This window comes from Filicampus tigris, chromosome 3, assembly GCF_054856515.1.
Source record: "Filicampus tigris isolate MCC_2025a chromosome 3, RoL_Ftig_1.0, whole genome shotgun sequence".
In the NCBI taxonomy this organism is placed as follows: Eukaryota; Metazoa; Chordata; class Actinopteri; order Syngnathiformes; family Syngnathidae; genus Filicampus; species Filicampus tigris.
This window is the reverse complement of record NC_141219.1, coordinates 20,072,227-20,578,888: the sequence shown is the minus strand read 5'-3', so window position 1 is coordinate 20,578,888 and position 506,662 is coordinate 20,072,227. Positions and strand designations below refer to the sequence as shown.

Genomic DNA, 506,662 nt, shown 5'->3' with positions numbered 1-506,662 from the left:
GATACCTAGAATCAAATTTTTATTTGTATTGTGAGTCAAAATTTGAATGCCGCCCTTGTGAAGTGAAAAATAAATGAGCGCACCAGTCGCAGATGCACTTTCAGCCATTTGTTGACTGGGACAAACAACAAATACACACAGGCAAAATGGAAATACTCACAAGGAACATGCAGAAGACACTTACATTGAACTAACTAAGGGAAATGTTAGAAATGCATCTGGATGCTGGTCGTTGAGGTTCTTGGCCAGATTGGACGTGTTGCCACGTCAAGCCACGGGAGTTTTAAAACACCTTACCTTACAGACAGGCTGTCTCAAATTGGTCGGCTTGCCATGGCTGTTGGCCACGTTCGCAAAAGAGTTCCTTATGGCGCTTCGCGTGTCAAGATTTTGAACAAGGAGCGGAGGGCGGGCAGCCAGCAGAGGTGCAGCCGGCGCTTCACTGCTTGAGCCCATCTTCCTCACACACAGAAGGAGGCGTACCACTTAAAGGCGATTCTCACATTATTATACAGGTGGATCGTATACTTGCCTTTAAGACAGAGTTGGTGAGCTGCGCATGTTTTTTTTTTTAAATATCGGTATCAAAAATAATTGTATTGAGCAATTTTGGGCGCCCCAAAATCACGGTACAGTACTCGTACCGGTATCCCCTGCAACACTACGCACTAGGCCACACCCTTTAAACGCACACGTCAACGTACGAATACTACATTATGTGTGTGTGGGAGACTTTCATCTTAATTACACTGCATAAAATCATTCAATTTCTTTACACTCACTCTTTACAATACAGTGCTATTTCCCTTTATTAAAAACAAACAAAAAATATGAATTTTTGGAGGCTGGAACAGATTACTGATATGTCAATTCATTTTAATGGGGACAAACTGATTTAATGTCAAATTAAGAACACTTAAGACAAACAGTATCGAAAATGGCTGGCTGAATGGATCTGTTTTAAATGTGAAAAATATGCATATCATCTTCTTTAAAATATCCTGTACTTACTTACATATTTGTCATCAAAAAGCATGCAAACATACCTTTACGTTATGCCAAGTTTATAGCAAGAAGACAGTTTTCCTTAGTTAGAGTTTCAAATGTTGATGACCATGGTGACTGACTGGAGAATAAGAGTGATCTATTGCTCTCAAGGCTCTGCCCTCTTTCAAAATGAGAAAAACAGATACATTTCATATTCCCCGGTGGTGCATGCCACCACGCTCATTTCCATTGTGCTCACACATGTGTGAAATTAAAGCTATCAAGACCATTTGACTGAAAATGCTATTACTCCAATAAAACATTTCAAGGGAGGAAGTATCGCTGAGAACACATTTTCTTGCTTTGCTGGCCTGCAAGTCACAAGGGTAATAGCAGCAACATGATGCATCCACGTGGACGACAGGTGGTGTCAACAGATAGAAAAGGAGGGGGAGTCAACACTAGTGTGTGTGTTTTGTGTGCTCACTTACACAAGCTGGAATATATGTGTGTATCCATATTCATTAGATGAGCAAAGGAAAAGCCGATAATGATTGTGTCACTTGAGATTAAGGAGATTGACCTTCAACTGACTTGAAATGGAGGCCGGAAAGGCCGGAAAGGTGAAAGAAATACAGAAATGTCTCAAGCAGAGGGAAACATGTTTCCATCCAATGTGGCTCTATCTCCAGGTAACCCTGCTTTGCGTTTGGACAGGTGCACTACAAGCTGTTCTTTTGGCACCTGAAGAACATGCTGAGCAATAGCTGGCGGTCCTGAATAATACTGTGGTGCACACTTTCAGTATCAAAGGAAAATTAAACAAAAACATACTGAATACAAAGCGACGGATAACGGACCGATCCGTCGGTCAGATGGGATGCCCACCTCTGACTGTAAATGCAAACATAACCTAAACTAAGTTGTTTTACTCTCCTAAAATTAACCAAGATGTGTAATTTATCAACATTAACCAAGAAGTATCTTCATGTTTAACCAGTTTTCATTTCCTACCCTTAAAGGGACACTTGATTTCTGTTGAACATTGGTTCTTATATACGAATAGGTCTCTGTAAAACTGATGTCAGCACTAAAATTCACCCCCCTGAAAAACTGGCTACTGATTGAATGCATTTTTTATTATTACATTCAGCACATCTTAACGCTGCCCCCTTTTTTATGGGCGTGACCTGCTTTTATTTCCCACTACTTTTTAATGTTTCAAAACTTAAACCATGAGTAGGTAGATAGATAAATAAATAAAGGAATGCCTAAATAAATTGCTGGGGGAGCTGAACGGGGGCTGGGCAGATTTCTGACAGGGCTATAGCGCCCCTTAGCCCCAGTGTAGCACTGTGCATGTACGATGCTAGTTTCCTCATTCTCTCATAAGTCAGCCATGAAGAGGTTATTTGTTGTGATATTTTCAGAGGTAGATACATAGACCTACAAAAGGCACGAAATACGAGAGTTTTTGAATGAAAAATGTACCGTCACAGTCGGATGATACCAGCAGTGTTCGCTACTCTTTGCTAGCTACTTGCTAGCATTAAAAAAAGTGGTTTGAAGTTTAAATACATATATTAAAGTCCATTTAAATGACTGAAATTATATTTTGTGTATGGACAATTCAAGAAACATTAACTCTCACCGGATTGAAAACAAATCAAAGAGAAGAGCTAATGCTTCAGTTGTGGACAGCTCTGCTCTCTTTCTCATGCTTTCTGCCATGGCTTGCTCGGGACATAAGAAGAAATACTGAAGATAGAATACTGCAGCAGTGGAAGGAGCGTAAAATTATGCACATATCATAATTTGGCCAAAGATATGATTGAGGCAATTAAGCTATGTGGCAGACGATATGTGAACTTAAAACAGCTGCTATCCAAGGGTCATCCTAGAACTAAATGGACAAAGTACTGTACTCCTCATGGTCCATGTTATTCATAACATAATATGTAATATTATAAAAATGCTGGGCAGGTTGGGTTGCAGATTTAATTTGTGTGGGCTGAAGAGCTGGATCAGGTTGCAATTTTAGTGTACTGAAGTTTAAGTCAATTCATTCTACAAGTAATATTCTTAGAAAATGTTGGTGGCCGCTCAGTCCCAGTCAGGGCAGACGACACACTCATGGAAAATGGGTGTGTTGCATCAGCAAGGGCATCTGGTGTAAAAACTGTGCCAAACTAATCATGCGAGTGCCTTGCTGTGGTAACCCCTGACAGGGGAAAGTTGCTTCTTCTTCTTCTAAGAACATATTACTAATAAATGAAAAAGCTATTTCACACAATTTGGGTGACCTAGCAGTTCTAAATTTGTAGATTATCTCTATACAGTGCTGCTTTAAATTAAGTTCATCTGATTTTTTTATCTGAATCAAAAATTCAAGACGGTGGTGGCAGTGAGTTCAACTTCATAAGCAGCAGTTTGGCAGATAGTGAACGATTCTTCAGAAGAGAGGTTTAAAGATGTTTTTTTTTTTACTTGCCGCTTACATTAAAAGTCTACAGTCAAATAAAACGAAGAGAACATTCTGTATTTAAAACAACCACATAGCTCTTCCTTCCAACAATCTGTTTAGCGAACAAATAATGAGAAACGTCATAGGCGGGCAAATGAATGACAGTGTTGCGGTGTATCACCCTTTAAGCAACAAATATTTGAACAAACTGAACAAAGAACCACCTGACCAAAATAAAAGCAATACTGAAATGATCAATGATGGGTGAATTAAAAAAAAAAATAGCAATAGCCCTTTGATTGAGATTCAATAAAATGTAACTTTCAAACACATGGAAGTGATTACTTAATATAGCGAATGTTTTTTGCATGTTATCTGATGAAAGTTTCCTTTTATGCTGAAATGAGTTTAAGCATGAATTACACTAAATGGTTCAAAGTAACACCATTCGGATTTATTTATTTTTTTGCTCCAATATTAATTCTATTATTTCTTTAAGTGTCCAGTATTGTAAATGTAAATATTTGATCAATTAAAGGTAGATGGAAAATAGAAATGTGTCATAGTTTGCGTGGAGGAAGACCCAAACACAGGAGGCAAACAGCTGCAATATTATGCATTTAATTAAAGGCAAACAAAAAGGCAAACAAGGCACTTGGATAACCAAAATGCAGAAGTCAAAAAACAAGGATGGAAGAAACTAAAAAAACACTCAAGAAAAGGAATCAGACTTGACACTGACCTGACAGACAATTGACAAATCACAACGAACCACCAAGGGCTGAAAAAAGCGAGGAACTAAATACAGACGTTGACGATACACCTGGACAAGACACAGAGAGTAGGAGGGAGCTGGTTGGCTAACACAAAGGACCGGGATGACAAGCACAGGTGGACTCAATAACTTAACGAGAGACAGACAAAGAAACGCAAGGAAAAACAAGAAACTAAAGTCAAAAACCAAACTCAAAAGACAGACAATGACAGAAATGGGCCTTGGACAGAAATGGGCCTTGGACATGCAGTATAAATCCATCCTAATAAGAATCATAATGGTTTATTTACAACAAAAGGATCAAGATAATAATAATAACAATAGCAATAATAATAATAATAATAATGGTCAGCAAAAAGTTGGTCGAACACTGCCCACTTGTTCCTGAACAATGTCTTCCTTTTTTTTTTTTTTTTTTATAGTGGAAGTCAACCCAAACATATTTTTTTTCCAGAATATGTTCTATGCAGGCGGCACGGTGGTCGACTGGTTAGCACGTCGGCCTCACAGTTCAGAGGTCGTGGGTTCGATCCCGGCTCCGGCCTCCCTGTGTGGAGTTTGCATGTTCTCCCCGTGCCTGCGTGGGTTTTCTCCGGGCACTCCGGTTTCCTCCCACATTCCAAAAACATGCATGGTAAGTTGATTGGATACTCTAAATTGCCCCTAGGTGTGATTGTGAGTGCGGATGTTTGTCTCTGTGTGCCCTGCGATTGGCTGGCAACCAGTTCAGGGTGTCCCCCGCCTATTGCCCAAAGATAGCTGGGATAGGCTCCAGCACGCCCCGCGACCCTTGTGAGGAGAAGCGGTACAGATAATGGATGGATGGATGTTCTATGCAGGCCCACTCGTCTAAGCATGGCATTCTGATTAATATTGCATGTGTCAGGTCATGTCATCTTCCAAGCCGCTTATCCTATACAGGGTCGCAAGGACGTGCTGGAGCCTATCCCAGCCGTCAACGGGCGAAGGCAGACTACACCCCGAACTGGTCGCCAGCCAGTCACAGGGCACACACAGACACCGTCACTGAGCGTGAATCGATCCCACGCTGCCCGCACACAACTCAACCGTGTGTACTACTACACTATCAGTGACCCATTAATATTGCATTTGTGGAATATGAGAAATCCACCCGTTTTAAGCTAGCTCTGAGGGGGGGGTTCATTTTGTCACTTCTGCCGACTGAAGATGACATCGAAGTTGCTCAGGACTAAGATAACGACCAATCACGGATCAGCTTCAGAATACAGGTGAGCCATGATTGGTCGCTATTTGATGTCATCTTCAGTCGACAGAAGTGACAAAATGACCGCCCCCTGAAATGGCTGAAAGTGGGTGCATTTTGCCTCTTAGCTTGTATTCCACAAACGCAATATTAATCAGAATGCTGTATTTCAACTAGTGGGCCTGCATAGAAAATATGTTTGGGTTGACATCCGCTTTCAAGTAAATATACATGCATGCCTTTTTGCTCTAAACAGAAGTCAATGAGCAAAACTCCTGATCCACTGACATATAATCATATAGGAGGATTATGACTGTGACCTTTAGTATACCTGGATAATTGAGAGCTTAGTGATTTCCATCGCCCAATGATATGTGGCAGAGAGTGATAGGGGAAAGTAGGACGGAGAGGGCTTACCAAAAGACAGGTGTAGATCAAAGAAACAAGGTGCAGAGGAGATGAGTAGAGAAATGAAGATGGCAAAGGTGTGCAGGTAAGGAGATCCAACTGTGTTGCTCATCCCGCAGGCACTGACATTATCAGCGAGGCAGACATCCAAGAGGGCGACTCAGTGACAGCAGAGCGTGGAGGAAAAAGGTGGAATAAAGATGAATAAAATGTACCATCTGACACTCTTCACACCTGACATTTACCTGCTTTTCATGTGCGCGGACCTCACAAATGGAATTCAGAACGGGCCACTCAGCCTCGATTTGCTGCACGAATCTCGTGGTAATGCTTAAGCTTGAAAAACACATGCAAACGAATCCGTGGTTCTTCAGGTGGAAAAAAAGAAACCAAATCATGATTAAAAAAATATATATATCTTAAGTTGATGTTAAGGATATAAAATAATATGCTGAAATATTTTCAATCAGTCTTAAGATGAATACAGTCAAATGTGTATGTTTTACAATATATGTTTGCATTTGTATCATTAAAATTATATTTTTTATACCACTCGTCACAGAGGGGACTGACACACTTTCACATCGTTAGAGTCATGCATATATAACATACAGAAGAAACATAAAAATGTTATGCATTTTATGTTTATTACAAAAAAGCAGTATTATACCCCCCCAAAAAACAATGTAATCAAAAAACAATGTAATCTTACTGGAAGATATTTAGGAATGGAAGTAAACATTATCTGTCAGGATACTTCCGGGCTGCCAGAACACAAGTGACTACCGCTGACCCTAATCAAAATGATGGCAAAAAATTTGGGGTGAACCAAAAGGTTTAGGTATTTTTCGATTTCCTTAAAAAAATATGACTCAATCTATCATAATAATTAGTTGTACAGAGAAGATCGACTGTCTGGTGGCGTAATAGCCACTTCTGACTGGGAACCAAATCCCCATTAATGGCTTTGCGGAAGGCAATTCTCAGAGGTACTGCACATTTATGAAATGTCTGAGTGGATTGTCTTTGTTTAATTTACCGAAACATAATGGCTAGCCTGCTAAATGCGTCAGCTGTAGAGGTTTGCGGTCAAAGAGCACACCTATGCCATCAATCCGAGCATTAATTAGTCAGTTCCGCAATCATGTTAACTGCGTGTGAATTTTTGAATCAATTAACCTGCTGAAATGCACATTACGGCCGATGTTCCACGTAACATCTTTTTACCTGACACTTCACACAGCGGTGGAAAAGAAAGTTAAAATTATCATTCATGCCTTTTAGCCTGTTTTCTCGGTCGCTCTGCTTTGATCAAATAACTGTAATTGTTCGTTTATTAGTGGTGCCGTCAGAGAATGCGTCGCCGTTTGACGCCCGGAAGAACGTGTGACATCATGGTGAAATGGCCTGTAGAATATCCTATAAACAACTCATGGATAAACCATGGTCAAAATATGGTTTTAATGTCAACAGTTGGATTTCGAATACTCCATTCATTTAAACCTAGCCATTCATTTTATAAAATAAGATTATGCAAATGAACTGTTAGTACCTTTGCGAGCTTGATGAACCTCCTCTCAGCTAACCGAAGATTGTCTCCCTTCACTATCTAAATTGCTCATGTGGAAAACCAGTCTGCTTTCCCACAAGTGTTAGTGTCCATTATAGCAAATTGCATCATTACAAAACGAGCACTGACTGAAAGTTATTACAATTAATGAGAAAGTACCTCATTAAACTTGGCCAAGACACCGCCAACATGCTGACCCCAAATCAAACCAATCACACAACCCCCTATTGTAAACAGTGGTGGTCCATCTCTCAAGTCAGCTAGTCCATGTCTGCAAATTCAGCATTATGGAGGGGGTCTGTGGAGAAAAGCTTACTGGAGCAAAGATTATTCCATCATCATTAAAACTCAGCCTTCCAAGACTTTATCACACACCAGGCAATTAGCCTACATGACAAACTGGCCATGGATATGCATTTCCCATAAGGGGTCTACACTACAGGCACAATATCAATCTCAACTGTCTCAAGGTCAAATGACTCCTTGCACTGTATCTGCCACATTCAATCCACACAAACAAACAAATGCTAGCGTAAAAGACAGTCCAAAAAGAAATAAATCTGACACCTACCCTATGTCTATGGGGTACGCAAAGCTTGTCTCCTTACATGAGTAAGCATACTGCTCATTGCTGCATTCCTGTAATCATTGAGTATACAATGGACCACAATAAACACGCATGTTGAGGCATGTAGAGCAAAGGAGATTTGAGCTGATCAGTGGAAAAGAAGCATTTTGTGAGTTTTTTCCGTTGCAGTGAACCCCGTTCATCGCATTCCAGATCGTGATAAGGGAAAATCTGCGATGTAAAGGGATCCCATAAACATGCTATAATCACGTTTAAACTTATTAAAACAACACAAAGTATTTCTTCTTCTCTTTTTCCTCTCTTTGTTTTGCTTTTTTCTTCTCTTTTTGTGCTGTCAAGAAATGTGAGACTATCGTGCACCATTGGATAAGGAAACGAAAAGAATAAGACAATTGCAGGCATTGTTTTCTTCAAGCTGTTTATTTGTCACTCGCAGTTGAAGTTAACTGTAAAACGGACATAATTAAATTGAACATTGTTTATTTAAAACCCTTCATTGTTTATTTAAAAACCTATTTATTTGTTTGTTCATTTATTTCAGGAATGAGGTTTTGGTATATCAATAAAGAAAGTGATTTCGACCTTCCAATGATATCAACCATTGTGCTACGTTACTCATTACATCATGAATGCTCATTACATAATTATTGCTTTTTAGATTATTATCACAGATATGAATAAGTAGATATGACATGCCCACTGCAAGTTGCTCGAATGAACGGCAGTAGACTAATCTGGGGCCAGTATTTTGAGGTCATGATCTGGGATTTTTTTATCGATTATTAATCCTGAGGATTCCCGGCCTAATATTAGCTCATAATGACATTGAATTATAAAACAAGTACAAAATTAGCAAAAGGGAATCATCAGCTTTGTACTGATAGCTTTATTTAGGAGATGCAAGGTGATGAGCAATTGTTTTGAGATCATTACTGACTTCTTTGTTGAGTAGGCTACCTTTTACAAAATGTGATTTAATACAAAAACATTTCAAGATGTTTATTTCATGAAAATGGAGCTTTTAATTAATAAATGGAGGTAGAAGTTTGACCTTCTGAACCGTTATTACCTCGACCCGTGAATCTAACTGTGCAACTTCCGACTCGTTTTGCTATGGTGCATCACATTTCATCTAATGTAAGTCTGCAGGCTTAATATTAACATGATTCAAAATCATAGAACAGCTGTGCTAAACTAATTTTAGTTCAGGGGCCACATGGAGGACCAATAAAATTATGGTATATAACGTAATTACAATTACACAGATTTTCGCTATTCACGGGCCAACCCGGTCCCTATTCCCCATGAATAGTGGGGGTCAACTATATTGTTAAAAAAATATAATTACTTCCTTTTTAGTCCCCTGTATATCTCAATACAGCATTTTCCCTTAAATTGCAGGAAATTAAAGTGACACTTGGATGGGCTGAACAAAATGGCACTTATATAATAGGTATGAATGTAAAAATTACTTCAGCACTAAAATTCACTCCCAAAAAGAATCTTCAGTGATTTAAGGGCTTTTTTGGATGAAACCTACGACAAATTGTCACCACCCCTTTTGGAGCTCGGCTCATTATTTTTCCAACTCAAATGTTTATGTCACAGAGGGGAGTCAAGCATTGTAATATTGCTTGTTTAGTCAGTTTTGTTGTCTGAAATGGCGACCAATCGCCACCAAAATTCAAATGCACATTACTACTCTTGTCCACTTCAAACCTGTGAAAATATAAAAGCGTTCTGCACAATATTTTGGATCAATATTGTGAGCTCATATGATCAAAAACCATGATCACCTCCACAAAATTAAAATTGATCGCCGGTCGCTTCTTCACTTAACACAGGGTAAAGCGGACAAAAGCGTGAATGCGCACACGAACGCCGGTTGCGACTGGTTGTAGTTTTCAGACATTTAGCTAGATAATGTTTTGTTAAGTCTCAGGAGGCAGCCAGGCATGGACTTCCCCCATCATATTCCACATGTACTCTAAACACGCATGTAGCCTCTGGCTGTGGCTTCTGCTTCTGTATGTTTGACTCTGTACCAGGTGTAGCTGCTGCACACAGTGAACTTGTGATTGCATGAATATAACCCTTTCAATAATGCATGGCGTATTGAGTCAAAACCAATCACGGGCAAACTTGGTGCCAGGTGCAGCAAAGTGAAGCCATGCTGTGCTGAGTGAAATAATGACTACAACAGAACATGTAATATTGAAGAGAAGCATGCATGCCATTGATTTGATAATATTTCATCCAAATACTAAATGTTTTAACAGAATTTTAGTTGAGAGTGTGTGCGTGTGTTAGTAAGATTTCCTCTTGAATATAATGATTTGCTTCATTGACCCCGGGCACATGATTGGTTAAAGATGGTGGGCTGATGGTTGTTACATGTAATTCCCCTCCAATCACCAGCTTTTTGGTCTCCATGACCACACTTAGGTATCTTTCGTGGTAAAACTTCCCTGCTCTTGCTCTGATCCACAAACCTTCCCCATTACTTATAATTTGGACTATTAGTCAAGGAGTAGCATCTGGGTCCTCTAATTATCCTCTTATGTTCTCTCGCTTCTCCTTGCCTTTCATTTCCTAGTTTTTTTTCTTTCCCAGCCCCCTTTCCACCTCATTTTCCAGCAAACCTAGTGTTAACCAGCTTTTCTCAGGAGATATAAACGCTGCATGGGAGTGTTGAAGAGAGACATACTAAAAGATATAAAATGGTTTTGATAGAAATCCAATTTGAGAAATTTGTAAAAAGCATATTAAACTTTTTTTAATGCTTTCACTCATTTCCCCTGACTGCCTGCTTTGTTTGAATACAGCTTTTAGATACAATGCATGGCCACGACAAGAGATGGGCATTCCGTCCCAGGGACGGAGCGGGCGGAACGACACCCATTTTGGGGACAGAGCACAGAGGAAGAGAAGTTTTTTTTAACACTAGGACTACCAGGATTTTTATACTATTAAAACTACGAAAGCAGTCATTTTGACTGTTTGTTGCACTCTGGCAATGAAGTCATCGATTAAAATGATTGTTACTTGCTGCTCGAGTGCCTAACAAAGGTATTTTGCTTCTTAAAATGCTGTTGTGAGTATATTGTAATGTAGATTATGTCATATAAATGAATTATTTCATTTCAACTGACAACAGTTGGTGGAGTGCCTACATTGTCCCAAGCGGCTCTTGCACTCCGTGCGTGTCATCTGTCATAAAATCCGGCTGGTTTGGAGATGAAGAAAAGGAGACGTGTGTCGCAAACGTGTCTCACAAAAATGCGGATAGACGGACGGCGGAAGGGTACCCAGGCTGCGATAAACGGACCGGCAAATTTTAACAAAATGCCCACCTCTGGAAAATACCTCACGTAGTATAGTGTCTGTTCTCATTCATAAGCCAGTAAGAGGCAGTCCTCATGCCCAGACACTCATCGCAGGTCCTACATGAGTGTGTTTGTGTTTTACTGTCCTTCTGGCTTTTGACTGAAAAGTGCATCGATGAATGTGGCTCTCCGGTGCAGCATTACAGTGAGGAAGCATACTGTAAAATCCCATATAAAACGATTGCTTAAAAACATACATTGATATAATTAGTAAATCTGTCTCAATCTTGCATGGAATGCTTGATGAATTGTTGTGAGCGCGCCACGAACATACAATAAAGTTTGATTTGGCATGTGGCCAAAATACCAGAACTCTTTTAAAAACATATTTGTCAGAAGTTGTGAGAAATGCCTACTGCCTTGAAGGCAGCTTGCATTCCCCGTGAATGCCAAATTGTTTGCTTTGCATCTGAATGGATCAGTATAACGTGCTGTTGTCAAGATGGGATTGAAACTGATACCAATATTGCCCTACCTTTTTTTTTTTTTTTTTTTTTTCAAACACGTCACCAATTCATCAGAAAAGTCTCAGCAAGTTGCTGGAACTGCTGTTCTGCTAAATCATAGGTATACACACTGACAGCTTGTCATACTTGACACACAAAGCACACAGCGGAGAGCTTGCTGGCCTGAGTTGAAATGTTCTGTCAATCGCAAAAGCAGAAATCTGTGTCCTCCTTTTATGCAACCAAGGAGACTGTTAATAAAGTTTTGCACAATCCTCTTAAACACAGGCATGCATAAACATACACGATTAATTCCTTAGATTGAATTAATTGCTATATTTACAATATTTTAGTGCTTCTCAAAGTTTTTACACCAAGTACCACCAAAAAACCCGTTTTTTTTATCGTAACAAAAGCTTTTATTCCTAAAAAATTTAGTAGCATTGGAAGCCACTATAACATGATGCCATTTGAACAAATACTACACTTAAATAATAAAAGCAAATAAAAATAAATAGAAACCCTGTACTGAAACAATGATTGAATTAAAATGTATTGCACATAAAAGTTAAATAAATATTGTAGCAACATAAATGTTTAAAAAAACAAACAGTTCATAAAGATTAAATGGCAATGAATTAAACATTTGGTACACGTGAACTGTACTTGGGCAGTTATTCTTTTGCACACCATCAGAGTTCCACACTTTCAGAATAACTGATCTATAGTGTTCTTTTGCATCTGATTAATTTTGTCAGTCAATTGTTCAAACATTTATGAGCCTCTCAAAATGTAAATTACATAATTGTGTGGTATCAATTATTGCAAATCAGAAAGTAATGACCTGATTGTTTAATTTCTAATCTACAGATGTTTTTTTTAGGCAAAAAAGGAAATTGTTTCATTGTCTAAGTAAGGAACAATTTTTTGACTATATTTTTCTGAAAGGTCTCTTCAAGTGTTTATCTCTGCCCACTTTGAGCAGCTCAAGTTCATGAGGGAAATCTATTGTGTGTGATGTCCCCTCTCACAGTACACACCAACATTACTGCCAATCGCACTGTACTTTTGTTGTTCTGTGTATTGCTGCTTGTGACAGGTCCATACCATCCTCCGTGTCAGAGCTGCCGCCATTGCTCAGAATGCTACACAAGTGAGTCTTTTCTTGTTTCACTGGAGCAGACGAAACAGTTTCAACTTATCTTTGGACCATGACAGCATGACAGCCAGTTGCAACCTCATACTTTTTTTTCCGGGAAAAAAAAAGAGATTAAGTCATTTCTGGTTGAAAAAATGTGGCTCAGGTGGTTGCCATATTTCTGTTGTTTGACTTCAGACCATTTAACCTGCTTACCAACAGATTTATATTTTATACTAGTATAATTCTCTAACTTTGTGGGAACAGTTTGGGAAGGTGCTTTTGCCCTCCTTGGGGTTAAGATCAGGTGATGCTGTTAATATTTGTCAACTGTGGGCATATGAAGCCATTTGAGTCTTTCTTGTGATTAAGGGGTATATACTGTAAATACATTTGACTTGACTTTTCAGTCCCTGCATATTGTGCCTTGGTGCACAAAAATGCATTGTTTAATGAGTTTGGAATAGAATTAAACCATTGTGAGCCAGGCCCTCTTATCCAACATTAGTGAGCTATGACCTTTAAACTGTGCATGACGTTACAGTGGCTTACACTAAAGTGGAACGATTGAATTCAGCACCCCACCTTGGTCCTATCTATTGCATCGAAGAGGAGTTATGCATGATAACATTTAAATTTAAAAAAGGAGTGGGTAAAGATTTGCACATCCGTGAGCAGAAGACTGAAACAGAGATTAATACATCAGTTGTACTTATTAACGATACACATCAATATTTTATTGATTTTTCTGAACTTCAAGGAAAGTAATGTGATGAAGAATTATCACATAAATGTGGTGTAATCATGACTGAAGGAAGGGAAACTGGTGGAAGAAGCAAAGACAATACCACTCTGAATGTGACAAATTAAGTAAACATGCAGTCTGGCAAAAGCTAAGAGAGGATGTGAGTTGGCTGGGGGTGCAGCTCAACGAGCTGTGGTTCTGGGATGCCGTGCAGCTGATTAAAATGAAGAGTGCAGTTGTGCGGGCCAGCTGAGAGCCAAGGTTGCCACATCACAAGTCTCTGGTCTTAGAGGCGATGTGTCTATCACTGCCACTGGCTTGAGCACACTTCCAAATCCCACAGTTGTTGGCATGGTGATCTGTGGGAGATTCTGGGACTCTAACACCTGTGTTTACATTTTATGTTTTATAAAAATGTCATTTTTATGTCTGTATTTTGTAGCTGCTCCAACTGTCATTGAGATTTAGAGCACTTTTCGGGCAGTCTGGACAACAAAGCTTTGATTGATTTGTTATGTTCCCTGCAGGTTTTTACTAACAAATGTGCTCCTAAATATAATATAACGAATATATTTATAATCCAATTGTATGAATGTTTATCAAGAAAACAAAAGTTTTGTTTCATTTTTTATATAATTGTTCTCACCTGTGGTAATAAATAATAAAACTACTTGGGAGGAAAGTCAAGGCTCTTTGCATGGCAGAAAAGTCTGATTTTGAGACAGCACTTGATCAAATTCTATGTGCAAGGAGCAACATGCTCTAGATGCCTGCTATTTTTCACAGGCTCGGTCTTCTCACACTTCTTTCCACTTTTATTTATTTTTATAGTTATTCAGTATTATTCAGGCAAGGTGGCAAAAACACAAGAAACCATAAAATGTAGAAGAAATAGAAGAAATAAATGACATTATCAGCCAAACTGGACAAATTAAGAGTTCGGACGAAGGTGGTGTCATGCAAACAATGTAAACACAAATTTATCTCAAAGGTTAGTGTCACGTGAGGAGCAGAAATTGGACCCAGAAGCAGACAGGAGACGGAAGTGGAAAAGTAAAAGTATTTTTAAACAAAAATACAAAGTAACAAGAGGGAGCAGGGCTGGATGCACAAGGCATGGAAAAAAGCTAGACATTCTGCCAAGGTCTCACTGAGCAATTCGAGCTTCAATACATCAGGCCATGCCCAATCCTATAAAACTAAAGGTGACAAAATAAACGACCATAGCAACTGACAACATCAACAAGGACCCAACCCAAAACGCAATCACAACAGTAACCCTCATGTGCCACCACCCGGTGCACTCCCCGTCTTGGGAGGGAACTCCTAGTAGAAGTCCTTTTGGAGGGGAAGGTCGAGGATGAGGGACCTTGAGGCCCAGGAACATTCCACGGCACCGTTCGGAAGCAGCGACTGTTGCAGGGTCTGCGTTGCCAGAGCAGGGTCGCAGGGCGGCTGCAGGTCTTGCCCCGCCAAAGCGGAGTTGGGTGGCAGCCGTGGGACGTGCAGCGCTTTAACAGGGACTGATGGCGGCCAAGGCTTCTGCACTGCCGGAACAGGTGGTGGCCGAAGGACATGTCACTGAGTAACATGAGCTTAAATATTGAGAAACATCAGGCCATGCACAATCTTATATGACAAAATAAAGGTGACAACATAAAGGGCCCAACCCAAAACACAGTCACAACCATTTACAACAGTTAGATTTCAGCAGACAAGGGCACTTTACCCTTTTTTGCCGGTCAGTCCTTTGTCCGCGACCGGGGTACCCTTCCATCCTCGTCCCTCCGTCCTTATTCATAAAATAATCATCCTCCGACCCAGTCCGTCCTCATCCTGTTAAAGGGCTTCAGTGCTTACATTCCGTCGGACATACTTCGCATGCAAAGGGATATGGTATATGTACTAAATGTTTACAGTTACTTAGCAAAACAAAATTGCTATCCCGAATTACGCACACAAGACAGGCTGGGCGTGTTTCTGTCAGTTAGTGAAATAGCGTCCTGACTCCTGTGGCATTATCCATGGTATTACATGTATTGAACCACTAGTGGGCAGAGTATGCCTGTGCAATATGACTGCTGGGAAGCGCTGAAAAGTGCTGTTCAGGCAATTAAGGAAGGTGGCTCTGTGGTATCTCAGAAGAGAACATTGGTCTTGCTTTTTAAAAGAACCCAACACAACACGTTCAATCTGTAGTTGACTCGGTTCGGGTCGAATAGAGGGACGGACGAAAACCCACTTCCACGCCCTTGCTTTGTCAGTCCTTTTTAAAAGACTTCTCGTCCTCCATCTGTCCATCCACAAAATGGGCGTGCATCTGCCAGGGATGGGATGGAATGCCCATCTTTGGATTTCAGAGGATATAAAGTGTTGCTTTGAAATACAGTATGTGACTGACAACGTTAAAATATTTATGACAAATTATGATATCGTAATACAATGCCTGGTTTGGGTTTGTACAGCTGTCCTCTTTTGTAAAAGCGTTCACACAAAGACTTTCCTGAAAAACTGCATTTACAGTTCACAATGACAAAAACATAGAGATAAATACACATTCATACAGTCAAAATACAGAAGATATGGATCAAACAAAAAAATTCTAAAAAGGATCATGAGAAAGCAGGCAGCAGTGATCCAAACAGATCTCTCTCTCTCAAAAAAAGTCTGTTGCACAGTCTCTCTGTAGTCATCAACACTACAAACAGATTCCATAATTGGCTGAAGAATGAATAATAATTAGAGCATTTCAAATGACAGAAATGCTCACTCTGATCGCTATACTTTTGCAGCAGATGTTCACGAGGATGTGGACTAAAGGACTGATATGCTGATATACTATCAGGAGACTTTGTTGGTGCTCCCCACATCATGATCATTGTTGTCACACTGAAATAGCAGTATACATCGTCCCTCTTCTTGTGCTCAATCAGGATGTGTTCGCCAGAGCATAAAAGAAAGAGCAGCCCTAGATCATATTCGCTGAATACACTGAAGCTGATTAGAGAAACCAAGTTGATGTGCCAAAGCTTCTTTTCCTAATCCCACGATTAGTCAAATAATAAGAGGCCTGTTTTCCTGCTCTCTTGTTCAAACACCCAAAGACAAAACAAGAGCTTTGGCTGGGTTCTGAAACCGGAACTGGTATCTACACTCTCTCAGAACAGTCCCTTGGCCACCGTAGTGACAGTGCTAGTGTGAAAGCCAAAGTCTTGATGCCAGACAAGCTTTTCTTGAGTGTGCTGGGTTTAGGTATCCAACAAGGGAGCTGGTTAGTGGGTGCCGGAGCTGGACTGAAGATTAACCTACTGGCACAGTTGAACAACTTCCAGGCTGTTTCTTTTGAGTACTTTTTCTCTAGGAAGATTCACTTTTTCAGATTTGCCCAAAAGTAAGCACACAGATAGAAGAGTCCACACTTTACAGACACATTTCCGCACTGTGAATGCACATGTGTCTTTATTTTTGTCTCAAGAGGCAGCAACATTATATACAAACAAGATTTAAAGACCCTGTAAAGTGCACATTATACATATTTGAAGATAAGGGCTGAAAACGTGCAGACTGTTATGCTGAATAGTGGATCTCAAAAAAGAAAGACACATCTGAGCAATTCGACAGTTCATTTAAACCAGGGGTGTCGAACTCCGGTCCTCAAGGGCCGCTGTCCTGCCTGTTTTCCATCTCTTCCTGCTGCAACACACCTGTTTCAAACGATCAGCTCATCAGCAAGTTCTGCAGGAGCCTGATCTTGATCACGATCGTTTGAATCAGGTGTGTTGGACGAAACCTCTAAGACATGCAGGAGGGCCCCCGAGGACTGGAGTTTGACACCCCTGATTTAAACCAAGGGAGCACGCAAGCGAAAAGAACTATAACTATAACACAAGAAATAACAAAGAAACAACAACGACAAAAGGTCAATGTGGATTAAACTGCACAAGGTATCAGGAAGAAACAAAAACAGTCATGATGGAAGGAAGAAAAGCAAAAACAGAACCTGACCTATAAAACACATAAGGCAAGAAACCCCTGGCAGAAGAAATGCTAAAAGAACAGTAACAAGTAAATGCTAAACTAATGCTGAGGCAATCGGGATGAGCGAAACAATAGTTCGCATTTTCCTTCTGTCTCTCTTGTGTCTAAATAAGCTGCTAATTGAAACTGCCAGCAGGTGTGACGCAGGAGGCTCAGTTCACAAACATTCTCTAGGAGACTACAATGAGAAAAGAAAAAAAGCAGGTAGGCAACAAACGAGCATCATGAATCAGAATGGAAACTTAGAACTATATGTACTACTTAGTTGTGACGATATTGAGTTAAAACTGTTTTTCAAACATTTAAGTTTTGCACTTTTTGGGATCAGGCTAAAATGGGGACCAGTGGCGCACTTGGGCCCCGGCATGATCACTCCTTTCCCCACGATATAAGAACTTCAGTGATTTTGTAAAGTTAGCTAGCTAGCTCGTTATGCATACACCCCAAAGATACATCTTCCCTACAGATAGTCCGCTGGCGTGGCCGTTTTAGAGCACCTCTTTTTCGGCCTTGAGAGTGTGAACGTCACACAGAGAAAGACGGAGGGGTGAGCAGGGGGTAATTTTTCTTTGATTTTTAAGTCTGACTTGACAGCCAGCATATGAATAGTGGCTTCGCACTGTCATGGTCGCTTTAGAGTGCCTCATTGTTGTGCCATGAAAAAGCCCTTTTTCAAGATTTTAAAGCCTTATTTTATATAGTCTGTGACTTTTTTACACATTCAATTTTGGCCAGCACTCTTCTCTGTGGAGTGTCAAATTTATAAGTCACATTTATTTTCACTGGACATGGACTTTAAGTATAAAAGTGTATCCATCAGAAAAAAGAAAAAAAAAGAAAGTGTATCCAGCTAGTAATTCAGTTATGGTTGGAGACAACAAAGACATATCTGATCAACATAAATATGTAAATGACACACAAAACCACACTCATAATAGAAAAAAGAACCAAAGAAGAGAAAATGGAAACTACAATTATGCATGTGTCCTGGACCCCTGGAATCTCACACTTAGGCTACTGAAAATAATTCATTTGCAAACGAGTTGAGGAGGATGTAAAGCCCAATTCATCGTGGATAGAGACCACGAAAAGACCTCTTTTACTCCAATCTTTCACGCAGACAAAAAGGCTTCCGCATCTTCACCCCATGTGAGAATTGCAGCTTTGAATCCCTCATCTGAGGCAGAGGCACCCTGGCTAAAAACAAATACTCCCATGAATGAATGTATATGTTTGCTTTCACTGAATGCTCTTTTAAAGAAACTCTGTCAAAGAGGGCAGGGCAACGTACGGCCAACTAAGTTATTGTCAGTTACTCTCTTGACATCAGAAGATTTTGGAGTGCATTTTAATTTATTCTTTTTAAAAAAATGCAGCTGAGTGGAGCGTGAATGGGTCCTTTTCATAAGCCTCACACTGGTGTGAAATGAGGTGAAAATCATCCGACTAAGAAGAGCTGGCATTTCAGCAAGTCTTGCTCAAATGTCTGTTGAGGTTTGCTGAGGTGACCCAAACAAATCAGCTTTTGAAAGGAGTCAAGTGTGAGTTGAACACACCAGAAAGCAAGCGTACATGAAGTGTTCTCTCTCTGACATGTTATTTTTGCAAAACTTTGATCACAAGGTCCCTTCCTTGTGGACCCTGCCAACTGAAACATGCATGAAACAGCATGCTACACACAGAGACACTCAACTACATTGACTATGTTTCCGTGCAGTCAATAATACTTTCAAAACCCGAATATTGGCAATATTAAACGCAAAAACCACAACATGCTCTTATTCGGGTTTTTAAAAACCCAAATAAGATCCCTGGGTTACCCCTTTTTATATTTGGTCATATATACGCTATTGGGTTACCTCCTGGGGCATTGGTTTGTGTTCTGTGCATGCTCTATCCTAGGGGCCGGCAACCCGCGGCTCTTTCATCCTTATGCTGTGGCTCAGGAAAATAAATTATAGGTGTCCAACTGAAGTGTATGTTATTTATCTCAAAAACGTGTATCATGTCTTTTTATTAAGTCAAAGTTTATCTTCTGTTAGTCATAGTCGTTCGTTAACCAAGCAACAATATATATTTAATATACATATATATTTTTCTGAACACTTGATTATTCACATTTTTAGTAGAATATCGGACTAAATATTATGTAGCTGCAGCCTTAAATGTCATGGGTTTTTACAATAAATAACAATTATGTGACAATTAATAACTTATTAAGAAAATGCTAAACAAAAGAACTCAATGACACCAACAGTAAGTGTTCAGCAGAAAGCCGTCACATTTGATAGCATCTCAGTGCTGTATATTTATCAAAGTGACAGCAGGATGCAGGGGATCCAACAGAACCACTTACTCACTAATGGCTTACACAGCCATGGATCATTATCCTTCACAGCATAGCCCAGCACAACTGTGCACTGTAAAGCACAATGCCGCATGGCCAAACCCCTCAGCAGCTGCAGCACAACTGCAGTAAGAATTGTGTAGGAGGATGATTACCTCTCTTCCAGGAGAGTTTCACATCAAAATATTCATGAGGGCTATGTGTGCTAGTTTGAAGTTACTGGCCTTTTTTGATTTTGCAGAGCCCAAATCTTTTACTTACAGTATCTTATGGTCAGTGTGTGAATTTAGCTTTCAGTGCCTGGTTATTGTAAAAGATATTAATATTGTACTCTATCATACTGTACTGCATAGTGTAAAAGAGTTAAGTTTACTGAAAACATCTTCATGGTGTTCTAGGTCTCGAACAGTCATTGCCAACCAGGGTGCAACAGGAAATGATCCAGTTTCACTACCATCCATTCAACCATTTTCTTGCGTTGATCTGACATCATGTTGCGGGGGCAGTAGCTTTTGCAGGGAAGCCAGGAAGACATCTCTGTCTTCAGCCACATTGTCCAGCTCTTCAGGGAGAATAAACGCCGTATGTAGCCACAGCTGCCCAGGTACAGACTGATGGAAGCATGGCTGCCAGTGTGAGCCTATGGCCAGTCCGACCACCACCAAATATTCATACCCAGCCGTAAACCAGTGGGAGCGGTATTAGAGGCAAGGTGGGTGACGTGTCTTGCTCAAGGACACAATGACACATGACTTGCCGTCATTGTGGTTTCATAGTCGCACTTTGAAACAAGAATTGATGCCTTCATAACATATCGGCTTGATTACTGCAATGGACTTTACTTTGAAGTTCGCCAGCCCTCCCTCAAATATCATTAGTTGGTTCAAAATGCTGTCACTCGCCTCTGAACTGGAATACGTCATAGACACAACATAACTCTGACTCTGGCCTCCCTCAGCTAGCTGCCACCGCACTTTACAATTCTATTTAAGATGACGCTATTTGTTGGGAAATCTCTAAGTGATCTCTTTGCTGCTCCATCTCTACGCTTCTACCCACAGCTTTGAGACTCTGCCTTTGTTTGAGTCTTTTCATTGTTTTATCTTTGTTATTGTTTCTAAATTATGTTACATTCAATTTTCTTATGTTTGATTTGTATTTATGCACAGCACTTAGTTTCAGCTGCGGTTGTCCCTATAGTGCTCTAGTAAAATTGAGCTGAGTTTTGAGTAAATGGAATTCATACATTTTTGGACATTGAGCCATCGGATTTGTTTATTGTATTTACTTTATGTAAAATGGATGCCTTGGCTCAATAAAGGTTGGAAATGTTTTAAAATGACAAAGGAGGAGCTTAATTAGTGCAAGTGGGATTGCCCAGCCTCGCCCGTGTCACCAGCTGTCATTTTAATGTACAAAATATTTTGCTGTAGACCAGTGTGAAGTCATCTTCATCCATGGTTTTCAGTCATAAAAGGGTGGATCACACACTCTGGGGAATTAGAAAACATCTGCCTAAGATGTTTGAGTATCTCAGGGTCATATTCAGGAATGGGACAAGAGTAGAGTGAGATTGACAAGCAGTGTGGCATTCACAATTATGCAAAATTGGCTTTAAAGGACTCCTGTGGAGAAAAGAAATCTCAGCCAAAAGGTGATGCAACAAATTTCACCTTGGTGTCTTTGCTGTTGTAGTGTCGGAGTAGCCGCTGAGTGAGGCTGGATTGGTGATAGAAATTAACTTCTCTGACAAAACCATTTTGGTTGCATTAAGATTTTATTCTGGTCACATTTTGATGTCAAAGAAGTCTCCAAAAGTGCTCCCTTCCAAAGCGCCCGTGCTTCCCCTCTCTTGTGTTTGTCTTCTTATAGGAAGCGGTATGAATAGTCTAATTTATTACATATGCATTGTCTACACCTAAAACACCTTAGTCTTTAGGGGGGCAGAGTCACCCCTCCGTGTCTTTTTCAGAGCCAAATGGTCAACTCAGAATACATAAAACTCCCTTTCCTTTCCTGAGATTAATCTGATTACATCCCAAAGAGAGAACCCAAGTGATTTACAGGACTCATTGGAATGTCTGCAATCTAACTAGCCTTTGTGAGTCTTCACTTTGAAGATTCAACACCTCCCAGGCCCAAACAGAGCCTTCTGATACTATATTTTGATCAGTCCTGACTCTCTTCATAGTTAGGTGAAGAGAACTAATACAATATCAATTGGTCTAAATGATCATATACCTCATATATCTCAAGTGTTTTAAGACTTTTCTTTGCTATGCTTTTAAACATACATATGGATGTACATTGGTTGATGTACTGTAGGCTAATTTTCATTCCGAATGTCATCCACCAATACAACCAGGATAACAAATTCAAAACTTGCACTGGCTTGAACTTAAACATCTTGAAATCTTTAGACACAGCACAAACTTTCTTATCAGTGAAGAACCGGCGACTTGTTAATGAGCTCTTCCGAAAAACAGTTATCTTGTTGTTCCTAAAGGGGACGACAGGTTTTACATGCCCCTCATGAATAAAATGCATAGGAGCGATCCATAAGCAAATAGTAGAAGCTTTTAGCATCATTACAGTCACAAATGAGGAAACATAGCAATGACTTTCAGCCAGTTCCCTTTCAAACTAGGTGTAGAGTAAATTTTTCATTTTCGACAAGTGTTATAGGTATAGTAAGTCAAACAATTTTATCTAAAGTATGGGTTATAACAAAGCAAGTCGTAAGAAACAGGACATTTGACCGTTATGAATTGTGTTCAGTATTGCTGCCACAGTTGGGCAATGGACAGTGGCTGGTTTACATGGACACGATTCTTTAATCCAATCACAATTCAGATTGAAATTATGATCGGATGCACTGTTTTCATGAACACTGAAAATGTAGATCCGATTAGGACTTGTGTGTTCATGCATCAAACGTTTGAGCGGAACACATTAGTTTAACATGCGCAGATTGACCAAATATACCGAAAGTAGTAGTAGAAGAAGAAGCTGTAATGACTTCCGTGTCAACAAAATATCGCTCCGTCCATTTATTTTAAACGTTATTTTGTGTATTTTCCCCGTTAGTGCTGTTACGTCAAATTAACATTTCCTAATGGAGCTGCAAATGTACCAGTTCAGTCTTGCGCCCGCCTTGTCTTTCGCTCACTCTGCTCCTACTAGCTTCTGGGAATAACAAACGCATATACTGACGTAACAGACATGCACAGTAAAGATGGTTTGTTCCAAAAAAGTGATTCCGTGTGCGCCGATTGGATTAACAATCGACGTAAAATACCTCTTTCGTTCGGAATTAAATCTTGATCGGAATCGGCTTGATTGGGTCAGAATATTCCGAATGGGGTGTGTACATGAAGCATTTCTATTCTGGTCAGGCATTCAATGCAAATAAATGTGTTCATGAAAACGTAGCCAGTGAGTTTGGCAGTTAAACTGAGTGGTGAGATGTGACATATTGGGTTAATGAAAATAGAAGAGTAGCAGTGATCCATCTGTTACTTCAGGCTAAAAAAGTAGGGATGGTTAAATTGTTTGGCCAATTAAAATTCAGAGGGACAGAGGGAGATATCAGAAAAGAGAGCGACAGCACAGCACGATGAGAGCCCCTGCGAAGAGAGTGTGATTTCACAGGCCAAGTGTGAATGGTTAACACGGCTGAGTGAGCGAGGTGAGAGCAGTGCCCGAGGTGAGAGAGGGCTGTTCTGATGGTGGAAAGGGTTGTGGCGGGTCCAGTGGGTGGAGAGTGGATGATCTGGGAAAAGAGGGGGAGCAGAACAATTTTGTAAGATGCTATTTCAGTGCTGTGTGTACAATGAATGCAGTATGAAGTGCTATTTAACTCATATACACGCACACAATAACCTCTCATGTTCAACGGAAAAAAAAATCTCACACAAAAAAACTCTCATGTACACCCCCAAAACACACGTGTGAGTGGTGTTTTGGCATTTGCGTCATAGATTCTATGTGATCGTGAGAAGCTTTTGGTGTGAGTGACAGTTTTATTATCGTGTGCGAGAGTTTTATCAGATGAGATTTTTTTTTTTGGTCTGTGTGTGAGGTCAATTTTATTTTGGTCCTATTCAGCACCTCATTATGCATGGAAATGCACTATTTAAAAAAAAAAAACATTTAGGTGCTTTGCTACTCCAGACTCCCTTTGGGAGAAAACGTCATCAGTCGGAGACCAAAATGGGTGAATTGTCGTCACAATTACCGCTGCTCGTGAGGAAGCATTCATCAAAGTTTGTACAAAATAAAATATATATACACACACACATTTGAATAAGTATGGTTTGTTAAAGATGGATCAGTAGCAACTGCAACTGCGCCCGGCTGTCAAAGATAAGTGCGTGTAATTTTTTACTATTAAACTACCTTTGAAAAGTAGCTAATGCTATCGGGAGCCGACCGGACACTTGTGACTTGCCGGTGCCGGCGGCTTGGTCGTGATTCCCGGCTGAGCGTCCGGCTGGGCAAATGGCCAATTCAGCTATCTGTTAGCCACAAGCCACTAATGAATGTGACTGATGAGGACGGCTGTTGCGAGTCAGCGCATCCCCCATTAGCTGTCTTGATAAGTGGATTTGACTGATGTGTAGCTTGTCTTTGTTGAATATTTATCAACCCTATCTGTTTTTTAAGTAAATAAATTGGGCAGGAAAGGCTGATACATGTCGACTTCGAGTGACTTCAAAGATATAAGGATGTAAGTATGCTGTGTCATAAAACGTTCAATACATTTAGATTAAATACTTCATAGATTTAAGTAAGCTGCATCAGATAAAGATATACACATTTACGAAATAACAGGAAGTTTTCACATCTTGGGTTGAGTTCCCCTTAAGGCTCAAACAGTGAAATAGTTCAAATCTAAGTGAGCAGGCTCCAAACAAATCCTCAATCCACATTGACCTATGTGAACTTTTGAGAATTTTTTTATTTTTTATACCGAATGTTGTGCTGCTTCTCTCAACTATGAGCAGATACCATTGGGTTTACAAGTACCAAAATAAAACATGAATGATTAATGTTTAACGAAACGAGAAAGCCTCAGTCCTAGGGCAAAAAAAATATTTGTCGTAAGTAACCCATGTGTGGACATTTTAAGTAATGGAAAACAGGGAAATATGTAATAAATTTGCAGCAAGTACATGTGCATAAATGATGCTTCTGCAATGCGAATGGCGATCAGTTGAGTGCAGAAGTTGCTCTGTTGTTTTTTGGAGTTTGCTGTCTAAAATAACTGATATGGTGTAGAAGCACCCATAAGAATTGCACCAAGATGGGTAAAATAGTGTTAAAAGAAAATGAGTGTTTTTGCAGTCAAGGTACAAGGGAAAAAAAGTGACGATGGCTGTGCGACATTGGGGAGAAGCCAAGCTCTGATCGTTTCTTCCCAAATGACCTCAGAGGAAACATGATGACATAAGACCCACTCATTGTCACTGTGTTCACTCGTCCTGCAGGGCACTGCAACACTGGAACCTTTTTGCTGCAACAGCACTTTTCCACTGAGACTGTCAGGTCTAATTCAATTACGCAGGCACTTTGTTGGAGCTCTGCATTACGTATTTGTATGCAAATCAACTTGCGCACGTAGCCTATGAATAGTAAACCATTATATTTGCATGTTGGAACACACAGATGGGTTCCCATAATATAAGATAATTAATTTGATTATGGCGTGTATATTTAACTTACAATTAATATTTAATGGCCTGAGCCACACAAAGGGAGAAATTCTGTTTATATTTTACATGACAAATTCTTGCCCAGTTTTTGTCAATAAGTCAGGTGTGATTTTTACCGTGTATTTGACTGTGAGGAGTATATTTGTTTTAAGCAATTATTTAAGACACTGTTCAGATGGCGGCCAATTTGAGCAATTACTTTATTTTCCTCACTTCCTTGTACTTTAATAAAGTGACAGGCTGCCCTTAAACCCTTGAAAATGAATACCTCATGGGTTTTTGGAGACAATGTTTCAGATTTGGAGAGAAATTAGGAAACAATGAAATGAAAAATTGCAGTTGACAGAAAGGCTGCAAAAGATAAGGCACTACTACCATATGCAAACAAAGGAAATTGTCAATTTGATTATGTGTTAGAAGTTCAGTGGTGAGATACGAGTTCAGTAAATTCTGTGACCACGCTCGTAACTCAAAATACTCTTGTTTCCCCTATTGAAATGAATGGAAATACAATTGATTAATCTTTCCAAGCTCCTGCCCCCAAAATTGTCATGTGTTTTTAATAGCACTTGATCGTATTATACTTTATAAAAACATATGATTATGACATACAGTACATAATTGAAAAAAATTTAAAGAATTAAACTTTTTTCCCCACAATTCAGTAGACATTGTGCTGCGCTTACTGTTGTACGTGCCTTGGCCACTTGGAAGCAGTACAATACAGACATGGGGATATCCATGCAGCTGGTCAAAACTCCTCAGCAAGCCACAGTAATCATTCTCTGCAGACGATAAAGAATAAATGCCACGAGTATTGTTATACCTGTCTCCATGTGTTGCTCCACCATTTGTGTTCAAATTTCCATCGCTTCAAGGGTTGTCAGCAAACAGTAATGCAGTGATCCATTTAGATCCATATTAGCCTTTCTATGAACAATTTGCATTGTTTGTTAGCATTACGTTCAACGGAATTATCTAAAGCAAAGCTATGTGTTTGTTTCAAAAACACAGCAAGTAATTCTCTTGGTTTTGTGTTTTGCTTGACAGTAAACTTAAACTGGGAGTGGCAATTAACAGCTTCAAAGCCTCTTTTCTGAAGGATTGTTCTCTCTTTTCCAAAATGCTGCTTGTTGTGAACTACAAGGAGAGTTTAAGATTAGCGGTGGACCGGCCTATGAGGTCCACCAGAAAAAAAGGCGAATGACGGACAACGGAAGGGTACCCACGCTATAGTCAGATGACGAATGACGGACTCTCAATTTTTAGTAAAATGCCCAGCTCTGCTGGCTCCTAAACGTGTACAAAACGGTACACAAAGCGGCAGTGGTAATTCTGAACCAGAGGGGAAAAAAAGAAATAATTCACACAAACAGGCATTACATTGTCAGAATTTAACCAGATGGTGAATTTAACCAGAGCTGGGCATCGGCCGTCCATCCACGGTTTACGTCCTGCATATTCAATTGAGCCACGTGGTCCAGGCCCATCCTTCGCCGTCGACAGCCAATCGGTGTCGATTACGTAACGAGCAGACACAACGCCTACACAAAGAATAAATATCAAACAAAAACAACTGACATGCACACACGCACAGCGTTGTCATCGGTGAAATAAAAAGAATATGGGGCACATGTCTGTGGGACCACAAGGTACACCACACCCTTTTATTTTTTATTGTTTCCTTTACTCCACTGTGTGTCAGGAGTGACGCGGTACCGGTAAAATCCGCTCTCGGCGCTGGTTGGCTGACTCCGACCGACTGGGACCACGTGGGTCGATTGAAAATGCAAGACGGAAACCGGGGATGGAGGGCCAATGCCCAGCTCTGAATTTAACAATAGGTTTCATGGGCAAAATATATTTTTAACAGGTACCTTTTTTCACCTGGATACATGCAGAACAATTTTGAACTGTAAGTGTACATGTTTGTACCTGAACAAATTATTTCCTAAACAGTTCCTTTTTAACGTGGCAGCAACTTTGCTGATTAAAATGGAACAAAACCAAGAGAAAATAACTAGTACTTACCTTCATTTCAATTCCCGCTGCTGCCTCCGACGTCTCACCATACATTCAATGACACTAAGCTTTCGTGCAGCAGCGCTGTTTCCTTCCTGGATGGAGAGATCGCTAGCCTTAAATCTTGCATCATACCAACTTCTCTGTGTGTTCCATGATGAAGGGGGGAGGATTTTAAAATAATTAACTTGTTTGTATTTTGTCGTCCGTGTTCTATCTGCTTAAGACAAGCAGTGTATTCTTCTTAGCATTTTTTCTAAGTTTTTATTCCAATTCCGGTTAGAGCGCCCCTAGCAGTGGATGAAAAACCTACAGAATAGCCGCATCTTTATATAGGCCGCATGGTTCAAAACCTAGAAAAAAAAAAGCAGCGTCTTATAGTCCGGAAAATACGGTAGATTCTTATTTGTTGTAATTTGTTAGTTCCCATTTTTTGGATTTATCTAATCCTTCCACATCATGTCCCTCTGTCACTCTAAACATTCTCCCCACCACTTCCGAGTTTCTATTTTGGCTGTGTTGAGCCGACCTTTTCTCTCTTTCTATCCAGTGGAGATTTCGAGCTCTCATCAAACATGACCTCCGCAGCATGGCCTCTTGCTTTTCTCTCCTTCTCTAGTCTCACTTTCTTCTTTCTCCTCTGTATGTCCTTCTCTTGCTCGCCTTTGTTCTCCTTGACATGGAGTGAGAGGGACAGAGGGTTGGGACCTGCAACAGCGGGTGCTGCTGAGTATAGACTTTGATCATGGAATAATCCAAGAAAGGTTGCTGACACACTGATATGGCTCATCCTTGGTTGCCTTAAGATGTGAACTGTAGTTTACTTGTTAAATACACACTATGGACAGAGTTTACAGACAAGGTGGTGAAGTCAAATAAATGATTAATTAATTCATGGAGGGGCACAGCAAACATACTTGAGTCCATGCAAGTTGATGGCATGATACAATTCTTCAATGTTTTTTCAGGCACTTACCTATACAGCACAATATGCAGTAGTGTAAGAATAGGTTATCACACAACACAAGCGGACACGATGGCCTACCGTTATACTGACTATTAGTGTTAGGGTTAACAAGTTTCCAATTATTTCACCTGTTTTTGTTATGTACATAACTCCACATGTGTTCATTAATAGTTTTGATGCCTATATATATATATACATATATATATATATATATATATATATATATATATATATATATATATATATATATATATATATATATATATATATATATAAATATACACACACACACACACACACACACACACACAACTGGTGTCATGTTGATGTTGCTGTGCAATGGTATATGATAGCAATTATAATACCAACTTCAAAGTTGTGGTATTTGGTTAATCAAGTTAGAAGAGGAGTTCTTTGAAAATTGTACAAGGTACCTTAGTCAACTTGTGTTGCATATCATTTAAACAATTTTTTATTCCAGCAAAGTTACTTTTCAAAGGAGGGATGAATAATTTGCTGTTCTCACTGCACAATCAACAAAAGAAAAATCAACATTTTTGTCTGCATATATTATTTTACATGACTGTACAAGTAGTTGCTGTACTTTGAAACCCTCCAAGGTTGCAAAAGTTCTCAAATTTTGCAGAAATAATTGGTGGTGGCAGCAGCACAGTTCATAAAGGACTAAGCTTTCGACCGGCGGGTCAACTGTTCGAATCCCACTGTGGATGAAAAATATATATATGGAAATTGAGGTCGCCTTCACCGTGAGCACTCTTAAGATGCTCTTGAACCCTGAACCCCTCCAAATTCAAGCTCAGGGGTGCAGTTTGCACACCTCATCATTCTGAAATCTCTTGTGTGTGGTCTTATCCTCTGTTTGGTGTAATTTCATGCAAGGAGACAATAGACCCTTCCGCGGTGATGTCACACATACGTGCGGCTGGCTGAAACTTTAGTGACCTCCAATGGCACAGCTAGTACAGAAACATTTACGTGCCATTTGACCGTGGCAGAATGTTTGAGAAAACACGCAAAATGGGTTGAATAATGTTTTTTGCCTTCGTCTCTACCGCTGTAGTATGAATGTGTGAAGGGTCCGAATTGCTTCCAAATTAGCTGTAGTTTAAATTTGAACAGCTAAATTGGTATCAGAACAACACTATTAACAACATCCACTTGATTTATCTTCCTCACCCACCACTCAGATTTTTTTTTTTTAAAGAATAGGGGAAAAAATGAAACCTTTTGGTCACATGGTGAAAAGCAAATTCGTCTTATGGGATAAAAACATTCAAAACAGTTTTTTTGTTTTGTTTATTTCAATTGCCTTTGTTATCTATTATCTTGTGTTGTCACATAAAGTTTTATTTTGTTCATGACCTCGAACAATGTAATTTATCTTTTTTGTTTTGAATTCATATCTAGCTTGACTGCAAAAACTGGCATGCTTGCTCCCTCCTGCAGTGAGGGAAAAACTCCACCCACCTCCCAGGTTATTGCAACTTGAAAAACCATAAACCCAAACACTAGGAGGCATGTACTTCAGAGTTTGTTGATGCAAAACACAAAAAAATAAATGCTGACTCAAAGAAAACATGTCTGATGAGACCTGCAGAGATTGGTTAGAAGGCAGTAAAGATGCAAAGAAAATCAAGGATGAGAGGAGAAAAGAGGGTGAGGAAAGGATGTCTCTCCCCTGCTGTGCTGCAGGCTCCGAGTCAGGATGGAGCACAGGTGAGTGCTGGCCCAGGTGAGGTGTAATTTCCTGTTCATAGTGCGTGTGGGCTTTGCACCTGCAGCGAGACATCCTGAAACACAGCTGCTCAACCTCACGCAGGAAGAGACCAGCTCGAAAACATATTATTAACTCACACTTTTGCTACAGCTTGTCCTTTCATCAGAGCAACCATTCCATGTTACTCCTCAGGTCAAGTGAGACGAGCCGAGACCAAACGTGCCAGACCAAATGTTACATTTGTATGAAATATCACAGCCATATTGGCCTTTTTGTGAACATAAACAAAATGCTGATAACAGTAGGTGTGAAAGAATCCAATCGCTGATGGTGGTGTGAAGAGAAAAGTTTCTATTTCACCATTACAACATTCAAGCTAGTAGAATTTAAAAAAGTGTTCCCGGCCTTTATGGGTTAACCCGTACATATCATTCGGCATTTGAAAATAAAATTACGCTAAATGCCATTCATTCACCCTGCAAGTAACCCAAAATACACATTAGACCCCAAATACACATTAGAAAAAATAAAACATTTAAAATGGCATTCTTTTGTACAGGTGCCATAAAATGCGTGTACACCGAGAACCCTAATATTGAAACTGACGTAAATCTAATCCAGCCTGGCACGTGAATTATCACTGCACGGAGGCAGGTTAGACCCGATGTTGGTTATTTCGCTCGCTGACAAACTCTTCCTCATACACTCGGTTTTCGACAAGTTTATGTCCCCACGTTCCGGATGGCCATTCCACATGCACATTCATTCGCTCTAGGGTCTTTCTCTACATGTATCCCCTCTCTCTCTGTGCTGGATTACACTTCAACAATCGCATTCATCATATCGATGACTAAAATGCCCCAAAGTAGTTTTTGGCCTGGGGCAGTGGATGCCTCTGCACAACCATGCCAAGAACGGATTAGGATTAATAATCCATTCACAAGTGTTAGAGTCTTTTAACACGGTAGGAAAAGATCTGTAGTTTATCATTTGATCGACAGTTAGACAGTTATTACGAGGTTATTACTGGCTCGGGTCAAAATTGACCTGCGACATATTCTGTCCATTGAAAATGAAGTGAGTGTAAGGGTTAAATGCAGAGTAGCAGTGCTCGTGCACAATTGATTTTTGCAGGAGCATATGTTTAGCGAGTAGTTTTATCCTTTAATGTGCTGTAATAGCGACAGAATTAGGATCATAAAATGATTATTATGTTTAGTTCCATCCTGAATTGGTTGATCCCCTGCCGCCATGTTTTACAAGAGGCAAGAGGATACCAAATGATGGCATTGCATAGCCCACTTTGCAATGCTTTGACTATGCTATGAATACTAAAGCAGATACATGCACATGATAAAATTGTGACTATTGATGGAGGCTAGCGATGATAGCACATCGGGGAAGTCTGTAGGAACATCAATAGGCAATGGCCCGAGGTGGGACTGAATAATTCACTGAGCGAGGAAGTGCTATGTGCTGCTCAGGGAGACGCACAATCTGCCACGAGCTTGCCTGCGTTAACTTTGATCATTTCCTCTATCAAAGGGGAAAACAAGTTCAACAATTAATTAAAATGAATTTGGGGGGATTTATTGAATATATTTGAATTGATTTTTACTATGTAATGGTCTTTTGGAGATTAATGATGGGTGTTAAGGACAGACCTCTGCCACAACCGAATGTTTATGAAACAGAGTACAGAAGTATGGAGTGGTCCGCCTGCTTGACTACATGGACTAGTTACACTTATAAAACCAATGTATTTATTTATTTACATTTTCTTTTACTATGTTTTGATACGGTATAGTGGTATGTTACCTAATTAAAAACATGTAACAAAAGGTGGTATGGTGGTATTTGTTAGGAGGCCGGAACGGATTAAATGGATTCCCATTCATTTCAATGAGTAATATTGATTTGAAATACAAGTAACTGAGCTTGTTCACTGTATTTATTTACCACAAGACCTGAATGCCATTTTTGTTGTGTTTTTCTTCATCAGTTGAATGACCTAACTTGCTTTGGCCTTTTTCGGGTTACAGGTCATTTCAAATGACACAGAACAATAATCCCTTGATATTTAAATTTGATCTGTTGATAATTGAAGACCTCAACATTTTCTTGCCGACATTGTTTTACTTTTGTATCCATCGTATCAGGATTGCAACTACAGATTTTTTTACTGTTTACACCGCACATCTTCCTAACCTGCCCAACCTCCTGTCACTTGTGGTAGTTCCATTTTTGATATTTGGATTTGCATAGGGTCAGCACTTTGTACTGCTGCTGTTTACATGTTGTCATGTTAGCTAAAGTTTCAGGCTATTTGCTCTCTCTGCATCAGCATCTTTAAACACAAGCAAAAATAGCTCTTTATATCGTTGTTCAAGTACATTTATACCTTAACAAATAGTGAAATTCAAATTCACATGCAGTCGAACAAAGATTCTCAACCACTGTGCAATGGCACGTTAGGGTGAAGCGAGGGATCATCATGTGTACCGTGATAAATTAACCAGTTTCATTATTGTCCAAAAAATATTTACAATACTTACAACACATTATGTATCTGTTAACAGTCCGGATGTATCCGGAGTCAGGCATGACACAGAAACAGGAAACTCAGATAGATTGTAACAATCAAGAATTTATTGGCACTTTGTACAAAACTCGCAAAACCGACAATGTTCAAATAAGAGCGCCGGTAACGAGAGAACCCAGGGAAACAAAGTTAACAAAAAACGCTTGCAAAAGGCAAGGATCAAAATATACAACTTGTCGTGCCAAGACAAAAACAAAAATCCATTTTATACTAGGCTATTAAAATACATTGCAGGTGTGCCGCTAGAGGGAAACGCCCACCACTCCAGCTAGAAAAAACACCAAATAGAATAGGATCATGACAGTATCTTTGCCAGCAACGTATAGTGACAGGAAGAACATTTCAATATCCTTAGTATAAGATGGAAGAAGGTAGATAACTTGTGTATTTACTTGTTGTGACATTTTTAATTTAAAAATGAACAAATATAGCTACGTCTTAGCTCAATAAAGTTCGGGAAGCACTGCACTAGAACATGTATCAGGACATTAACATATACCGCTGACACACTGGGAAAATGAATTGAGACAAACTGCAAGTGGGAGGAGCTCATTTTGAAACTCAATTTGAAGATGACAGAATTGGGTTAAGAGAAATGCGGAGGAGGCTTCGCACTTGCGATTGAGAGGCGTGAAGCTGGGCTAAGAAACACATTTGACCTTGAATGTAAGTGCAGGTGGAGCCCAAACACACACACACGCACACATTATAGTCTTACAAAAGCAAAGGCCTGCCTACCCCAATTAGCTGCTGGTCAAGGTCACTGTCAATGTCAGCGTGTGTTGCACAGAGATAAGTTTCCCATTAATGGATGAGCACCTGTACTTGACTGGATAGGGTCTAAGTCACTTTTAGACACAAACATTTGCAGCAAACTCATTGTTGTTTTTAATGCCCACCGCTGCCTTAAGCAGTGGTATATTGTTGTATATTAAATATCAAAGAAAATGTATTTGCCTGTTAATATTACCAGCACTTCGCCCCACCCCCAAACACACACGCATGCATGAAAGTTGAAAATCGGCGATCGAGAGAGACCATTAAAAATATATATTTTTACCAATAGATTTATCCCCCCTCTCACCTACTTTAAACACATCGAACGTATTAAAGCATACTTTTAAGGCCCTTATATAGTAGGTCTGTATTTAAAAATGATGTCCGCACTAAAATTCACCCCCCAAAAGAATCTGTAGTGATTTAAGGGCTCTTTTGTGACGACTAAAGCTGCAGATTGCCACGTCCCCTTTTGGTGTATAGATTTTTTTTCCATCTCAGGTTGTCTATGTCAAAGCGGGGAGGCAAGCGTTCTATTACGTGTTGTTTCCTGGCTTGGTTTGTCACGTTCTGTTGTCACCTAATGTCTGAAACAGTGATTAACTTACACCAAAATTCATATGCCCATTCCTAGTCTTGTCCATTTTAATCTGTGAAAATATAAAAGCCAGCTGCACAATATTTTGGATTTATTAATATCAAATGTCAGCTCATATGAGGAAAAGCCACTATCACCTTCAAAATCAAAATCAAGATTATCATGCTGGTCATTTTTTTAAAAGTATTTTTATAGGTTGGAGTGGACAATAGTAGGAATGTGCATATGGATTTTGGTGGGGATGGGTCGTAGTTTTCGGACATTTAGCTACGCTAGCGTTTTGTTATATATCCGTAGGCAAACAGGCAGGCAGACATGGCTGCTAGCTCCTGCTAGCTACCGTGGATTGTCGAGGCAGAATTATCTTTCGATGGCTAAACAGTCAGCTTCTTAGCTGGGGCTTCGGGTCTCGGACGCTCATGCAGTCGACTAGGACTAGCTTCATGCCGCCACCGGCTAGGCCGGCTGGCCGAAAAGCACTCAACATGAGCACAGGCAGCGTGGAGCCCCAGCAGTAGTGTCTGCTAGTGTTCTTGAGGATGTCGCATCCCGGTCAACCTCTCCGGACCTCCTTGTCACGGTCACACGCCATTCAATGTAGCAGGGCCAACACTTTAATTCTGTCCATCCAGAGATACAGTACAGTACAGTACGAGCGGGCCGGCCCGTGTGCGTCAATTTCAGATAAATGCAAGCGCCGGAGTTCAGCTTGTCGAAATGTCAAAGTTGCACCGGACTTTCGGCGAGGCAGATCCTTCAGCCGAGTGTGGCTGTTTAACGCACCTCATTTTCGGATAGGCAGTGAAGGGAGTACCCCGGTCATAGAGGTGGATTTTGAAAAAAAGTAAGTCAAGGTAACACTTGAAATGTAATCTATCATGACCTATGAGCAATTCATCTTATGAAAGAGCCTCTCAGAACGCAATGTGTTTGAGTAAATTGGTGACTAATGAAATGAAACGACAGACAGAAACTGCACCTAAACTGCACGTAGGCTGCTCATTTCTTGCTCTTTTAAGTCAGGTATGGAAAGATTAATTGTTTTGTGATGTTTTCAGAGGTTGTAGTGGACCTAAGTAGAGATGTCCACATACAAATTGGGGCCGATCGATCCCTGTTATTTTGTCAATATTAACGTATTTACAATAATTTTGAATGGACAAATTGTGATCGGTCCCTCACGTGATTCCCACCAAGACATGGAGGGAGGGGAGGGGGGCGGGGCCATATTCCTCATTTCTTGGGGGCGGTTTTAAACTCGTTAGTTTTGTACTGATTTCTCCAACACAAATTGATAAAATTGAAAATACACACCAATACAATTTTCTTGATAAAAAAATACATACATTGAGCTTGTAATTGAAAAGATAGACCATCCCGGCTAAATTAACCCTTTAATGTATTAAAACACTTTTTTTTAAACTATATTCCTTAGTGTTCAGCTCACTCTCTAGCTCTGAAGAAATGGGAGACTGTCATATCACAGCACTTCGAGGAAATGAAAAGCCTCTTGCTCACACAGTTCTTCAAATTTATATATATATATATATATATATATATATATATATATATTTTACCGAGATATATAATTGCGATTAATAAGTTAAAACATTTTAATCGCTTCACAGCACTAAGTCACTTCTATGTCCTGATTTGCTTCTAGTCCAAATTCTGCTCCTTACATCGCAGAAATATTAACGTCTTTGAAGTTAATGTAATTTATGTTAAAAATCAGCAGTATAACGGGACCCGAACGATGAACTGCGATAGTGAGAGTTCTCTGTGACACTATATTTTAGATAATCATAGTAAATTTTAACCGCATGTTTATTTCTATTTTATGTTATTGTTCTTTTTCCATGGCCATGGCACATCTATGTCTAACTAAAGTAGAGAAAAATTCTGATTGAACATCATGTTGGCCCACGGTCCTCTGTTTTCATCTGAAAATACACTTCCTTTCTTTTCATGACCTTATCTTCCATCTAATCATACCAATTCCACCTTGCCCATCACTTTTAATATCCCACCATCACTTTCTATTCTATCATTCTACATGATCTGATCAGAGAGGAGGAAGAATGGAAGAGGAAGTGTGAATCAATAGACTCTGTGCCTTGCCTTGTGGCTGGGTAAGAAATCAATGTCAACAGGTAATTATGTCATAATCTCTGAATGCTGCAATTGGCACACTGGAGCACACTACAAACACAACTTTAGCAGCTAAATGGGAGTGTAGATGTTTCTCAGGATTCAGTTGTGGTCCAGGAACAATACACATAGAATCTTTATGTCTCGGAATCAGATGATTACCAATGCATTCAGTCTGCTTCGAGAGCCGTACTGAAAGCCTAATGGGCTTTCCAGCAACATCCGCTCATTTGACAGTAGACTTTAAAGAACGAAAATCTTTATAGGAAGCCTTTTATTGGGGACAACAATAACTCTTGACACTGCATGTAAGGGACATGCATGTTGTTGTCTGTTTGCTTCTGTAGAAAATGAATTAAAGGGGAAATAAACAAATGAAATAAAGACAAAACATATGCTGTTACTTTTTGTGTTATTTGACACTGAGACAATTTTACCCAACATCGCCACTTCTTCTGGCAAGTAATTGTGTTGATTTAGTAAATTCCATGGGTATAAAAAGTGTACACACACCTGTTCAAATGCCAGGTTTTTGTGCTATAAAAAAAATTAGGTTAAGATAAATCATTTCAAAACTTTTTCCATCCTAATGTGACCCATATCTTACAAATATGTACAGTTGATCTTTTTTTCAATCGTTTGAAAGGGAAAGTAAAAATGAACAAATGAAATAATGTAGGCGTAAAAGTGTGCCCATCCCTTATGGTTGTGATCAGAATTAACCAATCACATTCAAACTCAGAGTAACATGGAGTCAGCACACACCTGCCACCATTTAAATTCACTGCCAGCCATTTTAGAGCATTTTGACATGTTCAAGGCCCACAGGATATTGTGGTCAATGATTATCTATACACTAAACTACCAAATGAAAGAATAGATTCTCTCCTTTCACCAAGAAAAAAAAGTTTGATTTTTTTTAATGTTCTTCTATAATGAGTAGTACAAAAAAGGTAGGTTCACAAAATGCAGTGTTTCTCCCAGTGGACTCACAAACTGTGCTGATCTCATCTCTAAAATGGGGCAATGCTGTCATCTACTGGTGGTTGTGCATCAGTAAAGTGGTTTCCAAGTTCGAAATGTACAGTGGCAAAGCATCAGATGCTCCCCCACCCGTCGCCATTGAAAAAAATGTAATAGACACTGATAATTGTCAATGGCAGTATTTCAGATGTTCTAGAAAGCATCTTCTGACATTTTTTAATGTCTAGAAGTCTGAAAGTTTTGTGGTAGCATTAACTTCTATTTCAAACTGTTCATAATTCCTTCCAACTTGTCTTAAATCCCAGTTTAAAAAAAACAACAAAAAGAAAGCGAAAGAAAACCAGTCTCTTAAAACTCAAGCTACAATTTTCTTGTTCTCAAAATTAACAGCATTCTAGTCCCACAAAAAGTCTGTTATATGATCGATAATTCATTATAACCCTGATGTTTTGAACAACAAAAACAGAAAGCAAGGGAACAAAACAGGCAAACAGAGTTGGAAAGGGAGACTGAAGAAGGAAATGATTTGAAGTGGAAAGAGAGAAAGAAAGTGAAAGTCTAACATGATGTTGAGTGTACTGAAAGAGTTATGGAGAGGTGAGCTCTGTTATTTCTCGACGGGCCTGTGCGAAGTAGCTCATACTGAGGCCTCTGGCACCACATCACTCCAAACAACCTAATTGCACTCCGACGGGAGTGGAAAAGCCTTGTACAGGCCCAAAGGATTTCTGCATAAAAACAGCACCAGAAACGAGTAACCTTGTGTTGCAAAACCACATCAAAGTTCTCTTGTCTTCACGAGTCCGAAATGTCTAAAAACACATTTTCCAAAGGTTAATGTATTATAAAATGCATTTAGATGAATATCAAGATACTAACCCATTAAGCCCGGGAGCGCATAACCGCCTTTCTACCACTAGAGCCGAGAGCACTGTTGCGTCTTTCTACCTTTCAAACTGGGAGAGCGGATACGTCACTGTCCTTTTTTAATCCAATTCTCCGTCTCTTAGCCAACTTAATGCATCAGAATATACACGTGACGTGTCGCGAGATGTCGTGGAATTTTTTAGAGCCGTAGGTAGGCTAATGGCGGACGCCGTCGATCGCCGGGAGCTCTGATTAAAGTAAGTAACGGCAGTTATGGCACAGACGACGTGCACGACCAGTGGAACCAGTCGAACGTGATATGATATGGTTTGTAGACAATTACCATATTGACGTCTTTGTAATAGAATAGAGGATGGTAATTACCACTCGATTTAAAAAAAAATTAAAATAGTGCTTCTCTTGCACTGACACGTTATTTTTACATTTTCTGCTACTGAGGCTGATATATTAATCATTTTGTAAGTGTTGAATTTGGGTCCCAGTCCGTCCCTCGTCAGCGACAGCCAATTGGCGCCTGCGTGTGACGTGGTACCGGTTAAGCCCATTCTCGACACCGTTTGGCTGACTCGGAATGACTGGGCGGACCTGAAATACAGATGAGAACTCACAAGACAGACTAAAGCACTGACAAATGCCCACCTCTGTAAATTACATTGTTGTGCTTATCCAGTAAGCTAGTTGTTTTGCCCACTGCGGAAAATACTTTTTGTCACTCTTCCTTGCGTTTTACATTTAAATTTTCCCTCCAATTACTGTTCATTTTCTATGCACACATCGTATGTTCCGGAACAATTTTTACGGGGACAGGGGCTCATATCCACCCAACACATTGCAGAGACGTTACACTCCATGCTACCAGCCGCTGCAAGAGCCAACCATGGCAATATTCCATTTAAAATAAACAAAAGGTTTGACCACAAGAGGGCCCATGGGTTTACAAAACCCACCAACCCTAAAAAATCTACGCCACTGTACAGGGGCCAAGAATATCACTGTATTAATTGTCAATATCAAATTATGAACTACAGATATTTTCAAAATGTATTAGGCTAGGTTCACACCGCAGGGAAATGTGACCCAGATTGTGATGACCATCTGAACGGCTCAGTTACGATTTTTTCAAATCCGCCCTGGGTCACTTTCACATGTGGTCCGAGATCGGATACGTATCCGATTTTTTGCAATGGGACCACAGTCTGTACTGCCAAGTCGCATATATCCGGCCAAGAGGTCAACATGCACGGACACAGACTGCTTGATAGGGATATTGACTGTTTTGATTGTCCGTAAATCTCCAAAGTTGTTTTGGGTAACAGTATTGGCGTTATATTTAACATTAATTTAAACTTTATGAATTATAAAGTGGACGTTTGTGATGATAGAAGTAGCCACGTAATGGCAATGACATGACGTCATCTTTACTGACGCCTCCATGGAATGAGATGGAAAAGCCTCACCGCTTTTCCCCAAAATACTGTATTTCTACCTCCTCCCAAATCACTTCTCTATAGATAATAAAAAGATAAGCCCATGGCCCCTAGGCCCCCTACACGCTGGCCCACATTTACTTTTGTAAACACTACTTGCGAGTGATGACGACTCGCATGCAGGTCACTTTGGGGACGCTTCTGTTCTCACACTAACCTGAAAAAAGGCATCTTGCTCATTTGTGATGGTTATGTAGTGTTAGGTTGAAATCTCAACAATAAAAACCTTATTTTGGAGTCTTACACAAATATTAGAATTCAGAAATATTTTTCCTTTGTTAAAAACACAAGAAATTGTGAATTGTCTTCTTAACAAGCTATTTACGTAATCTGAAGGAGTCATGTTATATACAGCCATACTACATAGAAAACATTTGTTGTATTTACTCAACTTGTGAAATGGGGGGGGCACAGATCATCGCAGCCGTTGCATGATGGGGTTTGTGTATTTCTTGCTTCCTTCTGTCTTCATGTGCACCGTGTTATACCTTTGTTTTTTCTTCTCTTTCTTTTCACAGTGTTTGCATCTAGCATGTTGATGGCTTTGCCCTTCAGTTACTGTTTGAGAAGAACAAGTAGACAAAGTTAAAGGCTCATTATATGTATGTACGAGTACATGCACCAATTGAATGCTTAATAACCTAGAAAAGAAGTGATGTTGTTTATTTGTCTTTCTTTTATTTGTATCTAGTTTTTTTGTATATGAAATACCATTTAGTCAGTCAAATCTAAATAGAAAGTAGATACAACTTAAAAAGAGTTCTAAGGACATTTGGACGGTAAGTAGCATCTACTCATAAGAGTATTTTGAAAGTCAAATAACTAAACTCAAACTCAATAAAAGAAAAACTCAAGTAGGATTCACTTGCAAATTTATATTTTGCACATTTAAAAATGTAAGTTGTCTTAAACAAGGTTTTTTGTAACTACTTGATAAATTGATGCACTTAGTTGCCTTACATTTTCTAAGTAGCTTGAGCTCCAAATTTTGTTTGGTGCTCCAAAAGTGTAGACGGACGAAGGTTGCATTTAATATATAATGTGAACGGTTACACACAAAAAAATCGTATTTCATCCAAAATATCCAAAATGAGCATTAAGACCTAAAGTGTGAACCAAGCCTTAGTAGCTTGTCTGACAGAAATAAACACATGGTTATTCCTCAATCAATGTTTTAGAGATGCATTGCAGGTATTTGTTTTGAGGTGCAGATCTCACACCTTTATCACTGATGTTATGTATGATCAAACTAATGCTGTTTTACTCATTTATGGTTTCGAGATTCCCCCATGATGAGTCAAAGAGCAACAGGTGCATGTTTCTGCAAGAGCCAGTGGAAATGTGGTGGAAAAAGACAGTTCTCTGTAGTATTTCAAGCTCCCTCTTGAAATTGACATTTATGGAACGTACATTTTCACACTTTCAAGATTCCCATCATTTCCCTTGATTTAACACACATTGATAAATAAAAAATCCCTTATATATATATATATATATATATATATATATATATATATATATATATATATATATATATATATATATATATTCATTTTGTGTTTTGGGGTCAGGTTAGGAAAAGTAATCACATTTCAGGGTGAAATGTAAAACACCGCTTGGGGTGTTTTTACAGCTGTCAATTTCCAAAACGGGCTAAATTTGACCCAGACAGTGTGAAAGAGTTAAGCAAAATAACTGGTGTGAAACACTTAAGCAGTTTCCAGGGTCCTCAGCCACACTTGACTCATGTGACCCTAATGGGTTACAAATGGGTAGGTGGGTTAACAGATCACATGACCTCAATGACTCTCAAGGTGTTAACGACCCCACATGAAATTAAATCCTGGGAATTTCAAATATAAAAAGGTTGTCATGTGAGAGGTCAAACCATCGAGGTCATCAAATAAATCTTGTTATATGCATAAAGTACTATTATATGTAAAGCCCCTTTTATGCGATCGGAAGAATTGGAACAAAAGTGGTTGGGACCGAATCCTTTGTATACACGCTAGTTTAGTTTTAAAGGAAGTAAATAAGGGAAGGTGTCCTACAGTGGATACAAAAAGTCTACACCCCCCCGTTTAAATACCAGGTTTTTGTGATTTAAATTAATGAGACCAAGATAAATCATTTCAAAACTTTTTTGTTCAACAGTGGGACCAGTTACCTTTACCACACAATTGGGAAAAAATTGAAACCTTTTTAAAATAAACAACTAAGATAATGTGGCTGCACAAATGTGTGCACTTCATTTAACTGGGCATCTGGCTGTGTTCAGAATGAACCAATCACATTCAAGCTCATGTTAAATGGAAGTCAGCAAAAACCGGCAAGCATTTGAATGAAGTGCCTCTGATTAACCCCCAATAAAGTTTAGATGTTCTACTAGGGCTTTTCCGACATTTTTGTTTATTTGTTTTTAAGCAGAAGCTTGAGGGTTTTGTGCTGACACTGGCTGCTATTTGAAACCATTTATAATTCTTCTCCACTTTGTCTAAAGCCTATTTTGAGCTGAAGAAACACAGCCCAAAAGCACTACAATGCTTCACTGGAAGTGAGCAGTGTGTGTGTGTGTGTGTGTGTGTGTGTGTGTGTTAAAAATACTTTTTGGAATTATTGCCAAAAAGTGCTACCTTGGTTTCATCAGACCATAATACATTTTCCTGCCTTATTTTGTAACATTTACAGACCGATACCCTTGAACAATCAGAACCCTCTAATTCTAATGGAAGCTCACTGTGGACCATGGTGCCTGCTGCAAGATGTGACAACAAAAATATCAAGAAATATGTATAATATATATATATATATATATATATAGTATGTGGACAATTCGGATTTATCAATTAGACAAATCCACATGCATTAGGACTGTGAGGGGATTTAGAGTACCTTCCGTAAGCTGGTTGACACATAATGAATTTCAAACCAGAGTCGTCTTGCTGTATGGCAGCATAACTTTATATCATAGCATCTATGCTTCCTAAGAGTCCAATTTAACTGGAAAACATAAAAAGCAAACTTCAACAGAGAGGCTAATAACCAAACCAACTGTATGTTTGTATCCACAGTGGATCACAAGGGGAACCAAAGGTTGCCAGATGGACCGTATGCAGAAAAAGTGTGTTTGGCCTAGAGACGAGGTTAAAGTGCTGGAGGCTGTTGCGGGTGCTGAAGAGTGGAAGGAAATATGAGGCAGACTGGCAAAGACAGCACTCCAGTTACTCATTAATTCTTCCTGCCATGCCCGCGACACACAGACATCTGTGACCTGCGGCGACTGGCAGAAACCAATGTCTGTGTGTGTACGTACGTACGTAGGAATACGTAGTAGGCCTCATGTGGTCTAGGGGATAGGTTTCTGAATGACTTTGATATGATTGCATTTTTAAATTATCTACTGGCTTTAATGTACTTATATTTAACTTCAAAAGAATGTTTCATGAGCAGCGAGTGAAAATTTGCCAAAAGCACTTTGTATGGCCCTTTGGCAGGCCTCTCAAAGGGCCTGGGAATGCCAGGGACCAGACAACTTATATCTAACAGATAAACTAAGGGTTTGCAAGTATATGGTATGCAATAAATATTGATATTTACTATAGGAGAGCCCCAGAGTTAAAGTGTAGAGATGGAAAAGAGGGGAATTCAATATTTATTTTGAACTTTGTAATACAGTATACTAGGGGTGTAACGGTACACGTGTGTGTATTAATATGTTTCGGTGCGGCATGTTCGATTCGGTCCACTTGCATTCGGTTCGGTCCACTTATTAGCGCGAGCTTACGCATGGGCGCAATTGACTGTTGCATGCGGGAGAGGAGGGTAGCGGCACAAAAGAGAGAGCCAGAAAAGAGCCAGAGATCGAAGGTCCCCCCCATACACTGCGGTCTCCTGTTTGGGAACATTCTGGCTGTCCTGTTAAAATCGCCGATGGGGAAAGGTACGTGGTTAAGTCCGAAAGTTGTGTGCCGACTTTGCTACATGAGATGGGCGGCAGGTAGCACGTCTAACATGCACGGCATCATCCGATTGTGAAAGGGAGGGAGCAAAAACGTCAAATTTAAATAGCAAGATTTTCATATTGTAGCATCTTCCAGGAACACATTCTGAGACGTAGTTTAATTATCACGTTTTTATTAATCCAAATACAACTGCTCGCACTCTTCTTTCGCCGCTTCTCCACTCGCTTGCCATACGATGAATTCATGAACCTGGGAGACATCACACCTCCGCAACACACAAATCCGACCACAACACAGATAACCCAATTTGTTACAATATTCTGTTGAACATTCAAAGATTTCAATGCCTAAAAAGTGTATAGAATTTCATAAAGGCTTTTAGTAAAGATTGAAGTAAAGGTAATAAAGATTGTTAGTGTATTTTTTATTCTGGTGTAATTTCTTAGAATATCACCCAAATGGTTCACTTTTATTTATTTTTTCGAAAAAAGTACAGTTTACTTGTCATCTTTTTAAATTAAACATATTAAAAAAAAACAAAAAACATTTTATTTTGTACCGAAAATATACGGAATCGAAGTTTCCAAAAAAACGAACCGAAACGTGATTTAGCGTACCGTTACAGCCGTTACAGTATACACTACCCACATAGCAAAGGCATTTGTGCCAGATCTGGCATGAAGCTGGCACAGGTGGCATTCAGTCGGCAGTGATAAGGCATGTGAATCGAACATGGCCCAGGACTGGCAAAGGAGGCGCTGTCTTGACTCTGCCAAACAAGATGTGGGCCAGTTCTTGAGTGAAGTATCTGGCCCAGAAACTCTGGACCATAAACAGTATGTATAGCCAGTCTTCTCCCACCCTTAAATGTAGTTCTTTTTTTTCCCACACAGTCTTATTTGACATCACAGATGTGAGAATTGTATTACATCATCACACACACGCGCACACACCATTACAACGTGCCACGTTTGGTTATGTTAAAGGTCGACAGACGTCAGTGGAAGAAGCCCACATAGCAAAATAAATACCCACATAGCAAAGGCATTGGGGCCAGATCTGGCATGAAACTGGCACAGGTGATATTCAGTTGGCACTGGCCAACCGAACATGGCCCAGGACTGGCAAAGGAGGCACAATTTTGACTTGAGTGAAGTATCTGGGCAAGAAATCAATTTCGAACTCTGGGCCATATATGTATAGCCAGTCTCACATCCTTAAATGCAGTTTAATTGTATTTTTTCTACACACAGTATTATTTTATATCATAGACATAAGAATTGTATTACATCAGCACACACACACATGCGCGTGTGTTTGTGCCTAAAAAAATATAACGAACAGGAGGAAGTAGAGAAAATTTTATAAACGAATTAAAGGAGATTGTGGTGGTAATGTTTAGTCTTAATAATGTGTTGAGGACAGAAGAAATTAAGTTTAAGGCCCTCTTTCAGTTTTTAAGAGAAACGGGGTTGAGAAAGAGAATTTAGCAGAGCTGGGCACTTGACCCTTTTTTGATGGTCCGTCCTCCGTCCGCGTACTGGGTACCCTTCCGGCTTTGTCCCTCCGTTGTTATTCATATAAATTATCGTCCTCCCCGTCCTTTTAAAGGGGTTCTGTTTTTCAGTTTTTTTTAAAAAAAACAAAAAAACATCTGTGCATGACATCGCGGGAGAGATGCTAATGTCAGAGGTTTATTTAAAGCTCATTAGCTGGCAAAGAAGTGAGCGAGTCGAAAGTTGTAATGTAACTGCTTTATTTAACAGCGGTCATTGTTTATATGTCAATACAGTGGACGTGAAAGAGCGACCTCTTTCTCGTTGTCTCTGAATCGATGGGCGGAGGCACCCGCTCCAGGGAGCACTTCCATTGGTCAGCCTTTCGGGTTGCTGATTGGCTCGCAGGGTCCCCTTCGCTTCCGGAGCGCCGACCGGAAGACCCTCAGTCCTTGTGTGGAGAAACAAATCACGCAGAAGCAGTTTCGGTGCTACTATGTTCAATTGAATCTGGTGGTGCGATTCTATTGAAGTCGATGTAGTTAGCGCGAGCGGCCACAGTTCCATGGAGCGGTGGGATACGGAGCAAAGCACCGAAAATTCGCCCATTCGTTCATTCGGCGTGGCTAAACAAATGAACTTTTTCCCCTCTTCGCCTCACGGCACTCAATCTGTATCCGGGAGTACTTTGTCACACACAGGTTCCTGTACACTCGGCGGGTCTTGTGTGGAATTATTGTTGTGGTTTGTGGACATCTACCAGTACCGGGACAAGTACAAAAGAGACCAGGCTTGGAGGACCGTGAGCGAGGAGCTTGTTATACCTGGTGTGTTTTGACTTTCTTTCCAGCTGTTGTAGTTTACTAAGACGGCAATATTTGTTTGCATTAGCTTTAGCACAACTAATGCTACCGACTCCTCCAGCAGAGGACGGTCAAGCTACATGCTGGCGTCACTCGTATTCACACTGGCTCTGACGCTGACGCGCTACTGGTTTCATCACTTGTCGTATTAGTAGAACTCGTGTTGTATCTCCTGTTGAAAAATCTCCTGCTCAGTTGGGTAACTAGTGGCGTACTTGAACTGTTTGAAGGCAATTTTTGATGTTTGCCCATTTCGCCGAGTAGGGTGAGATGAACTTTTGGCCGCCTCGCGACCACACGCATGAGTGACAATTAGTGGGCCGGACTCAAATCCACTTCCACCCTTGCTTAGTCCATCCTTTTTTTTAAAATTGTCGCCCCCCATCATACGTCCGGGACGGACCGTTCCGCCCCTGAGGTGGACTGCCCAGCTCTGGAATTTAGGTTTGTTCATCTCCTAGTACTGTGCAATAGTCATAATACTACTCTGACCCACACTCCAGCACAGTAGATGGCGGTAATGCACCTGAAACGTCAGCTTCCACCTACCAACAAAGAAAAAGAAGAAGACGCTGGAAGATTAAAGAATCCCGCCCATAGATAACGTCGAAACTGTTTCAGCCACAGGTGCTTCTACTCAACTGGCACATAAACGAGCTCAGTTGATCAGAAGCACCTGTGGCTCAAGAAAAACTGTGGCAGGATTTTTACTTTCTGGACCTGAATTTCCCATCTCTGCCATGCACACTCCGGTGAGAGATCCAGTAAAGACTAGTGAGTGACAAATATATTTATTTCATGTATAGGATAACGTTTGCCTTTTGTGTGTTATTCAGATTCAGTTTCTGGTGGCACATATTTCAGCTTATAGTGTCACACCTGGTTTAAAGATCTTCCAAGGTTATTTTTACTGACTATACATTTGTAATGACATGCACACATGTCTGTTTTCTTAACACAATGTCCATCTATGTCTTTACTTACATTGGTTAAAAAACAAAACAGAATGTTTCTTCGTACAAAGCTGTAAACATTTGGGAAACACTTGATCTCTGTAAGAATACCTATGAACAATTCTATCAATCTCACACCACAATATCAGTTTTAGTTTACTCTTTTTAGTAGTCAAATTACCTGACGAAACAAAAAGTTTATTTAAAACCATGTTTGCAACACAGTATCACAAGCATTATGGATATTGTTACTGTCCAATATCAAACTTTACTTGATTTTGCTTTCATTTAAACTGATTAAATTACAATAAAAAGTGCAATTCTTTTGTATGCTTAATGTCTTAATTTTCTACCATACATTGTTTATCGTTCAGTATAATGCAATCACTGCAGTTGTCATGCCTACCGGTAATCTAGTCCAATAGGAACAGGGCAGATGCTCTATTTTCACAAAAACAAAATGAAACAAGAACAAAAATAACACTTTATTTATATAACTAAATGCCATTCATTGAAATTGCGGTTAGATAAAATGATAAAAAAAAATAAAAAATAAAAATAAATCATTGCAAGCATTTGGACTGTGAGAATCTTGGTTTTAAACACGTGACCCCAATGGTGTCATTTATAGTCTCTGGTGAGTGTGCGTGTTGTCCAGCATCCTGTTGGTGTGTGTTTGTGGTATCCCCCCCCCCCCTTTTCTTCCCTGTAATTCTGGTTTCAGGAGTGACATTTCAATCTTAAGAATTTTTTATTAGCATTCGCATTGTCTTGTACAAATGCACGTACAGTATCATGTTTAAATCATTTTCAGATTCAAGAATTATGGTCATTGTTACAGCCATTGTTTTAGTATAATATATACTCCGTAGAGAGGGTTAGAAATGTCTTTCTCTGCAAGTGAACAGGGAGGTAGTTAATTTAGTTTGAAGCTAATTAGTATGAATAAAGATAGCTTCGAGTCCCCCATGGTGCCATGCGCTGTCAGGCTTTCGTTTGCCTCAGACTCTCTACGCCCCCCTGCACCACTCATTCTTTCCTTTCTATTGAAACACAGAAGGCAGTTGCTGCCAAGGGAAACTATGAGTACTGGATCTTAAACTATAGTCCACCTGAGTTTGTCACAACTGAGCCTGTCTAAATGTCCAATTTTTCATTCAACTGTAATTGAAATTATTTAAGATATGTTTGATTTGAATCAAGGGTCTATTCATAAAAAGAAGGATTTACTGGTCTCTTTATGAGAAAGCAGAGACTGATTAAGATATTTGTACCAGTTGCTCTGGTAAGATTTGCATAAAAATGACTCAAAATGCATTTACATCCGATACAGTATAACTTAGCAGATGTGAAGGACCAATAGAACCAGCTGCAAAAAGCATCTACTCACATGCCATTATACAGTGGCGGTCCTATCTTGAAAGATGGCCCTTACCGGCCCCCAACCACCACCAACCAGGGGGAGGGCTCTGAGTTTCTGGACACATGTCCCTCTTCCCACTAATAACCACAATTATTATTATTATTATTGTTCTAGGCGGCTTGGTGGTGTTCTTCTTGAGCTTGTTCATCCGCTCCGCGTCGAGGTTAGTTGCTTTATTTAGTCTCTCAATCAGTATTTTGTCTGTCACATCAGAATTGTCGAGAAGCGGCTTGTCCTGGAATTTAATGTTGTCATGGAGTAGTCCTGTGCCCACTGACCTCAAAGACTTCCTCTTGACCAGATTTGCATTATAGTGTTCAGCTGGATCCGCTTTGGATGCATACAGAAGCCGGTCCTTAAGCTAGGTCCGTGATACTTTGTCATGTGTACTGTCAGGATTTCTTTTCAAAAAGTAAAACTGCTGTCGGGGGAGTTGTTTTTATTAATATGTGGGCTTTTACTGTATAAATTGTTGGGGAGGACATGTTGGGAAAATATAATTTCACCCGCCAAAAATACATTACAATACAATACCATTTTATTGATATAGCGCATTTCACAACAGCTAAAGCTGTAACAAAGCATTTTACCTACAGCAACAAAATAGCCATAATACAACAAGTGAAAGGAATATATCGACACAAAACGCTATATACAATAGACAACGGAAAACAGCCGAAAACTGTCAGTCTCAGCTCGGATCAAAAGGCAAAGAATAGAAAAGCGTCTTCAAACGGGTTTTAAAAATGGACAGAGATGGGGCTTGCCTAACATATAATGGAAGGCCATTCCAAAGGGAAGGATCATCAACAGCAAAGGCTCGATCCCCTCTCAGGCTCCGTTTAGTCCTCGGCACCTCAAGCAGCGCCTGGTCTGCAGATCTGAGGCTCCGGGAAGGTGCGTAGCAGTGAAGGAGCTCGGAGAGGTACACTGGGGCGAGGCCATTTAAAGACTTGTAAACAAATAGAAACATCTGAAAATGAACCCTAAAATGCACTGTGAGCCAGTGAAAGTGCACTACAGTAATCTAGCCGAGATGTAACAAAGGCATGGATTACTGTTTCTAAATACCGATTAGAAAGGAAGGCTTTACTTTAGCCAGCTGTTTAAGATGAAAGAAGCTGGACCTTACAACAGCACCGATTTGCTGGTCCAATTTAAAATCACTGTCCAATTTAAAACCCAAGTTTGAGACTGTTGGCATGAGATATGAAGCCAGGGGGCCGAGGTCAACAGGGTGGGATGGCGAAGAGCCACTGGGACCGAACACCACAACTTCTGTTTTCTTTTCGTTTAAATTTAAGAAATTTAGTTTAGTCACCTACAGGCTTTGATGTCCTCTAGACAGGACAAAAGTGGTCATAAGGAGAAAGCATCTTTTTCCTCAGCGGGACATAGATTTGACAGTCATCCGCATAGCAGTGGAAGGAAATATAGTGTTTTTGAAGGATGGAACCCAGGGGCAGCAAATACAAGGAGAACAGCAAGGGCCCTAAAATAGTACCCTGTGTGTGAAAAAACCTTACGACTGTCGAGCAAAGTGGGACTCAGAGAAACCTAGGCTAACAGAAAAATTCCTGCAAGCCAAATAGGATATAAACCACTCTAGAGTGCTTCCACTAATGCCCACTTGGTGTTGCAAACAAGCCAAAACAATACCTTGGTCCACCATATCGAATGCTGTAGTCAAATCAAACAAAACAAGACATACATAGTCTCTGGTAAATGGATGTGAATAGGAAATTAGCCAACTAATGATCTTTAAATAATCTTTATGAATTATGAAACCTCTGCCGTTAGCATCTCTCCCACGGCGTCATGCACTGACACTTTTTGGGAGTTTTGTTTTTGCGGGACGGACTGATGAAATGGAAGGACGGGAGCGCCATAAAAGGACGAGGAAGGACAGGGTCGGAGGAGGCATATTTTTATGAATAAGGGCGGAAAGACGATGACGGAAGGGTTGTCCAGGTTGCGAACTGAGGTGAGACCAGCAAAATAGGGTAATGTGCCCACCTCTGGTTATTTGTGGATATCTTCTTTGATCTTTGCATTTTCTACAAGCTAGTAATGGGCTTCAAAACAGACAAGAAACCAGCACCAGGTCTATTCTGTGGGGTTAGCAGGAAAAGCAGGGGAGTGTTAGGATGGGCAGATGGATTAGCAGCAGGTGTCAGGATGAGGTGGGATCGTGTTGCCCTTCATCACCGCTCCATAGTGATGCTCCTTGACAACACAAGGAAAGGATGTGCGGGGACAGTGTGTTTTGTCCCCATTAGCACATCTTCAACTCAAAGCCTCCTCCGCCTCACACAGACATGTTTCTACCAAATGAGATCGACATTGAACATCCCCTAAGACCAGGAAATGTTTTGGATCAATACATAATTGGTGCTAGTTTTAAATTATTTATCTAATAAATTTGATGATGACTAGCAAAGAAAGCAGTGCTACTTAAAGCAATATGTATACAGGTGTTTCAGTTTTACATGAATGAATGAGGGCTTGTATTCTTGGGTCAACATGAAATGAGTACAATCAACATTAGCAAGTAGATTTAAAGCATCATTTCTTGTTTATTGACTGGAGTGAAAATGATTTGTTCAAAAAATAATTTAGTTGTCTTTTTCTCTACCAGGCGTTTTCTTTTCCTGCCACTTACATTTCCACTCACACACAATAGATGTCCCTGTGTTTGTATTTTTAGCTCATATGCTATTCATTAGCAATCACTGAACCGGAGCATCAGTTTCAAATTAATGGACAACTTATTCAATATTCAGTGACACCTAGCATCAGTAATGGGAAATTACCATTCTAATTGAAGAATGACGCCCTGTAATAACATTATGAGTTGAAATAGTTTTTTTTCCAGAAGATTAGCTGGTTTTGTGGTAATGACCTTTATCGTAAAAGAGCAAATGGAATCTAATTGGAGTGATGGTGACTACGCTACATTAGGTGGTTCTGAAAGTCTCTACCGTTGACCTCATCTCATGATCACTGTTTGAAAGAGCTTTTAACTGAAATTGTGTGTCTGCATGTAGAGTATGCGTGAGTTTGTGTGTGCAGGGGGTACTTATAATAAATTACCATTAAGCACTGAGTAATAACAGTGATAGATACACTGACTGAGGCATTTATTTATGGTCTTGACTCCTCAGAATAATGGACAATGCTATACTAAGTCTAGTATAAAATGATTTATACTTCTGATTTGACTGCAGCATTCAATACGGTGGACCGTGGTATTCTTTTGGCTCGTTTGCAGCACCAAGTGGGCATTAGTGGAAGCGCTCTAGAGTGGTTTAGATCCTATTTGGCTGGCAGGACTTTTTCTGTCAGCCTAGGTTCCTCTGAGTCCCATTCTGCTACCCTATCGTATGGTGTTCCACAGGGTTCTATTTTGGGGCCCCTGCTGTTCTCGTATTTGCTGCCCCTGGGTTCCATCCTTTGAAAACACAGTATTTCCTTCACTGATATGCGGATGACTGTCAAATCTATGTCCCACTGAGCAAAAAAGAGGCTTTCTCCTTCAGACCACTTTTGTCCTGTCTAGAGGGCATCAAAGCCTGGATCTCATTAAACTAAATTTCTTAAATTTAAACGAAAAGAAAACAGAAGTTATGGTGTTCGGTCCCAGTGGCTCTTCTACATCCCACCCTGTTGACCTGGGCCACCTGGCTTCATATCTCAAGCCAACATTCTCAAACTTGGGTTTTAAATTGGATGGTGATCTTAAATTTGACCAGCAAATCGGTGCTGTTGTAAGGTCCAGCTTCTTTCATCTTAGACAGCTGGCTAAGGAAAAGCCCCTACTTTCTCATCAGCACTTAGAAACAGTTATCCATGCCTTTGTTACATCTTGGCTAGATTACTGTAATGCATTTGATTTTGGAATCAGCCAGTCCTCTCTCAAACATCTCCAGTTGGTCCAAAATGCTGCTACTCGCGCTCGCCTTGCAACTGGACCTCTCAAGACTGAGCACAACACCCCAATTCTGGCCTCCCATCACTGACTCCCAGTGCATTTTAGGGATAAATTTGAGATGCTTCTATTTGTTTACATCTTAAGTCTTTAAATGGCCTCGCCCCGGCGTACCTCTCTGATCTCCTAACATTCCAATGCACCTCAGGTCTGCTGACCAGGCGCTGCTTGAGTGCATGAGGTGCCGAGGACTAAGCGGAGCTTCGGAAGGGATCGAGCCTTCTCTCTTTCTGGTCCTTCCCTTTGGAATGACCTTCCATTAAATGTTAGGCAAGTCCCGTGTCGGTCTATTTTTAAAACCTGTTTGAAGACACATTTCTATTCTTTGGCTTTTGATCCGACCTGAGACTGACAGTTTTCGGCTGCTTTCCGGTGTCTATTGTATATCGTGTTTTGTGTCGATTTCTTTCTTTCATTTGACAAGATAGCACTGCAGCTCTCCGAGCCTTGGAGTTGCAACATAAACTGAAAGTTTTAACATTTGTCAAGGCAATGTGAGAAACTGCTGAGCTTTCTAGACACCAACAAGGTCTGATCATGATTAATGACTGTGAACTACCTGTATGCCTAGATGTATAATTTCATCAAAGTTTTCCTCTAGCAGTGGGGACACACACATCATGAGGATATTATTGGATAGCGGTTGCCTTGACGAAATCCACCTGGGCTTTCACAGCGATAGTTTTGTGAGCAGTTTGGAGACTTGCGTGCACAGGCAGTGCATCACCTGGTGACAGGTGAAGAAGGAAAGTAAGGATGCCAGTTGTGTTCTTAATAAGCATCAAGATGAACCATAGTTTGGACTTAGTCAGTGTTCATTATTTTAAAGTTACTCTTTAACAAGCACCTTTAATGATTCACAGAAGAGGAAATTTTACTTATACCTGTTTCGATTATTATTGTTACTGTATTAAGTCAGATATATAGTTTAAGGAAACTAAGAATTTGGCGATTTCCATGGGTTCCTGACTTAAGCCTGTGTTTGACAGCAAATGATTTGTATCTAAGTATGTGAAATTATGATTATATTTGTAATTATGTCACCGTACAAATACTCTTAAGGGATTGTGCATAAAATAGCTGCAATTCCTTAATTTTAAATGGCATATGAAGAGTGCTTTTACCATTGCTTTGAATCAAATTCTCTTTAGTTGTAGTTCTAGTTTTGCAGCACGATAGCTGGTCGAAGTTGGCAGATGGGACGCAAACGGAAGCCCGTTTAAAATGATAGGCAGACCGGTCTATAGGCGATTACTATTTGGTCCGGCCGGATAAAAAGGCGTATCGACGGACGGAGGAAGTGCACCTCGGCTGCAGACGAGACTTTACATTTTTGTAAAATGTCCAGCTCTGTTAAACAGGGCTAGTTTGCTGCTTGACACATAGCATTGACACCACAGTTATTAGATTTTGTACACAGTAGAATGGCATGACATAATTTATTTATTTTGAATTTAGCCTTGATCGCATTTTGGAAAAGTGCTCATCTTATTTTTCATAAAAACAATTATTAAAATTCAAATTATGTTTATTACAAATAAATTATAACGATGTGGAAAGGAAGGAAATTATCAAATCTCGTCCAAATGCACTTATTTTTGTTGGTGTTTTTTTTTTTTTATGCCATCACTGGGCAGCTTTTTATTCTCAGTTGTTTTTTTCAGACAGCTTTTGCCAGAATCACGTATCTTATAGTACCATGACTTCTACTCACTAATAGCACCATGCCCATTCTCATGCCATTTTAATTCTTGCTCCCCTAGTGCTTATTAGAAGAACAATAATAGCTATTTTTAGGCTGATGATGAGAATATTCATGCCACTCTCTAATTTGAGAGGAACGTTAATATAGAAAAGGAGGTGAAGGCTATTCATGCCTCACTCAGCTGAGCTTCTATTGCCTCTGATGGCTTACACTTGTGTGGGATGAATGGAACAGACAGGGGAAGACACAAAGTACCGTATGTATACTTTTTTATATCTCCCAAAAGATGAAACATAATCCAGTAATGCCTCGTTTTTTCGCGGTTAATCAGGACAGAACCCCCTGCGATAGGTGAAAAAACGCAAAAGCAGAGGGGGGATTTACGCCTCTGTCACGCCGTTGTCAACCCGTGACATGGTTCTCACCCTTCTAAATAATTGTTATACAACAAATTTAACTTAAAAAATTCAAAATGAAAAATAAATACCAAGCTTCAGGCTGTGAGAGGAACGTGTGCTTCAACTGCGGCAGCGGACGATTACGACATAACACTCACTAGTAACCACTATAAAGTTTTAATTTTTCTCATAAAATTGATTTACCTTAACTAGAATGCCATGGTGCATTTCATCCAAAGGTACAATCCTGTTATAATGCACTTTTAAACGCCTGTTGTCGTTGCTGTGCAAAGCAAAAGTGTCATTACTTCTGCTGCTGGTGTTGCTGCCGCTTCTTCTACGTTGACTCCTTTTTCTTCATTGTCATCTTCTTCTTCTCTCTTTCCTCTTCTTTTAAAACGAAGAAGCATGGTCGCTGGAAGTAATCATGCTTATGTCTAGTTCACACCATTTGGGACATTAGTAAACAATAGGGATGGGATGTTCTAATCTCGTAGCACGAGATCTCGCGGGATTAGAACACCACGAGATTTCTCGTCCCTGCACAGCACGAGATCCATTTTCTTTTGACGGTGTTTTGGAGTCCGGGTGAATATAGCAGATGTCCTAAAAGGAGCTGTCACTGAATGGGAACTTTCGAGGTTAAATCACGGAGTCGCTGTTGTGACCGACAACGCCCGCTACATGGATGTGGCGATACGTGAGGCTGGCTTTGAGCCACACATTAAGTGCTTATCGTGCAGGCCATGAACGCAACGCTAGTGCGGCTGGTCCAAAGTTGGCCGCGTATCACGTTTCTTTAGACGTGTCAAGCGTATAGTTTCTTTTTTTTCACCGATGCTCAACAGCAGCAGCACTTTTGACGTCTAAACAAAGACAGCTCGAACTGCCCGCGCACAAACTAATTGTGGACGCAATCACGCGCTACAACAACTCGTTGGACATGATGGCTCGCGTTCTAGAGCAGCGGGGTGCCGTATCTGCAGCTCTGAGGAGCCCAGAACTACGACGAGTTGCAGAAATCTTGACACTGAGGCAGTGACATTCCTCTGGTTGAAGATCGACTGAGAAACAAGTTGAACTCTACAGACGAAACCACTTTTCCCATCAGTTGCTGTCCGGTGACATGGTGGAGACAAAACCGATCCAAATATCCTTCACTTGCTATTGCAAAAGTGTACCTTTCCATCCCTGCGACATCAGAGGCCAGCGAGCATGCTGTTTCTACAGCAGGTAGTATAGTTACTGCCCCACGAGCACAGTAAGAGTTCAGTATGAGGAAAGATCTCATCTTTAGCTGTTATTGCAGCAATATTTGAGAGCATGTAACAAAAGTGACCCCTGTTTGCATTTGCACTTTAGAGCTAGATGATTAATTTTCTTGCAGTCCGTTCGATAAATAAACATTTTGAAAACTGAAAAAATTACATTAGGGATTATTTCATATTCAAAATTTTGCAAAAATCTTGTCTCGTCTCGTTGTCGCGGACTCAATCTCGCCAGACATCTCGTCTCGTGGGATTTTTGTCTCGTCCCATCCCTAGTAAACAACGCACACAATGAGGAGAGAAGACACTCAACACAATATTGTCATTTTACTCGCGAGGAGAGCGAAGGGGACTGTACAATTACAATTCCTCACAACGCTCTGACCAGCCCCTTCGCCTCCTCTCTTTTTATTTTCTTGGGTGGTCCCTAATTGTATACATAGAAATTGCTACTATAAAGTGTGGGGGAAACATGCAGCATTGCGTTCGAAGACGGGGTGTGTGTGTGTGTGTGTGTGTGTGTGTGTGTGAAAGTTCATTGTTATTGTTTTATTCTGTCCCAAGGACTCAGCGTCTAACCACGGGTGCTCTTCGATAAGAGCATCATTCCTATTTTGCAGCTGCGTCCTTCTCACATTCCACTTTCTTCATGAAGAACTTCGACTTACATGATTCAAGAAGTTTATAATGCTGAATAAATGCACTCTTACAATACTTATAAGAGTAAATACGGGATAACTTATGTACAATTATTCTAACATCTTAACTTTCTCTCTGCACAATAACATCAACAAGGTCCTTTGGATGAAATGCAACGTGGGATTCTAGGTAATATTTTTAAGACAATTTAAGATAAAACTAACAATCACTTTAACCCTTTATTTGCCGATGTTTCATCGTCTTTGTGTTGAGCACGTCGCGCTTGCCACGTCGTGCTTGCCCGGTGGCTGAGCACGCTCTGCTCACAACTTGTGAACACAGCTGTTTACTATCCGCTTATCCGGCTTGACTCTGATTAACGTCACATTTGAATAATGTTATGAGTTTCCGAACAGAGCGTTGTTAAAAAATGCTGTTAGTTTGTTAGCGTGGACGAGACTAGCGAGAGGCTGCGCTGATGCGCAGCCAATCAGCTCACGGGATAAATCCACTTATGCTCTCCTTGGTTGATCTCACGCCGGGAACCAATCACTTGCCTTTTGAGTGCGGGTATCTACAAAGCCTCTGAGTCAACTCATCTCAACTCGTCTTTTAAACAATGCGTCTTCCTGCCATATGGCTGTTATTTTCATTTTTATTGATACTATTGATATTGATGACTACTTTTTGAAAACCCGTGATGCACTGAGGCCGCGAAACTCGAACCGCGAAGTGGTAAGGGATTACTGTACAAAAGGCATCAAAAGGGCATATATTAATCTGAGAGATACTCCTAATATGTCAAATCGCTTTGTGTGCAATGAATCCAAAATGTGATGTCATTTTGTTTCGCTTAGAAAGCATTCAAGTAGATGTAGGGCAGTAAAATGCCAAATGCACACTTTCATTTTCTCTCCATTTCCACATGAAACACTCCGGGGAGTTGCAAAGTAGTGTTCTCTTAATCAACACCCCCCCGAAAACACCATTCAACTTGTAGTCACCATCTTCTCTGATCAGAAATGTTGGTATGCTTGTGTTCCACTGACAACATATGTGTGGTTGTAGTTTTTAAAGAGCAGGTGATGCCCCTGGGTGCTTCCCTGTCTCAACATCTGGAGATGAAACAGTGGTAGTGGCCTTCTAGCTGATGCAGTACAAGTCATACAATCACACTGTAATGGGCAATTGTATGCTTGCTGACAAAACACAAACACAATTTCACAACATACATGAACTCATGATAATATCAAACACGGCGGGTGTGACAGTTTCTAACATAGCAAATGTGACGTGCACAAGAGGATCGCTTTGTCATGCAGATATGTTTCAGTAGTGGAGCTCAGAATTGTAATAACTGAATGACACTGACAATAAGTAATATTTATCGCTGAAAAATAACCTCTGAACTGAACGTCTGAAACTAGAGGACTAAACTGTTTACAGCAACAAACCCATAAATAATATTTGGGAGTCTGTCAGCTGAAAGATAAACACAAGTGACCTCTGCATGGTTTCCACTACCTAAAGGCAAATTACTTTTCTTTTCTTAATCTTTTCTCTCACCTTGGGCGATAACCCATGGTAACTCATATGATCTTTTACATAATAAAAACAACAACAACAAAAAACAAAACAAAAGGAATTGTTATAGTTCCCTGCAAAATATGTTTTCTTTTTCAACTTTACTTTGTGTCCAACCACAGAATGCATCAACGCATTATTCTGGGACTTGTGATGAGAAACAGAGTGAGTGATAGAGACACATGCTTGATCTTGAAGGATCACCTCAAACAATAGTTCTCAATGTCATGGGCAGTACATTCAGTAAGATGCAAATGCAATATTTAAAGGTACAAAACAATTCCAAAAAACACACAGTTTAATAAGCTCGCTGGGTTTGGTACATGGGCAGCCAGTAAGCGAAAGCAACAGTATCCAAAAACATGATGCAAAAAGACAAGGTCAAAAATCAAACAGGGTTGAAGCCTACTTTGAGTCAGTGGCAATTAATAAGGAATGCTGGAACATGACAACAGATACAATGAATTGGTGATGACATTCTTGAACTGCATTTATTATATATGTAAACGTGCAGTCAGAAATGCTGCGCATGCATTTGTCTGACCGTAGCATTCTATGTGCTTCTTCCGCACATAAACTAGCATCATAATTGCTGCGTATCTGACCGGCACGATGCCTCTCAGGCATCACAGGCCAAACTGGCTTGTACATTTTATCAGCACCCACTAAAATGAATTTTAGCCCACATTTGGCGTGTATAAATTTAGAACCCTGGCAACGAGACAGAATGAGATACAAGATTAAATGCGTGAGGTAATTGGGGCTAACAAGGCGCAGGTGAAGATAGCACAATCAGGAGCAGGTGAGCACAAGAATGGGGGGAGGTCATGGACACAAACACTAAACAGACATGACAATTAATCCAATAATAGTTGATGTACTTTACTCAGAAAGTGATAGTCAGTATTCAAGAGATCTGCCGATGAAGATACTGTAGATTTGTTTCACCTCAGAATACGATCTGATGTGTAAAGTTGATTTGATTTATTGTGAGCCAGTCAACAAAACATGACAAACAACCAGCAACAACAAACACAATCACAGACGTGCATTTACAGTAAATACAAACAACTCGAAACATTTATAAACAGACAAAGTACAACTAGTAAAGTGACCAGCAGGAATGAGTTGGGCGATTGTCCGGTCTCTTAACCCCAATCCCATAATTAATCAAATGATAGTTGAGCCCGCGCGTCATATCGCGATATAAACAACTGACACCATCATAAAATAATCGCATCATCCGCAGAGTTTCATCCAAAGAAATTGCAATACTGAATCTAAATGATTAATGAAAGTATAGGAAACAACTTTGGGCCAAGTATGGACCTTCTAGGTACCACAGATGTGATCTCAGTTCCATACCTGTCAAGTTGTACGCTTTTGGCATAATTTGTACAGGTGGAAACACCTTTTCAAACATGTACACCGTACATCGCAAATCTGTACGGCCATTGTCAATTTTATCAGTGTTATCTGTTCCTGTTCTTGTCACCTAACTGCAGTCGGGAAAGGCAGGGGAGAGTTTTCTCCAAGGCCGGAGTTGCCTCCCGGACCACGGCCGTCGCACGTCGTCGAAAAGGGGGAGCCCAGTAGCCCCAAAACACACGTCAGAGGGAACCAAAGGTTCTCCGCGCTCTTCCTCACCCATGCACACAACACGTCACGCACAAGCTGTCACAATACCCACAATATTACTTTCTTTTTTTTTATAAAGCAACACCGCATAATTATTCAACCTTTATCAAATATTTTCATAACTCTTCTGATGAAACATCAACTTACAACTAACTGAATGGTACCTTTGTCATGGCCTGAGGGGGTCTGCATCGCTTTTACTGGCAACTTTGAGCAGGAAACCACAAAGCCTGCCACACAAAAAAACTACAAATGTGCTGACTGCTTTTTGGCATATGTCCCTTTCCCACTTTCCCCATTCGTTACGAAGACAAAACATTGTTGTATTATATTGTTTGGACAAGATTAGATTCACTACATCATCACCATTCACCAGCCACTGGAAACAGAAATGCAGTTCAGTCCAACTGCAGGCGAGTGAGAGCACAGGATTTCACGACAGTGCTGCACCGCTGGCGCTCATGGGAAATGTGGTTGACTTTACTCAAAACACTACTGTTTTTGTCCACATAGCGCTACCATCATCAATGAACATTTAAGGTTACACAGTGTTGCTCTAGTGCATCGTGGTTACTACAGTGGACAGGAGTTTAAGAGCCATTTTCTTCTCAATGCAATGGTTTCTATGGTGGAATTGCCCATCAGGGTTTAGAATGCTCTCTGCTTGCCTGTAATTAGATGGATTTTTAGTAGTTCTATGTTACTTATGTATAATTTTCATAATTTTTTTTTTATGCAGGTTATTTGTAGTTTAAGTTAGTACCACTATTATGTTGGCATATTTTGCACGTACAAGTGCAGCAAAGAATCGGGATGACTATAGAATGCTGACGATCAAGATGTGGGACAGGATGCAGATGGAGGGTTAGTGTGATGAGGAAGCAGTGGAAGATGCTAAGATGGAAGATGCCTGGCATCTCTACACTCAACCCTGCAAATATTTATGGAAAGTCTATGACATGACTTTGATGGAGCTTTGCCTCCATTTCTAGTAAAGTGGGAATTGAACAGCAGTTGATCCTTTATGCGTTTGTTTCCCAGCGAGCTCATTGATGAGGTAGTGTATAGCACCAACTTGTGTGCTCTGCAGAAAGTATAAGAAAATCTGCCAGTGACAAATGAAGAAATAGCTTTTTCTTCGTCTCAACATGGCCATGTGCCTTCAGAAATCAGGTTCAGTACGTGAAATCACTGACCACATTTCACCCAAATCAAAAATGCAAATACCTGTAACAGATGCCACGATGCTGCATGCATACAGAAGACCAAATACAGCTGCACATGTGCTCTGAATGCTTTGCCTACTTTCATACAGCTTATGATTGATGAATTGATACAGACAGAGGTTTAGTTGAAATAAATATTCAGAGGCTTTCCCATGATTCATATTCAGAGATGTAGTGACTGTTGGTTCTTGTTGCTGAAATACTAGTCCTGCACACTTAAAGCAGCACCGGGCAAGAAATCGACCTTAATACCATTTTTTCACAACTCTTTTGATGAAACATTGACTTACAAGTACAGCAGTTGAATGGGACTTCATGCCCTGAGGGGTCTGTATCGTTTTTACTGGCATAAAGCAACTTTGAATTGCCTGAATTGTCCTCAATTGCTTTACGGCATACTCACTTCCTACTTTCGCTATAACGACGGCTCAGGATTTCGCGACACTACGCGCTGGCACGCATGGGAAATGTGGTTGATTTTTGTCAAAATGTATTCCTTAGTTAAACAAACGTCCCTACACTAAGAATCCCAATCAATCCTACCAAGTTCATTGCTGATTGAAGCATAGCCTGACTTAGAGAAATTGCGTTGTCTATGTATTGTCTCCCATTTCAAATTCAATAAAAAACGTCCAAAACTTCCTTGAATAGTGAAGTGGTCAGAACTTGTAAAACTGTTGGTAACTTCTGCATGATATTTCTCTCAGGCAAAGAGGTGAAAACTAAATCTACAATTTTAACATTTTGGTGAGGAGGCTGAAAAACTCGTTGAGAAATGCCCAATTTCTTTATAGCATTAAAAAAGTGTGACTCTTCAGAGCCAGAAACTAAGGCAGAACAAGACCAGTCCACAGAGGGTAAGTTGAAGTCATCCAATAAAACACCCATGTCCAAATTGGACTTTACAAAACTCAAAATACCCTCAAGTGACATGTTTTACTGCTGCAGGTGAACGATAAATAAGAAAGGCCCTCACGAGGCGGCACCTTTTCAAATACAAGTCAATAACTAAACATTCATCTGTCATTCGTGAAATCGGAGTAATAGTAAATAGTTTAGGTATGGGAAAAAGCGCACCGCCATCTGAAGCTATTTCCTGATCAGACCTAATGAGCCGATGAGCAGCGCAATACATTATCGCCCCCTTACGAATAACCAAGCCAGTCTCACCTTGGTCACATTGGTTTTTCAGCACCTAACTCTATCTCTATCTTGCAAGCGTTCCTTCTCCGTAAGGTCCAGGCTAACAAATGGCTTAAATGGTAAGTTTAAGCAGTCCATATCCCTCTTCAAAAGCTGGGTACCCCTGGACAGGAACAGACACCGTTCCGTTACAAACATTTGCTTGAAACAAACCTTCAGCGGAATGTCCAACTTCTGGCAGTCACCTCCAACTTTCTCTGTGTCCTTTTTTGCATTGAGCCATTTCCATGGGTTCACTATTCAGTAAAACAAATTGTCCTTCCGCTTATCTTTCTTGAGGTGTTTGTGGAGAAAATTCATTACAGCATTCGTAGCTGCCTTTGTAGCAGCAATCACCATCCATTCTAGGTAGCGTCAGAAGTATTCAGCTGAGAATATTGTGGTGGGCCAGAGTAAACAACAACTATATTTTGTCCTGGTTATGCTTTATAACAAAAAACTTTGTAGATAGAACGGCGGATAAAGTCTCAACTCATTTGGTCATCCAGTGTTGGCGTGCAAATTTTGCAAAGCATTTTGAAGGTTTATCTATGATAAGGTGGACGAGATCCTGCAGCGTTATGCCAAAACATCCATCCATTATCTATACCGCTTGTCCTCACAAGGGAGTGCTGGAGCCTATCCCAGCAGTCTTCAGGCAGTAGGCGGGGTACACCCTGAATTGGTTGCAGGCCAATCGCAGGGCACACAGAGACAAACAAACATCCGCACTCACAATCACACCTAGTGGCAATTTAGAGTGTCCAATTAACCTACCATGCATGTTTTTGGTATGTGGGAAGAAACCGGAGTACCCGGAGGAAACCCACGCAAGCACGGGGAGAACGTGCAAACTCCACACAGGGAGGCCGGAGCCGGGATCGAACCCACGACTTCTGAACTGTGAGGCGGACGTGCTAACTAGTCGTCCACAGTGCCGCTGCCTAAACATCAATAGTGTATATACTTGGAACACATTCCACCATAGCCGAAGTGTCGGCTGTACACAAGCATCGCTTATTCTTTTGTTTCTTGGGAGAAGTTAAAAAAGGCACCAAAAATCAACACACTTTGTAAAAAATCCACCGATTCAGAGACAAGCAAAACTTGTCGGCACGAGCCAACAAGTCACGAGTTGAGTTGAGTATTATTTTTTATTACTATGACTATTTTACATCATGTGATGAATTTACTGATACAATATGTTTTTCTCTACACCTGTAAGCATCTAGAGAAACTGTGTCTACCTCTGACAGTTTTTCTCTACACATGTGTAGGTATGGGTAGTTTTTGACTTTTTCAAGGTGCATACTGAATGGAAGATTATGTTGACGATGCCTACAATCAGATTGTTCAAAAAAGTAATGCGGGAATCAACTGGAAAAATAATCTCATTTTTGCATCCGAAACTTTTTACATTACAAATCGCTGTGCATGCTTTGACTCCCATGCTCTTCATGCCGAAAGCCATTACGTGGCTATATTGATCATGCTAATGGGGCAAAACAGCAATGTGAGCAAACAGAAGCGGAGGTCAAGCAATGACAACAATGATGCCCATGTGACAAGGGCAGTGTGTGTGACTGTTGCCTTTGATGTATTTGTGATACTTCATAGAGCATATCTTAAAACTAAAGTTATCTTCATATTATGTTGTGTGATGCCTAAATAGAGTAATGCATTCATCTAATATGACCACTTTTTTTCAGTAATGAGTAATCTCAGAGCTGGGCATTTTACTAAAAAATGGCTGTCCATTTATCACCTACTGACTACAGCCAGGGTACCCTTCCGCACTCCGTCTATCCTTTTTCTCTGGCTGGAAAAAAATTGTAATCGGCTATAGGCCAGTCCGCCAGTCCCAAATACAAGTGGAATCAATAAATTAACATAAAACACTATATACAATAGACACCGGAAAAGAGCTGAAAATTTCAGGTCTGATCAAAAGCCAGAGAATAGAAATGTGTCTTCAACCGGGTTTTGGTGGTGGACAGAGTGGACTTGCCTAACATCCAATGGGAGGTCATTCCAAAGGGAAGGACCAGCGGCCGAAAAAGCTCGATCCCCTCTGAGGCTCCGCTTGGTCCTCTGTACCTGAGGCTGCGGGAAGGTGCGTAGGAGTGGAGGGGCTCAGAGAGGTATGCCGGGGCACCGCCATTTAATGATTTATAGACAAATAGGAGAATCTTAAATTGAACCCTAAAATGCACTGGGAGCCAGTGCAGGAAGGTCAGAATCTGTGTTATGTGCTCCATCTTCTGAGCTCCAGTTAGTAGGCGGGCAGCAGCATTTTGGACCAACTGGAGATGTTTGAGAGAGGACTGGCTTCCAAAATAAAGTGCATTCCGGTAATCTAGCCGAGATGTAACAAAGGCTTTACCTTAGCCAGCTGTCTAAGGTGAAAGAAGCTTGACTTTACAACAGCGCTGATTTGCTGGTCCAATTTAAGATGACTGTCCACTGTCCAAAATCCAAGTTTGAGACTGTTGGCTTTAGATATGAAGCCAGGGGGCCCAGGTCAACAAGGTGGGATGCAGACAAGCCACTGGGACCGAACACCATAACTTCTGTTTTCTTTTCATTGAAATTTAGGAAATTCAGTGAAATCAGGTCTTTGATGTCCTCTAGGCAGGACGAAAGTGGTCTTATGGAGAATGCGTCTTTTTTGCTCAGCGGGATATAGATTTGACAGTCATTTGGCGTCCGTTATTCGTCATCCATCTGCAGCGTGGGTACCCTTCCGTCGTACATCATTCGCCTTTTTTTTCCGGGTCTGCTTCTATTTCGAAATGGCCGTCTGTCGACGAGTCCCGACTAAACTTTCACAAGCCCCAGGGACCGGTCCGTCATATAGACGGAATGAACGAGTTCTGTCTGTGACCTTCGGGTTCCAGAATCAAGACATCAGGGTAAGAAATCAAATTGAATGGATTCATCCTTTATTGCCTTTTAGGTCACATGTGTCAAGCTCAAGGCCCAAGGGCCAGATCTGGCCCGTCACGTCATTTTGGGTAGCCCCCGAAAGCAAATCAACTATGTCAACTTCCATAATGCTTGCTGAAATCTGTACCCAAATTTCAAATTATCATATGTAATGAATAATAAGAGATATTGCAAACATTTTCTTGTTACGTAACTTGAACAAACTATTATTCTTGACTCCTGTTTTCAAAACTAGTGATCCATCAATTTGTTTTGCACTGGATATGTAATAAAATGAGGAGTTGATTAAACAATTTTATGGTCACATAGTCATAATGGCCCTCCGGGGGAATCTATAACTACAATGTGGCCCGCGACAAAAATGAGTTTGACACCCCTGCTTTAGGGGATATTTAATTATTTCTGCTCACTTTTTAAATGTATACAAATAAGTGTCCAATCACATACATATGCACTAAGGGAGATGTGAAGGGTCTGTGCAAATGGTGTTGCCTTTATAAAATGAGAGAAATTGAGTGCAACCTCCCGACAAGCAAAAGTTAAGAGCCTCTATCCCTTAAATGAATGTGACTTTTAATTCAGCGGTCTTTGTTCTCAGAAGGCAGACAGCAGATAATATGTGATGTTTGAAAGGGGATATGGTACCTGTCACCTTGTAGCATAGAGTGGGGGAGAGAGTGAGAATTATCTCCTCCGAGTTCAGGAAATGTGAAACAGCAGAAACAAAATGTCAGGACTGCCTTGGAATTGTGAACAGACGCCATCGCTTGTATGTGGTGGTGTTGGTGTGCATATTTAATATGAGTGTGGTGGATGTGAATGTCGGGGGGGGGGGGGGGGCACGTGTCACAAATCTATCAGACAGATCACTGTATAAGACATGAGATAAGGTGGGGAAACAGCCCACATCTGCTGTTGCTTCCATACACGAGGGAGCATTATCCTCCTAGAGCTACGTAACTGTAATTAGGGTCATAAACTAACTTCATCCGGAACAATCACCTCCTTCTGTGATACAGATCTGTCAGCCGTCAATCCATTTAAGTGGGTTTTAGAATGTATTCATGTCCGCAATTTAAAACGTGATTTCAAGAACTCAGTGTATGACAAGAGTTTTGGGTTACCCACCACCAAATTTAAGGTTCATACACCTGTGTTCCTGAATGGACAGCATTGGTAATTACTGACCAAATTCCATTTTATGTTCCTGTCTCAGTTATTTCACCAGTATGTAGACTCTCAAAAACAAGGAAATTACTTAGCATTTCAGCGGTGTGTGTAGTGGTTCACTTGACTGACTTGCACATGTGGTTTTCAGTTCCCAACCAGTGTCAGTGTAAATGTGGAAAGGTGTCTATCGCTACATGTGAACTGTGATTGGCAGGCGATCAGTCCTGAGTGTAGTCTGCCTTATAGTAGTCTTATAGTTAGCTTCTTAGCATAATTGGCCAATTCATTTTTTAATTACTGTCACAATATTAATAACAAATGTCAATGTGCTGGCTAATATCTTGGTAGACAGCCATTCAGGTCATAATGCTCCGCAATGGATTAATTTGAGGTAACTGGATACTTTATAATTGTAGCTTTTATTTCTTTTCTTTTTGTTTTCAAATACGCTCAAATACGACATACGCAACTATCCTATTAAGCTAATTAAACACTGTTTTGCAAAAAAAAAAAAAAAAAAAAAAACCTTTAGTACATGAACATTTCTTGATTAAGATTTCAAATTAAACTTCGTTTACTGTAACTTTATTCTTGATTGGTAACATTTGTTTTTGTGGTTGATCGTTATCATCCTTCTCAAAGAAGCCCATTAAGCAAGCTCAAATTTAGTGATTAAAATATGAATTCTATGTGAAATTCTTCATTCATGTTCAAAATAGTAAAATGTTGGGAGCCAACCAAAAATGAAAGTCTGAATAAAAGTACATCCTGATACTGGATGGTTTCTTTTGCCATTTCCAGCCAAAAGACACCCAGTAAACTGGTAAAAAAAATTACTAACTCATCATTTTGTAAGATTGTAGTTAGTTTTTTTTACTATTCTACAATCACAAATGTTTGCATAATTACAAAATTTTTTGCTCCCATACATTAACAATAAGGCTGTTCGATTTTGCCTGATAAGAAAATTCTCATTATTTTCTCTAAAACACGATTTTACGATTATGATTTCTTTGTAAAATAAAAAATAATGAAAATTGAAGTATTTTGAATGTCTTTTATTTAAACTTAATTTTTCTTTCTTTGAACTCAAAATGCCAGTCAATTTAATTTAATACACACAAAACAATCCTTTGGGATGAACAAGCATTTTACTTACACAATAGATTTCAGATCTGTACTTAATTAAACCAATAATGAAAGTGCATATACCATCTCAAACAAAATCATCAACATAAGAGAAGGTAGGCAGTCAATTCTGTAAACCAAACAGTCTGTCAGCAAGTCATTTTGCCAACCATCTAGTGACTAGCCTTTCACCTTTCTCCCTGGTCTTACTTAAACATAAATCAATGATTAGTGCAAAACTGTCACTGAATAATACAATGCAAACTCAAGTACGGATGCATAGTCCGACTGGACCAGAGGTCCGTTGTAGAGGAGAAAAAAAGGGACGCCTTTCAGACGTTGAGTTACTTGCTCACGGGTTGTATTGTACATGCGGGGCACACACTACACTACAGATCTATTTTTGCCCGATTTATTAACTAAACGCTCACTTGCCTGAGCAAATAGCAGAATCGCCGGTAGCCATGGATGTTGTCGTTCTTTCGGACTGCGCGCTCGTGGGAGGAAACGGAAATGTAGAGGAAACTACGGTGGCTTACATACACCAAAGATAACAAAATTGAACGTGCCGATTTGAACCTTTTTAACATCGTTTTATCAAGAAAATTCGGTTACGGTTCAAAATCGCTTAATCGAGCAGCCCTAATTAACAGGTTTCATTATTTATTCATAACATTTTCCCAATCTGTTCCTCTGACTTTATTTAAGATCAAAGTCTTAAATCACTTGATTCATTAACATTAATGATGCACTGGGTTGGTTCCAGTCAGGTGATCCCATGGCACTGTGTGTGCTCGATGAAAAAAACAATAAAAGTTGTCAGGTCTGAGTCAAGGTAATGGGCCAGATGGGTTGGACAGATGGAGTTGGCAGAGTTCGGAGACTAAACTGTGAGACCTCTGCAGTATTAAAGAAAATAAAGGAGCCTGTGAGACGTAATTGCCTCCTTTGGAGAAAAAAAGACCACTGAGATTGAGGAAGCTTGACTACAATAAACTGCTAAACTGCAAATGTAATGGCTATTTAACAGATTGGTCATGATATTACTATAAAGAGCTGTGGTACCATACTGTAGACTGGAGGGAGTTTGTCCACAAAAAGCCAGCAGATGCAGTGCAACCACTAACACAGACCACATATGTTGAATCAAGTTAAGGATACAAACTAAGATGAATGGGTAAAATAATGCGTTTACAAAGGTAAAATAACAGCTGAAAATTAAAGTTGGAGGAAGATTCTCCTTAACAATGTTGCGTTGATTGCATTTCGTGTAGTCAGTAGAGACCATTGCCGTCCTTCTGCGGGGCTTTTTCTAGTTCATTTGACCTTGTAGACATTCTGTCAAGTTTGCGGCATCTGCATTAGCAGCGTCAAGGCAACTCCCACACAAAATTCAAGTAGAGAGTAAACAATCCTTTCAAGCATAATCACTTCACACCGCGAGAGCCTCGAGAGACGACAATTGTTCGATCTTACACCAGTTCATCGGCAAAGACTGAACAAGGCCAAGATAAATGCGGTAAAAGACACAAAAGGTGCAGCTGCTGCCAAGTTGTGGGGAAGCGTTTCTTAGGGGCTGCATCATAATGTGTTCGGGGAAGGCTGGGGTTGCGTGTGGATTTTTAAATCACTGTGTTGTTTTGTATGTAGAACTTGACTGCGCATTAGGTAGACTGAGGCTTAGTCAGTGTATTGCAAAGTAAACTGAAATGTATTGCGTCTATGACAGCACACATGGATGCAATACAAATCACTCATTTGTTATTGTGTAATTCCATTTTGCAGATTGTGACGATCCAACCGAGAAGTTTACCAGTGCGGCGCAAAAGAACAATTTGTTCTAAAGAGCTGCAAGCCATTTCTGGATGTCTCCTTTCACAAAAGTGTACTTAACCGCTAAAATCAGATGAATGTTTATTAGATTAGCAGTGGTAGTTTCCGGTATGTGCGATATGTGCATGGCATTTAAAAAAAATATAAAATGGTCCGGAATAGTTTTTTTCTATTGGCAACATGAAATGTAAAATACTGGTGTTCATATGATGCATGTGCACCACTATGGGGAGACTTAGTTTTTAAATAATTTTGTGAATAAAAGTGAGAGGTTGTTGATGTCAAGGAGGTATCATGGTTTTTCAAAGATCCCTGTTGTTTTTTTTAATTATTATTATTGTGGAACTAATACAAACATGATCAAATACAAAAATATAATCTTTCAAAGTTATAGCTCCTACTGACCAATTGCATAAGCAAATCAAACGATTCTTTTATGGAAATGGTAAGGTAGAGGTAGAGGCCTGCGCTAAAAACAATGGACACAGATAGTCAGACTGAATTTTCTGCTAGGCTAGGAATAAGCTTCAAAGACATTCTCAAAAACCTTACACTACATTATAGACAATTGATGAGAACGGAATACTAAATGATTAACTGACGGACTGATTGACTGACGATTACAATTCAGTTCGTCACGAGTTTGTGACAGACGGACCGATGAATGACGGGCAGGTTCCCTGGCTGCTTGCAGATGACGAATGACGTTCCAGCAAAGCGTAGTAAAATACCCACCTCTGCTCTTTATCATGCTGTTCACATTTTGACACCATCCTAACAATTCATCAACATTGTCTCATCATTGCGAGGCTTTAAACAAGAAGTGGCCACTTGTCTCGAAAGTGTCACAAAGTGTCATCAGTGGGTTGCAACCCAGATTCAGAAAGACTGTAAGAGTCACAGAAAGGCATAGAAGTGGACATCCTGGATAATGAAATCCACACACTGATCTCCACATTAGGCAAAACAAATGCATTATCTGTGAAATATTGCAAATATTAGTTTTAATATTGATTGCGATTTATCATCATGGGGCTATTGAACCAAATTTGAGTCACATCTGACACAGATTCACTTATTTATTTAGAATGTCTACATGTGACATGCTTCTCGCATAATGCCCGAGTTTTCTTTTTCTTTCTTTTTCAAATTTTTCGACAAATCATATCAGATATGCTTTTGCTACTTTGTAGGGTCTTATATTTTTAAATGAATTATACTAAATCCTCTAAAGTGCACGATTATCATTTTTAGTTAACCTTCAAGACTCAGGTGCCATTCTGCTGTACTTCACATCAGAGGAAAATCTGAATCAACAGACATCACACTGTAATCTCGCGGGAAAAACTTTTCTGGTGTCAGTATTTGGCGAGTGGCGAATGTCGAAGCCTTAGTGCAAACTTCCACTCTGTAAGTGCTGCCTTTTTCAGCGACACAAACAATTGTATGGTGGAAATAGCTCTGATTCATTATTGAAAAAACATCCTCAGAAGCATGATTAATATTGATATCAAGCTATAAAAGAAAAATGTTGTTGTTAATGTTGCCTGTCGTGCTCAATGTCTTGGGCATAATACTACATCATGTCATGTGTGTTTGCCACGGTGATTCAGCTTAAGCAATTTACTTAAAGCGATATGTTGCATGTTCTCTCAGGCTACGGAGAAGTGCTGATTCTGCAGCCGAGTGTTCTGTTTTGTCATTGTGCAGGTTTGCCCGCTGGATGAAAATAAACCTGCTTGTTCACATAAAGGTCTGGCTTGGGTTGACTCTTTTGACTGCGTCTGCCGTATTTCCTGATTGGTGGTTTTTGGATGGGAAACAGTTCAGCTCGGTTGGTTTCAGTGGTTGAAGCTACACACACACAAACATTGTATGTGCACAAACACAAGGCTGCATAACAGCAATGCAATGACAAGCCGGGATGACCTACAGCTGACCTGGGAACTTTGCCACTAAGCAGAAGGATGCCTTGACAGCCTCACTGAGCTCCCTCGCGTAACAAATGGATCACCAAGGGACACATGTATACTGCATACACTCATACACAGCATACAGGGACCTCCCTGCATTGGTTATCACTTTTTGGACAGCAAGAAGAGGCTATCGTATTTCATTTAATTGCTAATTAAATATTACAGTAGTTGCAGTGTCACCACTATCAATATTTTTCAGTTTGTTTCATTTGGATTGTTTTAGTTGTTTTCTTCCAAATGAAATGTGGTGAACTGTCAGTTATTTTCAGTCTGACTGAGTGCCAGTGCCACAATTTATAATACTGGCAACATGAATAGCAAAAAAAAACTGTTTTTACATTTGACCATTGAATAGTTATTGCTATTTTCAGTCATATGTTATCACACTCATTGAACTGGGGTCTGTTTCACAAAGCAGGTTTAGTGAAAACTCGGAGTCTGCTGACCCTTAAATGAGGGAAACTCTTGAAACTATTTTCCATTTCAAAAAGGGAGGTAACTCAAGCCAGAGAAAGAGAGGTAACTTGTCAGGTTCACACCAAGTGAGACATTAGTAAACAACGCATAAAGGAGGATAGAAGACACTCAACACAATATTGTCCTTTTACTTGCACCTAAATGAAATAAAATGTCTTCCATTCAAGCATTTTCTCCCCTGTTATATTATTGTGATTGCAAAGGACTACATTGTAATTTACGCCTTGACCTGAGCAGCAATGTTCTCTAATGCCATTTCCCCCTTTTAGCAGCTGCGGTCTTGCACTTTTTCCTCAAAATGTGTTCAAACTCGCCGTATGAACGCATTCATATTTCAAGTTCTAGTGGCGTGAAAAACACAGCCCTTCCCTTCCTCGTTGCCATGGTGAGTCGTCAAATTGGGGCTCCCTTGATTATGTCTTTTCATAGTTGGGGTGCCCGCGCTTAACTCCAGGTGAAGAAACTCAGAGTTGAATAAACTGATTCAAATCAGCTCTTCTGGAACCGGAAAAGTGTTTCCTATCTCAGAGTAGATCAACTCAGACTTCAGGATTAGACTCAGAGTTTGTTGAACCTGCTTTTTGAAATGGACCCCTGCCCACTACATTGGAGAGGCAATATTGCTCGATTTCATTGAAACTCCTTATACAAAACAAGACGCAGGAAACAGATTTATGCAAAAAGTATTCACACAAGTTGAATTCATAGTACGTTAATTAATTACTATTGTGCTAACAGTAACCATTATGCTCTTCCAAGGAAAGGTATGTGTCAAGCAGGTCAAGCTGGTTTGGTCATAAAATGTGATCTGATCTTCAACAAAGTCAAAGCGATAGACAGACAGCTTAAATTAATAACCACAAAACAACACGCACACAACCATATTTCCATGTTTTTATTGGACACACCATGTAAAAATTCTGTGTAGGATGGAAAAAAACATGAACTTCCAGACCAGTGACTTCTCCAAGAGCCAATCCGAGTCAAGTTTCATCCAACCAAGAGTCCAATCGATGTGATAAGATTGGACGTGTTGGTTCAAGCACTGCCCTACAAAATAACACATTATTTGAGTATTCTTTTGTCAAGAAGCATTAATTACTGCCTCACACCAAAGAGCTCTCTGAAAATTAAGAATTGAGAACCTGCAGGAAGTTAGGTAGCACAAGTATCTCTGAAGCCTTGATGTTCATCAGTCTGCAATAAGACAGCTTGTCTATATTGTAAATGGGAAAAGTTCAGCTCTGTTGCTGCTATCCCTAGGGGTGGCCATCCTGTAAAGATTTTTTTCAAGAGCACAGTGCCAAATGCTAAATGAGGTGAAGAAAAATAGTTGGTTTAAACCTTACAGACATTTTTAGTTTGGGGAGGAGAACCAGGAGGAGGAGCAGTAATAGGGTAAAAAATCATATTTATGTTTAGGAGGTGGGGGGGGGTAAAGTTGTTCAAATTGTTTCTAGATGAATAATTCTAATTCTAATTCTAATTTAGCAATGAAGAAAGCGTATTAAAAATAACAATGACGGAGTGACAGACTGACGAACCGGGCCGGTTTGAAATAATGACGGACTGATAATGACGGACTGGCGGGCCGACCGCTGGCAAATGACGGGCCGGCGAAATTTACTGACGTGCCCATCACTGGTAAAAACATGGAAACATTTGTGTGCTATTAGTTTAAGCCAGGGGTGGGCAACTTAAATGCTTTTTTAAATTATTTTTTTTATCAGTGCTACTCGAGGGCTGCATAGGACCACACACTTACTTACCAGATATATGACATAAAAAAGCCATTTTAAATATAGACAAAATACATGCATATGCACAAAATACGTGCTCTTAATATACTGTATTTCATTTGTCATAATGAATTATCCTAACCCAACAAAAAAGATTTTGAAGCAAATAACCACATACTGTGGTTTCATTTTTTTCCAGTGCAAAGGGCTATCTTGCATGAAAATTACCATCAAGGACAGCATAAACAAGAACAAGAAACCAACATTAAGAGAAGACCAAGAATTCATTTTGTGCATTTTCATTTTTCATAAAAATCAACTCACACAAAATGTTAATAGTATTGATGTTTGTCCTGTATATCATACCAAAACCGCAAAAAAAATTGTAAGCTTACTCATGTTGTAGTATAGGGCCATATAAGAGCAATCAAGACACGTTTGCCATCTCATGGTTAATGACAATATTACAAATTAAAACTACAATCAATGCATATTTGCAGTTTAGCACCCGGGAATTCGGATATTCGCAGATTCCTCGCCCCGTCCCTCTCTATTTTCTTTTTCCAATATGTTTAAATATTTGGGGTTTCATTTGTTTCCCAGATTTTTTACTCCGTCCCACCCAATTTAACAAAATGAAGCATTTTAATTATATGTAGTTCCACAACACCCGTTTTGTGTGGTATGGATCTAGCATTGGAGGTAGATTGGCTCATCAGCGGAGGTTTGAGTGGATAATCATTATCTTAGCCATAGCTCGGCTGGGCTGCCCTGCTTTTGTTTACGTTGCTGCCTTTGGCGCCTGCCAGACGCAACAACAATCCATGAAGTTCCCTTATCTCGTCCGATATGTTCATAGTGCGGTCAAAGTCACCAGAACTCTCCAATTTATATTGTAATATAATGTTGATTACGTCCACACAATTGTAGTATGGAAGAGAATAGAGAGAGCTCAGATTAAGTAAGGAGAGAAGGAACACAGATGAGAAATGAACAGGAGTGTTTTCTGACAGGGATTAGCATGGCAGCAAAGAGGATTGTTGACAATGTCTTTCATCACAGATGAAATTGGTAGTGTCGTGACAGTTCACTTGCACTCAGGTCCTGACCTGTATCCAGCAGTGAAGTTAAAAGTACAGTTAAAAAGGAAAAGGCACGGCTCGGTCGTCATCCCTCGCTGGCGTCCGAGCCCTTCGGCGGCAGCCCGTGAGCAGGCTGCCCCCGAGGCGCTGCCACAACTACCGAGGGAGCCTTGGCTGCGACACTCATTCAAGTGAATGGGACCCAGCAAATGTGCGCTCGCTAACATTTTTACACCTAGTTTCAATTTTTATAATAAATATTGTTTTTTTTTGCGTCAAGGAGACTTCAGCTGGTTATACGCATACAACCAAAGTTTTTTCCAGTCTCCACATCATGAAATGTGGGCGCCTGGTGTATCATTTTAGTCCTGTACGTACTGTACTGCAATTGTCTGGAAACACCAAATATTATTATACTCAGATGAAATGAAAGATTACTTGAGAGTCTAGTGAGGATATGTGGTACACAAATTGGATGGATGGATGGACGTGCGAATGTCTTCGTATATTGGAGGTAGCGGGGGTTTATCAGTTTGTCTTCATTAGGGCAACATCAGGCAGTGCATAACACAAGAGCTTTATTTAGCTGTGTGATCTGCGAAAGCCGCTCAGTAATAAGACAGGTCAGGACCTGAGTGGAAGTGAACTGTCACGACACTACCAATTTCATCTGTGATGAAAGACATTGTCAACAATCCTCTTTGCTGCCATGCTAATCCTTGTCAGAAAACACGCCTGTTCATTTCTCATCTCTGTTCCTTCTCTCCCTACTTAATCTGAGCTCTCATTATTCTCTTCTATACGTTTGCTGCATTCTACTATCCTCTTTTCCTTGCTATTGTGAATAATTGTCTCCTTATCCTTCATTCCCAGCATATGCACTGATCCTCCATTCTTTCTTGACTTCCCCTTGGATTTCATGTATCGTGTTTACTTTGCATTCTCTCAATTAAACTGTTCATCAATCCTTGTGACTTTTCCCGTTAACTCATTTTAGAGTCAAAGAAACCCTGATACAAAGATAGAAAACTCAGCAACAAAATAAGTCTTGAAGGAGGATGTAATAATACAGTACATAGATCATGTACTGCCACAACATTGCCGCGTACTAAACTCAGCTTTTTTTGTTTGTTTGATGTTAGTCCCTTTTCGGAATTCTCTGGTTTCATGTCATATTAACTCGCTCTAGGATTTGGTGGTTTGCAGAGCTGGGCACCGCCTGCTTCCCGTCTGCATATTTAATCGACCCACGTGGTCCCAGTCGGTCCCAGTCAGCCAAACGATGTCGAGAACGGACTTAACCTGTACCACGTCACACATGCAGGTGCCGCACTCCTCACACGCGGCCGGGTAAGGAATAAATGAAAAATAAAACAGTGTTGTGTACCTTACGGTCCCACGGACGCAATGACATGTGGTCCATATTATTTTTATTTCATTTTACAAGAATATGTTCTGTGCAAGCCCACCAGTTGAAACAAGGTATTCTGATAAATATTGCATTTGTGGAATAAGAGTTAATCTACCAGTTTTTAGCTATCTCTGGGGGCGCCCATTTTGTCACTTCTGTCAATTGAAAATGACATCACAACTTCACAATAAATTAAGATCAGCAAAACATCGCTTTTTATTTCATTGTGTTCCTGTTTGATATTGAGTGTAATGGGGATTTAGAATTTTGGGTGTGAATTTTATTTTATGAAACCCTGACTGTGGATGGTATGCTAAAGAATGATGGACAGCCACCCCTGACCATCCTTCACCTCATTGAAGTCTTGTGGCACCCTGGCCACCTCACTGGCTACATCCCTGATCAACGGCTGCGATAGAAGCGGAATTTTAAGTTGCTGGATGTACAGTACTTGTGTATATCAGCCAGGAGGTGTGGCCTAACAAGTCAAAAGTATATAAGTAATATTTTGAATGTTTATAATGTCAGTAATGGTAATTGTTTGTTTCCACAATACAGCCCTGAGTTATTTTGGTTTCTGAGACACAATTAATGTTCTCAGAATCAATCTACAGTGGATGTTAGAAATACATTCAGAAATACAAAGTTTAAACTGAAATTCATGTTTGTGTTTGAAATTGTCCTACTGAAAATGTTTCAAGACAAGAAAATACACTTTGCTGACATTTTATGATTTTTAAAAAGCAAAAACTTGATTATATAAAAAGGAAGCAATTGATCATTCGCAAAAAATGCTCCTCAATATTAGAACATTTCTCCTCCCCAAATAATGATTGATGAGCAAAACTGCTCCAAAAAGTGAAAAAAAAGTTATTTTGAGCCTTGACTCTGTGCAGTACTTGGTAACTGTTACTGTGAACATCAGACCAGATTGATACAGGAAATAATCCCCTCGCTTTAGCCCAACACAGCACAATCCTGGCCAGCATGATGGAATTAAAACTGTGTCACTTGGGTGTAAGATGTTACAGTTGGCAGCATACATAAGAGTATGCAGCCACATTACTTTTGTCTACACAGCGTGCATTAACGGGCCCTGGGCAGATAAATTACAAGAAAGGGCAGTGCATATCTTGGCTTGAAAAGTCCCTTCTTCAGGCTAATTACCCCAAAGTATATCAGGTATTTGGATGTTGGTCATTTAAATGGCATGGCATTTGAACAATTTTGTGTTTGAGCTATGCCTGAAGAAATTTAGACATAGCTGGAACATTTAGTCATAACAAAAGCACCAGGGTTGTACAAGACTTTCCTGCTACAGTTGCAAGAGTCTTACATACAACGTTGTATTATTTTGGTGCTTTTAATAATTAATATTCACTGTTTCAGGGGTGGCATGATCACACAATAAACATATATTCAATCAGTTTTGGTTACTACTTACATTTTTTAAATTATTTTAGATTTTCTAATCCACACAGGGTCAACATGATACACATAGGAACTCAGATACATAACTAATATAGTGGTAACTGTTTGAGGTTAGACCCTGACTCCTCCAGCTATACTACACTTCTAGTCATTGTGGCTGAATAGCTCAAGCCTTGTCTCATCCGACCATAAAACTTTTGTCCAGAAGCTATTTTGCTTGTACATGTTAGCAGCTGTAAATTTCAGTCAAGCTTGAAGGTGTTCCAGAAATGTACAGTTAATGGCAGGCTTGAGCTGTGGTGGTTCCTGAATTCGACTTAAATCAACAGCAAAAACACAGAACAATGATCCTTTGGAATGAAGAAGATAACAGTGGTTGATATTAAGTCTCTTTGAATGGCCTCAGGTAGAATAGTGCCAGGAAACAAACCATCCATCCATCCATCCATCCATCATCGATACCGCTTATCCTCACAAGGGTCGCGGGGCGTGCTGGAGCCTATCCCAGCTGTCTTCGGGCAGTAGGCGGGGGACACCCTGAATTGGTTGTCAGCCAATCGCAGGGCACACAGAGACAAACAAACATCCACACTCACAATCACACCTAGGGGCAATTTACAGTGTCCAATTGACCTACCAAGCATGTTTTTGGAATGTGGGAGGAAACCGGAGAACCCGGAGAAAACCCACGCAGGCACGGGGAGAACATGCAAGCCCCACACAGGGAGGCCGGGGCCGGGATCGAACCCACAACCTCTGAACTGTGAGGCGGACGTGCTAACCAGTCGACCACCATGCCTCCCGGAAACATTCATTCATTCATTCATTATCCATACCGCTTCTCCTCACAAGGGTCGCGGGCGTGCTGGAGCCTATCCCAGCTGTCTTTGGGCAGTAGGCGGGGGACATCCTGAATTGGTTGCCAGCCAATCGCAGGGCACACAGAGACAAACATCCGCACTCACAATCACACCTAGGGGCAATTTAGACAGTCCAATCAACTTACCATGCATGTTTTTGGAAGGTGGGAGGAAACCGGAGAACCCGGAGAAAACCCACGCAGGCACGGGGAGAACATGCAAACTCCACACAGGGAAGCCGGAGCCGGGATCGAACCCACGACCTCTGAACTGTGAGGCGGACGTGCTAACCAGTCAACCACCGTGCCGCCCTCCCGGAAACAAACCAATTTAAATTAATTATCAATTCAGCCAAGAAGAGTGGTCAAATATCCAGCTAGAATTATTTCAGAAGCTTGATTGATAGAAAACACGGTAGAGGAGAAACTTACTAAAGGAGATTTAACCAAATATCAAAGTGGATATATATGTATATATTAGAACATTTGGATACTGTAATTTTGACCCTGTGTGGATTAGACAAAAAAAAATACATTCAAACTTGAAGGTGTGCTTTATATACCTATTCCACCGTGGAAAATGAACATTTCAAAATCATTTATTACAATCACCAAATTAATATGCTCATAATGAATGTACAGGGTGTCCCAAACGTTACAGTAAATTTCCTTTTTCTCTTTAGTTACAGGTATCATTCCGACAGACATGAGGCCATCAGCATTAAATTGATGCCTAGCAAAAAGTTGTTGTTTTTTTTGTCCCCAACTGTATCAGTGCCAGTTTGAGAAATGTCAGCCAGAGTTGTCAAGTCAAGTCAAATTAATTTTTTTAGCCCTTAATCACAAAACAGTCTCAAAGGGCTTCACATGCCCATAGCTGACAACATAGTAACGACATCCGCTGATCTTAACCCCCATGAGGGCAAGGAAACCACCCCCCCAAAGAAAAAAACATCTGGCGAAAAATGAGAAACCTTGAGAAAGGACCACAGATGGGGGAATCAGGCTGCAATGGATGCCGAGTGGGCAACATTTAACACAAATGATACTATACAATGTTGGTTAAAATAATGTGAAAGTCAATCAAATGAAGTGCTGCAAGATGACTTCGGTCAAAGTTGATCAATAGTGTCAGTGGTCATATTCCCAGATGCGTTGCGAAATAAAATACAATACAAAACAATACAATTTTATTTGTATAGCGCATTTCATCACAGCTATAGCTGTAACAAAGCATTTTACACTAACAAAATAACAATAAGACAATACCACAGACAGTGAAAGCAATAAATTGATACACAAATGATCATGTATAGTAGACACCAGATCAGTCTCACGTCGGGTCAAAAGCCGAAGAATAGAAATGACACGCCAAACGACCAGCTTCGAAGAGTCTTGCTCAGGGTCAAGAATTTCTGCTCGGTTTGGTTTTTCCCATATTTGACAGTTGTCTCCTTCGCTGAACAATAGGTTTCCAAAGAAGTAATGGTTGTTTTGGAAATGGTGGAGGAGTGAGTTACACAATTCCACACAATCTAGGACAGAGGTGGCCAACAACTCAAAGGCAAAGAGCCCCAATGTGTTACTGCAAAGAGCTACAGCATACACATACACTTGGTATATTGATTGTCAAATGTACTCCGTTACATCACCACGTTCAAACGAGCCCTCCACACACACAGTATTGCTCACTTTGTGTAAAACAGAGACTGTCTCAGTCACTTAACATAGGGAAATAGTCACTTCCTCTCACCAGTTCCCTCATTCAAATCTGTCCCTCAAAAAAACAACTCTGTCGAACAATATTATTGTTACAGAAATCTCACCGCGGTCATTGAAGCCACGAAAATAGATGATTACATAGAGGGATAAAAATGGGCTTGCGACTAGGCTAAGTCCGGCTATTTTTTTAAGTTTCCCGTTTATCGTTTATCGCCTACAAAATGGCCGACCGTCATAGACGGTCCCTCACACAGGCGGAATGCCCAGCTCTGCAGATCCTGTTTCGGAAACTTGCCACGGATAGCGTAAATTGGACGGAGCAGTGTGGTAGACATGAAGCTTCTTAAACTAGTGCTGAACTGTAGTCGAGAACAGAAAAAACGTCTTTCCAGGTGGCAATTTTGAAATGCTGCTCCAATGTCAAATTGCAAGCCATGGGCAAACTTCCATAAATTAAAAAAGTCTAAGCTGTCAAATGCTGATGACCTCACTTCTGTTTGAATGATACCTGAAACAAACTAGAAAAAAGGAGGTGTGGAGTGACTTTTGGCACACCCTGTATGTAAACTTCTCACCCCAACTGTATTTTATTATTCATATCTTTATTCTCCCAGGATTTTACCAGCTCGGTCGGCTGTGGAAATGCACACCAGTGCCAGCATACAAAGTAGTCTCATGTACTGTAGAAACACCTGGGTAAACTAAAATTTCAACAGTTCTTTCACTCCCTATTATAAAACGATGGAAAAAAATGCACTTTTCTTGAATGCAGAATGGAATATTTAAAAATAACGTGGTGTCAGGTGTGATCACTATCAGTCGAGGCAATATTTGTGTTTTGCTTTAAAAGACATGCTAGTTTCTTCCTGGGATGTGTGCCAAAGTACAATATCAGACTGACACAATGAGTGGAGCATCCAAACATGATATACGTGTTTCCTTCCATGCTGCTCTAACATGATATCCAGTCTGAGAATATCAATCCTTTTTGTCTACATTAATTACCAAGACTGTCTGTCATATTAGCGTGGTGTGCGTATAAGAGTGTGTCTTCCTACGTGTACGCGTATATGCACATCCATTGTTGCGCACACGTATATCAGGTGGGATCGTTTCTACTCCCTGATGGATAAAACAGTTTTGCTTCAGAGAGGGGAGATTTATGAGCATGTCGCCCCCGCACACGGAGACACCCACTGACAGTTAGAGAGATGGCCGTGCTTGAGAGGAAGCAAGGGAAGAGGAGGAGGACGGAAGGCAAAGGAGATTGGAGGAGAAGGCAAGCTGTGAGCTGCAAAGATATAAACAGGTGAATAATTTCCTCTTCGCATTCAGATTGTTTCCTCATCCCTCAGCCTGGCCCTCTCCTCAGAGAGAGAGATGTGGGCTGGAACTGCGGCGTCTTGCTAAGCAGCCCTGGAAGACTTTCTGGCACAGACGTATAGCTTGGCTCCTCTCGCTCCATCGTGCACTGCTGGTCGCCTCGCGCCACTGGCCAAGCTGTTAAAATGCACAGCTTTATCCTCCCGCCTGAATTGCATTAGCTCTGGGGCTGTCATAAACTGGTACAAGCAGCAGCCGTTAAAGACGCATACTCACATTCGCCAAGAACAACCTTTGTGTGGACAGACTCTCATTCACTCACAACAATGTACTGTACTGTACACATGCTTTGGCCGCAAATAAATGCATTTGTAAAAGGTTGTATCCTGAAGGAACGAATGCTACGACCTTTGTAAATACTCCCTTTTCCCCCACTGGACATTTTCCATTCCATTTGGCAAATTGAAAAGGGTGAAGTTACGGTGCAATATATATATATATATATATATATATATATATATATATATATATATATATATATATGTATATATATATATATATATATATATATATATATATATATATATATATATATATATATATATATATACACACACATGTGTGTATATATGTACAGGTATATATATGTAACAGGGCCAGGAAAAAAAAACTTGGAAGCACTTATTTTACATAATGACACAAAATGACACAAAAAACTTGGAAGCACTTATTCTACATAATGACACAAATTCTGTGAATTCATACCTGACATGTGCTTTTATTATTATTTATTATTTTATTATCTTTTATTATCCTCTATAACCAAAGGGTGAAATAAACATTTTTACGTGTTCCACTCTGAAACACACACACCGTATATATATATATATATATATATATATATATATATATATATATATATATATATATATATATATATATATATATATATATATATACATATATATATATATATGTTAGGGATGGGACAAAAATCCCACGAGACGAGATGTCTCACGAGATTGAGTACGAGACGAGATGTCTCACGAGATTGAGAACGCGAGAACGAGACGAGACGAGATTTTTGCTAAATTTCGAATAAAAAAAAATACCTAATGTAATTTTTTTCAGTTTTCAAAATGTTTTTTAATCGAGCAGACTGCAAGAAAATTAATCATCTAGCTCTAAAGTGCAAATGCAAACAGGAGTCACTTTCGTTACATGCTCTCAAATATTGCTGCAATAACCGCTAAAGATGAGATCTTGCCTCTTACTGAATACTTTGACAAAATACACTGTGCTCGTGGGGCAGTAACTCAATTGTATAGAGTGTTTTATGTTTATTTATTGGCTTTATTTATTTATATTTTTATTTATATTTTATATATTTGTTAATATTTATTGATATATTTATTAATAGATGTGTCACTACCTCTTATAGTTTTATTATTGTATTTTTTTCAAAGTGCTTTGTTACAGCTCTAGCTGTTATGAAATGCGCTATATAAATAAAATTGTATTGTATTGTAGAGTTCAATTTGTTTCTCAGTCGATCTTCAACAAGAGGAATGTCACTGCGTCTGTGTCAAGATTTCTGCAACTCGTCGTAGTTCTGGGCTCCTCAGAGCTGGAGATACGGCACCCCACTGCTCTAGATCGCGAGCCATCATGTCCAAAGAGTTGTTGTAGCGCGTGACTACGTCCATAATTAGTTTGTGCGCGGGCAGTTAGAGCTGTCTTTGTTTAAACGTCAAAAGTGCTGCTGCTGTTGAGCATCGGTGAAAAAAAAGAAACCATATGCTTGACACGTCTAAACAAACATGATACGCGGCCAACTTTGGACCAGCCGCACTAGCGTTGCGTTCATGGCCTGCACGATAAGCACTTAATGTGTGGCTCAAAGCCAGCCTCACGTATCGCCACATCCATGTTGCGGGCGTTGTCGGTCACAACAGCGACCCAGTGATTTGGCCTCAGAAGTTCCCATTCGGTGACAACTCCTTTTAGGACATCTGCTATATTCACCCGGACTCCAAAACACCGTCAAAAGAAAATAGATCTCGTGCTGTGCAGGGACCAGAAATCTCGTGGCGTTCTAATCTCGTGTTACGAGATCTCGTCCCATCGTGTTGTGTTTCAGAGTGGTGACGACACATAGCAGGATTTCCTGTGTTGGTGCTATTAATTGTCTCAATCACAAACCTGACAACAACAGCACAAATCAAAATCCTCCCGTCAAATCTGGCGATACAACGTGCCCGTACACAAATCATATGGCAAAGCAATGCATCAAAACACTTAAATGTGTAAATAAAAACAACAAAAGTCTCTCCAGTTGTAAAGGTACTTACCTCCCCATGGACATCAACAGAAAAAGGGGAGAGTCAAAGGCGTGAGCACAACATAAAAGAGGCAGTGCCACATTCATTATTAAAGTAGGGGAACACGTAAAAATGTTTGTTTCACCCTTTGGTTATAGAGGATAATAAAAGATAATAAAATAATAAATAATAATAAAAGCACATGCCAGGTATGAATTCACAGATTTTGTGTCATTATAAGGTAGTACAATAAGTATTTTTCCTGGCCCTGTTACATATATATATATATATATATATATATATATATATATATATATATATATATATATATATATATATATATATATATATATATATATACACACACAAACTACTGAACCCTAAACCTACACGGAAAAAGTAAACATGTCAGGGTAAAAGAGGACAATCGGTCAACCAGTAATTATAGAATTATAGTAACTGGAAAGCTGGCCTCCTAATTACGTCACAAATGGTTTGGTGTGTGTGTGTGTGTGTTGCTGTAATGGATGAAAAGCAGGGGTGGGATCATGCCTGTAAGAATAAGAATATAATAATTACCGACCTATAAATAAAGTAGTGCAATGCATAATTAATAATAAAGTAGTGGCAATAAAACACTGTCCAATATTTTAGCTTTAATCCCAGTAAAGTGAGTGTTGTGTTACACAAGGCGCCGAGTGTTGTGTCTACACACTTGTTCACGGCATGCGTAAGCACATGGCGGTTAATGTGTGTGTGTGTGTGTGTAAGGGCTGCCATGCATTTTGCAATTAGGAGTCCATTAAAAGGGATTACCTTTGCTAAAATCAGACGTAATATCCGACCGTTTGTTTTAATGGGATTTGTGTTGGGAACAAGGCTTTCCTCTGTCCTGTCGACGGGAAGCCACGGTGAAAAAAGCAAGCGAGCAAACAAGGCGAGACAACAGCCAGCTTTTCAGACAGAGCGGCGGTGACACCTCTCCCAGCAAGTCTCCAGGCTGTCAGCCCCAAGAAGGCTGTCGCCTCCCCTCTCTCAGTGTCATTGACTTGCTGCTGACTTAAAAGCACTAAAGCCTGGCCCGTCTGAAATAATGCATTGTTCTGGAGGAGTTATCATACTGGCTAATATTCTCCCGAAACACACTCTTCAAGTGGACCTGAGAGAATGGAGCTGGCTGCTTCACTTTCTCTTTTTGGTTGCTAGGTTTGAGTTCCCCACACAAGATCACTGGAGCCTTTATAGGCTACTGGCATCGGTTCAGCTCCCTTCTTCTGTCTGCGTCTGAGAGAGTTGGGAGTGGGCAGCCCAGGGAAAAATCCTTCCACTCTCTCAGGGTGGCGTGCTGGGACTTCCAATGTGCCCGGGTCTTTTACTAGCAAATCTAATCCTTCTGATGGCCAGTTCCTTCAGCTCTGCTCTCTGCCTCTGACCTCAATCTGTCTCATTAAACCATAATTGGGAATAAGCGAGGGAACCTGCACCTGTGTGCCCCTTTGCTAAATCACAGACTGGGATTTCTCACCCACAGCTAAAATAACAGGCAGATCTGAGCTACGGCTGAAGCGAAGGTTGTTCTGTGGCAGTCAGGTATTTCAAAGCGATAGCCCGAGGGTATGTTACAGCTCCTGAAACTGAAAAGCAAAAATGACATGTGCTACAAGAATGTACTCTTTCATACCTTAAGAAAAATTGAGGTGAAATGGTATGCCATCATAAATCATTGGTAGGGTATAAACGGTAGTCACTCATAATTATATACGACATCCTGCAACAGGAGTCTCGAAGTCCCTGTAAAGTAAATTCCGAGATTTGTACATGTGCAAAGACTATGAACTATAGTCTATACAATTGTAGGGATACAGCGTTAAACTCTTTTTCACCATTTCTGTCTTCTTGATTATTTGGGTGCGGCTCAAACGAGGCCCAATGATGCACCTCGGCACAATCGCCGTTCCCCAATTTCCCAGAACTTGAGCACCTTCGTTCACATCAGCGGAGATCTGGCACAATTGCGAAATGCAGTTAGCTAGCCAGCGTTGCCCACACCCTGAAAATGCATCTTTCCTTTCTGTAGGCCGCTGGTGTGCCTGCTTTAGAGCACCTGCGATGACCCCATAGGACTTATTCCAGCCACCGGAGACCTTAAGTGGATATATTTTCACACCTCAAACCTTTAGTTATGTGTAGGCATAAGAAAGATGCAAGACAAGGTCGCTTCCATTTTTCGAGGTGGTTGTAGGGGGTATTTGATTGACAGTTGAAAGTTGAGCGGGTGTGGTCTTATTGTGTGCATTCAGAGGACATGGCCACAGAGTTTAAGAGTGGAGAGAACGTTTAGATTTTTCAACATTTTGAAGCCTTGTTTTATATACTTTTTTACTTAAATTTGGCAGGCTTGAGTTCCTACCGTGGTGTGTGTTTGCACGACAGTTCTAGGTGTGTCAGCTACATCATTGTGATGTCTCAGCATGACATCAGTCCCCAATGAAATCACAAGGAGAAAGGTGACGCACCCTGAATTTGACTGGTCACGGGCAGGGTTTGGCATTTACTTTCCCAGGGTGCTACGAAAGAAACTGGAATGGATGGAGTAAGCCGCAGCAACAAGCCAACCTTAACATTCTTCAGTATTCATTTTGTGTCAAATAAGCCGTCCGGATAATGGATGGATGAAATATAATTTATGTCATTTTGGTAAGATACTCATGGCGTAGATGTACAGAGTATGTGTACTGGGAGTCACGACCTTGAAGCACAGGTGACATCATGGCAAATCCCCCTCTTCTACTGCAGTTATATTTAATAGAAGAGTGCTCAAAAAGCATCAAGAACTTAATGTACATCCAACAGACGCGCCACCAAATAAAGAAAAATATCAAATAAAAACAACAGACACACACGCAAAGCATGGTGATCTCTGAAATAAAAACTGTATGGGACACATCATTGCGTCTGTGGTATGGTAATGCAAGGTATACAGAACTCTTTTATTTATTATTTTTTCCTTATTTGGCTGTGTGTCAGGTGTGCAGTACCTGCGTGTGATGTGGTACCGGTTAAGTCCGTTCTCCACGCCATTTGACTGACTCGGACCTACTGTGGACCACATGGGTCGGCTAAATATGCAGACGGGAACTTTGTGACGGTTAGGCAATGCCCAGCTCTGAATATTAAAGTAGGAAAGAGGCCAGGAGAAGTGCATGAACTCCACCTTGATGTGCCAGCGTCATACTTCAGTGCTGCACGCAGCATAATATACTCCCGGACACAAGTTGTTTTGAAACAGTTAAGTTCCAAGTCGGGGGGGGTCGCTTCAAAAAGACAGCGACAACAATGGATATCGTACCTGCTACAATCATAAAGAGACCGAGATGACGAGACAATGCATTTCATTTTATTGCCAAACCAGTTTGCTTTTGCAGCAGCAACGAGCTGCGTGCTGCATCCTCTCTCTCCTCTTCGTGTGGAAAATTGTACGTCATCGCAACGTGACATAATGGACCGATCAGAGCAGCAACAATTCCTGATGGGTGGCATGTGTTGCCGACCTGTGGCCAACAACACAATGCGTCGGTCACGTGAATCAATGCGGCAGTTGTCGCTCTCGCCGACGCGGGAGTAGAAAGAAGCCTAAAAAGAAGCCTTTCACCGAGTAGGCTGAGATGAAATTTGGCCGCCTCATGACCACGTCAAACGCATGAGGGCCGATTAGTGGGTCGGACCAAAATCCACTTTCAGCCATGCTTAGTCCGGCCATTTTGTTTTTTAATTTGTCACTCCCCGCACGCCCGCCCCAAAAATGGGCATCCGGCCGGGCTGGAGGGTCCGACCGGTCCGGCCCAGGGAAGGACTGCCCAGCTCTGCACATACAGTATGTATAAATATATATATATATATATATATATATATATATATATATATATATATATATATATATAAATACGATACAAATCTTACTCAGCCATGCACGTATATTGGCCTGCACATGGCAGAGTTTCTTTTCAAACCAATGATGTAACTGGCAAAAACTCCACATACTCCACTACAGATATGTTCTACAATAACCTCTTCTCTTCTTTGCCTATTTGTATGAAATGGTTCATAAAGGACAAGTGAGTCTCTTTCAGTCATCAACACAGTACTTCAGTAACATTACTGCATTACATCTCACATGGTCATGTCAATCTGACTTCAGTTTTCAGTGATACAACCTCACAGAAGAATAGGAAGTGCATAGCCAGACCGCCATCTATTTTCTTTACGACTTATCCTCATTACGGTCACAGGTGTGCTGGAGCGGTTCACTTCGGTCCAATCGCCATGGAGGAAATATACGATGACATTGAAATAAGTGCAACTGTCTGTAAGTAATGTGTTGGAATGAAAGGCTTCAGAATATTACCATAGTGCTTTGCTGGGGCTGTGTGTGGGCATATGAGGTTCTGAAAGTACTTGCTTTAACTTTTTAATTTGACCATGTATGACTCATGCATCTTATAAATAGCAGATTAACACTTTAGCTGCTCACAATGGGTATTCTTGCAAGCCTCTGGAAAATCATTTTCATACTGAAAACGGGTTCAAATTTCCCGCACTCTTTCTGAGGATGTGATGTCACGCTCATTCTCGTCATTGTCTCACAGAGTGGTGACCAGAAGCTATTATTTCGCCATAGTGGAATCTACATCTGCTCAGAAGAGACCACCGTCTAGCATGCCCCAGACACCCATAGTTTCTCAGTGAAAGGTAGAAAAGGAAAACCATGACAAGCGAAAAAGTCTGCTCCTACGAGAATGTGCATCGTGCATGCGAAGAAAGGTGTGTGCAATTTCATTTTTCAGCCTCACCTGGCAGTAGCGATTTGAAACTCAAAATCCTGCTGAGTGCACCTTTTAGGTAAAATTACTACATATTGAAAAATGCATAATTGACACTCCCAAATCCCTTTTATGATGGCATGATTTGTGAAATATTCTCTAAGCAAAACAACCTGAGATTACTCTTATACTTGAATGTTGTTGTTGTTGTATAAGCATACGGTCCTGCTTACCTACTTTACCCGGTAGGAAAATACATATTTATATGCACATCTCTGAACACTTATTCACATGGTATGATGTATTCATATCAAATCCATATTTTGTCTCGATTATTGCGGTGGCCATAAAAAATCTCATTCGGCAGACAAAATCACAATATATACCACAGTGTGAGCATTATCAAACAGGTGGAGCCAAATAAAACTGTGATTGTTGCATGGTTTGAATTTTAGATCTGCTCCCTCAGCACCTTTACTGTCTCAGGGTGTACAGCCCAGGCTGTGTTTTGCTGGAGGGGGATACCGTGCGTGGTTATGCGATGGTGGTTGCATATAAATTGATTTTTATCGTATCTTTTGTTTTTTACAGTTCTTTGTCATTTCAACATGGGTATACAAACACCAGGAAAAAACTAATATACTGCGTCAATCATACAGTGTTAATAATGGTGAATATAAATGTAAATCTGACTGAAAACTAATCACTGACTTCCTGACAAAAACCCAGCAATACAATCAGAAAACAGACATGATTGATGTGCACATCTACCAATATCATTTGTTTGGACTGGATCCAGATAAGATAGAAGCTTGGTCTGGTTCAGGTGTGCATTTAAAAGGGACACACATGCTACATTTGCCTGATCTAATCCAATATTTGCAGACTATATCAGAATTATTGGCTGCACTGCGGCGGAGACTTCATACTTGAATTATTTTCTTGCCTGGGCTGAAGGACAGTGCTCCTACGAGTTCTGAGTTTTAAAGGGGAAGTCAACCCAAACATATTCTTTTCAAGAATATGTTCTTTTCAAGAATATGTTCTATGCTGGCCCACTAGTAGAAGCACAGCATTCTGATTAATATTGTGTTTCTGGAATATGAGTTAAGCAGCAAAATACACACATTTTTTCCATCTCCGGGGCAGCCATTTTGTCACTTCTGTTGACTGAAAATGAAATCACAACTGCTCAGGGCTCAGATAACGACCAACCATGGCTCAGCTCCAGAAAACAGGTGATCTGTGATTGGTCGCTACCTGAGCCTTGAGCATTTGTGATTTTCAGTCGACAGAAGTGACAAAAATCGGAATGCTTTGTTTCAACTAGCGGGCTTGCATAGAACATATTCTTGAAAAAAATATATGTTTAGGTTGACTTCCACTTTAAGGCCCTGTCAGATTCAATTTCATGTTTAAAGAGGGCACATGACACACTTAGCTGGGGTATTGCTTGCTTTAAAAGAAATTAAAGTTTGCAAAGTCTGAATTTGCATGCATTTGCAGGGTCTGAATATACAGTAGAACCTCCTGATAAATCCGTTGTGGAAAGTTTGATGGAAACCAATAACTATAGTTTTACAATCTAAAACATTTAAATAACTAATGAAGTGGAGAAATGAACATTTAACATTTCTTTTTTACCTTTATTGAAAACTATAGGCTGGATAAACTGCATACAGTGAGGAATTGGGAGAGGGAAAGCATTTATCAAGTCTTCAATGAATTCTATTGCATTCTTAGCTTGTTTATCAAATGGCTGGCTCTCAGAACTTTTGTCGTATTGTATGAAAAAGGTTCAAGAGATGGCAAGGCGTACTCAACAATGCTTTTTTTAGTAACAACTCAAGGTGATAACCCGCCTGGTTTCCTTAACATTTAAACAAATTGGGCAATGTCAGCATAAAATAATGGCTAACTCATTTTTTTTATACGGTAAATGAGTGGATGTAACCAGGGCAAAAATTAAGATGAATAAAAAAAACAATTAAAAAATCAATGAAAAAAGCATCATACAAAATTAGCAGGGCAAACAAACAAACAAACAAACAAACAGAGGTTCCACTGTATAATAATGGCAGTACAATTATTGTTATCTCTTTGCTTGAGAACTTTGCCCTTCTTAAAGAAAATATTCTTCATCTTTTTGCCTGCATGCTTGTTATTTTGGCTGCATGTGGGTCTTCCTCCTTTAAGCAGATGTACAACATTACCCCGCATAATAATGTTATCTACACAGTCATTCTCTAATAAATGTCTCTTGTACCTTCTGATGACCATGACTAGTACATTCAAATCTCATAACAATGACAAATCCGGCTAACTACTAAGCATTAGGAAGCACTTCCCCTCATTGTGCCACAAGTGCGTTCACGTACACAAGACAATGTCGGTCGCCTGACACACACCGACTCCTCCACCGACGCAGACTTGCAAGTCTGACTATGAGAGACACTCGTAATGACTCACTCAGGATAATTTTGAATGTGACGAAAGCAGATTCGCCATCCTCATTTTTCACACTATTTCCTGGTTAGCCACAGACATCTTGTCTGGATATGCAAACATAATATCCATTTAATCCAATAAAGACTGGGCAAACATTCACGTGAGACTGGAAAATAATGTCAAGCAAAGAAGGCAGTCTTTTCTCAAGCATGCATTATTAAACTGCATGCCCAATCATATGAGATTTGTCGCTTTTATCACTGGATTGCATCTCATCCGTCCATCATTTTAAGCGTCACTCTGTTCTGGTCTTGCAATATTGACAGCTGCTCTGAAGCTTTTTTTCCGAGCCCTTCACCAGAGCAGAGCACCACAGACAGTGGACAGTCAGTCAGCCGAGTTGCGAGTGAAGCTTCTGAGTGTGCCGGCACTGGTGGAGTAGACAGCTGGAACCAGATGAGTCATTTCTGATCTGTCTAGCTGCTACTCAAGGGAATACAGTGAGACCACATGGGTAGAGGACAATTGCTCACATCTCAAAATGTTTGACAGAAACTGTCATGTACAGTACATGTGTGAATGACACCATGAAGTGACTTGAGATGGCCACACACTGATGAAACATGTTATTTGCAAAAAAAAACAAAAACTGTCTAGTGTGCAAGGTACACATATTTTTGTGGCACTTAAGCTGTCTAATACAAAGTTGTCATTGGACAGCAATGATACACTGACCCCAATTTATTTGCACTTTACTTACTTTACTTTCACAAAGCAAAAGAGATGCAACACAGGTTAATTTATTTTTGTTTGTTGCATATATGTTTCCCAGTAGAATTTCCACATCAAAATTGTGGTACAGGAAGGAGGTTAAAAAGACACTCGGACGGGCTCAACATTGGCACTTACATAATAGATATGTATGTAATAAATCAGCACTAAAATTCACCACCCTAAAAGACTCTGTAGTGAGACGAATTGGCGCACCCCCTTTTGGAGCTTTGTTATTTTTCCCGTCTCAATTGTCAACATCACAGCAGGGAGGCCATGCGTCCACCCGTTTTTGTACATCTCAGGGGGTGGCCATTTTGCCACTTTCTGTCAAAATGACATCACAGTTGCTCAGGGCTCATGAAACAACCAGCCGTGGCCATGGGTGTAGACAGTGATTTTATAAGTTAATTGATTTTCATTTCATATTTAGAGATGTAAATGTCCGTTAAATTTTTATAGATAATATACTTTTTGTAGTAGGATCAGTGAGTAAAACATTTTGTTATGACTCCAACATATGTTTTACTGAAAAGACAACTTGATTTTTTTCCACAGTGACTTGGGAGTTACTTGAGACTTACACATATATATGACTTACTCCCACCTCTGTTTTATTGTTTAATACAACGTATTAACATTTGCAAAAATCATCAATCAATCATACATTGAAGGTACATCTTAAATGTGGAAAATGTCTTTTCTTTTGTTTTTAAACAGGATGGCCCTGGATTATCGGATGACAAACTTCCCTCATTTCACTTGATTAATTTCTTCCTTCATGTGAAGCCTTCCTTCTTCCCTTCAACTGCTAATGTTCGCAGAGTCTCACTGTGATGTTATTGCATGCAGATTTTCCTGACGGGAGCCATCTGCCTGTTCCTCCCCCCTGTCATTAGCTCATCTTTGAGAGGATTCCCAACACATATAATTGGCTACAATCTGTCTGTCTGCGTTTACTGCCAACCAAACATCTGAACAGCCCAAATCTCTGATGGGTGGACACCTAGAAACTTCTGCTGTCCGTCTACCTCTTGTGATACGCCCGCCCCTTTTCCCCGCATCCTATCTCTCCATTTCCCCCCCATCTTTAGCCAGATAATATTTTCTTCACTTTGTCACATCTTCCAAATCATCATATCTGAAACTTGTGCTCCTTCATATTTGCCTTCCCATCCCACCTTCCCATTTTTGTTCCCTCTCCCAGGACCATATATCGCCCGGCCCTTTGAGAGAGTGAGCGATGTGCGTGTCGCTCATGGTGGCAGAGGGAGCAGCAGAGCCTGACGTGAACATACGCTATGAGAGATCCCATTTATAACACTGTCTCCTAATGAACAACACACTGAATGCAACATGGAGGCAATTATCATCAGGAACCCATTGGAGGAATAAAAGTGTTCTTACTGCAAAGTGGGGAAAGTTAGAAAGGACACTGATTGAAAACTTGAAAACTATTTTCAAGATGACTGCAAATTGACACTGGTACATTTTTGACTCTTCAGCTCCGAGCTTGGCCTAAACCATGTGAGTCGTTGCCAGATAAGCCATCTGCATCTCTAACATCGCTGATTGTTTCAGTTGGTTTGTTTCCATCTTCCTTCCATCTTCCCCCAACAGTGTCATGCTACTACTATATTGCTAGGCTTTGTGTGACCTTCATCAGGAACATGTGCGTGTCAAACTGGCATAACATAAGGAAGGATGACAGTCCATTATGAGGAAAAGAGCTTACGATCCTGTCAGTGGGTGGATGTAGCATGAGAATCATTTACTAGGAAACAGGGACAGGTGGCAACAGGTGGAGGAAAGGCACAGAAAACAAGATAAATTCTACTGAAGCTGAAAGGTGAACATGATGGGCTAGGTTCGGGTGTACAAACAATTTTTAAGTGAAAATTGAAAATCAACCACAAGGGTCACCTTCAAGAGGCATAAAAACAACCACAACAAAACGTTCCCCACATCGGTGCCTTGATTTAAGAGTTTTTGGAGATACGAACTGTGACATTTTTTATCTTGAGATACGAGCAAAAAAGGCAAGAGAACGTACTGCATCACACGCACGTGAATGAAATCCAACAATAACAGAAGCACACACACAGCATGGTGATAGGTAAAATAAAAGCAATATGGGACAATGTCATTGCGGTCTGTGAGACTGAAAGGTACAAATCACTGTTTTTTTTGTTTATTTTAGTCTGCTTGTGCCGTGCCTGCATGTGATATAGTAAGTACGCTCTTGATGCCACCGACCTACGTGCTGGACCGGCCTGAAATAACGACGGAAGGATGACTGATGGACTGATGGCCAACTCTGGTTATTACTGTGTGTTTTTACACATTACAAACCTGAAGAGTACAATTTTCCTATGAAAATGCACTTTAAAAAGAACTACGTTTGTGTCATCTTCCACACCGCTTATCCCGTACAGGGTCGCTGGTAGGTGCTGTAGCCTATCCCAGCAGACTACGGGCGAAAGGCGGATGACACCCTGAACTGGTCGCCAGCCAGCTGTAGGGCACACACACAGACACAGACACAGTCACTGAGTGGGAACTGATCCGCACACAACTCAGGAGAGTGTCCCTCTACACCATCAGTGACAGAACTGCGTGTTTTAAATCAAAATGTTTTTAATTAAGAGGACTGGAACAGATTAACTGCGTTTCAATTCAATCCAAAGGGGAAAGATGATTTGAGAAACAACCGATTTGATATAAAAGCGTGATCACTAAACAAATTAAAGTCATATGTCAAGGCACTACTGCAATCCTTTTTTCTTTACATGTCATTCTGAATTTTTGTAAAAGTTGTCTTTCATTGTACAAAATGATTCACATTTCCCATTTTCCACAGACAAACGGCAATGTTGTCAAAACATAGTGAACATTTAAAACACATGCATCTATGGTCTGTTTGCTCATTGCCCGTTTTTAAATATGTATTTGCAGATGTAAACAGCAAAAATAAGACCACTTCTGTCATGGGCTGAAAGCAACTTCTGAATTTTGGAAAGTCCTCACCCTGGCCATAATCAGTCAGACAAAAACTTTCATGAGGACGAAAAACACATTCTGCCTAGTGAAACATGAATAAATGATGCAAACAATGGTTTGTAAAACAGTTGGGCCTCTGTTGTTGGCTTGTGGCTGTGAATGAATTACAGTATTTGGAGAGAATAAACAATTTCATACTCCTTGGTAAGACTTTTTCCTTATGAATTGCAGCCCAAGACAGAGATCTATCCATGCAATTTCCATACTGCTTATTGGTGGTTCTTAGAAAGCAGAGAGCCCAAAAATGAACTTGTTCAAAACCAGGAAAAAAAAATGCTTTAAATCAAACCTTCCTACAGTGTGCTATGAAGAAATGAAGCTAGGTCACTCAGCCCTTTGTTCGCAAGAGAATGTTGAATGTCGTGGTCTACTCCATTGTTTCATATTGGAACGCTTGGTATGTGAGCAACAAGCACTGAGCACTCAAGTTAAAATATTTTTAAACTTGAACAGCTTCACTACCTTCATACAAAGATATTCAGTTGAAAACCTAGTACAAATAACTAATTATACGTACAAAATGACCTTTGAATGGTGAACGATGGCCATCATGTTACATGTTACAATCAAGGATCAAGTGGACACCACAACTTATTAGCTGTTTGCTTTGCAAAATACAAAAGGCCTGCAGCTGAAATGTGTGCTTTTCAAATTCTGATGACTCACGCACAAGAATACACTGGATAGTGTATGTATCTAGTGTGAAAAAAATGAGTGATCTATTTTTTTATCAAGCGTTTTCAATAAAACTGGACACCATGATCCACACGTAGTTTACTCGTTTGTCGTAGCAAAAATGATTTTTTTTTTTTTCAAATATTAACATCATATATTATAGTTAACCCATCGAACATCTGTCATTCCGATGGAGGTTTAAAGTACATTATAGTAGTGAATCATCAGGTGGTACCTCATGGACACAAAAGGAAATGCGTGTAATGTAGTTTTCAGGAGTGAGCATTCTACTAAATTTTGCCGGTCCATCATTCATCATCTGTCAGCCACCTAGGTACTGTCAGACTGTCATTTATTCAAGCCAAATTGAATTGTAGTCAGCAGTTGGTCAGTCCGTCACAAACCGCCGGTCCATCTGTCTGTTCTCCCGCCACACCCCCCCAAAAAACATCAGCAAAACAGGCGTTTGTCAGTGACGGACTGAGTGGTCCGTCGGCACTTGACCCTGTTGCTAACGATTACTCTGACGAACGAAAATCCACTTCTGTCAGTACTGAGTCCATCATTTTTTAAAAGTGTTCCATTATTTATCAATCATCAGCAAAACGGGCATCCATCAGTGACGGACTGACGGACCAGTACTTCAGTCCGGCGGAACGCCCACCTGTGGTAATTATTTTCTGCCAACATGTCGGACTCGATTCAACGGTACTGTGTTTTAGTGACATGCCAGTTTATTGGTAGCAACTGTTTTTGAAAATGCATGTACGGTTCAAGGTTGTCAAGGGCTCTTAATTACATGGGTCTGTAGGCATATCACGAAGGGGAAGTGTTCGCAATGACTATTTGTCACCACTCAAAGCCTCTATCCTAGTCAACTTTGGGCAAGAGGAGAGGTCCATTATGAACTGGTCACCTCATACTGCAGACAAACAACCGTCCACATTTACACTTATAGACATTTCAAGTCTTGAATGAAACTAAGATGCATGTTTTTGGAATACTGATGTGGACATCACCACGGTATTTAGATTAATTACGGTACCGTGTTGTCAAAGAGAAGATCAGCATGTAAAATGTTATCTAACGCCTGTGGAGCAGCACAGATGGGCAAAATCTAAAAATTGCTGACTAATGAAATATGCACACATGTACATGAGCATGGGGGCGCAATCAGAAAATGAGAGAAAACCTGTTAAAGATTCAGAGCTCAGATTGTCCTTCCTCTCCCACCTGCTGCACACCCTCTTACCACCGTTCCGCAAAATATGCACAGTAAGAAGACAACTGCAGGTTAATTAGCAGGAAGAATATGTTCGGGGGCTGAGAGACAAACAAGAGATGCTTTTTCATTGGCCCTCTGCTCACTGGCAGATGCTCGCTCTGCCAGTGTCATAACCCGACTCAGCACACTTCTGGAGAAGAAAAAAAAAGAGCTTCCGAGCAAGTGGGAGACAGTTGGAGCAAAAACAGTTATATTAAATGGATGACTAGAGAGATCTTATAAGTCCCAGAAAAGGACTTTGTCGTTCTGTCGTTTATGCCCGTAAAGCTCCTCAGTGGTGGAGGATTGGTCCGTCGAGTTTGGTCCATATGGCTGCTGTGCTTGGTGAGGCACAGCAATGAAGGAGAGCACATTCCCAGAGGTTTTATTTTTAGTGTGAGTGAACAGTGAGACTGAAGGGTTCTCAAGGTTATCCTGTGCTGAGCGATACAACAGTACTGTGGAAACAGAATGGGGCATGATATAGTACCATTATCAGTCTACAGGGACAGGAAATGAGAGTACAGTGGAAGCTCAAGTTACAAACTTAATTGGTTACATAAGCCCGTTTGTAACTTGAAATATACATAAATCGCGGTAATATTTCACAATGAAACGAATGGAAATGCAATTAATCCGTTCAAGCTCCAAAATTGATTTATGCCTATCTTACCTACCTAAATATATTGCAATGTAGAAATAAGTGAAAACACGCAATTATAAAGAAATAAAACAGTTAAAAAACATAACTATTCATTTCTCATTAACTTTACCAGAGGAGGGGGGGGGGGGGGGGGTAGGGGAAGAGGACTACAGCTCCTCCATTGAAAAAATCTGTTTCAAGTATTTCTTTTTATGTCTGCTTTTTTGTAATTCAAGTTTCCTTGAAGTGGTATGCCAAAATCAGGCATATCTGTCATGGTTTGATTTTTGACTTTTACTTTGTGTTTCTTTGTCTGTCTGGTTAGGTTATTGGCAGATCTGGGCATTTTACTAAAAATTGAGCGTCCTTATTCGTCATCCGTCTGCAGTATGGGTACCCTCCATTGTCCATCATTCGCCTTTTTTGTTTTTTTTTGTGAGTAAAGAACTGATTTAATAACGTGGTGACTGTCGATACATTACTGTCATATTCTTTGGCGAGATCAACCAAACACATCCCTTTTTCATACATCTCTTATCTCTTGCTTTGTTTGTATGGACAAAAAAAACAATTTTCTCTTTTTTTTTCTTTTTGTCGTTTCTAATTCACGTAAAACTATCGGAACATCTCATGGCCCGAGGGGTGAATGACGAGGACGCTGCATAGACATATCTTCTACACACAAAGACACATACGATAGAGGTCCCTCTCAGCCAATGGGATGCCAGGAAGATGCTAGGTAATAGCCAATGGCACAGCATCTGTGAATATGTTGCGTTCAGGAAACTCTGGAGCTGCTAGTAGCAGCCCATACTGTATTTTTACCTTTAGCATCCTGAAATTTCTTTCGTAACAAGAGGAATTATTTTCTGTTGATGTAACTTAAAAATTTCGTATGAAGAGACGTTCGTATGCCCTGGCTGGCGTATGCCCTGGCTGGCGACCAGTTCAGGGTTTGGTCTGCCTTTCGCCCGTAGTCAGCTGGAATAGGCTGCAGCACCTCCCCGCGACCCTGTACAGGATAAGTGGTTTGGAAGATGATGATGATGATGATGATGATGATGATGATGAGACGTTCGTAAGTAGAGGTACCACTGTAGAGGTAATTTTCGACGTAAATTTTGTACGGAACCAAATTGTTTGTTAAAAGAGATGTTTGTAACTCGAGGTTCCACTGTATTTTTTGCACTTGTCTTTGAGCCAGTTGTTGGGTAAACATAGGACCAAGGACATGATTAAAACAAAGCGCACTATGTTTAATTGTGTGGGGCAGCTCCACTAAAGCGAAGTGCTGTTGTCCTAGTGTGGGGGTGGTGATACATGTCTTTGATAGAGTATCTTGATAACGTCAAGTGAAGGGCAATCTGGCTCCATGTAGAGAGTGAGAGGAGATCTGTATAAGTTGAAAGGAAGAAAGAAAGGGAACAAACACATTCTGAGACTTTGAGACTGTGCATGACTGGGCAAAAAGGCTAGAAAAATCAAGTCAATTAACGAGCTGACACATGGATCTGCTCGACTGGAACCCAAGCACATGCAGGGAAAATAAATCAGTGGAATAAAACTTCCGTCTTAGAAAGGAGAAAATAATCAATACATTTATTGAGAGCTTGCAAATAAATGTTCAGCCTGCTGACATTTTCCCACCCAAGCCGCAAAGTTCGACAAAAGTTCGACAAAAATAAAGTTTACCAAGGAAAAATTATCATATATGTCAATTTGGAGTACAATATCTCTTTTTTTAAATGATCTGTGACTGACATCTCTTGAAAACACTGTTGTATACAGCTACGTCAGAGGTTAGTGTGGATTACTGACAACGCGAACCTGCTGTGTTTTCACCAGCATTTATTTGTCGGAGGGATTACACAAAAGTAGAAAGCCAGTTTTATTGAAGGGCAAAAATAAAATATTCATCTTAATTTACCAAGTTGGGCATTCTGCCTATGTGACGAACTGGTCCGTCTATCCGTCACTGACGGACGCCTGTTTTGCTGACGGTTGACGAAGGACGTTTAAAATTTTAAAATAGACGGACTGAGCATAGTTGCAAGCCCCTTTATGTAATCAGTCATTCGTCTGTAGTCCGCCATAAGTCTATTTTTTGCGGTGGGACTTCGATGGCCGCGGCAAGCGCAGGGTGGGGGGCGAGTGGTGGGATGCTAGTGACAGGGTAGTCGGACTCGCCGACGGACATCCATTTGAAAATAGGAGCGGAGCGGCCTATAGATAGGTACTAGTTTTTTTTCCCAAAGGCGATTGACGGATGACGGAAGGGTACCCACGCTGCTTACGGATGATGAATGACAGACGCTCAATTTGTCGTAAAATGCCCAGGTCTGCTAATTTACTTCTGCTAAGTGCAGAACTGAGAGGAATTATTTTCACCGTTGAGTGTCATTTACCAAAATTAGGCTCAAAAACACATATGATTTCCATGAAACTTTTGGGAGGGGTGACACAGGTAGACCAAAAAGCAAAACACTTTGGGACAAATCGAGCTAAAATGAAGACAGATGCTTTCTTCTTGTTCTTTTGAACATTTGAGTCGCAATAAAAGGGTTTCGGAGCAAAAACGCTATGGTATGGCCCCATCATCTTAGTATATCATGCATATACCACATTAATTGTGTTACTGAGTTGCTTGTTGTTTTGTTGAATTGCATTTGTTTGTGGTTAAAAAAAAAAAAAAAAAGTTTATCACCCCGTAATGCCTTATTCGCACACACCGATTGCTGAAATTGCTGCTTAGCACAAGTCAGGTATTTTTTTTCACTTTTTTTTAAAGAGGTGAATTCAGCAACTGCCAACTAAATTATACAAAACCAGATGGCAGAAGCTGGCATATGCAACCACAAGTAAAAACAACAATGTGTCACCTTTGCTAAAGTGATCTTGGAATCAGAATGGTGAACCTATTATATTAGCCTCGCTACAAAACAAATGCTTTTACATCATCAAAATAACACACAAATAAAAATTACTATGATAGTCACCAACTATGATCTGACATCGATAATCAACATTGTGCTACCGATCTATTCAAAAATCAGTAAAGCAATACTTTTAAATATTCTGGTCACATTTCAGAAGAGCTCCCAGTCACAATAGTTAAGCGGATTTATAAGTAAAGCTATACCTCCACTCTGGTGATGGAGTCATATATGTACAGATGGGCAGGGGACTATAATAACCTCTAATGAGGTTAGAGGTGCAGAGTGAAAAAGGAGAATGTAGTTAAGCGTGGGGGGGGGGGAGTAAATTAATCTTTATAATTTCCATCTTTCATATGAAAATGCCAGATGAGATACTTTTCAGTCTGCTTTCAGGTTAGAGTTCATTATTAACTCATTTTCTTCCTCTTGTGCTTCTGTCCTTGTGCAAAGATAAAGCTCAGTTAGCAATACCCATTCAGATTAACGACCAATGTTGCCACTGTTACCTCGAAAAAGCAATCAGTAATCTGATTATAATTACTCCTCTAAAGTAACCTACTTTAGTGTTTACTTGATTTTAAAAGGAACTAAGATATTTAATTTACTTAGTTACTTTCAGCCGCTGCATGAGGCGCATGCACCAGGATACATACTGGACATGTTATCAGACACAACTTAAAGGTGGACACAATAGCACAACATGAGCCCTACCTATGGTGATAAATCATAGATAACATAGGACCAAACAGCATAGCATTCTAACGTAGCACATATCAGGTAGATATCATACAGACTTAAGTTGGCCAACTGAACAAATGTACACACACGAAATGGCGTCATAAACTTACTTCTCTTGGACACACTCTGGGAGAAGGTAACTATATTCAGTAACACATGAAATACTGCAAGCTCCCCAATTTAAATAACAGCGTCACTTTCAATATCGTAACTTATCACTCTCCAACTGCTTTTTCCCTCTTGCACTACCGTGACGTCATTCAAGCTCTTGAGGACCCACAAAAATAGCACTTGCAACTTTCGACAGCCGAAAAAACACAAACAAACGAGAGTCTCTTGTACACAGTAAATGACATCGATTGTTATTGCTCACTTTTTGTTTGTGTAGCCTCATAGTATTACAATGTATGTGTAAATTACCTGTCCTGTCGAGCTGTTTTTGTGTCACGCAATTTACTTTACTTTCATCGAAGTCTGACTACACTGTGTGTTTGGTGGACGGACAGCCCTGTCATTTTCATATTGTTATTAAACGACTTACCAACTAAATCAGATGCAAGTGTGTCTTTGTGCTGAAAACTTAATAAGGCATTCTACCGGTAATTCAGCAAACAGAAATGTCTCAAATTCTCATCCACAGTATTAATGCACAGTCACTAGGATAAGTAAATCTTACATTAGTCATTTCTGAAAAATGATATTGGTTTAGATTAACATGTTACTTACTGGCATCTCTGTTAACCACCTGTTTATCATTAATCAGACAGTGACCACAACTCTCCTTATTCGGACACTCAGCACAAAGGAGCTAGAGCAAAGCAAGCATAGTTGAAATGCGATGGAAATAATCAATGCTACTATATCAGGTGACTTTATGTCCTGGGCCTGTTTGTTTTGATTTAACTGTGCATAATTCCTTCAGGGAATAGAGTAAATACAAGAGGGAATCAATGAGACTGGAAGCCAAGTAGAGCTGTGATCCAGATGAATGATACAACGGACGGCAGCCAAGAGAAAGTAATGTATGAAGGTTCTCATCTTGGCTGACTGCATGCTCTGCTGAACATCATCAGTGCAGAATTGCACCCAAAATGATTCAACACACGCACCCGCAACACACACACACACACACAAACCCTTTTGAGGACCTTCTTTCACCTGGCTGCAATGTACCTGCAAAATGCGTCATTACTGCAGAACACAGAAAAACTCAACTGGTAAATCAGCTGCCAAACAAGATTCTTTGGCTGGAAATGAAGTTCCGAAACAGAAGAAACATCTTTTCATATACTTCTTCCTCAGACCTGATCAATACCAAATTGGTCATCTCAGTCAATATACAACACAGCGCAAAAGCTGCTAAACTGATTTTTCCGATGAAGCCAAGGGGAGAGCTCATGTCTTTAACAAGGCATGACATTGAAAAAGAGTAATAGCAACCTTGTGTTTGCTCCATGTGAATCTCAAGACTGATTCAGTACAATTCCATTAGCCCTCCTCCTCTTTCTCCTCCAGCTGAGAGCTCTCTGTCTGTCATTCATCACCAGCTGCAGAGCCACAATGAAAATTAATTTTCCCCACCACACATCCAGTCCCCTCCCTCACCCACTATTCACTGTTCCACCCCTTACTTTCTTGATATGATTAAACTCTAATTCCAGAGGTTTCGTCTCTACCTGGATGACAAATGTGAAAGTGTCTCTTACTTCTGGCCCCTCTTACTTCTGCAACAATAGAAGAAAGGACTGATTAAAAAAGGCTCTGGCTCATTTCAGTAGCACAACAACAACCTACTGCAGTAGGTTTTAATTCAATTGGCTACTCCACAGTATTGCCTGGCAGTAGGCGCTATATTAAACATTGTGTGTTGGATTATTTGTGTAAAACAACGTAGCATTGTTAGGCTGCGTTCAGACTGCCAAAACAAAATCCGATTTTTAGCCCATCCAGATTGAAACCGGATGTCTCTTTTGTAGTCGTAAACAGTCAAAAGCACATGAAATACGATTTTTGCAAGATGGGTTGAAACCACATTTGTACACTTAGGAGGTTCTTTCATATCGGATTTGGACAGGATGCGTCTCAGCCTGAACAGTTCCAAACACACCAATCGGTTTTGACTGTCTGTGACGTCACTCAACGCCAGACCAGAGCGCACCAATCCAAGAACGGCGCGGTAACAAATGAACAGTTCTTTTTGATGAACTGATTCACTTAAAAGAACCGTCACGCCCATCACTACAACGCTTGCAGTTCAGACACCGTTGCTACAGCAACATGTCAGATGGGTCAATAATGTATCCCAGTTTGAACATTTGAACACTTGCTAAAATCAGTATGGACAGTCAGCCCTAAAAAATAGGATTTGATGAGGAATCTGATTGGAATTGTATATGCCTCCAGGCTGGACGCAGCCTTAATGATTATGCTACTTCTTGGAGAGGATGTGTAGTCAATAATAATTTAAATGTATTTACTTTTCTCATTGCTATCCTTCTGATACATTGAGTGGACTATTGGCTAGTTTTTTGTAGCTCTCTGAATGCCGCACATGTCGGTACTCAGCTGTTTTTCCGGACAATTGACCCTGTTGACTCAGTGGCGGTGGCCTTGGTGACAAATTTCTCAGACTAGTTGGTCAACCTCAGCAGATTAGAGCACAGGAGAGAAGTGAAAGTGAGTGTAACAACAAAATAGGATTTAGTAAAATGGCCTAAACCAGAGGTCAGCAACCTGGGGCTCCGGAGCCGCATTCGGCTCTTTCATCCTTATGTTGCGGCCCTGTGGCTTGGGAAAATAAATTATACCAAGTGTCCGATTGAAGTGTATGTTATTCGTCTCAAAAACGTGCATCATGTCTTCTTAGTAAGTCCAAGTTTTTAACTTCTTACTTCAGACCTTGTGCGAATTACAGGAAGTCCTCGAATTACGACGTACGCGACCTACGACGTTTCGACTTTACGACGCCCGTGCCTCCTCCTCCGTTTTGTCCCCAGCACCATAGTGACTACGTTTGCATTCAGTCAATATTCGAGTTAAGGTCAAAATTCAGATTTCTGAAACATTCGGAATATCCCGTATACATCAATGAGCGGACAGAGTTGCTCCGGCATTTGAATAAGCCACTGTGACGGCGACGCACGGCGTCAAGACTCAAATGGACGTCATTTCCATGTGTTACCTTCAACTGTCATAAAAACACTTGATATTCACGTCAATCACCACAGGAATTAAGCAGCCGGTTTCCTCCTCGCTCCAAAACTGTGCTCTTGTGCTGCGTCTCTGAGCTTGTTTACATCTGCTTGTGTATTTCCGGTGGTTGTGCGCCAAACAACACACTTGCGCATACAAGCACTTCCTGCACTACAAAGACCAGTATTCGTTGTGGTGAGCATGCGCAGAGTGTCTCAGTCTGTGCGCGCCAGCAGTATGTCTGCCTTTTTCGCCCTCGTCTCCTTTTTCTCCATCCACCTCTCAGCAGTAATGCTAAGTACAGCATCTTAAGTTTTTATTTTAATGTATTTTCGTTTTTTATACCAAGCATTTTGATGTAAATGTCGACGTTAACGGTGAAATCCGACATACGTGGAAATATAGGTTAAATCGCCAGTGTAGGAACGAAACCCGTTCATAAAGTGAGGACTTCCTGTATATAGTCACTGTCGGCCGAAAATCTCGGAAGTCCAAATATTGTCAAATTCATCCATCCATCCAATATCCATACCGCTTGTCCTCACAAGGGTTGCGGGGCGTGCTGGAGCCTATCCTAGCTGTCTTCAGGCAGTAGGCGGGTGACACCCTGAATTGGTTGCCAGCCAATCGCAGGGCACACAGAGACAAACAAACAAACGCACTCACAATCACACCTAGGCGCAATTTAGAGTGTCCAATCAACTTACCATGCATGTTTTTGGAATGTGGGAGGAAACCGGAGTGCCCGGAGGAAACCCACGCAGGCATGAGGAGAACATGCAAACTGCACACAGGGAGCCCGGGGGCCGGGACCGAACCCACAACCTCTGAACCGTGAGGCGGACGTGCTAACCAGTCGCCCTTGTCAAATTCATATTTTCTAAAATATTTTTGTCACAAATCGAATTCTAATGTTCCGTCTCAAACAAGCTGGTGTTTTTGGAGGCTAATGCCAAAAAGTGTTTACGGCTCCCAGTGCTTTCTTTTCCGTGGAAATGGCTTTTTGACTGTTAAAGGTTGCCGACCCCTGGCCTAAACGAAGCATTCCTAAAAATGTCCGTGTGACATGTTGGACTGAGAATCAGCTAAATCTTATGGTTGGTAGCTGCCCCACTGGGCTACAATAAAGTGGACTCTTAACAGTGAAAACTGAAGCTACATCTGCAACTTAACCATACACATGCTCTTAGACGTGTATCAGCACTTTGCAAAATTACATCGAAATCTATTTCATATAATTCTTTAATCCCGTGCACACAAATATAAGCAAACCACAATCAAAACAATACATTCAAGTTAACTACATTTTAATATTAGAAAATGCTGTCCATAGCTTACAGTGCAGTTCAACACCACTGTACCACTACAACCATTGTAATACACATTGCAAAATTAACATCTAGCAGTCAGTCGAAACCGAACATTTTTATCTTTGTAAAGGCAGCACTTCTGATAACATTTATTGGATCTGATCGTGCAAGTGGTTATCACTTTGTGGTTGGTTGATATATCTGCTCCAAGCAATGCTCGCCATGCTTTCTTCATTGTGTTTAAAAATAGATCTGTACACACATCTGTGTGTTTATTAAGTTGTGTATGACAACAACTACCTGAATGCTTGGACATGGACACAACCGTAGACCAAGCTAACTCCCCGGTGGGTCACTGATTAGCTATAAAGCATGGCCACAGTAATTAACAGAATGTATGTGAGGGAGGAAATCATCCCACAGTGGCCATGCATCCAAAGCTCTCAAATGGGGAGAGCTTTAGTCTGTCAAGGACAAGAAACAGTGCTGTCACCTGGTAGCTTGGGAGTGGATTTGGTCCAAACAGCCCCTAGGCCCACTGTCATGCTAGATAATCCAAAGTTTGGCAACCTAAAGGCACCAGGTGGACTTGTCAGCAGATGGAAGAAGACGACAGACTGGAAGGTAGAGTAATGAACGCTGGGCCAGGCTTTAGGGACTGATGGCTGACATAGACGACAAAGGAGGAGAAAAAAAAATGCAAGCTCAATTTTTGTGTATAGAGTGTGACTGTACACTATTTAACCTGTAAACAAACACTAAAGTGTAAATCTCTCTGTCGTGTGTTGACTTGCTAAGTGGGTGTGAAGGACAGAGCAATCTGCAGTGAGGGAGGGTCTAACTGAGACTGACATGACCCCGCATCTTCAGGGAATGTCCATTCCTGAAACTGGGGAACACTACAGAAAACAACAGATGACCTACATGCAGAACAACTCAATTCACTTCCTAGAGCACTTTAACAATGACCACAGCTGTAACACAGTGCTTTAAAGAAAACAAACACAATAATTATCATAATAATGCAATACATAAATTGTTATTTCACGATCACATACTTGTACATGGCGTTACTCAATTTTACTATAAGCCGAGTTTGAATGTCAACAAACAACTGTATTTTTCGAACAGCCAGTAGTTTGTCCTTTGGCAAGTAACACACATAACAAAAGGAATGGTTCAATTCTCCTGTGCCATGTATTTCTCACTTCACTTTACTTTATCGCAATTTCCCGTCCCTCTCACCTCCAGGATGCATTCTTCGCTCAACAGACTTCAACCGGCCGACTCCATGCTGGGACAAACGCCCTGCGATAGTAGCATTCTAGACTAATGGAGGAAGTTCAATAGCCATACCACATTCAAAACGTCACAATAGTGCAAATGGCCCAGCAGGATGCAAAAGCTTAAGAGCATAAAATAAGGGAGAAAACAATCCAAAGCAAGCAACGTCTAAAGTGACAGTTTGAAAAGTAGTTAAACGTGACCTTAAACGTAACCTTGTAGCTGGCCATGTCATCATCCTCCTAACCCGGCACTACAGAAATCGAGATTGAAATGGTTTCTCTAAAAAGTTGCAACAACTAGCATTCCCACATCGTTAAAGTCTGTAACTCTCACAAGGAAGGGGACTCACGCAAACTGTTTCCATGAAAACAAAATGCCAGTTTTGGTTAATACAGGAAGTTGGCTGCGCACATAATTCACGCAAAGGTACATGGGGTGTACTAATAAGGTGGATACAGGAAGTGAAAATGTAAGAAAACATCTAATGGGGGATTGTAGATGAAACAGACTCAACTCTTCTCAAAAAACTGACAAAATGTTGGAGTGGGAATTCTCTGTCCAGTTTTCCAAAATAACATTTGTGAGGTCAGCGATTTGACTCTAGAAAAGCTGCATGCCAAGAGCTGCAACAATAATCTCTCTCAATTTATGAAAGTAGCAAAAGTTGAAACAATAGAGTGCGGCAGTGGGTGTCAGTAGTGTTTGAGCGGGTATAAATGAATGTGTGGGTTGGCGTTGAAACAGCACCACAAGGCTTGGTATGCTGAGAGAGAGTGGGCACCGAACTGGCAGGTCTGTGCCACTGGTCTGGTGTTCCCAGTTAATTCTCAAGACAAGCTCATCCAAGGCGCAACATCATGCACTTAATAGGATATTCCCTCTTCTTTTAGAAGAGCAAAAGGAGAGCTCAGATAAACATGCAAACCCGCATGAGCAGGAGAGATTATAAAGGGCAGAGGATACAAATTGTTTACTGATGAAATTGTGTTTTCCCACTATTATCCTGCTGTGGGAATAACTAATTGATCTGTCCACTGTGTGATTGCCTCTCACCTTGCTGACTGACTGTCACTCAATCTTTGCAAGGACTCAAATGCAGAGTGAATCCATCTCTTTCAGGAGAATGCATAGTGTGATGTTTTTGGGTGGACACACATTGTTCTTGACAGTCACCCATCACACCTCAACATCACAGACTCCCTGTTTTTGGACATAGGCAGGCAAAAGAGACAGATAGAGCGCTTTGACAAATGGCGGTAGGATTTTTTGTGAAGGGAGACGTCAAGGCCCCTATAGTGAGACTTCCAAAATGTACACGATTTGTACTTGAAGGTCATTAGTTTCCTGCTTGGCTCCAGAACCGCAACATACAGTAATTTAGTGCTTTCCTTCCTGGCCCATGACACTGTCTTCATCAAAGTTTCACGGAAATTGGTTGAATAGTTTCCTACAAATCATTCAAATGATGAAAAATTCTGTTAACTTCCATGCATGCAGATTTATTGAAAAGACAAGCAGTATTTTACTGCCTTGTAGGCACATGTTGTTGAAGGCAAAATAGTGTCTGTATCATATTGAATGCCACAAAGCACCCAGTTCAAATCTTTCTTATGAAAACAAAATGCAAATACATAAAAACAAAAACATACATTAGCTTCCGGTCAAAAGTTTTACAACTAAATTGTCAATCTTTTGTAATTGAAATGAAGTCAGTTCAATGTCTCAAGTATTCTGAAATGAAAGCACAGACCAAATAATTCAATTACAAAAATAATCATAGAATCAGTCTGTTCAGAAAAAAAAGGACTGTAAACTTGTGTCTCAATAAAGTAGCCACCTTAGGCAAATATAAGTGGCATTCCTTCTAAAATGGAAATCCAATATACTTCAGAAAGTTCTTCCCAACTCAGTTGCAGAGGTTCATGAAAATGTGTTGAGTTGCTTCGACTCTTTGGTCCAGTTCATCCCAAACCAGCTCGATGGGGGTCAAGTCTGGAGACTGCTTTTTTTAATAATTCTGAAATGTACTGTATATTATTTTTCACTTTCGAACTACTGCTCCTGTTTTGTTGTTGTTGTTTTAACATCTGATCGTGTACCAATAATCTTAAGTTATTTTGTGCCAATTCAAACTGTTGAGTTGGACTTGAAATGCTTGAAAATCTGGGTGTTCTAAAACGTTTGACCGTAGAGTGAGTTGTATAGTGTATGTGTGAATGAAAGCCAATTTGAACCCAAAGAGCTTTAGTTCACAATCCACTGTATTAAGTAAAACAGTGTGCTTTTCATTGCTATTTTTCCATCATTCTTGAACAGAGGTGACAATTCTTTTGTTGTCCAACAAACCAACAGCTTTGAACCAGGCTCCGCACATAAGATACCGTTACTCTGTGGTTGCTTATGTATTGGGAGGTTGTCAAAAAGTGGTATGATATGGATTCATTATGAGTGGTTATACAAATGCTTAATTCCACATATTTTTCAAATAACTTTTGATTTGGTTGAAAAGCAATAGGCAGACTGAGGTCAAATGAACTAAACGTGTATGTTATTGAGTCTAGCCTGCGGGGAGAGCGGAACAAAAGAGAAAGGAGAAGGCAAAAACAACTGAGAGTGAGTCACGGAGCAGAGACAAGAGGCTGCATATTTTCAAGCTGCGGCTGTGTGTACATTTCAGACAATCAGTGTCAGCCTGTCCGCTGCACTGAAAACTTGGTTGGATTTGAAGTCTGAAGATGTCGGGTTTTTCAGCATCTCGGTTATTGTAATCTTCATGCTTGAGTGTCCGTGGGAGCAGAATGACTCCAGGTGACGAGCTGTCAGATGCTCCGCCCGTCAGGATGACTTCAAGGTCAGAGGTGAAAGAGAGCCGATCGTGGCAACTGTGCGGCACCGTGGCTCGAAGCTGTGTTGGAGGCCGGATGACTGACTGGCTTTGTTTTTTCTATTGCTCCCCACAGCCCGCAACACTGCTATCATGCTGTCTTGTTTAGTCTGAAGAAGCCTCAGAGGATAGATTTGATTAAATCCTCCAGCCAAATGTGAAGCCCTTAAGCTGAGGTAGGCGATGAAAACTGTTTGATTCTTTCTCTTTGTCATATTCTCTTGCGTCACAAGTGACTGCGTTGCTGTTTATAATCAAACCAGTGACACTGTTCTAATTAGGGGCATTTAAGTCTGAACACGAAACGGTATAGACGGAAGTAATCAAAACTAAATGACAAACCTCTCACATGAGTGCTTGCTCAATTTTGCCTCACTTCTCAAGGAAAATGATCCGTGAAACTCGATTGAAATAATTCTCTGAGCAGATTCACAAGCCTTCTAATGATTTTCTTATAGAAATAACAAAACAAGGACCAAGGTTATTTTAGACTAGTAAAGTCCAGCAGGAACAGAGTCGGTCAGAAATCCCTTCTCGTCTTTGAGCTGACACTAGCGAGTTAAAGCCGAGTGGCTTCCCTTTTTCATTTTTTTTTGTCTCTTCAGACAAAACTTTTTGGTTCTTTGGTTGTTTTGCATCTTCTGCTGTGACACTAGTACAGGAAGTCCTCAAATTCCGATGTACACGACCTACGACGTTTCGACTTTACGACGCCCGTGCCTCCTTGCCATTTTCTCCCCAGCACCATAGTGACTACGTTTGCATGTAGCCAATATTGGAGTTAAAATTCAGATTCCTGAAGCATTTTGAATAACCCGTTTACATGATTTAGCGGACAGATTTGCTCCGGAATTTGAATAACACACTGTGTACGGTGATACACGACTACTTTCAACTGTCTATAAAACACTTGATTCATGTCACTCACCACAGGAATGAAGCAGACAGTTTCCTCCTCGCTCCAAAAGTTTGCTTTTGTGCTGCGTCTTCTCAGCTTCTTTACCTCTGCTTGTGTATTTGCGGTGGGTTGCGCACCAAACAACACACTTCCGCATACAATCACTTCCTGTACTACAAAGACTAGCATTACTTGCGGTTGAGCATGCGCAGAGTGTCTCGATCGTGTCTGCGCGCCAGCAGTAGCTTTGCATTTTTCACCCTTCTCTCCTCCTTCTCCATCCACCTCTAAGAAGTAATGCTAAGTACAGCATCTTATGCTTTTTATTTTAATGTATTTTCATTTTTTTATACAAAGTATTTTGACGTAAATTTCGACTTTAACGGTGAAATCCGACATACGTGTTACACCGCCAATGTAGGAACGGAACTCGTTCGTACATTGAGGACCTCCTGTAATTGCATGTAGACATTAGAATGCACTAGGTCTTTCTAACAAAGGGGGGAAGTCACGCACGCTATAAAGCAGTCAGCACATTTGTAGTAATTTTGTGTGGCAGGGTTTGTGGTTTCCTCCTCAAAGTTGCCTGGTGTCAGTAAAAGTGATGCAGACCCCCTCAGGCCATGACAAAGGTCCCATTCAATTAGTTGTAAGTTGATGTTTCATCAGAAGGGTTATGAAAATATTTTATTAAGGTCGAAAACTTACCTAGTGCTGCTTTAAAACTACCTGAATTTAAAAAACAAAGCTCAATATGAAACTGAAAACTAACTATAATCAATATTGCAAAACTGCTGTATAATAAACCCTGACAAGGACTGAATTTAAACCAGCATTTGCTCCTCGCATCTGCTGCTCTGTCTTGCAACAATACAGGAAGAAAAAATAAAAAACGATTGCAATATGGGCGCGGAGAGATGGCCTTGAATTCCCATGGTCTGAAACAGGAAGGAAGGAAGAAAGAAAAAAAATAATGAATGTAAAACACAAAGCCTCTCAATGGCAATTACCACGCAATGCCTGGTGCAGCTGACAGTTTGAGAGAAGCGCTCTTTGCACGTTTTATTCCAACCAACAAAGGAGAGAGTGAGGCAGAAGCCCCGGAGTAGTGTACAAAGACAAACTGCCAAACCAGCTCACTATTGCCTATTGATGTGAAAAATAAGTTCTTGAACATGCCCATAACCTTATTGACCTCCATATTGTATTTTGTAGTCTCCGATAGCATTTTGTTGTCTCACGCAATTTACGTAAGAAATGTGTGTGCAAGTGGTACATCGAGAGGTCAGACAGACATTCATCAATGCCTCCATCTTTCTATAGCAATTGTCCTCATTAAGGTCACAGGCGAGCTGGAGCCTATCCCAGCTTCATTACATTCATCTCTATACTGTAATAGTGAGTCTGTCACTATATATCAAATACAAAACAATGCCTACTGCTGGATCTGGTGATCTAGTCCAAAATGCGCTCTCGCTGCTGGTCACATGCAACCTTTAGATACTTCTAAACAATATTGTCTTTGTGTCCATGATGTTTCTCAGCAAGCTGACAAGCACTCCGCTGCTGTCCTTCACCCACACTTCACAGCAACCAGCTCCACCATGTCTGATGGTGTGTCACGTCGTGCTGCAGGAATCATAGGAAACTATGTGGGAATCAGAGGGGAGGCATGGTGTGGGCTTTGGTTCTGCCGCTACTACTAATGAGCTGTAATCTGGAGCAGCAGGAGGGAGCTCAAGGAGTGGGTTACGTTTGTTGCTAAAAGAGGGGGAGGAATCACAGCTCAGGTGCTCATTTCCTGAGACCGAAGGACAGAAAAGGAGGTGGCGTGAGAGACAATCTAGGTGGGATCATGAGCTTCCAAGGATGTTTGTACCTCGGTAGCAGCGCTGGGCAGGGGGGTGGAGAATAAAGTCAATTCTTCACAGCTGTTTCATTGGTGTGTCATCAAAGCCTTTTACGCCTTTCTGTGCATGCTGCCAAATCACAACCATACCTGGTCACCCAACAGGCTTGTTGCCTAACTCTTTTTAAATAGGAAACTTTGGAAGCTGATAAGGTCGGAAAAAAAGAGGCCTGTCAAGAAATGTTCCTCATTTTTCATCCCCAGCCTTGAAATATGACACCACCTGTGTGAGGGGTAAGAAGAAACAGGGGTAATATATTTCAATGACAGCCTTGACTGTTCTGGAAAGGAAAAGGCTTATGTCATCTGCAGTAGCATGAAAAGGCAGAAGGAATGAATTTATTTCAATTCAGACCTGCCTGGGAGCGAATAAAAGGTGTGTCACAGCAGAACCAAAGCAAAGCAAAGTGCTTGGAAGAAGAGAGATACAGAGATGCAACCTGCAAGGAAGATGAAAAAAGGGGAAGATGGAGAGAGAGCAATCTTTTTCACTTCAGGCTAGAGTGCTAAAAGCGTTGTGTTCCCCTGGTGACAAAGCACAGTATGTTTCTCAGGAGAACACCCAACCCTTGCCTGTTCTTCTCACCCTGTATTTTACCTTTTTTTCTGTCCACATCTCATTTCCAGGCATCTGTTCCTCAGTAACTTCATTTGTGTAGAGTGCAAATACTCGGCATCTCTCCCTCTCCATTGTGCTACAGAAAAGCTCGTAAGAAGCCAGACTCAGGCAGCCACAGCCAGCATTAGCCCCAAACAGTATCAGCCGGGCTTTATTACATGTCAGCATCTCTTCCTTTCATTTTTTGTCAGGCGAGGAGATTATGCCCCAGGCCAGAAAGATATGCAACAGCAGGGGTGGGAGGGAGTGGCGGCGGTGGTGAAACGGAGGATGAGGAAGCCAATGATAAGAGACGGAGAGGAAAAGGAGAGTAGGGGCAGCTTGGGATATCTTATATAGCTCAAACCACAGGTGTTTCTTTAATACCTTGCTTTGTTGGAAATGATGAGGAAATGAGGAGTACTTCCCTCTTTCTTTTCCTTCCGACCAAGAGCTCCAAAATATGTTCTGTTTCTTTCCATTCTGTCCTCTTTTCTCCACTTTGCAATATCTGGGTGCTGCCCTCTCTCTATCACATCTCAGAGAGTTCAGAGCTTTCAGTGACTAATTTTGTATGCTTTTTCTGCCCCCCCTCCCTCCAAATAAAGGACTAACCTCAACATAGAGTGTTAAGAATAGCTTCAGTAAATTCGAAGCAGCACGATAATCGTCACCTGTTATCACAGTAAAGTATAGCGTTTCCTTAACACAACTTGATGTGTTAAAGGGGAAGTAAACCCAAACATATTTTTTCCAGAATGTTTTCTATGCACGCCCACTAGTCCAAACACAGCATTCTGATTAATATTGGGTTTGTGGAATTTGAGAAATCCACCCGTTCTTAGCTCGCTCGGGGGTTGGCCATTTTGTCAAATTTGTCGACCTCAGATGACATCGAAATTGCTCAGGGCTCAGATAATGACCAATCACGGCTCACCTGTTTTCTGAAGCTGAGCCATGATTGGTCGTTATCTGAGCCCTGAGCAACTTCGATGTCATCTTCAGTTGACAGAAGTGACAAAATGGCCGCCCTCTGAGATGGCTAAAAGTGGGTGCATTTTGCTGCTTAAAACAACACTGTGTCGGTTTTTTGTTGATTATGGCGGGGCCATGTGGAAAAAAGCAGTAGTGTTTTGACATAAGTCAACCACATTTCCCATGCACGCCAGCACATAGTGTCGTGAAATCCTGAGCTCTCGCTGGCCTGCAAATTGGACTGGATTACATTTCTATTTCCAGTGGCTGTGTGAAAGATGAATCGCGACAATACTTACTTGAACAAGAAATTATTTCATTCAATCAACGCATCAACAATGTGCATTCTACATGGGCTGGTAGAATTCATGTACATTCTTTCAGCTTGCGATATACCGTATGTTCCGGACTATAAATCAGGATCGTTATCAGACTTCTCAAGAGCTTGCTGATGAGCTGATCATTTTAACAGGTGTGTTGCAGCAGGCAGAGATGGAAAACTTGCAGGACAGGTGCCCTCGAGGACCGTAGTTGGTGACCCCTGATTTAAAGTAACTACCAGCTAACTAATTCAGTAATAAAATGTCTACAGACACTCAACTGTTGTTGGGCTCGGGAAGGCCATTTTTTACACAGTAGGACTGTGCGCCATTGCACCACGCAAGGTTCATAAAGGCTTCCTTGGATGACTTTGATATAGACGAACTTGCACGGAATCCTGACCACAACTCTCCATCAAACAGCTTTGGATGAACTAGAACACAGCAAGCCAGCAGGGCCTTTCTAATCCAAAATCAGTGACATATGACCTTACAAATGTTGCCTGGATGAGCCTGTAATCGCTTTCTTCTGTTAAACCTTTTTTGGGCAAATGTTCTAAGAGCTGTGTTTTGTTTACCATAATCATTCTGGACCACAATATGGTGGGAGAAAGCTAGGTTGCCCTGTTTGCAATTGACAGCCGGCTATGTGTGACTCACTTACTATGTGCATACTCGTCTGTTGCCAGCCCATCTCCTATTCTTTCTCATCTCTCTTGGTGATAAATATGGGTAATACCTAAGTCGCATTAGCACAAGATTGAGCTTTTTTTTTTTTTTTTCATTTAACTGGGAGACATACAGCTATTGATCATATGGTGGGATATATCTGCGCCATCTGCCATGCACTGCACTGATAACCATGGTAAAGTGATTTGCTTCAATGTGGAGATTTCTGCTCCTCACATCATTATACAGGCCATTTTCTCGAAACTTGAGATGCAACTACACTTGTGCCTTGAGATATGAGTCATCATTTGGACTTTTTTGTGGGCGGCTTTGATGTGCAAACAAAAATTTTATGTACCAGCGCTTTATGGTGGCAGTGGCAGTGTACTTAACTCACTTCACAACTCGCAGGACTTTGGCAGATAGTGAACAATTCCTCAAAAAACAGGTTATTGTCTGAAGTCTACTCTCAAACACAACAGAAACAGAAATGACATTTTGTGTATTTAAAATAACTACATAAATTTGATTTAGATAAGATACATTTTGCTTCATGCTAACAAACCGCAAAACGCCATCAGCGGACTGACAAATAGCATCCGTGTTGTGGTGTTATAGCCCAGATATTTGCAACAGATATTTGAACACAAATGGTGGAGTCAATAATGTATACAGATGATTTTACTCATTGCATATATTCTTTATCCTCAGCAAAAAATGACTAATATTCCTGGATCATACGGAGTAATTGTGACTGTCTCCTGTAAATTCATATGTCTGTCTTATTCAGCCCAAAACCAAAAGGAACAATGCAATGTCCGTTGAACTTAATGCAAAAAAAATGTTTAATTCTTTATTCTATTTAATTCTAATTACTTTGGTTTTATAAAGTATATTATTTTAGGGTGTTATGTTTAGTATTAAAAAAAACTTTACATTTGGTTTCACTTAGGCTGTAATGGAATAATGGAATGATTTGACATGAGTGTTCATGGTCTCCAAATCAAACTCTATGTGTATCTATGTGCACCACTGTATGAAGATAGGAAAGCATTTCATTTTCATAGAAAAACCCATAAACCATGCACCATATGCATACCTGTCAAGTTGTACGATTTCAGTGTAATTTGTACAAGTGGAAACACGTTTTAAAACATGTATGCCGTATATTGCGAATCTGTGCGGCTAATGTCAATTTTATCAGTGTTATCCCTTGCTGTTTTTATCGCCTAATTGCAGTCGGGAAAAACAGGGGAGAGCTTTCTCCAAGGCCTGAGTTGCCTCCCGGATCGCGGCCGTCGCACGTCATCGAAAAGGGGGAGCCCAGTAGCCCCACAACAGACGTCAGAGGGACACAAGGGTTCTCCCCGCTCTTACTCACCCAGGCTCACAACACACCCACATGTCACGCAAAAGCTGTCACAGTACCCACAACATCATGTTTACTTTTTTAAATGTTTTTTATTGATTTCACGTGACAGCAGCCATTTGAAAATAATGTGTAACGTGTAAGATTATATACAGCTATGTATAGGCAAATTACAAGTTTTGTAAGATTGAGTACACCCCGGGGTTGACAGGTATCTCAAAAGGTATCTCTAAGATGTAAATGGACGCAAAGTCCTGGTAGCAGTTTTAGCAGTCCAGTTTTGAAGTTTTTCATGATTGAAAAGACGATTGACCCATAATTGGTATTGCAGACTAAACGGCTGTCCAATCACACTTCCAAGCATGTCTGAAGTGTTCGAAAAAGTTCTGTCAGCTCTTTCCCAGATGGATCCTTAAAATTAAGTGTAAACATTACATCGTTTGTTGACCAATACTCTGAAGCCTGAATGCATACTGTCAGAGAGTTAGAACATGTTATGGGAACAGGCTGGCTTTTTACAGTATGAGCATCCAGAAACACCTGCGCCATTGGTGACCCACCATATGCGTCTGTCAAATCTGCTTCCCAGGTGGCGGCAGAATGCATTCATACAGTATGTAGACGTGTGCAGGTGAGCGTGAAAGTGCTGTGTTCAAATCTTGTTGACTAAGTCTGCACACCTGTCTGCATTTATGTGTGTGTGTTTATTTTCCAGAAGTGTTTGCAGACTTATGGAGGTAGACAGAGCTCCTACACAGTTCAGACCCGAAGGCAACCGGGTGGCAATGTACGCATTGAGCTGTGACCACCAACAGTTGTGCAGGTCTTTATTGGCTCCATCCCTTCATCACTCCTTCCTCAGCATCATGTCCCCTTTCAGTAGCAAGGACACAGATGGTCTCACTCTGTCAGCCATGACTGCCCTACAGCACAACCATTTCCCTTTTTATAGTTGTCAATTCTTCCAATACACCCAGAGATGATGTGTCTGAAAAAGTATGCAATATACTTTTACGTCCAAGTTGTAGATAAATACAGAGATCAACATGAAATTGAATTGAAAGCAAATTGATCTTTATTTTAATGCTAAATTCAGTCAGGGTGTCATGTAAGTTCAGCTTTGTCAAAATACAGTGGTGATTTGAAATACGAGCGACACGGCTTAACGAGTTTTTCAATATTTTATTGCTTTGACCTGTGAGCACAAACTTGAGATATGAGTATTGTATGGAGGCAGTGAACTCAAAGTGAACTCACTTTCCAAAAAGCATAATTTGGGCAAATAGGGAACAATTCCTCAAAAAAGAGACATCAAGCTGTTTAATGCCAAACTAAAGATAAAACAAAGAAAAATGAATGCTGTTCATGTCAATACTATATTTAACTAAAAACAATGTTGCCTTAGAAATGGTCTGCTAGCTTAATGATAACATATCATGGAAAAACACCATTGACATGCTAAAGGTTAGCATCGATCGTTCGGTTTTAGAACATGTTAAGCAATCGATATTTGAGTACAAACGGTGGCGGAACACACATACAGAGATAATAAAACAACACTCATGGGCATATATAGTGGAACCTCGAGTTACAAATGTCCATTTTGACAAACAATTCGGGTTACGGATAACATTTTCATAGAAAAATCTCGATATATAAATTGTCATAGCATGATGTAGAATGAAGTTCCACCTCCGATTCCTTGACAATCCAATCACAAATCTAATAGAGGTTGCGTTTTACGAATGGTGTGGTGAAAAATGTTTAAAAATAATTAAGATAATAATTTGTCCCCCCCGCCAAAAAAAAATCATAGTATTTACAGTGTGCATAATTTAAAGTGTATGCGACATGAAAAAAAGTTACCCTAAAACCTTTTTTAAGAATGAGTACAAATAAAAATAAGATTCCAAAGATTACTTTGGTAAAAACATAATGAAAAGGCCTAAAAAAATGCAGAAAACTCAATAATTTTGTGAGCTTGGTCCACCCACTGGCCGTTTGACCCAGTGCGCGTGCGACATCACTGGCCCAGCCATGTCGTCTTCAGACTCTGACAACGGCAAAGACAAGCTGTAAGCCTTCAATTAATTTTTCTATCTGATACAGGGACTGAGATTATTTTCAAGGTGTTGAATTTCCGGGAAAACCTCAGGTTTTCGAGGGTGATTCCAAAGATGATCTTAGGTTTCAGGGAGATGTTTAGCCAGGCGCTTTAGGCCTTAATGGGTTAAATCAGCATTTTGCAACCTTTATTGAACCAAGACACACATTTCATACCGGAAAGAAAATCACAGAACACCACTTAGCAAAGAGTTAATCCACCTGTTTTTAGCCATCTCAGGGGGTGGCCATTTTGTCACTTCTGTCAACTGAAAATGACAGATGACCATGACATCAGGGCTCAGATAACCACCGATCATGGCTCAGCTTCAGAAAACAGTTATGCTGTGATTGGTCGTCACCTGAGCCCTGAGCAACTGTGATGTCATTTTCAGTCGACAGAATAACAAAATGGCCGCTCCCAGAGATGGCTAAAAAAGGGTGGATTAACTCTTATTCCACAAATGCAATATATATCAGAAGGCCTTGTTTCAACTCGTGGGCCCGGGTAGAATATGTTCTTGAAAAAAATATGTTTAGGTTGACTTCCCTTTTAATTACATAAATGCGTACATTCAAAAGCATTACACATTTCCAAATATCAAACTACGGTATGCTTGTATCAATAGCCCTGTTTGGTTCACTTTGGTATGGTACACAACTTTGGACTTTGAAAACTTAGCTCAAGGTTATGTTTTTGGATGGGGTTAGAATTTTGTGCAATCACCTCTGTGGGACATTTGCAACGGATGCAGTAATTTTGATTGAACAGAAGTACAATATACCCTCAGTGAACACTTAAATGCTCATACAATGATCTATAATCCAGTAGAGCTCCATCAAAAATTCTTCCTTTACAAAGATAGTATTGTCATTTATGTATGCATCACTGTGTTTTAAGTGGTGTAGAACTACACTGCATCATAAGAAAAGGAGATCTTTTGATCCTTAATGAACTGACCAAATGTGTTTATGGTGAGTATGACTAAATGCATTAAAAAGACTCACGTAAATGTTTGATCCTTGACATGCTCTTTGAAAGTATTGTATTAAAGTGGGCAGCACGGTGAAATAATGACTAGCACGTCTGCCTCCCAGTTGAGAGGTTCCTGTGACCCTAGCGGGAACCCTAATGAGGACAAGTGGTATGGAAATGAATGGATGTATGTATTAAGACTACTTTGAACCCAGTCAGGGTTTCAATAGACCCTCACAAAAGGCCTCCAGGCAAATATTTACACACATTTACAAATGCATCAAGTCCAATTTTCTTCTTGCAATAAGATGCCATCCGCCACACAAGCGCTATAAATCCACTAAGCTCTCTTTCTCCTGCTTGAACATAAGGGGAGTTCATTTAAATTGATTCTTAAATGATATATAAGGCAGTAAATCATCTCGAAATGGAGAGCTGCAGAAGGCACACTAAGACTGCCAGGTTAAAAATACAGGGAGCGAGGGAGGGGCCGTGCTGTTATTTATAGTGACGTCGACACTTCTTTTTCCATCTGATGACTGAGACGACAGGAGGTGCTCACGGAGCACAGCAGGTAATGAGAAGCTATCTTCAGGTAGAAGTTTCATGTTAAATTTTCAAACAGCGACACACAATTAGATGCATGAAAACGTACGTGAAATGATGTGGTGCATATAAAAAGAGAATCTTGTTAACCGCCTGGTCAATATTAACATTATGAATTAAAAAAATAATAATCTAAATGTATCGTGTCGTAAGCATCTAGAATATTTGGTTTTAATTTCAATTTCCGTTTTCCAGACTCCTCATTCTGCTGGTAACTTCAAAGTACCATTCTCATAGTTCATCGTTGGTTACAGTTCATACGCTTTTTGATGCTCAATTAACATGACATGGTTCAGGTGACCCAATTATAATTTCATTTTTCCCCATTTGCCCCAGTTTGGATGCGCGTCAAGACAGCGTTAAGACGAAAAAAGGCATGCAATCAAATAATGCCTCGGCCAAAACTACTGTATAATCTTATATCAATGTATCTGTCAATGAAGAAGACAGATAAGATATAACCTTCCAACAAAATGCTCCAATCAAAGACGTATTTTCTCCCACATCTACCCAAACAACACAAATCTAAACTACAGAGAAACCAGAGAGGTGAATTGGCCGAAAAATTAAAAAAATGTCCAGCTGCGCCTGAGGGGTAATGACGACGTTACATGCCTTTCAACCTACAGGAGCAAGAGTTTAGTTCAGGCCGGACTAAACAATATGTCATGTTTAATTCCCCAATGCCATGCTATTTAGTATTGGTCTGTAATTATTTATCATTATGTTTCTGGTATTTGTGCATTTGGGTATTTTGTTGTTTATGTCTTGCCTGTTGATGTAAATAGGCAGTCCAAAATTCCTGGATGTAAGCAATCAATTTGGAATCGCACATTAATGCCATGTAAATCCCGCCTTTCCTTTAAAAACGCAGTCTGCATGCAGTTGTACGGATAATGTAGTGGCTACAGTGGCAAGGCGAGGCTCTCAGTGTCAAGAGATCATATTTCTGCCCTAGATCTTAAAAAAACATATCAGTATTCTGTGTCCGTGGCCATGTCTGGCAATGAGATGATGGATGTGTCTCAGTAGCTGTGCTTGGAAAAGGAGCTTAAAGAAGGACACGAGCAGAGACTGAGCGCCCCGCTTGCACAGCTCCGATCTCCATTTGTGCACAACAAAAACCACAAGACCGATCACTCATCCGCTCCTAGCATCGATGACTACGTATGAATACCATATTGGTGTTGATGGATGTGTACGAGCAGATGGCAAATATGCAAAACATTGGTGCTGTGGGGGAAAAACTATTTGAAATAGTGCACCTACTATTCAGCTTTAATAGGCTTTTAGATTGTAATGTTTTGCACTCTGAGGACCAAACCACACATCTGATAAATTATTCACAAAACCATTACATGCGTGTGAGTCATGTCAGGGTTGCGCCTCACAATAAATGTGTTTTTTTTGTATATAATTGCAAGCATTTGTTGTTAATATAAAGATTGAATTTTAATATTTACAAACATGCAAAACATGTGTACGCTACTGAAGTTATGATAATACATTAGGCAATTCAAGTCCCTGCAAAGTGAAATTAAATGTCATCAATTTGACAGAGAGAAGAGTGTTGATAAGAACCTAAAGAAAATTTTAAGTACCAGTATACAAAAAGAGGCTTGAAAATCTAAAGCGGGCACGTAAGCCCGAAGCCCTGGTCCACACGCTAGCTGTGAAATTGGACTTAAAAAAAAAAAAAAAAAAAAAATATCCCCAACTACTCGCTCTTCCGTCTTTCTTTGTGTGATGTGTGCATACTCGTGGCCAACAATAAGGTACTCTAAAGCAACTCAGACCACCATCAGTGGACAATCCAAAGGGAAGATGTATTTACAAACGAAGGCGCTCAAACTCTTATAAAGTGCTGGAGGAGCAACATGCGCCAGACTACCAAATGCGTCACGTGGTGCCGTTTCATCCACCAACACCACCAGCAAAAATGGTGAAAAACAGTTTATTGCTATATCGCCACAATTCAGTACTATACCATTCAGTCTTTGCACATTTTCAGAAATTATCTTCAAACTTGTATTTATCAATGTATTTTGGGACAAATCTCTGAAATCACTTTACAGGGTCAGATACAAAGGCAGGCTTGCAGTTGACGTACGCTTCTCCTGAACATATTTGGATGCATTTGTCTGTCTGTACCGGAGGGTATCCTCTCTTGGTTAAAAGTAGAGGCAACATGTCACTCGAAATTGTTTTGATAAATATTTAAGTACAGCAAAGCCCAAAGGGCCTTGAGTGAGCCGGGACTACAAATGCTAAAATGAGAGAGAGCGAGCGAGCAAGAGAGAGGAACAAGAAAGGTAGTAAACATACAGATGAGACAATGAGACAAGAACCTTTATAGCAGGGCTCCAGCCAGCATTAAGTTATCCTCAGTTTGAAAGCACATATTCATTATACATTTCGCAAGGGCAACATGCACTATGTTGTTCTACTGTGTATGTGTGTGTGTGTGTGTGTGTGTGTGTGTGTGTGTGTGTGTGTGTGTGTGTATATATATATATATATATATATATATATATATATATATATATATATATATATATATATATATATGATGACTAACCTGCTTTTGCCATTTATTTTATTCCAAGTCTGGCTCATGCCTGCCAGTTGGTGTCAATCTGTACGAATCAACATGCTCTTTACCAGTCTGCGCCAATCTTTCCCCCAGACCCATATCATGTTCCTTCCATAGACATACATAGCTTCTCTTTGCTCTTACACAAGTCACTGAGCCTAAAGCTCAACTTCAAAGGTTGGTGCATTACATGACATGACATCATTACACAGATGCTTTTGTCTTCAATAGTCAAGTTACAATCTGACTATACTTTGTAAAAAAAAAGTATGGACGCAGCTGTGCAAAATGGTCCTCATCAGCAAAAAAACCTCTGGGGAATAATTCTCGGTGAAAGATTGATAATAATGGTGAGTCACTAGGTACAAGACAACGAGGAAAATGATCTATTCCATCCTAAACCAACGATTGTATTTGTTATGGTTAGATTAACACAGCTCAATACTGCAACTAGAACAGATATCTCCCATGTATATCGGCGGCCCCCAAACTACGGACCACGGGATGGATACGCCCACCTTAACATTTTTCCAAGACCCTGAACAATACCAGAGACGCCTTATTATGATTATTTTTAGTCTGGCCACGCGACCGAGACCAATACACACATAGAACGTGACATTGTAGTCCACCAGCTCGTTCATATTTTAGAATTGTGTGCTAAATCTAAATTCCTAGTTAATCACACGGGAGAAGCACGAACGAAGTAAGACAGAGAGAATGTGTGCGCACGGCGTGCAGCCCCTCCTGTCCATCCGTCCACAAAATGGACATCCGTCCGGGACGGAATGCCCATCTCTGCAAATGACATTATCATTTTGCTAGACTGAATACAAGCCCAAGCTACAATAAATACAACATTCCATATGTAAGGATCATGAGATAAGTCTGAATAAATAAAGTAGTGGTGTAATATAATAGCATGTAATATGTACAAATGATGTTCATTCTCAAGAATGAGAGTCTGTCATGTTATCCTTTAGCATGTCCTGTTTTCCCTTCCTTTTATATTACCCCTCTTTTTTTCCCTTTTACCACAGATAATGATCAAGCATCTGCCTGGCCAGAGGTATAAAAATTCCAAGTCTAATTGTCTTCAGATCAATGGACGTGAGGAGGCACAAAGCATTTGCGGAAACATAGCTTCCCACAGCCATTGGTTTTAGCTACAGAGCTCTAATTAACATCGCTCGATATTGAGCGTTACTTTAAGCAATGATAAACAACACTAGCCTTATCTCACTCACTCATTTAATTGAATCAACAGCGTAATTGACAGATTTTTATTCTTGGTGAAAAGGACATTCGATTTCTCCTAAAGTTAGATGGTAACCTTGGTGTGTAGTACAATGTGATGACCTTGACTATCAAGGAAAAAAGCTGCAATGAGGATGAGGTGAAGGTGTGAGGGCTTTTAGCCAATGTGTGCACATTCACAAGGAACCTTATTGTGGCTACAAACAAAAATGGTCAGTATCGCGTACCTATGTAAAGTTTGTGATAAAAATCTTTTCAACGAGAACTTATGCTTATTATTATTGCCTATTCCAAACAAAGGACGAGCCTCAACAAGGAGTATTGAGAAAAGAAGATCATGGAAAGACATATGACACCAGAATTCGCATTAGCTCACACTCAAAACAGCGAGATGCCAATGGATCACCATTCTGTTGCTGGCAGAGATTTGCGAGGAAGTGCAATTACTGCGACTGATGCTTGCAGGTGATGCAACGTTGAGCCAGTATTTCGGCGTCTATGGCTACAGGTTAGACAGAGGATAGTAAAGATGTGAGGACCAGGGTTACTATATTTTTGGAATTTTAAAAATTCAACACAAATATTTTAAAACATTTTGCGCCTGGTCCGTAGACCTGAGGCTGCGGGAAGGTGCGTAGGAGTGGAGGAGCTCAGAGAGGTATGCCGGGGCGAGGCCATTTAATGATTTATAGACAAATAGGAGAATCTTAAATTGAACCCTAAAATGCACTGAGAGTCAGTGAAGGGAGCCCAGTTTTGGTGTTATGTGCTCCATCTTCCGAGCTCCAGTTAGTAGGCGGGCAGCAGCATTTTGGACCAAGTGGCTGACTCCAAAGTCAAATTACAAGATCAGGTGAGCCATTTGACCCAAAGCCACACGCAAACTCGTCTCATAGGAGCAACGTCGTTTAGTGGCTCTTTTTTTTTAATTTTTTTTTATTGGCTGCTGCCTGATGATGTTGTCCAAGATAAATGTTTGAGCTTTTCTTCTTCCGGCTAATGGCCGTGCCGTCAATAACTAAATAAATACATTTAAAATCAACCTCAAAGGCCCGTGTATTAAATTAATGGCCAAAGACGAAAACAAAAGGCATTTTCACGATAATACTTTTTTTAGTTTGTTTTTGTCTTTTTAAATCATGTTCGTTTTTATTTTATTTTCTTAACGAAAATGTTTTTTTCTAAAATAACCTTGGTGAGGACTAATGAGGTCAGTGAAGTCAGTGGAATTGGATGCTAACAGCACAAGCTAGGCTAGCTAGATGTGCCCTCTCTTTATGTCAAATGCAGTGTTTATATTAGAGCAATTTTTGCTTTTCACAGTGGTTGAAACTTGCATGACAGCAGAGAAAATTAGTTTTAAGAGTTCAGAGTGTTTTGAAGAAGATACGTTTTATAGGTGAACTCACCATGATGTCATGTTATTCTGGGTGGAAAAGGCAGAAGCAATCTCTTCCATATGTCATTTGAGCAAGGCAGAAGAAAATGGGAACTGGCTTGAATTAATAATTTTCTTCCTTCGGGGTTGTACGTGAAGGCTTCTTCTCCTCTGCCGGAGTTTTGCATGTGTGAATCGCCAGTCAAAAAGAAGACAGTTTTTGAGGTAAACTGCTCGGAAGGGAGACCCACGACTAGCCGTAGTTTACATTTCAATAGGTAAATTAATTTAAATACAGATATAGATGAATTCAGACAATAATTGATTCAGGAGGTATAAATAAATAAAATGCCTTTAACCTAGCATACTGACATAATTTGTAAATGAGCTTAGCCTACCGCTCAGTGCTTCTGTTGCGGACTGATGCTGTTTGACTTACAATCTGTTAAACTACGGAAAATGGTGTATTTCCCGGATGTCTAACTAAGAAAGCCATGATCGCTTACTGTTGCTCGGATTAATGATAGACGTGCCCTCCGGAAGGTGAAGTGTGCAGCGCGCTGTTGCCTGTTCGGATAGGCATAGCTCTTGACTCAAAAAAATAAGTTACTTTTGCTACTCTGCCACCATGCAGTATTGCAATCTTCCCTGTAGAACTGTGACGTCTACTTGCCTTATCCTCCTGCTCTAAAGGTTTGACTGGATTAATTAATTTGGATTTCAGTAGCTAATGCTAGTAACACTGTTACTTGATTCTAATCTGCGTTTACAGTTCTGCTCTACTTGCGTTTTGGCTTCGGCTTCGTCCGTCTCTTGAAAATGGCTTCATTCGTTAATTTAGGCCAGCTTCTGAGTCAATGGCAGAGAAAAACGGCATGCAGGAGTTTTCTATGTAAATAAATGCATTAGTGCAGAATGAGTCACTTTCTTTCCAGAAATAGACAGACAACAGAGGCTTCACCTAATTATTTGATGAATTTACATTTGATGGATCGGCAAACAGTCAGAGAAACAATTATTTGTATACAAGCACCAAATGTCAACATGTTCCACCTCAGACATGTCATGTCATGTCATCTTCCAAACCGCTTATCCTATACAGGGTTGCGGGGAATTGCTGGAGCCTATCCCAGCCGTCAACGGGCGAAGGCAGACTACACCCCGAACTGGTCGCCAGCCAGTCACAGGGCACACATAGACACTGTCACTGAGCGGGAATCGATCCCACGCTGCCTGCACACAACTCAGGCGTGTGTACCACTACACTATCAGTGGACTTCCACCTCAGACATTCCACTGTATTCATTTAACGATATGTTTGTTTTGATGCCTAAGTTGGTTTCCAATACTTGCATTCATGTTAGCATCTTCACTGAGCAAGGATTGTGTTGGCGATATCCTAAGTGTTCCTAATATGACAGCACATAAGTGAAATGACAAATGTGAGGGAACAAATGGAACATGGAAAACTCCTCTGTGAATTTGAATTTGGGTGAGGAAATACATTTTGCTTCCTTACAGACCAAAATATCCTCCAGAAAACTTGGCAGCCCAAATTACTTAATTAATCATTAGAGTATTCAGAGATTTGTGTGAAAATAAGGGTCAGCTACAGTAATTTCACCCCTGTCATCGTGATTGATTATTTGAAGAAGAATGTTGCATCGTTCTATATATTGGATTGATTAATTGATGCATTACACATTTAATGTGGAATGCATAACCTTTGCCAAGATATGTTGCAAATGGTAAACCCATGAATCCAAACATAGAGTCATTGAGAATTACAGGGTTTTTTTTTCATGTGCAATGGCTTGAAGCTACAACCATTCCAAACATAGAGAAAAACGTGCCGTTAGGTCATTTATAAGTAAAAATAAAACACCCAATTAGTGCCAACAACTATCTTGTCTGACCAAACCAAAAATAATTATAGTACCACAAAACAATAAAATATGTTTAGCCATGCTGAAACCAATCTGATTTTACAGTGTATAACTACAGTTTATGTTTCATTTCCTCGCTAAATTAAAGAGTCATCAATCTAAATGTTTTGGTTTAAATAGGTCGATGAATTCTTTGTGTCTTTTTTTCCTTGCTCAAGTCTACAATTTGAGCTTTTAAGGGGCCCTCGCTTCCTTCCTTCCTTCAATGACTGGATTTCTTTACGTCCTCGTTAACACTGCACTAGAATTGCACTACTCACAAAGAAGGAGCTGTTTATCTTCTCCACATTACAGCAAATTTCAATAGCATATTTTTCTTGGATCCAGCCTTCCTTCAGTCAGGCAACTCCAGCTCAACACAGTGGTGGGAATGAGTCTCATATGTGCAAGTCACAAGTAAGTCTCGAGTCGTAACTTTAACCAGATGCAATTCCACTTTGGAAAAAAAAATTAAGCAAGTCAAGTCGAGTCGCGGGCGGCACGGTGGTCGACTGGTTAGCTAGTCCGCCTCACAGTTCAGAGGTCGTGGGATCTATCCCGGCTCCGGCCTCCCTGTGTGGAGTTTGCATGTTCTCCCCGTGCGTGCGTGGGTTTCCTACGGGTACTCCGGTTTCCTCCCACGTTCCAAAAACATGCATGGTAAGTTGATTGGACTCTCTAAATTGCCCCTAGGTGTGATTGTGAGTGCGGATGTTTGTCTCTGTGTGCCCTGCGATTGGCTGGCAACCAATTCAGGGTGTCCCCCGCCTACTGCCTGAAGACAGTAGGGATAGGCTCCAGCACGCCCGCGACCCTTGTGAGGATAAGCGGTATGGATAATGAATGAATGAAAAGTCGAGTCGCCACCAGTGTGTCAACTCCTCAGTAAGGAAAGTAGCTATTGGCTCCCCTAAAAGTCACTAGAAGTCGCCAAATAACACCATCACCCAATTTGCATAACTGTACTTTTGACTGTACAGTTTAGACTGAGCCATGTTAAGCTAGAGAGCTAACGTTAGAGGTTTAGCTTGTGTCACGGAGAAATGCAAACACACACTGAACTGTCTGGATGAGGTGAGTATCTTTAAATGCAGTTATTTATTTAGACAAAAAAATAAATCACATTTATCCCGCCGTGACTGTAAAGTGAGTGCTCTGGGACGGGCGACAGGCTGACGGAAGCACCCGCTGCATGTCAAGAACAATAAGAATGATATGTGCTTTCACATCAGAGTCTCCAATAACTCCAGAAAGAGTCGCTAGATTTGTTGCTAGTCGCTTTTTTGAGTCGTTAGAGGGGTCTGAAAACTCACTAAATATCGTTAAAGTCGCTAAGTTGGCAACACTGGTCGGCACCGAATTTCAAAAAAGTCAGGTCATATAATCTTGTTCAGTAAAACATGTTGGAGTGATAAAATATTTTTTTCACTGATCCTACTACAAAAATTACATTATCTCTAAAAATGAAATGAAAAACAATTAACTTAAAAAATGAATGTCTACACTTATTTCAAGGAATGCATGTTATTTTTTCATAACGTTTATATGAGTGGCACACTGTTAATGTGGTGAAACTTCATATATTGTTTCAGGTGCCAAGCTCTTAGCGGGCCTTAAACTGAAAACAATTAGAGACATATGCATCTTCCATCAGGCCATACTGTATGTGCTGCAAAAAGCTTTGGCATGAATGAAGGTTTCTCTTCTCTTGTGGGTTCTTTGAATGCTTGGAAAATATGATAAGAATATCATCCCCAATGAGAGAAATATGGGTTATGTTATTATTCATGTTAGTGTCCACTCACATATTGTGGTTTACTAAACATTACAACAATCTTGTGGTAGGGCGATAAAACAATGTCTCCTCAAGGGAGTATTCTGCATTGATGATGTACTGTAGGTGCAGGTTCTACTTTGGGTGAGGACACATGGACACATGTTGGACATCCTTTTACAAAACCACAACATATATGCTTAAATGAAAACAAAAGGAACATCGTTTGTATAAACTGGATGTTGTGGTCCGTGTTTAAGCTTGGCTGCCACATCTTTGTTGTATATTTTGCTAAACTATTCGCCTCTAATCCCTTTGATTCCTCTCAAGTGGCATCACAAGATCAAATAGGCATCCACAATAACAACATCAGTGGCCATTAAGCAATTTCAGTGATGAGCTCTGGAAATCATTTGGGATACTGTTTTACTACTCCAAATGCTTTTCGATATCTTAGAATGAAAACTTAACAACATTATTTTCAATACGATTCCTTGATACACAAATGCGCAGGGAGAGGTGAAGGCACTGACTTGCACAGAGGCTAACCTTCAAATATTTATTTTTGGTCTCTGTGGTCTAGTAACTTGCTTTGTGTTCGCAAGTCTCACCTATAAACACACTTCGGAGTCCCACAATAGTCTGTGGAATTGAAATGTGGACCGTTTACTGTAATCGCTAGAAATATCTTAATAGGTCCTAAACTGACCAAATTAGTTTCAATTTGCTTTTGGTCATGATTTTCCCTCCAAATGGAAAGCGATGATTGATATTTTTCATAAAATAATTGACCCATCAATAAGTTTATATGTTTTTTTCTCAAGTAAGAAATCATTGAATGATAGTGCCTTTATAATGTAGTCCTGTGAAAAATGATAAATTAATAGAAACATAATGAAACTATCAGGAGAGAAGTGATCAGCCTTGGCGAAGGTCTTTGTTCGGCTGCATATGCTTGTTTTGTGTTCCTCTCAGTCCACAATCTCATCTGTTTCCACGCAACCTGTAGTACCCCAAGGCTAGTCACTTTTCATGAGAAAATGGCAAATTTGTTCAACCATTAGCATTGCATCGGGAAAGAGAGCAAGCCATTTCCAACACTTAAGATTCACCAATAATGTGTAAAAATAACACCCACGCGTGTGTACTGACCATTAGTATAGATTTTTGAAAAAATATGAAATCCACCAAAATGTGACTTATGAGGTTCTGGCCCGACGCCAGCGTTATATATTTCTTTCAAGCTGGGTTCGCACTCATAGCGTGGCGTGCGGCAAGCCTTGTATTCTTGAAAACCAACTGCAACTGCACAAGGAACGAAGATAACACTAATACAATGATTTATCTTTGTTCCTTGTATTACTGTTTAACTTTGTTCCTCGCATTGTTCATTGCATAGAACTTTCCTTCCCACTGTAGTTTGTAATACTAATTTGCAGAGCTGGGCATCGCCTAACCGTCACCGAGTTCCCGTTTGCATATTTAAACAACCCACGTGGTCCCGGTCGGTCCGAGTCAGCCGAACTGTGTCGAGAACTGACTTAACCTGTACCACGTCAAATGCAGGTGCTGCACACCTGACACACAGTAAGGAAAAAATAAAAAATAAAACTTGGTTGTGTACCTTGCGGTCCCACAGATGCAATGACATGTGCCCCATATTATTTTTATTCCATCACCAGCACGCTATACGTGTGTATGTGTCAGTTGTTTTTGTTTGATATTTTATCTTTTTTTTGGCGGCGTGTCTACTCGTGCGGCGCCTGTGTGTGACGTGTGAAGGTCTTTTAAATATGCAGACAGGAAGTCTGTGACGGTTAGGCGATGCCCATCTCTGGTAGTTTTATTGCATTATTTAACCCTCCATCCATTATCTATACCGCTTATCCTCACAAGGGTCGCGGGCGTGCCGGAGCCTATCCCAGCTGTCTTCGGGCAGTAGGCGGGAGACACCCCGAATTGGCTGCCAGCCAATCGCAGGGCACACAGAGACAAAGAAACATTCACACCGAGGGGCAATTTAGAGTGTCCAATCAACTTACCAAGCGTGTTTTTGGAATGTGGGAGGAAACCGGAGTACCTGGAGAAACCCACGCAGGCACGGGGAGAACATGCAAACTCCATATAGGGAGGCCGGGGCCGGGATTGAACCCACGACCTCTGCACTGTGAGGCAGACATGCTAACTAGTCGACCACCCGTGCCGCCCTTCCTGAATAATTATTTAATTTATGATTTGTAACTAATTCAGTTACTTTTGGGGGCATAACTAGTAACTTGAACTAATAATATCTAAAGTAACTTTTGTAACACTGTTCATTGGTGAATGTCACATCATTCTTCCAAAATAAGTTCAACTCAAGACAATCATACATAGGTACTAATGGTTGAGTGAAACCAGAACCCTACAAATGCCCCTTTGAATCCCTCTCGTCTAAGTTGTCCACCAAAACCAAAATTCAATGCAATGAATCGGGACAACATTTTTGCCCCTCCAGTGGGATTTCCAGATGTTTGGAGATTCCAACACCAAGGACACAATTTAATTAAGCAAGGCTTCAAACACAAACTAAACAAACAGAGAAGCAGCAAACAAGCAGCAAGTCCAATTACAGCAATGTTTATTTGCAGGGCAAAGCAGCATTTAACGACCAAAGAGCGAGTGTAAATGAAAAGAGGAAGAAGGAGGAGAGCCTGGTTGCTTTGATCCATGTTTGGAGATACACTAACGCTGATGCCAATTTCAGCAGGGAGCCACAACAGACACAGTACTTTTGGTAATCAAAGGCTTGTTACAGTGCATCAATTTGAAGAAACCTTTACAAATTAGACTGAAAAACATCTCAGAGTAATCGTATCAGAAAGGACTGAAAATCTAAGTGAAAACTATTTGTGTGACAATCATTACAACAGACAGAAAAAAAGAGTTTTCCTGACCACAGCTTTTATTGCTACGCCTTACTTACTTTTACATCATGCCAACAACCTCCTCTTCCTCCAACTCATCAAACACCTGCATCGCCTCAGACAAGTTGAAAATATTGCTTTCCGAGTCGATTTCTGACTGGCTTTGCACACTTTCCATTTCTATTTCCGTGCACTGCCGTCGTCTTCTTGACGTGACGTTTCACTTCCGGGTTGTAGCCCGCCAGGATCTCGCTTCGGAAAAACGATTACTTTTTCGAATATACGAAATAAATACAAATGATTTTTTTCATGCTTTATTTTTATGTTTGAAGTTGAATTACTTTATTTAGACTTCATTTAGCATTTTCTGAAATGACTTTGCACTTGAGCTTTCAGGAAAAGTATTGTGTAGTGTAAAATCAATGTGTGTGCGCTCTCATGGCTCCACTTTGGAACTTTCCAACTTTGATACTATCCAACAATCTTATTGGTGAATGCAGCCCAATGTCCAGCGAGCCCAAAGGGCTTGACAGATTGCTCTGATTGGACAGCAGGGATGTGTGTCCAGTCTGTGGAGGCAGGCATACACAAACCGCACAAAATGATTCCCTTTGAGGGAGCAGATGTGATGCGGTATTAGAGGGCAATATTTCAAATAAACGAAACAATCGCAGCTTTTTTTGTGGGGGGGAGGGGAGTGATATTGGATTATCTTGAGCCAGAGGCCATGTCACTGTGTCTTTCTCCATAATAGAGCAAATAAACAGAAAATACAGGAAGAAAATGGCCCCGAGATACGTCTCCTCCACGTATTGACCCGACCAAATGTATGTGTGAAGGGGGCTCACACGAAGACTCATATGAGCGTAGCAGGAAAGTGAGTGTGTGAGTGTATTGGGGCTCTCGCCTTGAATATGTAGGCTAATTGCGCATGAAGCATTTTCATTTCAGATAAACCAACATTAATGAATATTTTCCTGCTGTCTAATTCAAACGCTATGCCTTGTAGATTTTAATTTGTGTGTCTCTATTTGTGTGTGTATGCTTAAGTGTGTGTGGCCCGGGGAGTGTTAGCCTATATTTGGCCTCATTACGAGTGTGTTGATGGGTTGGCAAGGTTAATAGAGATTCATAACACAGCTGCAACCCCCCATTTATTAGCCTTGAATGCGCGTGTGTGCGTGTGCGTGTGTAGGGGTGTGTAAGCATGTGTTTAATATTCATGTTAGCTTTTAGACATGACTTTTATGTGTGCTTTTCTCTCCTGTTTGCACGCCTCTGCATGCTCTCTTTAATCTGGTTTACAGGAAACATGCCACAGCCAAGCACATGGTCAATTTCCCCTCCCGGTCCTATCATTATCCAGAGGCATAATCCTCCGTTATAATTCGGGAGATGGCTCCTGCCAGTCAGGGCGTGCTAATAGGTCACATAAATCTCAGTGTGAAGCTCGGATTGGGTTGAGGCCCAGCGAAGTCGTGTGTTTTCCTCGTCTGCTGTCAAAGATGTCCTTGTGGGCTGATTACCAATAAGGGCTGATGAAAAGGACACACATAAGCACATGTGCACACATGCAGAAGGAGTGGTAATCTGAGAATGTTCATGCTTTGAATACTTATCATGGTGAACTACCAAAGGAGTGCAGCTGAGAATTTGAGGCAGTTTGACGTTGCCATGCCTTGAATCCCACAAACTATTCTACTCTTATAATAACAATTTCTTTTCCAGGCCAATGTAGCAGGTGTGTCATAAACGTTCCAGGACTAGTGTGATAAACAACATAAATGAGTTCACAATGCCCTGAGCATTTGATATATATATATATATATATATATATATATATATATATATATATATATATATATATATATATATATATATATATATATATATATATATGTACTGTATATACATACATACCATATGATATTTCAGTTTTTCTTTTTTCATAATTTTTTGGGGCTGCAATGCAAATGGCTGCAATGACACGGAAAGTGAACAATTTCAAGGGTTCTGAATACTTTCCGTACCCACTGTGTATATGTACATACATACATGCATATACTGTATGTATACGTGTCTGTGTCTGCGTGTGTATGTCTGATGTTGCTCATAACGGTGCAAGAAATGATCAGGGATTTGTGTGAATGCTCAAACGCATGGAAAATTCGAGGGAATATTGGTCATGACACTAAAAGTCACCCTGATATGTAATTAGATTTAAGTATTATTTTTCATATAACATAATACATGTTTAAAATAGGATTAAAGGTCCTCTTTTAATATAGGATTATCACAGTTTTCCACAAATTAAATGACACCTGTGGTGTAGATCTCCCACCACAGATAATCCAGGACAATCTGATGTGAGTTGAATATGTACAGTCATATTAATTCCTAAATGTGGCATATGTTTGCAACACTTATCAGCGCAAATTGTATTTAAAAAAAAAAATGTAATCGCATAAAATATATTTATTTTAGACTTTTTCTGTGAGGATTCAGTGAATGAATTTTTCCAGAATTTGGGGTCGTGTTTTTATCAGGTTGCCGATAATCTTGATAATAATGTTGCAAATTATTTTAGTGATTGTGACAGTTATAGGACATTTTAATACTTGTCAGGCCTGCGGTCTCTGCACGTTGAGCCCCGCCCGTGTACGTGTGTGTGTGTGGGTGTGCGTGTGGGCGGGGGATGGGCACAGGTGTGCTGAAGATGTGCAGCAGCTACACCTAATCAGGAGCTGTCCTTTTAAGGTGACCGTGGACTCTTCAGCACCGCCAGAACGTCTGCGCTTGACATTGAGTTAGTTCTATCTGGCAATTCATAGTAACTTTTGAGAAGTTGATACTAAACCTAGCCTTTTTTTAGCGGTTCCAGCCCACTGCCTTTTTTGGATCACTTCCATACTGGACTCAGCTCTGCCTGTTCACTCTTTTTTTCCGACCAAGACTCATTCCATCCAGCCAGCAAACCTGCTGCATTTGACAGTAAAAAGAAATTGTCTTCATAACTGTTTTTCCTCTCTGCATCCGGGACTTCCTCAAAACCCGCAACCTAACACGCAACCTAACACGCAACCTAACAAATTGTTTTTTTGTTGTAAATTGAGGTCTGCTGTGTATTTTTTGCATTTTAGTCAGTTTAGCATCTGAGAAAGAACTACATTTTAAATATGACTCTTGATGCAAAAAAGTTCCACAAACCATCATCAAAATGTACAAATAATCGGACATAACACAGTTTACTGTTTTAAAGACCTAATTGGAGCATGTATAAATGACGTGGTAATAGGGTAAAGTGGTAATTTCAGAAATTTGACACAGGCATAATTATTAGGTTACATGTATCCACTATTTGTTTGTTAACATAAAGGAAATGTGACTACTGCCATGTTGATAAGAATGGTAAACATGAATAATATGCCTGTGGTTTTGAGTAAATAGCACACAGTTTATTCTGCAATAAATGTAATTACAAAGGAGCAGTCAGGCAATTAACCCAATTAAAATTTTATAAATGACAATGTGAATTAACAAACTGAAACCTTTTCCCCCTGACTTTAGCCAGCATACACTGACACACAAACCTGGAAAAAAGTCAGATAAAACTGTAAATAACTTCTAAAACTCACCTTCCAGAACCCAAGTGAGCTCTTGTGGGAGTATTTGACCTTCAAACTGAAGAAAATAACTTTTATCCTTTCGAGCCTACTCCTATACAACATTCAATAGTGTAATGATTCTGTAGTGTATGCATGCTGAATTTATGATCGGATTTATACTTTGAAATGAAGCAGCACCTTTGACCCAGCCATCTGGCTGAATGATGTAGGATTGCAGAGAATAAAATATAAACTTACCAAATACATTCATTTGACATGATTACATAAAATGCAGCGTGTCCTGGCACAATAGACCATTTCAATGGGGAGAAGGATTATATAATGGTGCATGTCAAAATATCAATCTTGCTTTTGCCTTGTGTAAAAATGCTGATACAGTACACAGCAATGAGTGCCACAGGTCTAAAATGAATGTGGAAAAAAGTGGCAAAAGCCAGGCAATAAGAACAGGCTGCATAACACTGGAACCTTAGTGACTGTTAAATATGAGGGGATTTAGTGTAATAACTCTACCCTACACCTGCAGCTGACTCGCAGAGATTTTGGTAAGTAATTAGCGCACAGAGCTCAAAACTTGTAGAAATATTGCATGTGAGGCACACATTTCTCTTTTAAGTCAGCAGAGTTCATTAAAAAGTGTAGCAAGCACATACATGGCAAATGCAAAAAAAAAAAAAGAAAAGAAAAGATTAGGGGCAAAAAAAAAAAAGCATTAATGCAACATCAATGCAGGTCATTACAGAAGCTGTCGAATTTTCAGAAATGTCCACTGCTCTGCTTCTCGTCTTGTGAGAAGGTATTTACAGTATAATACTAACTGACATATAGAGGTCTCCAGAGCAGCAGCAACACAGGGAGGATGATTAACTGGCTGCCTCAACTCTTGCCGTGTGCATATATCCATCTCGCTTTCATTAAATGAATAATCCACCCCTTCACTCACTTGAATGTAGAGATGAGGGGTAAGAAAAGTTGTGTCTCCATTTTGGAGGGCAGTGTGACATAACAATGAAGAGAGAGAAACTTACTTCAGGGCGATGAAGGAACATTGGAACTTTCATTTTCATATGGTTGGATTAGAATAATCCTAAGTATGGAGAGAAGATTTGACAAGTGCTTTGTGGGACTCAACAAGAATTAGGGTGTTTACCATACTGAGGTCTTCGGGCTCTTAGGCCCTGTCTACACGTAGCCGGGGTTTTTGAAAACGCCGGATATAAGTCTGCGGTTAGCCCTATCATCCACACGTCCCCGGAGTTTTTTCAGTGAAAACGCAAAACTCCGGCCGCAGTGGAGATTTGCGGGTATCACCGGATCGGCGTTTTGGTGTAGACAGTTACACCCGGAGATTTACGTCGCCACTGTGCGGCAAATTGCTCCGACGTCACTTGCGCGACTTGTGTTTTCATTTGAGTCAACATGGATTCTGGTTATAGCCATTCTCGATGCGCTTTTTGCTTACTTATTTGTCCCAACCAACCACTGCTTCTCTGTAAAAGGTCTAAAAGCAATTCTTACTGCTCGTCGGTACTCCCGAACGAGTTTGGCGCCGTGTTTTTGGTTTCGTAGGAGTGACGTCAAAGGACGGAAGTTCTTCCGAATGGACAGTATTTGGCTAACTACTGCTGCCTGGAGGCTTGGCGTGCGTTTGAAAACGCACTTCTGCGGTTACGTGTGGATGCGTTTTTTTTTTATGTGTATTCCAACGCAGGCGGGGGGAGGGTATACGGTTGTGCAAAAAACCCCGGCTACGTGTAGACAAGGCATTAGAAAATCACAGTGAGCAGCCTATACATTCATATACTGCAGAATATCATCGCCCATCATAGGATTAGTTTGCTCTGAATGAAGTGCGAATGATTTGATTTGATGGATAGTGTATGGTCGACACCAATTCTATTTACACAAACGTCTTTTAGGACCAGCCGCTTGACCAAAATATGAGATTCTATAAAAGTATTAGTGGTAACTTTTATCAAATAAAATACAATAAATTGTCCCTAGGTGTGATTGTGAGTATCAATGGTTGTTTGTCTATGTGTGCCCTGCGATTGGCTGGCAACGAGCGATTGTACCCCGCCTACTGTTCTAAAACAGCTGGGATAGGGTCCAGAACGCCCGCTACCCTTGTGAGGATAAGCAGTTAGGATAATGGATGGATGGAGAGACATTGGAGCTCGAGGGCAATTCAATGAACATTTTGGGGAGAAAACATGTCTTTAAAGCTTTGAGTTTTGTAATTTCTCTGGATTTTCTTTTTCTTTTTTTTTACACTTATTCAAAAAGATGGACCGCTGTTGTTGCTGGCCTCATGAGATTGTGTTGTGCCAACTGTGAAAACTCAAGTCGCAAACGTCAAAGGATTATTTCTAAGAGGGACGTGTCTCAAAAGGTGTTTTTGGAAGAACATAAAGAGAATAATCCATGGATGTTACAGCTAGTCAAATTAACCCTTATAGATTTACTGTATATAAATATACATACTGTATATATGTATATAATACATATATATATATGTATTGACCTATATTGAGCTTCTCAGAACGCATTGTGTTCATAGTTTAGGGATTTATCAAAGAAAGCAAATCTGGCATAAGAGAAAATGCATGCAAGTTTCTCATTTCCTCCTTCTCTTATGAGTCAGCCAGGGAGAGTGTAATCCTTGTGATATTTTCAGAGGTGGACAAAATGGCCACATAAACTGTGGTGCCGATTGATTGCCGGTTTTGGAAATTATTAGCAATGTATGTACAATGATTTTGAATGGACAAATATTGTGCAGTTCCTCCTCTGACTCCCACCAAGACATGGGAGGAGGGAGGGGAGCATGGCTATATTGCTATCTAGAAAGGGGTGTTTTGAGAGCAGTTAGTTGTTTACGGATTCCTCCAATGCAATTTGATAAAATTGAAAACACGAGCTAATATCATTTTTTCCGGATTTCAAAAAACAATACATAAATTGAGCATGTTAGTGGAAAATGGACCATCCTGGCCGGATTATCCCTTTAAGCGCCCGAATTAGGAAAATTAAATAGATAAATAAATAAATCAGTTTCTGTGAGATGTTTAGAGGCCCCTATTTGTCTAAGGTCTAGTCTAAAAAAGGCGAATGACGGACAACGGGAGGGTACCAACGCTGCATACGAATGATGAATAACGGGCGCTCAATTTGTAGTAAAATACCCAGCTCTGCCAAAATGTATAATTACCTACAAGACTGTAAACCTATTCTCAGAAGTGTTCAGGATTCAAGGACGTAATTAGTAGAAAACGCACATATCTTGCCATTACTTGAAAAAGCTGCATATTTAATTACATTTATGAAAATAATGCAAATAACACCCTAATTATTTGTTGTTTGCAGAGGAGCATGGTGTTCTTAAGTAGTGAAGTTTGAACATGATATAGTGTTAAACTTGGTGTACATTAATTTCATGCTAAATCACTGTATGGCACCAACGCCTCCTGACCTACTTTTCAAACTACTTAATATGATTTTCTGCTACCTATGCAATGATATACAAATAATCCAAATGAATTCACATCATTTGCCAGTTCAGCAGCAATGTAATCATAAAATGCCATAACAAGAGATATGGTTCCATAATTCACAACCCTTATTTATATTGCATTTATATTATATATTCATGTTAAGTGTTAGGTATTCCAGGAAGTAACATTCATGGCTAATATGCTTACAAAAGAGAGAAGAATGTTCATGAGCTGATGTTCATCTAATGCATTTGGAAGAGGCAGTCAGCGGGGGAGGTTAACTTCCTTCTCAGTGTGAGATGAGCCTTTCAGAAATTGAAGCTACAAGGAAACTCAGCAGCCCACAGTCATAAAAATAATTCATCCAAATTTAGTTAATGAACCTCCTCCCACACGTCCTCTCTCTTTTGTCTTGCCTTTCACCTCCACCATTGCTTTTCTTCTCCGCGCGCGATCGACATCTCTGACTAACTTGCGGAACCTCCCGCTTAATTGTCTTTGTCTGTTCCTCTCAGAGCCTCTTTCTTGCTATCTACCTCTTTATCGTCTTTCCTCGCTTCCCCCTCGCCTCCGCTCCACCAGTGCCCCAACCTTAGCACTAATTAGGGTAACATGAAATCATTAGGATAGCCATCACAATCTCTGCCACAGTAATTCCATAATCATTACCATGTCTCCCTGCCCCTCTTGCCGATATAACAGACTCATCAGAGGGCAGGACTACCTGGCTTCGTTTCCAATACACAGCAATTAGTAAAGCCCCCTTTTGCCAGGGATCTATATCCCTGGCAAGCAATGGAACTAATGCTTCTGTGTACGTTTACAAATTACCCATAGAAAAGTGTTTTGATTTCTGGTCATCGTTCTTCAAACTACACTACAAAGTGGTGCAAAATGAGATCTAATGCTTTCTGACAAAAATCAACACCAACTGAGAGGTTATGTTGCAAATGTATCATAATAACAACCAGACATAAATGACGACTGTCATAGGATCGATCGCATGAATGTGGAAAGAAACAACGCAATACAAGAACCCAGCAATATTGACTGACTGACCAGGAGGGCAGATAGACAGATGGCGGAAGGGAACACCGGCTGCAGGCGGAAGGCGATAAACGAACCGGGACATTTTTGTAAAATGCTCAGCACTGCTAATTATGCTTACTCAAATCACAATTCACCAGGGATGCATGGACGCTTTAAACACGGGAGTTGGAAGGTGCTCTCTAATTGCATGTCACATACACGGTCACCTACATACATTTTCCAAAGGGGAAGATATTGCTGTTTACGTTCCAATCTCATGCGCAATCTCCAATGAGTTTAATTTCAGTGTCGGCCATGTACAAGCACGGCGTACTCGGGTGTGCCAATTTTGATGCAACTGAGGGATGCCGCGAGGATTGGCCGAGAAAACACTGCGTTCCATCCCACAACGGCAAACAAAAATGTGTCGATTGAAAATGACAACTGCTCACAACGACCAATCACGGCTGACCTGTTTTCTGAATCTGAGCTGTGATTGGTAGAGCATTTGTGATGTCATTTTCAGTCGACAGAAGACAAAATGGCCACCCCCAGAGAGAGCTAAAAACGAGTGGATTAACACTTATTCCACAAATGCAATATTTATCAGAATGCCCTGTTTCAACTAGTGGGCTTGCATAGAACATATCCTTGAAAAAAAAAAATGTTTGCGTTGACTTCCTCTTGTAATGTTAGGCAAGCACTTTCCGTTTTTAAAACTCGTTTGAAGACACATTTCTATTCTTTGGCTTGACCCGATGTGAGACCGACACATTTTTGCTGTTTTCCGGTGTCTACTGTATATACCGGTAATCCTTTTGTGTTTTAATTTATTGCTTTCACTGTCTTTGTTGTTGTATTATTGCTATTTTGTTAAAGTGCTTTGTTACAGCTGTAGCTGCTGTGAAATGTGCTCTATAGTTAAAGCTGTATTGTACTGTATTGTATTATTGCTTGCTAATGACAGCGCTGGTCATTTTCAAGACTGGCCTTAACACCAAACATTGAGTCAGATGTTACTGTATGTTGAATCTGCACTGCTATAAGCCAAACATCCCAAGTAAACTTTTTTTTTTTCTTTGCGGGTTGTATGGCTGATAGCGCAGCGTGCAATTCTTCCCATGTTTGCACTGCTTCAATTAGTTAGTCATCATAAAAGGATGTTGACGTGGTCCATGAGCGATCTCAGTAAAAGAAATGTAATACAGAACGAACAAACCAATTAAGTGAACGACGGGCTATTTCCTGTTACAACTTTAGCAGTAATTGCTTGAGGTTTCATGATGATGTAATTGCACAATTAATGCATGCAAAGTTGCGGTTGCTTGATTAGTGGTAATTAGCTGATTGCAAGGAGGAGATGCTGGGAGCAAAGCTCGCATGCAATGAGTGACTAACACCGCTTCTGTCTGTCAAAGATCAGACTAATGTGCTGTTGCATATGCAGGCAGAGAGATGACCCCTCTGCCTGCATGACTCCAGCCTGGCCATGAGTCTGCATACATTATCCTTGAGTCTAGGCAGCCAGAACACCACAATTGAAAGAAGCTTCCCCCACTGACATCTGCTTCAGACAAGGCTCTGGGAAATCTCTTATAATCAAATTTACAATTCCGTAGGTGTCAAATTCAAACACAACAGAGGAATAATACTGTCAGCGGGGACGCAAAGGTTCGCTGTTTGGTACATATACTGTAATGTACAAGGTGTCAGTGACACACACATAAATAAACTCAATGATATGGGAGCATAGGAACTTGATTGGGATTGGCAGATGTCCATGGTGCTCACAAGTACGGCTGAGCTGAATTTCGGGCAGTATGACTGCACTAGCACACAGCTAGCTTAACATCAGTTTGCCCTTTTGTTGACCTCTTATGGCTCAAGTTGCTGCATGCTTGTCACATCATGTTTTAGGTTGCTGGTGTCAAGGTCTGGCATTCCTTCCATCTTCCATTTAGGTCATGAGTGTAAACAAAGCTTCTGTCTCTGTTGAAGGATACAGATAGAAATGGACTGTTATTATACACAAAACAATTTATACAGTGACAAGCTCATTGGCGTTCACATAGATAGTTACAAATCCATCTCTGGTCATATTAAAATGCAACAACAATTAAAAAAAATACTGTTTCCTTAAAAATTATAGATGCATAATGCTTTAAGTATAATTAGGTCATCTAAACAATAATAGTTATAACTCACGATCTGATGCCGAAGTCTTTAAGGGACACTTGATTGGGCTGAACATCAACACTTATATAACAGGTATGTATGAAAATATTATGTCAGCACTAAAGTTCACCCCCCTAAAAGAATCTGTAGTGATTTATGGGCTTTTTTGTGATGACTAAAGCCGCAAATTGGCACACCCACTTTTGAGGCCTGCTTTTTTTGTTCTCCATCTAGGCTGTCAACGTCATCGCAGAGAGGCTTGTTCCTTGTTTTGGTTTGTCACGTTCTGTTGTCACCTAGTGTTTGAAAGTCATTAATTGCCACTAAAATTCATTTGCACATTCCTACTCTAGTCCATTTCAAACTGTGAAAATATATGGTCCGTCAAAGGAAAAGCGTGTCAGTGTGCGTGAGCCGAGACCAATGGCCGCAGACCTGTTTGTGTTTTGTTGTGCCGGTGTGTGCGTGCCCAAATGAGGATAGGTTGCACCAGCATTGCAATTTTTTGAAAGGTAGATTACATGTACAATAGGAAGGGATGTCATAAATTCTGAACGTCTGACGGGCCACACGCTAACAATTTCGTCCTGTCTCGTCTCGTCACCTAAAATTCATGTACGTTACGTCATGTTTTGGTCATCAAAGAGCCACGTTTAGCTCGTCATCGTCATGAAAAAAAGGGCCGTTAACAAAATATTTTCGTCATCGTTATCGTTGACGAAAACAACACTGGCGGCTAGTAGAGGCAGAATTACCTTTCAATTGCTAACAGTCAAAGTTATCAGAAGTCTTCTTACCGTCCATACATGAGGGTTCGTGTCTCGAACGAGCTGCCCGCTCGAGTAGGAGTTAGCAACACGCTGCCACGATCAGCCAGTCGCCGGTGTTCTGCCAGATTCCGCTTGGCATCACCGGTGCGGCTTGTGATCGCTAATAATTGGCCAATTCTAGAAAACGGATGGAGGTTTAAACTTTGAAAAGACATGGGTCTCCGTTTCACAGAGATCCGACGTCTAGGCAGCCAAGAAGCTCCGTGTCCACCTTCAGCCATGTTTGCCGTGACCGGTCAGCCAGCGAGGAGCACCGTGTTTGCTACAGAGGAGGTCTCGTTGCGTCGAATGCTTTAATACTGTGCAGCCAGAGATTCAGCGGTGTCGCAGTGTGAGTGGGCCCTGTGCGTCAATTTCGTATAAATACAAGCCCTCGAGGTTGGCTTGAGGAAATGTCAAAGTTGGACTTTGAAAGATTTAAGAGCACCGGACTTCCAGCGAGGCCCCTTCAGCCGAGTATGGCCATTTAACACACCTCAAATTTGGATAGGCGGTGTAGGGGTGGACCTCGGAGAAAAAGTAAGTCAAGCTAACGCTTTAAATTTAATCTATGACAACCTACGAGCAGTTTAGCTAACTAAAAAGCTTCTCGTAACGCAATGTGTTTGAGTATCTTGGTGACTTATGGCATGACACCGTATGTGACATGAAGTGCACCTCAGCTGCATGTAGTCTGCTCATTTCTTGCTCTTTTTGGTCGGACATGGAAAAGCTAATCGTTTTGTGATGTTTTCAGAGGTTGAAGTGAGCCTAAGTAGAGATGTCCACATGTATTGGGGCTGATTGATCCCCGTTATTTTGACAATATTAGCATCGTTATTTACAATGACTTTGAATGACAAAATGTAATCGGTCTCTATCGTGATGTCGCACAAGGCATGACGGGAAGGGTTGTGGGGTGTGTGGTCAAATTGCTCATTAATTGTAGGCGTTCCTGAACACGTTAGTATTGTACTGATTTCTCCAAAAGAAACTGATAAAAGTTAAAAAGCAATCTAATATAAGTTTCATGATAAAAATACATAAATTGAGCTTGTTATTGAAAAATAGACCGTGTCGGCTCTCTGATCCCTTTAACTGAATGATAACCCTTTCCGATTGCAGCGTGTTGAATTCAGTGCCAGTAGCACTTTAATGGATTCTGACAGTTGAGAGTGAAGTGTTATCTTCAAAAAGAAACCCAAACCAGGCTGCTACTCCAAATGGTTCAAATTGACTTTGAGTGCACCTTTTTAAGCGTTCAGGTAAAAATGCCAGGTGGTTGCAAAGGGTTTTAAAAAGTAAAAGAATGTTTGTATTCTATTTCTATTTAACACCTCCCATTGGGGCAGTTTTTTTTCTTTTTTTCATAATACACAGCGTTATGTGCAAAAAGAAATGTAATAATAATGTGAATAATAAAACAGTAGTAAATAAAACTGTAGTCTCACGAGGTCATTGATTTAATAAGGAAAAAAAGATGTCACTTCTATCTTTCGTTTTCATCCTCACAATTATTTTCTTCTGCATCCTGTGCTACTGGGTCTAACAATGAAGGAATTCAGTCAATTTTGCACATGAACTCTCTCCTCAAACAGCTTTTTTGTGTTTTAATGTGTCCACATAAGACTTTCAGATCTCCCACCATCACCTTTACTAGACATTGAAAGATGTAGGTGCGAGCTTTGCACACTGTTACCTTATTTGTGTGTCTTCACTGTCCTCAACTCCGAAGTAGTGAGGGGTGAACTGACTGCAGTTTGGGCTTTTTCAACCAGTAAACGTAACGCAGTTCTCGGTCCGGTGACCAACAGCGGTGAAACAGACGAATGAACGGGTTTTTGTATTGCTCGCTTATTCAACTGGGGCTTCATTCCTTCCAATTTCAGCAGCAAACAGCTCTCAATGGCACTCACGCTTGTAACTGAATGCATCTGCTCCACACACTTGACCCAACTGCTGCTACTTGACTTCTCTTCTCAGTCCCTACCTCTGTAGAAATGTTTACATCCACATTTGAGGCTTATTTTTAAACTCTTGAATTTGAGTATACCAAATGATGTCGGCTACAACTGGTCTTTCTACTCACCCATGCATGACATCTGAATATTGGCCCATTTTACTGCCGTTTTCAGAACTGTGTGCTTTTGGATGCTTTTCTAATCAAGGCTATATAAATGAACTTGATATTGACTTGTTTGATATCTGGACCACATTTTCATTTAAATGTCTTCAAGTTTGATGCTGTTCAAACATCAAATCCATTCAGTTTTGAGTTGCAGTGTAGAGTGAAATTCCCCTCCAATTAAAGGTTGGTTCCTAATCTCTTCCCAAGATAAACTACAGTATAAAAACACTGACGGACATGCCACCCGACCGTCTTCCTAACACCTGCTGCAAGCACTTATTGAGATTCTGACAAATAATTGGGATTGATCTCTATGGTCTGCTTTTGATGTCATATGCTCAATAGTGTTCAAAAGAGACAACAGTTGTTAAGACTCATCAGAGCCATCTGAGGCTGGATGTGATGTGAAGATAAATGCTTGATGCTTCCATTCAGAAGCAGTGAAAACAGGCCACAGGGCACCAAAATCTGAACTATTCTGAAACAAACCACGTCAAAACCATTGCCCGCCAGGGCAATCAGAAAATCTCGATGGACTAGGTGACACGCTCCTGGGCCAAATTAGCCATCAAGATAATCAAATCAAGCATTCATGCTGACACACATTTGCCTCTTTTTGTCCTCTACTCTGCAATTTCTGTGCCCGAGCCATCGCTCCTCTGCATGTAGAAATCCACTTTCGCCAAGGAGCAATGCTGCACATCAATATTTATGATCCAAAAGTTCCCATTGACCATTGCTGTGTTTGTGTGCGCACGCCTCACCGCAGTGCTTACATCAGGTAGGAGAGGATTAAAGGATGAAAGGGAAATAATGAAATGTGTTTTGTGACCTCCACAGGACAGAGAAGGGGAACAAGGCTTTATTCTGATGCCGTTTATAATATGCTAACTTTAAGAAGGGGAGTTACTGATCCCACTATTATTAGCTGGAAGCTGTGAGCTTGAATAGGCGAATAGAAAGGCCTCCAGGCCGTACAGGACAGCATTTCCATTAAATTGACAAGATACGACACTTTAATGGTCTGTGAGGAGAAATTGCCTACAACTACAAATAAGCAGATAGAAAAAGGTTCAACGGTGAAATTCAAATTAAAAGACCACAATACGATTCAAAGCTATGCTTTATTCATTATTATAAAAAAATAGTTTCAAAGACTATTTAGGTGATCAAGGTTTCAGTTATGTATAGATAAAGAGATAAATTGCCGTGTCTCCTGATGACACAGGACCCATTGATACCCTTTTAAATTGCATTTTAGATATCAAGTCATGGATGGCAGATAATTTCCTACAGCTCAATGAGGACAAGACTGAGGTCTTAGTTATCGGTCCCGAAGGTCAGAGAGAGAAGCTTTTACCAAAACTACACATTTTTAATCCCTCACACTGTGTGAAGAACCTTGGCGTCATTTTTGACTCTGAGCTCAGTTTTATTCCTCATATTAAAAATGTAACCAAGATTGGTTTTTATCACCTTAAGAATATCGCCAGAGTCCGCCCGTTTCTCTCTCAGGCTAACACGGAAGTGCTGATGCATGCCTTTATTTCCTGTCGTTTAGATTACTGTAATGCCCTGCTCTCTGGCCTCCCGAAAAAGAGCATTTCACCACTGCAACTACTGCAGAATTCAGCCGCTCGGGTGCTGACGAGAACCAGAGGGCGGGAGCACATTACGCCAGTTTTGAAATTGCTGCATTGGCTCCCTGTGTGTTTCAGGATCGATTTTAAAGTACTTTTATTAGTTTATAAATGTGTTAATGGTCTTGGGCCATCTTATTTATCTGATTTGCTTTTATCATACCAGCCCTCGCGGATCCTGAGGTCCTCTGGCGCCGGCCTTTTATTTATTCCAAGGGTGAGGACCAAAATGCATGGCGAGGCTGCATTCAGCCATTTTGGTCCTCACCTTTGGAATAGCCTGCCAGAGGATGTCAGGTCTGCAGAGACTGTTGATATTTTTAAGAGGAAGCTCAAGACACACCTTTTTAGTTTGGCTTTCAACAACTTTTAAATAATTTATCTTTTCTTTTGATTGAAGATAATTCTATGTTTTGCTTTGAATGTTTTAAAGCACTTTGAGTTGCATTTTTATGTATGAAAAGTGCTATATAAATAAAATGTGATTGATTGATTGATTGATTGAAATATAAGACCGTTTTCTTCCCCAGCATGACTGTGACAAACAGACCACAGACATCTTTTGGAACATCTTACTAGAAGAGTGGAAATTACATGTTAGAGCCATTTTCACTTCCTGCTTTGTAATGGGTGGGCGTACGAATACTTTTATCCATGCAGGGTGATTCGAATTCCCCTTGTACTTAATTACCATGAACTCAAACGTTCTGCTCAAAATCAAGGAGGTTGAAGGTGGTTTACAACTTGTTTCGTTTACTCAGCTGCGGCAAAATCTGTGCAGTAATGGACTGTCAGGTTGACAGATGAACTTAAACTGCACAAAGCAGTTATCACGTGACACGTGAGATAGTGATAAGAGCAACAAAGAATGATCCCGACTTGACCCCTTATTTGAATCCAATACATGTAGACATGTTAAGTGTGTGGGGTAGGTGCAAAACAAAGGGCAAAATCTAAAGCAAATGTTTCCCTCTTGTCTTGGCCCACCACGAGGCCTTGTGGTGAGATATACTTTGTTCAATTGTTTTGCTGCACGGGAGTTTGGTAGCAGAAGCTAAATTCCTGAAACAGGCCTGTTGTTAGACTTTCAAGTTGTCACTCTACATCAGAGGAGATGAAAAAAACAGAGAAAATCCCACTCAGTGTATTCTTTTGGGAGACAAGGGAATATTAGGTGCCTTACAAGTTATTGTCTGAATTTTAAAAAAAATGTGACAAAACAATGCTCTCCCGCTCTCTCTCTTTTCACACTCAGTACATCCATGAATGGCGCACAGATCCACGTTTATTGGATGAAAGCACCAGAGGCTGTGTCTCCTTTCCTTCTTCTCTCGCCATGAATTCCGTGGTGAGGAGGGTTATTGATGCCAACCTGACCCGAATGGTTTGCATATTCATGAAGAGATGGAGAAGAAGGACGCAGCATGTTCCTGCTCTCTCTTCACCTCTTTCTGTCTGTCACCTCCTCTCCTTCTCCCCTTTCTACCAGACTCCCCAGTACAAGATGAGGCTGACAGATAGTAGACGCCCCCCTCACTCTTTTAAGTATTGCTTTTGCTAGTCAGTACAGCTAAGTATTGGGCAGCTGTAGGCAGAAATACAATCACTGTCTGATAAGCAACAACACTTCTGTGCTTTCTTGATATGGTGATGGATGTATTGTTCTTCCGTGTCTCGAAGGCTATTTTTTGTCCAACAGTACTTAGTGTATTGTATATTTACAACATGAGTAAACACAGAACTAAGTATAATAACAGAAACATGTATAGTAGTATTGTTTGATGCCACTTATTTCCAGAGGTGGGAATAAATCACAAGTAAGTCTCAAGTGGTAACCTACAAATCTCAAACAAGTTCCAAGTCACTGTGGGATTAAAAAAAAAAGTCAAGTCGATTCGCCACCAAATTTCAACCAAGTCAAGTTATTACTTGGTTCAAGCAAGTAGTAAGTCGAGTCATAAAATCTTGCTCAATCACAAGTGTTAAAAAAAAAAAAAAAAATCAGTGATCATACTACAAAAAGTACAATATTTCTAAAAAAAGAACTTTCACATCCCTAAAAATGAAATGAACAACAACTTCACTCATGGAATGAATGACTACAATTAAAATATTTTGTAGAATGCTTGTTATTTTTTTTTCATACATTTATGAGTGGCAAACTGTTAATGTGGTGATAAATACTGAACTGTGCTCAATGTGGCCATACACATGCATAATCATGAGATTTAAAAATTACATGCATTGTTTCTGTCAAATTTCTGTATTTACTGTATCCGGACAATAAGCCGCTACATTTTTCCTAGGTTTTGAACCATGCGTCTTGTATAAAGGTGCGGCTAATCTGTGGATTTTCCATCCACCGCTAGGGGTAGTCTAACCGGAATTACAATACAATCAAATACAATTGCCATTAACAGGATGTGACTGCAGGTGGAGTTCAACAGGTGAGGGTGCTGTGCACTAGGTTAAGCATTAGGTGTTTCATTGGGTGGTATGCGGAAGTAGAGCAATAAAAGGATGTTAACTGACAAACTGGAGTGGCAGCGGACAGAGAAATGAAAATAAGTACTTTATTTTCTCTTGGTTCTGTTCCATTTGAATCGGCAAAGTTACTGGAGTGTTTCAAGGCACTGTTAGGAAAGAATCTGTTCAAGTACAAACATGTATATTTACAGTTCAAAATCATTCTGTAAAGGCAGTAAATATCACATTTTTCAATATAGATAGGTGCGGTTTACATAAAGGTGCGGCTTATGTTTTTTTTTTGTTGTTGTTTTTTTTTGTCATTATTATTATTTTTTAAATAAAGTGGGTGCGGCTTATATAAAGGTACATCTTATAGTCCGGAAAATACGGTTGTGTCTGTAAATGGGTGAACGGAAGGCATTAACGTTGTGCACTTTGTAGCTTGTCACTTTTTGAAGTTGGGTGAAATTGACATGCATTAGTTTACGGGTGGTGTAGCCACATCAAATATGGCGGACAGGCGGAAAAGTACTCTGCATAGAGAGATTATTTAACAATATAGTGCTCTATGTTAGACTATGTATGACGTCTATGTGTAAATAATGATCACTTAAATGGTATAGTTTCAAGATTACAGTCATCATGATGTCGTATCTATCGTTTTATTGGCTTCTCAATTAAATACAGAACCGACATGAAGTATTTGACCAGTATTTGATGAACTTAACTGTCAAGCTAACCTAGCGAGCTTAGGTTCACAGGGCTATCTGAGATTCAGCAGACAGATCAAAGGAAACTTTGTACATGTTGTCTCTCGCATCTTCGAGTGTCAACCCTTGCATGCTGCTATTGTCATTTTCCCAGTTTCATCAAAACAATCGTCCATCCATTCATTATCTGAAGTGCTTATCCGCACGAGGGTCGTGGGCATGCTGGAGCCTATCCCAGCTGTCTTCCTTGAATCATCCCCACACCTTTTTTCTCTTCACAAATGACTTCGAGCAACATGCCCTTTTGCTTCTTTTGCATTAATCCATTGGTGTCTATGTTTTTCGATGCATAGAAGCTACTTTCGAATTCATAAATATAAGGCGGGGTGTTGTTTTACATGACTATGTGAATGGGGAAACGCCACAGTTGAAACAAACGGTTCAGATAGTTTTCACAAATCACCCTACCCCTAGTTGGATTACTTAGCTGTACTTAAATGTTCACAATCACATATTTATAGTGGTCCCAAACCAGTGTTTGTATCACTAGCTAAACTCTGAGGTTATCTTACCTGCCTGTATGTTTTGTAATGACAAAGGAAGTTAGAACACTGATGAAATTGACATTGGCCGTACAGATTCGCGATGTACGGCGTACATGTTTGAAAAACGGTGTTTCCACCTGTACAAATGATGCCGAAAGCGTCCAACTTGACAGGTATGGTCATGTCTGTGCTATCCAAAACCTAATGGTAAGAAAGCTTCAAATGTTAACCACAGAATGTTTTTTTTTTGTTCATTTGTGTTGAAATCTAGTCCTCAGCTTGTTCTAATATCAAAATCGGCCACTAAAATTCCATTCCCTGACCCATGAAAGTAGACTCACAGGTCAACAGAGAATGAGAGACAGAATGCAAAAATAGAGAGAATGAGTAAGAAGCAGTGGGTTGAACCAGTGGGTAGAGCATAAGGAAAGATTGTGTGACATTGCTTGGCATTGTCATGTGTGCAGATTGGAGGGGGAGGCAGTGGGCCGAGAGCTCAGTGTGATCCTAACTGAGGCCAGACACCATGAGCTCACCTTGCTGCACTCTAACACACAAGGTACACTTCATTAGAAATGATCATGTTTTGTACGATTTTGTCGATTGGTATTATTACATCCATTTGTTTATCACAGCACAAGTCTCTGCCCATTCAAACGCACAACTGTATAATGTAAATATCAGTTTGAGAGGGAATAAATAACCAAGAACCAGACCTGATTGGGTCATGGCATCAGAGGAAGGAGGGAGAGAAGCAGGTAAGGGATGGGGGAGCGACGCAACGTAAACTGTCAATATGCCTCTAGACGCTCTCAAATCATGATTATTTCATCATTACATTTGTGCTGCCCTCTCTCCACATCTGCATCCTGGCTCGCTGAGGTTGGATTTGCAAAACAGGGTTAACGTAGCACTATTCAGATTTTCTTTTCCCTTTTTTTCCTCCTAAGCAGGCCAGCTTGGATGTTTTGTTTTCTCTCTTATCTGACAAATAAAAACACATGGAGTCTGATATTCTCTTATCCAAATAAGCCCTCTAAATGCAGAGATGGGCACTCCGTCCGCGACCTGGGCTCCTTCCGACCTTCTTCATAAAAATAATCGTCCTCCTTAATTTCCATCAGTCCACCCCCGCCACAAAAAAAAAAAAAAAAAGGCAGTGCATGACACTGTGTTAGACATTTCACAAATCATAAACATTATGTAACGCTCATTAGCTGGCTAATTTCCACTTACCGGCTGAGAGTATCAACTGAATTGTTTACAACTGTTTAAGTGTCATTTAGCTGCCAACACAACCACGGTCGGTCACCAGACTACAGAGCCGGCCAGGGGACATCACCAGAATATTTAAGATTGCGTTGTAACGCAATAATATTGTGTTTTATTGCATAACCTTTGCATTACAAAACAATAAAAACTGCACACTTATTGCATCATTCACGTCAGTGCAGTACACTCAAAGCTACGACCCGGAAGTGGAAGTCTTTCGTTCTCCTCCCAAATATATATATATATATATATATATATATATATATATATATATATATATATATATATATATATATATATATATATATATATATATATATATGTGTGTGTGTGTGTTTGTGTGTGTTTATTGTAAGGGTAATTTTTCACACTTTCAAATGTGGATTTGCATTACATGTTGACAAACCAACTTTCCAAGTTTGCTAAGTTCAGCCAACAGACAAGGTTTCTTGAAGTCTATTGGTTCTATGCACTCAACTACATATTATTTATATACTGTGAAGGTAACACTTCAAACACCCTACAGGAAAGACTCTTCTCTGATTGTGCTGTCTGTGAAAAATGTTGCCTTACATTTGCAGAAAGATGGTTGAGGCAGGTACACAGTAGATGCCTTCCCCCTCTGATGTGGTCAGACAAGACATCACACAAAGTAATTACTCTCACTCATGCCACTGTCTTTATACCTTGTAAGGTCACAGGGGGGTTTGGGCCTCTCACATTTCACATTGGATGAAAGGCAAGGATAACATGAGATGGTTTCTGTCCATCAGATGTTTTTTACCGTTATTATTCTCTGCTTGCTGTCAGAATTCTTCGAGTGTTTTTAAAACAGACAATGGATTGAGCAAACATTCAAGCCACAATTGTTTCACCCACTCACACCCAGGTATTTTCAGCAACACGTGCATACACTCACAATGCCAAAAGGGATACGCTGTCATAGTGGAGATGCCTATAATGACCCTTTAGAGATTTGTATCAGGCCTTTAGTGTCCTAATGAGTCTTAGTAACACTCTGTTATCGGTTGATGTCTGTGCAATCAGTCCTTGTGTGTTGGAGTGGGTCTAAGGTTGCCGTGGGACCTCCCTGTACGTGCCTTATTATTGCCATAGCCAGGATGGATGGTACCTCAATTGAATAAAGGGGCTCACCGCTGCACAATACAGCCGACGTACTGAATTCACAATGAGGCCTGGATTTACACCTCCCTTCTGTGTGTCTGAATTAGCATTTCTTACCATTCGCTCTATGTGTGTATGTGTGTTCATTTGCTTTCATCGCCAACTGGGACCTCTCCATAAATACTATAGGCGATAAATCCCCAAACCGCCGAAGGGAAATATTGGTCTTGTTACCGGACAAATGGCCATGCTTTCAAGAACCATAGATCAGATTAAGAGTTTGTGAAAAAGGAAGGAAAATATGCTTTTGTACAAACTGGCAGATTTTCCCTGCTTTGGTAGCTACTGAATAAAGCTCACTGCCTGATGGAACATACTGAAACAGAGGGAAAAGATCAGAAGACACTTGACATGCAAGGATTTGGGGCAATGGAAAAAAAAGGATACTTCTGAGAACCTTTAAAGTCTCCACCCTTGCTTGATTGATACTCATTAAATTGTTGCAAACCTGCAGTTTCAATCTTTGTTGTAGGGTTAGTGTCACTAGGTTAGCTCTAAAATGAAATCAATATTTGCCATGCAAGTATTTGGGGGCAATGGAAGAAAAGGATATTTCTGAGAGCCTTTAAAGACTCCACCCTTGTTTGATTGATACTCATTAAATTGTTGCAAACCTGCAGTTTCAATCTTTGTTGGAGGGTTAGTGTCGCTAGGTTAGCTCTAAAATCAAATCAAGATTTGTTACAAAAAGCCAAATAGCGAAACAATGGTCAATCCAGAGTTCCTGACAGTCTGTAAATTATATCAATCCCCTTCCACCACTACCACCACAAAAGCCTAATTGCATGCCGCAAAACAATGTCCGCTCCTCTAAGGCATTCCACATCTGTCTCATAGGGCAGAATGTTCCGTTTTTTATCGCCAATAGTTCTCAAAGAATAAGCAAAAACTGCAAATTGGCTATCAGACTAAATGCTTGTGTATTGCCGAGGCTTTCTCCACTCACTGAAGTGGAAGTTGTCTACATTATGATCTCTTACAAACAACTGACCAAGAGAATGAGGGGATCAATTTGTCTCAGTCTGTTTCTGGCGTGAATGGAGCCAAACATTCCTTATCTCTCAAAAACACTGGAAGTCCCTGCTGGCTGTGGGAGAAGAGATTCCTATTATTTGCCTCGGTACCAGTATTCAGCAATGCTAAAAGAATATAGTATTATAATACACCAGCTGTGTCATTTGGTAACTTGGAAAGGCTGATGAGTGTGTGTCTTTTGTCCATGTTGAACCCATAATGAGAACATTGTGCATAGTAAACAAGGAGACCAAGGACAGGTTGGTGAAAAAAGTGTATCTGCACGTAGCCCATCCACGGGATGGCTGTGAGCTAGTGATGCACCAATCCCAATGATTTCAGATTTAATACAAGTGCTTATTTGAGTAATCGACAATACTTAATAGAATAGTACTGTTACTTCCTAAAGCTATCACATGTTATTTTCTTCAAATTGTTTAAAAACACAATGATCAGGTAGTGTGTATTATCTAAAGCATTCCAATACGTATGTTGATTCCCTTAGAAATATGTTTTATAACACTCTAGAAAGAAATATACACATTCACATTAACAGACAAAAAAATGTAACTAATCACAGCTCAAAATGTTATTTAACTGCTAGTGTAAACATGGATTCAGATTTGTAAGTACGGTGCATGCTCTTTCAGTGCAAATATATATATATATATATATATATATATATATATATATATATATATATATATATATATATATATATATATATATATATATATACATACATACATACATACATACATACATAATATATGTCTTTGCACTGGACCGGTCCGTCCATCCACCTATGACGGACGCACGGACACCACTCAGTATTAATAATACTTTTTAAAAAGCTTGTGGTCACGATGTAACACTGATACTTGTTAAAATGGAGTGACACCTGGATTCAACCCCCACTGGTGTTGATTTGAAATTGAAACCACGCCCTTATGTAATAATTTTAAATTCACTGGTTAGAGTCTAGACAACGTTTTTCAAAATATTCCTCCTCGCTTGTAAGATGGAACCAAACTTTCCAAAGGTAGGCAAAACTTTCACATGATGGTATTTGATGAAAAAACATTGCCTCATAACTTGATTTCCACTTGAGTTTTGCATTTCATAATGTTTAAAGCCGATTGGCCAGTAGTTGTATTTTGTGTGATGTCATGTTGGTCACATGGGCTACACGACCAATCGGGTTCATTAACACGGTATTTAACATGTTTTGTTTCATGCAGAAGTCGGCAGGGAAAGAGCTGCATGTCACTTTGTTTGGACTGATGAGTAGTGCAGCTGACTCGATTCAGTCTAATGAGCGTCATTTGTCAGCTGCTTGACAAACAATATGCCTATTCTCCAAAATGTAACATGCAGCATAATATGAAAAGCCAACTATCGTTGAAGTAATTTGATTGCATTGAAGTGTTTGTGTGAAAAGTTAACGTCCGCTTTATCTACGTCCGTGGAATTGTCACAGTCTTCCCCAATCTGGAAGGCAAGGCCTCACCAAATTATGTGAATATTAAATTGCAAAAAATCTCTATCTTTTTCTCATTTTAGCCATGTAGGCCTACAGGAAATAGACTTGACTATGTACAGGTAATGTTAATTGTTTTGTGTCCATATTCTTCCATCTGATTTGCTGCCATGTAATTTTGAAGGTTGCCCAAAGACTCTGCAAGACCACTCAACATCTGAACAGCCATCAGGTGATGAATGTATGTCCATGATGATACATTTGGTCAACCAGCCAGTTGACAAAGTGTCATGAAATGAAGGCAATGTTCACACACACAGAAAAGCTACACTACTCAGACCAGGTATAAGAGTTTGTCAAAAATGAAATGTCTTGTGCTGCCACTACCTCTTGGGTGAAAAACCAAGGAGCTGAATTCCGGAATGGAATGTTTGTACGTGTGGGTACTGAAAATTGTTAACATCTTCATGATGATAAGACATTTCTTTTGAACACAAATCATATTAGTATGGGTTTTGATGAGGGATGTAACGATTCACTCAAGCCCCGAATCGATTTGATTTTTAATTTTCAGTTCCCGATTTTTGATTCGGTTCGGTTTTTCAAAAAATGGTACCATTCTTGTCTCTGTGCGTTAGTGTGGTTCTGCAGCCATCCACAAACGCAATACACAATGATGTTTGGCGCAAAATTTGAAAATTTGATCTACACATTCAAAATGTGCTATGCATCTGAAATGAAAAAAACGTATAAAGATATAATTTTCTAGAAGAGTAACGTCAACTCGATTTCGATTGATCGAAATGATTCATCGGGATGAATCGATTTTACATCGATTTTCGATTAATGGTTACATCCCTAGTTTTGGTGATTATCTAATGCATTTAGAATTCAGGAGGATTTGTTCACTGTTATAGGTGTGTCTGACCTGATTTTATTGTTTGCATGATGGGCACTTTTCCCATGAAAATGATGATAGAACAGCCATTGTGTCCTACTACTGTTTTCTATGAGCTGTATGAAATGGATTTATTAAAAGAAAACTGTTTTGAATTGAAACGTAATGTGTTTTAATTAATGTAGTGAGGCATGGGGTATAAACCCCCTCAGCCCACCTCGTCTGGTGTTGGCCTGAACACTCAATGTTGATCTAAACACTCAGTTGTGTCATTATTACTGCACTGTCAACATTACATGTTGTTGCTGTGACACACCATTCCGTGTTAAACATTTAACAGTTTAGTAAATATTTTAACATAGGGTGGTGTTGATGCATGTAGACACTTTGCCATTGTTTCATTAACACCCCATGGTGTTGAGTTAACACCAGAAGATTTGCAGTGTACTCTGAAGGTGCTGATTTGGTACACAGTATGTGCATACAGTACCAAATCTTTTCTAGAGTATTGGCACTGGCACCCGATACTGATGCATAAAGCACATACAGTAGGCTATCTGTACATGGACTTTCACATTTCACAGTTCATACCTTAGGTAGGACTTGGGGCATCAAGCATTCGCTTTTCCACAAGTCTCTCTTCTCTTTCGACCCTTGCCCTTTCTTCTCGCCTGTAGATTTGGTACAGATCAATCAGGCTTCATCCTGGCTCACACTTAAGTCACCTTCATTTCTTATTGTATCCCTTCCCACGCTGAGTGGACATTTGCTTGTGTGATGAAACCGAAGTGGTAAAAGTCAGGTGTCATTCTGACTTCTCACCCACTGTTTGCTCTTCTGACTTGCCCGTGCACAGACTGATCAACCACCAATCTGAACTACCCAGAGATTGCGCAGGATTTGTGAAAGTGAAAGCAAGGAGCGAGCTGTCTGAAAGCTAAACAGGAAGACATTGATTAACTGCGTGAGTTTTGATTCTAAGCACGAATTTTGACAAATTGTCTGCGTTTGTCTGTATATATCACTTTATTGTCCTCCGCCCTTTGCTGATGACTTGTGACCATTTGTTTGTTATTATATTGTATTTTCCCTGAATTTGCTTTGTGACTATTAAGCACTTGTGGGCAGGAGGATGGCAAGCAAGTCACTCATGAGACTTAGTCCCATTAAAAATTCATGTACAAAGATGAGAGACACTATTTCCATTATGCTGGATGATCTTACCATCTATCACAGCTGTCATTGTGACTCATGCACTTTTTGTAATTCATTTGCTTTTGTACAGTCTTTTTTTGTCTTTGTGCTTCAACATCCTGCTGGCTACAAGGACAACCTCACAGGGTTGCAATTGAAAATGCCACAGGAGTACAGTTTCTGCATCTCCTTGCTGATTTCATTGACTTCTGCTTGTGATGGCTGGCAGCCCATCAATGCAAAGTAATTACAATGAGGCACTGTGGAGTTGAATAATTGATGTGCTTTTTGGAGCTGATGTATACTGAAAAAGCTATCTGCCCACAGTCCCGTCAGTGGTTTATCACAAAGTGAGAGAGGGGCGAGTGCAGCCAGACTGCCAATGCATAGCGCTGTAATAATGACGCAGGCCTGGGCCTGTCAGCACAGGTAAGACTGGGACTGAGCTCCCAAGACGGATGCAGCACAGCTATCAGCTTCTTGCCAAAGATCAATACCTGAAAGAGAAATGGTTTCATGCCAAAAACAGCTCAACTTCCAAGGCTGCCTCCAGTTTGCAGTGGTGGTACTGTAGCATACCATTTGCTGCAAGTCACTGCACACGCGCACACACACACACACAATCTAAGTCTAAGGAATGCATTTTCATAGGCAGCGCTCGGGTGCAAAAACTAGTGCATCTTCATTTTTGTGCAGGTGCAAGCATCCTTTAGCGTGTTTGGGAATTCGACAGAGCGCGTTGTACCGAGGCTGTTTGACCTGACAATTTGGTGACTGAAAGGAGACTTGACATTAGGCCAGCTCAGAGCAGGTCTAAGTTGTGGCGCAAATGGTTTAACACAATTTTGTTGGATGTCATCGTATTTCATTCATAAATATGACGACGGTGTGAATCACCCCTCTGAATCCTTGTAGAAACCAATTCATTGAATGTATTATTATTATTATTATTATTATTATTATTATTATTATTATTATTATTATTATCATCATCTTTAATATATTTTTAAAAGCACACCCCTGGCTGTGGCACAACTATGGGTCCAGGTGGGGATTGTCACATACGGACACGTCATTATCAGTAAGTGGAGATCTGCATGCATATGCATGTTAATCTCCTTTCTAACCACGCACATGTACGAAAAATACCCAGAGATGAAAACTCCACCCATGTGCACATTTAGACCGCACTTTGTGCTAAAGTTGCGCTAGTCAATTAGAGTAGCGATGTTTCCAATTCAGTGGTGCCCAGAGATATGAGTTTAATCCAGGGGTCGGCAACCTTTTACACTCAAAGAGCCATTTCGATCCGGTTTCCACGGAAAAGAAAACACTGAGAGCCGCTCAAACACTTTTTGACATGTCAAATGAAGGTGATGAAACGCAGAGTTGAAGGTCTGTTTCAAGTTGATTAAAAAGCTGAACTTAAACTATCCATCTAGCAAACAAGAATGCCTTAAAAGTACAGTGGGAAAAAAGTACTATTTCACTGAACAATGAAAATAAATATTTGCAAAATAACTGCCTGAATATGCATTTGACCTGGATAATGGAACTTCTGCTCCTGAACCTTTGCACACATCCAGCATTTGCAAATCAGGGCTGGGAAGTCATTTTCATCTTTACATATAACTGTACGCTTCTTAAGCGTTTCTGAAAGTACCTTTGAATATCCACTGCCGGGTAACAAAAAAGGTAAAAAGAAGTTATTGGATGAGAGAATGAAGACGTTATCCATTTTATCCATTTTTTATCCAGAATTGTTGTGTTTGTTGTTGTTTTTTTTAATTGACTTGATACTTTATGGCCTCTCCATGAGCCGTCACCTTATTGTGGTGGAGTGGTTTGCATGTCCCAATGATTCTAGGAGCTCATTTGAATACCATTATGCTTTCTGAATCAATCACAACTTAATTTACAATGTATTTTTCTACTAGTCATCTGATGACATCTGACACAGGGGAAATGTACTACTTGTTTACTATTTGTTAATTGCAGTTCATATTACGGAAGTGTATTACAGGTAAACTTTCTAGTGCTCATTCCAAGATGTCAACTTGCCTTTGTTTCTGTTTTTTCAAAACCTAAATGTATTTATTCCTGTGAATATTTTCATTCATCCAGGTCATTGTATTCTCAGGGAATTGAATCAATCACAACCGGCCTGTTCTGGTTGACGTTCCGCCTCTTATCCGAGCAGGCTGAATCGGTTCATGCAGATACGCTAGAAAGGACAGCTCTAGCTTAATGTTTTTAAGTCTATATCATTACCAACCAGACAGTCGTCACAACCCTCAGATTTGCTACTGTCTGCCATGATTTCTTTCACTTTTCTCTGAGGCAATTAATCTCTTTTTTTGTCTAGTTGCCCAATGTGGGCTTAGCCTCTTGGTCAGTGGGCTACTCTCCGTTCCTCATTCCTTCTTTTATTCTATCGTGCTGCCATGCCTGCAAGCCCCTGAGCCAAACTCCACCCTGACACACTCACACAGCATTCATTATTTACAAGCCAAAAATGGAAAAATAACAGGCTCGGGGCTAAGAGTAACACATAAATAAAGTGCAAAAACAATCTAGGGTAAAAGAGAGATGGTGAGACAGTGGTTTAGTTGTTCATATTTATAGGGAAAGGTAGAGTAAGCATGACAATTGCCTAAAATATCTTGTGGACTTATTCTGTTCGACTAATAATATAGCTGCCTAAGTCCCTTTTAACTTACTGTGACAAAACCAACAAAACATAAAAATGTACTTGTGAAAAATTGTGGGGGTTTTTTCCCAACTTTAATTCTGTGTAGATTCTCAGTGCCAGAAAGGTAATGAACAGATTTGATGACAAACAGCAGCCTTGGTAGAGTCCAAGTCTCACTGGAAAGGAATCTGACCCACTGCTGGCAATGCGGACCAAACTCTGACACTGGTCATACAGGGATCAAACAGCCCATATTAAGGGGTTCGATACCCCATACTGCTGGAGCACCCTCCATAGGACTCCCAGATGGACAAAGGACCTTCTCCCAATCCACAGACCAACTTCCACACATCCTGTAGAATCCTGCTGAGGGTGCAGAGCAGGACCACTATTCCATAGCAAGGACAAAAACCACCTCACTCCTCCTGAATCTAAGATTGGACTTCTCAATGGACATTCCTTTCCAGCACCCCGATATATCTTACCAGGGAGGCTGAGGAGTGGCCGTGCCAACCCAGATGCACTGTCCCCGATGTTGTTGAGGCATGTCAGGACAACCTCACAACATTCAGAACCTTTAGCAACTCCGGGGGAGATCTAATTTGAATCACCCCAGAATCAAACCAGAGATAAGGGAGTCAATCTCAGAGTCCCCAGACTCTGCTTCCTCATAGGAAGGCATGTTGGTGGAATAGAGGTCTTCAAAGTATTCTCCCCAAAGTATTCTTTCCGAGTCCCGGTCGGCAGCACCTAATCTCCACTATACACAGTGTTGAAGGTGCACTGCTTCCACCTCATGGGAACTCGGATGATGGACGAAGTTTCTCAAAGCCAAAGCTGAAGTTGTTCTCCATGGGCTCATCAAACTGCTCCCTCAATTTTATTTTTTTTTACTTCAGTGATCACCAAAGCTTGGTCCGCAGGTATACCTATCATCTTACTCCAGTGTCGCAGAGGCCAAGAAGGCCAGATAGGACTCTTTTTTCACCTTGGACAGCATGCCTCACCGCCACTGATTGGTTTGGAGATTTTCACCATGACAGGCACCGACCTCGGCCACAGCTCTGGTTGGCCGCCTCAACAAATTTAGGCACGGATCACTGGTAGAGTGTTTGTCTCCCGACCCAGAGGTTGTGGCTTCGATCCCCGGCTATTGTGACCATGTCAAAGTGTCCATGAGCAAGATACCGAATTCCCAGTTGCTCCTGATCAGTAGGAGAATGAGGAAACAGTGTAAAGCACGCTGAGTACCTTAGGTAGGAAAGTGTTTACATTTTCAAGGCTAATATGAAACATTTTACGCATTCATAAACATCAATAATAAAAATTGCGCTTGCGATGTTTTCTCGAGTGGAAGCAGCCAGTGCAACATTGATTCGTCAAAATGAAACAAATACAAAGCCTTTGAGAAGTTTCCCCAAGACGGTTTTCTCTGTCTGTCCAAACCAGCTTCCCTTCTACACTAATCTCTATCGTTCCACATCACATTTGGCTATATTTATTTTTCTTTGCAACCACATGGCGCTTCCTCCCACAACTGGATGGCGCCTAAATACCGTAAGCTAGTGAACATTGAGCCAAAAGTATTCTCTTTGGCTGCATGGGGAAAGATTATGCATATTGTCTCAGCGAGAAGTATGATTCAGTATACAATGCAAATTATAAGCAAGCACAGCCTTATAAATAACTGATCATTTATTAAGGTAGAATTCAAAGGATCATCATCCTTTGTTGCTCACCTGCTTGTTCTCCAAAACACATTAACACAAAGAAACCATTCTGTTTTTTTTTGTTTTTTGTATTTTATTTCCTTTCTTCGGCACACAGATGAGGTTCGAAGGGCTCTGTCTTTCTGACAAAAATACCAGCTTTGACGTTCTCTTCCCTCGAAGAGAATAAATACCCACATGATTCGATTTCTTCTGCATTCATTTCAGAGGCCCAAACAACATCCAAAATATAATGACTCACATTCAGAAAGTTCTTTCCAATGGAGCCCACTGAAACTATGGTTTACTTTTCCTGCTGAAAGTAAGGTAGACACAATCATGGAAATACAGGCAAATAAGTAATGATTGTCACTGTATATAGCTTTATCAATACTATGTTATTCTTCTCAACAGCATACATTTATGTGGCAGCCGTAAGTATCCATCAAGCCCAAATGGACAACCATGAAAAGAAGAGCAGATATCCCTTACTTTTGTTTTAATAATAATAATGATAATAATAAATGTTGACGGACTTCATACACTGGCCCCCATTAAAACTCATTAAATCCCAAAGAGATATTTGTCTTTTCACAGTCCAGCCATTCAATCCAAGGAATTTCCTTTTTTTTTTTCTTTTTTTTTTAATTTCTCAAACTTTAGGGTAAAAAAGGGACTGAAAATCTCTGGTACTGAATGTGTTAAGCTGTAGAATAGACTTTAAAGTTCTGCTAATGGTCCACAAATCACTGAATAGTTTAGCTCCCGAATACCTGAGCTGGGCTTACCGCCTATATCACGGACCTATTCGCCTATGATGGACACCCATTTTGTAGGCGATAAATTATCTTAAAAAAATAGTCGGACTAATCATAGTCGGAAGCCCATTTTTTACAGAGTCTGATTGCTCTCAATATCAGGTTGGATAAAATAAAAGAAAAATGCCATTTGCTTTTGAATAAACAGTATGCTGAACCCAATGTAAAACATCAATGCAATGAATTGAAGTCAATGTGAACTTTGTGGATACATTCCATTTTACCTTGTAATTATTTGATTCACAAGATAACAGAGTTGTGCATAGCATTTTTGCTTTAGAGTCAAAAATTCTCGATTCAAATCTCGAATCCCCTTTCAGTATGCTGTCTGCATACTCTTGCCGTGCTTGTGTGGATTCCCGCGGACTCCCAGATTGCAAAACATGCATGTCACGTTCACTGAGGACTCTTAATTGACCATAGGTGTGAATTTGAATGCTAGTGTGACTAGTTCGTCTGTACAGTATGTATCTTGTATTGGACTGGTAGCCAGTCCAGAGTGTACCCTGACTCTTGCCCAAAGCGATCTGGGATAGGCTCCAGCTCATCCATTACCCCGAGCAGGATAAGCAGTAAAAAATGGATGGATGGATAAACTAGATGATCGTGTAATGACACAAGCCAAATGGCTTGTTGCCAGTGGCAGTGTGGTTGGAAAATGGCACTGCCCAACATAGCTATTCATGTAGTGATGAGCTACAGCTGATGTCCAATCCATCTTTTCAGATGTCAATGTTTTATTCATGCTCGATTATTTGATTGAAGGTGTCATGACCAAGACAAGTCTGAATCTAAGAAGAAGAATATGATTTCACACAGAAGCATTACAGCAATACGTATACTTTAATTTAATTTCTTATAAAATATATCATGAAGGTCATTCAAACACTCTCGGACAGTTTGTAATTCTCCTATTCAAAAGTTTGGGAATGTAAAGTTACATTAAGATATCAAAATCTCTTCTTCCTAAAGAAAGGTGCCATTTGCTGCACAAAATGATTACGAAGACAATTCCCCTTCTGTCCTACTTTAATTTAATGCTCTAGTGATAGAGGTCAATTTCACACACATCACCCTTTGAACGTCTGGTTGCCTTCTCTTATCACCCAGAAAACGTTTATCGTTAAGACCAGTGATATTACTGTACAGAACGTGCATCTGTGTAAGATGTTTCAAGGATACAAATCATACAGTAAATGTCCTCTCTCTCTCTCTCTCTCTGTCTCTCTCTCTGTCTCACTCTGTGAAATGCAAATGCAAATGCTCATCTCTGTCAGGTGATACAGAAAACATAATACCCACAAGCTTGCAAACATTTGTTAAAAAAGAAAAAAAAAAAAAGATAAATATGTGTGGTGAGCTTCTGCGAAAACTCTGAAAAGGCCACAAAGTGAGACAGGGGAAGCTTCCAACGATGAGTAAGCTGACAATATCACCAGTCCTACTTAAAGTGTAAATCAAGTCAAACATATTTTTTTCAAGAATATGTTCCCAGAAGGCCCACTAACACGGTATTCTGATAAATACTGCGTTTGTGGAATATGAGTTAAGCAGCAAAATCCACCCCTTTATAGCCATCTCAGGGGGCGGCCATTTTGTCATTTCAGTCGACAGAAGTGACAAAATGGCCGCCCCCAGAGATGGTTAAAAACAGGTGGATTAACCCACTGAGGACGGGAGCACATAACCGCGTTTCTACCACTACCACGGGAGCACTGTTGCGTCTTTCTATTCTTAAAGCCAAGAGAGCGGACACGTCATTCTCTCTTTATTATTTAATTATCAGTCTCTTAACCAATAAAATGCATCAGAATATACATGTAACGGTGTCCTAAGCCCGCAGAGGTTGTTCCGAAATTCTTGCGAGTCATAATGGCGGTTGATCACGGGAGCTCTGAAATGAGTAACGGCAGTGATATAGACGACGCGCTTGTGCACGTTGAACAGTCGAAAGTGATATATAGTTAAGATATATGCTTGCAGACAATGACAATATCGACGTCTTTGTAACAGAATAGACATTAAAAATAAATAAATAAAAATAAAATTTTTACATTAAAAATAGTGCTTCTCCTGCACTGACACTTTATTTTTGACTCTTCAATTGAAACGGTAAAGATGAATAAACTTGGGCCTGTGTGCAAGCCACATGTCTAAGCTCTCAAATTCTTTTGGAATTATGTTTACAGGTGCTGAAATATTAATTATTTTGTAGATGTTGAATTTCTGGGAAAACTTCGGGTTTTCAAGGGTAATTCCAAAGGCGACCTTAGGTTTTGGGGAGCTGTTGAGCCAGGTGCTTTACTTTAATGGGTTAACTCTTACTCCACAAACGCAATATTTATCAGAATGCCTTGTTTCAACTAGTGGGTTTGCATAGAACATATTCTTCAAAAAAATATGTTTGGGTTGACAACTTCCGCTTTAAGTTATGGTTTTATTGTTAGGTGTCGTGCATATGTAACCTGCTCTCCGTATATCACGACAGGCTTGCAAATGAGGAAATGGAGCCTGATTCTGCACATGATTAAAACAACCCTTTTGAGATTTATTTTAAAGAAAAAAAAGATTACCCCATAATGCTCACATTTAGCAAAATGGTGTGTTTTTAGTTTCAGTATTGTGTAGCAAAACCTGTTGATAAGCTGACCATATGTGTGTAGCAACTGGAACAGTCGACTTTGCCAAGGGCTGAAACCTTTCACTCCATCTTATCTTCTCACTCAAGGCACACAGGGCAACTTTCAATCAAAGCAAATAGCCTCTTGGATGATTCCCTGTAACCTCAGTGAGCCAGCCTTGGGACTTTGGATCCTAGGGTCCAGTCATCTGTACAAAAAAATATGTCCCCATACCACAGAAGTGCATCTACCTTTGCAGAAGTCAAATGGTTTCAATTTACTAAGCCAAAGTCAATATGATGAAGGACTATTAGGAGCAGATGGAAGGTAGGGTGGGGTGGGGCATTTGGTAAAAAAAAAATCTGTATAATAACAAGAAAAAGTAGAAAAAATTAGAATACAAAATATTTTTACCTATGCCTGCTGTACTTTTAACAACAGGATAATAGCATGGAGTGTATTTTTCTAAACCATTCAACCATCTTTTTTTTTTTTTTATATATATATATTATGTTCGATTTTTTTTTTAAATCAGAACATGTTAACCAATTTTGCACAGTCCTGCCACTAATTGGAATATTTACATTTTTTGGTATAATTTTCCTTTGAGTGTGGCCTTAACACTCATTTCAACTGCAAGGATAGGTTCATTCTTGTTTCAAATCTCACAGTTAATTAAAGGTGAGAACCTTTCAAATTGCAATGCCATGTTTTTCCTTTCAGTGTGGCCCTCATACTATCTACAGTCTTTTCTGGAAGTAAAGGAAAAAAAAAAGGAAAATGCAAACTCAATTCTTACCATTTAAAAGCCACTTTAAGCAGCGAAGCGTCACATTACACACATTCTGATCCATCTAACTATGACAAAAAAGGTCATAGGATACTAGTGGTAGTGTTAAACTAATCCCAATGTGAAACCAAAAACTCTCATTACAAATAAGTAATTTCTAATCAATGTCATAGATGAGAAAAAAAAAGGCTTGTTATTTTTTTGTAAATATATTTTTCATGTCCCATAATCAGTGTTGTCATGCGATGTCTGTAATGTGGAAACACCATTCATGTAAAAATAATAAAATTGAAAAAAATGGACATAAGTGTTTTCCGCTGGACAGCGACATTTTGATGACGTATATGTCGGATGTGTGCAGATGAGTGTTCAAACGGCACGCATCGCATACATATTCGATTTATATCCCCATACGAAAGAGGCCCAGGTCGGATTTGAAAAAGATAGTACACTGCATGAAAAAAAATAGGTATGTGTCGCATATGGGCAAAACATTCTGAATTGAGCTGCAGTGTGAACATAGCCTAAGCGATAAGAGTCTGATGCGCTCATTTATTATTTCTAGTAATCGTTTGTTCAATTCACCTCAAACTTTTGTCTCCACTTAGGAAAGAGAATGACAACTGAAAGAGAAGAAATGAAAATACAGGCAGGTCAAAGATCTCTATCAATAAATATTTGTGCTTTTATTACATGTTCCCTATCCATCCATCTATCTATCTATCTATCTATCTATCTATCTATCTATCTATCTATCTATCTATCTATCTATCTATCTATCTATCTATCTATCTATCTATCTATCTATCTATCTAGCTATCTATCTATCTAGCTATCTATCTATCTATCTTGTTAGGTCCAATTATCAATGATACTTCATCTATCACTATTTGTTACACCAATGGTCAAGTGTACTTCAATACATTAAAAAAATGTGTTATTGAAAATAGAAACACATATTGGCATTTCGAACTTTCCCAATCTAATTTAATATTTCCCATGTCTGTAAATTAATTTGAGTATGACGATAATTTTATTTATGATGTACAGTCTGGGATTATTTATATACTGGACCAAATATCAGTTCCAATATTTATGTTTTAACAAACATATATTGTTACTGATACAATTATAAATAAAAGGCGGTGACCTCCCACCATATAGTTGAAACATTTAACATTATACCCCACACGATATAGTTAAAGATCCTCATTATATGTTAAGTTTACCAGCTATGTTTTCAAATCCAGCATTTTCCTTTTAAAATTGCAAAATCATTGATAAATCAATTAATCCCCGACTTTAAAAATAAAGTAATTTAACTCATTCAATCCCAAACACATATTTATATATCTTTTCACAGTCCAGCCATTCAATGCCAGGAATTTATTTTAATATTTTTTTTCAAATCTTATTTTCTGGACTATAAATCACATTGTTTTTCATAGTTTGGCCGGCCGGGGGTGCGATTTAAGGCCCTGATACACCAAAACGACGTTCACCAACAGTGACAGACGATTATGTAACCGGTTCTCTGTGTTGTGTTCTGGTCAAGTTGTCTCAAACTGGGTCTCACGCTGTGTTTTATTCGTTGACCTGGGTACATATAATGACGCGAGAGACTGACGTGCATCTACAGCCCTGCTGGCTCCCCTGGAGATCACAAACAATGCAACTAAGGTGTGTGCCAATCGGTGTTAGCAGGATTAGCTTAGTCCGTGATGGACAACAGCCCCAAATGTCTCCCCGCGACTACAGCAAACGCCCAAAATCACCCAGAGTATTTCCAATAGCAGCACTAATGACCACAGCACGACCCATTTGTCGGAACACCGAGCTCTACCACGTCAATTAGTGCAGCTATGGGGAGAGAGCAATGCGTGTATCTTACCTCAGCCACATGGAGTACGAGAGTGACCGGGCTCGCACACACAACGTGACGTCACTATGCGATCGAGCCCAGCAGCACGCAAATCAGCTCACGTCATTAATGTACAGGTATGAACGTATAAACAGTAACAAAAAAAAGAAAATATACATTAAATCCCAACAGCAATACAAGTGTTTTGGTGAAATTAATAATATACTGTAACCTGTTACACTTACCCCCTGTGGCGTCCGGCCGTCTGTCGGCACGTCACGCTGGCAAAACACACCGCAACGACAGACAGCAACGCTGACCATTAAAGTGCCTTCTGCGCATGCATAAGATGTAATACCCTTCCATACCATCGGCGGCGGTAGTCACTATTTCTCATTGTTAGAAAAATCCAACCGGAAAGCTGTTGGCCGGGGGCGGATTATAACAACTCCAGTGCGACTTATATGTTTTTTTCTTCTGTATTATGCATTTTATGGCTGGTGCGACTTGTACTCCGGAGCGACATATAGTCTGGAAAATACGGTGTATTACATTTTGGAAGTAACTTGCTGAACACTGCCCATAATGCATCCTTATATTAATGAAAATTACAAATACAGGCAAATTATTTTTATAACCTGTTTGCAGCCCTTAGGTTAGTGTGTAGACATAGAGCACGCAAACTTGCATTTGTGCTCCGTGCGAGAATGCCACAGCTTGAAGCCACCTGGGTAAACAGGTGATTGCCACATCAATCATGTATAATGACATGCAGTGGTGGACACAATATACAGAGTATATTGACCAACACTGTGACAGAGATGAATGCACGGACATACTGCCTCTTTTACTAGACTCTTAACCACATGCCATGCAAACATTTTTTTTTCACTAAAAAACAATTCAATACGTATCTCGATACATGGGGTACCATACCATTCAAGAACAATAAACTTTCAAATGGAACGCTTTGTTTTGGTTTGAATCAGTAGGGTTACGAATCGATCCGGTACAGCTGGAGCTTTTGTCATATTAAAGAATACGTAACGACTTGTAAATACTCTCCAAAGCAAAGTTAATTAAATTTAAAGAAACAACAAATCATCGGTAACATCAAACCGATTTCTACCCTCTGTGATGTGAATAAATGAGACCAAGATAATTCATTCCAAAACCTTTTGCACCATTAATATGACCTATAATTTCTAATTCTTTTTTTTTTAAGTACTTAATTTTTTGGAAAGTGGAAGTAAAAACAAACAACTGAGATAATGTGGTAGTACAATTGTGCATACCCTCTGATAATTGGGATGTGGTTGTGTTCACAACCAATCACATTTAAACTCCTAGATACCGTTTACATACGGGGCATTCCATCCCAGGGATGAAACGGTCCGTCCGTCCGCCCATTTTGTGGACAGTCGGACGGAGGATGAGAACTCTTTTTAAAACGACGGACTAAGCAAGGACAGAGGTAGGTTTTCATCTGTCCCTCTAATAGTCCCTCACCGGGTCAAGTCCCGGCTGATGTGTTGTGTTGGGTCCTTTTAAAAAGCAAGACCGCCTACCTGCACAACCTTGGAGAGCTCGTTTTCATGTGTATTGCTCTCACAGGCATAGTCTGCCCTTTAGTGGACGCCCATTTCACTGACAAGGGAAAAAAAAACGCTGAAAGGTATGACCCGGAAGTGGGAAACATTTGTTCTCCCCCTAAAATAACATTGCCTTATTTGTAGTAATTATCTTTATTGTGAAATTATGCAATAAAAAGTGAAAACATGCAACAAACCCCAAAAGTATTGTGTTATTACACAATCGTATAAATATTCTCGCGATGTCCCCTGGCTTGCTCCGGTCCGCTTAATCATCTTCATCATTATCTTCATCATTACATCAAGATGGCGGTTGCTGGCAGCTAAAAAGGTGTCTTAGTTAAACAGTTGTAAACAATTCAATCCACTCACGATACTCCCAGTTCATAAGTGGATGTGCATAGGAAATTAGCCAGCTAATGAGCTTGAAATAATGTCAGCACGGACACTTTTTTTTCGGGGACGACCGACGGAAGGAAGCACTTTAAAAAGATGAGGACGGATGGGGTCAGAGGATGATCATTTTTATGAATAAGGACAGAGGGACAAGGACAGAAGGGTACCAGGGTTGCGGACGGAGGACGGAAAGGGTAACGTGCCCAACTCTGGTTGTTAGATATTCTTCAAAATGAATAGAAAGTATGAATGGATGAGATTTGTGACCTTGGACAATGCAGACAAAGATGCCTCTGTGGATACTGGAGACTGAGACCAAAATCCTATTGGGTACCATTGTGTTCTGAGGCCTACAATAACAATTGTACATTGAACAATAAGACTGCATGGCCTGCATTCACTACAAAATAACAAAAAAAAAATGCCAGTAGATTCTGCAGATGTGTACTGACAAACACAACTCAACACTTTGTCTTTTTTTAAACAGAAAGTAAAATTACTAAAATAGGTGGAGCTGCAGTGTTTGTTACACTGTTGATATCGGCAGGTGTGTTCCACATTTAATACATAATATATACTTTATAAATAGCAATGATCACCAAGCTTGGATTCAATAAACAAATGCAAGTACTGTATCTAAATAAATGTGCTGTTTTTGAGTCATTTCCTTAGGGTTCCTGCTCCTGTCAGCTCTCTATCCAGGGGACAGTGCTGTTCGCCCCCTGAGGTGCCTTTCAAAAGCCAAGTGAGCCATGATTATGCTTCTTTTTTTGGCCTTTGAGGCACTTCTGATTGAGCTCAATGAATATTGCATGGGCAAACGTGAAATTTCTGTTACTCTACATCAGGGATGGGCAACTTAAAAAATTGAGGAGTGGCCACAGTTTTCCATCAGCACTACTGGGGGGCCACATAGGACCTTGCTCTTCCTAAATAGATGTATGACAAAAATGCAAATGCCATTTTAAATAAAGACTAAATTGAGTGTTGCTTTATTGAACCAATGCGCAGAAGAGCATCTTAATATATGTTAATGCTGAAATGCTTATAAGAGACCACATTCTAAACTACAAAGGCTTTGAAACAAACAAAAAATAACCACATCCTCTGATTTTGTTAGTGCCCAGCGCAAAGGGTTGCCTTGCATAAAAATCCCCATTCAAAGTTGGCAAAAACAGCAAACCAACATTAACTGCAAAAACTAACCTTGTGCACATTTGGTGTTCTGGGGACACAGAAAACCACACGCCACACACGGTGTCTGCCATCTGCCCTGAACAGTGCAAACCTGGGTTCCTATGAGTAGCCTATGAAGAACCGTTGTCGCAGCTTCCTTGACTAGGTTGACTCTCCACTAACGACTACATTCTCTTTAAGACAGTCCGCAGGAGGGACACCGGTGAGATGGTTATCTCCGTGTCGCTGCACTTTTACAAAAAATGTTTACAAAAAATTCCTGGTTCGTTTATCGCCTTCCATCTGTAACGTGTGGTACCCTTTCGCTGTCCGTCTATCCATCTTTTTGTCAAGCCGGACCAAACAGTAATCGCCTATAGGTCGGTCCGACTATGATTTTAAACAGGCTTCCGTTAGAGTTTCCGTCGACAAACTTCAACCCTGTTTATTACTATAGGTTTGGATGATTACCTGTATGCATTTAGAATTGAGGAGGATTTGTTAAACTGTTAATGTTGTGTCTGAAAATAATTTTATTATTGGCACAATGATGGGCAGTTTTCACATGAAAATTGCAAATCTGCTGTTTTGTATGAGCTGTTTTAAATGGATTTAATTAAAAAACATTTTTAATCTTGTAATGTATTTTATTTAAGGTAGGGAGACATGAGGTAATTTTCCCCACACTGTATAGTGTCGGCATGAACACTCAATAGTGACATTATAACAGTACTGTCAACACTACATTGTGTTGCTGTAACACTATTGGATGTTGAACATTTAACATTTTATTAAATGTTACTTTAACACTGGGCAGTGTGGATGCATGTAGACAATTTACCGGAGTTGAAATTAACACCCTAGGTGTTGATTTAACACCATCAGATTTGCATTATACGCAGTTGGCATGACATTTCATTTTAACTTTCAAATTAAACGCAATAGTATTTTGTTACAACGCAATCTTAAATATTCTTGTGTTATGTCTGGTGACCGACGGTGGTTGTGTTGCCAGCTAAATGCTATCTTGGTTGCTACTCTCCCACACAGCGTCACGCAAGACGTTTTTTTGGGCGGTGGGGGATATATGTGACTGAGTGGTTTAGCTGTTTTTCCTTTTCACTGTAAATGTGAATTCAGAGTACAAGGAGGGAAGAAAATAAATGATTCAATGATAAGTTAATCCCCACTGGTGGGTGTGGAGCAAGACGAGTAAATCAAGTGAAAGCAAGTGTTAAATGCATCAGAGTAGATCTCATATATTATAGATGGCCCTGGGCATTGCATGACCAGCCACACATTTACACTTACACACCATAACAACACGTGCAAGTACAGGCCAAACATAAAAATAAAAAACACAATTCTTCAGGGAGAAAGAAATTGGCAAATGAATGTTGTCATATTGAGGAGTAAATGAAAAACTGAAACTTGTTTATTTAGGATTTAGAGACTGTTTACACAGTAAGTGTTTAAATGTTCCCCATGTAGTTCAGCTTTTTTATGTATAACTGTGTACTGTGGCAGAAATTAATTACATCAATTTTGCTGAGTGTAGCCGTCTCATAATTTAGTTCTATCTCACGGACCAGTAGAAAGTTTTCCAATTATTTTTTTTTTATTAAAGCTCATCTCACCTCCTTTGACTGAGTCCTTTTTAATTAGAATTTCAAATGAACAGATTTTCACAAAATAGCTGAGGGCTTCCAGACACACAAAAACAATAACAGGATGAATGACACATTCTGCAGTCAATCAAAAGGGAAAAAAATGACAGCTTGAACGTTTGGTCAAGAATATTTCTAACCTCTATTTACCCTGGTTTGATTGCCTTATTATTTAAGATCCTACAACGACCTTGGGGATGGGGATAAATAACATCTTGTTTCCTCTACCGCTTGTCAGTTGTAGCCAACATAGCCAACCGAGTGTCACTTCATATCCGCAAACGTGCAATTTAATTTCACCTGTCACCAAGAAGATTGGCTTCAGAGTTGTAGTGAATGCTACTTACAGTATGAGACAAGGATCTTTCAGAAATCACTTTCTGCACTATTTTTGGTGATCTGTGTATAGAATATTGATACACATATATATACACATATATATATATATATATATATATATATATATATGTATGTATATATATTAGGGGTGTAACGGTACGCTAAATCACATTTCGGTTCGGTTCGGTTTTTGGAAACTTCAGTTCGGTATATTTTTGGTACAAAAATACCGATTTTTTTTTTAAAAGATGACAATTAAATGGTAATTTTTTTGGGGAAAAAATAAGTTATAGCAAACCATTCAGGTGATATTCTAAGAAATTACACAGGAATACAAAATACACTAACAATAAAGATTTCTTAATTTTGTAAATTATCAAGACAATGAAATCTTTAAACACTCAGCAGCAATAGCCTATGACACAACTAAGTATTCAAGTTAAACACAAGTTGTCTTTACAGTACATGTATACACTTTTTGTGATAAAAAAATACATACAATAACAGTTACAATTATTGCTAACTATATTAAAACTCTTTATAATGAAAAAATACACTAACTTTAAAAGTTTTTATGAAATTGTATACACTTTTTAGGCATCGAAATCTTTGAATGTTCAACAGCATATTGTAACGAATTGGGTTATCTGTGTTGAGGTCGGATTTGTGTATTGCTGAGTTGTGATGTTTCCGAGGTTTATGAATACACCGTACGACAAGTGAGTGGGGCAGCGGAGAAAGAAGAGCGCGAGCAGTTGTACTTGGATTAATAAAAACGTGATTATTAAACTACGTCTGACGGCGTGTTTTTGGAAGACGCTACAATATGATGAATCTCGTTGTTTAAGTTGAACGTTTTTGCTCCGTCGTCTGAGAAACATTCACAGTCGGATGGTGCCGTGCATGTTAGACATGCTCCAGTATCTGCAACATAGCCGCCATTCTAATGTAGCAATGTCGGCAGACAACTTTGGGACTCCTCCACGTACCTTTCCCCATCGGCGATTTCAACAGGAAAGCCAGAATGTTCCCAAACAGGAGACCGCAGTGGACGCGGCGACCTTCGAGCTGTGGCTCTTTTCTGGCTATCTCTTTTGTGCCGCCACTCTCGTCTCCCGCACGCAACAGTCAGCGTCCGTGCGTAAGGTCGAGCTAATAAGTGGACCAACATTTTCTGTACAAAAAAACTGTTTTTTTTGTTTTGTTTTGTTTTTTATGTTTATTTTGAAAAGATGACAAGTAAGTGGTGAATTCTTTCGAAAAAATAAATAAAAGCGAACCATTCGGGTGATATTCTAAGAAATTGGGTTGATTTCCTCTTTAAAAATGGATGTGAGTGTGAAAGGTTATCTGTCACTATATGTGCCCTGTGATTGACTGGCAGCTGCTCAAGAGAGCAGTCCGCCTTTTGCCCAACGTCAGCCGAGATAGACGACTGAACAAGATAAGCAGTATAGAAAATGTTTGAATGGAATTTAATCTATAATGGAACCTTCCTGAACATGTTGGTCAACTGTGCTGAAACTGCAACATGAGTTAAATGGGAAGTCAACCCAAGCATATTTTTTTTCCAGAATATGTTCTATGCAGGCCCACTTGTTGAAATAAGGCCTTCTGATTAATATGACATATGAGGAATATGTGGGCGGCATGGTGATCGACTGGTTAGCACATATGCTTCACAGTTCAGAGGTCGTGGGTTCGATCCCGGCCCCAGCCTCCCTGTGTGGAGTTTGCATGTTCTCCCCGTGCCTGTGTGGGTTTTCTCCGGGAACTCCGGTTTCCTCCCACATTCCAAAAACATGCATGGTAAATTGATTGGACACACTAAATTGCCCCTATAGGTGTGATTGTGAGTGTGAATGCCAATTCAGGGTGTCTTCCGCCTACTGCCCGAAGACAGCTGGGATAGGCTCCAGCACACTCGCGACCCTTGTGAGGATAAGCGGCATAGATAATGGATGGATGGATGAAATATAATTTTAGCAGCAAAATGCACCCACTTTTAGCCATCTCAAAGCCAGCCATTTTGCCGTTTCTGTCGACTGAAAATGACACCACAGTTGCTTAGGGCTCAGGTAGCGACCAATGACAGCTCACCTGTTTTCTGAAGCTGAGCCATGATTGGTTGTTACCTGAGCCCTGAGCAACTGTGATGTTATTTTCAGTCAACAGAAGTGTCAAAATAGCCGAACCCTGAGATGGATAAAAATGCATGGATTCCTCATATTCCACAAAAGCAATACTAATCAGAATTCCTTGTTTCAACTAGTGGGCCTGCATAGAACATATTCAGGAAAAAAATATGTTTGGGTGACTTTCGCTTTCAAGGCATGATTGACGGATATATGGACCGGTCCGTCGGTCATACGGAATGCCCACCTCTCATTTGCCCATGTTGGGTAACATTGTGTTTGAAGAGTGAAGGTTGACAATGCAAGTATTTCACAATACCGTGTCAAGAACGTGATGGTTTACTTCGCGTACGAGTTCATCGTGAGCGAAGAATATAGCTGAATGCATTGTTTACATTTTTATAATCCGCCCCCGGCCAACGGCTTTCCGGTTGGATTTTTCTAACCATGAGAACTGGTGACTACCGCCGCCGATGGTATGGAAGAGTATTACATCTTATGCATGCGCAGAAGGTACTTTAAAGGTCAGCGTCGCTGTCTGTCGTTGCGGTGTATTCCTCCAGTGTGACGTGCCGACAGCCGGCCGGACGCCACAGGGGGCCAATATCGCTATTGGCGGCAAACCTTTTCATAGACTTTTATGAATTGAAAATTGAATAATAAAAAGCTTGACTTGTGTTTCTTTTCCCATTACATCCCATGGAAAACAGTTTTAAAAAATCCGAAGAAAACAATGGTCAAGCCAGAAGAGATGTTGTTCAACCTAACGCTGTAAAAATCACAACGTGTATTCTTTGGGGGGCTAAAACAGTCATTTAAGTTGGGACACATTTAAAATATAAATTGTTGGCATTATTGACAACAATGTCAGTTAGCGCAACAAAGCAAGCGGGTTGTTTGCTCCAAAACAATCTGCTGAGTTGTTTTTACTTATATCTTTGTTGAAAATGCGGGAAGGCCATTCCTTACATTAGTGAAACTTAAAATATTTTGTTGAATTGCCCAACTTTCAATGTTTATCGGTTTGTTGCCTAGAAATTTTGAGTTCTTTCAACTTGTTTTTGCGGTGTAGAAGATAGCTTTCCTTGTGATTGCCTCAAATGAATCTCTGTCATACAACGGTCATGTAAGCAATGATTGAAACTGCAATAACTGTCCATGCATGAGTAATAACAGGCCTGTGTGTGTAGCCTCGTCCCCCTTTAACGAGACATCCACACACACACATTTGACAGAGAACATCTGAAAAGGCAGCCCGTGTTTGAATAAGTCAAATGCAAACATAGCCAACATATTCTTTGTTAGAATGACACCATTTACATTTTACAACTAACTTCAACTAACCCCCACAACATAATACTCTGGCACATTGACCCTGACCTTAACTGTGTTATTTTCGTCAAATTGTTTGACTAGTCTGGATCTGCTTTTTGTCTCAGTGGAAGATGCAATCAACATTAAGGGACTGTATGACGGGGAACGGCCCACAAATGCTGCTGTTGCATGTTTTGTCAAGGGAGGGAAGCTACCCAGGTAACTTGAATATTGTCTTATTTTAGACAATAAGTTATCAGCTGTCATATGTGAGATGCCTGTCTTGGTCCTTACTGGATGTCACTAGATATCACCGCTATATTTCCATTAAAAATGATTTATGTCCCCGCTACACATATTTTGTCTACTTTATTATCTACTGAAATTTATTCTGAAGGAGCTAGTGTGACAGAATGAGGTTTAGGCCACACAAAAATGGAGTGAGGCAAATTTGCAACATCCCATTTCATCACTACCTTTGCTGACCCTCAGCGCACAAACGCACGTCTGTGTTTGCCAGATCCCAAGTGTTGAGCACTGTCTGTTTGCACAAGCCAGCCTGTTAAAGTGTCTGATTAGAGCTCTGTTTGAACAGAAAGAGGCAGCATCCTATCAGCACACGACAGGGGCCAGCCAATGATCACCAGTAGCTCATTTGTTGCGGGCTTTTGCTTGTAGCTGGCTCGCACCAAGACATCATGGCGGAACGCACAAGGACATACAGAAAGACACACCGACTGACAGCATAAAAACCACATGGGAACTGGAGGGGCAGGGCGGACACACCCAGACAGCCAGCAGGTTTCCGCCCATAATGCATTTAGTGGTTCTCAGATGCATGTGACGAGATGCACACAAATTGCGCTGATTCGATTGGCAATGACCTTCCCGCAGTGGAGCAGATGCAGGTCACTGCGGCTAACAGCTGGCAAGCAGGGAGCTCACCACCTATCATTTTGTGCCTTTCAATCATCCAATATAGTCTTTCAAACCGCAAAGATTTTTCAATCACAAGAAACAATATAGAAATTAAAAGCAAAATAAAACCCTTACGCATGAAAAAAATACTGAAAGTAGTAATTGGAAAATCTTTGGCTTGAAGCAGCTGTTGGATAATAGGCACTAAAAAATTTGACATTTTTGTTTTTATTCTTTCATATGGCCATTGGACCATGGACATGGAACTTCGATTGGATCATCAAAGTAAAAATGAAAGCAGTAGGCCATAAATGAGAGTAATGTTCTTTCACTTGCTTTTACCCTGGAAATACTGTGCACAATTTAAACATTATCCATAGCAGCTGCATATGATTATGTAAACATCTGAGCAATACATGCAATTGAACCTGCCAGAGTTCTTAGAAATGCCTCATTGGTTCTGTGAGACAATAAAGGTCATTGCCCATTGATATTTCAAAGAAAGGACCTGTGATTTTTATTATGTACCTGAGGGGGTAAAGCACTTAAAGGTGAAGAGGGAACCAAGACACAGATAACGAGGTTTGGTAGGATGAAAACGTCAAGGAAGAGAACATTATAAATAGATTGTGGGCTATATGGGTGTGTGTAGTTTTTTTGTCTAGATGGATAGATAGATGGATGGATGGATGGATGGATGGGTAGATAGATAGATAGATAGATAGATAGATAGATAGATAGATAGATAGATAGATAGATAGATAGATAGATAGATAGATAGATAGATAGATAGATAGATAGATAGATAGATAGATAGATAGATAGATGATACACAAGGCTATATAACTTAACCAGCTAGCTGCCTTCAGTTTCTAACCAGCTAGCTATGCCTTCAGTTTCTACCCTGATGGCTCAGGCAGGCGAACTCTCTCTACTCTCTCTCTCTCTCTCTCTCTCTCTCTCTCTCTCTCTCTCTCTCTCTCTCTCTCTCTCTCTCTCTCTCTCTCTATCTCACTCATTTAAATTTGAGGTATATTATAGATAGACAGATACAGTAGATGGTCAGGCAGAAAGACAGACAGGTTGTTCTTCCGGCTGGCTGTGGTACATTGCATTATGCAAAAGTTGCTGTTAATGCAAAACTTTTTTTGTTTGCCTTTTCAGTCAAGGGTCATTTGGTGTGTGATGCATTTCCAACGCTGCCGAAATGTGCATTGGGAAGTACTAACCAGGACGTGTGGGCTTGGAATGACTTCTCCTTGACTGAACTCCCCCTTCCCTTCTAGCTCTGACTCTTGTCTAGACCAGAGGCAGAGAGTGTTCCCTAAAACTGTTAAGGAAAGACAGACAGTCTGTCTGTGGCAGAGGACACTGGCCAGCCCTCAGAAATGACCCCTCACATTTCGACAGACCCTTTCTTCCACTCAACCCCTCGACATGACTCTTACCCCTGTGGCCTTTCACTCTCCACAAACAACCATACCCATAGCAAGTCGCCTCTCTGTCCACTGCTCTGCTCTTCATTCCCTGTCACACATTAATCCCAGTTTATAGGGTTTTTCATTCCTTTGTCTCTTCCACAGCTCTATAAACTGTGTCTGGAATAACACTCCACTATGCACCTTTTTCACAAACTCATTAAGTCTATAGTCTCACTATGAAATCAAGTTTGTATCGTATTTGATTGCCACTTCAACATGTAATTTCAGTGCGTCTTCATAGTAACTGACGTGCACAGGGGGACTAGATAAATGAGTTAATGGCTGATAGAAATCCTTTTGTTTTGTTCTTAGATAAAATTGGATTAGGACACCATGAGAGGGATGACGAGACTAGGGCAGGGGAGCATCAGGGGAGAGTCAGCACAATGCTTTGTTCCTGGATTTGAACGTCATTTCAAACTTTTTCTGATGGGACTATTAGATATAAACGGATTACTCTGCTTTTTTGTTTTGTCCATTCATTTGCTCTTACCTCTAGGACTGGAATCAGTTTGACCACCGACTCTTCAAAAATTCTGAAAGTCTTAACAATTGGCCACTTAACATAATTTTGAACTCAAGCATATGCAGGCAGCAGGTGGCTTGGAATGGATGCTCTTTATTGTTGCTATTCCACCAAACTGGCCCATCTGAGGGAAAACAGTAGAATCAGCATTTTTTTTGCCTGTGCCTTACAGATAGAACTCATAGAAGCGTTAGATTGCAGTATCCGTGATATCTGTTTACACAGCTGTTGCTGTTCAATTTATTCATTTAAAAAGATTTGTGACTACCTCAATGTCAATCTCTGCAATGAGTACAATTGCTTTCAACAGAAAGTGCCGTGGGCATTGAGTCTCGGGTGTTTAATGTCACACTCTGGTCGCGGCTTTACACACAGCTGGCATTTCACTTCTGATAATATGTTAGAAGCTGGTAAATTCCTGGATAGACTTCAACCGCAATCATTCCGTATAGGAGAGTGTGAGCTGCCAAAAAGACATCTTAGATGGGCAGTGTCAAAGGGGCTATAATCTGGAAAATCATCAAAACTTCGCAGAAAACCACATACCTTAATCCTTAGTCAAACATTTAATATTTGAACTATATCATCCGTACATAAAGTGTTCCATATCCCTGGATAAATTGATAATGGAAGAAAGTATGAAGTCCATCCACCTTTGCAGACAGATTTTGTCTTGATCAGATCAAGAATCAAGGTTGGGGGAAGGGGGTGTAAAACTAATGGGTTTTACGACGAATTGTACATCCGAACCAGCGAACTGAACACAATCATAGAATTAAGAACAGTCAGGTGAATAGTTGTCTGTTTCTGTGTGTCGACCTTGCAGTCTATCCAGGGTACACTCCACCCCTCACCCAAAATCTGTGCTATCGAAAACAAATGGCTGATGTTGTTAGATTAGACCTCTTCGATTCATTCATTAATGATAAAAGAACCAGGCAAAGGTTCCCCCAGAACCTTTCATTATCAATATTAAATGTAAAGTAAGTGGGATATTGTTTTGAAGGCACTGAACTAGGAGAATAGTAAAACCCATATTGTTTTTTAAGGGATAGAAGTTGGCTTCTGGGTTTGGGGTTAGAAGTTTATGAGAAATGTTTGTGCTTTCCTAAAACATGGCAGTAGCCGTTTAGAGGCACTTGATCTGGAAACACAAGAGCAAGAAATGAATCGTTTGATTTTTCAGCATTTAAATGCCTCAAGTCTTGTTTGTTGATTCACCAAATTCCCTGTCTCACCTTCTGTGTGTGGGCGGTGTGCTTTAATATTGTGTAACACTGAATGTTCAGATCCGTGCGGAGACAAAGAGTAATAATAACTGTGATTCGATACTGTGGAATACCACAGAGCAATTTCAACCTATTGACCTGGAATGATGTGAATAGTGTTGCATTTTTAATGGCGAAACAAAGAAAAAACACATTTTCTTGATCACCAGTTTATCTTATTCGTTGGCTGCCTTAGGAACAAAAATATGCGGGTGTGCAGTTAGTATAACTCAAAAGAAATACAATATACACTTAGAAGTTTAAACATATTTGGGCATGCGATCATAATGCTTTGGAAAAAAAGTAAACTGGGTCATGTGCACTAAGATTCACCCTGACCCATTTACAGTAGCATTGAGTATTTAATAGAGCTGCTTGGTCCAAACACTTGCATTTTGAAATATTTATTATTCCATTGGTATGGGTACATTCCCTCAACACCATCCCAATAAAATGTTTTGTTTTTTTTCATTCGTTTTAGCCTTTAACCTTCAAGTGCCCAGAGAAGGCCAAGACTTGGGGTAGAAATAAACTGCCACTGCAGGCATCAGAATGAGAATATAGGTCATTCGGCTCCACAGATGAAAGATGCATAGCACTGCCTGCCGAGGTGGAAGCAGGCTGGAGATGGAGTAAATATAGAGATGTTTCCTTTTCCTCAGCATGGGCAGTTAAGATGACCACAGGGAGGAGGAAGAGAAGAAAAAGGGCATTTTCATGGTGCGGGGATGAGCTCTTAAAGAACACAGGCTATTTAATGTACAGAAATATACATCACAAAAATATGGGTATGGGAGTACCAAAGTATCAAATTATTTTAATGGTGAAAGGGAAATAAAAACAGCAGACAGCTGTTGTGAGAGCAGCTGCAGCTCACACACAATGTGGTCCTCTGTCTGCTCGTGCCTGGTAGCAATCAGAGGGCCAGTCTAAAGTTCACACTCACACCGCCAGTTTCCGTTTGTTTGCTTTAGAAGTTGACTTTTTGTGGTCACGTTCAGCTCTCAAATCACCTGTTGTGCTATAATGCCAGCGCCTTGTTTTAAATGCACCACGCGCACATGCTAATGCAGAAGCTTAACTTGTTTATCCATATGCTAACAGGGTTTAATCATTTATTGTTAATCCTCAAAAGCTGTTCAGTGGACTTTTCAACAAATATCACAGCATTGAATTTGTGTGGGCCGATTGTTATTATACATTCATCTACTTTCCAACTCTCCTATCAATCCGACCATCTATCCATCAAACCATCCAAACACCAACCAAATACATGATCCTTTGGGGTTGATTTTAAATGCTACTTTAAATGTATTTACTATACTATTAGCCAGAAGAAGGAAGTTCGATCAGTCGTCTAGGAGTTGTAGTCCTGTTAGCAACGTCATCTCGCAGCAACCAATAAAAAAGCCAAGACAGATGACATCACTCCGAGGGGATGAGTATGCATGACTTTGGGTTGGAATGGCTCCCCTGATTTTGTCATACTCAGCTGGAAACTTAACACTAGCTAAGAAGTGCTTTACGTTTTTGGTTCGTAAATAAAAAACATATATACAGTATGTAATTAATAGTACACAGTTTTAATACTTCTAAACAGGAATTCGAAAGCCGTAAGTACACATTAGAAGCTGGCACCTTGGCATAGAAGACATCCTAGCTTTATATAATTTGGGTTGTGATGCATCTAACTTTAGAAGCAGTATTAGGCACTGAATTTATTGTAATTCAATGTATGTGGACTGATTTTAAAATGTTTTTCAAATAATATTTTTGTTGATTTTTTACAACACAATATTTACCATGGTGGTTTTTAACCTTGCACAAAAGTAAAACACAAAATTAAAAAAAAAAAAAATACTAAAACAAATGAAAACTAAACTAAAAGTAAGCATTATGAAAAAACAAAGCTGCCATGAAACTTAGTGGTAATTAAAACTAGCTAAACTTAAAAAACAATACTCAAAACTAACTATAGTGAAAATTTCCAAACTACAATAACCCTGCACCCTATTTGTTTAGTACACACTGTTCAGTTGTATTAATAATACCACTGGGCTGTCACTAAGATATTCATGTTGCCGTGATTTTAGAATTACACGTTCATTTATACCTCAGTAGTACAAGAACAAAATGTATAATATAGAGTATATATATCATTTTTGAAGAAGCTCCACACAACAAAAGCTGCTTTAGTTGGGTTTCTGTAACTTATAGTTGCTACATTTCACTGGTGGAAACCTTCAATGTCGTGAAATTTTTTTCGATGTAGGATAACTTGTAGCTTACCTTACCACTAGCATCCCACTCACCTGCCAAATCATCCATCCAACCAGCCACTGTACTCCTCCACTACAGATCCTTCCATCCAATTCTTCCAGTTCTCCATTCACCTGGGGCTCCACCAGGGAATTGGCCACCCTCCAATCATTTATCCATCTACCATAATGTCATTGTCTCCACCCAATCCCATACTTTTTCATCCATTACCCACCATTCATCCACACAAAGTATCTTTGTATAAATAATAATTAATATGGTACTGTAAAATAAACAATCCCCTCATCCTTCCCTCTATCCATTTAACTTGGTCCTGGGAAGGCATGTGTATTCTCAGTGACAGAGCAGTGCAAATGCAAAAACAAATTATTTTTGGTGGGTTTTTCTACACAAGGAAATAAAATAACTGTGGCAACTGTGGCCATAACATGTTTAAGAACTGCTGATGAAAATAAAATAAAATCAATCTCAAGGGCAGCTGCTCAAGTGAGAGAGTCCTCGCTAACCCATCTTCAGAGCACTCCAAGAAGAAAACGGAACAGTAGCTGACCCCTTCCCCCAGTCATCTGGATCCGTATTGCTAATATAGTGCCTTCTGCTGCAGGGACACTGAGTCGCAATGCTTCCCACACCCTAACAAAGTGACCTCTTTGGGATGCAGACAGGTGTCTCCCCTGCCCCCCGTAATACAGACTCCAAACCAGAGTGACACACACATGCACAATACAAACACACAAGGCTGCTTCCGGGTTACTGGGTCACCCTGACATGCACAGGTCAAGCTGTCATGTCAGGCTTTATTAAAAGCCTGGTTGTCTGGAACATTTAATTAGCACGACCCATGTTAGGTAAGTGCTGAGGGGGTTGGGCATTGGGGTGAAATGAGGTCTGTGACTAGACCTCTGTCAGGCTGGTAAAAATGAATGTCAGTCCCCACTTGGCCTTACCACGGCTGCTCATTGAAATGTTCTTCTTATCATAAAGCAAAATATTTGATCATGGAATTGCAGATACAATAGACCCCCCTCCATTGTGAGGGTCATGTTCCAGACCAGCCAGACAGCTACAAGCACTTCCTGTGCTACAAAGACCAAGATTCCTCGCGGTTGAGCATGCGCAGAATGTCCCGTGCATTCGGGATATTACCATTGCTGTATACATGCGCGCATATTCGGGTTCGAAAGGGAGTAACCCAGGTCTGCTATTTGGAATTTTAAAAACCAGAATAAGGGCATATTCGGGTTATTACGTGCGCTTACATGGCTCTTAGGTTTATTGCCGGCATGTAAACGCAGTCAATGTTCCTGATATCTGTATGCAGGAATATAGCAGGTTTATATAGTAAATGTATCAGTTATCTTTGCCTGAGTATACCCCCTTTTTGTTTTATTGATCAAACTGGTCATATTGTGACTCGCAATAAAAAAAATAAAAAAATAAATTGTTTAGAATAGTTGATGCAGTGTACCTAATGTTATGGCTGATGAGTGTACATGCTGGTTCAAAATTGTCCTTAACGATGATTGACTGCAGCTAGTAGCGTCCCTGTGCCAACACAAAGTAGGTTGATTCAATTTGATAATCAAGAACACTCCCTGTGGAGACTTGTTGGCATTTTGTCAGCAATTTTTTCCATCACAACTCCTGCTCAAAATAAATAAATAAATAAATTAATCACTGGGACATTTGCCGTGAATTATTGCTGCACTAGAGTTTGTGGCAACATTTAATTAGGTCTGAGTGTAATACGCGCTCAGAAGGGCTCATCTATTTTGGAGTTATTATGGCACAGCGTCAAAGAAACGTAGATCCCGCAGTGGCTATTTTCCCAATTTGTTTTAAATTTAGACATTTATGGAATGGCTCAACTCCAGTTCAGATTAAATACCTGGGGCATTTTATTTAGGAGATACAGGGGATCTTTGGTTTGTGACCAACAGTATATTGTGGTTCAGAATGGCGCAAAATGAACTTGTGCCAAGCACAGGAGTAAAGGTAAGGCATTTTTCTCTTTATTATTGCCGTTTTTCATTTGAAACTTTAAGCTAATGTAGTGTATGACTTCAGTACTGCGCTAGCATAGGTTCGTGATAGAGACTACGTGTGCATCATTACGTTCCGTATGAATAAATTAGAGTCTTCAATTAATTCAACAAACATGTTTTTGGAATGTACAACAAAGCCTGAGTTTTCTGAGAAAACCAAGCACTGGGAGAACATGCAAACTCTACACAGCAAGGACTGAACTTGGATTCGGAAGTCCAACCCCATAACCATGTGGTGGATATGCTAACCACTGCAACACTGTGCCGATTGTAAACAAAATATTCAGCAACAAAAACATTGACTATTACAAAATTATAACAACAGCACACAGGGCCTATGAATATTCAAAACTTCAAGGCAAATATGGTCATTGAAAGCTACTTTAAGTGTCTCTGCCATTCAGCACCAGCCACAGCCGTGGTGTTGTACAAGTGCCTTTATTATTGCATTTGATGTGTCTGAGAGCGTAACACGCGGCTCTCCAGAGACAACTTTGTCTTTTGAAGTAGCTTGCCAACCAGCGAGTTGGATGACTGATCAGCTGTTTCGGAAACGGGGACAGGAGGCTATCAGGGATTTTAGCTCCACAACAGCAAGCAGATGGTGTTGTGTGTGTATACACATTCAAACACATGCGGCGCATGCACGCGCTGGCATCGACACAAATGACAAAAGACTGCAGGACCAGTTCAACACACGAACAACGCACTTACACACCAGACACAAACCCAAAAGCATGACACATCTAATTCCGATTTAAAGACATGCAGTGCCTCCCTCTGTGCCGTTTAAACATCTAGCATGATTAGTTATGACCACAATAGGTGCTCCAAAGTGACACACAACACAGAGCTTCGCGGCATGATTGGATGCACAACACTCACAAGTTACTCTGCCATGCTGCTGCTCATCCCTGTTGTTGCCAGCTGCTTTTCTGTCACACACAATTACACGCAACCAGGTACTCTCCAGCACCACCCGCATTAACATACATGTTTGCTGGGACATGACATACTGTATACACAAACAGACACATGCAACGTATGTCTATAACTCTGTCAATGTGTGACTCAGCTGCACATGCATTTGCCATTATTGTTTCTGTAAACAAACAAAAAAAACGGACATCAAAACAGCATACAAAGCAAGCCATTGTATCATACATCCTGACTTTACAAACATAGCAATGCTCATTTTGGAGTCTTGGTATGAGGCAACACTGCCATGCATTCTGAAAGTAACCTGTCATGCAGATGTACAGTAGGCCTACTGCTCAGTGTGAAGATATCAGACATACATCGCATCAGAGGTGCTGCTGGCCACAAACTAAAATTGACTGAGCCAACTGGACATCTGTGACCCATTAAACAGCTGATAAGCTGGTGAGCCTCATGCATGTTTCACAACCATGTCAGGTGGGGAAAAAATAGCACAAAAGCTCCTGCTCATATCGTTGATGTAAAATAAAAGCCACATAAATTGAATGTAAGATAAAAATCCCCAAATTCAATGATTAAAAATGATCTTTGATACGTAAATGTGAATTAAATTTAAATTAAAAGGACATTTCTGATGTAAAGTTTGCCAGGCCACAATAAAATCTTTCAAACTTACTTTTTAAAGCATGTTCAAAATATTTGCAAGTTTGTGATTTTTGAATGGAAGTTGTTTTAAAAAGTTTGAATTTTGACTTCATTAAACTTGCAGAGATATCCTGATATGTGCACTCTCCCTTGGAGTTTTTGCCAGCCATGAGGGCACACGCAAATAAGTGAAACATGGTGCATTTCTGTTTCATTTTCATTTCTGTTACGTTCCAATTTCAGGGAATGAAAGCAGTAAGGAAAATTGATCAAATACACTAGTGGACGCACATTAGCGGTGATGCTGTCATACTTATTGACCAATCTCGATGTCCAATCCCATTTGGTAAAGAGGATACAAACTCGAAAAGGCATGCACACGCAGTGGAATTAGATCAAACAAAGAGCATCCATCATTAACATCGCAGAAGTTGTTTTTGGCACCCATTTGCACTACCATAGCATATCAGATATTTGTGTGGGGGGAGAGCGTATTGATATATTTTGTGATGTGACAGTTGGGAGTAATGTGTACAATTTTGTACCAAATCTGACCTTGAATGTCATGGGGTTAGATTTGTGTTGTAGTAAAAACACAACCCACGAGTGAGTGGCCGATTTTGGCAAAAGGTTGGCACACATTTATTGAAAGCTGTTTTGCGTTCTGCCGAATCTCATTTAAATGTTTTCTTCTGGATAGACTCCTATGGGAAAATGGTGTAATTTATGCTTTCTTGATTTGAAGTCTTCTGCTCCAGTTTTCAACATCGCACACTGCAGCGCTGTGCCTTTCTTCGTAACGTTGTTTGCGCCTTTGTGCCAATGTGCATGTGCATTTATGTGTGCATGTGTGTGGACTGTCTGAAGGTGTCTTAATGCCTGAGGCAAACTGGCACACTCAGCAGATGGGGGAGAAGGATCTCCTGCTTGTTGACAGTGCACCTAAATGCGTCTTTGGGTACAAGGATGTGTGTATAAGCGTGGATGCGCGTGCAAGTGCATAAAACTAGACATTATGAACGTGCTTTGGAGAGTTGTAAATAAATCATAAATCAGTAAATCAATCCAAAGAGCTCACACCCAAAGGTGAGCAGGAAAAAGTGCATATGCTTGAGCTTTTAGTTTAATACATGGGGAGGATTTTAGAAGACTGTTATTGGCTGTTAAAATGATTACATTTGCAAAATGGATTTGATGTAAAGGAAGAAAACATACCCACGTGAATAGGAGAAGTATTATGTTTCAGGGTTAACTCGGTAGATTTGAGGACCCAAATGCAGGGAGGCAAGGCAGGTGTGCTCAAACAAAACCAAAATTGAAGAAAGTCAGCAAAAAACAAACGATTCAAAGTAACAAACAAACAATCACACTAAACTCACCAGGACACAGGAATGTGATTGACAACTGAGAGGGACTATAAACTGAAGCAATGAGCCAACAAAGACTGAAAGCGAGCAGGGAACTAAATACAAAACACGAGTGGCTAAGGGATCTGAAGGGAAGCAGAAGGGACGGGACTGACAGGAACAGGTGGGCACAAAGCCCTAATGAGACAGACATGAAACAAACTGCAAGAAAACAAGGAATAACATGAAACAAAACTCAATGTATCAAACAAAACAAAAGTCCAAATACAGATCATGACAAGAAGAGACAATTTGCGGACTGAAGATTTGGAAGACACATCATCAATCTCAATCGTAATTTATTAATTAATCACTCAATTGGGCAAGGTGTTTTATTTTACCGCAGTGCTATGTTACAGCTGTAAATGGAAGACAAACTCCATATTTTATTCTATTTTCACTTCTTGTAAGTGCACACTAAGGGCCTGGAGTCCTAATGCTTCTTGTCAATATAGCACAATACATTAGTGTCTGTTGTATACAGAGCGACAGAGACTGACGGAGAGAGCAAGACCGAAACGATTATAGTACAGCAGAAAGGAATGACGTCTATTGTAAATGTTTTATAAAGCTCTCAGGATTGTGAAGGAATCATCCAGAGGGAAAATTCTAGCCGTTCCGACCGCTTCCTTCCTCCTTTTTAACATCCTTACATCGTCTGGTTTTAACACACATAGATGCAGTATGTAGTAAAAGCCAAATCTTTAAAGGGCAAAGATAGTATCTCCACTCCAGCCTAGCTATCATCTGGCATTTCATTTGCCAAATCTATTAACCCCGCTACCCCCTCTGCTTGCCCGTCCGCTTACTTCTCAAAGCAAAAATGTGATTATCTCCCTGAAATTACTCAACTGTAAATGTATTTAGTCTCTATTTAAGTAATAAGCAATACATTGTGACAGCGCAAGAAAGACAGCGTGGTTTGTTTTACAAGAGGGATGGTTTCACAATTCGACCCGAGGGCAGATAGTAACAGTTAGAAAACTGGCAGGCAATTCAAGGTGATTGGACCGTGGTTTTTCAGCAGGGGTCGGATGGGAGGGCTTGCACCCCATCAATACCGACAATAGCAAGGAAAAGTCTGAGATAAGATAGATAAGCGGCTACCACGAAGCAAGAGACTCTGTCCTTATTTTATTGACAGAATGTCAGATAAAACTGCCAATATGGCATCTCTTCATTGCTTTCCTCTTTTGGCACAACTCTCGCCGCGCCAAGAGCAGCCACCTCTATCTCAAAGGATACTGAATGGTCATGCCATTTTTAGAAGCCCAAAGCTTTGAAAGATGGTTTGCAGGATGACATACAGTACTTGTCTTCTTTTGAAACCAACTGCCCTTCAAGGTTAGAAGATGGGTATAGTTGACAAGGATCAGACAGATGGCATGGTCTCTAGAAACGCGTGTGTGTGTGCGCGTGTGTGCGTGCGTGCGTGCGTGCGTGCGTATGTGTCTCACTGCTCAGTGTAGTGTGCAGGAGAGCGTGCGTGACACAAAACAAACCCTCACAAACATAGAAACAGATGAGATTATGAATAATTGCAATCGGCAATCCTTCATCTAGATCAAAACAAGATGGTAAAAATGTAGTCCCATTCATGAATAAGCATGTTTAATGCATGTTAGATTTAGTTAAACAAGTTGAATATTGAAATGGCAAATGTTTGGACTGGTAAGAGGATAAAGGCAAATTATTCCTTTAGTATGCGTTTGAAGTGTTTGCCTATGTTGCTGCCAAAACAATGACAAGAATGGAATCAAACATCATTTAGTCTAATAAAGGAACAGTGGGCTATCCCACAGGTGTGATGAGCTAGATAATAGAATGTTGTTTAAGATACTGAATTGGGAATACAGCAGCTCCACCGAAGGGTGACTTAATACTATTTATTATTTTCTTTTTAAAAAATTGTAATCGGTATATTATTGCAGTGACAAATAACTCTCTTTGGATATAACGTGGCATCTAAATTATTCCATTATGTGGATTATTTCTATCAGAGACCCAACAAGGGAGTTCTAAGGCATGGTTTGATCATGAAGTCAACCTACCACGAAGTTGGTCATCAGCAGTGATATTTTTTCTTATTGATCATTTCATCATGATTTACCTGTGATCGATGTAATGCAGTTTCAAGGTCAACCGCCCATTAAAATAATTGTGAGGGTGAGTAGGTCAGAATTTCGCATGTCTAATTAGTGCCGAAAGCAGTGCTCAATTATTTTCTGTTATGCCCCTCAAGGGAGAAGGAAACATTGTCCGCCCCCCCCCCAACTGTCCGCCCCCCAACTCTGCACCGCAACTATAGATAGAATAATTTTTATATAAAATTGTTAACTAAAACTCTGCATAACATTGTGTTCTTATTAACATTAAAGGAACCCCCAAAAATGAAATATAGGTCAAACAAAATTATTCCAGTGCAAAAAAAAAAAAATCTGGTTCCCTAGGATCACACGTGCAACCACCCCACCAAACCATCTATCCCCGGCACACTGCTCCCACCCACTCCCCCCATACAAGGACTGGCCAAAAGGGAAAAAAAGGTCTGTCCTAAAAAATATTACAGCATGATTGCTCAAAGCAAGAAATGATTCCAAAAGAAAGATCCAGGTCTGTAGCAAAGCAGACATCTTTGTATTGCATATAGAGTACACATGGGATCCACTGCACCAAAAGAAAATAATTAAAATTCCATATTGGAGACAACCATTACAATGAAGCAATCAATACTTTTATAGTCCTCCGAAATGGCCAGACTTAACATTTTGTATTCCCGCAGCCTTAGCTCATTAAATCATAGGGCGCTTTGAAGGACAATAATAGCCCTAAATGGAAAAAATGTGCCGGAAACAAGATCAATAAATAGACTGTCCCGGTGAATTCACACCAAAAAGATTGGCCGTGGGTGACATCAATACACCTTGCTAATCTCTGAGAAAAAAAAGGCCTACCTTTTCTATTTTAGCTTCCTTCCCTATATATCGTCCCACCTATGGTGGAAACACAAAGCCGATCAGGGATTATCAAAAATGCACTGTACCACTTGACTAGAATTGTTTGCAGGTGGGTATGTGAGTGTGAAGGTTTTCTGTCTCACTATGCTCTTACCATCAAGCAATACATTTCAGTATGTTTGATATTGGAAAGGTTTCCAAAATACAGCGAGCTTTCATTGGTGCACCAGATGCAGTAATACGGTACGGTGTACTTACGTACAGTTAGACATGCTGCTGGATGTTGATCAGTGATTGTACCCCAAAAAATTGTCACTTCTAAGCTACGGCAGCACACATCACTGTACAGTGTCAAGTTTCACTCTGTTGGTGAAATACACACTGTCCCTCAGCTATTTCTTACACAAACCACGGCGGGAAAATCTGATCAGGGTTTAGCAATTCAAACAAACCCCTGAAGAACTGAACTGAACTGAACTGAAGTTGTATGTGGGGGTTATCAGGTGCAATGTCTCCAAGTCAATTCCTAGGATGACAACAGGATTGCAGCATGAGTGTTACATGTCACGGGTGTGTATGCTGGAGCTCAGAGTGACGCTCAAACTATTTTTACTGGTTTTTTTTTCCAAAAACTCAAGTAAACAAAGTTCAGCCAACATCATTGCTGTAAAATGTCATGTGGCACCTTGTTATCCAGGTGGGTGGGGTGGCCCTGCCCAAATCATATAAGCTTCATGCCATCATAGCACGCCAAATCTGCATGCAGCTATAGATAAGTTGATTGACAGTGGAGATCATTAAAACGGGAAGAAAAACAATTGTTCCTCCCTCTCAGCATGAATATGAATCATCCAACCAACTTGGATGTGTGAATGTGCAGACAGGGTTCTCTGGAGAGGAGACTTGGTCTGTTGTTTGACGTTGGCTCTCTCTTTTTCTGGCAGGACGCATTGAAATGGAAAGACTGAGGGGTTTGGATAATGGACTGTCACACAGTGGCACAGTGCGTTGTCTGCCATTCCCTCAGACAGCCTCTCCTGCTAGTGCTACACGGCCCCTCTTTTCAACCCCAAGGAGATGCTGGCCAGTGGCCAAGCATCACTGAGTGTATTTGAGTGGATGTGAATAGGTACGCTTTTATTTGTGCATGTATTTTGTGTGGGAATATAGGAGGTACTTCTTAGCTAAGAGCCATGCTTATTAACACCCTAAGTGCTCTCCATTTTTCATTGTTTGCCAACGCTCCTCCGTATGCGCCTCGCCTCAGACGCCCATCTCACCAGTCATCATGGCCGAGAGAAAAATAGCGATGGGGCACAGGGAAGAGGAGTTGAAGCAAAGTCCAAAAAACAAAAGCGAGTTTCAGGAAGGACACACGCCGAGGCCTCCTGCTGTCTCCCAGCAGTTGACGCTGCTTGATGCTGAGAGCAATCAATACGCTCAAGTCAGAGCATCACCTCAGCTTGTCCCTCATGATCTGCAAATATTTTAGTTTCACAAAAACTCAGAAATGGTAAGAACACAATACTCCCAAACACACCCGGTGACATCTGTTTGAACATAAAACATCACACGGCTGTGGCCGTCTGCAACTGCTTCCTTTTTGTGTTAGTGGGATTTACTGGATTCTCTGCTGTTTTTGGTCAAAAGTGACAGTTTTGTCACACTGTAAGGCACATTAACCGCCTCTGAAAGTTCTCACAAAGAGCCACAGAACGTCTGCGGTCGAAGTTGTGCTTTGGCGAGATGTTATTCTAGCAGCTCGGTTTACTCCAGCTCCGAGTGCTATAATTCCATATGAGTCTGAGTGTGTTAAGGTGGCTGTGTAATGACACACCTGGGATAAGGGATAAAGGGGCCCATTGCTCCTGGCTGAGGGATGGAGGGCACCGAGACCAGGACTAGTTTACACACATCAGGGCACCATAAAAAGAAGTGGGCCTCTTCCATCTTGTTGAAATACAGTTGAGGCAAAGCCATGTTTTTGGGCTCCTTGGATCAACCATTCTTTCATGCATATCCTGCTTTAACCCTCCACCTTTCACCATCTTCTTTTCCTGCCCTCCATAGTGTGCATTGTGCTAGGCATGGGTGGCCGTGTGCCATTTTGCCCTCTGGTCCCTCTTGTCTGATTAAAGAGAGGAGGTTTTTGAGGCCATGGCATCTGGCATGGTTGGGGCACATACAAGAAACAATGGCGTATACATTCTCCAGCACATGGCAAACAGAGAGAGACGTTCCGACTGGACCAAACTGAAAGAAGCCACATCAATGTAAGCAGACCCAGCGCTACAGAGTGGACCGCTTGAATGAGGGGTCCTGTTTGATTTAATCCCGACTATGCACCCTGAACCCCGTGCGCACACAGATTTCACAGGCATTACGCAGGGCCACTGTTTGCACTGAGGCAACGCAACGCAGAGAGGTAACCCGCTGGGGATGCCAAGGGTTTAGATTTTCCCATGATGGCAACCAGTCTCACAGGATAGAGGGCGAGTAACCAGGAAAGGAATCCGGCCCTTTTCAATGGCTGCTGAAAGGAGAGCTGTGAAATTGTCAGAAATTTTGCTGTGTGTAAACAGCAGACTGGGGGGGAGACTCTTCCTAGCCCAGAATAAACTGCTTCCCAGGACTCTCTCTCTGTTCCGCTTTTCTTCAGTCTGTCTTGGACACTCCTCCATTTATCACTGCCCAGCCCTGTCTCAAATTAATTTTCCCTCTGCCTGTCCCCCCTTGCCTGTGAACAAGTCCCACACTGTGAGGACACGTTGACCCACTGTGAGGACGTTTTAGCACATGGCATTCATTTTTTTTTTTCTTTTTTTTTTTTTTTTTATTGACAGACGCATTGTGAATGTTCACTTTATGCAAAAATGCTACATTTCCTCTCCAAAGTAAAGGCGTATTTTAATATGCTGGGATTATCTGGAAGTGAACATCTGGAAGCAAACATATCTTCAAAACAGACATTACCTACAATTTTACAATTTACAATTTCATTTGACATGGGTGTGATATATGTGGGTCACTTGCCCCAATTAGAATCATCCACTGCTTTAAGTGAGCATGACCACACATGAATTTCCCTAAACATTTCAGTGGTTGCTAAGGGACAACTTCAGCTCTTGCGAGCATGCCGAGTGAATGAGGAGGGGGTAACTAATGTCCTCACCCAATGACCACACTCTCAACAGACTGCTCTTGTCCACTAAAAAACAACATTATTCTACTTCCTAAATACAATCAAACACAGCATGGAGCGCAGACTGAAAAGCCTTAATACCCAACGTGCTGTCAGATGTGTTTAAAGTGAAACCACAAACAACTGCTCCAAACACATTAATATTATGTAATGCAATAGTGTGCACTTAATAACAGTTAAAAATGTGCTTATATGATGATGGAAGTTCAGTCCTAAAAGTTAAGTGCAAGTTAAGTGTGTAAGTGTACAAAGCTATTTTTTAATTGAATGTCGTTATTACCGTATACTCATCCCACAGTTACACACTACAACTCGATATTATACTCAATATTCAGCTCCACTATTTCCATTTCCTTTGCGTTATCATTAAAAAAGATATGAGGTCATCACCATTTGACGGCGTAGGCTTTGCAGTTTTTGTATGACTTGCCCATGGCTCAGCAATTGACGTTAGAGCAACGTTGTAAACAGAGCTGGGCATTCCATACCAGGGACGGAAAGGTCTGTCCGTTCATCCCAGACGGATGTCCATTTTGGGGGTGGAGGACGTGAAGTTTATTAAAAAGGATGGACTAAGCAGGGACGGAAGAGTGTTTTCATCCGTCTCTGTAATCGTTCCTAACCGGGTCAAGTAGCGACGGATGCCCATTTCACTGATGACTGACAGAAAAACGCCCAGCCTGTCTTGCGTGTGTATGACTACTGATATTACTACTGCAGACCGAATATGCAATAACACGATGCTCCGCTTGTCCCGTGCGTGTTCATCATGTTTGTATGTGGGAGCGAGTGACTACTTGCTTCACGAAGACAAGAAGAGGGGCACTCGGCAAAAAATGTTTACTCATCGCCAGTCAGTCTGGCGACCGACGGTGGTTGTGTTGGCACTAAATGCTACCTTAGTTGACACTTAAACAGTTGTAAACATTTCAATCCACTCACGAGATACTCCCAGCCGGTTAAGACAGCTGGCTGTGTTGTATGACTCTCCCGTCCGAGACAAACTGCTTGCCAAGCGGTTTGTCAAACTGTTACCCGAGAAGTGGGTGCTCATAAGCTAAATGGATGTGAATCAGTGTTGTTTTTGGCAGGCATTTGAGATTTAGTCTTAGTCTTAGTCTTTTGGACGAAAACACTTATTAGTTTTCATCACATTTAGTCATTACTATTAGTGATAGTTTAAATCTAGTTTTAGTCGACGAAAACTCCAAAAGGTTTTACCCTATTTTCACGACCAAAAGGTGCACCGTATTAAAAGGCGCAGGCATGGTAAAACGTATGATAGGTTAAAACACACGGTAGTCTAGTTTTAGTCGACAGAAACTCCCTAGTTTTCATAAATTTAGTCGACGAAAATTCAAAAAGGTTTTAGTCCGTTTTAGTTGAAAATAGGCGTACAAAGTTTCGTACATACATTCCGTACATACAGGCATACATTTTTTAACTGATTCGTCAAAAAATGTAAGTACTTTGGCGGCTAACCACATTGCTAAGGCTAAAAAGTCATTCAATATTGGTGAAATAAAAAACAAACAAACTCATTCACGTTTATTATTGTACACACACACACACACCCCAATGCGGACCAACCGGTCCGTGGTAGAAAAATGGTTGGGAACCACTGTCTTGATCTAGTTTTAATATTTGACTTTACACACAACAAGTGAATGAATTGACATTAGCCTTGACGTTAGCTCAACCAAAATAACTTATGCCTTAAGTCAGCCCAGTTGCACCACGAGTTACGAGGAAAACGTTAAGCACAATGAAATCGATCACAAGCCGATTGTTGAAAAACAGAGTGCAAGTAAATGTATACAGTATATGTTAACAGGACGAGTTGGGACAAAATATCAGCGTGGTGAGCCCTCATATGTCGCTTGAGATTTGTCATTCTTTCCATTTAGTTTGTGGCCACATTCACGTGTTGTTCTTTCTGCTGGGTTGTACAGAAAGTATGTCCATATCTTTCCTTCGTTTCCGACCACCTAGCGAATTTGCTGTCACTGTCGCCATGGTCCGTCAAAGGAAAGTGTGTCAGTGTGCGTGAGCCGAGACCAATGACCGCAGACCTGTTCGCGTTTTGTTGTGCCGGTGTGTGCAACGGTGTGTGCGACGCGTGCGCTCTGCGTGCTCCCCGCTTGCTGTCCCGGCGGTGGGCGTGCCCAAACGAGGATAGTTTGCACCAGCATTGCAATTCTTTGAAAGACAGATTATGTGTACAATAGGAAGGGATGTCATCAATTTTGAACGTCTGACGGACCACACGCTAACAATTTCGTCCTGTCTCGTCTCGTCACCGAAAATTCACGTCACGTCATGTTTCCGCCGTGTGACGGCTGTAAAGCTTCTCAAACCGGCGCTGAACTGTAGTCAGGGACAGAAAAACTTTTGCCAGATGTCGATTTTGCAATACTGCTCCAATGTCATTTGGCGAACCACGCTTACAAAAACTTAAGAGCTGACCCTGTTTTTCTGCAAATGACACTAATAACCAGTGTGGCAAATCAATGGAATAGTGCCAACCATCGTACACTGACAAAAACATTTGCCGATGTGACTCGTGATCCACATACCTACAGCTCTGTGGATCTGCGTCAGATATCATTCAAAAGCAATAGAGTCATCACTTTTATATAGAGCAATGAAAAGTTTGAAGATGGGCTGAAAAAGGCTTTAATTAAACCGCTTTGACCTCAAAATGAGTTGAAAGCACACTGTATCACAGTCGTGTTCTAATATGTGACATCTACACTCACTGTAGCACACTGCACAGAATACCAATACTGTAAAACTTGGCCAATATATAAATAGAACACACTGGCATAACTACAAGTGTTGTTTGTGCTATAAAGGCGATGTGATTGCATTTATAATTAAAATAAGATTAAAATAAGCAATCAAAAAATAACGATTGCAAACTTGATTTAAACCACCAAGTCAAAGCACGATTGACTTGGTCTAATCATTAGATCAATGTCTAATGATTATCCTACAGTTACACACTACAACTAAAATACAGGGTGTATTATACTCAATATACACCTCCACTATTTCCATTTCCATTCAGTAATCATTCAAAAAGATATGAGGTAATCACCTTTGCTTTACAGTTTTTGTATGACTTGCCCATGGCTCGCCAATTGACGTTGGAGCAAGGTTGTAAAAAGAACTCTGTGTAATCGAATGATTATATTAGTACTAATTATATATGTACCGGTACATTTCTTTATAGAGTAAGCCAGCAAATTCATAAGCAAGCGACAGAGAGAAGGATAAGAAGAAGAATGGTGTTTGGGAACAGGTGGCTGCTACCTATGTTGATAAGAGCGTCCGTACTTGCGTGTGTGAGTGCGTGTGCGTGTGTGTGTGTGTATGCAAGTCAGAGCTAGGAGTGATGCAATCGTGACGTAAAACCTCAGCCACGTATCCAATCTAGAATTACATACAAGAGTGTCCCAGGCCAAACTCGAAAGAAAATCATAGACATGGATTATTCATTTGGCCAGTCCTATACTGTCAACTGTGGGAATAGCCATTTTTTTGTTCCGGAATAACACTAAGATTCAGAAAGGTCTGATGAGTTTAGTGTGTAAAAATGTACACACAACCCTGATTTCAATCTCATCAAACACCTTTTGGGTCTGAGTACAGAGCAGAGAGGTTCCTCTCTCAGGTCCAACATCAGCGACCACTGGCCCCACACATTGTCTTGGAGATGAATTGCAAAACAGACACACACCAAATCTTACCAGAAGAGTGAAAACTGTAATAAAAAATTGACTGCTATGTTCCTATGTTGTAAAAGTCAAGTGTCAATGCTTAAAAGGCAATACTTTTGACAGTACCATCCCAGTCAATGGGTAAAACTATTAACTTTTTTGGCACGGAGAGACTGTAGTGCCAGAAAGCATTTCTTAATGACAAAATCGGGCTACTTGCCGAGACACACACATTCTGAAGTCATACCCAAGCTGTCAAACCAAGTCCTGGAAGCCAAACAATTGAGTCTCAGTTAAAGGAATAAAAGCTCCCCCTTAACCAGCGTTAGAGTTTCCTCTATCGGGCTGCCTCTCCAGAAGCTCCCTCATCCATATTCCTGACAGACCTAATGTTTTGCATGTTTGCTTTAAAACATTTGTGTCAAATAAATGACACTAATAAATCTCTCTTCCAATGTCAATGCCAATGACGAGCCATCCCCTGATTTTTAACCATGTTTACCATCAGACAGACAACCACCCATCTTCCTAATTTGGGCCATGGCATGGCGCCCAGCTGCCCACATTACTCACCTTAAATGAATTTAATTCATCTTAACAAAATAAGTCAGGCAGGAATCTGAGATGTGCTGCTGAGCTAAATCATATGGTATTGCACTCACAAAAGCTCTAAAAGCCTCAGTGTACGTCCTTGCAGCGACAGTGATTTCTCGTGGGACTGTGGGCTAGGAAGAACAGCTTGAGATTGCTCATTACAAACCTTTAAAATGCCCTTAAGTACCACATACTTGCACCAAGAACCTTTTAAAGTGCTGCTGCCATTTTTGTTGCACATGCTCAAAAAATATTCCAAATGAAGTAAGGTAGATGAATTTATTTTATTTTTTACAACTGCTTTGATTTTACCTCTCTCCATATGATAGGAAGATCTGATTTGGATCAGTTGGAGTTTGCCTTAATCGCTGATTTTCAGTACCTAAATATTCCAGAATAGTTGATGCTGACAGCATAGTAGCCTTGTCTGTTCCACGTGTCCTCATCTGATCAATAAATAATCTGCTCGGCTAAACATTTGAACATGACCAAGTGCCGTGCATCCAGAGACTCCACGCAACCAACCTCATGGACAAAAGGGAATTTTAGAGGTAAGACAAGAGAGAAGGCAAGGTCGATTAGAATTAACTTGACATTTTGTAAACATGACTATATCAGACTAGCGATTTTGTAGCTGACTACAGTACAACACGGGAGTGGTCTGTTGAAACCCATATCTTGAAAATACTTTTGATGGTACACTGGTGCATGATAAGAAAATGATAAATGGTCATAGCAACTACGAATCACTGATTTTAGTGGTCTGTAATAATGGTGGACGCTGCTCATGTTATCCTGACATTGACATCAGAAATAATGTTAGTGTTCATAACTGTGTGCAGTGCTTGATCACAGTAAGCCTCATTCATCCGTTTATACAAATCAATATGTTTATAAATACAACATGTTTAAGCTGTTAAGTTGAATTTGGCAATGACTTGGTTTTGGGACGAATGTGCAGTTAAAGAATGCCACAGATGAAGTTAAAAGTCACATTACTCATTTACACACTTTCCCAGTATGCTTTTTTTTGGTTGGTTTACCATGTTTTCTTGCCATCCTTTTTTTTTGTCTGTTGGCATGTGTCACGACGATCTACAAAGGATTAGTAGGCTGATGCAGCGGTTTAAGATGTCATCTTTCTCCATTTGACACGTGTCCCTCCTGACCCAGGACAGTGACCACATATGTACACTTGAATCCAGAATCAAATCTCCTGATATAGTTATTTCCCTGGCTTTATCGGAAGAATGGTTCAAATAACATTTCTTTTAAAAGCAGGCCTTAAGAGGCTTAGCTGCAGCAGTGCTTTAGCAGCCAAAAGGTCACTTTTGCAAATTGGGTTCATTAATCTTCTAGTGTATGGCAGCCCCAATGGGACACTCTTCATACACAGGCACAGATTAAAATGGGAAAAGCGCTCTTAGATTAGCCTGAAAAAAAGAACCTCTTGGAATGATAAAGACTCCTCAGAAGTTGAGACTTGGCTCTGTTAAGTCAAATTGCCATTTTGGCTCATATCAAAGAGACGTTGAGCACCACTGCTGTCACAAGAGAGGAGGGTACATGAGCCTGGAGTGTCATTTGACTGAGGTATCATTATACCATCATAGATGCTTGCAGTTAGGAATAGCACTGAACCAGTGCAATGACAGAATCTCTATCTCTCTGTAAAATCTCCATAAGTGAAAAACACTTGCTCACACATCAAGAAGTGACATAATCCCTTTTCTGGGAGACTGGAGAAGACGTACTAAAGTAGTCTGACTCCTGCAGACAACATCAGACCTGATACAGTATCTCTCCACTGAAGTCCAACCATAGGGGAAATGTTACGGGTCCCAAAGACTTGGAATTCCGGATAACAAAAAGATGTTGGCTATGTCCAAACACCTGAAAAGCACAGGTAAATGTGGAGAAGGAGTTAATACAATACAGCTACAGCTGTAACAAAGCACTTTACATACAAACAACAAAGACATGAAACACTTTCTTTCCATCCCCAATGTTCTCTGTTTATTACAACAAATGAATAAATCATTTCATAAGCACATTATGCCATTTTATAATTGACAAAACTAGGTTTTCCTTATTCTACAACTTCTTTTCTAAATTCGCACATCAAAATCCATACAGGCTTCTGAAATACTCACACAGAGTCAAACTATTCATACTGTGATTTCACATCATCAAATGAATGAGCAAGGTAAAAAAGATTGTTAAGAGGACTTATTCCTATCTTGAAAAGTATTACACTGGGAAGGCTCTATCTATAACATTGGCTATCAAACACTTAACACTTTTACACAAAACATTCACAGCTTTGTATTTGTGACATTCTGTACATACTAACATAACTTCTTATGCAAAACATCTTAGCGCAGTTAGCAATGCTACCAAAGTGTTCAATCATTTTCCGTTAACAACGAGCAGTTAAGAAGCCTCGTGCGCTGTGCGTGCTTACCGATGACCTCATTGAGCTTGTTAACAGGCCGCAAAAGATACTTACTTGTCATCTATCATACTCACGTAACAAAGTGTTTCACTTGTCAAACATTCAATTGGAAGTACTTTCTAAGTGTGACCCAGATACAAATCAATGTTAACTAAGAAATAAATCTACATTTGAAACATACGGAAAAGGGAAAAGGATGGCTATGTTATTTTCAGTTCTTTGGAGAATACAATTTTCACAGGTACACTTGAAGGCATCGTTTCTGCCACCAATCAGAAGCACTGTAGGTCACGTTCCAGCCTGAGAGGTCAGATTAGGCGGGCTCTTGCCCGACTGCTTCCTCTTTTATGAAGCTGTATGACGCAGTTACGAGGAGGTGAAGTTGCCGATTAATACGAGAAGAACGTTTTGGAGTCACTCATATGGTAAAATGTAGTTGAGAACATTCTTGCTATTACTTATTGTTGACGGACACTGTTTTGAGCAGAAGTTGGTCCAGGCGGGGGTTGGATAGGAGCTAATATATATTGGATAACGTTTTTTCTATTTCTGTTTACCAATCACAGCTCAGATTCAGAAAACAGGTCAGCCGTGATTGGTCATTGTCAGCAGTTGTGATGTCATTTTCAGTGGAAACAAGACAAAATGGCCGCCCCCGGAGATGGCTAAAAACGAGTGCATTTTGCTGCTTAATTTATATTCCACAAACAGATAATCAGAAGCTGTGTTTCAACTAGTGAGCCTGCTGGGAACATATTCTTGAGAAAAATATGTTTGGGTTGACTTACCCTTTAAGTTGTAATTGCTGTGATGGGATTTGTACATTTATTTGTAAAAAGATGTGTGTGATATTTGGACAATTTATATCAATTTGCAATGAATTAATATGTGAATGTTTATATTACCTACCATGATATATTATCAAAAACGATTGAATTACTGATTCTCAAAGTATTTAAATACATTTGAGAGATAAATGTTTCTACGCTTTGTATTTGAATATTTATATTGAACTTCTGTACAACAAAAACAAAACTGATTTCAAACTGTTTAGAACAACTGTTTAGAACAATACATGGCACATGTTAACATCTGAAACCTTTAGTAATTTTGTACTGAATATAGATTAATAGATAAAATTCAACCTTGTCTTTAAGTTAGGTTTTTTGGTGTAGGAGAATCTCAAGACCAGGATTCCGGATCACGTTTGGATGGCGAGCTAACCCAAAAACCTTCAAGGGAAAGAAAAACACACACACACACAACTACACTCTACAATCTGCTGGACGGCTGGTCGTGGTAGGACGAACATTTCTTTAGAGCTTTCTGGATTATTCTCGGACGTGATAGACGATCACACAGGACAAGTGAACTTTCAAGATTTACCAAGGGCCACAACCATTAAGTTTATAAGACCGTACTATTGTTTTTTGGTGCGTACATTTTTTTTCCAATTTATTATTTTTCATACCAGTTGTTTAATTGATTGTTTTAACAATATATCGTTGCTACACAATTGTTAATATGTGTTAAGTCATTATTGTTGTTCAACGTATGACTATAACAATCTGGGTTCTTCTGATGCTAGTCTTAATTGGTCAAGTTTTTATAGCCAGGAGCCATTTGATTTAAGTAACAATATTGAAATCATATTCAGAATGGACTCTGACCAAAAATCTGCAGTCATGCACTTTGTCCAAAAGTCTGGTGTCAAAATTCGGAATGCAGTTATTGTTAGTGGGCTAACACATAGCTGATCAAAGATGAACAGGTAATTGATTACCAGAAGAAATATGGCAAAATTGAAAGATTCATTTTTGTTGATGACCCATCTTCTGAACATTTCCAAAACATGATCGTTGAGTATTCAAGTGGTTCTGCCATAGAAACCTTTGAACCTCACTTACCTCATGCGCACAAAGTGCAGGGTAATACCCCCATTATCTATGAGATAAAGACACTAAGCAGTGTGTACACAACAAAGATTGGCAGAGATGTTACCAAGACATATTTGGCTGAGCTCAAAGAGATGGCTAAGCATAGTGGTAAGGATTATGGCGATGTGTTGAAAGAGATGACTGAGATTAGTGAAGATATTGAGGCTATGCAACCCCTAGCTCAAAACCTGTTGACGCCTCCGCCATAACGGCAACAGCTAACGCCAATGAGCAACATCATCTCATATCAGTAGTGGCTTCGGGACCACTGAACACAAAAATAATTTGCGGACTTTGTAAAGCCAGATTCAAATAGTAATATTAGTTGTACGTCTTTGGCGTACCATCTCAGAGCAAAGCACCCTCCTCAAGTTACCTTCACAGGGCCTCGCTGTGATCAATCAAAGCTGCTGGAGTGTGGTGCTAGTGGCCATAACTAAAACTTATAAACAAGAAGTTTTGAGAATTGTTTATATGAGAAGAATATTTAACAAAAATGCCCGTAAAGCTGACTCGATTATGATCATTTTCTTTAACAGTTGTATTTTACAGGAAAAAAAATCGTATTCCATGGTCAAAGAAAGATATTAGAAAAGATTTTGAATCCAAATATATGTACTTTGCATTTGACGATTTTATATTAATTCCAAGATTTCACTCAAGAAGCTTTTGCGATTAATTAGTTAAAATTTTTAATCGATTGACAGCACGACTGTATATGCTTATGTCTTTAGATTTTATTGAATCAAATAATCGTTAATATTTACTTGACGTTATGTTACATGTGTTTTTCATATCAGTGTTCAAATGTGTAGCTTGAGACTCACTGGACTGCCCATAAGACAATTAGAGAGGATGTTGCTCTTTCTATCAACGTCCTCATAAACTAACTCTAGCACCCACAAATCTTTACTGTACAATAAAATTAAAGCATATTATTATAATAGTGCTATGGTCACATTTTATATTGACTAACTGAGAATAGCAAAGTTGTCTTCCATCGTATTAATTCTCGTTTTCAACTCGAGCAGCACAATTAATGGTTGAATAAACCATGCTCTCATGAACTTAATAAAGATTGCATTCATTTTAAGACAAACCTTTCTCAAATTCTATGTAATGTGTGTGTGTTTAGTCTGTATCCTGCCGTCATGATGCTTATTAAAAATGTGTGTCTCATAAATGACTCATAAGCTCCTTGTCCCTCCAGTTCATTCTTCATCTGTGTTATAGCTCCTGACATGCCAAGAATGTCCATAGCGGTCCTACGGGCCAATGAAAATGCACTGTAACTTCTATTGAGCTGTAGAATTCTAGCTTGATAATGTTTTGGCATTTTGTTTGTCTTGACTTTGGTCACAGTACATGCATTTCATGTAAAGCCACACTAAAATGGAAGGACTCAGCGCCCAAAAAAAAAGGCTATCAAGGCTATGCAAAATAATTGGCCACTCATAATGAAAATGATATCATTAAGAAGAACTTTGAAAGTTCTTATGAAACAAAACTCATAACGCCTTTCCACTAATGATCAGCTTGGATGCAGAAGGGATTTGGAAATGCTTGCATCACCACACACGCACGCAAAAAGACAATATTCAAATTCAGAATTCGTATTTCATATTCCATCCACTGGATGAGTAATGACGCCCGTTATTAAAGCGGGTAATTGTCTTACAGCGGTGCAGCGATATTGGATCCGGGGGATGTTCTGCAGACGCAATCAGAGGCAACTGGATGTAAAGTCGCTGAGCGGTGAAATAGGGAGCAGGGCTGAGCCGACGCACAAAAGATGCTATCAGCACCAGCGGGAGATGCAAGCATTGTGCTGTCTGACCTTTGTGAATGGCACTCAGCCCACCTGTTACCTTATCCTCCGTAGAGACTCTCACTGTCTCTGTCCGCTTGCCTCCTGCAACCAGACACGAAGTTTACTCCAAAATCTGATAAAAAAAAAAAAACCCTGCATAGAGTGATCCCCAGCATCAAAGACAACCGGCACCGGGGTGCAAATACTGTACTGTACATTGTAACCTCAGGAAAACGCTGCTTCCGGACATCCAACAGTTGGTCCTGCTGAGATTCACCACCAAATATATGCATGTTAAGTCATATAAGCCTCCACTAGGTATTGATGTGATGGTCATGTTTTGGGGTCTTCTTGCCAGTTGATCAGTGGCTTTATCCACCCCGTGAATAACCTATTGCCCTACTTTTATCAGTAGTTTTAGTTCAATTTAGCCAGTCTGCCTGCCAAATTTTCCATTAAGCCCCAGTCTGTGCATTTGTACGTTGCTTAGCCGCACTTATCGTCGTGTTTCACATCTCATGTTTGCATGTTCCTTTTATCCAATATCATCTCTCTAATATACAACCACTCAGTATATTGATTAATTCAAAACAGGACAGCAAAATACTGCAGGAAAGAGCGGATTCAGTTGTGGAGCAACACAAAAAGCAATAGCATGTCTAATATGTAAATAATGTAGCAATACTAACAACCGCGTTACTGCTTCTAACAAACAAATGTAGTTGTAATTAATGAGTTAGGGTGCACTACGGCAACATTCAAATGCACCAAATGGAGATTTTATTGAATTTTGCATTTTAATTCAGCTACCTAGATAATAATTTTGCTGAATTGAATCTGTTATTCCAATAGTATATGCTGAATAACAGTTCATGCCTGAGTTGCACATTGATTAATAATTATAGGAGGAGAGTGCGCTCTGTCTATCTAAACACACACACTCTTACGGCATCAGGATGAATTTCCCAAATGCGCTCTATATTAAATGGCAGCGAACGAGTTCTGGTTGGACAAAACTTCCACTTCAAACTAGGGAAAACTTTTTCCATTTTGTTTAAAATGGACCTCCCAAAGGTAGAATTCTGGTCGGTTATTGCACCTTTTGGTACTGTAAATCCTTGTTTTGGCATAAGGAAACCGCCTGCTAAATTAGTCAGACATTATTTGTCATAACTACTACTACTACTAATACTACAACGTCTTCCTCTCCTTCTTCTTCTTCTTTGATTTCTTCTTCTACTTTCTTTTGTCGATTACCAAATAGTTTTGGTGCATGACCACCACCTTCTGGCCACCGTTGTTCATGCAACAAATCTATTTGCCAAACGAAAGTCAACACGAGTAGGGAACGGGGATTTAGGGTGCCAGTCTTATCTCTAATTTTAATATATCTTTGCTGCCTTGTGAAAAACTCATATGTTCAATTTTGTAATTAAAAAAAAAAAAATCACATTAATGGGACGTCTGTACGGAAACCCCATTAACGTGAAAATGAAAACATTGAAAAAAATGGACAAGTGTTTTTCGCAGGACATTGACAATATACAAGACGCACCTGAGTATAAGTTGCAGACCAGCCAAACTATTAAAAAAAAGTCAGATTTGTATTGCGAAAAATGTGTTCATATAATTTCCCTCTTGGGATGAATAAAGTTTGTCCTAAGTTATCCTTTCGTCATTTTATTCTAAAGAGTATTTCTAATTGAGTATGATTTTTAGCAATTCTACCCAGCTCTGTTTACGAGGGACCACCAGCATAAAAGGACAAATTAGGGTAATTGTTCACTATGTCATTATGACCATATACTGTAATGTGGTACAGTTATTTGGTGTGTGTATATGAAATACTTTGTTTGCACAAGTACATCAATACAGATTCATTATATTCAGTACTCATTACATACTGATGTGATGCCAAGAACTGGACTGATGAAATGACAATAAGCAATCATCATGGAGAAAAAAACTAGAGAGCATCACAACATACTGTACACACACACCAATTTTAATAAAGCATCAATGACCCTGCTGCCTGAGGGGCAATTATCATCAATCAAAACCAGACGAGGCCTTTCATTGCCTCTCCGGTTAAACAACAACAAACCTATCCTCCTTTATCGCATCATTTAAATCTCAATTAACGCTGGTCCAGAAAACAACGTTAATCCACTTCCTGTCCAGCTGTGCACAGCATGTGGCAGAGTTGGCCAGGGAAGAAGGACGTGGATTCTGAGACTCCTGTTAGGCTGCAGGCTGCTTCCCTGCCAACCAGCTGGTGTCATTGGATCTCTCCTGAGTCCTGACCAGGGCAACAAAATTGATTGCTCGGTCAGGGCTGGCAATTTGGATAAAAGTTTAGTATTTTAAACACAGCTCTTAACTGGAGTCATTTCATCAGCGGGTTCTCACAGAAATTCAGTCTGTGTCCAGAGTTATAGGAAAAACTCAGAAGCACAACCCCCCAAACACACACACGCACGCACACACACACCCACACACACACACACACACACTCACCTAGTGAAAGATTATACGGTACATCCAAAGCTAAAAGAGACCGGCCTTCCTGGTGTTTAGGAAATGGAGCTTCACAACTTCACTTTCGCACTTTTGGGGCTGAAAGTTATTATGCCTGTGGAGGCCAGTCCAGCAGACACACGCGTGTGAAAGTATCTGTGCCCAGAGGCTGTGGACACAGAAACCAGCAGCAGTTGAACTTGGTGTCTTAATCTTAACAAGATGACCTGCAGTAGGTGTTTTAATTCTATGTGAGGCCAAAGAAAATGTGTATGCTTGCGAAAGTAATCATGGCACACTTGTATACTTGTGGGTTTGTTTTGGTCACAGCCTTTCCCTGTTTTGTTTGTTTTTGTACTAATAGATTATTTATCGACAGTCGTAATATATGATAAGCCCTTACTAAAGCATGCAAGGAGAGAATGTGAAAGAATGTGGGAGATTATCAGTGTTGAAGATTATGATCTTGTCTGTGCAAAGATAAGCAGCTCTCAGCGACTCTAGTTGGACAGAATGTAAAATGGACCCAAAACAAAGAGTGTAAAATTACATATGGGTATGAATTATTCACAATCTTCCAACATATAGATAAAGACCGTGTATAGTTTTCCAAACTTTCAGGGGTCAAATTGTCTAAAAAGTGTCTTGGCGTTACCTCGGGCTCATCAGGTTCCTCATCTATTGTCTCATGAAAGACAGTCCATTACTGCATATTAGCAGCAGAGTGAGGCAGGGAGATAAGGTGGGCTGCTGATCAAACACTCAGACAAATCACCAGTGACAGAAACATACATTTGTTGCTCAGTGTTTAACTTTGATCTCACACTCTGCTGAGAACCAACGTCTCAGCCTTTGAACTGGCTCTTAAGTGGAGGCGTCACACTCTCGTTTTATGGAGATCTATGTGCTCCTTCTAAATGTTCTAGTTTTTCTTTAACGCCAATTAAACTAACAAATTCAACAAGATGGTTAGGCTGCGCTTACACAATGCCCCCAGCGGCCATAGCAGCCCCGTTGCAGGCCACCGTGCACAAAATGGAATGGCCATGAGGCAACGTTGGAGAGGGCAGGATGCGTAAACGTGACAGGCTGTGATTGCCCAGCCAGATTTCTAAAGTGTAAAAAAAATTGGCAACGATGAGAAACCTTGCCAAACCTAGTAAAATGGGGTAAATGCAAACAAACCTGACAGAAGGTAATAGGGCGTATGAAAACTTGGAAGCGGTCCATATATATTCCCTGAAATCCTTTCAAGTTGTGTCACGTTCTGCCGCGTTTGCTGCACGCTTTGCCACGGTTCATATGGCAAGCTGGGGTATACGGTAGCTATTTGGCTGCGTTCAATCACTACGTGTCCGGGCGTGCGACGGTTTACAATACCGACGAGGATACTGCGCTTTGCGTTCTACTCCAGGCTGAAGCGTTGTGCCAAGTGTACTGTAGTGCGAACTTTGAGCCTTCGGTACTCAGCAGCCCCTTTCTGCCACAGCCCACACCAGACAACAGGACAGGTCGTGAGAAGAACTTGAATATGCGGGAATTAATGGCAAAAAATGCACGGCGTACTGCTTTTTGGGCTAACAGGGCTGTCGTGCTGCAAACGAAGTGTAAATGTAGCTTTAGGGCATGGCTATGGATCAAGGCAGTGCAGAATATTGCTGACTGAAAGCATGTTAAACAGGGTGGGCCAGAGTTTAAAAAAGATATTATTGCTATTGTTTCAGCAGCAGTTAAAACGTCTGTGCACTTTCTCGGATAATTATTTCTTCAATATTTCGCTATAATATTTCGTATCCGAATCCCCCCACCCCCATTTGTTTCAGTTTGGACTGTTGTCAAGGTAGCACAAAGAAAAAGGAATGGACAGAATCAAATATCCTCAGATCCAAATACAATGTTAAGATATCTCTCAATGAGACTGTTGTGTAAGTGGTCAGCCTGATCATACATAATTTTAAGGACAGAAAAGTATTTCAAGTAAATCCAAACTACTGCAAAAGCACATAGTATTATTCATGGTCAGAATATGGAGCGGTCATAATTACAAGGGTTTGGATGTACTTGTAACTTGTAGGAAATCTTTTAGGTCCAGAGCACATGTGCAAACGCTTCTGCAACTTAAGAACTCTGGACGATGTAGACCTTTATTGAGACCTCTTTTGGAAAAACATGTTGGTGAATCAGACTCAGTGTCTCGAGAATCAGGTGAGTTCACTTTTGCAATTCATGTGTGAAAAAGGCTTAGCTGTTCAGCTCCACATATGAGAATCCCACATAAACAAAAGATTAGCATCAGCTATCTACCAATCTTGTAATGTGTTTTAATATCACGCTTTTCTTTATATCCTTGCAAACACATATGTGCATACTCACACTCAAACATCTCCGAGTGAGATTGTTTTTTTTTCCAGCAGCGTAATAACAGATAAGTGGCTGCTGTGTGCCTAAGCTGTCAGCCATGGATCATCTCATTTCCTGACCGGACCGCCCCTGCCCCCTGTGTGTTATTACACAGCCCCAGATCATGTGACAGCGGAGTGAGATGACTGGGGCAACTAATTGAGACTGCTCTGTGTGTTGTGTGGCCGAGAACACTGGGGTGACTGTTTGGCAAGGCGGTCTGATATTCGACCCCGCAACCACAGAAGGACTCTTTCAAACAATGACCCTGGCGAAACCATCAGATCTGACCACCTTGCAGTCAACCACATTGCTCCTTTTAAGATTTGGGATTCCCCATTTATCCTGCAGCGGGAGTACGGGTATGGGATTAAAGGAGCTTTAGCACACCTGGCCCAACATATCATGTTATTGGCGGGCTCTGACTTGATTCACAGCGTTGTTGTCCATATTTTTCCTGAAATTGTAGCACTGATCACGAGCCACAAAGACATCAGCCATTCCCTCTACCCCGCATGCACTGACCTGGCTTTTTTGTTGACAATGCATGTTACTCTGCCTGCAGTTTAACAACAACGGCGCAGCTCAGGGCATCAACCAGTGTCTTTCAGGGGCATTGTTAACCGCGGCACAATGGAGAGGCCACCAGCAGCAGCTTAAGCCCACAGGTCCTCACACAGGAACAACTGTCAGCTACTATTTGCTCTGAGTAGAGTAGTCATGCTGTCGCACAGCGCTACTATTACGACACAGCCCTAGGTCACGCTGAGGCTCCAGGGGGAAAAAAAACAATGATCCCGAGTCATCACTTTCAGTCCTGCCGTATTATGGACTACTGTACAGCCCTTTTGACGACTCAATGACAGTACAAACCACAGAAATCCCATTTGAAAATAGGCTGCATACTTGAGAATTTTCATCTGTGAATGAGAGAGAGACCTCAATTTTCATCATCCCTTCTCCTGTGACCCTAATGCGTACTGTCTTCACATAGCGTAAACAATTACATATTCAGCAGCACTTATGTGTGTTTCCAAGCTCATTTCTTGCTAGTTCCAGGCCTCAGCCACTGAAGCGGACTGTGGGGGAAGGGGATGGGGGAAGGAGATATTTCCACTTGCCACTGCCAAGGTCAGCGAAGGCACTTTGGCTTGGTGTCAGCTCAGACACTACTTTTACTTTTGGAAATCCGAGAGACACCGTGCTTTTAAAGCTTTTGCATCTCAGATAACAGCCGCCGACTACCAATAAGGCAATAATCTTGACCACTCCTCGGGCAATTGGCTGTCTGGTCATGAGTAATGCACAGTGTGTGAGACTGGGTTATATGATCAGCGTCCTGAGGAGAATCTCCCCTCATAGATAGGTATCGAAGGGACTTGCACTTACAGTGCAGGTCATTGGGCGTAGTTGTATTTTCTGAACAGCTATTGATTAATGATAACTGGGCATTGAGTCCTGCGGATTCATATTTTTTATGTATTCTACTAATCAAGTACATAACGTGAAAAACCTGTAACAAACTGATAAATTATTTGTATCACCTTCCAAAGTTGGATTGTACATCGTGTATACAAAGTGGTGTTTTTGCCATCTTCTTCTTGTGCAATGTATTGAGGCCTCATGTGTAGGTTGAATTGATATCCTTTCCTTGTAAATACACTGTAAAAGATGAAAAGCTCTTTTGCAGACTGGCAAAAACGTCTCAAATGTCTCTAGTTAAAAACAGAGAAGCTGTCTTATGAAGGAATGAGAAAAATTGAGCAGCTCCAGCTCAATCATATCTTACATATAAAATAGGAACGCACACGTGCATCTGATTTAAGGCATGTCAATATCAGTAGGCAGTGCAAGTGTAGAATTTGAGATCATAATAATCTGAAGTCAGGCGGCACGGTGGTCGACTGGTTAGCACGTCCGCCTCACAGTTCAAAGGTCGTGGGTTCGATCCCGGCTCCGGCCTCCATGTGTGGAGTTTGCATGTACTCCCCGTGCCTGCGTGGGTTTTCTCCGGGTACTCCGGTTTCCTCCCACATTCTAAAAATACGCATGGTAGGTTGATTGGACACTCGAAATTGTCCCTAGGTGTGATAGTGAATGCGGATGTTTGTTTGTCTCTGTGTGCCCTGCGATTGGCTGGCAACCAATTTGTGGTGTACCCCGCCGACTGCTGGGATAAGCTCCAGCACGCCCGTGACCCTTGTGAGGGTAAGCGGTATGGATAATCTGAAGTCTATGCTCCTCTGCTTCACTTTCCCTTCACTTACAGTAATCCACATCCATCTGATGCGGCCGAATTTACCTTTACTCGTCTGCGTAACACAGTGTACCATTCCCTAGTTTCTGCCTCATGACAACATTTTTTCATTTGTTTCTTTACTCATACAATGATCAAATTTAGAGGGGGCATTCTTTTACAGACCAGACAACGACAACAACAGAATAAGAATGCATTGCGAAAACGTTTCTTCTTAATTTGGCAAATCATAGGAAAAACAAGTCCCCATTAACAAGTTTAGCACCGCAGGTAAGGTTTTGATTCCTTTTACACAATACTGCGCCCAACAATGTGTCACCACCGCCCCTCCTTTTCAGTCTAGTCATAAATCGCTTTGTAGCCTTTCAAAACAACGTTCAGTCTGTGCTGCTTTTACTTCTTACATTGGAGTCCAAGACCAGAGAGAAGAAAAAAAGCAACACATCCAGGGATAATCCCTGAATGTCATCTTGTCATCATGCCTGCCGCTCCCTGGGTGGCAGTCAATCATGTCTTCTGTCACACACGCATTACGTGGAACTTTTCAGTGACTTCTTGGTTGATGTCCACGGCTTGTTCGTCACCTTTGCACGTCGGGTAGTGAGTATCCATAGCAAGGATAATGATTGAAGTCACCATTCCATTATCTTCTCCATCCAACCTTTATAGCTAATGAGTAAATCAAATAATTGGAGGGAAGTGGCATGGAGGACAGGTCCACCTGAAACCAGGATAATGGCCGGCTAGCACTCCCTCTTCATGACCTCTCATGCTTTTTTCCCCTCAAGCACTTTCTGAATCCGTTTGATGTGATGTGAACAGGTTGCTGTTTACAATGACTGCACATATTAAAAACAACATGCTTGCAGCTCTGACACGCAAGTGACGACAATTAAAGGAAAATTAGAGGTACAATTCTGATTCATTACGGAATTATCGTTGTCATGGAGCGTACAGCGCCGCCGTAAAAATAATCACACCCTATTAGGAGCAACGTGGTGAAGCAACTAGTTAGCATGCCAGAGCACGCTGATGTGAATTTGTTTATTTACAACTGGCTGGCTTTTGAATGCTCAACATTTGACAAGAACAAATTCACAGTTATGCCAATTTTCTTCTGAACCATCCTGCATGATAAAAACAACAGGGCTTCTGTGGGTTCTCTCAGGGGACCAATCATGTCAGCCAGTTATCAGAACACCCGTTAAGAGACACATACAGAGTCTTATGAACACATTTGATTAGATTTGCAAATTACTTGAATTCCCACCGGAGTTGCCTTCGGGATTAAAAACATCTTTGGATAAAACTCCAACTGTGACTTCATCTTTGGATCATAGTACAAACTTCAGTGTGTTGTATATCCTTGTTGTTGACTTTTAGGAAAACTCAAAATCATCTCAAAGTATATAAGTGGCTGATAAATATGCTCCGGAGAAGTGGCTGTTTAATGGAGGAATCATACAGCCTTGATGTATGAGAGGCAAACAGCATGTGAGTCAGACAGGGAAACAGAGTGAATACGAATCAGGATAGGTCCCCTCCCGAAGCATTTTGCCAGCGTCCCATCATTTATTATGATGATCTATGGCTGCTCTTTACATCCTGACTTGATATTCAGGCTCATGCGAGGTGCGGATCATTAGGGAAAGCTTTTACCATTAATAAGCCAGTGTTGTTTACATGACTAATACACCAAGAGGCAATGAGGTTGAAGCATTCAGAGAAGGGCATTCATCTTCTCCACACCAGTTAACACCAACCACAAGCTATTGGTATTTACTGGGCTAGAGCGAAACCACTGGAGTGGTGATTTCAGCGTGTAAGGTCATGTTTGAGGAAGGAGGAGGTTTGGTTTAGTTGTAATTGTTGAAATCTGAGCAGATGTATTAGCACCAGACAACTGTGAAGGTATCTGACTATGTTTGAAGAAAGAAGTGACCTCTTTAGGACTCTTTGCTTAAGGAGTAAGCAGTTCTTGTCAGACTTATAAATATCCAACCAGTGGTAAACCAGCAATATATAGTTGGCAGTCTCCAAAGATAACACAGGTTGTTCCACATATATTTACAACTAATAGACTGCTCAAAAGCTTTGGAGGAGCATGTTAAAATGCCAAAAGTTACAATGATGTAATTGTGATGAATATGACAAAAATGTATTTTTTCTTTTTTTATTCATAAAACTGTAATAGTATTGTTTTAATAAAGCCTGGTTCACACTGCACGATAATCAGCTTGATTTCAGCCCCGAGTCTCTCCTCCCGACAATCGTAGGTCGGGGCCGAGTCCCTCCAAACATAATCTTAGCAGACAATCCTGCCGTGTGTGGTGTGCTCAGCCTGATCTCGGCCGCTCGGAAGGACGTCCGACCTCAAATTGGGGATATTCAACACGTTGAATTTATTCACTCAGAAGTCTCATTTAATCTCGAGGGGTTTTGCGAGATTTTCCGTCGGACAAGAGAATATCTGTGAATGAATGTAGTTCGTGTGTGATGTGTTAATCTTGCCGTGTCGCTGCACACCACACACGGTACGTTCAAAACTGTGATACGTATGGGGTCTCTCAGAGTTTGGAAGTCAGCCAACAATTTTCAACAATCATGTCAACCAAGTTTTAGCTGTCACTGTGTAAGCCCTGGTATAATTATGTTGTTGTAATTCGGAAAATAAAAACTGAAAACAAAAAAAGGAAAACATTTATTCAGTTATATTAAAATGACAGACGGACACATATTAACGATAAACCTTGCCCAGATGTGCCATGAGTCGAAGTTCATCCATGAGGTCAGTGGGGCAGGGTAAACAGGAGCTACAAACAGCAAACCTCTGGTGCTCAATTCACAACCACGCCACAATGTTTATGTGCACCCCAGGATTATAATACACAGTAGCTACAGCAGCTAGTGCATTTGCTTCTCTCTTGAAAATCGGGCCATGTCGTTTGTGCCTCAATAAAATTATATACAGCAAAAGATTGTATCCTGATAAGAACCACATCAGCCACAGTTTTTTTTATTATTATTGCAGCAAGTTAATATGGATGTGAGGGTCATCCGCCAGGTGTGCAGATGTGAGTCACCGACTAATATGTTAGCGATTTTCCAGCTCAGGGGCATCCGGCCACTTCATTATGGGTGAGGCTGTAAAAAAGTGTTTCAAAAACCAAAGTGGGCTGTAACTGCTGCAAATTGAAGTTTCCTTGATACGCAAGAAAGATAAAAAAGAAACAATTCGAACTTCTCTGCACAGTAACTGCCAAATCTGTACTTATTTGCCAACGTGTTATGATACATTTTTTTATGCAGTCCATCCCAATTCATGAATGAATAAAAGCATATCACACACATCGCACAAACAATCACTTAGATGTTTGACTATTGTGAATATTATGTAAATTAGATTGCATAGGTGTTGGAATTGCCACATCGTGATGCAAGAAACAAGACAAAAAAAATAAAATACCCTTGAGAGTTTGATGAAGTGTGTTTGATGTTGATCAAAACATAAATTACATGTGATGTACTGGGGATAAATGCGCACCAACTTTAGAGTCCTTATAGTTCTCCAGGGCTTGTAGAATCTTTTCCAGTGTGTATTGATGCTATGAAGCTTTTCTGGCAGCTCTTTGGCCCATGTGGTATTTTACTTTTCATTTGCAACTCAACTATACATCCCCAAACATTCCACACAAGCAGAGAAGATTTTACACAAAGCAAAGCATATGCTGGTAAATAAAGCCGCTCATTAGAAGCTTTTGGTGGAAGGTTAAAGTAAGCAGATGCTTCATTTGTCCTTTAAAAAAAATAGATGGGAGGAATCTTCACTAGCATGATGGAATGGTGATATGGAAGACAGAGACAATTTTATGATTGCATTGCATAAATTCAAACCAGACTATTATCAGATTGTGAGCAACTCCAGAAAGGTTGGTGGTACACACACACTAAAACAGTTCCTTCCTTTTCTAAAGTTTTGAAATCATTCATCAGTACATGCCAGAAGTATACACATGGCTTTCAAATGGCCAATTCACTGCTCGGATCTGGTATTAGCTATCTTCTGCAACTTCCTTAGATTGCTGTGATGTAATAGGTCAACCGATGAAGCAAGTGAGACATTGAAAGGGAGCATAGCCCTGGGGAGGCCATTGCTCGCAATGGATAGGGATGACGTAATTGACCCCGCCGCCCCCCCCCCCCAACAAAAAACCTCTATAATTGCCTATAGAGGCCACAAAATGGCTATTTTTACCTAAATGAAGCGTACCAGCTCACTTCAACATAGTTCCTTGGTGTCAAGATGTCACAAGATAGTGGTAAAGCTACTACTACAACTACTTTTATTGCTTTGGCCTGAGCACAAAAACAAACTGGTGAGTAATAGAGGAGGCTAAGTTCCCCAACAATTCTGTGAATACTATATGTAAATTTGCAAATGCCAAACCACACCTATAGAGAGGTCACTGATTAAATGATTAATTATGGCATTATCTCAACTTTGGACACGTAATCTTACAAACAGACGTTTTGGGGAAATCCAGGAAAGGTGGAGACTTTTCAGACCTTAATTATCATCTTTTTTTTTTGCTTTTTATTTGCTTGTAGCATACGGGAAAAACATGGTCAGTGCCTTACCTTATTTGAGTGATCGTTCATTGTAATGAAGTGGTTTGTGCAGGGGAAACTCTTCTTCACTTTATGTCCACAGAGATGCGTTCCTTTTCTCTCTATCAGTTGCCTTGGCATGCACTTGATAGGCTGTAAAGGCAACAGCGATTCTTTTCAAGCCCCATTGGTGTAGAGTGGGATTCAGCCAGGTGCAAATCAATTTAATTTGCATTCTTGTGCTACAAGAATACACACAGCGTTGACAATGTTCCTAGTTCAGTCATGTATAGACAATACCATGGAGGGGATATGTCTGAATGATAGAGAAAAAAAATCCATTAGGCTCCTACAAGATGCTAATATCTCTTTTGTGTCTGTGACTGACAGATGGCAATTTTGTCATTGTTCTTGCTGTAGTATAGCAGGGAGAAGAAAACGTGAGGTGCAAAGCCATGCAGAGATTTAAGTTATCTGTGTGTACAAGATGACAGCTAACTGAGATAGTTACTTAGCTCGAATCATGGATGAGACTGTGGCATGTGTCTGTCCACTTTATGGATCACTGGGATTATTTTAGAAATGCTTCCATGCCTCAGACCCAAGCGGGAAAGAGAGAAGCTTAACTTGTCATCCCTTTAGAGAACGATGTAATTAACAGGCTCTGATGAGTAGCTCAATCTCCACACGCGCATACACAGCCCCACACACGCGCGCATACACACACAAGGCGAGTGGCCTGGTTTTGGAGGAAAAGTGTGTGCATGTCTGTAAGAGAGAGAGAGAGAGAGAGAGAGAGAGAGAGACAGAGAGAGGGAGAGAGAGAAGGAGGGAGGGAGGGAGGAAAAAAGAGCAATAATAAACAATGTGACGTTCATTCGTCCTTGAGAACAACCTTGCATATATTCCACTGTAAGGCAAAGTGTTTCTAAGACATTATGTTTTCATTTAGAAATGTAACTTGAAGGTAAAAATATCCATCTGGAAAGCTGAATTTTTTTTTTTTTTTTTTTCAAGTGCATGGGACAAACATAAAGGACAGGATGGCTTTAGCTCAGTCATTTGTTTGCAAGATGGCAAGGAGGAATGGAAGTGCTAACGTCACGACTCCTGTGGTGGCAGGGAGCCCTGCCGTACTTCCTCCTATGTCCCTCGAGGATAAATATTTGAATCTGATTATCTGCGTTATTTCTGTCTCAACCAGTGACGTTGTCTGGCAGCACTAGTGGAAACACATTAAAACACAGGAGCAGAGTGGCGAATCTTGAATCTAAGACCGTGATGGGGTACTGGCGCTTTTTACAATGCATGGCTTCACATTGTTGGATTAATTTATTACCAGCAAAAACATGTCATCAAGTAAATGGGGTGATGCACCACTGTGTGCACTTGTGAAGCATTTTTAATTCATGAGTGCTAGCATATATAGAAAAATACAATGACAGCAGTGTGCTGGACATTTTTACCACTTAATGGTGCTTTCATTTTACAAGTAACATTCTTACTATTTCTTGTTAGAGGAAATAATTTTCTTGTTACGAATGTTCACGTTAAGATTGCACATTGAAAATGCTCTTTCAAAGATATGACTTCACAAAGGCAAACATAACACATTTTTTTATTACATGAAAAAGGTTTACCTTTATCACGGTTCCATTTTGACTTGGCAATATTTCTTCCTTGTGACAGAATACAAGATCACCTCTTCACCCTGTTGATTTTTAGTTGGATTTAGGTTTGGGCATAAAAGGTGCCTTTTTGTTTCTTTTTTTTCTTGTTTTATAGTATGAAGTTAGTTTTTAATATGATAACAATTATAATTCAATGAATTGATTTCCACAATGAACCGCTGGTGTCATAATCCATCCATCCATCCATTATCGATACCGCTTATCCTCACAAGGGTCACGGGGCGTGCTGGAGCCTATCCCAGCTGTCTTCGGGCAGTAGGCGGGGGACACCCCGAATTGGTTGCCAGCCAATCGCAGGGCACATAGAGACAAACAAACAACCGCACTCAAAATCACACCTAGAGGCAATTTAGAGTGTCCAATCAACTTACCACGCATGTTTTTGGAATGCGGGAGGAAGCGGCAGTACTCGGAGAAACTTCACGCAGGCACGGGGAGAACATGCAAACTCTACACAGGAAGGCCGGGGCCGGAATCTAACCCACGACCTCTAAGGCGGATGTGCTAACCAGATGACTACCGTGCCACCCCTGGAAAACTATAACGGTGAAAATCATTAAAGGGTCCTTTATACTCACGCGGGCAACGTCCGCGAGCATGTCACTGCGGCAATGCCGCACGCAGTTCGCCTTTGTACTCACGCGCAACCCACACGCGTTGTTTTGAAGATGTGCTGCAATTTCATTCCAAGTCGGGGGATGTCACTATGCCTGATACTGACGAGGACACAGAAGGGCGGAATTTCCTCTACCTTTTATGGCCAATTCCGTTCGGCGTCTTTACTGCCGGGCAACGATCAAAACGGCAGTGACAACAATGGATAGCGTGCCTGCTACAACAAAGGGAACTAGATGCATTTAATTGTATTGTGAAATCAATCATGAAGGTGCTGGCAAACGTGGTATGTGCGTGTGTAGGCTTCTTTACACACACATATGTGACATAACACACGGCGCTGTCAAACCAGTTTGCTTCGCAGTAGCAACAAGCTACGTGGTGGATCCTGTCCTCCGTGGCAACAAATAAATTGCCAAGCCGAGCCGGGGGAAACTGTACATCATCTCAACATGTGACATAACGAACCAATCATGAGAGAAAATGCGCGCGGCGTCGTATACGCAGCAACAATTTCTGACGTGTGCGCGACATGTGTTGCAGACCTGTCGCCAACATGTCACTCAGCATTATGTGTCGGCCATGTGATGCAATGCGGCAGTTGTCGTCCGCGTCGTCGCGGGAGTATAAAGAAGCCTTAAGGTGGAAATCAACCCAAACACATTTTTTTCAAGAATATGTTCCCAGCAGGCCCACTAGTTGAAACATGGCATTCTGATTAATATTCTGTTTGTGGAATATGAGTTAAGAAACAAAATCCACCCCTTTTTAGTCATCTCAGGGGGCGGCAATTTTGTCACTTCTGTCGACTGAAAATGACATCACAACTGCTCAGGGCTCAGGTAATGACCAATCACGGCTCAGCTTTAGAAAACAGGTCAGCCGTGATTGGTCGTTATCGGAACAATGAGCAGTTGTGATGTCATTTTCAGTCTACACAAGTGACAAAATGGCCGCCCCCTGAGTTGGCTGAAAACAGGTGGATTAACTCTTATACCATAAACGCAATATTAATCAGAATGCCTTGTTTCAACTAGTGGACTTGCATAGAATATATTCTTGAAAAAAATATGTTTGCATTGACTTTCTCTTTAAAGCTGCATCTCCACAATTCAGTACTCTACAGTTGCTGTTTTTTGTATTGTTTTTCAGAAATTATCTTGAAACGTGTTTAGAAACTTAACATGGCCTCTAAAACAACTAGATGCATGGTCTTCTGCTGCAGACTGGACGCATGGAGTAGTAAACAGAAACGAAAGTGTAAGGCTGGGTGGATCAATGATTGCTTCAGTAATAGGTTGACCTTTGACAAGCGGCATAGAATTGTGGGCAATCTTAATAAAATCCAAGACATAGTGGGAATTCTTAATTAATTAGATGTCACGGGGGCCTTGTTCAAGGGCACCTTGACAGTGCAAAGGAATAAGACAAGCAGTTGTCTTTCCAGTATTGTAGTTGGGTCTACAGTGGGTCTGGGAAACTGTGACCCTTCACCAATGCCCCCCTCCCCTCCACACACACATGCACACCCCCGCGCGCACACACGCACTTTCACCAAACGCTTGTTTTATACATTTCCACTTTGCACTTTTATAAGGCGGATGTCCCTGAAACTGTCTGATGATACAATCTAATCATTTGGATGCTCTTTATTTATCCCAGCTCATTTGAAATGTAAAAGAGACCATTAACCCGAGCAATTTGTCAATATTGAAACAGCACTGAGAGCACTTAGTGGGAGACTTGTAAAACGCATTGGGGACAGTTCTATGAGTGCTTGATATGAAGTAATCTTTAAGAAGCCTTTAAAATTTTAATAGGAGGAAAAGAAAGGTTGTACATAAAGATAAACTTTTGTCATTTACATTTTACATTTGCCACAAGCAACCGTGTGCACTATGGCAATACCGATGACTGCCGCTGGCAAGTGGCACAAGTATAACTGTTTGTTCGTTGTGTACACAATGATTTGAAGTGCACTAATTTTGCTTGCCAAGTTTAGCCAACATCTCTGATTTAGCTGTGTTTGTTTCAACATTATCCATAAATACGCCTTCCCTTGCAACAAACCCTTCCCCAAATGTATTAGCCATGAAGAACGCCGTTCTTCATCCTGTAATTAGATTAGAATCATTGTCTCAGTCTGCAGTTATCCACAATCTTATATACTTTGGTTACCCAAACTATCAATGTTTAATCAGACCTAAAAATAAATAGATAAAATATAAAGATTGAGCAACAGCTTTCATCGGTGGATTTAGTATTTGATTTGTGTACAGGAAATAATGTGTCTTAAGTGCTTGGTACGGTTAGTGTACACTTTGCAGAAGAAATGTTACAAAGTCATTATTTTGAGTTGAATCACAGCCCCATGGTCCTCAAATATTGTTTTGCATTTTCACAGATGATCATTTTGTAAATTGAAACTCAAACTGTCCTTTTCAAAAACCTTCACTTTTAGACCTTCTTTTTTTCTTTCAAGGCGCCAAAACACAAACATCAAAACATTTCATTTCCTGTTGAAAGAAGTGCCAGGAAAGCAGACCACAAGACAGGACTGCGAAGGGCTCAACAGTGCTCACCAAAACAAAACATACAAAATTAGGGTAGATGCCTTCTTCTTTCATGTCTAATTTTCTAAATAACACTCTGCTGTAACCCATGAAGCATGCAAGCCGCTGTCAATTCTCATCTTTTTTATTTGTGATCCTCTTGTGGGAGGGTCAAATTCATTTTCAAGCCAGTCAACATCTTGACTAGCCAGTGAGCCCTCAGTCGTCATCACAGTTAAATTGCAACTACAGTTTATGGATTGAGAAACAGAGAATTCAATGCTAATTATGATGTTATTGAAGAAGACTAATCAGCATTTATTTTGAAAAGCCCAGGTGTCTTGGCAGCGATAACATGCACAGTATGTGAAAACTGTACCAAGCGCAGGTTAATATATGGACGCCCGTGTGCCAAATTAAGCTTCTCTGGAATCCCCAGGGCCCTTTTTACATTTTCACTGCATCCATCATTGCTTTTGTTGCTTGCTTATGCTTTTGTTGCTATTTCTGCCTTCCAAAGGTGGCAGTCACCTTCTAATCTTTTGAGAACCCTCCCGCAAATTAGCACCAACAATGTGAGGCAACGGAGCAACAGCACACAAAAATAAAGCAAGAGCTGCAAGCCTCCTACCTCGGTATTCATCTTTAACGTTAAAGATTGAATAATAATGACATATCAGCTTCAAGTGGAAGTCAACCCAAACATATTTTTTTCCAGAGTATGTGATAGGCAGGCCCACTAGTTGAGACAAGGCATTCTGATTAATATTACGTTTGTGGAATATGAGAAATCCACCCATTTTTAGTCAGCTCGTGGGGCGACCATTTTGTCACTTCTGTCGACTGAAAATGACATCGAAGTTGCTCAGGGCTCAGATAACAACCAATCATGGCTCAGCTTCAGAAAACGGGTGAGCCGTGATTGGTCGTTATCTGAGCCCTGAGCAACTTCGATGTCACCTTCAGCAGGGTTGTTTTTGGCAGGCATTTTAGATTTAGTCTTAGTCTTAGACTTTTGGGCAAAAATCCTTATTAGTTTTAGTCACATTTTAGTCATTCTATTTGTGAAAGTTTTAGTCGACAAAAATTCAAAAAAGGTTTTAGTCTAGTTTTAGTCAACAAATACTCTAATTCAAATACTAGTTTTACTTAATTTTGGTTAAAAACTGACCCACCCAATAGCAAAGACTTTCTGATCCACTAAGCATTATGCATTACACACAGACAAAGTGGTAACAGTGGAATCAATGCACATTACTCCAAAATAAGATGAAAACCAAAACATTTTCTTTGGCAATTGTTGTGGCTTTATTTCCGCCTAGTTTGTGGCCACATTTACAGCTGTCTACAATGCATCATGTTGTTCTTTCTGCTTAGGCATCGTTTGAATTTGGACGATTATGGTTCCAATTACCGGTTCTTTGATTTGAAATTATGTATGGACAAATCTCATGAACTTCTCTGTTATTTATTTTCATTATTTTTTTACTGTTTGTGAACTTTAATATGAATTACTCAAAGAGTTGTTTTTATAGTATATAAATTTTGATATTTTTTGTATTATTTTTCACAAGCGCTTACTTTTGAGAAGCTCAAGACAATACAATAATGCAGCTGTTACTGAAAGCATCCTATTGAACACCAATTGATGGGCTAACCTAATGTCATTCTTTACAAAGAAATATACACAACGGTGCTTTTTAAGGGCAAGCAAGAAAAATGTATCTAATCTAAGCAGTCTATGGAACCATATGCTGTATGTAGGTATAATGTACTGTATGTGTGTATGTTATGTAAGTATGTACGTATGTATATGCTGCGGCTGTGTATGCTATAAGCTAAATATTAGCTGGATATATGTGTTGAACCTGTTGGCTCAATGTTGGCATTAGACGTATTTAGCCGATTCTGGATTAAGGTCCGGATTAGTTTATTAGTTCTCTGGCTAGGCGTCGACCGAATGAGCTTGGCCCGGGCCCGGGCAGGATCACCAACCCCGCAAAGGGCAACTGCTGCCGCTGCGGGGTCTCAGTGGCCACCGCAGCTGTGGCGATCCATGGGAAGGGCCCGGCAGCTGCCAGCGCTTTCCGGCTCGAGTAAGCGGAGGGGAGGTTGCGGGGACTGTGGTTGCGCGTCGTACGCACACCTTCATGCTTCTTCCCCGAAGCTAACAAGGAATCAAAAGTTAGCACCAACATTCTAAAATCTGAACGATTCCGGGCATGCATTTTGAACGTCTCACACGACACAAAACCCCAAAGTTTGTTTTTTGTTTTTTTTAATTTAAATATGCAAATCTGCACGTGCCACTCCGCAAGTATGCGGTTGTATTTAAGTATTTAAGGTCAAATTGTTACATTCACTGGCCAGTTTATGTTGTGCTACTGTTTCATAGTAGTTTAACATGATTACTTCTGGCATGAATGGTTACGATGTGCTATCTATTGTTGTACGCTCTTAGGTCCATGCTGGAGAATAAATAAAGATATCAAACCATGTTTATTCATGGTCACCTCTATCGCCAGACCTTGTCAGCCGTCCTCCACTATGACATCATCCTTTCCGGTGCAACTGACCTTCAAACATCTTTAGCCATTTCAATATTCCCAGTTCACTACATCCCTGCTGACAGATGTAATCGGTGGCTGGGTTGGATGACAACGGATGGATAGATAGATAGATAGATAGATAGATAGATAGATAGATAGATAGATAGATAGATAGATAGATAGATAGATAGATAGATAAAACATTCCTCATTTTCCTCATATCGGTTATGTTACAAAACAAAGAACTCGATGTCCTTGAGTTTGTCCATTGCTGCCACTGGCTAATTGCAAATCATAATTTTCACTGTCAGGAAGTACACATTTTGCCAAAATATATATTTTTTTAATTATGCCATTTATGCGCCCCATACACACACATCACAGACGGCGACACGCTTGTTAGTCATTCTGTCATAAAAGCAAAGTCAGCATGAACAATAAACATAGCTTATCCGAAACAAGGCTTTTTTATGCGATTAAAAAAAAGTGATGTTGGCAAGCAGCGCCTCTAACAATAGGTGTTGCACAAACAGACACACACAAGGAGGGAGAAAGAGTACTCCATTTAAATCAGCAGCACACAACTCATTTGGGTTTGCTGGAATGCTATGATAAAGGGGGTGCACTCAGATGGGCGGCCATTTTGTCACTTCTGTCGACTGAAAATGACATCACAACCGCTCAGGGCTCAGGTAACGACCAATCACGTCTCAGCTTAAGAAAACAGGTCAGCCGTCGACAGAAGTGACAAATTGGCTGCCCCCAGAGATGGCTAAAAACGGGTGAATTAACTCTTATTCCACAAACGCAATATTTATCAGAGTGCCTTGATTCCACTAGTGGGCTTGCATAGAACATATTCTCGAAAAAAATACAGTATGTTTGGGTTGACTTCCCCTTTAAGACAAACATGTGCAATTTGCTTATGATTATCATTTACAGCTGATCACAGTGTTTGTACGAATACAAAATGAATAAAATAAAATACAAAGAAATCCAATCTGTTTTGATTGTTCCTGCCTCCCTCCTTTCTATCTTTTCATCCCTGCATCCTCTTTTTTCCTTCCTTCCTTATTACCTTCCCTCTTTAGTTCCTTCTTCCTCCTTTCCTCCCTCCTTCCTTTAATTTCCTCCCTTCTTTCTTTCCTTTTGTCCTATGACATCACATGGCACAGTGTTCATGGGAGAAAATGTAGTCCTGCGCGTAGGGTCTTAATTTATCCTCTCATATCGCAGGAGTAGTGAGGTGGGAGGAGAAATGTTTTGGGGATATGAGGCAATGGTACTCCATCTCCTCCTTTCGTGAAGATGTCTACTCAAGATGACGCCACATCATTGCCGCGCCGAATAAATGAAGCTTCTGCATGTCTGAATTACTACTATTACCACTAATGTCCACTTCCTGCTTCATGTTTCAAGCGGGATTGAATTAAAGTCAAATGTAAAGACAAAAACTGTTTCTCAAAACAAATTTGCAGATTCACAGGCAATATCAGTAGTCTCCGGAGCACATTTCCCGCCCGCCTGTGCGAAGTGCATACTGGGCTTTTGATGACGTATAGGTTGGATGTGTGCGGATGAGCATTCATACTGCAAAAGCCGAACATACTGTTACGTATCCGATTTATAGCCACACATGAAAGAGGCACAGGCTGGATTTGAAAAAAAAATGGGCAAAAAAAAAATGCCATAATTGAGCTGCAGTGTGAACATAGCCAAAAGCAATGCACCTGCAAGTGGATAAATTAGGAACTGCATTTTATTTAAAATATCGAGTGTTCGTTTTTCATGCATTTCTTCACTTTCACAATTCATCCTGCTGTCCTGAATGGACCCCTAAGCGGACAAGACCGTATGTCTGACACCCAAGGCCATATAGCTTATTACTATAAAGCAATAACCAAAATCCTAAAAAATTGAAAACTGAATTATGCTGCTTGCCAGCATATTTGACTCTTTCCACCTCTGCATACATCAATTAAATTATGTATACATTAGAATGTGACTTTCAAAAACAACCTAATTAATTAGGTGTGTAAACGACATGTAGTCTTAGGTAATTATCTTCATGTCACAAAGCTTAATCAGCGAACCTCTCTCAAGGGGATGTCACAAAGAATTGTGCTTAAGAGGGCTCAAGGAGAAACAAGTTCTGTGTGAAACTTTGGAAAGAGGAACATCAGAACACAAAACAGCAACCGAAGTCCTGAATCTCAAAATAATGTCCATGACAAGCCAAAGGTAATTGTTCTTTGCTTTCATATACAGTACCTCTATGTAATTGTATTTGTTCACCCTTTCAAGTTCACATTCTGATCTGATCTTTGATCTTGAATGGTAGCTACAGAAAGAAGAAACAGAGCCGTTGTCTTGGTCTTAGATTAGCACCTTGAGCAAGTTAAAAGAGGTAAGTGTTCTTTGAGTTTATTTAAAAAAGAAAAAAAGAGTTACGTTTTGTCCGGATGTTGGAGTTTCTATTGTGTTTATTTGTATCGAGTTTTCATGTTGTTTGATGACTGCAAACTGTGTCTGATGGTACCACGTAAAAAAAGTGAAGCACCCGTCTGAAAACCTCTTCACTGAGAGACAGGTACTAGGTGGTTTATTGTAGTCTCAAACAATGATTCAAAGCAAATGATCACAGCTTTGTTATTTAATTAAACTTGATAAAAATACTCAATTGTGGGGGCCCAGCATCTCAAAATTAAAGCTCAACCGCTGGAAACGCATGTACTGATTTGATTTGTTTTTACATTGACAACATTCCAAGCCATAACCCGTTGTTACAAAGACTCAACGTAGGACATCAGTTAGCTACCATGCTAGCAACTACCGATATGCTGGCGGTCTTAGAGCTCCAAAACTAACACTAATATTAACGAATAACTTCTACCCCACTACCTGAATTAGACTAGTTCATCAGCACAATTTGGAAAACAAGTATACGTACAAATCGATCTAAATTAGCATTCTGCACCGATAATTTGTAACCTAGATTTAAAATTTGTAGCTCTTACTGGTGTAAGTAGGTAAAATTTCTTGTTCATTGCAAAGCACCTGACTTCTATTGGTCATTAACGTATTAACCTTACTACTTTGCTTATTGGTTTTAGGAGTGCTGGATAGAGACGAGCATAATAATCTTGATCGTGGGGTGGGGCTCTATTTACCTCAATTTGCTGTCAGTAGGAGACATGACATCAGCTCAAGGGTGTTAAGCTACTGCACATCCATGACGACAACTCTGGGCAGCTACATTTAGCTCAGCATGACACTGGCAACAAAACAGGAGTTCGCAATGTTCAGAGAGAGACCTACCATTCATTTAAAAATGAGTATAAATCAATTACCTCATTCACATCTGTAGTTATTTATGTATTCGGCCAGAGGTTTCGCATTGTTTACTGCCACCGCCGTATACATTTCAAGTACAGTCGTTTTTCAATGGGTCAGCGTGGAAGAGGGTCTCGCGCAGCTTGTCTGTGAAAGACAAATTTAGGTACATCACACTCAAATAGCGTAGGCTATTTACATGTATGGTATAAACTAGAGTATGCCATGTAAAAAAAGAGCCTGACGTTCAACCCAAGCCACGGCTTGTTTCTTTGTTCTATATCCATAAATAAATTCTTGTTTCGCTATTCAAAGCCCTTTCTCAGTCTTGTTTTTTTTTGTTTTACAATTTGATGTGTCACAAAAGAAGAAAGAAAGAAAGAAAGAAATAATATTATAATCAGGGTCAGTGTTCTGCTTGACATGTTTCTTTTCATGGTCCAAAACGGGTGTTTTTGCTAAAACCAAAACATCTTCTACTGCTGATACCAAAGAAGGGAAAAAAGCTAGAATCAAACTTTTTTCCCAGTTAAAGATGGTAGTCTACTTTTCTATGGTTATATTAACAGAGAACACAATATTATGTGGAATTTGACAGATCAGTCAAAATGACTAAAATGGCTGGCAGTGCTGGGAACTTGTATCTATATTTTGTCGAACTACCCATCCATAGTTCAAAGATTCCATTTTGAAAATGTTCACTAATTTGAGAAAATCTTCTACTCACCCATCCCGATGATCTCCTGATGCTCAACCTGAGAGCAGATGGTTTCGAAATTCACACATTCACGTGGCAACATACACAAAGAGGGCGGTGAGCCCATGGTGCCAGTGAATTTTAAGTTTCCATGACTCAACGCCACATAGACAGAAGGAGGGGTGGTTCCACCAATGGTTGTGTGTTGGTGCATAATTAACAGGCTGGTTTGGCACCTGACAGCCTCAGAGGTCATAGTGTCCTCTCCTTTTCGCCAGGCGCCAATCAGGCTCTCTGGATCACCCGAGCACGTCCTTGTCCCAACAGCAGATTGCCCAGAGGACATCAGTCACATTATACCGCCTATACTAGCGCCGAGACTCACACAAAGGCAGCAGCAGCAGCAGCAGAGATAGCTCGAGATGGAGTACCGGGTGATGTCTCGCGATTGATGCCGGAATGTCACTCGGGACGCATGGGACACAAAACAAAAGACACCCATGCGCAAGGATGCAACCTACCACATGCAGAGGCATCACCCTGATGTTATGGGTTATGGATCAGAGAAGAATGATGAATACTTACTTAATCACCAATGGCTATGCAAAGCTGGATGGATCCATCTGTCTCCCGAATAAGGATTTGCTGCAGTAATTTTGCTGATAGGTGCACATGTGTTACTTTTAAATGTCAGCTCCTCACAGGTCATTTTAATTTTGTTTCCAGAAATGCCACAGCATGTGTCACCGGATTTAATTTAGCCTGGGCATTCCATGGTATTTTGTTGAGACCCGAGGAATATGTTTCATCATAAATAAATAACAAGTAAAATATGATATGAACTTTAGTTTGAGCACCTCTACCTAACCTTAAGTGGTAAGATGCAGCGCCTCTGTCGTCGCCGCCACATTAGTTCTGCTGCAGGAACACTAAAGAGCCCTAAGTCAGCAATACCTTCAGTTTGATGGAAGTTCTAAAGCTACTTCAGAGCCCTCACTAAACAAACCATTTGTTCCCACTCATTCTGCACCTCTAAATCTCGGGGCTCCTATTGACCTGGAACCGGGCCTCAGCACAATACTGAAAGACTCCTTTGAGAGGAGCAGTGCAGCAGGCAGCAGTGGGAGGGGTTTGAGTGTGGGGAAGCAGGCTTGGGACACTGTGAGTTGATGGTCCCTTAGCTCCTGATTCACTGCTCCGAGTGATAGGCCCTGGGAGATGAAAGACCCTCGCACTCTGTGAATTCTGCGCCAGACAGGTCCCACAAAACTAGATGTGGTAAGACTGGACCTCCTTGAAGAACACAGAATGAATGCTTTCAACAGGCCAGCCCCGTTGTCTCTCCGCCTAAAGCTGCTGCTTGACTTTTTTTTTTTTTTTTTTTGAACTGAATGGAGTGGATAGTTGATATAGTTGGGGTTCAATTAATGGCTTGATTCGAATGGTTTGTGCAGATGTAATTAGATTGGTTTAAAATGTTATCATCACACTAACCATCAAGTCCAGAGACTGATAGTGATATCACGAGGCTGGAGTCAGTCTCACTGGCCATTTATCATGCCGTTAGTTTAACAATAGTGTCTCCTCCATGCTCCTGGTGTGCGTTTTCATTTTGTTTGTGTGTGTTTGATTGTCATTCAATAAATTGAATTAAAACTTGCGAAACGAACGCTGTATGGTAGCAGTGAAGTGAATTCAACTCACTTCACTCAAAGCAACAGTTTTGGCAAATAGTGAATCCAAAAAAAAGGGGCTTCAAGCTGTTTAAAGCCACTCCCTTTTGAAATTTACTGCTTTTTATGCTAACATGCTAGAAAATGTTGTTGACATGCTAATAGTTAACATCGAGCGTGGTTTTACAACCCTTAAGCAACGAATAATCGGACACAAATGGTGGGACAACATATGTAGACTGATAATATAACAATATTCACAGACATATATTCTTTATCCTCTATGAAAGGTGACTAACAATACAGCAACTAAGTCACTTACAGTAGTAACAGCAGAAGAAGTCTATTCAACGTTTGTGTCTGCATGGCTGTATTATATAGTATTGTTTCCCGTTGGCCAAGGTGGGCACACCAGAAGGAACAGCACCATGACTTGGATTGCAGCATTAAATCATTGCCCACAAACTGTTTAATTATTTACAGTCTATGCAATTATTTTATGACTATATGTTTTCATACAGCACAATATTACAGAGGGCTAATTTTACTTGAAAAACAAAAACACAAACATTTGGGGTTGGGGTTTTGATGGGACGCTGTAACTAACGGATTAATAGCATTTCTATTCATTTCAGTAAGGAAAGATGATTTAAGATACGAGTGTTGGAATTTACCAGCATGGTCTCATAACAAAGTAAACTAACACAAATCACCACTGGATTTGGAGAGTAGATACAGACAGAAGTTAAATTCCAGTTGACAGTCCAATTTGGACAGTCAAAGTTGCTTTGAACTGGAAAAAACAAGCCAAATAAATCAACACAGGCGCCTCTTGTTCTGCCAATTGTGATGTTGTTTGCTGGGCTGTACCGTGCAAAATGTGTTTTATTCACGAACTGTCTCATGTAGACTATCAAGAGTGGATTTATTATACAACACGTATCAGTGACACCAATGTAGGGTGGAAACACTAGCTCTGTTTCACTAACTGCTTTAAAGGCCTCTGTGGGCCATCCTTCAGTACTGATGTGAAAAAAAACACCACAAAGCAGGTTGCGTTTTCGTAACCTCTGTTGTGGCATGCAACCCCATTCTGGACTTGTCTTTGCCAACATGAGAAAAAAATACAAGAAAGTGGACCACACAACCCCTCTGACCTCTTTAGCCTTGTTTTCTTTCGCTCGTCCCGCCACCTGCTTGTGAGTCAGCTAAGATGTCACACTTTTGTTTTTCGTTGTAAAGTGCCTTTAATCCTCCAGAATGAATGTGGTTGGCTGGTCAGTCTGGATCAAGAAGACTCTTTGAGTCCTACTTTGAAGATGGAGATGTGCCTTGGTGCTGGCAAGCGCTCAACAAAGGTGTTGTTTGTTGACATTACATAAAATGACTCATCTGAAAGGTTGTGACGGAATGAAGACAGTAGAGCAAGACTCCGTTTTAAACAATGAATGAAACAAGTTTGAACAGCTTAAATTAGCCATAAATAATACACGTCCCAAGTGGAGCACATGCACACACCAAAACGGGTAGTCAGCTTTTCTGAAATTGAGAGCTACGTCTTGGGTACTGATTCATGAGAAGGGCTGCAAACTTACTACACAGTTCTGAAAGAATAAATTTGATCACATTGGCTGTAATTGTATGTGATGATTAAAAATGAATGTGAACGACCCTGATCATGAAAAGGATGTCTTACAATAGTCATCAACAATGAAGATGGCAAACAAATATCAATATATATAAATCTCTCCAAGTGCAATTGCAAATGATGACGTCTACAACATTCTTATACCCAGCAGTGGTGACCTAATTTTAGAACAGGCCAAAGTTGGTGACCCCTGAGCTAACCAAATCCAGGTGCAGTGTGCCAAAATGAATTGTACCATTGGGTGGAAAAGTTCCTCTTGTGAAGTTAGTGGCACCACCAGTCATTTTTTTTCCAGAGGGGAGAATGTAAAGGCTTCTATTTGAGTTGAGGCATTTATTTGTCGGCGATGCATCTCAGGATCAATTGAGCCAAGGAATGTCTTAGAGCAGAGGCCAATAATTAAGAATATACAGTACATCAACAATTTTTTTAATTTAAATTTTAAATAATTTCATTAAATTTTATCAAGTTTGAAAAAAAAAATTATAAATAAAATCTTAAAACAATGTCAAAAGTTCAAATATGAAACTGAATATATGATCAAACAGTACCGCAAAACTTCATTTAAAAATACTGATTTCCAATTAAGCCTTCCCAAAATAGAGATGATGAAATGTAGGGTAAGTACTCTAGAATAAACTTTCAATAAATTGCACATTAGGATATAAAGTTGATAGCTTGGATTTCATATAACCATACATACAATGTGTCCTGACAACTTTATAATGCAAGAATAGTCGAAGATGATACTTCAAAACTTATTTTTACAGAGTAAACATCTGAATGGCAAGTCAAGGAGAGCGCACAGCTTTCTTAAAATTGCATCTGCTGAAAAAAAAAAAAAATCCAAAAAGCTGTCATTATTCTGCTTAAGAAAAGTACTGTTTTAGGCAAGAAGCCAGACACAAAAAAACGTTCGCAGTGCGTTCAAAAGTAAAAGTTTTAATGATCACGATGATAGTGTTGCCTGCAAGCTGGTTTGTTTGTCCAGCATGTATGGCTCCAGTGAATATACTGCATGTTGTGTTGCAGGAGCGCCAGGCTCTTATTTACTGACCGGTTTGGTGAGTGCAGTGGGAACACAGCTGCCACAGATCACTACACAGCTTTAATTATGTTATCAGTCAACTCCGAGTGTAAATATCCCAGGAAATGTATGGAGCCCAGCGGGAAATGTGCACACATCACAAAAACACACCCACAGCTGCAATGCATCCAGTACTTCGGACGCCATCAATCAGCATCTTTTTTTCTACTGTCAAGTGATATTTTTGTGATCAATATGTCTGAGGAGGTAGCCTGTACTTGTTATTTACAATGTGCGAGGCCTGAAAAAGTACAAGGAGGTTGATAAAAGAGGATATTGCAACTGCAGAAAAGAGTTTGAGGACAGATACTGTAGATAGTAAGAGAGAATGAACGGTAAAAGGAGAGATCAGTCATTGAATATAGTGGAAGCTTCTAAGGGATGCTGCAGGCAGAGATGCTCTGTCACTGCTTCAACATTTATCGCAAAGCACAGTCACACACCAGCATATTGTGACACACTTTCAGAATGAGGAGCAGTGACTGTCAGGGTCAGTTTATCCGAGCTGGATGTATAAAATATTGAGGAAGGTTGTGTCAGGCAGCCCCCGAGCAATTGAGCCGGTATCTGTAGGATAAATAAATGTCTTGCACCTCAGGGAGTTCAGGTTTGTTTTCAAAGGACGCTCAAACCAACTTTGTTGTTTTGACTCGGAGGACCTGCCTGGACTCATGCTGCAATAACAACTGGTTATTGAGATAGCTTTGATTATTTTCACCTTTGCTGTGGAGCAGCAAAACAAAAGACAGAGTGTAAGATATACAGTAGATATTTTCTGCATCAAGGGGAGTTTAGTTCTCATTTTAGTAAAAATACAGTTATGCCTTGAGATACGAGTGACTCAACTTAACAACTGCATAGCTTAGCCTTTGGGTCCACTAGCTTAATGCTAACAGATAATGGCTAACAGAGATGGGCATTTTACTAAAAATTGAGCGTCCGTTATTCGTCAGCTGTCTGCAGCGTATGGGTAACCTTCCGTCGTCTGTCATTCGCCTTTTTTTCCGGGGGCGGGGGGGTCATCTGTCCGCCAAGCAACAACAACTCTCCTATACCAAAAAATAAACTAATGGCTGCAGACGAATGGCGAACTAAATAAAGGGGTTTCCGTCTATGGTTAATCCATTTATTTTACATTTTTCCGTCATTCGTCAACTGTCAGCAAAACAGCCATCCGTCAGTGACCAGTAGACAGACTGGTTTGTCACAGAATGCTTAGCTATGATGGCTAATGCCATAGAGTAATAGGCTAATGAATGGCATATATGTTGTGGTATTATAACACTTATGCAAGGGATATTTGAACACAAATAGTGGCGCTACACTGACAGATAATATAACAATACTCACAGGCATATATACTTTATCCTCTGCGGAGAGTGAAAAATATCACGCTGAGGTGCTGAAGGGTAACAAAAACAGTTAAATCCCATACATTCTACTTAATTATGTAGTTACTGTATGTTTTTCTAAAGTACAATATTGTACATTTGAGTTACAGGCATGGCATGGTCGTGGGACAAATTAACATTACCTTTATGATGTGGGGTAGATGTTGACATTATGGAATTCTGAATTAACTATTTGATACACCCTCTAATACATGCGTTCAGCACAAGTTTGGCTTCTGGCCAATTATTGCTGACTTTCTCACAGAGAAGACTTGCTGGAAACGGTGCATTTATCTTGTTCTTAATGGTGCGTATATTTGTTGCACTGGTGAGTTAGTTGATCTGTATTCAGTGCTTGAGTGTCAATGGCCCCACCGGGGTGACAGAGTAATTACAATGTGTTTGACCCTCTCCCATCTTGTGCTGTCCTGCCTAATTGTGGTTGTCGACCTCGACTTCCATTTAGCTTCAGATAAGAAGCAACTGCTTGCAAGTGGGTGCAGCCTTGAGTGCCTTTCAACAGAGGCATATCCTGAAGATAAATATGTTTACTAATAACGTTGTAGCGAATGTTTAGTATTAAATATTAATTTAATAAATGGGCGCCGATTGGGTTAATGCCTGCACTAACTCTCGATTGCCGCTAGAGGGCACCACACCCGTTTTGGGTTGATTCTTTGGACAAAACGGACGTAAAAGTCCTCGTAATTCAGTCTTAATATATGAAGGTGTAAAAATTTATAAATCCAATTTCCCAGATCAGTGATTGAAACTTTGACTCAAACACACACAATTCAGACTAGATTTCTGTATATGACAATGATTTATTTTCTACAGCTATTAAAATCTAAACGAAACACACTACAATGTTCAGAAACAGAAATAGAAAAATAATAAAGAAATCCTATGCTAAGACAAGTCTAAATAAATGAAGAAAACAAATATCAAAGGTTTGAAAACGAATATCACAGGCTTGTGAGGAAAGGGGCATTGTTACCGGACGATGTGAATGTGCATGCATGCGTGTGTGTGTTGTGCGAGTGTGCGTGCGGGCGTGCGTGCGTGCGCGTGTGATGAGCAGTGAGCTAGCGTACCCGGCTAAAATCAGCTGACTTATACCAAGCTCTACTTGATTCCCAAGTTAGTTATGCACCAATCGTGTGGCCCGTAGGAGATAGCAAGCTGCACTTACAGGTGTTGGTTCCCGTAGGAGATTGCAAGCTGCACTTACAGGTTGTCGTCGCTTAACGGGGAAGGGGAGGAAGCGTTGCCGCGGAGGGTGACGTCACAGGAAAGCAAGAAGAAGAAGAAAAGTCGAGTCCCAAAAATTTAAAATGTTCAACAACAAGGAGAATTGATCGCAACGGCCACGGGGTTCTGCGGCTCAACATGCGGCGTGGTTCGGACCAGGTCAGGCTAGCCGTTTCAAGCGCTCAGACACTGGTCGTGCGGGCGCGTCGACTTTTGCGGGACGCACGCTGTGATTCCCGTTTTGAGGGAAGGGGCGCACCTTTTTGGGGATTCAGCCGCGCTGTGCTGGCGAGGTGGAGGCTAGAACCGTGATCGGACCAACAAAAATTTGAAGGTCCCCACGTGTGCCGCGGTTGGTCAACGGGCAACTCAAAAAGTAACAAAAAGAAGCAAATATTCTGACCCGGGACAGATCAGAGGGTGGCTGGTGACAGAGGAGAGTTAGTAAAGCCACTCTAAAAAAAAGGTGTAGAAGGTTCACGAGAGGTTCTCAAGAGAGTGAGTTTGGAAGCGTTTTGCCAGAGTCTTGAGAAGAGTTTCCAAAAAGAGAAATTTTTTTCAGGAGAGTGAGTGTTTTCTTTCAGGAGAGAGAGGGTCCTTTTCCCATGAGAGAAAAGAGAGAGAATTTCTGCATGGCCTTTTATAAAGGACGTGCGCATGTTAAATGAAGCGGGCTGTGCCCCTTCCCCGCCCCCACGTCCGGGCCGCGTTTGAGCGATTTACCCCAAATTTGGGAAATAATTTTTTTTTATAGAGCTTGGCACACGTGAGCAGAAAAGTTAAAATACCTGTTGTTGTGATTTTTTTTTTTCTGATCACTGAACAACAGGTCGGTCACATCCCGGGATGATGGAACGTATAATAGTTTTTGTGGGTTTTTGTTTTTCTTGCACAAGTGGTCAGAAATTGAACACAACTACAACTGAAATATAATTCAAACATCATGCATTGGGTGTTGTTCTAATTTCATATGTCCTGTGGAGGCAGATCAACACGAATGCATTGGATGCAAATTAAAACATAATTTTAATTAGTTTTCAGTTGCAGGCACGGGTCAGTCCATCTTCACACTCGCCACTAGGGGTGGCACGTGCGCTACCAATGTGCAGTTTGGTTGCTGAAGTGTGTATTCCAGGTGGCGGGGGCGCCTGAGGGGGACGCGTCCTGTGGGTGTGACGTCTCGGCCAGCTCCACCAGAGACGGCTTGATTGAATCAAGACCCAGGGGGTCCGGCGTCTTTTATGCTGGTTTTGGCCCTAGTGTGACTTCATGCTGAGATAGCACGTCCATGCCATCGGGGGGGTTGGATTGGAAAGACCATGCGTTGGCCTTCCTTTGGCTCCGGCAGGTTGCTCCAAAGGCTGGGTGCTGGCACTTCAAAAGGGCCAAATATGTGTATTCCTGGTCTGGCGGTGGGGGATCGGTGGTCAAGCCCTGTGCTCACCCGATAGGGCATCCCATTTTCGTTACAACATCATTCAGGCTTTTCAGTGGCTGCTGACTGGTGACTTAAGGCCTAGATACTCCAATCATCGGTAAGCGTCAGGGCGTCTGATTGCGCGTCTGTATGATGTAGCGAACACCGTCGTAACATCGGACCTCGGAAGCGTCTGGTGGGCGTTTCAGCATGTTGAATTGGCGTCGTGAGTCGTGACATTTGGTCACTCTGATTGGCTATTAGCTAGGAAATCAGCGCTTGGAGCACGAACGGGAAGTGATAAATGCATATAAAGAGTGAGCATGCCTTTGCTGCCTTAATCTTTTTACAGTAGTAGTATGTACAAGAGCAAGGGTTGACAATGTAAGTATTTCACGATACATGACGGTTTGCTTTGCATGTGAGTTCATCGTGAGCGAAAAATATAACTGAATGAATTTTTTACGCTTTTATAATCCGTCCCCGGCCAATAGCTTTCTGGTTGGATTTTCTAACCATCAGGAATAGTGACTACCGCCGCCGGTGGTATGGTGGGGTATTACTGTATTGAGTTGTATCCGATTAGAGCGCCCCGAGCGGTGGAAGAAAATCCACAGAATAGCCGCACCGGACTATAAGCCGCATGGCTCAAAATCTAGGAAAAAAGTTGTGACTTCTAGTCCGGAAAATACGGTCATAATAAAAATAAAGTTGAAGGTGTAGAATACCATATGTGGCCTTCGCCTTTGCACAATTAATTGGGTCCAATTTTTGACTACTCTCCCCACATCGGTCAAGACAGCACAGAGAATAACTGGCTCCCACCGCCCCTCCTTGAAGGACATCTTCACGTCCCGCTGCCTCTGAGGAGCTGAGGCAATCACAGGTGATAACACCCACTCTAACCACCAGCTTTTCGACCTGCTGCCCACTGGCAGGAGCTCCCGGTGCATCACGACAACAATGAGCAGACTCAGAGACGGCTTTCTTCTACAAGCCATCACTGCACTCAACTCACACTCGCACTCATTCCATACTGTGGCAACTTTGGTCGTTCAATATTCATAACTCCGTTGCTACTGTACATACAACATGTGCTCCTTACTGCCATTATCACTGCAATATTTAATATTGTTTAGTATAGTTTCTATGTTAATCATTTTTCAATTCTTTCTTTTTAATCTTGAAACACAAACTCTGAGTTGCATTCCAATTTGATGAACGAGTAGACCGCAGGGGTGTCAATCTTCAGTCCTCGGGGGCTGCCCACCCGCATGTCGCTAGGCCCTGATACACCAAAACGACGTTCACCAACAGTGACAGACGCTTACCCCCTGTGGCGTCCGGCCGGCTGTCGGCACTTCACGCTGGCAAAGCACACCGCAACGACAGACAGCAACACTGACCATTTAAGTACCTTCTGCGCATGCATAAGATGTAATACTCTTCCATACCATCGGCGGCGGTAGTCCCCCTTTCTCAAGGTTAGAAAACTCCAACCGGAAAGATGTTGGCCTGGGGCTGATTATAACAACGTAAACAATGCATTCTGCTCTATTCTTCGCTCACGATGAACTCCCACGCGAAGTAAACCATCACGTTCTTGACACGGTATTGTGAAATACTTACGTTGTCAACCCTCGCTCTTGTACTTGTAAGAAGATTAAGGCAGCGGAGACGTGATCACTGTTTTTTCTGCCTTTGTCACTTCACATTGGTGCTCCGCGCGCTGATTTGCTAGCTAACAGCCAATCAGAGTGACCAACTGTCACGACTGGCGACGCCAATTCAACATACGTAAACGCCCCCAAGACGCTTACATATGGATTACGGCACTACGGCGGTGGCCACTACACTAATCAGACGGCGCTTAAAGTCGCAACGACGCTTAACGACCGCTGACGTCGGTTTGGTGAATCAGGGCCCTTCTCCTCGTCCAACACACCTGATTCAATTGATCGGGATCAAGATCAGGCACCTGCAGAACTTGCTGATGAGCTGATCATTGAAACAGGTGTGTTGCAGCAGGAAGAGAAGGAAAACAGGCAGGACAGCGGCCCTCGAGGACCGGAGTTCGACATCCCTGGAGTACGGGGTGTGCAACCAAGAGTTCAAGGGACTAAGTGAGTTTGTCTTTGAGCTGCATGCAGCAAGTTGCCTGAAATGAACAACAACATATCAACAATGTCATCGAGTAGTCAAAGTTGTCTTCTATCATAAACTTAGAGTTGGTTACAAAAATTCTTGAATAGCTCAAACATAGCAAACAGCTGAAAGAACACTGGTTTGACCAGTATTCATTACAAACAGACTCCTGTAAGATGCACGGTCCATGAGCTTAAGACTCGCAACACAAATTCAATAACACATGCATTTGTTCATTTCATTGTGGATGTGTAGTTAATGTTGTGATAAGCGAGTGTATACTATAGATCTTCCAGTGAATTTTTCAAAACAAGGCCAACTCCAAAAACAGCAGGATACTGCCTGTCTCCCTGCTGGGATCTGAGGTCATCACGGTTAAGTGGTTTGACCAAAGTGTGCCATGGTTCTTGTTGTAGTTAGTCAAAAGCAAGGCAAGATTAAACAGAGCTTGAGATAAGCAGTGATGTATGCTTGCAAATGAGTATAAAAACAGTTGTCGTCTCATTTTTCTGTGTGGTTCACATTGGTAAACATACTTTTTGATGGCTGCCAGAGATTCTGCTGATAAGAAATGGCTTTGCAACCCCCCTGTGATCCTTGTGTTGTGCTAGAACATTGGAGTTCTTGTGATTATGAGGGAAATAGTCCGCTGCAGAGGGTGGCATTTGTTCTCATAACATGTTCTAGTTTCCAACTACAAAGGTCCTTCACTTTAAAATATAAAGCTGGAGCAAACCACGACTTTCATTCAGTTCAGGAAGTCCTCCTCTTTGCAAAGTGACAAACAAAAATGTTTGCAGAAAGAATTATGTTTTATGATGGATCAACATGACCGTTGAGGTCTGCTAAGGCAAAAGAACACCATGCTTTAGGGCTGGAAAAACATGGTGGCTTGGATTGTGTTATTATTGTATGTTACGTGACTCCGGTTGTCATAGTTATAGTAATAATTCATTGTTATGTGAAACAGTTAAGTCCACAGTAGGAAACAGAATGAAAATTATTAGTTACTCGTCTCAAAAAGTTTGTTTTTTTGAAAAGTAAGACAGTGAGTCAAAAGTGATAATGCCTCAATGTAGTAAAATTAACACGGATGTTTGAGCTTCTTGCCTGAAGAATCCACAATCAAAACACATCGTAACACAGTTTCATATGACATCACACTCCTTTATGATGCATGAAGAATATGTCACCTTAATGGCTAAATATGCGTTATTCACGTTTGAAGTTGAGAGTGGCAAATGGTTTATACAAGTTTAACTGGTAAAATATTCTAGCTCATAATGTGATCTGTTTTACACAAAGCTATACTCTTTGATAATATGGAATCAACACCGTATGAAGACACACATGAAAAAACTCAGAGCTGGGCATCGCCTAACCACCACCACGTTCCACCCTGCATATTTAATCGCCCACGTGGTTCCGGTCCATCCCTCATCAGCAACAGCCAACCGGCATAGAGAACGTAATCTTCACGTCACAAGCAGGCATCGCACAAGCAGACACGCCATCAAACAAAGACCAAATATCAAACGAAAACAAGAGATACACACACGCACACCATGGGTGATCGGCGAAATAAAAACAATATGGGGCATATGTTAATGCTTCTGTGGGATCGCAAGGTACACAATACTCTTCAGGCAGTAGGCAGGGTACACCCTGAACTGGTTGCCAGCCAGTCGCAGGGCACACATAGACAAAAACATTCACAGTCACAATCACACCTAGGGACAATTTAGAGCAAGGGTGCTCAAGTCCATTCCTCAAGAGCCCCTATCCAGCCTGTTTTCCATCCCTCCCTGCCTGCAACACATCTGATGCAAGCCTGATAAAGGTTGTGATCATTTGAATCAGATGTGTTGCAGGCAGGGAAAGATGGAAAACAGTCCAGATAGGGTCTCTTGAGGACTGGACTTGAGCACCCTTGATTTAGAGAGTTCCATTAACCTATCGTGCATGTTTATTGAATGTGGGAGGAAACCGGAGTATACGGAGAAAACTCAAGCAGGCACGGGGAGAACATGCAAACTCCACACAGGGAGGCTGGAGCCCAGAATGGAACCCTGCAACTCTGTACTGACAGGCGGACGTGCTAACCAGTCATGCCGCCCGTAGAACATAATAATTGTAAAGAATATTTTTGAGTTGACTTTTAATTCCTCAATGAAAAAAACAGCATTCAAGCAATTTTTTTTTTTCAAAAAGGTTCACTTATGAAATATGGCCTGAATTAGCTAATTTTTATATTTAAACTCAAACCAGTCACCACTAAGAATCTGTCACCTCAAAACAAGTCAACAACAGCTTGTGTTGGTTTTGTTTTGTGGACATGAGACCGTTTTTGCGGATGGTAAGCCGCCCCTGGATGTGTGTCCTGTATCCTGAAGGGAGAAGGAGCGGTAGACCACTTGGCCAAACATGAAAGCCATCTTGTTTGGACACTAGTGGGTTTATTGGTCACAGTTCAGAGCACTCTATTTGGAAATAGTATACCAGTGTTTGTCCCTGCATGAAGACTGCTTGGGTCATGAAAAGATTATGGCATGGTTTTGCGAACAAAGGTTGTGGAAATGAGACATCAGAAATATCTGAGGTGAAGGAGACAGTTCTAAGCTCGCAGATAATGTGTGCCTGATATTGCAGCCATAAGGTATCATGTATTGTCCTTTACTAGTAAAAATGATAAAAATTAGCATTTTCTATAGTGCAGTATGAGCACAAAACACAAACTATTCTGCTAGAAAGAAAATATGCTTCAGAAATGTTATAAGAATGTAACAATTCCACAAAAAATGTCCATCTGGATTTAATCAAAGCGAGGAAAAGTGACCCGTATTGTGGTGACTGAACCCACAAACACAAAATGATTCATCCTCAATCGGAAAAGGAAGTGGTAGGAAGCTAACATGCAGAACTTTGCTTAAATATGATTGCTGTATTCGAAAACATGAATTCAACCAAACCACACGAGGATTTCTGTGTAAGACATGGCTCCACTGATGTACAATGTGGCTGGCATTGAATTCCTGGCTGACAAGAACTCCATTCAAACTTTGGCAAAAGGGAACGTTTTCAAGAAACAACACACACACGCGCAACACTGATGAATATATTGTAAGGATATCAATGGCAGAGGGCGCAAAGTCAAAAGTGAAGATTTCTTTTGCGTAGTCGACCACTTAGTCTTTTTCAGGTTACCTTTGAAATGTGTGCCTTACTGAACATATATTCTACTAAGAAATGTTTGAGGGAATATTAAGTTAATTAGTTCATGGTAAGTGAGGGGCACTATCCAGAAGGAAATAACAGACCTCCAAGAATACATCAAGATGATGGCTCCCTGCTTAGTGAATTCTTCAGGCAACAGAAGCCCAGTAAGGAGAAGGAGCCAGATGGACTCTCATGGAAATACAAACCCCTGATGTACCACCATCAAATTGAAGAAGTGGCTGATGTTGAGAAAGCATACCAGTGGCTGGAAAAGGCTGGACTGAAAGACAGCACAGAGGCATTAATCATGGCAGCACAAGAACAGGCCCTAAACACAAGCTAGAGGCTGGGATCTACCACATCAGACAGGATCCCAGATGGAGGCAGTTTTCCCAGAGACGGTGCAGCATATCACAGGAGGGTGTACGATGCTGGATGGCAAGGCAGACATGGAGCGGCATAACCAGGTAGCAGAAATAGTGTACTGGAACATCCGTACCAAATATGAATTAGAAGCCCCACACTCAAGATGGCAGACACCTTCAAAGGTGGTTGAGCATAACCGGGCCCAAATCCTGTGGGACTTCCAGATGTAAGACCGACAAACTGATGACAGCCAACCAGCCTTACATAGTGGTGGTGGATAAACATCAGAAGACAGCAGTTGTGATAAGTGTAGCAATCCCAAATGATAACGGCTTCCGGAAAAAGGAACAGGAAAAGCTGGAGAAATAACAAGGGCTGATGGAAGAACTAGAGAAAATCTGGAGGGTAAGGGCAACAGTGGTGCCGCTAGTGATGGGGGCACTGGAGGCAGTTACCCCCAAGCTGGATGGATGGATTCAGCAGATAATTGGAATAACATCTGACATCATTGCGCAGAAGAGTGCAATACCGGGAACAGCTAAGATCCTGTGTAGAACAAGTTACAGGCCTCTGCTAGAGGACCCAAGCTTGAAGGAGATACACCCAGGTGGGTGAGGAAACAATTCTAATATATACAGTATTTATTATGTATTATATTATAATATATATTTTCCGGACTATAAGGCACACCTTTATATGAGCCGCACCCACTCTATTTAAAAAAATAAAAAATAAATAAATAACAATTAAAAAAACAAACATATATAAGCCGCACCTTTATATAAGCCGCACCTATCTATGTTGAAAAATAGGGCCCACTCACGGCGTGTCATCCCTGACGTTGCTACCGGGATAGTATTTTGGGAGCGCACAAGAGGCGATGTGACTACTGTTGTTACACGCAAGATAAAATCGCTGTTTTTCTCGCTTGATTTAGACGGCCAAAATATATAAACATGGTGAAATGTTGCTGTATTAGGGGGTGCAGCAATGCCAACCACGATCGCAAAGGAAGAAAATTTCACAACGGGCTGTGATTTTATAGGTTTCCTGCTTGGCAGAAGACAGAGGGAACCCTCGTATCGGACATGTCAAAACGTAGTCGGTCGGATGGCTTGGTTATCGGCTGGAAGTAATAAATAATAAAAGTAATAAAAGTTTGATTTTCACATATTGTCCCCTTAATTGTTTGGTTTATGTATAACTAATGATACCTACTATACTAATCCCCTAAATACAAATAATTAGCTTTAATCACATAGAAACCAAAAATTACAAAACTAAATCTTACATGTAACAAAAAGGGGGAGATCTGCTTTTGCATTTGAACTCTTCACATTTAAAAGATTCAATCCACTGAGTTCTTGAATTTGCACACATTCTTTTCCGAGTTGTGCGCAGAAAGTTTAATTGCAACTCTATGAGGAAAAAAAAATAATGTTCAAAGAGGAGCAGAAACAGGCAATATCCACTTTATTTACTCTTTGTGCACTTAACTTCAAGGAACCACACCCCGCTCTACTTTTTATCGAGAGCCCTTACAAAAAGATAAGCGAGAAGAGTGGAGAAATACTGTAGTACGTTAACCTGGACAAGAAGCCACATTTATTGTTCTTTATGGCAGTGAACGAGATTAGAGAAGGAAGAAGACTGGTGTTCACTACTATGCTCCAGTGTTTCCCTGACGGAAACATAATTGTATGGGTTTAGGGTTCCTTCCCACTCGCTTCCTGCATGCTATAATTAGATGTGTGGTTTCTGGCAGCCGACACTGACTTTGGGAGCCCTTTCTGTCTACGCACAGATCTGGGGTCAGATTTAGAACTTCCCCTCTGGAGGACGATGAAGTTCTTGAAGGAGCGAGTTCTGATCTTGCAATCTGTGCTTCGGGTGGCGTTTATCTGGTGCGTGGAACCTGCGAGCTGAGGGGGAGCCCGGGAGACTCTGCATCAGCACTTGGCCCGCAGTCATTAGGAAGGTAGAAGAGTAGTGAGAGAGTTGGAAAAACACTTAGCAGCCTTGTGGCCTCTGTAACACAGACCCGATCCAGCAGCCCTCTTTGACCCGCACTCTCATAACTCTTGCTACTCCCACATATACACACACACACACACACACACGCACACACATATAGTCTTCAAGAGGGCACAAACGCCAAGCCATTTGGCAAAACGTGAGCCGCAGCCATGCATTCCTATGTATCTAGCGTGCATGTGTGCGCGCATGTGAGAAGGGTGGGGCTGAGGCTTTTCTATAGAGAAAAAGCAAACAGTCCATAAAGGGGCCCTGCCACTCTTCCATTTCAATGTAAATGAGGCTGACTCTGGCTGGGGGTTAAAAAACTCTCTAGGGGCCTGGCGACTACCCCCGCTGGGGTCACACACACGCACACGCATGTGAAACACAACACACAACTACACAAGCCTACGCACACCAAATCTAAGGCAAGAGGCCCAGATAAAGAGCTCAGAGAGCCTGTCAGAGTGTCAGCTCCCATTAGGCCAAAGGCTGTTGTGTGTGTGTGTGCAGGCAGGCGTACCATTTTTTTTTTACATTGCATTCAGTGCACACTCTCTTTTTCTCACACACACATCCTCCCAGAGCCGCCCTGCCTGGCTGACATGCTGTTTGAGACAAGAGAGACACACAAAAGACAACGGAACCCGGGTGAAAAGACAAACATCTCCTACATTTCCTACATCACACGCAGCGGTGGCAAAAAAGAGAGGAAACAAAACAAGGTCTAAATGATTCTCGATGGGAAGAGGTTTTGTTACAAAAAAGGGAATCCCGACACGATTAACCTCTCAAGCAAACAAGAAGGAAAACACAAGTGATGCATTTTAGGCATTAACTCTGAGCATGAAACGCAACTAATTTTTCATGGCACTGTAAACTGTGATGTCGCACATTTTATACAGTGGTGCCTTGAGATAAGAGTGACCTGACTTGCAAGTTTTGTATGGTGGCAGTGAACTAAAATCAACTCACAATAAGTAGTATTTTGGCAAAGATGCTTTAAGCTGTTTAAACACCACTCCCGGTTGAAGTTTACTGTCAAAATAAACATAAAACAAAGATAATTGTGCGTTGTTGTTATCTAAAAAATAATAATAAAAGAACGGCTTGCCAACTTGATGCAAACATATAATGGAAAATGCTCTTCATATGCTAATGCTAACAGTGTCAATAGTCATGATTTTAAAATTTATATTTCAACACCAACGGTTTAGCAACACAGCTAGACAAGCAAAATAACTACCCACAGCCATATATTCTTTATCCTTTACAAAACTGACAATATCATAGCATCATAGTGAGTCACTTACAGTAGTACTACAGAAGAACTCTATTCTTCCGTTCTGTCTGCACAACTGCCAAGGCAGGCACACCAGGAGGGACAGCACAGTTAAATGAACTGCAGCAATAAATCATGATGCCCAGACTGTCTCCATCCATCCATCTACACTGCTTACCCTCACGAGGGTCGCGGGGAGTGCTGGAGCCTATCCCAGCAGTCTTTGGGCAGTAGGCGGGGGACGCCCTGAATTGGTTGCCAGCCAATCGCAGGGCACACAGAGACAAACAAACATCCGCACTCACAATCACACCTTCTTCTTCTTCTTCTTCTTCAATCACACCTAGGGGCAATTTAAAGTGTCCAAACAACCTACCATGCATGTTTTTGGAATGTGGGAGGAAACCGGAGTACCCGGAAAAAACCCACGCACGCACGGGGAGAACATTCAATCTACACACAGGAAGGCTGGGGCCGGAATCAAATCCACGAACTCCCCAAACTGTTTTTTGACTTTCTATTCAATTATGCTATTTCTGTATCTTTCTATAAAGCACAACATTATGGAGCGCTATTTTTCCTTCGACTCAAAGAGGCCGCACCCCCCCATTGACCTACACAAGTAAGACTCGCGCTCTCTCGGCCAGCACGTCGTTTGACGTGCAATTAGGATGTAAGCGAGAAGCAGGGAGGCCCGATCTCCTCCCACTGCGACTTAACAAGAAAGCATCATACAACCTGAGGAGTGGCACTGACGAATTAGCAAGACGGGGAAGCCTGCTCAAGAAACACTGAGTAAACAAAGAGGAGAAAATATTTTTTGAGCTCAGCCCATACACGTCTCCCTTGCTCGTGCCCTGACTCAGCTGAGCCAGGTGTGTGTTGCAACCTGAAGCTTTGACATGCTCAGGCAGCAATACCGGCTTTTATCCTACTAAACCAGTTCACTTCAGTGCAAGATGCGATTGTTTTCATTGCCAAAGTTGTGAAGGGAAGTAAAAATAACAGCTTGTAGCATGCGACTTACTTCGGGTCACGTTATAATATGGGAGTGCAGTGATACAGTGTGGTACGATAATGGTAGCCCCTGTTAAAGTTAAATCACTTTCAATCTGATTAACTAGCTTTCAGTATGAGAGACATGGTCTAGGAATTGATTCAGCATCTCATCTTCAGACTTTACACTTCCAAAGTTCTTAAAGGTCCACATCTTTCCCTATCAAAAAGGTGGGGATCGACTGCAGTCCACTCATCGATTGACAGCGACTCATCAATTTCAAAGGAGTTGCATGTGAACAAAATGCCCCATTGTGAAATAGTACCACTGTGGAATTCGCTTTGTTTTTTTAATTTAATGGTGAGTTAAATTGTGCTGTACTACTACGACGGCACCCCCTATTTGGCACACCCAATAATGAGTCCCTCCAAATACATTATTCATCCATTCATCCATTCATCCATACATCCATCCGTCCAGCCATCAGCTTATCCTCACGAGGGTTGCGGGCGTGCTGGAGCTTCAAAACCGGAACATAACAAACCACAGTGGACTGTTCTTGTTGGTGAAAGAGCCCATATTAAGATGCGCCTCGTAAACAAGTATAAACCTTTATGTTCATACTGTAATCCGACAGGTGTTTCATCTAAAACACAGCAGGCACACAATCTAGGGGAACTCCAGCGGCCCTGGAGCATTCATCCTGTCTTTGGTTGTCTGAGACTATTCATGACAGTGACACACAGCGCAGTCAGCCTCGTGTCTAATCACTCCTTGCGTTCAAAAGCCTCAAACCACAGCCCAGACCCCCTTAGGCAAGATTCGTAAGTATATGGTCAGGATATTTCGCATACACACGTTCCGGGTACTCATTAGCGTGTTTATTTGTCTCCTACTGTACATGTGTCGTTGTCAGCTCAAGGCTTGGCTGCGCATCAGTCACAGCCCTTGCATGTACACACAGGCTCAGACTGGCAGACAAAACAGAGGGAAGAAAAAACAGACACACGAGAGAAAGCAGCAATTATAGATTTGTTGATGACTTCATGCTCACGTGAGCCAGCAACTTGTATCCGTGTGATGCGTTCAGTGGCCCACAAGTCTTTGAGGAATACATGAGGGCTCAGCGACGAGTTGAGGAGCCCCTCTTTTGGCAATGTTTGCCACGATAAAATATGGCTATTTTAGAGTACACAGTATTTATTTCTTCAAAGCTCTGACCTCAAGATCACATATCCTGAAATAAAAGTTGGCAAGCGTTCACATAAAATGGAGTTTTTGAATTTGGATCGGAGAAAGCTCTGCCAATTTGTTAAGTGTAACACACCAACTACTGCACAGCATAGCATGCTAAGAGGAGAAAAGAAATGGCTGCTCACAAAAAGAATGTATTTGTCTTTTTTTTAAATAATCTATCTTATTATTTGGACACTATTTGTGATTTAAACAAAGAGGAAAATCAAGCCAAAGACAAAGCAATTTCCAAATAAGATAAATCTATTATGTAAGGCACAACTTTTGGCAACTGTGTATCTCTTGGAAGGCATACTTGGCATTCCTATGTGGAAAAATTAGCAAATTATAGACCTACGGATTGAGACAAATTTGGATGATTAACCCTGCAAACCTCTGGTTGTCTGCTGTCCTCCCTCTACTCTCAACTGCAGGGCTCTTCGTGGCCCACATTAAATTCTCGTCACGCACTACCTGTTGTTACTCGGTAAACTCAAGGACCGGCTTCCATTCAGTTCTATTTGCAACAAGGTGATCTCTACTGCTGCTTGAAAGTGGAAAGTCAGCAACATTTAACTCGTTAAGAAACAAGACAGCTCAGGACATTAGACGCTGGCCTTGCCCCCTTCTTGCCGATAAATTAGAAGTAATTATTTTGAGAATCACCGTTGCCCTATTTTCATGCAGGCATAGCGTTGGATATTATTTGATGGTGTGATGGCGGGTGGGGTATTAACAAGGGAAATGCATTTGACTAAATTACCTTCTTCAACTACAGGGAAATGTACACACTAAAAACGCTGGGTTGTTTTCTTAACCCACTTTCTGGGTTAATTATGTTGACCCATTAGATAAGGTTGAAGATTGAATTTGGGTAGGCTGAAGAGCTGGAGCTATTTCGGAATTGTGTATTGAGCTTGAAATAAATTTAATGCAACATTCTTAGAACGAATTGGTGCCGGCTGTATGGCTCAGTGGGTAAGAAAGCTGACTTTGGACACATGGGTTGGAGTTTAAATCTATAGCCATGGCAAATGTCCCAACCACAGAAAACGGATGGGTTGCATCAGAAAGGGCATGCAGTGCACAAACTGTGCCGAACATATCGTTTGAGTGACTTGCTGCAGTAACCCCTGACAGGGGAAACTTGTTACTTCTTTGAAAGTGCTGGGTTAGTTAGTTTGGGTAACCCATCAGATTTAAGGATGTATTTGGTTAACTTCTTTTTATGGTGCAGTAGTTGCCTGATAAGCAATGTTTGGTGCTAGTCCTTCTATATTTGTGGATTAAAGTGCAAAAAAAAAGTGTGTTTTCCCCGCAAAAACTCTGTCGTTATTCTAAGATAATACTTTTGTGTATTTCAACCCTTAAGCAATAACAGTTTTGTAACAAGCCAGAAGAGCAGAAGGAAAGATAGATGCACTTGAGGCTCAGCTAAACCTCTTCACATTAAACTAGTACTTCTCAATTATTTTCTCTTTCTCCCCCCCAACAGAAAAAGCAAACATTCCAGGCCTCCCCAAACTCCGCCGCGACTATAAATACTATCATTTGTCTAGAAAATTACGATAAGTACAGCGCTGCATACCACTGGATCCTTATTCACATTAAAGGATATTGAAAAAAACAGAGATAGAAATACATACAACTTAAAACAAAGAATAACAAACGTTGTTTTTTAGCCTGTAACAAAACATTTAAAGTCCACCAATTTGCCTGAAATTCAAATATTTAAATTATAAACGATTTTTGAGCGGCGGATTGAACCCAGACTTTGTAAACTTCCGAGACAATATGATACAAGAAAAAAAAACAATAAAGAGGAATTGATCAGCAACATTAATTCAGGGAAAAAAAATTCAAACACTTTAACCCACTTAGTAAAAAAACAAACGATAAAATAATTTCTGCTGATTTTGTTTTTTTAATCAAAATGAGGAAGTGAGGTGCAGTGCACAGCTTTTCAACGCGGGTTTATTGCAACGACTCACCGTTGTAGTTCCTTTGCCATAGTTGTACAAAGCTGTCCTGGCGCTTGATAGGGATCTGTAATATCCAACCTGTCCAGCTTGCACATGTATCACATTATCTGATTTTTATAAAAAAAAAAGATGTGAATTCACTTGGACGGAATGTTGACTGATAAACGCAAATTTTATCTCTGCTCTTCACTGTAACTCGTTCACCTGCCGCCGCTACTATCCTGCCAGCATGGCTGCGTAATCAAATGCACACGTGATCAGTCACCGTCATCAGTCAGGTGATGTCCGGAGCCCCTGAACACATGCTGACAATGAGAGCACCACTGCTATCTATTTGGGAGTATTAGTACAGCAATTACACTACCCACTACGGCCAGAGCCGCCTCTACCTACTCATAGGCCCCGAGGCTAACCATCAAATATAGGCTCCCCCTCCCCGACTCTAAAGCCCTATCCCAAACATTTCCAACTGTTGGTGAAGGTAGAAAAATCATGTCAGAGTTCGTTCCAGGTCGTAAATGTTCGTCAAACTGTTGTCAGACATTTGTCAGACCTTCACCCATACTTTTCTTGTTGCAAGGGAAATTTCCATGCGACAAGAAAAATCCGTACAACTGTTGGCGAACCTCTGTCGAACATTTCCAACATTGAACAAACCCTGGCGAACACTGACGTGAACGCAACATTTGCTGCCTTCGAAAACACTGTAATTGCTCGCTGCTTAGTTCAGGCATAAAGGTCTTTTCTGAGATACTCAACTTATTTTTTAACATTGACAAACAGATCAGCATGCATATTTATACATTTTAACAAATAGAATAGCCAACAAATCAAAAGATTCACACACTGTAGTTTTTATTAAGAAATAGTGCATTTTTCCAGTCACTTCTATGAATAAAAAAAAAAAAGATATTTTAATAGGATTGCACTGATATAACAAACAACTGCAGACACAAACAACACAATGCCCTGCACCAAATACAAAAAAGGCCATTTTTGCAGTGTAGAAAACTTGCCGCTATCTCAACAGAAACGCCACACTTTGACAATGGTGGACAGGGAACAAAAGAAGGGGCGAGCATTCTACAGGATATCAAAAGAAGACAGGTGGACGGCTCCTCCAGCCTGCGGGTCGCTCTCGCTTACAGCACTGGGGTTGCACAAGCGAGCTCCCCATCCATCCACGGGCATTACGGCGAGCGCTGCGTTTTTTACGCCCTCCGAGCGAGGCCGGCCAGCCCCGGCCGGCATCCGCTCCGCTCCGCAGCCACCGTGGCGGAGGCCATGGGCCAGCGTGTGCCTAGCCTGTCGGGCCGGCCGCCGGCACAGCCGCCCGTCCGTCCGTCTATCCGTCTGGCCAACCTAGCCCTGGCTCTGAGGCAGCCTGCATGGTTGATCCTGCTTGTATGCCTGTCTAAAAGCTTAAAGCCCTGCAATTCTAAGTCCACACGACCCATAAACCTAGACTTTGTAAACTTCAGAGGCAACTTCGCAAGGACTCACCAGTGCATCTGCCGTCGTTGAAGAAGCATTCCTGGTGCATCTTTGATATTCCATCCTGTTCACTCATTATGTCCTTTTTATCAAAGTGAGATGCGACTTGACTTGGACAGGATATTGACTGATTAGGTGCCGCCGGCTATGGTCCTGTCATCTTGGCTGCGTGAACAAATACGCGCGGGGATCGGTCTCGTGACGTTCGAAGCTCCCTCACGGGAACTTCCTGTACATGGGGATTGGCTGAAAATGATCATAGTATATGGTACGGGTATGTGATTGGTTTCGCGGACGCCATAATGACATGATTGTCAGACAAATAAACACATGACAGAATAATGTAGGATTTAATGCCTTCCGATAGGCCCCCTAGCGTGGGCTTTGTGTACTGCAGGAGCAAGTGACACTCTACGACCACGGTGTTGCACATAATCACCTGCGGCTTCGTCAACTTTTTTTTTTAAAATTCTGATAGGCCTCGGACTTCCATAGGCCCCTTCGTAAGTAAGTGCAACTCTGAGTACGTCAAAAAAAAGGAAAAAAAAAACGTGTTCTCTGTGGCCTTGGACCACAGGGGGGTGCGAACCACTATTTCAGAAGGACCGCATTAAATGTACACACGCCACATAAATGTAAAAACAAAGCAATAATGACGTGACTGCAGTTTATCAGTTAATGTTATGAAATATGAGCAAAATTAATTTGATAAACAAATAAATTGAGTTACGAACTTGGTCACGAAACGAATTAAACTTGTAGGTCAAGGTACCACTACTACTAACATGCCAACTTCATCAGCCTGCACGTTAACAGTTCTGGCAACCATTAAAGACTAAATCAACAGCAAATCTGCAGTTTCAGATAAGTAGTACACTCATTTGGGCTCACTTTCCTTATTCAAGACACGATTAGCCTAAATTCATCAATTCTAAACAATCAAAATCATTCTCAGCCCTCAATTAATCGACTCATCTGTTAGTATGCATCCACTAATACGATTTTGACAGTTCCCCTCTATTGAGCCACTGTTGAAGTAATTAGCTGAATTTCAAATATTCCAAAACTTTGGAAAGTACAAAGAGATATTAAAAGACAAACAGAGAGAAGCAGTGAGGGGAAAAAAACAATTTCCAAGTGCAAGGCTCATTGGTGTGACTTATCACCTGCTGGTATCTAAGGCTGCAGCTAAATGACCCTACTTATTCCACGTTTGCAGCAGGATGGCGACAAAATTAACAGACACACACTCAGAGTGCCTCTTCCAGCTGCACACACACATATATAACATACTTGATGGCCATAAGTGATTTGTCTTAGTCTGAGACAATTTTTCCAATTTTATCACCTTACTAAACAAAGATAAGAGGGAAATGATACGTGAAGAAGTGATGGAGAGCAGGGATGAGGCATAAACGTGAAGTACAAGGGAAAAATTCATTAATCTTGAGGAATTGTCACAGGGGAGAGGCTCAGCGGGGGTGAAACTTTATTTAACATGCAAGACAGCACTTGTCTATAGCCCCAGGTAGGATGGAACCATAGAGCTGAGCACTTCAGCACTCCATCCAGCGGGAAAATCGCAGAGAAAGGGTTTTTTTTCCTCCAATGGAAGCTATTAATTATCATACACCCTCATACTTTGCTGCAATCACTAAAGTTAAAAAAAAAAAAACATTCAGAAGGGGTTGAGAAAATGTTATCAATGTTACAGTTTCTCTTTGGTCTTTTGTGCAAACACCTCCTAGTGTGTATACCGATGTTATCCATGCAGGTCATAGGTCAAGTCCAACTGTGCTGTTTTGTCTCTGAAACACTGTTTTCACTCTGTTTCCTCTCTTTTAATCCCTACCAGCTGTGTGTGTATGTACTTGTGTGTCTGATGCACTAAAGTGTGTGTGAAGCTAACTTTGACACACAAACAAGACTAAGTTGTGTGATGTTGCTCTAACCAGAAGAAAACTACCAACCTGTGGGACACATAGGATGTTGTTATCTATTCAATGACAGCTGGAGGACATAAACGTATTGGAATATTCATTTGTGGAACAGTGGGGACTGGGAGGGGGGATCAATCCTATTACAAAACATAGCCCCTAATAGAGTTCCATTAAATTAGCTCTCTGAGCCGAACACAAATGGCCACTTCAAAGTAGAGAGCGCATTGAGAGGCCACACTGTTTTCACCAGGATACAATTTAGACTGAATTGTCATGCTCCATTTTCAGACAGTCCTGACAACTGCTTTTTTTTTTTTTTTCAAGACACCTGATACACTAACACAAACCCCCACCCCACCCCTCTTCCACCATTTAGTTGGAGACACACTTGAAGAGCAGCATGCGTGGGAGGGGGCTGGTAAATGGAGTTGTTTGGAGGCCTATGCGAGGGGTCAGACACCAGGATTGCACATCTGTCCTGCCACCAAAGGGCTGTCTCCACTCTGGCACTGTGTGTGTGTGCGGATGTGTGTGCCTGCCTGGTCACTAATGAAGGTCTTGGTATACAAATACAGAAATACAGCGAGACTTGACCATGAAAATGAATTGTAATGCCATTAATCAATTTCAGGACTTCAAAAAAACAGCACTGTATTGTACAAATTTGTATGGTTTTATAAAGTGCAACTACAGGATGTTGGGACAAGCCAGAAGTCCCCAAAACAATGGAGCTGTGTGCCTTCAAATGGGGCGTGTCCTAGTGTGTAACATCAAGGACATGGCCGGTTAATCTCGTCAAGCGTCTGGATGTACTTTTTGGCTTACTTCAGCCGTTTGTTTGCCTTCAACCACCTAGCTCAATTACATTCTTCAAGTCCATGATCATTTGAGTCAAGTATAAGTTTTCCAAGGTTGATGTCCTTTCATGCGATCTACTCTGTCGTGTCTCGTCAAAAGCGCTGATGATTATATAGACACCAACTCCACATGAAAGTAAAAATCTAAGAAATCTTCAATTGTTAAACTGCGCCGCATTCAATCTAATCCCATCTACTTCCAATCTTTCCCCTTATCCTCTGAGACGGTGTGACACCAAAGCTTCAGTGTAAGCATGTTTGAGCTGATCAAAACGTTCAGCCTGAAGTCAGGAAAGAATTAACCCGGTGATGTCTGGCTGCGAAACTAGGTGTGCACTGGGTGTGAGAGGGAGAGATTTCCCTGTTGGCGCGTGCTAATTAGACCAGAGTAAGTAGGGCCTGCTAGAGCTTGTCTGACGGCTGACCTGGAGAGCCGGGATTACCTTCTCCAGCTGCTCTCCTCCATACTGCCTCTCCTGATGCATCCTTATTAATGGGCAGGTGGCACCGGGTGGATCTCTCACTCACTACTTCTGGGCTTCTGCAATGATAAGTGTTTCACACACACACACACTATTAACACTGGACAAAGAACAGGGTTCCGTTTCACAAAGCAGATTTAGTGAAAACTCAGAGTCTGCTAAGCAGTAGCGTAGCTGTCAGAGCTGGGCATTCCGTCTATGTGATGCACCGGTCCGTTTATCCGCCTACGACGGATGCCCGTTTTGCTGACGGTAACATTTTAAAATAGACGGAGGAAGCATAGTTGGAAGCCCATGTACTGTATTTAATCCGTCTTTCGTCTGTAGTCCGTCTTTAGTCTATTTTTCATGGTGAGGCTTTGTTGCTTGGGGACAGATTTGAGTGAGGGTCAAGGCTGTGAACAGGCTTCCATGGCGCGGAGTCACTGTGAGTCACTGTGAGTCACTCTTTCTGTTCTAATATCAGCGTGCTATTGAAGTTTGCAGTCGGAATCGCTGACGGAAGCCCGTTTAAAATCAGAGGCGGACCGGCCTATAGCCGGGTACTATTTTTTGTGTGACTCTAACTCGGTGCAGAACTATACCCCGCAGGATTTACGGCAGTCATGAAAATACAAACTTTGACGCTTATAAAATTGAGCGGATGTATGTGGCCTATGGCTGCACATGTGGAATAGTTTTACTCCCAAGACTAGTGGGTCCATGGCAAGGTAATTATAGTTCATGAAAACTACCCGAAAAAAACAAAGAATAAAATTGAAAAAAACATTTTCGTGAATGAAATAAATTAAAAATTAAAATGCTTTAAAAAACAAACAAAAACTAACTGAAACGACATCTTATGTTTATAAAATTAACTAAAACAAATTATAGCGAAAATGTCCTTCGGTTTTTCATCTTTGTCAATTGATGTCATACATGATCTTTCGGGGTTCATTTTAGATCTATTCATTTTGGTATGTCTGTACATCCATACAAAAGAAGGAAAGTCAAACACTCTTTTGAGAATTGTAGTTTACTTGAATTTAATAAAAAATATTTAGTGACCTTTTATATAAATATATATATATATATATATATATATATATATATATATATATATATATATATAGAGAGAGAGAGAGAGAGAGAGAGAGAGAGAGAGAGAGAGAGAGAGACAGACAGAGAGAGAGATAGTAAGAGAAGCATCTGCATGTGATAACCGCTAAAGATCCTCCAGTGAATTCCAACATACTGGTCTTACTTGTACAACCCAGCACTTGGTGCTGACTTGCATACATGGTCATTCTTGTCATTTCCTCTCTCTCTCTCTCTCTCTCTCTCTCTCTCTCTCTCTCTCTCTCTCTCTCTCTCCCACACACATACACACGCACACATCCCCAAACAAACGCACGCACCCTTTCCCCCGGCTAAATGTGTGTGGACACCTGGTCTAACTCTAGAAGACTGACATTTCTTAGGGCTGGAAGCTAAAAAAAATCCCTGTAAAGTGAAAGTGAATATGTCTTGTAAATTTGACACACCACAGAGAGGAGTGAGCTAACAAACCTTCCAAATTCTAATGATAAAAAAAAAAACATAGACAAGCAAATAAAATGAGGCTTTAAAATTGGAAAGTCAAGACATTCTATCCACTCAAATGCTGTTTGCGTCTCTGCTGAATGCATGACTCCACGCCCCGCTGAAAAATGGAAGCTATTTTGTCTCGTCTGGCATATATCAGAGCTTTTCCACACCGCCACAATGAGACACTCTAAAACGTCTCTGTCCGCGTTGGACTTTATTTTTGTATTCTTCTCCTTGCTCTTCCGTCTTTCTCTCCTTGATGAGCATGCACTCATGGCTGGCAACGAGGTGCTCTAAAGCAGCAACGCCAGCAAACTATCCAAATGGAAGATGCACCTTTGTGGTGCAGGCATAGCTAACCGCACGTCATAATTGAGCTAGATAACCGGTGATGCGAATCAAGGTGCTCAAGTTTTTATGGGGGAGTGGGGATTCATAGCGGACCTCAAAGTGCGTGATTGAATACAATTTAAGCTACGCCTAAAAAAATGAGGAGAAATGGTGAAAAACAGTTTAACGCTAAAGCTCCACAATTTAGAAATACATACTTCTATATCTTCAAATCTGTACATTGTATTTACAAATAAATCTTGGATTTCACATTACAGCTCTTTAATTGTGCAGATTAGTCTATACTAGGCATCTACCAGTCTTAACACTAGTCATATTGGTACACTAAAGCATTGCTGCGTAAGTACAATTCAACCGATTGAACCTTTAAGTTCAATATATTTGCTTTGTGCAATATGTTTTAATTGAATCATCATTCAAGTACTTTTTACATTCTCAAATATTCAAGCGTAGTTTTGAAGTTCAAACTGTGCATAATGTCACATTGGTCTATAATATTTTAGATAATATTTAGTTTGAGAACCACTGTACTATACAAATGATCCAACTAAGGGTTACGATTATTTAAGCATGATGCCTTTACATAGATCGGCACCCAAAATCCAATGTGTTCTCATGAACAAATAAACAAAATAGCCTTAACTTTCAAAGCCTTGCAAATGGATGTTTGCACAATTGTGGGCTTTCTTTTGCACCCGCAAAAGTTTGTGGCCATCCCTGTGGAGCAGAAAAGATGCCATTTGTAGTATTTAATGTGTTTTGCTGACATGAAACATTTGCTGGCCCCAGCTTGTACAAAAGTCCCTGGATAAAGGGCTTTTCCCTTAAATCCCAGATAGCCTCCCTACTCCAAGGAAGACTTAAATGGGGACTGGCAGCCTGCAAGGGAGGTGGGATTTTTTTTTTTTTTTTTTATGCCTGAGCTTTTGCACTGGGGCTTGGGGTTTGCAAAGGGGGTAGGTAAATATTTGGGTCAGCAGTAGAGGTATAAGTGTGCTCCCCTTGGCAGGCTATGAAACCATTTGGAGTCAACACGAGGGCCGAGCAGTAACAAATTCCCTCGGATTTGGAAAGAGCTGCGCTGGCTAGGCTTGCTGTAAAGATTAAATATCATGTAGGAGACAGTACATTTTCTGAGCGTGTGTGCAGTTGCCTGCTGGGGGGGCCGCATGACTGGCACTGTGCAGCTGCCCTCAGACTTTTGTATTTGTGTGTGCGTCAAATGCTGCGTCCGGTGGTAAGGTCAGAGAATGCAAGCGCCGCCACCCTGTGTAACAAGCTCCTACCCGCACAGCTGCTCGCCATACTGTCACCGACACACACCGCACCTGTTTGCATGTGTTTTTGTGTCTATGCATGCCATGTGTGTGCCAGCGCCATGATACACCGGAATAGACCAAACGTGAGAGCGTGTGAACGGAGCAACCTTTGTGCCGCTTGCTTTCCTGGTGACACTTTAACCCCCCCTTCCCGCATATCCTTCTCCACCCTCGACCAAGTCATATCCTTCCTTCCTGAAAATGTCGACTGCTCTGTCAGCTCATTAGCTTCATCTCTAGCAGTGTGACGTGCATAATCTGCTCCAGTCTTGAGTGCTCATTAATGGAGCTATACTGATTGTTTAAGCAGATAAAGTATTATTGGATTGATGCTGTAATGAAAGGCACAAAAACAGGGAAATTCTTTCTCATCATTATCTTATCAAGTCAGCCCTATGAACAACAAACCCATGTTAAAAACTGTAAAAAGGAATTCAGGGATTTGTTTCAGGAGAACAATAAGGGGAATTTGGGGTTTGTATGCTGAAAATAGTACAGAAATAGAGATCATTTTTCTATGAACATTTTGTGTGCAACTCAAATTTTTCATAAATCGCAACTCGAGGAACCACTGTACATGTAGTAAGTATAGTGTTAAAGTATATTTCACAATTTCAGTTTTCCTGAATTTTGTGGCGTGGCTAAATTGGAGTCCAATGATGTACTTGGGCATAAAGCATGAGATTCCTGCCACTATATAAGACCATGAACGCCTTCGTTTGCATCAGTGGTTATCTGGCGTAATTGCGATGTAAAGTTAGCTAGCTAGCTATGCCTACTCCCTGAAAATACATCTTCCCTTTCGATGGTCCGCTGTCCGTAGCTGCTTTAGAGCGCCTAGTTGTCCGCTGTGAGTGCGTACATGTGACGGAGAGGCGGAAGAGTGAGGAGAGGATTTTTAAAAAGTCCGGCTGAGCTTTACCGTTGGCATGAGCACTTTAGAGCGCCTCGTTGTCATGGCGTGAAAAAGCCTGTGGCATAGCCTCCAGCCACCGGAGGATTTAAGTAAATATTTTCGGGGCTCAAACATTTCCACAAGACCCATTCCTACAACCACAGCATGCAGTTAGCCACCTAGCTATGCCTACATCCTGAAAATGCATCTTTCCTGGATGCCACAAATGACAGAATATCTCAGTGCTGTTATTTAAATCCCAACAAGCTTGCAAGCTAGCAAGTGGCTAGCACCTCTAGTCGTGACAAGAAAAGCCCCTTGATGACCCGGTGGGATATACACCAGCCACCAGAGGCTTCAAGCAGATATATTGTTGTGACTGAAACATACAGGGATATGTGCAGTATGCATAAGAAAGAGCTAGCTGAGGTAGCCTCCATTTTTCAGCCAGGTATGTTTTTATGCATTCAGTGGAAATGCAAACAGCACTTGAGAACGGAGACAATGGTTTGATATTTCACAATTTTGAAGCATCATTTTATATACTTGGTGATGTTTCTAATCATTCAAGTTTGGAGGGGTTGTTAATATTCTTCTCTGTCTTGTGTCATATTCAGGAGAAATATTTATTTTCACTTTACTTGGACTTTAAGTGAATACCAGTTTTAAACCACCACCTGAAGTTATGTTCTTAATTGGTGGAAATATTGTTATAATGGGGTCAAGATGGCACTGCATTACGAGCACATCGTTATCCATTTCATGAATAAGACGGAGGGCAACAGTACGTAATCACCGTCAGTTCACATTCAGGAGCCTTTCTCTTTCTTCTATGTGTGCACGCCGATGGCCAGGCAGATTATAACATTTAGACAGCAGATGAAATGGGATCAATAAATAATGAGTTGGAAATGTCACGTGTGTCACTTTATCATCAGCAGTTCATGTTGATGTGGTCGCTTATCGCTGGCCGCAAATTACTCACAGCACTAGCTATGAATAAGATTAGCTTTCTCATTTTCCCAGAGAAAACCCTTATAAATAAAATTACATTACTGCACAATTTATTTTGTACATTTCCATGCATCGCCTTGAGTAAATGTGACAGTCAGCAGGATTGCATCAAAGTAATGTAGATTTTGTCATTTCCTTAAATTCAGGGCAGAAAACATGTTATGACTGAGTAGATTCTGTCCTCCCCTTATCAGCAAAATTGTCTCATAAAAAAAAAAAAAAAAGGAGGCGGGAACAGCAATTTGAGTAGGCAGAGCACAGGTCATTTCACCTCTAAATATAGTTATATTTCAGCACTATGGCCTGTGTGTTTATCACGTTGGCAGCAAAGAAACGTGTCACCTTTCTGTGACCTCTGCTGATTAATATATTTTCATAAAGTAGATACCTAGTCAAATGCACAATCTGCAGGATAAATGTTACTGCGACAGCTTGACAGTCATTCTGCACAGTTGCCCTTTTGCAATAAGATTGTGGACCATTTACAATGTGCTGTTTACTGTGGCACTCACAAGAACTTAGTCAAATAGAAACTAGACACTATTCCATTTAATGTTCTTATGAGCTCCACTCTGCCATGTCGCTGCCAGCCAATGCAGACTGGTTCAGTTCCTATTTCCAAATAATTATCATAATGATTGCAGCTCGGCATTGTTGGCCTTTACTGCCTGTCGTTATCATGTAAACATTTTATTTCATTACAGATGCTGCATTAGCATCATTATATATATCACAGTAAACGTATTCACTGGTTGACTGGAATACATCACAGGCGAGAAAATGTCTCATTGTACAACATCAAGTGTTGTTGAAACATACCATTTGGGTTTTACAGTAATCCAGAAGGCTGAGCTCTAGAGTGAGTGGCCGGATTTTTGACATGGGTGGCCCCTGCGGATCTGACCAAGTTGGGGATTTAGAGAAAAGGTCCGCATGTAGACTGGAGGACAAGGAGCCTCTCAACAGGACAGCGCAGTCAGGTGACAAATGGTGCCTGAGGCCAGCCAAGTGCCAGAAATGGCCTCTTAATCAATCAGAGGTCACTCGGGAGGCTCAGTCCAGACTGCTCCCACCCTGGGAGTCGGCCATCTGATGGAACACTCAATGCCAAAGCATGGTGCACAATCTTCTCTTCTAGCTGGTGTACCACCGCTCCTGCAACTGTCATTAGGCACATTTCCATCAAATGGCACTGGTAACGCCACACTGTTTTAAACTCGGACGAATAGCCTATGTGGTTTTTGTATACAATATTATTCACAAGGATAAAGGCAGTGCACTATGTATCACTTATTACAAATAAACAAAATATTGGCAAAATATTGTCCTAGTATGCAAACAACGTTTTCAGTCGTTTTTGGCCAATGTAAACGATGATCATTTTATTTGACTTATTGTTAGTTCAATAATATACTTATTAATTATCATGTTTGAGAGGCATGTCCACGTACTACACATACATGATACGAACTCTCTCCGGTAAACAACAGCCATGGGTTTGAATAAGGTAGATATGACATGCTCCTTTTGAGCTGTGTGTCTACGGAGATGCTAAGCTAGGGCTGGGAGATATGACTGAAAAGTATATCACAATATAAGTGTTTCATATTGGTCGATATAGACATCTCTTGATTTTTTTCCCTTTTTTAACTATTGAAAATAATGACCTGGAGAAAAATCAATTTAGGTTATTTTAATCACCAATCACGGCTGACCTGTTTTCTGAAGCTGAGCCGTGATTGGTCATTTTCAGTTGACAAGAGTGACAAAATGGCTGCCCCCCTGAGATGGCTAAAAAGAGCTGGATTTTGCTTCTTAACTCATCTTCCATAAACGCAATATTAATCAGAATGCCGTGTTAACTAGTGGGCCTGCATAGAACATATTCTAGAAAAAAATATATTTTGGGTTGATTTCCCACTTTAAAGGTCACTTCATCAGTAAGGCATACAAGCATCTTTCCAATAACTTCTTATAGACGAACTATACTACCTCCACTAATTCTATTCCAAAAGCATTTCATTACAAATGAGAGTACCCTTAACCTGCCATGTCCTCTGATTATGTGTTGGGAAATAGTTGCAATAAAACCTCTCCCCCTGAGGTGCACTGGTCTCAAGCTTGTAACCCCCATCCTTGACACATAGCCATCTGCACTGGCATTTCTGGCAGTAAATTAGGGAGTGGTGCACAGGCCAACCCAACCTAAGGCCATGCCCTTCACATTCTCTGCTACAACCAGAGGCCCACCCTTGCGCACCCCCTGGGGTTCAGCGACACACTGCAGGGTCCCAAGGGAAACGTGAGGCTCCGGTGGTAGCATGGCCGTTCTGTTCTTTATCCTGAACCTGGCAGCCCCCTCACTTCCCCTATCATACTGCATGTAGATCACGTTATTCTCCCACCGCCATTTATCCATCAACCTTCCCACCATGCCTAACATTAAGAAATTAATCGGTCCAGACCGACTGGTTTCAGACACTTTCATCTGTCTGTCTTACAGTAATAACTTCTGTGAATGAATGAAAACATTACCTTACATTGTATTTAAAAGGAAAAGATTATGAATTGTTGTTCTAATATTAGGACTTGGATGTTAAAGTTGGGGGGAAAAAAGCACTAGCATTACTCATTTAAACCCACTGATATTTTGTCACGTTGCCTTTACACCCCCAGTAAAAGTGCCAATTCACTGGAAAAAGGGCCAATCCATTCAGCCATCAATCACCGGACACTCATCAATCCATATATCTATTCATCCATCCTGACTCTCAGTACCTACGTCCGAGCAAACATTGAACACAATTGATCCACCACTACCTTCCTCTCCCACTCATGGAGCATCATGCTGATTCAGTTCTCAACAAGGCTACCGCAATAGCACACAAATAACTCAGGACTGAGAGGAACAGTGACCGAAAAGAGATTCAAAGTCACAGAAACGCAACACACAGCTACAATAGTGGATATGATTCAATACAAGTCAGAGACAGAACTGAGAACTCTACAATGTTCTTCAAAAAAAAAAAAGAGGAAGAGGGTGGAACGAGTGGGGGACAAAGACATGCAAGAAGTGTCAAACTAGGATCAGGGGGGGATCAGCAGTGCAAACTAGTGTTTCCTCTGCAAGCATTCAGATGCAGATGCAACTTTCACAGCTCACAATTGGAGGCTGTCCGGAGTGTGGGAGTGTGTATGCACTTGCGAGTGGGTAAGGACGATCACATACGCAAAAGAGATTCTCACACATCTGCTAACCTGCATCTCTAATGGGGTGAAAATAGGCCTCCATTGTGCCACCACGCAGACCTGGCTGGAGTGATGTGACACCTCCAATGATAACCTCGCGCACACTGGAGCGCCCTCTTCGTCATTGTTTGAATGCATAACGCCTCTGACGACTATGTAAATATAGCAGACAAGAGAATATTCAACATTACAATGTGGACAGGATAACGATGTGTTGATTTTCATGTCTGCAGTGCTGTTGTCCTTTACCAAGGACAAATTCAAGCAATTTCAGGATCAATGTTCAAGCATTTCCTGTGGAGGTAGTAAATTTCTTATGTGATTTTATAGCCATTAAATGACCAAACCTTTTAACCAGTACTACACTTACTTAACAGATATTTTCCCTTTTGTCTCCTGAAAATAATGCTAGCTAAATAGGAAAACACACATTGAAGGATTTGTCCCATATTAGAATCAGACTGGTAAATACTGACTCTGATGGACGGCTTTAGATTAGCCAATATGCTAGCCATAAATTGATCAGACAGCAATTGTAACACATTTATGATCATCACACACAAACAGCTAAATGTCTTCACACATAAGCAATCAATAGTAAGGGAAGAAAGAAAATTCTTTGCATCTTGTGTAACACACTCACGCGTATACTTACACGCACACACCAACAGGCATTCACATAAATGCACACATACAATTTTGTTTAGTGGAATTAGGATTGGGCATAATTTGAATTTGGACGATTCTGATTCCAATTCCGCGCGGCACGGTGATCGACTGGTTAGCACGTCTGCTTCACAGTTCAGAGGTCGTGGGTTCGATCCCGGCCCCGGCCTCCCTGTGTGGAGTTCTTCCCGTGGCTGCGTGGGCTTTCTCCGGGTACACCGGTTTCCTCCACATTCCAAAAACATGCATGGTTAGTTGATTGGACTCTCTAAATGGCCCCTAGGTGTGATTGTGAGTGCGGATGTTTGTCTCTGTGTGCCCTGCGATTGGCTGGCAACCAATTCAGGGTGTGCCTCCGCCTACTGCCCAAAGACAGCTGGGATAGGCTCCAGCACGCCCCGCGACCCTTGTGAGGATAAGCGGTATAGACAATGGATGGATGAATTACCCAATTCCGACTGCGGTGCGATCCGTATCACTTGGTTGAGGGTCAGACTCGGAGCTGGCGACCCCCACTTCACTGTCGGCGTTGTGAGCAGACGTCTCGACGGGGAGGAAGGAATTTCAGAACACCGGTAGGTCGACGGAAAGAGTCAAAGACTCGATAGATAGATAGATCGATGGATCGATGGATCGATGGATAGATGGATAGATAGATAGATAGATAGATAGATAGATAGATAGATAGATAGATAGATAGATAGATAATCAAATAATGATGAATTATAAATATGATCAATATTTAATGATGAATAACGAATGAATATATAAATATGTGCAGTGTATGAAACTTCTCTTGATATGCATTGCATAGTGTTGTTTTAAAACCAGAATTTATCTGATTGCCCAGGAGTACCTAATAGGGTGTCCAATGATAGATGATAAGCTGATTGATTCATATTATTGAACCTCTACATTCATGGGGCAAAAGTACTCACACTCTGTACTTAAGGAGTAGTACCGATACTTGCGCTAAAAAAGACAGTAGTAGTAGCGTTGATTCACCTCTGGCATTTACAGTAAGTCAAACCAAAAAGTATAAACCATAAAATGTACTTGAGTGTAAAAGTAGAAAAAATAATTTTTACTGTCAATTATATACAATATCAAAAAGAAAGGAGAAAAGAGCATTCGTTGTGAGAAGAAAAAAAAATCACGCCACACTTCTGTTGTTGTTTTTCAAACCCAGAACTAGCTAGCATTGGCTCGACTTCAATACACTTTGAAGCATGTTCCCATAGCTTTGCTAATGTTGTCAAGTGTGTAAAAAAAAAAAAAATTAAATGACCTAATGATAACTATTTACAACAACCATACCTGTACCTGTATGTGTATTTATCAGATTAGATGGGTAATTTTTGAACGACAAAAATGAATGGTGTTGATTTTTAGGCTGGCCCCCAGAGATGGCTAAAAACGAGTGCATTTTGCTGCTTAATTTATATTCCACAAATGCAAAATTAATCAGAATGCCGTGTTTCAACTAGTGGTCCAGCTGGGGACATATTCTTGAAAAAAATATGTTTGGGTTGAATCCCGCTTTAAATCCTGGGGGAATATCTTGCTTCTCAGAATCTGTTGCCGTTATTGTTAATACTCATGGGTTAGCTGCTCTTTTTTCCACAAAGATATCAGTCAATAAACATCTCAACCACATTTGACTTTACCTATCTATTTACATTCTTTCTTTTCTCCTCCTTTTTTGCAATGCATTGTCATGTGCAGAGGTTCAAAATGTAACAAACAAGCTATTTTGACAACATAAGGAGTAGAAAGTATATCTATTTTCAAATGTTGGGGCTAAAAGCAAAACGTCATTAGGAAAGTGAAGTGCAGATAACTGAAAAATCTATTCAAGAACAAAGTTATTTAGTACGTCATTACTTTCCACAAGGACCAACATTTGGTAAATGATCAAATACAGTTAAATCACTATTTATATTATGTCCTTATTGTGATGGTTGCCATCTTTATTTTGCAAACTTTTCCGCTGCACTTCAAAGATGTACTTTCACCACTTTCATGGTGCTTTGCTAAATACAATAAGAGCTTACCCTTATCTCTTCAAATCCAAACATTGCTAAAAGATGTTTTAACTAAGCAGCAGTCGCTTGCTTGAGCCCCAAATAGGCTGAAATGAGTTTTAACCAGAAGCAGTTGCTGACTTGAAGTTTGGGGGGTTGGGGGTGGGTGCTTTAACACAGGGGGTGCAATATGGGGTCACACAAGAGGGAGGAGGGGTGTTTTTCCCCTCTCCCCCTCCCTCTCTCTCTCTCTCTCTCTCTCTCTCTCTCTCTCTCTCTCTGCCTCTGTAGCTCTTGGAAAGAGAGGAAGCCAGGAGCGAGGCAGAGAGGTCCAAAAGCAGCAAGGAGAGCTGGATGGTGTGTGGGGGGGAGGGGACTGGAGCAAGAGCGCTCCTTATTGGCGGGCCGTGGATCTCTCCCTGCGTGGATTGACCGAGCTCGGGTCAAATTACACCATTTGCCTGTCTTCTTAGTTTGTTTTTCTCTCAGCCAGGAGAAGTTGGAGCGACGCGCAATATATTCCTCCTTTTTTTCTGGGATTACTGCATGTGGATACACAACAATAAAGCATTCAGATGAGGTGAGTTGTTTTTGCAGAAATGCATGCGCCTATTACTTCACTTTATCGCTGAGTGAAAGTCGAATTAGTAAACCGGGGAGACTGCGGAGATGAAATAACGCCTCCATGTGCAAACAATTGTTTACTGTGCAGAATATATGTATATATATTCATTGTGGCAGGGTTGTAACCGCTGCTTTTTAACGACAGGCTTTGTACTGTAACCGCTCGGTTCCGTTTGGACGCGCTTCCTTTGAAAGGAATATTAACTTCTTGACTCTTTGTCTTTGGATGTCACTGATTTGTTTTCTTTCTTTTTTTTTTTTTTTTTAAAGCGCCGAGTCAATTCCGAGTATTTATCAGACTAAATCACACCCGAGTTGTGAAGTGGCTTTGCTATTATTGATATTCTCTACACCAGTAAATTGGAGCTTTAACCCGCATTTTTGGTTATAATTCCTTTATTATTCTTATTATTATTGTATAAATGTGTCCAAAGTTACTGGAGGTGCTGCTGCCTTGGTGTGTGAGGGAGGGGACGACAGTCTAGTTACTTCCACACAAGAGTGCGGTGGTCGTGGATCTGCTTTGAGCATCAGTCGTCACATCGAAAGGGGCCCCGGAACCAGGAGAAAGAGTCCCATAAAAATGTTTAGATGAAGCGAACGGAACCGAGAAACTGGATTGAAAACGATAAAGTGTGTCCGAAGGGAACCTAACATAAGAAGAATCATACACCCTGGGTCTTTTTCTTCTTAAATGGATTACCAGAGGAATATTCGGACATTCGGGCGGATTTCTCCGTTCGTGAGCTTAAGGTAGGTTACCCTACGATTTAAATTAAATGTGTTCTGTGACGTTTTTCTGTTAATATTAATTTCTCAAATTAATCGCAAATTTGGCCCCTTTATCCGTTACTTCTCGTTGATGGAGTACACGTACGTCATTGTGTCATAAAAGGGACTGGGAGAGCGTTTTAACAATTTCACAGTATTCAATTCATTCGGTTTGACTTGTTCATTGTTTTCATATTAAATAATTGAGGTGACCCAATTCAACACTAGCAGCTACTGGCAGGTAGTGTTACTTTTATCTCTTCGCTCATTTATTTCTCTTTACGGTGCCTTGTATTAATTGAACGTATTGCACTTCTCTATCGCTGCCGGATAATAGAAAAGCTCCATCACTGTTGTCTCTCCTCTTGTGTCCCCTCCTCTTTGTTGTCTTTTGTACCCAGTCCCACATGTGGACACTAAAGGCTTGTGAAAAGATTTACCACGGATGGAACTTTGAATGCCTTTACACCGCAGTGTGGACAATACAAGCGTTTGTGCCTGCACTGATGCATGGATTGTGTGCATAAAAGTAATAGAAAAAGAACCCCTCCCAAACTAGGAACATCACTACTCAATGCATGAAATGAATTAACACAAAAAAGAAATACATAGTGTTGGCCATATTTGTTTAATAGGCATGTGGTTGATTTTTAGTGGATTGAGGGATTGGTGTAGAGTGCAAAATTATCTGCGTAAATCTGTATCATCCGAGGTTTTGCAGGAATCAAGGCTAGGATATGAGCCATAAGAGCGATCAAACTGATTATTTTGCCTAAATTGATGTGAGCACCTGAAATGCTGAAAATATTCAAACATTCTAAGTGTTTGGTTTTGTTCCTGTTACAGTAATTCCTTGCTAGAAACATTTTACCGTAGATTCGACAATTATGAACTTGATGTTCGCCAAACCCTTGCTGGGATTGAACATCCGAACCAGCTCGGCTTGTTGCTGTGCTTCAACTCACTTCACTGGCCACCGGGTCAGAATTCAGCGACCAGAACCAACAGAGTTAACCTCCACTGCAGTCAGCTGTAACCCAAACAGCCACCATTAAACCATGGGGTTCTGTGTTAACAACCTCATAGACGATCCAAACTGCAGCTTGAAATCAGAATTGTCAGTGTTTAAAAGTGATAAAAGTTGCACCAGTCAACGTTTATATGGTTTGCTTTGTTCCTTCAAAGCCCCTTTTGGTAGCCCGCAAATGTGCTCTCCTGTCCATAGATAGGGCCAGTGACCGGGGGTGGTGCACCATTGTATTGGTGTGGCCGAAGCCCCCCTTTGTTTCCTGGTCACACCTGCAAGTTGGCCCTTTTGTGCATGCACACAACTGCTGTGTAGAAGCTTTTGCCTTTTTTCACTCTTGTTTTTGCCAAGGTTCACGAAGAAAAGGGCTAGGGTTAGTTTATGGAGACACGGTCCTTCAAACTTGTAGACCCAAACCCCTCAAAAGTGAATCAAGATTGTAGTAACGGCTTAGGGTCACTGGGACTGGAATGAATATATACATAATAATCACTCCTGGGGCAATAACGTGATCATCTGGCTAATTCTCGTCTGAGGCTACATCTGGACAGCTTCCTTATTTATGCTTTATGTAGCCATACAGGCTTGCCCTGTAATGACTGCAACTAGGTGCTGCTCTTGTCTTGCAGTACGAGCACTCCCAAGTTCTTGGCTAAAGATGTTTCCCTCAGTCAGTTGTTGATGTTTGAAGTAGACAATAAACCTCAACAAAGTGGTGCATATTCTTCTGCTGCCGCAAGTAAAGAGTGTTTGGGATTTAAGTGCTTGTGGCAAAGCACTTGGCCAATGGGAAACCACCTTCGGATGCAGCTACAGATGTACAGCACTACATTAACTTTAATTTCTACCTTTGTACTACCACTGCTTCAGATGGGTAACTGTAATTCATGATGAAAAGTTTTGGAAATTTTTCGAGATGCTGTAGACTGACGAGTTTGTTGTGAAGCTTGGCACAGCTCAGCAGGCAGACAGCAGGGGCGCGTGCCCTCTTTGTACTTGTGTTTTTGCACTAGTCTGTATTTTGAAGACCGAGGATGATTTGACTTTGAGGGGGTTTAAATAGTTCCAATTGGACTCGTAAGCATACTATTTCCCAAAGTGCTGCCCAATTATTTTCCTGCACCCATCACATTTAGAATTGAGGCTCGAAACATCACACACTGCTGTTGTTTGCCTTTTTTTTTTCTTTTTTTTTTTTTTTATGAGCACCAAATCGGACTTCCCTGCAAAACGGCATCCAACAGTGCGGTCGAAGAGAGGTGGCGGCTGACATATGCCAGCGAAAGTGCGGCTCACAGAGAAAATATGTGTTAATCTGTCATTTTAGGCTCATAACACTAAATCCTCCGCTTTAACTACCAGAATTGGGCTGGAGAGCCTTACACCAAATCCACCATACCCCACCTCCTCTCCCATCCCCCCATGTTAAACACCATAAGTTTGAGCCAACAATATCAGCGGGGAAGTGCGTGGTTGTGGGACATTTGAAAAGCCTGTAATAACAGAGGTAGAGCGAGGCAAGGCTGAATGGCTGTGAGTTGCGTGACAAGCCCAGCGTCTCTGGGCTTGTTTGAGGCCTAGATGTACATGCGCACCGCACACACTAACTGGAGGGCAGGAACCAGAGAGTGCAAAGGAATAGTCAATAGAAAACATTCTGGGCCCGCTGGAGATTTATAAGTAATTTTAGATCGCTGACCTCTGGGTGTCTTCTGTTTCTGTTTTACATTAAATGAAAGCCTTTGCCTCTATAGTACAGTAAGGCAATAAATGGTGCTGAATTTCCTGTTTAATTGCATTTTTAGCAATAAGCTTGGAGAAAATAGGTCTTCTGTTACCTGTGAGCACACCCGAGCTGGGCTCTGATGCAAAGCCTGCTACTTGCATAATAGTCCCATATAATTGATATACTTGGTATCTCACTTTAGTTACCTTTTGTACAGTACCTCAGCGTCCTCTTGTGCATTCGGTATCTATTCCTGTCTCGGGTATTGGCGTGAGAGCATTTGTTGGTGAGCACATCTGTGAGGTGGTAAAAGTACACTAGATGCTTTTAAGGAACACAGATGCCTCCGCTTTAAGAGAGGTCTATCATCACTTCTCATTTAGATTAAGTTGCTTCATCCCTATTGATCTGCGAGCCAGCATGGAGATCTGATGGTGTCCACAGTTAAAGGAAATGCTCCGGCATCACGTGGTAGTCAGATGTACACCACTAGCCTATTTGACCCCAGACAATTTCTCTCGTTTGTCAAAAACATCAAACTCCCCATTTAACTGTTAAGTGGACTAATGGAGATGAAGAACAGCCTGTTTTAGGTCTAGCATTACTCATAATGACTTTGCTGTGGAAGGCCCCAGCATCCCACTGAGCACAGAATTGCCACCATTACGCACGGCGAATGACTAAAACACACTTATAGAGCGGTCCATTTCAGCCTCACTTCAATCTCTCCCGGGTGACACACTATAAGTTACCAAACTGAAATTGGATTATCCGTGCTTGGAAAAACGTGGTCGCTTGATATCAACATGGAGTATTTATTGGAGGCAGTTGATTGAGTTGAGATGACTCAAACACTGGGCGTACACGGGGAAAAAAGCTGGCATGCAGATGTTTTCTTACAGTTGGTCTACGTTTACACTTTTTTGCTACTCGGGCACTGAATTTAAGTATACAGAGGGCAAATTTAGAGAGGTTTCCACATGACTGTAGTGAAACAGTGATATGGTCTGCCCTGCTTCCTGTGCGGATCAATCAAAGCACTAATGGCCTGGCTCTGACAGACTGGAGCAGGTGTGCTTTGGGGCTAATAGAAAAATGAATCATTACTGTTTGTGCGTGTGCACATGCGTCGGTCTTTGAGATACATTATGTGAAAGCATGATGATGTATGTGCTCCCAGTGTGCGGATCGCAGCATGCTCCCAGCTAATCTATGCCTTCGCCTGTGTGACGTCTCCCAGTAAATTGTTTATATCCGTTCAGGCTTTGCCCACATGAATAATTTGTTTGCCTTATAAATATTTGAAATGTACACTAATCATTTAGAGCCACAGCCTGCCTCAAAAGCCATCCTCAACACATTTCGTACACATGAATACTACCTACAAATTAACACAGAACAGTATATCCATCTGGTGTCGTGTAGCTACATTAGGATGTAGTGGGGTGAAAAAAGGGGGAAAAAGTGCACCCACCGTAATTACTCCCAATGTCAAAACAAGTGAGCGTGTCGTTGTCCTCATAACACAACGATGGAGTGAATCACTGCAGTGCAATAAAGCGCTTTGGCCCCAAGGAGAGACTGCAGCAGTAAGAGCTAACAGAGCGCTAATAGAAGTCAGCTAAGGTCGCATGAGATGGTGCACTGGTGATGGTGATGAAGTTGCAATGAGCTGATCAGCGATGAGCTTGGCCCCGGACAAACCAATCAGAGCACGGATGTACGGAGGCAGCAGGGCCCGCCGTGCTTCTAACAGAGTGGACTTCCGTTTCACCGAACACACACTGAGACACCACGCCGGACTTTTGGCTGACCTTCGGTTAGTTAGCAGATGCAGGGGGAGGTAGAATGGGAAATTTCCTGCTCTGCCACCCACCAATGTGTGTATTACCCACGGCCACGACCTACAATATTAGCTTTAGCAAATATACTCAATCAATCAGATGTATTTACAGACTCGAGGTGAAGGCATAGACAAACAACAAAATCAAGTAACAGGATACAAATATGCAGTGATAGTGAGCCCTGCCGTACGGCTGTGCAATTAATCGGAATTCAATTAAAATTACGATTATTACCCTCCACGATTACAAAATTGGCATAATCGTAAAAAAATCATTAATATTCATTCATATCCAATGCACTGTTTGCTTACACAGGGAATTCATACTTGAATTTATTGGCATCTTTTTATATTTTATAATAACTCATTTTGTCTTTTTATATGTTTAAACATTTAGTTTTTTGTACCAAAAAATAATTAATCATTTGAATAATTGTAATTTCAATTATTACCAAAAATAATCATGATGAATATTTTTTTCACCATCGAGCATCCCTACCTTGCAGTGGGTAGCGAAAGCGCGTGAGTAACTGCAGTGTCCACCCAAAAGGGTTCATCATTTCCCATAGATGCCACAAAGCACTATTTTAGACAAGGTTATGGCATAACTTAACGAAGCTTAAACTTAAGTCTTGGTCTTTACAGTCAGGAATAGCCTCCAGCTGATTTGTGAAACTCATAAAAAACACTGTTTTAGACAAGGTTATGGCATAACTTAACGAAGCTTAAACTTAAGTCTTGCTCTTTACAGTCAGGAATAGCCTCCGGCGTATTTGTGAAACTCATAAAAAACAGGTGTTATAGAAAATGGATGGATAATAATACAAAAATGTTTTGATTGCGTCAGAGGTAACAATTCAACAATGTGCTTGTTATTGTGATTGTAGTGCTAATTGCATACAGAGGATGGGTTCTGATATGTGGGTTAGAGCAAAATGTATAACGCTAGAAGAGGATGTAGTGCTGTTTGGTACCAACTTTGAGTAACAGAGGAATGTTTTTTGTGCATGTCTGCAGGTAACATCTCCGCTAGTGTGAAACAGGAAGTGTATGTCAGCAGCCATGGGCCACAGAGCCGCACTTCTGCTCAGTGAGCTGCTGCTGCTGCTGCTGCTAACAGCCTCACGCACTCTCCTCGCAGTCAGCTTCCCCGAGGACATTGCACCCCTGGATGTCGTTGACGCACACTGTGAGTTCACACACACAAACACACAATCTCAGCAGAGATGGGTCGCGATTACAATGACTGCAGCGTCACTAAAAAACACAACAGCAGATATACCCCCTTGTGCATTGTACATTCTATTGCTGCATGCTGTCTTTATTTTATTCATGATAAGAATATACTAAATACCAATAGCATAAAGTGTTTTTTGTTTTGATTAACAAGCTGTAATATCTAGCGACATTTTGCTCAAACACAACTATTGACTAAGCATTTTAACGCTCTGAATAATAACCTTCCTCAAATTGAATTTAATTCACAGTAATTGCAGCATGTAAGTAAAGTGGTACTCAGTGGAGCACAGCGCTCCATCAAGGTTGAGCAATCGTATTGTCATTAAGGTTCTTGCATATATACACTACAAAATTAGACAAAGGATAACAATCTTCCTTGGCCCATGACCCGACACTCTGTGCATTTTTCAAGATTTCATATTTGAAAACATTATAACGCCACTGGCTGCCATACTGAATAACAGTGTTCCTATTTTCTGAGACTTATTTAATGACCAATCACGGCCGCCCTGTTTTCTGAAGCTGAGCCGTGATTGGTCGTGAGCCCCGAGCCATTGTGATGTCATTTTCAGTTGACAGAAGTGCCGACACTCTGTGCATTTTTCAAGATTTCATATTTGAAAACATTATAACGCCACTGGCTGCCATACTGAATAACAGTGTTCCTATTTTCTGAGACTTATTTAATGACCAATCACGGCCGCCCTGTTTTCTGAAGCTGAGCCGTGATTGGTCGTGAGCCCCGAGCCATTGTGATGTCATTTTCAGTTGACAGAAGTGACAAAATGGCCGCCCCTGACATGGCTAAAAAAGGGATGGATTTTGCTGCTTAACTCATATTCCACAAACGCAATATTAATCAGAATGGCGTGTTTAGACTAGCAATTAGCCTGCATGGTAAAAATATAGTATCAGTGGGCCTATATACCAGCACAACAGCCAAATCACCGAGTCACATTGAATTAGATTTGTGTATGCACAACATGCCAACATTTTTCATATAAGAAGCAATGTGTGTGCACGTCTGTGTTTGCAGTTTCACGGAGGTATCCTGTGTTCAGAGGCAGGCCCTCTGGTAACGAGTCGCAGCATCGCCTCGACTTTCAGCTTATGACCAAGATACAAGACACGCTCTTCATCGCTGGCAGGTATACGGAACAGGCGCAGATTCTCCTTCACACATCTCCCCACACCAATTCACTAACTCGCATCTTGGCAGGTAAACAGTGGCACTAGGGGGAGGGAGGGAAAGCTCTTAGTGTTATTGGATCCGTGGCTTGTAGGCCGCCATCTGATGTATATGGTCGCTATTGATCCAGCAAAAGCATCTATCAACCCAGGCTGATGCTCTGTCAGAGATTTCTTGGCATCTCTACATGTCGTGTTAGTATTTATGAGCATTGGGATTAATCTTACCACCAGCCACTAGTATTGTAGCAAGAAATCACCTTGACAGCTATAGTACAGCTGCCCCCCAACCCTACGCTCCCCCACACTACAGTAATGACAACCATATGGATTACTGGGATCAGGTAAATCACACTGCCAGTTGTGGGTGTTCACATATGTTGACTTAAAGCGAAGGCTATTATTGTTCCCAGTTGGGTGTTGTGCATTTGTCATAACTGGCACATCATCAAAACAAGGAGTGATGTCATGCAAAGTACAGAAGACATTCAGGTTTTAAAGCCCTTTGAACTCTTAATTCTCAGGTTGCTATTATCTTATTTTGCTCATCGCCACCAACTGAGGAGGACTGACTCTAACTGAAGATCTCATGTTGTCACAAAACCAAAAGTTGCGTTTTGGGAGGCAAGCGAGTTTTATCCGAATCAACAACAGATGTGATTTTCCGAGGATGAGCGCAACTCTCAGCAAAAAAACAATCAGGAAAACAATGCAGATGATCTGATTACTATGCATCAGTATCCCTGCAATTGTACACTATGAAAAAGCAGGTTCAACTCTGGCACTGTTAATATTAGAGCACATTTTGTGCAAATTATTAGTTCATTCGTATCAAGTATTTGAGCCTTGAACACTAACCCTGGTTAAGTCTAAAATGTGCATTTAATCTTCGGTCATCTTTTAAACATAGCCGTTGTTCTGCTACATCACTGAAATTGCGTGTTATGTTGCTGTCCACAGAGATCAGGTGTACCTTGTAAGTTTAAGGGAATCCTACAGGAATGAGATCATCCCTTACCGGGTAAGATTCTTGCCACAAGCTACTCATTTAAACCACAAACACACACACACGCACACACGCACATACGCAGCCATTTATCACAAACTAGGCTGGTTGTAAAATGAGAGTTGAAAGGAGAGACGTGTGTGTCTGTGTGTGCGCGTGCATGTGTACATTCCTGTTTGTGCACATGCATTTAGCATGCAGGGAAATGTGTGTTAATGCTTCACATTTTGGTTCCATAGAAGCTGACATGGCGATCAGGCCAGGCAGACAGAGAGATGTGTGCCGTCAAGGGAAAACACAGAGTAAGTACAACTATAATACAGCCGCACAACAGTTCTTTTAGTGCTACGTAATTACTACAAGTTAAAAAAAAAACAAAAAAACCTCAACACAGTCTTCGTGTGTTTATAGGATGAGTGCCATAACTTCATCAAAGTGCTGGTTCCCAGAAATGACGATCTGGTCTTCATCTGTGGCACCAATGGCTTTAACCCTATGTGCAGATACTACAGGGTCAGTATACATAATAATATTTCAGCGATGCCTTGTGATACGAGTGACCTGCAGCTTTTTCGCGATACAAGCTGTCTATCAGCATTTTTTTTTTTTTTTTTTTTGCTTTGACTTGCGAGTGCAAACTTCGTACACGAGCAAGTGAGCAGCACTGTATGGCAATAGTGAACTCAATTCACAATGAGCAGCAGTTTGACAGGTAGAATTAGTGAGCAGTCCTTCAAAAACTGAGGCTGTAAGCTCTTTATTGTCTCTCTCATTTAAAGTTTAGTGTCAAAGTAAACATTAAACAAAGAAAATTACACTTTGCGTATTTAAAATAACATTGCTAAGCCTTTCAATTCACTGGCTGAGAGATAATGCTAACACATCTACAGTCATGGAAAAAATATTACACCACCTTATTTTACATACTTTCCTCTTCATATTAAAGCAGAAAAGATGGAATTCCTAAAAACACTGTTGTTGGTGGTGAAATACTGTTACTGTTGATGTTAGCACTTATTTTGGTTATTATCAAGCAAAAAGTGAGAGAAATTTTTGCTGTCATCATTTTTTTAACACAAATGCTAGACAGATAAAACAATACCCACAGTTATATATTCTTTATCCTCTGTGAATGCCGACTAATATTACTGTTGAGGAGTTGTGCCGTCTACTCTGGCTCCATGTATACCATTCTGTCTGTATTATCCAGCTACCATGAAGTTCACACCATAATGAGCAGCATCATATGGCCATTGAATTGAAACAAAGTGTGACAAACACGGTTTAATTCTCCGCATTCTGTTTAAAGATGTCAATACTGTGAAAGTACAACATTATAGAGCTAGCTATTTTTCCTTATTTTTTTTCTTGATTTTCCTTGAAAAATTTGGCTTGCTACACAATGTTGAAAATGACCCGGAGGCAGCTGGTAACTCGAAAAATCAAGGCAGCACTGTAACGCGGTTATTCAGTGCATTTGACTGCACTGTTTGGACACTTTCTTGTCCATATTTGCTCTGCCGGCTTTGTTGAGCGTGCGCGCTTGCTCCTTCCTACAGCTGGACAACCTCGAGTTGGATGGGGAGGAGATCAATGGGCTGGCACGGTGCCCATTTGACTCCAAGCAAACCAACGTTGCCCTTTTTGCAGGTGAGGGTCAAACGCTCAGCCGCCTACACGCAGGAACACAAGCGTCTTTCTGCACAAGAGCTAATGTGTTCCTACTTACACTCTCATTATTACCTCTGTGTTTTTGCTGCGCTACAAATATGCCTGCAGCTAAAGCAAGTTGGGCCAATTAAAGCTTTTAAATGAGAAAAAAAAATTGCATATGAAGAGTGTTGTTGTAGGCCAGCTTTTGTTGACTGTGTGTCTTGCTTGTCTTGTTTTGTAGAGGGGAAACTGTATTCCGCCACGGTGGCTGACTTTCAGGCCAGCGATTCTGTCATTTATCGCAGTATGGGTGATGGATCCGCATTGAGGACCATCAAATACGACTCCAAGTGGCTTAAAGGTAAGCGAGCGCCCTTTCACTACATCTTAAGTTGCCTCCTTTCTGGCGATAGCGCGGCACGGCATGGTGTGTGTCAGAGCCGTTGGAGTTTGTGACGGAGAGCTCTCCTGTCTTGCCAAACTCCTTAGGGGATGTGGCCTGCTCCCTCTCAGGCAATCTAGGTCACCCCCAGTCATATACAGCCTTGTACAAATCCCTGAAATATTCAACATGCACACTGGTGGTGACGATGCAAAAATACTCTCTCAACTCTCTGCTTCTGTTTCTCGCTTAGAACCTCATTTCCTGCACGCAGCCGAGTATGGGAATTATGTGTACTTTTTCTACCGAGAGATTGCAGTGGAGCACAGCAATCTGGGCAAGGTAAGAACAGTCTAAAGGTGGTGTTTTAGTGCACTGCATTTCCCTAACAGATGCTGCATCCCAAAAAAGACTGAAAGCTCCTCAATTGCATGCATTTCTGACACAAATGGCCCAAGTGGCAGTGCCCGTTCATGTGAATACAATACAGCGCATTAGAATACAGCTGAATTTTCAACAGTCTCGGTTTGCCGGGAATGTTTGCCCGATGTAAAACCATTACACAGCGAGAGGATTTGTCTCCCAGAGAATGCACAGTCAGTCTGCCTCTCTCTCCAAGCTAATGCAGGGACATTAAGGTGTCCTATGTTCGATGCCAGTGTCAGATTGGATCAAGGCCCATCCTGAGCCGGTCTGGCTGAGCAAGCCTGCAGGTCAACATTCTCCATTCATTTTCACTTGATCAAATATTCAATCCTATTAGTACTAGGGAGACACCTCAACGTTGATGGGTGTTATCGCAGTCCCCAGATAATTTGCTAATATGTTGTCACCACGAACAATGGCGAGAATGAGAGAGCGGAGCGATTTTTGAACTTTGCCACGAGTTCGGCAAGACGCGAGGGATCATTGGTGTTGCACATCCTGTCAAAGGCAGGCCTTCAAAATAAAAGCACACCAGTATGATAACAGTTTAACCACACTTTTTTTGACGCTGTGGCGGCTTATATGCAGAGTCGCCCCTGAGCAATTAACGGCCCCTCCAATGGCATTTTTTTTTTTTTGACCAGGCGGAGTGAGGTTAGAGACGTAGTTTTGGACGACGTAAAGTGCTTGTCAGAGCGTTCACGATTGACAATCGGCTCTGCGTTTAGAGAGGACAGGCCGTGCTTTATTTAGCAGTCAGGCTCCGGCTATTTTGTGCTTATTTATTGAGTATGACAGCTAAATAACCCACCACATGACCAAAGAAAGTGCGGTGAAACTGTTAGTACACTGTATGTTTTTATTTTGAAGGTTTTACTTTTGACAAGATGTTGTCAAAATGTTGTTACGGGGAAGGTTATGGTCTTGAGATCTTAATAAAAGCTTGCAATGTGGAATTTGCCTTGCCGTTTGTCTAACCCTTTATACACATCTTACAAAATACTTCAAATAAATGTACATCGATTCCAGGAAATGAATTACAGAGTTCAGCGGGGGTTTTTTTTTTCAAAAACTAGGCAGATGTATGAAAACTGGGCATATGAAAACTGAGGTTTCACTGTAAAGAGTGCATAATCAATGCAACCTCATGTGCTGTGAGCTACCATGGTCAACATTGTTGCCCCATTGTAATTTTTTTTAAAACAATTTGAGCTGTGTTTAATATTAAAATTTGTTGCATTGACAAAGATGACTCAGTAATATAGCTTGATGGGGAAAAAAAGAGCAAGAATGACACGCAACAGCGCAACGTTCACATAATCAAACACACATTACTCGGTTCCATTAGGCCAGCCATTTGGTGCGCTTTTTAATCTGTGGCCTCGGCCAATTTGAGCAGTTTCCAAGTAAATTCGTAAGGCCTAAATAAAAGCCTGTATTCTAGCTGTCCATGTTGCGCTGCAACAGAATGGAGAGCTGCATTATTTAGTGCACTGAAAGTGTTTTTAGCGACGTTCACTCAGCTGAATTCCACTTCCTCCTGCCTCTATCCTTGCTTAAACTCTCGCTCCTTTTAGGTGGTCTACTCTCGCGTTGCCCGGATCTGCAAAAACGACATTGGCGGGTCACAGCGGGTTCTCGAGAAACATTGGACATCTTTTGTTAAGGCGAGACTGAACTGCTCCGTGCCGGGGGACTCCTTCTTCTACTTTGACGTGCTTCAATCCATCACTGACATCATCAACATCAACGGCGTCCCGTCTGTCGTGGGTGTGTTCACCACACAGATGAACAGGTGGGCTATGACTGTTTATGGCTGACGGATGGCCTAATTTCAGGGATGGCAGGCGGCTATACCAAGGTGAAGCATGGCCATTTAATCACTGTGCTTCTTCTCCGCAGTATTCCAGGGTCAGCGGTGTGTGCGTTTTCCATGGCTGACATCGAGAAAGTCTTCCATGGTCGTTTTAAAGAGCAGAAGACCGCTGACTCCATATGGACGCCGTTTCCGGAGGAGAAGCTCCCCAAACCTCGGTAGGGATCTTTCGAACCCTCTGAAAATATCAACACAACATTCTAAATGGGATGGAATATACAATGAGCGCGACCTTTCTGTAGCGCATGACTCAGCAGCTGCTAACCAGTTGCTCTTTATCTCAACCCTTTCTTCTACTGGTCCAGTGAAATCAAATATGTTATACAAGTAAAAGATCAGGTTATTACAGTACAACCCAGCACACGCATTCACCATCTGTTGATGATTAAATAATTAACGTGGCATATTGAACCTGTTTATCGCACGTACAGTAGGCTATTTCCAGGCATGCCCTGTGTCCATGATTAAAAAAAAAAAAAAATTCACAAAGCACCTCATTTCTCTGGTGAATCATTGATGGAGGATAACCGTGCATATTATACATATTTAATGTTTCCTGCTGAGGCCTTTTTTGTGATCTAATAAGCACCTGCTCCTCAACCCTGTCATTTCACTTTCCGTCCACTTCACTGCACACGATGATTAGCCCCCTGGTGTACAATGATCACATGGGCTGCTTTTTGACCTTTTGCCCTCTGTGCATGTGAACCCCCCATTTTAGACCCGGGTGCTGTGCAGGTTACGGTCCAGCTGCATCCTTGAAGAGCTCCATCGAGTTCCCGGATGAAACCCTACAGTTCATCAAGTCCCACCCTCTAATGGACACAGCTGTGCCTTCCATTGGGGACGAGCCCTGGTATACCAAGACACGTGTCCGGTAAATATCCTCAATAACATAATTGCGCAGTAATATAGACACGTCAGTCTTATTTGGGTCGTGTCGTTAACAGTAACTGATAACTACGATGTCTACACAGGCCAAATATGGTATCTCTTTCGATTTCATTTAAAAGACAGTTACATGATATATTTATGACAACTTTTATGGTACAGTACTTTGTACAAACACTACACTGTGGTCACCTCCAGCCGTGCATTTGTACTTCCTGATTTGTTTGGGGTTTTTTTTGTAAACCGAATGACAAACCTTACATATAAATATAAATACATGAAACTTAGCGAATGGAATAAATAATGTATGCACCGGTAACACATTTTTTAAGACCGAGAATGAGTACAAGTACTTAAATTTAAGCACTCGCCGTAATGAAGGACTAATTTTCAATAATGACATTCTGTCTTTCACTTGTGAATGTGTTTTAAATGATGCACAAACCTATCTTCTTTTCACTCAAACATAACAACACATTTTACTCATCACCACAACACAAACAGAATAAATAAAATGACCAAGAAAATGGAACAAAATAATCATTACAGCTGCGATCGTATCGTATTCCTAACAAAAGCACTGTAAATCTGTTTTATAACACTGCACGTAAAGAAACAATCGGCTCCTACCCGGAAGGTACTGTATACGTCAGGCTGATGATGGTGCTATTGGTGCGTGCTGTATCCCAAATTATTTTACGAGTACCGATACCAGTATGAATGCATCCCAAAAAATACATGGATGGAATGTGTTCTAGGTACAGGCTGACAGCGTTGGCTGTGGACAACGAAGCGGGCCCGCACAAGAACTACACAGTGGTTTTCATCGGTTCTGAGTCAGGAGTTGTCCTCAAGGTTTTGGCAAAGACCTCGTCCATGTCCCTGAATGACAGTCTGCTTCTGGAGGAGATCGATGTCTTCAACAAGGCCAAGTAAGGCATCATGCACTTTTCACCCACTCTGTCTGCTTTTCTTTTGTTCTCTCTTTCTCTTCTCCATCTGCCTCATGGCTGAGGAGTCAGCAACTATTAACTGGAGCTTCCTCGTGCTGATGGCAGTGTCTGTCAGATTTCTGCGCATGCGATGCTTGGTTTTTTTTGTGTGTTTTTTTTCCCCAATCGTTTATTTCTGGATTTTGCACATCATCATTTGCAAATGTCAAATGTTAAAGGCCTGTTAAGTTGTGAGAGAAAAGCTTATCCACCAAGCGATTAAATCTTTACTGAAAGAGTAGACACTTATCTGATGCACCTTTGATTCCCACTTTTCCCTTTTCCAGGTGCTTGTCCAACCACGACGATGATAAGCGAGTCCTGTCGCTGCACGTAGACAAAGACGCACACAGCCTGTACGTCGCCTTTTCAAGCTGCGTCATCCGAATTCCCCTCAGTCGCTGTGAAAGGCATTCTTCCTGCCACAAGTAAGCGATGCCCTAATGCACACTTAAATGTGCTTTTTTTCAGATGCACATTCTGCAGTTTTGCACCTTTAAAGTTTGGTTTTGTTCACTAAATGTCATAACTGGAAGGATAACAACTTTGCCCTCTATACGAGGGTTAATGTTCAGCAAACCACAAATGATTACCGTGCTGTTCCCAGAATGATTAAACATTTCCGTGATTTGTGTGTGCGTGTGCGCGCGTGTGTGTTTTGGGCTAGGTCGTGTGTTGCATTACGTGATCCTTATTGTGGATGGAGACCTCAAGGAGCCTGTGAGAGGATACAGCCTGGTCTTTTGTGAGTTCAAACTCCAGATTTATCACACGGTGTCTTAATTAAAGTCGAGATGACAGAAATTCTCATTTGTCTCGTTTTCAGGACGGGCTATGAGCAGGATATTGAATTAGGAATCACCGGCCACTTGGGAGACTGTCAGGGTAAGAGTCATCTTCATAGCACTTCATCTATCCTCTGACACATGTACAGCATACGTACACTGACACACACACAACTGAGCAAACAATACAAACTCATCTGCACATTCACACCAGTATCCACTCCAGTAACTTGTCCCTACATACTTGCAAGTCTATGTCTGGTATTAACACACACGTCTACATACAGCGAGTACATGGCTACTTGTAACTAATGCCGCAAACATGGACCTGTACATTCAAGGGTCATGCTCAGATGGTGCAAATGGTAGAGGTCTTAGTTATGATAATACGTGGTGCGCCATTACATCTTTTCTTTTGAAATATCTGCCTTGCCAATTGTACCAACTGACCATGACCCGAGCTGAACCTCAGTATTGATCAGAACCAGAGGACCTTCTTTCGAAGGATTATGAACTCAGTGAGTGCTTCATATGTTTTATTCAATCGCACTCAAAGGGATGATATTTTAAACTTCTGAATTCCCTGATAATAATGTATTGTTGCTTTTGAATTCTTTTAGCATTTTTGGGCACTACATCAGCGCCAGATTACAAAACATTTGGCGACCCAACCTCTGGTTAGTTTGATCTTTTACTCAAATGGTTTATTTTCCCTTGAGTTCAGCATCTCTAGCCCTGTCTTGGCACCACTCATTCATTGTCATGTTTTACCAACAAAACACCTCCCGTGAATGCAAAAGTCACCTGCTTCATTGTAACCGTCACAAACAAAATCCATTTTCCAGGTCACATGACTGCCTCACTTCTCACTCATCACTTCCTCTCCTGATCACTTCCCCTGGCATGCTCACCCACCGAAGCATCCGCATTGTTCTGTACCAACTCTGAATCCTCTCTTTTGTCCCTATCAAACGTTTGGAACAAAAATGTTGAAACCTTATCATGATTTAACTTTTTTAACTAACTGTTCAAATTCCCACTGCCCATGCCTACTAACTGGGATGATAACAGTATGCTTTACAAACCATTTGTTAACAATTTGTTTGTCACCACAGACATGGAGTTTTCATCAGCACCAGTCACTGTCCCGCCCAGTGGGCCCATACCTCCCCCAGTTCTCATTCCCACTCAGAGCCCCAGCTCTGGGCCCGGTCCAGAGCTCTTCGGCTCGGGCTTTGTGCTGCAAGATGACCCAGCCACCTCTCATTCTTTAGACTCTCTCCCAGGGGGGCAAGAGGGTAAGGCCCGCAGGGAGCCAGCCAGCATGCCGCATTGATCTGATAGCTGCCGACCACTGACAATGCACGCCGAGGCTCACATGTCTACTCACATCCACGCCGTGGCAGCTATCTAGAATAGATTAAAGTGCAACATTTACGTTTGCTTCTCTTTTACTCTATATTTCACTCTCTCGCTGAGCTTTTCTTATCGTTTCGCATTCTTTTTTTCAATCTTCCATTGATTTTAAATGCAGAATAGACTCTAGCTAACATTAGCTCCAGTAATAGTTTACCCAGGCTGGTAGATGATTGGCTGGGCCTGCATTGCCACAACCCGATGGTGGCCGCACAGTGAGTGGGCGAGCTAACTCTTTCAATGTCTGTGGTTACTAACAAATCTCCAGTAGAGCATCGACTATTTCAGCCAGTGGAAAACAAACATCGCTCCTATTGCTCCTCCGACCAACTTCCCGCTGATTGAGTTCTTGGTCACATTTCGGCGTTCAGATGATCTAACCTTTTGGTGCGCATGGATCCAGGAAACCAATCCTCCTTACTTGAATTAACACGTTTCCAATATGGATGGTGGAATGTATATGGATGCCTAACGACCTCTCCCAATAATCACAACGTCTTCTTCATATGATCTGTTTGCAAATGACTGGGCACATTGTTTGAGGGGAGATCTGAGAGAAGAAAATCATGCACGCTTGTGTTGAAGCACAAACATGCACGTCTGCTGGTGAATTGGGGGGTGAGGTGGGGGAGGAGAACGCTTCACTGACCACTCGACTCATCTCAGCAGGAGGGTAACCCGTCCTTATTGTTTGTTTGTAGGTGTGTGGGATATCCAAGCAAGTGAAACCAGCCAGATGGTCCACATGAACATCCTGATCACCTGCGTGTTTGGTGCTTTTCTCATGGGCGCCCTACTAGCCGGCCTGATTGTCTTCTGCAATCGGGAATCGTTCATGCGAAAGCAACGGCGTGTACACAAGGATGCGGAATCTGCTCCATCCTGCTCGGACTCCGCCGGAAGCTTCGTCAAGCTCAACGGCCTCTTCGACAGCCCAGTAAAGGTACAACCCTATAGATAAAGCAGTGCCTTGAGATACGAGTGACGCTTTTGGGTGAGGAATTAGCATTTTAACACAGATAAAAGCTCAAAAAAGTGGATTTTGCATGATATGGCCACTTTAATGCTAACACAAAATATATCTGTCAGTCTTTCTGTTCTGTCTCCTCTCTTGGTCATTGTTTTTTTTATGTCTCTTGAACGGGTTGCAATTGTTAAGTGAAATTCGTTGCTCTGTACTCGTGACGTGCAGCGACACTAAATTTGATTCCAAATAGCATCTGTAGCATTGCGGTGCTACCGACCTCTTAAGCAACTGACTGAACATAAACGGTGCAGTTAGACAGTTAATACAAAAATACTGAATCATATATTCTTTATCCGTCGCCAGCAATAACCAATATTATTGCCGTACCGATGTGCTGAGAGGAGCTGAGATGTCAGAATGAACAGTATATATCGGTCTGTCTGTCTTATACTGCCCCCAGGAGGCCAAGGCGGGCACACCAGAAAGAGCATCACAATGGCCATTGAATTGATGCTATGCGACAAAATATGATCGAATTCTATTTAATTCTGTCATTATGTTTTTAAGAGTGCTGTTTTTCCTCTGTAAAATACACAATACAACCATTTTTGCTGATGAATGGCATTTCCATTCACCTCAGTGTGAAAAGATGGAGTTACGAGCCTGGTCATGGAACGAATTAAACTTGTATCTCGAAGAAGCACCAATTTGTAAAAGAAGGAGTTAAAACACTGGTCAGTGTTTTGATCAAATATTCTTACTGTTTTATTGTTCATGTGCACAGGAGTACCAGACCAATGTGGACTCTCCTAAGCTGTACACCAACCTGCTGAGTAAAGACCTGAAAACGCCCAACGGCGACACCAAGACCATGATCCTGCGGGACGGTTGTCCACCCCCTGAGTTGGCTGCTCTGCCAACGCCCGAGTCCACTCCTGTTCTTCAGCAGAAAGGCTTGCAGCCCATCAAAAACCAGTGGGAGAGGGATCACAGGAAGAACAGCGGCACCCGCAAAGAATCCAACTCGACATCCAAAAGCCCTCAGTTTCTCCTTCCTTCACCTGGTCCTCCCAAATCCAACTCCCACCACCCTCACCCGGCCCTGGGACATTCTCACATCCCCAGTGCGGTCGTTCTGCCCAATGCCACACATGACCACCCATATCTTGACAGCGGAGATGATACTCTGCCACATCCTTCCGACAAGAAGCTGAAGAATCCGGAAACGAAAGGAAGCAGAAAAGACCAGAAGCGGTCGGTGGACGCGAGGAATACACTCAATGACCTTTTAAAACATCTTAATGACTCCGTGGCCAACCCAAAGGCCATCCTACACGAGGGATCGGGGCCCCGCTCTCGACAACATCTCACACTGGAACCCATGGAGGAACTGACGGAACTACCGCCGAGGGTGCCAAGTCGCGAGGCCTCCTTGTACTCTCCTTCCTCCTCCCTGCCAAGGCACAGCCCCACCAAGAGGGTGGACGTCCCCTTGTCCACCACTCCCACCACACCAACGGGCAGCCTAAGCATGGGGGGAACCTTGGAGAGGCCAAGAGGGGGCTACCAGCTCCAACGGAGTGCTTCTCACAGGCACTCCTTGTCCACCTCAACCAATGGGGTGACTATGGGGGTATCTGTGTCTCGCCAGCACAGTATGAACAGAGGGGGATATATGCCCCCGACACCCCCCTCCAGACTCGATTCCCATGTTGGAATGATGGGGGCCGGAATGCACTCGCCCAACCCTCCCTCTTTATCACGGCAAAGCAGCTACAGTGGGCATGGCTCACTCCCTCGTACAGGACTTAAAAGGACCCCATCACTAAAGCCAGATGTGCCCCCGAAACCTAATGGCTTTTCACCACAGACTCCACAGATGCGAGTGGTCAATAAGTACAGCTATTAGAAGAGCACCAACAATGGCGTGAGCTCTTTGCCTTGACAGTTATAGCTTTGAGCCCGGATGGCTCAGCTATGGATTGGGTTGACCCCAGTGTGTGTCTGTGTATCAACCTGAGGTGTGTTCCCCTTTAAGTGATATGCACATTGACTCACACTTCAGTCAAAAGGGAAAAATCACATGTGCGGCCAAAGATATTCCTCCCATGTTTTTCATGATCTTGAGTTCCATCCTGCTTGTCACACGGTGGACATCTGTGTTTTGGTGTCACCCGTTTTCACATTTAGGTACAGGGATTAGGGCACCAGTTTGACCGCAGTGTCTGTGTGTGAGGTACCAGGTTGGAAACAGTGGAATACTTGAAGAATGGGTCTCATTTTTCACTGCCTTTGAGCACTGTCTTCCCACTAATGTGAACAGAACCGAGAGGTAGGCTATGCTTCTGTTTGGAATCTTGTGCCAGACGAGCGAAGAGTCAACCTAATATTCGTATTCGTTAGGTTCAAATGTAACGACAGCAAAGGCCGCAAGCATACGCAAGAGTGTAAATGACAACGTGTGTTTTGACCATGTGTGTTTGCATCTTTGTTGGCTGATGGGAAGGAAGTGCCGTGCACCGGCAGAACATGTGTTTAAGCCTTCGTACGTCAAGAGCGGTGCCATGCAGACGATGCACCTTAAAATCCATCTAAGACCTAAGTCACTGTCTCGCTAAAATGTGTTGCTTCGGTCTTGTATGACCTGATTTTAAACTAAGCCTAAACCATTTTTGTGTCATTTTTTAAGTGTTTCAAGGTGATAAGGTTGGGCTACTTTTAAAATGGTCACACTGGGTTATATACTGGGACAGGGACTCTTAACTCACTGGGATATCCTCCTCACTACATTTGCTGCTATTGGTTATAGACATAGCTGCGTGTGTGATCGATGAATATAGTAGTGTACCAGAGTGGGCTGACCCTAATATGGGTATGCACATCTTTTCTTTTGTTGCAAAGAGTAGCCAATAGGTACCATTTCAAAAACCAAACGCACTGTTAAGACTGATAAATTACCTGATTTCTTTTCTTTATGCAGCAGGAATGCATATTTCTCATTCAGAGGAATGGATAACACCGATGACCTCTGTTGTGTGTGAATTGGACAATTACTCCAATACTGAAACTATTCATTTCTTTCTCCGACAACATTACGTTGGTTTACATTATTAGACTGACCTTGAAATAATATCTGACTTTTTAAGAGCTCATTTTACCTTCTGTGTCGGTTCCAATGCCCGTGTTACCAGTACAGATTCCCTGTGAGTGGCCAGTGTACAATCAACACAACATTTACCAATGTGTCCCAATAAGTCATGCTGGGAATGACAAGTTTGTGTATATACAGTACTTAAATACTATAAATAAGGAGTAAGGATATTTTTAGGCAAACGAACATGAATCTGTGCATTGTGTGCCTTATTCTCAGAATTATCAACCACAGTACAGTATAATATTGGCAATGTCAACGGTATGTAATTGTCATTTACCATATAAATCATTTTATAGGCCAAAAAGTGTTGAAAATGACTTACCTAATCATAAGTGACAGACATTCCACTTGTGACTGGGTCATACGCAAACGTTTTAAAAGGATGGGCATTGCTGGTGTTGACTATGTATTAATCCGCCACTCCGAGGTGCCATGCAGTGAATGTATTTTTGACAGTGGGATGTAGGCTGTTTAGACCTTGCACTGTGGACCAGTCGGCTCAATTCAGCACACCCCTGCCCACGACCGACGTATTAACACGGTGTTCACGCGAAAGCCGTTTAAATTGGTTGTGGCGATGCAGAATATCAAATTCAATTCAGTTTTTACTGGCCAACAGGGATAACTTGAGGAATGATTTCACTTCACAGTCTACATGGGTGACACCTAACTTAAGTATCAGCTGCCTGTTTAGCCCAAAGCCACATTTTGTTTACAAATAATGATTGTATGTAAAGATTTCCTTCCTGCCTGTCATCTAAGCAGTATTTGGGCTCTTTTTTTTGTTTGCGACACCTGCAACCTGACATACACGGACATACGTTCAACACACACTGCTTAACTGCCTTGTACATTGCAATATGAATTCCTTCTTCAGTTGCAATCTAAATTGAAGCCTTTAAAATTCAATTCAAGCTCTTTTTATGTGCAGAAAAAAAATGTTTTGGTCATGTCATTTAGATTTAAATGCTGTGCAACATGGTGTTGCAGAGCCAGGTGTATATATTGGATCTCCAGAGTATTTGAGCGTGTAGATAATGTTTTAAAAATGTACTGTGAAAGTGTAAATAGTAATGGTCTTTGTTTCATATTTTTCGTTGACTTTTTTTTTTTTTAACACGGCATGTATAGTTGAAATAAAACATTACTGCACAGAAATAAAATGTGAGGAGTGGTTTGTTAATTTTTGATTTGATTGGTTAACACCACCGCATCAAAGTTATGAGGTTGGGGTTTCGGGAGTATGAAAAACCTTGCTTGACTGTATACTGGTTGGAACAGCAGGGCTTGATGAAAGTCTTGAATGCATATTACCCCATCAGAGCCATCAAGAGTCCTTAGAATGATTACGGCTCGCTTCAGACTATTTTTAGAGCAGGGTTGTTTTGAAGTTCGGGGCAAGAGCAGGCTCAACCACACCAGAAAGCATGTGGGAAAGTTTCCAAAATAGAATGTTCCTGCAGACACCAAACATCTGGACTAACTACCGCTCAGGGCAAAAGATCTAAGCCACTAATGAGCTGTGGAGGAATGCACACACACCAGCACATGCATACATTTAATTGCATGAAGCATAAACATCCAGAAAACGATATGACGTGAAAGTACAGCTGTGGGCAGATAAGCTGTCGACAACAAAGGAGAAAGGGGAGATAATGGAATGAAAATCTCAAGTGTTTCAGTGTGGGAAATTCGGTTGTAAGAGATAACCATCACATGCTCCACTTCTGAAGGTGAGATCGACTATGTACAGTATTAAACTCAATTTGTAAAGCACTTTAAAAAATATGACAATGGCATAACAAGTACTGTACTGTACAAAATAAATGTAAAGCATAACACGAGACAATAAATACAATATTATTTTCTAATTAAAATATATTTCTTTACCAACAAACTCCTGCAACACCTCATCTGTTTCTGAGACCAAACTGTATTGTCACAAAAAAACAACAACAAAACATCCACAGCTCCTATATATTTGAAGTAAATACCGTATATACTTCACCAAATTCTGCTGATGGATAAGTATTAAATGTCAAAAGTGTAACGACGCAACATAAACTATGTCTGTCTGGTGGACATTAGCTGACAAACTGGAGAGGCAGTCGGCAGTGTTTATTTTCTCTTGGTTCTGTTCCGTTTTAATCAGCAACATTGCTGCAGTGTTAAAAGGCACTGTTAGGAAAGAATGTGCTCAGGTACATACATGTACATTTACAGTTCATAATTGTTCTGTAAATGCAGTAAATATAAACGTTTTCAACATATATTGGTGCTTCTTATATAAAGGTGCGGCTTATATATGGTTTTCCCCAAAAATTTCTAAAAAATAGAGTGGGTGCAGCTTATATCCCGGAAAATACGGTATATGTGTTGATATACGGCGATCATACATTTACACGGGTTGACATTGTTGTCGTAACGGCCCTCCGAGGGACACCAAAACTATGATGTGGCCCGCGACAAAAATGAGTTTGACACCCCTGCTCTAAAATATACTATAATAGAAATAGCAAGCGAGTCCACTTTGTATTTGAATTCTTGTTCTTTTAAATCACAGCAGATAAAAGACAGAGGGCTGCTATTGATCAGAGTTGGGCGTTTTACTAAAAATTGAGCGTCCGTTATTTGTCATCCGTCTGCAGTGTGGGTACCCTGGGGGAAAATAGCATCCGCCTATAGGCCGGTCCGCCTCTGATTTTAAACGGGCTTCCGTCAGCGATTTTGACTGCAAACATCCAATAGCACCACCCCCATCCCCGCTGGCCGATATTTGAACAGAAAGAGTGACTCACACTGACTCCCTGTGCCATGGAAGCCTGTTCACAGCCTGGTCCCTCACTCAAATCTGTCCCCCAAGCAACAACAACTCACTATTGTTACTCGCCTTGTTCGCCACAGCCATCGAAGCCTCACCGCAAAAAATAGACTAAAGACGGACTACCGACGGACCACGGACGAAAGACGGATTAAATACACGGGTTTTCGAGTTGGACCCGTCCGTCACATAGACGGAATGCCCAGCTCTGCTATTGATTATGACAACACATCTGTTTATGCAAATGGTATAGCATTAGCAAAGAGCCATTTGTGTGAAAAAAATAAAATGGGGTCCAGCTTACTTTTTACAACTTCACACAACAAAGAAGGTAGTTGTCAGTTGAGTCATGTCCTTATGGCAGCCAACAGCCTGTTGGGGTAAATGAGCATATATTAGCAATATTGTATACAGTGACCCCCACATATTCGCAGTTCGGCATTGGTAAATTCATCTGCAGATTTCTGCAACACATCTTCCGTTGTTTGCTGAAAAACAACAACTCCACAACTGTTGTTGTGGTGAAGTGCTTCATTTACACCTAAATAGTGTTTTGCCACCATCTTGTGGCATCTTTAGGCAATTGGTGTAGCGCGCAACGTGGAGACGTGTGGTGTGGTGTGGGTGCGTATCACACTCATTATATCACAATGAAAAAACCCCCAAAACTAATGTCATGTAATATAAAGCTAAGATACTGATGTTCTATTTGGCAAGATATTTGCACATTTGGATTATTTTATAACTATGAAATTTAAATAAAAAACCCGATCTTTTTCACTTGATACCGGATCATCTGAAAATCACATGATTGGAAATCGGGGCCGATCGGGACATCCCTAGCGATAAGGCAAGCCGAAACGTCAAAAACGGAAGTCAAGTTAGCCGTTATGCCTCAACTTGGCCAACTTGCATTTGCATCAATGACTCAATGTATTATTTGGAAAGCTTTATTTCGAAGGTGACGTGTTCATTGAGTACGTTTGCAGATTCCTTGACATGTCTGTCTGAATGATGCTGTTGGGACAAGAGGCAGGAAAAAAATCCTGTATCATTAATTTGAGGACTCGTTTCTCCCCAGTTGCCAAACTACTCCCATACATGCAATTTACGTCATCCATTAGTGAATGCGGACCAATCATGTTGTCTTAAAGTCATCTACACACCATTCCGACATCGGCCGTTACTACTTCTGAGTTTTCACGCATGCGCAGAAGGCCCAGAGTAGTTGGTGTCTCCGTCGCTTGCATTGTGTTCTTCCGGCATTTTCTGGTCCGACTTGCCGACTTCTAGGTCGATGCAACAGTTGGCCACGGCGGCCGATGTCGGATTGCTGTGTCGAAGCCGACACAGAGCAGAGCCAACGGCTTGATTTTTCATGACTTTGAAGCCTCATTTTATTTTATACTTGGCGACTGTTTTAATCATTCAAACTTGGCAGGGTTGTAAACAACACTCTTCCCTGTGGTGTGTCAAATTACAAGATATTTATTTTCACTTTGCAGGAACTTTAACTGTATGACCGTCGTCATAGTCATTTATTTCACATGTATTCCATTGGATCTTGCATGCATGGAAATTGATTTTGGTTGCTGCTGTTTGCAAATTTCCAATGCACAAAAAGGAAATATGTATTTTCACTCATTTTTGGGAGGGGTATTAAAAATACAACTTGTTGCAATGTTTTCAGTGCTTATATCCAGATTTGGGGGCACGGGAAAAAAAATTATAACTTTGGGCCCCACCACCTAAATGAAAAATACAACTTTCTAGAGTCACTTTGTGGCTTAAAATGTTCTTGGCCCCTTTTCCCCACCTTTCCTATTGTATCACATCCACTATCGCAAGAGCTGTGTGTGTTAAGTCAAATACGCGGAAAAAGAAAGGGGTGTGCTCTCGAGACTAATCTGCACCGAAAGAAAAGGGTGGCGTTGTAGCTTTTGGCTCATCGCTCCCGCTCAAATGCTGACACAAGTGCTCCTTCATTTGCTTTCAGGGGGGCCGCTTGTGCACACATCTGAGCAACCCAGCTCTCTCTCTCTCTCTCTCTCTCTCTCTCTGACACACACACACATACATGCACACGCACACACACAGGAAACACGCTCCCCTCTGGGTGTTCCAACACAGGCTGGGGTGTGATTTGCTTGGCAATGGGGAACAACAAAGAGGTGCCTCTTGCTATTCTGGTGTACATCCCATCCTCTCAATTTATCAGATGGTCTCTTTCAATTAGTGAAGGCGAATCAAACACAGCCAGTGATTCTGTAGCCGTTTCATTCGTTTGTCCAGCCGCCTGGCCACACTTGGTCTCATTATCAGCACAGATTGTCCTTGCCCGAAAAAAGGCATACGTTTGTTGTCATTCGGACATGGGCGTGGACTCGGTGTCTGTGTGCATGTGTGCGTTTCTTGTACATCTCATGGAGTAACTCAAGTGCATGTTGTCAAGCGAAAAACGTCAACCTTTACTGGACGAGCGACAGCAGAAGTATTTAGAAAATAAGAGGACACGGTTTAACTCATTCTATCCCAATGACATATTTATATGTTATTTTACAAAGGGTCTTAAAAAGTCGGGTACTGAATGAGTTTTAATCAAAACTTGCATGCAAGGATACAGTTGAAATACAACCCGATGGCTGTGCGACTGTATCTGTCTATTTCTCCTTAGGCGAGGTCATATCTCAGTTATCATCTGCCTCATGCAACTGGCACACCCAACCACAGATATCTTGTCTTGGTCAGAAAAGTGATAAGAGAATATCCGAGAGAAATGAACACGGCCTGCTTTCTTATCCTCACTGTAAAACAAAAGATTACGTGATGATATAATTACATAGAATGCCACGGCAAAGGGATTATATGTTTCCAACAGATGTTAAGCAGTAAGCGCACACGCATCTCTTGAAGTACGTTTGCAGTTTAAAAAAATATCATTTGTGAAAAAGATCTGTCATCTCTGGCCCCATCTTAGGTCTGTACCGGTAATTTGATACACGAGAAACAACTGCGCTGAGGAAAAACAACCAATAAGAGAGGGTGTCAATCATTTGTTGTGCACTTGCAAAATATAAAACTTCAGACTGATAATATATATCTTATAGTAAGACTCCATTATGAATAAGTTGCTTCTCTGCGGTAAGGTGGTAATAGGTCAGTGTGTGGGGGTGTGCCTGCGAGTGTGTGACGAATGACTGAAAACTCAAAGTTATGGCTGATTGGTTATTTTTCCTCATCAGCCGTGCTTTCTTGGGACAGTGGACCACCGCGCAGTCACGGTTCAACCTTTGTGTAATCACCTATTTGTGGATTTTGTGCGGAACCTAGCACTCATTATGCATTTTTTTTTTTTTTTTTTACCCAATAGCCCACTTATTTGCTTTTTTGGGGGGAGGGGTTGCTTTCATACCAATCACAAGGATCCATGAATCTTGGATTTTTGATCTTCGTCGAGAGCGAGGATCCACTACGTATCAAATTAGAGGGACAACTTTTTTTATTTCACATTTCATGTACTACTATTAAGTCAGAGTGACTTTTTTCTTTTACAAATACGACAAACTCCCCCTTTAAATAGCTTGCTCATTCATCTGGATACTCAAGATGGAAAATTCAACTGCTGATGTTGCAACAAGGAAATCCACACCACATACAAACCATTGCATCCATTCATTTTTCCCCTCAGAACTTGTCTTTTTTAGGGTCACTGGTGAGCTGGAGCCGATCCCAACCGACTGGGGGCAATTGATTGCCAGCCAATCGCAGAACCTCAGTACATGCCAAACATATAACATGCTAACACACTGGGAGTCATCTGGTCCATTTCTCTTGATTAACTTTCACCATCATCCCACTTTAGAAAGTAAGAATGGTTATTAGACTAATAGCTATCTATCAGTACTTCTTCCTGTCCTCTTTTCTTAAAAGCCCGGGGGGTGAGACCGGCAATTACACACACTCTCTCACGGAGAGGTGCTTAGAGAGCAAATACATGTGCTCGCTCCGATGCATTAAAGCCTGACAGTGTCCAAGCATTGGTTCATTTGAAGGGATAATTAAATGACAGGCAGCAGCAAGCCAAATTTTTGACATGGGAAAAAAAAAGAAAAAAAAAAAGTTCACAAGAATGCCTCCACGTGCCGGGCAAACACGTGTTGTCAGCTGGAAAAAGCTACGGCTTTGAAAAGAGACCTATTAAGAGACAATTTGTTTCTATTCAAGGGAATGGCGGTACAGACGTGGATCCAAGTGCGTGTGCAAACATTTCCAATGTGGATGAGCTTATATGCAAAAGAGCCGAATGGAGTAAAGCAACACAGCACATCCAGGGACTTTATATAATTCGTTCAATGTATTGAAGCTCAGCCGGGCTCTGCAATCAGCCGCTTTCTTGCAAAAAAAGCAACACAGTGGAGGGGCACAACAAAGCTATTTGAATTCATTGCTTTATTATATAACGTAATGTTTATGACTCCCCCTGCAAGCAATGCTCCCAGATAACCTGTAGAAAATAACATGAACGTTGCTTTCATGCCTTTGCCTGTACCTGCATTTTATCAGGATATTAGTCTTACTGAGGTGGGATAAAGAAAATGATATAATGCATTGTATACTATGATGAGGTGCAGAGATTAATATTACATGGAGGATTCTTGCCCAATTTCAGGAATGCACCGGAAACAAATTGCGAACAATTCAGAGCATAAATGTGATATGCATGTTCTTTTATTTTCTACTTACTTTAGCTTTAGCATAAAGGGTCAGATGGCCCAAGCTTATTGGACAAAAGCGTAAAAAGTGAACATCCCAGTTGTAATTGAGGGCATCGTTAGAAGCAAAATGAATCTATCAATCTATCATTAAAAATGGCTTCAATTGTGTTGAATCGATGAATCATATCTTGAATCAATCATTTTTGCATTTTGGATTTCTCCAATGAGCCGTCAAGCAACTTTTTTCAAGTTAAACTACGTAAAAGTCAGTTTTAGCGACAGTGACTCTCCTGTAAGTTTGGCTGCACAGTGAGCGGAGGTCAGCTGCCACAGGAAGTAAATAAAACTGAGTAACTGAGTTTTTTATGTGTTATGAAATTTAAATTAGTCTCCAAAGTTAATGCTTTCATTTTGACAGCCCTAATATATATTATATAATAATAATAATTTCTCATCCGTGTTCTATCTGCTAAAGGAAAAGTAGGGTATTCTTCTTTGCATTGATTTTTTCATAGTTTATATTCTTATTCTGGTTAGAGCGGCCCTAGTGGTGGAAGAAAAATCCACAGAATAGCCACACCTTTATATAAGCCGCATGGTATAGTTACAGTCCGGAAAATACGGAACTCATTTTTCTGGCAGTGGAAACACTCCGTTTTTTTCTGTTTTTTCCTTTGCCGTTGTTGTGAATGGAGCAAAAATGTAACCAGAAACGCATTTGCTGATCACTGGCAAGATCAGAACTACGTCCAAATTGCATCAGTATACTAAGCTGCTCAGGGGAATCAAACTTGGCACACTCCATTCACAGGCTGTATTTTTTATCAACTACCTTTAAAGATTGACTCAAATTTCATTTTGCAGAAATGTATTCTGTTGAAATTTCCTATCAATAGGACCAAATCATCCATTAACATGCAGAGGGAAGATGTGTCAACACATTTGGAAATGTACTGACTGTCATCCAGCATTACCATGCATGGCGTCAATCCTGCCGCAGATGGACCAGTGTGAGAGCTCCAGATAAAGCATCAGCAGAAGAAAGTAAGATGCCAATCTGTCCAAGATGGTTCTTTAAGATGCAGAGACGTGACTCCAGCACCAGTGTGCAAAGGCGTTTATAACCAAGATTTCATTTGCTGGGAATGAGTGTATTTTAGGGTGGAAAGTAGGGGTGGGCGATATGACGATATTAGATCGTTAAGCGATTCAACGTGTTCACGATCTCGTAAAGCTGGAAGATCGTTTGATCGTCTACATGGCACATTCTATACAGTTTAGCTCGATGGCGGCGCAAAGCCGCTGACGCGTATACCCGACCAACCAATGACAGCACGCACAGTGCACCGTATGTGACACTCCCCGCCTCCCTGTTTTTTTGTATAGCGGGAAGCTATAGCGGAACGTCACCACGAAGCAGAGTTGGTCCCGAAAAGAAACTCCACATCCACAGTGTCGATTTGGTTTGGCTTTTCCTCAGACGAGAAAGCGCAAACCAGTTGTTTGCAAAGTTTGCAGAATTTCGATTCGGACGTCAGCGCCGACAGCCAAAGCAAACGGAGATCAGACCATTGGTAGCCGGAGGCAGCCGCTAGCTCCAAGCTAACGCAACCCGCGGTAACAAAGTCATTTAACAAGAGCACTCCATAAGAAAGAAACAAGCAAGCAGTGTAACGAAATAACTGAGGCAGTGACTTATTACCTAGCTGAAGACATGATTCCCATTAAACTGTGGAAAACGAGGGCTTTAAAAGACTCTTCAAAGTCTGCGTTACGAGCTGTGTTTTTATGCTTACATTATGTTACCTTTGATGTTTACACTCACTGCACATCTTGATAAAAATGTCACTATTCAAATCAAAACCTGTTCAGAAAGCTTAGCTGACTTAAAATGTATTTTTTTTTCTTTTAGAGTTTCATACACATTTTAAATGTTTTGTTTTGTTTAACATGAGGAAAATGGTCAGAAATGTGCAAATTAGTAGTAAAAAGACAATGTAAAAAAAAGAATCATGATAAAATCGTGATCGTGATTTTATTTTTTAAAAATCGTGATCTGATATTTTTGCCGGATCGCCCACCCCTAGTGGAAAGGTATAAACGTTGGTGCAAGAAGGAACACGCCGAGCAAACTTGCAATCACTCAATCAAAGACTATCACATGTTAAGGAGAAGGATTACGAGCACTGTTAATATGAAAGCTACATGGCCCTCCAATTTCATTGTTTGGGAAAAAAACAACTTCATTTTCTTTAAGTCTGTCTCTATTCCTTCCACTCTCACCCACTGTGAAGCCTTTAGAATCGTTAGCGTGTGGGTGTTTTGGGAGCTTTGTTGGTTAACCGATGGATTATTCCTAGTCCTTCATGGCTAAAGCCTAGCCTACTATTACAGTGCTTTGTCATTGTGAAATCACATCTTCCCAGACACGCATGCTGGGCCACACCCTCGCACACCTACACACACACACACACGCACACACACACACCCCAACACAAACCCTCAGGGATGAAGGGAATTTGCACGTTTCAGCAGACGGGTCCTCATTACCTGCAGGGCCCGGAGCCTGGGAGAGCCCCTTCATTGTCAAACACAAACATGTACACATCGGTCCACCTCGGGGCGAATAGTGGGTCAGGATGAGCGGGACTATGTAATAATGATAAAAAGATTTCATCACTCGGCGCAATAGCCTTCACAAGGCCTGACTAATTATAGTTCAGGGTGAATTATAAAATCCTCTGAAACTCCAAGATGGGCCACAGGGATCAGAAAAAAATGTAAAATATTGGTTAAAAAAAAATCAGTTTGACCCAGTGCGTGTGTGACGTCACTGACCCAACACACATCGTCACAGTGATGACAAGCTCTCGGTAAGTATCGGTCGCTCAGTTTTTATTGTTAAAAGGACATAGGAGTGTAATACAGAAAACTCCCGCTAAATGTGCCTCGTAATTTGATAGATCTTGTAGACATGATTACGGTCCCATTGTGTCACACATACTGCCATCTATCTTATATTGAAAGAGAGTTACACAAGTAAGGAGTGAGGTTTACCACCTAATATATTTCAATGATAATATATTTAATTTAGTGTCATTGTCCTCATGATTGTGTGGTAGAAATGTTGATTATTCACAAGTAGGAGTGTTTTTTTTTTTTATTAAGTACAGTTGTAGTCTGTATGTAGCTCAGGAAATAGGAGGATTTTCTCAAATTCACACCTTGTAACAGAGCTGCGCATTCCACCTATGTGACGGACCCGTCTGCCTATTCACCTATGAAGGACATAGGCGATAGGATTGTTGGCGATAAACGATAGATGGGACACTTAAAAAAATGAGTCCAAGCATAGTCGGAAGCCCATTTTTTCCGTCTATGTCATCGTCTATTTTGGCGGTGATAGGTCCGACTATCATTTTAAACAGGCTTACGTTAATGTTTCCGACTACCAACTTCGACAAACTACCACTAGCATCCTCGCCCCCGCTCCCCCGGTGGGCGATATTTTAAACGAAAGACTCACCACGGTATGGAAGCCTCACCGCGGACGGACTAAATGTGTCTCCTTTAAATGCGGCGAGGCTTTAGAGGTCCTCAAAGGTACATAAAGATCCAAAAAGGTCCTACAATGTGCTAAAAGTGGTTGCCAGCCAATCGCAGAACAAATTACAATATCATTTAAAAGAAAATGTACTACTACGTTAGGTTAAATAAAAGCAACGAGTATGCCTTGCCACTTTAATAAAAGTCAAAGTGTGAAATAGAATTCCTTGCTCTTCCTTGAGTTCTGCGATTGTTTTAAAAAAGGTACCAATCTTTTAGATTAACTATAAAATGTAAGCCATTGCATTGATGCATCGGAATCGAATCGCAACGTAGGCCTCTGAATCGGAAATCAATCGAATCGTGGGCCTCTGAATCGGAATCGGATCGAATCGTGAGGCACCCATAGATTTTCACCCCTAAATACAACATATTCACATTTGTAGAAATCGTGTCCCATACACTTTAGGACACCTGTGAAATGTTTTAAAATTGTGAAATAAATGCGCCTGCACTGTGTAATCTGGTTCATGGAAACATTTCTAGACACCAAATCATCCTTTTAGATGATGACACATCCATGACTCCTGGTGGTTTTATAGATGAACTAATGCACAGCCTCATTCATTCCTGTGTTTAAGTATTAATCCCTATTCATCACTATGTCATTATGACTTTGTATTCGGCTCACTTGATGGATATTCAGCTATATTCATATTCGGTTTTCTTAGCTAAGTGCGTGATATGTGAGCAAATTAGCTGGAATGTTTCACATCAACATATAGTTCAGGGCCACACACTTGCTAAGCTTTGAATAATTGGTTTCAGATTTATAAATAATACATGAGTGTATTCAGACAGCTAATGTATATCAATACCATCAGGGCCTTTCTCATAAAAAAATGAATCTTCCTTTATTAAGACTGAAATGGAATGGCGTGTATTTACACATGAGAGGACCGCAGATAATTCAGTAATTGTGAATTTTTTTTTTTTAATTGACATCTTATGTTATTGTAAAATTCTACTGTAAAGCCATCATTATATATGCTGTCATTTGCTCTGTAAAGTGAAAATACAGCCTGTTGATAGGAAATTCACCACCCACAATTAATCAAAGCGGTTTGCAACAACATGGCTTGTTATGACATGTCTTGCTGTGTTGCGTTGTCCGCATTAGTGTTCGGGCTGATTTCACAACTTGACCAACTCCCCCTTCATCGAAGCTGCGAGTAATACATGTGAGACCATATGTTTGCTGGAACCGCATTATTTGTCATGTAACAGACTACAATGAGAAACAGCAGTAGCAGCAAACTCTAAACCATCTGCGTATAAATTCGGGTTGTCCTGACTAAATTTAGTCTAATTGTTCTGCTCATTTCATGCTCACCCTTTTATTCCTGCGAGCCATTTCTTATGCCTTGTGCTTGACAAACCACGTTTACAGCCTCATTGTTCTCACTTGTTCCCCTGCACTGTAACTAGCTCACAGCTGGGCCATAATGGAAAAAAATAATCATCACAATTATTCTGACATATTGAAATCACAATTAATAAAAATAATTTACCAAAATACCAAAATTGAACGACTCAAAACTACCATCACAACCTCATGCCCATTAATGCTTACACATTGAACACTGTATATGAATGAACTCTCTTTAACAGGGGTCACCAACTCCAGCCTTCGTAGGCCCCTATGCTGCATGTTTTCTCCTCCAACACACCTAACTCAAATGATCAGGATCATTATCAGGATTCTGCAGAACTTGCTGATGAGCTGATCATTTGAATCAGGTGTTTAGGAGGGAAACATATAAAACATGCAGGGTCGGGGCCTTTGAGGACCGGAATTGGAGATCTCTGCTTTATATGTTTTGTCGAGAACAAAATAACTTGTAAATATCATGTGAAATTCAAGCCACAAGCCCTTTTCTGCAGTGCATTTTTACACACCTTCAAACCATAAGTAAGCATAAGCAGCTCTTTAAGCAAGGACGGAGGTAGGTTTTCGTCCGTCCCTCTATTCGTCCATAACTGAGTCAAGTCCCGGCTGACCCGTTGTGTTGGGTTCTTTTAAAAAATAAGAATGCCTTGCAACACTGGAGTACTCTTTTTCCATGTGTGTTCCCTCCCTGCATTATTGTTCTCACAGGAATATAGTCTGCCCTCTAGTGGACGCCCATTTCACTGAGGGAAAAAAAAAACACTGAAAACTATGACCCGAAAATGGAAGACGTTTGTTCACCTCCTAAAACAAAATTGGCATATTTTGCAATAATTATTTTTATTGCGTAATAACGTAATACAAAGTGAAAACGTACAACAGAACCCAATACTATTGAGTTATTACGCAATCTTAAATATTCTCGTGACGTCCCCTGGCTTGCTCCGCGTCATCATCTTCATCTTCATCACATCCGATAGTGGTTGCTGGAAAGCTGTTTTAGTTAAACAGTTGTAAACAATTCAATCCACTCACGATACTCCCAGCTGGTAAGTGGATGTGCAAAGGAAATTAGCCAGCTAATGAACTCGAAATAATGTCATGCACGGACGATTTGTTTTATTTTTTGGGCTGCGGCAGTGGCGGGGCGGACCAACGGAATTTAAGGACAGAAGCGCTTTAAAAGGATGAGGACGGATGGGGTTGGAGCACAATTTTTATGTATAAGGACGGAAGGGTACCTACGTCGTGGATGGGGGACGGACCAGCAAAAAAAGGTAAAGTGCCCATCTTAATTATCCATTGTGAACGGCGACGAACAGCATCGTGACTCAAATGGACATCAGTTCCGCTTCTTACTTTCAACTGTCAATAAAATAATTGGTATTCACTCACCACAGACGCAGCTGGTTTCCTCCTCGCTCCAAAGTGTCGCTCCCGATCGTGTCTTACAGTGTCTTTGCTTTTTGCGCCCTTCCCTCTTTCTCCATCTGCCACTCAGCAGTAATGGTAAGTACAGCATCTTATGTTTTTATTTTAATATATTTTTGGGTTTTTTTATACTAAGTATTTTGAAGTAAATTTCGACTTTAACAGTGAAATCCGACATACGCGGAAATTTGGGTTGCATCACCAGTGTAGGATCTGAGCTCGTTCGTAAATCGAGGACTTCATTGATTCAATATGTATAATTGTTTTTGTTGTGAGTTTAGTTTGACAGTAAACCCCGACTGGGGTGTCATTAAAGAGTTGAAAGCACGCTCAGGGAGTGCCGGCGATTTTGAACTGTAAATGTACATGTATGTACCACAACAGATTCTTTCCTAACAGTGCCTGTTGACACGGCAGCAATTTAGCTGATTCAAACGGGACAGAACCAAAGAGAAAATAAGCAGTAGTTATCGTCATTTCACTGCCCGCTGCTACTCCAGTTTGTCAGTTAACGTCCACCTTTACTTCAGCATACCACCTAATTCATAACCTTGTGCATAGCGCCCTTGCCTGTTGAGCTCCTCCAACTGCAGTCACATCCTGTTAATGGTATTTGTGTTGTATTGTATTGTAATTCTGGTTAGAGCGCCCCTCGAAGAGCCGCAACTTTATATAAGCTGCATGGTTCAAAACCTAGGAAAAAAGTAGCGGCATATAGTCCGGAAAATACGGTACTCAGTTAGAGAAACTATATCGGTCACTCAGAAAATTGAGGGGAGCCCAAATATTTTGTTTTGTTTTACTCGCCCCAAAAAACGTAGCAATTGTGCACATTCAGTTACGTACGTTGAGTCGCGTCTGCTTGTGAAATCACTCATTTTTATGTTCAACCCTGAGCTGAAAGCTCAGTGATCACTGAAAAAAAATGATAGCTGAATTTACTCAATTATATTTCGTCAGGGGGTTGCACAAAATGAAATCATATAGTCTACTTAAAAAAAGTCTACTTGTGTCAGGGTTCAGCATGGTACAAGGGCGTGGAGGACCCAAATACAGGGAGGCGAGGCAGGAGGGCCGTCACTTTATTTTAACGAAATGAGAAGTAATGAAATAAAAGTGAGCGGAAACTGAGTCTTGGCGACAAGACTAAACTAGACTTAACTGGACAACAGGTAACTTTGTTCGAATGACAGCAACGATGGCAACCGACTACAATGACACACTACGACTACAATGACCCGACAAGCACTGAACAAAAACTAGCAACTTAAATACAAGCGCACTGACGAGACAACGAGAAAATCCTGGACAAGACACACAAGGTAGGGAGCTGATTGGTTAGCACTAGGGAGTGGAAGGCACACAGGTGGACACAATAATCATGACGAGACAAACAGAACACTGAGCAAAACATGACACTAAAAAAACAAAATAAAAATAAAAAACAGACCAAACATGACACATTGGAAGCATATGTTAATTTTCTTTGTTTCCATACTTGCTGGAACCCATCCATCCATCATTCATACATCCATCTATCTGTTATTAATAAATTAGTCTGCGGCAGTTTTGGTGCCATACTGTATTGGTTCAGCCAAGGCTATTGGATAGCTGATGTGTTTTTGCCCTGAATAATAAGTCTGCCTGCTGAAAAGAGTCGAGGTAGTTGTGCAACATCTTGGAATTCATCTCTTCCCTTCTTTTCGTGCCTATCATCTCTCCTCCGTCACCCTTTGGCCTGACTCTTCTATTTCCTTCCAGCCACCGTCTTCCAATCGCAACGGACGAGACATGTGCCTTAGCGACATGAAGAGACAGCGTTCAGTCAGGATGGGAAGGTAGAGAGACAGCTTATCCGCTCAGTGTGACGCCTATTTCCTATTGATCTGGACAGTGTGGAGGGGAACAAGGCCACCTTTTTGTTTGTATCGACATGGAGAAAAAAAACTGGGAAAAATAAGTAGTTGTTGCTGTTTCCATTGACCTCAGCATGCTTATCTGATTGATAAGGTCGTTTCGAGGATGCTACAGTGGCAGAAAACGAGGCGGCTGATGCAGCAGCCTGCTTGCAAACCGTCACCGTGTGCCAATGTGTATAGGGCATGAGACCATTGATCTGCTGGGAGAATTAATTTGCTGTGGCATTAAGCAGGGGGGTGCTAACTTTATGTTGTTAGCCTTTGTCAGATCTAGGCAACGCTCAATGTTTCCGCTAACCAGGACAGAGCACTGACAACAGTGCAGCATAATCTGATGGGTGCACTTGCCCGCAAAGAGCCAAGGAAAATAATTCCAATCTTCTTCAGCGAAATAAAAGCATTTTCTAGCACACTGAAGATGTTCCACCTGGCGAGAGTTTAGTAAGCTCCCGCCTATTCTCAGTTTGCGTTTTTTATTAACCCATTAAGGCCTAAAGTGCCTGGCTCAACAGCTCCCCAAAACCGTCGGTCGTCTTTGGAATTTCACTTGAAAACCTGAAGTTTTCCCAGAAATATAACACCTACAAAATAATTAATATCTCACCCCCTGTAGTAGACAGAAACATAATTCCAAAAGAATTTGAGACCTTAGACGTGGCTTTCACACAGACCCGAAATCATTAATCTTTACTGTTCCAATCGAAGATGTAAAAATAAAGTATCAGTGCAAGAGAAGCACTACTTTTATTTTTAAAAAATTGAGTGATAATTACCATCGTCTTTTCTGTTACAAAGACGTCGATATTGTCATTGTCTAAAAACATATACAATACCTTATACCACGTTTGACTTGTTCCACTGGTACAAAGTCCACAGTCGCGTCGTCTATATCACTGCCGTTTGTCATTTAAGAGCTCGCGCGACCGCGGCGTCCGCCATTATGTCTCGAAGCAATTCCAGAACATCCTCCACCGGCTTACGACACCGTCACGTGTATATTCTGATGCATTTAATTGGTAAGGGACCGATAATTAAATAATAAATGAAAAATGACGTATACGCTCTTCCGGCTTTAAGGGTAGAAAGACGCAACAGCGCTCCCAGATCTAGTGGTAGAAACGCGGTTATGCGCTCCCAGCCTAAATGGGTTAATTCACCTATTCATGTTTTTTTTTTTTTTTTTTTTTGGGGGTGCTCCTTCTGTATCACCCTAAATTGCCACAAGGTGGCACCAAAGCCCTAGTTAAGTAGAAAACTGATAATTGATGTCAAGGAATTATGTTACGTCAAAAGGTCAGTTTTTCAAAATCATATTATATGCAAGTCATTTATTTTTAAGGGTAATGTTGCAAAATGAGTTTGAAATTACATTAACATGTTTTTCAATCATGGTTTGTGGAAAAGTCACAGTTCAAACCAGGGGTGTCCAAACTTTTTTCTCTGAGTGCTGCATACAGAAAAATAGAAGGATGCAAGGGCCAGTTTTGAGTTTTTAATTTTATTTTAACATATCAAACACAATAATACCAATCAATCAAGCCATTACGCCTAGGTTATATGTTATTTTGAAAAACTGCCACCGAAGTTGAGAAGAGATTTTTGTAGTTGCGATATTTTAGTGTATAGAACTATGCTAAAGATACAAAGCTACCTTTGAAATTTCCTGACAGCAAGCGTTGCCTTCTTCTGTGGGCATTGTTTGGCAATTTCCAAATGTACACCTACAAATAAGAGCAGCTACATGACTACCAACTTATAATGAGAATTAAACACCAAAAAAACATTAATTAAAAATTATTATCTACCAGTCAGAAACCTCTTGCAAACGACTTCAGGATCTCTGTGGTGCTTTGTCCACTTCAAATTCATGGTCGGACTCTGGATCGAGAACGTAAGGCTTCACAATAGGTTCTTCCATTTGTCTCTTTACTATTTACTGTTTGGTGGACAGTGCGCACTGCCAGCTTTGGGATGGCGTCATGAAAGAGGCGCGGCAGCCACATGGGGAGAGGCGAGGTTTTGATGAACCAGAACGGTTTCCTCCAACTTTCCTTCCACTTTTTCCACACAATTTGGGATTTAAAAAAAAAATTTCACATTAATGCAATGTCTGTAATGTGGAAACACTATTCATGTAAAAATAGAAAAATGAAAAAAAAATGGACATAAGTGTTTTTCACAGGACAGTGACGATGATTTGGTTATATATACCTTTGGCTCAATGATGATCTAATTTCATGTGAAATATGAGTTATTTTGGCTACTTAATGTCCAAATTGGGCCCAATTAACTATTTTTACTCACAGATTATAAGTGACCCATTAGTGTTAAAAAGTCTCCGGTGTAAATAGAGAGGTGTGTTCAATTAATCAAGTCAAAAGTGCAATCTCTTTACAATTCCCCCAGGAAAAGATAGAATATAATATTTACAAAAATGTGTGGTGTCTAGTGAGATATTACATGTAAATACTTAGGACTTTAAACATGCATAAAAATACTGTTTAGGATAAAACTGCTGATCTTCATTTTTAGCTCAAAACTCCATTAATAAAAAGTGATGGCACGGGTCCGATTGCTGCTTTCGCCAACTTGCATTTTTGCTGACCAGATCACTTTTATTCCAACTCCAATGTCCCTAGAATGTTTATGTGCACTTTTCTCACGGAAACTGCCAAACCCTTTTTTAAAATACTGTAAGCTTCTCTGAGCTCAAAATTATTGTGTGAAAAAACAACTCGTTTGTAAAAACAGCTTGTTGTGTCCACAACTTAAAAAGTCTCACTAATAATGGATTCTGGGTCTAACTGTGCCATTTGATGTTATTTATAATGTATGTTAACTCCATATTAAAGAAAAATGGCAGAGGTCCAGTTGCTACCTTCATCCATAGTTTCATTCACAATTTCAATGCCACTTGACAGCTTTTCTGCACTTTTCTCACAGCAAAAGCCAAACTTAAAAAAAAGAAAGAAAGAAAAGAGAAAAGCCCAAAATTATTCATGCCCTGGCCACATTTTGAGTTAATGACACAGCTTGTTTGTTTGTTCGCCAGTCAGCCGTAAATCGACGCTAGATGTTAGTTGCCTGCCAAGACTGCAATGGGAATCACAACACAGGGTTATGGAAACGTGAAGTACAGCAAAAATATGAAGATGAGCACAGGACTTCTTTTCGGCCATGTTGTCTGAATGGGAAGAAGTTTTTTTGTTTTTGTTTGTTTGTTTGTTTGTTTGTCAGAGCTGGGCATTCCGCCTATGTGACTGACCGGTCCGTCTATGCACCTATGACGGATGCCCATTTTGTGGGTGATCAACAAAAGATGGGAAAAATAAACGGACTAAGCATAGTTGGAAGCCCATTTTTTTTCCGTCTGTGTCTATTTTCTTTTTTCGCGGTGAGGCTTCAATGGCCGCGGCCAGGCTTCCGTTTCCTGTTGGCCGAGGCTTTTTGACAGCTCCTGGGTCCTAAAAGGAGACGAATTTAGTCCGCCCGCGGTGAGACCTCCATGCCACGGTGAGGCTTCCATGCCAGGGTGAGTCATTGGGGGGGTTGGGGGCTGGGAGCTCAGCGGGGGTTGGGGGCTGGGAGGAGAGGGGGAGAAGTGCTAGTGGAAGTTGGTCGAAGTTGGAAGACGTAAACGTGATCGGAAGCCCGTTTAAAATGATAGGTAGACCGGCCTACAGGCGATTACCAGAGCTGGGCATCGCGTAACCGCCACCATGTTCCGTCCTGCATATTTAATCCCTGTTCTCTAAGGTAAATTTGTTTCCGTTGCTAACGTTGTTGAAGCATTATACTGTGGAGAACTGAAAATAATTGCGTGCATATTACGCTGTGGTAAATTACAGCAGTTTGATACCATTAGCATTAGATCTGTTTACAATGCTAGCTTTCCAAGATCTTTTTGTTTTTTTTACATTTATTTAGTGGAAAACTAATTTTTAAGTTTTAAGATTGCATCATTTTGTCATGTCAACGTTTTTCATTGAAACAAAGTTGAATAATGACACAGTTGTGTTAAATGTGTACTGTATCTTGCGTGTAAACTACAGTTACAAATAGGTGTATTATACTTTCTGTATAAAAGTTTAAATGTATGCTGAAGGAAATCGACTAAATTGCTCTTTATTTTCATCGACTAAAATATTCAATATATCACAGCATATTTCACAGACGTTGAAGATGGGAGTTTTGGAAAGTCTTCACCCTGACTCCACATTAGCTTAAAAGTGTGGGGGGGGAATGTGGAAGTAAGACCAAAACACATGAAAAGATTGTTTTCTATATATCTGTGTAAGCATGACTCAGTTTTCACTGACACATGGAATAGGTTACTGCAAATGGGCACAAATAAATTTAGAAAACACTATCAACTAAACACATGCACTACTCAGCCTCAATTTTATGTCTATGTGCTTAACCAGCATCTAATTGTACATTTCCAACGATAATAATGCTCACTTTTCACGATCAAAGACATTTAAAAATAAGCTTATTATTGTGGTCAGAGTTGTGTGTATACCACAAATAACCACGTTGCCCAGTGTGACACCGTGGTTAAATGATGCAACCGTGTCTGTGTGCATGTGTGTGGTGACAACACGTGTTTCCAGAGGGCTCACTCATGAATGACTGCATGTGATCTGTTTCCCATGTGCTATATAACGTGATGCAGCATGGCATACACATCATGGGCTTTAGCAACAGTTAGGAAAAGGGTTCAAACATGAATATGTTGGCAACAGATTCATTCCATTATTTTCGGTGGCCAAATAAAATATTATATCAGTATCCCAGAATGAACACCCTTAGATGTTCTTTTGTAACTCTTCGGGGGAATAAAATGAAAACCAAGACCAACAAAGCCGCAAAGGTTTAAATTCAACATTACCTCTAAAGACCTGACAAAATGATGATTTCCACTTGTAAGATCTGCCCTCTAATGTACTTTTTTTTTGAAGAAACGAGCTACACTCCAAAATCAGGAACAGCACTCAGCTGTCAGTTCTTTTTTCCTCGTAAATCAGTGTGCATCAAGTGCTTTTAAAATACAGAGGAGAGAATCGGCAAGAGCCTCGCATAAAATCTGTTCTTCAGGGGTTTTTTCTTACAATTGTGACTCGGCAGAGAAGTAGCCTTTGCTTATCGGCTCCACCTCTGCATGATATGGAGAGTTAAAAGGCTGTCATCTGGCCTCAGGAGCACCTCAAACAGCCCAAACCAGTGTGAGCTGCACCACTAGTGACAGATGCACAGAGGGGGGTCAATGGCTTTGAATGTGTGTGTGTATGAGCGGACTTGGTGCATGTGTTTTGTTGCAAAGGTGCACGTGTACTCGCGCGTTGATACATGTGTGTATGCGACGTGCATGTGCGTGTGTGTGAGCGCGCGTGTAGGGCTAGAGAAGGCCTATTAAAAAGCTGCCTGAGGAGAGGGCTTTCAGCAGGGAATCTATGGGGGCAGAGAGGATGGCAGGGCCATTGTGTGTCACAGTCCCATCCTGGGAGCTGGAATTAAAGTCTTTCTCCTCTTCTCAGCTGGAAGATTCTGTACCACCACCGGCCCCCTGTTCAATTAGAGCGGCACTAGAGAAGGAGCAGAGGGACCGACAAGAGCTACTAGGAAGACAAGTGAGAAAATAATAATCATTCAAGGAAAAGGATTGGAATTTGACTATAGCTCCTTGGTTGACCATGGGAAAAGCCGTCCATCTATTTCCTATACCGCTGATCCTGTTCAGAGTCCCTGTTCAATGTCACCAGTCAGTCATAGGGCACAAAGACAGACAGCCCTCCATACTCCCATCAGTCAAATGAGTGAACCATCACCTCAGAATTTATTATTATTGTTAGTTTAAATATTATGTGAAAGGGGCAGCGCAGTAACGATTTGGTTAGCATGAGGCCCGACACGATCACGATTTTTTCAATAAACCCATAACCGATCCTATTACAAGCTGAAGCAAGATTCCCATTTAAGTGATTTTTTTTTTTTTTTGTTTTACTGTGTTTACTTATGTAATGTTTGCTGAGGATCAACAGAAGTATCCTCAATCATTGTTGCCAGTGTTTAGCAAGCTTTGTAATGTCTGATGGAAGGGAAGAAGGGGAAAAAATACAGAAATGTGATTTGAATATAAATGTATTTATTCGTTTACAAACAAGAAATCATGACAACTAAATAATTTAGTTGATTTTTAAAGAGACATATATTAATCAAGGACAACTTGTGGATTCATATGTTGTAACGCCTTCATGTGAGAATGAAGTGAAGTGGGATGCTGACATTGTCTAGTAGTCCTATCAGAGGTGGGCATTTTTACAAAATTTTGCTGGTCCGTCATTCGTCATTTGTCAGTGGCCAGGGTACCCCTCCGTCATTCGTCAGTCTCTCATTATTCATGATGGACTGAATTGTAATCATCAGTCTGTCAGTCGGTCCGTGAGTTTAGTCCGTCAGTTAGAAAGTCAGAAGTCCGTTGGTCCGTCTGTCGGTCCCCCCAAAACGTCAGAAAAATGGGAATCCGCCAGTGCCAGACTGACGGACCGTCAATGACGTACGGGTTTACATGGAGCCATATATACTGATTAGAAAGGATCCGAATGACCAATTGGAATGAAAATGCTCCATAATCGGAATAAAAAAGGCTGAATCCAAATGGAATTTCATTCCTATTCACAGGGGTGGTATACACTACTGTATATTCCTTTTACCAATCCGAATGAGCGTCATGTAGATAGTTCAATCAGAATAGCCGGCATCCAGTCTGTGCATGCTCTGTCTTGTAAATGCGTAGTGACGTCGTTGTATACGCACTGAACATAACTCGTCTGCAATGCCAGAACTTGTTTTAAAGTACTGGTAACTTGTTTTCATCAAGATGCTGCTTTAATTGAAATTAAGACAGAGACGATCACAAAATGTGTATGAAATGCAAAATATCGGCTCATCCAATAAGGCCGATCAGATGGGTGTAAAGTCTAGTTTGCATGTCTGTCAGTTCTTAGGTTCAGGGTTCAGATCTCAACTTCAGGGTTCATGTGTGGAGTTTCCCTGTGCTTGTGTCGGTTTTCTCGGGGTATTCCGCCTCCCTCCCACATTTCGCAAAACATGAATGTTAGGATAACTGTAGACTGACAATAGACGTGAGTGGGTGTTTGTCTCTGTGCCCCAGGATTGACTGGCGACCAGTCCACAGTGTACAGCGCACCTCGCTCCCAAAGTCAGCCGCAGCACCAAAGAAAACAGATGGATGAATGTAGGATTCTTAATCAAATGCTATTGGATTACAATAGCAGTGTCTCAATACTTGTGTCCATGTCGTGTATAATAAATGATGATGCACACATAAGAGAAGTAACAGAAAAACTTTCACAGTGCGTATTCACCTTTCAGGTTAATTACCTTCCACTCTTTCAACACTTTCTACTCACATTAATATAACAAGTGGAGGAGGGGATGGGGGCATGTTGTGCCTTTGTGAAGGTGATGGTCCAATCAAATTAGGTAAACAAGCATTAGCGGACGATAATGAACAAGAGCGGTACTAATTTCGGTAGTTGTTTCCAACCCAACACCATTGCAAACCAAAGCAACATCAATATTTACCAAAGGAAATGAATGTGGCAGCACATTTATTAGTTATTGGATCCCGAAACTGATAGATGGAGAATTTGTAGGGAGACTGTTGTCTCACCTTCACATATTCTATCCGTTTGGGATTCATTATGTCAGAAGGGTGGATTTGAAATAGAAAGTAAACACGTTGTCGGACCCAATTCAGGAACAACCAGTACTGCCTTACAGTTTATGCATTGAGGATCACTGATAACATTGTTTGAGAGAGGTGCGTGCTTTTGTGTGCCTCACAAATAACAAAGCAACTTTAGTGATGGGGCTTCTCCCATATTTAGTAGTGTAAGGCAATTTGAATGGAAAAATGGCCTGTAATGGGACATCACAAGACTGCACCCTTAAAATAGCGGGCTCAAAACTAAGCTAACCTAACAGTAGGTTCAAAAGAGACCAGGTTAATGCTGGGTTATTTATACCTAGCACATCAGATTGAGGATTTCACCCAGCACATTGGGTCATAACTTTGATCCAACAAGGGGTAAAAACTAGCCATAGTGATGCCAAGAAATGGTCTACCATGTTATCAGTATAGCTGTGGTTAAAAATAACATTAACAACCCAGCATTTTTCAGCACGAATAATGCACATACACAGACTGAGAGGCGGCATGGCTCAGTGGTAAATGGTCGATTCCCAACCCGGAGGCTGTGAGATCGATCCCCAGCCATTGTGACCATGTCGAAGTATCCTTGAGCAAGATACTGAACCCCCAGTTGCTTCTGATGCTGCGTCATCAGTAGGTAGATGAGGTACAGTGTAAAGCACTTTAAGTACCCAAGGTAGAAAAGCGCTATATAAGTGACAGCCCATTTACCATTTACTAGCATGGCATTAGTGTTGACCCTGACTATATTTGGTCTTACTCGCTGCCGTCTACAGTGTTCGACCTGATTTGGCGGATTATTCACTTGTGACTAGAGGTGGGCGATATATATCGTTAGCGAAATCATCGTCAATGTTGCTTTCAAGATGTGTAATTTTAAATTATCGAGTATTAATACTGCCTCTGACTCGAGTCAGTCGACGGCCGCAAAGTATGAGGAAATGCTGAAAAATCAGTGTGCATTGATGGCAGAGGGGGAGGAAGTGATAATCATTCGCCGAATCAGACGGCAGGACCCGGTCACGTGACTCTGTCCGCACTGCAGCCAAACTACGTTTCAAGTATGGAGGAGTGTCCAGCGGGGAATAATAGCAAGGCACGAGTCCACGTCGTCCGTACAGTCTGTAAATGGTTTGGGGTTGACAAGACTGACATCGGTGAAACGGTTGAAGAGCAATTCTGTTGCACCACGAGCCATATGGATTACAAGGAAAACTTGTCGACCGCGCTAGCAAAACAAACAAAAGCTTAAACACACACACTCAGAAAACAGTCACCGAGTTGAACCAACAAATATAAAGGCACGCACTTACACACACACACACACACTCAGTACTTTAGCGAGCAAGTCAAATGTGACATCCTGGATGATCGGTTAACATTCAGTTTACATGCTTTTAGTCCGCATCATTCATAACGAGCCTGTATTCCTGAGGCATGTTGCGCAAACTACGACGGTTTTTTAATGTGACGCCAGCATACACCCAAACATGAATAAAGTCACAAGTCTACACATCCCAGCGATGAATGAGTGGGAAAATGCACTTTTTGGTAAATTGCAGTTTTGTTATTCAACTTTATTCTCAATACCTGGGCCAATGTATGAGAATGGGTGTTGTCATTCTGATTGCTGTAGTTAACACATTTTTCTCATTCTGGTTGCTCTTGTAGTTGGTAGTGGTACACCAGTTCTTACTGCAGCTCAAAATGTCACATCATTATGGAATAACAGCAGGGACAGTTAAATGATATAAATATTCCCAAAAATCAATGTAAGTCTAGACATAATTTTTTGTTCATTTTTGTTAAATATTATCGTAGAATATCATTATGTTTTGCAGAAGTTATATTTAGTCATTTAAAAGAGATGTTGTTCACAAACGCTGTCTATCCACAATTGGTCTGTGAAGCAAGTGCAGATTTAAAATATTTTTTGTAGAATATGGTCAAATTATCGTTATCGAGTTTTTGGAAAAAATATCTCTATATGTATATATATATTTTTTTTTGCCCATATCGCCCACCCCTACTTGTGACAGTCTCATTTCAACCCACATATAACACATACAGTAGACATCAGCAAATACGACTGTAAGGGCAAGGAAACATAAAACAGAGGCGGATGACGTGTTGGCCAAATCACAAGGAAAACATCCCATCGGGGCCCGCAGTTACCGGTCTCACACAGCACATCACATGACCAGTCATGCACACTGGCTCATTTATCGTGAGCCACTGACACACACATGCACATTATAGATTAATCCCTGAGGAAAAGGTTTTCCATACCACACTATGCAAAACGAGCACACATGCTGTATGTTCTCCAAGACGGAACCGAATGCAGACAAATAAGGAATTATGAAAACAAGAAATGAATGTAAATGAAGGGAAATAGTGTGACTGGAAGCTTTGTTCCCCATTCAGTGCTGAACAATATTTTCCCTGGCCTCCTGGGACCTTAACTAAGCAATCAAATGCTACGCAGATCCATGGCCACTTTTTCAATATGTGTGTGTGTGTGGCTCAAAAGAAAAGTCATGCGTGTGTATTCATGCATATCGTCGAAAAGGAGCATGTCCCTCTCCTCCCACTGTGCTGTGACACCTTTCCAATCTCGTATTCCGCGCTGCTCCTCTGTGATCAAGCTGCTGTCACAAGCGGGCTTTCGGCGCTGATTAAGTTGAACTTGCCGTGCAGAAACTGCGAGGCACCGTTGTGTTCAGGGGCAGTAAATTACTTTTATTCACGCAGGAGGGTCAAGAGAGGGAGGGAAATGTGTTTGTGTGGGTGGTTCATCACTTGTGTTGTGTGTGGTCAAACTGAGATGCCATCACTTTCTTCTAAGCACCTGGTGGGGATTACTTTTGCTCTAATAGCTCATGGAAACATCCGTTTAGAAGAGACGAAACCATGAGGGGTTAACTGATTTGTTGGTTAACACCTCACTGACTTATTTGTAGACTAATACGCTGTTTTTCACACGCTATTGCAGCCACTTTCTCTGAAAGCACTTGCATTTTTGTGTAAATCACTTACTTTTGTCTGCGGAATCAAAGTAAATTGATTTGTCATAGTTGAGATGAATTAACGTAGAAGTTGTAGCTTTGTTGTAGTTCACTTCTGTTGTTGAAGTCTTGACCTTATATGGTGGTTTTTGTTTAGTATGCCCCTCAATGGCCAGGTATGGCTACTGCATTTGGAGGTGTGCTCTTCTTGATGGGGTCAAGGGTTAAAAGCAAGATGGCCGCCTTAATTCCTCTTTAAGAATTTTTTCTTTGTTTTATGAGACCAAAGTGATTGTAGGAGGCTGTTCAACATCTGCTTTGTTTAGATTTTGAAAAGAAATTCTCAGGAAATAGTACAAACTGATACAGGGGCGTGGCCAGAAAAACACCCTCAGTGAGGGGTGCCCGGGGGTAGCCGTGTACGCGCACGTGTGTATCATTTTTTACCATACCATCCACAGTCAGGCTCTCATGAAATAAACCAAGCCTGGCCAACACATAACTCTGGCCCTGCCGTCATAAAACCTTTATTTGCTGTGCAGGGAGGGCTGGGCAATTATATGATCGCGATTAGTGACCACGATAAATTTCAGGTCGATCCATTGATCAGCTGTGAGCATATTGACTCAATCAAACATTGCAGAAGTGCATGACAAGAGGCAATCAAAGTCAACGTTTTCCGTTCGACCCCAAGGGGATTTGATTTCAGAAGATTGACTGTATTGTGCTCTTTGATTTGACATAGTGTCCATCAGAGTCACGAAGAAGTATAGTGGGCTAACTCAATTTTGAACATTTTGCAAGAGAGTGAAATATGACGTTTTAAGGCTGGAGGGTTTATTTATATCTTGGCGATTAATACGGCAATGATTACTTCTTCTGTATAATTATTCGATAGAAATTGCATTTTACCTCAGTTGTTAGTTTATTCAAAACCTCTGTCAAATCTAGCAATATTTCACCAAAGATGATAACTAACTTTCAACATGCACCCAAGCTAGAGCACAACTTCACATTATGAGTCTTCTATCAATCTCATGTTTTTGAATATTTTTGCGTGCTGCCCCTTTTATGCCGCTTTAAATCTGGAACTACATGTTTAGACGAGTAATCATCTGAAAGATGTAACTTTTATCTGATGGTTTTCTGCATTTAATACAGTTAAATGACATGAAGTTAGCCCACTCTAGTTCTCAGTGGCTCATTTGCAGAGCTATTAAGCACAACAAAATCTTTCAGTAGTAGAAGCGTTTTTTTTGGTTTGTTTGTTTTACTGTACTGCTTTAAGCATGAACCTGTACTAAAGCATACTCTTAAGCATCCCAATAAATTATGAATTATAAACTCGACAGAGACCCCCCGCCTACTGCCCGAAGACAGCTGGGATAGGCTCCAACACGACTGTGACCCTTGTGAGGATAAGCGGTGTAGATAATGGATGGATGGAAACTAAACAGAGTGAATAATATACATGCTGAGTGCTACACGAATGAAAACACAAAACGTTTGGACTTTTTTTTTTTTTTTTTTAACATTACGCTGAAGAATAATGTTTCTCATGTACTGAAACATGGGCGTTAAAGAAAATCAATGATTGATCTTTCCATACACTCTAAAACCAGTTGGGTTAAAAATAACACAATGTTGGGTCAAAAATGGACCGATCCTCTACTTGGGTCAGCTTGACCCAACTTTCAAAAATGGGTAGTTTTGTACAAAACAACCCAAACAATTGGGCTGTTTTGTACAAAAAAAACACAAGAAGGTGGGTCAAATTGACCCAATTAGTGGATAGCCCATTTTTTTACCCCAAATTGTGTTATTTTTTTACCAAACTGTTTTTTAGAGTGTACCATGGTTGGGCCTCAAACCATGATACACTGTACTTCAATTTCCTAATCTTAAAAAATAACTTTTCTATAAACATGACCCTATGTCTAAAATACAGTGATTAGGCTTAATTGAAAGGTGTGTGGGAAATGTCAACGCTATTTCCCAAGTGGCAGCCTACTCTCAGCTCGACACAAATCCCAAAACAGTCTAGAGTTCTTAGGAAACTCATTCCAAGAACCACATCTGCGGTTTTAAGATGGCGTACAAAAACAACACTCTTGCCATTTAATTCCGTTTTTTCTGTCTGTCTTGTCTCTTGCCCCCCGGCCAAGTTCTTCTTTGTTTTCTTTGTGTCATGTGGTGTTGTCGGTGACCCCACCTGAAGCCAGAATCCTATCTATTTGATAGCTCCACATCCCCCTCCCTCCCTCGCAAAGGCCTCAGCTCAGCCACACACACCGGCTCCCCTCCATGCACAGACAAAGGAGGCTGGCTCCATTTGGATGTAACTCGGGCCGGCACGTTATAGAAAGTGGAGACAAAGCCTGCTATTCTACTCTAATAACAACACCTTTTGTCCTCTCCTACAAAAGAGGATACACAGTTTGCGTTTGCTAGCAATTTGACAGCTATGGGACACCTAAGGCTCATCATTGTTTTTCAAATCAAACCACCTTATATAGCACATTTCCTGTTTTACTTATGGTAAAAGTTTACATACACTCACTTTGAATGTGTTAGGTGATTTTTGGACAGATTTAAATTTCCTGAGGCAGTATGTATTCCTGTAATATACTGTATATACTAGTGTAGTAAAAAGTTAAAACTACATGCTTTTGCAAAATGTTATTGTAAACAATTGGATACCATGGAATACCATGGAACAAAATATGCCACAGTAGTGACACTGCCAGGAACTGGATGTCCCTCCAAAATTACTAAAAAGATGAGAAGAAAACTGGTCAGGGAGGTGGCCAAGAGGCCAACAACAACATTGAAAGAGCTGCTGGAATTTGTGACAAGCACTGGCTGTTTGGTACATGTGACAACAATCTCCCATCTTCTTCATGGACTGTGTATGGACTATATGGAAGGGTGGCACAGAAAACACACTTGAAATGTCCCTTGGACATAGGAAAATCTGTTCTGGTACGACGAAACAATTTTTTTTTACCATAATTCCAAAAGATTTGGGGCAAACGCTGACCTGTTTTCTGAAGCTGAGCCGTGATTGGTCGTTATCTGAGCCCTGAGCAGTTGTGATGTCATTTTCAGTTGACAGAAGTGACAAAATGGCCGCCCGCGGAGATCGTTAAAAAGGGGTGGATTTTGCCGCATAACTCATATTCCACAAAAGCAATATTAATCAGAATGCGTGTTTCAACTAGTGGGCCTGCTGGGAACATACTCTTGAAAAAAATACGTTTGGGTTGGTTTCCCCTTCAACACATTGGTAAAACATCTTGATCTTCCACACCGCTTATCCTGTACACAGTCGCGGGGAGGTGCTGGAGCCTATCCCAGCTGACTATGGGCAAAAGGCAGACTACACCCTGAACAGGTCGCCAGCCAGTCGCAGGGCACACACACACTGAGCGGGAACCGATCCCACGCTGCCCACACACAACTCAGGCGCGTGTACCACTACACTATCAGCGGCTTATTGATAAAACAGTATATCTAATTATAATGTACTACTTTTGCACTGAATGTTCCAGAGGCCAGACCATAGTAGAGTGCTTTGCCATGCCTGTATTCCTTCTTTTTATTTTTTGTCACCATCTTGGACTACCATTAAAACTTCTCTTGCAAACTTCCATTAAACATCAAAGCAGAAAAAGAAGAGAAGCAACCTTCAAGCAAATTGCCATAAATACTGTTAGAAAATGAGGTGAATGTATCTACAACAAAACAAACAAAAATGTTTATCTAGTTTCTTACTTTACTTTTTTTAAATTTGGGGTAATAATATCAACCAAAGTGTCTTGTTCTGCATATTTCATTCATGAGGTTACAACTGGAATGCTGCCATCTATGGAGATGTAGCCAACAAAAAGATATAGACATGACATTCAAGTCCACAGTTAGTAGTTAGTATGTAAACTTCTGACCACAACTGTATATTATAGGACATAATTGTATCATGCAAAGAATGGAAACAAGAGGAAACACAATCTTCATGTCCTTTGAGTCAACTCTCACCATAGATGAGCCACGTCCTAGCAATGACCCTCGCCGGTGTACAATAATTAGGACAAACCTCCATGTGACATTTATTAGGGAAGCAAACGGCAGCCACAGCTTGCGGACAAACGGCGGCCATGACAGATGGTCACTGCGACTGAGTGACTTTTGGGGACCTTGTTCAGCACAATGACACAGAGACAACAACCCGAAGCTTCTGTTGTGTCACACGCCCATTAAATGCAAAGCAGCGATGCACATGCCTGCAAAACGACTCACAGGGAAATTCAATGCGACACGAGGCCCCCCAGCCTGTTTGCTGCTAACCCTGCGGGGCTCGCTTACCATTTACGTATATTAATTTAGTTTCGGCCACCCCGCTTACCTGTTCTCTCACGCTTGGGAGGAAACAGTAAAAACCTCAGGGTGTTTTTTTTTTTTTTGCTTACCCTGTGCCCTGTAAGCTCTTTGCAATTAAGCAAATGGGTCATTTATTAATGATGGCCGCAGGCAATGGGACACACCAGGAGTTAATAAGGCTGAAAAGATGGCCTGTTTGGAAAACAGTACTACACATTCAGTGCATTCAAAAAATACAGTATTCAGAGCTTTTTCCACATTTTACTTTAGTCAAAAATGGAGTAAATTCATTCAATCGTACAGTAACATCATTAAACAGAATGCAAAGGGTTCTCCAGTTTCTGCATGATGATTTCATGCTTCAATGCCTTTTGACAATGTGCAGCTCCTTCTGGTGTGCCATGGCCACCAGAAGGCAGTATTACGCTTCCATTGTGAATGCACAGAGAAGACGATGGCTTCTAAATTATAATAATATTCTCAGAGCTGGGAATTTTGCTAAAAATTTGAGTGCACCCTTCCGCCATCCGTATATCCACCATTTTGTCCGGCCAGACCAAATAGTAATCTCTTATAGTCGCTTATAGTCCGGTCCAACTATCATTTTAAACGGGCTGCCATTAGCATTTCCGTCTACCAACTTCCACTACTACCCCACCCTCACCCCGCTCAGCGATCTTTGAAACAAAAGACTCACCGTGGCATCAAAGCCTCAGCACGGCTACTCTAAATGCCGTCTCGTTTTAAGACCCAGCAGCTGTCAAAAAGCTTCGACCACGCCCAATGGGAAACGAAAGCCTCGCCGCAGCCATTAAAGCCTCAACGGAAATAGATGATTACATAGACAGGAAAAAATGGGCTTCCAACTATGCTTAGTACGACTATTTATTTAAGTTTCCTGTCTATCGTTTACCATCTACAAAATGGGCGTCCGTCATAGGTGGCTAGGCGGACTGGTCCGTTGAATAGGCGGTATGCTCAGCTCTGAATATTCTAATTAATATTTATTGTTTTTCACGGAGGATAAAGAATATATGCATTTGAGTATTGTTATATTATCTGCTGCACCAACTACTGCAACAATTATGCAAGTTTTGTTCGCCCATCTATGGTGTTTTGCATTGTGTGTTAGAATTAAGTTAGCAGACTTTGACAAGTTTCCTGGTTTTTAAATACAGAGCTCAAATTTGTGTTTGCTTCTCAAGACAAAACAAAAAAACGTCCGAGCTGTCTCAAAAGACGCTCTGTACTTCCTGGATGCCATGTATACACACAAACATGACAATTTTACAAGTGATATTAAAATTAAAAAAAACTTTTTGACAATGGCATGAATAATGTCACGGGCAACAGCAGGGGCCTTATCATTGATTGGAGCTGTCAAAGTGTGCTGAGAGGCACTTTTTTCTTTGAGGACGCTTTGGTTACAGCCGTGCCTCGGGCCATCAAAATTCAGAGCGAGGCACCGGGATATTTTTCCAGAATATGATTGCACAAAACTCAATCATGAAGACAGAAGCGTGCTGACATAGCATTTTGATGAAATAGAAACAAACGGGTTTGTTAAAGGGGGAAAGCCACACAGGAGTCCAATAACCTGGATTTATATTGGGAAAATTGGGTTTGATGGGTACAAGGCTGCTCTGGGACAGGTGCTTACTCAATACTACGACAAGTTAAACTGAGAATTTCTGAGTCCCTTTCTGCCTTAAAACGCACCATATTTTAGTCAGCAATATATTAAATAGACATTCAACATGAACTCAACATATTATGTCGCATAATTAGTATCATTTTATTACATAGCGCGGATACTGAATGTATCTATGATTACGGCATAGATACTGTTTTATAACTATGATTCTTAACATTATTGTTGTTGTTGTAAAAGTGTGTTGACTCTATCTGTCCACTAGATAGCAGCGTTAATCATTGTGGCTCATTGAATTCTATTTAATGTAAACTTCCATCCATCCATGAACCCAACCGCCTATCCACACGAGGGTGATAAGGAAAAATGCTAAAGAAAATTAGAGGCTAATATTTGGGTTTGACTGTGGCAGAATATTTCATTGCTTTAAACCCACCACCCCAAAAAATTAAAAACAGGTTACTGTAATCTCATTCATTTTTTTAAATGTATAATACTTGTATATTTTATTGGATTATAATCACATTGTTACTGGTAATGTGGACAAGGGAAGCACACTGTTGTCATAACAATTTAAAAACAGACACTGTAAATAAACGGTGTCCTTGCACTGACCCTTGCAATACAAGGGAGATTCCAAATGTGCAAGGGACACTTATTCACAGCAAAACTGCCCACATATCAGTATGGCACAGGACAGTGCACAACTGTACCACTGCAAACGTCACCCCATTTACATTAGTACCTTTCTAAAAGTGTCAATACAAATTCACACTTTGTAAAGGAAGAATTTGAAAACACCTCCTGTATTTGCTCTTGTACTTTGATCTGATTAGTCAGTGCAGGTGTACCCAATAAAAAAAAAAAAATGTTTGTCATAATTGTTTATCAAAATCCTTGAGGACTGAATCCACATTTCCAAACAATAAGTAATAATTATGCCAACAGTACACTCCCTATTTGTGCTTCATCATTGGAACCAGAAACACACACAATGTTGTGCCATTTGAGCTCACCATCTAAGGTGGGGGAAAAAACGGAAACAATGTTTGATGTTGCATGTAATCACTAAATGGATTCATTTGTTTCTTGCTGCACTTTTGTAATTCAATTTTCCTCCTTCATTAAGATAATTACTCAGGCAGTCTGGGACAAGAGAGCCTCCAACAAGACCAACTGCAGTAATTTCATTCTAAAGACCTCCTTCACTGAACTGAGGCTGCACACAGCAGCAGACGGCATGTTGAGCAAAAATATGATGTCGTCCAGGCTTGGTCGGGGTGAGGAAAACAGCAGTTTAAGTAATAAGTGGGTTCCAGTCCAGGAAAATTATGTCAGAGGATGTAATGTTCTCTGAGGTGATGGAAACATAGCGTATACTCGTAAAAGGGACTTCATCAAGTGTGTGTCCTCACAACATAATGACAGCAAAGTACTGTGCTATTACAGCGTCATTTCTGTTGTTTTGGTTTTTGTGATTGAAAAAAAGAAAGAACGAGCACAGCAACTTGCAATAATAGAGGAAAATTGTTCCCGTGGAAAGGCTTTATTTTCATGACAACTTTTTTCTATAATACACATTTCCAACTAAAGACTGGTTGACTGAGGGAAGCTCTTGTCCAGCAGATGGCGATGAAGGACAACATTGTCAGTGAGCAGGCACTGTTGTGTCGCCTCACTTAAATAATGTCGACTACAGTCTGTCCTTTCCCCACCTCCCCAATACATGCTGATTTTATTATTCGCAGGGTATTGTCTGAAGTCAAGTCAGATGACTCTTCCTTTATTCCACTTTTTGATCCCTATCTGGGATTGAAGGTCAAACGCAGTTTCAAGCGTACAGCCGCAGACTGTATAGTATGCCGTTAAATGAAAACCCTCTGAGTCAATTTTCACAGTAACAACTGCAATAAATCAGAGTAGTGCCACCAGTGAGCACAGTGTGCCTCTAAACTCAGGCTTGCCAGCCGTTTCCAGCCAGCCTAGTTAGATCAGTATTGATTCTCTGTCTCACTGTGATGCCGCAATAACATCTGACCTGTGAATGCTGAGATCACAGCATTGGCCTGACATCAAGAGCATGCTGGACCCTGAAGCAGCCCAAGACTTTTATAGCACTGCTGCTTTCTCCACTCACTCGGCGATGATACATACAGTAAACCTGGACACCGACCACACACTCATTCAGTTCATTGGGTACACCTGTGCAGCTTTATCAATCCTCAAGTCATTTTGAATTAAACAAAGTGAAAATATAAAATAAATCAGCCTTTACAAAGCAATAAAGATTAGGTTTGAGTGAAAATGTCAGTTTACTTGAACAATGTTTATCAATACAATTGTAGTTTGAAATGGTGTCAAACCGTACAATACTGATGGCTGTTTCTAATATTCAACTATATTTGTTACTTTAGATGTGCATTAATTTACAGTACTTTTTTTCTACAGAGTAATTTTAATGCAACATGTTTTACTTTTACTTGAGTATTTTTCTGTTAAGAAGAAATGTAACTTACAGTATCCTCTGTCATTTGTGTCTGCTGGCCTGCACGATTATGAAAAAAATATTAATCACCATTATTTTGGTAATAATTGTAATCACGATTATTCAAATGATGATTTATTTTTGGGTTCAAAACCAGAAAAGTAAAATATAAAATATAAAGACATATAAATGTAAGTAAGATCCTTTTGGATCAAACAAAATTCATAAACATTTTTAAAAAGGTGCAAATAAAATAAATTATAAATTCAGATATGATTTCCTTCTGTAAACTAACACAGTGCGTAGGATAATAATGCATGTTTATTATCATATTTTAGGAGTATGCCAATTTTGTAATCATGGAGTGTAATTGCAAGAATAATAATTGTATTTTATTATTCATGTGTTGGATTCTTGTGGACAAGGCTTGTTAGCTTTATTAGCTTGTGGGTTTAGCTTTAGCTTTTTCCAAATCTATGCCCAACTTGCTTGATGTGCTTTGCTTCCACATATGTATGCTAATGGTTCACACACACACACAAACACACGCACACCCCGACACACGCGCACCCACAAACACACGCACCCCAACACACACACACACACACACACACACACACACACACACATAGACAAACCAAGTTCATAGTGTTCCAGCTGATTTCGCTCCCCTTTCCCTTAGAGCTGGAACATCTTTGTAATCAGGGACTCCGAAGAAAATAAAAAGAGAGGAGCCGGGCAGAGGGTTTTAGGAACTGTAATCGTACACTTCCCTGCGCTCTCCTTGCACGTAAAAAGACAATATTGTTGTCGAGTGTCTTCTCTCCTCATTGTGTGCATTGTTTACTAATGTCTCACTTGGTGTAAACCTGACAGTAATAATCGTAATTGTAATTGAATTTCAATTGATTGCACAGCCTTTGTGTCTACCAAAAATGTCCACATTTCAGCCTACAAGAACTGCACTGAATAAAGAGTTAAATGTATTATTGTTTTAGTTTTACATTTGTGCTCTGTTTCAAATAAATGCATGCGAAGTTACTCACCAGTTACTTAGTAAGTTGTTTTATCACAGACTGCGTATTTACCCTTACTCAATTATTTATTTGGAGGTCTATATTTTACTTTTACTTGAGTCATATTTTCCCAATGTAGCATTTATACTCTTACCTGAGTACGATTTTTGTCTTTTGTACCCACCTACGGTGTTAACAGAGGTGAAATAGCCAGGCAGGCAGTCTGGCGTATGATTACATAGTTATAAAAATCTTCTAGGTACACCATGTATCTTTTTTTTCTCTATTGTTTTGTTTGCGGATTCCAGGACTCTTTTTCCCCTATAAGGTCAACAACAAAAAAATGGTTTCAGTATCATTGTTACTTAAGACACGACCCAATCACACCGACGGTATTAATATACTAATGCACTGCTGCTGCTGTTGTTGATGTTGTTGTGACTTCCGGCTTGTCTGAGGAAATTACATTAGTGCAATATATACTGTACTAAGTATAGAATCCAATGAAATTATAGCAATGCTCAGTTTAGAGTGATATTGAAAGACAGGTATTGTGATGTAGAAGTGCACTGCATTTCACTAACCACGATTTATAATATAATGACTTGTGCAGACACCAGAATCATAGAAGCAGAGATAGATGTATATTTTTCTTTTGTATTTTATCGTTTCATGTTGTGGGGCTGCATAGACATACTGTAAACACACACACACACGCACAATTCTAGTGAGCTCCTATGTTAATCAGCCTCATTTTGAGGGATTTATTGTATTCTGATACGCATCAATGTGATTTCATACAACAAATGATAGTCACTGTTACAGAATGATTTAAGACTCCTAAAATCTGTAACAAAATGTTTCAGAATACAAAAATATATAGAGAGTATTATTATCATAACAACACAGGCCTTATAATAAACTGAAATAACCTTTATTTTCACGGTAGGAGCAGGCACTTAATTTCATGTACTGCATATATCTTGAGCCTGCCCCAAAGTGAAGTCAGATGAGAAATCGTCGAAAGATACAGCCAGGGATTCAATTAATTCACTCTAACCTGCTCTTGTGTATATGTACAAACATACAGGAATATAAACAAGCCCCACCTATATGATAACAAAATATCACCGTGGGATGTCATTTTAAAAGAAGTACACTTAAAGATAATCCCCAACCCCCCAATAAATCAATGTACAGTCACAATTATCACAGACATCATCTCCACTTGGACGTTTATTGTTCATCAATATTGCAGTGGGACTTACCAGTTCAAAATACAAGGTGAACAGAATCAACAAGGAAGTAGTTGATATGTGCAAACATGTACTTGTATATGTGGCTGGTGTTTTTAAGTAGTCCCAGAACGAATGCCCCGAGGTGATGTTCTCCACTCACCATGGTACAATGTGTCATGCTGCATTTCCAGCCAAGGGTGTGGTCACCGGCTTGTGTTTGCAAATCCAGCTTGACAACCTGGTGTGTGGTTGGCCATGGTAAAGTACATAACCGAATAAGAACAAGAAATATGCACGGTTCTTGAACGGTTACATTTGAGAGGCAGGATTTGACCAGCAAGAGGTAACCACATTTTCTGTCGCTCTTCCTTCGGAGACAGTGGTGACTCGTGATGTGAGCAAAGCGGAATCGAAGATGCGCTCGCCCCGACATGACTCGACTTACTCATTCTGCTAAATATTAACTTGATGAACACACCCTCAATTGGCATCCAAGGTAATTACACAAGGTGCAGTACCATTATTAAGTGTATCTATTTTAACACTGTTCTGTGAGGTTACAGTGAACCCCTGCAAATGAGCAAATGTGCCTATTTTTAGGGTGCATTTTTAGCCATTACTGGCAGAAAAGGTGCTCAAGCCAAAGCAATAACAGTATGATTCATTTTGAGCCATCTGCTGGCCTCTTGGTGTCAAGGAAGTCTGCTGAAGAGAGTTGATCAGTTTCATTCAGACAAAAGTAGTGCTTTGCCACCTATAGGCATTTACAAACCTGCTTAGAGAGAGCATCACTTATTCACAGATTTGCAGGGCGGTTCACTGTATTCCAATGAGAAGATGCATTCATTGTGTCCAAGAAAATAAGCATAGTGATTTTCAACCTGATCATCTGACGGAATTTTCTCTCTGCCGCGGTTACGTCACTGTCCTCTAGCAGCCTCCCCCTCAAAGGCCCTGTTGTCATAGTGATGCTGTTGTCTCTCGGGGTCAAAGTTCAGCGGGTCGGTGAGTGGGACTTCATACATGGCTTGCCCACCCGCCACTGTGACGACCTCTTGTGGCGGAGCTTGGGACATGCCGTCCTTCTCATCCGCTTCCACCCCCAGAGCCTTGAGGATGTCACATTTGCACATGGGGCAGGTCCTTTTCTCCAGCAGCCACGGTTCGATACAGGCTTTATGGAAAATATGGTCGCACGTGAGCACAGTCACCACCTCACCCACCTTGTACGACTCGATGCACACGGCGCACATGTGAGAGTCGCTCGTCGTCTCTTCGTCGTCTCGCTTCAGCGTGCGCACCCGCAGGCACCCGATGGCCTTTTTGGCCTCGGATTTCAGCCTCCTCTCGGCCCGCCGGTGCACGCGCATGTTGTAGAGGCGGTTCGCCGAGATGAACAAGAAGTAGGCCACCGAGGCGGCTGTCACGATGAAGAAAGCGATGGACATGAAGTAGAGCCAGTAGGTGTCCATCCAGGGGCCGTGAGGTCTGCCCGCGTCGATGATCATCCGCACTTCCGTTCCGTTCCTCACCAAGCTGGCGATCTCCACGCCTTGAATGTTACCGATCATGATGGAGACAATTTCCAGAGCCTCCGAGTGCGCCATGTGAGTGGTGCTGTTGCCGCTGCCGTCCACATTGTACACCACCACGGCAGACGCTCCTTGGCGTTTGGCGCCGTTGATCTTCTCGCTGAAAGTGCAGTTTCCCCTTTTAATGAGCGCTATCCAGGGCAAGGCGCTGGCGTTGTACACAGGTTCCGTGCCGCAGCCTTTGGGGTCTCCCTTGGGAAGAACCACGACGCCTTCGGCCTGGGCGAGGGGAGAGTTGCGGCCGAACACGCCACACTCGCAGTCTTTGTCCACAGTCTTGTTGGCGCTGATTAAATAGTTGATTTCCACCACAGCGCTCCAAAAAACCATCGCGGCCGAACAGTGAATGAGTCCAGACAAACACAGCAGAAGCAACAACAGGCCGCGATGTGTCTTCTTAGCCATGGTAACGCTCCTTTTCCAATTCAAAACAAGAGGAAGCGCTCGGCGAGGCTCTTGAGCTTCTTCAACACGCCTTTTTCGGTCCCAGTTCCTGCTTGTCGGAGGCACGGCGATCTGAATACAGCTCTGGTTTCACCCTACCTGCTGCCAACAGTAACCTGATACGAGCCTTTGGGTAACATAACACGAGCTACGCGTCAGCCGTTCACCTCTCCTTATCTTCCTGAACCTTGAACGCTGCGCACTTTTCGCACAGGGCAGGGTACTGCTATTCAGCAAGTTGAAATACACAGAACGCACACACCTACAGTCCTACGCTGTTCTGACTGCCCAAGTACCAATGACAAGAAGGCACGCGTCGATAAGCGCGCGATAAGGACAGTTTTAGGGACACAGGTCCGAAGCGCAAAGCTGTTGTGTTTGAGTCATAAAACCAGCTGACTATTTTGCTTGTGTAACCATGAGCAAAGCAACTCAACTGGTTACTCTGGTTTGGCCCGTTTCCTTCCCTGTTTTTGTGGTGGAGGTGAGTTCTGTAAAAAGCGGCAGTACTCGTCTACTTTGAGTATTTAGTCCCCGCCGGGAACACACAACTTCAACATGTTGAAAAAGTCACCCGAGTAAAGTAAACATGACTATGTTTGAATAGCTACACTCGTTGAACTAAAAAGCTGTGCAATACCTGACGCTGATGGGACGGAACAGAGTATTGTCAAACATTTCCATTGGATCTGCTTACACTCAAGTGAAAGCACAACACACACACACACTCCCACACACACAAGGAATAAGAGATGCATGCAATGACAAATGAGATGGCGAGGTTTCCTGTCACACTAAGCATTCTCCAGGTCACTAAACTCGCTAAACTGGAGCAGCCCAACAACACTAGGGTAGTGCTAAATAATTTATCCGAAGGGCAGATTTAAGTAAATATATGTCCGTATATTCATTGTTGACATAGCTTGAGTTGATATTTCTTGATAACAAGAACAATTGGGAAGTTGAGACCAATGCATTCCTGAAATATTCACCTTTGAACAGCTGGAAGGAAAACACATCATGAAACTCATTCTTACAGGTCAACTAACAATGTTTAAGGTTTTTTTTTTTTTTTCAGGCCGTATTAGTGAATGAATAATGCATACTGTACAAGTTCATATTTTGGGTATCTACAGTTTAAGTTCCTGCCCATCACTCTGACACGTGTGTGTTGTCTGCTTCTTTGTGTGGTGTCCAAAAATACATGCAGCATGCTGAAATTTCCGTTATGGGGTCATATGCATACAGTACATGAGTACAGTTTAAATAAAAACTAGAGAGTTTTCTTCAGTAATACTGCCACCCTTTGGCCAAAGCGTTTGGTGCAGGACCTCGACAAAGAGTGACCACACCCAGTGAAAACTACATTAATTAATTATTCCTGTATTGTTTTTATTAATGGTTAAATATAAGAAACCAAAATAAAAAGATGCCATTCCAGTTTGACACAAATGTTATCATTATCAATTGTTTGCAATGATATTAGCTTATGTTTATAGTATATGATATAAATCAAACGAATAGATTTTTTTTTTTACATTTTACTGGTAAATTAAGTACAGTTGAAGCTAAAATTATGAGTTGGAAAAACCACGCTTGCCACTAAAAACACCTGTATCTCAAATCATTTTTATTAGAAATGCTATTAGTTAGCTACAATCCAAAACATTTTTTGTAGTGTTTGTTTGAATAAGAAAATATAAGAAAAGTAGCGCTCTATATCATATTGTATTTTATCAAAACTTACAATAATTAAATAGAAAAGGAAAAAATTTGACAGTTTTGGACTTTTTTTACTTTAATTCAGTGGATATAGTACTACTCTTTCTAGTGAGTGCCCCGTACCCACCATGGGCAATAACAAACAGGAAAAACATCTGTACAGTACACAGGAAAAATACCCAGTAAACCGCAGTTATATTAGTTGTTTTAACAGAGGATAGAAAATATATATGCCCCATGTGTATTGTTTATATCTGTATATCTCTATATGTATAACATTTGTTGCTTAAAGGGTTACAACACCACAACACCGATGGTGTCTGTTAGCCCATCTGTGGCGTTTGCATTGTTCATTAACATTAAGCTAAACAGCCTTTTGTAAGCCAAACCTAGGTGGTTGTTTTAAATTCACGACGTGTAATTCTATGTATTTTATGTTTAGTTTGACACCGAACCTCAGCTGAAACTGGTAATAAACAGCCTGAGACCTTTTTCTGTTGAGTAGTTTCCTAACTTCTAAACTGCTGCTTGTTTCGAAACGAGTTAAGTTGAATTCACAGCCACCATCTAGTATCTCAAATTTCTTCTCACAAGTCGAAGCAAAAAACGACAGCTCGTATCTCAAAAAACTCAAGTCTTGACATAACTCATATGTCAAGGCACCGCACAAGGTTATATTATACTACTACTCTCGAAGCATATCTTTTTTTTTTTTTTCTCAATCCAGTCTGGCCTTAGTCCTACTTTGTATTCAACTGAGGAAGGGATGGGACCAGCAACCAGCCTCAATTTCAATTTCGGCAAACCTAGAATTGAATCTACACTGTATGTTCATGAGCTAAAGCCATACCCTGGACTATGTAAAAGAACACTGCAGCACACTCATTAAGAAGAGAGCTGAAGACACTGGGTCAAGGTATGGCCATAAAAAGGTCATCGTTATATGATTGTATGTTATTGCTGACTGCATGGAAAATTGTTATTGTGTTCTACAAAGTAAATAGGCGGGTCAGTGCAAAAGGGCATTCACGACTTGGTAGCAACCAGCAGAGGGCATTGTCCATTCAGTCAACTATTTGGCCGGCTCAAGAAGCTGAGATTGCATGTAAACATGAAAGGCTTCCAGACACAGACCTCAGCTGTATTTTTACCTAACACTCACACCTATAGACAAAAGTCTTCAATAAACAACATAGATGTTTTTTGAATGTGGGAGAAGGAGGTCCATGTACAGGGAGAACATGCAATCACCGCACAAGAAGGCCAGAGCCTTGATTTCAACCAAAAACCCCAAAACTGCGAGGCACAAATGCTACCCACTCGTTCACCATGCAACCCATAATTATAAAACAATACAAAACAAATCTAAGATTGACCATTTAATTTCTACCGATTCATTGAGTCTTAAAATGAGGGTAAAATCCAATTAGGCCACAAAGGGGCACCGTTTGCTAACGTATCAAAACTTCACCATTCGACCGCAACATGAGCCTCATGTGCCTTCCAGACAGTACAGTTTATCACCTGATGTATACAATAGAGCATTAACATGAACAGTACAGTGCCAACAGCAAACATTAATAATGTACATGGGTCATTCCAGAATTCAAGGATAATTTAGGAATCAACATGTTTAAAAATGTCACCATTTATGTAATCACTTTTTGTTATATTTTCAAGAAAACAGGAAATAAACTATAATGTAATTTGATTTGACCAGCTAAACCATCAACAGTACACTTTTATCATATAGTGTGTTGTTATTTGCTGTTAAAGACACGGAAGCACCTAAAAACATATACAATTAAATAAAGAAATTTAATTTAATTTTATTACTCCAAATACAGACCGGATCCAAATCTTAAAGTGGCTTTGAGTAGAGCTTACAATATGCAAAAGAAGTGGGAGTGTGACAAAAAATATTTTGAAAAAGTAATTATTGAAAACAACAATCAAACTGAAATAGGCTGTTTATCAGCTGATTAAAACTTTAAGAAAATCGCTCCAAAAAGAAAAAAAAAAAATCCCCAAACCAGAACAAAAAAAAATTCTCAGTCGGACTCAGTAATGAGTAGCTCCAGCAGCCGTTTGATGACCCCTGCAACCATTTGAAGCTCCAGTTTTCCAATGAATTAAAAAGCATCCCAGATCATGATCTACCCCGCTCCACTGTGACGGGTAGAAAACATCTCAGGTGGGATCTGCTTGTCATGCAAGTAACGTTGGAAGCCGTCTGGACCGACAAGGATACATTTTTTCTCATCACAGAATAAAACTTCTTTCCACCTTTCAATGTCCCGTGCAACACTAGTCCCATGTTTGATGCTCCGTGGCAAAGTCTAAACGGGCAGTTTTGTGGCATTGAAGGAGACGAGCTCTTTGAATTGTTTTTGAAATTGTTTCCCCGCAGTTTCCATCTGATGGTTATTGCGCTGCAGTGTGCACCAGTATGGGCCTTAATTTGGGCCAAGGAGCGCCCTGCCCTGTCTTGACGGACAGCCAATCGGGTCCTCAAGTCAGCGCAGGTGTTTTGGGGGTCTACCGCTTAACTTTTTTGTTCTATAATGCTCAGGATCTTTGAAAAATGAGGAATAACTGTCTTACTGCGTCCAACCTCAGCAGCAATAGCCTTGTTTATGTAGCTTGACAATCCGACCACGCTCAAAAAGAGAAAGCTTCTTAGCTTTAGCCATCAGGAGGGCATGACCATGTGAATGCCTGACAGAAAATGAGAATTTTGAGCAGATTTTGGCTTTTATAGCCTGTGCCCTTAAACTTTTTATCAGAGGAGAAACAACCTGTTTCAGTTTCATTTATTTATTTTTTTAAATTACAAGTTCCAAATGTTTTCTGTCGCACTCCCCCTTCTTTCTCTTACATATTGTAGATCTACTTAAAACCCCATTAAGAGCCAAAAGTACAAAATGCAAATTCTTGCAATTTTTCAAATTTTCATCAGGTCTGTACAGTAACAGGGTTGCAAATATATATATATATAGAGAGAGAGAGAGAGAGAGAGAGAGAGAGAGAGAGAGAGAGAGAGAGAGAGAGAGAGAGAGAGAGAGAGAGAGAGAGAGAGAGAGAGAGAGAGAGAGAGAGAGAGAGAGAGAGAGAGAGAGAGAGAGGGAGAGAGAGAGAGAGAAAGAGAGAGTACGTGCTAACCGTCTTAGCTTCAGTGCAAACTGGGCAAGCTATGCATAATGCAGGAAGAAAATATGAAAATTAGAAGAGAAAATATCTTGATAACGTAATTTTTGCTGAGTCACGTAGCTCACTTTTTTCCTCTTCCTCACTTTTTCTCTTCCTCTAGCTGGTTAAAAAGATTTTCAGTACCAGTGTCAATCATAAGTTGCCATAAATGACTTCTGACAATAATGACTACTATTTAAAGACTGTGTGGTGAAACAAAAGGCTTTAACAATATAAAAGAAAATATAAACAATATAATGCAAAAAAAGGCTGATTTAAAACGTGATATGTAAGTTGGTCATAAAGAGGGCGGAAAAATGGGGGCGGGGGGAATCAAATGTTCAAAGAGCTGCAGTATTTGGTATTTTAAATCTTGTAGAGGTCACATTTACCACAGCCCAATTGCATTTTATCTCAGGACAGCTATATATGTACACAGTATATACATTTTCAGGGTTTTGTTTTTTTTGTTTTGTTTTTGCATTCATGTTTTGAAATTTCATGAGGGGGGAGACGCCTGCAATTCTGGAATGACCCACAACCTCAGGTCATCATCCTGACATTTCGGCTTCAGCACAAAAAAAAGCTCACATGAAATGTGACCGAAACAACTTACCACGCGCTGTCTTTGCTTGTCTCCAGTTTGAGAGGTGCTATCCGTTATTTGAATGCCTCTTAGGTGCGTACGTCTTCTAGCAAGTGGGGACCGCATGAACCAACCGAGTGGATTCAGCAACATGTCCAAACATGTCTGAGACAGTGCGCCCCACTTTGTCTTTTTTCTTCGGAGCCACCTGAGGGAGCCGATATCACATGCGTGCGTCATTGATATCACCATTAGATACACTTCCCAATTTCAAAAGCTGATATTTTCCACTGAACTTCAGATTTATTTATTTTTTTTAAATCATAGTAGCTATATTTTGTGTTGTGAAATACTAATGCTGAGTTGCTTCTCACTAAGACATCACAAATATAAAGAAACAGTGATGTAATTTTGTTTGGTTGATGGCCATCTGCAACAGCCAATCACGGCCCTACTGAAAATAATGTTGCAGTGCGAGAGTCCTACACCTTTTTCAAAATGAATTTGCATTTCCTGTATGTGGCATTGTGTAATGTGTCATGGCATGTGTATAAAATCTCTAAGTATTTGTAAGACACTGAAGGACGCTGTGGTAGACACGGCACTTGGGGCAGCAGTCTAAAACTAAACAAGAGCATAAAAAAAAAGATCATCGCTTAATATGACAGACAACTGCAATCACGCGTCACCAAAATGTTTGTGGATATCTCTGCTTATGCACACATCAACCACTACAATTATTGCCTCAATATTTTGCATTTTATGGAGGAAGCGTTTCTCTCATTAAAGTGTAAGTCAACCCCCAAAAGTTCTACACTAGAATATATTCTATGCAGGCCCACTAGTCGAAACATTGCATTCTGATTAATATTGTGTTTGTGGAAAATGAGTTAAGCAGTAAAATCCACCCTTTTTTGTCCGTCCCAGGGCGCGGCCATTTTGCCACTAGCTGTCGACTGAAAATGACATCACAGTTAAAAGAAAAAAAGAGGGACTAAGCATAGGCGGAAGTGGATTTGTGCCTGTCTATGTAATCGTCTCTCACCTGACATTGATTTACTGACTTATGTTTACACCACACCTGTATGGCAGAATTTGGGTAAGTTGTTATAGTGAACGCTTAAGAGACTGTAAGTCAAAATGTTTACTGTTTTTCATCTTCATTCATGGTTCATTCTCCTTTGTTTGAGCGTAAGCCAAACATATAAAACCAAAACATTTCTGTTAACAGTGTTGTGTTAACAGTGAAGACAATTTAAAAAAAAAAACACGTCAAGTCAACACACAATTTGGCTTCGTGGGCCACATAAAATGATGTTGCGGGCCGGAGCTGGCCCCCTGGCCTTGAGTTTGACGCCTGTGTTTTACAAATTAGAAAATGTGATTCACTTGTGCAAATGTTTTGATTGTAATTACAATTTGTAGACTTGATCCTGATTGCACACACCCCCTGCCCGCGGCTGCAGCCTGCTCAACTGGAATGACTCACAACTCGTGATCTCCCCCCCCATTCTTAGTAACACAGTAGACCTTAAAAGATGCTTTCCCCCTCAAATACTTTCTTTCTTTTGCTCGATCCTTTCTCAGCTTGTAGTATTGTAGTGCTTATGCAGCACACTTCATAAGCCTGTATGACTTCTTGGACTTTTCATCTTCTTTTTTAACTCAAATGGCCACGAATAAAGTTGCAGCTCGTCAGAGCAAGAAGAGAAAAGATTTTATACCTTACTTTTTGGGGTTTGTTCTGTTCCTGTATTGCACCGTTCATCTTGTATCATTCACAGCCAATACATCCGACTGGCGGCACACGATAAGGGTGCGCCGTGCACTTGGTAAGTAAAGCACATTTACACGTTGAATAGTTATACAAAGGTGGCAAAAGTACTCACACTCTCTAATTACTAAAAGAAGTACAGATGTGTTTGAAAAAAGGGACTGGTAAAAGTAAAACCACTGATTAAACTCTTTTTCTCAAGTAAAATTAAAGAACAAGAAAAGTAAAATAGATTTTATTTTATTTTTTTTTAACTATGGATTAATGCAGTGGTTCTAAAAACTTTTTTAGAACTGCCTGCAAAAATACTTCAACTACCACGGTCATGATCAACATTAAAATGCAATTGCATTGTAGGCCCAAGCCTTCAAAAACCAGGCACAGGTATTATTTATAATTATAGTATATAGTTCATATACAAGTATATTGTTGTGAGCCCCTGTAAAATTTTGCACAGTTTGTTCAATATTGTTTAAATATGAGAGAATATAAATAATGAATGGCTTAAGTGATGTTAAATACAATTGAACTGTACATAAGTGTACTGAACTTGAAAAAAATAATACCAATAAATTCAAGCCACTGTGACATTCTTACAATATTTAATTTAGTGATTCTTTCGTGGGCCAACAGAGGGGAGACTGTGTACTAGTATCACACCTTGCTGCCAATCAATGGTTTATTTAATGTAGTGATTCTAAAAGTGTGGTATGAGTATCAGTAGTGGTTCATGTGTTTGCTTTAGTAGTATGCGAAAGCTCAGTGAATTTAACAGGAAATCCGGGTGCAGGGTTTTTGTGTGTGTGGGACTGTATTTTAATGTTGGTCATTATGGTGGTACTTAAAGAGCATTTTAGTATTTTGTATTATATCTTTAGGAAGTATTTTTTGAAGTGGTACTTGGTGCAAAATGTTTGAGAACCATTGCATTAGTGAAAATGTTTTGATAACTACGAAAGAAAAACTTCTCTTCACACAGAATACTTTCTATTTTTCATTGACTGGCTTAGCACTTGATCCACATACCTGACCAAATCTACTTAAGTAACAAAGCATTTGTACTTCATTAATCACAAGTGTAATTCTGTTAGTGGCACTTGCTTCTATTGTGATGTCTGCAGGGATTAGGCCGATGTAATTTGTCTTAGCTATTAAACGCTTCATTATCAATGTTTCGCCTCATTTTGCGCTTCAAATGTTAGTAATCGATTGTGGCTGCAGCATTTGTGACAGTATTGGCTTCACTACTGCCCATGTCTCATTTGCGTGGAAGGGCAGGGAATTACGATTAAAGAGTTGAAACAATGATTTAGTTTAGAATTTGTTAGCAAGTTTGAAATTTTCAGGCCTCAGCCACCTGTCAGAATAATAATTATAAGGACCTTATAATCAATAGATAAATAAAACAACAATGCTTTAATAATGGATTGGTGGATTTAGTGTAAGGAAATCAATGGTGGGATTTATTGCATACAAACGCAACCTTTTCCAGCTCTCAAAAACCTCAGTTCATTCAGAGACGGTCCGAATGGTCACAGTGATTCTGAAATTGTAGTATTGTAGTATGGGCTCCCTCTAGTGGTACACTAAAGGATGACTAAATTAAAAACACCCCCGTATACTCACGGTTTGGCAGCCGTGGATTTATTTATTTATTTATTTGCGGATTTTTATTTTATTTTGTTGACATTTTAAAATATATTTTTAATTTTAAAAGAATTTGCGGCAAACAAAACACTGTTTTTTCAAGAATTTGGGGGGTTTAAATGACTGAATAAATGGACATTAGTTACATGTGGATTTTCTCTAGTCACTGTTTTTTACATTTCATGCTTAGTAAATTATTTTACTTTTCAGTAATTACATTTCTTATATGTTCAGTTCAGATGGATTTAACTTTCAATTACAATACATTTAATGAGTGGCTGGTAGATTTGTGCTTATCTGACTGGATGAGAGTTGGGTACCCTCTGGACTGTATAAATTGCTAGCCAATGCACGTCAATGGTCATTCACAGTCACATTCACACCAGTGAACAATTTAGACTAGAGTTTTAACTTACCTAACATGCATGTTTTTGGAATGTGGGAGGAAGCCAGAAGCACAGGGAGAACATGAAAGCTCCACACAGGAAGGCCACATCTTGTATTCGAACCCTAAACCTTGGAACTGTGAGGCAGACATGCTAACCACAAGTTGCCCGGGATTAGAAGACAACGTCAGAAAAAAAGCAATGCGTTCCAAATTACTGTGCTGTCCAGTGGTATTTTAATTAAGGTGTGCACAAATGACATGTCTCAATACAACTACTTTCAGAGAACGAGACCGAGTGTATCGCACCTCAGTCGTCCGAATTCCCTGATGGCTTCTTCACCGTGCAGGAGAGGAAGGATGGAGGCCTGGTCATCTACTTTATGCTCATTTTCTACATGCTCTTGGCTGTCGCTATAGTCTGTGATGACTACTTCCTCCCATCCTTAGAAGTCATCAGTGAGCGTAAGTTGAATTAAATACTCGAGTAGACTCTCTAGCTAGTGTGTGTGGGGATTTATCCGGAAGATAAGGTCACCTATGTTAGACCTGAGGGCAGGGATGGCGCTACAACGGTGCTAAGGGGGGCTATAACCCCGTCATAAATCTGTGTAGCCCCGGTAAAGCCGATCCAGCATTTTAATAGCTATTCTAAAAAATATATTTATGAATTATTTTCATATTTCATATATTTTCATAAGCAGTGCATCTGTCTGTCTGTCTGTCTGTTTTATACTGGCCTCGGGTTGGCCAAAGCAGGCACACCAGAAGGAGCAGCACAATTGCCATTCAATTGATGTAGCATGGGGAAAATAAACGGCTTAATTCTTTTTAATCCCATTCAATTATGTCATTACTGTATGTTATTATAAAGTACAATATTATAGAGTGCTCACTAAAGTACACATTTACAACTATTTGGGGGCTTGGGGCCTGGAAAGAATTTCCATTCTCCAAAGGTCTACTAACATTGCTAACATTGTCATTTGCTATGCCGCGCACAGCCACAGACGCTGTAATGGATTAGCCAGCCTCAAAAATTAAAGTCCCCAATACTGTATATTACTTTGACTAGTCCAATGCAATTTTCCCAGCAATAACACAATTTCTAATTACTGTTATGCCTTATGTAGTGGGTGGGGATGTTTATTTACAGAACAGTTCAGAGTACCAGATGTTTATTTTTGGTAAAGTAAGGTCACCTGGGACTTAAGTGAGAAAAAGCGCAACATAAAATATATGTATGGATATAATACAGTGGGGCGGCACGGTGGTCGACTGGTTAGCACGTCCGCCTCACAGTTCAGAGGTCGTGGGTTCGATCCCGGCTCCGGCCTCCCTGTGTGGAGTTTGCATGTTCTCCCCGTGCCTGCGTGGGTTTTCTCCGGGCACTCCGGTTTCCTCCCACATTCCAAAAACATGCATGGTAAGTTGATTGGATACTCTAAATTGCCCCTAGGTGTGATTGTGAGTGCGGTTGTTTGTCTCTGTGTGCCCTGCGATTGGCTGGCAACCAGTTCAGGGTGTCCCCCGCCTACTGCCCAAAGACAGCTGGGATAGGCTCCAGCACGCCCCGCGACCCTTGTGAGGAGAAGCGGTACAGATAATGGATGGATGGATGGATAATACAGTGGTATATCCTATGTATATTACTAACTAGTACATGGTGGCTGAAAAACACACAATAGATGAGGTGGACAAAACCTTGCACATTGGAGAACTTGGGGCGACAGATTCAGGTGGTTCTAAATGATATTCCGGACAAATTTTGTTCATTTATTGAAGCTCGTTGATGCAACTAGTGCAGACATTGATAAAGAAAAAAAAAATCAATTTTCAATCATTTATTTCAACATTTTTGTAACAGGAATGTGAATTTTAATATCAATTTTTAATGCCAAGTTACTTTTCATTCACACTATATATTTGATTATAAAACAGTGTTTCATTTTAAAATATCTGCAATGTTTTGACTTTGCTTTTACTTTGGCTATAAGTATACAGTAGATATGAACAGAATATGTAGTACAGTGAACTCCTGCTATTCACGCTCGATAGGGACCAAACTCTGAAAATGTCTTACTCCACTTCTCCTGTAATCGCTTATAGATGCCAAACGATGATGGGAAATTACTGTTTTTGTCTAAATTAAGCTCCTCAACTAACTTTAATAGTTCCTTGGCACCAAGTTAATAGGTTACCCCCCAAAAATGGAATCGAAAAGGCGAATTCGGAATGCCGAGCTGTGGGGGGTTCACTTTATAATGCAGTTAACTTCCAAACAATTAACAGTTAGGTCATGTAAGGATACTTTCTTCTATTATGGTTTTATTGCGCACCTAATTCTATCGTGTCTCAGGCCTGGGACTGTCTCAAGACGTCGCTGGTGCTACATTCATGGCCGCTGGGAGTTCTGCACCTGAGCTGGTGACAGCCTTTCTGGGTAAACACATATTAATCAACAACTGTGATGGTAATGCTTTTCATTATCACTACATTTCCTCAAGTAACATCCTTTTTTTTCCCGCTGTGTCTCAGGTGTTTTTGTGACAAAGGGGGACATTGGGGTCAGCACCATAGTGGGCTCAGCTGTCTACAACCTTTTAGGCATCTGTGCTGCATGTGGAATTTTGGCCTCTATGGTACACATCTTCCAGTACATCCACACATTGACCCACTTACGTTACTTTTATTGTAAAATTGTGATCTTTACGTAAATTGTAAATGCCGTTTTTGTGTCCTCTTCCAGGCAGGACGTCTCACCTGCTGGCCATTGTTCAGGGACTGCTTGGCGTACGGCATCAGTGTTGCCGCGGTTATTGCTATCATTTCTGATAACAAGGTGTACTGGTGAGTGAGCATGACAATAGGAGAATGTGATTTCGAGATGCTTGTAAAACACACCAGCTGTCGATTGTGTCTCGTGACAGCAAGAACACAAGCAGTACCGAAAATACATCACAGACGCTGTATACTTTTATGACAGTAAATAAATGTCTCTTTTATCTTGTCATTATATGGAAAGATTTCATGTGTATCATTTGTGTTTCTATGACCAAGATATGAGTTAAGATTTAGATATGATAAGATTTGTCATAAACAACTTCATTGAATAAAACCTTATTTATTTTTATTTGACATCAATAGTTTGTTGATTGCCACAAAAGGAAGGAGCATCATTGGAAAGAATAATTACCATTCCACAACATAACCAAAAAACACCACAATACTATCACCACAATAAATATCTCGTGAAGGCCTAATAATCAATTAATCAGTCATTAAACAGGAAGTCGACCTAAACATATTTTTTTCAAGAATATGTTCGATGCAGGCCCACTAGTTGAAACAAGGCATTCTGATTAATATTGTGCTCGTGGAATATGAGTTAAGCAGCAAAATCCACCCGTTTTTAGCCATCCCTGGGGCGGCCATTTTGTCACTTGCTGTCGACTGAAAATGACATCACAGTTGCTCAGGGCTCAAATAACGACCAATCATGGCTCAGCTTCAGAAAACAGGTGAGCCGTGATTGGTCGTTATCTGAGCCCGGAAGGGTGTGTGATGTCATTTTCAGTCAACAGAAGTGACAAAATGCCCGCCCCCAGAGATGGCTAAAAACAAGTGGATTTTACTATATTCCATAAACGCATTATTAACAGGGGCGGAGCCAGAACGTGGCTAATGGGTGGGCCTGGAAAAATCTGGGTGGGCTTGAATATTTCCCTCACTGAGCACAATCCTGACACATTGTATATTGAAATAAAATGACAAACTGAATAATATGACGTTCGGATCTTCCTGAGACAAACACAATCTTGATATTCAAAACAATAAAAAATACAACGAAACACAAATTCAAAAATAATTTCATAATAATTTACAAAAAAATTTAAAAGTATATATTTTTTCATGAATCTCACTGGGTGGACAGTCCGCCCCTGATTCTTAATCAGAATGCCTTGTTTCAACCAGTGGGCCTGCATAAAACATATGCTTGAAGAAAAAAAAAGGTTGGGTTGACTTCCGCTTCAAGAATTTTGACAATAATGAGCATTTGATTCTTGATTAATCGTGTCTTAAAGCAAGTGAAGCAAAATGGAGTACAGTGTTGCCTCGCTATCTGAGAGTAATTGCTGGCCCATCTTACTCTTCAGGTATGACGCTGCCTGTCTGCTACTGGTCTACGGTGTCTACATCGTTGTCCTATGCTTCGACCTTCGCATCAGTGAGTTTGTCCTGAGGAAGATCAGTCCTTGCTGCACCTGTCTGGCTAAAGGCTCCGTGGAGAAGAGCGAAACGCGACCTCTGATGGGCCTCTGGCACGACGATACAAGCCTGCGAGTCCACAGCCGCTCCAGGACGGACAGTGGGATCTTCCCGGATGACTCGGGATATTCCCACCTCTCCCTCAGCTTGCATGGCCTCAATGAAATTCCTGATGGTAAGATGTTACACCATCACAACTGTCAGATCTGAAGAGGCTATGTGACCGAGAATAAGATCTCACTGTGAATGAGCTCCACAGATCCTGCGTGGAGATAAGAGAAAAGTTTCAGCCCTCCACTGGTGAAGGCTGTTCAGGGCAAAGACACATTAAAAACCTCACAGTCTGTAAAACAAAAGCCTGCAAGAAACAAGATGCTATGGTCAGATTCAAATTTAGTTCAAGCAGTTCCTCTCAACAATATACAATCTCATTAAAAGACAAAAGTAAAAGTCTCTGAAAAGTGAAAATAAATATTTTCTAAATTCCACATGACACTGAAGAGTGTTTTAAACAACCCTGCCGATTTTCCATCCATTCATTATCGATACCGCTTGTCCTCACAAGGGTCGCGGGGAGTGCTGGAGCCTATCCCGGCTGTCTCCAGGCAGTGGGCGGGGGACACCCAAAATTGGTTTCCAGCCAATCGCAGGGCACACAGAGACAAACAAACATCTGCACTCACAATCACACCCAGGGGCAATTTAGAGTGTCCAATTAACCTACCAAGCATGTTTTTGGAATGTGGGAGGAAACCGGAGTACCCGGAGAAAACCCACGCAAGGACGGGGAGAACATGCAAACTCCACACAGGGAGGCGGGAGCCAGGATCGAATCCACAACCTCTGAAGTGTGAGGCGGACGTGCTAACCAGTTGGCCACCGTGCCGCCCCTGCCAATTTTGTATGATTGAAAGAGTCACCAAGTATTTACGATAAGGCTTCTAAATTAAAAATCACATTGCGCTCGCCTGTCAACTGGCAATGAAACACCACTTATATAACCTGGAAAAATGAATCCTAACATAACTACATGTTGGAGCCGTGGAAAATATATCCGCTTAAAGCCTCTCGTGGCTGGTATATACAGGTATATCCCACTGGGTCATTGCGGGGCTTTTCACACGCCGCTACAACAAGGCACTCTAAAAGCGGCCATGCCACATCTGCATGCTGGATGTCAAACTTTTTTTTAAAGAGAAATCAACCCAAACATTTTTTTCAAGAATATGTTCCCAGCAGGCCGACTAGTTGAAACACGGCATTCTGGTTAATAGTGTGTTTATGCAATATGAGTTAAGCAGCAAAATCCACCCGTTTTTAGCCATCTCAGGGGGCGGCCATTTTCTCATTTCTGTCGACTGAAAATGACATCACAACTACCCAGGGCTCAGGCAACGACCAATCACAGCTCGCCTGTTTTCTAAAGCTGAGCCGTGATTGGTCGTTACCTGAGCCCTGGGCAGTTGTGATGTCATTTTCAGTTGACTGAAGTGACAAAATGGCCGCCCCCAGAGATGGCTAAAAACGACTGGATTAACTCTTATTCCACAAATGCAATATGTATCAAAATTCCTTGTTTCAACTGGTGGGCTTGCATAGAACATATTCTTGAAAAATGTGTTTGGGTTGACTTCCTCTTTAAAATCCTTATCTCTTCTGCACACTCACAGCAGACAACGAGGCACTCTTAGGTGGCCACTCAAGTGAACTATCCAATGGGAACATGTATTTTTGGGGCGTCAGCATAGGTAGCTAGCTGCATGTCAAGTTTTTATATTGTGAGGGGGGCCCAGTTTTAGCCACCCCTGCCCCCCTCAAAATCTGGAAAAATAATTTAACACTATATCTCCATAATTCAGTATTAGATAGTTCTTATTATTAAATCTTAACTATGTATAATGTGTTTGGAAACAAATCCCTGAATTTACCTAACTTCACCCTAATTATGGCCATTCTATATACAGATTATAAAGGTGTGTTTGCTGTGCCTGAGAGCGACTTGAAAAGGATCCTCTGGGTTTTGTCTCTACCGATCATCGTTTTGCTGTTCCTGACCGTCCCTGACTGCAGAAGGCGGTTCTGGAAGCAGTGGTTCGTCATCACCTTCTTCATGTCTGCAGTCTGGATCTCAGGTTTCACATACATCCTGGTGTGGATGGTCACTGTTGTTGGTAAGAGATTTTATCTTTCCTCATGAGACTAAAGTTCAAATACACACTTTGTAGTGTAAATTATGGATCACAGTGTTTGGAACTTGTGAGAAAAATGTCAGAGGAGAATCACATGTTAGTCTGCTGCTTAATTCCTGAGATGCCGTGGTCCTGGACAGATGGGTGTGGGCGGGAGGGGGACTCGAGCTCCACCGAGCATGTGCTGCCCCCGCCACTGTAGGATTACAGCCCGCCTCATCTCAGGGAACAGTCATGTGAACACTGGGTGTGCACGTAGAGCTCCCCCACGGGCACGGCTCCCAGAATGGCTTTAGTTACAACTGAGAGTAAGTTGGGGGGGGTCAATGTTCATCATGTGATGGGCTAGTTGAAATGAAGTATATAATGAGATTATTATCCCATAGTCATCAGATTGATTCTCATGGCAGGATTCTTGTTAAAGAGTCAACAGGAGACCAAGCAGGTATAGAAATACAGTATACAGTGTGGGATTGTTTCCCTGTGGATCGGTTGCGTACAGTGGCATGATATTGTTATATTAAGCTATGCATTGGTATATTTGTATCCACATCAGGATTTGCATTTCGAAATTTGATTCTATGTTCAGGGGCACAGATTGGATTTTGAATCTCGGGGGGGAACAGGGACCAGGCAGTGCTATTTCATAGACCTTAGTGCTATGTAATAATGTCATTTGAAATTTGAAATTTAATGAATGAATGAAACTTGTTATTTTACAATAATATAATCTAGGGCTGTGCAATTAATCGAGTAATCAGTAATACTTTTGAGGTCAAAACTTGCCGCCATGTGTTTGTGCTTCTGGACTAAAGGCCCCTTTATTGTCAACGATAACGACCCCATTGCATTGCGAGTAGGGATGTTCCGATCAGGGATTTATGACACGGATACCGATCATCCACGAGTGAGATTGGTTGATACCGATTCCAATCACATGGATTATCTGTATATTTTAAAAATAGGGCCCACAATGCATCTCCCTTTGGTAATAGTGTCACTTATTTCTGCAATTTGACAGCACTGCATCAGGGAGCACGTCGACACGTAGAATTCCGTGCACATCATCTCTCAGGATTGGTCTATTTAGTCACATGCTGTGATGACATAGTCAGCTTTCTAGGTTCCTCAATACCGATTGAAGGACTTTCATTCAGTGGCCGCACATACCACATACGCTGCTGTCGATTTTGCAATACAATTAAACAGAACAGCTGGTCATCTGGGTCCATTTGTTCTGGCAGGCCGCTTTTTTTTTTCATGTGCTTGTGCACTGCGTATTTTAATTCAACACCAAGAGTGTTCATTTTAACACTGGCAAAGTGTCTTTATGCATCTGCGGCCAGAGACTAAAGACGATTACATAGACAGAAAAAATGGGTTTCCGCCTATGCTTAATCCGTCTATTTTTTTTAATTTCCCATCTATCGTTCATCGCCTACAAAATAGGCGTCCGTCATAGGCGGATAGACGGACCGGTCAGTCACATAGGAGGAATGCTCATCTCTGGAATTAGCATTAGTATAGATAGACTCTGAAAAAAAGCTTAAAAAGGCAAAGTTCTTATACTTTTTTTTACCATTTATTTTGAAGTGCTGTACTATGATTTAAAATGTTGAGATATGGAGATGAGGTAATCATTTCTCATTTTATGTTATGTAACAGGTGAGACACTTGGCATCCCAGATACAGTAATGGGACTCACACTGCTTGCAGCTGGAACCAGTATACCTGACACTGTTGCCAGTGTCATGGTGGCCAGGGAAGGTAAAACAAACTGTGATGCAGTACGAAGTGTCAGAAAAATTCCAGAACTGCTTTGGAATGATGATGGGGACTAGAGTTTAGTGCTTGTCCGAGGAAAAAAAAAAATGTCTCTAGGAAAAAAGTCTCAAAACTTATTGAAGGCACCTCATATTACCAGGTAATGTCCTTGTATTAAAAAAAGTGCCATAAAAGCTGCAACACCATGCCTAGGGTGTACCGGTATTTAAATAAGGTATGTTACTAATATTGCATATTTCACTTATTCCTGTGGTGGTCTGGAACCACCAGCGATGGAGATGAAACCAGTCCTGGACCTTTTCTGACACACCTCGTACTTCACTTATTGTAATGTGATCAGGCGTACAAACGTTTTACGTTCTCAAATCCCAATATTTGACCCATTTTTCCACAGGGAAAGCTGACATGGCCATGTCCAACATTGTGGGCTCAAACGTATTCGACATGCTATGTCTGGGTTTGCCGTGGTTCATCAAGACTGCATTTGTGGACACAAACAACCCCGTGGAGGTCAACAGCACTGGGCTGGTGTTCATATCCATAACGCTCTTGCTTTCCATCGTCTTCCTCCTCGTGGCCGTCCATGCGAATGGGTGGAAGTTGGACTGGAAATTGGGACTTGTTTCCCTGGTTTGCTACATTCTCTTTGCTACTCTGTCTATCCTATATGAGCTGGGGATTATTGGAAATAATCCTTTAAGACTGTGCAGCGACTGAGAAATGACCCTCTCCAGGACCAAAGCCATGTTTACCAAGACTTGAGAAACGATTCCAAGCATGTTCCAACTCGTGCATCCTCACAATTAAATCTGCTGTGCATGAAGCATGGTCCAATTTGTGTCGTCTCAGGAAGAGGGTGACATGTCAGCGTACCAAAGATCACCATGTTGGTGTAAACGTTCAACCACCGCAAAGTAAAACGTCAGCTTAGAGATGTCTTATTTAAAACCTCCGAAATGGGAAATATGGGAATATGTTGTGAGCTCTCCATCCAGAAAGAAGAAATAAAGAATGATGTCGACTGGCTCAGTTGTTCTATTTAAGCAGACACCAAAAATGGAACACTCTGGTCAAGTTTTATGAGCAGGTTCTTATTGCCTGTGAGGAGGTAATAACCATAAATTAGCAAGTGAAAACTTTCCACTTGCTGTCACCTTGCTCAAAACGGTTGCATTGTAATGAGCTCATAAGGCCACATTCACTTCTCGATCCTGTGATGCAATTTGGGTCATTACGTGGAACCTACATCCCTCCCAAACAGACAAATATTGATTTGGGAATAAAAAAAAAATAAAAAAAATACAGGCTGTAACTGAAAATCAGCCTTAATGTTCGATGTGGAATGTGACCACAGCAAAGAGGCCACTATAGGGCAGAGTTAGGCAATAATGTGCAATAGAGCAACACTTTGGGTTCATGCTAGGCACACTTAAGACTTTGAACTAACCAGACATTTATAACCAGCGGGTTTAAAAATTAAAATGTTTATTTGTTCAAACAAATTGCCAGACAATTAAAAAAGGGATTACAAAACAAAAGATAAGAGAAGCCATGTTGTATATATTAACAGAAACAAATGAAAATTGTGGACGTGAAGTTAGATGACATACTGTAATTGTGTTTTTAAAACAAAACAAGAGCTCACTGGCAAAGAATGCTCAAAATGTGGAAATGAGTGAACGGGTTCTTTCAAAAAGTCTAGGCATTACGATCAATACGGACGTCCACCTCTCGGCCATTGATCTTTGTTCCATTCATCATCCGGCAGGCTTTCTCTGCACTCTCCGGAGAGTCAAATCTGACTGTTCCGCAGCCCTTTGACTTGCCGTTCTCCATCTTGATCTCTGCAAACATCACCTGGCCTGCAGCCAACAGGAAGAAGCAACATTTCACACAGTCTTCCTTTTCTTATGTTTGCTAGGCCATCAAGAGCCGCTATAGGAGAATCTCTTGTATGGGGTATGAGTGGCATAGTTTGATTTTTTTCATACGAATAATTTTTATTGAAAAAAATTAAATAAACATACCACAATGACTGAACTTCTCTTTCAGCTTTTGCCATGTAAGTTCATAGGAGAGCTGCAAAGTAGAAATAAACAGTCCTTAATAGTTCATATTAATGTACAACACACTTCAGTTAACAGGGACAATGTTTTTCTGACTGCATGACATGGTGGAACAACGCATTTATATCAGAACCACATTTTAGTACGATTCCGTTTTTTGATTTTTATTGCCAATACTTCCCCAAAGTTATCTGCCTGCCTGCGTGACTCAGCCGTTCATTTCCTGCAATAGCGCGCCAACAGAGTCTTCGACGCGCACCTTTAAGTGATTCCTAGTAGTGCTTGGGAACCTGTCATCATGCTGCATCATGATCACATTGGCCTTTTTAGAAGCTACCAGTCTTTTTGTTTACAAAGCAGACATCCCCCATCTGTGTTCCCTCTGGCTATATTTCTGAGAACTTCATATTTTGTCAGCTGATTTTCAGCATGGTGAGACATTGTTGAATGTGAGGATGCAGCACCTCCTCACATGACTGAGCGAGACCCAGCATCACCCCACGCGCTCATCGGAAGCCCGTTTTTTTCTCTTTTTTTCGGGGGTCGATCACCTATTTAGTTCAGTCTTTCCTTTACGTTATAGTTATTCCCTATAAAATTGATTTTTTTTTTGTTAAAATTTTTGGGCATTTAGAAGTGAATTTACACACAGTTGACCCCTACTATTTGCAGTGACAGAGACCCGGCTAGCCTGCGAATAGGACAAAAATCTACATACAATTAATGCCAACTGAAAAGCATCGGGGGATTTATTTTATTTTTTTTACTGTTTACTTATTCCAAACTCCCCAAAATTCTTCAGCAAACACTGACATACAGTAGGTAACGCCTTGAAAATTTTCACTTTGTCATTGCAGCTATTTGCAAAAATCCACTAAGTTCATTTTATTTCTCAATGTACACTCAGCACACCATCTTGATAGAAAAAAAAATCTGAAATGTAGACATTTTTGCATGTTTATTAAAAAAGAAAAACTGGAATATTATATGGTCATAAGTATTCAGACTCTGACACATTTTATTGAGGAGAGCACCCTTTGGAGCTTGTACAGCCATGAGTCTTCTTGGGAATGATGCAATAAATTTTTCACACCTGGATTTGGCGATCCTCTGCCATTCTTCCCTGTCAGGTTGGATGGTGAACGGTGGTGGACAGCCATTTTCAGGTCTCTCCAGAGATGCTCAATCGGGTTTAGGTCAGGGCTCTGGCTGGGCCAGTCAAGAGCGGTCACAGAGTTGTTCTGAAGCGACTCCTTTGCTATTTTAGCTGTGTTCTTTGGGTCATTGTTGTATTGAAAGGTGAGCCTTTGGCCCAGTCCGAGGTCCTGAGCACTCTGGAAGAGGTTTTCCTCCAGGATGTCTCTGTACTTGGCCGCATTCTTTCTTTCAATTGCAACCAGTCTTCCTGTCCCTGCATCTGAAAAACACCCCCACAACATGATGCTCCCACCACCATGTTTCACTGTAGGGATTGTATTGGGCAGGTGATGAGCAATGCCTGGGTTTCTCCACACATACCGCTTAGAATTAACACCAACAAGTTCAATCCTGGTCTCATCCGACCAGAGAATCTTATTTGTCATAGTCTGGGAGTCCATCCATCCATCCATTATCTATACCGCTTATCCTCACAAGGGTTGCGGGCGTGCTGGAGCCTATCCCAGCTGTAATCAGGCAGTAGGCAGGGTACATCCTGAAGTGGTTGCCAGCCAATCGCAGGGCGTCTGGGAGTCCATGTATTTTTTTGGCAAACTCTACGCGGGCTTTCATGTGTCTTGCACTGAGGAGAGGCTTCTGTCAGGCCACTCTGGTAGAAGGCTGCAGTGATAGTTGACTTTGTGGAACTTTCTCCCATCTCCCTACTGCATCTCTGGAGCTCAGCCACAGTGCTCTTTGGTTTCTTCTTTACCTCTGTCACAAATGGTCTTTTCCGACGATTGCTCAGTTTGGCTGGATGGCCAGGTCGAGGAAGAGTTGTGGTCATCCCAAACGTCTTCCATTTGAGGATTATGGAGGCCACTGTGCTCTTTAGAACCTTCAGTGCCGCAGAATTTTTTTTTTTTAAAACTTGGCCGGATCTGTGTCTTGCCACGATATCTTCTTTGATCTCCTTGGGTAGTTCCTTTGAGCTCATGATTAGTGTTGGGCATTGTTTGAATTTGGACGATTCCGGTTCTTTCTTACCAAGCGATAGTCGTGTGGAATGCGACATCGCTGCCTAAAAGGACAGACCCGGTGGTGTCAACCGAATATGCTTTTGAAAAGGTCCCACTGTGGGATCAATTAAGGCCTTCTTATCTTATCTTTCATTCGATTCCGGTTCCTAACGATTCTTGATTATAATTTTTAACAAAAGAAAAAAAAAAGACTAGTTATTGTTGGACAAATCGGACAAACTTCTCTGTTCTTTAATTTCATGAGCTGTTTACTGTTTGTGAACTTTACTATGAATTACTCAAAGGGCTGTTTTTAACCAGTATATTTATTTTTATATTTAGTATTATTTTTCACAAGAGCTTTATTTATGAGAGGTTCAAGACAATACAATAATGCAGCTGTTACTGAAAACATACTGTAACACCAATTGATGGGCTAACATTGTCTATCTTTAGAAAGAAAATAAATATATGACAAACAACACTGCATTTTAAAGACAAGCAAGGAAAGTCTATCTACAGTAATCCAAGCAATCTGTATGTATACGCTGTAGCTGTGTATGCTATAAGATAAATATTAGCTGGATATGTGCATTCGTGTGTTGAACTTGTTTGCATTAGACGTACTTGGCAGATTCTGACTTTGGGTCATGAGCTGCATCACATAAATTGTATGTTATTTTTTTTTTAAATCGTTTTTTTTGTTCATGCTTTTTCCGCGCGGCTAACTAGCAATCAAAATTTAGCACCGACATTCTAAAATCTGAACGGTTCCGGGAGAACCGGAATGATGGTCTCGGTTCCACTCAATTCCCGCTTATCGATGCTCAACCCTACTCATGATTGTCATTTGCTCTGACATGCTCTGCGAGCTGTAAGGTCGTATATAGAGATAGAGAGGTGTGTGCCTTTCCTAATTAAGTCCAATCAGTTAATTAAACACAGCTGGACCCCAAAAAAGGAACAGAACCATCCCAAGGAAGATCGGAAGAAATGGACAGCATGTGAGTTAAATATGAAGGTTTTGTGCAAAGGGTGTTAAAACTTATTTATGACCATATGGTATTTCAGTTTTTCTTTTTTAAATTTGCAAACATTTCTGATTTTTTCTGTCAAGATGGCGAGCTGAGAGTGCATTAATGAGAAATCAAATGAACTTTTTTGATTTTGGCAAATGGCTGCAATGACACAAAGTGAAAAATTTCAAGGAGTCTGAATACTTACCCACTGTACATTAAATATTTTTCCATGAAAAAAAAACAGAGGAAATGGGTGTGAAAAAGACATGGGAATTATTATATTATTATTTTAAATATCGAGGGGGGACAAGCAAGAAAAAAATTGCAACTATGTTAATCTGCATGTGTTGAACGGTGAGTATGCTCTTTGAATTCCAAAGGGAAATGTTCCTTGAGTTTTCACTGGTTTCGGTTTTGGTCCGACTTTTTGGAGCGGATTAATCACAAAAAAAAAATCAAGGTTCTAGTGTACCTCAGCCACAATTTGGTGGATCACCCGAACTTACATTTCGCACAAATATCTGACAACCAGCTTTGGGCCCATAGCCTCGGTCAGACATGCCCATGTGACTTGGGCCACCACCTCCAAAGCTGCGGCTCATATCCATGCCTGACATTCCCATACGGTCAAAGCCCGAGCCCATGCGATCCATCGCCATACTGCCCATCCCACCACCTGCGGCGAAATGAAATAGAAGAGCTTAGAAAGAGAGCAAACGCCTCAGGTTGGTAAATGAAGACGCCAACACTGTCCCAGACCTGCTTGGATAGATAGGGATAATAAATTACTGAAATTAGATAGGAATAAGTCTACAAATGACTACATAAACACTGACAGCTTTAACTCAGTTGTGATCATATTGTGCAATTGGGGTTCGTGTGATATTGATTCATTAAACTAGTCACCATTTGCACAGGAAGCTGGTGCTTTTATGACCAACAATAACCTCAGGTCGGAGCCAAGAAAATGATGACTAATACTGCAAAAACAAATAGGTGCACTGGCGCAATCTAATGCAGTCCAATACTCTCTCACGGAAGTCAAGCTAACAGAAACGGCTTGCGGTATGATTTAGCCTAGTTCTACACTACGAGAAAGTACGACAACAATAAAACATAAGAAATATACCTTTCTGACTGCGCGAATTAAAACAGAAAAATAACTTTTAACTCTAGATCGTACAGGTCAATCTAATGTAGCCAGTGAATGTTTACTTGTGTAAGGGGTTCATTTGAGGAGGCTTCATCTGGCTGATTTTGGTGACTATTACTCCGTATGAGAAGGGGAAAAATCTCAGAGATCCTGGGTAATATATGTTAAGTGTGTACCTAATCCAGTCCCCATGCTCCCCATGCCACCAACGCCCATGCCTCCGCCAAAACTTCCACCTGCTGGAGAGAATGCAATTTGGGGCATGATGGCTTAGAGCGCAGCACGTCAAAGCCACACCCCCAGAGACAGTCCATGAACTGGTGAGCTCATCTTGCACAACCCCATAATAAGAAGAGGACTCACCCATTCCTCCAAATGAATCTCCAAATCCCCGATTCATTGGCATGTCGCTGTTGCCAAAATCTCGATCCATTCCACCCATTCTTGACCGGAACACATCTTCAGGACAAGAATGGAACTTTAACAGAAGCTGTCGCTGATCTAGGACTTCTTGCGCTAAACTGATCCTGGTTTTAACAAAGCGGCAGAGCAAACACTCACCGCTCATCCTGCCCATCGCCATCATGTCTCTTCCTCCAAAGTTAACCAGGTTGGCCATGCTGTCCATACCTCCAAACCCCCCACCAACACCCATTCCTGCAAGAACCGTCATCAGATGGCAATTTCAAATTAGCCCAAATAAAGTATTTATTGACAAATGATGGCAAAATGAACTATTGACCACCTCCAAGTCTGTTCATTCCACCATAACCTGAAGAATCCATACCTGAAGACAAAGGGGAAAATTTGTCACATCATGCTTAAGGGTGCATACAGTTGTGCTCAAAAGGCCCGCATTTAGGGAACACCGCTTAAGCGGCATGTTAGATAGTCCTCAGAAGCCAACCAGTTTGCAAAATACATACACCAAGCCTCCGAAAGTAAAAAGCTACACACGGGCAGTTTTTGTTCAAAACGTGGTAAGCATTTCTGATGTCCAAATCAAAAGCCCCTTTCTGCTGTAAATTATCTTTTGACTGCGTAAAACACTTGGTCTGTGCTTTAATTTGAAGGCCTGACTATCAACTACAGTTATGTGTTGCGCCAATGTTTCCCGACAATAAACATGAAGGCTCGCTGACGGTTTGTTGTTACCTGGAGTTGTGATTAAAAGCATGCATTTTCTGACTGAAACGCTTGATGAACAAACGATATGACAGAGTGTAAACTACATACCGGTACACATACTGTAATCGCTGCAGGACCAACAAAAACAGAAGATGACGCAGTTGTACGTTCATCAGTACAGGACTGAAAGAGAGTGCTTCGGGTAAGATGTTCCCTGCACAACGTTTTAAGGCTGCAGTAATGTTTGAGGCACGTATTTGAATGCTGTTTGAGAAACTGGGGATTACAGTTTGTGTTACATGTATGGTTTAAACTATTAATTAGCGCTGTGCACGAATCAGTGGTGACTCGTCTCTCCCTTTTGCTATGGGGCTTTCACGCAGTCATAGCAACAAACAAAAGGGTGTTTGCAAACTTGGACGTCAGACCTGAGAGACGAACTCTCAAGCTAGCTTAGCGCTGGCAGGAAAAGAAAACAAAAAACAAACAGGGATCCTACTGGTTGAAGTAAGCTATTTTAAACTAGAAAGGAAAACCTTTCCATAGGTTGACAGCTGTGTCAATACGTTTTCAAAGAAGTGAATATATTTACCATTTAGACCAAATTGGATTTTTTATTTTTTTGGACTATGACGTGTTTTTTCGGGAAAAGTACAATAAGAAACCCATTTGAGTTGATTCGGACCTCGTTCATAAATGATGCGCAAACAGTGAATGGGGACTTTGGCTGTGAGTCCAAGCCTCAGTAATAATATAGGCCATGATAATCACTTTTACCAATTAAGGACTGGTTGAGAAACTGACAACATGTACTTCAGTATGAATTGTTCCTGACATATTTGAAAAAAAAAAACCTTCTGGCCCCATGGAGCCCATGCCTCCTCCGCTGCTCAAATGGTTGGCATTGATAGGCTGCCCTCCAGGTCCGAGTCCCATACCAATACCAGACAGACCTCCTGAGGACAAAAACAACAGACAACATACAATAGTTCAAAACTTTACCATAGACTCTTGCCATTCTGTGACTTGTGACCGACTAAAACATTTCATTGACTGAGATCTAGGTTGTGTGATTGAAGTTCTACTTTTATTTTACAAGCAGTGCATATTGCTTCCTGATTGTGAAGTGTCCCTCCATCCATCCTTCCATGCAAACAACCTCTATCCAGCAGGTAAGTAGCAACACACTCACGTGGTAATTGAGTTGTTTTTTCCATTGGACGATAATCATCAGGTGGAAGGGATTTATCATCCTGTCAAAACACAATTAAATTTACATTTCTACGTTTACTCAAATCCCATCAAAATGAATCGAAATGCCTCACCATTTTAACATGCATTTGTCTATCAAAGAGCATCTGTCCATTGAACATGGCTGTTTTCACAGTCAAGGAGTCATGAAGAAGGGCAATCCTTTGAGATTTTCCAGATTTTCAAGATGACGCATCAAGGATACAAATGGCCTGAAGAGCCTCCAGCGGTTGCTCAAAAGTCACAGTTCCCATCCCACGGCTCTTGCCGTCCTTGTCCTCCTTCACGTCAGCCCTTTTGACCACACCTGCCATGTTGAACACTTCCTTCAGCTTCTTCCAGCCCACCTTGAAATCAAGCTGTAACATAAAACAAACCATCATCATTTGGACTCACTGTCCAATATCGCCAACTCTTATTACGCCGTAAGGATTAATAAAGCCAGCCTGTCTATCCTCGCATGTGACAGTAATATTTTGGTTGTCCTCACATTGGCCACAAACACTGTGCTGCCCAGACGACCACTTTGCAATGCATGCTTGATTTCGGGTGGAATGTTGGGATTGTTGGCGATGGAGGGGGGGATATTCATTCCACCGGGTCCCATGTCCTGTACTCGACCTCCTTGGTGGCCTCCCATGCGCTGCAGTACATGGCGGGCATATTCCCCATCAGGGTCCTTGAAGGAGAAGCAGATAAAGGTTTTCTTAGCTGAGGGTGGACTTTAAAGCTTGAGTCACTATGAAAAAAAAGAAGCATCCGAAACGTGTGGTTCTTCCAAACTATCAAATGCAGTACAGGCAGTCCTCGAATTACGACCTACGCGACCTACGACGTTTCGACTAGGGATGTGCGCGACTAGTCGTTTAACCGTCTACGATTTATTAAACGTTTTGTATTTTATTAGTCGGTTAAACACTGCATTAAGTATCACGCATCTTGTTGCTCACGCCTCTGCCTCTGTCAACAAGCTGTATTAAATTTCAAGTTTTCTTGCTTATAGACTAGTCGACTAGTCTCAAATTTTATTTGCGACTAGTCGGCGGACAAATTAGTCGAAATTCCCATCCCTAGTTTCGACTACGACGCCCGTGCCCCCTCCTCCATTTTGTCCCCAGCACCATAGTGACTACGTTTACATGCAGTCAATATTCGGGTTAAAGTCAAAATTCCCATTTCGGAAACATTCTGAATATCCCGTTAACATGATTGAGCAGACAGAGTTGCTCCGGCATTTGAATAACCAGCTGTGTACGGCGACACTTGGCGTCTTGAGTCAAATGGACGTCATTTCCGTGTGTTACTTTCAACTTTCAATAACATTCGATATTCATGTCACTCACCACATGAATGAAGCAGCAGGTTTCCTCCTCGCTCCAAAAGTGTGCTCTCGTGCTGCGTATCTGAGCTTGTTTACCTCTGCTTGTGTATTTGCGATGGCTTCGGTTGAGCATGCGCAAAGTGTCTCAATCGTGTCTGCCCGCGCCAGCTGTATCTTTGCCTTTTTCGCCCTCCTCTCCTCTTTGTCCATCAACTTCTCAGCAGTAATGCTAAAGTACAACATTTTATGCTTTTTATTTTAATGTATTTTCATTTTTTATACAACGTATTCTGACGTAGATTTCGAGTGAAATTGGACATTACGCTAAAATTCGTGTTACATCGCCAGTGTAGGAACGGAACTCGTTCGTAAAATGAGGACTCCCTGTAGTTTCTCTTGATTGGTCAAAAAGGGTACGTACCTCCCTAATATTGAGAGGCCTTCCATTCAGTTCATATTTATTCAGCGTTTCTATTGCCTTGCTCACAAACTCTTCATCTTTGAAGTCCACAACACTGTTTAAGCAGGACACATGGGCACCGCGTTAAACCAAGGAAACTCAAAATGGCTTCATAAAAAAAATTCAAATAAAATGGAGATTTTTCTTACCCACAACCCTAACCAAGGGATATCAGAGGTACAGGGTGCATTCGTGCACAACAAAAGGAGAAGACAAAAAGCAGTTAAAGAAAGCCAAGGCACTAAACACTTTTGTTCATCTACTTGCTTCATATATTTTGAACTTTAGCTGTTGTACAAAATATTCTATAAGTGTATTGCAGACCAGTTTTAAAGATTCATTGTTGTATTTATTTCAAGCAAATAATAGGCATCAAAAAGTATTTAGTATTATATTTTTAAGAGAGGCACACTTATACATCTTTTGTATGCATTTATCCCATGAAAAGTAACAACATACGAATATAATATACTTCATGATCTTGCAAGAGAGTTTTATTCCTTTGATGAGACATTTGGAGATTTAATCAGTTCAATCAGTAGACAAATCACACAATCCACATGTCCCTTAGGAAAATAGCCCAAACAAACTAACTTTTACACCAATTGAAATGACAGCAACAAAAGCAAAAAAAAAAAGATAATTTGCCCTCTTGGAGGAGGAGAAGTTCATAAAGCTACTTTCCAAAATTCAACAGGACATCTCCCTTTCAAGTAAATGTCAATCATGTTCCAACTATCAGGCTCTAGAAGCAACCTAGAGTACCTCCAGTTCTAGTGAGACCCAAAGGATCAGAACCTTCAAAAGCACTTGATTAAGGAGAGCCTGCTGAGGGCATTTAAAACCTGGTGCAGCAAATTGGCCACATCACTTACCCTTGACTTTCCTTCTGCATCCTTAAAGAGCTCCACGTATGTAACCTCACCGACTACATGAGACATACACAGGAAAAAATACCAAAAAAAGAACAAAAAGCAATGTAAATCACCAAGTCATCAAGAAGACGCCGTCGGCCTTGGCAATGCCGCTAAAACTGGAGATGTCCCGTTAATGATAAAACAGACCAACATCCCACCAGATAACACCATGCCTTTGTGGGCAGTGACTGAGACACCCAAAGGCCGAGGCCAGAGACACACACAGCTACATTCAACCTGGGAAATTCAAAAGACTTTTCAACATTATAGATCAAGTGGTCAACAAATTCCATTCGTAACAAGTGAGTTTAAAACCGTCTTTCGGGCCTCTAAAAAGTATTTCGTAAAGAGTAAAAGGTTCATACACGCAGTCAAGGTTCACTCTGCAACAGATGCAACAATGTCATACAGTCATATTCGACTACACGGTGTAGATTAGCTAACAAAGCATGTGATACAATGTCATATCCACCTCAGCATATCACGCCACTCTGCAATAACACAATCCAAAGAATATTTAAACTCCATTGCACAGAAGGCTACGTTCCTGCTATTTGAACACTGGACATCCAGAGAAAGTTTGGAGCTTCTACTACTACTAGAAACAGGACGATCCATCTGCTAGCATAAAGGGTAGAGCTAAAGTACAATATTATAATGCTGAGGAGCAAAAGGAGGTTAAACGCACAAACTTCACCAAAGACAGACTTACCTTTATCACGCATGAGATCTTTAATTGCCTGCCATTTCATGTCATATGGGATGTTGCTGATGTACACCCGGTTCCTTTGACCACTTTTCTTTTCGCCACCATGTTTGTCTTTGTAAGGATGGTAGCGGCCTCCTCTTCGGCTTCCGGAGGACTTCTCTTTACCTTCATGTTTCTCTTTAGAGGGTTTGGAGTCCTCAGGATCCCTAAAATGACAATAAATGAGGGGGAGTATGCATATCTGCTTGGTATATTCAAGCATCCAGGGGCAGCTTGAAAGACACTACATTGTATCCCTGTGACTCGCTAAAAGCAAAAATCCGCACACAATTGATGTCACTCCCAAAAGGGAGTCATAATTGTGCCAATAGTTGGCAGCAAAGCAAATTATTATCTGGTCGATAATTATCGTGCATCCCTAATATTTTTCTCTTAAATATATTTTACTGGGCGAATTAGCTTTGGGCTTAGGAACTTGAGGGTAACGGTTTGAGTTCCACTGCGGACAAAAATGTAAATATTGGAAAAACATGCGATATGGTTGTTGAATATAGTGATTGATATTATTGTGATATTTAACATGTACTTAACGAAATATCATCTTTGTTATCTAATGATGGAATTAAATTGTTTTCATGCAGCACAATAAGCAATCTTATTGTATTCTTAGCTAATTCATTGTAATTTCCCTAGATAATAATCAACTACTGGATGGCGATGCACACTTAAGCTTGCATCTGACTGGTCAAATTCCGATAAAAGCGTACAATTACATATCAAATGTATTGCATGTCTTTGCAATATGCCAAAACGCAATACTGTATTGATATGTTTTTGATATATTGTGCAGCCCTATTGTTGGACGAACCTTTTTTTGGGAGAGACGCTACTCTGCTTCTCTACTACTACAGTGTTGGTTAAAGTGATAAATGAGTTCAGTGATACCGTGACTCATGAGAGCCCCCAACTTGCAAGGTTTTTTTGCATTACGAGACGGTTGCTTGGTCAGTTTTTTGATTTGTGTTGAGCTGAAATTTGACACACCAGCAAGCTTCTGATTCGCCATCACTCAAGTTGAGTGGAATAAAAGGACAGCCCCACGGACAGATGCTGAACTTTAGCCATTTATTGAACGGGACAAGCAGCCAAAAATAAATACTAAAAGCGTGTGTAATTTGCGGCTTACACATTATAAAACAAGTTTTCTTTCTTTACATTTGCTTTTCTTTTACTATGTTGCATACTTACATTTGTAATAAAGAGCTATTTTGTTAAATTGAAGAATAATAAATAACTCCAAACAACATATAAATTGTCTCTCCTACCCCCCTCTTGCTCAGAGGGGGCTAGTTGACCATGAGCAACGTGTAGATGCTGCCGTTTATGTGGAGGCTGATTGGGGCCGTTTCAAATCAACCAACCAACATGGTACAGCATTTAGTGATCATATTGTCCAGCAGGGGTTGATCACTCCATCTGTGACTACTTCACAACATTTCTTCCTAGACTCATGACTCAAGTACTTTTACCTATATGGACCATTTCCTTACTATACCTAAACCTTAATTAATGTGATAAAAGGCAACCGATATTTGTGTGCATTTGACAGCGTTTCATAATCAAACGCTAGTAACTGACCTAAGGGCCGTTTATTCTACCAAAGGATTTAACGGGGGCTAAATTTGAGAACATGTGAATTTACTATCATTGGCCGTTGACCTGATTTACCATGTCTAGCGTTATAGCCAGTATAAATAGATCTATGCATATTTTTGAAGACAAATTGCAGTAAGAAATCGTCTACCAATTCATTAATAAATATTTTACAAATCAACGCTAAATGTAACACCAAATAGATTCCACTGCATCACAACGGGCCGTTTCAGCTAACAATAGTTAGCATCACCGGGACTCCATTTTAGCTTAGCTCCATACATTCGGCGAAGAGTGCGACAGATCGGTCTTTCACTCACGTCTTGACGCCATTGGGTGTCTCGGGATCAGGCTCGCTGGTCTCCGATATTACCGATGCAGTGGGCTCCTCTGGCTTTGGCTCTTCATCAAGACACGGGATGATCTCTTCCATGATCGTATATGCTCTTTCCTTGCTGAAGATACCTTGACGCACTTTCAAATCAGACGAGGCTAACCTGGTCCCGTCTCGCGAGACTTCGGGATGTATGAGTCTTAGAGATTTGTTGCCAGGCAGTGTGGAGGAATTCTTGAGTATGGCGGAGAAATAAAAGAGAAGAAGCTACGTGGATGAAAATGTTGATAAAAAATCTTTTCTCCGGGTACTCCGGTTTCCTCCACTAGCTTTTCCCAAATATCTTGCCTGTCCCTAAAATGTGTCACTACCGAAACACACACTTACAGAAGAATAAAAATATTTCTACTAGCCGATTCATATTTTTTCCATTCCCCCCTCTACAGAGTATTTTTATAAATTAATATACATGGTTTTGACATCAAAATCAATCTAAATGAATTTTTAACAGAATTTAATATTAGTTTTTCCGAAATAAATCAAAATCTATATGCTATTTTTCATTGTAAAATGTAGAAAGTTGATCATATTGACTTCAAAAGTCATCATTAATAAAAACAAACATACCCTTAAACAATCATTATCAAAAATTGTTGGTTGATAATTCAATACTTTTTGTTTTTGTTAAAACATCAGTTTTTTCGGTAGTGACTGGAGTTGATCGCAGCTGTCTTAGGGCAAAAGTAGGGTACTCGCTGGACCGGTCACCTGTCCATCACAAGGCTCTTCATCATTGAAAAACTGTGGTTTCACCTTCCAAATGAAAATTTAATTGAAATGACAAACATTTTTGTAACATACATTTCCCTGTATGTATGTTCCCTCCCTCTCTGTTTTTTGAGAGACATCTGGTGGTCTTGTCTTTTCCTCCATGCTCTTTTGACTTTCCTTTGCTCTCTCCTGGATAATTCATTGGTAGACTTCAGCTTTCCTTCTTCCTTCCATCTCTTATTTCTTTCTCTTTCCTTTATTAAATGTTCTTTGGATTTCACTGGGTCATTGTAACCCTTCGCCTGTACTCTGTCTCTGCTAGGCTTTTGGGCATTTTGGTGTTTTTCCCTTCAAATTAAGATAAAATATGAAATAGAATATTGTTAAAATCTGAAAGATCCATGCATGACATAGGCCTATGTATCTATGTATTATATTATGTAATACTTACTTTATTCAAAAATAAACATCATATTGTCATTATCGAAACCATTATGTCACAACCGAAACCTTTCTGTATGTTTCGGTAGTGACTGTTTCGGCTTTATTTTTCCTTTCAAATTAAGATAAAATATGGAATAGAATATTGTTAAAATCAGAAAGATCTATGTATGACATATGTATCTAAGTATTATGTTATTTAAAACTTACTTTATTCAAAAAGAAACATCATATTGTCACTACCGAAACCATTATGTCACTACCGAAACCGTTTCGGTAGTGACGTTTTATGATAGTTGTTAACAATACTCAACAATGCTAGGCACAATTTGGCTACCACAGACAGTTGTGAGCATGTGTACAGAGATAGAAAACAGTACATTTAGCATTAAAATCAAAACTGCTCAATTTATTGCAGAAATTAGGTGTTTGGTAGTGACGGTCCTAAAAATCACATGCTGATTTTCAGACTTTGGAGGGCACATACTTAATAATGCTGTCAACTAATTACTCGCCATGTGCCCACTGATGAACATGAAGGTAATGTCTCTTATTGGTGAAATTTCTGGGGATGTGGCTAAAACCAAGCCCTGCCTACAGACAAATACTCTTTGCGTTTCGGTAGTGACATGAAAAGTTGGGACAGGTTTTTTTACATAAAAACTTCTCATTTGAAAAAAAATCTACAAAATCAATGTAAATCTTTCACCATACATTTAAAAGCAACCAAAATGTTCTATTAAATTAAAGTATTTTTTAAATGGGCAAAAATCTTCTACATTTTTTTTTCATGAATTGAAATTTAGAAGTTAGAGTTTGGGACAGCCACCACCCAATAGGAAGTAACATATAAAAGATTACTTTTTATGCATTTAGTTTAATGGTATCTCAATTAATGCCTTGTGGTAAAGTAGATCACAACAAGATATTAATAAATATGCAAGGTCTGAACACTTTTTTTAAAATGTGATTTTCATTGTGGGACAGAAATTTCACCCAATTCGGTAGAATGGCTCATATTATACTGTATTATGTTAAAAAAAAAATAAATAAAAAAAAAAAAAAAATATATATATATATATATATATATATATATATATATATATATATATACCCTGTCCCAGACACTTGTGTATAGTTAAGATAGTTCTTGCATTTCTGAATACAATCTCATATTGAAAACCATCCATTTACGCTTGTCAAGGTCTCTGCAGCTACAATTAAAATAGTCTCCCATGAAGTTTATTTGAATTCTATTTAAGAACGCATTGTCCTTTGTCACTTACTCTGAATGGATTGCTGCAACTTAATTTTATTACCATGTCTCAAGTTGACCTGAGACAGAGCAGAGAAGTTAGTTAACCTTTAACATAACACATATAACCTGTACGCAAAATCAGGTCAATAAATGCACCTTTTGTTTACTTGGCATTCATAAAATTGAGGAGTCTAATTAACTTCTGAACAACAGACACACTCAAAAATGCTATTTATTTTTTTCATTTGGGGTTATGATTTTATCTGTGACTCTATTTTGCCAACCATCATTTTCTAGTAAATGGATTTTGTAATATACTTATGAGTACTTCACACTGACATCTTATAACCTCACTTTAAACAAGGATCGAGCTAAACTTACTTCTTATTGAACTGATATCAATAAATAAATGCATTGCAATATAGCTCTGTTACCTAAGGGGATTAATAATTGCTACTGTCAATTACTGTACATTGCCATTAGCACTTCTATCTTTGAACTCCCAGGGGCAGATTACGACACTGGTAAAATGGTGTGATGCGAAGTTTATTAGCATTAACGGTATCCTATGCCCTGCCCCTAAGATAAAAGTCTAATAATCTTTACCGATGTGTCCCATGGACATAGGATAGTCTTTATGCAACAGGTTTGGATTTCAATCACACAAGTGAAAGAACGGCATAAGATATAGGACAAAATCATTCATTCAAAATCAATCAACATTAGATCCAGTTATGCATGTTTTATCCATCCATCCATTAACTAAACCGCTTATCCTCACAAGGGTCGCGGGCGAGCTGGAGCCTATCCCAGCCGTCTTCGGGCAGTAGGCGGGGGACACCCCGAATTGGTTGCTCACAATCACACAGGGCAATTTAGAGTGTCCAATCAACTTACCATGCATGTTTTTGGAATATGGGAGGAAACCGGAGTACCCGGAGAAAACCCACGCAGGCACGGGGAGAACATGCAAACTCCACACAAGGAGGCCGGAGCCGGGATCGAACCCACAACCTCTGAACTGTGAGGCGGACGTGCTAACCAGTCGTCCACCGTGCCGCCCTATGCATGTTTTCATGATCTTATAATTATATCTGATTTGTCATCTTCTGTACTGGACGCCATTAAATTATAACACATTACTGAGCAATAGGTCATAGCGATGAAAGCCATTAAAATTAAAATGGATATGAGAGAAAATTAGGTCAAATGTCATCAAAATATACAAGGAATTACAGCAGTGCCTTGAGATACAAGTTTAATTTGTTCTGTGATCATGCCCATAACTCAAAACTCTGAAATCTCAAATCATCTTTCCCCATTCAAATGAATAGAAATGCCATTCATGCACCCCAGCTTCCTCCAAAACAAAAAAAAATGTTTGTAATGTTTTGGAATGTCTTTGTTTTTGGGTCTTTTTGGTAAGAAAAATACTACTCTGTAATAGTGTATTTTCTATAAAACACACATTATTGACACTTGAATAAAATGTAAAGATTTAAATACATTTTTATCATACTTTTTGATTCAATTAAATGGATTTTGTGCTAATCCTTCTGCGGTGCGCACTTCGGCCACCTGGGGCAGCATAATACAAGACAGACAGCTATACATAGAGCTTTCTCCTTCCTCAGAAATCCTCATTAATATTAGGCATGCTTCACAGAGATTAAAGCCCAGATGCCTGTGAGTATTGATATATTTTATTACTTGTCTACAGGTGTTGCTTCATTGTTTGTGTTCAAATAACTGTTGTTAAAGACTTTTAACACAACCAACTGGATTTTGCAAGCTATTTGCTAGTCCGTCTAAAAGGTTTCCTATAACATGTTAGCATTAGATAGCAAAGGCTATGTGGTTGTTTCAAATACACAATGTATAATTCTCATAGTTTTGTGTTTAGTTTGACAGTAAACTTCAAATGGGAGTGGCAATAAACAGCTTGAAGTCTCTATTTTTTAGGAGAATTGTTGCCTGGCTGCCAAACTGCTGAATGATTCAAGTTTGCACTTGCAAAGTAAAGTGGATAAATGACTCAATAACTGAACTCAATGATTATGACTCAATGACTTTGTGAAATCTAAATGGGATGTATGTATATACTATACTGAGAAATGTAATAATTCCAGGCTTTTCTATGCATTCTTCCCTTTCTTTTGTGTCCCCTTCAAAGTGAAAAATGGAGCTCAGTTTACCACTTGTAGACTCTAATTTATTACACACACAACAATGACCATTTCCCACATGGAATTCCTTATCCTCAGATCCGAGTCACTGCACCACTACGACAAAAAAAGCCTCATAGCTGATATAAACTTGTGCTGCATAACAGCATAACAGATGGCCGCTTCCGTACTGAATGTTGTGGCCAGATAACCTGCAAGTTTGCTGTCCTTTCTTCTCAACAGTGAAACCACTCTACTTCATTGTAGGCTCATCCGTCTGAGAGCATCATCATTATCAGTTAAAAACAAACAAGGCTTGATGAGTGATGCTATTGTGGCACCTTTGCAGTATTTACTCGCCAGGCACAGTGAGAGGCAGCATTTCTCCTGCAGACTAAACCGTGACTTTCCTCTCTCATTTTGGTGTAGTCTCTTTGAGGGGAAAACACAAACACACCCAGGCTGCAAAGATGCAAAGGGAGGAGACGTAAGATAGCTTGTTCATGTGCCGCTGCGGCCATCCTTGCGCTGCTGAGAGAGGAATGTTGTGAATGAGTGAGGCTGCAGGGCAGCTGGGTGAAACTAACAAGTGGTTGCCATGCAGCAGGAGCGTGTGCGTTGCTATAGGGAGGGATAGAGATTGAGAAACAGAATCATAATGAGCAGAAGGCAGCAAGTAAGGCGGCACGAGGATGAGCAGCAGCATCCCTGAGAAGAGACACATAAGGGCTTGAGCGTCACCCCCCTCGCCGCTCCCCTATCGCCTCCTTCCTCTTTGGATATTTGTTTTGGTGAGACAATAGCCTTCAACATGCTAATAGTGGAAGGTTTCATGGACATATCCGTGCGACGTCTGAGAGGGAGGACCTCTGCAGAAGATGTGCTATCAACAGGTCTGTGAATGGCACCATAATAATGGTAAGATGCCTGCTTTTCCCCTCAAGACATTTACCTGCAAGTACGGTCTCTGTCTGTCACTCTCTCTCTCTCTCATCATGAATACCTATATCTTACTAATCATCCTACTTTCTATCATCTATCCCATTCACTGGCCCATTCTCTTGAGCCACCTGCTGCTTGAAAAGATTTGTGGCGGAGGCGGACTTGCAGCAAATGTGTACATTCTCTGGTTTAAGTCTAATGGAATTACACTGTCTGGCAGACATATGCTTCTATGCAACAGGTCCAAAGACATTTTGTTTTACGAAATTAACATACAATCCATAGCCTCATACCTGAATGCGATACAACGTTTTCATTGTTATTGCTTAGCATGTGTTTAATATATTGACTATAAGCACTGCTACATACTGGGATTGTAACTCAGCCCGAAGCTATGTGCTCATGCTTTCGGAAAATTGCTTATTGCTGTGAATTCATGAAGCCCCCCTTCCGTGTTTTCTTTATCTCAATCTCTGCAACATTGTGCCAAGATGAAGCTCGAAGTTTGTCTCTTAGCATAACTGAAAGAAGCTATTTATAGATTCCTTTACCCTTCGTGAGTCACATTTAGTTTTTGTGTGCATTGCAAATCATCTCAATTTAAACACTTCGCCTCAACATACATACCTTTATTTCTTCCTGCCTCGTCAGTGAATTACTAGTGTTACAGGTTGTTTAAATTGATCTATCTGCACAAGAGTCCCAATCTGAAGCCATCACATCATCTCTGTCTAGGTAACATGCAACCAGTGACCCAGTCAGAGGAGAGATGAGGCACCCAGATGTTGATTTACAATGTGTAGCGTCCACTACAACCACTCCCTGGCTGCCATGAGCGGAAACGACATGATGGCGCACTCTCTGACTCTGGAACAGAAGACGGCATTTGCCTTTGTGGGGATGCTACTTGTGTTCCTGGGACTGCTGATAGTGAGGTGTTTCAGGATCCTACTGGACCCCTACAGCAGCATGCCGTCCTCCAACTGGGCAGACGGCATCGAAGGGCTGGAGAAAGGCACATTTGAGTACGCCCTGACTTAACACAGGGGAACAGACATCCGTAGATGTCCTCAAAAACCTTGATTATTTTTGACTTTCATACGCATTCAGTCAATCACTGATGGAACCCACACAACCGGAAACGCAGGTCACATTGCTTACTCGATTAGAGTTGGAAAAGTAAGTTTCAATCAAGTTCAACTAAAGAGAATTCTGTTCATGTTCAAAGTTGGATACTTCATCAATAAGTTCATATTTTGTTAGTTTCAGGGTCAACGCAGTGTTTTGCTGATTATCTGTGCATGTGGTAGGTGTGGCGGGCCTGCAGTAAATTGTGTAGATGGGACAGAGGAATATAAAGTGGCAGTTACAAATTGAGATTTGGTTGTTTTAACCAAGATTATGCTAAGGAATGATTTTGCAAACTTTACTTCACATTCTGTCTGTTCATTCCTATTCAAAGTGTTCACCTTTGAACATTTCCAGAATTTTGCAAGCAACATGTTTATGATGGCCCAAACAAGACAAAAGCATTCGGTCACCTACCTTGACTTGCATTTGAACTTGAGTGGCATTCCCTTCTTAATCCATAGGGTTGCATATCCTAACCGTGCAACTTGAACAACTTCCTCACTTATGGGAAGGCTTTCCAACAGGTTTAGGAGTGTGCTTATAGGATTTACCCCCCATTTTTTTTTCCTCCGAGAAGCACATTTCTGAGGTCACACACTAATGTTGCATGTGAATGTCCAAAATAGTGTCCTCATATTTCCAGTGAAAGGAACTTCATATGCTTCAGCACACCAAAAGATTTTGGACAAATCCATGCTAAACAATTTTGTGGGAACAGTTTTGGGCATGGGTCCTTCATGTTCCGAAATGACTGTGCACATGAAGATATCGATGAGAGAATTTGGTATGGATGAACTTGACTAGCCTTAACGGAGTCCTGCACTCAACCCCATAGAACATCTTGAATAAGAGTGGAGACTGAAAGCCAGGACCTCTCGTCCAACATGTGTGTGTGTCGTCACAAGTATGTTTCCGGAAGAATGGTCAAAACGTCCGATAAAGACTCTCCTAAACCTCGTGGAAAGCCTTCTTAGAAGCGTTGAAGCTGCTATACCTGCAAAGGGTGGATCAACATCAGATTGAAACATATGGATTAACAATGGGATGTCGCTTAAATTCAAATGCAAGTCCAGGCAGGTGAGCAATTGGCTCTGTGGTGTATGTATGTTGGTCATAGTGTTTGCTCTTCAGTCAGCCTAGAGTGGTTTCTACTGTGTCTACATGTTGCGGGAGTGAGTGTGAGGCAAAATGCTGTGTCACATTCTCCTTCGGCTCATCAAATGGCACGGAAATGGCTGAAGCTCCCTTTAACACTCACCCGAAAGCCGAATGTGTGCATAGGCCCACGGCGACAGGAGGACACTCGAGAGGTGTGCAGCGCACAGCTGTATTAATCCGATGTACACTCAGGGACAAGTTTCCGAAAGTGATTTCCGAATGGCAAAAGCGATTGCACATCTGCGCGGCAGAGTCGTCCTGCACAAGAATGTATGTGATTGGATACAGGGTATTGATGTGAAACTATCATGTGGATTGCGTGGGCCAATCAAGTCCAATCAGTCGGTGAATGAAAGACATGCTGCTGCTGCTGTGTACAGATCGGTTTGAGGGGCCACATGAGGGACGACAAACTGATTTGTATTATGGTGTTACTGTTTCTTAATGATGCAAAACCATCGTTCAGAGTTTGTACTGCTGCTGTTGCTGTTGAATGATGGCTTACTGTTTGGTGCCAAAGTCTGAGCGAAAGAAACACGTTTACTATCCATTTCATCTGTCCGGAATGACAAATGATAAAGAATGTCCGTCAAGAATTCTGTCCAAAGGTTGGCTGGTCGAGCCGAAGGAACAAAATAAGGATTAAGGAACAGGAAAGGACTCGTTCTCTATGTTTTAGTGCTGCTAGACTCTCAAGACCTGTCTGCATAGGAGAAGGTCACATTGGAAATGGACATTTATTTGCAGTGTAGAGGAAGTCGTTGACTATTCTCAGCCAACCTCACTCCACCCTTCAGACAACACAAGACTGGATGGTTCTCGACGGAGCATCAGTCAGACTGGTCGACGTTTTTGAGCTTTTCCTTTGCAAATATCTACACTTTCCCCGTAGTGCTGTGAATTTGCCTTACTGTGACCTTCAATGGGTTTATGTGCCTTCATCTAGAAACATTAGAGCTCCTGTATGTTGTGTGGGCGTGCGTGACATATCATGATAACAGATATGCGGACCTGTTGCCTGCTCACCCGGTGGTAGAGCTTTCTTGATGACAGTTGACTCAATGATGTAAAATAAATGGAGTTTCTTCACTTAAAAGTGTGAATTTGAAAGCTTTGTGTGAGAAATAAGGGTATGTACAGTATTCAATTTGTTGTAGATCAGCGGTGTCAAATTCATTTTTGCCGAAGGCCATAAATGATGTATACATACATACACACTCATATACATATATATATACACACACATATATGTATACATATCATATATCTATATATATATATATATATATAAATATATATATATATATATATATATAAATATATATATGACTGCTGTCAAGCGATTAAAATGTTTTAACTAATTAATCGCAACATTTTTCATAATTGATCGCGATTAATTGTGATTTTTTTACGAAGCTTGGAACAGATTATCAAATTAAAAGTATATTTTATTCAAAGACTGTTCTAATAGCTTTTTTTGATCCTTGAATACTATTCTTTTCCTTTAAAATACAACTCTTGAACGATACACCAAAGATGTACAACTAATATGGTATTTGAGTTTGGCTATGCAAAGTGTACAAATCATTTTGGATTTCTCCAATGAGCAGTCAAGCAACTTTTTAAAGTAAAACTACGTAAAAGTCCATCTTTGTGACTGACTCTCCTCTAAGTTTGGCTACAAAGTGAGCAGAGGTTAGCTGCCCCAGGAAGTAAACACTGATTTAAGTGAGTTAATTTTTTTTTATGCGTTATAAAATTTAAATGAATCTCCATAATTTACGCTTTAACTTTGACAGCCCTAATAGTATTCAATTAACCTTACATGCATTTTTTAGGAATGTGGGAGGAAACCGCACTACCTGGAGAAAACCCAACTAGGCAAAGGGAGAACATGCAAATACCACACAGGAAGGCTTGAGCACAGATTCGAACCCGCGATCACTGCATTGTGAGGCGGATTTGCAGATAGATGGATGGATAGATGGATGTTTCCCTCCTCCAACACACCTGATTCAAATGATCAGGATAGTTAGCAGGCTTCTCAGAGCTTGCTGATGAGTTGATAATTTGAATCGTTTGTGTTGGAGGAGGGAGACATCTAAAACATGCTGGATAGGGGCCCTCGAGGATCGGGGAATGGGAACGCCTGCTTTAGATAAATAATATGTAATAAATATTGATAGAAAATGTCTACACCCCTGTTGAAATGCAGGATTTTTGTGATATAGAAAAAAAGACAACTAGATAAGTCGTTTCCATATACGACCTATAACCAACACTTATGAAATATAGATATAATGTAGTTCCAAAAGTATGAAGACCCTTTTGTAACTGGGGCTGTGACTGATCTCAGAATTAACCAATCACATTCAAACTTATGTTAAAACGGAGTCAGCACACCATAAAGTGTCTCTGATTAAGCCCAAATAACGTTCAGATGTTTCTAGCAGGCTTTTCGTGAATGCTTTATGCTAACACTGACTGCTATGTAGAACTGGTCATAATTCCTTCGACCTTGACCAAGACCAAATTTCCAACTGAAGAAAAACGGTTGCAAAATAATGATGCTGCCACCACCCAGTTTTGCTGTAGGCGTGGTCTTCTTTTGGTGATGAGCAGTGTTGTATTTGGCAACGAATATGCCTTTTGGATTTATGGCCAAAAAACTCAGCCTTGGTTTCATCTACCACATGTATTGGGAGATTAAGATTTCGTCTTTATAAAAACCATTGCGGATATATGAAACAGGCGGGAGATTGTTGTCACATGAGATTAACAGTCATTTCTTGCCAGAAATTCCTGCACCTCCTTCAATGTTGCTGTCAGCATCTTGGCAGTATCACTGACAGTATCTCAGTTGTTTAGTTATTTTTTTTCTTCCCCTGTCTTTTTATGTGTCAATTGAGTTGACAAGGACGGGTCACATTAATGGTGGAAAAAAGTGTGGAAATTACAAAGTTGATAACATTCGTAGAAATGTATAAAATGTGAGTGAAATGGTGAGCTTAAAGGCCCAATGTGTAGAATTTAGTGCCATCTAGCGGTGCACTAATAGAATGCAACGTCCTAAGCTCAAAGTGCGTGCATTTTGAAGCGCATGCACTACGGTGCCTCGGAGAGACCACACATCGCAAACCTGCCACCAATTCCTTCAGCAGAGTTAAAAGCAAAATGTTAGCACAAACGACTTCTAGACGACACAAGTGACAAAGTAAGTGCGTTGCATTTGTTACACATGCTGTAGTCATGATATGGAGGAACTTAGCACGCTAAATGTACGCTAAATTTGTCTCCTTCGGGTATCAGCAAGACATGGCAGCCTCCTGTAGTGGAGGCGCACCCTATGTAATATAATTAAATTAGAGATTACTTCACCTATGATTATATAAAAAAATTTACATTGATGTGATAGAACATATTTTTTTGCATGTTACTGAAATTAATAGTGGGTTTTGAAAATTAAAGAACTTTGAAAAATCGAAACATTCCACACAATGTCACTTTAAATTTCGGAAGTATCCCTGGAAATTGTTTTAAAAAATGATGAAATATGTGATGCAAATGATGACACAAACAAGTGGAGAAGAAGCAGCGGCCTCTGTAAATCCAAGCTCACTATAAAGAATGAAGATGACTGGGTAGTTGCCAAACAACACATCTCGAGACATCAATGAGAAACGAATGGTGTTTGGATGCATTTCAGAAATATGAGACTGACAGACTAAAACATGAGGTCACACTTTACAAATGATCAGCTCATCAGAAATCTCTTCGAAGCCTGCTAAACATCCTGATCATTTGAATCAGGTTTGTTGGAGGAGGGAAACATCTATCTATCTATCTATCTATCTATCTGTCCGTCCGTCCGTCCGTCCATCCATCCATCTATCTATCTATCTATCTATCTTTCTAACAAAGGAGGGTACAGAACATCATAATATTACCCAAACTGGAATGTAAGGTCGTATTAATATTTGAGACACTCTTTTACTTTTTGGCTAGACAGTGACAGTTGGACTGGTCATCATTTTCATTTTCATTGCCTTTGACAATGTCCCTGTCTCACCTTGGCCACTTGCATGACTTTTACTTTTACAAGCAGTAATATACAGTACCGTATACAATATTGCTGTTGAGGGGGGAACACCCTTGAAATATCCTTAAATGTAACATTTTTAATTCATTTTGAGGAAAATCCAGCAATAGCTTCACTCATGTTGCATCTAAAATTGATGTTAGCAATGGCATTGTAGCTCAGGTACAAATTTAGTCTACTTTTACTTACTGTACATTGAAGCTACCATTTCAATTACATTTTTGATGAATTTTGTATCACTTTTATTGTAACATATATTGACAAAATACAAAGCTGAATACTGTAGTGCTTGATACAGGATGGGCAGTGATATCAGTCTGCTACCTTCATTTCAACAACAAAATGTCTTTTCAATGTGTGAGGACAATTTTATACTGAGCATGCAATTACAAGTGCAGGATTTCCATTAATTTCAACTCAATTATCTGTATCAAATGGTTGTTTCTGACAGTTTTACGTGAATACTAATATGAAATTTTATCAAGGTTTATTTTTAAAGCAAAAACTGTTGCATCCTTAGTTCAGACCGCAATTTGTGAAATACAAATAAGGTATTGGACAACAAAGACTAGTCCTTGGAGAAATCAGCATTTTAAGGTCATAGAGGTGATTAGGACTCAACTGTAATCACAATAGATCTTAGTGTTCATTGAACACATGTTACAAAGTGTAAGAACAAGTAGTAAGACAAATCATGAACCTTACCTTTTACTGATTATAAATCATAAATTTTATCACTTGTGGTCTTCGGACTGCTTGAGCCTTTTGTGTTGTGATAAGCTCACAAGATACAATAGTTTTTTTTTCTTTTTCTATTTGTTCTTAAATATGAAAGCTTAATAGCCCTTAATTGTTGTAAAAACGAAATTAATTAATTTGATTGAAAAGCTGCACTTCTAAAAACATGACTAAAGGCGATGCTCATGTTATTTGTACCTAATTAGAAATGATCACTTCTAGACCTAATGGAGACTTGTGCAGCTCCTGCAAGTGTTGACAATGATGATGAGATCATTTTACCCCTCCTCAAATTCCGGCATTGACCGTGTTATGTGAAATATCAAGTCAAGCTAGACCTAACTAGTTGGGCGCCTTTTGCTGGATAAGTCAATGATTATCTACTGCGGCGTGAATAGGTATTCTTAATGATCATAAAAACATTATGTTTAATAACTTACTTGCCAATGATGAATCCTGAAAAGGGAAGTAATCAACTTGATGTCAGATAACCTTTGTTCTTGCCCAAACCAAATGTAGGCCAGGTACCAAGAAATAAAGTTGGAAAAAAAAAAAAAAAAGGCCTAAAGCAGTGGTCTCCAACCACTGGTTCGTGGCCCAGTACTGGGCCGCAGCCCATTTGGTATGGGGCCCCACACAGACAGACAAAAAAAAAACAACATACTTTTTCCCCTTTTTTTTTTTTTTTGCGGAGCATCAGCCATCCTCCCACTCCGTCGGGGTTCAAGTAGGGCTGGGTGATTATATGATTGAGAATTGTGATATTATGTGACCAGTTGCTAAATATGCGCATATTTACTCTGTCGGACGCGGCGGGAATGAATGTGTGTGACTGCAGCCAATAAGAGTCCAGCTTTTCCTTCTAACTTTGGTTTGCAAGTTGAACTAAAACATAATCTGTCAATGAATGAAAGAAGAAGCAGTAAACAGAAACTAGTTGTAAATGACCAAACGTGCAGCATAACACACAGCTGCCGGGCAGCCATAACTTTACTATTAGTAATTTTCCGAAGATTAAGCTATTTTGACAACAGCAGTTCTTTCCCATCGCTTCTGTGGCACTGTCCGTGGCCAGAGCGACGTTGTGTAAGGTATGTTGTTAAAAACAAGGCAAAACAACAAACTCGTTGAATAATTTGAAAAAGTAGCACCCAAGTGAGAAAGTGGAAAGCACGAAAATGCGAGCAGAGTTTGCACAGCCTGCCCACGTCAACATTAGCAGTTTAGCTGCTAATAACTAATCAACAGCCACTGGACGAAAGCAGGAATTAATCGCGTCATCTTTCGATCATGCACATTTACAAGTATAGCAATGATATTAACTGCGTGTGATCATAACTTTTTTAAAAAAAATTATTATAATTTCTTTTGATCATGTTTACATTTTTTAAGGCGTATTAATCATGATGGTCCATTTATTGTAATTCACTGTGTTTATTTTATATTGTTCAACATTTGCAGTATTTTTTAAACATTTTCTCTGTTGATCATTTTGTTATGTTTTTAAAAAAAAAACACTTCATATGTTGGTAAACTGTTTACAGGGGAAGTCAAGTAAAAAATTTTGTAAAAACTTTACAACAATATGTCCTAGTCTAAACATAGCATTTTGAATAATGTTGTGTTGTGGAATATGAATAAGCAGCAAAATCCACACGTTGTTATCCATCTCAGCAAATCCAACAGATGGAACAGCATTGAAAAAAAAAACTTTCATATGTGTCCCAGTTACTGCCATAGTTTTACAGTATAAAAGTACTAATTGGGATCCACTGATCAGGCCAATGAGATTGAAGCAGTAGTAACTTTTACTGACTGCTTCATGTTACGTAAGATATCTCCCATTTCTTCTCTGCAATGGACACTTCTCTCTTGTTCACATTGCAGTACGAAGAGACACCTCTTAGAAAACTCTGCAGTGTGCCATCTCCTGAGCCCTTTCAACAATATAATGAAGATTTCCTGCCTGTGCTGTTGCAGCCTGTACAATTTGGAGTGCTGGGCCCACTGCTAAGTCTTAAAAGGACTATACAGTTGTTTGAGGTGACCTGCAGACTGTAAATTAAGTCAGACAAAAAAAGTCTAGTGGCGCTGCCAGTTTGAAGGATGTTTATGTCCAGACAGAAGGCAGCAGCAAGTACCAGGTGTGTCCAACGAAGAAGACTGCAGTCTTTTTTTTTCCATCTGTGTTTATGTCAACACCTGTCAAAGTCATATGCTTGTATGCCTGCGCTTAAAACAAAGATAAGAATTGAAAGCCTGGATGCCACTATGGAAAATTTTCTCTCTTCTGCATGACTCATTCCGAAAAAAATCAGAAGAAAAGGGTTACAACCTAAATCTGATAAGCCTTATTGCCAGAGATTGCTTCCTTTCCATCTGTACATAAAAACAAACGCTGGTCTACTACTTCTCCGCATTGCAAAGCAGCCCCAAGGTCAGAATTCGAGTCATTAGACTGCCTTTCACTGGTGCATAAATCACAGTGCGTGTCAGTAATAAGGAAGTTTACCTGTTAAAAAGTATTTTAAAGGCAGTTCAGGAGTCATGTGGCACTAGAGAAGTGCCTTGGGCATGTTCCTGTAATTCATGGTCTCACATTAACTCTCATTTTATGGCTAATTTCTCTCTTCAAGTCCAACCACCAATTTCCCTTCAAAGACTTTCCTGCAGAAAGTATGATGACGAATAGTATTCATTTCGCCAATTGTATAACTTTCACAGACTCACTATAGAAGTGACTTTTCAGCCTATTTCTTCCCGTTATGCTGCTGATCTATATAAAAATATTCATCAAGACATCAATATTCTTCTCTTTCCTCTGCTGCTTAGTTATGTGCCGTTTAGTTATGTGAATTTCCTCAATGGGAATTTCCTGTCGCGGTGAATCATCCAAAACATGTTCTGGTCAAAGGAAATACCCATAGCACCATAAAGTGCCACTGTTGAACAACATGTGCTGTTACCTGCACTTCAGACAATAATATTAGTAATCAATTCTCCAGCGCTCAGGCAATGAGCTTCTTTATCTCGCATTTGCCATTTTATGACTTAGTTAATCGTTAAGCAATGCCTTTGTGATGGAGCAAGGGCATCGTTGACACCCGTCGTTCGGTTTTCTGAGGGTTGATCCTCAGAGTTAGCCAATAGCTGAAATAGCTGACATATGACCCTGTGATGTAGGGTATAAAAGTGAGCCTTGGGAGAAGAATCGAGCCTGTATATAAGAAGGAGCTCTTCGAAGAAGTTTGACTCAAGAGTATATATGTCGATAAAGCAGTTGTCAGAGTGCTCGTTTCTTCCAAAACATTCTTGGATGCCTGAAGACATCAAACCAACGCCGGTGTTTTACCCTTGAATCTTTAAACGCGAGAAGTTCCTTCAACATCCTTGATGGAGAAGGTCAAGTCTAACGGCGGGGAGCACGTTAACCTCGCTTACGATTCAACTCTGGATGGGCCGACGGTCTACGATAACAATGACGATTACCGGACGGTCCGGCCCTCGGTGGTCAGTGCCTTTGGTCATGACACTTTAGACCGCGTGCCCAACATCGACTTCTATCGTAATGCGGGGAGCGTGAGTGGTCACCGGGCTGTGAGGCCATCGCTGCAGGAGCTGCACGATGTCTTCCAAAAGGTGAGTCATCTTAGTGTGCTTTCTTCCTCATTCATGACCTGTTCTGTTCTGTTCTGTCCAGTTACAAATACGTATGTGCCATTCACATTGTGAAGAGAACCCACTTACTGACACTTATTTTGGAATTGATGTCAAGGTCCCGACAGACCACCAGGGGTGAAAAAAGTACTCAGGCTAGCAAGATATCCTAAAAAAGACAGTGTCAAAATACTTACTCTGGTTGGAATGGCCACTTCAACCTGAGTACAATGCACCACAAATTGTTTTTGAGAATTTCAGTTTGGCCTTTTGGAGGCAACTTTTTTTAATGATATAACCTTGGAAACTCTTGCCAAAAAAATGCCCTTAGAGAAGAGTAAAACAGTATAACTTGATTATTCCTCAATATATCTCCTTGACCCTCCTTACTTGGGAAATCCTTCTTTGATTTCAAAGTTTTCAGTTAAAAATATCCGCTAATAAGCTCTCGAAAGGGACGCGTCAAAAAACTTGCCCTAAAAACTCTACTGAAATGGCACAAATGGAACATTATTCATGAGAAATGCAGTGCAGGCAGTAGAATAAGTGATGTCTAATCAAATAAGAAATGTCATTTTTTATCAATAATTTTAGATGTGGCAGCCCCTAGTAGCCACGTTATACTAATGTAAAAAAGAACTTGTAAAAGTAGAACCACTGATTCAAGTCCTTTGTTAACTTGCCTTGTGCAAAATTACCGGAAAGGCTATCAAAACATGCTCCCATACTTTTGCTAATATTAAATTGACTACCAAAAACATGCAAAATTAGCTAATGGTAACAACTGAAAAAATACACCTTACTGAAAAATGTTTTTTCAGATTAGACTTAGAATTCAGAAACCCAGAAGCAGGTGGTTTTTAAGGTTGTCACAAAGCACAACATATTCACTGTGAATTGTCTTAAACAAGGCCATGAATCTATGGATCTCTCTTCTCCGATGTTTTGTTGTTTAAAAAAAAGTAATGAGGCTATTTTGACAAAGTTAAGAGTATAAAGTAGGCTACATATAGTAGTTGTAGTTGTAGGTAGTTAAAGTAAAAAGTTATCATAAAACTTGATACTCAACGAAGGCTCCGATACCTGAAACATCTACTGAAGTACAGTAACAAAGTACTTGTACCTCCCGTCATGAGTCCACAGTTCACCTATTAACTAACTGGAAAGACTTTTGAAAATAAAAACAAGGCGCGGGAAGTTATTCCTTCATTTAAGTATTGATAGGCTTAAGACTTTTACTGCTTCTTTTATTTGACCCTTATGATGCTTTCTATTGCAAAAGAGATGAGCTAATAGGTCATTTGTGTTTTATATGCTTGACTATATTAGCCTTTCTGGACTTGTGTTCAGTACTTCTCTCTGCTGTCAAATTTCAAAATAAAGAAAAAACATGCAAGTTCATCCATCAACAAAAATGGCACAAACAGTTCTCGAAATGATGAATGGCCTTGCACACATAGTTTTGAACCGTTTAAAATTAAAATTGCACACTAGTGCAATTTACCGCATTTTAGACGACACCGGCAGCATGGCAACAACAAAGTAAAACGCATGACTGAGGTCAGACTAAACAAGATGCTAGGGAGTCATTTAATGCTCTAAATGTATCTTCATAGAATGCTAAAATTAGTTTAGTCTTTTTCTCTTTCGTTTTCAAGGACACACACACACACACAGCAGCGTAATGGATTGACAAATCTTCATCCTGATAAAAACATGCACATTCTACTTCTAAGTAAAGCCCATTAAGGTAAAACTGCGCATTACTCTTCTCTAATGCCTTTCCAACAGAACGGAGCCATCTCTGTCCCAGACACGGTGGACGATGACTGCGAGGGGAGTGACGGCACCCCATCGGACGATGTGGAATCTGCTGTTCCCTCTGACAGCGGCAAAGGACCTGTCAAGTTCGGCTGGATAAGGGGGGTCCTAGTAAGTTATGGTGGGCCGTGATGGGCTGCCATTGCTTTATAAAAGCACAGTCTATGGAAACCCACTGGAATATTTATTCAATATCCTACTCGTGCGCTGAACTGTCCGTGCGCTGGAACGTTCTTTGTCCGCAATAGTAAGACAATTCAGCATACTAGTAGAATGACCATATCTTCCTGGTGACATTTTTCCATTATTGTCTTCTGCTACCGTATGACATTTTTCCAAACTATAGTAGAATGGCCAGGGTGCACTAGCAGAATGAATATGTCTTACTAGAGACATTTTTGTCCACTACTGTATTACATTTCTGTGCAATAGTAAAACTACTAGGTCACACTCGTAGAGTGACTCGAGTGAATGGGTAGAATAACTATGTCTTACCATAGGAATGTTTTTTCTCTACTGCCTTCCACTACTGTATGACATTTCTGCGCACTAATAGAATGACGTGGAACAGATAGGGCGCACTAGTAGAATGACTATGTTTTACTTGGGACATTTTTTCCTCTACTACCGTACAATACTGTACACTAGTAGAACAAATAGGGCGCATTAGCATGTTAGTGGAAAGCCTATGTCTTACTACTGGTGACATTTTTCCCACTTCTGCCTTCCCCTTTTATGACATGTCTGTGCCCTATACAACTATAATGCAGTAGTAGAACGACTATATCTTACTGGTGACGTTTTTGTCCACTTCGGCCTACCGCTACTGTAAGACATTTCTGCGCACTCGTACAAAAACTAGGGCACACTAGTAGAATGACTGTCTTACTAATGATGTTTTTTTTTCCATTACTGTGTGACATTTCTGCAAACTGGTAGAATGACAATGTCTTACAGGTGACGTTTTTGTCCACTAGGGTCTACCAGTACTGTAAGATTTCTTCGCACTAGTACAACAACTCAGGTGGTCTAGTAGAAGAACTAGGGCCCACCAGCAGAACAACTAAGTTAGTGAGGCTAAACTCTGCACTTGTTGACAAGTATTACTAAATAGCACTGATGTTAACTCGAGTACAGTTTTGCTTCACGAGTAACATGTACTCCTTTGTGCCCTTGTTATTCTACTAGTGTGCAAAAATGTCATACAGTAGGGTGAAAAAACATAATTACCAACTTCAAGTGGGGCCTCCTTCACACCTGCAGTCAAATGAGTTTGTATATATGACACACTGCACATTTGTAATATATTACAATGGTAGATCGCGGTCCTCACCCATGACATGTTTTGTCCACAGGTGAGATGTATGCTGAACATTTGGGGCGTCATGTTGTTCATCCGCTTGTCCTGGGTGTTTGGACAGGCTGGCTGGGGTGAGTCAGTGTTGCACACAATCAGTCCAGTTCAGTATTTTCTGATTGGGATTTAGAACTTGTGGTTTATTGGCCTAAATGCTTTTGGCCTGTGCTTGTAAAAGCAATGACAGCCCTACTTTCTTTGTCAGGAAATGATTGATCATAGGCAAATGTGTCTGCTCAAAATGTTATGGGAAAAAATTAATCAGGAAACTTACAATAAAGTGACCGGTAATTTACCATTTATATTGCAATTGAGAAAACTAGGAGGTTTGATTTTACAGGCTGATAAGATCAGGTTTGTACTGCTGATGATCAAATGGTCCATGAAAAAAAAACAGTAGTTTATTGCGGTAATCAGATGTACTTATGTTTGACTCAAATGTTTGGTCATTGAACTTCACGAGCTCTAAGTGAGACAAGTCAGAGTTTCCAACAGTCTCAAATGTACCATGAATTATATTAAAAGGGACTATTTTCCACTAGTGTGTGATTCTACAAACATGACCAACATGCTGCTAGGGAAAACGTTGAAATATGACACTTTGCTACAATGTAGTCGGATTAAAACATGTGTCTATTTGAAAACAATAATTTGTGCACATTCCAGGTTTGGGAATAGTGGTTATTGCTCTCAGTTGTGTGGTGACAACGATCACTGGCCTTTCCATGTCAGCCATTTGCACTAATGGTGTGGTCAGGGGAGGTAAGTCAAAACACCCCATGAGACACCAAATAATGAGCTGCACGAAGGTGACTTATCTACTTTGTTTGTGTTGAATTTCAGGAGGGGCCTACTACCTGATATCTCGCAGTTTGGGACCAGAGTTTGGTGGTTCCATTGGCCTGATTTTTGCCTTTGCCAATGCAGTGGCTGTAGCCATGTATGTCGTTGGATTTGCTGAGACTGTTGTGGATTTACTCAAGGTGCGTAAAATGCTGCCGGCCAATGCACAAATCTTTGATTCAATTAATCCAGTACTCTCAGAAATGTATACAAGCCATTAGAAATGGTAGTATAACACCCCCCCCCCCCCCCCCGCATATCTATGAGTCACTAGTCCAGGGATTAACCAAAGCACTGTTCAATTCATTCACTCCCAGTTGATTTCAAAACAGAGCTGCTAGTATTGCCAGCTGCTTTAAAGCATTTTGACTGATCATTCAAGATCCACAGAATATTGTGTTCTGTGACAAAATAAGCACAACGCCTACAACAAGCGCTTTCCATTCTTTAGTAATCAGCATGCTGAAAAACTGTGCTTGATTTTCGGTTGCAGATGATTCAAATGCGTTACACTAACATATAATTTGTTTATTTTAGAGGAAAACATGGGGACATTACATTGGTTTACCACATTTTAATCATGTGCATTTCGATATATATTATATTGAGGTGATGGCAAGTCAGTAGCACCGAAAAGCCCATTTTCTTGCGTCACCTTTATCATACAGTATATACAGATACTGTATTTAAGTGTTTGGTCTCTATGACTTCAAATGTGTTGGTATTTCTATCATCGTATTATGATGACATTCAAAGCCTAATCTTGATCTTCTTCTCAAAAGCTGCGCTGATCTCAAAGTTAAAGTGATGCACTGCTGTTATTCATTAACATAGTTTAAAAACATGAATTTTACAAACAATCTGGGTGAGACCCTCTTCCATGTCTTCCGGTTGAAAAACATAGTTGACGAATATACATGTCGGTGGAAGTGAATAATATAATGTAAAGTATCATTTTGCCTTTATCTTATGGTATCATGGTGCCAAGGAAGTATGTTGTAATTACAACGGAGTTGAGTTCATGTAGTGCTTTACCGTCATTTTGTGGCATCTAGTGGCAAATTTTTACCTTCCTTTTTGGAGAGTCAATTACGGACTACAGTATATTACTACAGTACCCTAAAATGTATTAGGGTTTTTTAACCCTTGAAACAGGGGTACTTACCCTAAGTAACAATGTATCCATGGTATAAATTAATACCTAGAGACAAAAAACCGAACTTCTACAGTTGCTCATATATGTGACATCATTGTGTTGTCTCGCTGCAGGAGCATGATGTACTCATGGTGGATCCATTAAATGACATTAGAATCGTTGGAGTCATCACAGTGGTGCTGCTGTTGGGCATATCTGTGGCTGGAATGGAATGGGAAGCCAAGGTTAGTGTCACATTGAGTATTTTGTTTGAAAATCCTCAGGCATATTGTGGGAATGTTTATTACAATGAATTAAAACAAATCCTGGTACCATCCACAGGCCCAGATAGTTCTACTCATCATCCTACTGGCGGCTATTGTGAATGTATTTGTGGGCACTTTCATTCCTCCCACCCAAGACAAGAAATCCAAGGGGGTATTTAATTATGACGGTAAGAAAACAACTCTACACACTTATAAACATGTAAATTTTAAGCGCATACAGAACAGTGGTGGCTTGAGATACACATTTTTGTGCGTGTGTATTTGATAAAGAAAATAGCACTCTATATATTGTACTTCATAAAAACTTAGTAAGAATGACAATTAAATACGATGTAAAGAATTAAACCGTTTGTACATCATGATTTAATGCTGCAATTCAATTCATTGTGATGTTCTTTCTGTTGTGTCTTCCTTGAACACTGGCAGTTTGGTAGTTTCATGAGGATGGTAAGCACAGATATAAACATTGGTAGATATGACACGCCCCTTTTGAGTTGCTTGCCTAGGGCGACACTAAGCTAGTAGGGGCAAATGTGTCAGCACATTCCATGTGCGTGGACGAAAAGTAAACCGAAAAAAAAAGGGATTCCAGAATGTTGTGTTACATACGGTTGCACACAATGGAGTACAATTACGACAATTAAACTGGGAATAACCTTTCACAGGCAACAATATTTTTGGAGCTTTTTCTATTCAGATGTACTGTATTGGATTGCACGCATTTTGGCATTAACAAAAAAAGTAAACCTCATAAACATCATGTGAGAAATGAGCACATTATGGATTAATTTCAATGTCCATGTAGCCTATTGCCTTTGATGGGAACATCACTCCCGTCAATATGGCCGCCATGGAGGCACGTCGCTTAGCCGGACTGCTACAGCACTCTAGCGTATCTATGATCTAGTAACTGTAAGTGACTCAGTAAAATACTGTAATATTAGGCATTTTCTTAGAGAATAAAGAATAAATGCCTGTTAGTATTGTTATATTATCTTTCTAAATCCGCAACTACGGTATGCTAATTGTTTGCACGTTGATGGATTTTTCCAATGTATGTCAGCCTTAAGCTAGCGCGGCCTTTCTTTAGGCATTTATTTGGCTGTTTTAAATACACACTGTAATTGCCTTGGTTTTAGGTTTAGTTTAACAGTAAACAACAACATAAACAGCTTGAAGCCACTTTTTTTTGAAGAACTGTTCATTATTTTCCAAGTTGCTGCTTATTGTCAAGTGAGTTAAATTGAGTTCACTGCAGCCATACAGCGCTCGTATGTCAAGTTTACGCTCGCAATTCAAAACAAAAAAATGGCTAGATAATGGCTCCAAAAAAACTCCTATACTTACTCATATCTCAAGATATCGCTGTATTTATTCTGACAGCAAATTTGATGTAACTTTCTCTGTATTTTTGTTCACAGCGAATATCTTTTTAGAGAATTTTCCGCCAGATTTCAGGAACGGGGAGTCATTCTTTTCAGTGTTTTCCATATTTTTCCCCGCTGCAACCGGGATCTTGGCAGGAGCCAACATTTCCGGTGACTTACGGGTAACCTTACGCTCACTTTTCCCAACACTCTTTATTTTCTTGACAGAATCATTTTATTGTCTTTGTGGTGACTCCAAAAATATGTGCTACTTTCCAGGATCCTCAGGAAGCCATTCCTAAAGGCACCTTATTGGCTATTCTGATCACTGGTATCACCTACCTGGGTGTGGCCCTTTGTGTCTGTGAGTACAACATTCCATAAAAGAAACACAAAAAAAGTTTAAGTAATTGAAGTGAATAGTGGACCCCTTGGAACTTAAACACGATCCATTTCTGGCGGCAGTTCAACCTTCACTTTTGCTTTTGAGAAAATTTTCCTCATGAGAAATAATGCAAAATTTTGCTCTTATAAAAATGTCATCTTTTTCTCTGGTTAGCTGCCAGCGTTGTGCGTGACGCAACAGGAAACACAACTGACCTCATCAGTCCTGGAGTGCCATGTGAAGGATCAGCCATCTCGGCCTGTGAGCTTGGCTACAATTTTTCTTCCTGCGCAGTTGAGGAATGCAAATTTGGTGCGATGAACAGCTTCCAGGTAAACAGCTCATACGAAGTGTCAGCCTCACATACTGTATGAGGATTCTAATAAAGCACTCTTTTTAATGATGTGTGCATCAGGTGATGACTCTAGTGTCAGGCTTTGGTCCTCTCATCATAGCTGGAACTTTTTCAGCCACACTCTCATCTGCCCTGGCTTCTCTTGTTAGTGCTCCCAAAGTCTTCCAGGTCAGTCATTCTCAAACATTTCCTTCATATGGAACTACAGTGGGGCCTTGAGAAACAAGTGACCCGACTTAAGAGTGTTTCAGTAATTCCCGCACCTCTTGAAGGTGAAACATTATAACGCACGTTTTTATTTTTTTAAATGCCCGAGGAAGGCCCAACAACCGCAATGTGTTCCAACCACATTACACTGACGACTGAATGTCAACATATCATATCGTATAAATTGCCAAAAACAATATATGCTTCTGGCAGCTTGTAGTTTTTTTTAATTTTTTTTTGAAAGCACAGGGCACCCACTAGTAGAGCAATTTCAGGCATCGTAATGGCGCAATGGTGAGTTAGAAACTGGATCATTTGTTTTATTTTATATGTTTATATCAAATACATTAAACTGACTTAAAAATACATGAATTAATTATCATGAATCAAACTCATATCTCAAGGCACAACAGTTTACAACTTAAGGCTTGACAAAACCTTATTTTCTTTTTTGGATACATTTCAAGTTCATTACTGCCCTTGATGCATCATTTTGATTTGTACCTCAGGCGCTGTGCAAAGACAACATCTACAAGGCCCTGCACTTCTTTGCCAAAGGACACGGCAAGAACGATGAGCCCATCCGTGGTTACATCCTCACCTTTTTCATTTCTGTGGCCTTCATTCTCATCGGTATGTTCAGTTGTCCTCATTTTTATCTTAGGATGCAGTAATTAAAACTAAAAATGTAGTTATTCAACAATTTTGAAATTGAAATGATTGTTTTGTGAATGTTTCATCTTCTGGTCTCCATAGGGAATCTCAATACCATCGCACCTATCATTTCAAACTTCTTCTTGGCGTCGTACGCACTTATCAATTTCTCCTGCTTCCATGCATCCTACGCAAAGTCTCCAGGTGAGTACCAAGTGATGTGTAAAACAATGGAAGTGAATGCTTAAAGTTGAACCAAGATGCACACACTACACCTCAAGGCAGAAGTGACACATTATTTCTGCCAGCCAGTCAACAAAAAAAAGTCATGAAGAAGACGAAATTTAAGATATTGAAATATCTTTGGTTAATTTGGAGGTATATGTAATTATATAATACTGATAATATAATAAACGGATTATAAATCAGTGCTTGCTAATTAATGCAATTGTACTTTGGAATAATCTCACAGCATGCAGGTTAATTATGTACCTACCTTGGGAGAGAATTTCATTGTTTTGCCTGTCAATAGACATTACTGTATACATGCACTTAATCACACTACATATACTGTACACTGGCTTAGATAGAGGGACAAAGACACATTATGAGTAGTATTGCAAATAAAAACTGTACCAATTTTCAGACCAGTTAAGGGAACCTAGATTGTTTCCCGCAGAACACCTGATGATCTCTTCACATTTCACCTGTCCATGTGTATCTACAAGTATAAATCACTCAGTGACAAGACCCCACCCTATCTTTGCTCTCTGCTCACCATGCACACCACAACCCACACTCTTTATCCAAGCAGTTTTATCAGCAGCACTCTTTATCCAAGCAGTTTTGTCAACCTCTTCATTCCCAAAGTCTGCACTAATTTTGGTCGATCGTCTTTTCAATTTTCTGCCCCAAATGACTGGAACACTGCACCAAATAATCAAACTCATCTCATTCATCCCAGTATCATTGTAGTCAGAGATACTGTACATGTTTGCAGCTCCTGGTTTTAGACTATTTTCAAGTCAAGTCAAGTCAAATTTATTTCTATAGCCCTTAATCACAGGAAAGTCTCAAAGGGCTTCGCATGCCCATAGCTGACAGCATATAAACGACATCCCCTGATCTTAACCTCCAGGAGGGCAAGGAAAAACTCAGAAAACCCATCTGGGGAAAAATGAGAATCCTTGAGAAGGGACCACAGATGGGGGAATCCCCCTTTCTTAAAGGCCAAATTGTTTGATAGGGGTCTTGTTTAATGGCATTCGATTATGCATCTTAAGCAGGTGTGTTTATTTAATCACTTTCAATTTCTGTTTCACCTAACTGCTAACATTGCTCATGTTTCACCAGGTTGGCGACCAGCGTACAAATACTACAACATGTGGTTGTCCCTGCTCGGTGCTGCTCTGTGCTGCGCTGTCATGTTTGTCATCAACTGGTGGGCGGCGCTGCTCACTTACGGCATCGAGATCCTCCTTTACATTTATGTCACTGTCAAGAAGCCAGGTGAGCTGTTTGTGTGCATTATAGCCTTATTTTGCCCTTTGACTTTTGATATGTTAGCAGTAGCACTCACCCATTATGGTCCTCTGCAGACGTGAACTGGGGCTCATCTACTCAAGCGGTGACGTTTGTCAGTGCGGTCAGCAATGCTCTTTCTCTAGCTGGAGTAGAAGATCACGTCAAGAACTTCAGGTAAAGGGTTTATAAGCTTTAAAAAAAAACATTTCCATCTATATATCCAACATCTATATGTCCAATTTTGGAAACATGTTTAATTTGCACATTAATGCGATGTCTGTAACGTGGAAACCCCATTCACGTAAAAACAAGAAAATTAAAAAAATATGGACATAAGTGTTTTTCATAGGACAGCGACGATATGCAGTATTGTGCTTTTAAGCAGTAGCATTTTTGGGCCATTGGTGGGCACTTACCCGACTTACCTGACATCACGCGCCAACTTGTTAGCCTCGTGAGGACGAATTTGAAATCTGAGTAGCTAAAGTAACAGAGCCATTGCTAATGTAGTTTAAGTTACATGGACCGGCACTACTGATTCTGAAGGCCATGGGCAGATTAGACTGACATGACAACACATATAGAGAACAGCATTTAATTGGACAACAATTATACCATACAGCAGAGTGCCACAAAACTGTACATAACCATGAGAATCTAAAATATGATGGCGTCAAATGTCATTACAATCAGTGAAACCAAATTTTCTTTCTAGTGTATATTGATATTTAGAAAGACTTTTGTCCTCACTGGTTGGACAACTACATTTTACCAGTGAGGCAACACTGCACTTGCTAACAACTGGTAGATTAGGTACATCGTTGATCGGTGTACTTCGAGCACACAACGACAAGGCGTTTCAGAACTCTCCTGTTGCACTGTTGTCGTAACACATCCATGGAATGGATGAAAACAAGTCAATTTGGAAAAGGTTCACATTAACTACAGTGTAAAAAATCCAGCCTCAAATACCAATATGTTGTCATTATTTGAAATAAAGGTGTGTTTGATTGCTTTGACGCGTACTGGTTTTTTTTTTTTTTTCAGGCCCCAGATCTTGGCATTGACAGGGGCCACTCGCACCAGGCCAGCTCTGCTCGACCTGGCTCACTCTATTACTAAGAACTATGGACTCTGTCTCACCTGTGAAGTGTTTTTGGTAAAGTCACATTCTCAGATCGTATTGTTGTGAAGTGCAAAGATTTGTGTAGATCAGCAAAGGCAATTTATGTCCACTTAATCTCTCCAGGGTCCAAGAGCAGAGGCCTTGCCAGAAATGAACGCTGGCATGGAGAAGAACCAGCAATGGCTGAAGAAGACGAAACGTAAAGCATTTTACATAGCCATCGCCTATGAAAAATTCCGGCAAGGAGTCGAAACCCTGCTGCAGGTCGGTATAATAATGTGACACCAAAAAAATAAACCAACTGACCCAGAAAATTCCATTTTGTTAATCTATAACTGGAGAATGAAATGTACACATAGCAGAAGCTGTTTTTATTGACCAATGTTGTCCCTCAGAGATACACCGAGTATCTATTGCTATGCTCTGGAGGATCTGGCAAGATGCGGAAAGAGTTAATGAGAAGCAGGAAAACAATCATATGGTTTCCACTATCACACCTCAGATAAGGCCTTTCATTGTCAGGATGTCTGACTTCAAATAGTGCGTCAGTTTAAAGGCTATAATTGATTAACACTGTTCTGGATCAGGGCCCCGAGACACAGGATGTGCGAATTGATCTGCTCTTAACTTGTAGCAGTAAAACAGCCCGGCCACACAACTTTGTTTGGGAAACTGGAAAACTTTTTGGTCCTTTTATTTGTTTTTATGTACAATACCAAGAAATACTGTCTTCTCATAAATTGACTGGAGAATTGGGAATCTCTGGCATGAGGCTGATTCAATAGTCACTAGCTAGGTACACGGGTTGTGATTTGATTCAAAAACAATCATTTAAGAGTGGAATGGTTCGATTCACTTTGGTTGAGTTTGGGAGTGATGCAAATTGATACAGTGTGGAAACAATGTGATAGTTAACATTTGTTGATTAATCACAAAGAAAGTATTTCTATAAAATGACATTCTTACAGTATCTTTATGTCATAATCCACAAGCATTGTTGCTTTATGTCACTGTAATATTAAACAACAACAAAATCCCAATTTATTTATTTTTACACATGGACAAAAAAATTGTCTTTTGGTGAGCTCTCGCATTGTTTTAGAAATGAAAACTGTAAAGCCTCAGGCAACCAACTCCTAGCTCGTGATAGCCGATAACAGCTGATAACAGCTCATTGGGATTCATCCATAATCAGAGCGCTCTTCAATCCAAAACAGTTATGGGAGAATATACAGTAACAGACTTTTTTATGTTTGTTGTTTACTGGGTGTCCGTGTCCCAGACATTCTATTAATGTAAAAAAAAAAAAAAAAAAAAAAAATTAAACGACGAAAATGGGCATACATGAATTCACAGAACAGCTGCGATATTTTTCTTGACCATTCCAGTGTGCATCAGTCACTTGGGATAGTCACCGGCTCACATGTGACCCTGAACAATAGGCAGTGAGCAGAAGATGTATGAAAAATACCAGAACAGTTTGTTTTCTCGAAAATTGACCTACAGTTTGAATGTTGAACAATTCAAAATCAATCCAAGAAACTGTGGTTCGAAAAGTCAAAATACAAAACCTAAATGATCTATCCTATCCAGTATCTAGTCAAAATTGTGGTGGTCATGTTTGGTCCAGAAATGTAAAGAAAGAAATGGAGTGAACATCTTAAAGTAGCTACAAGTATGCACTCTGCCACTGAGCCAAAGCAGGCTCATTTCTCCACTATGTGATTGACGGCCTAACAATGCATGTTCATGTTGACAGGCCTCAGGCCTTGGCCGCATGAAGCCCAACATACTAATGATAGGCTTCAAAAGAAATTGGAAGACTTCAGGTTCAGAAGCAGTCCAGAGTTATGTGGGAGTGCTGCAGTAAGTTATTAACATAAATCCTCACATAACTCCCACACATTTGTTATGAATAATTAAAACAGAACTATTACTTGCATGAAACTAAAAGTCTGTTTTTCTTTCTGACAGTGATGCCTTTGACTTTGAATATGGCACAGTGATTTTGAGAATGAACCAGGGACTTGATGTTTCTCATATAGTTGAAGCTGAAGGTCAGTATGAAACTCCGATGTATATGTATATCATTTATTTGAGTCTCGAGCAGCACCATTTGGGACAATGTATGCATTACGTGATCATTTTAACCAACGAAAGACAATGTTCACTGCTCGGCAGCTAGCTAGCTAGCTATATGTATCTATCTGTCTATAAGTGCAATGTTAAGAGCATTATTGTGGGCGTATTTTGTGGTAGAATTGCACTGCATCAGTATATAAGACATCTCTCAGCATTGTCAATTGCAGTTCTAATAAATGTAACTATATGGCAGTATGTCAGTAACCACAATAATAGGCAAATATATGAATGTATCGTAAATGTTTTCTTCAGAGGAAATGCTAAAGTCAGCAAAAGAGCAACAGGAACTGGAGAGTGATTTCATGTCAAATGGAGTCAAAGCCAAAGGATTGTTCAGGAAGTCCAGAAAATCCTCTCAGCAAGTGCTCACCACCCGAGGTAAGGTTTAATGCACTCTATTTTTAAAGGCCGTATCAAGCGATAAATCCTTAAAACACCACTTTAAATCTACTGTCTTGGATTTGAAGAGCATTTGCCAACTGGAAGCAATGCCTTTCTGTCCTTCTTTGGAAACATCTCCAGAGTCCCGTAAGGATATAAGTGAACTAAAAGATTGGTCTAGGGGAGTAGCCTAACCCAATACTTTGTTTGCTCCAACATCTACACTGAAAAAAATAGTGTGTTGAATTTACTCTATTTTATTTCATCCAGTGATTGTACAAAATAAAATCATCTGGATCAGATATATTTTGAAATAGTTGTGTAGTCTACTTAAAAACATGTATCTTGACCCATATGATTTCATTTCATGGAACTACTTGATGAAGTAAAATTGAGTCAATTCAACCAGTTTTCCCAATGTGTATATACACCTGTTCTTCTCAAATAGGTTCACATTGCGATGCCAGAGGAGGGGGGTATGGGGGTGGTGGGTGTGTGAGACCTAGAAAACGTGTTTTTGTATAGAATAAGTTGTAATTGTACATGCACTACGGTAGGTGGCAGTGAGGCATGTATCATGTATTTATTTATTTGTTCTTGTCTCAGGCAAATTGCAATTCAAATCTTTTCTGTGACTGACTAAAAAAATGTCAGTAGTTTTTTGTAAGTTGGTATGTATTTCTTTTTTGTTTTCCTTAATGTTACTGTAATAAGGCATAAGCGTAATTCTAATAATTTTACTTAGAAATTATACTATTTATAGTCACAGTGGAGAGTTGGGGAGCGGAAAGTGTTTTTTTTCTTCCTAGTGGGGGTGTAACAGAAAATCAGTGAGTACTGACGAAGGGCGCACATATACACACACACACACACAGAGCTGCATCTTGCCAAGTTGGGTATTTTTTTATATGGCAACTTTTTACTTTTACTCCCTGCATTTGAAAATATATATTTAAACATTTTACTCCTTATTTTGTCAAATTAAGCTTGTAACTTGTTTCAACCTCTGCCGCTAATGACAATACAATACAATTTGCGAACAACAAAATAACCACAAACTCATTTTATACATTTTCAAAAAAATTAACTTGCTGAAAATGTTAATATCATTGAGGTCATATGTTTGTCCTGAATATTATTCCAAATCTGCAAAAAAGTTATTATGCCTACTCAGAGAAGTTTCAGCAAATAATAATTATAATTTAATACTTATATATATCGAGCCCCTGACAACTAGTGGCAGCTAACTCTATTTTTGTCATTTGCAGGAGAGTCATTCAAGTTTTCTGGCAGTCACTAAAATTTTACTGCAATAGTGGTCTAAGTCCAAATGTGTAGAATCTATCAATCTTTCATTTAATATAAATAGCATTTCGCTTGCATCTGGCCAAAAGCTTGTACCTCTAAAATGGTCACTCTTCTGGAAACATCAAAAATGTCAAGCTTGTTCAACCATTAGCATTGCATAGTGAAAGAAAGCAATGCCTTTTCAACACTTTTGATTGGTCAATAATTGCGTGCCATGCGTGTGGACTGACCAATAGTATAGATTTTTGAAAAAATATGAAATTCACCAAAATGTGACTTATGAGACCTGATTTACTTATACTTTACTAACATGCAGATGCACTGGCACTCAAGCTAAATAGATAAATAAATAGTGCTGAGTGTTTCCCACCCAGTGATGGTGTGAATGTGAGATTGAATGGTTATTTGTCTCCATTTGTGCTCTGTGACTGACTGGCGACCAGTCCAAAATGTAGTCTGCCTTCCACCCTAAATCAGCTAGGAAAGGCTGTAGTCTATCCCCAAGTGACTCTGAACAGAATAAGCAGTGTAGAAAATGGATGGATAGATGGTCCAGTCCTGTATGTTAAAATAGGAACTAAACCGTGATTTAGAGCACAATTGATTTAAAAGATTCATTCCTGCACTTAACTCACTATTTCAGTGAATACTCTTTTTTTTTTTACCTATGCAGGTGTTGAATCTATATTCCTACTTTTCTCAGTATTTATAATTTTACTAATGTACAGAGTGTGAGTACATTTGCCACCACTGATGACAGGTGCCTTGTTGTTTGTACCTAATCCGCATCCCTGCCTCTGTGGAGCATTAGACGTAACGGATGTCTCTTCCTGCTGATGCGCACTCATTTCCTCCTCCGTCTTCCCTCTCCGCATTCACTCAGCGATTTACAATGCCTCCTCTCATGTCTCCTCCTCAGTGTCGGTGTGCGGCCCCCCACCACCGCAGGTTGCCAAGATGAATGAGAAGCTGGTGCAGGCCAGTGCTCAGTTTAAAACCAAACAGCCCAAAGGAACACTAGACGTGTGGTGGCTCTTCGACGATGGAGGTGGGCGATGCTTGTGTTGTTTACTCCTGCACTTCATAAAGAACTACAGAATATTTGCAGCAGTCTTGCAGGTGCAAATGGTATCACTGAGGGACAACAAATTGCTGACTCGTTTGAAAGATTTCGCATCATATAGTTGAAAGTGTAAAGTCCCAGCGTGAAGCTCACGCTAGTGTTTCCCAACCTTTATTGAACCAAGGCACATAATCTCACAGCACACATCAAACGAAAATATAACAATCAAAACAAAACAGTTATCTCATCTCAATCAACTTACAAATTGACATAGTTTGATATCTGGGACGGTCCACTTGTACACAAAGCTACTGTATTGTATAAATGGCAACAGCTGGACACACAGGTTAATTGTACCTTCTGCCATCTAGTGGAAGAGAAATTCATTGTTCTTACTGTCATTATACATGAGGCACATCAATGGCCCAAAGAGGCATTATTTGGAGTAAATAGACAACACTTTTCGGTCCAGTCAAGTGAAATTTGCAAATTTCCCAGGCAAAAACAGCACCAATTTACCACATCAAAATATTCCATACTATAAAAGCAGCATGTATCATTATTATTCCTGCCTTTCTCCCAGGTCTCACTCTGTTGCTGCCCTACATCCTCACCACCAGGAAGAAGTGGAAAGACTGCAAAATGAGGATCTTCATTGCAGGGCAGCCCGGACGCAGCGAGCTGGATAAAGAGGAGTGAGTGGAATCAGCTAATTGTTTCACTATCAATTATAGCCTAACAAGCGTGGGTCTGATTAACTGTCAATGCGGAGTGCCGAAGGCGAAGGCATGAAATTAGAGGAGGTGCTCCTGGTCGGTGAATAAACATCCATTTAATGGATAATCGGTGTGCCTTTTCTGTCTTGCAGGATGAAGTTGCTACTGCAGAAGTTCCGAATCAAATGCGCTGACATCATAGTCATCGATGACATCCATGTCAAACCCCGTAACGAAAGGTATATGTTGGAAAATCACCTTGGTCCGACGTCTTCCCCAGGTGCCTCACGTTCTTATTTGTATGCTCTCAGTTTGAAGAAGTTGGAGGACATGATTGGACCTTTCCGCCTTCACGAGAGGACCAAAGAAAGTACGCAGGTTGAAGCCATGCGGAAAACACAGCCTTGGAAGATTACTGATGACGAGTTGGATGAATTCGAGGAGAAGGTATTTGAAGAGCTTATGCACGCATGATCGCATCATTTTGAATTAGCCCAGATCAGAGAATATGCAGCATCGTTTCAGATTTAAAACACTGACTGCGATCTCAAAATCATTTTTAATTGACATACATTTTAACATCCATCTGGAAATCTTGACAACCACAACTGAGCCATACAAACTAAAGTGGGAACTTTTCAGAAAGACGGTACAATTGTGCTACTGCCTTTACATAAAAACACATAAAAGTTGAAAAAAAACCCATAAAAGGGTTCAGCCAAACCACCTTCTTTTAAACTGAAAAAGTTGCCTGGTTATTTTGCAATAGCCAATTTCTTAAAATATTTCGAAATTCATTTTCACAGAACTGTATTCCTAACAGTGCAAAGGTGGCACAGCATTCTATATGTTGTAGGCTTACTTTCCTCCTGAAACTTGGCATCTTTTGACCTTCACAAGAGGCGTCATATCTTGAGTCAGCTGATTTCAGAATGTCATTAAACGTGTCGTCACGGCGCCCTCCAGTGGACAAAATTAGCAACAGCAACACTCTTGCAGAAAAATTGCAGTTTGTGTTCTCTCTCTGCGGTCCGTATGTTTGACACCCCTGGTTGAAAGAATCTCACAACTGTATCACTCTAATGTATTAAATAGGAGAGAGAGAACGCAAAACTATGCAAGGTGGGACACTACCACCTGCTCTTACTGGAGTGCACATAAAACCAAAAGATTATTCTTGATTGAAAGTCATTAATGAGCAAAGCCGCTTTTGCTTTACAGACCAACCTGCAGGTTCGACTGAATGAGTTGCTTCAGGAGAACTCCAAATCAGCCAACCTGATTGTGGTGTAAGTACAACCATTTTAGCACAAGAAACACTTGAACTCATCTGTTAAAGCATCTGACTGAGTCTCCTGTATGATCCCCATACAGGAGCATGCCTATCGCACGAAAAGAAACCATCTCTGACTTCCTCTACATGGCCTGGTTGGACATTCTGACCAAGGACCTCCCACCCACCATCCTCATCAGAGGCAACCACAAGAGTGTGCTCACCTTCTACTCATGAGAGCCTTGCACACGAGTGTGCGTACTTGAAATAAATGCTTACGCTGAAGATGATAAGCCATGTTCAAAGACCGTTCCAGAACCTTTAGATGTGAAACAAAAACACGGTTATTACTAATCAGCGGGCAGCAATGCTCATTTCACTACAAGGAAATACTTTTCTGACTCTTTCTGAGGTCACAATATCAATAACAGACACTTATGGATTGTTTTAAATGCATAAGATGCACACATCAAACATCCTGCAACCACAGTCAGATCCCTTCAAATAAACTGTACACGCAGGTACAGTACACCCAGGACCTGTTACTGTGAAATAAATGTATATAGTAGGAGTCTAACAGCATTTATTTGTATTTTGGGGGGGGGGAAACAACTTCTCATCAATGATTTAAACGCATGAACTGTGATGATAATAGGTGTCATTATTTTGTTCTAAAATAAAAATGTACTATACTATCTAATTAAGTTTAGGCATGCCATATTTTATTTCAGTTTAGATATACTTAAAAAAGAAGTCAACCCAAGGAATTCTGATTAATATTGCATTTGTGGAATATGAGTTAAGCAGCAAATTATACCCGTTTTTAGTCATCTTACGCGGTGAGCTATGATTGGTCGTTACCTGAGCCCTGAGCAACTGTGATGTAATTTTCAGTCGACAGAAGTGACATAATGGCCGCCGCCTGAGATGGCTGAAAATGGGTGGATTAACTCTTATTCCACAAACGCAATATTTATCAGAATGCCTTGTTCCAACTAGTGGGCCTGCATAGAACATACTCTCTTATATACTGCATACATATTTGGGCTGACTTCCTCCTTAAGGGTTTGTATAGATAATCAGTGCTTCATAATGATTCTGACTGTATGCAATGTCTTTCTATTTAAGTGTACTTCTGTGTGTTCTTGAAAAAAATCATTTTAAAATAAAGTAAATTTGCTGTTCTTAATTTTGTCTGTCATTTAATAGCATTGTTTGCTAAGAGATACAGTGCATATTAAACATAATATAATGAACATTAATAGTTGGATATTTTCAAACAGGACGTTTGAAATTTCATAATTTAAAATGGGCTCCAACTTAGATAAATAAATATAATAATATGACAATAGGAGTCGAACATACTTATGAGAACACAATGCTGCCTACACTGGCCTTTTGACCATTGTGAATTAATACGTACTACTATACGCTTTAGAGGCAGTAGTGAGCTTTGTCGAACACTGAGAACTGTTTTCCTTCAAACCATAATGCGGACGTATTGTGGATAAAGTGCGTTTTGGGGCCACAACACTAACACAGGATCGGCAATTACTTATTTTTAACGTCATGATTTTAAAACAAATTGTGCAAAGTAAAACCTCTCAAGAAATACTATAAGGAATATGTTCATATGTTTATATTCCTATTCAGCTACAACACATATCGTTTACACTTACATTATTACGTTGCGTAATGCCGGAATAGGAACTAAACAGTATTGGCTGACAAGCGTATACTTACAGGTGTTTGCCATAGACACGTATTTTTAGAGATATCTTTTGGCGGATTGGCCCGTTACTGCGATACGTCAGCGCGCCCGTCATTTTAGATGTGGCAGATCTGCCCGTAACGTAAACTAACACAAGTAAATTGACTGAACTACGACATACGGTACTGTACCTATAACCTTCAAAGAGCATAAAGTTAAGGCAAAAACACTCTGTCTAATTTGGAAGAAAACACACACACACACGCACACAAAGTTAAAGTGTATTTTGTCAGTCGTTATATTTGAGTTATTATTTTAGCATTTTGGGGGTTGGGCAATTCACAAGATTACGTTGGTAAAGCAAATGAGTCTCCACATTAGTAGTAGTAGTACTAGTAGTAGTTCTAGTAGTAGTGGTATTATTATTATTATAATTATTAGTAGTAGTAGTAGTCATCATCATCGTTATTTTCTTTCTATCTATGTTTACACAAATATCCATGCATCTGCTTCTAACTAGTTATAAGAGAGTGTAAGTACCGGTACTTTGATCACCTGTGCGGTTGGTCCATCTGCACGCTGCAAACGAATGAGGCGACTCCCCGATCACATCCAATATGGCGGCGACATCAGCGCTGGCTTCAGTGCTCAAAAGCAATATCTAGTTTTTACACGCTGTAATGTCCTCGGCTCGTTAGCAGACACTATTGACACTAACAGTAATGTGTCCACACTCTCTCAGAAACCTGTTCTGTTCGAGTCTTTCAAGAAGGCTTTTTCACTTTCGGATGATCAATCATAACAAAGGCAAGCATCAGAGGAACATCGATCTCATCAATAGCTACGTGACATAAAAGCTCCATTAGCATTTCAGGGAACGATGTGTTTACTAGCATAATGGATCTGTATTGTTAAGTGAACACGTAGACGACAGCAACAAATGCATCTCGTTTATTTTGCTATGGCGCGAAAACAACGTTAGATGCATTTCTCGTCTGTTCTATGTCGAAGTCGTAAATAGTCAATACAGATGAACTCTCGCGAGATAATGACCGTGACGCGTTTTTAGACGTGGCAACGTCATTGTGACGTATATTCCACATATATTTTACTAAGAAACGCGTAAATCTTTGTATTTTCGATTAAAATGTATATGAACGTGTTGTAAATATATTCATGTTTAATCTCAAGCAGTTCTGGTTCGTACACATCTTCTTAGTCGTACAAATATAAAGAATTAATGTTTTGAAGGCGGGGCTAATGTCAAGCCCGCGATTTTTATACAAAAAGCCGGGAGGACGTTCATTCACTGCAGTCTTCTCTTTACTCTAGACACGAGTGATGCAAATTCGCTTTTATTGTTTTTGTTTTATTGTCGCTCTTTGTTTTCTCGCGTTGTATCGGTTCTAATCTTGCCAACATGCCCGTCCTAGAGATTGCAGATGCTTGTGAAGGCTCTCCATCGAAAAGATGCAAAACGAGCCCTGCCGAGGAAAGATCCGTTCTTCGCTTCGCCAAGCTGTCGGAGCATGCCACGACACCCACCAGAGGCTCCACAAAAGCGGCTGGATATGATCTCTACAGGTTATTTCTTCCACTCATTTCTTTTTCTTTTTCTGGCTCCATGCTGGCCATATGTCCATCTTGCTGTCTTTATTATGCATTTTAACTGTTATGCCGATGTTAATGTGATGAAACTTCATTGAAGTTAGTTAAGTCAGTTATTGCTCGCAGTAAATGCAGAGTGAATAGAAAGTCGTATCATTTTCTGAATCTATCATACAATTTTCATTTAACAATTATACAATTATTCTCCGCTGGCCACGGAGAATAATTGTCTTTTAATTTAAGACAGGAGTTACCAATTTGGCCTATTGATGATGAAAGCTGCATCCAATATTCCAATGTTTTTTTCTTTTGGTATTTTTTTCACCATCAGTTTGAATTTGGAAATGACCATTTAAAAATGATTATTTCATAGGTCTGTTTTGCGCGCATGAACAAGCCATATAGCATTTGTAGAGACAAGCTACGAAGAGGTGATTTACACTTTTATACTTTGTTTCAAAAAGGTTAGTGAACCATGATTTAAGAAGTGCTGGCTGTCAAAAGACTGTACAAGCAATCTAAGAAAAATGAGTACAGATCAAAAATCACAGACTATGCATTGGTCACCAACAAGGTGAAAGGATAGTAAAATTAAACAAATATTTATTCATTCATTCATTCATATACAGTGCCTATGATTATTCAATCGGCCCTATGGACAAGGCCGTAGTGAAAACTGACATCCAGATAGCAGTACCACACGGCTGTTATGGCAGAGTGGGTGAGTTCTTTTTCCGCACATCCACACATGAAAAAAATAAAATAAAACGCAACCCACCACTTCTTGTTCACAAATAGACAGTGACTTTTATTAGGTAGTAACTTTACTTTTCTTTCTTTTCAGCACCTAGATCTGGACTTGCAGCAAAACACTTCATCGACGTTGGAGGTGAGTGGAATATCAGATTCCTCTATTCTTCTATACCACCAACATAAACACCATCCATGTTTTTCCTGCTTAATATGATAAAAGACATAAAATTCGGCTGTAATCTAATTCATCAGGTTGATTTTAACCCCTATGTATTCTTAGCTGGAGTTGTTGATGAGGACTACAGAGGGAATGTTGGTGTTGTCCTATTTAACTTCAGCAAACAGACATTTGAAGGTGAGTTCCTGACCTCTCATAGGCTATGATTTGGGTCAATAATACTAAAGAAAACAAAGTAAAAACAGGATGACATCATTGCTATTTATTATGAACTTTTAAATATAAAGTTTAAAAAAAAAAGGTAATAAGTAAAAACTTATGCTATTTTTATATACTTTCTGCTTGTGATCCTTTTGGGGATTCTCCTTTTATAGCTAATGATGACACTCACCCCTTTCCACTCATTATATTCACCCGATGAATGTTCCAAACAGTTTTTAAGCTTTTTTTAACTTTTAACTACTCGGAGCCATCTTTTTTCAGAAATGTAATAAAGGGAAAAACATCAAGTTAATCAGTTTCAGCATTAAACATCTTGACTTTTGTATTGAATATAGGTTAAAGGATTTTTCATCTAACACAATGTTATGTTGTAATATCCAAATTTGTAGTTAAAAAAGGTGATCGGGTTGCTCAGCTGGTGTGTGAGAGAATCGTCTACCCAGAATTGATTGAACAAGAGGTAAGAAGCCAAAGAAACCTTCTGTGAACATGGTTAAAAGCTTTACAGCTAATTAATATGAATGGTTGCATGAAAATATCTTTTTCAGACACTTGATGACACTGAGCGTGGGGCAGAAGGGTTTGGGTCAACCGGACGCAACTGAAGCCTTGAATGGTTTTAAGTTGGAGTTTACAGGTTACATTTTTGAATTTGTGAATAAATATCATATTTGTACATCAGTCTGATTTGCCTATACTGTATTTTGTTTATTTCAACATTGTTGCATTTCTCCACATGGGGGCAGAGTATGACAAGGTTTACAACAAGCTGCCTGGAAACTAAAGGCTTGAATGGCGCGCACGCACACACCGATGGAAAAACAGGATTGGAACTTTAAAATACTATACATAATACATACATATACATAAAAAAAATAGAATTATATAGCGTTAGCTTCTCTCACACTATTGCCGGTGTTGATACTGGAATTCTCAGTATGCCTACAGGAAGTACATAGAAGTACATAATTTAAAGTAGTTATTGTTTCACCTACTTATGTGTTATTGTTGTGCTATCATTTTTTTTGTTCCGTGAATAAGGTTAGTATTCTGTTTAATGATCACTGTTCGTTTCGTGTGTTGGGGATGGGAGGGACTTATTTATTTTTTTGGTACGGTAGTGAATCAGAGCCGAAACAAAGACGTTTATGATTTAGTCAGCCCCGAGTTTCACATTCATATGGCACTCCGTCACCATGCATCTTTCCTACTTTGTAGTACTGTAGTCCTTTCGAGGGCTGCGCCACAACGGGCGCCCATACACACGACAATCCCTTTATGCAATAACCAATCATTTCACGTAGCAGGTTTTTTTTTTTGTTTGTTTGTTTTTTGCAACCCTGTGCGGTCACACGTCGCACATGCCTGGAATCACCTCTGCCACAAATACAGTCCATATATGGAATAAACAGGAAGTGATGAAAGGGCAAGTAGCAATCAGATGTACACCAAAAGAATGTTTTTATTGTGAATGTTCAACTAAACCCCCACTGATGTGAACAAGAACACAGACTGGTGTCAGGCTGGCCTGTGGTAATGCGGCACTGATTGTACGTGTGAGAGAATTGTGTGGCCGTGAAGGCCTCAGTGCATTATCAGGAAGGTCCAGGTTTTCCATCATTAATGTCAGAGATGTGTGTGTGTGTGTCTGTGTGCAGATATGTGAATGTATACAGTTAACAAAGAAAGTAGTTGGTCATTATAAGCACCATTACAAACCCTTGTATTCCAGGGGCTTCCTCTAGTTTACAAAGGCATCATAGATTAAAAGTGGCATCGATTATTACAGTATAAACACAATTTACATGAAATATAGAGGAGAGCGGTCGGCTTAGGGAAGATAGCAGACATGAAGTAGTAGCTGGAGTAGCTGACGGAATATCAGACTTTTGTATGGTAGTACAGTGCATTTCGAAAGCTATGTGGTTGTGTTGCTAGCACCAGTAAATATGAATGATCCATAGAAAAAGGTGGACAAGCATTGTTTAAATACGCAGTAGGAGTCGTTCAAGCCAGAGGCGATTACATCTCAATAGTCCTTAGTGGCTTCCTTTCCTCTCCTAACTGATCTCATCACGATTCGACAGCTTTGTGAAGGCAGAAATGTGTTGTGTCCGGCTTTGTTCAGTCACTTACCTGAGGGGAGGAAATGAATTCATGTCAGACTAATGGGACATCCTTTTCTTCCACTCAGGCACAATTGTTAAAAAAAACAAAAAAAACAATTAGAGTTTCCAGCTGTCCTTATGCCTTCCGAAGTGGCACCGATTCCACATATCATACAACATGCAAACCAATAATTCAGAAAAAAACATTTTCAATGGTGTTTTACCCACTTCTTAAGTTGCAAAAGCAATGTGTTCATTTGACAGCTAGCTTTCAAGCCAGCATTTTTTCCACAGAAATTGTATCTATGATATGTAGAATCATCTTTGGCAAATGAACGCTGTAACCCCCTACACCCACCCCATCCCCCTCCCCTCCTCCTTGTCTCTTTGGTGGCAAGCCCATCTCCCTGTTGGGGTAAACAGAAGTGGCCCCCCCCCCCGCCCCCCCTACCCCTCAACATTGACCCAGAGTTGGAGATGTTTAGCCTCTTGTGGATCATCAAACTCGGCCCGCCACAGCCATGTGCTGGTTAATGCAGGATGATCTGCACCCTCATCTTCAGGATGTCCCCCAGCTGCCCTGTGAGGTAGTCTTTATCATGTCGGTCCTCCAACTCCGTCAGCTCCTTCTTCCTGTACAGCGGGATGCTGCTGATCTGAAGGTCATACGCGCCCGGACCGAGGTCCTTCTTCTTGCTCAGATGCAGGTAGCTCACGCCCTCCCGCTGATTGATCTTGAAGTAGCCCGCGTCGTTTCCGTAGTCGATGCTGTAGCGCACGTGGTCGGTCAAGGCGGACAAAGCCGGCGTGAATTCGAGGATGCGGTCGCGGTTGCTCAGGTCACTGATGTTTAGGTGGAGGTGCAGGGTGTCTTCGATGTCCATACTGGCCAGGCTGATCATCTCATTGTCAGACATCTGCAAAGTAAACAGGAAAACTTGTCTATCCATATTGTTGGGTTTGCATGCAACTATATTTTAGATAGATAGATAGATAGATACTTATAATAGATACTTTTGTTTTTTACTATGGGTTGTCACAGCAACAATAGTCACAACAATATCCATCCATCCATTATTTATACCGCTTATCCTCACAAGGGTCGCGGGGGTCACAGAACAAGTTATTCTTAAGGCACCACTGTATCGAGAGAAAAAACATCTACTCTGTCCCCCTTCCCTAGGCTGCACCCTTCCACAATGAGAAAATGTGAAGCAGCTGAATCACGCTGGCTGAAGCGCCATCCGTAGCTTCGACTGACCGAATTACCTGCATGTCATCCACAGGTTCACCCTGTGTTGAATTGGTGCTGCGTCGTTTGCGCCCTTTCTTGGGATAGCCGTTGATCTTGCACTCATAGCAGGCCTCAGGAGACAGAGAATTGTCATCGTCCTCCCCTCCTTGACCAGCACTTTGGTCGCCGCCACCAAAAGCCAACCCTGAGACACAGTGCCTGAAGCAAATATAAAAGCCATCAGGCTGCCGCACACATCAACAGGTGGCATTTAAACACGAGCCTTCACTTTGTAGCGTACCCTTGTCCTGCCCTGTAGTATCCTGTGGGACAACCACAGAGGTAGCCCCCGTCCGTGTTGGAGCATCCAAACTTGCAGGGGTTCTGAGTATTGGAGCACTCGTTGACGTCTGAGCAACCCCCGGAAGTCTGTTCGTAGTTAAAGCCGGTGGGGCAGAGGCAGCGGAAACTCCCCAGAGTGTTGTGGCACGATGCTCCCCCACAGATTTGACTGTTCTGACACTCGTTCTCATCTGGGTCACAGGAAGTTGAGGGGAAGTAAACAAGCAGAAGGTCAGTGCACTTAAACGGCCCAAACAATAGTGGGAAAAAGTTGAATGGCAGCACTACGTGGAGATGATTTTACAGACCCTCTGAAAATGTTTGCAAACAATACGTCAGTCTTTTGCACACCTGAAAGTGTGTGATGTCATTGGGAAAAGTACAGTCAACTCCATCGCAGGTTCTGGGTTTGTGTCCAGCTATTTCACATGTTTTTGGAGGTCCAGTTCTAACCAAATGTTTGAATTCTGGGTGTAATTCCACTTTCGGCCACAAGATAGTGACACACTATTGTGTTTAACTGTACTATCAAAAAAAAAAGTGGTAACAGGAAGTCTTTCAAGGTTCATTTTGTAATGTAGATCTTGTTGCATGATTATTCAAGCAAATTGTGAGATTGATAAGTTAATTTTTTTGTAAATAGAGTTCCCTGTTACACACTTTGTACAATATTTTTGTGTTATCCATCGCTTTTGCTTTCTGTCAATATGCTTTTAAATATGTTTGTCTTATTTCAAAAGTATACTTGAGACCGTTAAAAAAAAGTGCAGTTTATGCTATAAAAACATGCCAAGGCAGTATTTAAATAGGGTATTTCTATATTGTGGATTTCAGGTATGCGAGGGTGGTCAGGAAAGGAACCCCACGATGGAGGCGGGGCTTTACTGTATATTGATAAAAGAATGACGAAAACAAAACAGTGTTCTGCTTACCCACACACTGGTTCCACTGGTAGTGCTGCAGGTAACCTTGTGGACAGCTGCAGCGGTACCCGCCCACTAAATTCTGACAGCCATGCTGACATCTGTGGTTACCGTCACACTCGTCAGTGTCTTTGGGACGCAAAAACACAAGAAAACTAGTCAATCTTTTGCATTTGATCAGTTGGTACTGAGATGATGCTTGCCAGCTGTTTTCAGACCTTCACAGTTTTGTCCATTGGGGTCTAATGAGAATCCTCGCTGGCAGTCGCAACTGAAGCTCCCCGGAGTGTTTTGGCAAACACCATTGGCGCCACAAAGATTCGGGTCTGTTGAGCATTCGTTGTTGTCTAACGCACAAAGGGAGGAATGGTTCAGATTAACACAAAATAGGATAGAAAGGGAGAACGGAGCAGAATACTGCAGTCCGGTATTTAGTCACTGGCTACGGCATTAGCGCCACCTGGACAGTGGACACTATTTTTTTTTTTTTTTTTTTTTAATTTTTCTCATGCATTCCAATTCACAAGTGAATGGAAGCACATATACAGCATATATCGCTGGCGTCGGGCCAAAACCTCATAAATCACATTTTGGTGAATTTCATATTCTTTTCCAAAATCTTTACTATTGGTCAGTCTACACACATGGGTGTTATTTTTACTCATTCTTGACCAATCCAAAGTGTTGAAAAAGGCTTGCTCTTTTTTCACAATGCAATGCTAATGGTTGAACAAACATGCCATTTTTGGGGTCTCCTGAATAGTGACCATTTTGGAGGTCCAAGCTTTTGTCCCGACGCCAGCAATATGTTATCTTGTTGGGATTTTAGTAATTTCATCAACCCTTCAACTCTTTGGCACACGTCATAAATCCAGTATGTCAGAATTTGTGATTCTGATATAACCACACATATGGACATTTTCGCACTTTTAATGTGACTTGTACAACTGAGAAATCTTTCTGAGAGGGCAAGTAAGGATAAACAACTGAAACAAGTGGTTGCACAAGTGTGCACACCCTCTTACAACTGGGATTATTGGCTGTGTTCAAAATGAACCAATCGCATTGAAACTCATGTTAAACTGGGAGTCAGTACACACCTGCCAACAAGTGCCTCACATTAACTAAACTAAAGTTCAGATGTTCTAGTAGGATTTTCCTGACGTGTTTTTTTGCTTTCTGGTAGAAGCCTGAGGGTTTTGTGAAATGCCATTTTTAATGGTCCGCAATTCCTTTCATCTTGACTGAAGCTCCAGGTGCAGCTGAAGAAAAACAGCCCCAAAGCAGGATGCTGTGTAGGTGCTTGCTTGCAGTGTAGCTGCACACTACATGCTTCAGTGTAGGTGAAAAGCAGTGTTGGGTTTGCGTCGAGCATACCTTTTGGAATTATGGCCATAAAGTTCAACATTGTGTTCATTGGACCATAACACATTTTCCACATGTGTTTGGGAGATTTTGTTATGCTCTGATGAAACCAACGCATATAGACGTAAATTCTGCGTAGCGGCAGACGCATAGAATCAACGGTAGTTCTGGTGTTGCATCTGATGGTTAATATTATTCAGATGTCAGTTTCAAGAGTACACTTAGAGAAAGCTTAAACCTCAGGCCAATCAACATCTCATTATGTGCGTGCTACCATCATTGAATGTGTTTTGCTAGCTATTGTGAAGAACTTCTGGCTGTAAATTATGAGGAACTATTTATAGTGCTTCATGTGGGCCATGAAAAGTGTTGATTTCAGTAATTGGTGTTGGCCTATGACAAACTACCCCGAATGTTCAGAAACAGGTGGGGTTTTTTGGACTCCCGGTTCCCAGCTTCTCCAACATTTTTGTTGACAAATTAATAACACACGACTGCGTATGTGTCATAAGCCACGGGCTATTCTATTCTACACTCGGGACTGAGAGCTCCTTGCCTCTAGATGGATATGAGGTCATGGGAGCTGCTTTATGGTCTGGAAAAAAGCTTGTGGTTGTCAGGACAATCCATAACAAGAGTTCCATAACAAAGACTCGCTATGCTGCACTACTACAAATGAGCATAGTCTAATAAGATAAGTGTGATATCAAAGAGAGTTCATTGAAGACGACGACAAAGCAGGCTTGATGACACAAGAAGTGACATTGGGAAAGAGCACATCATCATGTGTATACCGGCTACAGGAAGTCACAAGCGCATCATGACTCGACATGTTTATCCGGCTCATTCCTTAAGGTATACACGGACACAAGAGTACTTCCAAGGACAAAAATATTTGCATGTGTAAGTCAATGTGTTTATTTACCGATGCAGGCAGTGTGATGCTGGGTAAAGCCAGGGGGACACTTGCAGGTGAACCCGCCGATGGTGTTGACACACAAGAATTGACAGTTGTGCTGTTTTGTCGAGCACTCATCCAAGTCTGAAGAGGAAGCAGGAGACATGACATCATTGTCGTTAAAGTATATTGTGAGGTGATTGCCCACACCACTGTATGAGGGCTACTCATTTGTCGGAGTCAAATTCCAGTCCATCTACAGTCAGTGACCTACAAGTGAACTGCAAATGAACCTGACAGCAGAAACACAGGGGCAGTGGCGGTCCTAGCTTGAATAGTGCCATGTCCCTTCCTGCTAACGGTAGCTCCTCTCCTAAATAAAGAGCTCTTCCAACAATGAAAATCATCATTCTTTCTTGACAACGATAACCCCTCAATTTGCATATTAGCATAATGCCCCCATAAGAGGGTGTAATGTCAGGATACTAAGGGAAAACCATTTCAAGCCTTGTGTGGCCGCACATGTGGAGGTAGGGGAGCTGGAGTGTTAATACACTCTAGAAACAGTTGGGTTAAAAACAACACAATTTGGGGTCAAAAGTGGACCGATCCAAAAATTGGGTCAATTTGACCCACGTTCTTGTGTTGTTTTGTACAAAACAGCCAATTTTTGGGGGGTTGTTTTGTACAAAACTACCCATTTTTGGGGTTGTTTTGCAAAAACAACCCAGGAAGTTGGGTCAAATTGACCCAAGTAGTGGATCGGTCCATTTTTGACCCCAAATTGTGTTATTTTTAACCCAAGTGTTTTTAGCGTGTACAGGTAAGCAAAGCTGTGAACACTGCCGAGAATTTATTTTCAGACCTTAAAACAAGACGCCTGATAAACATAAGCTTTGGATGCATGATGTGAGTAAATGCAAGCTCAAGGACGGCCCAGAAAAGAACAAGCATACTGCTGGGAGGGGGCCAGGCCTACTCAGCAGTACTGCGGTTCCAACCTGGAAACAGTCGAGGACAGCTGCTACTGGATATGAAAGGTTCTTCTGCTTTGTGTGAGTGTGTCACCTCTGCAGCTCTTTCCATCTTCCTGTAGGATGTATCCACGGGGGCAGGAACACAGATATCCACCCTCTGTGTTCTTACAAATGAAGTTACAAGGCTTAGGTGCCTGTATGCACTCATCCACATCTGCAACGAAACACGACAGTGAGACATTGCTTGATCTTTTCGGCAAATGCAGTATTCAATGAGAGCCGCTGATGAGATCAACAGACTCGGGTTGTATTTTTCAGCAGTCTACCCGTGTGGTTTTGGCCCTTCACAAGGTAGCGGGAATGGGAACGAGAGTCAGGCATGGCAGGAAACGAGTCCATAAAATTAAGAGAGATGGATGTGAACTGTAGGCTTACCCACACACTGAGTGCCAGTGATGTCTGTGGCGTAGCCGGGTTTGCAGATGCAGTTGTACGAGCCTAAAGTGTTGACACACTGGCCCTGCTTGCATAAGTTCCCCATCACACGACACTCGTCAATATCTGAACAGAAGCGTTCATGTTAATAAACTGATCAAACAGGATAGTGTCAAAATACGGTATTTGTGAGAGCACCCGTTTTCCTGTCTCATTGCTTAAAAAATCAATCCAAACATATTTTTTTCAATAATATGTTCCCAGTAGGCCCACTAGTTGAAACACGGCATTCTGAGTAATATTGTGTTTGTGAAATATGAGCTAAGCAGCAAAATTCACCCCTTTTTAGCCATCTCAGGGAGCGGCCATTTTGTGACTTCTGTCGACTGAAAATGACATCACAACTGCTCAGGGCTCAGCTTCAGAAAACAGGTCAGCCATGATTGGTCATTACCCCAGCCCTGAGCAGTTGTGATGTCATTTTCAGTCGACAGAAGTGACAAAATGGCTGCCCCCGGAGATGGCTAAAAACGGGTGGATTAACTCTTATTCCACAAACGCAATATTTATCAGAATGTCTTGTTTCAACTAGTGGGCTTGCATAGAACATATTGTTGAAAAAATATGTTTGGGTTGACTTCCTCTTTAAGTGGTAAAGTGACAGAAGAATGAGTGTTCGATTCGTTAGAATTATATTGAACTTCAAATTCCACAATACCTCTGCCATTACTGTTATATCCATGTCCCAGAGGACACATTTTCCTGAAGTGGGTGGTCCCAGGGAGTGGACAAAGCTCGCAGTTGTTGCCCCAGCCCCTGCCCCCATCACAGCAACACTCCGACTTGGTCACCATGTTTCTGTTACTGGATGTCATCTGACACAGAGTAGTCAGAACCTCAGTGAAACAGAAGCCCTCGCGGTTATCTAGATGTCGGGAGACATGGGGAAGAGAATGTGAGAGCGAGACAAACTATCACGCGAGCAAACAAAGAGGTGGCTAAAGGGAAGCAGACAAAGCCACCCAGACTGCACCAGACGTGAGGAGATAACCCACACGCACAATCACTAATGTCTGTCAGAAGCCAGATAGCAACTGAGCCTCGGTTTCCCTTGAGTGTTTCTCACAGGCCTCAGTACATCACTTTTGAATCCGAAGTATATATTTAGATTTGGGAGGAAGCCTGTGAAACGATTCTCTTTCCTCTATCTTGACAGTTACAAACACATGGTTATTAACGAGATACCAAAGTGCCACAAAGGGGCTAAAATCGTCTAGAAATGCGAACGATCATTTGCGTCCACGTTGAACAAATGTAACTAGCGTCAACTGTTTGTCAATGTTGAACACGCAAGGCGTTAAGTGGGTATTGCACACATGCTTACCTAAACATTCTGTCTGTGTGGGGTTAGCAATGAATCCCTGGTCACATCTGCAGCGATAGCTTCCCACTGTGTTCTCACAACGGCCGTTCTTACAGATGCCCGGTTTGGCTGTACATTCGTTCAGATCTGAAGCGGACATACAAAAGTAGAACAAATATCAACGTCATATGGTTTCACCATCATCGCCCAAGTTAAACTCTCTAAAAGTCGAAATAAAGCCCAAATAAACTTAATAAGCTTAATAAAGAATCCCATTCAGAATGAAATACACAATCTGTTTACAGTTGCGAAATCTGGGAGTTATTGCCAAAATAAAGGACAACGAGCAATAGGTTTCAACAGTCTTACCTATGCAGCCATCTCCACCCGGGTGGCGTGTGTATCCAGGTGAGCAGATACACATAAATGTACCAATAAGATTCTTGCAGGTCATTCCTCTGCTGGCACAATCATCTAGACCATCTTCACATTCGTTTTGATCTGCAAGAAAAACATACGACGCATTACCAACTCTGAAAATAATAGTACGAACCTACACTATAATTCGCTATTGGTCAGTCCATGTGTGAGTGTTCTTTTTTTTTATTGACCAATCTAAAGCGTTGAAAATGGCTTGCTCTCTTTGACGATGAAATAGTAATGGTTGAAAAAATAATGCTATTTTTGGGTCTCCTGAAAATTGATGATTTTGGACGTACGAGGATTCCGTCCGATGCGAGCGATATGAGCATCAATCATGATGATGGTTCACGTTTACTGTCGCACAAAGTAACTTACCTAAATACAAAACGTGTTGTACAGTACGGTGAATCAACCCATATTTCGCAGTGCTGCATTCACAAATTTGCACATGCACTTTTTTAAACCTTTCCACTTTTGTTGTTTGACTAATTAATAGCTATGAATGTTGCTGCTTCTCTCCCGATAAAGCTATTAGCCGTGTTGTCTATTTTGCCATTACTTGTATTCCCCTTTTTACATTTATCATTGGATGTAAATGAGAAAGGTTAAGTATAATAACTTAATACTCATGTACATTTTGTTTGCCATTTGTGAGGTCACATCAGTTCGTGTTATTTAGGCTTATGCATATTGATGAGCCTCATGTGAAGGTGATTCGTATCCATCCATCCATCCAAGTGATGAATAATTTAACGAATGAATAGTCATTTATGTACCATGGGTTCATGATTAAGCGCATGCTAGATGTATGGCGTTGATGCTTTATGATCCTCTCCATTTTGAGTGCGTTGCCACCATCTATACGCTGCTGGCCATCAATTATTTGCACGTTTTACAATTCACTGCAGGGCAGTTCATCTTTTAATTGCTACATGCACACAGACCTCCAATATGGTCTCCATTAATCTCCTCAATATGACACTGGCGTGGAAACAGGAGTTGAATGTAGACAAGTAGTACGAGGGTTGGTGGTCTGGTTGGAGCTGAGATATAAACAATGACGCTATAGACAATGAGAGGTTCCGTCTGTCTCGGCGCTTCCCTCCAAATACAACTGTTGCTATGGTCCCCATGCCATCTGAGACGGTGGAGGTGTAAACAGTGACTCGTCTTGTTACATTTTCTCAGGCTCTAAGAAGGCTTGAGAAATAGTATGTTATGTAACTTCACGAGGGGTTACTATTACTCGAGTATGTACGTTACTTCATGCGAAATGGCCTGTGACTAAAAGAGCTGCGTTTAGGACTGATTAGTCATTGGTTATGGTACCTTTACACATCCTCTTATCTTCACGCAGCACGTATCCTGTTGGACATTTACACTCGTAGGAGCCCACGACATTAACGCAGCGGAATGCACACAGCAGAGGATTCTGAGCACACTCGTTGATGTCTAAAAGAGAGCACAAAAAAGTTACAGAAGTCCAGTGGTAACAACAAGATAAATTATACATGAAAAAAAACCCTAACCCTGTCATTCATTGTAAGTGCATTGTTACAATAGTTTAATTGAAAATGGCCCGGTTGGTTTTCAATTCAAACCTGTTCTGTTCACTTGGAATGCAAACTTCCCTCCCCTCAAACCAAATCAAACCAAAATAGTTTTACACAGCGTTTGCACTTCAAGTCGATTCTCGAACTGAGACATTCCATGTTCTGACGGTCAGAAGAAACAGAATATAACAAAGATTCTGGTACCATGTGAACATGTGACATTATAGGTCTATCGTAATGAAAAAGGCTGGATGGAAAAAAAGGAAATGAGAAAGTGATTAATGACAGACAGTACAGAAATCAAAAATTAGAGATTCGAACTAAATCATAAATATAATTTGAGGCAAACTAATAATTTGAACTTCACAAAAGTTGCTCCAAAGTATATTTTTGTTTTGCTTTATTTTTGACCCACCTTCGCAGGTCATCATCGGACCAGGCTCAAAGCCCTCCTCACAGGCACACTCAAAGCCTCCGATCACATTTGTGCATGTTCCGTTGCCGCAGGGGTTACCAATTTCACACTCATCAGTGTCTGGAATGGACATAGATATTGAATGTATGTTAATAAACGAAAGAAAGCGAGCAACAGTGGATGATGTGAGACACTTGCCTACACAAGCAAATGTAAATGCCGTGATGTCCAGGTGGTACCCCATTTGACATTCACAGCGGAAAGAACCGTCTGTGTTGATGCACTGGCCGTTTTCACAGGGGTTATTGACACATTCATCAATATCTAAGAGAGAAGCAAAGTTAACCTGACACTTTAGAGGATAAATATTCATGGTAGATAACACTCATACCTTTTGGAACCTCATCGATCCCACGTTGATATCCCTTATTTTTACAGAGAAGGGGATACGCCTCTGGAACATTATATCACAAAAGTCATTAATAGCAAAAAATGTCTGGTAGGAATCAGCATGCCTGTCAGTTTTTTTTTTTCCTGTGTGATGGAAACCTACCCTCTGTCTTGTCAGGGCAGATTTCACAGGGATCTCCCCAGCCTTGACCCGGCATTCCAGTGCAGCAGCATTCTTCCTTGGAAGTGTTCTGAGGCTTTGGAACCTGACATCGTCCATTTTCAAACCTTGTATAGCAGTAGTTGATGCGGACATCTAAATATTGGCAAACGCATGAAACGGAAAACAATAGACGGGATAAAATGAGACAAACAGATAACGTAGACAATTTGAAACAGTATTACAGGCCAAAGCATTTTGAATTAAGCCGAAGAATATAATGAAAGCTAATCAAGTGGTACTTTTGAGTTTAATTTGTTGTTTTACTAAGCTTGTAAATCAGTTGACTTGCTAATTAAATCCACATTCCTCATTGAAATTCCATTAATCTGCTCAAGCCCCCCCAAAGCCATCACATTTTTGTTATGTAATGTAAAAATAGCACAGTATTGTATGAAAACATAAACAAATTATGTAAGTTGAAACAAGCTGAAGTCAAAACAGCAACTGTGCGTCGGTTTGAACAAATTCAAAACCTGCCATATTTTGTTGTCTGTCACTCCAAGAAATGAAACACTAGCCATTAGCAACTGTTAGCATTAGCTGAGCATAAGAAAAAAGTTAACTTTGCTCAATCAAAAAATATCTTTGTCAATTTCACAATGGATTTTAATGAAACTTTGTGGTGAGTAGGTAATGCCAAAGCAGTACATTTAGGTGAGGACAGATTTTGAATCAGTATGTCATCAATGGAATTGTCCAAAGTGTTCATAATGGCTTCTCCTGTGGATAAGGTTGATTATCATTCATTATGAACCCATAAGTTGTCTGATAACCAGAGACGGGAACTTTACCCATTTTTCCTCCTCCTCCGTCTGCGACCTGGGTACCCTTCCATCCTTACTCACAAAAATAATCATCATCCAACCTTGTCCGTCCTCATCCTTTTAAAGTGCTTCCGTCCTTAACATTCCGTCCCAACGCTTACCATATGTACAGTACTTAATGAAGTAACACGTTTTCCACAAGTGTGTTACTGTGAGCTCCCAGATTTGGAGTTTTAAGTTTAAGTTTAATAACAGCAGCAAAGGGAGCTCTTTTTTGGGGGGTTGTTGCTTTACAGTAAAACGCTTAACGCGACTAGGGGAGGTTGGCAAATGGAGAGGATTGTGAGGACTCTTGTTCTTCCGGCCTCTTACTTGTAATGAGAAGCGCATGGTCACACTCTTCTGCTAGCTCTTCACCCAACTGCACAAATAAGCGCCTTGACCACCACAGACCGCACACACATGCGCACGCACCTGGTGAGGTCATGAACACCTGGTGCTGTGTACACAGCCATTTAGTGGGTCTAGTTACTTTGCTCCACAAAGCCAAACCGCAGATATTTCCGCAAATCACGTGATGATTTGTGCACAGATGTTGTGTTAAAATGCATTTAGACGTCAAGCAAAATTGGAAGCATGGACAAAGCAGTCTTTTAAATCCTTGACGGATGGTATTATGAAAATAGAAAATGACACCAAATGTTAGCAAGACTTTATAAAGTATACCTGATCTGATCCAATACAAGACCTAAACAGTATGTCCTGAAAGTCACTAAATACGCACTTCCTTTTTTCTACTTCATTTCAGGTATCATTTGGACAGATGGGAGGCTATTAGCATTTGGCAGTTTAGGCTTTGCAGTATTTGTAAGCATAACATTCCCTTGCCCATGCCTCGCTAATTAACATTGGAAACAGTGCTGCAAAACTGTACACATTTCAGTCTCCAACTGCATTTCAGGGCCATTTTTGAAAGTTTTATAGTTTTCACATTAATCCACAGATTTAGTTTCAAGGAACCTGTGATGGATAGCGTAAATTGGATTATGCATTGGAGGCATGTGACAGCCATAAAGCTTCTCAAACTGCTAATGAACTACAGTTGAGGACAGGAAAACTCGCCAGGGGGAAATTTTGCACCACTGCCCCAATGCCAATTGGTGAGCCATGGCCAAGTGAATGAAACACTTACAAATGGTGCAAAGCCTAAGCTGTCAAAATGCTGATGGCCGCACATCTGTCTGAATGATACCTGAAACAAAATATATGTATCGTGACTTCTTGGACACCCTGTCGCTTTCTCCATTCTTTGCATGTCAATCATCCTTAACCACAAAAACAACTCGAAAACAAGTGACAGGATTCATCCTTGATCTCATTTATTGCCTGTGTTTCTTACCCTCCACCCTGCTGCACTAATTCATCCCCCACCCTTCAGTCAAGCACGATTGACGCAAGGGAGAGCGGTGAAATGCAAACTTTAATCCACCTCTTCAGAACCGGTGATGTCATCGCTTGAGTGTTTCAAAGGAACTCCCTAACAGTGGACTCTGCGCTCCCCCACCCAAGCCCAAAACACGCACATGCAGTACATAAACACACACACACACACGCGAGTGAGGAGATGGGAAGATGGTCGATCCAGAGTCACTCGAGAGCAGCAGGGGCACTGAGTGCTTTCTTGGCGCAGGAGGATAAAGCTACACGGATACAGCTTGCACCTCATCTATAACATACCGGTAGTTTCAAAATAGCCTTGTTTCTCTCAAATACGTACCTAAACATCTGCGTCCCGAGGCAGACAGTTGGAAGCCCTCAGGGCATAAGCAGGTGAAGCTTCCCTCCGTGTTGGAGCAGGTTCCGAACATACAGATCTCAGGTGACTGCGAACACTCGTCAATGTCTGGCACATAAAGAAAATCAAATCAGAATCGGTACAGAAGTTCACCCTGGGGCCTTTTCCTTCATCTGCGTCGGGGTTAATGTGGATGGGGTCAAATCAGTGATGTCAGTAAATCAGAGTTTATTAAAACGTGATTTGTGAACAGAACATCACAGGGGAATAACCTTGCTGTCATGCGTTCGGCCGCCGCAATGACCAGCTGCTGCTCGTACTGTTGTTAAGTATTTAGTGCTGTTCCTTCCTGCTCCCAAGAACAGAGCCCTGAGTAGGAATGTGTCGAAGTCTGCCGAATATCTCTTCATCAGCACCACTACATAAACAATCCAAGCAGTCTGGTTTGGGCCCACTCCCACATGTGAGCGGGAGGAGAGAAATAGACGTGGATGGGGAGCAGCAAAGGCAAAACTACTGTTTTCACAAGCATCAAGAAGGAAGAAATTGACATATTTGGGGGATAACTAAATCATGAAATTTCTTTATTTTGTGAGCAAAATGCCCTAATATGAAACTCGTTGAAATGATGGTTACATATACCGGTAGCTTTTTTTTCTTCTTCTTCTTTTGTTAGAGCTAATTATGTCCGGAGACAACCCATAGCTGGTTTAGGGTTGCAAAAGTGGGTGAATTATGAATCGCAGTTAATATTTAAAGTTGTACATTTTCATAAGAATTAACTGGAATGAACCAGAAATCTGCAATATCAAAGGTTGTTTCGTAAACAATACATTGTTTATGATTTCAAACTTGATAAAAGTTGTACTTATAAATAAATCTGTTGAAAAAAGCCTGCTTTGTAAATGCGAGCAAATTATCCCACTGAGCGGCAAAGTTTTGCGAGTGTTTGCGAACGTGGTGAATGTTGACTTTTTGTCAGGGTTCATTCAAGGTCGCAGACGTTCACCATACATTTGCCATACATCTTGTCATCAGAAATTCCGAACATGCTCAAAATCTTCGCCACCTTTGCAAACCATGACCACTCAGTGGGATACGGGCTTTGTGACCAAACAAAATGTTCAAAATTCATTATATCCAATATTATCCATCAAACCTCCCAAGGAAATTTACCAGAAATGTTCTACCCCTTTGCAGTCCAAAGCCTATTCACCATGTTTATGGAATGTGTTGCTCAACATTTACCCCTGCACCAAGCATAAAGTGCAAGGCAGTTAATTCTGATTTTGCCTGTAGTTTTATGTGCATTTGTATATTACAAGCACAACTCCAAATATATTTCCCAATGTCTGCAAGACTTTGTGAAGGGTGGAATGGTTAATGGAAAGAACGATTTTGGTGTGGATCTAGAAAGCAGATCCTAATTCCTTTTCTGTGCTTGCTTATAAGTAGCCCTGAGCGCTCATGTGATGCTTCGTGAGTGACTGTCTGCTTTCATGTTGAGCTTACCTTCGCAGGTTTCTTCATGAAGAAAATATCCAGGTGGGCAAATGCATCTGTACGAGCCATCCAGATTCAAACAAGTGCCAACGCCGCATGTGCCAGGATTTACGACACATTCATTTATATCTGAGAAGAACGAGGGCGTATGAGGGGCGTACATTTAAATGAGTTGCCATGAAAATACTGTAGCTACACTTTCTTACCTACACACAGTCTTCTGTCGGGCGAAAGTTCATAGCCATCGTTGCACACACACAGGAAGTTGCCCACAGTGTTCACACACTGTCCGTTACGACAGACAGCCCTCTGGCTAGAGCACTCGTCAATGTCTGAACGCAACACAAATACAGTTGTCAATTACCTTTAAACACATGCTGCGGTTCTCACGTCCTTTTTAAGCATGTACGGTACCTATACAATCGCTGTTGTGTGAATTCTGGAATCCGGGGTAGCAGAGACAGCTGTACGAGCCCACGGTGTTCTTACAGGTCCCGTTGCCGCAGGGTTGTTGCTCGCACTCGTCCATGTCTACAAATGTCATTTTAAGTTCAAACAGGATGGCACTCACGAAGAAGACGGACAACAATGTGAGGGTAAAAAATGTCTTACCGACACACATCGACTGGTCCCGGGTTGTTTTAAATCCATTGGGGCAGATGCAGCGGAAGCTACCCAGAGTGTCGATGCACTGGCCGGGATTGCAAACACCGGCGTTCTCGACACATTCATTACGATCTAAGGAAAAGACACACTAACTCATACATAGACCAAAATGCGAACCCCTGCTAAATTGCAGAATTACGCGTCATCGGTGTTCGACGCTGTGCCACAACAAGCCAGGTGGCACTGAGTTTTACTGGAAAAGGTGGAGTGTAAGAGCAAAAAGGCAGAGAAGAGTATATGCCTGTGGTATTCTTGTATGCTCTGTTTGCATGCGTTGCTGCTCCATGTGTGTTAAAGTAGCAGTTTTTTGCTTTAATTACCATAACATCTTTGCCAGTTTCCGTGACCTCGTCTAAGGTATTTTACATTATGTGTTAGCATTAAGCTAGCCGACTTTTGTTCAATGAAATTATATGGTTTGGTTGAACATTTTGGTATTTAAATACACAATCTTTTTATTTATTTTTTTTTTATGAGTGAGTTTTACAATTAACCTTATCTGTTAGTGACAAACATCTTAAAGCAAGCTGGCTTTACTCCTTATTTGAAGAACTACTTTATGTGAGTGAGACAGTGAGAAAAGGCGCTAAAGAACAATTTAAATATTTTTTAATTACGTTTATATGTATTTTAATAAGCTTAAATGTTTTAAAAACATTTAGGAAAGGTAAAACCATCCAAAATATTGCATTGTCTTTCTATTTAGCTTATGTTCACCAATTCTAGTTGAGTTTGAAACGATAAACGGGGGCTTACTATTGATATTCTACATATTTTTTCAATTGTGCATGCCATTGATGTAGTAATTGCCTCCACTAATGCAATAACTTAATGTAATTTACAATCAAGTTTCTGGCAAGAGCAGCTTCAGCTTCAACCAGTGCCCTCTCTCTTGTTTACATTTCTACATTTCAATGATCTTCTACCAGAGCGTTATAATATTTCCTGACATATTAGGAGTCATCTGAACCACTGTGAAATGAGTGAAGTGTCGAGGCTATATTAAAACTCGTGTCATTGAAGGACATACGATACCTAGACATTGTCCCGTCGGGCTGAGGCGATATCCAGGTCTGCACTCGCAGCGGTAGCTCCCAGGCATATTCAAGCAGGCTGCGTTCTGCTGGCACACAGGCCCATTCTGACACTCATCAATATCTAAGAAACATGAGAAGGGGATTTGCTATTAATTTGAGTTGACATCAGGATAAGGAAAGCCATTCAATATTCTACCTTCACAAATCAGTAGCTTGTCATTGTAGATGAAGCCGATGGGGCACTCGCACCTGAAGCTACCGATCATGTTGATGCATACTCCATTCTCACAAACGCCTGGGATTTCCCTGCACTCATCAATATCTAGTGCAAGGAGCAATATAAACATACAATATTTAATACACTACTTGCGAAAAGCTTGTAGTACGCTAAGTAAAGTAAGTAAACATGGCTCAATTGTCATCAGTCAACTTTTACCAATAACTCTTCCAGTGGTGATGTCGATATAATATCCTGGTCTCTCACTGCCGCACAAGATGGCAAACTCATCTGAGTGGAGACAAATTCACTTTACTTTCCCCCGTTCTTTTGTGCGTTCATGATTGTGTGAGTATATGGGACCTCACCGCTGCTGGGCACAGGACACTGCTCACAGGGTTTATTCCACGCACGACCGATGTTGTACGCACAGCAGCATTTCTTTTTGGTCATGTTGAAGGTTAGCTCTCCATCACATGTTCTGTTGTCGGAATAAAAGTTCCTGTAGCAATAGCTCTTCCTCATATCTGTAAGTGATGACAAAACAGTTCAAAATGCATCGTTTTTATCCCGGTTGATGTCGAAGTCCACTGTCAAACGTAACATCAAACAAAGGGAATTACACGTTGTGTATTTAAAACAACCACATGCCTTTGCCTTTAAGTATGTTCGTTTAATACTAACACATAATGGGAAATGCCATACACGGGCTAAGGAACAGCATCTAAGTGGCGGTGTTATAATGCGCTAAGCAACGGCTATTTGAACACAAACTGTACAGTAACATATATAGACGGACAAAAAAATACTCATGGCATATATTCTTTATGTTCTATAAAAAATGACTAATATTACGACGTTACTGAGTTACTTATAGTGGTTGTTAGTCTTCTTCGTTTGACAGCATTATATTGACCCCGGTGGCCAAGTTGTGCACGTTAGAATAAGCAGAAATGAATTAATCATGATGCAAAAACTGTTTAATTCTTTACATTATATTTAATTATGTTGTCACTAAACGTTTTTATAAGATACAATATTACAGAGGGCGTTTTTCCTTATTATAAACACTTTTTTTTAAATGTTTTTTGTGGGGTGCTGGCTGGGACAGATTCATGATATTTCCCCTTCATTTTAATGGGGGAAGATGATTTAAGACGCAAGTGTTTTGTGTTAAGAGCGCGGTCACAGAACGAATTAAACACATACTGTGTCTCAATGCACCACTACAAGTGTCTGATATTGTCATTATTGAATTTAAACTGACACATGTTGTAAATACTGTACAACTTAAAACTCCTTGGTGGAGAGGATAATTATATTTACACCATACATATTCAGACCTGGTGTGATTGTGAGTGCGGATGTTTATTTGTCTCTGTGTGTGCCCTGCGATTGGCTGGCAACCAGTTCAGGGTGTCCCCCGCCTACTGCCCGAAGACAGCTGGGATAGGCTCCGGCACTCCCGCGACCCTTGTGAGGATAAGCGGTATCGATGATGGATGGGTGGATGGACATATTCAGACGTACCCATGCAATTGTTTCCTCCATTGACTTGCATGTAGTCCACGGGGCAGATGCAGGTGTAGTTTCCAATGGTGTTGTAACACTGGCCGGGCCCACAAATACCTGGGCGCTCACACTCATTGATATCTGCGCACAAAAATTGGTATTAAATTCACATTCACTTGCTACTTAGATTGTAGGAAAGCACTTGACAAAGCAACCATTTTAGAACACAGTGATTTTTGATACTCCAATTCAAATTTCCAATTTAAATGAATAGTTCAATGCAATGAACACATATTTTCCTTATTCATACACACTTTTTAGTGTAAGATAATAATCATTTCAAAGCTGTACTACATCTGGGTTCCATTTTTAAGACAGTCTGGTTTAACAAAAAGACTGAGTGCCTGTGCCGGCAGTATTTCAGGGAATAAAAGTCCAGGGGAATGATTTTTCATTTGTGAAAGACATTTGTGCTTCCAGAGAGAGATGAGTGAAATTGGATAATTTGCAAGTCAGCTGGGCGGGGGAATAAAGATTAAAAGCTAAAAAACAAATGACCCCCCCCCCACACACACACACACTTCTGAGAAGGAACTGTTCATCCACTAAGGAAAGTACATTCAGATTCATTAACGCCCATTACACGGTTTTGCTCACAAGTGATGGGACATGGTGATTTCCTAGGAATGTTGTAGAAGTGATCATTTGAAAATCTAAACACTGGTAGATATCAATACAAATATTGTTGCTAAAGATATTTATCGCTTTATTATTGTGAGAACTCTTTAAACTCTTCAATGTCACATAAATGTATAACATGAATTATTAGTAATAACATATACAGTAGCCAAAGAACCTGAATAAAAGTAATTTGAGCAAACGTGTCATTTCAGAAGTGTGAATCAAACTGGTAGCCCTTCGCAATAATCGGTACCCAAGAACTACCGGTAGTTATCAGTCTCAAAAAGGTTGGTGACCCCTGAGATAACCACAGTCGTTTGCTTTTGTGAAGTATGACTTTGATGTTGGACATTACTCAATGACAGCGTAATACATTTGTCATTTTTTTTGCATATTAAATGAGCAAATGATGTTGTGGTGGGCAGCAGTATATGTACATATATAAGGTAACGATGTGGAACTCAAGCAAGATGTCGTTGTTTTGATTTGCTGAAAAGTAGCTATTTTGGAGTTGCCCAACGGTATCTATCCGTGTGGTGCGTCATCATTAAATACCTTCACAGATTCTGGTATCTTGGTTGAGTGAAAAACCTCTCGGACATTCACACTGGAAGCTCCCAAAGGTATTGATGCACTTCCCTCCCTGACACAAGCCCGGCAGTTCCTGACACTCATTGATGTCTGTCAGAGAAGAAAAATCACAATGAGGGGGTGTTTTCCGTGCACCAGTCATCCTAGCTCAAATGTTAGCATCTGACCTTCCAAGATGACAGTGATGGGGTTCGGTCTGAAGCCTTCACCACCTGGACACAGCGTCTTATACTCGGCTGTGGGGCACAATGTCAAATCATAAAAGATGTCAAATCAACAAATGTATGTGAAGGTCATCAGGTGGAGCTTTGTTGTCGTGAAACGTAGATGGAAGTATAATAAAGATACTTTCGACCCATAGAAAGCATTCCTTACGAGGTTTCCGACCATCTGCTGGCAATTTTCACACTAGTTGCACAAAGCGCTCTCATTTTCTCAGTCACACCAATTATGGTAAACACACATACACACATTCAGGAGTCAGTCTGAAGCCTGAATGTTGGCAGTGTATTGAATGACAACATTTATCCAAGCCTGACATTTCTGCTGACAGTAATAATAACAGGAAATGACTTCAAGTGATTCAAGGATTCTAATAAGCAAATTGGTTCATTTCCTGTGACTAATCATACAAAACAGTCAACTGTCACTGATCACAGTCTGATGGCTCATGCACACCATTTTTCTTGTTTATGGGGGGGTTGACGTGCTCGCTGCAATTCCACAAGCTCTGGCAAACCTCAAATGACATCACAGTATCCTAAATTGGCAATATAAAGAGAGAAGTACAACGCGTGTCATGTCAAAGAAAGGACTTGTTGACCTACTGTAGTTGAGAGATGGGCATAATTCACACGGGTTTCCCCAAGCATGGCCCAGAGAACAGCAACAAGATGCCTTAGAAACACCGACTCCAATCTCATTGGAGCAGTCCAAACTCTCGGATGAGTCTCCTCTGGGACGCACATCCAGGTAGCAGCTTCCAGAGCGAGTGTCTGTTTGTGTAACAAAACAAACAAACCAGGTGTATTTTTCTCCCCGTTCACCTCAGTATGTTGTCAGTAACTAATCATAAACATGTAAAGGAGTTTTTGCATCTCACCTACGCATCCCACCCGGGTGGGGTTAAGCTCAAAATCTGGGGGGCAGTTACAATGGTAGCTTCCGGGGATGTTAACACAATTTCCATTAATGCAAATGGTTGGGTCTGCACATTCGTTGACATCTGAGAAAAGACAATGCAAAAAGTTTCAAAAGTCTCATTTACATATATACAATAAATCCATGAGTGCCATACATGTTGTCAATCAACTTTTCTACGGCAAAATAGACAATGGTCATCATACCTGTGCAGTTGCCGCCACTTCTGTCCAGTTCATAACCAATGTTACAGTCGCACCTGAAAAGGCCTGGAATGTTCTTGCAACGTCCATTGACACAAATGTCAGCGAAGGTACATTCGTCAATGTCTGTGAAATACAGAGAGAGGAAGAATGAAATAATGAAAAGGTGGTACAACAGAGAGGGATGGAAGGCCAGAGAGGGCAGGCCAAGGGCTGAGGGATTACGGGATCATGGGTGGAAAATTGTCAGCCTGCAAAGTGAAGGCCTCACTCACGTCTCTCCAGATTGATACTTTGGGGGTGAAGAAAAAATGGCACGACATCTCCAGACTGACACACGCATAAAGTATGCGAGGTGTGTCAGAAAACTTCCAGGACTGGTGTTACAAGATATAGTCAAATCCAAACTACAAGTTTTCCCCTTCAAACTAAGCCTCCTGAAGTCTAATGCACTCGCTCAGCCTTTTCTGTCATCTTGATGTCATCCAGATCTTCAGATCAGTTTTCTTAAATGAGCTCGGTGAAGAGGAATCACACGAAGCCAGGTTGGAAAGTAGGCAAGTTTCTCCGGTCTGGTGATGTTCTTCATGGCGAGGAACTGTCAGATGCTCAAGGCAATGTGAGCAGGCGCGTTGTCCTATAAACGTGTTGGTTGGTCGTCTGGCCCTCATTGAATGGAAAAACTTGTTTGTATTTTGGGGTTGAAATATATCTTTTATGATGCCAGTCCTGGAACGTTTCTGACGCTTTGTACACAACTTGAGAAGCTTACCAAGGATTTCGTACTACGCTCATGTCCTTTTTCTTCTGAGGTGAGAAAAGGAAGGACAGGAAAGGTCATCTTAGGATGTCTGACGCATCCACACAATGACTTCGGTCTACTCATTCAATTAGATCCTGAGACTTATGGCTTAAGGACTGAATCACAGTCATCTGCTCCCTGTTTTTTTTTTTTTTTTTTGTGTTCATCGTTAAGGTCAACTTCTGTACATGCAATAATCTATTACCTCAATAGTTTGACTATTCATGTTTATTTTCAAATCAGGCCCATGAATTGTCAATAGTTAACATAAGGTGACCAGATGCCCCTCGACACACACACATTTTGGGACCTACAGTCCTTCAGTCACTGTTTATGCAATCAATTGTAGTTTGATGTGTTGACCTTGTCTGAGATAAATAAACTAAATTGTCACATGCTAGCTACATACTTTAAGAATGCTTTCTTGCTTTTTGATCGATTATTTATTCGCCCACAGATGTTATGATGGAATGATAAACTAACCTTTCGCAACTTTTCATCTTTTTGTTAGTAGGCTACTTTATCCTGCTTTTCATCCGTGTCACCATAACTAAATCAACCAAAAAGAATCTTTTATAATTTGTGCATGACTTATCATGCCCCATTCCAATACCTCATGAGTACCATTTGAATACATTCTCTGTTTGGATGAATTTGTTTTTTTCGCAAGAGGATAAACAAGATTCCATTCATGACCAAACCATTTTAAATCAGTCCAAATGATTCTATGCTCTGCTGCCGGGATCTTGTCTTACCCTCACAAGCTTTGCCATCGGCGGTGGCGGTGAAGCCCATGTCACATTCGCAGCGGTAGCCGCCAGGCATGTTCAGACAGTGGCCACTCTCGCACAGGTTGCCATTCTCTGCGCACTCATCACTATCTGCATTTGGAGGTCACACAAAACAGACAGTCTGAGAACACATAATAATAGATTACATTTGTTCACTCTAAGTCGGGCTTCTGGCTTGCATGTGTGACCTGAGCAATAGAAGCCGTCCCCAGAAAATCCATCCTTGCATGCGCACCGATACGAGCCCATGGTGTTGACACACTCGGCGTTGTTGCTGCACATGTGGGTCCCATTGGAGCACTCGTCCAGGTCTTTAACAAAAAAAAAAAACAAAAAAAAACATTCAAACATAACATGAATTGACATTTAGATTTGTGTACAGTACGGTAAAGGGTGAAAAACATTTGAACGAATAAAAGGTGTAACTCAAATGAAACTGCCAATTCTTAACAAATGCATTATAGAATTGTATTGTGGGGAAGTGTGTTATAAAGTCTACTTTTGTAGCGTTTTAGCGTGTCATGTTTGAGTTACCTGTGCATTTAAGGCCGTCGCCAATCCACCCTGGAGCACAGTTGCATTTGAAGCTACCTGCTGTATTGGTGCATGTTGCATGGCGGTCACAGTTGTGGGCTCCAATTTCGCACTCATTGATATCTGTCGAAGTGAGGAAAAATTGACAAAGACGTCATGGTTAAAACATTTGAAATGGCGTTTCATTCCAGTGCGTGTCTTCACATGATCGAGTTCATTAGATTTCAATTGCATCAAAGCAGAAGCGGGAAATCGCAGAACTTAAAACCTTTTGGCTGGCTGCAAGGAGAGATGACCTTTAGGGATGACGATAATAACAGATTCTAATTACCACTGCTACAAAAATGCCTTCCTGTGTGTGTTTAATTATGCAATTGAAGTCAATATAGTGAACACAGACACATACAACTACAGACATTCCAACTTGTTTCTTAACTTACTAATTGTGACTTCTTTCTAAAGTCTTGCATTTGGCCAACCACATTTTGTATGCAACTCATCTCTCGCCCTTCTTCAACCCCTGACGTCTGGAGTTTGGCCTCTTTTACTTCCGCTTCTCCTCTCTAGTGCCCCCTTTCCTACCCAGAAAGGGGCCTAGGTGGTGATGATGGAAGTGAGGCTGTTGCTGTAAGGATTCTGTATCGACCAATCGGTCGGTCATAAGGGGAACCACTTCCTTGGAGGTGTCAACCTGCAGTACTTCACTTCATTAAACGGACTCTCACCCTGTTTAAACTAACATTATACAGCATCATATCTTTTGATAAATGTCACCACTCAGCATCCATTGCAGCCTTGTCATTACACACACTTGGGGCGAGTGTGTCGCCCCTTTCAAGGTTCCTCTTTTTTTTTTTCCCAAAATGGGTTTTCTTTGAGTTTTTCCTTGCCCAGATAGGGGGTGTTATAAAGGAACGTCGTTGATTTTTGCGAATTGTGGACCTGGTAAACCCTGTGAGACTCTTTTGTGATTAAAGTCTTTACAAATAAACTTAACTTAAATCCATCCATCCATTATCTGTACCGCTTCTCCTCACAAGGGTCGCGGGGCGTGCTGGAGCCTATCCCAGCTGTCTTTGGGCAGTAGGCGGGGGACACCCTGAACTGGTTGCCAGCCAATCGCAGGGCACACAGAGACAAACATCCGCACTCACAATCACACCTAGGGCCAATTTGGAGTGTCCAATCAACTTACCATGCATGTTTTTGGAATGTGGGAGGAAACCGGAGTGCCCGGAGAAAACCCACGCAGGCACGGGGAGAACATGCAAACTCCACACAGGGAGGCCAGAGCCGGGATCGAACCCACGACCTCTGAACTGTGAGGCGGACGTGCTAACCAGTCGACCACCGTGCCGCCTAACTTAAATCCTTGAATTAAAATTAAAATGATCTACAACAGTTAATTCTATTTGTATTATTTGCTATGGTAACATTTCCAAATTCCAAACAAATTTGAAGTCACAGTGTGTCCAAGAGCGGACTGTGTTCAACTTTAAAGGTTCCACTGTACAACATTAATGACAGCAAATCTGAAATAAAACAACCCACCTAGTAGTTATTCAGGGTCCGATTTACTATGATCCCAGATAACAGACCCTAAATTCCATGTTTGCTCTAATAGATGCGCATTCTGGGTGTGTTGAGCGTGATTGAGTAAAATTGCGATCTTTTACCCATTTATCCCAAAATTGCGTGTTCACGCACTTTAACAGACTACATGTGCTGTTAGCAAGAGGTGTAAAAGGGGCTTATAAGTGAATATGAGACAAGAGTGAATACATTAGCACAAAGTGTCTTTTTCTTTTTTTTCCTTTCATGGTGAGTTCAAGTAGGGCTTCAGACAAGCAGCAAGTTGTCCTGGGTTGTTGGAGCTGCGTGTATCCATAAGGCGACGCAAACCGGCTCCTGAAACCTCCCTTAAAAGAGGGTTTTGGCCACCATGGAACATTTGGAGAGAACCCAAAGCACAAAATGAAGTTCAAAGTGATGGAATTGGAAGTGTTAGTGGAGGAGGCAAACAAAAATTGTACTAAATCTATCACTTCGTGAAAGCGATCCTATGTTTGATTTAACTCGCCCCAAGTGTGTGGCAATTGGGTGGAAACGTGAATGTCTATCCTGTGTAGCATTTCATTTAAAATTTGTGACAGTCCCTCCCAAAAAATGCTCTTGGAGAGGCCAGCGCCAATTGTCACAGAGTTGAAATGACCCAGATGCACAGAAATGCAGAGTTGAAAGGAGTATGCTCATGATCTGGTGATCTGGCATGACTTCTTCTTGTGACAGGGGTGTGTGATTGCATATGTGGGTGTGTACAATGAGTGCATCTAGTTTGTCCTTATCTGTTTTGAACTCAAAGATATTCGTACTCGTGAGACAAACTCTTTTTGAGAGTAGTAAATTAGTAACGCAAAACATTGTCGATTAGAGATCAGCTCTGCTGGTTTAGTCTGCTCAAAGGCTATGTCTTATTTACACCGCATTTAATGATGGGGTTAATATGAGGGTGGCTTAACCATAAATCTCCCTGGGTCACAGAAGGAATTAAATCTAATTTTCTTCCAAGCTTTGATGTTATAGGACACTCATACAAAACACAAAGAAGACAAGAAGTGTGTCGGCGGTCACAGCTGGCGTCAGCGATACGGTTCCGTTTAACGCGGCAAATGTTTGACAGATGATGAGCAACAAAGGGAAACAAATAAATAGAAATATGCCAGCTGTCTTGTGCCAGCTTCACATCCTGTCTGAAAGTAAAAATGTTTGCTATTATGGCACTGCAGTAACACCTGCGGTGGAAAAGTCCACTAGTCAAGCACATCATCTTGATATTCTCCAGAACAGCTAAGACACCACCCGACTTGTAACACACACTAGAACATCTCCACCCATCTAAACTTTCCAATCAGCTCCTAAACACACAAATACAACACATGAAAAAAGTCAGGGACCCTGCCCTGTGGTTTTCAGTGTTGTGGGATACAACTGACACATTATCCTGATGAGAATGCCATCAAAAGCTTGACCAGATGTCATTAATTCTCATCCATGCACGACAATTGATCAAAAGACAATCATGCACTGACTTGAGTGGAAGGGAAAACTATCATTTATGGCAGGACCAGCCTTTTTAAAAAAAAAAAATCAAAATCACAGTGACTTCCATACAAGAAGACAATATAATTTATGAATGTACTATAGAACATACTGCTTATATTGAGAGTCAATTTTTACTTATTTTTACTTTACTAATAACTCACAAGACTATACTGCATTAAGTCAAGTAAAAAGCCAGGCACACAGTAGTACATTTGTGTGTTGACGTGTGCCTTTACAAGGTATGGCCTGGTGAGTGAGGTCAGGTGCTCTAAAAACATCCTGCTTGAGAGAAATTGCTGTCATGGTTTCTCAATATTGTGGAGCTTAAGTTCCCAAACTGTGAATAAGAATTGGCTGTATTGGATATTTCAAAGGGACCAGGAAAGCAAGCGTGTATATAGCTACTTTTAATCACACATCAGACAGTCTGTTTATTTTTGTCTGAAGGTAGACATGCTGCTGCTGAGTGTGCGTCTGACTCATTTTAGCGAGTTGAGGCCAAATCAGGTCCCAATCCAAGCTGTCAACTAGTCCTCCCCACCAGTCTTTTAAGCGCATTGTAAATCAGAATTCACTCAGACTAGACGAGCAGCTACTTTAAACTCTATCGGGCCGGATGGGCTTTGTATTTATGTGTTCTGGAGTCATCTTAGGTGATTACAGGCTGCAGAGCTCCTCCAACTATCACGTAATGTTTAACTCACCTTAATGAAAGAGCAGCAACGGTATAAACAATAGTGCAATGTGATACCCGCGTTTGAAATAAAAGAATCACTGCTCCCGTTGCCGATGTTGTGTGAGTGTGTGTGTTAGCTCTCCAATGTGTTCTCAGATGATGGTGAGTAATGCTAGAGCTACCTCTGGTTAGCCAGATATCACCCTCACCAGATAAACCCGCTGTTGAATCGAACCAAAGGCACAACTCTTTTTAACTTCCTCACTTTCACTTATGTTTTTAGCACTGACAGAGACGTTAAAAGTCCTTACACTACACGGAAGCAGAGATGTGTAAAAAAGAAAGACGGGTGAAAGTACCGATTCAACTCCTTTTCCTAAGTAAAATAAAAAAGTACAAAGTACAATACAAAAGTTTTTTTTTTACTGTGAATTATATACAATACCTTTTTGATAACTTGACACAACATTTTTTTTTTTCCAACCAGGAGCTAGCTAGCCTTGCTAAGGTCTTTATGGTATCAAAACTCCGTGTTCCTATAGCTTTGCTAACACGGTGAACTGACAAACTAAAAATACTAAATTAAAAAAAAAAAAGACTAGTAAAATAAGAAGTACTGATTCAGCTCCTGTATTTAAGTACAAGTAATACAGTACAAACTGAAATATACTTCAGTACAAAATTAAAATGTAAAAATGTATTCTTACAGACTATATGCAATACCATTGTGCCAATTTGATAACTTGGCACAATGAAAGTGAAAGTTTGCCAATAAAATAGTTTCCCTCTTTTATCAACAAGCGCTCATATTAAGAAAAAAATAGGTCATGTTACGTGTCACATGTTGTTGCTTTTTTTAACCAAGAACTAGCTAGCGGTGGCTTAACCAAAACAAAACATGCCGACAACAACAAACTACTATCTTGAGCCTTCAGCACACTGAGCGACGCAGCCAAAACTGCCACAAGTGCCACACAGTGTGCAGAATTCTCCAACTATTCTTTTATGAGAGGCTCACCATTGACCACTTGCTTGGAATAGTTAGTCAATGGTGTTTCAACATCTCAGATGAAACAGTCAATCAAAAATGCACATGAGCTTTCACAGACAAAACCCCCACATAGGCTATCAATGCAGTATGTGAGATATACTGTGTTTTACAAGAACACTCAACCACATTTATCATTTCAAATCATATGTACCTATGACTAGAAAGCAAAGCACGGGTGCAGCCATTGAATGAGGTGATGCATCATTGCCAGCCACTCATTACCACTCATTTCCTCTCTTTGTGGCAATCTGCTTCTTCCTTGACAATCACGCCATGCTTTCGTGGTTCAATGAAAATCCTGTCTTATTTCAGTCATGGTTTGTCGCATCGTGCAGGACAAGAAAACACGCCGACGTATGTTAGTGCCGCTCACCTGTGCAACCTGTAGTTCCTTTGCGTACCGAGTATCCCAGATCACAGTGGCAGATGAAGGATCCCTTAGCGTTCTCACAGTTCCCACTCAGGCAGATGTTGGGATTGAGCTCACACTCGTCCACATCTGAAGAGTCAACAAAGACAAACAGTGAAATGATGGACAAGCATGTGTTTTATTTTAATAAGCAGCACAATGGGCACTTGTGCCGACCTATTCATGAGTGCTCAAATCATTGTTTTGGGCTTTTTGTTTTCTTTGTAAGTGGAATCAAGCATTTAAATGTCACACATTCCTCTCCACCACAATGTTCACTTTAATATCATCAACAACAATATTACTCACTGCTCGCTCACGCACTCTGAGTCATAACATTTTATTCACATGACACATCTTTTGTATAACGTTTCAAATTATCATAAGTTCCCCCACTAAAGCAATTAAGTGTTAAGCTGCAAAATTTTGTTTTGGGTATAAAATGATGTCCGTTACCCAGGCAAGTTTTCATATCCTCGGATGACATGAAGCCATCAAAGCAGAGACACTGGTAGGTCCCCGGCGTGTTGGTACACTGGCCTCCATCACAGATATCTGGACTCTCCTCACACTCATCAATATCTGAAAAGAAGATATGCGTTCAAACATGTAGAGCTGTTTCAAATATGAAGAGGGAAGAATGAAAACGCGATGTGGGCTTATTACCTGTGCAGCTTCTCAGATCAGGCATTAGAGCGTATCCATTATGGCAGCTACACTCATAACTGCCTTCTGAGTTTGTGCAAAAATTTTCACACCCTCCATTCTCAATGGTGCATTCGTCGATGTCTGAGAGGAAGAAAAACGGACAAAAAAAACAAAAAAACATGACATACTGCTAGGATGTATTATCAATATGCATTTCTATAAGTAATATACGGAGCACGCACCCACACAGGCCAGCCTGTCCACAGTAGATTTGTAACCTGTGTCACAGACACACTGGTAGCGTCCAATCATGTTGACACATTGGCCATGCCTGCACAGTCTGTCGCTCAGCTCACATTCATTGATGTCTGGGGAGAGCAAATTTTACTGACTCAAGTAAGGCAAAGAAAAGACATGGTCAAAAAAATGATCGGCTTCAGGCTCATAACGCACATCATATCAAACAGTTAAACTACAACTGGTGCCTTCCAAGTTTTGTTTTGATTTGTTTTTGCAATTGTCAAGTCTTTGGTTCTCATGCATCTATCAGCATCTAAAGACCTGACTCAGACACTTGGACCGTACGCCGAGCCCCAGAGAGCTCACAGAACGCCGAGGCAGAAAGATGGGAAGGAGCCAACACTTGTCAGTCGAACTGTCCGCTTAATGACAAGCTTTCCCCACTCATCATCTATCCACACCTTTTTTTAATTGCCACAGAGCCAAAGTGGGAATTTCATTTGCCAAAGGAATGGATGAAGGCTCAAATGAAAACGTTTTGAGTGGTCCACCCAACTCTTCATTCTGACAACCTCATCACTCACCTAGACAGGCCGAGCCATCGGGAGCGATCTCATGTCCCTCGGGGCACAAGCACTGGAAGCTGCCTTCGTTGTTGACACAGGCGCCTCCCCGACACAGCATAGGATTGCGTTCACACTCATCGATGTCTGATGGGGAAGAAGAAAGACTTGGAGATATGTGTGAAAAAAACTTCGGGCTGTCTGGCTGGATGTGACCTTAGTGACCAGGAATGACTTATTGAAATGAAGTAATTCATTAAAGGCGGCATGAATCATTGAGTCTGGCTTCCTTTGTTAATCTAACCTGCTTTTTTTTTGTTGTTGTTATTATTGTGTTGCCAATCGTGGGCTAACATCCTCAGCCAACAAAAGCACTGACGCTCACCATTTAGTGAGCACTTCCCTCAAGAATTTTAATCAGGTTGGCCAAATATAATACAGAACAGAAATAGGGCAACAATTATTTTCTCAGATGGTAAGACTGGAAGCTGCGCATAAATATTTTTTAATTGCAGGGTCCATGTGCATTACAATGCCTTGAGTTCAACTATGTAATAAAGGGCAATTATCTTTATGGTGCCATGAAAAACGATTGAGTGACGGGCTGCAAGGGTTGTGTGCCCCATGGGGGTTTACATTAAGATTACATCAGCCATATGAACAGTAAGTTCCAGGTCTGACATGTTAGTAGAGCAGAGGATTGGATTTACCATTGGGCAAACACAGGCAATTTCCCGGGTCTCCAAGATTTCCAGGGCCCCCCAAACGTCTCATAAAAACGGATTAATAAAGATTGGATTGATTTAAAGCAATTTTTATTGTTTTAGTCTTAATTCACGCGCTTAAAAACACACCAAAATGCTGAATCGATCGTGACTGTCATACAATGGACTATTCCATCTTCTTGAATAAAATTGTATCATATTGTAATGTATTATTGCACAAGTGCAGACTTGGGACAGGGAAAGAGTAGCAAAACAAACTGTTGGCATGTTTTATGGAAAATGAAGCAAAGTTATCCAAGTGGAGTGCAGAGGAGGAACAAGTGAGATGAACTCAAATGGTACTTATCACAACTAACAAAGGTTTCAACGTTTTTCGAGGTGACACTGAACGTGTGTGACCGGCACCGGCATGAACAAGATGCTCTTGCCAGTTGCTGTAGCGCTGCTGTCAGTGTGAGCTGTGGCGGGTGCATTAGAGATGACGTGGAAAGTGACACAAGTGATGCATTCATCAAGAAGATGTGATTACTAAAGCGGTCAAAATGGTAAACTATATTAAATGTTGCATACTGTTACTCATTCATTCATTCATTATCCATACCGTTTATCCTCACAAGGGTCGCGGGCATGCTGGAGCCTATCCCAGCTGTCTTTGGGCAGTAGGCGGGGGACACCCTGAATTGGTTGCCAGCCAATCGCAGGGCACACAGAGACAAACATCCGCACTCACAATCACACCTAGGGGCAATTTAGAGTATCCAATTAACTTACCATGCATGTTTTTGGAATGTGGGAGGAAACCGGAGTACCCGGAGGAAACCCACGCAGGCACGGGGAGAACATGCAAACTCCACACAGGGAGGCCGGAGCCGGGATCGAACCCACGACCTCTGAACTGTGAGGCGGATGTGCTAACCAGTCGACCACTGTGCCGCCCGCATACTGTTACTATTAGAGTAAATATGTTGAGATGATTCAGTTTTTGGATAATGCTCTTGAGGGATTTTAAGGACTTTATCTCGATCAGACAATAGAATTTTCTCAAATTTCCACTTATAGTTGATGATAAGCATTGTTTAAAGTTTAAAATCGTTGCACTACTTTGTTAGGATCTCCTTGGTCCGCCAAACGACTGAATATGCCACTGGTAGAGCACTGCATTCAACGGCTGAATTGAGTCATAATAGGCTTTCAGAAGTTTGCTCACAAGATCGAGTTTCTCGCTCATGTCCAAATCGGTACAGGAATAAAACTTTTTTTTTTTTAAAAAGCCTTCAAAGCTGCAGAGGTAACGCAATACACATCATTTTACGCAAGTTTGTGCCAAGGAGGATTTATCTCTCACCCATGCAGTTTTTCATCATCATGAAGCCGCTCTCATAGCCTTCAAAACACTCGCACTCAAAGTCTCCTGGAGTATTGACACACCGCCCCTGTCCACACAGGTCGGGAGAGATGCGGCACTCGTCAATGTCTACGGGGAAGAAGAACACAAAGCAAAACATAAAACAATAATACGAGTGATTGATTTGCCGGCCTTCTTGAAAAATAAACAGGAAATATTTATAAAATGTAACATCATGGGATCAACAGTAGAATGCAATTTTTTGGTATAATAAAATGAATCAACAAAACAACAATCAACACAGCACATGACTGCCCTTGTTTTAGTGTCTTGTTTGTTTTTAATTATTTCATGTTTGATTTTGATGAACAGCACTTTGTTTCAGCTGCGTTTTTTTTTTTTTTTTTTTAATGTTTAAAGTGGAAGTCAATCCAAAAATTGTATTTACAATAATATGTTCTATGCGGCCCCACTAGTCTAAACCGTATTCTGATTGATACTGTGTTGATTGTGTTTATTATTACCAAACTTCTTGGTCCAGAAACAGATTCTTATGTCATGTGTCGGGGCACATTAAACAAGATACATCTGCTAAGTTAAGGTAAGTTCAAGTCTTAGGTCAGATATAGTGTAAGTTGAAGTGAGTCAGGCAACCGCGTGTTTTGTTGAACCAAAAAATGATGTGTTATTCCTCGATAATGTGGATTATAGTTTTTCAAGTATGATGTGATTACTTGATTGTTACTCACCGGTGCAATTTCTCTCATCTGAATCCAAGGCATATCCATTATCACAACGACAACGGAAGCTTCCGATGGTGTTCCTGCACTTCCCATTTGAGCAAATTGAGTTGATCATCCTGCATTCGTTGATATCTGAGAAGGGTCAAGGGTCAAAGACGGTTAAGCGAGCGGATGTGGCTTTTACAATAACTCTATTTTTGATCATAGCAATACCTTTGAGGAAGGGTCTTCCATTGATGAAATCACCACGGTGGGAGAAGCCTGGTCCACGAGGGCAGAGCTGAGTATATTCCGGGGTACCTTTCTCGGGACATTCATCGCACTCTGGACCCCAGGCTACTCCCACTGAGCAACAACAAGCATCTACGCGGTGCTTTCCTGAGATAGGAGCTCCACAACGTTCATCCTCATGTGTTAGGTAGCACTGCTCTGTGCGTAAGTCTGGAATTAAGAGGAAATTGGCAGCCATTTTATTGCTCAACGTGCATGCTTTCCATGATATGTCATGTATGAAGTTACTACACTTACCGATACAGGTTCTCCCGCTGACATCAACAGTCATTCCAGGAGGGCATTGACAGAAGAAGGAGCCGTGCGTGTTGACACACTTGCCATTGATACACACTCCAGGAAAAACTTGACACTCATCCACATCTGAGGCAAACATTGGTGGAATTATATTCGGATCCAGACACAGAGTCAAAGCAAAACTTACCTTCACACACATTTCCTCTCACTCTAGCAAGGCCCTTGCTACAGATGGGATCTGAGAATGACACACAAAGCAATTTTAGATGATTTAGTGAACCAAGCAAACTTTTACAAGCGGCCTTACCTTTTTCACACTTGACACAAGGGCTGTTCCAGGCCACTCCTAGCGTGGCACAGCAGTGAGACTTGAGCGTTGCGCCGTTGATGTTCACTTCACAGACATCATTTATCATCTTCAGCCAGCAAGTGCTTTTAGTCGTCTCTAATTCAACCGACAAATAAACATAATATATCAACTCAAGTACATATAAGTGATATGAGTCTTGTTCATGTCCGAAGATGCCTGTGATGTGGCAATGTTCAGAGTTAACCAATCACGATCAAACTGATGTTGAATGGGAGTCAGCAAACACCAGCCACCATTTAAAGGGATCGTTGGGCCGGGATGGCCATGTTTTCACTGACAAGTTCATTTGATATATTTTTTGATCAGGGAAATGAAGAGTTGTCATTTTCTATTTTACCAATAAATTTGGGAGAAATTAGGAAATAAGTGACTCCATGAATAACGCCTCTTGTTAATGAGGAGAATGGCCGCGCCCCCTACCATTCTATCCATGTTCGGTCGGAGTCACTGGAGGAACCGATTACACACTCTCCATTGGAATCATTGTACTTTCATTGCTTCTAACGTCCAAAAACGGTGATCAACTGGCACCAAAATGTATGTGGACATCCTTACTAATGACCACTTCAACATATCAAAAGGATTAACCTCTTCGTGGCTGATTTATATGAGAATGAGGAAATGTGGAAGTGAGCAGAGCTACATAGATTTAGGCTGGGACGAGCGCACACTGCTTCTTTGCTAAAAAAAAAAAAAAATTAACAATGCTTCTTTGCTGATCACAGTTAGAATGGGCGAGGCATTTAACACCAGTCAGGATATTTACAGAGACTGAAGTGGGAATGAGTGGACGTGCACATTTATTTGGATGAGGAATGGCCCCAGTTTTTCGACCGACAACACGCTGTCCAATGGAATGTAATAGCCGAAATGGTGCGTTCCAATGCGGCCACACTCGGCTGTTGGGTCGGATGCGCACGTTCAAGACACCCCCGGTGTTCGATGAGGTCTTACCTCACTCTGATGCCGCTTCACTCTCGCGGCTGCAAGTGGTGTCGGACAACGCACGCGACTGCTTGGGAGGTAACCCCGCGACATGAAGACGCAGTCCCGTGATCACCTCCACACGCTGCGCGGACATTCAGGAGCTAATGTTGTTGTGCTAACGCCTTTTGTTTTAACGGCCTGAAGCTAGTTGTTGCTATTAGCTGTACCGTTATTCTACTGTTAGCCGGGGAGAAAAGGGGGGGGTGGGGAAATAAACATCCGTGCTTGCCTGATTGCTTGCCCACTGCCAGTCGCCGTCTGCATCCTGAGAGTTGACACGAGTTTAGCGTCACTAATATAAGCAGTCGGGGTTCGTGTGCGGGGCAATTTGTCGAAAAACTAATCACAAAAAAGCCCTTAAATCACTACAGAGTCTTTTGAGGGGGTCGTTTTAGTACTGATGTCATTTTTACATGCAAACATATTATATAAGTGCCAATGTTAAGCTCATCCAAGTGTCCCTTTATAGTACCTCTGATTAACCTCAAATAAGTTTCAGAAGTTCTAGTAGGCTTTTTCTGACATGTGTTTTCCCTTGCCAGCAGTAGCTTGAAGGTTTTGTGCTAACACTGACCGCTATGTAGAGCTGTTCATAATTTCCTCAACCTTGTCTAAGGCCCCAGGTCCAGATGATTTAAAAATAGTCCCAAAGCATGATGGTGTTACAACCATGTTTCACTGCAGTTAGGGTGTTCTTTTGGTGAGGAGCAGTGATGTGTGTGTACCAAAACCACCTTTTGGAATTACGGCCAAAAAGCTCTACCTGGTTTCATCGGACCATAACAAAATCTCCTAAACACGTGGGAAAATGTTTGCTCGACAAGGTGCCGGGAATTACAAACTGTTCCAAATAGTCGTCCGTGTGAGCACAAATCCTTCAGGCTATTGCTGGAAAGCGACACAAATGTCAGGAAAACACGACTAGGACATCAGAAATTTATTTGGGGTTAATCACAGGCAATTAAAATGGTGGCAGGGGTGTGCTGACTCCTGTTTAACAATACTTTGAATATTGGAAAATGTTTTGAAATGATTTATCTTGGTCTCATTTTTTCAGATCCCCAAAACAGCACACTTGAGCAGAGGTGTGTAGATGTTTTTACATCCACTTTATACTTTACCGATGTGCCTTGACTGCATAAATAAAGTGTTTAGTATTCTATTTTTTCCTATGGAGGAAATGTATTAAAAATACAAACAAAAGGTAGCGAAACAGAAGAAAATGAAGTTTGAACAGCTTTCTGGACCGGATTGTTTTCAAATGTTTTTGTTAAGTTGTCAAATGAAGTATTATACTAATGATCTGTAGTACAGCATTGGTACAAAAAATATACACTTACCAATGCACTCAAGCCCAGAGCTGTCCAGCGAACTGCCCGTTGAACACAAGCATACAAATGAGCCTTTGCTGTTGACGCAGTCTGCGTTCACACAGGGATTAGACACACATTCGTCTACATCTGCAAGAAAACAAAATGAACAAAATGATGGATCCCGTCTTTGCTCCTGGTCGTAAACATGGTATTTTAAATGCTTATTTTAATGCGAATGCATCACAGACCGTCGCAGATATCGTTTTCCGCATTGAAGCTGAATCCTTTGGGACACTGACAGGTGAAACTTCCAGGTGTGTTCCTGCATAGGCCGTTATCGCACAACTGACTGTTCATCAGACATTCGTCAATATCTGAGGAAGAACACACAAATGAGGATTTTGCCCGTTCCAGGTTTTGATGCAGAGTATCGTCAGCCAATTCACCTACCAATACAGTTTTTGCCTGTCAGGTCGACCTCAAAGCCTTCATTGCAGTTGCATTTGTATGTTCTCAGCATGTTCTCACACACGCCATTCTGGCACACGTCCGGATCGAGGGCACACTCGTTAATATCTGAGAGGACAAAAGACAACCGCTTACACATCCATGCACAAAGAACAAACTACTAATGGGTGTTGATTGATGGTGATAGTAAACATTACTTTGGATCCTTTCAGAAACATTTTAGCGGTCAAACCAGCATATGTATATTCTTGATTCATGGGTAAAAATATATCTAACGCTTATCTTTTTTGTATTTTTCACTGTCAATGTTAAGAGAAATTTGAGTAAAAGATCGATAACCTTTTCACAATTTTCTTAGCCGAGGCCGTCCCCATCGGGAGCCATAAAAATGTATCCATAAAAATGTACACGGCCCTGTCGAAGTAATAAGAAACAGCACACAGTTGCATACATACCTCTTCCATCTCCAGTTGTGCCGATGCCATTTGGACATAAAGCCAGGAACTCAGCTGCAAAATGAGACACAATTTGGTCAGTAAAACCATAACTTTCTCTCAAATTCAAGACATTTAATACCATGCTATCATCTGTTTACATGCTTTGTGATTTAGCCTGGATGGTATATTAAGACGTCTTCTTAATGTGGTGCAGTGTTGGCTTCTGTAAAGAGATTTGAATTGGTGTGACCAATCGAATTGAGAACTGACTGTTAGGCGTGTGTGTCATTTCTGGAACCGGCGTGTCATAGCAGTCCAAGTGTTTGGGGCATCCAGAGTCGAATATGTGTGTTTTGAATTAAGAGGTGACTCCATATGTGACTTGAATGTTCTTACCAGAGTTCTGTGGTGGGCAGGGTTGGCAGGGCTCCCCGTAGGCGTACTCGATGCTGGCACAGCAGCATTCAGATTTGGTCACAGCTCCAAATAAAGGCCGAACACATTGGCCTCGCTTGTAACCGCCATAGCACGAGCTGCGCATGTGTGTGTCTGTGTCATACGGGCAGAGCAAACAGAGCGAGTGTGTGAGAGATGAGGCCGAAGAATCTAGGAGGAGGCTCAAAACAGAAACGAGGAAACAAGGAGTAAACAACAACAGAGGGAAAACATGCGGTTATTCCCTCTCCATAATGTCCAGAGGTTTGAGGCATTCTGCTGCGCTGAAATCATCCTGGTGAGAGCTGACCCTTAATTAACAACATCACTTCCAAGACAATACTCGCAAAGATGTCACTTGCTGGGGGGGCTGACATTTAGGCCCGCAAAGCTATTAATCATATTACTGACATTAGACTGTGATGAATCATGATATATTTAATTTGCCTTCTACAGGGTTAGGTTATTGTTGAATATAGATATCAACACTGATGTGGACGATATACAGTAAAGGAGAAGTCAACCCAAACATGTTTTTTTCTTAGAAATATTGCGTTTGTAGAATAAGAGTTAATCCACCCGTTTTTAGCCATCTCTGGGGGCGGCCATTTTGTCACTTCTGTCAATTGAAAATTACATCACAACTGCCCAGGGCACAGGAAACGACCAATCACGGCTGACCTGTTTTCGGAAGCTGAGTGGTTGTTATATATATATATATATATATATGTATAACTGGAATTTGGCTCCTCACTGTTCTTGACATGCATGTTAAAGGATAAGTAGGAAGAACATCCCCGAACATACAAAAGAAGAGTTCCTTACCGACACAGACACGTCCGTCCAGGCCAACTGCCATCCCTGACATGCACTCACAGCGGAAAGATCCCTCCGTGTTGACGCAGTGGCCATTCATACACATACCCGGAGTCTCGCACTCATCAATGTCTGGAAGCAGATAAAGAAACGTTTCTGTTTACAACTGGAGCAATTTGCAAATAATTGTGTCAAACTACTTTCTGTCAACATGTGCAATTTTATTGAGTAACTGAACAGACTGCAATTCTCAGTACGTTAAAAAAAAACAATGTGCTCCATTAATCCACGTCCACCTGCAGCGTTGTGTATGTACTTTGTGTATGACTTGAATGGTTGGAAGTTGTAGTGAAAGCTGTGGCCCTGATTCAATTCCATGAACTCTCATCACCATGGTCTTGAGTGTATCACATTGATGATCGTGGTAAACGATAATACTGCAAGCGTGCAGATGGTTTTTAGTTTTCTGAGAGAGACGGCGACTCCAGGGACCTTTCTGACTCACGTTTCGTTAATGACGACATACGTCAGCACACTTCACACACACCCAATGACTTAACTAGGTCAGCATCTGAATAACAAATGCCAAGTGGAACAACATGACTTCAACTCATCTTTTACAGTAGATTATTTGTTAACAATTCCAATGCTTAGGTTTGCTTTCTGTTTTGTAGTTAAGAGGCCACAGTTGCACTTTGTGTTAGATGAGATAAAGCGCTAGATGAAACAGACGTTTACTCTTGGCCTCGCCAAAAAAAAAAAAACCCATCGAACTAGTTCTGCTCAAACAAACTTCTGCTCAATCACACTTCCATGGTGGCAGATAGAAGGTTGTTGTGTGCTCATCAAATTTAACATGGCTGCTGTTAGATTTACGGTTGACAGCGGGATAGGGCAGCCACATGACGATGCCCATGTCTGCTTTGGTATATAATAGTTTTGCCAAACTAGGACGAAGCAAGGCATCAAAACCAGTAGAATCTGTAACACCAAACCAGAGGAATATCCACAAACCTGTTCACAACTGCCAGTTTGCGCTGTCACTGTGAACCTCCAGCAGTTTCAAGTAAGTAAACATCAAAGCGCTAGTTAGCCTAGCGCTAGGCCTGAAGTCGCTCAGACCTATCGAGCAGCCAACAAAGCAACAGTTTTCCACCAGCACAGGCCAAATCCAGTCAGTGTCATCACATGCCTTTGGCTGTGCAGTCAAAAAAATCATTGTGCGCCACAACGGGAATTCCTTGTAATCATTATTACAACTGTTGAAGTGTACATACAAGTAATTGAGTATCTTTATGCTAATCTGTAAGGCGTTCACTGTACTGTATTTGTAAGGGTAGATAACGTTTGAAGATACTTTTAAGGAGCTTCAATTATTTTCAGAAATTTGCTATTCATGGTTGGGTTCAGTCGCAATCTCCCGCGAATGGCAGGGGTCCACTGTATTGTCTAATAGAATCCAATTGGCATTCAAGGAATCATATTTCATTTACTGAGGGTAACAGCAGACTCATAAAAATTCATGTTTGACTGGGTTTCTATCTGGCTTGTGATTGGAAAATTTGTTTCCCCTCCATCTTATGTTCATTTTAAGACAAGTTCCTTTCCCTGTACATGATGTTTATGATGGGCTGGCTGCTTCGGAACGTCAGAGCAGGCAGGCCCCAGCGATCCACATGTCCAGCTGGGATGCTGCCAGGACGCTAAGGGATTTTTGCAAGGCTTTTTAGGGGATTTTTTTTTTTTGCCCTTAGGACACTCATAACAGAAATCCTAACATACCAGGCATGTGGCCACCCTCCAAGTTTACCGAAATAAAGCCAACTAATACAATGACACACTGGTCAAAGTGAGGTAAGGATTAGTATGCATCAGTGAACATAAAAGGATGTGACAAACTCACCAACACACATGCGCCCACTGGTATCGAGCAGGTAGCCGGGTTTACAGATGCATTTGAAGCTGCCATCCTCATTGATGCACAGCCCATTGAGACACATGTTTCGGATGAGACACTCATCTTGATCTGAGGACAATCACAAACAAGTTAGGAGATGCTATAGCTCCAACAGTGGCTCAAACATAAGGCATGAAATACAAAAAGGCTTGAACAACCTTTGTGGTGCTATTTATATTAAACCGTGTCATCTCTTTACAAAAAATGGAGATGTCTGCCTTTGCATTTGAACTCTTTAACTGCAGTGAAGGGGCAGAGTCTCTAAAATGTCAACACTTTCATGTGTGTCCGCTACTTAAAGTCAATGGAAAGCTGCAACTTGTGAAATATTCAAACTTTGGAAAAATGTTGCACATGACATTAAATATAGTATTCAGCAGTTGAGCCAAAACACTCGACACCCCGACATGAGTAGTTGCTCATTATAGCACTAAATTGCCTTGAAACACCCTGTCTCCAATAGCTCATGTCTCCTTTAGCATTGACTGAAAGAAAAGCGTGGTTCGTTAGAGAGTACTATACTGACTTCAGTGCAAAAAAGATATTTTCCAAACACTTGTATTCCATAAATGCAGATGCCTTGACTGACCTTGACAGTTTTTGCCATCAGTTGAGATCTCAAAGCCGGCATTGCAGACACAGTGGAAGCTGCCCTCTGTGTTCACGCAGCGGCCGTTGTTGCAGATACGACCATTGGCGACACACTCGTCCAGGTCTGAAAAACAAAGCTGTCATCACGTACAGTACATTTTAAGTGACTGTGCGTGTGCATGCGCGTGTGTGTTTTGTGTGAGTGTAGTTGATCCCATCGGGGAAATAATTCAGGATTACCTCATAACTGAAATCGTCTCACACCCGCCATTGAAATCCCTTCACGCATCATTCTGAAATACGCTCATACAAACTACTGAAATAAACTTTCGATTGTGTGTATGAGAGCATTTCAGTAGTCGCTTGTGCATGTGAGTACGTGAAATTCTTTCAGTAGAGTGTGACAATGTTTCAATAGTGTGTGTGTGAGTGAGTGAAAAAAAAAAAATCACAATAGTTAGTGAGAGAGTGTTTCAGTAGTATGTGTAAGATCATTTCGGGTATGAGAGTGTGTCAGTGGTGAGCATCGGAGCATTTCAGCTGTGTGTGAGACAAAAACATCAAGTTAATGCAAGTGCATTTCAGTAGTGTGTGACAGCGCTACAGGTGTTAGCGTGAGAGAAAATAGTACAGGAATGCGTATGAGAGCCTTTCAGTAGTCACTACTGAATGTGAGTTCAAAAAATTTGTAGTGTGAGTGTGAGAGCGTTCAGTAGTGGCTGTGCAGGTTTCACATTGAGTGTGAAATTGCTTTAATAGTTGGTGTGGGAGCGTGACAGTGTCAATGGTGTGTGCGTCACAGTTTTAATTGTGTGTATTTCAGTTGTTCTATGAGTGAAAAACATTTCGGTAGTATATGTGAGAGCTTTTCAGTAGTGTGCGCAAGAGCATTTCAGTTGTATGTGTGAGAGGAAAAAAATCATTGGGGCGTTTGACAGCATTTCACTAGTGTGTGCGCGCGCGTGTGTGTGTGTGTGTGTGTGTGTGTGTGTGTGTGTGAGCGCTTCAGTAGTGTGTATGATTGTGTGTGAGAGAGTTTATACTGAATGTATGTCTATGTGTGTGTCAGTCACCTCTGCACTCCGTCTTGGTAGCTGTGGACTGGAATCCGGCGGGACATCGACACATGTAGGACCCGGGGGTGTTCACGCACTCTCCGTGCACGCAAGGGCTTCTCTCACACTCATCCTCATCTGCAGTGTAAACATGTGTGTCGGGTGTCGTTGAAACATTGTCGTGTTTCTTCTCGACAGGAGAAGAAAGGGCACACTCTCTGAATCCCGCAGTGACTTACCGACGCACACGTTCCTCCCGTCCAACGTGAAGCCCATGTTGCACTCACAGCGGTAATTAACGCCCGGCAGGGGGACACATCGGCCATTCGGGCAGAGGTTACGATAGGCCTGGCAAATGTTGGTGATATTCTGGGTTTGGATGATGACTGGACCTGACGGAAATAGGCATGAACGTATCGTCAAGTCAAATGTATTTATATAGCCCTTAATCACAGGAAAGTCTCAACGGGCTTCACATATGCACCAGATCATATACACGACATCCCCTGAGCTTAACCCCCAGGAGGGCAAGGAAAAACTAAAAAAAAAAAAACAATTGGGGAAAAGTGAGTAAAGTCATAATGTCCAGTTGGATAGTGTCGGCTGACTATGACACTCAGGTGTTACAAAGCAAGAAGTTTCTGTATTTGTGTAGTGCGGTGTACCTGGAGGAGGCTGAAGTGGTAGCTGTCCTGGAAATTCGCCTTGATCTGGGTATTGACCCGGCGTCCGACCTGGTCCTGGTCCTGGGCCCTGGCCAGGAGTCCGGCCCGGGATATGTGGGTAAACGCCCGGGATGTCAGGGCTCCCCGGTCCACGTCCGGGTATATTTCCCCCACCGTTAATAACGGGTAACTGGATGCACAGTTGCTGGTATTCTTCTACAGTGCCATAAAAATAAACGTCTTAGCATTGAGACACCAGGGCACATGAGAGGGAGACATTTTTGTGATTAATCCGACCTGCTCCGCGAATGGGACACATTTCCGGAGCGGAGCCATCAGACCAGCATCGCCCGCTATCACAGCAGCACTGCATTTTGGTCAAAGGCTGTGAATTTTGGTTGGCACAGCGCCCATTCAGCAGACTGGCAAAACAGAAACCGCCACGAGCATCTGTGGGAAACCACATGGCACAAAATCAATGGGAGGGATGGGATAGGCCATGTGTCGTCAGCGTGATGAGGAAACAGGCAAAATCAAAAAAAATGATTCACGTGTTCCGTTATTCGCGAGATGGAGTCCACTTTCAACAGTTCCTGGCACTGGAGATCCACATGACTAACACTAAGGTTCTAGTTAACACAAATATATCATTTTTTTTCTTTCACACCCAGACCCAACAGAGTCTTCATGTGGTGAGGTTTGAGTCAGAAACATGTGCTTGATCCTCCAGGCAAACGTAGGACTCAAACCAAAATGCTTGGCGTAACTAGAGAGAAAGCCCCAGATATTCCCTCCACAAAACATCCTCTCATGGGGGAGTACAGCGCGAACGTCTGTTTGCATACTATACATTTGTGTGTGTGTGAATTTTTTGGACCAGTCTGACCAAAAATTCTTCCATGGTGCTGGGTCAAAGTGAGCTGAACTTTACAGATTTCTTTCGGGATTATTGTACAGTAAGTATATCTGTAAAATGAAATGCACATAGGTTAGATTATAAACCAGACCTAAATAAATCTTTAAAAACGTCTTTTTTTTACCATTGAGTGCAAATGTACATAAGATTTCAATAAAACTGAACTTAAATGCACCTTTGTATTTGCTTGGAATCGATTGATGATAGATGAAAATAGTTTCATTCATTCTAATAAGTTTTGATTGTGATCTAAATGTATTCTATTTCTATTTCATTCAGTGATTCTTTCAAGCCTGCGTGCCACTCATAGTATTGGTACCACACTTGGAGAGTCACTGCACTTCACCATATAGTAGAGATGTAACGATTAATCGGAAATCGATTTAAATAAATTCATCCAGAAAATGATATCTTGAAATGTTTTTTTCAATCCAGATGTATGGCACATTTTGAATGTGTAGATCAAAGTATTCTTTTGCGCCAAACATCATTGCGTATTGCGTTTGTGGATGGCTGCAGAACCACACTAGTGCACAGAGACAAGCATGGTAGCAATTTTTAAAAAATCGAATCGAATCTAAAATCTGAAACTGAAAATTGAAAAATCGAATCAAATCGGGCCTTGAGTGAATCATTACATCCCTACAGTCAGACAAGCATTCACGCTCATATCAACGCCTAAGGACAATTTAGAGTTCAATGACAATGACACCAAGAATTTCAGAAGTCATTCACCGCTTGCAGCTGCACCAGCAGTTAGGAAAGGTTCCACTAAACTGAGAAGACTTTGTACAAGATGCGCTTGGGCACATCCATACTGTAGCAGTTAAGGGCATTCCTCCAAACTTTCCCAACATAGTTGAAAGCACAAACTTGCGTACATGTTTTGGGTGGATGAAAAATTAAGATTGATTTAATGCTGAATCATTAATTGATGCATGTGCCGCAATACTTAGAATGCAGCTCATTGTTGAAAAACTAGAAACCAACAGTTGACCTAAATTTTACCAGCTGGAAGTTTGAACCAACTTTCTTTCGCAAGCAAAACTAGAGAACACGAGAGATGTCGTGGAGAAAAAATGATTCCCCCAAGCTGTTTTTCTCATGACATATCTGGTTTAGTCATAAAACACGACTAGCCTATGACTATATGCAATGTTAATGACAGCGAAGCCTGCCAAATGGACTCACCTATGCACCTGGAGCCATCCAGCGACGCGTAATATCCCTGCGGACACTTGCAGAAGTAGCTGCCGGCAGTGTTGGAGCATTCCCCAACGCCACAGACACCCGGAATGTTGGCGCACTCATCAAGATCTAAGCAGAGGACAGGAGTGATTTTTCTTTTCCTCAAAATCATTTTCTTTTTGTTTGTTTGTTACAACTACAACCTGGAATGTCATCATAACCATTGATGAAAGGGATTCAAATGGAAACCTGAATCTGTGACAGAGTGACCCGAGCATACAGAATTTGGCATACAACAAGGACATTGAATACTTGAGCCTCTGTCGCCGCTCCTCTTTTTGCACATCACCAGACACACTATACTGTGACACACAACTGTTTAACACATATTTTAAACTGTCCAGACGTTTTCCAGCAATTATTTTCAGCCATAAAAATCGTCCATGCTGTATTTTACCATTTGTATGAATATCATAAACTGCTCAATGTGTTTCCCTTAATTCCCGTCTGGAGTTCAAGTTGGTATGGAATTTGTCTCTATTCATGACTTACTGAGCTCCAAATTTTCACTGACACTACTGGCCTTCGTTGAGGAGCTGTAGAGTTAGCAAGAGTTTTGCTGTGCTGGTTATCATACGTTACAAAAAATGATTTCACACTACCACAGAGAGTGAAAAGTTGTCCAAACTACATGTGGCTGTAATATTCAGATGGTTCAGCTTCACTGAAAAGCTCAGTGTGGATCAAAGAACTGCAAGAGAGGATGCTTTTTTGGTTTAAGGCTTGCCAAAGACACAAACATGTATGTGTGGTCCTTGCTCACAAAGCAATAATAAATTCACCACGCCTGGCATAAACTTAACCACAATTTCACAAATACTAGACATTCATGTTGTTGATGAAACTTTTAACTCGAGTCATTTTCTGGTGTACCCTGTCATTTGATCTAATAGGGCTACCGATGGTTGATTCTTACCGTCACATTTCTGTGAGATCTCATTGAATTTGTGCCCGGCGGGACATTTACACTCAAAGGATCCCACTGTATTGATACAGTTTCCACCTTGGCAGATGCCAGGGATTGCCTGGCACTCATCCACATCTGTAAAAGCACAACGAATTGCAGCATGAACACGTATACTGTAGATCACACCATATAGATACACAGATTCCATTCAGGTCTGAGAAAGGACAATGACGCGGCTACAAAAGGGCTAAAGATGGTTTATTCAGCCAGGTTCAGACTTTTCAGCGTAATAGAGGAAAGAAAGAAAAACGAGAGAAGAACGCTTCCCAGAGGGAGAACACACCCTGACGCCAAGTCGGTTAAGGAAATGGTAGACACAGAGACACTGGGCCTCCTGGTATTGTGCTTTTTTGCTTTTCCTTTCCGTTCCTTGTGAGATGACACAGGAGTACTTAAGGGAAAGGCAAAGCACAAAGGGATCCTACGGCCTTCTGAGATTCTTAAAAATGGATGGTTTCTTAGTACCCATTGTTTCTATTCTTAATTGCTAATGTTAATCACTGTTCTGATTTGACAGACTTCATCGCAGGCTTCAAGGTGAAACCGTCCAGGAGATTGTGACCTGAGCGTACTCCAAGTCGCCTTGAGTCCTGGCTCGGGCGCCCATCTCCTGCGGAGGTTGCAATGTTGTTGGGTCTGGAGAAGGCAGCCGGGCCAAGGGACGCCTTTCCAGAAATGAGCTCTCCCACATGGCACCGCCACTGACCCGTGTTACTGACTCTGACAGTCTCAGCACAGCAGGCGGTTGCGGGCATTCCATACACATGTGGGAGGCATTGCCACCCACCCCAATTGAACCCAATTAGAAGTAATCCTCTGGAGAGGGGACGGTGCATAGAGGTGAGGGGTGACAGAAGGAGAGGTTGAAGGTAGACCAGAAGGGTAATAAGATACTGTAACAACGTCGGGCAAGAGTGGAGCTGAACTTTTCTTCCAGAGCCGAAACAAAGCACCGACACAGAAAGAGAGATTTAGGCACAGACTTTACCTTGGCATGCTCCCGTGCGGTGGTTTGGTATGAAGCCTCTCCGGCATGGGTGAGGCTGGGCTGGGCACATTTCGCACGGGTGACCCCATGCCCGTCCCACCGTGGCGCAGCACAGAGTCTTTGTGCACACAATACCAGTGAGCTGGCCTTGGCACATCTGTTTGTTCACCGAGGCGAAGCATGGACCGGTCCGATAGTCTGTGGAGGAAGGCAAAACAAGAGTGAGTGCAAATCGTGTCGCTACTGTGACGGAAAACAATAATACAAGTGGAAGAGCACTCGGTTAAGACCCCTGCCATGTAATGATCATTACGAAATGGATATCAGCTGCCGTGCACTGCAAGCTTTTTTCATTGGAGCGCCATCTGGCAGGTCACTGCCACACTGCATGCAATGCAAACACACTGTGATAGGAAACTAATGAAATCCCTTCATTGATTGATTGATTGATTCCTTGGTCTCATTCTGCACTAGGGATTCAAAACGGTGGAATATTTCTGGAAATTTTACATTATTGTTGTCACGATACCAAAATTTGGACTTCAATACTATACTTGCATAAAGTGCCTCAATACCAGAGACCATGGCAAAAACTTCAAGTCAAGTAAAAAATGTTCTTTGCATTTATATGTTCTATTGTATGTGCCCCCACTAGTCTAAGCACAGTATTGTGATTAATATCATGCTTGTGGAATATAAATAGCAGAACAATCCTCCCGTTTCTATTCATCTCACGAGGCAACCGTTTTGCCTTTTACATAATATGCAGTATTGTTATGACTGGTTGTTTACGTGTTGTAACAATGCTCTGCAGATGTTATGGTCCTTTTATTCTTTGTCCTTTATGATGTCATATAGGCCTGAAGTCTTACAGTTTAAACGTTTGAGTTACACACTGACACATTGTAGTACGTCAAACCTTCTTTGAGTGAGAATGCAAACTCTCCTGATCTCTGTTGTTACCAGGCCAATAGTTTGGACACACCTCATTTGATGCGTTTTTTCTTTATTTTCGTGACTACTTACATTGTAGATACTCACTGAAGGCGTCAAAACTATGAATGATCACATGGAGTTATGTACTTAACGAAAAAGGTGAAATAACTGAAAACAAGTTTTATATTCTAGTTTCTTCAAAATAGCCACCCTTTGCTCCGATTAATGATTTGCACACTCCTGTCTTCCTCTCGATAAGCCTTTTTCCAGCAAACCCACCCAGTTGTTTCTCATCGGCGACAGGCAATCGGCATCGAGAACATAATTTCCACGTCACACGCAGGCGCCGCACAGCCAAATAAAGAAAACAAATAAAATAAAAACAACAGCCGCACACATGTGCACAGCGTGGTGATCGGTGGAATCAAAACAATATGGGACACATGTCATTGCGTCTGTGGGACCGAAAGCTACACAACACTGTTTTATTTTTTATTTGGCTGCGTGTCAGGAGTGCGGCACCTGCGTGTGACATGGTACCGGTAAGTCCGTTCTCGCCGCCGTTTGGCCGACTCGGACCGACCGGCCGGGCGTGCCTGAAATACAGACGAGAACTCACAGACGGACTAAAGCGCTGACAAATAATAGTGGTGTGGTTGGCTTTACTTGGAAATAATAACAATCAAATCAAACATTATTGGAGCAGAGAAGCAGTGAGACAAATTCTTTTATTTTTGCTGAAGATTGGAAAAAAAAGCGGGTTTGAAAAAAATTCGTGAGACAAAAAGTTCATAAACTCTCATAAATCCAGGTTTATTCATCATCATTACACTTTTAGGAATAGCCAGTCTTGGGAAGAGCAAATCCCAAAGGCTGCAGACTGACTGACAGCGCATGTTTATGGAGCCCGGTGATGATTTCCACCTCACTAAAACTAAAGCTAAATAGCTTCCATCAAATATGAGCAAAACACTTTTTATGCCTCCTCCCCTCGAAATGATGTTGAAAAGCTCATTCCTTTAATCCCAAAGTGTGCATTCATTTATCCACACACGCCAGACATTGACTTGAAAACCTCCATTATCAACGGATCTTATAAGGTGAAAGTCTTAGTAGATGGTGAAGAACAGATAGGAACAGCGAAAAAGAAAGTGTATGGAGGGGGTGGGGTGAGCGGGGAACTTGTCCCTCGATCCAGTAAATAATCGAAAAAAATCATTTCCACATTTCACAGCAGACAACAGACGGCGAGAGAAAATACGGAGACAAGTTCCAACAGCGCAGTTGTTTAAAACAAACGGGACATTGTGTGTTTCCCCGTGTGGACCAGGGCCCGGCCCAGGCCCGTCACGTGCACCAAAGCCTCCGCGGTGTCTCTGCCTCTGGCGGCAACACTGTGTGAAGCAGAACTGGGTCATCTCTCCTTCTCCCTCCCTTCCTCCCACCCTGAGCACGCTCAGTCTCTATCGCAGACGCAGGTTTGCCATTGTTTAACTACTGCCTCCTCCCAGCCACAGGAGGAAACTAACTATACATACACACGTTTTAATTGTTTGTCAAATGGTGTAAAAACAACAACAATAGTAACGTTGACCTGTGTGGAAAGCAGAGGTGAGTAGTTTTACTCGGTTACGTTCACTTACGTAAGTAACCTTTTGATGAATTACTTTGAGAATAGTTTTATTGCAATATACTTTTTGTTTGGGTATTATAGTTAAAGAGAAAGGCTAATTATGCTAATTACATTCCACTTTGTACACTGCAAAAAACACAACTTTTACTTGTATTTTTTGGGGGGCTAAAAGAGTCATTTAAGTTGGATCAACCTTAAAATACAAATTATTGACATTTATGGCAAGAGTGTTAGTTAGCATAACAAAGCAAGCAAGTTCTTTCTACGAGACAGTTTGCTGAGTTGTTTTTCCTTATATTTTAAGTTGGGGGGGGAAACACAAGTTTTGTGAACTCTTATTTCTTCGTTGTGAAATTCAGGAAAGCAAATTGTCACAACAGCAAAACTTAAAATATTTAGTTGAATTGCCCAATTTAAAATTTTATTGAAATATGTCGCCTTGAAATTTTCAGTTCTCCAACTTTTTTTTTATACAGTGTACTTGCAGTTTTATAGACAAGTATTCATTATCAATCGTGTGATCTATGTTGATTTGACAGAGAGACTTGTGTCACATTCTTTTTCATCAATGTCAACATTTCAGCCTACAGGAACTCCACTTTGAGAATTGAGAATGATACAAGAGGCTGTCTCGGTCTGCATTTACAAAATGTAATGCTGTGTGGAATAAAAGCAAGTCAGGCACAGCACATAAATGCAAATTACATTTCCTGCAACCCAATTAGACCCATACATAGTGCTGAAGATAAAGCTGTAAGTTGGCAAAACCTACATTTTGAGCAATGAAACAGATGTCAGCATGAGTTAGTATATAATTAATAATGTTTGGTGAGCCTATAGTGCTCTTTCACATGCATGAGCAAATGATGTTATGGCAATTAGCTGTGGCTGAAATTGCCTTGCTTACTGTATGTTGTTTTAATTGATAAAAGATTGTTTTCAAGTGATATTGTTGGGCAATATTTGAATTGACATATTACTGCAGATATCATATATTTTTGTCTATTGAACATTCATGTGATATTTGAAAATAACAAAATCGGAAATTGCTCACCAACTAATTGAGTAGTTTTTAAGTACGTAATTACTCAAGTTACTATCGGGGAACAACTTTTTACTTTTACTGGAGTCATATTATTCAAAATTAAAAGTACACTTAATTGAGTATGATTAGTTAGTCACTTGCTCACTCATCATGCTTTCATATTATTGTAACCCAATTATGGCTTGTCCCCCTTTCATGAAGCAGCAATAAGGCACTATGAGCAATAATGGCATTACACCGTTTACCTGAATTACATGATACTGGCTCACATAGTTAACTTCATAACGTTATAACTTCTATACGTATGTTACTTGACAGGGAATACCAGATATGTAATAATAAACTGTGAATAGAACTGAATTGAATTGGAGAAGCTGGGGCTGGATTTAGCATGTCTCGAAAAGATGAGAAAAGCTGAACAAAATCTCTCAGTGTCAGGTTTCTGCTGCATATTACAAATCTAATCCATTTTGCATAATATTTGCTTTTTACAGATGTTACTGGGGCAGTAAGACAAAAAGCACTTGAGTGGAGTTGCGAATTCAAGTTCAATGTAAAGTGTCGAGTTGAGATAAGCGGGGAGGGGCTGACAGTTGGAGAGGGAAAGTGGTGGTGTCATTTCATCTGTCCCCTCACTCCATGAAGTGTGTGCAGCTGGGGTGGGGGATCCACCCATGGCCTGTTCAGCTGGGAGTGCTTGCACGTGTTCACGCACACACGCACGCATGCACACGCACGCACACAGTCAGAGTCCCGGCCCGCTCATCTATAGTCTAGCCAACGATGATCTCAAAACAGACCAAAACTCACAAGAATGTCGCTCTCTTTGTTTCACTGCTCTACTTTCGGAAAATCATTCCCAAACTATTTGGAAAATTGTTCACACACTCTCACACACTGCTTTGGTAAACATGTACAACATGTGATGTTGAAGCGAAGGGTTTATTTCAAACTCAAGGCCAGCCATTTAATATGTGCACAAGTCCAGATATTTTGAACACAATAGAAATATCTGCCTCCCCAAGGACATGTTCGCTGTATGCACAACAACAACAACCTTGCCAGGCAGGAAGTGGGCCCAAACGTTTCTTTGGAATAATTCCAAATCGCACAAAAACATTTGAACAACTATTCTGTAGCCACTGTTTGTCAATGTCAATGACTACATGCACTTACACAACCTTACAGCTATTCCTAATCATTTGCTAACCTCACTTACAGTATCTCTCAAAAGTGAGCGCATCACTCAGATTTGGTAAATATGTCCATATTTTTGGGACAACTAGTCGCTCCGGAGTATAAGTCACATTTTGGGGGGAAATTTATTTGACAAAAACCAAAACCAAGAACTATAGACTTGCACCCAAAATCCCGGTTCCTTAATCGTGGGTGCATTTGGAAATACGCTCAGAGCACGCACTGCTTCACTCCGACCATTGGGACACTCAGAGTGTTGTTCAAGTGTGCCGTTTGGTTATTCGGAGTGCCCCAAAAAAGGAGTGTCGGAGCTCGTGTGTCAGGCCGTACAGCTGGAAACTGTTCAAGCACGAGCTGCTAAATTTATTACATAGGCTGCGTTCGGATATTAACGGGAGGGGAACGTGCTTTGCCTCTCCGGACACACACACACTCTCAGAGTGGCCATAGGGCATCAGAGTGAATTTCCGAATGCACCCCGAGTTGTCGACAGCAAAAGAGTTCTGGTTGGACGAAACTTCCTCTCCTAACTATGAAAAAGATTTACTTTTAAAATGGCTTACGTTAACTGGAATCCCGCGTCGTGTTGTAGCTACAGGCAGAATCATGGTCGCTTATTATCCCCTTTGGTGCTGTGTATCCTTGTTGTGGCGTAAAGAAGACACATGCTACACTGGCGTTACATCACACATTAGTTGCCCTGACTACTGCTTCTTTTTTTTCATTCCATTTCTTCTCGTACTTTCTCTTGGGCAAATACTTTTGGTTCATTACCACCAGTGGTATTGCACCAAAGGTATTTGCCAACCGCCAAAAGAAAGGCAACACAATTAGGGAATGGAGGATTTTGTGAACCAGTCCGAGCTCTAAATGTAATATATACTAGTGGCACCTGAGCATAAGTCGCTGGGCCTGCCAAACTATGAAACAAATATTAGCCTATAGCCTGAAAAATATGGTAGCCTATATCTTCAGCTCATGGAACAAGACTGAACAAAATACATGTTGAGGCAATGTAAAGTAGTCAGTGTGAAGCTTGTATAACAGTGTAAATTTACTGTGCCTTCAAAATAACTCAACACACAGCCATTACTGAAACTAAACTATTAGCAACAAAAGGCCAACAAAATTAGCCACAAAAATGTTGACCACATAAACTTTGGCCCCAAATTGGGGCCAACTTTCTCACTCCTAAATAAGGGACAGATGCACGGTGCCACGGTGGTGTGAGCATGATGTATGCATTTGTTTCTAATTTTCACGTTAATACGGAAACCACATTCATGTAAAAATAAGAAAAAATTAGAAAAATGGACAGTGTTTTTCACAGGACAGCGACGATATGTCACCTCGTATGAAGCCTCGTGTGAAACCAATTTGCCTCTTTTCAGCAAAAAATGGGTGTAAGAAATCTCAAATGTAAGAGGAGTGTGACTCACCAAATTTATTTTTTCCATGGATACTTTTGGCTGCTTTTGACTGACTCGAGCAGTCTTCTATCCTTTTGCGAAGCCAGAGAGAAGTCCTTACATGACAGGTGGAGTGATTGCCGCTTGTTCTGAGATTGACGCGTTATCTGATCTAGGATCGGTCATGTGTAGTACCGAGAGTCTCCATTAGGAGCACTGTAATGTGCTATCACTGTTTGGGAACCAGCAATGTATGTTCGAGCAAGTATACAAGTAAAAAACATTGAGCTGCCAACCCGTGTGCGTCCGTCGTTATTGACAATCGATCGCCATCCAAAGCTTTATTAAAAGCATCTTATATTACAGGATCGGTAGATTGCAGTTTTCTGTATTTGCAAGAGTTGATGAGTCAATATAGGGGACATTTAAGGTCCCGTATGGGGCAAACCAAATTAGCCCAATATACGTGACGTCCCGGCTAATACGGGACAGTTGGCCGCCCTAGAATCATCTGCCACTCTTCCATGATGACATCACCATAGCAGGTGGATGCTAGCGATTTTATGCTCCTCAAGGCAATCTTCATATAGCCTAGATGACCTTGTACAGCAATAATATATGTATATATTTTTTTCAGATCCTCAGAGAGTACATATTGAATTTCCAGAGATCAGTATGAGAGTGATAACACAAAATGTAACACACATCTGCTCCCCATTTACACCTAAGACCTTGTAACATTAACAATTCACATGACACTGGTGAGGGAAAATGGCCGATTGGATTGGGCCCATTTTGTACAGTTTCACTCACGGGTTTACTCACATTTGTGGCCAGCAGACAGATTAATGACTGTGGGTTGCATTATTTTGAGTGGACAGTACATTCACTCTGTATACAAGCTTTTGACTGAATCCTTTGTAGCAGAGAATCATTTCTCTAATGTTGTCCCATGAAAAGGTATAATCAAATATATAAAATGTAATTATGGTAGTTACAAAGGAATGTCAAAACATTACATCCACATCTCAGAATGATAAAGTACATATGTGTTGCAAAGACAGAATTGTTAGTACAACTCTTGCTTTGGGTCTCATTCGATGGTGTACCCAATGTTGGGTGGTCGACGTATGTGCGGTCGCCAAATAAGGTCTTAATTCCGTCCCATCAGCTGCTTTGAACTAAACACACAAAGATCGACACAAAACGCAGGGTTATCTTTCCACTGAGGTTTGCACCGGGCTGGAACAGATAGAAGCAATTCAGTGAGGCATTGAAGGACTTTGCGTGCTTCACATGCTGCCTCATTTAAGCTCAAACTGTCACCAACAACCCAAGTTAACACAAATGCTTGGAAATGCTTGATTTCACCAAATGAGTGCGTGCGATCATCAGCCTTATGGACAGCTGTGGCCAATCGCACATTCCAGCCTAAATCGCATTTAGGAGAAACAAAGAAAATATTGACAAACCAGTCTGCATTTTTGGTCCACTAAGTCGTGCGTGGTGCTGTCGCTGGTCGGTCAGCAGACAGGCGATATGTTCACATTGGAGGAGAATCTTTTCACATCCCAAGCTGACTCCAGCTTCTGGTCAGGTCACATGTGTGTGGTTGTGCGCTCGCTAATAGGATACGATCTAGCTGTAATGGGACACAGCTCTGTTTCAAGCATTAAAATTGTGTTAGGCTAAATGTGTTCATGATTGACTGTACACATGTACTTCATTTATTCAGTCATCAAGGAAATGCCTGTGAAAGTGACTTAAATGTAGTCAAAACACAAACAGATCTATAGGCTTGCGTTTGCCTCAGTGAAGACAAAATACAACATGAACTCATTGGAAATATAAATATGGATAAGTAACATTGGGATTAATGTTTAGTCTATGAAATATGACAAAATGTCAGCACAACACTTCCATAAGCTAATTAGAGTATATAACATTAGCAACTATAAAAGCTTCTAGATGCCTACCGTCATTCAAACAAACATATTTCCACAAAACACAACATTCTTATTTATAATTCATCACACAGGCAATATGCTCCATGATAGCCACATTTAATAGCAATTTAGAGCCCACTGTAGCACGCAGGCTTTCCTTCCAACTTTCAACTAATACAACTCAAAGCAGTTTATGCACTAAATAGTAGCTCCATGTGCTTAAGGTAGGCCTTTGTGTGTTCCACCAGCCATCGCCACATTTTATCATAAAAAAAAAAACAGCATTTCCTGTAAAAAACACTTATGTCTATTTTTTCTAATTGTTACATTAATGGGGGTTAAGTGTTACAGACATCCCATTAATGTGAAAATTTAAGGGAAAAAAATCACAAAATTGGACATACGTGTTTTTCACACGACAGCGAAGATATGCTGGTTTATGCTGGTGAGCACCCATGCTGGTCTATGATGTTTTTTTAATTTATTAATATTATTATTTCAATTATTTTATTTCTTATTAGCAGGGAGCATGCTGGTGTTGGTCCATGCTGACACAGGCAAGACCAGCATCGTCGCTGTCCAGTGAAAAACACTTATGTCCCTTTGTTGTTGTTGTTTTTTTTTACATGAATGGGGTTTCCACGTTACAGACATTCCATTAAAGTGAAAATTTAAAAAATACATACTAAAGTGGACGTACGTGTTTTCCACAGGACAGCGACGATATGCTGGTTGCTGATGAATAGCATGCTGGTCTTGCTGGTGTCAAGAGATACCAGATTCCCTTACTGTTATACAAATGTCGCTCAAGTAGCGTTGAACAACATTCTACAGTGATAGAAGTCAGACAAGCTTTTGAACTAGTTAAAAATGAAAAGAAAGGAATGAGCAAAAATCGAAAAGGTGAAAAAGTACAATTTAAGATAAAACCACTAGAATGTGAATGTCAATTTGTTTTCATTCAATGCCTTTACCTGGATGAATAAAGGTTACGGTAACTAGATACAAAATGTACAATATACTGTATTGAAAAAAAGATACAAAAGTAATAGAACTAGCTAAGGCCTCAACCCCATCTATGCATTAACACATCCAAACTCTCCATAATTAATAGTCCTCTTCGCTGAAGACAAAATATTGTTACGGACTAATAATATTGACTGTTATTAATTGCTATTTGTAACTATTAACCTACTCAAGTTCAAGTTTCAAACTCAAGTATCCTTGCTGCTAAGGTACTCATGCCATAACTTAATGTTAATTAAGGGGCCCAGCACATTTATTAATAGCCCTGAGACCAGACACACTGAAATTTGCACACACAGACCCATCCAGCAACACAGGGAAAACTGTACTGGTAAATCAGTTTTACGAGTATGTCATACTGTTCAACATCCCAAGCTGGTCCAATAGCATTCTCATGCCGGTCCACCAGCATCCCATGCTGGTTTACCGGCATCTCATGTTGGTCCACCGGCATCCCATGTTGATCTAACAACATCCCATGTTGGTTGACCATCAATGCCATGCTGGTCCACCAGAAACATCAGCATCAGATCAGCATAAACCAGCATTAACCATCTTATACCAGCAAAGAATCCATGCTGGTCGATGCTGGATAGTTTAGCAGGGCAGCCATCTTTGTAACAGTAGTTTGTACCAATTTACTGTATAATGTTTGTGAATGGTAAAAAGTCATGGACTACTGAAATGAAACAATGACAAAGACTTGTGTTTGCGGTTGTGCCACCTAAAATAGCCCAAAAAGGTTTTGATTTTTTTTTATATTTGCTTTTTTTTTTTTTTTCTTCATGTGGATGTTGTAAATAGTACAGAGAAGATAATTTGTGCCTTGTGGCGGAGTGGCCACTTCTAAAGAGACAGTTAGGGAACCATACCTCCATCATAAGGGTTGAAAAATATTTCTCACTGCTATGTGTAAAATGGTTGGGCTGCAGCGCGCTATCCATTTAACCATCAAAAGAGTATGTTTGTGCCATGAATCGGGGCAACAGGCTCAAACGATCCTTGCCACAGCAAAATAGACCATCTACCGGAGCCAAACAAATGTCTGGTAAAACAGTATGAGTCATCACAAGAACCTCAAAGGTAGGGAAAGCTCAGTGTGACATATTAGCTATTACCAAGGTTAAGACTTGTGATTTATTGTTTATCTCCTGAATTAATTAGCTAGTCCCTTAATGATAATGTTTATTAAGTCTGAATTTTCACCGCATCTATTTTTTAAGCAACGTACAGTGTACCTGTTAAAATACAAAATATGATTGCCTATGGGTCTCATTTCCAAGTAGTTTATCTCATGTAGCATCTTCTTTTTGACTGACACTAGAGCCACACATTGGAACTACAGCAATACAGAAGAAGGCTTAAATTATCATTCAAGCTTTGGATGTGATTTCATGGTGAAATGTCCAACTTGTTCAAAAATAAAGTACTTTACGGAACTATTTCTGATAAAAAAAATTTAAAAATTGTACACAACTTGTGTGAATTTGCATTTTGTGCGCATTATTCCTTTTTTGCAGCAGAAATATGTTTTGTGGCCTAACTATTTCATGCACACGTTAAATATACTGTACCGTCATTGAACTTTTATCCCCCCCATGTCATATGTGGCACTCTGTAAACATCATTTTCTAGTAAAAGGCCAGCAGCAGGCCGAACAGGAACTCTTTTATCACATACACATGCCATTTCGGCCATATACAAAGCACACAGTCCGATGAGTTATATCGACAAGTATGTTTCTTTAAGGTATTGCAAAGTCCTGTTCCACATGCCCCCTTTTAATTTTGAATACCTAACCCTCCAAAGCTCTCTGCACAGCCCTCATTCATAGTCACGTTATATAAAATCTATGTACTGTACATTACTACTTAACTTTTGGACTGATATCCTAAAAAAAACAACAACAACAAAAAACCTGTTGTTGTTATGTGATCTGTGATGCGGGGGCTACACAATTGCACAATTAAAAAAAATGTGTGTATATAAACCTCACCATTTGAGAAATAAAAACATTGTCCCACATCACCAAGCTTCCACACAGGAAAGGAACAGAAAGCAAAGTCCCGTGTGATGAAGTGTGTTTCAGCAGATAAGGCCTGTTGCTAACCCATCCGGCTAGCAGATAGCGCCTTCATAGTTTCAGGGTTGAAGAAAACACTGAAGCAAACCAGGACAAATTGTCCACCAGACGCCTCTGAGAGGCCCTAAAGTCTGGACTCATTAAAGGGGACAATACTAATTAGGAGCGCTGCTGACAATCCAAATATTAGCTTTACGAGGTCAACACTTTAACCTCAGCTGGTCATCACTGCAGCAGACCTCAAGCATGTCAGCTCTCACACGTTTGACTTTGAGACGTTGAACAGGCTTGTCTAGGTTGGAGTGTTCACAACCAAAGGAGATTGGGAAGAGTTGGGCTAACGAAGAGCAAAGATGTTACATTCCCCAGAGCTTCATTGCAAAAGCAGATGTGGAAATTGATGGTCACCGCTGGGCACAACATGTCAACATTTTGGTTGCACAACAAAACCTCATTCAGTGGCACAAAGAACCCAAATGTGTCTTCAGTTCCAGAAAAAAAAAAAAACATTCAACACCCACTTCTCATTAGGTTGTGAAGGATGTAGGCAAGGCGAGTAGTGTTCATTACCTTTCTCGCACTGCGCCCCCGTGAAGCCGTAGGTGCACACACATCTGTTGGGAGCCACGCACCTTCCTCCATTAAGGCAGCCATTTTCACATACCGCTGTACAAAAAGAGACAAGGGTTACATTTTGTTGACATAGCATATGTTATCTCGTCCTTTGAGTGTGCCGTGTGTTGGATTCCATGCTAGATGTTCGTAGTGACTACTCACATAAAGATAGGGATGTTTCAGGATCGACCTATAATGCACTTTATAAAACAGATAGTTCTGATTGGACAAGAGTCATTCCATGATGACATCAGGCACAACTGCTCTGGGACTTTTAACTTTACATATCAGGACACCTCAGAAGTGTTCTATAGCGTTAATTTGGTCTGCATTAACGGTCAGTGGTTAACTTACATTACGATGGGTTGTTAAAAACTTAGGGTAAGTGATTTTTACAAAAACTGAAATAAGTAAAGAAAAAAAAATTAAAGGGTGAATGGTCGTCAGATGAGGACGAAAGCATGGAAAGAAGCTTGGAAATCCAGCTGAGCTCATGTTATTTAATGACACACTAATGACACATAAAGCACACAAATGGGAGCAGACAGCCGCCCAACATGTTAACACGCTAATGAGTACACAGTCGTTGTGTCAACTAATTTTGACTACTGACTACTTTGTGGGACTTTCTCTCATCCATGGAGCCACTGAGTGACGTAATACTGTAGCTTGACTTGACTCGACATGAAGTGGACTAATTGTCTAACTCGCTCTGTAAAAATGAAACAGTAATATATAGACGATTACATAGACTCTGCTTAGTCCAACAATTTGTTTAAGTTTCCCGTCTATCATTTATCGCAGCCTCGCCATTGAAATCTAATCCCAAAAATAGACTATAGAAAATTATCTGAACAGAAAGAGTGACTCACTGCGCCATAGGAACTATATATATATATATATATATATATATATATATATATATATATATATATATATATATATATATATATATATATATATATGTACGTTTTTTTTTTTGTTTTTTTTTCCATCTATGTAATCGAGTCCATTTCCCAGTGAGGTGAGGCTTCAATGGCTGCGCCGAGGCTCCCGTTTCCCGTTTGCCACGGCCGAGGTCCTCAAAGGTACATGAAGGTCTCCGTTTAGGACATTTTGGGACCTTTATGGACCTTGGCTGAGGCCAACGGGAAACGGAAGCCTCACCCTTAGGTCCTCAAAGCAACATTTAGTGCGGCCGCCATTAGGCTTCCATGCTATGGTGAGTCTTTCGTTATAAATATGGCCCAGCAAGGAGGGCCTCACCGCGAAAATAGATGACAATTAGATAGACATTAAAAAATCGGCTTCTGACTATACTTAGTCTGACTATTTTTTAAAGTTTTCGGTCTATCATTTATAACCTACAAAATGGGTGTCCGTCATAGGCGGATAGGTCAGTCACATAGGCGGAATGCCCAGCTCTGCTAAATACCTTCCTGAGGTTTAATCCGAACTGAGCTAAAATTTTGTAATTTTTGTACAGAGTTTATTATATAGCTGTGCCTAGGTGAGGGGCGTTGGCCTTAGAATTGTGTCCAAAAACAACAGAAGAAAATTTGGAGCTATGCCAGGTGCTATTTGTTGGAAGGCAACATTACATTCAGCCAACGGTACGTACTGAATGTTGTCGCTAGTTTTGACAAGATTCTGTCAAAAGCCCAAACAGGCAAAATAAGCAGTGACACTTACGTTGGCCACAGTGGTTTCCCACGTAGCCTTTCTGACAGAGGCATTGGTCTTCAGCACAAGTCCCGCCGTTCATGCATCGGATATTACAGTGCTGGACTGTGGGCAGAACAATACAACAACTAAAATTGACTTGCAATAAAAGTAAAACATATCTATGTATCTATACATGTGAGTGAATAGTCAGGTGGATATGAATATGTCATTGAATGGGTATTGATCCTAGTTGAGTAAGCAGATGTGTGCAACTCAAAAATGTCAGACAAAAAACGGTTCCCTATTAGTTCGGGCTCATTACCCAGCAAAAGAGAATCATGTAACTAGCATATGGACTTGTTCAACAGAAATGTTGTCTCAGCAAAAACTTTTCTAACAGGATTATGGCGTAACACTAATCTCCAAAGACAAATGATCTGTCATCTAATCAAACTCTCAATAAGTGGGTTGCTGTACTACTCGATCACTTTTTTTTTATAGTACACAGCAGTGGTCCCCAATCGGTGACCGGTGTTTGGTACCGATCACACAGAGAGCCCAGAAAATTGCATGAGCGTTATTTATTTATACATCTATTTTTTATACGTCAGCTCCCACATCCCCAAACCCCGTCAATTACCTTCCAAAGGGCAATATAAGTAGGGCTCGGTGATCACATGATTGAGAATCGTGGTATTACAGTGACCAGCTGTGCGCTGTGAGCCCATTTTCTTGATTAGACACAGCGGAAATGTGTGTGACAGCAGCCAATCAGAGTCGACCTTTTCCTACTCTCCTTTAGTTTGCAAGTTGAAGTACACAAAAAGTTAGAGGCTAGTAAGAAGTAATCAGTGATCGAACATGCAGCTAATCTCGCATCTGATGGGCATCCATGACTTGTGGTTATCTTCCGAAGATGAAGTTATGTTGACGAGATGTTCCTCACCATCAGTTGTGTGGTGGAATCTCCAAAGCGACATGGAGTAAATGTAGCTGTTGTGCAAGGTATGTCCTCAAAAATGGGCAAGACAACAATCCTGTTGAATCATTTGAACAAGGACCACCTAAGTGATGATGTCATGAAAATGCAAACAGTTTGCACAGCCTTCCCACGTAGCATTAGCGGTTTAGCCGCTACTAACTAGCTGGCAGCCATCGGATGAAAGCAGCAACCAATCATATTATCTTTGCGCATCATGCACATTTGCAAGTAGCAGTGATGTTAACATCTTTTGTAGGATCATAACTTTGAAATGATGTTTACATTTTAAGGCATATTCATTATTCCTGAGGAGTCCTTTTTTTTGTAGTTCACTGTCATTTTATTTTGTTCTACATTTGTTGTACTGTTGAGTAAGAAATGTTTACAAAAATTCTGTTGATCATTTTGTTAAAAAAAACAGCTTCATATGTTGATAAACTGTTCAAAGGGGAAAGTCAAGTCAGAAACTTTCTTCTCAATATGTTCTACACTCCCCCACTAGTCTTAACATGGCATTCTGAATAATATTGCATCCATCCCAGGCGGCGGCCATTTTGCTGACAGTTCCTCAGGGCTCAAGTAACGGCCAATCATGACTCACTTATTTTGTTGTATGTACAATTTTCTTTTGTTTTATGTGTCAGTTTTACAGTCAATTTTAACTGGGAGTGACAAATAAACAGCTTTCCCTCCTATTGGGAAACGGCAAAAGTGGGAGAGTTTTCCCCTTTTCATTTCTTCAAATTGATGTTTTACTCCTGTTTCTTGACAGCATAAGAGTGAGAACTAAGGAATACTTTATAAGTGTGCTCTAATAAGTTGAAGTGTCTTGTGTTTACAGCATCTCAATATTGTGCTTTTTCACCTATCGATGGATCTGATTAATGGACGTTCGCTGTAAAGGCTATTTTCACAGTGATGTGCACCAACAAGCCATTAGAACCAATTCACTGTATCAAGGTAAGACATGATAGGTGCTGTTATACCCCACCTGATTTGGATCCACAGGATGTGGCGACTTGGCCGGTGGGGCAGGTGCACATGTTGGGTCTGGAGCAGAAACCATCACCGCAACTGCTGCGACATATGGCTGCAAAGAGCAACGAAGGCACACACCTTAGCAACGTACATGTTTCATTTCAGGAAGTCTTCAATGTGCGTGAGAGAGAATGGAACTGATGCATTCGCTCAAGGTTTTGCGTTTCACTCGCAGAGGGTGTAGCTATGATCTCAACCTCATCAACCCTCAAAATCTCAAAGCGGCTCCAGTACAAATGGGGCCCAATCTTTCGTAACCCTAATCATGGTCATGTTATAGCTGGCGCCACATGTTGCTGAGCCATTCTCCTTTCTGACTTGCCATAAAAGTGCACCAGTGAAGTGTTTTTAGTTGCTGCTGGCTATTTTTTTTTTTCACTCCCTGGCTTTCTTTCCCACAGCCTGTTGTTGGCTTTGCTGCATGGCCTCAGCTCTGGTCAGGTAGAGTCCAGCCACTGACCCCTACTCCCTGAACCCCACTGCTAAACAATGTCATTAGAGCCGTGGCAGGCATCCTGGCAGCCGGCCGGCCCGCCAGACTGCAATCATACGAGGCTACGGCCTCTCAGACCTTCCTGTCTACCGAGGGAGGGGGAGAGAGCAAGAACAGAAACTATAAAAAGAAACGTCCAAAAGAATGCTGGTGTACATGAACCAGAATTAAAAATTTCCACTCGCTTGAGGTCACGTTGTCTGCTCGCACTTTATTAAGAGGATTTGTCTCTCCTTTATAAACATCATTATCCGCTCTCCACTGCAATGTCGGTCCAATTAATTAAGCAAATAAGTGGGGAGTTGGAACTAAAGTACAACATTTTCTGCTTATTTGTACAGTGACAAGCCTTCAGGGGCAGCAAGGCCGTCTCTGGTGACCTCAACACTATCTGATTCACTGACTTATATTTACAACCTAATTTTTAATATTTGCTCCATGAAACTACATATACATACCGGTACTTATATTATTCCCAACAGTCTCTTAGCGTCATAGCAGTTCTCTTGGCTACACAGCTTCAAGTACGTGTATGTTGAATGGCCAGCACTTTCACCCGTTTTATTAGAGCAAAACCTGTTCCAGCCAACCTGTACATATTAATACGTTTAATTATCAGCAGCGTATTTTCTGAATAACATACAGTATTTGGTTTTGTCACGTGGATTAAGTTGGGTAAATCCCCGCTGAAGGCCCAGTTATCAAATGCACGGCCGGCCACTGTTTTTCTTGGATAACAAACTGAGGAGTCACGGATAAAGAGATGACTGTTCCTGACCAAGTTGAATTCTTTCAATGACCAATATTAAAATTCTGGCGTCAAAAAGTCTGATATGGTCTTTATTTATTTATGTTTTTTAGATGATACTTACGGACAATGCACTGGTTTCCCCCAATCAGGGTCTTCCAGCCTGGGCAGCAATACACATTGTTCCTTGAGCCGCACACATTGGGTCTGAGGAGTAAAAACATGACATATTCAACAATTCAGGTGACAGATAACATACAAAAGGAAGCCCTTCATCACAAAGGCAACCCTAATATATACCTATCTACAGTATGTGTGCACAATCTAATAAGATGCAACGCAAGTGAGCTGCTCAGTTTTGCTTGACACCATTAGAGATGTATTAACTTCAAATCCGTTTTTCTTCAAACGTTTTTCGATTGTGGTTGTAATTTGCACTGCATCATACCCACAGCTGATTGTACTTTTCCGCCTCTTATTTAGCTTGATTTTGTAGCCAAAATATTAAAACCACATCTCAGAAGTGGTGTCCAACAACCAAAATGCTAATATTTGTTCTATAAAATTATACAAATTTATTCTCAATATGCTATTCCCTTCATCTCATGGCATTTCTCCTGGCTGGACTGCTTCCAGTATGTCTATATGGATTTTTTTTCTCACGTCCAATCAGATTTCAGTCTCTATCGTCTTGCCATGTTCATCTTATCTGCCCAGGGCCTTCAAATTCAGTCGTACTGGCTCATGTAATTTAAAGTACAGTCATATCTTGAGATGTGAGTGACGTGACTTATTTTTTTGAGATATTTTTACAATTCAACTAGTTTTTAGCTTTGACTTGTGAGCGCAAACTTGTGAACACCGTATTGTGGTAGTGACTTCACAATAAGCAACAGTTTGGCAAATAGTGAACAATTCTTAAAAAAAAAAAGCCTTCAGGCTGTTTAACGCCACTCTCAGAGGAAGTTTACTGTCAAAGTAAACATAAAACAAAGAAAATTACGTCTTCTGTATTTAGAACATCCAAACAACATTGCCCAAGACTGGGCCTTTGGGTTAATGTGAACATATAATGGAAAACGCCACTATCATGCTAATGGATAGCATCGATAGTTAGGTTTTCGGAACCCTATAAACAATGGATATTTGAACACAAACAATGAAGCAATACACACGACAGTTGATATAACAATACTCACAGGCATACATTCTTTATCCTCTATGAAAATTGATTAACATTACTGCATCTTACTGAGTCACAGTAGTTGCAAAACTATTCTTCTGTTTCTGTGCATGACCATAGCATTATACTGCCTCACAGTGGCCAAGGCAGGCACACCAGAAGGAGCTGCACGCTGAATTGAATTGCACCAAAAATCACAAAGCAGAAACTTTTAAATTCTTTAAATTGTCTTGAATCGTGTTAACGCTGAGTTTTAAATAATTTACATTATTATAGTGTTATTTTTCCCTATTAAAAAATATGAACACATTTTTATTGTTTTTTGGGGGGGAGAGGCTCGCTTGCATCACTGTAATGGCGTTACTATTTATTTCAATGACCAACGATGGCAGTGTTTTGTGTAACGAGTGAGGTCCTGGAACAAATTAAACTCGTGTCTCAAAGCACCACTGTAAATTAGTAATGGAAAAACAACCAATACAAACATTTTTTTAATTATTTTTGGGGGGAGAGGCTCGCTTGCATTACTATAATGGCGTTACCATTCATCTCAATGACCAACGATGGCAGTGTTTTGTGTTACGAGTGTGGTCATGGACCAAATTAAACTCATATCCCAAAGCACGACTGTGAATTAGTAATGGAACTGTTTCTTTCGCCGATTGGATTAATCAGCTATAAATCATGTGAGTATGATGTATTTTATTTATCTATTTTGAGGGGGGATTGTTATTCAATAAATACTGACTCTGAACTGCTTCAGATGATGTACATGCCACCGTAACCTGCTGTTATATTGTCGAAAATACTTCTTGTACGCTTCCTGAGAGAAGAAAAAAAATAATGATGCACCTATGCAAACATTTCCTGTTGGCAACGCCTAAGCCATCCTGCCCCCTACAGGTGTGCCCGAGGTCTACATATGTCAGGCTTGAATCCATGCTGACCTGTGGGTCAACGGATGTAAGTCCAACCAGATCCATGAGGTAATCATGAGGATGTCAGAAACATTCTTCTGGTGGTAAGTCAGCGTGACACAGCACGCAGCCTCTTCCTGAACGCAGATGTTCACATAGATGAACTTAAAGCATGTCACATAAAAATGTCTACTGTGTGACCTTCATCAGCTGTTTGCTGTCATCACTGTGCACAGATGGTCTGTTTTTTCGGGGTGCTTTCTTCTCCTGCCTTGCTTGCACTTTTTCTTTCGCAAATACACGTATGCGTACGCAAACATACATTTACACTCCAGCAGAGAACTGCGTACAGCTGCAGATGTGATTTATCCACTTTTTTGGGGGCTGAAAAAGGATTAGGTTGTTTCTATGTCTCTCTCTGGGTCTCTCTTTCCCTCTGCCACAGCCACACACGACCAATGGCCTCCTTTGTTTGGATGTAATTTATTATTGCAGGCAGCAGGAATGTGATCCCCTTGCCAGTATTTAATTGCTAAGCTTTGCTCCAAACTTCCCCATCACGGACAATCTTACTCATCTCAGGCAGCCTTGCATTGTTGTTATTATTAAAACATGCACACACATATTCTCTGACCTTCAGGGCTCATAAAGGACGTATGTGTGCGTGTATGGGTGTGTGTGCGTGTGTGTACAGTGTTCTCAGCTATAGCTGTGAATAGCAAAAAGTAATTGACACAATCCCCCAAAAAGATTTACAAAATTCTATACTGTAGAGGCCACAAAATGGCGGCAAAGCACTACTTCTGTCCAAATGAAGCACCTCAATTCACTTCAACATATTTCCTTGGTACCAGAGTTGGATTATAACGAGTTACATTTACTGTGCTACTATTACAGAAGTAACATTTCGTATATTTCAAACTTATCACAGTGGTTTCAATGCAACATACTTTTTACTTGTAGTTGAATATTTTTGGTAAGATGAAATGCTGTACTTTTACTCCCTTACATTGAGCTATATTCCACTCACTACTTGTATTTTTATCTACAGGTATTTGCTTGCGCGATCCGTTTTGGTTCATCAGAGTGACTTGGGTCACATGACTCTGTTTCCTCAGTCCACCGCATCTACTAGTGACATTTGACTCCATTTGACCAATCAAAAAGAGACAGGCGGTCACATGACCGCACACAGTTGCCGTGACTCATTCCGTGAAATGAGGAATAGCGGAAAAGAATAGCTCTGTCAGGTGTTGGCATCCATCTCCCTAAAAATGTTGACATTTCAGCCTACAAGAACTCTACTTGTTTTCTATGTAATCGCTGCTTGGTGAGCCGGTTGTGCTTTTTGTGTGAACATGTAAAGTTAAATACTATTTCTTGTGGCTGAATTTGCCTTAATTCATCCATCCATTTTCAGTATGTATATCCTCATTTAGGTGTGCTGGAGCCTAACCCAGCTGAATTCAGGTAAGAGGTGGGGAACACCCTGGACTGGTCAGCAGCCAATCGCAGGGCACATATAGAAAAACATCCATTCACACTCACATTCACACCTAAGGAAAATTTAGTCTTCAATTGACCTAATATTTATGTTTTTTGAATGTGGGAAGAAAAATGATTTAAACCCCCAAACCTTAAAACTTTGATGTGCTAACCACTCACTCACTGAGTAGTAATACTCAAGAATAATTTGTGGCAACTTGATCCACCTCTGCTTGGTACCAAGAGGCCACAAGATATCTTTATTAAAAATAAGTGAGTTTTTCAGCAAATAACAGAGCCCCCGGACCCCCCCCCCCCCCCCCACACACACACAAAAAAAAGCCACAAATAAGTGATTTGCAAATGCCAACTTGCGATATGTGCGAGTTCACTGTATATAACATGACACCTGTATGTGAACACAATGCTAAGAGATGCTCATTGAAAAGAAGAAAGCAAGTGATTCTCCAGAGAAGAATGAAGAGAAGCGGGGTAATAAAATCAAGGCTGCCCATATGGGTCTAATGGTTGAGGGATTATCATAGTCACATTACCCTCTGAGCAAGTCTGTCCCTCCCCTCCTTTTGGCTCTGCTGGTTCTGGAGTCAGTGGTTCTGACCTCTCCGGTGTCCAGAACCTCTGCGGCGTCTCCAAACAGGACGCAGAGGGACAGCTGGGCCACCAGAACCAGCTGCAGGAGCCGTCCTCCTCCGCTCTTACTGTCCTGCATATCCACTCCTCAAGTGTGCAATGTCCTTCACTCACTGTCCAGCCCTCGAACTGTGGAACTTGTGTGCAGTCTGGAGTCAAAGCTGCAAAAACAATAAGAGAGCAGAGGAGGGGAAAAAAGAGGCACAGGATTGTTAAAAGGCAAAACAACTCCATTGCACTCAGTGAAACATCTGGCGTGTCGTGATTAGTCCTATTTTGAAGTTGGTTAGAGAGTCGCAAAAACACGCAGTGTTAAAAAAAAAATAAAAAAGCGCAATTAATTACCTTGTCTCCTATGAGGAGATTCGCCTCACACCCAGCAGAGGAGTTGTTCACGCTTGCACGCAGGTATGATAATGATAAAAGTTTAGAGAGGTGAATGCAAGCTTCCGAAGGGCGCCTGTGAATAGATGCGCACGGTCACGCGCGAAGTGGGCCCGTGCGCATCCAGCTGCGTGTGGATCCACGAGAGATCATTTAGAAGAGCTGATGCATACCACAGGACAAGAGGGCTGAGAAGTCACTGAGGCTTTCTCCCTTACTCGGCTCTTTCCTCATCCCTTGCTCACTCCCCCCCCCCCCTAAAAACTCCCCTCCCGAGTCACCCCACCCCACCCACACCCACCCAAATTCAGCTCTCGCGAGACTTAAAACGTCAGTGCCAAAAATGCACAAATTGCTCTGAATGCTTGGCTTGTACTTTTACGTTTTTACTGTCTACTACTCACCAGACATGTCAAAAGTACTTATGCTGTTTACTTAATTAGAAGTATTGATACTAAAACAACAGACAAACAAACAAAAAACGCTGACGTGCTGATTTAACTCCTTTATACGCACCCACCACACACACGCACACATCAATATAAGAACTGTATTAATTTAACGTATATCTGAACAAAATAACAATGCCAACATGTTGAACATTCATACTTAGTTAAATAAAGAAGCCAAAATATTACAAAGAACTATATGATTCACATTAAGAAAACTTTATTCATCTACATGGCACAGTTATTGACACACATTAACACCATAAAATAAGAGCATAGATAAGCAGAGGTGGGTATTCTGTGTGACCGACGGACCGGTCCGTCTATCCGTTACTGACAGACGCCTGGTCTGCTGACATTAGACGATAGCCGGGAAATTAAAAAATAAATAAATAGACGGACTAATAAGCACAGACAAAAGTGGATTTTCATCCGTCTGCAACTCTGTCTGCTCATTCATGTAAACGGATTATTCCGAATGTTTCAGAAATCGGATGGTTCTGTGGGACAAAATGGCGGAAGAGCGTCGTGAAGGCGAAACGTCGTAGGCCGCGTACATCGTAATTCGAGGACTTCCTGTATTATCTTTGTAAAGGTCTCATTATGCTGTGCAGGTGTACCTAATGTTGTGTCCAGTATTAAGGACCCTGGTCAAAAGACAAAAAAAAAACCCTCTCTTTTAATAGTATTATAATAGTGTATAATATAAGGTCAGTTTATTTTGGACAACAAAAATTCTTCAAGCATACATTTTTCTGAGGCAGACTAAGGCCGTTGTAAAAGTGAGAATAAACGTGCCATTCACCTAGTATTGAATTATATGCTGTTAATATTTACAGTGCACGTACAGTATGTTTGGAGGAATTTGGTCCAGGCAAGTGATAGTTTTCACACACACGGCTTCATGTCTGCAGACCCACCCAGCAAATAAAGAGCCCGCCTGGCTGTGCGCGAGCGTTCTGTCATTCTAAAAGTGAGTGAGACCTGTTCACACATACTTCTACCGATCCTGGCCACATTTCCCCTTTTTGCTAGAATGTTAGTTTCTGCACCTACATAACTGTCCCACTTTGTGCAATTCTTAAATGACTATGAGTCCTGGGTTCAATTGTGATGAGCTACGAGGTTCACCAAGTGTGCGGCGGTTTTAATGGGAACAAAATGGTGGGGAATCAACCACTTAAGTATAGACCACATACCATGAAGACTACGCCACTCGCTTTCAGACTGGTGTGCTTTTTTTCTTTTTAATTAGAACTTTCAATGTCAGTGTTAAAAACAGGGCGGACAACACAGATTCGTAAAGAGGAAATCAACCCAAACATATTTTTTCATGAATATGTTTTACGCAGGCCCACTAGTTGAAACAAGGCATTCTGATTAATATTGCGTTTGTGGAGTACGAGTTAATCCATCCGTTTTTAGCCATCCCCGGGGACGGCCATTTTGTCACTTCTGTTGAATGAAAATGACATCACAGTTGCTCAGTGCTCAGGGAACAACCAATCGTAGCTCACCTGTTTTCTGAAGCTGAGCTCTGATTGGTCATTATCTGAGCCCTGAGCAGTTGTGATGTCATTTTCAGTTGACAGAAGTGACAAAATGGCCGCCCCCTGAGATGACTAAAAAGAGCTGGATTTTGCTGCTTAACTCATATTACATAAACACAATATTAATCAGAATGCCTTCTCTGAACTTGTTGGTCTTCATAGAACATATTCTGGAAAAAATATGTTTGGGTTAACTTTCTCTTTAAATATAAATGGTCATGTCATGTCATGTCATGTCATTTTCCAAACCGCTTATCCTATACAGGGTCGCGGGGAGTTGCTGGAGCCTATCCCAGCCGTCAACGGGTGAAGGCAGACTACACCCCGGACTGGTCGCCAGCCAGTCGCAGGGCACACATAGACACTGTCACTGAGCGGGAATCGATCCCACGCTGCCCGCACACAACTCGGGCGTGTGTACCACTACACTATCAGCGGACCCTGTCATCTTCCAAACCGCTTATCCTATATAGGGTCGCGGGGACTTGCTGGAGCCTATCCCAGCCGTCAATGGGCGAAGGCAGACTACACCCCGAGCTGGAATATAAATGGTCAAAACTAAAATTATTTATCAGGCTCAAAACATTTGCTCTAATAGTTTTTTCTATACACATCACACATTTGCTTGCTGATAGGCGGAATTTATTCAGCATAAGCCCCATGTCAGCCATGACTACTAGGCAGTCTTAATTTCAAACCAGGGGTGACAGTGTAAAATAGTCCAAAAGTAGCAATTATGACACAATGGAATTTATATCGATTATTTCTTTACTAAATTCTTGCTGTGTATTAAATATAGAAATGCATATGTAGTGGGGGGGGGGGCAGTGTCATTTTCTGGTACACTGACTCCTCTGCCCCGAATACTCATCATAGTGGAGTAGAGAATATTTGGTGGGGAAAAATTGTGATTCAACCCTTTTCTTTTCTTTTAGAAATAATAATACAGACACTTCAGGTTTCTTAAAGCAGCTCACCTGCTGTTCTTCTCTGACACTCAGATGGAGGCATGCATCCACCGCACCTCCATTTGGATGTCTTCCCACCACGCCAAACTTAGTCTCAACAATACCGCACTACTTTATTTGCTCACTCTGGAAAGTCCTGCCCTCTGCGAGGCCTCTCCATCAAGCCTCTAGTGCCAAGAGTTTTTGTTTGCCTCAACACGGCCAGCTGTCAGCTCAGGCGGCTTCTGATAGCAAAGTTACTGCCAGCTTTTTCACATCAATGTCTCAAAGATTTGTGATATTTACTTTATTTACAGTATGGCCTGTTTGAACACCTGCAACTCCCTGACACACGTCCTCCCAAAAATACCCCCAGACCACTCCCACAAAATATGGAGTGCAGCTCTTGTCTGTTCATAAATCTGAAAGGCCTTCCTTAAATGTTCTCAGTATCAATAAGTCCAGTGTGGGTCAGTTGACCCTCACATACTGTTCGGGTCAAATTTGACTCATTTTGACATTTGACAGTCATAAATATACACTAAATGTAAATCTTTCACCCTGAAATGTGATAACTTTTCCTAAATAGACCAAGTCATATATGTGCAAAACCCATATGACAGTGGGGACTGAGTTCATGGGGGAGTTTAAAGTAATCCCGGAAACTGTCTGTTTCCACCACATTTCACACAGAAACATACACCCGTTTGTCTTCGAAGGGTCATAGAGGAGTCCTGAAATCGTGAAAGAACAAAACGAATGATCATACGTATTAAAACTAAGGATAGTTTACAAGCTATAGGAGTCATCCAGAGGTCAGAGGGTGTCTTGACAAAGGCATAAGATCCGCACCTGCAAAAACAAGTGCTTGCAATGTTTTCTCCGAAGCTTTGATTAAGGATTAGGCTTCAATTTATTCATGTCAGATATTTTGAAAAGATCTGTTGTTCACAAATTGACGTGGGCAATAATGATGATGATGCTTGTCTCAAAATTGACTGGAAACATCCAATGCGCATTGAAAATGAACTTGTGGAATATAAAGGTTGACAGGTGGTCGAGACTATGCCTGTTTTCTCATTAGCTACTTACTGTAAATTACATTTGAAGGTATTTAGCTGCCTCATCTTGTTTATGATGGTAAATATTCCACAGTAAATTTCTTGTCCATTATGCTGTTCTGAGGAACTGCCAGAAAGCTATTCAAACCTTTGTATTATGTAAAACATTTAATCTAAATCCACATCCATCTCATGGTTCCAAGAGAGCAAAATGTAGTAAACGATAAATTACAGCTTGATTTGATGTGATATAAGAAGAATACATTCACATTAGTTGTGTGTATGTATATTATGTTTCCTTGGCAGACAGACACAACACGAAATGAATGCAGACTTTAGAGTCCACCGAGTTTTTGTAAATGACACGTGTCCGTGTGTTTCCAGGGCTAAGAGGTCCCAGCTACAAACTTGTTCTGTCTGAGACTTTAGAGCTTCTGGACTCAAAGTAGAAAAATATAATGTCCTGAATCTCGACACAATGAGCAGGGCAGACCAAAGCTACAGAAAGAAGAAACAGAGCTGATGTATTGAAACTTAAATGAACTCCTTTGGCAAATGGCACAGGGTGATTTTCTTTGTGCTTATAAAAAGACTTAAGTGAACGTTGGAGATCGAGAGCCCCGAGATCGAGTTTAATTTCTTCTGTGAGCATGTTTGCAACTTGAACCAATTGTATATCAAATCATCTTCATCCAGTGAAAGGAAAAAATACAATACGTTTTTAATTAAGAAAAATAACACTCGATAATATCCTACTTTATGAAAACATAGTCATGACATAAATAAAAAGAATGGAAAGAAAAAAAAACTTTTTGCCACATTGTTTGCTTCAATCCCATGGATATTGTGATATAGTCAATTTATCTGTCTACATGTATTGCACCACCATTTGTGTTCAAATATGCATTGCTTAAAGAGTTAGACGATCGCAACGCCGATGCTATTTTTTTTTAACCCATCCATGGCATTTTGCACTCTTTGTTAGCTTTCCTGAGGCAACGCTATGTGGTTGTTTTAAATATACTTGGTTTTGTGTTTAGTTTGACAGTGAACATCAACTTTGGGTGGCAATAAAGAAAAAAACTGCTTTTTGTTTTGACATGAGTTGAGTTCATTGCCACCATAGAGCGCACTTGTATCTCAATTTTTTTGCTCACAAGTCAAAGCCACCCCCCCAAAAATTGACCAAACCATAGCTCTCATCTCAGAAAACCTTTACGCCGGGTCACTCGTATCTCAAGGCACCACTGTATTTTGTGTGTGATGGTACCAATCAGCAGATAAAGTGAAGCGGCCATCTAAAAGTGTCTCGCCTGTTCACTGAGGTAATGGAGAGCAATAACATATCCCTAATGTTATTATGTTTTTGTGGCAAAAAAAAAAAAAAAATATGCAATGAGACGGATGTGCATAACGTAAGTGAACACATTTCCATCTTTTCAACGTGTCGACAGGTTTACGCACACTCATGCACATTAAAACTGCCAGAGACTGTTGTTGTGCTGATGATTCACGGTCATCATCCACTAGATATAGTGTGTATAAGCAAATAAGATGCCAAGCAGGCCAGACGTGGCCGCTGCTCTTGCTCAGTGCAGAGGAGGCGACATCATCAGGAAGAAAGCAGCTCCCCCACCCCATCTTCATTCTTCCACCCCCACGCCCTTTTTGGTCTCACTTTTCTTGGTAACTACGCGTGGGTGTCATTTTGCTTTTTTACTCCCTAAAATGGCTGATCTTAGAATCCTGATATAGCAAGAATGTCACAGAGCTTCGCTGAATACTTTTATTTGAGTGCTAAAACGGAACGTCTCCCTGTGCCAGGTTCCTGCTGTACCGTTTTGGTGAAATAACACAACACATTCCGAACATCCTCCTTCATCAACAAAACTTTGCATGCGCATCGCAATCATTCTTGTATTAATCTCCACTCTCCACTCGCCTGTGTGCTTCTTATTTCCCAAGGCTGATCTTAATAGCTGAGATGGAGATAGTCTCTCACTGGGCTGTGGGCTCTAACCTAGTGAGACTTTCTCACACTGCGTGTTGTCTTTGGCTCCGGCCGCCGCGGTTCATTTCCTTTTGTCTTGTGCAGCACAACTTTTGCCAATATTCATGTGCAATGTTTGAAGAAAACGATCCGCGGCAGCCATCATCATGTTTGGGCCGGTCTTGCGTGGTTAGTTTTACCATCTCTCTCCCGTAGAACACACGCGCATACGCGCACACTCCCGGTGACGATGTGGCCGAACACACACAAATACAACCGCAAATAAAGGTGCGGAATTACGGAGTAAGATCGCCGTCAAAAAGGCATATGCGTGATTAACGATTCGTATCTGTAAGAGTAATAATTTGTGAGTACAAATTAAAATTGTGAGGGTATGACTTCTTTTCTTGAGAGTACGAATAAAACCTGTGAGTGCCATTGTTTTGTGAATATAACTCTCGCTTCTACGACTACGAATCTTCACTACGCACGAATTGCCAGCTGAGGATACGAATCACTTTGTGAGAGGACGAATCTGCACAACATGCAAATTAGAATGACGTCACTCAGAACACAGGCAGGTCCCAAGAGGAGCTAATCGATCCGCGATTCCTCTCCCCGCGCATGCGTAGATAAGAAAACAAAGATGGCGAACGCGAGCGGATCGGACGGCGCTTCCAGCGGATCAGGAGACGCATCTTTACAGCAAGTAAAGTCAGCAACGTGTATATCCAATTTATCAATATGTATTTAATAAAGTCGTTCTGTCTCAAAGAATATCTTTGAACTCAGGCTTACGGCGATAGATTGCGATCTAAAGATGCGTTTCACTGTTAGCATTAGGACTTGGGTAATGTAGTACTGTTTTCAACGTATCTGTCTATGTAGCCACAATTTAGCACGTCGACAAAAATGTATTGTATTGATACTGTTAATAGCTCTTGCTAAATTGGTCTCTCCATTTTTATTGATTAATTGATTTAAGCATTCTCACAGAACTAAAAAAATCAAGTAGTGTTTAATTAATGCAAAAGAAAACGTGTTGCACATAATTTCTTGTATAGTGAAGACATATCACAGAGGGCTATTTTCTTATACTGCAAACTAGTTTAAATTGAAATGTAGTGACACGTGAAATTTATCCGCTTCACCATTTTACTGAGTGTTGTTGTCCTTACATGTTTTTTGGTACAAATATTACACATTCACAAGTACAGTATACCGTGTTTGTAGACACTGAGATAGTTCGCGTTGTGTATTTTATGAGTTGGTAGTGTAATATCTTTGGATATTAATGAATATATGCACACACGTCAGCTTCATCGGAGTTGGCTTTCATGCAGGTAACATTAAAACAGGGCTGACTGGGAGTTCACTCTACGTCTGCTCGGTAACTCTGGCATATCCAAACCACCAGCGGCCTTTATTGGTACCTAGTTGTAGAACACTTGAGTCTCTATATAACATCTAGTGTGCATAATAAGAGCAAATTATGAATCCGCCCCATGGAGCAAACTTGTTATTGTGCATTCCTAGAAAAATATATGAAATGTCACTGTGTGTTTTATATGTATCACATTATAGTTTGTCAGTACACTGAAAAAAGACGTTGAATTTACTCAATTTTGTTGACAAGTGGTTGCATGATATAAAACCATCGGAATCCTATTAACAATGATCTCTTTTTCTTTTGTAGTTTCTTCATTCTGAGCAAATCAGCCCAGCTGCAGCACTTTGTAAACCACCCCCGAAGTCCACTGCAGTATCATCAGAACCTCTACCTGTTCAGCATACCCCGTTACGTTTTCTCCTAAAATTATTTCAATAGATCTACTGTAAATGTCCTGGATGTAACGATTTTCTCCAGCAAAGATTCAAGTGTCAAATAGGGCTGTCACAAACGATTATTTTGCCGGTCGACTATTCACCAACAGGAGTTGCGATTAGTTGACTAATCGGATCATATGTAAATTGCGGCATAATCGCACCAGCAAGCTGCTGCTCTTATATGACCATCAGTAGCTTACAGCTAGAACTCTTTAAGGTATTGTGTAAAAGAATAAAGACAAGATGATAGTAAATTGAACTTGTACTAAACTGTGCAGGCCGTACCAGCATTCCTGACTTGTTTTTAGTGGAGTACAAGTAATTGAAATTGTATTGTGGCCTTAAATATTTCATTGCTGAATGTTTAGTGTTAGTTTAAAATGGAACCAAAAAGCAATACACTATGCTGAGTTGCACTAAAACTATGAAACTACCTAATAATACTAAAGGAAAATACCGGATTTGTAAACATATTGCACCCTTCTTCGGCACCAATCATTTTTTTTCCAGCGGGAGATGAGGCATTTTTGAGAGAAAAATTAGTTATTGTTAACATGGTGTTGCGATTCGATTCTAATTTTTATTTTTTTATTTTTTACATCGATGCATATTTTATGCAGTTTAAATTGATTTTAGATTAATCGTTACATCCCTAGAAAATGTATCAAACAATGTGTAAATTCTTCATGTGTGGAGTCAGAAATCAGATTTCAACTGACTGAAACAGATGTACATAAATACAATTTCACACACAAAAAGTATTGCCTGTTCACTGTATACGCTGTGTAATGATTGATGTCTGATTCTGATGTGTTGTATATTTATGCAATTTAGTACTCATGATTTTGTCAAGTGTTTTAATTTCTATGTTGTCAATTTCTCGTGGCTCTGTTTCAATCTCCACGTCGTCATTGACATCGTACCCCAAGTCAGGCGATCCATCTGAGGGCACGTGTACATCGTCGATCTACATTGTCATCAGTGTTTGCTTCCATCTCCAACTCTGCTGTTTTTTCAGCCCACTCAGCCGTCACCAGTGACTTGCAGTTACACTTCAAGTCAGCATGCAGGGTCAGAGTTGCGACCGTCACCAAATAGATCATCCTGGACATCAATGTCTACATTTCTGAAAATATAATTACATAAAAAAAATTATCAGGAAAAGTATACTGTTTGAGCTGATGGTAACTTCGATAATCCATCCATCCATCCATTGTCTTTACCGTTTATCCTCACAAGGGTCGCGGGCGTGCTGCAGCCTATCCCAGCTGTCTTCGGGCAGTAGGCGGGGGACGCCCTGAATTGGTTGCCAGCCTAATCGCAGGGCACACAGAGACAAACAAACAAACGCATAGTGTAAACTGGGATTTTTGGTTAGTGTAACTCAAAATCCATTAAATACTTGGTTAATGTGTACTGATGTATAATGATTTGCTCTTCTTGTTCATATACAACCAACAAATATGTATATATATATTTGGGCTGTCAATTTAGCGCGTTATTTTCGAAGTTAATCCAACCCCCTTTTGACGCCGTCAAATTTCTTTGATCGCATGATTAAGGTTTCCATAGCAACCAGCAGCTGCATTGATAAAGGCTGCTAGTCACCATGATCTACACATGTATCTTGAAAAAAAAAAAAGCTTTAGATTAGAGGAGGCGTTACATCTGCTTCAAAATATTGACGATGAGGATGAATTTCTCGGCAGACACATGCACGGCTGTGTCCCCTTTAGGGTTGGGCACCGAAACCCCGGATTTGAGTGGAATCAGTTCCATCATTCCGGTTCACCCGGAAACGTTCAGATTTTAGAATGTCGGTGCTAAGTTTCGATTCCTAGTTAGACGCGCGGAAGAGCTACGAACAAAGTACGACCCATTAAAAAAAAAAAGGGGGCTTATGAAATACATATTAATAAATTGGATATACACGCTGACTTTAAGATGCGTCTCTTGAGACGCTGGAAAAGCCGTCCAATCCGCTCACCATCTTTGTTTTCTTATCTACGCACGTGCGGGGAGCGGAATCACGGATCGATTAGCTCCCCTTGGGACCTGCCTGTGTTCCGAGTGACGTCATTCTAATTTGCATGTTATGCAGATTCGTCCTCTCACAAAGTGATTCGTATCCTCAGCCGGCAATTCGTGCGTAATGAAGATTCGTAGTCGTGGAAGCGAGAGTTGTATTCACAAAACAATGGCACTCACAGTTTTTATTTGTACTCACAAGAAAAGAAGTCAAACTCTCACAATTTTGATTCGTACTCGCAAGATAAAAATCAAACCCTCACAATTTTGATTCGTACTCTCAAGAAAATAAGTCAAACCCTCACAATTTTAATTTGTACTCACAAATTATTACTATTACGGATACGAATCGTTTATCGCGTATATGCCTTTTTAGACAGCGATCTTACTCCATACGGAATCTCCCTTTTTGGAGTCTTTTTTTTTTTTTTTTTTATGGGTGTGTTTCCTTGGAAAGCTGCTTCCTAGAAAGACGTTATCAGAGCATACAGAGCTACAAGTGGTGACCTTCGACGTTGATGATGAAGATGCTCTTTGGAGGAGGAGAGAGCGAGAGGAGCACCAGCGTGAGTCATCGGTCGTTTAACAAGCTTTTCTCAGCTACACTCTGCCTCTGACGTCATTCCTGATTGGGAAACTCACAGATGGCGTTGCATCAGAATGTCGTAGACCCGCACTGTTATCAGTGGTAAAAGTACTCATGCTCTGTACTTAAGGACAAGTACAGATACTTGGTTTAAAAAAAAAAAAAAAAATACTTCTGTTATCCACATTGTGATGAGTGTATTCACGGGAGCAAAGAACACGCTGCAAACATCTTAGCTTATTAGTTTATGGTCCTCAAAGAAACGCGGTGATATTTGAGAGAATGAGATAATGAGGCTTTGGTCAGCTGAAGCTACAGATTCTCACCTCATGGGTAAAATGATCTATACATAACAGATGTGTAAAACCCCTTAGCTAATGTATTTAATCCCTTCATAAACTTTCAAGAAGAAATGATTAGTGGTGTAATGAACAAGACTATTTTGGGTCAGAGGCATGCGGTCACTTCCTGTTTGTTGTCATGGTGGGAACGGATAATCAAAAGATCATTCATGTGCAATAGTACTCATATAACGCAATAACAGAACCACATTTTTAAGTGAGAAATGATTCCCAGGCACGTAACAATATTCACTCATCGGCCACAACATTACAACAATAAGGTACACAGGTATAATATACTGACATCCAATACAAGAACTTTATCAAGAAAGTAATAAATGCTAAGTTTTGAGGAAATGCTATTATTTCTGTGCTGTGGAACTTTCACTGCATCGTGCTAAGACATGCATCAAATACTTTGGTTATTTTATCTACGTGCATTTGAGAGTCATGCTGTGCATTTTTAGTTCACCACAACCACAATAATAAACATTGTTAGAATCACAACGATTAGATAGAGAGATAAAAGCGGCGCGAGAGAGAGAGAGAGAGAGAGAGATGATTGAGCAACGTATCGAGTGATAGACGGATCGAGTGAGACAGAGAAAGATAGAGAAGGAAGGATGAGACAATTGTTAAATGAAGACACAAAGCTACAGTTGGTAGCGATGGATAGTGAGAGACACAAAAGCTAGATAGAGATAAAAAGAGAAAGATGGAGAGAGAAAGAGATAACCAGAAATTGAGAGACATCTGGTAAAGCGAAAGAGAGATAGATAGATAGATAGATAGATAGATAGATAGATAGATAGATAGATAGATAGATAGATAGATAGATAGATAGATAGATAGATAGATGGATAGATATAAATCTAAATAGAGGTAACAATAAAGGCAGTTGGAAAGAGAGCTCATCGTATGTCTTGTGTGTACTTTATGTACACAAAAGACTGTCAAAAGTCTGTCACCTGTAGGGCCCAGTGGCCGGTCTGGCTTCTATCCAGCCGGATCCTGCCGCCCACATATCTCCCCTCCACGTGTGATTTATGCAGCATCCGCCACACACAAATCTGACCATCTTAGGCATGGAAAACATTCCCTGTCGAGCTTTGCCGCCAGGGGTTTGCCGCCACCATCTGTGAGAGACACTCAGGCACAGATGTCCAGGTCCGTAAACACACTGCATGGAAATAGACACATGGAGATCCGAATATACCACACACTACTCGTGAATCTGTCAGATTTTTGGTGTTCTTAGACACTGACACAGATTAAAACGTGAATGTACTGTACGCTAATGGCCCGTGATATTTTGCGGCTGTCAACCTGTCCCCAACTCAATCCTCCATTCGACGTAAGGGAAAGAGGCCTGATCAGCGATTGGGTTCCAGGAGCGCCACCAGCTGCACTAATTACCGCCACTGTTTAAAAAGGACTCTGTTGGCCTTAGAAAGGGCTGGCATGTGTGCAGTCAGTCCTTATACTTCTTGCGCATTTTGTACCGCTGTTTTTTGTTTGCAGTGTATTGTTTTTGTTTTTCGCGAGTTATCTTCAACTCATTTTTGCCTAGCAACAGCAGACAGTCGGGACTCGTGAGTGTAAACTCTAGTTCGAGGTTCAGTATTGTGTTTGCTCCCACGATCGTGGGCACTCGTCATGCGAGTTTTCATAAAAAAATGAGAAAACCACTTTTGCTCACATCCAACTGTTACTTCCATGTTGGACCCTTTCAGTGTTGCAATAACACAAAATGGCCGCAACAGAACACTCAGTTTTTTTAAAGCTGTCATAGAGAAAACATTGTGGAACGTGTTTCTGGACTAGAGTCTCTGAAAAATGTGTGTCAAATAAATGTGCGTACGCAACATCATCAGCATTACAAAATCCATCATATTTAAGCATATTTTACATCTAACATCATGCGAAGTGAAGAAAAGCACAAGTATGACTCGTAGCACCTTCTTTCCTATGACATTTGACAGAAAACAGTTTTGGAAGCAAAAAAGAGGTCAACTAAAGTCAGCAGACTGACTGGCGATGTGTCAACTTTTTTTCGACGGAGGATGAGTGCTCCTCCTCTTGTTCGCTTGAAGCAATAGTGTATTGGCGGATTCCACACGCAAGACAGGCTGGGCGTGTTTCCGTCAGTCGTCACTAAAATGGGCTTCGTGTTGTGTAATCAATGGTATTACACATGTTGAACCACTAGAGGGCAGACTATGCCCGGGAGTCCAATGTTACTGCAGGGAACAAAAACAGGAAAAAAGAAAAAGACTATATATGTTGTTGCAGGCAGTTAATAAAGGCGGCTCCATGGTAACGCATAAGAGAACAGCGGTCTTGCTTTTTAAAAGAACCCAACACTACACGTCCGTCCGTACTTGACCCAGTTAGATACGACTACAGGGATGGACAAAACCCCACTTTGCTTCGTCCGTCTTTTTTTTAAAACTTCTCTTCCTCGGTTCTCTGTCCGAAAAATGGGTGTCTGTGAGGGACGGACAGACGAACCGTTCTCTGTTCATTAAGCACACAAGAACTGTGGTAGGCATGAAGGGGGAAAGAAATTACCGAACTGGTGGACCAAGTGAAGTAAGTTTCACCACTGCTTCTTCAAAATGGAAAGTGATGGTGTAAGTTATCATTATTAAACAATCTACAGCAAGAAACAAACACTGTAATATGTAACATCGAGACATGTAACAGTGGGTTACAAAGCTACATTTTTTTTTAGGTGGTACTTGGTGCAAAACCTTCTCTCTTTCCAACTCGAACTCACGGGAGATGGAAGAGAAGACAGCAAAGAGAAATGGACTCAGGCAGAGAAGCAGCCAAGAGAAAAATTGGAACTCAAATGCCTTGAGTCCGTCTGTTGTCTCGTGCTGCAATGTTCCACTCCCTTACTCCCCTTCATCATGACGTGTCACACGCACACACACGCACATGCACACTGAGACGCACACTTGAAGCAGAAGCTAATGACTTCAACCAGCAATGACCTATTTTCCATTGGTGCAGCGATAAAAAGACAGTGGAAAGATGGAGATTTGGACGAGGTAAAGGAACTCCAGTGCAAGAGTGTGCGTGCGCATGTGTGTGTGCGTGTGCTTACTCGGTGTGTGTACATACAGTTCATGGGTGTTTCCATTCCTGGGCCAACGGTCCATACATTGATCAAAAAACGTTCATCATGCTCGGGTGGAGCACAGAGAGGTAAATCCCACTTGAGTCTGAGGGGCGGTAATGGACCAAACTCACGATTACCTCTTTCAATACTAAAACACACTTTTGAAATTCTCTCACACACATTTCAGATATTTTATAAAGTAAAGTATGAGCGTTGATCGAATGCATTCAAATCATGTTTCACCAACATGAGAATTGCACAAAATAAAGTCATATGCATTTGGGTGAAACATGATTTGAATCCCTGCATATGCTACTGTAGTGTATGAATACACTACTGAAATGCTCTCATACAGCCTAAATGAAAACTTTGGATCAATACAGAATCTCTCATACGCACACAAATGAAATGGACTCACACCCAGTGGAGATTTTGCTGGCCTTCAAACGAAAGAGGGCAAAGCCGGCGTGTCGCTTCGGTTTTTGCTCCCCAGAGCCGGATTTCGGCTCATCTGCCACGTATGCGTGGTGATGGAGATTGAGAACCCAGATCCTCAGTTTTTGCAGGTCGACCGCTGGAGGTTTACGGGCGGTATGGCGCACGTGGGAGCGCAATCGAAAATGCAGCCAAAAGATAAAAAGATTGAGGTGTGAGAGAGACTTGGTTGAGTCGCCAGGAAGAGAGCAACAGGAGAGAGTATCAGGAGAGCGTCAGGGGAGCTAGCCGCAGGAGAGAATACAAGACTAATTCCAGAGCTGTAACCTCTTTAAAAAACGGGGGAGGTAGTGAAGTGTCCGCCCCCAGCTCACGTTTCAGGTGAGCCTCAATTCGTGACATTAAAGTTAGGTTGGAGTCTATTGGATTGTCCTGTTTAAAACCTTTGTGCATTTCACAATTTGTAACTAGCATCAATTTTCATGCTTCAGCTGGAAACATCTCATTCTGAATGTGTTCGAAGTTTAGGAGACAAAGATATGAGTTTAAACTGTTGTCATACATGTGACCAGGAAAATGATTATTACCATAGAGAAGCAGATTCATCAATGCAAACTAGCAGGATAAGCACAGTAAATAATTCACAAACATACATTTGAATATGTTTCATTTCAAGGTAATTTTGATTGACCGAAAGGCATAGGAAGTTTAAAGCTACAGTTCCCATGTCCACCTCTTGGGGTCAGTCTTTGTCCAGCACTGCCAAGTCTGTCGGGGTTTGGCCCCCTTTTGATTACATGAGGGTCCATCCGACTTCCCGCTGGGGAAGCTCCAGAAAGTCTGTTTCAAGGTAGTTCGAATCCACAACCCATTATCCGTAGAGGTGGTCCAGGTGACGAAATGTCCGTTTCATTATTTTTGAGTCATAGCGTGTCTCTCTCTAGTCAAATGGCAGGGATTCCCTGGGGATTCACTTGCTTTGAAGTGAGACTGAAGCAGACCTGGTGGCAGTCCTGCCTGAATCTGGTCCACATGCGGCATATTGACAGTATTTTTGGCTGGCTTTATCTTTGTTGTACTTACGGCAATAATTGATTGATTTAAACGAATCTAATAAGAATCTATCGATCAAAAAATTATGTCTCTGAAGGCCCCCCATGCTGGGGAGTTTTCTCTTTCTCCCTCTCCCTCTCTTTTTCCCACAATGTTACACACACGCAAACACCCCAACACACACACCCACGCACCCACCCCCCTCACGCAAACACACGCAAGCGGTGTGTCGTCTTTGCTTTTGTGTTTGCAAAGCCTCACATGGCTCCACCTCCCTCTCCTGCCGACGCAGGAACATGAGCAGGTTTGTGCCATGAGAGTAAGTAATAAGTGTTGCCAGTGTTGTTTAGTTTCCTTCGAGATGTGAACTCTGCGCGACTCTGATAACATTCAGCCGAGTAACAATTTCATGCTCTTGTACTCTGGACCCTTTTATGACTCAAATTGTTCCATGAAGGCGCTGTCGAGTCTGGTAACGCTTTGTCATATTTGTATATAAAGCGAAGCCCTCAAGTCAATTCTGCATTGGAATCAGAGCGCAACACACACACACATGCACACGCACACAGTCATAAATTAAAATCGGGTTTGGAGGGCGGTGGGGATACATGCGTATTACTGTTGACATTAATATGAGGAAATATATTCCGTCACTGGTGTTTTTACTTGAGACTGTCAATCATACTGCATATTCTTGCATGTATGTGATTCAAAACGCTGCATGCACTGTCTGAAGTGGTTCTCAAACTGTTAACACCAAGTACCACCAGGAAAATACTTAGTTCTCCAAGTACCATCATCATGACCAACAACAATATTCAGTAAACATATCCGTTTTTAATGGCTCGCAGATTAATTGAATACATTCTTGGCCTTAAATGAAAGCCTATATTGTGCTCTCGCGCTGTACGGTCACTCAGTATACATACATGTACAGTATATGTCAGTTTGGATCCCAAGAAACAACATGTCTAATTTGAGCTGAAACGTTTTGGTAAACTAAACTCTGCCCTTCAGTGCACTCGGACTGCACAAAAATGGTAACATGGCAGACATGCTACCATGCAATCTATATTTTGACATCAGTTCAAATTGGTAAATCACATAATGCTTTTCTAAGATTCCTTCTTTTAGTACACAGGTGTCAAACTCAAGGCCCGGGGACCAGATCCGGCCCGCGAAGGCAGATCACTTGTGTTGACTTGACAGGTTTCTTTGAAATTGTCTTCACTGTTAACACAACATATGATATACAGTATTGCAAGCATTTGTTACCAATCCCTTATTTAAAATACATTGAAAAATAGTTGAACAAACTATTTACTGGCTTCTGATTTTAAAACTATTTACCCTTCATTTTGTTGTGTATATGTGAGAATATAAGGCGATCATACATTTATATGGGTTCACAGTCATCACGGTTTAAACAGCTGCTGAAACACACAAGCTTAATTTTAAATGAACATACAAGTACATGGACCTTTAATTGGATATCAAGAATATATAATAAATGCTGTATTGAATGCTATTCGAGCATTTATTTGTGCTCAAGAATATGAATTAAAGGCTTTTCGTAAAGCCGTTTGAGCAACACCCCCGATCACCTCAATACTGTACCCTTGCTCTTGAGCTAAAGTCCATGTACCTGTACTACTATTATACTCTGTCACACTAGAGACTGACATGCAAGACAATCCATCACTCTAATAGAACGATTAGTGAGTCAAAACAACAAATGCGCATTTTAGTGCTACTTATAATTGTGAGGTACTAGACAAATCAGAAGCGAGCAGAGAGTCAACTAGTACAGTAGATGTACCTTCTGCTGGATATCAGTGATATGGAATAAATGCTCAGATGGTGACCCATATACTGTACTGATGCTATGGCATGAGTGAGTGGTGACCTGCGAGTGAAACATGTACTTGACACGCAAGCTCACTGTTGTTCGTGGTGAGTCGTGCTTCGGGCGAGGTCCCTGTGACTCAGAATCTGCAGGGATGTCACGACGCTGGGAAAGCACTGGGAGTGGAAAGAAAGGGAAGAAAATTAGTGAAATGCACATGTTCAGCGTCGATTGTTTTTGGATGTCTGAGTCTTAGCTTGGCGAGGACACAATCAGATAAGGCGCATTTACTATTATTGTGTTTAACCTTTGCATGGCGTGAAGGCGTACGCTTTTGACCCAACAGAGGAATCGCTGCAAAGTATTGTGGGAAGTTTATAAGGCATGCAAATTTTGTGATTCTATCACAAGACCTCCCTCTGTGGCTCTCTGCTGAGGAATCCGAAAATAATCAACTCCTTAGTTTTGGATCCAAGTCATCTTTTACTTAAAAAATGTGACCAAGTTTTAAGATGTTTGAAAGTGACAGATAGTATAGCAACGTCAACGTTGTATGGCCGCAACAAATCCCAAGGAAGGTCAGGGAAGGTTTCATCCTGTGTTGAATTCACCAGGAAAGATATTAGCGCCATCTTGTGGCTAAAAGAGACAGTGAAAAATGGACCATTTCACACATATACACACACTGTATATATACAGTTCTCTCTCTCTCTCTCTTTCTTTTTCTCTCTCTCTCTCTCTCTCTCTCTCTCTCTCTCTCTCTCTCTATATATATATATATATATATATATATATATATATATATATATATATATATATATATATATATATATATATATATATATATATATACTGTATATATATTCATCACAAACTTCAGTGTTGACAACATTTTGTTGAACCAACGTTGATTGACCATTAATCTTCAACCATAACCAAAAAGCAACCTTCTTAACCCAAATTCAACATTGATTTAACATATTTTGCAATCTGGGTGTATTTCGTGCAAATATTAAAAAAAAAAAAGTCTTTGATACAAAAAGCATCATCAAATGAAAGTTATAGCATTTTCTTTAATTACACTGTGACAGGAACAACAACGGTATCCATTGTATCACAAAGACAAAGGGCATTACAAATACAGAAATTAGGAATATAATGTAAGGTCAAAATATTCAGTAACGACAATAGTATGTTCTATGCGCCTTCACTCGTCTATTCATGGAATTGTGATTAATACTGTGTTTGTGGAATATGAGTTAAGCAGCAAATTCCACCCGTTTTTAGCCATCCTAAGGGTGGTCATTTTGTCAATTCTGTTGACTGAACATGACATCACAGTTGCTCGGCCTCAGGAAACGACCAATCGTGGCTCACCTGTTTTCTGAAGCTGAGCCATGACATGGCCATTAACTGACCCTTGAGCAACTGTAATATCATTTACAGTTGACAACAAGTGGCAAAATGGCCGCCCCCTGAGAGGGACAAAAACGGGTGGATTTTACTGCTTAACTCATATTCCACAAACCCAACATTAATCAGAATGCCGTGTTTCGACTAGTGTGCTGCATAGAACATATTCTTGTACAGGTGCAAAATCCCTTAACCATGTGTACGGAATTTAAATATTTAAGATCATATACAAAATATTGTTGAATAATCCAAATCATCTGTTTGCTGTATTCCTGTTCCTCGACATTTGAATAACACTAGTGTAAAACAACAAAAACACATTATTATTTCCATTATTTCTAATGAAAATTAGGTAGGAGTTGGCCGTGTGTTTTACTTTCTGAATTCCATCCATCTATTTTTGATACTGCTTTTTACAATTCAATGCATGATTAAACAAGCATTCATTCTGAATACCTGGTGACAAAAAACACTGGCGATTGTGCTTACAAAGTCAGACAGGCACAAAGTGAATGTGATAAATACTGTACAGAGAAATTGCCTATATGTAGAATCCAAATTGATCAAGTATAATAATAAAATAAGTGTTCCATATATAGAATCTATGCAATGTATATCGGTAATTTGCAAACAAATATACCTATATCATGAAACGTAACTCTTGAGTTAATTACATAATAGACATCCATCCATCCATTTTCCAAACCGCTTATCCTCACTAGGGTCGTAATGTGAAATAAAACCGTAGTGCGCTGAATTGTCTTACTAGTCAAGTCAAATAGCGTACTCGCGAGTACCTTGCGTTGGATATGAAGGATATGGAATAAATGCTCAAACAGATGTCTGTAGCGGTTACAGATGCAGATGTGACGAGTGCCTCTGTGTCCATGTTAACGTCTCCGCCGGATTGGCTGTTTGAGGCAAAGCTGGTTGCTCCCGGTCACGATGGGTATCTGGCTGTGCATGTGGAAACGGACCAGGTGACCCACACTACGAAAAACCTGGTCACGTGTCCGAACCTGCTCACACACTCACACACACGCACGCACACGCAAGCACACGCAAACACAGAAATGATGATGAGTTTTAAGAAGTAAGGTCCCGATTCAAGGTTCTGTGCTTGTGACGCCAACCTGGCCATGTGGATCGACCAGCAGCAGGTGTCGAACCGCGGTTCCGTCTATCCCGCTGAGCACATACTGACCGCACGCCGAGCTGCTCTCTCGGACAAGGAAGTCTCCATTACAAGAGAGAAGTGACTCGGCCTGCTCTCTTCCTAACCTGAGTAAAGGATCACGGACCGGCATTACAGGAATACTGACCTCTATCAAGGGGAAGTAATTTATTGATTTGAAATGGCCGTTGAGAAATATAAAATGTTACATTATACTACATACAAAGTACAAAATGCATATAAACTGGTGCCTTGAGCAACCCTAAAATCATCTTTCCCTTTTGAAATGAACGGAAGTGCTATTCCAGCCTCCATCCCAACAAACAATAAATACATTTGTATTTTTGGGGGGGGGGGGGGGGGGGGGTTTATTCAGGAAAAATAGAACTCAATAACAATGTATTTCATGAAAACAAAGAGCAGTAACGCATTCAAATAGAAAGTAAAATATTGAACGGTTTTCATGCTGTATTGATTATGCGGCTATTTCTGTTGTTCCCGCCTTGGTCACCCGGTGGCCTTATAAGACAGCAGAGCTGGGCATTCGTCTGTGCTTTAGTGCGTCTATGAGTTCCCGTCTGTATTCCAGACCCGCCCGATCGGTCCCAGTCAGCCAAATGGTGTCGAGAACGAGCTGTACCGGTACCACGTCACACGCAGGTGCCACACTCCTGACACGCAGCCAAACAAAGAAAAAAAATTTAAAAATAAAACCCCATATTGTTTGTTTTTGTTTCACCAATCACCACGCTGTGTGTGTGTGTGTCTGTTGTTTTTATTTGATATTTTTTCTTTTTTTGGTGGCGTGGCTGCTTGTTTGACAGCGTGTCTGCTCGCGCAGCGCCTGCGTGTGACGTGAAAATTATGTTCTCGACACCGATTGGCTGTCCCCGACAAGGTATAGGCAAGGACCACGTGGGCTGGGCGGAAATAATGCCCGGAAGTTATAGACGGATAGATGATGCCCAACTCTGTAAGACAACCAGATATACTGTTCACTGAAATGTCTCATCAGCTCTCTCAGCTCGACAGTGCAGCACTAATATTGTCATTCTACGCCAAGGAGAAAGATTATATGACTGGGAGTACTGTTATATTGTGTGTGCATCATGATTTAATGCTGCGATCCAATTCATTGCGCTGCTCTTTCTGGTGTGCCTGCCTTGGCCACTGGGGGGCAGTATAAAAGTCACAAAGACAAAAAAAAAAAATTAAACAGAATATTTGAACTACCACGACCCACCTGCCATGAAACCAACACTCCTCCTGGATCATGTTGTGGATGTGTGTTTCACAAGGAAGAGAACACCATTTACTGCTCATCTCGGACTCCAATGGGTCTAAAGCAGAAGGTTGGAGGAAATCTATAATAATTAGTGGACAGTAATGAAGTACAAATACTTTGATAATGTCTTATTTTTCCTGACAGTTTTTATTCCCTACATTTGAACTCACAAATACAGCATGTACATTATAATCCTGTGTAGAAATAGTCAAACTCCACAGAAGAAGACGGGACATAAGAAGAAAAAAAAGATTTGAATAGAGGTAATGTCAACTGTGTTTGATCTTGATTGTTTGAGATCTGTGGGAATTAACGTCCAAAAATCCGTTGTCTTATCTAAAATAAAATACACATTGTACGTATTTTCTTAGCTCACTACATTAGCAAAACTATGGGAACACATTGCTTTGCAAAAAAGCCCAAGCTAACAGCCATTGGTTAAAAACCAAAAGGTTTTTTTCCATTGTATCCAAATGGGTATTGAGTATAATTGACAGTAACAATTTATTTTAACTTTTTACTTTTGTACTAAAGTCCATTCTACAGTCATACCTGCTTTACTTTTATTTAAGAGTAAAATCAGTCCTTTGACCAGAATCCTTTTTACACATGTGCCTGTACAGTACTTCTAAATACAGCATGAGTACTTTTGCCACCACTGTCAACGATAAATGTACTTATAAATGATAACACGGTTAGTTGGTTTGTCTATGTTTACACTTTTGTTCCCGGCGGCCACAGCAGTTCTGTTTGCCAAAAACATAATGCGCCATGAGATTTTGGCCATTTTTCCCCATATTAAAGTTGTTAGTTTTCTGTTTTCATGTGATGGCTTGTGTCACCAAAAAGTCGAGTCACTCGTATCTCAAGGCATTGTGGCCTTCTGTAGATTAGCGAGAGCGGAAGCGACCCTACCTGAGTTGTACGTTTATTCTCAAAAATTCCCCTACAGTATTGTCTAATACAAAAAGATGTGAAATGTTTGAAATAATTATGCAGAAAATATTGATTGAAAGGAATATCTGTCAAGAGGTACATGTATCTGAATTTAAGAGGTGTACCTGTTGTTTGAGCATCTGCATCCTGTGTGATGGAACAATTCTCATAGAGTGAAACAGAAGGAGAGAAACCAACCTGGAACAAAAAAAGGAGAGTCATTCAAGCAAACAAATACAAATAAAATACCATACAATAAGAAGTTTAATATTCATTTAATTTTTTTTTGTTTAAGTGACTTTTTATTTTACCTAGGAAAGTGACAAAACAACGATAAGTTGCATGAGAAAAAAAATATTTGCTGTTTTTTTTCCGTCTGTTTCTGCATGCAAAATTAAATTAATCATCAACGACGAAAATTCAGTCGTCCATTTTCCAAAATAAAATTAATCAATTACAATTGTCTGAAAATGTAACTTCTATCACAAGTGCTCGTCATCAAAAGAACTTCATTTTGTCAACAACTCCTTCCATCCATCCACTTTGAATATCACTTGGAGCTGGAGCTCACCAGCTAACATTGGGCAGAGGCGATGCACACCTTGAACTGGCTGCCAGCCAATTGCAGGGCACATATTGACAACCAACCATTCACACTCACATTCAATCCTATGGACAATCTACTGCATAACATTTTCACTTTGCCATAAATTGATTAATTGAATTTCCATTCATTTCCATTCAAAGATGATTTGAGACACAACCTCATGGCACAAATTGAACTTCTCTCAAGGCACAGCTGTATTTTTTTTTTTTTTTTTTTAGCTCAGGCCAAAGCCATGTGTCATAAAAATAATAGCTGATAAAAAATAACACACATTACTGAAACGTTCCTACATACACTACTGAAACGCTCTTACTCACTACTATCAAACTGCTCCCACGCACACACTGAAACATTCATGGACACAACTGAAATTTCTTTTGCTCACACGCAACTCAAACACTGTCAAATGCTACTTAAAATGTTTTCGTTCTTAAAAAGTACTGAAACAGGGAACTGAAACATTCCCTTATATACAACACTACTGAAACGCTATCACACACACTGCTGACATTTTTTTCTCTCACAATCATTGCTGAACACACACCCCCACGCACACACACATCCCAAGATATTTGAACTACTCTAGTTGGGGCAGGGATCTCACTCTCGAACTGGACATTCCACCCTTTTCAACTTTTTCAACCTTTTATAACTGAGGAGTTGATTTGTGCTTCACACTCGGCTGCGAACCATTCGAGTGAGAGCTGGAGATCACGGCTTGGAGATGCTAACGTTGCCATCATCATGTTCTCTGGTGCCCGCAGAACTCCTCGAGGGACATGGTCGAACACTTTTCCATGTCCCCAAAACACATGTAAAGTGGTCGGGTGAACTCCCATGCACCCTCGAGGACCCTGCCGACGGTGTAGAGCTGGTCCGCTGTTCCACAGCCGGGACGGAAATCACACTGTTCCTCCTGAATCTGAGATTCTCCTTCATGGCGGACCGTCCTCTCCAGCAACCCTTTATAGACCTTACCAGGAGACTGAGGAGTGTGATTCGACTTTAGTTGGAACACACCCTCCAGTCCCACTTCTTAAAAAGGGGGACCATCACACCAGTTTGCCAATCCAGAGTCACCTTGCCCGATGTCCATTTGGTGTTGTACCGGCGTCTCCACCAGGACAGCACCACAACATCCGGAGCCTTTAGGACCTCTGAGCAGATCTCATCCACCCCCATGGCCTTGCCACCAAGGAGCTTTTTAATCACTTTGGTGACTTCAAACCCACAGATAGGAGAGCCCACCTCAGAGTAGAGGCTGACATTTTTACGGGACGGAAGTCAACTTTACCTTGAATCAAGGGACTGAGGCAGTACAGGATAAAACGTTCACGGGAGCAGACGGGAGGAAAAAAAAAAAAGTTGCACGAAATAGTGAGAGTCCATGAGGAGAATAGGGGTGACAAACTGTTCAATAAATGAGTAAAATTCAACTTTTATGTGAGGACACTGATCATGTTAATGATTTCTCATAACAATTAGGAAACAGATAAATATCAATATGCAACAGTGTATTTCGATAGAATTTAAAATGAGCATTTCTAGAACATTCCTGGAAAAGCCCAATGTGCCATCACTGGTGAGCTATATGTAGAACAAGCCCGCGGGCCACCCACGTGGTCTTTGGGGGCTACCCCCTCCTCTGTTTCAAGGGAGTGGTATTGGTGGAATTGAGGAGGTCTTTGGGTTCTTCTCCCTACTCACTCACAACACCCTGAGTCGAGGTCAGCAGCACCCCATTTCCACTATGCACAGACAATAGTGTACTGACTGGGAGAGGCTGTCACTCCTTCCAAGTCTCACTGTCATTGCCCAAGTGAACATTTAAGTCCCCCAGCAAAACAATGGAGTCCCCAGCAAGAGCGCACTCCTGTGCTGCAACCAAGGACTCCAACAAGGGTGGGTACTCTGAACTTTTCTTTGGCGCATAAGAACAAACAACAATCAGTGAAGCTCGTCCGGACAAGGGAAAACGGATTCCATTATTTACAGTGCATACTGTACATAGAATCTTTTGAGCCGTACTTTGTCTAGCCCCCCACCGAGGACCTGCTTGATATGGGTAAAGCTGGGCATCGCCAAACCGCCACTGAGTTCCCGTCTGCATATTTAAATGACCGAGGTGGTCCCAGTCGCTCCGAGTCAGCCAAACGGCGTCAAGAACGGACTTAACCTGTACCACATCACACACAGGTGCCTCACTCCTGACACGCGGCCGATTAAGGAAAAAATTAAAAATAAAAGAGTGTTGTGTGCCTTGCAGTCCCACGCAGACGCAATGACCCATGCCCCATATTGTTTTTATTTCACCGATCACCAAGCTGTGCGTGTGTCAGTTGTTTTTGTTTGATACTTCCTGTGGCTTCTAGAATTACTGTGACACATAAATCCCTCCACCACAATAAGGTGATGGCTCATTAAGGTGGTGTTTAATATATTCTGCATACGAGCATATTTCAGTATGGTGTGTGTGTGTGTGTGTGTGTGCAATTACAATCACTTCAATTCGTGTGATGGTCAATTGCATTTTTAATCATTTGGCTTTTTTCTTTCTTTCCATGCCTGTCCATCGAAATGTCTTTAAAAAGGTTGGGAACCGGTGCACTGTGTTGAAAAAATATCAATCAATCAACTTTAACTCAACGTTTGTCATATTATAATCGACTATAAAAAAATCTCCAGTTGTTCAAGTTCGACCCTAAATGACTGTCAGGTTTTCGCTGTTCGTGGCACGGTACGGTCACTGTCGCACGCGAATAACGTGGGTTGACCAAAATGTTGAATTGTTTTGATTATTACCTTTTCCTTCTCTGCCCTTGTGACACACAGGTCCTCTACTCCACCAAAGGGTGACATATTCCCTGGAGTCACATTGTAGTACTCATGCTCATTGTTATCATCAACATTATCCTCAGCGGCATCTTTTGGCTCTGTTAATTTGTCCTCTGGCATCCATTTGTTGCACATTCTTTGAGCTGATCTGCATGCAGAAGATGAATTATGATTGGAATTTCTAAGAACTCACATTGGCAAAAAAAGTTTGCTGTTAAAGTATCAAGTTATCGTGATTAAATGTTACATAACAAATAGAACATCTTACTGTTTAATCTGATTAATCTTGCTTGTCATTTCATTTTCATGGAAGTAATATTTGTCTTAGTAGGATTGGATTATCTTTTTTACTGCCGGGTAAATATACAAATTGACAAACCAAGCAACCATCAACAGTAGCGAACACAATGTTTGCCATGGCGCAGACCTGGGATCGGCGGCAACAAGCGACGGCGTGTGGCAAAGCAGCTGTTTGAACCGAGACTCAAAGGCCCAACCGATGCTGCGGATCACCTCTGCTGCTCGGCCCTGAGGACACTCCAGGATGTGACACGCTTACAAGTAGACAAAAAAGAAGTAAGGGCACAAAGAGCAACATTGTGATCGGAGACAAAAACAAGCATTCACCGTACCTCTTTGATTGACTGGATCTTTGGCTACATATGCTATGTAGTCTTCCATGTCCTGCAAACACATTAGTGCATGAAGGTGTCAATATTTTCGTGCAGTCGTTCTTGAACTTTTTACACCACGTACCACCTCCAAACATTCTTGGTACCACCATGATGACCAACATAATACAACAGCGCAGTAAGCCCATTGCTTTACATAAAAACCGGGGCTATTCCTAAAAAGTATATTGATTAATTAACACTGTGTGTAAAGGAAAATATATTTTAAAAAGCTGTACATGTACATGTAAACAATGAATCAATTCAAATGCATTGCACAAGAAAGTTAAGCAAAAATTCGACCTAAATAAATAAAAAAAAATTAAAAACTATTGTAAAAGAATACATACAAATGTACTTAAAAGTTAAAGGGGAAGTCAACCCAATGTTCTATCAAAGCCCACTAGTTGAAACAAGACATTCTGATAAATATTGCGTTTGTGGAATAAGAGTTAATCCACCTGTTTTTAGCCATCTCTGGGGCCGGCCATTTTGTCACTTCTGTTGACTGAAAATGACCGTCACAACTACTCAGGGCTCAGGTAACGACCAATCACGGCTGACCTGTCTTCTGAAGCTGAGCTGTGATTGGTTGTTACCTGAGCCCTGAGCAGTTGTGATGTCATGTTCAGTCGACAGAAGTGACAAAAAGGCCGCCGCCTGAGATGGCTAAAAGGGGGTGGGTTTTGCTGCTTAACTCGTATTCCACAAACGCAATATTAATCAGAATGACATGTTTCAACTAGTGGGCCTGCTGGGAACATATTCTTGAAAAAAATGTGTTTGGGTTGACTGTACTTAATAAAGGTACTGTTACTAGATTTAAAAATAAGACACTGGCTTTGTTTACATGGCCACATTTATTCGGATCAAAAGCCTGATCGCAATAAAAATGCTTCATGTACACACCCCATTCAGAATATTCTGATCGGATCAAGCCTATGCCGATCATCAAGATTTTATTCCGAACGAGAGGGGTGGTTTATGTCAATTGTCGGCGCGCATGAAAACCTCGAACCAGCTTCATCTAAAGACATATTTTGATGGACAGGCATAGAAACAAGGAAGAATGAATTATTTATAAATACAAGTCAACATCAGGCTAATTGTAGTATTAGTGGGAATCCTGCACGTGTCTTATTGTATGACACTGGTGTCATAGTGTGTTATGGGACGGGACATCAAAGGGAGGTTCCAAAAAAACCAAAAAAACAATTGAAAGTGTTTTTTACTATTTCTTTTTGACTTGTGCTTTTTATGCACATATGTATTTGAGAAAGAGCAGCCACTGGTCTCGTTTTTGGCGTAATATTTCTACTTGCTTGTAGAAGCCATACGGCTTTAAAGTGTCACGATGAAGTTGAGTGTTAGAGCAACACAATTTTCCAACAGTGAAGATACTGGTAGCATGAACCCTTTAACTCTGGTGGCAATCCGAATAGGCTAGCCAAAGCTAGCGAGACTAACCGCTAGCTCATCCACCACCAGCTTGTTTTGGTACTCTCACAGCCACGCAGATGTATGAAGACTGTATCGCCTTGTTGGCAGGACAGTTCGCTGCTCCACAGAGCGTTATAGTACGATGACTGCGGCAGTCACGTGAGTGGAAGTCCTCTGTAATTTAGCTGATTGGTGGACAAGATGCCAATAACACGTGATTAGTGATTAGTCGACCTCAAGCTTTCAATGTCCGTGCTCAGTAGTAAAGTGGAGTGGTCAGCTAGTCGACCAATCAGCTCAACCCCTAACTTAATCTTTGTACAAAGTTTTTATATTGGATGGATCTTAAAGCTGTTTGACATTGCAGATCTAGCACAACATGTAAGAAGGTAATTGCACTTTTCACACTGCCGTAACCTCTGTGAAAATTCAGAGTGCCCGTCTTCTGCACCTGCTTACCTGTTTCAAAAAGACTACTTTGACCGTAAATCAATAAGCAGTCTGCATTCTTGTGCTAATTTGCCTTAGACATGTGCATCCTGAAGCATTAAACCATCAACAAAGGAAGCAAAATCAACAAAAACAAACACATTTATCAAGCAGAATTTGAGCCACATGGCATGCTGCTGCTGACATGAGCTGTTTTGATTTGTGCTTGCAACTATTGGCCAACAGTGTAGGAAACCTGGGCCTTCCAATTTGTATCATTAGTAAATAATGTTAACATGGAGCGAACCAGAAGGATGATAGATAAGAGTAATTGCTTTTAAGATGGACTGCGCAAGGTGAAAACACTGCAGCTTGCACTGGTGACCTTGCAGCGCCAATTAAAGGTTGTCGAAGAATTAGTGTTATGACTGGTTGTTACGTAACGTATCAGTTGCTATGCAGTTGCTATGGCACTTTAATGCTTTGTCCTTTATCATGTCAAATAGGCCACGATGTCTTAACAGTTTATAAGATTGAGTTACTCAGTGATATTTTAAGTACGTCAAACCTTCTTCGAGTGAGGATGCAAACTCTCTTCCAGTTCAGCTCTTTGTAGTTACTTTGTATTTTCGTTGATAAAGACTTTTTACTCCACAACCTCCATGTCATGTCTGCGTATGGGTCCAAATCCCGATCCTCATGTTACAATTAGGCCGGAAAAATAATTCAATACTCCACACAAAAAGCAGCAAAGTGAGCCAAGTATATTGAATTAAAGCGGCGCATACTGTATGTCACATGTGAAAACACAAACATACTGGGTCTCCCCCTGAGGCGAACGAAATTGCCTGGATGGAGTGCTGGGTGATTTTCTGAAAAAGAGAGAGAAGGAGAAAAAGAATGTTTAGATGGCAAAAGTCATCATGGCAGTGTGTCGTGTGTCGTGTTGGTCACCTGCGAGGACGCGGCGAGGAGAGTGAGGGTGTCTGCGCAGACGCTGAGGATGACCCGCCGGCCCGAAAACTGCAGGTTGCTGCGACCCAGAACACAAGACAGCTGCTTGTGTTCAGGCTGACAATGACACAGGAAAAGGGCTCATTTGTGCAAAGCTCTTTGTGCTTCCACATTTCTGTGTGTGTGCGCATGAGAGGAGCTTCAGGGGCACAATTCAGGATTATAGTACCTCATTCGCTTGAAACGCTCTCATACACACAACTGAAACGCCCTAGCACACTGTGGGAATACCCTCCTCCCACTTTAGTGACACACTCTCGGGCATACAAATGAAACCCTCAAACACGCCACATAAATGCTCTTACACACTACACACTAACACTGTCAAATTTACTGATATACTCTCACACTTTAGTGACACATTCTCACATGCAATACTGAAACACCCTGAAATTCTACAGAGACGTTCACACGCGTTCTTGACACAAGCTCACACGTTAGTGGCACACTCTCACACACAACACTCTTACACACACCACTGAAACACTCTCACACATTATACTGACACTCTACAGAAATACTCTCACACACAATGAAATTTCTTTTGCTCACACCTACAATTGATTATTTTTTGTTGTTGTATGCTCTCTCATACGCTACTAAAAAAACTTACACACTACTGAAATGTTCTCAGACTCACACTAACAAAACAATCTCTACTACTGAAAGCATACTTCAGTATATGAGCACATTTCAGTATATTATATGAGTGTATTTCAGTATGACGTGCTTTGGTGCCGGTGTGCGCCTTACACTCTTTGATTTCACTGCGGTCTTGGCCGTCGTCCTCTTGCAAAGTCTGTTGATTGCCTCTCTGCACGACACATAAGCAAAAGAAATGTTAAAATAAATGCTGTTTTTCCTGTCATCAAAATTTGAAATCAGAAAAATACTACTCTAAAACATTTGTCGAATACTTTGTTTACAGAAATTTCAAAGAACTCAAAAGAGAGTTACTCTTCAATCTATCTTGTTATATAACGTGATTTGTGAAATTGATGAAACACGACAACATTATTTAACAGTAAGAGTTTGAACAATAATGACGTAAGCCTTCTTTTCAGATCTTTGATCATGTCAACATTCTTGCTACGCTGTCTAAAGTCATCAGATCAGTTATCACATGTTGCTGTGAGCCATCCCGACAACTCTCACATTTGGTGCAGACATTTTGCAATGCAACGCGTCGTCAGGTTATAGCTTCAACTTCCCACAAGTGGGCCACGTGGTACAAAGCTCCACCTTGCTCCGCTGGAAAATTCAATTGATGGTTACACAGTCATGAGCCTGCAAAAGTAACTCAATAATATAATCATATTATTATATAGCACAGAGCACAGAGTAGCTGTATCTTGCTGCCAACATGACTGACTTAACATATGCAATAACTGTCTGTTCAACAAGTAACTTTGAGACTACAGAAATTCTACTTTGCCTTGCAAGAAGGAACATTGGCATGCAAAGGACAGTGTCCATTAGGGAGGTAACGATTCACTCAAACCCCGATTTGATTCGATTTTCAGTTCCCGATTTTCGATTTGATTCCATTTTTTTAAATCGCTACCATGCTTGTGCGCAAGTGTGGTGCTGCAATCATATGAGTAAAATCAGGGAAATGCTCTGTGCTACAGAAACTAAAATAAACACCTGTATTTTTTGTTTTTATTTAACCTTGATCCAAAAAGTTTCGTTTTGCTTGTCTAATATTCATAATTTGATCTATACATTCAAAATGTGGTGTGAACCTGGAATTGAAAAAAAAATTAAAGATTAGGAGAGACATCATTTTTTAGCACTCTAAATTAGTGTATTGTAACGACCTAGGTATGTTATGTCTTTTATTGTTAGATGTTGTCATTAAGGGTTTGTGGAAAATATGCAATGTTGTGTTACTTTTGGTGCTGCGATGTCCGAGTTCATAAACGCAACACTCAGTGCGTGGTGCGAATGACCGGGAGACAGCACATGTCCTCTTGCTGTTTGATGTCAACCGCTAGGTATACAAAAACGGTGTTTCCATGTAAAACAATTATGCTCCACAAAATTTGAAATTTGCTCCTCAAATGAAGTCAGTGAGTCGCAAAACCGCTCTGCAGGGAAAATAGATAGGTTAAGTTATCTATCTTGTGCAATTTTACTTAAAATAAAGAACTTTGTTGACCAGATTGTTAACCATTTACTAGTCAATACAGTATACAGCGTACGGTTTATTTTTTCCTTTAATAAGATTAAACCAGTTTGATGTATCAAACTTTGGAAGGCGTATTATGCACTGCATTTATTTGGACTTCAAAGTCTCTAGGCTGTTATACAGTATCCCCCCGCTGGGCGATATTTGAAAGACTCAACGTGGCATGAACGCTTCACTGTGGCCGGACTAAATGCGGCTCCTTCTAGGATCTTTTAGGACCTTAATGGACCTTTGAGGACCTCGGGGCGAGGCGTCCCTTTCCCGTTGGCTGCCGAGACAAGCAGTCCTTATAAGACTAAATGCAAGTAGGTCTTTTACGGGAAACGGAAGCCCCGCCGCAGCCATTGAAGCCTCACCGCGAAAATAGACGATAGACGATTACATAGACTATTTATTTAACCCATTAAGGCCTGAAGCGCCTGACTAAACATCTCTCTAAAACCTAAGGTCGTCTTTGGAATCCCCCTCGAAAAGTTTTCCTGGAAATTCAACACCTAGAAAATAATAAATATCCCTGCCCGTGTAGCGGATAAGAACATCCATCCATTATCGATACCGCTTATCCTCACAAGGGTGGCGGGGCGTGCTGGAGCCTATCCCAGCTGTCTTCGGGCAGTAGGCGGGCGGCACCCTGAATTGGTTGCCAGCCAATCGCAGGGCACACAAAGACAAACATCCGCACTCACAATCACACCTAGGGGCAATTTAGAGAGTCCAATCAACTTACCATGCATGTTTTTGGAATGTGGGAGGAAACCGGAGTACCCGAAGAAAACCCACGCAGGCACGCGGATAGGAACATAAAACCAAAATAAATTGAAACAAGAACATATATCTTAACCATATATCACGTTCGACTGGTTCCACCGGTTCAAAGTCCACAAATGCATAATCTTTTTCACTTCGACGGCGTCCACCATTACTGGCGGACATTACCAACATCCTCCGAGAAGTCACGACACCGTCACATGTATATTCCGATGCCTTTTTTGGGCTATGAGACCAAGAATTGGTTTAGAAAAAGAAAATGATGTATACGCTCTCCCGGCTCTGAAGGTAGAAACACGCAACAATGCTCCCGGCTTTAGTGGTAGAAACGCAGATATGCCCTCCCGGCCTTAACGGGTTAAGTTTCGGGTAACAGTTCCTCAAAAAAAGGCTGGTGGAGAAAGCCTTTTTTTTACAGTGAGCCACCAAAAATTGCCCACCCAAAAAGTTTGTAATTTCATCCCCCACAAGATAGTGGCAAAGCACTTTTTTCAATTAGACAAGGCTATGGCCTGACTAAGTAAACCTCAGACACTGAAGTCAACACAAGTGCTTGCCACAAAGATTCCACCAGAAGGCGGCAAAGCTATACTTTCATGAGAAACGGCTATGACCTGAGCACAGAAAACAGAAAATAAGTGAGTTTTTGCGCAAATAACGGAGTATAGTATAATAGTATGATAGTATAAAAGTCTGCGACAATTGGCAAATTCGCAAATGCCTAACCACAAATATACGTGGTTCTCATTACAGTGTTCCTTCACTTTTCGTGGGTGGTACGTTCCAAGATACCCCGCGATAGATGGTTGACATTTTTGGATGGAGGGGGTGGGTTGTACCTCTATTAAGCAAGAAATATCTTTGGTGGCGTTTTTTCTGGGGATGGAATGTATGAATGTTATCTCTCCGTCTGGGCACTATTTAATTGAATTGTGCCTAGTATCATTCTCAACAAACAACCGCAAAAATCCATCCATCCATCCATTACCCAATCCACTTATCTTCACAAGGGCCACGGGCGTGCTGGAGCCTATCACATCTGCCTTTGGGCAGTAGGCGGGGGACACCCTGAACTGGTTGCCAGCCAATCGCAGGGCACACAGAGACAAACAAACATTCACACTCACAACCACACCAAGGGGCAATTTAGAATGATCAATGAACCTACCATGTATTATTTTTGGAATGTGGGAGAAAATCGGAGTACCCGGAGCAAACCCACGTAGGCATGGGGAGAACATGCAAACTCCACACAGGGGGGCCGGAGCCGGATTCGAACCCACGACTTTTGCACTCTGAGGCGGACGTGCTAACCATTCGCCCACCGTGCCACCCACAACCGCAAAAATGACAGTGTTAATTTCTTCGTGAGCAAACTAACCAGTTCAGCAGGGCATCAAATAATTATTATCCTCCACTGTATGCTTGTCATTATACCGTCTGTGTCTCTGACTTTTTCTTGGAAGAGCTTTTCTTCTCCTTGAAGACAAGTTGCACATGATGGATTAAGTCTTTCTCTCTCCCTCCCTACTTCCTCTTTCGTAATTCATGTATGTGAAATCATTAGGAGGAAATTCACCTAATTGGATTTTCTGGCCAATTCCTTGTGCAGTAATCTTGCAAACAGAGGTTGCTATGGTCATGTCAACAAAGCATCTGCAGTAGGACGTCACTATCAAATAGCGAGGAGAACAATGTCATGCGTTTTATTTACTGTTCCTCTCTGAGATGTTTTTTTTTAGGGCCGCACGGATTGAGACAAAACACAGTTATGTACAGCATGTAGCGATAATGGGGGAGAACCTACCGTGTTACTTGCTTCCTTGTATCAAAGTTGAGGGTTCTCATAGACTGGGTCACCTCCACGCTACCCATATACTGAAAAGCACAACAGAGTTACTGAGTCAAGTGGGGAATACTACCTTAAACAAATATGCTGTACTGGATTAAACAATGACTGTGTTTAAATATACAGTAGGAAAATAAAAACTGTACTCAAATAATGATTTAATTAAAATGTATTGTATATAAGTCAAATTAAAAAAAAAAAGTACCAAAATAAATGTTTGAAAACAAACAGTCCTCAAAGATTAAATGCAATTATATTGCACTTGAAAGTTAAACACACCTAAACTCAGCAAATGTACTGAACTGGAATGAAAATAAAAGTTTAAGACAGTGTATCAAGTTACAACATTAAGACTGTGTTTAACCCTTTCATACATAGTGGTCACTACAGTGGACAGCTATTTAAAAGTTGCTTTCGCCTATATTAATTAATCTAAATTTAAAAAAATAATTTTAAACCTTACATAAATTAACTATGATCTAATGTTATTATTTAAAATATGAATATATTAATATAGGCAAAAGCAACTTTTAAATAGCTGTCCACTGTAGTGACCACTTTGCATGAAAGGGTTAAAATATACGACACAAAAAAAAACAGTACTTAAAAAGCTCAATTTAAATGTGTTGCACATGAAAACTGGCCTATAAAAAGTGTTTGAAAACAAACAACTCCAAAATGCATTGTACTTATAATTTAAATAGTCTACAACTGAACTCTGCTTGAGAAAATGTACTGTACTGGATTAAAAAAAAAAAAAAAACAAACACTATTACTTTAAGCACAGTCAACATAACACTGAGCTTAAATATAGTAAAATAAAACCTGTACTTAATGGTTCAATTAAAATGTAATGCACATAAAAGTTCAATAAAAAGCGGTACCAAAATAAATGTTTGAAAACAAGCAGTCCTTAAAAGACTAAATGCAAATATATTGCATTTCAAAGTTACAGTAAATAGAACTGAACCATACAAATGTACAGATCTGCATTTTAGAAAAAAAAACTGAAGCCACTGCAACAATATGCAGTTTGAACATTAAATTACGTGATTCTTCCGCCTTAAGATACGAGTTGAATCATCTTTTTCGATTGAAAGGAAGAGAAATGCCATTTATCCGTTTCAACCCAAAAACAACAAATATTGTTGTAACGCGTATTCTAATGCGCTTTTAACACTCCATAATATTGCACTTTTAAGAAACATACGATACCTGTATGAGTATTCACTTTGAGTAGTAACTGATACTGAGTACCGATGGCTCTTTTACTTTTGATTCGAACATTTCATTTGGCACAATGACAAAAAAGTATGAGCAAAGACCTTTTTTTCTGACACAGATGATGATTAGGCGAAATGAGGCCAGTATCCCGATACCTGGTATCGATACTCGCCCATCCCCATTAAACCGTTTTTATCAGATGCTTCTTCGGTTTGGCCTGCCTTGGCCAACTGGGGGCAGTAAAAGATAAACAGAGCAATATACTGTTCACTGAGAAGTCTCAAGTCCTCTCACATAATCAGTACGGCACTACAGCTATGTTCATATTACAGGTCAGCTCTGATTTTTTGCCCATATGTGAAATGTATGTGATTTCTTTTTTTTTCTTTTTTTTCTAATGTCATCGTGAACATTACAATTCCATATTTTTTCCAAACCTGACCCAGTCCTCTATCATCTGTGGATGCAAATTGGGTATGTATCCAATGTCACTGCAGTTTGGACGCTCATCTTGCCCTCATCCAAACTATACGTCATTAAAAGGCGAAACATCACTATTGTTCGACGCGTGAAAAGCAACGGTGGACAAAGGTGAAGAAAACGAAGATACTGATAAATACGAGAGGACCAGTTAGTACAAGCACAAAACCTTTGAAATGGCCACAAAAGCATCAGGACTGAGACCTACACGAGGGGATTTACTTCCGAAACATATTGGGCCACGTTGCGACACGTTTTGTGTGCATGCTTGTCACTTCACGGACGCATTCTGTTCACATTTGTGGCTACATTTGTTTTTGTAATATGGAGAAATGTTGCGGCACCATTTGTGTTCAAACATTGCTAAGAGGCAATGCAACATAGATGCTATTTAGCATTTGCGTTAAACGACAGGACTTAAAGGCTAAGATATGTGATTGTTTTAAAGTGGAAAATCAACCCAAACATATTTTTTTCAAGAATATGTTCTATGCAAGCCCACTAGTGGAACCAAGGCCTTCTGATTAATATTGCATTTGTGGAATAAGAGTTAATCCACTCGTTTTTAGCCATCTCTGGGGGCGGCCATTTTGTCACTTCTGTTGACTGAAAATGACATCACAACTACCCAGGGCTGAGGTAACGACCAATCACGGCGCGGCTTTAGAAAACAGGCGAGCTGTGATTGGTCCACCCGTTTAGTGTCATTTCTGTCAACTGAAAATGACATCATAGTTGTCCAGGTAACGACCAATCACAGCTCACCTGTTTTTTGAAGCTGAGCCACGATTGGTTGTTATCCGAGCCCTGAGCGTCTGTGATGTCATTTTCAGTTGACAGAAGTGACAAAATGGCCGCAACCTGAAATGGCTAAAAGTGGGTGCATTTTGCTGCTTAACTCATATTCCACAAACGCAAAATTAATCAGAATGCCGTGTTTCAACTAGTGGGCCAGCTGGGAACATATTCTTGAAAAAAATATGTTTGGGTTGATTTTCTCTTTAAATACACAAAGTGTAAATCTCTTTGTTTTATGTTTTTTTTGACAGTAAACTTCAACTGGAAGTGGCAATGAACAGCATAAAGCCTCTTTTTGGGGGGGCGTTTTGTTCACTATTTACCAAACTTACTGTTGAGTTCACTACCACTATACAGTTCATGTATCTCAAGTCTGTGCTTGCAAGTCAAAGCAAAACTTACCAATGTATTACCTTCCACTACTGTATGAACTTTGCTGACCTCAATTTTCATAACATATATTGAATAAATAATCAAACGGCTTCCCATACGTGTGCTCACAAATACATGCTGTATTTCTATTGGCTCAACATAGGAGAACCTACATGGCTCCATACACACACGCGCGCGCACGCACGCACACACACACACTAGCAGCAGAAATGTGACGAGCGCAGAGCCAGGATGAGTCACTACTGCCGACACAGAAAGCTGTCTGAAAAGAAGGCGTGAAGTGTGTGTGATGGCGGGCCGAGTGTAGCGTAGTGTTCAGCCCAACTGACATCAAACCAAACGGACATGTCATGTACCTTGATGTGATGGTGAACCACTCGATGGGCCACTGAAGAGCACTGCTTGCATTTGTGTCGAGGGCATGAAGGACAACTTGGTATCCTGGGAGAGCTGCGCATGCAATGGAAGGCGATTGGTCGTTTTGGGGGATTGGTCACACTCCACTCAGGGTGCCTATCAATGCCTCCAATGCTTCCGGCCCCTGGCGGCCCACTGGACCCCTGCGGGGGACTTTGTGATGGGTCGTCGGGTACGAAATTCCTCGGGGCAGATGGCGGATCGTTGGCGAAATCGGAGTCCAAGCGAAGGGAGCAGTTGTCCAGAGAGGTTCTGGAATCGTTGCGCAGGCGGCTGTATTTGGTGCGCTTCAGCATGCTTGGGCTGTATTGAGAGAGGTGAGTTGAAACACACGCGGCGCAAAATACACCGTCTGACTGTACGAGCTATACCTGGTTAGCGTTGCGTTGTGTGACGTCCTTACGGAATCAGTCGATGGGACACAAGAGCGAACAACAATTAGAAAGTAGTCGCATTGCTGATTATCAATTGACTGGGTCAGGATGCATGGTACTCACCGGTATGCAACATGGGACATCCCATGTAGTTTAAAGTCCGGTTGGCTTCACTCCAAGTCAAAAACAGATACAATTTGAAGTCACCTGTCCCTCTCTTGACCACTTCCTCCACTTCCTGTACTCCACGCAGCTTTTATGAATCAACTGGAAGCTCTCGTTTGTGAATGAGTCGCAGTGTGCAGCTGAACGTGTGAATGGAGCCGAGGAGAGATTGACAGGCAGCCCCCAGGTCCTCCTCCTCCTCCACCCCTCCCTTACCTAAAACTGCCATCCAATCACAGAAGGGCTGAGTGACTCATACTGTATACACACACACCAGCACATGCACACACGCATAACAGGACATTATGCCCAATTCCGATTTATCTTATATCTTTATTTATTTTTCCTTTTTTTTTTTTTTTTTTTTTATAAATCCAGTCTTTTTATGTACCCTAAATGACAACATTTCTTTTTTTTTTTTCCTCAAGCAAGACCAATGTCAAACAACAAAATGTTATTTGAATGTTGTCAATATATTAAGATTTCAGGAAGTTATGATTTTTTAAAAGCTTCACAAAGTGGGCAAAAAAATGTCTGAAACTCTCTGCATTATTACGGTGGAATGGCCTGCGCCTGAGTGTCTGTGCGAAGCGGTGTAAAGCGCTGTTCTGCATTTTGAGTCAAGATAAGCATAGGGAACAACTGCCATAAATGTAGGTATGTGACAACTGACCAAGGCCATTTTTGTGTGATCACGGCGCGGAGGACCGTTTTGCACTCCTGCAGAAAAACTACCTCTGGCTTGTTAAAAATGTGTTGTACGTGTCTATTTTTTTTAGACATGATGTACAGTGGGATCTCTATCGCCTCGTTTTCAATTTGATGATTTTCATGCAGTATTTGCAGTAATTCAGAGGTCGTGGGTTCGATCCCGGCTCCGGCTTCCCTGTGTGGAGCTTGCATGTTTTCCCCGTGGCTGTGTGGGTTTTCTCCGGGTACTCCGGTTTCCTCCCACATTCCAAAAACATGCATGGTAAGTTGATTGGACACTCGGAATTGCCCCTAGGTGTGATTGTGAGTGCAGATGTTTGATTGTCTCTGTGTGCCCTGCGATTGGCTTTGTTTGTGCATTTTCTTCACTGTTAAATTTAATGTGGAGTTTTTGAATATAGGTATGGAAATTAAAACTTTTTAAAGTTAGATTCATTATTCAAATATTCGTTAGTTGCTGCCCTACTTTACATGTTAATTTGACTCTCTCAAACACCTCACCTGTTGTGAATTTTGCCAATCAACTCCTTCCAAAAGTACAGAAACATTGAACAGTTGTACGTGCATTCAAAGGTATAGACCAGGTTAAAATGGATTTCACCTTTAAAGGTTAAAGTGCAGTTAAGATCCTGTCACCCTAAAGTGCAAAATGTTTTTTTTTTAATTAGTTGATAGATTAGTTGATGAAATTGAAATTAAATACTTATTTTATCAAACAACAACAATCACTTGTTTAAAGCAATGGGACAATTTGGACGAGTGAATCGGGCACCAGCTGAGCTTGGACTCCACTTGGTGGCCGCTAAATAAAACTACACAAGTCCAATTAAGAACTGAGGGTAACAGGTAATGGGTGGATGGATGGTACAACACTGTCCTTTAGCCCTTCACTTTCATTCACATTTCTACCATTTTCATCCTTGAAATACTGCCATTATTTTGATTTTGCGTTGTTGTGTAATCAATTTACCCGACTTATTGG

At 40.8% G+C, this 506,662-nt stretch overlaps 9 protein-coding genes and 2 long non-coding RNA genes across 20 annotated transcripts; 5 read left to right on the top strand and 6 right to left on the bottom strand.

Moving 5' to 3' along the window:
• Positions 1-238,478: 238,478 nt before the first annotated feature.
• Positions 238,479-332,855, bottom strand: LOC147150216 (uncharacterized). The gene is made up of 3 exons (XR_015086321.1): positions 332,741-332,855; positions 254,694-254,791; positions 238,479-238,880 (listed from the first exon to the last, which is right to left on the bottom strand). It is a non-coding gene; the product is annotated as an uncharacterized LOC147150216 (long non-coding RNA).
• On the top strand, positions 266,208-288,939 carry sema6d (semaphorin 6D). Of its 5 annotated transcripts, XM_086025759.1 has the most exons (21): positions 266,208-266,396; positions 266,875-267,193; positions 272,825-272,996; positions 274,083-274,194; positions 275,195-275,255; positions 275,480-275,542; positions 275,652-275,753; positions 276,800-276,890; positions 277,135-277,254; positions 277,529-277,617; positions 279,279-279,496; positions 279,604-279,735; positions 280,299-280,454; positions 281,227-281,400; positions 281,748-281,888; positions 282,128-282,205; positions 282,287-282,345; positions 282,866-282,922; positions 283,361-283,543; positions 284,363-284,604; positions 285,413-288,939. In XM_086025759.1, the coding sequence occupies exons 3-21, from the start codon at positions 272,858-272,860 to the stop codon at positions 286,535-286,537; spliced, it is 3,342 nt and encodes a 1,113-aa protein (XP_085881885.1). In that variant the 5' UTR covers positions 266,208-266,396; positions 266,875-267,193; positions 272,825-272,857; the 3' UTR covers positions 286,538-288,939. The 5 variants fall into 5 exon arrangements, with proteins under 5 accessions (XP_085881885.1, XP_085881884.1, XP_085881886.1 ...); XM_086025758.1 differs by lacking the exon at positions 266,875-267,193; XM_086025760.1 differs by lacking the exons at positions 266,875-267,193; positions 282,866-282,922.
• LOC147150217 (E3 ubiquitin-protein ligase RNF128-like) lies at positions 324,668-327,588 on the bottom strand. Its single transcript, XM_086026746.1, has one exon. It carries the CDS (start codon positions 327,172-327,174, stop codon positions 326,098-326,100), a length of 1,077 nt encoding a protein of 358 aa, XP_085882872.1. The 5' UTR covers positions 327,175-327,588; the 3' UTR covers positions 324,668-326,097.
• Positions 332,856-334,236: 1,381 nt separating the features above from the next.
• Positions 334,237-345,783, top strand: slc24a5 (solute carrier family 24 member 5). The gene is made up of 9 exons (XM_086025715.1): positions 334,237-334,542; positions 336,802-336,981; positions 338,876-338,959; positions 339,055-339,158; positions 339,266-339,366; positions 340,674-340,960; positions 342,750-342,956; positions 344,640-344,741; positions 345,154-345,783. The coding sequence occupies exons 1-9, from the start codon at positions 334,380-334,382 to the stop codon at positions 345,474-345,476; spliced, it is 1,551 nt and encodes a 516-aa protein (XP_085881841.1). The 5' UTR covers positions 334,237-334,379; the 3' UTR covers positions 345,477-345,783.
• Positions 345,784-346,227: 444 nt separating this feature from the next.
• myef2 (myelin expression factor 2) lies at positions 346,228-364,267 on the bottom strand. Its single transcript, XM_086025549.1, has 18 exons — positions 364,019-364,267; positions 358,913-359,193; positions 356,943-357,145; positions 356,189-356,241; positions 355,463-355,470; positions 355,275-355,368; positions 354,023-354,211; positions 353,738-353,891; positions 353,607-353,656; positions 353,474-353,534; positions 353,136-353,237; positions 351,899-351,940; positions 351,715-351,810; positions 351,517-351,612; positions 351,330-351,389; positions 350,507-350,676; positions 346,787-346,838; positions 346,228-346,621 (listed from the first exon to the last, which is right to left on the bottom strand). The coding sequence occupies exons 1-18, from the start codon at positions 364,265-364,267 to the stop codon at positions 346,458-346,460; spliced, it is 2,124 nt and encodes a 707-aa protein (XP_085881675.1). The 3' UTR covers positions 346,228-346,457.
• ctxn2 (cortexin 2) lies at positions 363,859-367,888 on the top strand. Its single transcript, XM_086025673.1, has 2 exons — positions 363,859-364,479; positions 365,239-367,888. Exon 2 carries the CDS (start codon positions 365,299-365,301, stop codon positions 365,542-365,544), a length of 246 nt encoding a protein of 81 aa, XP_085881799.1. The 5' UTR covers positions 363,859-364,479; positions 365,239-365,298; the 3' UTR covers positions 365,545-367,888.
• Positions 367,889-375,022: 7,134 nt separating this feature from the next.
• On the top strand, positions 375,023-394,344 carry slc12a1 (solute carrier family 12 member 1). 3 transcript variants are annotated; one of them, XM_086024986.1, is made up of 27 exons: positions 375,023-375,268; positions 376,134-376,139; positions 377,078-377,218; positions 378,463-378,538; positions 379,131-379,226; positions 379,308-379,447; positions 380,577-380,687; positions 380,785-380,896; positions 382,151-382,278; positions 382,376-382,460; positions 382,656-382,813; positions 382,897-383,004; positions 383,553-383,676; positions 383,800-383,901; positions 385,051-385,206; positions 385,296-385,395; positions 386,269-386,380; positions 386,471-386,611; positions 388,107-388,213; positions 388,322-388,404; positions 388,742-388,867; positions 391,098-391,226; positions 391,825-391,936; positions 392,110-392,196; positions 392,269-392,404; positions 393,179-393,246; positions 393,332-394,344. In XM_086024986.1, the coding sequence occupies exons 1-27, from the start codon at positions 375,023-375,025 to the stop codon at positions 393,465-393,467; spliced, it is 3,126 nt and encodes a 1,041-aa protein (XP_085881112.1). In that variant the 3' UTR covers positions 393,468-394,344. The 3 variants fall into 3 exon arrangements, with proteins under 3 accessions (XP_085881112.1, XP_085881111.1, XP_085881110.1); XM_086024985.1 differs by having other exon boundaries at positions 376,137-376,139; positions 392,110-392,404; XM_086024984.1 differs by lacking the exons at positions 375,023-375,268; positions 376,134-376,139 and having other exon boundaries at positions 376,645-377,218.
• LOC147150211 (uncharacterized) lies at positions 391,526-395,940 on the bottom strand. The gene is made up of 3 exons (XR_015086057.1): positions 395,497-395,940; positions 393,455-393,549; positions 391,526-392,305 (listed from the first exon to the last, which is right to left on the bottom strand). It is a non-coding gene; the product is annotated as an uncharacterized LOC147150211 (long non-coding RNA).
• dut (deoxyuridine triphosphatase) lies at positions 395,531-398,383 on the top strand. Its single transcript, XM_086024988.1, has 7 exons — positions 395,531-395,748; positions 396,375-396,525; positions 397,179-397,270; positions 397,394-397,438; positions 397,583-397,657; positions 398,092-398,162; positions 398,251-398,383. Exons 1-7 carry the CDS (start codon positions 395,664-395,666, stop codon positions 398,305-398,307), a joined length of 576 nt encoding a protein of 191 aa, XP_085881114.1. The 5' UTR covers positions 395,531-395,663; the 3' UTR covers positions 398,308-398,383.
• A 1,886-nt stretch (positions 398,384-400,269) lies between these two features.
• On the bottom strand, positions 400,270-467,473 carry fbn1 (fibrillin 1). 3 transcript variants are annotated; one of them, XM_086025575.1, is made up of 67 exons: positions 467,228-467,473; positions 466,920-467,043; positions 466,786-466,868; positions 462,771-462,853; positions 461,359-461,457; positions 459,413-459,508; positions 457,676-457,771; positions 445,831-446,028; positions 444,792-444,917; positions 443,819-443,944; positions 442,009-442,161; positions 441,712-441,927; positions 441,286-441,438; positions 441,065-441,184; positions 439,990-440,115; positions 439,347-439,469; positions 437,453-437,575; positions 436,589-436,741; positions 436,211-436,264; positions 435,738-435,863; positions 435,536-435,661; positions 435,315-435,434; positions 432,925-433,062; positions 432,805-432,855; positions 432,618-432,743; positions 432,303-432,530; positions 432,096-432,221; positions 431,347-431,475; positions 429,298-429,423; positions 428,716-428,841; positions 428,492-428,614; positions 428,282-428,407; positions 427,790-427,915; positions 422,588-422,710; positions 422,242-422,364; positions 422,018-422,143; positions 420,464-420,586; positions 420,220-420,342; positions 419,945-420,112; positions 419,285-419,353; positions 419,082-419,207; positions 417,864-417,986; positions 416,702-416,860; positions 416,553-416,624; positions 416,313-416,438; positions 416,115-416,237; positions 415,026-415,151; positions 414,828-414,944; positions 414,620-414,745; positions 414,423-414,542; positions 412,893-413,018; positions 410,292-410,444; positions 410,130-410,192; positions 409,937-410,062; positions 409,739-409,858; positions 409,100-409,222; positions 407,717-407,848; positions 407,369-407,494; positions 406,703-406,909; positions 405,985-406,110; positions 405,641-405,763; positions 404,600-404,716; positions 402,528-402,656; positions 402,319-402,438; positions 401,346-401,577; positions 401,080-401,263; positions 400,270-400,727 (listed from the first exon to the last, which is right to left on the bottom strand). In XM_086025575.1, the coding sequence occupies exons 2-67, from the start codon at positions 466,959-466,961 to the stop codon at positions 400,341-400,343; spliced, it is 8,634 nt and encodes a 2,877-aa protein (XP_085881701.1). In that variant the 5' UTR covers positions 466,962-467,043; positions 467,228-467,473; the 3' UTR covers positions 400,270-400,340. The 3 variants fall into 3 exon arrangements, with proteins under 3 accessions (XP_085881701.1, XP_085881700.1, XP_085881702.1); XM_086025574.1 differs by having other exon boundaries at positions 466,786-467,043; XM_086025576.1 differs by lacking the exons at positions 445,831-446,028; positions 457,676-457,771; positions 459,413-459,508; ... (3 more) ...; positions 466,920-467,043; positions 467,228-467,473 and having other exon boundaries at positions 442,009-442,096; positions 443,827-443,944; positions 444,792-444,916.
• A 16,583-nt stretch (positions 467,474-484,056) lies between these two features.
• On the bottom strand, positions 484,057-505,137 carry LOC147150208 (SHC-transforming protein 1-like). Of its 2 annotated transcripts, XR_015086148.1 has the most exons (15): positions 504,928-505,137; positions 504,802-504,828; positions 504,370-504,733; positions 501,077-501,147; positions 497,064-497,124; positions 496,251-496,367; positions 496,115-496,168; positions 493,389-493,440; positions 493,184-493,310; positions 492,724-492,904; positions 489,440-489,512; positions 488,337-488,433; positions 487,053-487,200; positions 486,717-486,938; positions 484,057-484,682 (listed from the first exon to the last, which is right to left on the bottom strand). XR_015086148.1 is itself a non-coding variant. In XM_086025747.1 (14 exons), the coding sequence occupies exons 1-14, from the start codon at positions 504,945-504,947 to the stop codon at positions 486,810-486,812; spliced, it is 1,521 nt and encodes a 506-aa protein (XP_085881873.1). In that variant the 5' UTR covers positions 504,948-505,137; the 3' UTR covers positions 485,909-486,809. The 2 variants fall into 2 exon arrangements, 1 of the variants encoding a protein (XP_085881873.1); XM_086025747.1 differs by lacking the exon at positions 484,057-484,682 and having other exon boundaries at positions 485,909-486,938.
• Positions 505,138-506,662: the final 1,525 nt, after the last annotated feature.

What these genes read in the sequence shown, in the direction of transcription:
- LOC147150208 (XM_086025747.1), bottom strand. Translation starts at nt 504,947, where the DNA reads ATGTCCCATGTTGCATACCG. An exon ending in ATGTCCCATGTTGCATACCG is followed by an intron (nt 504,829 to 504,927) that starts GTGAGTACCATG and finishes TGATTCCGTAAG; the next exon opens with GACGTCACACAACGCAACGC. An exon ending in TCCTCGCCGCGTCCTCGCAG is followed by an intron (nt 496,169 to 496,250) that starts GTGACCAACACG and finishes TCTCTTTTTCAG; the next exon opens with AAAATCACCCAGCACTCCAT.
- slc24a5 (XM_086025715.1), top strand. Translation starts at nt 334,380, where the DNA reads ATGGCCACGAATAAAGTTGCAGCTCGTCAGAGCAAGAAGAGAAAAGAT. An exon ending in GCTGGTGACAGCCTTTCTGG is followed by an intron (nt 338,960 to 339,054) that starts GTAAACACATAT and finishes GCTGTGTCTCAG; the next exon opens with GTGTTTTTGTGACAAAGGGG. An exon ending in GTGGAATTTTGGCCTCTATG is followed by an intron (nt 339,159 to 339,265) that starts GTACACATCTTC and finishes GTCCTCTTCCAG; the next exon opens with GCAGGACGTCTCACCTGCTG.
- LOC147150217 (XM_086026746.1), bottom strand. Translation starts at nt 327,174, where the DNA reads ATGGCTAAGAAGACACATCGCGGCCTGTTGTTGCTTCTGCTGTGTTTG.
- sema6d (XM_086025758.1), top strand. Translation starts at nt 272,858, where the DNA reads ATGTCAGCAGCCATGGGCCACAGAGCCGCACTTCTGCTCAGTGAGCTG. An exon ending in CTATGTGCAGATACTACAGG is followed by an intron (nt 275,754 to 276,799) that starts GTCAGTATACAT and finishes TCCTTCCTACAG; the next exon opens with CTGGACAACCTCGAGTTGGA. An exon ending in GAGAAGCTCCCCAAACCTCG is followed by an intron (nt 279,736 to 280,298) that starts GTAGGGATCTTT and finishes CCCCCATTTTAG; the next exon opens with ACCCGGGTGCTGTGCAGGTT.
- dut (XM_086024988.1), top strand. Translation starts at nt 395,664, where the DNA reads ATGTGTCCACACTCTCTCAGAAACCTGTTCTGTTCGAGTCTTTCAAGA. An exon ending in GATGATCAATCATAACAAAG is followed by an intron (nt 395,749 to 396,374) that starts GCAAGCATCAGA and finishes TGCCCGTCCTAG; the next exon opens with AGATTGCAGATGCTTGTGAA. An exon ending in ACACTTCATCGACGTTGGAG is followed by an intron (nt 397,439 to 397,582) that starts GTGAGTGGAATA and finishes ATGTATTCTTAG; the next exon opens with CTGGAGTTGTTGATGAGGAC.
- fbn1 (XM_086025574.1), bottom strand. Translation starts at nt 466,961, where the DNA reads ATGCAGGACAGTAAGAGCGGAGGAGGACGGCTCCTGCAGCTGGTTCTG. An exon ending in GTGTCCCATTCGCGGAGCAG is followed by an intron (nt 441,928 to 442,008) that starts GTCGGATTAATC and finishes ATGGCACTGTAG; the next exon opens with AAGAATACCAGCAACTGTGC. An exon ending in TGGAGGAAACAATTGCATGG is followed by an intron (nt 416,861 to 417,863) that starts GTACGTCTGAAT and finishes CATCACTTACAG; the next exon opens with ATATGAGGAAGAGCTATTGC.
- slc12a1 (XM_086024985.1), top strand. Translation starts at nt 375,023, where the DNA reads ATGGAGAAGGTCAAGTCTAACGGCGGGGAGCACGTTAACCTCGCTTAC. An exon ending in GTGCTCCCAAAGTCTTCCAG is followed by an intron (nt 383,005 to 383,552) that starts GTCAGTCATTCT and finishes TTTGTACCTCAG; the next exon opens with GCGCTGTGCAAAGACAACAT. An exon ending in GATCACGTCAAGAACTTCAG is followed by an intron (nt 385,396 to 386,268) that starts GTAAAGGGTTTA and finishes TTTTTTTTTCAG; the next exon opens with GCCCCAGATCTTGGCATTGA.
- ctxn2 (XM_086025673.1), top strand. Translation starts at nt 365,299, where the DNA reads ATGTGTAGCGTCCACTACAACCACTCCCTGGCTGCCATGAGCGGAAAC.
- myef2 (XM_086025549.1), bottom strand. Translation starts at nt 364,267, where the DNA reads ATGCTGCTGCTCATCCTCGTGCCGCCTTACTTGCTGCCTTCTGCTCAT. An exon ending in GCACAGTGTTTGTGGCCAAT is followed by an intron (nt 353,892 to 354,022) that starts GTGAGGACAACC and finishes TTTATGTTACAG; the next exon opens with CTTGATTTCAAGGTGGGCTG. An exon ending in AAAAACAACTCAATTACCAC is followed by an intron (nt 353,238 to 353,473) that starts GTGAGTGTGTTG and finishes TTTTGTCCTCAG; the next exon opens with GAGGTCTGTCTGGTATTGGT.